Genomic DNA, 555,394 nt, shown 5'->3' with positions numbered 1-555,394 from the left:
AATGTAATTCTGCTGTACCAAATTGCAATGACACTGTCGGTGTGTTCGAATACGTTCTGTGTGGTCCATACAGTACGATGGGATTGATTTATCGAATGTATGCATCAAACTGTAACTGCATTGGTGTAAAGTAATTCATTAATAATACTTGAAAGTAGTTCTTAAGGAGTTTTTGGGGATATCTGTACTTTACTATTTATATTTTTGACAACTTTTACTTCACTACATACCTAAAGAAAAGTATATACTTTTTACTCCATACATTTACCCTGACACCCAAAAGTACTCGTTACATTTTGAATGCTTAGCAGGACAGGACAATGGTCTAATTCACACACTTATCAAGAACATCCCTGGTCATCCCTACTGCCTCTGATCTGTCAAACTCACTAAACACAGGATTCATTTGTAAATTATGTCTGAGTGTTGGAGCGTGCCCCTGGCTATACATACATTTTTTTTTAAACAAGACAATGTTGCTCTCTGGTTTTCTTAATTTAAGGAATTTGAAATGATTTATACTTTTACTTTTGGTGCTTAAGTATATTTTAGCAATTACATTTACTTTTGATACTTAAGTATATTTAAAATCAAATACTTTTAACCTCTTTGATACTTTTAAACATTTACTCAAGTCGGATTTTATTGGGTTACTTTCCCTTTTACTTGAGTGTTGAATAATGGCGCCGAAAGAGATGGCTGTCGTTTTACAATCCTGTAAACAATTGTGCTATTGTGTATGTTTTTTGTGTTATTTGTAATTTATTTTGCACATCATGTTTCTGCCACCGTGTCTTATGACCGAAAATAGCTTCTTGATATCAGGGCAGCGATTAGTCACCCCGTACTGGAGGAATCTTTCTTCAATGAGTCGGACGCGAAGGATTTACTTCGGACACCAGACAGGGCCCTCATCCCCATCATTCTCAGGAGGAAAAGACGGAGATATCATGGACGACGGTCCGGGTGCCTTGTAAGGATCCATCACAGAGAGGGTAATCTACCATTACCATCGGTCCTATTAGCCAACGTACAATCAATCGATAATAAAATAGACGAACTACGAGCACGTATATGCTACCAACGGGACATTAAAAACTGTAATATCTTATGTTTCACCAAGTCGTGGCTTAACGACGACATGATTAACTGGTGTGTTTTAAGCTTTTTTCAGCAGGATAGAACAGCGGCCTCTGGTAAGACAAGGTGATATGTATATTTGTAAACAACAGCTGATAAGCTGTAGACCACACAATCTACCTAGAGAGTTTTCATCTCTAGAGACATTACCTCTCTCATCGTCACTCAATGGCTAGGTTTACCTCCACTGTATTCACATCCTACCATACAGTTGTCTGTACATTATGCCTTGAATCTATTCTTCCGTGCCCAGAAACCTGCTCCTTTTACACTCTGTTCCGAATTCACTAGACGACCAGTTATTATAGCCTTTAGCCGTACCCTCATCCTACTCCTTCTCTGTTCCTCTGGTGATGTAGTGGTTAATCCAGGCCCTGCAGTGCCTAGCTCCACTCCCATTCCCCAGGCGCTCTCATTTGTTGACTTCTGTAACCGTAAAAGCCTTGGTTTCATGCATGTTAACATTGGAAGACTCCTCCCTAAGTTTGTTTTATTCACTGCTTTAGCACACTCTGCCAACCCGGATGTCCTAGCCGTGTCTGAAATCTGGCTCAGGAAAGCCACCAAAAACCCTGAAATTTCCATCCCTAACTATAACATTTTCCAACAAGATAGAACTGCCAAAGTGGGCGGAGTTGCAATCTACTGCATACTATCCAGGTCTGTGCCCAAACAATTTGAGCTTCTACTTTTAAAAATCCACCTTTCCATAAACAAGTCTCTCACCGTTGCCGCTTGCGATAGACCACATTCTGCCGCCAGCTGTGCTCTGGACACCATATGTGAATTGATTGCCCCCATCTATCAACAGAGCTTGTACTGTTCGGTGTCCTAAACTGGGACATGCTTAACACCCCGGCCGTCCTACAATCTAAGATAGATGCCCTCAATCTCACACAAATTATCAGTGAACCTACCAGGTACAACCCCAAATCCGTAAACACAGGCACCCTCATAGATATCATCTTAACCAACCTGCCCTCTAAATGCACTTCTGCTGTCTTCAACCAGGATCTCAGCAATCACTGCCTCATTGCATGCGTCCGTAATGGGTCTGCGGTCAAACGACCACCCCTCATCACTGTCAAACGCTCCCGAAAACACTTCAGCAAGCAGGCCTTCTTTTTCTTTTTTGAAAATGTTTATTAAGTTTTACACACATACACACACAAGACAACACAAAGCAATATAAATAATATACTCAACTAGAAAAAATACAAATAATACATTTTTAAAAATAGCTTTAAAAGATACCATACTTTGACAAGTTAAACACACCAGGCAGAAGGCTACAAAGGTTAAAGGGCAATCTATAGTCCAGGGACAGAGCAAACACCTCACCATTGTTCCTGTAAACAGTCAAGGGATAGGGGTGGAGAAATGCAACCACTCACAGACAGTCATGGCCACAGACCGACCATCCACTGGACCAAAAATGTACAATGCTTTAAAAAAATAAAATAAAAATAATAATAATAATTTTAAAATAAAAAATGTAAAAACCGGGATAACAAGCTCACATTTTAGTCTCTGTTTAAAGTAAGAACGGAATGGAGCCCAAGCTTCATTAAACAGTTTGGGGTTCCTATGTGAATTTAATTAAAACATTTCTAGTTTCAGAGAGCACAACACATCTTTCACCCAATATTTATAAGATGGGGGAGCTGCCATCTTCCAGTTCCGTAGTATTAGCCGTCAAGCTAAAAGAGTTGTATAAGCAACAGTGTCCGACTGGATTCTTGACAGAGCAGTACTCCAAAAAGGGCTCTAAGGGGAGACGGATCTATAACATTGTCATATATATCAGAGAAACATTTAAATATGAATTCCCAGAAACCTGACAGTTTATGACAGCCCCAAACATATGCAACAGTGTGGCTGGTTCCATTTTACATCTGACACAGGTAGGATCAAAATCAGAGAACATTGTCACGTTCTGACCTTTATTTCTGTTGTTTTGTATTTATTTAGTATGGTCAGGGCGTGAGTTGGGTGGGCAGTCTATGTTTGTTTTTCTATGATTTGGAGATTTGTATGTTTCGGCCTAGTACGGTTCTCAATCGGAGGCAGGTGTCGTTAGTTGTCTCTGATTGAGAATCATACTTAGGTAGCCTGGGTTGCACTGTTTGTTTGTGGGTGATTGTCTATGTTAGTGATTGTCTATGTTAGTGATTGTCTATGTTAGTGATTGTCTATGTTAGTGATTGTCTATGTTAGTGATTGTCTATGTTAGTGATTGTCTATGTTAGTGATTGTCTATGTTAGTGATTGTCTATGTTAGTGGCTTGTCTATGTTAGTGGCTTGTCTATGTTAGTGGCTTGTGTCAGCACAGGTCTCATTTGTAGCTTCACGGTCGTTATTTGTTTATTGTTCCTGTCTTTGTGTTTGTTACACCAGATAGGGCTGTTTTTCGTTTTTTCACATTTCTTGTTTTGTGTATTGTTCATTTATCATCTTCATTAAAGATGTATCACAATAACCATGCTGCGTTTTGGTCCACCTCTCCTTCAACAGAAGAAAAAATATTTTTCCAAGTTTGGCCCCCGACCAGTGGATACGGCGAACCACCTTGAATTGAATGAGGCTGTGTCTAGTGCTAAAAGCGGACGAATGCACCCTGTGCAGCACAGATTCCCAGGCGTCTTTCCCAAGTTCCTCCCCCAAATCCTTTTCCCATCGATTCTTTAAAGGCACCAAAGAAGGGTTCTGTAAGTCATGAATGATTGCATATACATCTGAAATTGCGCCCCTAGGAAGCTTGTTCAGCTCCAATATGCTCTCTATAGCTGTATTCGCAGGCCTATGGGGAAATTCAGGTGTGTTAGCTCTGACAAAGTTCCTAGTCTGGAGATAGCGGAAAAAGTGGGATTGGGGGAGGTTGAACTTTTCCTGTAGCTGAGCAAAAGAGGAAAATGTATCATCAAAGAATAATTGGACTAGTGAGGAGATGCCTAGTGAGTGCCAGATGGCAAAAGCCCAATCATTCAAAGATGGAGGAAATAAAATGTTATGATTAATTGGGCCTGATAGAGATAAGCCTCGGAGGCTAAAGGCTAAACGGAATTGATTCCAAATTTTAAGAGATTGCTTTACAATTGGGTTGACACACCTTTTGCCTAGGGACACTGGGAGAGATGAGCACAACACAGAAGAAAGTGCAGTAGGTTTATACGATTCAGACTCCATCTGGATTCAGAGTGGTCTAGGTAGGGCCAGTAGGATCAGTCTGCAGACAGTACAGAAGGGCTCTGAAATTTGCAGCTCAATAGTATGTCTGAAAATTTGGTAGAGCTAAACACCCCAATGACTTAGGCTTCTGTAAATGTTTTCTACCAATCCGTGGTACCTTGCCATCCCAAATAAAATGCATGAATGTTTGATCCAGTGAAATAAAAAAAGACTTTGGAATAAAAATGGGTAAACATTGAAATAAATATACAAATTTAGGCAACACACTCATTTTAATGACATTAATCCTTCCGATAAGAGAAAGAGGTAGCGAATTCCAAAAAGTAAAAGATTGTTCCAAAGTTTTCCTGAAGCAAATTAGAATATTTCCTTGTCACTTTAACTCCCGAGTTGGTGAATTGATCCCGGACAATCCTAAACTGAGAACTTGTAAAAGAGCACTTTAAAGCAGCCTTATTTACAGGAAAAATCTCACTCTTGCCTAGATTCAGCTTGTACCCTGAGATTGATCCAAACTTTTTAAGAACAGATAAGGCACGTGGCAATGAGGTATCAAGGTTAGAGATAGACAAAAGGAGGTCGTCCTGATTATTCCTTGAATGGCATCATTAGAGCGTAGTGCAATGGCGAGAGGCTCGATTGCCAAAGCAAACAACAAGGGGGAGAGTGGACAACCCCGTCTGGATCCGCGGTACAAGGGAAAATAGTCAGAGGACAAGTTGTTAGTCCGTACCGAAGCCATGGGGGAAAAATAAAGAATCTTTATCCACGCAATGAATTTGGGGCCAAAGCCAATCTATAAAGGGCAGCTGTTAGGTAATCCCCCTCAACGAGGTCAAAAGCTTTTTCCGCATCAAGTGAGACCACCACCTCCGGGTCCTCTGACGCTGGGGAATACAGTATATTCATAAGGTGCCTAATATTGAAAAACAAATGCCTATTTCTCACAAAGCCAGTCTGGTCAGAGTGTATTACTTGGTGCAGCGAGCCTTCCATACGGATGGCTAAAAGCTAGGCTAGGATTTTGTAATCACAGTTTAAAAGCGAGATTGGGCGATAGGATCCACATTCCAGGGGGTCTTTGTTTTTCTTTAATAGTAATGAAATTGAAGCCTGATAAAGACTAGGCAGTAGCTTTGAGGTATTAAGGCACTCTGCAAATAGTCGAAACAAGAATGGGCAAAGCAGACCAGATGGGGTCCTTATTTGTGTGATTAAACATAAGGCCTCAGATTTACGGATCTGATGTGCAAGGAGTTTACTGGCCTTGTCGCCTTGTTCATACACTCTGTACCGAGCTTGCAAGAGTAACTGTTCAGCTTGCCCGAGAATTGAACCTTGTGGCACCCCCATAGAGACTGCCAGAGGTCTGGACAACAGGCCCTCCGATTTGACACACTGAACTCTGTCTGAGAAGTAGTTGATGAACCAGGCGAGGCAGTCATTTGAGAAACCAAGGCTGTTGAGTCTGCTAATAAGAATATGGTGATATGCATCTGTTAGTCACAGATATCTTTTTTTTTTAAAGTTGTGGCGTGGATCAGAAAACCAATCTGTATCTGGTGTTACCACCATTTGCCTCATGCAGCGCAACACTGTCCCACTACTCTTCAATGGCTGTGTGAAGTTGCTGGATATTAGCGGGAACTGGAACACGCTGTAGTATACATCAACCCAGAGGATTCCCAACATGCTCAATGGGTGACATTGAGTAGGCAGGTCATGGAAGAAGTAGGACATGTTCAGCTTCCAGGAATTGTGTACAGATCCTTGTGAAATGGGTCTGTGCATTATCATGCTGAAATATGAGGTGAATGGCACGACAATGGGCCTCAGGATCTCCTCACGGTATCTCTGTGCATTCAAATGGACATCGATACAATGCAATTGTGTTTGTTTTCAGTAGTTTATGCCTGCCCATACCATAACCCCACCTCCTCCACAGGGGAAACTCTGTTCACAACGTTGACATCAGCAAACCTGCTCGGCCACACGACATCATACACGTGGTCTGCGGTTGTGAGGCCAGTTGAACGTACTGCTAAATTCTCTAAATTAACATTCATTTCTTTGGCAACAGCTCTGGTGGACATTCCTGCAGTCAGCATGCCAATTGCACACTCTGTGACAAAACTGCACATTTTAGACTGGTCTTTTTATTGTCCCCAGCAGAAGGTGCACCTGTATAATGATCACGCTGTTTAATCATCTTCTTGATATGCCACACCTGTCAGGTGGACAACATTTGAGAGAAATTCGGATTTTTGTGCATGTGGAACATTTCTGGGATATTTTATTTCAGCATGAAACATGGGACCAACACTTTACATGTTGCATTTATATTTTTGTACAGTGTTGTTTGAACACAAGAGGGCAGCACGCCGTACATAGCACGCTAACATACAGTCTGCATAGAACAAGGGATGACTCACTGCTGAAAACGAAAGTAAATTCAGAATCTGTAAAACTCTTCTTTCATATGTTCCTGTGCTGCTGGCACTTTTTGTGTTTAAAATGGATCCATCCATGGTAAGAAATTTTTTATAGGGAAATTTCACAAATATTAGGTAAATGTCCATTGTAAAACTTTGTTTACAGAAAAGTAGGTTACGTTATATTTTCATATTCCATTGACATCAACAAGGAAGTGGGAGATAGACTTGATGAAACAATGCAACTACATGTGATTATGTTGCTGATATGCCTACATAGAATGTCTGGGTTAAAATCTACATTGTAGATAGTAAACCTTTCTGATTTTAATCACATAACATTAAGAGACCAAACATAGCAACTTACTTCCTACTTGATTTCATCTCATAATGCAGTTACCGGGCTGCTGCTTCTGGGAGCCAGGCAGAGGCAGAGATTGAAGAGCCACCCAATAAACTCCCCCGTGACTCGGCTAGAATGTGAGTGGAGATTAATGAGCCTGATATAAACAACTCTACCATACCATCTCTTTTATTGAATCGTTTTCATTAATTGAGTGAAATTCATGTGGAACATTGAAGTAAATACAGCATGTGGTGGTGGAACAGCTGATATCTCAAAGTGCTGTACAGAAACCCAGCCTAAAACCACAAACAGCAAGCAATGCATGTGTAGAAGCATTGTGGCTAGGAAAAACTCCCTAGAAAGGCCAAATCCTAGGAAGAAACCAGGCTGTTTATTTAATTTTTTACCATTATTTAACTAGGCAAGTCAGTTAAGAACAAATTCTTATTTTCAATGACGGGTTAACTGTCTGTTCAGGGGCAGAACGACAGATTTATACCTTATCAGCTTGGGGTTTTGAACTTGCAATCTTCCGGTTACTAGTCCAATGCTCTAACCACTAGGCTACCCTGCTGCCCCTGCTATGAGGGCTGTGCCGGGTGGAGATTATAACAGAACAAGATGTTCAAAAATTCATAAATGACCAGCGTGGTCAATAATAATAATCACAGTAGTTGTCGAGGGTGCAGCAAGTCAGCACCTCAGGAGTAAATGTCAGTTGGCTTTTCATAGCCGATCATTCAGAGTATCTCTCCCGCTCCTGCTGTCTCTAGAGAGTTGAAAACAGCAGGTCTGGGACAGGTAGCACTTCCGGTGAACAGGTCAGGGTTCCATAGCAGGCAGAATAGTTGAAACTGGAGCAGCAGCACGGCCAGGTGGACTGGGGACAGCAAGGAGTCATCATGACAGGTAGTCCTGAGGCATGGTCCTAGGGCTCAGGTCCTCAGAGAGAGAGAAAGAGGGAATTAGAGAAAGCACACGTAAATTCACACAGGACACCGGATAAGACAGGAGAAGTACTCCAGATATAACAAACTGATCCAAGCCACCCGATACATAAACTACTGCAGCATAAATACTGGAGGCTGAGACAGGAGGGGTCAGGAGACACTGTGACCCCATCCGATGATACCCCCGGACAGGGCCAAACAGGAAGGATATAACCCAACCCACTTTGCCAAGCACAGCCCCCACACCACTAGAGGGATATCTTCAACCACCAATTTACCATTCTGAGACAAGGCCGATTATAGCCCACAAAGATCTCCGCCACGGCACAACCCAAGGGGGGTGCCAACCCAGACAGGAAGATCACGTCAGTGACTCAACCCACTCAAGTGATGCACCCATCCTAGGGACGGCATGAAAGAGCACCAGTAAGCCAGTGACTCAGCCCCTGTAATAGGATTAGAGGCAGAGAATCCCAGTGGAGAGAGGGGAACCGGCCAGGCAAAGACAGCAAGGGCGGTTCGTTGCTCCAGAGCCTTTCCGTTCACCTTCACACTCCTGGGCCAGACTACACTCAATCATATGACCCACTGAAGAGATGAGTCTTCATTAAAGACTTAAAGGTTGAGACCGAGTCTGCGTCTCTCACATGGGTAGGCAGACCATTCCATAAAAATAGAGCTCTATAGGAAAAAGCCCTGCCTCCAGCTGTTTGCTTAGAAATTCTAGGGACAATTAGAAGGCCTGCGTCTTGTGACCGTAGCGTACCTGTAGGTATATACGGCAGGACCAAATCGGAAAGATAGGTAGGAGCAAGCCCATGTAATGCTTTGTAGGTTAGCAGTAAAACCTTGAAATCAGTCTTTGCCTTAACAGGAAGCCAGTGTAGGGAGGCTAGCACTGGAGTAATATGATACATTTTTTTGGTTCTAGTCAGGATTCTAGCAGCCGTATTTAGCACTAACTGAAGTTTATTTAGTGCTTTATCCAGGTAGCCGGAAAGTAGAGCATTGCAGTAGTCTAACCTAGAAGTAACAAAAGCATGGATACATTTTTCTGCATCATTTTTGGATAGAAAGTTTCAGATTTTTGCAATGTTACGTAGATGGAAAAAAGCTGTCCTTGACACGACTGTACAACCATCAAGATTAATTGTCAGATCCAACAGAAGATCTCTTTGTTTCTTGGGACCTAGAACAAGCATCTCTGTTTGGTCCGAGTTTAAAAGTAGAACGTTTCCAGCCATCCACTTCCTTATGTCTGAAACACAGGCTTCTAGCGAGGGCAATTTTGTTCATTGAAATGTACAGCTGTGTGTCATCCGCATAGCAGTGAAAGTTAACATTATGTTTTCAAATGACATCCCCAAGAGGTAAAATATATAGTGAAAACAATAGTGGTCCTAAAACGGAATCTTGAGGAAATTTACAGTTGATTTGTCAGAGGACAAACCATTCACAGAGACAAACTGATATCTTTCCGACAGATAAGATCTAAACCAGGCCAGAACTTGTCCGTGTAGACCAATTTGGGTTTCCGATCTCTCCAAAAGAATGTGGTGATCGATGGTATCAAAAGCAGCACTAAGGTCTAAGAGCACGAGGACAGATGCAGAGCCTCGGTCTGACTCCATCAAAAGGTTATTTACCACCTTCACAAGTGCAGTCTCAGTGCTGTGATGGGGTCTAAAACCAGACTGAAGAGTTTCGTATACATTGTTTGCCTTCAGTGAGTTGCTGTGCAACAGCTTTTTCAAAAAATTTTGAGAGGAATGGAAGATTCATATAGGCCGATAGTTTTTTATATTTTCTGGGTCAAGGTTTGGCTTTTTCAAGAGAGGCTTTATTACTGCCACTTTTAGTGAGTTTGGTACACATCCGGTGGATAGAGAGCCGTTTATTATGTTCAACATAGGAGGGCCAAGCACAGGAAGCAGCTCTTTCAGTAGTTTAGTTGGAATAGGGTCCAGTATGCAGCTTGAAGGTTTAGAGGCCATGATTATTTTCATCATTGTGTCAAGAGATATAGTACTAAAACACTTGAGTGTCTCTCTTGATCCTAGGTCCTGGCAGAGTTGTGCAGACTCAGGACAACTGAGCTTTGGAGGAATATGCAGATTTAAAGAGGAGTCCGTAATTTGCTTTCTAATGACCATGATCTTTTCCTCAAAGAAGTTCATGAATTTATTACTGCTGAAGTGAAAGCCATCCTCACTTGGGGAATGTTGCTTTTTAGTTAGCTTTGCAACAGTATCAAAAATACATTTCGGATTGTTCTTATTTTCCCCAATTAAGTAGGAAAAATTTCCATTTCCGTTCCAATTTTCTGGAAGCTTGCTTCAGAGGTCGGGTATTTTCTGTATACCAGGGAGCTAGTTTCTTAGGACAAATGTTTTTATTTTTTAGGGGTGCAACTGCATCTAGGGTATTGCGCAAGGTTAAATTGAGTTCCTCAGTTAGGTGGTTAACTGATTTTTGTCTTCTGACGTCCTTGGGTAGGCAGAGGGAGTCTAGAAGGGCATCAAGGAATCTTTGTGTTGTCTGTGAATGTATAGCACGACTTTTGATGCTCCTTGGTTGGGGTCTGAGCAGATTATTTGTTGTGATTGCAATCATAATAAAATGGTGTTACGATAGTCCAGGATTATGAGGACAAACATTAAGATCCACAACATTTATTCCATGGGACAAAACTCAGTCCAGTGGATGACTGTTACAGTGACAAAACCCACCGAGTCGACGATGGCTCCGAAAGCCTTTTGGAATGGGTGTGTGGACTTTTCCATGTGAACATTAAAATCACCCAAAATTTGAATATTATCTGCTATGACTACAAGGTCCGATAGGAATTCAGGGAACTGAGTGAGGAACGCTGTATATGGCCCAGGAGGCCTGTAAACAGTAGCTATAAAAAGTGACCACAACAACTTTTTCTGAATAAAGAGTTCAGGTGTAATCTATGTTCTGAATTAGCGGTTTATATGTATGTGTCTAATTGCTATAATATATTTCTGTTCGTTTTTGAGTGGCATGTGTTCCGAAATAGACAATAGTGTGCCGTGTTGCATTTCAGCATCGTTCTGTCCTTCAGAAAAACTCTTATTTTATATTGTCCAACTTGTTTGATCATTTGAAATCCATTGGCAACAAAACAAGGACATTATCAAATTGTTACACCTGCTGTTTTTGTTGCACTTCATAGTGTTTCTGCCATTCCAATGGCATTTCTAAGGGTTTTTCAGTGTCACCATTTGGTGCTTACCTGTGGATTTAAACCAAACTTTCCATACATATTTGCCCATGGAAGTGGTCAGAAAGGGACTTTTTGGACCTGAATGCCAAAACATTCAGCCTTTCCGGGAAACTGAAGGCGAGAGATGCTGCTTATAATCACGGTAAGGTGTCTGGGGACAATTGTATGGTTAAACAGTACAAATATGACCTACGCAGATCAAACCAGATGGCGAGACAAAAGTGGAGAGACAAAGTGGAGGATCAATTCAGCGGGTAGGATATTAGGCGTATGTGGCAGGGGCTTCTAACGATCACGGATTACAAAAATAAATCCAGTCACGTCGTGGACACCAACTCCGCCCTACAGGATGAGCTAAACACCTTTTTCTCACACTTCGAGCAAAACAACTCTGAGTTGCCGAGGAGAGCTCCTGTGGACAACAGGAGCTATTTGTTTACGGTCTCCATGGAGTGGCATATGTAAGTCATTCAACCGTGTTAACTCTCGCAAGGCTTCCGGCCCAGATGAGCAATGTGCAGACCAGCTAGCTGTTGTGTTTTTGGAGATTTTCAATCTCTCTCTAGCTCAGGCCATTATCCCAATATGTTTCAAGATGTCCACCATCATCTCAGTGCTCAAGAAAAGGAACTGAACTGAATGACTACCAACTCGTAGCACTCACATCCGTCGTTATAATAACTGCTTCGAGAGGCTAGTCAAAGACTATATCACCTTCTCTCTCCCTGACACGTTCAACCTTCTCCAATTCGCCTACCACCCGACAGATCCACCGATGATGCAATCACCATTGCTCTGCACACTGCCCTCACCCACCTGGACGGGAGGAATGCATATGTGAGGATGCTGTTCATCGACTACAGCTCGGCCTTCAATACCATAGTGCCCTCTAAGCTCCCCATAAAGCTCACAGTACTGGGACTGAACTCCATATGCAACTGGGCCTGGACTTTCTGGTGGAAATCCTACCTTTAACTAATAACGAGGAGAGGCAAAGTCAACAATCAATCAAGGTATTACTTTTATTAAAAACGTATTATAATAAGGAGGCTGGTCGCCCCACCCACACATGTGAAATGGAGTCAGAGCCTCTCGTTCAAAGAGTGCATGAGCATTTATATAGTCGAGCTACCCCATACAAGCATCTGCAAAACACGTGACCCTATGCATGTGTGTGTGTGTGAGGGGAGACAACTGGGTGAAAAGATTGCCTCAGTCGGTCTCAACTGAGTGAGGACAATAGGGGCCAGAACGACAGGAAGTCACTACAGACATACTTCCTCTAACAGTAGCTCAACGGTTCTCCCAATTTGGGCAAGCAAGCGCCTTTGACTGTCGGCCCAGATGATGTATGATCGTACTGGTCAAACACACACATACACAAAACATGAATCTTTCACCCAGAAACAGGCTCCAAACATAACAGCTCTATCACTGGTGTGCAGAATATAACACTTTTCTGTCGCCAGTTAAGCTAAGAGAAACCAGTTAGTTTCTGTCAGTCTTGGCTGAGTGGCCAGACATCATGGGGTCATTCTACACACAGAGAACAGTTAGAACAGACCTCTATTAATGTGCACACACACAATCTTATACGAGTTAGTTTCTTTATCAATCTCAAGCCCAAGGGAGGCTTAAAGAAGGATATTTTAGTACACAAGCATTAGTAAGGTTTAACTTCAAAATGCCCTCATAACTTCCTGACAGGCCGCCCCCAGCTGGTGAAGGTGGGCAACATTACCTCCTCCACACTGATCCTCGACGCGGGGGACCCACAAGGTTCCGTCCTCAGTCCCGTCCTGTACTCCCTGTGTACCCCCGAAGGTGTGGCCTCGCACAGTTCCAACTCCATCTCCAAGTTCGCTGACGACACGACAGTAGTAGGCCTGATTACCAACAACGATGGAACTGCCTACAGGGAGGAGGTAGGTACTCTGACGGTGTGGTGCCAGGTGAACAACCTCTCCCTTAATGTCAGAAAAACAAAGGAGCTGATTGTGGACTTCAGGAGGAACCAGGTTGGGCAAGCCCCCATCCATGACCGCAGTGGAGACGGTCAAACACGGCGTACAACATCTCTGAAGAACTGGAATAGTCAAACCACACGGACACCATGGTGAAGAAGGCACGACAGCGACTGTTTACCCTCAGGAGGCTGAAGAAATTTGGCCTGTCCTCGAGGACCCTCACAGTGTTTTACAGCAGCACCATCAAAATCATACTGTTGGGCTGCATCACAGCCTGCTACGGCAATTCCACCGCCTCTGACCGCAAGGCACTACAGAGGGTGGTACGCTCGGCCAAATTTACCATAGTGGCAGCACACACAACACAGGAAGGCCAAGAAGATCATCAAGGACCTCAGCCACCCGAGCCATGGCCTGTTCTCCCCTCTTCCATCACTCAGACATGAGAGTACACACTTCCCCATAGGGGAACCCTTTTTGGTGCTGGGTAGAACCGTTTTTATAGAAGGGCACTACCAATAACCATTTTATAATCTAAAGGTTCTTCCTAGAACCCTCTATGAAGGGTTCCACCGAGAACCCTTTTATCTTTGGAGAGTTCTTCCTAGAACCATCTATGAACGGTGTGATTAGATGTGAAAATGTGATTATTTATGACAATGGAACAACTATCTTAGTAACAGGTGCAATACGTCCAACTACTGACAGATTTAATTAATTTAGAAAAATGTATGATATTTATCTTTGTGTAGCATAAAATTAATCAAACAATCAATGTACGTGCAAAAACACAGATATAAAATTTAAAAAACATTCTGAAAATCACCCTAGCCAATAGCTTCTACCACCAGACCACCTGCCCCCCCCCCCATTTTGGTATAATTGACGTTTAAGGTTAAAATATGTACATATTTACAACAATAAAACATTTTTTACAATAAATTATAAGATAGTTTGACAACCCTGTTTGTAAGCTTTTAAATTATATTAGCCACAACCGTTTGATCTTTTCCAGTGATGACGACATCATGTCTCATGATGCGGTAGGCAAAATATGCACCTTTATCTCCTGAATGTTTTGGCATTCAGGTCCAAAAAGTTTCACTTTCTCGGGATAGGAAATCTTTGTTGAGGTAACCCCCAGACCCTGTTGGTACTCGGTTCTTCTCCTAACTCTGTGTGTGATCAGCCATGCTCATATGTGTACATACCTTCTTGCAGTGGGTAACGTAGACCCAAGTGACTCTATCAGCTATTCTAATGGCAAAGGCGGTGGCAGAAGGCAGAACCTTGTATGGGCCTTCCCAATGGGGCTGCTTCCAGTCTATTCTCCTCAGGGACTGGATCCACACTTTAGTCTCCTTGTTGGATTGAGTGAATCCCCTTCTCCTGTAATTCACCTGTTGGACACAAAATCTTGGACATACGGGTTTGGTTACCAAACAGTCTTCTCATGTGTTCTGCTAGTATATCTTCAACTTCTATGTCTACCTGTTCTGGTCCCTAACTCTGGCATTCTATTTGTTCTACCTGACTAGCTAAAATGTCATCCATTATTTAAAGACAGAGATCCTAGTAAACCAACTCTAGGGATAATATCTCTACCTAATATGTTTACTACCATAATCGTGTCCGCCAAGTAAGTTGGGAACGCTTCTACCCATTTGCTATATTTATCTATTATAATAAAAATGTAAGTAGGTCGTTATCACCTAGGCCACAACGTCTTTCCTAACCTGCTCTACCATCCTTCCTCTAACCTGCTTGTGATTGTTCTGTGCACATATAACAAAGTGAACAATAAAAAATGTTTTTTAGTTATTCCGTATGCTACAAAGTGTTGTCTAATTATCCCTACCATCCCTCCGGTTGATACGTGGCTCTGCCCATGTATCAATATTGCTACATATCTAAACAATGACTTAAGTAGTTCTGTTACTATCCATTCCTTTATTATGAGCCTCACACTTACAAATAGCTAACTTTTCTGGCAAAAGCCTCTCATAGATTCAAAATCAACTGACCGAAATCTCTAGTGGGGCTGCATTCTTTGTCAAAACCTTGGAGAATTGCACTGTGCATCTCTTTCTCTAATTACACTCCCCCTCTACCAAGTCCTCAAAGGTGGGGGTAATCTTTATGCCCTCTGGCTTTCTGTGGGGGTGACAGCCACATTCAACAGATTTATCTAGACGTAACCTGGAGTTCCGGACTGGAGTGCATGCCTGACCTCCCAACGTCTCATGTTTCATAACCAATGGAGCATACAGTCTCTCCGCTGATGTCCGGAATCTGAACAAACAAAATCTTTTCCCCATTTCTTGTCGATGTCAAATAGGACTTCTGTTCCTTTTGTAATGCCAGATCAATAGTAACCAATTTGAAAACTTCACAATCAGTGTTTACAACAGAATCCTGAACCTTGTCCTCACTAGAGTCTATTCCCCCGCTCGCCATAATTAGTCCTGCCTCAATTCCCCTTCCTCTTCTGAGTCTTGGTGCTCATAGTGAACTGCATATCTCTTCACCTCACCTAGCTCGGCTCGCCCTCACCCTACTAAGTTCTGTTTAATGGTACGGCTTATCTCGGGACGCATTCCACTGAGGAAAGCAATTATTAATTGTTGACTATAAGGGGCATTGGGTCCCTCCACTGCAGGGGATTCTTTTAACCCACTATTTAGAGTTAAACACAACCTTTAATCTTTCTAGGTATTGACTTACAGTCTCTCTGTCTCCCTGTTTGTCCTCAGATTTGAGAAAAATCAACATGTCTATAGTATTGATCTCAAAGATTATTACATAGTTCATTAAGTTTATCTTGTCCTCTCAATGATCCTGGATCACCACAGATGTCATACATTCCTGTCCTGTTGGCTTAGAATATGTCCTGAATACTTAACATAAGTCTACCATTAGTCCAAGGCTATACCATTTCTTTCTTCTCTTTGGTTCAAATTACAAATATGTCAAAGAACTATAAACTCCATCATAATTAACAATTACACAAAATGACCTTAAAATCAGTATTACAAATGACCTTAAATTCATTATCCAAATGGCCCTCCAATGAGGCTTATCAGACCACAAAGGAAAGCCATGATAGAGGTCAAAAGTCATACTACCCTTTCAAATAAGTATTTCTTACTATACTAGACAAATTAAAGAAAAACCATCAAACATTTTCTACATGTTGTATCCCAGTATCCCAGAACACTCCCTTTATCAAAATAATTCACGTGTTTAATTAAAACTCAGAAAATAAAACTTCTAATATTCCATATGTGTATGTACCCTTTTAAGATATTGTGTCTCTAGGAAACATGGAAATCTCCTCAAACCCAAAGGCAACCCCCAGGTTCTAAACAAATAAAAACATTTCCAGGCCTTTTCAATTAGGTAGAAACATGCCTATATCTCTATCTACAGCCCCCCAATAAACATTTCCAAAGAGAAAATGAAGCACTCCTTTTCCCAGAAAGAAAAACACTTTGTCAGCATTCATTATACTACCTCGACGATTCAGAAACCCAAACGTTGACTACGAACAAAACCTAATAATACTGATAATTCCATTGTACTCCCTCCAATCATTAGTTTTAAACTCCCTCAATGGTTATATGTACTTAATTGAACATGCGCTACCCTTGGAAACAATACTGTACTTTACATCTATGAAATCCCCCTACTACTTGACTAGTTTGGTCCAAGCTTGCTTTGCAACATTAAAACCCATTCAGTCTGTCTGCAAACAGTCTCTCAAAATGCTTGATAGGAATACCCTGCCATTAGACACACACAACTGTGATTAATGTGCACTGTCCCTGTAAAATAAAATTAACTCAACCTGCAATCCACTTTACTGACCTGACATTGTTCCACGTAATGGAAACAGATTATAATGTTAAAATGCATTCACTTCCTGTTTAAATTCACTAGTGTTACCTAAACAATCAAACCAAAAAACAATAATCAAAAACTATCACGAATCGTAAAGGTTTTAACTATTCAGTCCTGTATTCCTCTCAGCCAAATATAAACCAACTTACCTATTCTTTCCCGCACGCGAAAACATAACACCTACTCAGAGTTCTGCTTTAATTCTATCGTAAGAGTAAAACCAAACTTTCCAACTTTCTCTTCTCTTTCGGCTTCACCCTTATGAAATGTCGAAAATGTAAAAGTACCATGTACTTCGCAAAATGTTATTAGTCAATCCATAAGAATGAAAAGCATTTCGGTGGGCACCACTCTAACGCCATAATTTCTCCGCTATTATTTAGAATTTCTTTAATTTAGGTAACTGTCTCTTCTATGATACAGTAATGTAAATACGACTCCATTCTCAATACATTATTCCAGCAGATCATTTAGGCAACCAACACCGTCTTGCATCGAAATTATTGCATCTCTATTATTTTGAATGAATTAGTCTCTCAATTTAACCTAAACAATCTCTTTAAAAGTTCAATTTATCCCTTAATTAAACAAACATTAACGACCGTATCTTTCCAGGCAAAACATACCAATAGTTTAATTACAATCATAAACTCATCATAAACTGGGAAGCAACCCTGGGTCTCCTGTGTGACAAGCGAGAGTTTTACCACTGAACCAACAAAGCTATTGAAATGACGAAAGCTCCTCGCAAATAACCCTATTTATAATTGTCTGTAGTTTTCAAATCAGGCACGTCCTACCGAGACAATTCCCAGAAAATGGTCCTGATTTAAAGGTCCAAGCATTTCTCCGGAGTTAATCCTCATTACTCTCTATATCTCAGGATTTAGGAATAATTACTATTGTGAATTTTTATAAATTATCAGGTCTCACAAGTGAGCGAATTATTGTTTTTGCGACTCTCGACTGATTAATATATCTATCGCTACTTGTCATAGTCTCAGACTACTTCCTATATACAATAGACTATTTAGGTCCCACACGTAAACGAGTTACCGCTTCTTATGACTCTTGACTTGTTAATAAACCTGTCCCTTGCTGATATCCTTCTTTAAACTTTCTCTCACCCTTTCTCTACTCAGTCATTTCGGTAGTTGTCTCCTACTCGGTCACAATGTTTACAGGGAGCCTTACATTCCCGGTCGACATGTCCTGTCATTAAAAATGTCTGTAAATGTCTGTAAATAGTGTAGTGTATGCTGTAGTGTATACATACAAAGGTATTTGTATTGCATTTGATACATTTTCATGTAAGTTTGTAGTCTGATTCCTCTCAAACTTTTGTGGGGTACCCCAGGTTAGCCACCAGCGAGAGACGCGTTGAGGCCTGGTAACAGATGGGAGTCTACATCACACAGCGATGGCTCCCTCTGCTGGAAATGCCATGTCTCGACTGGGTCTCCGGCCAGGACTAATTGAGGCTGATTATGCTTGGTGAGTAATCATGGGGCTGATTGCTCACGAGCTGGACGAGTCCCATTAAAGCTGCCAGAATGGGAGTGGGGACTGTGGAAGAGAGGTTACTTAAGCGATAAGGCCCGAGGGGGTGTGGTATTGGCCAATATACCACGGCTAAGGGCTGTTCTTAACACGACGCAACACGGAGGGCCTGGATACAGCACTTTGCCGTGGCATATTGGCCATATATCACAAACCCCTGAGGTGCCTTATTGCTATTATAAACTGTTCACCAACGGAATTAGAGTAGTAAAAATAAGTGTTTTGTCATACCCGTTGTATATGGTCTGATATACCACAGTTGTCACCCAATCAGCATTTAGAGTTTAAACCACCCAGTTCATAATCCTGTATAGTTGTGCTCAGAACCAGAGATAACGGAGGTAGCTTGGTTTTGTTCCCCAAAGGATACTGCCCAGGAGACATTATCCTGGAGGAGGCCTATTCTTTTCTCTTTGTTTATTATCTAAATGAACACCTTTGAAATTTTGTCAGTGTCTGTGTAAATGTCTTGACCAAATCCCCTGGTCTGCCACACTTTCTTCCTACCAAGGTGACCCGTTTCAGGAAACTAGGCATATGACGCAAGTCACGACTGCACAGGAGAGCAATTTGAACATTTGACATTTTTTTAAATCAAAATGCGTTTTTCTGGAACATGTGAACTTTCATGTGCCTTAATAACAAACGTTGTATGTCATTTGTAAATACAATTGTTAAATTAGCCTTGCTGGTTAAGCCACAGAAAAAGTCAGCAACCTTCTCACTAGCCATAATTGGCAGACGTAATGAGCGTGGTCTGCCATATAGAGGGCTTCTGTCTATTTGGGCTGATCAGTCTGTGTTGGTAATCCAGTCGAATGCAGCTTTTTTAAAAAGGTATCGTGTAGTGGAGCTGCATAAGTGTTGCTCTCCACTTTCTGAAGGATTGAGTTTTGAAATCAGTGGAATTAGAGTGTGGTAGCTTAAAAGCTGGCAAAAACACCTGTCTCCGGATTACATCTTCAAACTAAGGGCAACCGTGGCATGGCAGCCATGGCATAGCATCCATGACAGGGAGACACTAGCTACATTTCAGATATTACACATTTCAAATTTTGACAGAAAGTTTAATTTCAAACTAAACTGTACTGTTTAACGATAAATGTATAACGTTATTATTCATTGTTGTTTAACTAGCTAATGTTAGCTGGCTGGCTCATTAGCTAACGTTACGTGACGTGTGTGATCTTACACGTTGTTTACCTAGCTAGGTTAATTGTTACATAGCTAGCTAGCTACATGTCTTATGCTAAAGTATACTGTTAGCTAGCTAACATTAGCTGGCTGGTTCCCTAGCTAACGTTATGTGTATGACGTTATTATTCGTAATCCAGGCCCGTTTGCTTTGCTAGATAGAGCCTAAAGTTAGCTAGCTAACATTGAATCTGGTTGGTTAGCTCCCAGCAGATTCATGCAGCGTAGTAACAACATTATTTGGCACTATGTTCATTGTTGTTTAACTAGCTAACGTTAGCTGGCTGGCTCGTCAGCTAACGTTACGTGATGTGTGCAATCTTACACGTTGTTTACCTAGCTTGGTTCATTGTTACCTAGCTAGCTAGCTACATGTATTAAGCTAAAGTGTACAACACCCATTGAATATGACCGGTGTAAGTAAACGTCGGTCGTATTTGCAAATAAATTCATTAAAAATCCTACAATGTGATTTTCTGGATTTTTTTTCTCATTTTGTCTGTCATAGTTGAAGTGTACCTATGATGAAAATCACAGGCCTCTCTCATCTTTTTAAGTGGGAGAACTTGCACAATTGGTGGCTGACTAAATACTTTTTTGCTCCACTGTAGGCTATTGCCTATTATTTGCAGAGAAAATAGAGTGTTTTTTGACCGCTTTGTGCTTTCCGTGGTGCTGATCAATTTATACGGGTTAATTTCGGACTGCCGTTCATGGTGTTTAATATATTGGCTATATTGTGGCTTCTCTGGTAACAGCTTCAAATGTGCCCTTAGATTAGGTTCTGCTCTGCTGTTACAATGCTTCGTAATATTAACACACAGCCTTACCAACAAAATTATTTTCATTTTAAGGGAAATATGGGTGGGGATAGGGGCCCGTCATTTTTTGGGGAACCTGGGTCCGTCATGATTAAGCTACGCTACTGGACAGAGGAGAACCAATCAATAAAAAATCACAACCCCCTTCATAATCGAGCATCATGCCTACAACATCAAGGAGCCTTTCCAGACTCTGAAGTCAGGAAGAATGAGTTTGGTGTCAGCCAGACTAACAGACTGTGGCTTAACCCTGGCAAATGCTAACATCCTTTGTGATGAGATAGTTTTCTATGTGCTTTACTTACTTGCAGTACACAATCACCTTCTCTGCATTTTCCTTTTGGTCTCGCAGCTGCTGTACGACCCAGGCCACCTCTGCTCAGATACCCCTCCTACCTCTGCAAGCGGTTATTGCCAGGTAAATGTCAATGTATCATCCTGTGTGGCTCATTTGGTAACTGTGTAGAGCAAGCTAAGCCAAGGTTATGGGTTAAACCCCGATAAAGATCAGAGACATATACAAAAAGTACAGTATTCAGTCTGTATAGTGTGAGCCACATTGGATAAAAGTGTCTGCTAAGTGACATTGTAGACTGAACACAAATATATAGGAATATGCAACAATTTCAAAGATTTTACTGAGTTACAGTTCAAATAACGAAATCAACCAATTGAAATAAATAAATGAGGCACTAATCTATGGATTTCATGGATAACTGGTGTTGTGGCAGAATCAGAATTCTTTAGGTAACATTGATAAATAAGATGTTTTATCAATGTTCATAAGTATGCTTATGTGGGAAAGTTACTTGGGGCCCAGAGAGGGGAGAGGTCAGGTTTGTCTTATCTGTGAATGTGTCTGTAACTATTCCTAAACCATGTGAAGGGATGGTTTGATTAATGGGGAACCAGTTAGTTGGCTCCCCAATGTCTGTGTGCCAGTCACTCCTCTCCGTAAACTTGTCCAGGAGGGGTTGGATTTTGGATGGGAGTATCTAGAATTGACAATTGATATATGCCATTGGATGAGGTAATGTTTTGGTCCTAAGTGGTACCAAGAACGAGAAGTAGAACCTCGTCTAAGAGGGCAAACTGAACGATAATTTATAGCTAATGCTGTCTGGCTATAGGATACTCCCTTTTCTGGTAAAATGTTTTGAATGCTTTGTGTAATGTTCCTAAGATCTGTTACTAGTCATGTGAGTTTTGATGGGTGTGTCTTGGCTATAAATGATAGTAAGAACTGTTTTGTAAGCACTCTCAGAGAATTAATTTATAGACACTGAATTGATCTGAGAGTCAAACAGGGCTATGGTGAAGCTCATATATAATTAAAGATGGCACTTTATAATATACTCTGACTTGTGTGTTGTTTGCTCGCATGATTTGGTACTACAGGAAATTTCCACGACACTGGTAAACCAGATATGCATCTGTTGGTCACAGATGCCTTAAAAAGTGGGGGCGTGGATCAGAAAACCGATCTGTACCTGGTGTGACCACCATTTGCCTCATGCAATGCGACACATCTACTTCGCATAGAGTTGATCAGGCTGTTGATTGTGGCCTGTAGAATGTTGTCCCACTCGTCTTCAATGGCTGTGCGAAGTTGCTGGATATTGGCCGTAACTGGAATGCCCTGTCGTACACGTCAATCCAGAGCATCCCAAACATGCTCAATGGGTGACAATGTCTGGTGAGTATTCAGGTCATGGAAGAAATGGGACATTTTCAGCTTCCAGGAATTTTGCACAGATCCTTCTGACATTGGGCTGTTCATTACAATGCTGAAACATGAGGTGATGGGGGCGGATTAATTGCACGACAATGGGCCTGAGGATCTTGTCATGGTATTTCTGTGCATTCAAATTGCCATCAATAAAATGCATTTGTGTTCGTTGTCCGTAGCTTATTCCTGCCCATACCGTAAAGGAATGCTAGGCCACTCCAGGACCTTTAATGTGCTTCTTCTTGAGCCACTCCTTTGTTGCCTTGGCTGTGTGTTTTGGGTCATTGTCATGCTGTAATACCCATCCACGGCCCATTTTCAATGCCCTGGCTGAGGGAAGGAGGTTCTCACCCAAGATTTGACGGTACATGGCCCCATCCATCGTCCCTTTGATGCGGTGAAGTTGTCCTGTCCCCTTAGCAGACAAACACCACCAAAGCATAATGTTTCCACCTCCATGTTTGACGGTGGGGATGGTGTTCTTGGGGTCATAGGCAGCATTCCTCCTCCTCCAAACACGGAGAGTTGAGTTGATGCCAAAGAGCTCCATTTTGATCTCATCTGACCACAACACTTTCACCCAGTTGTCCTCTGAATCATTCAGATGATCATTGGCAAACTTCAGACGGGCATGTATATGTGCTTTCTTGAGCAGGGGGACCTTGCGGGCGCTGCATGATTTCAGTCCTTCACGGCTAAATGTGTTACCAATTGTTTTCAATGATCTCATGATCATTGCAACTCCACGAGGTGAGGTCTTGCATGGAGCCCCAGGCAGAGGGAGATTGACAGTTCTTTTATGTTTCTTCCATTTGCGAATAATCGCACCAACTGTTGTCACCTTCTCACCAAGTTGCTTGGCGATGGTCTTATAGCTCTTTCCAGCCTTGTGTACGTCTAAAATCTTGTCCCTGACATCCTTGGAGAGCTCTTTGGTCTTGGCCATGGTGGAGAGTTTGGAATCTGATTGATGGATTGCTTCTGTGGACAGGTGTCTTTTATACAGGTAACAAAATGAGATTAGGAGCACTCCATTTAAGAGTGTGCTCCTAATCTCAGCTCGTTACCTGTATAAAATACACCTGGGAGCCAGAAATGTTTCTGATTGTGAGGGGGTCAAATACTTATTTCCCTCATTAAAATGCAAATAAATGTATAACATTTTTGTCATATTCGTTTTTTTCTGGATTTTTTTGCTGTAATTCAGTCTCTCACTGTTCAAATAAACCTACCATTAAAATTATAGACTGATCATATCTTTGTCAGTGGGAAAATGTACAAAATCAGCACGGGACCAAATACTTTTTTCCCTCACTGTATCTTTAAAAAAAACTATTATGTCTGCCCCGAAGCGACTACAAAGGATTGCGCCGGAGGGGATGGCTGACGTTTTATGGGCTCTTAATCCTAACCAACTGTGCTCTCTCTGCTACCACACGGCAAGTGGTACCGGAGCGCCAAGGACCAAAAGTCTCCTTAACAGCCCCCAAGCCATAAGACAGCTGAACAGCTTCTACCCCAAGCCATTAGACTGCTGAGCTATTAATCCAATTTCCACCCAAACTATTTACATTGAACCAGTGTTTTTACACTGCTGCTACTCGCTGCAGCTTCAGCGTTATCAACTACAGGTAGTATACAAGAAAGGAATAGAGCTCCACATTGCAGATTTCTTGTCCAAGGCAGCATTATCAACAACTAGTCACCCACAATATCGGACAAATGAGACTATGTGCTCTAGGCTGAGTTTGAAGATGTGAACCGTGCTGCTGATCAAAATATCTCTGCAGAGACGGGATGCTATCAAAGCTCATTCAGCAGAGGACAAGACTTCTGTCTTTTATCCTTTTATCCTAAGAGGCTGGCTGCCCACACGAAAGAGTACAACCATCCTGTTTAGGGACTACTGGACATACAGAGACAAACTCACAATGCAGGAAGTGGTCATCTACAAAGGGGACGGGGTGGTATTGCCAGAAACTTTACATCCGATGATTCTCTCTCGTATCCAAGCAGGGCACTCAGGGGTCAAAGCCAGTCTCAGGAAATCCAGAGACTCAGTATTTTGACCCAACATGAAACATTTTGTGGCTGTGTGCAGCACATGTAATGCTAATCTACCTAAGCAGCAAAAGGAAACGCTGCAGCCACATTACATACCAGCACGTCCTTGGTCTAAAGTGGGGATGGATCTGTTCACAGTAAAGAACGTTCCTTTTCTGATTATAGTGCACTACTATTCAGAGAACGTGATTGACACAACAGCGGCTTGCATCATCGACTGTTGTAAGCAGAAGTTTAGCAGATATGGCATAACTGATAGTGGTGTAGTTGCGGATAATGGGTCACAGTTCACGAGTCAAGACTTTGCTTTTTTTCCCGCAATAGCCTGGGAGCTCTATCATTGTGACCTCCTCACCCTACGGAGTCAGCAGTGAAAATAGCAAAGACTCATCACAAGCTATGCAGGAAGGCACAGATGTATGGCAAGCCATTTGGCGTGGAGAAATCAGCCTGTAATAAAACAAGGTCACCTCAAGCCAGGGATGCTACATGGAGTCTTGGAAAATGCATTGTGCACATCAGCACAAGGTCATATGAAGTGGAAGTAAAGGGGTGAAAGTATTGAAGGAACCGGAGGGATATACTGTACATCCAGTTAAAGGAGAGCATAGGGCTTGTGCCATCAAACCCCTGCAACTTATCCAGAATGCTGCAGCCTGGCTGGTGTTCAACCTTCCTAAGCTCATCCATTTCACCCCGCTCCTCCACACAGTCGAAGCTCACATCATCTTCAGGAACCTGGTGCTTGCCTACGGAGCAGCAAGGGGAACTGGACTTTACCTTCAGGCTATCCTCAAACCCTACATCCCAACCCGAGCACTCCAATCCGCCACCTCTGGTGTCTTGTCCCTCCCATCCCTACGGGAGGGCAGCTCCCACTCAGCCCAGTCAAAACCCTTCTCTGTGCTGGCACCCCACCGTTGGTGGGACAAGCTTCCAATAAAGTCAGGACAGCGGAATCCCTGCCCATCTTTTGAAAACGTCTGAATCCTTACCTCTTAAGAGTGTCTTAAATAATTATCACGTGTGAACTTCACGGTGAGATGAATCGCGCATCAATAAAAGAGTATGGGCGTCAGCTTTACACCTGAAATCGTTAATGGTGAAATAGCCATGTCCTTTAAATGCAATATTATAACAACGAAGAAGTTACTGCAAATAATAAACCGTTTTTTTCCCTTGGACATGAGCACAATATGTCCTGTAATTTCTTTTAACATGTTGCGCGACGTCTCCAATGGCTCGGCAACAAAAACATTAACAAGGGTGGTGTGGCGGGGCGGACGTGGCGCTGTTTCCACCTACTGCGAATTCCATATTTAAGGAAATGTGCCCCATGAGGGGTAGTGAGCCAGAGAATGTCATTGCCTGTGCTCTTAAGGTCGTACTGCCTTAGTTAGCGACCAGAATCACACCTACACCTATGGATTCAAACGGTATGGCTAGAGAACTACAAGGATTTAAATATGATTGGAATTTGGCGATTGGAAACCACAAATGCATTAGCACCTCTAAGAAATACAAAAAGATAAGTATTTAGTATTTTTTGAGAATATTATATTGTTGATACAGAGTCAGAAAAAGGTGGATTACATCACGACCAAGTACAATGGTTTGTTACAAAGGCATGACATACAGATGAAGTCAGAAGTTTACATACACTTAGGCTGGAGTTATTAAAACTTGTTTTTCAACCACTCCACAATTTTTTTGTTAACAAACTATATTTTTGGCAAGTCGATTAGCACATCTACTTTGTGCATGACAAGAGTAATTTTTACAACAATTGTTTACAGACATATTATTTCACTTATAATTCACTGTATCACAATTCCAGTGGGTCAGAAGTTTACATACACTAAGTTGACTGTGCCTTTAAACAGCTTGGACAATTCCAGAATATGTTATATGTCATATGTCATGGCTTAAGAAGCTTCTGATAGGCTAATTGACATCATTTGAGTCAATTGGAGGTGTACCTGTGGATGTATTTCAAGGCCTTTGCTTGACATCATGGGAAAATCAAAAGAAATCAGCCAAAACCTCAGGATAAAATTGTAGACCTCCACAAGTCTGGTTCATCCTTGGGAGCAATTTCCAAATGCCTGAAGGTACCACGTTCATCTGTACAAACAATAGTACGCAAGTATAAACACCATGGGACCACACAGCCGTCATACTGCTCAGGAAGGAGACGCAATTCTGTCTCCTAGAGATGAACGTACTTTGGTGCGAAAAGTGCAAATCAATCCCAGAACAACAGCAAAGGACCTTGTGAAGATGCTGGAGGAAACAGGTACAAAAGTATCTATATCCACAGTAAAACGAGTCCTATATCATCGTAACCTGATAGGCCGCTCAGCAAGGAAGAAGCCAATGCTCCAAAACCGCCATAAAAAAAGCCAGACTACGGTTTGCAACTGCATATGGGGACAAAGATCGTACTTTTTGGGGATATGTCCTCTGGTCTGATGAAACAAAAATAGAACTGTTTGGCCATAATGACCATTGTTATGTTTGGAGGAAAAAGGGAGAGGCTTGCAAGCCGAAGAACACCATCACAACCGTGAAGCACGGGGGTGGCAGCATCATGTTGTGGGGTTGCTTTGCTGCAGGATGCACTGGTGCACTTCACAAAATAGATGGCATCATGAGGAAACAAATTTATGTGGAAATATTGAAGCAACATCTCAAGACATCAGTCAGGAAGTTAAAGCTTGGTCGCAAATGGGTCTTCCAAATGGACAATGACCCCAAGCATACTTCCAAAGTTGTGGCAAAATGGATTAAGGACAACAAAGTCAACGTATTGGAGTGGTCATCACAAAGCCTGGACCTCAATCCTTTAGAAAATGTGTAGGCAGAACTGAAAAAGCATGTGCGAGCAAGGAGGCCTACAAACCTGACTCAGTTACACCAGCTCTGTCAGGAGGAATGGGCAAAATTCACCCAACTTATTGTGGGAAGCTTGTGGCAGGCTACCCGAAACGTTTGATCCAAGTTAAACAATTTAAAGGCAATGCTACCAAATACTAATTGAGTATACAGTGTGGAGAACAAGTATTTGACACACTGCCGCTTTTGCAGGTTTTCCTACTTACAAAGCATGTAGAGGTCTGTAATTTCTATCATAGGTACACTTCAACTGTGAGAGACCAGAAAATCACATTGTATGATTTTTAAGTAATTCGTTGGCATTTTAATGCATGACATCACTATTTGATCACCTATCAACCAGTAGGAATTCTGGCTCTCACAGACCTGTTAATGTTTCTTTAAGAAGCCCTCCTGTTCTCCACTCATTACCTGTATTAACTGCACCTGTTTGAACTCGTTACCTCTATAAAAGACACCTGTCCACACACTCAATCAAACAGACTCCAACCTCTCCACAATGGCAAAGACCATACAGCTGTGTAAGGACATCAGGGATAAAACAGAAGACCTGCACAAGGCTGGGATGGGCTACAGGACAATAGGCAAGCAGCTTGGTGAGAAGGCAACTGTTGGCGCAATTATTAGAAAATGGAAGAAGTTCAAGATGACGGTCAATCACCCTCGGTCTGGGGCTCCATGCAAGATCTCACCTCATGGGGCATCAATGATCATGAGGAAGAGCTGGGACCACAGTTTCAAAGGAAACCATTAGTAACACACTACGCCGTGATGGATAAAAATCCTGCAGCGCACGCAAGGTCTCCCTGCTCAAGCCAGCGCTTGTCCAGGCCCGTCTGAAATTTGTCAATGACCATCTGGATGATCCAGAGGAGGAATGGGAGAAGGTCATGTGGTCTGATGAGACAAAAATTGAGCTTTTTGGTCTAAACTCCACTCGCCGTGTTTGGAGGAAGAAGAAGGATGAGTACAAAGAATGAGTACATTCCCAAGAACACCATCCCAACCGTGAAGCATGGGGATGCTTTTCTGCAAAGGGGACAGGACGACTGCACCATATTGAGGGGAGGATGGATGGGGCCATGTATCGCGAGATCTTGGCCAACAACCTCCTTCCCTCAGTAAGAGCATTGAAGATGGGTCGTGGCTGTGTCTTCCAGCATGACAACGACCCGAAACACACAGCCAGGGCAACTAAGGAGTGGCTCCGTAAGAAGCATCTCAAGGTCCTGGAGTGGCCTAGCCAGTCTCCAGACCTGAACCCAATAGAAAATCTTTGGAGGGAGCTGAAAGTCCGTATTGCCCAGCGACAACCCCGAAACCTGAAGGATCTGGAGAAGAAAATGGGCCAAAATCCCTACTGCAGTGTGTGCAAACCTGGTCAAGAACTACAGGAAACGTATGATCTCTGTAATTGCAAACAAAGGTTTCTGTCCCAAATATTAAGTTCTGCTTTTCTGATGACATAAGTATTTTATCAAATACTTATGTCATGCAATAAAATGCTAATTAATTTGTTAAAAATCATACAATGTGATTTTCTGGATTTTTGATTCCGTCTCTCACAGTTGAAGTGTACCTATGATAAAAATTACAGACCTCTACATGCTTTGTAAGTAGGAAAACCTGCAAAATTGGCAGTGTATCAAATACTTGTTCTCCACACTGTATGTAAACTTCTGACCCACTGGGAATGTGATGAAAGAAATCAAATCTGAAATAAATCATTCTCTCTACTATTATTCTGACATTTCACATTCTTAAAATAAAGTGGTGATCCTATTTGACCTAAGACGGAGTTTTTACTTGGATTAAATGTCAGCAATTGTGAAAAACTCAGTTTAAATGTATTTGGCAAAGGTGTATGTGAACTTCCGACTTCAACTGTACATGAGTTACACATCTAATTAATATAGACAATACAATAGTGACATATACAATAGTGACATGCATGATACATGATATAGTGGAAAATATCCATCATTCTAACGTTTTTAGGATATGACCATTGTAGGAAATCATTTCCCCAATTCAGCAGTTTGGGGAGCTTTCAGGTCAGGACTTGGTACTGGATTTGAATGACCAGCAGCAGCCTTGGGAGTTATCTCATGCTGATGCTACCGGTAGTGAGTTTATTTCATTCAACTCAACCATGGCATCATTTCTAGATGTGCGCTTATGCCTATCAAAAAAAAGGAAAACAATTAGCCACCTGAACTCGTCATATTAACATTCAATATTTTTACAGTAGCTAATAAATTGAGCAGCAATGGTTGCCAACTATCATCTAGCGAGTTTGAACAGAATCTGTCACACTTTTCAATTGTTTATCCCAGTCTGTATTTACGGACTGAAAACGAGAGCTTATTGTGCAGAGTGTGTTTGACAGTACCTTCCCTCCTCTACGTCGAGGATGTTTTCCGGAAGACACACATTCATGGTCTCGGGCAGCAGGAAGACCACACAGCCACTGCCAATGGCGGTGGCGGCGAAGATAAGTGGGGGCGTGAACACCCAATAGTCCTCCAGCAGCATGACCATGGGGACCAGTGAGCCCCCCATACGCCCGATGAAGGAGGTGTAACCTAAACCACACTGTCTGTAGGAGGAGGGGAGTGCAAAGGTCGTGTTACCACAGTCTATCCTGGGGTCTCATGAAGAAAAGTTTCCTAGTTTCTTACTTAAATTTCACAGTCAACTCTTAAAATGTGAGGAAACAAATGTATCCATAGTGGACAAAGTAGACTCTGTGAAGCAGAATTGGGAAACGTAGAAGACTAAGAATGACAAAGGTTTGAGAATGACCAATCAGACAGTTCAACCATCATCAAAGAATTTAAAGTGATATAGGAGTAGTGTGCATATAGATGTAAGTTATGGCGCTAGTTTCACAGTCCCACTTACCTGAGAACGGTGGGATAGAGCTCCGCTGTGTAGAGAAAAGCTGTAGTGAAAGCAACTTCTGAGAAACCCTTCCCCACCACGGCTATGCAAGTGCGAACCAGGGCATTTTCTGTATGAAGAAACAAGAAGGATAGGATAAGAACAGGGGCGTTGTGATCCCCAAATCTGAGGTGCCACAAAGTATGTGAGGATGGCTGAGGGGTGTAAGTTGGGAGAATTTTGTATTTTTCAAACACATGAAACAGCTTTTTCCAGCAATCTAGAGCCGCAATCATTATGCTTAATTCTATGTACAAGAATACGGTTTTTTTTTCTATATATCTAAGCACACCACTTTTTTAAAGAAACTAAATATGCTTCTCTGCATCTCTGCAAAATTTGAGTGGCGCACCGCGATGCAGTATGGAGCTTGATTTGGCCTAAGCATAGCTCCGGAGGCTCCCCAAATTGAATCGCACCCTCCATATGAAGCCTCCGACATCAAGCTTAAATTGGCTTTGACTTGATTGATAGCCTGAAATAACTTCTTGATAGCTAGTTATGAGGGACGTCCACATACTTTTGTATATAGTGTATCTGGGTTAGCTAAAACCAACAAAATTGCTAGGTGGCTAGTAGTATTACATTTGAATAAATTTGACAAAATCACTCACTCATAATGTACCAAGTATAATCTGTTAAATGTATAAATATTATTTACATATTAATGTTTTTTTAAATTATCAAAAATTTGACTAGGGGAACAACTATTCAGAGACTTGCAAAATGTAGATAACCTCTCTCAACAACAATTATACAGAGCAGGCCTGACACAAAATGTAGATAACCTCTCTCAACAACAATTATACAGAGCAGGCCTGACACAAAATGTAGATAACCTCTCTCAACAACAATTATACAGAGCAGGCCTGACACAAAATGTAGATAACCTCTCTCAACAACAATTATACAGAGCAGGCCTGACACAAAATGTAGATAACCTCTCTCAACAACAATTATACAGAGCAGGCCTGACACAAAATGTAGATAACCTCTCTCAACAACAATTATACAGAGCAGGCCTGACACAAAATGTAGAAATAGTAGCTTACTTTGACAACAATTCAGTGAATGCAACAAGTATTAGATAGAGAAAATAGAAAACAGACAATTTGAAAAACAATTTCCCAGTAAGATTTGTAGGACAAATTATTCATATTTCACACTGTCACATTAGTGTTTGCATTTAGCCTACAACATGACATGGAGTTTCTGGAAAACATGACTCCATCCTTTAAAGTAGCACAGAACAAGTAGAACACCCAAAGTAGGTTTCTACACATCTCCCACTCTTTGCCCTGCGTCCACTCCGGATGCACACCACTCCCTCTCTTGTGCCCTTTAAATTTCACCAGAGAGTGACCTGCTTTCAAATGATGAGTAACAACTCGGTCCACACCCTTCTGTGCCACACTGTTGGCTCCCCCCTTCCCTACCACTATAGCCATCACAAAGTGAATGCACAAGGGGCATTTTAAATGCCTTCAGGGACCAGCGCCTGCGGTTAATGGGAAGGGGCATTTGCAGGTTCCCTCATACAATGTATGCATTTATGATGGCAATGTTGAGCATCCCCCAAAACACATACTTCCACCATTTCTGCCTGTGCGTGTAACATTCTATTGGCTGTTCAGTTGGTCAAGATGGTCAACTCTGCTCATTTTCTTGTTGTAATCCATTAATAAAGCTCTGGAACAGATATGTTTATTCTGCCTGAACTTGGACACTAGTTTGAGGATGTCCTTCCCTGAGCTGTTTGTGGACAGACAATCTCTTTTGACCCTCCACCAACACGCCATTACATTATTTGCAGACCATTTTACACTCTGACCTCTCTGGAGCTTTCCCACAATAATGGCCTTGGGGAAGTTCTTACGATTGGGCCTTACTATGCCACAACAATCAGTACGGTGGATGCCCATGAGTGCTCCCTATGGGCATTACGCCTCTGGATAAAAGTCCCAGGATAAGAGAAGAGCAACTGTGATATGCATATATCAATGTCACCATTTAGTATTTTGTGAGTTGTTTTAATATGGCAGAAACTCTTCAATACAGGACCTGAAACCCAAGATGAGTGTGCATAGAGTATTTTTAATAACCTACCTGTGGGGATAGCGGTATTGAGAGCTATCAGCGCTCCCGTGATGATGAGAGACCACGCCTGGCCATTTCTTCGGCCAATGCGATCCAAGGCGAAGTAGGCCCCCACTTTGGCTGGGACTTCAATTGCGCCGTAGACAAAGTGAGTGAGGTACATGTTCAGACCAAACCCTGTAATCTTAAAGCTGATCCCATAGTATGCGAACGACACAGCAAACCTTTTGGGAGGTAAATATAGGTAAAAACATTACTCGCAGTGAGTGCTCAACATATATTACAATCAGTAATTGGGGAAACTTAAAATATGAGTAAGTGAAAGAAAGTATGCAAGGGAAACATTTTATGGGGCAGAATGTTTTAATAAAAACGTGTTGAAAGTGGAATCATGGAGATTGCAGGCCTAAACTGGACACAAATGTACATGCATGCACACAAACTATACACACACACACACACACCTATTTCTCTTCACAGCAGTAAGTCCACTCTCGCCCTAGCTTAGGGGCAGGCAGACTCTATATATCTCCAATCAAAGTTATGGGTGGAGTTGTGGAATCATAGACCTTTCAGGCCTAAACTGGAGACAAACACACTCATGCACAAACACACACACACATTTCTTCCCAAATACTCCACTCTCCCTAGCTTAGGGACAGGCAGCTTCTCTAATTGTCTGTCTCTCATCGAAAAGGTCAAGGGTGAAACATTTTTTCCTCATACCAGAATATTCCTGAGCAAATAGTGATTTTCCTGAGCTTGGGTGTCTTGACCAGATCCAAGTAGGAATAGTCCTTATTGGCAACCTCAGAAACAGTTACCTTCCTCAAAGTCTAAGATAAGAACGAATTAGAATATAAAGTTCAGAGGTTAATGTTCAGATATCTTTTATTAGTCATCAGTAGAATAATTTTGGTCTGTAATGTTGATGACATTTTATTCTACAATGCTCAATAGGTAATAAGCAGAGCTTTGCAAAAACATATTTTAAAATACAATTGGACAAAATGTAAAACTTCCAAGACAACTTTTTTTCATTCAACTGTTAGATGAATTTCAGGATTTATCCATTTGTTCTCAAACACATGTATTTTAAGACATGAAAAAATGATGGTGTTTCGTTTACATTTCATTCAATTATGTATTTACTGTGTCTTCAGAAAGTATTCATACTTATTCCACATTTTGTTGTGTAACAGCATGATTTTAAAATGGATTCAATTGATATTTTTTTCTCACCCATCTACACACAATGCTCCATAATGACAAAGTGAAAATATGTTTTTATACATTTTAGAAAATGTATTAAAAATGAAATACAGAAATATCTAATTTACATACCCTGGAGTCAATACTTTGTAGAAGCACCTTTGGCAGTGATTACAGCTGTGAGTCTTCCTAGGTAAGTCTCTAAGAGCTTTCCACACCTGGATTGTGGATTTACATTTTTTAGGATTATTTTTTATTATTCAAGCTCTGTCAAGTTGTTTGCTGATCATTACTAGACAACCATTTTCAGGTCTTGCCATATTTTTACATTAGATATAAGTAAAAACTAACTCGGCCACTCAGAAACATTCACTGTCTTCTTGGTAAGCAACTCCAGTGAGATTTGGCCTTTCGGTTATTATCCTGCTGAAAGGTGAATTCATCTCCCAGTGTCTGGTGGAAAACACACTGAACCAGGTTTTCCTCTAGGATTGTGTCTGTGCTTAGCTCTATTCTGTTTTTATCCTGAAAAACTCCCCAGTCCTTAACAATTACAAGCATACCAATAAGATGATGCAGCCACCACTATGCTTGATCATATGGAGAGTGGTAGTCAGTAATGTGTTGCATTGGATTTGCCCCAAACATGACACTTTCAGGACAAAAAGTTAATTACTTTGCCAGATTTTTTCCAGCATAACCTTAGTGCCTTGTTGCAAACAAGATGCATGTTTTGGAATATTTTTATTCTGTACAAGGTTCCTTCTTTTAACTACAATGTTGTTGATCCATCATCAGTTTTCTCCTATCACAGCCATTAAACTCTGTGACTGTTTTAAAGTCACCATTGGCCTCATATTGAAATCCCTTAGTGGTTTCCTTCCTCTCAGGAGGAAGGAAACCTGTATCTTTGTAGTGACTGGGTGTATTTTTAACTTCACCATGCTCAAGGAGATATTTAATGTCTGTTTAAAAAAAATATATTTTTACACATCTACAATAGGTGCCCCTGTTTGTCATGCATTGGAAAACCTCCCTGGTCTTTGTGGTTGAATCTGTGTTTCACTGCTAGACTGAGGGACCTTACAAATAATTGTATGTGTGGGGTACAGAGATGAGGTAATCATTCAAAAATCATGTTAAACACTTATTGCAAACAGAGTGTGTCCATGCAACTTATTATGTGACTTGTTAAGCAAATCTTTACTCCTGAACTTGTTTAGGATTACCATAACAAAAGGGTTGAATAGCCTAGTTATTGACTCAAGAATTATGATATTTTAATATTCATATTTTTTTCATTCAGGCTGTAACACAAAAAAAAATGTGGAAAAAGTCCAGGGGTGTGAATAGTTTCTGAAGGCAATGTACATTTATTTTTTGATAGCACCCATGGCTGGGGTCAAATTACATTCCAGGCAATTCAGGAAGTGTACTGAAATTCCAATTACAAATCCAATTCCCTTCAATTCTTTTCAATTAGAAAAATGTGGAATTGGAATTCAGAATTGATTGGAATTTAAATGGACCCCTACCCTGATAGCAGAACACTATTACACCGAGAAGAAAGAGTCCCCAGTGTGCACCTGGGTTGGTGGACTCACCTCAGTGTCTAGTTTTGCAGCATAACCATACTTCCCATTCATTATGGCACACTGCACCAAATACTTCTTTGCCTCCTTCACTTTGCCATTGGCCAGTAGCCATCTGGCAGACTCTGGTATCCACCTAAATGAAGAAAATAAATCCTGGACATTATATTTGTCTTTATCCACTGCTGTAACAGGATTATATCTTGGACACAAAATCGGAGATTCAAACCATTAGCACATTGATTCATTAATCAACTTTAATAATAATAATACACTTTAATCCTTCATCAATCACTGTACTGTTATTCATTTTGTTTCATTCGTAACTCTACATTAGATGTACTGCATAACGCTAACAGGTGGGAACACATCATACGTGCATCTTCTTTTCCATTGGCAACTTTCTAATGTATGTAGTTCTGTCCTTGAGCTGTTCGTGTCTATTGATGTTCTGTATTATGTCATTCTGTATTATGTTAAATTTGAGCAAATGTATAAAACTAAAACTGACATATCACATTTACGTAAGTATTCAGACCCTTTACTCAGTACTTTGTTGAAGCACCTGTGGCAGCGATTACAGCCTTAAGTCTTATTGGGTATGACGCTACAAGCTTGGCACACCTGTATTTGGGGAGTTTCTCCCATTCTTCTCTGCAGATCCTTTCAAGTTCTGTCAGGTTGGATGGGGAGCATTGCTGCACAGCTATTTTCAGGTCTCTCCAGAGATGTTCGATCGGGTTCGGGCTCTGGCTGGGCCACTCAAGGACATTCAGATACTTGACCCGACGCCACTCCTGCGTTGTCTTGGCTGTGTGCTTAGGGTTGTTGTCCTGTTGGAAGCTGAACCTTCGCCCCAGTCTGAGGTCCTGAGCATTCTGGAGCAGGTTTTCGTCGAGGATCTCTCTCTACTTTGCGCCATTCATCTTTCCCTCAACCTGACTGGTCTCCTAGTCTCTGCCGCTGAAAAATATCCCCACAGCATGATGCTGTCACCACCATGCATCACCATAGGGATGGTGCCAGCTTTCGTTCAGACGTGACAAATAGTTCAATCTTGGTTTCATTAGACCAGACAATTTTGTTTATGATGGTCTGAGAGTCATTTAGGTTCCTTGCAAATTACAAGCTGGCTGTCATGTGCCTTTTACGTCTGGCCACTCTACATTGAAGGCCTGATTAGTGGAGTGTTGCAGAGATGGCTGTCCTTCTGGAAAGTTCTCTCATCTCCACAGAGGAACTCTGGAGCTCTGTCAGAGTGTCTATCGGGTTCTTGGTCACCTCCCTGACCAAGGCTCTTCTCCCCCGATTGCTCTGTTTGGCCGGGCAGCCAGCTCTAGGAAGAGTCTTGGTGGTTCCAAACTTCTTCCATTTAAGAATGATGGAGGCCACTGTGTTCTTGGGGACCTTCAACCCTGCAGACATTTTTTGTAACTTTCCCCAGATCTGTGCCTCGACACAATCCTGTCTCAGAGCTCTACGGACAATTCCTTCGACCTCATGGCTTGGTTTTTGCTATGACATGCACTGTCAACTGTGGGATCTTGTATAGACAGGTGTGTGTCTTTCCAAATAATGTCCAATCAATTGAATTTACCACAGGTGGACTCCCAAATTGTATAAACATATTTCAGTTTCTTGTTTGTAATACATTTGCAAAAATGTCTACAAATCTGTGTTCGCTTTGTCATTATGGGGTATTGTGTGTAGATTGATGAGAAAAAAATGATCCATTTTTGGATAAGGCTGTAATGTAACAAAGTGTGGAACAGGGAAAGGGGGAAGAATACTTTCCAAATGCACTGTATGTCATGGCTATGATGTTATTGACTATGGGCTATTCAGGTCTTGCTCCAAAACCACTTCTATAGTATCACAGCAAAATTCTGTAAGACACTGTCCTTTCTTTCTTTAAATAGTCTGTTTAATGAGATTTTGTGACATTTCAAGTGTAAAGACATTTGTCAGAATTATACTGTCCTTTATAAAGTTACACTGAAATTCAAGTTCACTTCCTGAATTGACTGAATTGAAATGGCATTGCCCCCAACCTGGAGTTTTTCTAGCCCCCTCTTACCACCAGGAGATGATGGCAGCGATGCAGGGGGACGTCACCACCAGCATGAGGTATCTCCAGTCTCGTATGAAGTATCCCAGGAGGGCCAGGAGCATATTGCCCACACTCCAGCCCAGACTGATAATGGTCCCTGTGAAGGTGCGATGCTTAATGTCCGTCCACTCTATACCTGGAGGGAAAAACACAACTGCAACTTACCTCCGTGTACAGTAAATAGCATTTATGTGTTGTCAGGGTAGTCCTTTACGACTGAATTTGGGCCCATTGCTTTAAAACGACTGTCTGGGATCTGGGAGTCTGTTCAATGGCCATTTCAATTCTTGATGAAGCCTCAAACGGGTCTTTCACTATCATAACCCAAAATATAACGTCTTATACCTTTATTGGTCTCAAACAAGAATGTAAACTAACCATGTATAGCTTTGTTTAAAAATATAATGTGGATGTCATGGACTGTAAGTCCTTGCATCTGGAGTGCTGTCTATACATTTGAGAGGAGTTACATTTTCCATGGGATATTCAGTCCTTGCATCCCATAGCTTTGTCTATAAATGTGAGAGGGGTTACATTTCCCAGTGGATGTTCAGTCCTTGCATCCATAGCTCTGTCTATTAATTTGAGTGTGGCTGCATTGTTGTTGTTTGAACTGCAGATTGCCCCTTTAATCAACACATATCATGTTATAGGAAGCCCCAGTGGGGGTTAAAGATCATGATAGTACTCAGGGCAAGAGTGGTAATGGTCATTCCCGTCAGTGCGACTCCACAGAGGGTCCTGGTCACGGCAAACATGACGTAAGAGACAGAGAAGGCAGACATGGTTCCGAACACGGCACTGGCCACGAAGGACACTAGGATCATGGGCTTCCGACCAAATCTGCAGCAGGAGGGAAAGGGGAAAGAGTCAGAGTTCCTTCAGCAGTCTTCACTGTCTGAATGTCTGCCACAAAATACAGAAGTACAGAGCCCAAACTCTGACCTTAATCCAAACGTTAACCTGACTAACTTGGTCATCGATTCTGATGGTATCGCACATTTTGTCATTTGTAGCATCTAGTAAGTAAGGACATTCTCTTTTATTGTGACCATTAGTCTTGCAGCTAATGTATGACTGTCTACTTCTATCGAGACCGTGTTAAGAAAGCAAGGCCAATTTTCTTGTTTCCTGTTGACAAAAGATTACACAGTTTTGAAACATGGTCAAGCCTATGTTTTGTAAATTATGATTGTATGCAGGCTGCTGTGGTCAAGTGGTAACATGCATGTACTGTAAATGTTGAATTTGGGAACATTAGTATTGATAAATACTTGTCACAGTTATTACCATAGAATAATTAGATTCTAATAGGATAAATAACATACTTATCTGAGAGGTATCCAAATATAACTGCACCAATTGTGACTCCAATGAAAAAGAAAGTAGCAACGGCCTGGTTTAATTTCTTACTGTCACACACCAAATCCCACTGTGAAAAAAATAAATAAACAGGTTCATAAATCCGAATTAACCCCCAGTTCCACAAGCATCCCAAGGTGTGATAGAACATCATACAAGGCCTTTCACACTACAATGTGAAAAGAAATGATCCAAGCCAGCACAGTTTGGTTTGGGTCAACCATGTAGGGTAAAGACTTGGGCTGCAGTGTGACCATATTACCGCAAACACTGGCAGTCATGAGTCATGACCGCATAAAATTCCACGTGGCAGTTGAGTCACGGTAATCTCCTCTTATGCACTCTGGACATGCTTTAGTAGTACCCAGCTCACTAATGACCATCGTGTCCTAATGGCCTGGTACTCAGTGTTCTGTTGTCTCTCTAACCCCTCTGACATCAATGCAAATGAAATAGAAAATCACATCAAACGCACAAAACAGTATCATGCTTTCAAAACTCACCTCACTGTGATGATCAATTTAAAGAAAGAAGTTCAACAGCAGGTTGAAACTGAGTGTAAAACATGGTCGTTGTGGATGTTGTTTCAAAGCCTAACACAACAAAATGGACAGTTCTTTCTAAGATGATGATTCATTCAAAACATCCATACGAATATTAGAGCTTATGCAATCACATAGGCTTATGAGCTGAAGCCCAAAGAAAACACCCTGAATACATACAGTTGAAGTCGGAAGATTACATACACCTTAGCCAAATACATTTAAACTCAGTTTTTCACAATTCCTGACATTTAATCCAAGTAAAAATTCCCTGTTTTAGGTTAGTTAGGATCACCACTTTATTTTAATAATGTGAAATGTCAGAATAATAGTAGAGAGAATGATTTATTTCAGATTTGATTTCTTTCATCACATTCCCAGTGGGTCAGAAGTTTACATACACTCAATTAGTATTTGGTAGCAGTGCCTTTAAATTGTTTAACTTGGGTCAAACGTTTCGGGTAGCCTGCCACAAGCTTCCCACAATAAGTTGGGTGAATTTTGGCCCCTTCCTCCTGACAGAGCTGCTGTAAATGAGTCAGGTTTGTAGGCCTCCTTGCTCGCACACGCCTTTTCAGTTCTGCCCACAAATTTTCTATAGGATTGAGGTCAGGGTTTTGTAATGACCACTCCAATACCTTGACTTTGTTCTCCTTAAGCCATTTTACCACAACTTTGGAAGTATGCTTGGGGTCATTGTGCATTTGGAAGACCCATTTGCGACCAAGCTTTAACTTCCTGACTGATGTCTTGAGCTGTTGCTTCTATATATCCACATCATTTTCTCTCCTCATGATGCCATCTATTTTGTGAAGTGCACCAGTCCCTCCTGCAGCAAAGCACCCCCACAACATGATGCTGCCACCCCTGTGCTTCACGGTTGGGATGGTGTCCTTCAGCTTGCAAACCTCCCCCTTTTTTCTCCAATCATAACGATGGCCATTATCGCCAAACAGTTATATTTTTGTTTCATCAGACCAGAGGACATTTCTACAAAAAGTAAGATTTCTCCCCAAAAAAATCGATCTTTGCCCCCATGTGCAGTTGCAAACCGCAGTCTGGCTTTTTTATGGTGGTTTCGGAGCAGTGGCTACTCCTTGCTGAGCAGCCTTTCAGGTTATGTCGATATAGTTCTCATTTTACTGTGGATATAGATACTTTTGTACCCGTTTCCTCCAGCATCTTCACAAGGTCCTTTGCTGTTGTTCTGGGATTGATTTGCACTTTTCGCACCGAAGTATGTTCATCTCTAGGAGACAGAACGCGTCTCCTTCCTGACCGGTATGACGGCTGCGTGGTCCCATGGTGTTAATACACGCGTACTATTGTTTATACAGAAGAGCGTGGTACCTTCAGGCGTTTGGAAATTGCTCCCAAGGATGAACAATTCTTTTCTGAGGTCTTGGCTGATTTCTTTAGATTTTCCCATGATCTCAAGCAAAGAGGCACTGAGTTTGAAGGTAGGCCTAGAAAATCACATCAAACGCACAAAACAGTATCATGCTTTCAAAACTCACCTCACTGTGATAATCAATTGTACATCCACAGGTACACCTCCAATTGACTCAAATGATGTCAATTAGTCTATCAGAAGCTTTTAAGGCCATGACATAATTTTCTGGAATTTTCCAAGCTGTTTAAAGGCACAGTCAACTTAGTGTATTTAGTTGAACATTTAGTTGAACATTTGAACATCTTGGCCATGTTCTGTTATAATCTCCACCCGGCACAGCCAGAAGAGGACTGGCCACCCCACATAGCCTGGTTCCTCTCTAGGTTTCTTCCTAGGTATTGGCCTTTCTAGGGAGTTTTTCCTAGCCACCGTGCTTCTACACCTGCATTGCTTGCTGTTTGGGGTTTTAGGCTGGGTTTCTGTACAGCACTTTGAGATATCAGCTGATGTACGAAGGGCTATATAAATAAATTTGATTTGATTTGATTTTGATTTAAACTTCTGACCCACTGGAATGGTGACGCAGTGAATTCTAAGTGAAAAAATCTGTCTGTAAACAATTGTTGGAAAAATTACTTATGTCATGCACAAAGTAGATGTCCTAACCGACTTGCAAAAACTATAGTTTGTTAACAAGAAACTTGTGGAGTGGTTGAAAAACGAGTATAAACTTTTGACTTCAACTGTAGCATATTACGGATGGCAGAAGAACAGATTTACTGAAGACGTATTTTTGGTAATTCCCAGCTGCACATTATGATGGAGCACATGATGCCTGGGAGTGTGACAAAGTCATAGGTCACACGTTATTTGGATAGTCAACAATAGATCTGTTGATGCTCAATCTATCACCCTATCAACTCATCAACTGAATCTCTGTTGATATGCAACAGCTTGCTCACGTGAAGGCTTTGGTTGGGGCTACAATTTACGATTAGAGTAAAGGGGATACCAAGTCAGTTGTACAACTGAATGCGTTCAACTGAAATGTGTCTTCCGCATTTAACCCAACCCCTCTGAATCAGAGAGGTGTGGGGGCGCTGCCTTAATCGACATCCACATCATCGGCGCCCGGGGAAGGTTAGTGGATAGTTAGTTGAATAATTGTTGAGAGTTAATGGAACACATATAACCTATGTACAAACCATCTATTGCAACATCACAAATACCTCATTACCACAAACCACCACATCGTCATACAATTCATCGAAGATGGGTAAAGCCCTAACAAATGAAAACCAATGGAATGGATACAAATTGTTTTATTCTACCAAGTAAATTGACTGTGAACACATTCTCATTTACAGCAACGGGGCTGGGGAAGAGTTACAGGGGATGAATGAGACAATTGTAAGCTGGGGATGATTAGGTGACCATGATGGCATGAGAGCCAGATTGGGAATTTAGTCAGGACACCAGGGTTAACATCCCTACTCTTACGATAAGTGCCATGGACTCTTTTAGTGACCACAGAGAGTCAGGACACCTGTTTAACATCCCAGCCGAAAGACGGCACCCTACCATTGCCCCGAGGAATTGGGATATTGTTTTAGACCAGTGGAAATGGTGCCTCCTACGGGGCCTCCAACACAACTTCCAGCAGCATCTGGTCTCCCATCCAGGGACTGACCAGGACCAACCCCGTGTAGCTTCAGAAACAAGCCAGCAGTGGGATGCAGGATGGCATGCTGCTGGCCTACTGTACACTGTGTTACATGTGCTGTGGTTATGAATCTGATTGGCCATCTCTTGGTAAAATATGCATGTATAAAAAATTACAATGACAGTGCTATTTATAGCTACACAAGCTAACCACCATTCTATCAAATATTCAGTTGGAGTTACTGTAGTCATGGAAACAAATGATATTGGGGAAGTTTTACAGATTGATCTTTTTTTTCTGATTGACAGAAACCACAAACAGTAACAATTAAAATGAACTGCATGTTCATGAAGCATACATTAGACATCTATAAGCACATTAACATGACATTACATCTACATAAGGCATCAAACCCACCAGTACAAGTGTTCTGGAGGTAGGAGCTTAGACTACTAGACCACCATTGTGGACAACAGTGTTCATAAAAATGTAAAAAAAAGTAACCTTTATTTAACTAGGTAGAACAGGGGCAGAACGACAGATTTTTACCGTGTCAGCTCGGGGATTCAATCTTGCAACCTTTCGATTACTAGTCCAACACTCTAACCACTAGGCTACCCTGCCGCCCTGTTAATAATGACATTACCTGGGTGGCAGTGGTGGATGTGAACTGGGAGCGGTCGTACACCCAGCCGTCCTGGCAAGGCACCGACATGGACACATTGGTGTAGTTGGAGTGGCCAAGGTCAAGGGTCACCGGAGTGGCAAAGGCCCTGCAGGAGCTGAAGGAGCCGTCGGCTTCACGAGGGACCCTGAGGGCCAATGTCATGGGGTCGGCCAGGGTTTCGGATCCATCTCCAGGGATCCCGAGGGCGCAGTGGTGCGGAGGCACACCTGAGATGAAGTTGTGCAGGAGAAAGTGGAGGGGGAGGATGACCCTGGGCAAGCAGAGCAAGTGGAGCACCAGGAACTGAAACTTGGAGAAGCCACCCACTTCGTCCAGCACCTCCTCGAACCTCATCCCGAGAGCGTATGAATGTGTGTAAAGTCAGACAACACAGACCTCCTTTTTCCTTCTTCCCTCTCTGTCTTCTCTCCCCCAGGAATAGGAGTCTCTCAATGTGGAGTACACAACAGAGGGAGGGAGGGTCTTATTCCGTGTAAGTGTGCAAATTGAGGCATACCATAGGCCTTGCTTCTGATTCCCAAACTGTCTGTGGATAATCCCAATATAGTACACCACTCATCGTAGTATTTCATAGAGCTAGATTCTGTCGTACGCCTGTTGAACTGTGAGACACACAAACACTTCTTTGTGAAAAGTAGTATGCGTGAAATAGTACTCACAGGGATCCTCTTCACCAGAACTTCTCACCTGACCAACAGCGAAAAAGCTAATCTAATACATTAGCTCTGGCAAGAGCTCCTTCCTGAAATCCATCGTAATAGTGTTGGTTGTATAAGATGTAAACTAATGACCAGATAGAACTAATAATGAAGATGTTCCATGTCGAACTCTTGAGCTCTTGAGGGGAGAACAAGTATTTGATACACTGCCGATTTTACAACTTACAAAGCATGTAGAGGTCTGTCATTTTTATCATAGGTACACTTCAACTGTGAGAGACAGAATCTAAAACAAAATCCCAGAAAATCACATTGTATGATTTTTAAGTAATTAATTTGCATTTTATTGTATGACATAAGTATTTAATACATCAGAAAAGAAGAACATAATATTTTGTACAGAAACCTTTGTTTGCAATTACAGAGATCGTACGTTTCCTGTAGTTCTTGACCAGGTTTGCACACACTGCAGCAGGGATTTTGGCCCACTCCTCCATACATACCTTCTCCAGTTCCTTCAGGTTTCGGGGCTATCGCTGGCAATACGGACTTTCAGCTCCCTCCAAAGATTTTCTATTGGGTTCAGTTCTGGAGACTGGCTAGGCCACTCCAGGACCTTGATATGCTTCTTACGGAGCCACTCCTTAGTTGCCCTGGCTGTGTGTTTCGGGTTGTTGTCATGCTGGAAGACCCAGCCACGACCCATCTTCAATGCTCTTACTGAGGAAAGGAGGTTGTTGGCCAAGATCTCGCGATACATGGCCCCATCCATTCTCCCCTCAATACGGTGCAGTCGTCCTGTCCCCTTTGCAGAAAAGCATCTCCAAAGAATGATGTTTCCACCTCCATGCTTCACGGTTGGGATGGTGTTCTTGGGGTTGTACTCATCCTTCTTCTTCCTCCAAACACAGCGAGTGGAGTTTAGACCAAAAAGCTATATTTTTGTCTCATCAGACCACATGACCTTCTCCCATTCCTCCTCTGGATCATCCAGATGGTCATTGGAAAACTTCAGACGGGCCTGGACATGCACTGGCTTGAGCAGGGGGACCTTGCGTGCGCTGCAGGATTTTAATCCATGACGGCGTAGTGTGTTACTAATGGTTTTCTTTGAGACTGTGGTCCCAGCTCTCTTCAGGTCATTGACCAGGTCCTGCATTGTAGTTCTGGGCTGATCCCTCACCTTCCTCATGATCATTGATGCCCCACGAGGTGAGAACTTGCGTGGAGCCCCAGACCGAGGGTGATTGACCGCCATCTTGAACTTCTTCCATTTTCTAATAATTCCGCCAACAGTTGTTGCCTTCTCACCAAGCTGCATGCCTATTGTCCTGTAGCCCATCCCAGCCTTGTGCAGGTCTACAATTTTATCCCTGATGTCCTTACACAGCTCCCTGGTCTTGGCCATTGTGGAGAGGTTGGAGTCTGTTTGATTGAGTGTGTAGACAGGTGTCTTTTATACAGGTAACGAGTTCAAACAGGTGCAGTTAATACAGATAATGAGTGGAGAACAGGAGGGCTTCGTAAAGAAAAACTAACAGGTCTGTGAGATCCGGAATTCTTACTGGTTGGTAGGTGATCAAATACTTATGTCATGCAATAAAATGCAAATTAATTACTTAAAAATCATACAATGTGATTTTCTGGATTTTTAGATTCCGTCTCTCAGTTGAAGTGTACCTATGATAAAAATTACAGACCTCTACATGCTTTGTAAGTAGGAAAACCTGCAAAATCGGCAGTGTATCAAATACTTGTTCTCCCCACTGTATGTTGGCTTCCATCTATGATTTAGAAAATTGTGATTTTATACTGAACAAAGATATAAATGCAACATGAAACAATTTCAATGATTTTACTGAGTTACAGTTCATATAAGGAAATCAGTCAATTGAAATAAATTCATTAGGCCCTAATCTATGGATTTCACATGACTGGGCAGGGGCGCCCATCCACGGGAGCCACGGGAGCTGTCTGGGTGGCTGGTCTCAGATGATCCCGCAGGTGAAGAAGCCGGATGTGGAGGTCCTACGATGTGGAGGTCCTACGCTTGCAAATCATTATTCTTACATTGTTCTGTAGCAGAGTGCAGAAGGGTTTCGAGTAGCCTTACTTATTAATTTCCAACTAGACACGAGTTCAAAACTCAACTTAAAAATAACATAATATCCATAATATGTAGACCAAACACTTAAAAGACTTGACTAAAACAAACATAAAAAAATGATCTGGTCTGCGATTGTGAGGCCGGTTGGACGTACTGCCAAATTCTCTAAAATGAATTTGGAAGCAGCTTATGGTAGAGAAATTTACATTCAATTCTCAGGCAACAGTTCTGGTGGACAATCCTGCAGTCAGCATATCAATTGCACGCTCCTTCAAAACTTGACACATCTGTGGCATTGTAACACAACTTAACATTTCAGAGTGTCCTTTAATTGTTCCCAGCATAAGGCGCACCTGTGTAATGATTTTTCTGTTTAATCAGCTTCTTGATATGCCACACCTGTCAGGTGGATTGATTATCTTGGCGAAGGAGAAATGCTCACTAGCAGGGTTGTAAGCAAATATGTGCACAAAATTTGAGATGGGTTTAATGGTCATGTTGATTGTGAACTGTGAATATATTGTTTATTTAACCAATAAGGCACGGTGGGTTGTGGTACATGGCGAATATACCATGGCTAAGGGTGGTTCTTAATCATGACGCAACATGGAGTGCCTGGATACAGCCTTTAGCTGTGGCATATTGGCCATATACCACAAATGTGAATCTGAAGTGCCTTATTGCTATTATAAACTGATTACCAACGTGATTAGGGCAGTAAAAATAAATGTTTTGTCATACCCGTGGTATAGAGTCTGATATAACATGGCTGCCAGCCAACCAGCATTCAGGGCTCAAACCAACCAGTTTATAATATATGATAATGTATATGTACACTTGCATTTTGTTTGACCTGATGAAGATCACCTGGATCAAAACATTGTCTTTTAAGGTGGTATTTAGGTGCATATTCAGTGTGCAGGCCTTTCTGTTCTTTTCATGTACTTCATTAAACCAGCAACTATGTTTTTTCAGATTTGTCTATAACCACAAGCATTTATTGTGTTATGGAGGAAGCCATCATACAGTAAGACTGAAACTCATATAGACTGCTTCTTTTTCTTGTTACGATCTCACTATTCACTCTCCTTGATCTTTATCATTCTTTGTTGTCTCCAAGCTCAGTCAGGAAAAAGCTGCAGGAAAATGTGAGGCGACATTTGCCACACAACTTTTTATTTCGTTAAATAAAATATATTGACGCAAAGCATTAAAAAGAGGGGCAAAATGCTGTTTTTTAACCGATTTGCCAACTCAGGCAAAGATGATCTGTCCTTCACATGGGAGTGCTGCTGCGGGGTCTTTGCATGTCTTGACCAATCAGATTCACGGAAATCGTGGGCCGGGCACAACACCCAAAGCCACCTTCCTACAGTATTTATTTAGCAAGCGTGGGTGATTTGAGGAGTTAGCGAAGTAACTTTGGTCAACGCTGAGTTCATCTCGGGATAACTGGTCAACGCATTATTTGCTTGACAAAAAAACGTTTCTTTTTCTGACTCGCGGATGGATTGATGTTTCAGCATTGTCTCAGTTTAGAGTTCGGCGCTTGACTAACCATGTGCTACATGCACGCGCAGTTACAAGTCTGCTAGAAATAGCGGCAGGCGAACGAGCAATATCCACAGTTGTAGTATGGATGAAGCCTGGGTTGGAATGTGAAGCCTTAGAAAACCCTGAGTAGATCTAGCTTGCTTTGTAGGATACCCTCTGGTCAACATTATACAACACTGCCAACTCTCCAGTATCTTTGGCTTATTAGCTAACCCAGCCAACAATATTTCCCAAGGTCATTCTTTCAAGTCCTGTATTCCGGTATTTAGATTTTCATTGACGTAAATCATCACATGACCCCTCTCTCTGCTCTCACTTGGTACGTTTACATACACTCACTACATACACTAGTAGTTTGATTAATACGTTTACATGCTTTGCAAGATCAAGGATTTCGCTAATAATCCTGTTTACATGGAACCATCTTAAACCAGGCTACTTGATGGGACTTTGATGACTGTCGAAAAATCGCCAATCAAAATAACCACCGTGACCATGTTATTTTTGGGAAACCCGTTTGATTCTGAGTTCACATACCTTTTGTATGTGAAAAATATTTCTAAGAAGCATACTTTCAGTTTTTCCGAACTCACTTCACTCACACTAAAGAGGGAGGCTCACACTGCTGGTGCTAGCACATGTGCAGATCAAATATACCGCTGGAACACCGATTAAGGTGTTTACATGTCCTAATGTCCTGACGCTGGTTAAGATAGACATGTAAACATCTTACTCGGCCTAATGTCATATTGTGGATGTAAACATACTCACTAGTCCACCACGCCTTACCTCATATTCATTTTGGATTTAATATTTTTTTTATTTAACTTTTTACAATACGTCAACCTCAGGGAGACATCTCACAGCCTCGTGGTAGGGAGGGAGAGACCATATGCCATCTCACATGCTTGCATTGAACAAGAGGGGGCAGGGAGAAAGGGAAATGGAGGCCTCCCTTCTACTGGATATCTCTCAGGACTCATAGGCTCAGCTTTCAGTGCATGTATAACATAATTTAAAGGGCAACTCCAAGAGACCATTAGTCTCAGCACAGTACTACACTGCAATGCACTGCAATGAAACATAGTCCTATGCGCATAACTTGAATTATTTATGTAATCTATTGCTTCCTGTTGGGATGGATCAAATATGAATTTAATAGCATTAATAGTATTCAAATGTGGGTTATGTACTTGCTCAAGAATATTCTGATATGGAAAAAAATAAACATTTTCACCCCTGGCCTTAACGATTGTAGACAGACAATTAGAAAAGCTGCCTGACCCTAAACTAGGGAGAGACTGGACTTACCATTGTGAGGAGAAATGTGTGTGTGTGTGTGTCTGTGCGAAACATTTTTGTACACGTCTGTACTGTAAATTTACCTCTTGAAATTAAAATGACCTAAATTTGTGAAAACACTTAAAAAATGTGTCAAGAGTCAATTCACCCTGATAAGTAAAACTTTCAGACCTATTCAGTTGCCCAGGACAGTTCAGTTCCAGTACAGTGCCACTTCTACTTTTTATTCAACCTATGACTTTATTGCCCTCACCTGGTGAATCAGTCTCTGATTAGAAGAAGAGGAAAACAAGAAGCAGTCCTTTCTAGGGGCGATGGTTGTCTCTGACAAACAGTGTAGAAAGGAAACAGGAGATAGTCAATCCACATGACCATGATTTTACTTTAGCTCAGTGCCCTGCAATTGTAGGTTTCAGTTACCCAATACAAACACAAAACATGGGTTCCAATGATCCACCATTCATTTCATTGCCAGAACATTAAAAGTCAGGTATCTATTGTTCAAAGTTAACCTTATTTTTCCTCATGCGTAAAAAAAACAGGCATATTTGCCAACGTTGTTCAACAGCAGAGGAAAGGCAAAATATACAGGTTGTTTTCACAAGATAAAAAATAAAGATGTCTTTTTCAAGAAATGATCATATTATATACACGTCTTCGGAATGTAAATATAATCAAATACCCCAAAAATAGAATGATATAACGCATGCCCATTGTCACACGCTAACAAGGAGGCCAGCAATATTACTTCTGCATTCGCTTAATATCGGCAGTAATTTACCCCATAATCCAACCTTCCTCTTTTAACACATCTGACCAGAGTTGGGAATGATTTTGACCTTTGCATTCTATCAGAATTGGTTATCGCGTCAGACCATTGGAAGATTGAGACTTTCGTACATTTCCTTAACATTATTCAACTTATCAAAAGTGTTTGTGATATCTATACCATGCAATGTAAAGTGAGCTCGATATTTTTGATGATAACTTAGTATATCAGTGTGAGACGTTTGTGTGTTGAGAAAGATTGCAACTTGACTTGCAAAGGGGTCATGATGACCGACTTTGTTCAAATACATTTCTTGCATATAGGATGCAAAATCCACAAACCTAAAGAAATGTTCAACCTCAGAAACAAAAGGAAAATGTATACAATGCACCAGTGAACAGTGTACACAGAGCAGCATGGTAGCATCGCTCCTCAGTGACATTGACTAAAAGTTATTTGACTGGAAGTTCATGAAGATCGTTCCGTACGGAACAAATGTTGTTTTCATGGTCTAGTTAGTAGAGGTACATGATTTTAATCAAAGAAGGTAATTGAAAGATTAAAAAAGATGGGAAACCGCGTCAGTCTTACTTTGGGGTCGGCCTGGAGCTTTTTGAGGCATTGAGTCTCTCTGAGGACAACAGAGAAGCGTGTGCGTTTCATCCCAGTGAATCTGTTTACTATCACGAGGTAGCCATCTTGTCCTCTCTGCTTTGTTTCGCTTTGGCAGGACCTGTGGATTTGGCTCGATTTCTGGCAGGCATAGCGGTGAACGCCTGGGTAAAGCGGACCTCTGAGTTGGCCTGTTTCATGGTGGTGGTAGTAGTATTAGCCCTGGGCCGGAGTGGAGGGGCAGTTGTGGGCCGGACAGAGAGGGGCTGTCTAGTTGGACGGACATGTTGGGGGGAGGGGCTGTCTGTCCTGCAGTGGGAGGTGCTTAGGCTGCGTCGGGTCATGAAAACGCAGCGCAGGGGCATGCGGGGGCTGCCGCAGGGCTGGGCGGGGACAGGACATGGCCTCGGACAGGAGGAGGAAGAGGAGGAGCCAGTCTGCAGAGGTTTAGACCGCCTCTGGGTCGGGAGAGTGCTCAGTCCTATTTTCTGAACTTGGAGTCTGAAATGAGAATAAGTGGAATAAGAGTTCATTCTTCCTCCCGGAAACCTTTGATGAGTCATCATTTAAGTGTTTTTACAAAAATCATAACAAAACTTTAAAGAACATGACACCGTTCAACCAATCAAATTAAGTTTAGGTCATAAACGACAGAAATCAGACCGTCTTTGGCAATGGCTAACTATATTTGGCACTGTAAAGAAGTGTTTTCATAAATTATAGTTAAACAATCAAGGATCTTTTCATTTACTGTGGTAACCAATGAGCCATACAATGTTATAATGTTATGTTTGCAAACATGATGTTGTGAAGACTACTTACCCATTACCAAAGGTGGATGCATCTCTACAAATGCCCGATCCTGGCAATGCGAGAGGGGAGGCCACGGCGGCCACCAGCCGCCCCGAGGGCCTCTTGATGGGGGTGACGGGCCTGGGGATTCTGCTGCGCCACTCCGTATGGCTCTGGTCCCCCCCAGCCCCTGCCCTGGCCTTCAGACATGAGCTCCTCCTGGCCAGGGACTCATCAGAGGCGTGGGTGTCTTCCTCCGAGCCAGTGGTGGAGAGCGTCTCAGAGGCCCTCCCATCGCCAGAGGACAACGAGGAGGATGTCCCCGAGGGTAGCCTCATCCAGCGGCCCTGCTGCTTCTGCACCACCAGGCGTGCCAGGTCCAGTTGCCGGGTTCTCCTCCGTAGTCGCGCTCGGGCAGAGAGTGAGGCTGAACGCTCTGAGCCTGTGTCCTCTTCAGACAGTAGAACCGGGATGCGGCTTTTGATCCTCTGCCTGAGTGCGGTAAACGGTAATCCAGCGTTGGACTCGGCAACACCTTCGGTAGACAATGCCCCCTTGTTGGGATCTGCAGAGAGAGTTTTGTGTTCCAGAATGGGCGACATGGCTTCTGGGACAGGCTCCAAGGACTTAACAAAAACCAGAGGTGGGCGGTCGTCTGGTTTGGTGCGAGTGACACCCTTCTCCAGGGTCACGTCTTGGATAGAATGGGCTTGGGGCACTCTGGAAAGACGCTGGGATTCCTCACCCTGTTCAACATGTACAGTCTGATCATGGGAGTCTCCTTCCCATGGTGAGGTCTCCTGGGTAACGGCCGAGAGGTTGCAGCGGTCGCTGCTCTCCTTTGCGTTCTGACATCTGGAAGACATGACGTTAGAGTGGGAAGTCTCGGCGATGTGGACAAAGGTGCGCTCGACTTTGGTGAAGGGGGGAGACGCGGGGGCGATTGGGGTGGATGGCCTCAAGTCTGACCTCAGTGTGAAGGAGAGCTCTGGCTGGCTGCCCGCACCTACCAGAGGCATATCGTTCCTAGGGGTAGAGGAAGACGGTGTCCCGAAGTCAACCTCCAGCAGGACGTGTTCTCCCCCAGTGGATGGAGACTTCCGGGTATCCCCCGGCGAGAACAGAACCAGGGTCTTGGAGCCGTCTTCCAAGTCAGGGTCAGCATCTGTGGCGGGTTCCCGGGGTCCCCTGGGACCATCCTCAGCCATGAGGGTATTAGGGGCCCCATCCTGGCTCCGCTCTGTGCTTTTTTGGCTGGTCTCGCTGTTCGACTCACTCTTGGTCACGTCATCGTCTCGCGGGCCCTGGGGCTCCTGGACCTCGTTCTCTGCCGGCAGAGCTGCTGTGAAGGTTCGCCGCTGAGGAAGGGAGCCGGTCAGCATGACGGTGAGGAAGTCGGCCCGCTTGACCTGGAGCTGGGGAAGGATGTGGAAATGCTCCTTCTCGTCCAGCTGGCCCTTGGTCCTGAAGTCTGGACAAGGCTGAGATAGGCCATTGTGCTCAGTTGGAGACATGATCACCTACAAAAGATGCAATTAAATAATTACTTTTGCACTTGGAACAAGAGGCATGCTGGAAATATTGTCAAAAAATATAAAACAATAAATGAGTAAATGAGGACAAAACTGGGAAAACACCCAAGATTATGTAATGTGAACATATCTAAGATAACTTCATAAAGAACGAAACGAGGGACAAAATTGTTTCCCCAAACGATTTTATGTTTTTTGGGTTATACACAGGCTTTTAAAGATTGTCTAGATAACATACATTGATAGAAAAGGCACAAAAATGCATTGAAGAGTATTCCCTTTTAGAGAGACACTCCAATATCTTGTGATTTTCAAGTGTTTCCCTTCATAAAGATTTGACATACAGTACTGTAGTATATACACACTAAAACAAACTATCTTGCATGCTACTACAGATTAACTGAGAACTCAGTAGGTAAACTGGTTAAAAGTACATGTTTTCAATCTGTTTTAAAGTTAAAAATACATAATTTGATAATCCAGTTTTGCCCACTGGGAATTGAACATTTATTGAGTATGTATGTATGTATGTATGTATGTATGTATGTATGTATGTATGTATGTATGTATGTATGTATGTATGTATGTATGTGTGTGTGTGTGTATGTATGTATGTATGTATGTATGTATGTATGTATGTATGTATGTATGTATGTATGTATGTATGTATGTATGTATGTATGTATGTATGTATGTATGTATGTATGTATGTATGTATGTATGTATGTATGTATGTATGTGTGTATATATATATATGTTTTGTTGATTTACAAAAAGTTTAAAATACATGCTTTTTACCTGTAAATATTACAAGCAGACTGTACAATTGTATTGTGATACAAAAAATGCTTACACATGTATATACAGTATATCGTACATCTAAAAGACACTCACGGATCACGCTTGACAAATACTGCAGTTATACTGACTACTACTTATTTCTTTCACAATTATATCATACAGTACCTTCTACTATCTCATGAGCCCTCTGTTTCCAAATATGAAGATGAATGCTCACTCATTTACAACGATTTGACAAATGATCAATGTTCTTGTCTTATATTTGACGAAGTTGAAGCACTTCTGACACCATGATAGGTACTGTGCAGCAGAGCAGAGACAAATAGCTCAGCTTCAAAATGTTAATGATCAATTTAGTGATACCCGCAGCCTACCCGTACCGTAGTTATTGATGAAAAAACAGGCCCTACCCAGCACTAACCCAATGTATAATGTCAAGGCCCATCGGGCTCAGGTCGGCTAGCAGAGCTCTCGCCTACATCCCCGAACACCACAGGCGCATTTTATTCCATTTATTAATTTCCTGCACTAATGTGTTATCATTTACACACCCAACGTTTATTTGAAACAGGTGGTTTTTTGTTGAAATGTGTGCCGTTGCCCGGCTATTAAAAGGTACAGGCGGCTATTTGAGACTGCATTTCATTTATGTTTTACAGTACATCTTAATTTTCAGCCAATTTTCCTTAAGGAAATGCATAAAATATTCAAGTCATTAAACACTTAAGACTAATAGACTGAAAAAACTTTCAAATTCTAGGCTATCGTTGACAAATATAACTCTGCAATTCAAGATAATAATTGTATACAAGACCACATCATGCTTTTATATTAACTCTTGAAAGGCTGAGGGTTGAGCATACAGTGTACTTTACAGTGCAGTGGCTTTGTGTAATGTTGTGATATGTTAAACAAGTATCCCATCTATGGCATTTTCAATCACTCTTAGTCCATGGCTAAAAGGGATTTCGGCCACAATAAACAGTTTACAATATACAATACAACACTTTGCCCATGTCCTGTGGATTTCGCAGCAGATTTCTCAATTTATAATGCTATCCATTTACAATAGGTTGGACAACCAGCCTTGCAGAACAAGTCATTTTTCAGACTATAGGACAGGATATGCAGAACATATGGAAGATATGCTCATGTATCAGTGACGTGAACTGAATATGTTTAACTTATCTGAGAAATTAAAATAAGAAGGTACGAATTACATAGGTTTTGTGAAAATGCTAGTCCCACTTCGCTGCACCTTGAAATACATTTTTGATCCGTGAGTATACTCCGAGTCAATATTCACATAATAAGGAATTGCACGCCCACAAACTGGGGGAAACAAACATTCTTTCCAATTGACCCCCCATTGTAAAAGAACCAACGTCATTGTTGATTTTTTGTTATACAGAAATAACAAAACATGCCGAAAAGCTGCTGTGTTGTTCAATGTAACCAGGTAAAATCCAGATCTATGGTTCGCAATGCTCCCACGTAGGGAAAAGCCTGGGAGAAGAGCTATTTGGCATGGGAAATGTGTGGTGCCAATGTCCAAGTATGAAATGTGGGGTGCCAGTGTCCAAGTATGCTACACATAGCTGTGTGTATGGAAAACATTTCCTCACAGGTAAGACAGTTAACTTGTTAAATATAGTCTGTAACTCCACCACTACTTGTAGCTGTATAGTCCATTTGTTTGTGTTGTTGGTCTTGGCTATCTTAATGTTGCGGTTGATAGCTAGCTAGCACTCACTCACGTGGCTCCTAACACCGTCATGAAAAGAGTCATGAGGAAAGACCTACAATATAACGTTTTTTTCTAAGCAGTGGAAACGCAGGCAATGTTGAAAAGTCATCTTTAGACATATTGTACTTTTCTTAAATGTAGTTTTGTAATTGACTAAAACAAGCAGACAAGAAAAGTGTGTTTGAAAAAGGTCACGTTTTTGCTGTGAGCCAATGGGGTAACCACAGGTGGTTTCCCCACAGGTGAGTGAGGCCGGTACGTTCTATCTAATACCGACTGGGACTATCCCTTTACCTGTGGTATTATACAGAACTCACCGAAAAATCACTGGGTTGTTCCAGCAATTGGGTGCCCTTTGAGTAGTATACCTTGGTCAAACAAAACTTTTGATTTCACCTATTTTATAAAAGGGTTGACGTGTCTTGCTCGACACCCTCAGGTTTCCAACACAAAACACCAGAAAATGAGCAGAATCAGCTCACCTGCTTTCACACTATGATTTGACTTCTAGAATTAAGAATTAATAGTTTCACCATATCAAAACGAGAGTTTGGTTAACAGTGTTGACCTTAAAATGAGGGACAGATGTAAAATGAATCACTAATCACATGAAATATATAATAATCTTTCAGAAATGACTTTGTCAAAGCAACAACGTAACTATAGCATTACAATGATGAAGACTTTGGAATTTTTGGGGTTAAGTTGGTTAAAATCTTCCAAAACTCAGAAAAACTTGAGATGGGATCTTTCAAAATTCTGGCACTTTAGCAAGTCTTTATTCACATTATAAAAACAGATTTATTGAATTGTCCATGTTGGCTATATTAAATGGTACTTCATTGAATATAACAGGCTTTTAGAATTCAATATTGGTGCACAATTATTATTATTATTTTGTACTTTTACCCCCAATTGGTAGTTACAGTCTTGTCCCATCGCTGCAACTCCACTACGGACTCAAGAGAGGCTAAGGTCAAGAGCCATGCATCCTCCGAAACACGACCCTGCCAAGCCGCACTGCTTCTTGACACACTGCTCGCTTAACCCGGAAGCCTTCCACACCAATGTGTGGGAGGAAACAGAGTCCAGTTGGCAACCGAGGTCAGCTTGCAGGCATCCGGCCCGCCACAAGGAGTCACTAGAGCGCAATGGGACAAGGAAATCACGGCCGGCCAAACCCTCCCTAACCCGGACGACGCTGGGCCAATTGTAGGCCGCCTCATCTGTCTCCCGGTCACGGACAGCTGTGACACAGCCTGGGATCGAACCCGGGTCTGTAGTGACGCCTAAAGCACTGCGATGCAGTGCCTTAGGCCACTGTGCCACTCGGGAGGCCCATTGGTGTACAATTTCTACTTAAAATACTAAAGGGACGCAAAAGGCATTCATTTCATAGAATGACCGTACTATACATTTACAGCCAGAGGTTTGATATTATTATATATCGTGCAAATAATGTTAGAAGTATGAAAACAGTCTTGCACAATCCAATTTCTCTGCAAGTACATTTCAAAATTGCCTGCGTTATTTTCAGAGTTCACTGACAACATTCGACATCCTGTTTTGATTGAGAGTATTACGGCGAGATTTGTTTTGCCGAGAACGGACAAAAAAGTACAAAAACAAGATTTTTTTAATATCATTGACAATAATGTCAAGGAACAATTTGCATGTGTGCAAAATTAAGTTTGGAGTTAGCAGCTTGCACTCTCAGTACATTCACTGAGTAGTGCTCGTTACATGATGCTATACACAAAACGACAAGCATTGATTTGCTGAAAATCGTCTAACCAAGCAGTGAGAAATGAACTGACGGAACAGTTATCTTTTCTAAATCAGAGACAGAGGCGACATTCAGAGAGGGATGCTTATTTGCTTCTTAGTGCTGTTAAGTAAATGCAAACATCTTAAATGCAAAGCTTGGCAAAAGTAAAAATGGTGCATATTTCTGTAAGCGTAGCCCTTTAGCGCATTCACAAAAGCAATCATAAAAGAAAACATAAGATCCTACTCATTGAGAAGACCAAATAAGAAGGCTGTATGTGGTTATGCCATTTCAGAAATACAGTAGTATCGTTCCTCTTCACAATGGTTTCAGCAAAACAGGGAACACAAAGCCAAGAGATACATGGTTATTACAAGATATCAGTAAAATAACAGCATAAAATTTTCATTAAAATGTTGAAAAGACATCCAAAAAACATTGGCGTGTAACAAAAATCAGCTTACAGTGCAGCGTGAAGCCTGTGATGTCAAGTATTTCTAAGCTGAGGTGCAATTCTATACAATTCATTTCTATACTGTACATTGCACTTGGCTACATCAACAGTGCATGCCCTTTACATCAGAAATGCTACCCACTTATGTGTCTGAAACCTCATTGGTTGGGGATGGAGAGAGAGTGGCATAAAATGAGTGTGGAAATAACCAATCCTCGTCCTTTCCTCAACTTTTTTCTTCAAAATGGCGTAACATTTTTTCCCCCTAAGCACCCTTATTTATTGCGTTTCTCATCTTTTGCATCAATATTTTCTACCTGGGCCCAACAGTAACCAAGTTCTCCTGTTAAATCCTTAATAAAGTGCAATAGTGAGGTACAGTACTCAAAGGACAACAATGGAGAAAGTGCTATGTTGATGACTTATCTACACAAACATACTGTCACAAACAACAGTCGATCCTGATACAGTATGTAGCTCACTTCACTGCAAAAATACACACCAAAACCCACAGAATTCCAATGGCATTTTTGGCTAACTCTGGCTACTTGAATTAATGGTTTATGCTATTCTGCAGGAAGATAGATAACGCAAAGCCACCTCAGAGCAATCCAAACCCTGGCATTATCTATCTATAACAATGATAGAGTTTAAGTGCTGAGCCAATGCAATGGCAGAGATGTTATTCTATGGAGCTTAAACTGTAAGTGCCTGAAATACTTTGGAACCAGATTTCAATTCATAAAACACAGCTGTTTGCATAGTACACCCTAACCACTGGTCCAGGGTCTACCCTGCTTATGGTTAAGGATAGGATTCAGGGTTGGGGTGATCTTATCCTAGATCTGTGGTTAGAGGCAACTTCTATCTCAAGCAGGAAATCCAGTCTCTCTGGGTAGAACTTAAAACGTGCAAGTTTTCCTCCGTCAACATCCACACATAGCAGCTTTGCTACCGATTCCAGACAGTGATGTGATTTCACAACCAAAGTGATGAGATTTCACGATTTCATGACCAAACGAACTTCAGACAATTGTGAAATAACTACTAGGGTGAGCTGAAGCTGGAAGCAACGTCAGTACAAGAAAAGTTCCTTGGGAGCTTAATGAAATGGGTTTCCATGGCCGAGCAGGCACACACAAGCCTAAGATCATGCACAATGCCAAGCGTTGGTTGGAGTGGTGTACAGCTCACCGCCATTGGACTCTGGAGCAGTGGAAACACGTTTTCTGGAGTGATGAATCACACTTCACCATCTGGCAGCCTGACGGATAAATCTGGGTTTGGCCAGGAGAATGCTACCTGTCCGTATGCATAGTGCCAATTGTAATGTTTGGTGGAGGAGGAATAATGGCCAGGGGCTTTTCATGGTTCGGGCTAAGCCCCTTAGTTCCAGTGAAGAGAAATCTTAATGCTACAGCATACAATGACATTCTAGACAATTTGTGCTTCCAACTTTGTGGCAACAGTTTGGGGAATGCCCGTGCATGACAATGCCGTGCACAAAGCGAGGTCTTTACAGAAATGGTTTGTCGAGATCAGTCAGTTCTTCAGTCTGGAAGAACTTGACTGGCCTGCACAGAGCCCTGACCTCAAACCCATCACCTTTGGGATGAATTGGAATGCCGATGAGCCAGGCCTAATCGCCCAACATCAGTGCCTGACCTCACTAATGCTCATGTGGCTGAATAGAAGCAAGTCCCCGCAGCAATGTTCCAACATCTAGTGGAGGCTGTTGTAGCAGCAAAGGGGGGGACCAACTACATATTAATGCACATGATTTTGAAATGAGATGTTCGACGAGCAGGTGTCCACATACTTTGTCATGTAGTGTAGCACATCATTAAATGCTATGTCACATAACTGAATTAAGAACAGTTATATGAAAGTAGTTTTCACCATTTCCTGCATCATACCCATCAAATCATGTTACTGTGGCTACAGTAAGTTGTCATAAACTGCCATGACATGTTATAACATGATTTGGACACTGGTACAGCAAGTGTTATTTCATTTTCAATACCCCAAGCCAAAGAGAACCATATAGAATAACACTAAAGTTATATGTATGGGACAACTGATGCTGCCTATAATTTCTATAGTTCGCAATGCCATTGTAGTCATAGTAGCCATAATGGAAATACAGTACAGATGTAGGATCTTCCTTTTAGTCAGTTTGCTATAGCATGAATATAATCCTGCAGCAACGGGACATGGAAATTATTATGTGCATTATAATGAATGGACATTTCTATAGGGGTTGATACATTTTTTGTTAGAGAATTCAAGTCTGAAATTTCAAAGCCTTTTTAAAAACTCAGACATAACAAGTTTAAATTCTCAGCAACAAAAGAGTGATCAAATTAAGATCGTCCATCTGTACAGTACATTGAAGTCAACCATGATAACGCTTGTCATAAAACATGACACAGAATATTAGAGAACAGGAGTTTTCCCATTGCAAAACCCCACACTTCATATCCTCACCCTTCAGAGGCCTGCATAATCCATTGCTCAAGCATTTTGTTGATGCACTTATTGATGAAACCAATGACTGAGGAGGTATACTCCTCAATCCGGAACATATTCCAGTCTGTGCTAGCAAAACAGTCCTCTAGGGTAGCATCCGAATCATCTGATCACTTCCATCTTGAGCCCAACAGATCCACAGATGACACAATCTCAATCGCACTCCCCACTGCCCTTTCCCACCTGGACAAAAGGAACACCTAGGTGAGAATGCTATCCATTGACTACAGCTCAGCATTCAACACCATAGTGCCCCCAATGCTCATCACTAAGCTAAGGAACCTGGAACTAAACACCTCCCTCTGCAACTGGATCCTGCACTTTGACGGGCCGCCCCCAGGTGGTAAGGGTAGGAAACAACAAGTCTGCCATGCTGATCCTCAACACTGGGGCCCCTCAGTGGTGTGTACTTAGTCCTCTCCTGTACTCCCTGCTCACCCACGACTGTGTGGCCAAACACGACTCCAACACCATCATTAAGTTTCCTGACAACACAACAGTGGTAGGCCTGATCACCGACAACGATGAGATAGGCTATAGGGAGGAGGTCAGAGAACTGGCAGTGTGGTGCCAGGACAACAACCTCTTCCTCAATGTGAGCAAGACAAGGAGCTGATCGTGGACTACAGGAAAAGGCGGGCCGAACAGGCCCCCATTAACATCAATGGGGCTGTAGTGGAGCGGGTCGAGAGTTCCAAGTTCCTTGGTGTCCACATCACCAACGAACTGTTATGGTCCAAACACACCAAGACAGTCGTGAAGAGGGCATCCTTTTCCCCCTCAGGAGACTGAAAAGATTTGGCATGGGTCCCCATATCCTCAAAAAGTTCTTCAGATGCACCATCGAGAGCATCCTGACCAGTTGCATCAATGCTTGGTGTGGCAGCTGCTCAGCATCTAACCGTAAGGTGCTGCAGAGGGTGGTGCGTACGGCTCTGTACATCACTGGGGCCAAGCTTCCTGCAATCCAGGACCTATATAATAGGCGGTGTGAGAGGAAAGCCCATAAAATTGACAAGACACTCCAGTCACCCAAGTCATAGACTGTTTTCTCTGCTAACACACAGAAAACGATACCGGACCGCCAAGTCTTGGAGCAAAAGGATCCTTAACAGCTTCTACCCCAAGCCTTAAGACTGCTGAACAATTAATCAAAGACCCCCCCCTCCTTTGTTTTGTACACTGCTGCTGCTCGCTGTTTGTTGTCTATGCATAGTCACTTCACCCCTACCTACATGTACAAATGACCTCTAACCTGTAGCCCCACACACTGACTCAGTACCGGTATCCCCTGTAATAGCCTCAGTATTGTTATGTTATTGTGTTACTTTTTATAATATTTTTACTTTAGTTGATTTGGTAAATATTTTCTTAACTCCTCTTGAGCTGCACTGTTGGTTAAGGGCTGGTAAGTAAGCATTTCACGGTAAGGTCTACACTCGGCACATGTGACAAATAAAGTTTGATTTGACAATGACCATAAGTGTTTGCAAGACGGCACAAACAGATCTGGGACCAAGCTACACAAGATCAGTGTGACGACTGCAGATCATTGGATAGTAGCACCCTAGCATCTCATGCCGTCTCTGGGGAATAATTGAACTTGAATGCTTTGTCACAAGACCCTCATAAGTGTCAGGAGCGTGACATAACTTGCGCCTTGGGATAAACAAGGATAACTTATGACTCTACATTGTTATGACACCGTTGATGAAGTAGCTGGCCTAGCATGTACCTAAGTCAGTTGGTTACGACTGCTTAAAGTCAGCTATCACGAGAGGCCGTAACTGCTTATGACATCTATATGTCATTATCATGACAGTGCACATTGGTCTTATGAGGAAATATTATTAAAGGAAAGTGTGGTAACACAACTTGTAGCTTGCAGGTGTAAAGCTTTATTACTTATTATAAGCATGTATGAGCCTTTATAATGACTTACATTGCATTATAACGTCATCATAATGCATTATACCTGCACGGACAATCTGCGATTGGTACATCCATTTTAATACATACCTAATGATTCTTAAAGAATATAACTTAGAAATGCCTCATGAGCTTGGTTTCAACTGTCGCACCCCATCAGAAGCCAAAATATATGCTTGGTTTACTCCATTGATTGTAAACAATGTAATTGTTAAACAGCATCAAAACATGGCTAAAACTGTACGTTTGATATCATGGATCTTCATTCCTTACATCTATAGCTCTGTCTATGAATTCGAGAATAGTTCTTCATCCCCATCCCTCAGCTGTTTACCAAAACAGTGGTGGGGTGGACCGCCTTGTTATTGATTGAACTACAGATTGCCCCTTTAAGTAAAGTGTTACCGAAAGCGTTACTGTATTCCTTTAGGTACGCATCGCCGACATGACCTGCATTCGACGACAATCCCGCAAACCTTCAGCATGAATGGAAAAAGAAGAATGCAATGAAGTTGAACAGCCTCTTAACAGTCCCAGTTTTGTGACTCCTCCTCCTCACAGCACCATTAAAGGATGAAGCAACCTCAAGTTTACACTTCCACCACTTTTTACAGAAATTGTGTACATTTTTGTGGCATGTGCAACTGACTTTGCAAGGAGCAGACTTTTAAGAGTTTATTGCGTGAAAAATATTTTGCAGTCAGCACTTTTCTTCTCTTCATATTCACCTTTTTAAAGTTAGTTACATTAAAGTGAGTTGTTTGTGTTTTAGTTCAGCATGTTTGCGTGTGTCTGAAAGACCATGTGTGTACGTGTGTGCAAGCGTGCATGTGTTTATGTTCTAACCAACCCGCCAAAATATGGCTCTTTGGGTTATAAACTGCGTGTGTGTACATGAGTATGTCCCTCTGTATGTACACAATGGGTGTGTATGAGTATACGTTAATGCATTTTGGCATGCAGAGTGCCCTTCCCTCAGCTCGCGTTCTTGTTCATGAGCTTGGCAAGCAATTGCTGGATTTGCGTGCGCGACACGTTCAGGACCGAGTGCCTGCTCCGCGGGCTGCCCGGGCTCTGCAGGGGAGCATGGCGCCGGTGGGTGGAAGCGTTAATGTGGGCGGGGCTGCTCTCGGCCGAGCGGCTCCGCTGGATGAAGGACCCTCCGGGGTGCGGGTACTGCTCCGTCTCCAGTGTGGAGGATGAGAAGACGTAGGAGGCCAGCCTCCGCAGCTGATTGGGCCTCGGGTGGTGCCTGTCATCCTCCAGCTGCAGAAGAGACCAATCAGAAAACAGAAGGAGGGGCATTAGGATGGAAGGGGGGAGGAACAACCAGGTCATGCTAACAGACTATAGACTAGTATCAGGCCACGTCCCAACACTCCTGAAACAGCTTCATTTCCTTGTCTTCTTACCCTTCCTCACCAGCGATCTAAAAAGATTAGATAGTTTAGAGTTATAGGCTTGGACTCTCAACTATCCAGTACCTTTCAGGTCAGCTGATAAAAGAAGGAGACAAGGAAAGGGATCCATATAGAGTATTGAAACATAGCTTGTCATACATCTCTCCTTCCCTGTGTGCATGCTGTAAGGGTTCTCTGATGTAGTCCAGAGAGAAACAAGGAGAGGAAGACTATGGTTGTAGCTAGGGTTGCCATTACAGCAGAGGCATTACAGTATGTTAAAAGGATAGAAGACAGTATTCTACAAAACTCTTAAGTGGGTTGCCAGATTGGAAGCAAATGAGAGTAGGTTTCCGTCTCTCTCATAATCAAGGCACAGTGGACACATTCCCCAACAATGCCGTTAAAAACACACAAGTACTGCACGTTCCTCTAGTATGTCAACACATTGAACCTGGGAAAATGCCTGGACACCATCAAATTTACACTCAATTTTGCTAGAAGACGTTACTCGAAAAATCACCATTGGAAAATGCTAAATGAATAACACAAAATATAGATGGTCTCATCAAGCACACGAAACACAAACACAGGACGAAGAAAAAGGGGATAAATATGGCTCAACAAAAAAAGGAGTTCGGAACAGAAACGAATTAAGAAAAAAACAACAGAAGTAAGGACTATCCTAAACTGTGCTTACCCCAAAACACCACTTTATTTCTTCGCTTGTTGTTCCCATGGCACCCTCGCTTTTTCTCCTTGGGTGAGTGCAACTTGACATACTGTACTTTTAATTGATAGGTGGCGCAAATACATCAGTTATGTCAAGGAAGAGGTCACAGGGCAAATAAAACGAGGGTCCTTGATCATGTTTGCGATAGCGAGGCCTGCCGTACTAGGCACTTGCGGTGAAATCACAAATAAGGCTGGCAAAACGTTATTGGTGAGGTAAGTAAATCAACATTTGTGTTTTCTTTTACAGAAAACCATGACAAGGAAATACAACTGACACAGGGAATGGGTGAACTGGCCTTGTTTTTTCGAAGGCCCCTTGTGTATGCAGGTATTTATTCGTACCAAACTCCTGAGCAAAACATGTTCTTTAACATATTTCATGGACATACCGTAACAGTCAGAAAAAACACACAAACTTACAAAAGGTTAAATAGACTTAAAGTGTCAAGTTGATAAAATGGTACGCAGACCTGCATAACACAAGAGTCATTCAGGACTGGTTTCTAATTGATGCAGTGCTAATGGACCCTAGTGGTACATGGATGCTTGGTAATGTGTATTAATAAAACCATCTGTAAGATTTCTTGTTCACAGCAACAAGGTCAACAATATTCAATTGTAATCTAACCCAGTGGGAAAAACTGGTTGATGTCAAGTTGTGTTCTGATTATAAATGTGTTTAGACATATTTTTTACGTCTTTAAATAATTGAAATCATCTGACCAGATAACAACCAAATTATGGTGCCTTTCCCAGGGCCAGATTACTGAACAGGCATGCAGGACCTGGGACCCCCGACCTACAGCCCCCCTCTCTGTCTCATGGCAAAATGTACAGAATTGCATGAAATGTGTTATAAAACTGCAAATGTTTGTCTGCCCCATGGCAAATTGTGTAGAATTGCAGGAAAGCTATGAAATCAGGTTTATCTTAGCTAGTTTATGTATTTTTATTCAAATTGAAGAGATTGTAATCTGATGTTGGTTCAACAACATTTTCAACATTTTTCCCAGGGTTGTTGATGTCGTCATGATAAAGATGCCTTCATCTGGTTGTAATCTGACTATCTGACTTCGCTTCAACCAGAAAACCAGATTTCAACTAAAGGAAACCTTACAAAAGGTGACTTTAATTAAGGCTGTTTGTGTGAAGTTTTGGATTTGAACACAAAATAGTTTGAGTGTGTATTTTGTTTAATAAAAATAACTTTGATTTCGGATTTCAAAGAACAAGGATTTGCTCCAAAATTAAGTATCGCCAAAATTAAACTAAAATATTTGAAAAGAAATTCTTCCACCGTGAATTTAAACTCTATTTAAATTCCACTCAATTTTTTTTTAACCTTTATTTCACTAGGCAAGTCAGTTAAGAACAAATTCTTATTTTCAATAACGACAGATTTGTACCTTGTCAGCTGGGAGATTTGAACTTGCAAACTTTCAGTTAACTCTCTAACCACTAGCTACCCTGCCGCCCCAATTGAGGCAATGAGTTGTTCCATGAAATTAGTCCCTTTTGGGTAGTTTAATTTGGTGAACATTTTATTTCACCTCATTTTAACAGTCTGCCATGACAAACACATGTTCAACTTAATAAAAAGGAGGTCTATAGTAAGTGCATTATAACTGCCAAATAAAATAACAGGGAAGCTTGTTGTGTGCAACAGGGAGGGGCAATTGGGTGGGGTTTTTGGACCGACTGGTACCACCTGGTGATGTCACAAGTTAATAGTCCAATAACAAAGAGAGTTTGCTCTACTCTGCCAATAAGAGCTAGTTTTCAGGTTAAATTAGGCTCCTTCAAATTAGGTCCCTCTCTCAAACCACTTCTAGACAGTCCTAGCAAAATTCTTGCTTGAGAAATTTCATTTAGCTAAGGAGCTATTTTGGTTTCTTTTTAGCCACTTTAATTGAAAACAATCACAGTAAGGTACTTAATTTTTACCCAGAAATGATTTTATATTGAGATAAAAATGGCTGCATTGGACCTTTTTAAGAAATATATTTAACTAGGCAAGTCTGTTAAGAACAAATTTGAGGGGGGTGCGTTTAAACAGACGGATTTTGATGTGAATATTTGTATTATGTTAATTAGATTGACACTTGGGTGGGTCAAACGGCCCTAGGGGATGGGTACTTTTTAATATAATAGGTTATTAAAATTCAAGATTGGTGCACAATATCTACTTGAAATATCAAAGGAACACAAAAGGGACTCATTTTGTGGAACGACCCAACTACACTATTGTTTTAATTGAATCAATCTGAACTAACTGGATTTAAAACCACATCTCAGTGACTACTGACTGACATTCTTGTTAGCCATGTCCTTTTTTTGACTGTTGTCCTTTAACAGTGAGCGACATTGTTTCATTCATATGGAGCTGTATCACATTTTCCGTTCAAACCTTTCAAATGATCTGGGAGTTATTTCTCACCCTAACCTCGTAGATAAATACACTACATGACCAAATGTATGTGGACACCTGTTCGTCGAACATCTCATTCCAAAATCATGGGCATTAATATGGATTTGGTCCCCCTTTGCTACTGTAACAGCCTCCACTCTTCTGGGAAGGCATTCCACTAGATGCTGGAATATTGCTGCAGGGACTTGCTTCCATTCAGCCACAAGATCATTAGTGACGTCGGGCACTGATGTTGGGCGATTAGGCCTGGCTCGTTCCAATTCATCCCAAAGGTGTTCGATGGGGTTGAGGTCAGGGCTCTGTGCAGGCCAGTCAAGTTCTTCCACACCGATCTCAACAAACCATTTCTGCATGGACATTGCTTTGCGCATGGGGGCATTGTCCTTCTGAAACAGGAAAGGGCCTTCCCCCAACTGTTGCCACAAAGTTGGAAGCACAGAATTGTCTAGAAAGTCATTGTATGCTTTAGCGTTAAGATGTCCCTTCACTGGAACAAAGGGGCCTAACCCGAACCATGAAAAACAGCCCCAGGCCATTATTCCTCCTCCACCAACCTTTACATTTGGCACTATGCATTATGGCAGGTAGCATGCTCCTGGCATCCAGCAAACCCAGATTCAGCCGTCGGGACTGCCAGATGGTGAAGCGTGATTTGTCACTCCAGAGAACGCGTTTCCACTGCTCCAGAGTCCAATGGCGGCGAGCTTCTCACCACTCCAGCCGACACTTAGCATTGCACATGGGTGTGTGTGTGGCTGCTTAGCCATGGCAACCCATTTCATGAAGCTCCTGACGAGCAGTTCTTGTGCTGATGTTGCTTCCAGAGGAAGTTTGGATCTTGGTAGTGAGTGTTGCAACCGAGGACAGATCATTTTTACACACTTTCTGTGAGCTTGTGTGGCCTACCATTGCACAGCTGAGCCGTTGTTGATTCTAGACGTTTCCTCTTCACAATAACAACATTTAGTTGACCGAGGTAGCTCCAGCAGGGCAGAAATTTGACGAACTGACTTGTTGGAAAGGTGGCATCCTATGACGGTGTCATGTTGAAAGTCACTGAGCTCTTCAGTAAGGCCGTTCTAATACCAATGTTAGTCTATGGAGATTGCATGGCTGTGTGTTCGATGTTATACACCTGTCAGCCGACGGGTGTGGTTGATATAGCCGAATCCACTAATTTGAAGGGGTGTCCACATACTTTTTTATATAGAGTGTACATGCTCTGCTCTGAGTTAGGATGTTTTGAGCACAGGGATGTGTTGTGGCACCCTCTAGTGTTTGGCGCAGGGGAATAAAAAATAAGTAAACAGTGTTACTGTACTTACACTATGTGTATGGGCCTCCCATTAGACATACACAGTAGCACATAGTAAGCAATGTATGACACGTTCATAATCATTGAATATAAATTCACACGTAATGTTTTCTTATCAGCATGCACAGTTTATGTAAATCAGAGTTCTCCAACTCTAGGGAGCTACTGGATGTGCAGGCTTTTCCCCCAACCCAACACACCTGTTTCCAATAATCAACTCATCATGATCTTCATTCAACCAGGGATGTCAAACTCAAAACAGTTCTCTATCCATCATTTTGTGACTTTTTGATGCTCCCTGATTGTCTAGCTTTCAATTCGATGATTATTAGCGAGCTGGACACAGTCAAGAACACTTATGTATGTAGGTCCATTTAAATTTCTACACAATTTTAAATGTAGTTTTAGTCATTTTAAAGTATATTGAGTTTGTGCCCCCCCCCCCCCCCAAAAAAAATATATATATTTATATTGTTTTAAAAAAACTCAAACCACCCGCGGGCTGGATTGGACCTTCTCGCAGGCTGGATCTGGGCTCTGGGCCGGACGTTTGACACGTGCCATATGCCAACCAGTGATTTTTTTCAAATGCTTAAAGCATTTATGAATCTCTTTGAAATGCTCATGGATGTGTATTTGGTTCATACATACATTAAATGCCTGTTTCTTGACCCATATTTGTGTGGAAAACTGTTTTTCAGAGTTGAAAGTGTAACATTTCCTTGTTTTCCATGAAAACATACATGAAATGAGTTGCAAAATGAATAGGAAATATAGTCAAGATGTTGACAAGGTTATAAATAATGACTTTTATTTGAAATGGTGTCCTTCAAACTTTGCTTTCGTCAAAGAATCCTCCATTTCAGGAAATGACTGCCTTGCAGACCTTTGGCATTTTAGTTGTCAATTTGTTGAGGTAATCTGAAGATATTCCACCCCAAGCTTCCTGAAGCACCTCCCACAAGTTGGATTGGCTTGATGGGCACTTCCTACATACCATATGGTCAAGCTGCTCCTACAACAGCTCAATAGGGTTGAGATCTGGTGACTGTGCTGGCCACTCCATTATAGACAGAATGCCAGCTGACTGCTTCTTCTCTAAATAGTTATTGCATAGTTTGGAGCTGTGCTTTGGGTCATTGTCCTGTTGTAGGAGGAAATTAGCTCCAATTAAACGCAGTCCACAGGATATGGCATTGCGTTGCAAAATTAAGTGACAGCCTTCCTTCTTCAAGATCCCTTTTACCCTGTACAAATCTCCCACTTTACCACCATCAAAGCACCCCCAGACCATCACATTGCCTCCACCATGCTTGACAGATGGCGTCAAGCACACCTCCAGCATCTTTTCACTTTGTCTGCCTCTCAAGAATGTTCTTCTTTGTAATCCGAACACCTCAAACTTCGTCTGTCCAAAACACTTTTTTCCAATCTTCCTCTTTCCAGTGTCTGTGTTCTTTTGCCCATCTTTTATTTTTATTGGCCAGTCTGAGATATGGCTTTCTCTTTGCAACTCTACCTAGTCCAGCATCCTGGAGTCGCCTCCTCAATGTTGACGTTGAGACTGGTGTTTTGTGGGTACTATTTAATGAAGCTGCCAGTTGAGGACTTGTGAGGCGTCTGTTTCTCAAGACACTCTAATGCACTTGTCGTATTGCTCAGTTGTGCACCGGAGCCTCCCACTCCTCTTTCTATTCTGGTTAGAGCCAGTTTGTGCTATTTTGTGAAGGGAGTAGTACACAGCGTTGTATGAGATCTTCAGTTTCTGGGCAATTTCTTGCATGGAATAGCCTTCATTTCTCAGACCAAGAATAGACTGACGAGTTTCAGAAGAAAGTTATTTATTTCTGGCCATTTTGAGCCTGTAATCGAACCCACAAATGCTGATGCTCCAGATACTCAACTAGTTTAAAGAAGGCCAGTTTTATTGCGTCTTTAACCAGAACAAATCAGACTTTATTTGTCACATGCGCCGAATACAACAAGTGTAGACTTTACCGTGAAATGCTTATTTACAAGTCCTTAACCAACAGTGCAGTTCAAGAAGAAGAAAATATTTACCACAGTATTTTCCACAACAGTTTTCAGCTGTGCTAACATAATTGCAAAAGGCTTTTCTAATCATTAATTAGCCTTTTAAAATGATAAACTTGGATTAGCTAACACAACGTGCCATTGGAACACAGGAGTGATGGTTGCTGATAATTGGCCTCTGTACGCCTATGTAGATATTCCATTTAAAAAAATCTGCCGTTTCGAGCTACAATAGTCTTTTACAACATTAGCAATGTCTACACTGTATTTCTGAACAATTTGATGTTATTTTAATGGACTATTTTTTTGCTAATTTCTAAGTCACCCCAAACTTTTGAATGGGAGTGTACATAGCAATAATATTAGAGCCACATTTGGATGTGAGACATTTGTAAATTATTGCTCGCTCTCTCTAACTTACACTTAGATGTTCTGTTTCTGTTAGGTTTTAGCTATGTGTCAGCTTTTCTTTCAAAAACAAGGACATTTCTATGTGACCCCAAACTTTTGAACGGTAGTGTACATCACTGTTGGGCAAAATAGTATGATTGCATGTTTTTAAATGGAGAATGACATTCTCACCTAAAAGACCCATAAAGAACTGAAACACTAATGGAAGCTACAGGCTGAGACACATTGGTTTTAACAATGAGGAAACATTTTGTCAACTTCAACTGTTCTCCAAGAATTTGCTGAATTTCCTCTATAATTCATTCAGCTAAAAGACTGGAACATTCCCCATATTTTCTTTCGTGCATCTTTTTATGTATGAGGTAACGGTCAGCTTAAACACATTTGGTGGCAGCGATGGGAAGACCCACGGTTTAAACCTTTTCATTTAACATTTTCAACCAAAAGGTTTTCATGTCAGGACAGTGTAACTTTCTAACACTGACGTCAAGAACATGTTCAGTGTGAAGAAAACGTTTTGAAACTAGGTTGCACCACCTGAACATGTCCAAATGTTTTTTTTTCTGTTACAAAAACATTTTGCTCGGTTGTGCCATACTGAATATGACCCAGCTATCTGGATGTTTTCTACATTATTCTCATCAGAATGACAAAGTGTCATCATGTATGCGTGTATCTTGTTTCACCAGTCAGTGTGTCATAACGAGGCCATCAAGTGCAGTGCAACCCTGACAGATGTCATCCCGAATACAGGGACGTACTGGGAACAGGAATCTGCCCGTGGTATGGACCAGCCTATCTGGCATTTGCCGGAACTGCACTATGAGAAAATGCTCTTGTGGACTCATTGAGAAAACTATTGAGAAAATATTGTAGAAATACATTGGGGAGGGGGGAGGCACTGTCAAAATAACCCTACTCATGCCACCATCTCACCCAAAAAGCATAAACTGTTCAATAATTCTAATATGTAAGGCTACATCTGATCTGATGCTGGAATATGCAGTTAGCAAAGCCACGTCTCCCATTCATTCCTTAGCATTACAAAAACAATGGTTAAAAACAAACTCATGGAAAGGAACAATTTGTGCCTACTGACACAGAAAAATGCACTTTTTCTCTCTTTACACTGGCAGGATATGTCACACCAATGACAGTGTGAATGACACTGAAATGGCTGTGGGAATAATGGTCACCCCCCCCCCCCCGCTTGCAAAATTCTAGGGTTGCAAAATTCCCTGCATTTCTAGAATGATCACTGAAATTAGAAGGAATCTTCCAACTGAGATTTCTGGAAAAACAGGTCATTTTGGCAAAGTTATTGGAATTTTGCAACCCTAGGTTTAGCACTGCATGTTAATTGACATCCCGACCAGAGGGGGCACCGAAGAGCTAATCTTTACATAATCTGGATAGATCAACAACAACACCCACCGCTTAGGTGGATCTCATCCATATCATCTGAAGATCAATCGCATTGTACAGCAGGCGAAGCTCTGAGCCGACTCCCATGAACATGCAAGGAGAGAAGCCTCCCTCCACCGATAGGTCAGCCCGGTCTCTTACCGGTCTTTGCGGTCCAATAGGACGGCCTGACGGGAGTGAATGACAGGGCGACATGGCGGGGCTTCCCCCACTTCGTCTGGAGGCTTCCTCCTCAGTGAGCGTGAGCATGCCCCGGCTGCTGTTGGTCGTGAGGGTCGTCTTGGGTCGCACCACCATCTCCGCCCCTAAAACAAAGGATTGGTTAGGAATATAATACCCTTTTCACACTATCATGCCAACCCGAACCAAACTGTGATGGGTTGAATATTTAATTTTGACATTGTCCTTTTCAGCATGGTTCTGCTTGTGGAAGATGCATAACCAGGTCAGCTCAGTACAAATGGTTTGGTTCGGCTCAGTAGTGGGAAAAGTGTTTTCCGGATTAAGTCAAACGTCAAAACAATATTTGAACATGAGAGGAGAGATGAGCATCATCGTCAACACAGCACAACTTGTACAGAATAGAACTGAATACAACAGAACCGAATAGAATGGAACAGAATTGAACTGACTGAAATTGCACATCATTGAATGTACATAAAACCTCCAGGCCCACCTCCTCCCCGCAGCCTCCTCCTCTCCTCTCCCTCCTCCAGGGGCCTCAGCTCCTCAGGCTCCTCATCGGTGGTGCCCGACGTGGTGGGCTGGAAGTCCCTCAGCTCTGTCTCCTTGTCGATGATCACCCACTCCTTGCTATCAAAGTCTTCTTCCTCTGCCAGCGGCACCGATCTGATAAAGGCATTACTGTGGGCTTCCTGGTCCACGGACGCCACTGAGCCCTCGCCGTGCCTCCCGCGCTGCAGGCCGCAGTCCACAGACAGCATCATGGCCGGCTGGGACGAGTACACGTGGCGCGAGGGCGATCCCAGGATATCCATGCGGGACCTGATACTGTGGCACACAGATGTGTACAAATACATTCACACAGGTACAAGCACGAGGACGTACAAGGGCACATAGACACACAAGCACGCACAAACGAATGCACACACACAAAACCCACACATTAAGTATTGAATTAAGTATTAAAGTGGAGGGCTGTAGTATATAGGCTTATAGCAGTTTCACAGACCCTAACCCAAAGGACTTTCCTGGAACACCTAAGAGACTTTAATGTAGCTAGGTACAATATTAAATGTATTTTAGTACAATGTACTTCCTGGTTAACTACATTACTTAAATACTACTATACTAAAAGCTAGTACAGGTTTGGAACTAATACTAGAGCTGGTTTGTTGTGGTCACCTTTGGCCGTATCCGTCAACGCCCCTCCCATCAGCGGCCGACATGCGGTCTGACTCGGGGCTGTTGATGCGGCGGTACCGGAGCGAGCGCACCTGGCCACTGGGGGACTCGGGGGCCCCTCCTGCCCGGCACGGAGACATGGGACAGGCCCCTCTGCTGGGTTCATCCCCCTCCTGTGCCCCCTGCAGACACAGAGGGGAGAGGAGAGGAAGAGACGGGAGGGGAAAGGAGAGACAGGAGGCCACGATGATGTATGCTAAACAGTAATTCATTCTAAAATGTGTCTATTACCACTGCTAGGAGTTTAAAGGGTAGGCCTTCGTCTGTCTGGTGTACACATTTTCTGTCTGGATGTCCATCTCTGCCTGTGCATCTCTCTGTCCGTCTATCATCCTCTACCCAGCCAACCATCAATCCATCCCATATTTTTCATTAATCAAAAATGCTAAAAATACTGTATCAACAAACAGTATAAGCTATGCTAAAACATCTACATGAATGCCATCCTACCATCTATGGGCCATTGTGGTGAGACCAGGCCATACAGTAAAATGTTGTGGTCTCATTCCTCCCCCTTACTCACCTTGCCCAGGCTGATCCTGAGTTTGTTGCGGTTGAAGTCGGTGTCCTCCCATCCCTCGCCCTTAGTGGTTGTCTGGCCACCGCCCCCCTGGCGGCTCCCACCGGGCGGCAGGGCCGGAGGGGCGTTCTCTTGGTCGCTGAGGTGCTCGTCCTGGAGCACGTTCTCCGTGTTCTCCCTCTGGAGGTCTACGGGCACCGGGGTGTTGAGGGCTCTGGAGGAGAAGATGGGTGGGAGTGGGGGGATGGGTTCAGGTTTAATCAGTTGATTAAGAGCAATGGTGGCCCAATGATGTATACAATGTATGTACTAATGTATATGAATATATATAATAAACACACGTATATAACACCTATATGTGAATATGTCCACTGGTTGTGCAGGTTTTTGTTCCTGCCCTACTCTATTCCAAAATGTTTTTTTTATTTCCTGAATTAAGCATGCACTTAATTAATGCACTTTGTACAGGCAACCCTCAAAGTTCAGTAAACATCTATTTACATATCTATTTATTCAGTGAAACATTAATTGTAAACTGGTATATCAAATGCCTTACAGCCTAGTTTAGAATTCAATATCATGCATTTCAAAGGGTTTGGATGAGCAGTGTGGCAGTAGCCTCGAGGTGTGACAGCAATACTGATGGACACAACCTGTCATCTCTCTCTGTTCACATTGAGACTATGCCAAATGGCACCCTATTCCCTACTTAGTGCACTACTTTTGACCAGAGGCCTATGGGCCCTGGTCAAAGGGCACTACATAGGGAATAGGGTGCCATTTAGGATAGTGTCTCAGTGTGTGATGACGACCAAAAGACTAATGATGTCTCCAGAGATAAGGATGTCGTGTTCACAGGGAAGTCATGCAGGAAGTGGGAAGTCATGCAGCTGTGTAGTGTGTGTGTGTCTGAATGTGTGTAGTGTGTGTGTGTCTGAATGTGGGTGCGTGTGTGTGTGTCTAGGCGGGCTGAACAGTAAAGAGCTTCAAACAAAACAGTCATCTGAGAGAGAGAGAGAAAATCAAAAGGATATATTTGGGTGAGTGAGTCAAACAATAGCTCCCATGAAAGATGTATAAAAGACAGATTAAAAATAGAGCACTGTGACTGTATCACGTTGTGGAACATTCAGGATCTAATATTTTGTACCATTGCCTTATGTATTGATCCTGTAAATGTCAAGTGTCAAATACAGACTGGTGAAAAATACTCTAGGATTAAACAAAGATGCAGAAATATGACATCATCGTACACAATGGGGAAACTTTCTGCTTACAAAAATCCACAACTACAAAATGTGAATCTGCCAAGATGGCCTCTATTGGCTCTTCCCACGTGGGCATGCCTCAAGGTAGGGCATTTCAGCTGGCACATTTACATTGATGTGAACACTGAAATGTTGATGAACGGACACTGTCCCTGTTAACACTAGAATCACTAAAGCAGTCATTTTGACTGCTCATTCATATCATCACAAACAGAACTGGAGTTATAACCAGGTTTAGGAAGGCGTCTCATTTTTTGAATGGTTTTCCACTGTTGCCCCCTCTTCTCCCGACAGTGGAATGTGCCGTGCCCAGTTGATAATCACCCAGATAATTGTCTCAAAATTGAACCGAAACGAATTTCGCACTTATACCAGCAGATTAAATATATTAAGTAAAGTTTGCTGCGGGAGAAAGGTGGAGAATGGGTGAGTTGATGAGCGAAGGGAAGTGAACGGTGCATAATTATGTAATTACCAATTGTGAATGAAGAACTGGGCGGGAAATTCTATTGTAATGGTATATTCTAATTATAATCTGAAAATGGTAAAGTATATGCTCTATATCAGTTCACCAAATCCAAGCAGTTTTATCAGTCCACTCTGACCTACTTGGAGTACACTGTGAGAGTGTGCATAATATACAATGGCAAGAAGATAAAGACGAATGGATGCACATGCTGTGTTAGCACTGCTATTAGATCTGAATGAAAATGACTCGGATGGTGGGAGGAAAAATCTTGGATTATTCTTCAGATTCTGAGCCTCGGCATGAACCTACACCTCAGAGGCCTAAGCGCAAAAAAAGCCAGAAGGATGCTCACTCAGCAGGAGCCCACGCCACCATTAAATAAATATTATTCCAATTTTACCTTATTCATTTTTGCGATATCATATATGAAATTGATTAATTACACTGTCAGAGTGTTGCAGTCAGAGTCACTGCTCATTAGCTTGAAGGGGGTTCTCTTGAGGCCCAGTGGTTCTAGTGTTAAGTAAAATGCAAGCAGAAAGTCACCCTGCAATGTATGATCATGTAAATATGGTGGACTCTCCTTTTAATCCTAATGGTAAATATATCAGGGTCCTTACCCCACAATGGCGACGGTGGGCCGTGTGTTGTGTTGTGGTTGGGTGGAGGCGGTTGTTGACTGTGTGGAGTCTGTCCCTCCTTTCTCCCAATCAAACGGCTCATTTTCCATGATGATGCGCTCCTTCATGCTGTTCTCAAACACCGACATCAACAGCTGGGAAATAAAATACATTTGAATTTGGTTGCATCCCAAATGGCACCCTAATCTTTAAAATACACCCTATTCCCTTGACCAGACCAGCAGTCGGCCAATAGAAAACAACTCCAAATGAGACTCTGGTGGTGTCCAAATGGCACCCTATTTCCTTTACACTGTAGTGTATCTCTCTGGTCAAAGTAGTGCAGTAATAAATAAGAAATAAGTTGTAATTTTAGATGCAATTTTGTTAATGGAAATAGCACAGGGAGTACTAGGAAGCATTGATGAAGTCAACATATCAGTTTGTGTGAACATACAAAAAAGTCCCCGCAATTAGTGGCCAGTCAAAAAAAAAGAAAGAAAAAAGAGACGTTTGTGGGAGTATTTCAAAACACTTTCAAAGTACTTTCCTTATTCTCTATACTGTGATGGTACCTGATAATCCGGCTTGGTGTAGTAGTCAAGGCCCAATACATGGTCGAGGAAGATATGAAACTCTGAAGGCATGTGTTTCAGCAGCATCCTATGGTCATATCGCTCTTTTATCTGCCCAACTTGCTCCTGCGCAAAACAGAAGAAAAAAAAACAGATTTGTTTAACTTTTATTTATTTATTTGCTTGTCATTCAGTGGCTGAAACCAAACCAGTCCCCCTCCATTTGCCCATTGCGACATATGCACAAGTGTCCGAAAGCTGATGGGGTGAAAATGATCACGGGTGTAGGGGCAAATTAGATCATCCTATATGCCACTTCGACAGAGCCAACACACGCTGGGATATTTGGAGTTTGCACAATTTCATACAATGAATCGAGAGGCGTACCAAATTATATCTGATATCTGATTTCGAGGCACTACTCATATTACAAATGAAATACCTAGAAATACCGACTAAATGAAATGTTTAATTGTTACTAACATTGTGTTGAAAGAAAAAGATCCAAAAAGGCTTGCGTTTTGTTCATCTTGCATATTTGATTATTTGACTTTAACGATTCGCTAGAAATACAGTGGGTCTGTCGTGGACGAGTGAAGGGACTCTACCTTGTCCTTGATTTTCCGCCATGGTAGCTGTCCAACTGCAAATTCCACCAACATGTAAAATAAAGACCATAGGTCATCATGGCGTCCCATTTCCTGGGGAGAGAAAAAATGAAAGTAGAGATTACGAATGATATCTTCTTCCACGCTAAATCGTTTTAATTAGTACAGTATACCCTTAATTGTCACGACTCCTACCGGGTGGCGCTCGGCGGTCGTCATCACCGGCCTACTAGCTGCCACTAATCCTCCCCCCCCCCTTGTCTGTTTATTAGTTACACCTGTGTTTAATTAGGTTTATTGGTGGGGCTTTATTATCCAGCCGGCCCGCCTACTGGGTGTGCGGGATTATTCTCTGTGTACATTTTGTACACGGCTGTAGGTCACGGTTGTCCGTGGATGTGTGTATTTTCTGGACTGTTTAGTTCCCCGTGTTTTGGGGCATTTGTTTGGGTTGGCGTCGTTTTCACCTGTGTGGTGAATTAAAAGTATCGCTACCCTGAACTCTCTGTTTCCTGCGCCTGACTTCTTCCTCCACTACACCCCGGGCATTACATTAATAGTGCCAAACCTAAAGTTGCCCCCATAGAGACCCTATTAAATTACTAGAGGGGGTATGTATTGTAATTCCTTATTCTATGGTTGCCTGACACCTTTTTATCCTACAACAACACAATAAACACGTTTATTTCAAAGAGCAAATTTGGCAGAATACATTTTCCAGCATATCATTTCGACAACATAAACATGGTTGTTTACTTTGTTTTTATGTGCGTTGACTGAGGCATATCGAACAGTTCCTCGAAAACCTGCGACAGTTCTCGGCTGAAAGGAAACAAAAGGGAACAGTATTAGTGACGGACCAATATCAAGATGCACATACTTCAACGTCTTGGAAAAATAACATTTCTAACACATCCTCCTTCTAGGTTTCTCCCTACTGCTCACTCTCCAAAATTGGTTTTAAAAACGAACTATTCCGATCTAATAAACACTAAAACATTTTTTTTGTTTTTACTTAAATGGGAAGTAAATAGTAACAATTAACATTTACACTAGCATTCATCTCGCATCTGTTAGCGCCAAATAACCAGGACACAACAGCTACATAGAGGATACATGCAATACAAGTCATCTTAAGAGCCAAAAGCACGTCATTGAACATGCTAAATTTGACCTTGAAAATTTGATCTGACATACAGGTAATATCCACGCTTTTGTTGCCGCCATTTAGTGCCGTAGAGGAGCTATGGATGCTTACTGTAAACACAGTGAATCTAAATTGTATAAATCAAATAAAAACGAAATAATAAAGTAGCCAGAAACATAAGTGAGGGGTCACACCAGGCATCTGTACACTAGTCCTACTAAAAGCTCATGAATTCATGTCTGAGTGTGTTCGGCTCAGTAAGCGACTTGTGTTAAACCATTATGGTATTATGCTGTAGTGGAGCTAAATTTCATTTTAATCCAGTCAATATCAATAAGCAATATTCAATTAACTTCTATTTAAATAATTCAATAACTCCTTTATTCTTTCAAACGTTTTCCTAAAATGTCGATTAATCTCCTGAACTGACAATCTGAAAACTTCAAAATAGAATTGCGCCTCTCTAGCTTATTTTAGTAACTCAATCTCTTGTGAGTTTGGCTTGGGATGGCAGTATCAGTGGTGCGGCACATGCTGTTCGTTCTCACATTACCCTCGTAGATTGCTGGTGCCATGACCTTCGCTCCGGGGGGAGCAAACTGAACACTCACGGTCGAGTCACACGGTCATTTATCGAACACTGAGTACTGAGCCCTCGGAGGTAGACAGTGGGGCTGTATCCAGAATGGCACTATTTGGGACGCATCCTATGTTTAGATTTGACAGCGAGGGATGCCCCGTTATTGTCAACAATGACACCAACTGTGCTCTCAGCTGGTTATTACAGAGAGAAGGCTGCCTGTCTGCCGATTCACTCTGTCCTAAACAAGCAATTAACTAAATGCTTCTTCGGCGACAAGGAGAAGCTACTTCAGACTGAATTAGAGTGCGCAGTTCGCTGTGTGTAAGAACCTTAAGGGGAATTCTGAGCCTCTACCATGTGACCTTGAGAAACTTCCACATTGCACTAACTTACGCTTAGATCTTCTGTTGCTTTCAAGTTTCTATTCCTTTTCGACGGCGTATGCATCAGAACCAGGGCCCTACTCTGACACATAGCTAAAACCTAAAAGAAACAGAACATCTAAGTTTAAGTTAGAGAGAGCGAGTAATAATGTACAAATGTCTTACATCCGAAAATCATTGCTATGTAGATAGATCCATTTATAGCTGTTGCGATATAAAATAGTTGCCAGCAGAAATAACGGGGTCCTAGCAATAGAAACAGTAACCATTGACATGAGTGTAACAGAAAGGTCGAAAGTGGGTGTCCTTAGTGTGACCCCTCTGCTCTGAGGAGAACAGAAAGCTTGGTGACCACACTCACGTCACTCTGTCACCATGCGCGTGACAGCCATGGCGGAGCAAGGATCTGATGGAGAAACGGGTTGGAGCATGCACTTCAAAACCAAATGTCCAAAAGGAACTGTAAAACACAAAACAAAGGCAGGCACTGAAACAAAACGAATGAATAAATGTAAGGAAATGTCAAATAAATAGGCACACATCACATAGGAAAACAGTGACAATCATGAGGTCCAAATTACACACGGTAATGGCAGTAACTGGTCAAACATTTTCTATGGGCTTTTATGTAATAGAGACAGAACTATATATACACTATAAGTAATGTCTTTGCTGACCACCAATGGCCACAATTCTGGCTGAAATAATTAAAAAAATGTATGTACATGTGTATCAACTTCCTGTAACAATCACATTCTGGCTTACAACATCGCACATTCAGACAGCGTTTCAGTTAGATTTTTGGGAACTGCTGGTGAGTGGGGACCTTACCTTTTTGAAACGGGCTGTTTTCAAGTTTCAAAACACTGCATCCCATTTAATCACCTACTGTAGGTATGCAAGTGGATTGAGTGTTATCCTATCCAATAACGTGCATGAAACAGCCTTAATTATACCTATATAGTGGTGTTATATAGTCCGTAATAACAGAGTATTACAAGTTACAACACAACATGATAGACGTAATACATGTAGGGCCGGTTTCCCAGACACCGATTAGGCCTAGTCTTGAACTGAGAAGCAATTTTAATAGTGAATGTGTTTTCGTCTAGAAATAGACTTAATCTGTTTACACATAAAACTTCCTGAAAAAGGGACCTAAATCCTGCAGCATTATATACTCAAGAGAGTAAACCAGCTTCAATAGAATAAAAATGTGTTAAAACAATACATTTTGGCAGCTGATATGTAGAGTAATTTGTAGTTTGACGGATGCCTCAAGATAAAGCTAACTCTGAAAGCATTTTTTGTCCAGCAGCACCTGATTATATTTATATGTCAATGTGTGAATATGACAACGCCCTATGAGTTTACAAAACCCATCAACATTTAACACGCCCCTAAACCTGCTACTCAGTTACTGCATAAAGGACAGAGACATGTTATGGGAAATGAATTAGCATGCCAAAATCTCTACATTAAATCATTATTTTCCACTTCTCAGCAGCAGTCATGGAAAACAAGATTTCTGAGAAACGCATGACGCGTGCCACGAGAGGAAAAATAGCTCCGCTATTTATTACCCACAATGATTTATTCAGTTATCAGGGAAGGAAACACTACAGTATGTAGCAGCTGGTAGGTCATTCACTGCACAAGCACTGGATGCTAAAGGCTACATGCTAACAAATATGCTTTGTGGCAAATGGCTGGGGGCTGACGGCTATGTGCTAACAAATATGCTTTGTGGGTAAGGGGCTGACAGTGGCAAGGTGAAGGTCATTTGGACTGGAGAGGCCCCTGACACTTCCTTCCCTGGAGATCTGGCTGCCTCAGGGTAGGAGAGAGGCATACACTGCTATTTGTCAGGGACTGGGGGAAGAGGCAGATTAAGAGAGAAGGGAGATGGAATGAGAAGGAGGGAGGGAGGGAAGCAGGGGTAAAGAACGAGAGACAGACATGGAAGCAGGGGGTGTTAAATAAAGCAAGATGGAGAGACAAACAGGGAGGGTGAGAGGTAGACAGAAAGAGGGAAAGACAAACGGGAGAGAGAGAGAGACTTGCATTCATCACAAATCAATGAGCTGAAGCTGACTCAGCTGTACTGGCTAGAAGAAGAAAAAATCAGAGAGCAAGAGAAGGGGAAAAGGAGAAGGGGAGCGGGGGATGGGGGTAAAGGGGGGAGCGATGCCTCGGGGCATCGCCCACTGACGCATGCATGCAAATAAAATATTCATCTCACGCTGCTGCACTCACAGAGCTCCAAACACAGAGAGAGGGGGGGGGGGATGCATGAGGACACAGAGTGGTAGAGCCAGAGATATGAGGGAGGGGGGAGAGGAGAGGGAAGGAGGGAGGGAAGTTGCAGAGAGAAATAGAGGAGAGCAGATAGTGACTGAGTCAAAGAGATGAGAGTAGGAAAGCAATGTAGAAATGTAGAAGGAAATGTAGAAAGGGCAAGAGTGGGAAGGAGAGAAGATAGAAGTTACCTGAGAGAGTCTAGTGAAAAGGAGGGGAGAGGAGAAGAGGAAAGAAGGGAGGGGAGGAAAAAGAAGAGACATAAAGGGGAAGAAGAGTCCAGTGGAGAGGAGGATGAATGCATAAGCAAATGATTAGAGGGAGGTGAAAGTGCGAGAAGAGATTAAGAGAGATAAAAGGAGACAGGGAGAAGTTGGGAGGAGGTGAAAGTGCGAGAAGAGATTAAGAGAGATAAAAGGAGACAGGGAGAAGTTGGGAGAGGAGGAAATTACAGGGTGGAAGTGAAGAAGAAGAGAAGAAGAGGGAAGATCAAAGGAGGGAAGAAGAGGACAGATTGAAAATGCAGTCAATAAGAGGGGATGGGAGAGGATGCATGGGACGGAGGAGCAAAGGGGGGAGGAGGGGGAGAGTTACTGTAAGAGTGGACGACTTATAGTTGAAGTGAGCTAAAATAAGACAAGACACCACAGACTGAGAGAAAGCACTTTGGATACCTCTCTCTGGGATGAAGGTGTGTTTGTGTGTGCGTGCGCCTTTGCTTATGAGAATGTGTTTGTGAGAGAGAGAGAGAGAGAGAGAGAGAGAGAGAGTGTGTGTCGGAGAAAGGGGAGGATAGTCCATCTTCGGATTAGTTCCGGTCGCATATCCCCTGAGACTTTGGTTAGCATGTAAACTAACTACAAAAGCCAGGGATTACTGTGTATGATGTGAATGACAAATGGGCTGAACATTTCAACTCAATTTGAAAATGATGGAGAGGCTTTCACTTGACACCCAAATTATTAAATAAGACTATGATATTGTAAATAAAAAGGGATTTCTGTGACATTTTAAAAGGCTGATAAAGCCTGTAGGAAATCTCATACAAAAAAAATTACAAGTGTCTGCTAAGTGGCATATCTTACAGTATATATTATCCAAACCATGGACTGGGCACAAACATAACCAATATGATCCATCCATTTTTAAGATGTCACTGTATTATCATTAGCTAACACAACATAACCGATGTCATAAGCAGTCACTGGTTAATGCATTTTAACTGTCATCTGTTTGATTTTGTACATTACCGACAGGTTTCCCAAACCCAGATTAAACCTATTCCTGGATATCAAAGCACTTTCAATGGCGATTCTCCATTGAGTGTAACGGCGTTCTTCGTTTGTTGAGAGAGAGTCAGACTGAAATGCAGCGTGGTGGTTACTCATGATTTTAATGAATGAAAACGGCGATACATGAAATAACTAAATAAATACGAAAACAACAAACGGAACGTGAAACCTAATACAGCCTATCTGGTGAACACTACACAGAGACAGGAACAATCACCCACGAAATACAAAGTGAAACTCAGGCTACCTAAATACGGTTCCCAATCAGAGGCAACGAGAATCACCTGACTGCTGATTTGAGAACCGCCTCAGGCAGCCAAGCCTATACAACACCCCTAATCAGTCGCGATCCCAAATACTACAAACCCCAATACGAATTACAAGAACATAAACCCCTGTCACACCCTGGCCTGACCAAATATATAACGAAAACACAAAACACTAAGACCAAGGCGTGACAGAACCCCCCCCCCCCCCCCCCCCCAAGGTGCGGACTCCCGGACACACCTCAAAACCAAAGGGAGAGTCCGGGTGGGCGTCTGTCATTGGTGGCGGCTCCGGCTCGGGACGTGGACCCCACTCCATAAATGTCATAGTTCCTCCCCTTCGCGTTCTGGGATAATCCACCCTCGCCGCCGACCATGGCCTAATAGTCCTCACCCAGAACCCCACAGAACTGAGGAGCAGCTCGTGACTGAGGGGCATCTCGGGACTGAGGGACAGCTCGGGACTGAGGGACAGCTCGGGACTGAGGGGCAGCTCCGGACTGAAGGGCAGCTCAGGACTGCGGGGCAGCCCGGAACTGAGGGGCAGCTCGGGACTGAGGGGCAGCTCGGGACTGAGGGGCAACTCGGGACTGAGGGGCAGCTCGGGACTGAGGCAGCTCGGGACTGAGGGGCAGCTCGGGACTGAGGGGCAGCTCGGGACTGAGGGGCAGCCCGGAACTGAGGGGAAGCCCAGTACTGAGAGGAAGCCCAGTACTGAGAGGAAGCCCAGTACTGAGATGAAGCTCAGGTAGGTAGTAGGCTCCGGTAGATCCTTGCTGGCTGGCGGATCTGGAAGATTCAGGTTGACTAGCAGATCTGGAAGATTCTGGTTGGCTAGCAGATCTGGAAGATTCTGGTTGACTGGCGGATCTAGCTGCTCTATGCAGACTGACAGCTCTGACTGCTCCATGCAGGCTGACAGCTCCTTGCAGACTGGCAGCTCTTTGCAGACTGACAGTTCTGACTGCTCCATGCAGGCTGACAGCTCCTTGCAGACTGACAGCTCCTTGCAGACTGGCAGCTCCTTGCAGACTGACAGCTCTGACTGCTCCATGCAGGCTGACAGCTCCTTGCAGACTGGCAGCTCAGGCTGCTTCAAACAGGCAGGAGGCTCCGGCAGCGCAGGAGAGGAGGAAAACGCTGGCTGCGCTGAACAGGCGGGAGACTCCGACAGCGCAGGAGAGGAGGAAAACGCTGGCTGCGCTGAACCGGCGGGAGACTCCGACAGCGCAGGAGAGGCGAGGCGCACTGTAGGCCTGATGCGTGGTGCAGGCACTGGTGATACTGGAGCGAGGACACGCACAGGAAGCCTGGTGCGGGGAGCTGCTACCGGAGGACTGGTGTGTGGAGGTGGCTCTGGATAGACCGGACCGTGCAGGCGCACTGGAGCTATTGAGCATCGAGCCTGCCCAAGCTTACCTGGCTCGATGCCCACTCTAGCCCGGCAAATACGAAGGGCTGGTATGAACCGTACCGGGCTATGCACCCGCACTGGAGACACCGTGCGCTCACTAGCATAACACGGTGCCTGCCCGGTCTCTTTAGCCCCTCGGTAAGCACAGGGAGTTTGCGCAGGTCTCCTACCTGGCATAGCCATACTCCCTGTAAGCCCCCCCCCAATACATTTTTGGGGCCGACTCTCAGGCTTCCATCCGCGTCGCCGTGCTGCCTCCTCATACCAGTGCCTCTCTGCTTAACCGCCTCTAGTTCTTCCTTGGGACGGCGATATTCTCCAGGCTGAGCCCAGGGTCCTTTTCCGTCCAGTTCCTCCTCCCATGTCCAATTCTCCAAGTGATGCAGCCTCTCCCACTGCAACTGCTCTTCACGATTAGCAGGGAGAGTTGGCTCAGGTCTGACACACGACTCAGCCACTCTCCCTCTGAGCCCCACCCCAATACATTTTTGGGGGTGCTTTTCGGGCTTCGCTCTGCGCCGCCGTGTCTTTCTTTTCTCCAACTCCATTCGCCTATAGCCTTCTTCGCACTGCTCTAGCGAATCCCATGCGGGCTCAGGCATTCTCTCTGGGTCTGCCGCCCACCTGTCGATTTCTTCCCACGTCGTATACTCCATGCCATTGCTGTCCATAACGTCCTCCTTTCGCTGCTCCTGCTGTCGCTGCCTGTTACCACGCTGCTCGGTCCGTATGTGGTGGGTGATTCTGTAACGGCGTTCTTCGTTTGTTGAGAGAGAGTCGGACCGAAATGCAGCGTGGTGGTTACTCATGATTTTAATGAATGAAAACGGCGATACATGAAATAACTAAATAAATACGAAAACAACAAACGGAACGTGAAACCTAATACAGCATATCTGGTGAACACTACACAGAGACAGGAACAATCACCCACGAAATACAAAGTGAAACTCAGGCTACCTAAATACGGTTCCCAATCAGAGGCAACGAGAATCACCTGACTGCTGATTGAGAACCGCCTCAGGCAGCCAAGCCTATACAACACCCCTAATCAGCCGCGATCCCAAATACTACAAACCCCAATACGAATTACAACAACATAAACCCCTGTCACACCCTGGCCTGACCAAATATATAACGAAAACACAAAACACTAAGACCAAGGCGTCCGGTAATAGCTTTATTCTGGGTCCGGCAAACCGGCCCTAAGCGTTTAACAAAAAAAGCCGATACCGCCAGGCATATTGGACAGCTACCCATGTAAACAAGGAGAAGTAAAACAAGGATTCAGATATTGTACAATGAATGAGCTCACTTGTGCATGAATTGTACTGCAATGCACCAAACCCAGGGTCTGAACGTAAACAAAATAGTACCAACGATGATAATATACTCCAGTGATCCTCAAAATTCTGCATTGTGACCCACAACCTAGACAAGGTTCTTGTTCATTACGGCACAGACCCACCGGAAAACGTTTAAAATGTTTTGTAACACAAACTGAAAATGTGTGTTTGTTATTGGACAAATCCAGGTAATCCTTCCCTGTTTCAGTCTGTTTTCTTCTGTTTGCTGCCTGATGAGTACGACCCAGAGCTAGGAGCTAAGAGGATCTTAATTAAAGTTCAGACACACCGGAAGGATTGTCAAACTTTTGCCTGCCGACAGCATCGGCAGTCAATCTCTTTTGTGTTCACATAATTTAGCTAGATAGCTAAGGACACTGCACTAACTCAGCAGCTAACACTGGCAGCTGTTTTACAGACGCTACCTAATCCATTGGGATTTAATTATAATGTTAGCACTAGCTACAGTGGTTAGCTAGCTTGGAGGAAGTAATTAGTGTTGCGTGCATTGCATCTGTGCACTTAGCTAACTACCATCCCATAGCCTACATTGTATATGAAGTGTGACTGCCTCGTCCGTGGATGTACAAAGAAAATGCCCCCCAAAATTAGGATTGGCTCAACGTCAAGTTCTTGGCCACTTACGAGCATTGCGATTTGTAGGTTCGACTGGCACGCAGCAGGTACCGCTTTTGTTCTAGCAAGAGAAGGAACGGCCTCCCACTGTGTTAAGTACCTATCAGCAGTCTATCGGCAGTGAGAGTCTCAGTATTACATGCTTTAGGGTGGGTCATGTGACGTCATTGATCAGGACCCACCATTTAGGGAACACCGGGCGCGTTCCAGGTCTTGCTCATTTCTGTCGTGCTGAACATGGATATATCGTATTACCATTTCATAATGAGTCTCAGAGTAGGATGCTAAGTTAGAATCACGTTTGCCTTTTAGATCATAAATACATGGACAGGGGGACATGATCCTAGATCTGCATTCCTACTCTGAGATGGTTTATAAATGATAGGCCCAGATGTTGGAATCTCAGACCTGCTTATCTGTGCAGCCTCACCATTGCAATAACGATGACCTGGAACTTACCCACGAGCTGGACATTATTCTAATAACATCACAATAACATTGAACTGGGTGGCAGGTAGCCTAGCGGTTAGAGCGTTGGGCCAGTAAAAGTTGCTGGTTCGAATCCCCAAGCCGGCAAGGCTCTGTCGTAGGACAAACCAAAGCAAAGGAACAAAAGAGGAGACTTACAGGGCGGACTTCTCCAGTGGTATTGGTGTACTGCCGCGCGAGGCCGAAGTCCAACATGTAACACTTCCTCAACGTCGAAGGCAGCCTTCCCATGGCGAAGTTTGACTGCAGAGAAAATACATGATTATTCAGTGCATTACAGATATGGTCGTGTGGCCCAGTCAGTAAGAGTGTGTGGCTACTGTAGCAACACAAAGGAACCATCACTGTGCCATTAGAGCTAGCCAGGAGGGGTGCTTGTTCTATAGGGGGGGGGCATTGTTTGATGAAACATCGGCTATAGGACCATCTAAGAAGCCACAGATTGCCGTTGTGCCCTTGAGCAAAGCACTTAACCACTAACCTGCTCCAGGGGTGCTGTTCTGCTGCTCACCCAATGCTGCGTGTGTGTGTATGTGTGATTGCGATTGAAATGAACCGATGGCAAAGAGACATGTCCGTTTTGATGGACAATACAGATGCAGTCTTTTTTCCATGCGTCACAGCACAGCATTCCAACTCTAAAATACAATGGTTAAATGGCCAATTAGAATGCAAAAATGACACATATTTGCATCTAAGCATTGTATTTTAGAATTAGCACTGATAACCCTTCATAAAGCTGTGGCATGCTGTGCCATGACACGTGCAACAAAAACAAGTCTGCATCTGTATGATACGTACCGGTTTGATATCTCGATGCAGGAAGCCAACAGAGTGGATGGCCTCTATAGACTCCAGGATCTGTTTCCCCAGGCGGAGCGTGGTACTCATGGTGAAAGTCCCCCGAGGCTGGCTCCTCCTCAGGTCCGCCAAATTGCGTCCCTGCTCCACCCCCCAAAACAAAACAACGCTCTGGGGTGAAGTTACCTCTAGGTACAGATCTAGGATCAGCTTCCCTCCCCCCAATCCTAAACTTAACCTTTGGTGGGGAAAATACAAATCTGACCCAAAATCAGCATTTAGATACAACTTCACCCTACTCCAGAAAACCAACCATATGTAAACAAACAGATTTTGTGCAAAAGAACACAATTTCTTATCGGTACGGGACACCAAATCGCCTAGGTGTAATCATAGAATTCCATACAGAATCTTTATTAATTTCTTATATGATGTCTGTGGGCCTAGTAACCGAGGCCAAGTAAAGATTCATCATATCACTTAACATGCAATACCTATTAACATAGTGTTTGGGTTTCAAGTTTGGGGAAGCTAATTTTCACCATAAACATGCACCTTTATAATAAAGCATTCCATGCATCCTCGCATTTGCAGACTTACGTAAGACAGCCTACTATTCCTAATGTGATGATTTGATTGGATAGTCATAATTTAGGCTAATAATACAACTCAATCGCTGTTCGCAGAAAAGACTGTTCATTGCAGAGCGCAGTGGCGTTGAGTAGGCCTAGGTTACAAATACAAGATTGAATTTTTAAACATTGCAATATGCTTGGCTGGGTCTCTCTGCTTTTCACTGACAGTCCCAACGCAACAATCATCTATTTGACCGCGCGAGCTGCCCAAATTGCGGGCCCTTCCTTCTGTAGGCTATGCAATTGAAAACAATCCACAGCTTTTTTTTAAAAGAAGCAAAATGGTCCTCTGTGGCCAAATCATGCTTTCTGGTGTAGTAGCCTATATTGAATGATTTAATTTATTTCTGTATAGAGGGGAGTAAGCTAATTAGGCTATATAATTTTGGCAATTTAATTGCATTTACTTTATGGAAAGCTTCCCCCTAGCCTTATGGACACACCGCCTCTCGCTTTTAATGCGGCATAAACACAACCAGTCATGATGTTTTCATCTGATTGTCAAACAATCACTTAACAAAGGTGTTCCTGTAGGCTACGTTCGTCCACTGACAAATGTTAAAAAATGTTTCAGTATGTTTCAATATGTTTCAGTATGTTTCAATATGTTTCAAAATGTTTCAGTATGTTTTCTTCCATTTCATGCCTTATGAGTACGACCATGAGATTCAATTTAACTTAAATCAAATGTGATACTTCCTAAATGAATTCCTTCGAACCTGGGCATTGGCTTGGCTAAGTCATCACAGCATATCAAGTCAATTCTGTACAGCACATAGTTTTTTTTTGTATTGGAAGCTGATTGCAGCCTTGTCAATAAGTCATACAGTACCAAAAGTTTGGTCATGATGGATTTTTACATCCAAGTAACATGGCAGAACAGCTTTATAGGCTGTGTCTAAATCGACAATGGATTGGATTAAGACACAGCTAGAGACTCTCCATAAGATACTTTCATATTATAGAAGGCTGATAATGCTATGTTGGATCATGTCACATATGACATTTGCATTTATTGTCCATCATCAGTATGTGTCAGCCTCTAACCAGCCGCTTCTTATGAATCATTTATTCAGTTAATATGGCCTATTTGCAAAGACTTCACATTTCACAATGCCTTATGCAGGCTTTATAAATTGCACTTCTTTAGAAAACGTGTTTTTGTTGAATTGTGGTCAGATTCTCACAGAATGCTTTTTGGGGATGGTGGTCAATCTTTTAAAAAAGCAAATGTCAGCTTCTTACCTGAAGTTGCATGACCACGTAGTTGAATTTGTCATTTCTCCCACAGCCAATAAATTTGCACACATGGTTTTTACCTAAACAAAAAGGCATATTTTAAGAATCGTAGCTCAAAGATGCAGATGCCAAAATATTCCATTTCACTTCAACATGATGATTGGATTGGTTTTCATTGGTTACACCAGGGAGATGAGAGTGGTGACAGGGCCTAGGTAAGATCCATTTTAAATTCCCATATCAATCAATGCAAATACAGCAGAAACACTCATGTTGACACTCAATGGCTGAAGAAAGGATAAAGTCATCTTTTCTTTACAGGTTTTCTTCTGTCTCAGGACTGTTCTTTTCAGAACTTCTTTCTTTCTCTATGACATGGCCTTGTGTTAAATATGATATGAAAGATAAAATATTGCCAGACAAATAAAACAGGACAAATGAATACGCTGGGGAGCCCATGTTTCCTGGTCTTCCTTTTCTTCACAGTTAATCCCATTTAAGGATGATCAGTTGGGCATAAATCATTGTTATTCATCATGCACCATTAATCTTTTGATGGAGCACCCTGTTAATGTGACTCAGTTAGTACCGAGCATTTAGGAATCTTAGACTTTAAAAAAAATTCTGAGGGAACTTCATTTGATCTCATTGTTTTGGTTGTTTGATATTCTTTAAAAGGTATAGTCTATAATATGACCACATCATACGCCAAAGGGTGTCGTCCTGCTTACAGTCCTGCTTACAACAACAGTATTGGCACCTCGTGATATGGGAATGCTGGGAAGTGCCAACAGTAGCAGTCTAAGCTGACATGAATTTGTTTGTTGTTTCGCCCCGCTTTGATGATGTCACATTGCAGAGTCTTCCTTTAATATGTACATAGAAATACCAGCATATATACACACACACACACACACACACACACACACACACACACACACACACACACACACACATATTAACATTAGCTTCTTCAAAGACATAGTACATGTTGCAAACCAATCATGTGTCGCTTTGGGCGACAGTCACAGACTGTGACTGACGTGTGACAGCTTTTGAGGTTACTTTTTCCCCTCATATTGTGACGATGACTCGTAGCCAAAGAGAGTCACTTGTCACCCTGGCACATTGACGTGCATACTCCAGGAGGAGAGTTGCTCTCATTCTATGTGCCACGTGATCACCATCACGTTTAACACGATACTGCTGCCCCACCCAGCATACAAAAACATGCTGTGAGTCACAACAGTTAATATACATAAAGAAATATATAGGGCCCGTTATAGCAGAATTAAAGGCAGAGTCTAAGTCAAAGGATTTGCTCTAATTTGTTCACTGTTTTGGATATACTGTCGGGACCATGCAATCAAGCATATATAAAGTACTGTTAGGATGCATGTTTGGATTTAAGGGCACAATTGTAAGATATCTGATTGTTGGGACCTCTCTACTTCCTACCGATGTACGTATTAACCAAAAACAAGCAGCACTATATTGCTTATTTTTCAGGCACATTTTTAAGGGCATTTTTATCATGAGTGGAGTATTCTTCACTACAGCTACTACTACATAATGGCCTTGTAGACATTTTACCTACACTGAACTTCAAGGAGATCAAAGGCCCCTTAATCAATAACAACATGAGCAATGATGTGGGGAAGTTTACTAGGTTACCTATTGATTCATTAGGTCTAGGCTATTCTTAGCCACTCTTCTGTGAAGCTACTATGGGTGTGGTAAGCGAGAGACAGATCTGTTTCCACAGTTGCTTGAACGTCGAGCAAAAGATTCAAGGGCCATAATGCAAGCAGCGAAACCGATAATCTTAAATAGTGCATCGGTGACTCACTAAATAAGGACAGGCGGAAGGGAAGGCTCCATTAAACTAGCCTAATGCAGGGCAGACAGAGACATTGTTCCTCTCCCTAGTCACTTGGACAAAAGCTCTATTCAAAGTCCACAGCCACCTAGTCACAAGAGTCTGGCAGCCCATCATTACATATTTACTAAACGAATGTAATTGGCTCTTTATGGAGTTGCAGACGTCTGTTGTCACTGTAGACTGCATGGCTCTGCAGCTTTTAACTCTGTAGGACGCTTAAGGGTGGTCATGACAATATGAGAGGAAATTCCTTTTGTGTCACTCTCTGACAGGATGTCTCAAAGGAAACCCAAAGCAGTAACACTTTACCTGGTTCTACTGTCCTGAAGCCTATGTTGTGCTGCCATGAGAGATGGTTATGCTTTTTACTAGACTGTCATGGGCATGACATAGCAAATTGTATAACCAATCATAAGTGCAGTCTTAAGCAGTATTGATGTAACACATATTTATCTTACACTGGAAAGACAAATGTTCTTACTTCACAATGTACTGTAGCTGACTGAAACTTTATATATTTGTCTGTCATGACTACAACACAAAGTATGTTGACACATGGTGTCAGAGGTGGGATCTGGGTTCGAGTCAAGAGACATCAACAAAGAATGCCATTTACTGTGAGAATGACAAGTCAATGAAGAATGGCTGAGCAGCACAGACACCTTCATACTCATTGACTAAGCAGAATGGTGAACACAAAATGGCTGCCGCAGTGGCACTGCCAGGCTCATTGTTATAAAAACTAGCAGAAAAGGTCCAAAATGGCCGCCGCAGTGGGCCCTTACCCTGCAGTTTCTTCAGGACTGCCACCTCCATCTTCAGGACCTGTTTGGGCTGCTGGGCCGACTCCACCTTCAGCGCCACGTTCTCCCGCGTCAATAGGTCCAGAGCTTCGTAGATCTCCCCAAAACCTCCTCCTCCGATTTTCTTCAGCTAGAAAGGTGTCGAGGATAAAAGGTGTATTAAATAACATTCTTCTTGCGCTGTTCAAATGCTGGCTTTAAATCAATGAAATAACTGTACTGTGCTAATGAAATTGAAGTTCAACTTAACAAACCCTTTTGCATGAGGAACACCAGTTTTGATGGAAGAGTATGTTAGCCTGATCCTAGAACTGTTTGTGCTGTCTCCTATGGTCATTGACAGGCATGACAACAACCAAAATGTGTTGGCAAGACAGCACAAACTGATCTGGGACCAGGCGATAGAGGGTGTCTTACTGGTCGAACAGTAATCCAGTAAATTCATTTTTGCTGAGTGATTAGATAGTTGCCCTCCTTTGTCCCATCCCTCCTTCTCCAGCCCCACTTCCTCAACTCCTCTATTGCCTTTTTCTTTCTTTCACAAATGGTATTTGTCAGATACCATTAAAGGGACATTTCACCACAACATAAGTGTGTCCAATGATTTAACACCATAAAATCAGTATTGAGTCAATTTTACATTCTGTTCTGTAGCTCCAGAAGTAGAGTTTAAATCATTGGACAATCTTGTGGTCCCAAATGAATAGGAATGACAGGGAATAGATACGGCTGTGTATTAGTTAGTTACAATCTTTCCCATTCAGGCTGGATGGAGGCCTGCAGAATTCTGTAATTTGCTTGCTTTAAAGGTATGAAAAAACCTGACAAACTGATTTTGGATTTATCTGCTCAACTTCAAGGTATGAAAACACAGATGTTCGAGTAGACTATCCCTTTAATTCTGGTGAGACACGTAGAACCTTAGTAATGGGGAGTCAAATCTGTGTGTGTGAAGGTAACCTTGTACTTAGCCCCTTAGGGAAACACTGATATAGAGAGATTATACACGAAGACAAAACCACGACTAGATCTATTATGTAGCGTACTTACTACTTTCCATCGGTCCTTGACCATGCAGTTAGGCGGCAGTATGTCCGCTGTCTCCCCAGCCCCATTCATGTTGGCGTGGTCCTGGAGGGCTGGCACTAGGCACTGCATCTGCCAGCCCGACAGAACGCGAGCAGCTCCCAATTTAAATGAGCCATTTATCTGGAAAAGGATATTCAATAGGACATAAGTCAGTCTTATTCCCTTTCTTTTCACACAATACCCAAGAGCAGGCATCACACAGCGCACTCAAAGCAAAAGGCATAAGTCAGGGTTGTCTTACAAAGCCATTCGTTTTGTTAGCTCGGGCCAAAGTGGAGGAGAAAACAAAATGGTATTTGCAGTTGTCCGTGCAAATACCCTGGTCATACAGAAAGCTTGCTGGTATTGACGGTTGTAGTTGGACATCTAGATTGTCTTGAAAGAACAAGGGGGACAGACAGTGCATACTCTGCATTTCTTGCCTCAAGTGAACAATTGAAAATAAGGCCTTAGGTATACTGCATGTTGGAGGTACATCAACTACAGCGACTATATCTGTCCATGGATACGAAATGTCCTTCATATCTGAATAACATCAGGCCCAATAAGGAGATGCACTTTCTTTAGGGTGTAGCCAAATCAAATTTCAAATAACTTTTGGCACTTGAAGCACAGTACGTCACACTCTGCTTGAGCGCTAAGTTAAGAGTTTTGTACAAAAGCTTGATTATCTAACAATGTATGCCAATAGTGTACCTAGAATTTATGTAATTCGTATGTGATAAATGGTTTTAGTGACCTACTATATAAAGTGGGATCACAACCCTTCTCAGTCATGAACACTGCTGTACAACAACAAATTGACAATATATCTATGAAATGAATAGTAATGGAAATATTATTTGGCCTCAAATTTTCTGGTTGTAAACTCATTTTTGGGGTTAAGAAGATGTCATATACCTAGTTTACAACCAACTGGTCTCTGTTACAATCAGGTAAAGACGTCCTCTTCATGACGAGATCAAGGCGTCACCAGATAACAACCAGATTTGGTTGCTAAAAAGGACTTCAGCAAAACTTCATTATACAGCCTGACCATGACATCATTGCAACCAATTTTGCCTGATGAGGTAGACTTTATAAAACAAAATCTGTTTTTACATTGTAATATCTGGTCAGTCGCTGTTAGCCCGCTAAACTATTACCGACAGTATACGTATTATTGGGTTCGAACCGATATCTATCAAATTGTATTTTCTAGATGCTTATGATTATTCTGGGTAAACAACATCTGGATAAGAGTAATGAATGTAAGTAGGTTAGTACCAAAACCATGCTATTCTGCATGCAGGGCCATGGACCATTTAGTTATGCATGCACAGCTCAGCTCCATTTGGGGGGAGGTGTACTTAGTCATGCCTAGGTTGAGGCCAGTTGAGAGACTGTGTGCATTATCTAGCAGATTAGTCAGCTGTGGAAAAGAGTGACAAAATGCTCTGGAACACATACAATAGGTTTAGACAGAGCGTGTGAGCCTACGAGGGTGGTATTGCCAGTGCTTATGGCTTTAAAGCAAGGTTTGTCAATGCACCTGGGTCGGTTCCCAACATTTGCATTGCTACGGCGGGAAGTGTGTGAATGGAAGCTGTGTCATTGGATGTCAACGTGCCGATAACTGGTGGTTATTTCAAGCACTCTCATAGCACAGCAAGATTACAGGCCAGTAACACGGCAAATGTAGCAAGACCTGGGTCATGTTTAGTAGGCAAATGTTGTGGAACCTTACAGATAGAAATGTCATGAATAGCGCTTACGCGACTCCTTAGTCGGTGCATGGTGCATGTTCGTTCTACATAACATTTTATATCTGAATGTCCCATAAACATTGCACCATGCTAAAAGCGGCCATGGCGCTCTCATCAGACTTGCTCTAAAACCCACAAGAGCAGGCAATATTGTAAGTAGTTCAAGTGAAGGTAGGACCAGGCAGAAGTACTGAATTCAACCAGCAAGCATTCAGAGTTCTAGAACGGGGCGGAAAGGTGTTCAGGGAGCATTTCCTCACTTAGCGTCCTCTACACAACCTCCAAATTAACTTCCACACACTACAGCCATGGAATTGGAATAAATATTACTTTAACCTTAAATCATTAAAGGGATAGTTCACCCAATTTACAAATCATATTGGTGTCCTTGTCCCGAGACTGCTTAAAGGGTAAGGAAATGAATGTCATTTTGTAATTTGAGTGACTAATAATTGATTAATCAAGATCATTTGCTGATCAGCAGTTATAGTGACTGCTCATCATGATGCCACCCTATAAGATCATATCAAGTAGGCTTCAGGTTGTGTGGTTTAAGATAATATATAATGCTCTGTCTAACTACTATAATATTATGGCCATCTTGCCAGGTGTTATGACAGATTCTGCTAATGTAGGGAAACACTGCAAGCCTGTTCCCCCCCTTTGGGTGTAGTCCAATAATAATCTTGGAAAATGAAAATCATATTAGCATCATCATAGTCTCATTTTCACTGGGCTGTGATAGCAAAACATAAGGGCAGTGCATCAGTGAGAATAGTGAGAGACTTGATAGACTCCTATCAATTCTAACACACAACTAAATGTGTATTTGCTGTCCTACACTATCAATAGTGTGAGGGGATCTACTTTGCGAAAAGCCAAGGGTTTTTGCATTCAAGTTTCCCAGAACTATGAAGCGAAATCATGAAATTTCCTTGAAATCCGCGAAGGAAGCCGCGACAGCCATTTTGTGTTCAAACTGGTGGGTAAAAGTGCAGCCACATTTCCAAGGGAACTTTGAAGAACACATTAACCTCTCACCATATTTACAACCTCTTCAAAAACCTTACGTCTGAGAAAAAAATCCTGAACTTGGCCAATTTAGTCGATGCCAAAACCTTCCTTTGTTAGCCTACAAGCCCAAAAAAATAAAAAAATACAAATACAAAGAGGTTTGTTACGACTGCCTCCACAACCAAAGCAATGATGTTTAGAGATATTTATATATAAAAATAATATTTACGAGAATGACAGTTGTAATTTGAATGAGTAGACAATGATGACAAATAATACTATGATAGACAACAATACACACAAACAATACAATGCAATAACTTAGCATAACATCCATATAAGACGATGATTAGAACGATGAGACATACTGTACATAGCAATGGACAGTTGAAAATTAAAAGAAAAACATTTTTCAAAATATTACAATCTATTAATTACTTCACAGGTCCCAGATCTATATTTGGCAGTATACATGTTGTAAATAGGTCCTGATCCAAGCCACAGTTGGACCTTTATATGTAACACTGGCAAGTAAAAAGTTGGAACAATTACACAAATTTGACATCTCATCCTAAAGTCGTTAATAATAGCCTAACAATTAGACAAATATTTAGCCTTACTCTTAAACACAAACACAAACTGTAATAGTATTATGTTTATATTGAGTTTAATTGATACCTCTAGATGGGCTATAAGCAAATTAACGCTACACTGGGGGTGTGTGACTCTGTAGACATATCTGCTACTAAGGCAACTGACTGTTCAACAAATAACAGGCAAAGAGAGAGTTTGAGTTAGTCAATAACCAATACCAACAAAGGGGCAGGTTAAGTAGTATACATGCCTAACTGACGGTTTAAATATGGTCAAATAAATAGCTATAGCCCTATCACGCAATAATTAAACATAACTTTTTGTTCAATTTCTGGACAACATTTCTGTCAATTTAGGGCACCCCTTATGGCTCAAGAACAGCCACAATGGCAAAAGTCACATATACCCTGCAATTCCCATTCATGCCCGGTAGGCCTACTGATATCTACATTAGGTGAAAGTTATTAACCAAACGGAGATGTCATGAAGAATATTACCTGGCGCAGAGACGGCACGTTAGTCTTTTCCGTCTTTTTGGAATCTTCATTTGGGATTTTAAGGTGGGAGAAGACTTCCTCTGACAAACAATAGCCTTAATGCTACAGCTATACACTCAATAATATCATCATTTTCTCATGTATTACCAAATCCATTGCGATAACTTTTGAAAGGTCCATATAAACATCTACTCCGATATCCGACGCTAAAATGAACCGTACTCCTATGCATTTAGCAGGCAATCATCCCAAGCGAAACCTCCAATAAATTCAATCAAACATTTGATTTTCTTCAATTGTGTATTGGCCTAACACTAAAAAAATATTGCATTTTTTCTAAACTAGAATAATATCCTATTTATTCGACAAAAATGTGTCACGCAAGCGGATTCCTATGATTCCCAACTGCTTTCGACAGGTGTAGTCTTTGCATGAATGCACAATTTAAATATATTGTCGACGACTAAAATCCAGGTAAGCAGTGAGTCCAATTCCGAAAAACTAGTCCGATACAATGCTTTGTCTTAATAATTGATGTCTCGGTTTAAAATACGATTGTTATATGCTCTCCAACGCCACGGCTCTCGGTCCATCCCACTCCACAGTTTTTGTCCGCACTGCAGCGTAGACTCATGCTTGACAAGAGACCCACCTATTACTACCGCCTTTATGGCGACAGGGGGCGCACGACACCCCATAAAGATTATGCAATAACTCACAAAGCTTGTCCCACCTAACAAATATTCTACCCCAATAACAGTCCGTTTCTTCTCCTCCAGTGTAATGGACAGAGAGTTGGCAGTTGGACGGCAGCCTTTCTAATCTTACAATAATATTGCATCTTTTAATGGAATTGTTTGATAAAGGTAGACCTACCATTAGGAAAAATAATACCGAATGCAATTTAGCATAAATGAGAGCAAAAACACGGGACTACAATTCCCAACGTGAACCAATCACTGGAAAAGGCCAGCCCTGAACCCTATCATACTAAAATACGCACAATAATAGATATAGGTCTATAATAGCCGATTGGCATTAATGGAATTGGGAGGATCAAAATGTATTGCTATATTTTAAATACATCCCACGGCCATTAGTACATTCTACTGCAATTCAAATCCAAATTCCACATTTATATTCATTAAGACAACTATAATTCCTTAAATCAGCCACCTGGGCCTTCCGTGTACAAACATACAGCGATATTTACGTAACCCTTCAAAACTGGGGAATGGAAATAGCAATAGGATAAGTAAAGCTTTTCTTCTTACCTAATTCTCTTCAGCCGTGATGACATGAAAACCTCGAAGACTTTGAAGAGGCGCATTGTTTCGCCTCAACGGTCAAAACCATTTCAGGATGTTCGCCCCACGTACCACCATTTCTACGGCAGCATCCTCATCCCTGCTTACATTCGCGATCCCAGCATCAGCATCATTTAGCAACCACAACGCTCGTCCTCTGTGCTTTCCTCAGTGTATAGGTTACACAGCACATACCGCCACCTACTGGAGCGGAGAATAATATTTGAGACCTGGACGAACAATTAGGTTTATAATTATGTTTTGAAAAAATAAACATGGTGACTTAAAAGTTAGGGAGAATGACGGATGAAAATGATTTTGAGCAAAACGTTTTAGGTGGATTGTTTTCATTTGTATATTTTTATAAATAGCCCTATCTATATAATTTTGGGAGTTCTCAAAGTAATTTTGAGGAGGACCTTTCTCCCACAAATATTTCAGTATAGGCTTCACTGAGTATACAGCAGTCTAAAATAGTATTACAGTACTATTAACAAGTGACAGGGCTGTCCAAGGTACCTCTCAACCAACCTGCACATAGGCTGTGCTGCTGCAGAACCTTTTGTAGGCTGCACACTCTTGTTTTCAGTGCTTGTGAGTGCAGTTTATGTCAAGCAAATGGAAAAGGAAAGCTGTTCAGGGCTTCCGGTTCTCACTATTTGGAGACTTAATGTTAATGTGCAAAGTGCAAGAATTGAGGTGTGTGTGTACCTGACAATTCAATAGGCTTTATTAGTATGGACAGTCATTTATGCTGTATCTGGGAAAGGACTGTGTCAGTTTCTGAAGAATAAAAAATGGCAAATTCTTGAAGACCTGTCAGCAGAACGTTTGAATTCAAAAGTGTTTTGCATTAAACTTTTCTCCCAACCTAAATATAATGAACTGCCTACGAATTCTGAAACATTGTCTTTTACAGTAATTACAGTAATATATATAGGCCTACTTCAATGTAAAAGATCAACTGTTCACCTGTTAAACTCAACTATATATTCTAAACTGCACTGCCTATACAAATTGCAACTTGAAATACACTATTTACTGGGCTACTAGGTCCAATTAATTGAGATAGGGTGGCCTAGTGGTTAGAGTGTTGGACTAGTAACTGAAAGGTTGCAAGTTCAAATCCCTGAGCTGACAAGGTACAAATCTGTCATTCTGCCCCTGAACAGGCAGTTAACCCACTGTTCCCAGGCCGTCATTGAAAATAAGAATTTGTTCTTAACTGACTTGCCTAGTAAAATAAAGGTAAAATTCAAATATGCACATACTCTGAATATAAATGGAACAATTTCAAAGATTTTACTGAGTTACAGTTCATATAAGGAAATCAGTCAATTTAAATAAATTCATTAGGCCCAAATCTATGGATTTCACATGACTGGGAATACAGCTATGCATCTGTTGGTCACAGATACCTTAAAAAAAGGTGGCGTGGATCAGAAAACCAGTCAGTATCTGATGTGGCCAACATTTGCCTCATGCAGCGCGACACATCTCCTTTGAGTTGATCAGTCTGTTGATTGTGGCCTGTGGAATGTTGTCCCACTCCTCTTCAATGGCTGTGTGAAGTTGCTGGATATTGGCGGGAACTGGAACACTCTGCCTTACATGTCAATCCAGAGCATCCCAAACATACTCAATGGGTAAAATGTCTGGTGAGTATGCAGGCCATGGAAGAACTGGGGAATTTTCAGCTTCCAGGAATTGTGTACAAGTCATTATCATGCTGAAACATGAGGTGATGGCGGCGGATGAATGGCATGACAATGGGCTTCAGGATCTCGTCACGGTATCTCTGTACATTCAAATTGCCATCAATAAAATGCAATTGTGTTCATTGTCCGTAGCTTATGCCTGCCCATACCATAACCCCACTGCCACCATGGGGCACTCTGTTGACATCAGAAAACTGCTCGCCCACACAACGCCATATATGTGGTCTTCGGTTGTGAAGCTGGTTGGATGTACTGCCAAATCTAAAACGACATTAGAGGAGGCTTATGGTGGAGAAATTAACATTCAATTCTATAGCAACAACTCTGATGGACATTCCCGGCAGTCAGCATGCCAATTTCATGCTCCCTCAGAACTTGAGACATCAGTGGCATTGTGTTGTGTGACAAAACTCCACATTTTAGAGTGGCCTTTATTGTCCCCATCACAAGGTGCACCTGTGTAATGATCATGCTTTTTAATCAGCTTCTTGATATGCCACACCTGTCAGGTGGATGGATTATCTTGGCAAAGGAGAAATTCTTTCTAACAGGGATGTAAAGACATTTGTACCAACTTCAGACCCTTGACACTTGTGAGGGTCGTAGAGCAAAATGGAGAACAAATACATACTGCGTCTCCCCTTTCCATAGAGTGGTCATAATAGTTTGTAGGTCAAACTGTTCGGACTCTACAGACGTTTTTGTGAGAAGACCAATTTTTGGGATGTCTCATGGTCTGACAAACACCGCTATAGCTCTGCCACCTTTCACCGCAGATGCGGAAGTGCCAAATCAGCGAATGCATTGGATTGAGACGCATCCAAACACAAAAAAAAACAGATATCTCTAGCTTAAATTGATGGATATTGATGGGGATTTGTTTATTATCTTACTTAGGTTGACGCACCACTGTGTTGTGTGAGTGTTTTTTTATAGAGCAAGGCAGCTCTAACCAACATCTCCAATCTCGTCTCATTGATTGGATTCCAGGTTAGCTGACCTCTGACTCGTATTAGCTTTTGGAGAAGTCATTAGCCTACAATCTAGCCTACACTGTGAATGTTTAAATGATGTATTCAATATAGACAAGAAAAATACAATAATGTGTGTGTGTTATTAGTTTAAGCACACTATGTTTGTCTTTTGTTGTAACTGATCTGATCTTTATCTAAAATTTGATTACCAATTTATGCAAAAATACAGGTCATTCCAAAGGGTTTACATACTTTTTCTTGCCACTGTATATCAGTGATTCATTAGTGCTTGTCCGTTTATCTTTTCATTTTAAGTCAGCAATGTCATGCTTATTTTAGGTTCTTGCTGGCAGTGAGCCATTTTTGTGTTGCCAAACAGCGTCTCTTACTGCCAATAAAAATAATAGCATGTGATAGGTACTTTGAGTACCTATTTATTCGTTTATCTCATTTAGTTAAGAAATAATGAATGCAATACATTTTTTAAATAATTTATCTTCAGAAGGAATGTTAAGAATGTATAATGGAATTCATTCAATTGTTACTGCATATGTTTTTGTGGTGGATTTCACATAGTCAGGTTTTTATTTGTCAGGTTATTTGAGGACCTATTAAGTTAGTGTTACTTGCTCAGCAGTCAGACTAAATATTGTGTAACTAGTTTCTGACTTATTAGTCCCACTTTAAATATTTTAAATCGCTATTTTTCGTACAAGGTTTAAGTTAGAAACACTATTCAAACTCTAAAAAGTGCAGACCAGTATAGAATAGTGTGCTTGTATACAACTTCTTTTTGTCCTTCTCCATCTACTTCGATGGGATTTCTTCAACATTTTAAAGCTCCCATTGTTAAAAATGCCCATGACTTCCAACATTCTATTCATTGTAAACAATGAAACTTTTAACACATATTACCTAATTTTGACAAACACTTAAAGATGTGTATTCAAATCTTAAATCAGAACAGAAAAAACTTCTACCAATCAAGATGAACAGCTGTTTTAGTAATCAACTACTTAACGTCAGTTGCTTCAAAAAGAAGATATTTTACCACTTTCTCAGGAACTTGGAAACATACAACATATGAAATCTTAGTCTACTCTCTTCTAATCTGAAATCGGAACATAAATATATTCTACCAATCTAACCATACATAAGGGATACACGATGACGCTTCAAGATTATGTACAGAGCAGAATCGTTCATGCCGGTTATACCACGGTTGCCAACGAAAACAATACTAAAGCACACATTTACCAATAGAAATTACGTTTGTTAAGTCAATTCATAATATATCATCCTCCCACCAAACCTGGTCATTAATTCCATCGGTTAAGTTTCTAGAGACACAACCTAGTCCTTCATTCTTTTTGTTCTATGTTTATGGGGGCACACCAGTCATTCGTTATTTTTGTTGATTGCTATGCAGGCTTGCCTACGTTCTTCCCTCGTCATAGTAGTTTATCCCTTGATTGCAGATGTGGGACTATTTGACAGCACTAGTGGCAATTATGGTTTGTAGGCTTAGCTATATTTTTAAATTTATCAGTATAATAAAAGCAGTGTGCTGGTTTATTTTTTTATTTTAAGTTATTGCATTGTTTCCAATGCACTTCCAAAATAAATGTAATCAATATAAAACACATTTACAAAAATGTAATAAACACCAAAACACAAGTTAAAAAAATATTCAAATAATTAAATTAATTGTTGTGACGTAAGGGATTAATCAGCTTGCTTGGTTCCCTGGAGTGAACTGTCTTTCCAGCTACTTGTTTAAATAAATTCGGACACTGCTATTAATGGTGAAGTGGCAGCGTAGCAAATCGACGGGTAAATCGAACGAGTCACTCTCTTGTGACGATGGGGCCTGCCACCATTTCCAACATTTTGCATTGTTGCTACTGCTTTCGGTGGGGTTTTGTGGACTTTCTACCTCGGAGGAGAGGAGGCTAGTGACTCCACCGCTTTATTTCTGACACTGAAGGGCCCCAGTAACTACTACTGTCACGAACCGGCTCAAAGCCCGTAACAAAAGGGAGACAACGTGGAGATAAGGAGTAACAAAATATATATTTATTAACTAAGGAAAATATACAATGGTGTGTGTAATCAGTAGTGTAAGTGAGTGTTTTGCATGCATGAATGTGATAATGCAGGATTTTTAAAGGTGCTAAGGCAAACAACCAAAAACCACCAAGAAACACACCAAAAACTATCAAAGTGTCTGCATGGAGAGAGTCTCCTCCATGAATGGGGAAGTGGTGTATTTATCCTGGGAGACACCGGGCCCAGGTGTTTCCCATGTAGCTGACGACCCTCCCAACTCCGCCCACCAGCATCCTAATAAGGAAACAACAAAGAGAGAATACGGCAGACAGAGTGGGAGGGTCGTCACACTACTACTCTTGCACCTGTGCCTGGTGATACTTATTATCTGTCTGGACTCCAGACCTGTATTTGATAATAGCTTTACTGATGTGTAGCGGGTTGACAACCCGGCCTCTTGGTTCTAGCTAGCATGTTGCCAATGTAGCGTACCCCATTATCTCTTTAGTGTACCAAATGCACCTCTTGTCTAGCTCATGTACCAACTAACGCTATATACTCCTGCTCTTATTGCAACCAAACTAGCAACTGAGTACTCCTGCCCCCTTGTTGTGCGGAAAGAAGCGTAGAAGTCACGGAGGATGTTTAATTTTTCAGGCCCATATTTGTCGCAGTCTTAATTTTTCTTGTTTTCCTTTAGCAATCCAATGTTTTAACAACCCATTCTGTAGTTTTGAAGGTATATATTTTTTTGTGACGTACCACTTCTATATTGGCTAGCTTCACGTCCGTAATTTCCCTGTCTGTCAGCTGTGCGATTTCTTTTCAGATTGATAATGGGACTTTTATCTCCCCACCAGTCATGGATAGGATAGTTACCAGGCTTGCCAAAAAGGTCAAAAGTAAAAATGGGAAAATTATTTTGTCTCAATCGTGTAGGCTAATAATAGTAATAAAGTAGCAACTTTGTATCACTGTCAGTAGTGAATAGAATGTTGGGTCTTGTTACTAGGTCACATATTTTCATTCATAAATAGTATTCATTCATAAATGTGTAGTGATTTAGAACGGTAAAAAGGCATTTACTGCTGGAACTACTTCAAAGAGTTATTTTCCAACTGTCCTGCATATCTGGTTTTAATGCCCACTCTAGAGTGCCATTGTAGCCAATCAGAAAGGAGTACTCAACATTGCCGTCATAAAATGCTTTTTCGTAGCCATGACATCTATCTATATATATATATATATATATATATATATTGTATTTTTTGGGGGGGGGGTCAACGCACACGACATCTATCTATATATATATATATATATATATTGTATTTTTTGGGGGGGGGGGGGGTCAACGCATATTTTACCACTTTTCCAACAAGTTAGACAAAAACTAGAGCCTATGAAATCTTCCTGTATTTCTCTAGTATACAAATATGAGGTACAGTTGTTTTAGTAAGCACATCAACTACATTTCTTCTCAACTTTCTGAAACAACTTCCGTTTTGTCCACTTTCCCAAGAAAACAAATTTGAAATCAAAACAGCTGTTTTAGTAACCACATCAACTACTTTGGTAACCCTTCATTTTACACACAGTGTCAATTTAGTCTTAAACGAACTTAATAGGAACCAAGGAAGTTAGTACTATATTAATTAGTAAATACAAAGTCACATGTAATTATATAGATATGTACAAGTAAGTAAGAAGGTAGGTACAACTAAGTACCAGTTAATAACTATACCTAGTCACGCCTCTACTTCAATTTAATATAAAATAAACATCAAGGAACATATAGTCACAAAATGTGTTTATAGAGTAAAACATTTTAGTCCCAAAAGTAAGTACAAGTAAGAACCAACTTATTACTATATAAATACGTAGTCACAGCAGTCTCTTTTAAAGTAATACCTAAGAATCACCAATGAACATACATGGTAATTGATCATTTATTACCATATAAATACCCTACCAAAATTCCATCAAGTCATCTCTCCTGTTGTTTCTATGTACTTTACCTTTAGTTACCATGTATGTTCATGGTATCAGGGATGTAAAATTAAGTGGTTTCTGTTTCCACATAGATACAATTTAGTTACTTATGAGATACCATTGCATTGGACGACTCTATTCCATGAAGACAACAGCAAATCTGTTCGTGATCTTACTCTGTTGTTACAGGGTACCACCTTCACACTTACAGGGTAAGTAGGAGGTAAGAGGCCTGTAAAGAATAATTGGTGTCTGTTTCCACATAGATACAGTGTAGTTATTTGTGAGGTACCACTGCATTGGACGAAGAGAACAAAGTGATCCAGTTTGTCAACGTGGGAACATTCTTCGCAATTATGACAAGCACACAATTCAGAGTGAAGTTTATTTAACGAAAATCAACCAAACAAACCTAAGTAGAAACCTATTTGTACTCACAATCAGAACGAGTTAGCATAACATCAAACGTTTTTGATTCCTAGTTAGTCTCATGGACAACAGTTTATGGGATTGAGCAAGTAGCAGCAAATATGTTGACCTATTATGAGCGATTGTGAGCAACTGAAGTGAATGGAGAGCCTCACAAGTTTGATGAAATTACCTTACACTCTTACAAAAAAGGTTATCTTGGGTTCTATATAGAACCTCGTGGTTCTTTGGACAATATATAAAAAAAGGTTCTTAATTTTAAAAAACAGTGAAGGAAAAGTACCTTCCCAATCCCAGAGTATTATGCAGTCCCTCCAGGACTTTTCAATTTGGCAATCACAACATTTTCCCACATATTTCGCAAGAGCACTATTAAGACAGTTAAATCATAGCAATATGACCACATACAGCGGTCCGATAACTGCAATACAAAAAGAGGTCTAGCAATTTTAACCAATCAGCACACTTTTACTGCATTAAAATAGTTCAATCAAACAACACATCAACAAACCTTTTTATTTAGAAATAGTGTAAATTCAAGTAGCTTTAAAATCAAAATAGGCCCCTACTTTTCAGGTAGCCATAGGATTAGTCTCTTTTGAGGGACAACACATTTTCCTGGATCTAGGTACCATGGTTACTTTAGTTTACAACTCAGGGGAGAACCTCAGTCTCCATAGTGATAGTGGCTTACAGGTAGAGTCTCTGGTCTCAGGTGAGAACAACCTGATTAACAACTCCACTTCTTGGCTCCAAAGTCAAAGTTGCCCACCGTGCTGGAACTGCCAAAGTCGTCTGGGATTCCATTCTGTGTGCGGACCCCCAAAACCCCTCTGCAATCAAGATGATCCTGAGGAAGGTTGGTTGTCCAGGTTCATCTCAGTAGGCTGTGTCGAGTCCTGAGCTGACCCAGGTGGCCTTGCACTGACCAGGCCTGATGCAGGGTGCTGTGCAGCATGTGAAGGTCAGTGTCAATGCCAGGTGTCCGAGTACCTTTGTCACGCCCTGGTCTAAGTATTTTGTGTTTTTTCTTCATGTATTAGGTCAGGCCAGGGTGTGGCATGGAGTTTTTTGCATTGTGGTGTGTTTTGTCTTGGGGTTTTGGTGTGTAGATATTTGGGATTGTAGCTAGTGGGGTTTTCTAGCAAAGTCTATGGCTGTCTGGAGTGATTCTCAATCAGAGGCAGGTGCTTATCGTTGTCTCTGATTGGGAACCATATTTAGGCAGCCATATTCTTTGAGTTTGTCGTGGGTGATTGTCCTATCTGTTCTATGTGTACTCTATGTTAGTTTTACACAAGTATAGGCTGTTTTGGGTTTCGTTCTTTGTTTTGTAGTGTTTGTGTTTATTTCGTGTTACGTTTTGTTCATTAAATATGGATCGCAATCGACACGCTGCAGTTTGGTCCGACTCTCATTCATCACCACTAGAAAGCCGTAACAGAATCACCCACCACCAACGGACCAAGCGGCGTGTCAACAGGCAGGAGCAGCCGAAAGAGGAGAGGCAACAAAGGCAGCAACAGCGGCGCAATGAGGATTGGACATGGGACGATATATTGGATGGCAAGGGTTGCTACACATGGGAGGAGATCCTGGTGGGAAGGGATCGCCTTCCATGGGAACAGGTGGAGGCACTTAGGAGAGCAGAGGCAGCCGGAGAGAGGAGCCGGCGATACGAGGGAACACGGTTGGCTAGGACGCCCGAGAGTCAGCCCCAAAAATGTCTTGGGGGGGGGGGGGGGCTCACAGGGAGTATGGCTATGCCAGGTAGGAGACCTGCGCAAGCTCCCTGTGCTTACCGGGGGGCTAGAGAGATCGGGCAGGCACCGTGTTATGCTGTGGAGCGCACGGTGTCTCCAGTGCGGGTGCACAGCCCGGTTCGGTATATTCCAGCTCTGCGTATCGGCCGGGCTAGATTGAGCGTCGAGCCAAATGCCATGAAGCCAGCTCTACGCATCTGGTCCCCAGTGCGTCTCCTTGGGCCGTCTTACATGGCACCAGCCTTGCGCTCTGTGTCTCCGGTTCGCCTGCATAGCCCAGTGCGGGCTATTCCACCTTGCCGCACTGGCAGGGCAACCGAGAGCATTCAACCAGGTAAGGTTGGGCAGGCTCGGTGCTCAAGAGCTCCAGAGTGCCTGCACGGCCCGGTCTATCCGTCACCACCTCCCCGCACCAGGCTTCCTGTGCGTGTCCTCGATCCAGTACCACCAGTTCCAGCACTACGCACCAGGCCTTCAGTGCGCCTCGCCTGTTCAGCGCAACCAGAGCCTCTCTCCTCTCCTGCGCTGCCGGAGTCTCACGCCTGTTCAGCGCAACCAGTCTCTCTCCTCTCCTGCGCTGCCGGAGTCTCCCGCCTGTTCAGCGCAGACAGAGCTGCCAGCCTGCAGGGAGCAGCTGGAGCTGCCAGCCTGCATGGAGAAGCCAGCCTGCATGGAGCAGCCAGAGCTGTCAGTCTGCATGGAGCTGCTAGAGATGTCAGTCTGCATGGAGCAGCCAGTCTACATGGAGCAGCCAGAGATGTCAGTCTGCATGAAGCAGCCAGAGCTGTCAGTCTGCATAGAGCAGCCAGAGCTGCCAGTCTGCAAGGAGCTGCCAGTCTGCATGGAGCAGCCAGAGCTGTCAGTCTACATGAAGGAGCCCGAGCTGTCAGTCTGCATAGAGAAGCCAGAGCTGCCAGTCAGCAAGGAGCTGCCAGTCTACATGGCGCCGCCAGTGCCCCCAGTCTGCCCAGCGCCGCCAGTCTGCCCAGCGCCGCCAGTCTGCCCAGCGCCGCCAGATCTGCCATTCAGCCAGACTCTTCCAGATCTGCCAGTCGACCAGACTCTTCCAGATCTGCCAGTCGACCAGACTCTTCCAGATCTGCCAGTCGACCAGACTCTTTCAGATCTGCCAGACTCTTCCAGATCTGCCAGTCAGCCAGGATCTGCCAACCAGCCAGGATCTGGTAGATCTACCTACCTGCCTGAGCTTTCTCTCACTCCTGAGCTTTCTCTCACTCCTGAGCTTTCTCTCACTCCTGAGCTTTCTCTCACTCCTGAGCTTTCTCTCACTCCTGAGCTTTCTCTCACTCCTGAGCTTTCTCTCACTCCTGAGCTGTCTCTCACTCCCGAGCTGTCTCTCACTCCCGAGCTTCCCCTCAGTCCCGAGCTGTCCTTCAGTCCCGATCTGCTCCTCAGTCCAGTGGGTTTCTGGGTGAGGACTACTAGGCCATGGTTGGCGGCGAGGGTGGTCTATCCAGGGACGCGAGGAGAGGGGACTAAGACATCAACTGAGTGGGTTCATCGTCCCGCGCCAGAGCCGCCACCATTGGACAGACGCCCACCCGGACCCTCCCTATTGTTTTGAGGTGCGTTCGGGAGTCCGCACCTTAGGGGGGGGGGGGTTCTGGCACGCCCTGGTCTAAGTATTTTGTGTTTTTTCTTCATGTATTAGGTCAGGCCAGGGTGTGGCATGGAGTTTTTTTGTATTGTGGTGTGTTTTGTCTTGGGGTTTTGGTGTGTAGATATTTGGGATTGTAGCTAGTGGGGTTTTCTAGCAAAGTCTATGGCTGTCTGGAGTGATTCTCAATCAGAGGCAGGTGCTTATCGTTGTCTCTGATTGGGAACCATATTTAGGCAGCCATATTCTTTGAGTTTGTCGTGGGTGATTGTCCTATCTGTTCTATGTGTACTCTGTTAGTTTTACACAAGTATAGGCTGTTTCGGTTTTCGTTTCGTTCTTTGTTTTGTAGTGTTTGTTTATTTCGTGTTACGTTTTGTTCATTAAATATGGATCGCAATTGACACGCTGCAGTTTGGTCCGACTCTCATTCATCACCACTAGAAAGCCGTAACAACCTTTCTTTCTACTTGACAGAGGGTCAGTTGAAGGATAGGTGTCCGAGTACCTTTCTTTCTACTTGACAGAGGGTCAGTTGAAGGATAACCATCCTGTCAACAAGGAAGTGAGCCAACTCAATAGGCCTAAACTGTCGTACCAAATCCAATTTTATTTGTCACATATACATGGTTAGCAGATGTTAATGCGAGTGTAGTGAAATGCTTGTGCTTCTAGTTCCGACAATGCAGTAATAACCATGAGTAATCTAACCTAACAATTTCACAACAACTACCTTATACACACAAGTGTAAAGCGATGAATATGTACATAAAAATATATGAATGAGTGATGGTACAGAACGGCATAGGCAAGATGCAGTAGATGGTATCGAATACACATATGAGATGAGTTATGTAGGGTATGTAAACATATAAAAGTGGCATTGTTTAAAGTGACTAGTGATACATTGTCGTTTCTTTGGCTATGCTGGATTAATTGATATGACATGCTATTCTATAAAATAATTTCTCCATAATTAATATCACCTGATTGAGCTAATCATGTAAATGTAATTAACTAGAGTCGGGCACCACAAAATAATATTTATAGAGCTGTTATCTTCCGAATAAACTCTTAAAGACCTAGTAATATTTTACTTCAATAGCAGTCGATATCAATCGTCTTAATTCAGTCTCATCTGAAAGTTGTAAATTCTTTTATCTGCATGAACCCTGACTAACAAGTTGATTCAGCAATACCTAACTAATCACACAGAATTACACATACACAAAATTAATCATAACTTGATTACAAATTGCGTCATAAAGGAAAACGTCCCTACCGGGCGGAACAGCTATGACAGCTTGTTACCCAAAAGAAAAGGGGCTGGGTTGAGTGAAGGAGTGGGAAGACTGAGGAACAAAGGGAAGAAGCTGGGCTATCGTAAATATAGTAACTTATGCATTCTAAATTACTGCCCATTTGGAAAAGGAAAATGCAATAAATATTTATTCTGAGTTGCGCTTCAGTAGGTTGGTGGTAGATGGAAGGCCGTGTTGCCAAACCGAGTCCTTTGTCCTTTGAAGAATGTCTCTGGTGGTCAATTGGGTACGTTGTAGTAACATCGTTGTTTGGTAGCCGGGATACTCTGTCTGTTCCTTCCTAACCTGCGTTTACAGCTGCTGTTGCTAACTCAACGGCTAGGAGGTATCACTTCTGTAGAATAAGAATAAGAGTTCAACGTTCATACCATTCGCAGCCAAAGCTCACGCTGATGTTGGCTTCGTTCTGTAGTTATCATCTGAACCATTCTGACATTTGACCTCACATCCTCGGAACAGGAAGTTCTATTGTCGTCAAGGCTTTATATAGGAAGGGAGAAAAGGGGTGTGTTTCATAGTTTACAACCTCTGTCTCTTCACGTGGGCGGGCCACTGAGTGAGCAGCCCTATCTTATGAAAACCCACATCTCACATTTTAGAAGCTAAAATCACATTTCATCCCATCACAAATAATTTCATATTCAAACATTTAAATTGAACAACAATTCCATGTGAATCCGATAACTCTGATGTGTAGACTTTCCACTGTAGAGTTTATGTCATCTTATCATTGATGAGAATGTCTCAGATGACAACCGAACTGACATCATATTCATTAAGTACCACTGCATATGTTCAATTGTTCGGATTACCAGAACATATCTCATTTCCCCCCCCACCTACTGATGTTCCCAGAATCTCTATGTTAACCAAGGGTTTTGCAAATGTAACCTCAGTAGGGTAGAGAGAGGAAAAAGGGGGGAGAGGTATTTATGACTGTCATAAACCTACCCCCCAGGCCAACGTCATGACAACATGTATTACATAAAGATGGCAAGATGCAGTAGATGGTATAGAGTACAGTATATACATATGAGATGAGTAATGTAGGGTATGTAAACATATTAAGTGGCATTGTTTAAAGTGGCTAGTGATACATTTTTTACATCATTTTTTCCATTATTAAAGTGGCTGGAGTTGAGTCAGTATGTTGGCAGCAGCCACTCAATGTTAGTGGTGGCTGTTTAACAGTCTGATGACCTTGAGATAGAAGCTGTTTTTCAGTCTCTCGGTCCCTGCTTTGATGCACCTGTACTGACCTCGCCTTCTGGATGATAGCGGGGTGAACAGGCAGTGGCTCGGGTGGTTGTTGTCCTTGATGATCTTTACTGGCCTCCCTGTGACATCGGGTGGTGTAGGTGTCCTGGAGGGCAGGTAGTTTGCCCCCGGTGATGCGGGGGCATAGAAGCTGTTCAGGAGCCTGCTGCTGTTAGACTAATGCAACGGCCCGCCTGCCATGAGGAAGCAGAGATAACAGCCTATGGCTTGGTTGGCTAGAGTCTTTAATGATTGTCCAGGCCTTTCTTTCACACCACCTGATATAGAGGTCCTGGATGGCAGGGAGCTCAGCCTCAGTGATGTACTAGGCAGATGGAGGTGTTCAGTCCCAGGGTCCTAAGCTAGGAGGGGACAGTGGTGTTGAACACTGAGCTGTAGGCAATGAACAGCATTCTAACATAGGTATTCCTTTTATCTAGGTGGGTGAGGTCAGTGTGGAGTGCAAACGGGATTGTGTAGTCTATGGATCTGTTGGGGTGGTATGCAAATGAGTGTGTCTAGGGTGTCTGGGATGATGGAGTTGATGTGTGCCATAACCAACCTTTCAAAGCACTTCATGGTTACAGATGTGAGTGCTACAGGGCGGTAGTCATTGTGGCATGAAGCCTTAGAGTTCTTGGGGACAGGAATGATCTTTAAGATGTGGGGACTACAGACTGGGACAAGGAGAAGTTAAAATTTACAGGGAATATGCCTGCAAGCTGATCGGCACATGCTCTAAGAAAACGGCCTGGAATACCATCCAGCACCGCAGCCTTGCGAGTGTTGACCTGATTAAAGACCTTACTCACATCGGCCTCAATGAGCGAGATCCCTCAGTCCTCCGGGTCGGTGGGGGCACCACACACGGTACGCCTGTTGTTATTGTCGAAGAGTGTATAAAATGCATTGAGTTCGTCTGGAAGAGAGGCATCATTGGGCAGATCATTGGGCAGATCACGGCTGGGTCTTCTTTTGTAATCTGTAATGGACTGTAGCCCCTGCCACATGCGGCGGGCGTCGGAGCCTGTGTGGTATGATTCCACCTTATTCCTATATTGTCCTTTTGCTTGTTTGATGACTCTGCAGAGGTCGTAGCGGGACTTCTTGTACTTGGCTGTGTTCCTATCAGCCGTAGCCTCAGGGCTGTCTGCGATAGCCCTGTGTGTGGTAGCATTGTCCTTTAGCTTAGCGCCAATCTCTGTGTTCATTGAATGGGAGAAGCAGTGAACCTTCACTGTGTGGACGTCGCCAATGCATTTCCTTATGAAGCCGGGGACGGAGGTGGTTAGCTCGTCAATGTTCCAATCAGCGCTAGTAAAGCAGTCCTGTAACATAATCTCTGATTCTGATGATCATTTCTCAACGGAGTGAGTCACGGGTACTTCTTGTAAACAGTACGGAGTCATGATCTGATTTTCCGAATGGCGGACGAGGGAGGGCCTTGTATGCCTGCTTGTGGGAAGAGTAACAGTGGTCTAGGACTATCGATCGCCCCTAGTGGTGAAGGAGACGTGTTGATGGGTATCACGTGTCTTAATGATGCGGAAGTAAAATTGCAGTCTCCGGATGTACGTTTTTCTGCTTGTTTATGGCCTCGTATAGTTCGTAAAGTGCCAGTGTGTTACATTTCTTGTCTTGAGGTGGAATGTATACAACAGTCACGATAACAGCTGAAAAGTCCCTCGGGAATTATAAGGCATTTCACCATCAGGTATTCCAAGGTGAATGAACAATGGGTCGAGACTACCACTGCGCTCGAGTCAGCAAACCATTTGTTGTAGATAAGAAGGGAAACCCCTCCCCCTCTCGATTCCCTGACTCTACTCTCCTGTTAATGGAGAATAGCCATGGGGGTAACTTGTCTGAAAGCCATGTTTCAGAAAAGCAGAGGATTTTGCCGTAAAATAGAATGGAGGGAAGAGGTGAATGGCTTTCCCTTTGCTTTAATCTTGCCAGGCCTCCCCGTATCCTGCCTCCGTAACACCAGCGTTTCTGCTTGCATACCCTGAAAATTGGGTTGGAGTTACAGAAAGAGCCCAGGGCAGATGAGTCAAAGTTCGAGTTGAAGCCGCAATTGGCGTAAGTAACTGCTGATCTGATGTTCAAAAATTGTCGGTTGTAAGAAATGATAGTGGATACATTTCGTGAAAGTAAAGTAAAAATAAACTCTAAAAGAATCACAAAATAGTTGGGTCCGAGCTCGACAATGGAGTAATACATTCTTATATTTTGTGTTATGATAAATACTAACATATGTGCTAAACTCATGAGCCATTGATAATAAGCAATATGCTTTAATAAAGAATGGGCAACTCACATTGCACAGTGCGCACACATTCAGTGCCTCCAGAAAGTATTCACACCCCTTGAATTTTTCCACATTGTTGTGGTACAAAGTGGGATTAAAATGGTATATTGTATTGTATAGTTTTTGTAAAAGACCTACACAAAATACTCTCTAATATCAAAGTGTAAGAACATACAATTTTAAAAAACAAAACATTTATGAATAATTAAACACTAATAGAGCTTGATTAGATAAGTGTTCAACCCCCTGCTTTCAGCAGATTACAGCTGTGAGTCTTTCTGGGTAAGTCTCAGAACTTTCCACACTTGTAATGTACAACATTTGCCCATTATTCTTTTCAAAATATTTCAAGCTCTTTCAAATTGATTGTTGATCATTGCTAGACAACCATTTTCAGGTCTTGCCATAGATTTAAGAAGATTTAAGTGAAAACTGTAAATGGGCCACTCAGGAACATACACGGTCTTCTTGGTAAGCAACTCCAGGGTAGATTTGGCCTTGTGTTTTAGGTTATTGTCCTGCTGAAAGGTGAATTCATCTCCTACTGTCTGGTGGAAAGCAGACAACCATTTTTTCCTCTAGGATTTTGCCTGTGCTTAGCTCCATTCGGTTTCATCCTAAAAAAAAAACTGTCCTTAATGATTACAAGCATAACCATAACATGACGCAGTCGCCACTATGCTTGAAAATATGGAGTGCGCTACTCAGTAATGTGTTGTATTGGATTATCCTCAAACAAAATACTTTATATGCAAAACAAAAAGTTATTGCTTAGCCACATTTTTTGAAGTATTACTTTAGTGCCTTGTTGCAAACAAAATGCATGTTTTGGAATATTTTTTCTGTACAGGCTTCCTTTTCACTCTGCCAATTCGGTTAGTGTTGTGGAGTAACTACAATGTTGTTGATCCATTCAGTTTACTATCACAGCCAATAAACTAACTGTTGGCGGTTTCATTCCTCTCCGGCAACTGAGTTAGGAAGGACGTCTGTCTTTGTAGTAACTGGGTGTATTGATACACCATCCAAAGTGTAATTAATAACTTCACCATGCTCAAAGGGATATTCAGTCAGATGTTTTCTTTTTACCCATTTTACCCTACCAATAGGTGCCCTTCTTTGTGAGGCATTGGAAAACCTCAGCACACGGAGTCCATGCAACTTGTGACATGTTAAATACATTTTTACTCATGAACTTGAAATAGGCTTGCAATTACGAAGGGGTTGAATACTTGACTCAAGACACTTCAGCTTTTCATTTATGAATGTAAAACTGCCCCATAATGCATTGTGTGTAGGCCAGTGACTTTTTATTGCCTGTAAACACAACAAAAGTAGAACAAGCTAAGGGGTGTGCATACTGTCAGAAGGCACTGTAGCTATCCAACCGTTTCCAATCGCAATAATCTCTGCACGGTGTCAGGTAGGGTAGGCTATGCACCAAACGGCCAAACCTTACTTGAAAAAGTGAAGAAAGTGGCTGTACTGATGTCAGAGCAAACCAGTCTCTGGTAAATGAATGCTTGGTTACATGAAATGTTAGTTTGGCTGCACATAATACATCACAAGAAAGCCCTTAGCTGGTATGCTTTATTAATAGAGAAATAAATGATGTACATAGGCCTACAGAGTAATGGTTGTATTGAAGGTTGATTGGTGACTGAACTTCAAGGGCTGGTTCCCTGGACACAGATTAAACTATTGAGATTCTGTATTGAACATGCTTTTTAGTCCAGAAGGCCTGATCTGTATCCGGGAAACTGTGCATAAATGACAATATAAATCAAGTAAAAATAAATGAGTAAAGTCTGTATTTGAGTCAGATTTCCCAATAGAAACAACCTTTTATGCTGCAGCAAATTACCTCAGTAGATATTCCAATTTCAGTTTTCCCTTCATGATAGAGATAAAGCAAACAGCATTTGATAATCTATACTCAAACAAGAATACAATCTCATTTTTGATGAATGTGGATTGTGTTGTCAAGAGATGTACAAAAATAAGTAAATGAAAGAAAATACCTAGCTAAATATCACATTGAGGAATGTTACCCGTTTAAAGTGTATTTTGTTTTACATAAACCTAGAAATATTTCATAAAATATATATTTTTGATGATGCTACATAATATAAAGGCATTCCAGTACAAAAACAGAAAGCTAATTTAGAATATTTATTCCCTTTCTGACCATGGCTATACAGAATCAAAGTTTGGATTTGGGAAGTTCAGATTTGATGGGTTATTGGGATCGAAATCTTCGTCATCCGCAAAATCCTCTGGGTCTAGGTCCGCCTCAAACATCCTCTGTAACAAACCATCCACGGTTTTGTATCCTGGGAGGAAGCAGGCAGAAAGCTGAGGTCAGTACAGATGGTTAAAAGGGAAAGTCCTATTCAGGTAGACTACTACCTGAACTTGTCTAACAAAAAACACAGATTTACATTTTCCTATTGAAAAAAATGGTTTTTGATAACATTTTTCAGGGTAGTAAATCATAATTAATCACATACTGTGTAACTAGGATGATTCAATGTGATTCTATGATTGTGAATTCAGTACATTCAGAATACACAACACATTATAAGCAGCCATAATATTTGAAAGTGCATGAATTGCCATATGCATATATTCCATACACGTTAATAGATTTCCACCAGACAGGTGATTCAGACAGTAATGCAATGAATTCTCCTCAAAGCTTACTTTTACAGGCGATCTTGAACATGAGTGCAGGTTTTTCCTTGGTCGACTCAGAGTTGCCCATATCATTGTCGTTCGTTTCCATGGCATCCACCAAGTTTCCATCCAGTTTCTCTCTGATTGGCACAAAGAGAAAGCACAATAAAATCAAGATAAACACGGCTGTTCAGGAGGATACATCGTTACAGAACGTTCTGAAATGTTTTGCATAGACTGAGCAGCTATGATTGTCATGTTGAATGGGAAATCATATCAATTCATCACATTTATATCTGGAACACTGAATATTTCACCTCACTGAACATCTGAGTCTGCCACATCTACTGGCCAATAAGCAATTAGCAAACCCTTTATTTTAAGCAGTACATCATGAATACTGTATGTGGTTTAGCTTGGAACATGACTCATGGCTACATAAAATGATGCATGCTACACTTTCACTCCTCTAACTCAATACAAAAATAGAGCCCACCCCATGGCATAAAAAAATTTATTCTTTAATTGCAAAACTATCAGGCACTTACTGTTTGACGCCCAATTCCAGTTCCTCAATTTTCTTTTCCAGAGAAGATTGTAGGTTACTTTGGTCTACGGTGTACTCCACGAAGAAGGCTTCCAGGACGAAAGCAATGAAAATACTGGTGGAAAAAAAACATGCGATACTCAATTCTCAAAGAGTGAGTTATCAAATACCAAGTCATAGGCACTCCTCCAGCTCTGAAACTATTACATGGGTATAAGCAATATGGCGGACATTCCTCCAAGCCAATCAAAAGACAAAGCGAAGTTATTATCATATTGCTTAAACTTGTCTAATCCTTTTAGATCTACAGTATTGCCTGGAGGGGATTTGTAATTCAGCAATAGAGTATCTGTTTGGTTCTCAGTATTTCAAAGGAGACTTGTTCTTACTTGATAATGATGATGACAACTACAATGTGGAAGAGGACAAAGAACATCCTGGCTGAGATGTGAGTGACCGCGGTGAAACCGCTGGACAGCAGTGGGACCAACATTAAAGAAAATAATAAAATAGTAACAATACTTCACTGAGTGGTCAAGTTAGCCTGGCAACTTTGAGAAACACTGAGAAATTACCCAGTTGTCTGGATCCTAAAATAAGCTATGAAGACTGTTTACTAAAGAAAAAGGATAGGTTATAGTGCAATTTCATCTCATTTTTAACCCTCTACACACTAACCTACTGTAAAGTTTTAGTCAGTGACCACTACTTACTGTACATTTCAATTCAAGATTTCTATCTTGGAGCAACATTTTCACAAGAGTACATAAAAAGTATTGGTTTTAGCTTAATATCTGTATTTTCCCAAGCTTTGAAAAGGATATCATGCCACTGGTTGACCACGGTGAGTTCCAGTAATAGGATAAAAGAGGAAACAACGTTGTTAAAGTTGTTCTTGCAGTAGTTGTGCTTGGCAAACACTGAGTTTTTGAGCAGAGGGTTTCCACAGAATGCCTTATCCGGATCAGTGGAGTTGGCCTCAAAAAAGCGTATTTTCCCTTTGAACAGCTCCATTCCCACCATGGCGAATATGTAATAGACCACCTGAAAAATATATGGAACAACTATGCAGTCAATCAATCAGTTGCAACACAGGATTACATAGAGGGCTATTTCACTCCAATCAATTGTCTGATGTTTTCAGCCATCATAATACAGTGTCATTTAAATATATGAGTCAATGACCAAGACCATCTAATTTGTAGATCCAGCTGTATGGCATAATCCAAAATGAACAGAAGAGATAAGCATCACAATTGTAGTCCTTATCTTTTCCATTCATTTAGGGTTGAGGCATATAGCTGGATATACATAGCTGATAGATTGGGAATTTGATTCATCTTGACCTTTGAAATCATCGGATATCCCTTACAAGCGTCAATCTCATGAGCTTAGTTCAACTGAACCCAAAATACAAGCTTCATTTTACTCCAATGTTTGTAAACAAAGTAGATGTAAAACACCATATAGGCTCAAAACATGGTTACAACTATAATTACAATTTCATGGATGGTCAGTCCTTGCATCCATAGCTTTGTCTATGAATTTGAGAGTGGTTACATTTCTCCAGCCCCATACCTCAGCCTTTTAGTGAAACAGTGGAGGGGAGTACACTTTGGTATCGTTTCAACTCCTGATTGGCACTTTAAGCTCAATATGCAGGAATAGAGTCACACTTAGAGTCCATAAATATCATTAATAAACACAATAACTTCTTGGTGTAATTTAACTTAACTGCACACTAACAACTTACGACAATGAGCTGTCCGAAGGTGAGTATCGTTGGTCCAATCTTGATGAGGGTGTTGATGATGGCACGGAACCTGAGGGGAGAAAGAACATCAGGAAGAGTTCCACGTCCAAGTCTATGAATGAGAATATCAAAATCAACCATATCTGACTTCTATAGGTCTTTCTGCAAAATCATTTTGTCACAGTAGCTACTGCAGATACTAGCTCTGGTAGTTAAGGGAAACGGTTTGATAATGTTTCACATCTTAAGTTTGAAGCACACACACACACACACACACAACAGACACTGCTCATACAGGAAAAGGAAGTCCTTGACCTCCTAACCTTTTGATGTTGTCCACCACTCGTATGAGCCTCAGGATGCGCAGGATGAACACAATGTCCAGGATCTGACGGCTGGTGTAGCCTCCAGCTGGGACAAAACACATGAACATCACAACATGAACGCCAGGCAGACTCGGAGGGCTAAATTCTTTTACATGCATGTGTTCTACGCTGCAAGTTAGTAGAGGGCACCATCGACAGCATAAAGAAAAAAAGACAAAGAAAATAAACAGCATCCCAAGTCAACATAGGAAGCAGTTGTTTGATTTATAGCGCTTTTCAACAAGGTCCTCAAAGTAGGAAACACCTCATCCATCGCCAATGTATGCCACCCACTACCAATGTTATTTTATACTATACAGATTTTTTATACAGAGTCTCTATCAGAAGTCATCAATAAAAAAAAATAATATGAATAAAGTATTATTTTATCTTTCATTGTACTTTTGCTCATTTTCAAAAATGAAACATAACGATGACCACTCATTCAATAGGTTTAAAATACATGAAAAGGTCAAAGACCTATGGGCAACAGAAACAATAGGATGACTCCAACAAACAAACTAGAGGGTTACTATAGGTGACCTTCCACTCCTGCTCCCCAGGGCCAGCACAGCGTTGAAATAACGTAAAACCTCAATGTTAGCTCAATGTCAACAGCAGCCAGCATTGACAATGAGCCGCCATCAGAGGGTGGCTCATTGAGGAACAGCAAACCGCAGACAAAAATGGACAGTTAAGTTGGATATTGTATTTGCCTTAATATAAACAATGACAGTAAAAGTTCTCAAATGCCATAGTGGTCTACAATCGGAAATGTAGGCACACTGCTGCTGAGCCCTTAATAAAGAAAAGAACAAAGAAATAATAAATATACTGTTTGTGAGTAAAGAGTGGAAGTCATCGATAACACAATGTGCTAGATTTAAAGACATATTGGGCCAGTTTCCCCGGACACAGATTATGCCTAATCCTGGAATAAAAAGCATGCTCAATGGAGAATCTAATGGAATTCTAATCCAGGACTACATTTAGTCTGTGTCCAGGAACATGGCCCATTTTGGTTTTCCCTTCCCTAACACAGATTTAGGTTTTACTTACATAATTTCAGTGCTGAATTGATGATCATAGCAATCAAGGCAGTGATGACAATGATGGTGTCAAACCTGTGTGCATAGTGGTGAGGAAGATATTACTACACAAGTACTTAAACCGAAGCAGAAACGGTCTCCTTTCATTGCAGTTCAATCATCATATACCTAATCAGCTAGTACTACTTAAGTACGCAAGCCTTGGTCACAGAATTAGGGATGCTGCATCTACATGGCGTAAGGGGAACATAAAACCTCTCATATTGAGCAGACCTGGGATGAAATAGTACTGTTTTCTTTTTTTTTTTTTACTTCAGCCGTTCTTGATTGAGCTTACCTGACACAATGGAAGTCAAAAAAGTGCAGACCCTCAAAACTCTCAAAGTATTTGAAGGAAAAACAACAAATTATACTATGTATACTACGTATACTACTACTGGCAACACAAGGGGTTGGTTTCCCAGATTAAGATTGAGTTTTGTCCTGGATTAAAAAGCAAGCTCAATGGGATTCTTCAGTAAGCATTCTTTTTAGTCCAGGACTAGGCTTAAATCGCTGCCCGAGTAACCAGACAAAAATGCTTGGGCTTCTCACCAATTCCAGAACTGGTGTCTGGAGAAGAAGGCGCGCGGTTCGAAGCTGTACAGTTTGAGGAGGATCTCTAGGAGATAGAGAACCAGGAAAGCCCACTCTACGTTGGCTATCAACGGGTCCTCCTCATCCAGGCCGATGAACACAGCGTTAACCAGGATGATCAGGTCATAGGTGTACATGAACGCCCTGGATATCACACACACACACACGGAAAGAAACAAAGATATACAGTGCCTTGTGGAATAAGTCAAAGGGTCTGAATACTTTCCCATTTTGTTACGTTATAGCTGTATGCTAAAATGGATTAAATACATAAAAATCCTCAATCTACACACAATAGCCCATAATGACAAAGCAAAAAATGGTTTTTTAGAAATGTTTGCACATTTATTAAAAACTAAAAAACAGAAATACCTTATTTACATAAGTATTCAGACCCTTTGCTATGAGACTCGAAATTGAGCTCAGGTGCATCCTGTTTCCATTCATCATCCCTGAGATGTGCCTACAACTTGATTGGAGTCCACCTGTGATAAATTTAATTGATTGGACAAGATTTGGAAAAGCACACTTCTGTCTATATAAAAAAGGTCCCACAGTTGGCAGTCAAAGGAAATTGTCCGTAGAGCTTCGAGACAGGATTGTGTCGAGGCACAGATCTAGGGAAGGGGCCCAAAAAATGTTTGCTGCACTGAAGGTCCTCAAAAAACACAGTGGCCTCCATCATTCTTAAAATGGAAAAAGTTATATACCACTAAGACTCTTCCTAGAGCTGGCCGCCCAGCCAAACTGAGCAATCGGTCAGGTAAGTGACCAAGAACCCAATGGTCACGCTGACAGAGCTCTAGAGTTCCTCTGTGGAGATGGGAGAACCTTCCAGAAGGACAACCATCTCTGCAGCACGCCCCTTATCAGGCCTTAATGGTAGTGGCCAGAAGGAAGCCACTCCTCCGTAAAAAGCACATGACAGCCTGCTTGGAGTTTGCCAAAAGGCACCTAAAGACTCTCAGAGCATGACAAACAAGATTCTCTGGTCTGACGAAACCAAAATTCAACTCTTTGGTCTGAATGCGTCTGGAGGAAACCTGGCATCATCCCTACAGTGAAGCAGGGTGGTGGCAGCATCATGCTGTGGGGGTGTTTTTCAGTGGCAGGGACTGGGTGACTAGTCAGGATCGAAGCAAAGATTAACAGAGCAAAGAAGAGAGATCCTTGTTGAAAACCTTCTCCAGGGCACTCAGGACATCTCTGGAGAGACCTGAAAATAGCTGTGCAGCTATGCTCCCCATCGAACCTGACAGAGCTTGAGAAGAATGGGAGAAATTCCCCAAATACAGGTGTGCCATGCTTGTAGTGGCATACCCAAGAAGACTCAAGATTGTAATTGCTGCCAAAGGTCCTTCAACAAAGTACTGAGTAAAGGGTCAGAATTCTTATGTAAAATATGATATGTTATTTTCATTTAATAAATTAGCAAACAATTCTAAAAACCTGTCTTTGCCTTGTCATTATGGGGTATTGTGTAGATTGAAGAAAACAAAACAATTGAATACATTTTAGAGTAAGGCTGTAACCTAACAAAATGTGGAAAAGGTCAAGGGGTCTCAATACTTTCCGAAGGCACTGTCTACTTTCAGATACTTTCACACGCTCCCCCAAACCTCTTCCCTGTACGTCTGCTGAGTAACATCTACACTCATTGGCTGCACTCACTTGTGCTGGACCATGCGGCAGACGAGACGACTGGGGGAGGAGAGATAGAGAGAGGGGAGCCATGTCTTAAGGGGGTGAGGCCGTGACTTCATCATGATCACCTGGATGTTCAGGAGGTCCGCAAGCTGAACAAATGCCACTTTCCCTGCACAGGTGGATGGAAGGATTAAATTAATTAAGGCTTCAGCACAAAGCAGGTGCTGCATTGGTCATCTTGGGTAACACTACGGTCACGTTCCAGGGTAACTACATTGCAGGCATTGCATTGCATGAACCAATGGTTGTGGACCATGTCAGTGACTGGGAATTCGGGCTTCAAATGGCTACATCATATGATGTGGATGTTAGCTGATACATTAAACACCTATCCAGGTCCATCTGCAATTTACTCAGCATGTAACACAGCTTTGTGTGGGTCTCTGTGTGAAGTAGACTCCAACCACTCACCTATGCAGCCTTTGTTGTTGTCGTCGGAGACGCTCCACAGCAGCTCCCTGTGGGCGTTGCTGATGTCCGGCTGGACCAACCGCACAAGCTGGTTCCAACAGGCCTGGCTTACCACAGGCTCCCCCTCTCCCTTCCTCTCCTGCAGCACACCGAAGGCACGCACCATCTTGTGCCTCTTGGCCCTGACGAGCTTCCGTACTTCTTCCTGATTGGGTACATAGGATAGGAGTAGGATGAAGTCGCCTGTAGACACATCTTGTCTCAGTTTAGCATTTTCCCCACAAATGGTTGAGGCACCAAGCTGCCTTAATCTACAGAGCCAGGAGATAGGCGCAGGAGCCATTCCATCTCACACAAGCCAAGGCTACTTACATTTTAAAAGTCACCAATATTGAATTTCAGAATAAAACACAAAAGCACTCAAAATAGCTACCTTTAAGCAACAACCTATCAAAGTTATGTGACGTTCAACTAGCTCATTCAGACACGCTCTACACAAAATGAAATAAACCATATCAGAACCAACAAAAGGAGCAAATCTGCGAAGAAATTGCTTATATCATTGTCTTGTCCGCCCACTCTACCTTCAGGTACTTTTTGTAGTTGTTGTACACGACCGCCAGGAACACTGACATGAAGATGTAGGTGTTGATGAGGATATAGGTGATGAAGAACACGGCAAAGTAAACGCTGAAGTTGTACGCTGGCATCCTACGTAGGGAAATAAAGACAAAAATAAAAAAATATTTGTCCACGTGTCTATATATTAAAGATTAAACAATTAAATGACTTGTGATATTTTACAGTTTATGTATTTTGCAGACGCTCTTATCCAGAGCGACTAACCCGTGTATTCAACTTCAGTAGGCAAAACCCAACTCGTATCACCATCATTGCAAGTATAATCTACTCCCAGCAAAATTGTTGTAGGTTTATTAGGTAGACCACCCTTTCACGGAAATGGTTCGCTCCTACAGACAGGGAGTCACATGGCCGTGGCTTGCTATATCAAGCAGGCAGAGACATTCAGTTACTGTTCGATTGAACATTAGAATGGCAAAACGAGTGACTTAAGCACCTTTGAACGTGGTATAATCGTCAGTTCTAGGTGCGACGGTTCCAGTATCTCAGAAATGTCCATCCTCCTGGGCTTTTCATGAACGACAGTGTCTAAGGTTTACCGAGAATGGTGCATCCAGCCACCAACAGGTAAATAACAGAGCAGTACAACAGTGGTGTGCAGAACGGCATCTCGAGAACGCACAACTCGGTCTTTGACACTGATGGGCTTATGCAGCAGAAGGCAACACGAGGTTCCATTCCTATCAACTAAAAACAAAAAGAAGCAGCTCCAGTGGGCACGCGATCGACAACACTGGACAATTGAGTGGAAAAACATTGGCTGGTCCAACGAATCAAGGTTCCTGTTGCATCATGTTGGAGTCACGATTTGTCCTAGGCAGCATGGGTCCATCCTGCTTGGTTTCAAAGGTAATGTTGGGGTAATGTTTTCCTGGTACACGTTAGGTCCCTTGAACAACATTTCCATGCCTCAAAGAATTCAGGCTGTTCTGGAGGCAAAGTGGGATCCGACACAGTACTAAATGGGTGTCCCTAATAAACTGGCCACTGTGTGTATATAAAGGGGCATGCCAAAAGGCAACTTTGCACTTAGTTGCACTACAAATCAAAAGTCATACAGTTAAAGCTAGAATCTTTAAATGCTACATCCATTTTCTGACTTCTAAATTAATGATAAATACCCATTGATTCTTAAAGAATAACTGATAAATGCCTGATGAGCTCAGTCCAACTGTCATACTCCATCAGAACCCAAAATATAAGATTGTTTTTACTCCAATGTTTGTTAACAATGTAAACAAACACTGTCTAGCCTCATAACACGGTTAAAACTATAATTTGTGATAGTGGATGGTCATCCCTTGCATCCATAGCTCTGTCTATGAATTTGGCAGTGGTTACATTTTTCCAAGCCCACCTCTAAGCTTTTTACCAAAACAGAGGTGGGGTGCCAGCTTTGTTATTTTTATCAATTCAGGATTCTAGCTTTAAAAAGAAGAATTCAAATCTTACTAGACTTCATAAAAATTAATTCATAATAAAAATCATAAGGAATAAGGTTGGATAATGTACCCAGGGTACTCACATGATATCCGGGCTGTTGGCAGTCGTGACTAGGACATAGAGATCAAAGACAATCTCCAGATAGTTGGTGAAATAGGGGCGTCCCTCTATTGTTTTAAGGCCCCTAGGGAGGAAGCAGCAGCACAAATGTGGTTTGCATTATGTCCAACAACAATGCCCCCCCCCAAAGAAACTACTTTAAATTACTCTGGATGAGTGTCTAAGGGCAACTTGATCCTTGCCCCCTCCCTCTTTGCAAACTGGAAGTATGGATGGATGTCCTCTACTAACCACACAAGGACGGTGTAGGATGACATAGCCCCTCAGAGCACTGCTTTTCATTCTAATGGTTAAGATTAGGTTTGGGAATTGGGATAGAAAAGCTGATTCTAGACCTGCTCTTATAGAGGAAACTACGGTAGTTTTCAGTGCAACTTTATGAAGTGCTATGCATTTGGTAGTACTTCTTTGCTTGCCAACTAGACCAGACCAGCATGGGTGCAGGCTTTTGTTCCAACCCAGCATGAACATGCCTGATCCAACTAATAAAAGGCTTGATAGAATAGGAGTTGAATCAAACTTGTTAACCCTAGTTCTGTTTTAAAAATTTCTTATTTTTTAAGTAAAAAGCGTTTTTGCTTCCCAACCCCATATGTGGGTCAAATATGACCCGTATGTATTTCCTATGGAATCCACTGCATTGCACTCGTCAAACTGACTTTTATTTGTTACAACAATAAAAACTAAGTAATTCATAAAATGTATTAAATATATTGTGTTTAATGTTCATTAATCACCATTTTAATTTCTCCTTTTTAACTCATTGAATAAAAACAGTTTCATAAGGAGGATCATAAGAAAGTTGACAGACATACAGTTGAAGTCGGAAGTTTACATACACCTTAGCAAAATACATTTAAACTCAGTTTCACAATTCCTGACATTCAATCCCTGTCTTAGGTCAGTTATGATCACCACTTTATTTTAAGAATGTGAAATGTCAGAATAATAGGAGAGAGAATGAGTTATTTCAGCTTTTATTTATTTCATCACATTCCCAGTGGGTCAGAAGTTTACATACACTCAATTAGTATTTGGTAGCAGTGCCTTTAAATTGTTTAACTTGGGTCAAACGTTTCAGGTAGCCTTCCACAATAAGTTGGGTGAATTTTGGCCCATTCCTCCTGACAGAGCTGGTGTAACTGAGTCAGGTTTGTAGGCCTCCTTGCTCGCACACACTTTTTCTGCTCTGCCCACACATTTTCTAGAGGGTTGAGGTCAGGGCTTTGTGATGGCCACTCCAATACGTTGACTTGGTTGTCCTTAAGCCATTTTGCAACAACTTTGGAAGTATGCTTGGGGTCATTGTCTATTCGGAAGACCCATTTGCAACCAAGCTTTAACTAAAGATGTTGCGTCAATATATCCACATCATTTTCCCACCTCATGACGCCATCTATTTTGTGAAGTTCACAAGTCCCTCCTGCAGCAAATCACCCCACAACATGATGCTGCCACCCCCGTGCTTCACAGTTGGGATGGTGTTCTTCGACTTGCAATCCTGCTCCTTTTTCCTCCAAACATAACAATGGTCATTATGGCCAAACAGTTCTATTTTTGTTTCATCAGACCAGAGGACATTTCTCAAAAAAGTACGATCTTTGTCTCCATGTGCAGTTGCAAACTGTAGTCTGGCTTTTTTAATGGCGGTCTTGGAGCAGTGGCTTCTTCCTTGCTGAGTGGCCTTTTAGGTTATGTCGATATAGGACTCGTTTTACTGTGGATATAGATACTTTTGTATCCGTTTCCTCCAGCATCTTCACAAGGTCCTTTGCTGTTGTTCTGGGATTGATTTGCACTTTTCGCACCAAAGCACGTTTAGCTCTAAGAGACAGAACGTGTCTCCTTTCTGAGTGGTATGACAGCTGTATGGTCCCATGGGGTTTATACTTGCGTACGATTGTTTGTACAGATGAATGTGGCGTTGGAAATTGCTCCCAAGGACGAACAAGACTTGTGGAGGTCTACAATTTCTGAGCTCTTGGCTTATTTCTTTTGATTTTCCCATGATGACAAGCAAAGAGGCACTGAGTTTGAAGTTAGGCCTTGAAATGCATCCACAGGTTCACCTCCAATTGACTCAAATGATGTCAATTAGCCTTCTAGAAGCTTCTAAAGCCATGACATCATTTTCTGGAATTTTCCAAACTGTTTAAAGACACAGTCAACTTAGTGTATGTAATCTTCTGACCCACTGGAATTGTGATACAGTGAATAATAAGTGAAATAATCTGTCTGTAAACAAATGTTGGAAAAAGTAGATGTCCTAACCAACTTGCCAAAACTATAGTTTGTTAACACATTTGTGAAGTGGTTGAAAAATTAGTTTTAATGACTCCAACCTAAGTGCATGTAAACTTCTGACTTCAACTGTACAATCAAAATGGTTTTACAGATGCTGGATGAGGAAGCCATTTGTGCCTCTGACTCAGAGGTTTCCAATTCAGATGGCACAGACTATGTGCCTGTGGGCAAAGCTGAAATAGTGGATGCACCTGGTAGTCCAGCTGTCCTAGAAGATTCTACAGATGGGCAGGACTCCTCTGAGGAGGAGAGTGAGTAAAAAGGGGTCTTACTGGAGTGAACACCCCCCCTCTCCACACACACACAAACACACTAAAGGCATAACATCCTGAGGAGCTGCCCAGGGCATGTGCCGGGGTCAACAGTTGTGTCACTAAAAGTTGCCTGGGAGCTGTTTATTAGTGACAACATCATTGAGGAGGTCCAAAAGTGTACAAATTTAGAAGGACGGAGAAGAGCGACAGCAAAAGGGACAGAGTGTAGAGAAGTCGACAAAGAACTAAAGGCCTTTATTGGTTTAACCCTCCTTTCCGGCATGGAGAACAGGTGGGATGTCTCAACAAGGGAGCTATTTTTGGATCCACTGCAGAATCCAATGTATAAGGCCACCATGTCGGTCGGAAGATATGAGGATATCCGTTGCTACCGGAGGCTTGATGACAAGAGGACCAGAGTGTTCAGAGAGGCAACGGACCACCTGGCAGCCTTCCGGTATGTGGGGACCTTTTCCTAGCAAACTGTAGAGGAAGGTTCATCCCCAGCGATTGCGTCACAGTGGATGAGCAGTTTTCCTCCAGCTTGGCATTCCGTCCAATATTGGTTTCATCAGACCAGAGAATCTTGTTTCTCATGTCTGAGAGTCCTTTAGATGCCAATTTGGCAAACTACAAGCGGGCTGGCATGTGCCTTTTACTGAGGAGTGGCTTCCGTCTGGCCACTACCATAAAAGGCCTGATTCGTGGAGTGCTGCAGAGATGGTTGTCCCTCTGGAAGGTTCTCCCATCTCCACAGATGAACTGAGGCAATGGAAAGCTGTGGGGTGATGAAAGAGAGCCATGCCACCACCACTCAGAGCTGCCAGGTCCAGAAGAGGTGCCAGCTCTGCCCAAGCGCAAAGGATAGAAAAGTCAGCTGCTGGTGTTCTCAGTGCAACACACCTGTCTGCAAAGAGCACAGTCACATGCTTGTTGTTTATAACAAATGCATGGACTAAGACAGCATAAGAAAGCATCACACACGCAAACGTTGTTCCTTTTAGTGTTCAATGTTTTCTAAATTCACAACTGTTAGTGTTGTCATTAATATTGATGAACTTTGAATGTTTCGAAATATTACAACGTGCTTAAGGTGGTTTTATTTGGTTCTTCACATTAAAAGGTTGAATGTGAAACTTTGATTGTAAGAACGATTGTAAGAACAATATGTTCATATTTTCAATAGCCGTTATGGAATTTCATAATATGTTATCATTGGAATGTGTATCAAACTGTTGAAGAGCAGTTAAACGTCTAAAATAATAAAAAGGCCCAAATCATCACTCAAGACAATTATGTTCCTCAAAATTGATCATATTTTAGACCCATGTGTATCAAACACAGATATTACAATATCGGGTCATTTTGACCCGGCATATGCATTCTTGGGGCGCCATGTTTACTATGCATCCCAGGGTTAATGCTTGGCTGGAATAAAGGCCTGCATTCAGACTAGGCCTCTGCAGACAAAATGGTCACCCCTGTCCGAGATTTTACAATGCTGGCAGACATGCCCATATGACTACAATTCCTGATCCTGACTTACCTTTTTCCAAAAAGTTTGAGGGCCATGAGTGAGAACATGAGCACACTGAACATGAAGAGCAGGAAGACATAGAGGATCTGAGGCAGTGCGTTCCGGATGCTTCGGAACGCTCTCCGGAGCTAGAGGAAGGAAGAGAGAATGTGAGTGAGTGACAGAAAGGGGATACTTAGTCAGTTGTACAACTGAATGCATTAAACCGAAATGTGTCTTCCGCATTTAACCCAACCCCTCTGAATCAGGGGGAAGATGATGTGGGTGATAGACAGACTTTACCTGTCTTCCCTCAGTGATATTGACCAGTAGAAGGGGCCTCAGTACCCGCGACCAGCGGACAGCGTAGAAACCACTGGCTTTCAACGCCCCATAAATGATCATGTCAACAAGAGAGAGCTGAGGAGGAGAATAATGTCAATTATTACCTCGTTTCTTTAATTGTATTGGGAGTAGTTATTCAAAGTTTTATGCGTCTAACGACTCCTGGAGACCAAAGTAAATTGTATAGATTTAGTGTGGCAATTGTATTGTAGCCATATTGTTTCCATCTATCCAATCCTGAAGCGGGTGAGTGTAATGGCTAGTGGTTGATTTGCAATTCAGCATTTTGGATTATTTCAGAGCAATTCTCAAACTTCCTAAATTGGAGCCCAGCGTTGGAAGTTGGAATTGAGTCTAGCTTCAAGCAGCATGACGGCTTGAAGCTAGACCAATTCCAAAATTGGGCTCCACTTTTCCACACACTGCTCAATCAAGAGTCAACACCACCCCAGTCATGCAATTTACATTGAAATATGTTTTACCACCTATATCTATCTCTATCAATACATGTTTGCATACATGGTCAATACAGCAGTTAGCGGTGTCCAACATTGCATTCAAAATGAGTCATTTGTTTATTCTGAATCAAACTGAGTCATAGCGTTAACACTAGGAAGTAACTAGGAGTTGAGAATCCCTGACACAGGGAAACTTCGGGCTAAAGGTTGTTTCACAACAGTGTGCAAAGCACTTCTCAGCACATTCTCAACTTGTCATACAGTTCCTTCAAATGCTGCTACACTGACAGTCACTGGGTAGGTTTCCCAACTCCTTCTTGGCCAAAGTAGTAAACGATTTCTTTCAATGACACAAGACTAATAAATGTTAGCAATACCTTGCTTTTGGGTTTGACTCCAGTATTGTTCATATATACAGAATATGTATAAGCTGTCGCCGGATAAAAATAATTCGAATAAATTAAAATGTACTATTCCGGTACCTGTACCTACACAGAGATATGCACACTGAATCAAAAGGACTGGATCACAATGACCCTAGTGTTCATGTCTTGTGAGGAGAGGTAGGAGAGAGCAGAGCAGACAAGGCATTTCCAATGTAGTAGTTGGACAAATAAAGTTGTATTGTATTCCACTAAAGATCATGAGGGTAATACGCACTCCCTAAACTTGAGTACACCAGGACTGGGCTGAAAAATAATACAGATAAGAAATATGAGGTCTGCGGAATATTGCTGTTCCCCTGTGCTTTATTCCTGCACCTAAAAATAATTCCATTATTTGAGTTGCGCCTACCAAAATGATGGCAAAGATGCAGATGTTCTTGGGGTCTTTCCAAAACCTTTCCCGGGGAATGACTTTGGCGTAGTGCACGAGCCGAGCAGTGAAGGCTGCCAGACAGACAAGCTCGATCACTGAGGTAACCTGAGGGAGACAAAAACAATGTGTGCCTGCTATCAATTCAGTAAAAGATTGCATATGCACAACCAATTGTTAGCAATTCAACCCAGTTTGACCAGGTGTTAATTTGGTGCAAACAAGGGAAAAAATGCTTTGAAACAGGAGGGGCTATGTGACCTTGTCCAATGAGAACATTTCAGTTTCAGAACATTTCTGCAATGTGCCCTAGGCCTAATAAACAGGACCCTGGTACTCTCATCACAAAACAGAGGTCACACACAGTGCTACACATAATACAACTGTGGCTATATTTAAAACATGAAAAGAGCAATACAACAAGCCTAAAGAAACAGGGTTATTAGTAACGATTTCAAGAGACAATAATTCCTGCATACTGCTTGGAATGTTTCATTATCTCTGGCCCAAAAGATTGGCATTTTAAAAGACTGAGAATTACACCAAGTTGAGAGGAATATCATTGTGGATATCTACCCATATTGGCAGAGGGACAACTGCTGGGTCTTCAAAGATGGCCAAAGCCAGGTCCACTAGGATGAAGGCATACACCAGGATCTGCAACCCCCAATGGTTATAGAGCAGGTACAATCTGTGGAAGAAAAGCAACAACCAGAATCCATATTTCAATGGAATTATCCAATATCTTCAAACATAGATAGAAGACAACCCTCTCTCTGACTTTTTTTTCATCTGTTCCTCACACACACAAATATGGCCTATGATAGCAGGACTACCGCTAATGCTATCCTTAAGCTACAAGTGACAAGATTCTATCTATTTGTATTTATTCTAATACATGCTGTCTATTTCGATAAATTCAACCAGTTGAATGCTCTGGCAACTATAACCTAACATTATTAAACATAACCATCTCTACCTACCTTATAGCTTGAGGTGTTGTGTCAAAAAATATGTTCCTGTTATACTGGGCGTCTGACACGTACACTGCTGCAAGGTCAAAATCCTGGAACACCCCCACAGACAATAAAAGCAGCCAGTGAATACACTACGCAAAAAAAACCTTTGGTATATCATAGCCATATCTAGATAATACAAAACAGTAGTGTCTATAGGTTTATTATATGTATAAAGTGTCTCAAGGTAGGAATGCTGATCTAGGACCAGCACCCACCTGTCCATGTAAAAAAGTACTACTGTGATTCCAAGTCAGCACGACCACTCGAAGCCGCTTGAAAAATAGCGGCGCTGGATGAAAAATGAAGTGTGTGATCCAACTGGTCAAGTCATGCAATTGGTACAATATATGATCATATGAATCCATGGGATCCTTGATATCAGTAAAGCATTAGAGCAAATAGGGACATTGACTATGCATTATGTACATAGGCTGACAAGTGTCAAGGCAACACAATCAACTGAAGATAATTAAGTAACGTTAGTGTGTAATGAACCAAAATTCTAATTTCAAGGGGAAAACGCTCCGCCCAATATAGGCAAACAAACATGTTGATGACATGTATAATATAAACGTTAAAGGAAAACACGCGTGGTGTGTTGGCTGTGACAAAACGCATTATTGCCACGCCAGTAAGAGAGCCTAAAGTTGGTGCATGACTATTTCATGCATTATTATCATGATTTAAAAAATATATATATTTTTAAATACAGCCTACAGTAGCCCAGGGCAACTTTATAAAACTATGCACATACCGTACTCTGCACGAACGCAAACAACTTAAGTATGAGGTCATGTGATGAGACAATGACAGAAAGAAAATACTATATAATGTATCGACTTGGAAATGTAACGGAGCACCGATAGGTGATACGTCAGCAATATCCTACAAAATATCACTTACACCCTTTGTCTTTCTGTTCCCAGTTTCAGATGCATTTCCACTGTTTCTTATCCCCTTTCCATTTTCCGGCGCCTCTTCTGGAGTGATTTCCTTTTTATCTGGTTCAGACATTGTTTTTAGCATTACATTTCCCTTGAAAATGTACCTTTCTCCTCTTTCGTAGGCCTAGATAAACTATTCGCTCCCGTTAAGTTAGCAGGATATCCCGTGATTGAGTTGGGAGTCGTCCCCCCCAAAAAATTGTTATAACTCCTGTTTTCTTGCACGTTACAGCGTCTGCTACATATACGTTCCTCAAATATCACACATTCTTGTCGAATTGAAGGCATGCTAACATTTTAACCTCATGTCGTAATCGGAGGATGGAATAGCCTACTGTCTTTTTTGAATGATAACAGAAAGATTGTGAAATGAATACTTATGCCAGGATTTTTTATCTGTCATGTGACAAGTTTAGCGGAAATAGCGGAGGAGAGACGAACGCGCTGGAAGGAAACGTTATGGCATAAATAGAGTTGCCAGAATGTGAGAACTCTTGTGATGTGAGAACTTAAGGTTCGTACAGCACTCGTATTAGAGAAAACATGATGCTATACACAGTGTACAAAACATTAGGAACACCTGCTCTTTCTATGACAGACTGACCAGATGCACCTGGGGGTGATACTAATCCAGGTGAAAGCTATGATCCCTTATTGATGGCACTTGTTAAATCCACTTCAATTAGTGAAGATGACGTGGAGGAGACAGGTTAAATAAGGATTTTTAAGCCTTGAGGTACTGGCGTGTGGATGTGTGCCATTCAGAGGGTGAATTGGCAAGACAAAACATTTAAGTGCCTTTGAACGGTGTATGTTAGTCATAGCTGCAGAAGCATCTGGGCATTGTTGCCAACTCCTCAGTAAGGAAAGTAGCTATTGGCTGTCCTATAAATCACTAAATTACGTCATTGCATAATTTGGATAATTGGCCATGTGCATGTAATTGTGATGGATGCTGTAGAGAGAGGAATAACGTCATGGGAGAGAAAGTGAGTAAAAAACACCCTAAATATGTTTAGAACTACAAATGAACTTCTGTCGATTCTTGGGACCGGCAAAAGAAACACTCTGCAAGAGTTATAGTTTTTTATTTAGTCATTTTCTTAATTCGGTTGGGTTTTTAACCTTATGGTCCACTTAGGAGCCTATAACAAATAACAGTAAAACACATTTTTAACCATAACAATTTGTTACATTTGTTTGTATACAATCTACATTAACAATCTAAATGGACCAAAAAGAGAATGTAATAAAATAAATGGCAATGTGAGAATTATGGTAACTAGTCTGGCCCTAATTCAGGTTATTTATTAAAAATATGTTTTTATGTAAGCCAGGGTGGGATCAGCCAGCGGTCTGGACATGGAGGGGGTGAACATCTCCTGTTCTGACTGCAAAGCTGGGAGGGACTGCTGCTTGAGGACTGGGCCACCTGTGAGTGCTTTGGGATGGGGCCCACGGCAACACTCGCTGAGAAGAGTAAGAACGATATGTGCTTTCACGTCAGTCTCCAATAACACCAGAAAAAGTCGCTAGATTTGTCGCTAGTGTAATGAAGTGCTATTTCCTATGCAAATGACCAGATTACTGCTATTGCATTGCTATAACTGAGACAACACATAGCAATGTATTTTCACAGTAAAACATGGTAGGGCTCATACAGGATATCTCTCACACACACTCACTGCAAGGACACACAGACTTGCCAAGACAGGAACGCATACACACACGCAGCCCCTCCCCTTCCGGATGGGCTCCAAAGACAAAGACAGATACTGACACCAGGCTGGAGGAGACTGTCTATCATCTACAAGCAACCTACCAGAAGCCAGGACTACCAGAATCTACCTACGTCATTTCAATGTATAAAATGAACTGTCCGACATGTGTCCTGTCTCTTTTTTTCCAATAGTTCACATAAGAACTTGACGAAACGGGGCCGTGCCACACGAATTGCCAGATATCATTACTCTTGAATAAACGGCCTATACTATACCGTATCCGCCTTGTCCAGAGTCTCGACTTGGTCTCGTTTCTCATATCTATTCATCAACACTAGTCGCTTTTTAAACAATTTGTTGATAGAGGTGTCTGAATAGTTGCTAAATATAGCGACAAAGTCGCTAAACTGGCAACACTGCACCTAGGGGTGATACTTTCACAAAAGTAGTGCACTGGGCCTTTAATAGTCCTGTATTAGCAGTCCGATATGTGCCAGTGTGAGCAAAACAATCCCAAACTATGATGGTAGTAGATGCCCGGAGCACCATTTTGGGTGTATCAAGAACTGCAACGCTCCTGGGTTTTTCATGCTTAGTTTCCCAAGTGTATCAACAATGGTCCACCACCCAAAGAACAACCAACTTGGCTCAACTGTGGGAAGCATTGGAGTCAACATGGGCCAGCATCCCTAAAACTTTGATCATTAATGCTTTCCTTTGCTTTTGGTAACATTAGCCATGTTTCCATCAAACCATTTTATTTTCCAGACATTTTGTATTTATTTTTATAAAATTTTTAGGTGCCTTATTTATAAGCTTGTGACATGATGATCGGTGCTTGACTTGCAAATAAAGTAAAATAGAAATGTAACCAGGTAGGGTTTATCTACTAAGCATGGACTGACAGTGACAATTTTTTTGTGCAGTTCAGAGTGGACTTGATTTCAACATTCCCAAGATTTTTGGTCTGTACCAAATGTGACTAATTTCAGGAAACTATGCATATGTCACCTGTCACTCCTTGACAGAAGAGCCATTTGAATGTTTTTTTGGGGGGGAGGGGCAAAAATTCCTTCTAAAACATGTGCTCTTTCATATGCCTTATTAAAAATTTGTATTTACAGATGGTCTACAATTGTTAAATTATGAGCCTAGTCGGTTTAGCCACAGAAAATGTCAGGAATCTTCCCACTAGCCATGATTGGCTGAGATAATGAACGGGCCGGACAACCCGAGAGTTGAGTTCGGATTGGTCTGCCATGTAGCACGCTTCTGTCTATAACATGAGCTCGTCAGTATGTATAGGTAATCCTTTCTAATGCAACTTTTTTAAAGATCTCACCTAGTAGAACTGCAAAAGTGTTATCTCCACTTTCTGGAGGACCGAGTTTTGAAATCGTTGGAATGCCCGTGGAATTAGAGTATGTGAGGTTCTGTGTTATACACTATAGCCCTTACCATATCATATGTGATGGAATATTATTTGCTGTTGGCTTGTGTGGATGTATGTTGTATGCAACATAGCTGACTTGAGACATTGTTAACAGTTTCAGGGCCATGGGCCTTTCTCATGATGGAAAAATACAGAATAACATGAAGACAGGAACTGTGCAATGAGTTGGTGGGGGGGGGGCACATTCAGAACGTAGTGTTGCAAGAACAAACGGTCTTTTGTTAGATAACAGGTGCCTGATAACTGTATATTCTACACAACTACAACGACTGACCGCTGGAGCGCCCGGGGGCTGGTACCAGCTCGTGCGACAACAATCAACGATAGGCTGGGTGAGTCTAAACCACGCCCAGTCTATACTCTGTGATAGGCCGGCTCGGAAGCAGGAACTACCTCTGTCAGAGTATATTATAATATCTTTGTCAGGAACAAGTCAGATCTCTGTTTGCCTTGCGAGGTGTGATGGAGAGCCCGTATATACGAAAATTGCATTTACCACTTATTTCTTAGCTAATAAAAATACATAGTATACAATCGGTGACTCAATGTCATATTTATCCTGATACCAGATTCGAATTGACGCAACCCTAACAAGTATGACCGCTAAGGAAATGGAGTAAATTCTGGTGTTTGATTGAAAATATGCAGAGGGAGTTGAAGAGAACACACAAGGCTATTGTATAAAACACAAGTCTCAGGATTGCATCTGTGACAGAGGGAGAAGCGTCCATCCATGTATACGGGTAAAATAGACTAGCTAGCTACATTCATATATTAAAAGTTTCTAATTTTGTCAGCAAGTCATTTCAAGTTAAAGCGTACTGTTAGCTACAGTTGAAGTTGGAAGTTTACATACACTTAGTTTGGAGTCATTAAAACTCGTTTTTCAACCACTTCACAAATTTCTTGTTAACAAACAATCGTTTTGGCAAGTCGTTTAGGACATCTACTTTGTGCATGACACTGAATTTTTCCAACAATTGTTTAGGGATTATTTCACTTATTCCAGTGTGTCAGAAGTTTACATACACTAAGTTGACTGTGCCTTTAAACAGCTTGGAAAAATCCAGAAAATTATGTCATGGTTTTAGAAGCTTCTGATAGACTAATTAACGTAATTTCAGTCAATTGGAGGTGTACCTGTGGATGTATTTCAAGGCCTACCTTCAAACTCAGTGGCTCTTTGCTTGACATCACGGAAAAATCACGGAAAAATCAAAAGAAATAAGCTAAGACCTCAGAATTTTTTTTGCAGACCTCCAAGTCTGGTTCACACTTTGGAGCAATTTCCAAATGCCTGAAGGTACCACGTTCATCTGTACAAACAATGGTGTGCAAGTATAAACACCATGGGACCACACAGCTGTCATACCAGTAGTATATAATGTTGTATTGAGTCATCAAAGTCTCATTGTTTGTCTCCATAGTTGGAATGTTAGTCACTGTCTGTATGGTTATTGTTTATTGTCTCTCACAAAACTAGACTATCTGCAAACTACAATTTAAAAACAAACAAAAAAACATTAAAATGCCTAAACAACAAATGAAAAGGGAGACCTAGACATAGTCATGGTCCGATTCCCTAGCATTCTGCACAATAGGTTTAGCATATTGCCAGGTTGATACCACAGGAGGCTTGAGGGGAGGACGGCCCATAATAATGGCCAGAATGGAGCAAATAGAATGGCATCAAACACCTGGAAAGCATCCACTTATTCCGCTCTAGTCATTACCTAGAGTGCGTTCTCCCAAATGAAGGTGTCACCAAACTCCTGTGGTTGATGACAAAGGAACTGGCAAGTCTTAACTTGCACCTACACAACAAGACTGTAAACAACAGCCTGAACAAGCCTATTTATCTAATGTTGTACTCTCTTCATATGGTCAACAACTTGGTAGGTTATTTTAAATATGTTATAGCTAGAGTGAGTTGTGTGGGGGAGATAAGGCGAGTCTAGAGCTACAAAAGAGCCTTTTGCAATGCCCACTAACCAGCTGTATATTCCCACACAACTCATTAAGCGCTATATCATAGAAATCAATAGCTTGTTTTGTTGGTAAACAATTCTGATAGGCCTACATTATGCCCAAATAGCCACAGTAGCCTGCTTGGCCACTGACTAAAACTGTAACTAAAGCAGGTACAGCCAGTGTTCACGGTAAACGTGCGCCAGAAGTGCACAGAATGCTTAAAATATTCAAGTTTCCACTCGCAATACATTTCTGTCATTGGTAAATTTCTTATGACTATCACCTTGTCAGACTAGTCCACTTTGCCACATCTGGTGGCCTAAAATGGTTTCAGAATGTTGTACTTTGACCTTTCAGGTGCGCTTTAGCCTCACACCTGACATGCTTTGTTCTCATCTTTGGCACAGCGAGATAGACACATGGAGGTACCTCAAGCCACACCGCACCTCCTGACAATCTAGGAAGAGTTTATTCAACCTGTCTGTTTAGCATATTATAATGATGTCCACAACCTTTTAAGTGGTACTTTGGTTGAGCCAGTAGCTCTGATTTTAATAAAGTGTGGAAAGTAAGGGATTGATTGTGTTTTCAAACAAAGATGCTTCGGCAAGGTCAGAGGGGAGTAGAAGACGCTCAGCCAACCACCTTGTCGAGGTGCAACTGACCACCTTGGATTAATCTTACTATGGTTTTTGCATTTGTTTAATCATTTGCAGTTATGTTTGCCCTGTATTTTTTGTTTGTTTTATATTTACTCTGTATCTGCCTCCAGGTGGCGCCAATGGCCACGGGTTCTGACGTCACTGTTTTATCTGTGGCTGAAAAGTAATATTTACCTAGCCCGTGCTCCCCACGCCCCACCCATTTTCCCTTGACGAGAATGGGCGAGTTCATTTTCCACGGCCAGTGTTTGTACATTTTAGACCATTCAATTGAAACATTCACCCACGGAAACGCAAAACAAACCCGCCCAATGCTTTCTGTTCTTGCTGTTAGGGTGGCCAGAAGGGTTATTTCTTCCCCCTTCGATATAGTTTGAGAATAAATTAAACCAAATGATCACTGTTTCCTATAACTGTATTGAACTAACGATAAATAGAGAAGATCGACAGCACAATTCTCATGGAGTGTAGGAATGACGTCAGCAGCCGTTCTGAATACAGCACGAGTACAAACCTCTTGACCGGTGAGACTTTCTTTCCTTTTCAAAATATTTTAGGACTACGATTACGACTAATTCTATAACCCAGGCTTTATAATTTAGTGCCTCGTTGAGTGGAGTTTTGAATGCTAAAATAATAATTAAGATGAATGTCAATTGTCTTACAGGATTCACATTTATAAATGGGCGTTTTCTATATTGGCTATACAGATTGCTAATAAAAAGATTTAGTTACAGCATTTAGATTTTTTTCTTAAAATGTAGATGTTTTACTGTAACGGCACAATACGTTTTAATGACTGTTTAAGAACCTGTAAAAATGCTGGAATACCAATACACTAAAATAAACTCCACATGAAAGGTGTATGGTAGGTAAACTACTGCCAGATGACTAGGTTGAAGCAGTTCATTTTCTTCTCTTTAAAATAGAGTCAATAATGCATTCCAACCGTCACCAGATGACATTGACAAAAAGCAGAGAAGCAAGTCTGTCAAGCAAAGGGGTGGATCACTTATCAGCTCTCCTAACATTTTGAAATAAATGTACAGTTGAAGTCAGAAGTTTACATACTTTTAGGTTGGAGTCATTAAAATTCATTTTTCAACCACTCCACAAATTTCTTGTTAACAAACTATAGTTTGTCGGTTAGGACACCTACTTTGTGCATGACAAGTAATTTTTCCAACAATTGCTTACAGGCAGATTATTTCACTGTATCACAATTTCAGTGGGTCAGAAGTTTACATACACTAAGTTGACTGTCTTTAAACAGCTTGGAAAAATGCTGAAAATTATGTCATGGCTTTAGAAGCTTCTGATAGGCTAATTTACATAATTTCAGTCAATTGGAGGTGAACCTGTGGCTGTATTTCAAGGCCTACCTTCAAACTCAGTGCCTCTCTTTGATTGACATCATGGGGAAAATTTTAATAAATCAGCCAAGACCTCAGAAAAGACAATTGTAGACCTCCACAAGTCTGGTTCATCCTTGGGAGCAATTTCCAAACGCCTGAAGGTACCACATTCATCTGTACAAACAATAGTACGCAAGTATAAACACCATGGGACCACGCAGTCGTCATACCGCTCAGGAAGGAGACTCGTTCTGTCTCCTAGACATGAATGTACTTTGGTGACAAAGGTGCAAATCAATCCTAGAACAACAGCAAAGAACCTTGTGAAGATGCTGGAGGAAACGGGTACAAACGTATCTATATCCACAGTAAAACGTTTCGGGTAGCCGTCCACAAGCTTCCCACAATAAGTTGGGTGGCCCATTACACCAGCTCTGTCAGGAGGAACTGAGTCAGGTTTGTATGCCTCCTTGCTCGCACAAGCTTTTTCAGTTCTGCCCACACATTATCTATGGGATTGAGGTCAGGGTTTTGTGATGACCACTCCAATAACTTGACTTTGTTGTCCTTAAGCCATTTTGCCACAACTTTGGAAGTATGCTTGGGGTCATTGTCCATTTGGAAGACCCATTTGCAACCAAGCTTTAACTTCCTGACTGATGTCTTAATGTTGCTTTAATATATCCACAATTTTCTCCCCTCATGACGCCATCTATTTTGTGAAGTGCACCAATCCCTCCTGCAGCGAAGCACCCCCACAACATGATGCTGCATTCCCCATGCTTCACAGTTGGGATGGTGTTCTTCGGCTTGCAAGCCTCCCCTTGTTCCTCCAAACATAGTAATGGTCATTATGGCCAAACAGTTCTATTTGTTTCATCAGACTAGAAGACATTTCTCCAAAAAGTACAATCTTTGTCTCCATGTGCAGTTGCAAACCGTAGTCTGGCTTTTTTATGGTGGTCTTGGAGCAGTGGCTTCTTCCTTGCTGAGCGGCCTTTCAGGTTATGTCGATATAGGACTCGTTTTACTGTGGATACAGATACTCTTGTACCTGTTTCCTCCTGCATCTTCACACGGTCCTTTGCTGCTGTTCTGTGATTTTGCACTTTTCGTACCCAAAGTACGTTCATCTCTAGGAGACAGAACGTGTCAGGTAGTCCTTGAAATACATCCACAGGTAAACCCCCAATTGACTCAAATTATGTTAATTAGCCTTTCAGAAGCTTCTAAAGCAATGACATTTTCTGGAATTTTCCAAGCTGTTTAAATGCACAGTCAACTTAGTGTATGTAAACTTCGGACCCACCTGAATTGTGATACTGTGAATCTTAAGCTAAATAATCTGTCTGTAAACAATTGTTGGAAAAATTACTTGTCATGCACAAAGTAGATGTCCTAATCGACTTGCTAAAACTATAGTTTATTAACAAGACATTTGTGGAGTGGTTGAAAAACAATACATTTAGGTTGGAGTCATTAAAACGTATGTGAACTTCTGACTTCAACTGTAGTTGCAACAGGAACTGCAGATAGCAAATGTTAATGATTCACTAATTACATAGAAATTGATTCCTGAAGTGGCAAGGTATGTACTGAAAGAGTGAGACATGTGCATGTTTCTTATTAGAAATAGAATTCTGATTCGTGGACTGAAACACTTTCAGCCTTAATAGCTCTTTGTTTACATGCTCATTATTGGTATTATGAAAAAGTTGTTTTTGCAGGTACAGGATGAGAGCAAACTACTACGACTTTCTCCCATTGTTACAATCATTCAAGTTCCTAATGATAGATGTTCTCTCTTTACAGGAGCAAAAATGCTGTCTAGCATTTACCTAACTGGAGTTATACGTGTCATTCTGGTATCGATTATTAGTTTAGGAGGATTTGTGGTGCTGTTTTTAATGCATTACAGCTCAGCACCATCTCTGTTCTGCCCTCCCCTGCCTGCTTTCCCACCGCAGTACTCAGAGAGACCCCAAGGCCAGCACAACAGCTCCTTGGCTAAGACCCTACCAGACAAGCCCATTATGCTGTTGTGGTTCTGGCCTGAACACTACAGGTTTGACTTAAGCGATTGCGCCACTCTCTTCAACATTGATAGCTGTCTCCTGACTGATGACAGGTCTATATACAACAAGGCAGACGGGGTGCTCATCTTTCACAAATCCATCAAGCAAGATTTATCCAACTTGCCTCGATCACCCAGGCCACCATTCCAGAAGTGGATCTGGTTCCATGTTGAATCCCCTACAAACACAAACAGGCTATCTGGTCTAGAGAACCTTTTCAATTTGACCTTGAGTTACAGGCAGGACGCAGACATCCCTATTCGTTGGCGCTTGACCGCAAGAAAAGGCCAGGGGGAGGATTTTGTGCTGCCCAAAAAAGATAAATTAGTTTGCTGGATTGTGAGTAACAATAACCCTGCCACTGGATCAGGCCAAAGGTATAACTATTACAGAGAACTTCTCAAACACGTTAAGGTGGAAGTCTTTGGCAAGGCCTTTGGCCGTTTCTTGAACTATGAGGACTACTATGATACCATCTCCAGCTGTAAGTTTTACCTTTCCTTTGAGAACTCAGTTCACAGAGACTACATCACTGAGAAGCTAAACGGACCACTTGCATCAGGAACTGTACCAGTAGTATTGGGCCCACCTAGACAAAACTATGAGGACTTTGTCCCAGGAGATTCCTTCATCCATGTTAATGACTTTCCAGATGTGAAAGCCCTGGCAGAATTCCTCCTGAAGTTAGACAAGGATGATGAGGCATATCTGCACTACTTTCAGTGGCATGAACACTTTTCTGCTCAACGCCATCTAATTCAACAGTATCAAGAGTTCACCCATGCTATTTGTTATGCCTGTGACCATGTGGGAACACATAAGGAGTACAGAGTTGTTCACAATCTTTACAAATGGTATTTTGGTTAATAAGGAACTTACAATGATCTCTACAAATATTGGTGTTTTGAGCCCCACATTTTCAGCACCCCCCAAAAATATGGGCTTGCCTGTTTTTTTTGGCCATTAATTGTTTGCAAACAATGTCAAAAATATATTGACTTAATAAAGCTGCATAAAAACAAGCTCTCTCAATTGTTTTCTTGAGTAAGGCAGCTCCAAAATGCAGGTGTTTCATCCTAGCTCAGTGCTTTCTGTGGGGGTGGGGCAAGCCAGCAGAAAATAGGAGCGTTGCACCGTGATTGGCTCAGTGTTCTGTCACTAATGGGGACACTAAGTCACCGTGACGTCTAAGTCCTTAGTAAGGATAGGCATAGAACATTCTAGCCCTTTGTGTCCTGCTATATATAGTTACATTAGAAATGCCCTTCCAAGAAGGCTGAAGGTCATTGGCCACAGATAATTTAACAATTTTATGTGAGCACAGCTGAAAACTGTTGTTCTGACTAAAGAAGTAATAAAACTGGCCTTTAGACTAGTTGAGTATCTGGAGCATCAGTATTTGTGGGTTCAATTACAGGCTCAAAATGGCCAGAAACAAAACTTTCTTCTTAAGCGCATCAGTCTATTCTTGTTCTGAGAAATTAAGGCTATTCCATGTGAGAAATTGTCAAACTGAAGATCTCGTACAACCCTGTGTACTACTCCCTTCACAGAATAGCGCAAACTGACTCAAACCAGAATAGAAAGAGGAGTGGGAGGCCCCGGTGCACAACTGAGCAAGAGGACAAGTACATTAATGTCTAGTTTTAGAAACAGACGCCTCATAAGTCCTCAGCTGGCAGCTTCATTAAATAGTACCCACAAAACACCAGTCTCAACGTCAACAGTGAAGAGGAGTCTCCAGGATGCTGGCCTTCTAGGCAAATAGCCTTGGACACCACACACACATCACACAATTTCTGGGATCTTTTATTTCAGCCCATAAAACATGAGCATTTATATTTTTGTTCATTGTGTGTGTGTATGTATACACACACATATTAGTACCCACAAAGCATTCACACCCCTTGCCTTTTTCCACATTTTGTTGTGTTACAGCCTGAATTTAAAATTGATTAAATTGTTACTGGCTTACACACAATAACCCATAATGTCAAAGTGAAATTGTGTTTTTAGAAATGTTTACTAATTAATATTAAAACTGAAATGTCTTGCGTCAAGTATTCAAGCCTAAATACAGTGCCTTCTGAAAGTATTCATACCCCTTGAGTTATTCCACATTTTGTTTTACAGCATAAATTCGAAAGGGGTTACTTGTTTTTTTGTCACCCATTTACACACACTACCCCATAATGACAAAGTTAACATGTTTAGACATTTTTGCAAATGTATTTAAAATTAAATACAGATCTCATTTGTATACTATAAGTATTCACACCCCTTTGCTATGACACTCCAAATTGAACTCAGATGTATCCATTTTCCTTTGATGATCCTGCAACTTGGAGTCCACCTGTAGCCAATTCAATTGTTTGGACATGATTTAGAAAGAAACCTACCTGTCTATATAAGACCTCACAGTTGACAGTGCATGTCAGAGCAGAAACTATACCATGATTCTCCAAGGAACTGTTGCCGAGATACACTTTATTAAAATTCTATATCTGGGGAAGTGTATAAAAACATTTCTAGAGTGTTGAAAGTTTCCAAAAGCACAGTGTTCTCCATCATTTGGAAATTTAAAAAATATAGAACTAACCAGGCTCAGCCTAGAGTTTGCCATCCAATCAAACTGGGCAAGAAGGACATTGGTCTGGGAGGGGACCAAGAACCACTCTGAGAGAACTACAGATTTCCTTGGCTGAGATGGGAGAACCTGCCAGAAGGACAACAGTCTCTACAGCACTTTACCAATCTGGGCTTTATGGGAGATATGTTTTCACAAGATGGATGCCACTGCTGTGAAAAAGGCACATGACCGCACGCTTGGAGTTTGCAAAAAGGCATGAAAAGATTCTGTGGTCTGATGAGACAAACATTTTACTGTTGTAAAGCGCTACTGTATGTCTGGGGAAAACCAGGCACAGCTCATCACCCGTCTAACACCACCCCTACCGTGAAGCATGGTGGTGGCAGCATCATGTTGTGGGGATGCTTTTCAGCGGCAGGGACTGGGAGACTGATAAGGATAGAGGGAACAATGAATGGAGCTAAATACAGGCAAATCCTTGATGAGAACCTGCTTCAGAGTGCAAACGACCTTAGACTGCGGTGAAGATTTACGTTTCAACAGGACAATGACCCCAAGCAACACTGGAATGGCTTCAGAACAAGAATGTCCTTGAGTGACTCAGCAAAAGCCCATACTTGAATCCCATTGAAAATCTGTAGAAAGATTTGAAGATTGTGGTTCACCGCCGCTCCCCATCTAACTTATGAGAGCTTGAAAAAATAAAGAAAATCCCCAAATCCCGATGTGCAAAACTGATATATCCAAGGTATATCCAAGGACATATCCAAGGTGCTTCTACATCTACAAAGTATTGACTCAGGGGTGTGTAAATTAGGTATTTTTGTACTTCATTTTCAATAAATTTGCTAAAATGTATAAAAATATGTTTTCACTTGTCATTATGGGGTATTGTGTGTTGATGGGTGAGAAAATATATTTAATCAATTTTGAATTCAGGCTGTAACACAAAATGTGGAATTAAGTCAAGGGGTATGAATGCTTTCTGAAGGCACTAATAAGTTCAGGAGTAACAATTTGCTTAACAAGTCACATAATTAGTTTCATGGACTCACTGTGTGCAATAGAGTTTAACATTATTTTGTAATGACTACCTCCTCTCTGTACCCCACACATACAAATAATTGTAAGGTCCCTCAGTTGAGCAGTACATTTCAAACACAGATTCAACCACAAAAAACAGGGAGGTTTTTGCATCGCAAAAAAGGGTCAGAAGGGGTCAAAAATAATTAAAAGCAGACATTGAATATCGCTTTGAGCGTGGTTATTAATTACACTTTGGATGATGTATCAATACAACCAGTAACTTCAAAGAAATACAGTTGAAGTCAGAAGTTTACATACACCTTAGCCAAATACATTTAAACAGTTTTTCACAATTCCTGACATTTAATCCTAGTCAAAATTCCCTGTCTTAGGACAGTTAGGATCACCATGTTATTTTAAGAATGTGAAATGTCAGAATAATAGTAGAGACTTATTCCAGGTTTTATTTATTTCATCACATTCCCAGTGGGTCATAAGTTTACATACACTCAATTAGTATTTGGTAGCATTGCCTTTAAATTGTTTAACTTGGGTCAAACGTTTCGGGTAGCCTTCCACAAGGTTCCAACAATAAATTGGGTGAATTTTGGCCCATTTCTCCTGACAGAGCTGGTGTAACTGAGTCAGGTTTGTAGGCCTCCTTGCTCGCACACACTTTTTCAGTTCTGCCCACAAATCTTCTATAGGATTGTGGTCAGTGCATTGTGATGGCCACTCCAATAACTTGACTTTGATGTCCTGAAGCAATTTTGCCACAACTTTGGAAGTATGCTTGGGGTCATTGTCCATTTGGAAGACCCATTTGCAACCAAGCTTCAACTTCCTGACTGATGTCTTGAGATGTTTCTTCAATATATCCACATAATTTCCCTTCCTCACGAAGCCATCTATTTTGTGAAGTGCACCAATCCCTCCTGCAGCAAAGCACCCCCACAACATGATGCTGCCACCCCGTGCTTCACAGTTGGGATGGTGTTCTTCGGGTTGCAAGCCTCCCCCTTTTTCCACCAAATATAACGATGGTCATTATGGACAAACAGTTCTATTTTTGTTCCATCAGACCAGTGGACATTTCTTCAAAAAGTACGATCTTTGCCCCCAAACCGTAGTCTGGCTTTTTATTATTATTATTATTTACCCCCTTTTGTAGTATCCGATTGGTAGTAGTTAATGTCTTGTCTAATCTCTGCAACTCCCGTACGGACTCGGGGGAGGTGAAGGTCGAGAGCCATGCGTCCTCTGTAACACAACCCACTATGCCGCACTGCTTCCCTAACTCGGAAGATCCTGGGCCAATTGTGCACCGCCCCATGGGCCTCCCGGTCGCGAACCCAGAATCTCTGGTGGCACAGCTAGCACTGCATCCTTTAGACCACTGCCCCAGTCTGGCTTGTTTTATGGCGGTTTTGGAGCAGTGGCTTCTTCCTTGCTGAGCAATCTTTCAGGTTGTGTCAATATAGGACTCGTTTTGCTGTGGATATAGATACTTTTGTAACCGTTTCCTCCAGCATCTTCACAAGGTCCTTTGCTGTTGCTCTGGGATTGATTTGCACTTTTCGACACCAAAGTACGTTCATCTCTAGGAGACAGAACGCGCTTCCATCCTGAACGGTATGTCGGCTGCGTGGTCCCATTGTATTTTTTGTACAGATGAACGTGGTACCTGCAGGCATTTGGAAATTCCTCCCAAGGATGAAACAGATTTTTTTCTGAGGTCTTGGCTTATTTCTTTTGATTTTCCCACGATGTCAAGCAAAGAGGCACTGAGTTTGAAGGTCGGCCTTGAAATACATCCACAGGTACACCTCCAATTGACTCAAATGTTGTCAATTAGCCTATCAGAAGCTCAAAGCCATGACATAATTTTCTGGAATTTTCCAGACTGTTTAAAGGCACAGTGTAGTGTATGACCCACTGGAATTGTGAGTGAAATAAACTGTCTGCAAACAGTGTCATGCACAAAGTAGATGTCCTAACCGACTTGCCAGAACTATAGTTTGTTAACAAGAAATTTTTGGAGTAGTTTAAAAACGAGTTAATGACTCCAACCTAAGTATATGTAAACTTCCGACTTCAACTGTAGGTATCCTTCCTACCTCAGTTGCCGGAGAGGAAGGTAACCGCTCAGGGATTTCACCATTAGGCCAATTCTAATTTTAATGGCTGTGATAGTGGAAAACAGGATGGATTCCAGTGTCTCTATATATTTGCATTTACAGCCATGTTACATAGAAGGGTACTGTGCAAATACAGTATTACACAGTACTTCCAACTATTATCATAATTTTATGATCTAAAACTATAGTGTTAAGGTGAGCCGTTTAGGGACAATTTGAGCTGCTTAAAAATCTGAAGCACAGAAAAATGTAAATGTGTAATCACACAAACTGCAAATACGTATAACAATTGTCTTAACTACACTGAACAAAAATATAAACATGTAAAGTTTTGTTCCCATGTTTTATGCATTGACATGAAAGATCCCAGAAAGCTTGTTTCTCTCAAATGTTGTGCACAAATGTGTTTACATCACTGTTAGTGAGCATTTCTCCTTTGCCAAGATATTCTATCCACCTGACAAGTGTGCCATATCAAAAAGTTGATTAAACAGCATGATCATTACACAAGTGCACCTTGTGCTGGGAACAATAAAAAGGCCACTCTAAAATGTCACCCAACACAATGCCACAGATGTCTCAAGTTTTGAGGGAGCTTGCAATTGGCATGCTGACTGCAGGAATGTCCACCAGAGCTGTTTTCAGGGTATTGCATGTTCATTTCTCTATCATAAGCCACCTCCAATGTCGTTTTAGAGAATTTGTCTGTACGTCCAACTGTCCTCACCTGCAGGCCATGGGTATGGCGTCGTGTGGGTGAGCGGTTTGCTGTCAACGTTGCGAACAGAGTGCCCAATGGTGGCTGTGGATTTATGGTATGGGCAGGCATAAGCTATGGACAACAAACACAATTGCATTTTATTGATGGCAATTTGAATGCAGAGATACTGTGACGAGATCCGTACTTCCTTATATGAACTGTAACAGTAAACTCTTAAATTGCTGCATTCATATTTTTGTTCAGAATAAAGTAACTATGTTTACATACACTGTCCCTGTTTATTTAGTCTCACAATAACATACCTATCAACGCTGTATTTTCATTCTGACGAAATGGGCATTAGTCTTCCGGAGTCGAGGCTATGTAACTATTATGTATACACAGTGCATTGTATATATAGGTATAGGGGCACATCGAAAAGTGGGAGAACATGTTTTGTTTTCTAAACAGGTCTATTAGTTAAACATTCCATCCAAACTCAAATGTATCAATTAAGTATTGGCAAAAAAAATACTTACATGATATTATTTTATTAGAAGTGTTAAGTGTACACAGTGTAGTATTCAAAAAACAGAAAGTGATAAAAACACACATGGATGCTAGTTATACAGTGTCTAAGGTCAACATGAGTGTACAAAACAGTAGGAACACCATAATATTGAGTTGCACCCCCTTTTGCCCTCATAACAGCCTCAATTCATCACGGAATGGAATCTACAAGGTGTCGAAAGCATTCTACAGGGATGCTGGCCATGTTGACTCCAATGCTTCCCACAGTTGTCAAGTTGGCTGGATGTCCTTTGGTTGGTGAATCATTCCTGATACAAACGGGAAACTGGAGCGTGAAAAACACAGCAGCGTTCACCTGGATTAACCTGGTCAGTCTATGTCATGGAAAGAGCACCTGTTCCTAACATTTTGTACACTCAATGTACAGCATGTATGATGTAAGCACACAGCATCAAATCACTAAATAAACACAAAGGTTTAAAGAGTATATCTTAATATATTTAATTGTTTTTCTTTCAGACATTCAAAGTGTCAGACATTCAAAGTGTCACAGTCCAGTAATATTGCCATTGTCCAATGGTTAAATTAGATTTTAACAACCTATTAAAGTAGTTAATCCTTTGATTATCATTAGCCTTAGTTCAACAACTACAGCAATACGTTTTGGTATTTTAAATGATACATCTCATTTGAACCTTCAGGGGATATGCAGTACATGGTTATGCCAACATAGAACATACTGTATTCCAAAGTGTACCCAATGTGTGTGGAGTGTACCCAAATATTGCATAAGATAAATAGATCTAGCCTAGATGGGTTAAATATATCAATTTACATGGGTAAAATCTTACAGTAGGCTGGAGAGAGACCTTCAATATCCATCGAGGACTATCATTACAGGCACCATTGGTTGGATTTGGGTATATGTCAGGGATGCTAACACAGTGCTATGTATCCCTATGGAGTGTATGGTGATATTCAGTCATATTTATCAAAGGATTGGAGTAAATTCCATTTCAATTCAGTTTACTTCCCAAGTTGAAATGGAATAGTCTCCAACCCTGATTAAATGCCACCCTATTCCCTACATGCATTACTTTTGACCAGAGCTCTATTGGCCCTAATAGTGCACTATATAGGGAATACAGTGCAATCTGGGACGCAGCCTCAAATCTCTTTTCAGTTGTTCCTCAAAGAAGTCTAGGCCTGGATGGGTTGGCCCTGACTGAGGAGAAAGCCCCGATGTGGGAGACCAGGTTGGGCTCTATGCTGTGCGCTCTCTCTCCGGTTATAGTCCGAGCCATCTGATACAGAACCATGTCCTTAGCATTGCCCTTGATGCAGAATGATCCATCCAGGTACTCTGCCGCCCTGAGGGATGAGTTACCCGGAAATAGCATGGCAGGTGTGCAGCACTCGGTCGCCGGGGACACGGCGTAGAGCTGCGGCGAGAAGCGCCGTACCTCGAGTAGGTAATGCCGACCGGCCAGCTCTACGGCGACCATGATGTACAAAGTGAGGAAGAGGAGGTGGGTGGTGGAGAGGGAGAAAGAGAAAGGTGTACCGTGACTAAGGATTAGGAGGAGTGCGGTAGCCCCAACTAGTCCAAGTCCCACCCATTCCAGGATGCGGTAGGGTTCGGGGTTCCAGTAGCGCTGCAGCCTCTCCGGGTGGTAGAGCTTGACGTAGAGGGTGTGGAGGGCGAAGCGCCGCGAGAGTAAATCTTGGATCACGGCAAAGAAGTCCGCCCTGGGTAATGCGTCGTCCTCAAGGACCATCAAGTTTTTGGGGCTTGCCAGCTCCCATCCTTTGCGCAGACAGTAGACATAGTCCCTCTTCTCCCTCTCAAAGGTGTTGACGTGAGCCTGGTTCTTCCACTGCTCCTCCAGGGACCTCCGCACCACCAAGAACTGGCTCTCCAGTAGCGCCGCATCCTCGTTGTCCAGGGGACCGCTTTCCACATCACACACCAGCACTTCAGCGCAACGCCGCCCCTCGCCGCATCCTCTCAGGAGGGAAACCAGCCGCTGCATCACTTGAAGCAGGTAGTGAAATTCCTTGCCCTCCGTTCGCCTGGCCGTTACCACAGTGATCAACAGCTCGGATCCCTTGACGATGTTGGAAAAGCCAGCCGACCCAGTGGTAGACCGTGATGCCTCCCAGAATTCCAAAGCCTCCTGCCCTCTCTCGTAGCTCTCCGCTAGAAACTGATCGCTCATGTCATTCAAGTACATTGATTTAATGTAGTAGTAGGAATAGAGTAGCCTGTGGCAGCACAACGGCAGTATGATGCCAAACGTTATGATACATAAAACTAGTCCTTGGGCAACAGGGCTGGACCACCGTAAATGCTGGCTCGCCAGAGCTTTCCACCGAGGCATTGGTAAAGATGAGTATTGTAGTGTTGAGTAAAAAAAAAAAAGGTGAAAAAAGATTCAGGTCTCAATAATGATTTAACAAACCTTATGTAAAAGGGGATATTTGATCTGAGCTGTTTGCAATGTTAGGGTTTGGCAACGCCTTCGTACAACTGTTAATTTCCAGGTTGGCTGTGTGAAAGAGTTGTGGTTGCTAAAGGCGAACTAGTGTAGTGAAAACTGATGTCAAAGCAACCAGACCGGAACAGCAAAAATAAAAGCTCTGTAAGCAAAGCACTGTATGGTTGCTTTTCATAGCCTTTATCCTCCAGCAAAATGTGTACAAAAGTAGATATCCACGTTTGATATTGTCCAAGTATCTCTGGCCAAGGAAAAGACAATTAAAAGTCTCCAACTGTAGACCATCTACAAACACTGCTGCTACCTGCAGCATTCCACGGTTCCATTAGATCCCATGTTCCAGGAGAAACTATGAAAAAAAGAATGTTATTAATTTTGCTCAGGCTATTCAAATTGGGAGGCACACCCAAATAACATGAATAGCCAGGTGTTGACTGTACCCAAAGCTTCAACTACTGTACGGCAACATTAACTATTTAATTAAAATGTCACGTCTGACTTTATATAGTCCGTTGTTTTTAGGCATCCTATCGCTGTATGTGAACCAGTACAATTACAACGAATTACAAATTCGTTTGATTGTACATTTTAAGATTATATCGGTAACAAGCGAGTTAGTGCCCCACGTTACCTGGCTATTGCTACAGCACACCGTTGTGCATAATCGGGTCAACATGCAGAGCATAGAATGATCAACATAAACCCATTTACTTTACTAAATAGGCTACTGTGCTGTCCAGGAAAAAAAATAGCTAAATATTAAACATCTATTTTCCTTAGTCTATACTGCGTTAGATATACGGTTGAAGCAACAAATAAACTGTCTCACCATAACTTCTAATGTGGTAACATAGTTGCTACATGGCTGCCGTAGCTAGAATCAAGGGCTATGTTTCAAAATACGCACTTAAGTTCTGCATTTTAAATGGTGATCTTCCAACAACACCTGATGCCCGGTTTACATCGTAACGTATATCTTTACGCTACTGAACAAGACTAGTCACAGATTGAACAATGAGACAGATATCGCTAGCTTGTACTTGGCTCTGCCCACTAGGATGCATTTGTTTCCATTGTGGTCTATCTTAGGTTAGTTAAAAAGTCTTTGGTGTGGTCTTTGTAAAATGGAGGAAAGCCTGTCTCTCGTCAGAGATTGAATTTATTTTGGGATATTGCAAAATGACCTTTTCGTTCAAGAAACAGGACAAATATATAGCTTGAGGTTAGAAAACATGTTTAATTACTTTTCCCTCAACAAGTTTCTCTACCTTTATACAAAGTCAAGATAGTTTGCACTGCAGATCAGCTAACTGTTACCAGCAGCTAGCTAAAGGAAGACTAGGTTGAAGATACCATTGTAGCTAGCAAGATCCACCTAATAATTAAAATACAAACGTCATTATCACAATACACTTAAATGGGAGGCCATACAATATAATTGTATTGTGTATTATTCAACAATAATATTAAAATAGTACTCACTTTAAGGAATGGGTAATTGTTCACAACAAGTTGCTAGCTATCCCATAAAGCCATTTCCTAAAACCACATATTTCCATCTCCTGTGGTTTGGTAACTTCCTGTTCTTCGACGGACTCTGGACTGAAGACGAGGAAAAATATCAAAATATGCGCTGTTCGTCTCGCAACGGAGCCTTCAACCAAGGGGATGTCTCAATTGAAATGCATGACATCCGGCGTAACGTAACGGAGTGCATATGCTTTTGCGTACGTGAACAAGGCTTCAGAGAGCATACTGTCTGGTATGGGAGACGTTGAGGGGAGAACGCAGAGCGCTTAAAATCTTTTACTTATCCGTACCATATGTATTGAATTAAAAAGAAAACAAATCGTGAACATTAAAAATAAAGTTAAGAATGTTAACAGTATATTTGAGGACGGGTGAAATAATGGATGTTGAAATCAAAAACCAAACAATTGACAGCAAACTGTAAACAAAAATAAGACACAGGCAAAATCCCAAAACTTGTCAAATAAAATAGAAAAAAGCCTGTCTATCATGTTCATCGATTGGGCTTAAGACGAACCCTCACTCCAAAACTAGCGAACCAATGGAGACTCATTGTCAACGCCTCCCTCTAAATCCCGCCCTTCACGGAAAAATAATGCCAAAACTCGCAATCGAAAAGACTGGCAGTGAAAGCAAAGAAACAGACATAGAAGCAAACATACTAGTAGCGTAAACAAAAGGTAGCACATGCAGGCAAGAGCGTAGGCTAAATGTATTTCAATAGGATTGGTTGCTGGAAAAGTTTTGCATTCATTTTGTATTCGTAAGAAGAAAAAAAATTGTAATCATTTGTCATAGAGATTTGCTTTCGCTTTAAAATGATTTGTTTACAAGTTTGGGCGTTTTGATGTCTTATTTTTGTTTACAATTCTATACATTTTGCTTTCAATTGTTTGGTTTCTGATTTCAACATCCATTATTTCACCCGACCTCGAAAATATAATATACATTCTCAACTTTATTTTTCATGTTCACAATTTATTTTATTTTGAATTCAATACATATGGTGTGAAATTGACCCCATACACGTCGCCCTAACAATGGTAGTCGTTGTGCAAAAGGCAGCAAGGTGGGCTGTCTAGCTCCCGCCTATCCTTGCTTTGGATTGGTGGATACTTAAGTAATAATTCTTGAGAAGGCGGTGTTTGGAGGATATACAGGCACGGTGTTATTAATTTTGTAATTTTTTATTTAACCTTTAACTAGGCAAGTTAGTTAAGAACAAATTCTTATTTACAATGACGGCCTACCAAAAGACCTCCTGCGGGGATGGGGCTGGGATAAAAAAATGTAAAAAAATCATAAAATATAAATATAGGACAAAACACACATGACAAGAGAGACAACACTACATAAAGAGAGAGCTAAGATAACAACATAGCAAGGCAGCAACACATGAAAACACAGAATGGTAGCAACACAACATGGTAGCAGCACAAAACATGGTACAAACATTATTGGGCATAGACAACAGCACAAAGGGCAAGAAGGTAGAGACAACAATACATCACACAAAGCCTCCACAACTGTCAGTAAGAGTGTCCATGATTGAGTCTTTAAATGAAGAGATTGAGATTAAACTGTCCAATTTGAGTGTTTGTTGCAGCTCATTCCAGTCGCTAGCTGCAGTGAACTGAAAAGAGGTGCAACCCATGGAAATGTGTGTTTTGGGGACCTTTAACAGAATTTGACTGGCAGAACGGGTGTTGTATGTGGAGGATGAGGGTTGCAGTAGGTATCTCAGATATGGGGGAGTGAGGCCTAAGAGGTTTATAAATAAGCATCAACCAATGGGTCTTGCGACAGGTACACAGAGATGACCAGTTTACAGAGGACAATAGAGTGCAGGGATGTGTCCTATAAGGAGCAGGGATGTGTCCTATAAGGAGCATTGGTGGCAAATCTGATGGCCGAATGGTAAATAACATCTAGCCGCTCGAGCGCACCCGTACCAGCCAATTTATAAATTACGTTTCCATAATCTAGCATGGGTAGGATGGTCATCTGAATCAGGGTTAGTTTGGCAGCTGTGGTGAAAGAGGAGTGATTACGATAGAGGAAACCAAGTCTAGATTTAACTTTAGCTTGCAGCTTTGATATGTGCTGAGAGAAGGACAGTGTACTGTCTAGCCATACTCCCAAGTACTTGTATGAGGTGACAAGCTCTAAACCCTCAAAGTGAGTAATCACACCTGTGGAGAGAGGGGCATTCTTCTTACCAAACCACATGACCTTTGTTTTGGAAGTGTTCAGAATGAAGGTTAAGAGTAGAGAAATCTTGTTGAACACTAAGAAAGCTTTGTTGTAGAGCATTTAACACTAAATCCAGGGAGGGGCCAGCTGAGTATAAGACTGTACGATCTGCATATACATGGATGAGAGAGCTTCCTACTGCCTGAGCTATGTTGTTGATGTAAATTGAGAAGAGCTTGAAAACAGCGATCACTAAGGTCATTACAGAAAACACCAGAGTGACACCTGTCAGGATTATTTGTGAGGATAACATCGAGGAGAGTAGCCTTTTCTGGGTGTTTTGAGTCTTACCTTGTGGGATTGGTAATAATCTGAGAAAGATTTATGGAGTCCCATTGCTTTAGGACTTGGTCAGGTGGTTAAAGCATGTCCCAGTTTAGGTCACCTAGCAGGACAAATTCAGACTTCGTGTAAGTGGCCAGGAGAGAGCTTAGGGCAGATAGGGAACAGGCTGGTGCTGATGGAGGATGATAGCACCCAGCAACAGTCAACAAAGAGATATTTAAAAGTTGAATGCTTAAAACCAGCAAATCAAATTGTTTGGGGACAGACTTGGTATAGACAACCGACCACTGAAGGTGATCCTTGGTAAAGATTGCCACTCCCCCACCTTTGGAAGATCTGTCTTGCCGAAAAAGGTTATAACCAGAAAGGTTAACATAAAACACTCTTCCTTAACCACATCTCAGTAATGACAAACACATCTGGATTGCAGCTGTGAACCCACACTTTCAATTGATACATTTTACGTAATAGGCTTCTAGTGTTAACGTGCAGAAAACCCAGGCTTTTAAGAGAACAGAAATCAGTGAAACATATCAAAGCACAAGTCAGAATTGGGGCCAGTTACAGTAGATGGGCCAGGGTGTACATGCACATTTCATCAACAGTAATACAATCAAGGCACAGCATAGAACAGGGAGAGCTCTGCAGTGCAGATTTATTACATCTGAATGTGCATGAACATGAATTCAAAGCCGGCGAGAGGTGGTTAGAATAGGATAGGAGGCCAAAAGTCAGTGTCAACAATAGAGAGTCAGAGTCCCGAGTGTGGGGACAAACAGTCTGTCCCACAGTAGGGTAAAGAAAGTTCATAGTTAACAAAGCATGCAGGAGTCATGAGGCAAATAGCAAAACGCACAATAAAAAAATAAAATATAGAATGACTTGGGGCTAGCCATTGTAAGGTCAGAGTCACTCGCCCCAACAGTGCATGTGTGCTGGAGGCGAGCAAAAGCTAGTGAGAGAGGGGGGATTGTGGTGGTGGTACCTGTACCAGGCAGGGGGAGACAGATCACCAGGTGGAAACCAAGCAGCAATGCAGCAGGCAATGGGAGTAGATGTCACACCAACTTGGGAAAAGCTTATATTTCTGGAGGCAGATTTCTTGTCGAAAATGCCAGTGAATGGTCTTTGAACAGCAGGAGGGGGCTTCAAAGACTCCTGCCACTTTATGGGCCCGAAGGCCTCGACACCATTTACTTCACACCTCAGTGCTAATTGAAGTTGTATGTGTTCTGTCCTTGCAAGCCTGGCAGCTCAGTTGCAGGTTGGATGGTGTCCTCAGGTCTCTGCTGTTTGTTTGCTAGAGCACCTCCGTATAGCATGGGGGCACCGAGGGGTGTCCTCGGATGGGGCCACAGTGTCTCCTGACCCCTCCTGTCTCAGCCTCCAGTATTTATGCTGCAGTAGTTTATGTGTCGGGGGGCTGGGGTCAGTTTGTTATATCTGGAGTACTTCTCCTGTCCTATTCGGTGTCCTGTGTGAATCTAAGTGTGCGTTCTCTAATTCTCTCCTTCTCTCTTTCTTTCTCTCTCTCGGAGGACCTGAGCCCTAGGACCATGCCCCAGGACTACCTGACATGATGACTCCTTGCTGTCCCCAGTCCACCTGGCCATGCTGCTGTTCCAGTTTCAACTGACCTGAGCCCTAGGACCATGCCCCAGGACTACCTGACATGATGACTCCTTGCTGGCCCCAGTCTACCTGGCCATGCTGCTGCTCCAGTTTCAACTTCCACCTGACTGTGCTGCTGCTCTAGTTTCAACTGTTCTGCCTTATTATTATTCGACCATGCTGGTCATTTATGAACATTGAACATCTTGACCATGTTCTGTTATAATCTCCACCCGGCACAGCCAGAAGAGGACTGGCCACCCCACATAGCCTGGTTCCTCTCTAGGTTTCTTCCTAGGTATTGGCCTTTCTAGGGAGTTTTTCCTAGCCACCGTGCTTCTACACCTGCATTGCTTGCTGTTTGGGGTTTTAGGCTGGGTTTCTGTACAGCACTTTGAGATATCAGCTGATGTACGAAGGGCTATATAAATAAAATTGATTTGATTTGATTTGATTTGAAAATGAAGCCTTGGTAGCTGTAATTATTTTTGGTCAAAATTGTGTTGTAGGTTTGGAGTTTTGATCTCGAGCGAAAGGCCATGCTGTAGAGGGTTGCATCCTGCATGTGTCCCTGCTGAAAAATCCAAGTTTATCTAACTCCAAATCTATCCTTTTGTAAAAAAACATGTTGAAAAATGTGAGAGCTCACATGCAGCTGTCTCTCTCTCTCTGAGGGGGGTGGGGCTGTTAGGCCCGGAACGAAGTCGAGGGCTTGCAAACCGTGCCAATATATCCTCCAAACACTGACTTTGAGGGCATTATCACTTTTATACAATGGGTTACCAACATATTCTAATAATGATTGACATATTTTAATTAGCATTTATTTGGATTCATTTATTCATACCATTTCATCCTTCTACAAGATATAGTCCCGACACAAATCTAGGGTTGCTAGGGACGGGACCCAGTCGTTTAGTCTTTTTGTTCTGTATATATGGACGCTACCCAGTCGTTCGTTCTAAATGTTCCATTGCCATACTGGATGGCAACGTTCTTACTATGGCTAATTTACAGTCACATAAAAAAGCCAGGTATAACAGCAAAGTAGCTTTCTAGTAGGATTTATTTGGATACATCCATAACAAAGAGCTAATGAGGTGCAATTTAGCCTGACATAGAAAATGTGCTCACTCGTCAGGATACTGTTGTTCAGAGGAGCTAGCCAACAACACAGCTGCAGTAACACAATCACTTCAAACTGAATCTGGAAAGACTGCAAATTAGCTGCGTTTCGTTTGACCTTTTTTCAATGGATTTAAAAAATATATTTATCCATAAAAATGATGCCAGCTGATTCATGATTTCGACTGGCTGAGAAACGTTGCCTGCCTGTCTGTCTCCTCCCCACTCCCGACACGTTCATTACTATGGGACACCAGAAGATCGAATTTCAAAATTGAAACAATGTTGAAAAATGTCAGAGAGACAGACAGTAAGGTTTATACACATCTCAGCTGTTGGAAATGAAATGTTAGTCTAAAAGAAATGTGAGATAATGTCTAGATGCTTTTTATAGTAGAGATCAAATTTATAAGTTGCATGGCTGGGCTGATGTGACCGTTGATTGTGCAGTCAGATGGAACAGAGTAAATAGGCATTTTAATGTCATAGATTTAGCCGGTGGCAACTTGTGGAATAGACACTGTCTGGAATGTGGTTTTAACCAATCAGCATTCAGGATTAGACCCACCCGTTGTATAAATCTTCTTATAAACTGGTTGGTTCGAGCTCTGGATTTGTTGTATATGGCAAATATACCACATCTAAGGGCTGTATCCAGGCACTCCGCATTGGGTCGTGCAAAAAGAACAGCCCTTAGCCCATGGTATATTGGCAATATACCACACCTTGTGCTTTTTTTCTTAATTATTAAATATTCTCATTTTGAATATTCGATGAGGGTTATTGATGTCAACCGCCTGTATTCAATAGAGAGAGATGCTATGCTACTAGCCTCATATCATAGCCGATATAAAACTTATTTTTTTAAGTTGCCGGTGTCGTGTCTTTGGCTGTGCCGGATTAAGTGATATGACATGCTATTCTATAAAATCCTCTCTCTGTAATTAATATTACCTGATTGAGCTAATCATGTAAATGTAATTAACTAGAAAGTCGGGGCACCACGAAAGAGTGTTTATAGAGCTCTTATCTTCCGAATAAACTCTTAAAGACCTAGTAATATTTTACATCAATAGCAGTCAATATTAATCGACACTTTATTTCAGTCTCATCTGAAAGTTGTAAATTCTTGGTTATATTCACGAACCTTGGCTAACAAGTTGAATCAGCAATACAAAATTTGTTTTAATTATTTATTTACTAAATACCTAACTAATCACACAGAATTACATATACACAGAATGCAAATTGTGTCATACAGAAAACGTCCCTGGTGGACGGAGCCGACATGACGGCTGGTTACACAAAGGAAAGGGGGTTGGGTTTGAGTGAAAGAGCGGGAAGACTGAGGAACAAAGGGAGATGCTATACTATAAATACAGTATCTTATGCATTCTAAATTACCGCCCATTTGGAAAAGGAAAATGCAATAAATATTTACTCTGAGCTGCGCTTCGGTAGGTTGGTCGTAGATGCTGGCCGTGTTGCCCAACAGAGATCTTGCTGTCCTCGGAAGAATGTGTCTGGTGGTAATTTGGATACGTTGTAGTATCGTCGTTGTGTGTTAGACTGGATACGCCGTCCGTCCTTTCCTAGCCCACGTTTACAGCAGCTGCTGCTAACTCAACAGCTAAGAGGCATCACTTCTGTAGTGAATAAGAGTTCAAAGTTCATACCATTCGCAACCAAAGCTCACGTTGAGGTTGGTTTAGTTCTGTAGTTATTTTCTGAATCTTTCTTACATCGGACCGTCGCCTTAATTCCCCGGAACAGCTTATTATCTAAATCCTTCTGACATTGGACCGTTGCCCTAATGTACCCGGAACAGCAAGTTATTCGCCCTTTTAACATAGAGGCTGCAGGAACAGGAGGTTAACATTTTGTCAAGGGCTTATTTTGTGGAGGGAGAGAAGGGTGCGTTTCATAGTTTATAACGAATGTCTCTTCACAGGGGCGGGCCACTGATTGAGCAGAGCTTTAACCATATGAAAACCCAAATCTCTCATTTGGAAGATAAAATTACATTGAATCTTTTCACAAATAGTTTCATATTTAAACATTTAAATTGCACAACAATTCCATGTGAATCTGATAACTAGAATGTGTAGACGTTCCCAGATACAGTTTGTCGTCCTGTCATCAGTCATAATGTCTCAGATGGCAACCAAACTGACATCATATTCATTAAATACCAACGCATATTTTCAACTGGTTCTATTACCGAAATATGGTTCCTTTCCCCCCACTTGTTTGATGTTCCCAGAATCTCTATGTTTAATTAACAAAGGCTATTCAAGAGTCTCTCTGTAGAGTCAGAGAGAGAGGGAAGGGAGAAAGGTTGTGATGTAGAAGTCTGTCACTGGCCGCGGGGAGCATTTGGTTCTTTAACGCACACACACATTCACTCATCCCTGCTCCATTATCAGATAAGGTAACAATGTGGGTCGACACACAAGTTAACTTTTCTGTCTTAATACATACATTTCACACTTGTCAGTGTTCATATTTAAGATGAGCAATATTTATTATACTTATCTATGTTGTGGATGAGCGCATTGTTTGTTTGTTCTGTTCCTCTCTCGCTCCATCTCTGTAGCTTCTGGGTATGCTGGATAAGGACCCGAGGAAAGGGAATTGGGCTGACTTTGTAATGCCTGTCCCAAATGGCTCATTAATGTAAATGTGCATATTGAAATGCACTGTCAGTAGTGATGTCGTTTTGTAAATGTTATGTTGTGATATTGTTTCATAAACATGTTGCAATGCATATACTTTAGTATGTTTGTTTAGTTAAATGGAAAATGTAGGTTTGCCTACGTAATTGCTTAATTAATTAGGGTTAATTGTTCTGAGGGGAGGGGCTAGCCCTACAAAAGGAGCCTCCCTTTCAGTTCATGGAGAGGCATTTTGGATTGAGCTGTGAATGAGGCAGCATTGTTTTTAGCTGTCCCATAAAGTATACGTTTGATGGCAGTACTGTTGTTTTTGTTCCGGAATCACTATGTAAATAAACACCCTTGCACAGAAGAACTTGTGGCTCCGCCATCTTTTTATTTTGATAGAGGTTAGGTTTTCCATTATAGCCTTCTGGCCTACTCTACGTGACATATGGTGGCAGCGGTGGGATGGCGCACTACAAATCAGTGAATTCCAACAAGAGAGGTAAAGGAATGCGTACAGGATTGCGTTCTCAGCAGCAGCATCAACTGTCAGAAAAGGTACCCGAAGTTGAATCCGGGGTGGTATTCCATGGAATTGTCTGGTGAATAAGAGGTCAAGTATGAGAAACTAGGAGCCTGACCAAGGGGCCAAACACAACCAGAACCGTTTGAGCTACCGGTTGAACCAGCAGATACAGCCAGAAAAGACCAGCTGACTGAAGGAGCAGTTGGGGGACCAGAACCACATCCAACCATGGTAGCCCTTTTCCAGCAACTTATCACCTGCCCCGAGAAGAGGGACGAAGACCTCAAGCAGGAGTTACAGGGCCTATGCCAATCTATCCTTACAGCTCCTCACCAAGCGGAACTCGTCAGTGAGAGCCCAAGATTGGGTCTTCCAACACCAGGACAACAAAGGCTCAACGCAGCAGGCACTTCAACTCCACAGCAGGATCCCCAAGCAGTAATGAGGCCAGCCCCAGCACCAGGAGACCAGTCCAGCAGTGTAAACGTCCATCTTCCAGCATTCCTGAGTAAGGAGCCAAAGATGCCCTCATACCAGCAGGGGGAGGACATTGAAAACTACCTGCTGAGGTTTGAGCGTATGGCCAAGACGTGGCAGTGGCCGGAGGTAGAGTGGGCCTGCAGGCTTGTCCCATTGCTCACGGGCAAGGCCTTAGAGGCTTACACAGCAATGGATGAGGGGCTATCCAACGTCTAAGGGCTTGAAGGAAGCGCTGCTGGTGAAGTTCGACATCTCCCCAGAGACCTACCGTCAATGCTTCAGAGCTGCATCGATGCCATTGGGTGAGTCGCCGACAGAGACGTACCACCGCCTTAAGGGTCTCTACCGACGATGGGTTCGACCGGAGGAGAAGACACGGGACGAAATCTGTGAGGTCATCATCCTCTAGCAACTTGTAAAAGTTCTACCACACGACATTCGAACCTGGGTCTGAGAGCAGGAGCCCAAGGACGGGCTTATGGTGGCCAATGCACGTAAAGGGGGACAACCACGACCTGCAGCACCCGCTCCAAGGAGTCTCAGAGACACAAGGGACATCAGACGCCAGAGATTGTGGAGGTAACTCTGGGGGTTATGTGTCTGGGAGGAGGGAGGTAAGGGATCATGCAGTTCGCTCTGATGGGAGGGATCTGACCTGTTTTTACTGCCGGCAGCAGGGACACAAACCTTTCTGCTTTTTGCTTACAGAGAGGTGCCTCAGGCATCGACAGGTTTCTCGCCATTCAAACTCTTCTATGGATGGCCAGTGCAGGCACCACTGGACCTGCTGAAGAAGTGCTGGGAAGGTTCCCCAGTAGCTACCTCAGGACAGGGGATTGTCCAGTATGTCCTCCAGATGCGAGCCAGGTTGGAGCGGTACCGAGAGGAAGCTAGGGCAAGCCCAGAAGGCCCAGAAGAGAGGGTATGACCAGCACGCTCGCCACAGAGAATTTGAGTCAGGACAGAAAGTCCTGCTCCTCCTTCCCTCATCTACCAGCAAGCTCCTTGCGCAATGGCAAGGACCGTACCTAATCGGAAGGAAGATGGGCCCGGTGACCTACCGAGGTGCTGCACCCGGACAAAGGTTTGCTTCTTCTTACCCATCATGTGAACCTCAAGGCCTAGGAGGAGAAAGAGGAACTCTCCAAGGGAAGTCCTTTCTGGTCTGCAGAGTAGAAGAAGACGAGTCGGATGGGGTCACAGAGGCATGGAAAGGACGAGCAGAGGTCATTCTGTCTCACCTAGAAGAAAACAAGCAAGATGAGATGAAGCAGCTGTTTGGCAAGTATCCAGCCCTCTTCAGTGAGAGACCAGGAAGAACCAAAGTCCTAGAACACGTTATTCGTTTGAAGCCTGGCCAGAACCCTGTCTGCCAGCATCCTTACCGTGTGCTTGAGAGGCTGGTGGTAGCCCTCAAGGAAGAGGTCTACACCATGATAGAAATGGATGTTGTCGAGCCATCTTCAAGTGAATGGAGCAGCCCTATTGTCATTGTCCCAAAGAAGGATGGGTCTTTGCACGTCTACATGGACTTCCGTAAGGTGAATGCCATCTCCCAGTTTGATGCCTACCCAATGCCCCCGCATTGACGACTTACTGGAGAGAATAGGTAGAGCTCATTACATCACCACATTGGATCTCTGCAAAGGGTACTGGCAGGTGCCCCTGGATGAACAATCCAAGGCCTACACTGCATTCCGGACGATATGGGCCTGTTCCAGTTCAAGGTCATGCCGTTTGCCCTTCATGGGGCCCCTGCGACTTTCCAGAGGCTGATGCACAAGGTCCTCCAGGACTGTGACGATTACTGTGCTGCTTACTTGGATGATGTGGTGATCTACAGCCACTCCTGGGAGGAGCACATACAGCATCTTTGCAGAGTCCTAGGGAAGATGCATGATTCAGGCCTCACACTTAACCTCCTGAAGTGTGAGTGGGCCACACAGGAGACAAAGTACCTGGGTTACCAGCTGGGTAAAGGTGAAGTTCGACCTCAGGTGGACAAAGTGGAGTCCTTCAGGAACAGCCCTCAACCCAGAACCAAGACACAGGTGAAGTCCTTCCTAGGTCTGGCAGGGTGGTACCGGAGATTCATTCCGCAGTTTGACCATCGATGTCCCTCTGACCAACCTCACTTCAAAGGTGGCCAGCAACCCTGTGAAGTGGACTGAGCAGTGTGAGGAAGCCTTCATGATACTGAAAAACCGACTGTGCTCATTCCCTGTTCTCCAGGCCCCTGATTTTCAGAAGAGGTTTCTCGTGCAAGTGGACGCTTCGGCTGTGGGAATTGCAGCTGTACTGGCCCAAGGGGAGCCAGGAGAAGAGCTTCCTGTGCTGTACCTGAGTCGGAAGCTGTTGCCCAGGGAAACCAGGTATTCTATAATCGAGAAGGAGTGCCTGGCTATAAAGTGGGCTTAGTACATACATTTCACACTTGTCAGTGTTCATATTTAAGATAAGCAATATTTATTATATACTTATCTATGTTGTGGATGTGTGTTTGTTTGTTCTGTTCCTCTCTTTCCATCTCTGTAGCTTCCGGGTATGCTGGATAAGGACCCGAGGAAAGGGAATTGGGCTGACTTTGTAGTGCCTGTCCCAAATGGCTCATTAATGTAAATGTGCATATTGAAAGACACTGTCCGTAGTGATGTCGTTTTGTAAATGTTATGTTGTGATATTGTTTCATAAACATGTTGCAATGCATATACTTTAGTATGTTTGTTTAGTTAAATGGAAAATGTAAGTTTGCCTAGGTAATTGCTTAATTAATTAGGGTTAATTGTTCTGAGGGGAGGGGCTAGCCCTACAAAAGGAGCCTCTCTTTCAGTTCATGGAGAGGCATTTTGGATTGAGCTGTGAATGAGGCAGCATTGTTTTTAGCTGTCCCATAAGGTATACGTTTGATGGCAGTACTGTTGTTTTTGTTCCGGAATCACTATGTAAATAAACACCCTTGCACGGAACTTTTGCGGTGCCACCATCTTTTTATTTTGATAGAGGTTAGGTTTTCTAGTATAGCCTCCTGGCTTACTCTACGTGACAAAGTTATTTATGGGGGGGGGGTCATAAACCTTACCCACAGGCCAAGTCATGACTCCGGCATGTCATGCGTCCTACTTAATATCATTACACTCGTAACTTAAGCATTCCAAAACTTCTATTAGATCAAATAAACCTCACATAGCAAATAAGCCATTGTCATTGACGTCCACACAAACTCCTTGCTTGGTGGGTGAAACAACGAAGTGACGCTTCCTGCTGGAGGGAGACAGATTTTCCCCGGAGTTGAGACTCTCCCGCTCTGAAGAAGCCAACAATTTACCATAAGGCTGGAACAAGATGGGACCGCTCTTAAGTTAGCTAAAAAAAATCCACTAGGTGGCAATGTATACCCAGGGCATGTTATGAAAGCATTTCTACATGTTCTTCATGGACGCAAATGAGAGGATGGGTAGCTATATATGTTGTGCTGACTTTAAAATAGGTTGCAATGGTTGTCAAAGAATACTTTGAAAATATCCTTACCCAAACCCATGTCACTCATAATTTTCTGTACATGGGATGGTCACACAACATTCTTATTTTATTTAACCTTTAACTAGAACAAATTCTTATTTACAATGATGGCCTGAAAACAAAAGTTCAAGCCACCTTCTCTCATCATATTCACACAACCATACATCAAATTGTATTTGTATTACCAGTTTAAAATGTTCCATAAGACAAAACAACCATATTACAACATAGCACTGTCATCATAAAGGTGCCAGTTAAGTTATATCCTTTTCCCACTACTGGGCTGAGCCCAGTTGAACTGTACTGGGTTAGCCTGGTTCTGCCTCCACCATATTCACTGTGGAACTGAGCTGGGTCAGTATGATAGTGTGAAGGGATAATGGTTCCCTCAAACGACATATTTGTCACTTGGAGAGTGGCGTGCCTGGAGACGTTGGTGTTTAGTGTCTCGTCTGGAGACATGTCCATACAAACATCACACACATGCACTCAGTCTTCGTCCCAATTGGCACCCTATTCCCTATGGTGAACAACATTTGTTCAGAGCCCTATGGGCCCTGTTCAAAAGTAGTGCACTAAATAGGGACAGGGTTATATTTGGGACGTACATTATTGTTAAACCCCAGAACAAAAATGATCATGTTTTGCAGCAATACCCAGTTAGATCAATGAGGGAGGTTAGCGGCAACTTATTATACATTGGATATTGTCTAATAGGATCCTAGCTACATTATTCTACACGTTGTTAGTGTTAAGTTTATAAATGGCCTACAAAACAATGGATAATTTTAAAGTATAATAACTGCCAAAATAAAGGAAGCATTTGAGTAAACGAGGGATACAAAGTATATTAAAAGCTGGTCCTTCCAGACTAGGCAATGCTCAGTTGCCTATTATTTTGGCTAGAAGAAGAGTTCTCAGGGGGCTTAAAGTGTGTGTGTGTGTGTGTGTGTGTGTGTGTGTGTGTGTGTGTGTGTGTGTGTGTGTGTGTGTGTGTGTGTGTGTGTGTGTGTGTGTGTGTGTGTGTGTGTGTGTGTGTGTGTGTGTGTGTGTGTGTGTGTGTGTGTGTGTGTGTGTCACCAGATCTCAATCCAATTGAACATTTATGGGAGATTCTGGAGCTGTGCATGAGACAGCGTTTTCGGAAAAAAAAACACCATAAGGAATTTCTCGTGGAAGTATGATGGGGCATCCCTCCAAGCGCATTGACGCTGTTCTGGTGGCCCAGCGCTCTATGTTGATATTTCCTTTATTTTGGCAGTTATGACATGATAAATTGAAAAACTGCACTTTAATTTATCTTAATTGTCCTAGTAGACTAATCGGACCACATATCCCTCTGAGAAAAATAGTTATTGTATTCTATTCTATTGAAAAAAAAGTCTGAATAGAACGGAATATAGTTTTTCAGGAACTGCCCGTTTTATAGGCAATAATTATGTCTTTCTGTGGATAACTGACTAATTAGATCAGGCATTTTAACAACTTTTTTTAGGACAATTGCCTCATTCTCACACAATGACTAAAACATCTATTGTAAAACAATTTTTTCGATCTTGAGTTTTAAAATTAGGAGTTGATCACTTGTTGCTCACTCGTGTTCATTTGGCAAAGGTTCACTTCGAGGGTGAGTTTGTCAACAGTTGGGTGTGACGAATGAGTCAACTTGAAAAAATGTATAGCGCGGCTTCTACAAGTTCAGACAAACTTCTTGAATCTATAATTGATATGACTAATTGGGTAGGTTAGCCTACAATTCACGTGTAGGTAAACTACAAAACTGGTCTTTATTTGATCGGGTGTGACAGTTAGGTATCGGGATGGGAAAGCAGGTTATTCAAGTTTGCACCTCTCTTAAAACGGGCACCTGCACTTGTTCTACCATTACTACATTTGAGGTGCGCGAAACCCCGAAGGAGAGCAACCATGGCATCAACTACAGCCACTATGGGAAATTTACCCAGTGGATTCGGAATATGCACAACTATTCCAGACATTCTCTACCTACCGGAGCTTGTGAGTTACAAGGGTTTACTGTTTTTGCTAGGCATATATATTGTACACACACTTGATAGTATTTTAATGACGTCAATTGACGCACTTCCCATGGTCGTGCACCTGTAGAACCTTTTTACGTGTGTTCCAATTTTCGACAAAATGTTTCCTCTACCCACTGGGCAAAGACGTAAATTCAACGTATATTCCACGTTGCCGTAATTTCATTTAAATTATGTGGAAACAACGTTGATCGAACCAGTGTTGCCAGTGGGTAGGAATGTTTGGCTGGGTCTACACAGGCAGCACAATTCTGATATTTTTTAGCTAATTGATCTTTTGACCAATCACATGATATCTTATTCAGAGCTGATCTGATTGGTCCAATGACCAATAAATGAAAAGAATTGGGCTGCTTGTGTAAATTCAGCACACGTTGCTCTTATGATTTGTGGAGGAACATAGCCTTTATGTATGGACTGTATGGGGCGTGCATTTTCTACAAGTCATCATTCAGTAAAACACTTATTTGATATAATGTCAAATGCAGGTTGTTTTTAGAAGAAGCGTGCGCCTTGCACTTATGACTATGTGTAGTACTTCTACTGAACCATCACATCTAGTGTAGAAAGTGTGTGAAATTTCAAGATGTCCGTGTATTAGTTTGTAGACATTTCACAATCACCCCAAGTATCCACATTCATGCTGATGAACAAGACAGGTGTATTCTGACACACACACACACCCTTATTTTGCATTCCCAGGCAACAGATTGATTGCTGGAGCTTGTCAGGGTGGAGTAACAGAAAGGGTGTGACTTGATGAAAAACAACTAATTGTACCTTTCATAAATTGTATGTCAGAGATTAGGGAAGGGCAGGCCATTGTTGGTTTTCTAAGGTAGGTCTGGTAAATGATAATCTGTTTACTTCACTGTTATATAATTGATTACAACAATTGAATAAGTGCTATTACAGTAGTGTAGTTTTAGCTTCAGCAATGCCAATTTTGTTTTCTCCCCAAACTCCCTAATAGCACCAAATTAGTTTCTAGGGTGTCACATATCTGAAATGTTTTCCTTTTAATATTTCAGTCCCCCCCCCCCAAAAAAAACTGCAGACTCCAACATTTTAAAACCAATGAAACAATATAATTGTAGGAATACATTGTATATCTTACTACCAAGGCCACTTGATGTTCCACTGAAAATACAACCAAACATGATTTTTCCCATTTCCCATGTAGGGGATTCCCCCCATTACCCTGACTGTAGGGGATTCCCCACATGTTTTTGGGATATGCTGTATTGTTCTCAATATTTGAAATTCATATTTAGTTTAGAATATTACCATAGGTGCAAGTCTAATTAAGTGGAACAATTGACTTCTTTCAATTTTAATTGAATGGACCATTAAAACCATTTACTCTACTGCAATGCATTGTTTCAGGTCTTTGGAGGTCTGGTATGGATCCTGGTGGCATGTACACTGGTGGATCCCGCCAACCCACAGGGCTGGGTGATGTTCGTGTCCGTCTTCTGTTTCACCATGACCTTCATCTGGATGTGCATGTTCGCCTTCGGAGTGCATCGCAACAGCGGGGGATGGGCAGCTGCTGTGAGTCTTTCCTGTTTTTTGGGGGATGTGGGGGGGGGACGGAAGCACCATGGATAGATTTTTTTAATCGACCAACCAGACGAAGGATAAGTTCAAGGAGCACACACACAAATAGTAATATAGCATGTATATTTTATTTTAAAGAATCTAGTCAAATTTAGGGGGCAATCCTGGGGAACTTTTCACAATGAATTAGACAGGAACCTGTCTTTGTCGAAATAGAAAATGTATTTGTACTTAATAAGAATTACATGATAGTTGGCATACTAGACAGAGAAGGAAAAGCAGCAGAAGCAACTGAGTATGAAATCAAATTTATTTTACTAGGCAAGTCAGTTAACTAATTCTTATTTTTAATGTCAGCCTAGGCACAGTGGGTTAACTGCCTTGTTCAGGGGCAGAACAACATTTTTACCTTGTCAGCTCAACTTTCGGTTACTAGTCCAACGCTCTAACCACTACGCTACCTGACGCCCCAGTTATGACGGCTCGCTTTGGAGGAGGTCCACTATATTCAACAGTCATCATCGCCATTGATAATAAATATATGTATGTATTGATGATAAGTGTACTTCTTCAGAAAATACTAGATCTCATAAGTTATAAGGCAGTGTTTCCCAATCCATTCCCTAGCGGACTCTCCAGGGTGTACCCATTTTAGATTCCATCACTAACACACCTGATTCAACTAATCAAAGGCGTGGTGATTAGTTGAATCAGGTGTGCTAGCGCTCGGCTAGAACTAAAATGTACACACCCTGGAGGCTGGCCAGAAATGGATTGGGAAAAACTGGTCTAAGGAAAATAAATGTAGCGCTGGCTCAAGCAGACGTCACCCATGCCCGTAAGATAATCTTCTGGCTCCAAAAAGCAGTCACACTGCATTGTTGGTTAAGTTTCACCCCAGATCTTTTTCCATGATCCAGTCAAACGCTGTGAAAATAATTTCCTCGTCCTTCCCTTTCTATCTCACACAGGACTTTGCATACCACGGCATTGCAGCTTTCTTCTACCTCAGTGCCTCAGTGGCTCTCGCCAAAGTGACCCTGGATAATAAAAGTGGACTCCTCTTTAACTATCGACTTGATATTTCTGCAGTGGTAAGTCTTCCATAACAGCACATCATAGGAAATACATAGGGAAGCCAAAACCAATCTAAAATGTTCACGTCTTTCTCACTGTAACAGTTCCTATACAGCTTAGTATCAAATATCGTCCATTAGTTTCCCTGCTCCTGACTAGTTTCCCCAGTCCCTGCTGCTGAAAAACATCCCCACAGCATGATGCTGCTACCACCATGCTTCAATGTAGGGATGGTGCCAGGTTTCCTCCAGACTTGGCATTCAGGTCTTGTTTTCATCAGACCAGAGAATCTTGCTTCTCATGGTCTGAGTCTTTATGTGCCTTTTGGCAAACTCCAAGCGGGCTTTCATGTCCCTTTTACTGAGGAGTGCCTTCCACCTGTCCACTCTATCATAAAGGCCTGATTGGTGGAATGCTGCGGAGATGGTTGTCATTCTGGAAGGTTCTCCCATCTCCACAGAGATTTAAGAATGGAGGCCGCTGTGTTCTAGTGGACCTTCAATGCTTTGGTACCTTCCCCAGGTCTGTGCCTCAACACAATCCTCTCTCGGACGGAAAATTCCTTTGACCCCCATGGCTTGGTTTTTGCTTTGACATACACTGTCAACTGTGGGACCTTATATAGACAGGTGTGTGCCTTTCCAAATTATGTCCAATCAAGTTGAAGAACCATCTCAAGGATGATCAATGGAAACAGGATGCACCGGAGCTCAATTCCGAGTCTCATAGCAGAGAATCTGAATAATTATGTAAATAAGCGATTTCTGTTTGTTTTTGTTGTTGAAATTTCTAAAAACCTGTTTTTGCTTTGCCATTAAGGGGTATTGTGTGTAGCTTGATGAGGATAAAAAAAATGATATTTAATCCATTTTAGATTAAAGCTGTAACATAAAAAAATGCCAGGATCACACAATGATGTTAAAGAAGTTGAACCAACTTGCGGTGTTGAAGGATACAATCATTTAAAGTAAATCCTAATAGGCCTATGACTACGTGGTATAGCTATTTGTAGGCTATAGCCTAATGTAAATACATATAGCTTAATATCATTGCACTGCTTGCGAGGTGCAGATTTGTTTTTAAAGTGGTCAAGCCTCCGATGGGCCTCTCCAGTGCACAGACTGTATCCTACAGTTCCTCATCATTCTCGCCACCGCCAGAGAGAAGACAGGGAAGAAACCACCATTTAGCTACCTCTAGGCTGCTATACATATTTATTTGGTTTAAATGAAAAACTATTGAATAACAGTTTTATTGGTAATTAAATAGAATACATTTTCCAGAAATGGATTTACCAGCTCTCTGTATTCGCAAAAAAAAAAGTGGGGGAGCACTGGTCCCCTGTGCTCTGGCAGCACTACACCACTGGTCCCAGACTCCCAGGCCATCTGTTCAGTAGATCCAGCTACATGCCTCAATCCAAAATGAATGTGTAAAAAGCACCATGTATTTTCAAGGTTTTATTCTGTGCTTATTTTTCCACTATGCATATTAGTTTGAGGAATATAGCTGGATCTCCACAACGGATGGTATGTGGGGTGGATTCATTTGACTCCTGAAAACGAGTGTTATGTCCCTAAATTATAATTTGTCAGATGTTTTCACGACTCAAAAGGGGTCTGGGTTCGAGTTGAGTCCGTAATCCACACCATTCGTTATGGATACTAAGTGGACAAAACATTAAGAATACCTTCCTAATATTGAGTAGCACCGCCCTATTTGCCCCCAGAACAGCCTCAATTCATCGGGGCGTGGATACTTCAAGGTGTCGAAAGTGTTCCACAGGGATGCTGGCCCATGTTGACTCCAATGCTTCCCACAATTGTGTCAAGTTGGCTGCATGTCCTTTGGATGGTGGACGGGAAACTGTTGAGCGTGAAAAAACCAGCAGTGTTGCAGTTCTTGACACAAACCAGTGAGCCGTTTTGTCTCAGTTGTCTCTCTAGGCTTAAAAATTCTTCTCCCCTTCATCTACACTGATTTGAAGTGGATTTAACAAGTGACATCAATGAAGGATCATAGCTTTCACCTGGTCAGTCGATGTCATGGAAAGAGCAGGTGGTCTTAATGTTTTGTACACTCAATGCATTAGGGGGTCTCAATCCCAAAGTAAAAGGAATGATTGAAAGGATTTCATCCTCTTTAATTAGTTACAGCACAGAATAAATTCCTGTTACATAAATATTACTTTAACTATAATTGTGCACTCCGTTTCTGCTTGAACTCATTTTGGTACTCTTTCTTATTCGTAGGGATTGTGGGCGTTCAACTGTCTAACAGTAGGCTAGCTTATGTACTGAGTTCCCCAAACTTGTGCCTATTCATTGTGTGTTTGTTACCCATCCAAAGGTGGAAGATATTGTTGTGATTTCAATCAAACACCTACTGACCTTGTCAAGGAGTTCAGATCTCTTGGCCTAACAGCTAAGGTGTTGGGTTGACAGTCACTGGACCAGAGTTTGAGTCCCAGTTGAATATCTTTATCTGTTCAATGTCACCCCCGGTTGTTGCTGATTATATGTTCTTACTCTCCCAGGTGTTCTCTTACGTGGCCACACTCCTCTACTTCATCCACACCATCTTTTCGGCCATCAGGTGGAAGTCCTTCTAAACTAGAACGATGCTAAAGGCCTCAGTCAAAGAGGTCTTAAATCTACCATTTGAAACCATGGAGGGCTATGGTGTACTGTACTGCATGGCCTATACCCTGAGGTAAAGAAGAAATCTACCTGCTCTGCATCCCAATTCTCTATCATTCTCCTAAAGTGTGCACTCCCCCCTACATATTCAAAAGCAAATGATTGGTTTAAGCATGGTTTAGACTAGAGGGAATGGCCATCATAGGCCTGCATGTCCTTTCTTTTTAAATCCATGAAGGGAAGTGACCATATGCACACTTATGGTAGACGGGTAGAGAACTGGGATGCAGAACCAGATCCCTCTTGGAGGACTAACCATATGAAAGCAAAACTATAATTAAAAAGTAATGATGGGCTACTAAGTCAAATATTACAGTTACAACATTTTTTATTTTACCATTTTTTACTTTTATATTTTTTTCAATGAATCTACCACATTTTATTGAACAACCCAGAAATGTAAAATGTAATGAAATGTTTTTGTTTGCTTTTTATATGCTTTGCCGCTGATAGCATTTCTGTAAAATGTTGCTCTTGATGGATCCACGTACTGTTACGTTCTAATAAAGGTGTTATGAAACATTGTAAGCCTACAGCAGGACACATTAGTGATAATAGCTAAATGTCTTTAATATAGCTAGCTCTTTTCAATGACCCAAAGTGTTTGTAGCCTCATAGACCAAACAAACAAACAAAAAAATGGGTAACCAGTCTATCTTTAGTTTCGGAGTTGACAGCTGTTAACGACAAATTAGGGTCGTGTTTCACCTCCAACAGGGTTCCATTTCAAGCCACGGGGGATGTCTGGTATTGACACTTATACATTTTTCATCAGGTACAGTGTTAGGTGAATCAAGAATGTAGCTTCATTGTAATCTCCTTTTCCCCTGAGAATCCCTTTTTGTCAAGTCAGAGGACCTAACAAAAGGGTCATGGATCTCTGGGACATAAAATGTGCTTTAACCTGTATATTGCAGTGATGTTTTTGTTGTATTGTGCGTCACACGTATCAGGTGCATTCTTATCTCTCTTAACAATCTTATCTCTCTGGTCCTCCCCATTTCTAATAACAGGTACACCACACCACCTAGTACTGTTTCCCACTGCAAGGCACTGGTATATGCAGTTAGAGTGAGACAGGTGTCATTACCTAAGATAGAATAACATGATTCACAAACATATTACATCAGCAATATCATTTGGTGACATTTACTACGGTAGTGTAACATATTGGATTTCAAAGTGTGACATACGCCCACTGATAAAGGTTAACACATTCATTAAATTAAGTAATAAAATAGGATTTTATTTTAAATCTTTGAACCTGGGACTTGTTAAATTACATTGTGTACACGAACATCGCAGGTGTTGTCCAGCATTGCTTGCAAATCTTGTAACACTATTGTGTCAAAGACAAGTGGCTGTGGAACAAGAATCGGTGCTAAGTAGTGTTTTAGTCTAGATACAATCAGGTGGGGATCAGTATCTAACTGTAAGAAGGCGGGGTGACTCATGGCCGGCTCTAGTATGAAACCAGAATAACCTGAATCTGAATGCCCTGGCAGAGGGCGTAAATAAAGTTGGGGCAGGGTGGCTGGGACACACGTCATTAGGACCCATTTGAACAAGCATGCCACACGCACAGATACACATTTTTGAGTGGGCAGTAACTACTCCCATCAGAGGTTAAGGAAATTAAAATCACCATATGACTTGTTCATATTATACACCATGACTCAGGCTGTTGCCATGAATTAGCATTGCTATTTGGCTGAAATGTTGACTTTATTGATTGTATGCCCATGAAACACACAGGTTAACTTACATACAGTGAATCAGAGAACTAGAAATTGTGAAAAACAATGACAATGTATAACCATTGCTATTAGATTTAATACTTCCATCCATTTATGACTCATGAATTTATTTTATCCATATGATACAGACAGGTTAATTTACATAAAGTGAGTCAGAGGACTAGAAATGGTGAAATACAATGGAAAACAGTATTTAAATTAATAATCACGTGTTGTACTGCAAGTAAACCACACACAAGGCATTGCTTCATCTGTCATCATGAAATGTAATTATTGCTATGTTAAATCTTGTAAAATAACACTCAACCACCATGTGTTAGCCCATCCACATTACGTGAAAAAACTGACTCCGAGGAGAACTCCGCTTTGGGATTAGGTGAGTAAGCACATTAAGCCACACACATTTGATTTATTTCACCTTTATTTAATCAGGTAGGCCAGTTGAGAACAAGTTCTCATTTACAACTGTAACTTGGCCAAGATAAAGCAAAGCAGTGTGACAAAAACCCCACAGAGTTATGTTTACATACTGTATATAGCCCCCACTTCCACAAGCTTTGTAAAGGGAGAGATTGAATGGATGCCAGTGTAACATTTGACTTAATTGTTCATTTGCTAATTATTTTGGTTAAAAACAAATGTTTATAGAGAAATGTAAACAGAATCTACTCTTTCAATTATATTTGTTACTTTAGAGGTCATTCAGGTCAAGAATGCACCAAAGCCTCAAAAAGAAAAGACAAATTAGAGAATTAAAAGTCATGAAAACAGTGAACATGAACAATGAACATGTCAGTACAGTCACATTTTGAAACAGATGCATTTGAAAAGAATATGCTCTCTGCTCCCATCCCCAAAAAGATATGATTTATCGACTCCTTCCGGCACTGGAAACAAACCACCAGCTATTCCCAAAATATCTTTGGTGTCCAGAGAGTCAGTAGATAGGCTACAGTGGTTTGCGCCAGTGGGCGACTGAAGATGAACTACATGAGCACGGCCATTTGTGCAATGTCATCTGCTGTGCGGTAACACCACATGAATTCAAATGTACCCTCCCCTCCCAGTTTCCAATGTACTGTCTCACACTGTCACTCAGGGTTAGTCCTGAGGCGCAAAATCTGTGGCGCAAAATACTGCTGTATTTTATCCCTTGATGAGGCACACTACATATACAAAAGAATGTGGACACCCCTTAAAATGAGTGGATTTGGCTAATTCAGCCACTCCCATTGCTGACAGGTGCATATAATCGTTCACACAGCCATGCAATCTCCATAGCCTAATATTGGTAGTAGAATGGCTTTACTGAAGACTTTCAATGTAGCACAGTCATAGGATGCCACCTTTCCAGCAAGTCAGTTCTTCAAGTTTCTGCCCTGTTAGAGCTGCTGCTGTCAACTGTAAGCATTGTTATTGTGAAGTGGAAACGTCTAGGAGCCACAATGGGTCAGCCGCGAAGTGGTAGGCCACACAAGCTCACAGAACTGGACTAAATTCTTCAGAATGCTGAAGCGTGTGGCGAGTAAAAATCGTCTGTCCTCAGTTGCAACACTCACCACCGAGTTCCAAACTGCCTCTGGAAGCAACGTCAGCACAAGAACTGTTCATCGGGAGCTTCATGAAATGGGTTTCCGTGAGATCACCATGTGCAATGCCAAACGTTCGTAGGAGTGGTGTAAAGCTCGCTGCCTTGGTCTCTGGAGCAGTGGAAAAGCGTTCTCTGGCGTGTTTTTTGTGGTTCGGGCTAGGCCCGTTAGTTCCAGTGAAGGGAAATCTTAATGCTATAGACGATTCTATGCTTCCAACTTTCAGCATGACAAGGCCTCCATGCACAAAGCCAGGTCCATACAGAAAGGGTTTGTCGAGATTGGTGTAGAAAAATTTGACTTGGCTACACAGAGCTCTGATCTCAACCCCATCGAACACCTTTGGGTTGAATTGGAACACCGACTGCGAACCAGGCCTAATCGCCCATCAGTGCCTGTCCTCACTAATGCTCTTGTGGCTGTAGTGGAAAGTCTTCCCAGAAGAGTGGAGGCTGTTATAGCAGCAAAGGGGGGTTAGAGCAGCAAAGAATGTCCATAACTTTGGAATGAGATGTTTGACAAGCTGGTGTCCACATACCTTTGGTCATGTAGTGTATATCACCCCTAAATGAGATTGTTGCCCCTGTGATGCCATTCATAATGCATATAGTTTGGCAATATCAGAAAATAACTTGGACCCAGGGTTTTCAATCATTGTAGAGCTTGAAATGAAATATTAATCACTCCTATTGAGACATATATAATGTTAAATTCATAAACATCCCAGCACCTTCATTATGAATCTGTCAAAAATAAGCGGTCGTGTTTCACGAGGAAACACAACGACAGGGTTTACCTAAAAAAAGATCATTAAAGCACAGTGTGTAAATTGTCAGCATGGATACCTTGTCACTTGCAGCTCTGGCAAAGTAAAAGAGGCAGCAATGTGATTCTCACTCTATAGTGGCCTTCCAATATCTTGCTGACGACAAAGTGCTGAATGACCAATAAACCAAATAACACTTACAAAGAAATATGTTGTTTACTAAAGGGGGATAACATTAGCTTAGAGCATGAGCCTAATTGTCACCCCTACTCTGCCCCCTTGAAAGTATTACCTTGCAGTGTATTGATCGAGATAATCCATTTGTTTTTAAAGCAGGATGTCTTAATACTGTACGCCATTAATATAGCAATATAGCTGTATTTTATCCTTTGATGAGATGTAATATATATATATATACAAAGGTTTGTGGAAACCCCTACCATTAGTGGATATGACTGTTTCAGCGACACTAGTTGCCTACAGGGGTAATAAATCGAGCACACAGCCATGCAGTCTTCATAGACAAATATTGGCAGTGGAAGCCCAGTGACGCCCAGTGACTTTCAAAGTAGCACTGTAATAGGATGCCACCTTTCCAGCAAGTCAGTTCCTCAAATGTCTGCCCTGCTGGAGCTGCTGCGGTCATCTGTAAGTGTTGTTAATGTGAAGTGGCAATGTCTAGGAGCAACAATGGCTCAGCCGCGAAGTGGTAGGCCACACAAGCTCACCGAACTGGACCGCAGAATGCTGAAGCGCCTAGCATGTTAAAATCGTCTGTCCTCAGTTGCAACACTCACTACCAAGTTTCAAATTGTCTCTGGAAGCAACATCAGCACAAGAACTGTTCGTCGGGAGCTTCATGAAATGGGTTTCCATGGCCGAGCAGCCGCACACAAGCCTAAGATCACCATGCGCAATACCAAGCGTCAGCTGGAGGGGTGTAAAGCTTGCCGCCAATGGCCTGGAGCAGTGGAAAAGCGTTCTCTGGAGTGATGAATCACGCTTGACCATCTGGCAGTCCGACAGACAAATCTGGGTTTGGTGGATGCCAGGAGAATGCCAAATGTAAAGTTTGGCAGAAGAGGAATAATGGTCTGGGGCTGTTTTTCATGGTTGGGGCTAGGCCCCTTAGTTCCAGTGAAGGGAAATCTTGAAGTTACAGCATACAATGACATTCTAGACATTTCAGTGCTTCTAACTTTCAGCAAGACTATGCCCCTGTGCACAAAGCCAGGTCCATACAGAAATGGTTTGTTGAGATCGGTGTGGAAGAACTTGATTGGGCGAACATAACTCTTACCTCAACCCCATCGAACACCTTTGGTATGAATTGGAACGCTGACTGCAAGCCAGGCCTAGTCACCCAACATCAGTGTCCAAACCTCACTAATGCTCTTGTGGCTGTAGTGGAAAGCCTCCCAGAAGAATGGAGGCTGTTAAAGCAGCAAAGGGGGGACCAACTCCATATGAATGCCCATCATTTTGGAATGAGATGTTTGACGAGCAGGTGTCCACATACTTTGGTCATGTAGTGTATATCAACCCTAAATGAGAATGTTGCCCCAGTGATACCATTGTAATTCATTATTGCACACAGTTTGGCAATATCAGAAATGAACTTGGACCCAGGGTTTTCAGTTATTGTAGAGCTTGTAATTAAATATTAATCGCTCACATATATTAGAGAGAGAGAGAGAGACAGCTGCATGTGAGCTCTCACACTTTTCAGCATTTTTTTTTACAAAAGGATAGATTTGGAGTTATATAAACTTAGATTTTTGGCAGGGGCGTATGCAGGATGCTACCCTCCACAGCATGTTCTTCATTCCAGATCAAAACTCCAAACCTACAACCTAATTTTGGCAAAAATTAACCGGAGAGATTGCTGCTACCAATGTTTCCTTTTCTCTAAGCTATACAGAGGGTGCTCTAACAAACAAACAGCAGAGACCTGAGGACAGCATCCAACCTGGAACTGAGTAGTGTTTGATCTGATAAAAAACATTTATTTGATGCCCCCTCCTGCTGTTCAGAGATCATCCACTGGCATTTTCTACAAGAAATCTGCCTCCAGAAATAAAAGCTTCTCCCAAGTTGGTGTGACATCTACTGCCGTTGCCTGCTGCACTGCTGCTTGGATTCCACCTGGCGATCTGTTCACCGTCTGCCCTGTCCTGTCTCCATATGTCTGGTACTACACACTCCCCCTTCTGTCCCAAGCTTTCACTTGCCTCTAGCACACACGCGCTGTTTGTGCGAGTGACTCTGAACTTACAATGACTAGCCCCAATGGCTTTCTTGATGTCTATAGTATTCTCTCTGGTACGCAATCTGGTTTCCGCTCAGGTGTCACTGCAACGTTAAAGGTCCTCAATGATGTCACCATTACCCTTGATTCTAAGTAATGTTGTTCTCAGTAATACTGCTATTTTGATTGACTTGGCCAATGCTCTTGATACATTAGACCATTCCATTCTTGTGGGCCAGCTAAGGAGTATTGTCTCCGAGTGGTCTTTGGCCTGGTTTGCTAACTACCTCTCTCATAGAGTGTATAAAGTCAGAAAATCTGCTGCCTCTGCCTGTCACCAAGGGAGTACCCCAAGGCTCGATCCTAGGCCCCACGCTCTTCTCAATATTTATCAACAACATAGCTCAGGCAAGTAGTAAGCTCTCTCATCCAATTATATGCAGATCGTACAGCCTTATACTCAGCTGGCCCCTCCCTGGATTTGTGTAAAATGCTCTACAACAAAGCTTTCTAGTGTCCAACAAGCTTTCTTAACCTTGTTCTAAACACCTCCAATATAAAGGTAATGTGGTTTGGGAAGAAGAATGCCCCTCTTCCCAAAGTTGTGATTACAACCTCTGAGGGTTTAGAGCTTGAGGTAGTCACCTCATACAAATACTTGGGAGTATGGCTAGATGGTACACTGTCCTTCTCTCAGCACATATCAAAGCTGCAGGCTAAAGTTAAATCTAGACTTGGTTTCCTCTATAGTAATCGCTCCTCTTTCACCACAGCTGCCAAACTAACCCGGATTCAGATGACCATCCTACCCATGCTAGATTATGGAGAAATAATTTATTGATCGACAGGTAAGGGTGCTCTCGAGTGGCTAGATGTTCTTTACTGTTTGGCCATCAATGCTCCTTATAGGACACATCACTGCAATCTATACTCCTCTGTAAAATAGTCATCTCTGTATACCCATCACAAGACCCACTGGTTGATGCTTATTTATAAAACCCTCTTAGGCCTCACTCCCCCTTATCTGAGATATCTACTGCAGCTCTCATCCTTCACACATACAACACTTGTTCTGCCAGTCACATTCTGTTAAAGGTCTTAAAGGTCCCCAAAGCACACACATTCCTGGTACACTTCTCTTTTCAGTTCGTGGCTGCTAGTGACTGGAATGAGCTGCAACAAACACTCAAACAGGACAGTTTCATCTCTCTCTTCATTCAAAGCCTCAATTATGGACACTTACTGACAGTTGTGGCTGCTTTGTGCGATGTATTATTGTCTCTTCCATCTTGCCCTTTGTGCTGCTGTCTGTGCCCAATCATGTTTGTACCATGTTTTGTGCTGCTACCATGTTGTGTTGCTACCATGTTGTTGTCATCTTTTTTTTGCTACCATACTGTGTTTCATGTGTTGCTACCTTGCTATGTTGTTGTCTTAGGTCTCTCTTGTCGTGATGTGTGTTTTGTCCTATATTTATATTTGATTTATTTTACATTTTTAATCCCATTCCCCATCCCCGCAGAAGGCCTTTTGCCTTTTGGTAGGCCGTCATTGTAAATAAGAATTTGACTTAAATAAAGGTTAAATATTTGTTTTTATGCTAAAGTTTACTATGGTGTACTACATAATTCTATAGAAAGTACTGTATTATTCTATCGTTACTATGTTATTTTTAATGTGGGTATGAGGGTGTTAACCTAATTTCCATAAATAAAATGATCTTATTCATTATATGCGTTTTCAAAATGCAGTTGACCCCTGACCGGGAGTCCCATAGGGCGGCACGCAATTGGCCCAGCGACGTCCATGTTAGGGGAGGGTTTGGCAGAGGGCGGGGGCTTTACTTGGCTCATCGCACTCTAGCGAATCCTTGTGGTGGGCCGGCACCTACAGGCTGGCCTTGGTCGTCAGTTTAAAGGTGTTTCCTGTGACATATTGGTGGGGCTGGCATCTGGGGTTAAGCGTGCTGGTGTTAAGTCGTGATTGGTGGGTCATGTTTCGGAGGATGCATGACTCGACCTTTGCCTCTCCCGAGCCCGTTGGGGAGTTTCAGCGATGAGACAAGACCGTAATTGGATCACAATTGGATATCACGAAATTGGAGAGAAAGAGCTGGTAAAAATGTTTGGCCTCTCAGTCCCACCTTTGATGCACCTGTACTCACCTTGCCTTCTGGATGGTAGCAGGGTAAACAGGCAGTGGCTCGGGTGGTTGTGGTCCTTGATCTTTTTGGCCTTCCTGTGACATCGGTGCTGTAGGTGTCTTGGAGGGCAGGTAGTTTGCCCCCGGTGATGCGTTGTGCAGACCGCACCGCACCACCCTCTGGAGAGCCTTGCAGTTGAGGGCGGTGCAGCTGCCATACCAGGCGGTGATACAGCCTAACGTGATGCTCTCGATTGTGATTCTGTAAAAGTTTGTCAGGGTTTTAGGTGACAAGTCAAATTTCTTCAGCCTCCTGAGGTTGAAGAGGCGATGTTGCGCCTTCTTCACCACACTGTCTGTGTGGACCATTTCAGTTTGTCTGTGATGTGTATGCTGAGGAACTTAAAACTTTCCACCTTCTACACTACTGTCCCTTCGATGTGGATAGTGGGGTGCTCCCTCTGCTGTTTCCTGAAGTCCACGATCATCTCCTCTATTTTATTGACGTTGAGTGAGAGGTTGTTTTCCTGAGTGCCCTCACTTCCTCCCTGTAGGCTGTGTCATCATTGTTGGTAATCAAGCCCACTACTGTTGTGTCGTCTGCAAACTTGATGATTGTGTTGGAGGCGTGCATGGCCGCGCAGTTATGGGTGAACAGGGAGTACAGGAGAGGGCTGAGCACACACCCTTGTGGTGGATCAGCAAAGTAGATATGTTGTTTCCTACCTTCACCACCTGGGGGTGGCCCATCAGAAAGTCCAGAACCAAATTGCATAGGGAGGGGTTGAGACCCAGGGCCTCCAGCTTAATGATGAGCTTGGAGGGTACTATGATGTTAAATGCTGAGCTGTAGTCAACGAACAGCAATCTTACATCGGTATTCCTCTTGTCCAGATAGGATAGGGCAGTTTGCAGTGTGATGGCGGTTGCATCGTTTGTGGACCTGTTGGCGTGGTATGAAAACTGAAGTGGGTCTAGGGTGGCAGGTAAGGTGGAGATGACATGATCCTTGACTAGTCTCTCAAAGCACTTCATGATGACAGAAGTGAGTGCTGCGGGGCGGTAGTCATTTAGTTCAGTTATCTTTTCCTTTGTGGGTACAGGACCAATGGTGGCAGCAGACTGGGATGGGGAGCGATTGAATATGTCTGTAAACACACCAGCCAGCTAGTCTGCACATGCTCTGAGGACGCGGCTAGGGATGCCGTCTGGGCCAGCAGCCTTGCCAAGGTTAACACGTTTAAATGTCTTACTCACGTCAGCCACGGAGAAGAAGGGGGTCCTTGTTAGAGGCCCTCGACGGTGGCACTGTATTATCCTCAAAGCGGGCAAAGAAGGTGTTTAGTTTGTCTGGAAGCGAGACGTCGGTGTCCGTGACGTGGCTGGTTATCTTTTTGTAGTCCATGATTTCCTGTAGACCCTGCCACATACAGTGGGGGGAAAAGTATTTAGTCAGCCACCAATTGTGCAAGTTTTCCCACTTAAAAAGATGAGAGAGGCCTATAATTTTCATCATAGGTACACTTCAACTATGACAGACAAAATGAGAAAAGAAATCTAGAAAATCACATTTGTAGGATTTTTTATTTATTTATTTGCAAATTATGGTGGAAAGTAAGTATTTGGTCATTAACAAAAGTTTATCTCAATACTTTGTTATATGCCCTTTGTTGGCAAACGTTTTCTGTAAGTCTTCACAAGATTTTCACACACTGTTGCTGGTATTTTGGCCCATTCCTCCATGCAGATCTCCTCTAGAGCAGTGATGTTTTGGGGCTGTTGCTGGGCAACACGGACTTTCAACTCCCTCCAAAGATTTTCTATGGGGTTGAGATCTGGAGACTGGCTAGGCCACTCCAGGACCTTGAAATGCTTCTTATGAAGCCACTCCTTCGTTCCCTGTGCGGTGTGTTTGGGATCATTGTCATGCTGAAAGACCCAGCCACGTTTCATCTTCAATGCCCTTGCTGATGGAAGGAGGTTTTCACTCAAAATCTCACGATACATGGCCCCATTCATTCTTTCCTTTACACGGATCAGTCGTCCTGGTCCCTTTGCAGAAAAACAGCCCCAAAGCATGATGTTTCCACACCCATGCTTCACAGTAGGTATGGTGTTCTTTGGATGCAACTCAGCATTCTTTGTTACTTTGGTCCCAGCTCTCTGCAGGTCATTCACTAGGTCCCTTCGTGTGGTTCTGGTATTTTTGCTCACCATTCTTGTGATCATTTTGACCCCACGGGGTGAGATCTTGCGTGGAGCCCCAGATCGAGGGAGATTATCAGTGGTCTTGTATGTCTTCCATTTCCTAATAATTGCTCCCACAGTTGATTTCTTCAAACCAAGCTGCTTACCTATTGCAGATTCAGTCTTCCCAGCCTGGGGCAGGTCTACAATTTTGTTTCTGGTGTCCTTTGACAGCTCTTTGGTCTTGGCCATAGTGGAGTTTGGAGTGTGACTGTTTGAGGTTGTGGACAGGTGTCTTTTATACTGATAACAAGTTCAAACAGGTGCCATTAATACAGGTAATGAGTGGAGGACAGAGGAGCCTCTTAAAGAAGTTGTTACAGGTCTGTGAGAGCCAGAAATCTTGTTTGTAGGTGACCAAATACTTATTTTCCACCATAATTTGCAAATAAATTCATAAAAAATCCAACAATGTGATTTTCTGGATTTTTGCTTCCCTCATTTTGTCTGTTGTAGTTGAAGTGTACCTATGATGAACATTATAGGCCTCTCTCATCTTTTTGAGTGGGAGAACTTGCACAATTGGTGGCTGACTAAATACTTTTTTGCCCCACTGTACGTCTCGTGTTTGAGCCGTTGAATTGCGACTCCACTTTGTCCCTATCCCGACATGTTGCTTGTTTGATAAGCGGAGGGAATAACTACCCTGTTTATATTTGGCCATATTTCCAGTCCTCTTTCCATGCGGTTGTTTGCGCTTTCAATTTTGCACCACGGTTTCTGGTTATGGTAGGTCTTAACAGTCACACTGGGTACAACATCTCCAATGCACCTCCTTATAAATTTACTCACCAAGTCAGCGTATAGATCGATGTTATTCTCTGAGGCTGCCTGGAACATTTTCCATTCCACATGATCAAAACAATCTTGAAGCGTGAATTCCGATTGGTCAGACCAGCGTTCAATGGTTCAAGTCATGGGTACATACTGCCGATAAGACGGTAGGAGCAAGATGGAGTAATGGTTGCCGAACGGAGGGTGAGGGAAGGCCTTGTATGCATTGCAGAAGTTAGAGTAGCAGTGATCGAGTGTATTGCTCGTGCAAGTGCTGCAATCAATAGGCTGATAGAATTGAGGTTGCCTTGTTCTCAAATGTGCTTTTTTTAAATCCCCAGCTACAATAAATGTCGCCTCATGATATATGGTTTCCAGTTTACATAGAATCCAGTGAAGTTCCTTGATGGCCGTCATGGTGTCTGCTTGAGGGGGTATATACACAGCTTTGACGATAACTGACGATAATTATTTTGGAGATAATATGGCCAGTATTTGATTGTAAGGAATTCAAGGTCGGGTGAGCAAAAGGACTTGAGTTCCTGTATGTTGTTATGATTACACCATGAGTCGTTAATCATGAGGCATACACCCCTGCCCTTCCTCTTCCCAGAGAGGTGTTTATCTCTGTCGGCGCAACGCATGAAGAAGCCCAGTGGCTGAACCGACACCGACAACATACCCCGAGAGAGCCATGTTTCCATGAAACAGAGAATGTTAACATTTCTGATGTCTCTCTGGAAGGCAACCCTTGCTCTAATTTCATCTACCTTGTTGTCAAGAGACTGGACATTGGCGAGTAGTATGCTCGGGAGTGGGGAGCGTTGTGCATGCCTACGGAGCCTGACCAGGAGGCCGCTCTGTCGGCCTCTTCTGTGACAACGTTGTTTTGGGTCGGCTTCTGGGATTAGATCCACTGTCCTGGGTGGTGATCCGAACAAGGGATCCGCTTTGGGAAAGTTGTATTCCTGGTCGTAATGTTGGTAAGTTGATGTCACTCTTATATCCAATAGTTCTTCCCAGCTGTATGTAATAACACATAAGATTTTCTGGGCTAACAATGTGAGAAATTATACATTTAAAAAACGAAATACTAAACAGTTTCCTAAGGACTCGAAGCGAGGAAACCATCTCTGTCGGTGCCATCTTAGCCAAGCTCAGAAAGTTAGTCTGTGTTTAAAAAATCTCAGTAGATCGGTACATTTTCTTTCCAGTCACTAAATCATGATGATCAAAATTGCAGATTTTCTTTTATAGTTGTCAAGCCTCCGATGGCCTCTCCAGTGCACAGACGTAGCCTACAGTTCATCATTTTCGCCACTGCCAGAGAAAAGACAGGTAACTAACCACATTTACCTACCTCTAGGCTGCTATACATATTTATTTGGTTTACATGAAAAACTATAGAATAACAGTTTTATTGGTAATTAAATAGAATTTATTTAGAATTTACCAGAATACATTTTTCAGAAAGAGATTTACCAGCTCTGTGTATGCTACAAAGTCAATTATTACAGTTGCAAAAATAAAGTAACATTTTAGTTTGACAATTTTTTACTTTTTAAATTTGCTCAATTAATCTACGACATTTTATTGAACAAACCAGATATATAAAATGTAATGAAATGTTTGTTTGTTTGTTTTTTATATGCTTTGCTACTGATAGCAGTTTTGTAAAATGTTGCTCTTGATGGATCCACGTACTGTTACGTTCTAATAAAGGTGTTATGAAACATTGTAAGCCTACAGCAGGACACATTAGTGATAATAGCTAATTGTCTTTAATATAGCTAGCTCTTTTCAATGACCCAAAGTGTTTGTAGCCTCATAGACCAAACAAACAAAAAAATGGGTAACCAGTCTATCTTTAGTTTCGGAGTTTTCAGGTGTTAACGACAAAATAGGGTAATGTATCACCTCCAACAGGGTTCCATTTCAAGCCACTGGGGTAATGGCTGATATTGACACTTATGCATTTTTCATCAGGTACAGTGTTAGGTGAATCAAGAACGCAGCTTCATTCTAATCTCCTTTTCCCCTGAGAGTCTATTTTGTCAAGTCAGAGGACCTAACAAAAGGGTCACGGATCTCTGGGACGCGAAATGTACATTAACCTGTATATTGCAGTGGTGGTTTTGTTGTATTGTGCGTCACACGTATCAGGTGCATTCTTATCTCTCTTAACAATCTTATCTCTCTGGTCCTCCCCATTTCTAATAACAGGTACACCACACCACCTAGTACTGTTTCCCACTGCAAGGCACTGGTATATGCAGTCAGAGTGAGACAGGTGTCATTACCTAAGATAGAATAACATGATTCACAAACATATTACATCAGCAATATCATTTGGTGACATTTACTACGGTAGTGTAACATATTGGATTTCAAAGTGTGACATACGCCCACTGATAAAGGTTAACACATTCATTAAATTAAGTAATAAAATAGGATTTTATTTTGAATCTTTGAACCTGGGACTTGTTAAATTACATTGTGTACATGAACATCACAGGTGCTGTCCAGCATTGCTTGAAAATCTTGTAACACTATTGTGTCAAAGACAAGTGGCTGTGGAACAAGAATAGGTGCTAAGTAGTGTTTTTTTACAATCAGGTTGGGATCAGTATCTTTCTATAAGAAGGTGGGGTGACTCATGGCCGGCTCTAGTATGAAACCAGAATAACCTGAATCTGAATGCCCTGGCAGAGGGCGTAAATAAAGTTAGGCCAGGGGCAGGGTGGCTGGGACACACATGTCATTGGGACCCATTGGAACAAGCACCACACACACACACACACACACACAGATACACAAGCACACACACACAGATACACAAACACACACACATTTTTGAGTGGGCAGTAACTACTTCTGTCAGAGGTTAAGGAAATTAAAATCTCCATATGACTTGTTCATATTATACACCATGACTCAGGCTGTTGCCATGAATTAGCATTGCTATTTGGCTGAAATGTTGACTTTAATGATTGTATGCCCATGAAACACACAGGTTAACTTACATACAGTGAATCAGAGAACTAGAAATGGTGAAATACAATGAAAATGTATAACCATTGCTATTAGATTTCATACTTTCATCCATTTATGGCGCATGCATTTATTTTATCCCTATGATACACACAGGTTAATTTACATAAAGTGTGTCAGAGGACTAGAAATGGTGATACACAATGAAAAACAGTATTTAAATTAATCATCACTTAATGTCTTGTAAGTGAACCACACACGACAAGGAGTTGCTTTGTGTGTCATCATGAAATGTCATTATTGCTATGTTAAATCTTGTAAAATAACACTCAAGCACCACCATGTGTTAGCCCATCCACATTACATGAAAAAACAGACACAGAGGAGAACTCTGCTTTGGGATTAGGTGAGTAAGCACATTAAGCCACACACATTTTTATTGGGTTTATTTCACCTTTATTTAATCAGGTAGGCCAGTTGAGAACAAGTTCTCATTTACAACTGTAACCTGGCCAAGATAAAGCAAAGCAGTGCGACAAAAACAACAACACAGAGTTATGTTTACATGTATAGCCCCCACTTCCACAAGCTTTGTAAAGGGAGAGATTGAATGGAAGCCAGTGTAATATTTGAGTTAATTGTTCATTTGCTGAGCATTTTAGTTTAAAAAAAACAAATGTTATAGAGAAATAGCTAGGTTTCAAACATTTTCTTTAATGTAAACAGAATCTACTCTTCCAATTATATTTGTTATTTGTTTAGAGGTCATTCAGGTCAAGAATGCACCAAAGCCTCAAAAACAAAAGACAAATTAGAGAATTAAAAGTCATGAAAGGCTACAATGAACATGTCAGTACAGTCACATTTTGAAACCGATGCATTTGAAAAGAATATGCTCTGTGCTCCCCTCACAAAAATGTATGAATTATCTACTCCTTCAACAAACCACCAGCTTTGCCCAAAATATCTTTGGTGTCCAGAGAGTCAGTAGATAGGCTACAGTGGTTTGCGCCAGTGAGCGACTGAAGATGAACTACATGAGCACAGCCATTTGTCATCTGCTGTGCTGTAACAACACGTGAATTCAAATGTACCCTCCCCTTCCAGTTTCAGATGTACTGTCTCACACTGTCATTCATTGTGAGTCCTGAGCTGCTGTATTTCATCCCTTGATGAGATATACTATACGGTCGTGGCCAAAAGTTTGGAGAATGACACAAATATAAATGTTCAAAAAGTCTGCTGCCTCAGTTTGTATGATGGCAATTTGCATATACTCCAGAATGTTATGAAGAGTGCTCAGATGAATTGCAATTGATTGCAAAGTCCCTCTTTGCTATGCAACGGAACTGAATCCCCCAAAAACATGTCCACTGCATTTCAGCCCTGCCACAAAAGGACCAGCTGACCATGTCAGTGATTCTCTCGTTAACACAGGTGTGAGTGTTGACGAGGACAAGGCTGGAGATCACTCTGTCATGCTGATTGAGTTTGAATAACAGACTGGAAGCTTCAAAAGAAGGGTGGTGCTTGGAATCATTTTTCTTCTTCTTTCAACCATGGTTATCTGCAATGAAACACGTGCCCTCATCATTGCTTTGCTCAAAAAGGGCTTCACAGGCAAGGATATTGCTGTCAGTAAGATTGCACTTAAATCAACCATTTATCAGATCATCAAGAACATCAAGGAGAGCAGTTCAATTGTTGTGAAGAAGGCTTCAGGGCGCCCAAGACTGTCCAGCAAGCTCCAGGACCGTCTCCTAAAGTTGATTCAGCTGCAGGATCGGGGCACCACCAGTACAGAGTTTGCTCAGGAATGGCAGCAGGCAGGTGTGAGTGCATCTGCACACACAGTGAGGCGCAGACTTTTGGAGGATGGCCTGGTGTCAAGAATGGCGGCAAAGAATCCACTTCTCTCCAGGAAAAACATCAGGGACAGACTGATATTCTGCAAAAGGTACAGGGATTGGACTGCTGAGGACTGGGGTAAAGTCGTTTTCTCTAATGAATCCCCTTTTCGATTGTTTGGGGCATCCGGAAAAAAGCTTGTCCAGAGAAGACAAAGTGAGCGCTACCATCAGTCCTGTGTCATGCCAACAATAAAGCATCCTGAGACTATTCATGTGTGGAGTTGCTTCTCAGCCAAGAGAGTGGGTTCACTCACAATTTTGCCTAAGAACACAGCCATGAATAACGAATGGTACCAACACATCCTCTGAGAGTAACTTCTCCCAACCATCCAGGAACAGTTTCGTGACGAACAATGCCTTTTCCAGCATGAAGTAGCACCTTGCCATAAGGCAAAAGTGATAACTAAGTGGCTCGGGGAACAAAACATCAATACTTTTGGTCCATGGCTAGGAAACCCCCCAGACCTTAATCCCATTGTGAACTTGTGGTCAATCCTCAAGAGGTGGGTGGACAAACAAAACCCCACAAATTCTGACAAACTCCAAGCATTGATTATGCAAGAATGGGCTGCCATCAGTCAGGATGTGGCCCAGAAGTTAATTGACAGCATGCCAGGGCGGAGTGCTGAGGTCTTGAAAAATAAAATAAAATCTAATTTTATTTGTCACATACACATGCTTAGCAGATGTTAATGCGAGTGTAGCGAAATGCTTGTGCTTCTAGTTCCGACAATGCAGTAATAACCAACGAGTAATCTAACCTAACAATTCCACAACAACTACCTTATACACACAAGTGTAAAGGGATGAAGAATATGTACATAAAAATATATGAATGGGTGATGGTACAGAACGGCATAGGCAAGATGCAGTAGATGGTATAGAGTACAGTATATACATATGAGATGAGTAATGTAGGGTATGTAAACATAAAAGTGGCATTGTTTAAAGTGGCTAGTGATACAGGTATTACATAAGATGGCAAGATGCAGTAGATGGTATAGGGTACAGTATATACGTATGAGATGAGGAATGTATGTAAACATTATATTAAGTGGCATTGTTTAAAGTCGCTAGTGATACATTTTTACATACATTTTTCTTTATTAAAGTGGCTAGAGATTTGAGTCAGTATGTTGGCAGCAGCCACTCAATGTTTGTGCTGGCTGTTTAACAGTCTGATGGCCTTGAGATAGGAGCTGTTTTTCAGTCTCTCGGCACCTGCTTTGATGCACCTGTACTGACCTCACCTCCTGGATGATAGCGGGGTGAACAGGCAGTGGCTCGGGTGATTGTTGTCCTTGATGATCTTTATGGCCTTCCTGTGACATCGGGTGGTGTAGGTGTCCTGGAGGGCAGGTAGTTTTCCCCTGTGATGCGTTGTGCAGACCTCACTACCCTCTGGAGAGCCTTACGGTTGTGGGTGGAGCAGTTGCCGTACCAGGCGGTGATACAGCCCGACAGGATGCTCTCGATTGTGCATCTGTAAAGGTTTGTGAGTGCTTTTGGAGACAAGCCGAATTTCTTCAGCCTCCTGAGGTTGAAGCGGCGCTGCTGCACCTTCTTCACAACGCTGTCTGTGTGGGTGGACCAATTCAATTTGTCCGTCATGTGTACGCAGAGGAACTTAAAACTTACTACCCTCTCCACTACTGTCCCATCGATGTGGATAGGGGGGTGCTCCCTGCTGTTTCCTGAAGTCCAAGATCATCTCCTTTGTTTTGTTGATGTTGAGTGTGAGGTTATTTTTCTGACACCACACTCCGAGGGCCCTCACCTCCTCCCTGTAGGCCGTCTTGTCGTTGTTGGTAATCAAGCCTACCACTGTAGTGTCATCTGCAAACTTGATTGAGTTGGAGGCGTGCATGGTCACGCAGTCGTGGGTGAACAGGGAGTACAGGAGAGGGCTCAGAACGCACCCTTGTGGGGCCCCAGTGTTGAGGATCAGCGGGGTGGTTACCTACCCTCACTCCCTGGGGCGGCCCGTCAGGAAGTCCAGTACCCAGTTGCACACAGGGCGGGGTCGAGACCCAGTGTCTCGAGCTTGATGACGAGTTTGGAGGGTACCATGGTGTTAAATGCTGAGCTGTAATCGATGAACAGCATTCTCACATAGGTATTCCTCTTGTCCAGATGGGTTAGGGCAGTGTGCAGTGTGGTTACGATTGCGTAGTCTGTGGACCTATTGGGGCGGTAAGCAAATTGGAGTGGGTCTAGGGTGTCAGGTAGGGTGGAGGTGATATGGTCCTTGACTAGTCTCTCAAAGCACTTTATGATGACGGAAGTGAGTACTACGGGGCGGTAGTCGTTTAGCTCAGTTACCTTAGCTTTCTTAGGAACAGGAACAATGGTGGCCCTCTTGAAGCATGTGGGAACAGCAGTCGGGGATAAGGATTGATTGAATATGTCCGTAAACACACCAGCCAGCTGGTCTGCACATGCTCTGAGGACGCGGCTGGGGATGCCATCTGGGCCTGCAGCCTTGCGAGGGTTAACACGTTTAAATGTTTTACTCACGTCGGGTGCAGTGAAGGAGAGTCCACAGGCTTTGGTAGAGGGTCGTGTCAGTCGCACTGTATTGTCCTCAAAGCGAGCCAAGAAGTTGTTTATTTTGTCTGGGAGCAAGACATTCTGGTCCGCGACGGGCCTGGTTTTCTTTTTGTAATCCGTGATTGACTGTAGACCATGCCACATACCTCTTGTGTCTGAGCCATTGAATTGCGACTCTACTTTGTCTCTATACTGACGCTTGTCTCTATACTGTTTATGTTAGGTCATGTTTCCGGTCACCTTGCCCTGGTTAAAAGCAGTGGTTTGCGCTTTCAGTTTCACTCGAATGCTGCCATCAATCCACGGTTTCTGGTTTGGGAATGTTTTAATAGTTGCTGTGGGTACGACATCGCTGATGCACTTGCTAATAAACTCGCTCACCGAATCAGCGTATTCGTCAATGTTGTTGTTTGACGCAATGCGGAACATATCCCAATCCACGTGATGGAAGCAATCTTGAAGCGTGGAATCAGATTGGTCGGACCAGCGTTGAACAGACCTGAGCGCGGGAGCTTCCTGTTTTAGTCTCTGTCTATAGGCTGGGAGCAACAAAATGGAGTCGTGATCAGCTTTTCCAAAAGGAGTGCGGGGGAGGGCCTTATATGCGTCGTGGATGTTAGAATAACAATGATCCAGGGTTTTACCAGCCCTGGTAGCACAATCAATATGCTGATAGAATTTAGGGAGTCTTTTTTTCAGATTAGCCTTGTTAAAATCCCCAGCTACAATGAATGCAGCCTCAGCATATGTGGTTTCCAGTTTACGAGTCAAATAAAGTTTGTTCAGGGCCATCGATGCTTGGGGGGGGAATATATGCGGCTGTGATTATAATCGAAGATAATTTTTCTTGGTAGATAATGCGGTCGACATTTGATTGTGAGGAATTCTAAGTCAGGTGAACAGAAGGACTTGAGTTCCTGTATGTTGTTATGATCACACCACGACTCGTTAATCATGAGGCATACCCCCCGCCCCTCTTCTTACCAGAAAGATGCTTGTGTCTGTCGGCGCGATGCGTGAAGAAACCAGCTGGTTGTACTGACTCCGATAGCGTGTCTCGAGTGAGCCATGTTTCCGTGAAGCAAAGAACGTTACAGACTCTTATGTCTCTCTGGAATGCTACCCAATGCTACAACCTTGTTGTCAAGAGATTGGACATTGCCGAGTAGTATGCTCGGAAGCGGTGCGCGATGTGCCCGTCTACGGAGCCTGACCAGAAGCCCCTTTTACTGCAACGTTGTTTTGGTTCACCGGCTGGGATCCGAACCATTGTCCTGGGTGGTGGGCAAAACACAGGATCCGCTTCGGGAAAGTCGTATTCCTGGTCGTAATGATGGTGAGTTGACATTGCTCTTATATTCAGTAGTTCCTCCCGACTGTATGTAAAAAAAAAACTTTAAAAAAATGGGGTACCAATGTAAAAAACAACACGTAAAAAAACCAAAATACTGCATAGTTTCCTAGGAACACGAAGTGAGGAGGCCATCTCTGTCGGCGCCGGAAGTAGGATCAACATTGCAAATATTGACTCTTTGCATCAACTTCATGTAATTGTCAATAAAAGCCTTTGACACTTATGAAATGCTTATAATTATACTTCAGTATTCCATAGTAACATCTGACAAAAATATCTAGACACTAACGCAGCAAACTTTGTGGAAATTAATATTTGTGTCATTCTCAAAACTTTTGACCACGACTGTATATACAAAAGTATGTGGACACACCTTCAAATTTGTGGATTTGGCTATTTCAGCCACACCCGTTGCTGACAGGTGTATAAAATCAAGCACACAGCCATGCAATCTTCATAGACAAATATTGGCAGTAGAATTGCTTTACTGAAGAGCTCAGTGACTTTCAATGTGGCACTGTCATAGGATGACACCTTTCCAGCAAGTCAGTTCCTCAAATTTCTGCCCTGCTGGAGTTGCTGCAGTCAACTGTAAGCATTGTTAATGTGAAGTGGAAACGTCTAGGAGCAACAATGGCTCAGACGCGAAGTGGTAGGCCACACAAGCTCACAGAACTGAAGCTGAAGCGCATAGCGTGTAAATTGCCTGTCCTCAGTTGCAACACTCACTACCATATTCCAAATTGCCTGGAAGCAACATCAGCCCAAGAACTGTTCGTCGGGAGATTCATTAAATTAGTTTCCATGGCTGAGCAACCGCACACAAGCCTAAGATCACCATGCGCAATACCAAGTGTCAGCTGGAGGGGTGTAAAGCTTGCCGCCATTGGACTCGAGCAGTGGAAAAGCGTTCTCTGGAGTGATGAATCACACTTGACCATCTGGCAGTCCGACAGACGAATCTGGGTTTGACGGATGCCAGAAGACCGCTACCTGCCCCAATGCATAGTGCCAACTGTAAAGTTTGGCGGAGGAGGAATGGGGCTGTTTTCATGGTTCGGACTAGGCCCCTTAGTTCCAGTGAAGGGAAATTTTCAAGTTACAGCATACAATGACATTCTAGACGATTCAGTGCTTCAAACTTTCAGCAAGACGATGCCCCTGTGCAGAAAACCAGGTCCATACAGAAATGGTTTGTTGAGACCGGTGTGGAAGAACTTTTACCTCAACCCCATCGAACACTTTCGGGATGAATTGGAACGCTGCCTGCAAGCCAGGCCTAATCGCCCAATATCAGTGCCCAACCTCACTAATGCTCTTGTGGCTGTAGTAGAAAGCCTTCCCAGAAGAGTGGAGGCTGTTATAGCAGCAAAGGGGGGACCAACTCCATATGAATACCCATCATTTTGGAATGAGATGTTCGATGAGCAGGTGTCCACATACTTTGGGCATGTAGTGTATATCACACCAAATGAGAATGTTGCCCCAGTGATACCATTGTAATTTGTTAATGCACACAGTTTGGCAATATCAGAAATGAACTTGGACCCAGGGTTTTCAGTTATTGTAGAGCTTGTAATTAAATATTAATCGCTCATATATTAGAGAGCGAGAGAGAGAGAGACAGCTGCATGTGAGCTCTCACACTTTTCAAAATCTTTTTTTTACAAAAGGATAGATTTGGAGTTATATAAACTTAGATTTTTCGGCAGGGACACATGCAGGATGTTACCCTTCACAGCATGTTCTTCGCTCCAGATAAAAACTACAAACATATAACCTAATTTTGGCCAAAATTAACCGGAGAAATTACTGCTACCAAGGTTTCCTTTCTCTCATGCCTGCTGCACTGCTGCTTGGATTCCACCTGGTGATCTGTTCACACTGGCCTGTCTCCCCCTGTCTGGTATAGGTAGCCCCACCACACTCCCTCCTCTGTCCCACGCTTTCTCTCGCCTCCAGCACACACGCACTGTTGGGGCGAGTGACTCTGAACTTACAAATGCTAGCCCCATGTCATTACATATTTAATTTTTTCTTGTGCATTTTGCTATTTCGCTTTTTGCCTCATGACTCCTGCATGCTTTGTTGACTACGAACTTTCTTTACCCAACTGTGGGACAGACTATGTTTGTCCCCACACTCGGGACTCTGACTCTCTATTGGTTACTCTGACTTTTGGCCTCCCATCCTATTCTAACCACCTCTTGCCGGCTTTGTATTCATGTTTCCTGATGAAATTGCTGTACTATATGATCTTGTTGCCATCTGATGCACATTCAGATGTCACAAATCAGCACTGCAGAGCTCTCCCTGCTATGCCTTGATTGTATTACTGTTGATGATATCTGAAAATGTGCATGTATGCCAACCTATTTTGCTACCTGACAACTTTACGGTTTTTACTTTTTAATTACCGTTTCTATTTTTGTTTTTTTTCCCTCAACTTTTTCACTCCGGACGCTTTATCTGGACATGGTTCGTCAGGACCTCCAACAGCCGAAGCTAAGTAGTAACATTAACATGATGCCTTCTAATATCAGTCGCTGTACTCATAATATACAGGAGAACGATCGCCTTACGGCGAGGATAGCTGTGCTACAAGCCCAGCTTCAGATGCAATCGTTAGGCAAGGGTAATTTCAGTGTAGGAAAGGATGAAACAGCGTCTGTGCCACCAGTAAGTACAGATAGTAGTATAAATCCCCTGGCACAGTCCCCGCAGCCGGACAACTTTCTCACGGTTTCTGGAAGGAAATGCTGTAGGAATGCTCAACCGGTGTCGCTCATTCAGCCGACAGAAACTTTCAACCGGTTTTCCCCATTAAGCAGCGAGTCGGAGTCAGAGGCCGAGCCTTCTCTTGTCTCTACTCCTCCCGTTACGGGGTCTGAGACGCCGAAGCTTCCCACTATTAGCTCTGACAAATTGAAAACTCTAGTCATTGGCGACTCCATTACCCGCAGTATTAGACTTAAAACGAATCATCCAGCGATCATACACTGTTTACCAGGGGGCAGGGCTACCGAAGTCAATGCTAATCTGAAGATGGTGATGGCTAAAGCTAAAACTGGCGAGTGTAGAGAGTATAGAGATATTGTTATCCACGTCGGCACCAACGATGTTAGGATGAAACAGTCAGAGATCACCAAGCGCAACACAGCTTCTGCGTGTAAATCAGCTACAAAGATGTGTCGGCATCGAGTAATTGTCTCTGGCCCCCTCCCAGTTAGGGGGAGTGATGAGCTCTACAGCAGAGTCTCACAACTCAATCGCTGGTTGAAAACTGTTTTCTGCCCCTCCCAAAAGATAGAATTTGTAGATAATTGGCCCTCTTTCTGGGACTCACCCACAAACAGGACCAAGCCTGACCTGCTGAGGAGTGACGGACTCCATCCTAGCTGGAGGGGTGCTCTCATCTTATCTACCAACATAGACAAGGCTCTAATTCCTCTAGCTCCACAATGAAATAGGGTGCAGGCCAGGCAGCAGGCTGTTAGCCAGCCTGCCAGCATAGTGGAGTCTGCCACTAGCACAGTCAGTGTAGTCAGCTCAGCTATCCACATTGAGACCGTGTCTGTGCCTCGACCTAGGTTGGACATGGCGGTGTTCGCCTTAGCAATCTCACTAGGATAAAGACCACCTCCATTCCTGTCATTATTGAAAGATATCATGATAACTCACATCTCAAAATAGGGCTACTTAATGTTAGATCCCTTACTTCAAAGGCAATCATAGTCAATGAACTAATCACTGATCATAATCTTGATGTGATTGGCCTGACTGAAACATGGCTTAAGCCTGATGAATTTACTGTGTTAAATGAGGCCTCACCTCCTGGCTACACTAGTGACCATATCCCCCGTGCATTCCTCAAAGGCAGATAAAGCACTAAATAAACTTCAGTTAGTGCTAAATACGGCTGCTAGAATCCTGAATAGAACCAAAAAAAATTATCATATTACTGCAGTGCTAGCCTCCCTACACTGGCTTCCTGTCAAAGCAAGGGCTGATTTCAAGGTTTTACTGCTAACCTACAAAGCATTACATGGGCTTGCTCCTACCTATCTCTCTGATTTGGTCCTGCCGTACATACCTACACGTAGGCCTGCGTCACAAGATGCAGGCCTCCTAATTGTCCCTAGAATTTCTAAACAAACAGCTGGAGGCAGGGCTTTCTCCTATAGAGCTCCATTTTTATGGAACGGTCTATCTACCCATGTCAGAGACGCAAACTCGGTCTCAACCTTTAAGTCTTTACTGAAGACTCATCTCTTCAGTGGGTCATATGATTGAGTGTAGTCTGGCCCAGGAGTGGGAAGGTGAACGGAAAGGCTCTGGAGCAACGAACCGCCCTTGCTGTCTCTAACTGGCCGGTTCCCCTCTTTCCACTGGGATTCTCTGCCTCTAACCCTATTACAGGGGCTGAGTCACTGGCTTACTGGGGCTCTCTCATACCGTCCCTGGGGGGGGTGCGTCACCTGAGTGGGTTGAGTCACTGATGTGATCATCCTGTCTGGATTGGCGCCCCCCCTCTTGGGTTGTGCCGTGGCGGAGATCTTTGTGGGCTATACTCAGCCTTTTCTCAGGATGGTAAGTTGGTGGTTGAAGATATCCCTCTAGTGGTGTGGGGGCTGTGGTTTGGCAAAGTGGGTGTGGTTATATCCTTCCTGTTTGGCCCTGTCCGGGGGTGTCCTCGGATGGGGCCACAGTGTCTCCTGACCCCTCCTGTCTCAGCCTCCAGTATTTATGCTGCAGTAGTTTATGTGTCGGGGGGGCTAGGGTCAGTTTGTTATATCTGGAGTACTTCTCCTGTCCTATTCGGTGTCCTGTGTGAATCTAAGTGTGCTCTCTCTAATTCTCTCTTTCTTTCTCTCTCTCGGAGGACCTGAGCCCTAGGGCCATGCCCCAGGACTACTTGACATGATGACTCCTTGCTGTCCCTAGTCCACCTGGCTGTGCTGCTGCTCCAGTTTCAACTGTTCTGCCTTTTTGTTATTGGACCATGCTGGTCATTTATGAACATTTGAACATCTTGGCCATGTTCTGTTATAATCTCCACCCAGCACAGCCAGAAGAGGACTGGCCACCCCACATAGCCTGGTTCCTCTCTAGGTTTCTTCCTAGGTTTTGGCCTTTCTAAGGAGTTTTTCCTAGCCACCGTGCTTCTACACCTGCATTGCTTGCTGTTTGGGGTTTTAGGCTGGGTTTCTGTACAGCACTTTGAGATATCAGCTGATGTACGAAGGGCTATATAAATAAATTTGATTTGATTTGATGTACACCCTGGCCCATCTACTGTTGCTAGCCCCAATTCTGACTTGTGCTCTGATATCTGCTTCACTGATTTCTGCTCTCGTAAAAGCCTGGGTTTTCTGCACGTTACCACTAGAAGCGTATTACCTAAAATGGATCAATTGAAAGTGTGGGTTCACAGCTCCAATCCAGATGTGTTGGTCATTACTGAGATGTGGTTAAGGAAGAGTGTTTTATGTTAACCTTTCTGGTTATAACCTTTTTCGACAAGTCAGATCTTCAAATGTGGGGGAGTGGCAATCTTTACCAAGGATAACCTTCAGTGCTCGGATGTCTCCACCAAGTCTGTCCCCAAACAATTTGACTTGCTGGTGGTTTTAAGCATTAAGGTTTCAAATATCTCTTTGTTGACTGTTGCTGGGTGCTTTTGTCCTCTATCAGCACCAGCCTGTACCCTACCTGCCCTACCTTCCACTTTGTTATTTTGTTTCAGTGTCCAGTTTGAATAAATGATCAAAAAGAGGGAGAAGCATCGGAGATAGTTGCATTACAAGGGGTGGGAGATAAGGAAATGTTGGACGAGCAAGGAGGCATGGCTGAGTCAAATAGGAATCCTGACTTAATGAAGTGGTAATTAAAGAGCTCAGCCAAGTGCTTATTGTCAGTAACAACCACATCATCAACATTAAGGGACATGGGCAGGAGGGTTTATTCTCCAGGAAACTGTTTTCCAGAACTTCTAGGAGTTAAACCCACAGAGAATGAACTGCTCCTAAAGTAACTAACTTTGGCCTTCCTGATAGCTTGAGTGCACTTATTTCTCATTTGCCTGAATGAGAGCCAGTCAGACAGTATGTGTAACAGTTTAACTTTAGTCCGTCCCCTCGCCCCTACCCAGGCACCCTCTGCACACATAAACAACTGACACCCACAAAGCATCGTTACCCATCGCTTCACAAGAGCCGCGGCCCTTGCAGAGCAAGGGGAACAACTACCTCAGGTCTCAGAGAGAGTGACGTCACCAGATTGAAACGCTATTAGCGCACACTACCGCTAACTAGCTAGCCATTCACCAACTGCAATTCTTGAGGTGGAGTAACTCTGCAAGTTCAAGGTCGAACCAGGGTCTGAACAGGTTTATAAATCTAATTTTCTTTATGGGGGTGTGTTTGTTAATAACAATACCACTGAAAATGTTTTTAAAAAGTGTCTTCAACAGAGGGGATCAAGCTGATTCTATACCATTTTACAGTGGACAATTCATGAAGGAAGGCTTGCTCATTAAAGTTTTTTAGCAAGTGTCTACCCTCAGCCTCTGCCTGTCACCAAGGGAGTACCCCAAGGCTCGATCCTATGCCCCATGCTCTTCTCAATTTACATCAACAACATAGCTCAGGCAGTAGGAGGCTCTCTAATCCATTTATATGCAGATCACACAGTCTTATACTCAGCTGGCCCCTCTCTGGATTTATGTAAAATGCTCTACTACAAACCTTCCTTAGTGTCCAACAAGCTTTCTCTACCCTTAACCTTGTTCTAAACACCTCCAATATAAAGGTAATGTGGTTTGGTAAGAAGAATGCCCCTCTCCCCAAAGGTGTGATTACTACCTCTGAGGGTAGTCACCTCATACAAGTACTTGGGAGTATGGCTAGATGTTACACTGCCCTTCTCTCAGCACATATCAAAGCTGCAGGCTAAAGTTAAATCTAGACTTTGTTTCCTCTATAGTAATCGCTCCTCTTTCACCACAGCTACCAAACTAACCCTGATTCAGATGACCATCCTACCCATGCTAGATTATGGAGCCAAAATGTATAGATTAACAGGTAAGGGTGCTCTCTGTACGCTTCTCTTTTCAGTTTGTGGCAGCTAGCGACTGGAACGATCTGCAACAAACTGGACAGTTTTATCTTCAGTCTCTTCATTCAAAGACTCAATCATGGACACTTGCTGACAGTTGTGGCAGCTTTGCGTGATGCATTGTTGTCTTCTACCTTCTTGCCCTTTGTGCTGTTGTCTGTGCCCAATAATGTTTGTACCATGTTTTGCGCTGCTACCATGTTGTGTTGCTACCATACTGTGTTTTCATGTGTTGCTGCCTTGCTATGTTGTTGTCTTAGGTCTCTCTTTATGTAGTGTTGTCTCTGTTGTCTTGATGTGTGTTTTGTCCTATAATTATATTTTATGTTTTATTTTTAAAACATGTGCCCGCAGGAGGCCTTTTGTCTTTTGGTAGTCCGTCATTGTAAATGACCATTTGTTATAAAGGTTAACTAAAAAAGGTATCTTTGACATAGAAGTGTGGGTTTTCTCCTTGAGGAAACCTACTGGACAGATATTAAAATACCACATTTTCTATGACTTTTAAGTAGGAAGGACTGGGTTTCTACTCTTTTTTATAACCTGCAGCGAACGCAATATACAGTATGGTCTACTCATGGGTAGCACAATTGGGATAAGGGGAGGGAATACAGTGTGTAGTATAGTATTCCCTACAGTATACTACAGTTTACTATGGTGTACTACATAATTCTATAGAAAGTCCTGTATTATTCTATGGTAAACTCTATTATTATGTGGGTATGAGGGTGTTAACCTTGATTTTTTTTCCATAAATAAAAGTATCTTATTCATTCAATGCATTTTCAAAATGTAGTTGACCCCTGACCGGGAGTGGCGGCACACAATTGGCCCAGCGACGTCCGGGTTAGGGGAGGGTTTGGCCAAGGGGGTTCTTCACTTCACTCTTCACTCATTACCCTCTAGCGAATCCTTGTGGCAGGCTGGGCGCCTGCTGGCTGACCTCGGTCGTCAGTTGAACAGTGTTTCCTCTGATACATTGGTGCGGCTGGCTTCCGGGGTTAAGGGTGCTGATGTTTAGAAGCTCGGCTTGGCGGGTCATGTTTTAGAATGACTCGACCTTCGCCTCTCTCGAGCCCGTTGGGGAGTTGCAGCGATGAGACAAGATTATAGTTGGATCACAATTGGATATCACGAATTTGGGGAGAAAAAAGTGGAAAATGTTTTGGGCCTCTCGGTCCCAGCTTTGATGCACCTGCACTGACCTCGCCTTCTGGATGGTAGCAGAGTGAACAGGCAGTGGCTCAGGTGGTTGTTGTCCTTGATGATCTTTTTGGCCTTCCTGTGACATCGGGTGCTGTAGGTGTCCCCGCACTCGCCCTGAGGTGCGTGTCCCCAGCCCAGTACCATCAGTGCCAACACCACGCACCAGGCTTCCTGTGTGTCTCCAGGGTACAGTACTCCCTGTTCCTGCTGCCCGCACTGAGGTGCGTGTCCCCAGCCCAGTACCACCAGTGCCAACACCACGCACCAGGCTTCCTGTGCGTCTCCAGGGTACAGTACTCCCTGTTCCTGCTCCTCGCACTGAGGTGCGTGTCCCCAGCCCGGTATCACCAGTGCCGGCACCACGCACCAGGCCTATAGTGCGCCTCGGCAGTCCAGTACGCCCTGTTCCTCCACCCCGCACTCGTCATGAGGTGCGTGTCCCCAGCCCGGTACCACCAGTGCCGGCACCATGCACCAGGCCTACAGTGCCCCTCGCCAGTCCAGAGCGTCCGGCGACAGTACCCAGTCCAGAGCGTCCGGTGACAGTACCCAGTCTAGAGCGTCCAGCAACAGTACCCAGTCCAGAGCGTCCGGCAACAGTACCCAGACCGGAACCTCCTACGACAGGCCGCAGACCGGAACCTCCTATGACGGGCCGCAGTGCGGAACCTTCTACGATGGGCCGCAGTCCGGAACCTACCACGACGCGTTGCAGTCAGGAACCTACCACGACAGGTCACAGTCCGGATCCGCCAGAGTCTACCTCCAGTCTGGATCCGCCAGAGTCTCCCTCCAATCCAGAGGCGCCACTCACTCCAGACTAAACCATTAGTCCAGTTGTGTCCTCTAGTCCGTGGTTGGCAGTGAGGGTTCCCGCTCCAGAGACATTAAGTAAGTGTGACCAGTCAGAAGTGGAGCGGGGTCCACGTCCCGAGCCAGAACCGCCACCTCAGAGTTATGCCCACCCAGACCCTCCCATATAGGCTTAGGTGTGTGGCCGGGAGTCCGCACCTTTGGGGGGGGGGGGGGGGGTACTGTCACGCCCTGACCTTAGTATTCTGCGTTTTCTTTATTATTTTGGTTAGGTCAGGGTGTGACATGGGTGATGTATGTGTTTTTGTTCCTGTCTAGGGGTTTTGTATGTCTATGGGTGTTCACTAGTCTAGGTGTTATGTATGTCTATGGTTGCCTAGATTGGTTCACAATTAGAGGCAGCTGTTTATCGTTGTCTCTGATTGAGAACCATATTTAGGCAGCCATATTCCTTGGGTATTTCGTGGGTTACTGTCTATGTTTTAGTTGCCTGTGTCTGCACTTATCATATATAGCTTCACGTTCGTTTTTTTGTTTTGTAAAGTTTGTGTGTTCATCGTTTCATTAAATAGGAGAATAGATTCACATCACGCTGCGCCTTGGTCTCCTCCATTCAACGAACGTTACACTACCACATTTTATTGAACAAACCAGAAATGTAAAATGTAATGAAATGTTTTATTTGCTTGTTTTTATATACTTTGCTACTGTAAAATGTTGAACTTGATGGATCCACGTACTGTGACGTGCTAATGAAGGTGTGAAACATTGTAAGACTACAGCAGGACACATTAGTAATAATAGCTAATTATCTATAATATAGCTAGCTTTTTTCAACAACCCAAAGTGCTTGTAGCCTCATAGACCAAACAAACAATTAAATGGGTAACCAGCCATCTTTAATTTCGGCTGTTAATGACAAAATAGGGTAATGTATCACCTCCAACAGGGTTCCATTTCAAGCCACTGGGGTAATGTCTCATATTGACACTTACGCATTTTTCATCAGGCACAGTGTTAGGTGAATCAAGAACGCAGCTTCATTCTAATCTCCCTGAGAATCCCTTTTTGTCATGTCAGAGGACCTAACAAAAGGGTCACGGATCTCTGGGACACGAAATGTACATTAACCTGTATATTGCAGTGGTGGTTTTGTTGTATTGTGCGTCACACGTATCAGGTGCATTCTTATCTCTCTTAACAATCTTATCTCTCTGGTCCTCCCCATTTCTAATAACAGGTACACCACACCACCTAGTACTGTTTCCCACTGCAAGGCACTGGTATATGCAGTCAGGTAATGACACCTGTTTCACTCTAAGGTAGAATAACATTTTTCACAAACATATTATATCAGCAATATCATTTGGTGACATTTACTACGGTAGTGTAACATATTGGATTTCAAAGTGTGACATACGCCCACTGATAAAGGTTAACACATTCACTAAATTAAGTAATAACATAGGATTTCATTTTGAATCTTTGAACCTGGGACTTGTTAAATTACATTGTGTACACGAACATCAAAGGTGTTGCCCAGTGTTGCTTAAAAATCTTGTAACACTATTGTGTCAAAGACAAGTGGCTGTGGAACAAGAGTGTGTTTTAGTCTAGATACTGATCCCAACCTGATTGTATCTTTCTATAAGAAGGTGGGGTGACTCATGGCCGGCTCTAGTATGAAACCAGAATAACCTGAATCTGAATGCCCTGGCAGAGGGCGTAAATAAAGTTAGGCCAGGGGCAGGGTGGTTGGGACACACATGTCATTGGGACCCATTGGAACAAGCATGCCACACACACACACACACACACACACACACACACACACACACACACACACACACACACACACACACACACACACACACACACACACACACACACACACAGATACAAAAAAACACACACACACATTTTTGAGTGGGCAGTAACTACTTCTGTCAGAGGTTAAGGAAATTAAAATCTCCATATGACTTGTTCATATTATACACCATGACTCAGGCTGTTGCCATGAATTAGCATTGCTATTTGGCTGAAATGTTGACTTTAATGATTGTATGCCCATGAAACACACAGGTTCACTTACATACAGTGAATCAGAGAACTAGAAATGGTGAAATACAATGAAAATGTATAACCATTGCTACTAGATTTAATACTTTCATCCATTTATGGTGCATGCATTTATTTTATCCCTATGATACACACAGGTTAATTTACATAAAGTGAGTCAGAGGACTAGAAATGGTGATACACAATGAAAAACAGTATTTAAATTAATCATCACTTAATGTACTATAAGTGAACCACACACGACAAGGCATTGCTTCATCTGTCATCATGAAATGTCATTATTGATATGTTAGTTCTTGTAAAATAACACTCAAGCACCACCATGTGTTAGCCCATCCACATTACATGAAAAAACGGTCGCAGAGGAGAACTCAGCTTTGGGATAAGTTGAGTAAGCACATTAAGCCACACATATTTTTTATTAAATGTTATTTATTTCACCTTTATTTAACCAGGTAGGCCAGTTGAGAACAGGTTCTCATTTACAACTGTGACCTGGCCAAGATAAAGCAAAGCAGTGTGACAAAAACAACAACACAGAGTTACACATGGGATTAACAAACGTACAGTCAATAACACATTAGAAAAATGTGTATACAGTGTGTGCAAATGAAGTAAGGAGGGAAGGCAAACTCCGTTTTGGGATTAGGTGAGTAAGCACATTAAGTAACACACATTTTACAACTTCAATTTACCTTCTATTGTGTGTGCTTTGTGTTTTGCTTCATAATGATGAAACTTGTGGGGGGAAATTACTATTGTCAGTTCATTGTCTAATGTAGAGGAAGTGTTGGGTCACAGAAAGTCATTTGAGGAAGTTAATCTTACATCTTGTCATCAAAACTTGCAAGACCTCAGTGACATTTTGCCCTCGGGAACATGTATAGCCCCCACTTCCACAAGCTTTGCAAAGGGAGGGATTGAATGGATGCCAGTGTAACATTTGACTTAATTGTTAATTATTTAGGTTAAAAACAAATGTTTATAGAGAAATAGCTAGGTTTCAAACATTTTCAAACAAACGTACAGTCAATAATACAATACAAAACTCTGTATATAGTGTGTGCAAATGAGGTAAGAAGGTAAGGCAATAAATAGCCCATAGTGGAAAAGTAATTACAATTTAGCAATTAACATAGGAGTGATAGATGTGCAGATGAGGATTTGCAAGTAGAAATACTGGTGTGCAAAAGAGCAGAAAAATAAAAACAAATATGGGGATGAGGCAGGTAGTTGTTTGGATGGGCTATTTATAGATGGGCTGTGTACAGCTGATGCGATCGGTAAGCTGCTCTGACAGCTGATGCTTAAAGTTAGTGAGGGAGATATAAGTCTCCTTCTTCAGTGATTTTTGCAATTCGTTCCATTCATTGGCAGCTGAGAACTGGAAGAAAAGGCGGCCAAATTAGGTGTTGGCTTTGGGGATGACCAGTGAAATTTACCTGCTGGAGCGCATGCTACGGGTGGGTGTTGCTATGGTGACCAGTGAGCTGAGATAAGTTGAAGCTTTACCTAGCAAAGACTTATATATGACCAGGAGCCAGTGGGTCTGGCAACGACTATGTAGCGAGGACCAGCCAACGAGAGCATACAGGTTGCAGTGGTGGGTAGTGTATGGGGATTTGGTGACAAAACGGATGGCACTGTGATAGACTACATCCAATTTTCTGAGTAGAGTGTTGGAATCTGTTTTGTAAATCACATCGCTGAAGTCAAGGATCGGCAGGGTAGTCAGTTTTACGAGGGTATGTTTGGCAGCATGAGTGAAGGAGGCTTTTTTGCAAAATAGGAAGCCGATTCTAGATTTAATTTTGGATTGGAGATGCTTAATATTAGTCTGGAAGGAGAGTTTACAGTCTAGCCAGACACCTAGGTATTTATAGTTGTCCACATATTCTAAGTCAGAACCGTCAAGATTAGTGAAGCTAGTCGGGCAGGCGGGTGCGGGCAGCGATCGGTTGAAGAGCATGCATTTATTAATTTTTAGCATTTAAGAGCAGTTGGAGGCCACCCTCTATTGTGTGTATTTTGTGTTTTGCTTCATAATGATGAAACTTGGGAAAGCACTATTGTCAGTTCATTGTCTAATGTAGAGGAAGTGTTGGGTCACAGAAAGTAATTTGAGGAAGTTAATCTTGCATCTTGACATCAAAACTTGCAAGACCTCAAGTGACATTTTGCCCTCGGGAACATGTATAGCCCCCACTTCCACAAGCTTTGCAAAGGGAGAGATTGAATGGACGTCAGTGTAACATTTGACTTGATTGTTCGTTTGCTCATTATTTTGGTTAAAAGCAAATGTTTATAGAGAATTAGCCATGTTGAATTTTTTTTTTTTTTCGGAAACAGAATCTACTCTTCCAATGATATTTGTTACTTTAGAGGTCATTCAGGTCAACAACGCACCAAAACTTAAAAAACAAAAGACAAATTAGAGAATTAAAAGTCATGAAAGGCTACAATGAACATGTCAGTACAGTCACATTTTGAAACAGATGCATTTGAAAAGAATATGCTCTGTGCTCCCATCCCCAAAAATGTATGACTTAGCTACTCCTTCCGGCACTGGAAACACACCACCAGCTATTCCCAAAATATCTTTGGTGTCCAGAGAGTCAGTAGATAGGCTACAGTGGTTTGCGCCAGTGGGCGACTGAAGATGAACTACATGAGCACAGCCATTTGTGCAATGTCATCTGCTGTGCTGTAACACCACATGAATTCAAATGTACCCTCCCCTCCCAGTTTCCAATGTACTGTCTCACACTGTCACTCAGGGTTAGTCCTGAGGCGCAAAATCTGTGGCGCAAAATACTGCTGTATTTTATCCCTTGATGAGGCACACTACATATACAAAAGTATGTGGACACACCTTAAAATGAGTGGATTTGGCTAATTCAGCCACTCCCATTGCTGACAGGTGCATATAATCGTTCACACAGCCATGCAATCTCCATAGCCTAATATTGGTAGTAGAATGGCTTTACTGAAGACTTTCAATGTAGCACAGTCATAGGATGCCACCTTTCCAGCAAGTCAGTTCTTCAAGTTTCTGCCCTGTTAGAGCTGCTGCTGTCAACTGTAAGCATTGTTATTGTGAAGTGGAAACGTCTAGGAGCCACAATGGGTCAGCCGCGAAGTGATAGGCCACACAAGCTCACAGAACTGGACTGAATTCTTCAGAATGCTGAAGCGTGTGGCGAGTAAAAATCGTCTGTCCTCAGTTGCAACACTAACCACCGAGTTCCAAACTGCCTCTGGAAGCAACATCAGCACAAGAACTGTTCATCGGGAGCTTCATGAAATGGGTTTCCGTGAGATCACCATCTGCAATGCCAAACATTCGTAGGAGTGGTGTAAAGCTCGCTGCCTTGGTCTCTGGAGCAGTGGAAAAGCGTTCTCTGGCGTGTTTTTTGTGGTTCGGGCAAGGCCCGTTAGTTCCAGTGAAGGGAAATCTTAATGCTACAGCATACAATGACATTCCAGACGATTCTATGCTTCCAACTTTCAGCATGACAAGGCCTCCATGCACAAAGCCAGGTCCATACAGAAATGGTTTGTCGAGATTGGTGTAGAAAAATTTGACTTGGCTACACAGAGCTCTGACCTCAACCCCATCGAACACCTTTGGGTTGAATTGGAACACCGACTGCGAACCAGGCCTAATCGCCCATCAGTGCCTGTCCTCACTAATGCTCTTGTGGCTGTAGTGGAAAATCTTCCCAGAAGAGTGGAGGCTGTTATAGCAGCAAAGGGAGGTTATAGCAGCAAAGGGGGGTTAGAGCAGCTCTGGCAAAGTAAAAGAGGCAGCAATGTGATTCTCACTCTATAGTGGCCTTCCAATATCTTGCTGACGACAAAGTGCTGAATGACCAATAAACCAAATAACACTTACAAAGAAATATGTTGTTTACTAAAGGGGGATAACATTAGCTTAGAGCATGAGCCTAATTGTCACCCCTACTCTGCCCCCTTGAAAGTATTACCTTGCAGTGTATTGATTGAGATAATCCATTTGTTTTTAAAGCAGGATGTCTTAATACTGTACGCCATTAATAAAGCATTAAGCACCAGGGGTTACAGTTCCTCCAGTTCACCCATATGGTCTTTGGGAGCTGCTGCTTTCTGTCTTGAGTAGGTAATATAAGTTACAATGGTGGTTTCTTGGCATGAGCATGTTGTATCCCAAAAGGGACCCTATTCCCTGTATAGGGCACTACTTTTAAACAGAGCATGGGAATATTTAGTGTACTAAATTGGGAAGTACCCTCACTATAAAAAGTAGGAATGAATTATCCCACACCGGCATTTTAGAATCAGCTTGGTCACCCATAGACGTTCACATAAAGCCAGCAATTCATGGATTCATGGATATTAAACACACCTAGATTGCCTACCAATAATGAAAACTTTGACAATATTATGAAGAGATCTGTGAGAGCCTGCCCACATGAAAAAATATTATAGTATACTATGATATAAATCCTGTTGTATTACTAAGTTTATATACTGTAATATTCACTGTAGTGTTTTTGTGGACTTCACTGTAGTATTCACTAGGTTTTTCAAAAACACATGGCTGTAGTATACTGTAGTATTTACTGTAGGGTTTTTGTGGACATGACTGTAGTATACTGTAGTATTTACTATAGTGTTTTTGTTTTATTATCTTTGACATAGAAGTGTGGGCTTTCTCCTTGAGGAAACCTACTGGACAAATATTTAAAAAACACCTTTTCCATGACTTTTAAGTAGGTAGGACTGGGGTTTGAATGGATAGTGTCACGCTCGTTGAAAGGAAAGGACCAAGGCGCAGCGTACATTTTAGTTTATTTGTAATGTCACCAACAAAACAAGAAATAACAAACATAACGCTACGTAGTGCTCACAGGGCATTACACATAGACAACTACCTACAATCACAGGTGGGATAAAGGGCTACCTAAGTATGATCCCCAATCAGAGACAACGATAGACAGCTGCCTCTGATTGGGATCCACACTCGGCCAGAAACAAAGAAACAAAGAACATAGAATGCCCCCCCCCCAAATCACACCCTGACCAAACCAAATAGAGACATTAAAAGGCTCTCTAAGGTCAGGGCGTGACAAATAGGTTCAGAGTTTATACTCTGTAGCGAACAGAATATACAGTATGGTCTATACTTGGCATGTAGGTTTCTCACTCATGGGTTGCACAATTGGGATAAGGGGAGGGGAATACAGTGTGTAGTATAGTACTCCTTACAGTATACTACAGTTTACTACAATGTACTACATAATTCCATAGAAAGTACTGTAGTATTCTATGGTAAACAATATTATTTTTCATGTGGGTATGGGGGTGTTAACTTTGATTTATTTCCATAAATACAATTATCTTACACATTCAATGAGTTTTCAAAATGTAGTTGACCCCTGACCAGGAGTCCCATAGGGTGGCACACAATTGGCCCAGCGTCGCCCGGTTTAGAGTTTGGCCAGGGGGAGGGGGCATTACTTGTGGCGGGCCGGGCGCCTGCAGGCTGACTTTAAGTCGTCAGTTTAATCTGTCTAGGACTGGGGAGCGGATCCCCGTTCCACTAGCTGAACCCCTCACCAACAGCCAATGAAATTGCAGGGCACCAAATACAAATCAACAGAAATCTCACAAATCAAATTTCTCAAACATACAAGTTTTAGGCACCATTTTAAAGATGAAATTCTCATTAATCCAGCCACAGTGTCTGATTTAAAAAATGCTTTACAGCGAAAGCTCCACAAACGATTATGTTAGGTCACCACCAAGCCACAAAAAACCCAGCCATTTTTCCAGCCAAAGAGAGGAGTCACAAAAAGCACAAATAGAGATAAAATTAATCACTAACCTTTGATGATCTTCATCAGATGACACTTATAGGACTTGATGTTACACAATAGATGTATGTTTTGTTCGATAAAGTGCATATTTATATTTAAAAAAATCTAATTTTACATTGGTGCGTTACTTTCGGTAATTCTAAAACATGGGGTGATTGTGCAGAGAGCCACATGAATTCACAGAAATACTCATTATAAATGTTGATGAAAATTCTAGTGTTATGCATAGAACTTTAGATACACTTCTCCTTAAAGCAACCGCTGTGTTAGATTTTTTAAAAACTTTACGGAAAAAGCATAATCTGAGTATGGCGCTCAGAGCACAAACCAGCCAGAGAAATATTCGCCATGTCGGGTAGTCAACATTATTCATAAATAGCATTATAAATATTCACTTACCTTTGATGATCTTCGTCAGAATGCACTCCCAGGAATCGCAGTTCCACAATAAATGCTTGTTTTGTTCGATAATGTCCATCATTTATATCCATTTATGTCCAATAGCTTCTTTTGTTAGGGCGTTTGGTAAACAAATCCAAAAGCGCGATCTGGTCCAGTCAGACGAAACGTTCAAAAAGTTATATTACAGGTCGAAGAAACTTGTCAAACTAAGTATAGAATCAATCTTTCGGATGTTTTTATCATAAAAGTTCAATAATGTTCCAACCGGAGAATTCCATTGTCTGTAGAAAAGCCATGGAACGAGAGCTAACTCTATTGTGACCGTGCGTCATCGGGCTGTGACTCAAAGAGCTCTCATCCGGTCCCACTTCACAGTAGAAGCCTCAATCAAGTTTCTAAAGACGGTTGACATCTAGTGGAAGTCTTAGGAAGTGCATCTTGACCCATATCCTACTGTGTATTCGATAGGGCGGAGTTCAAAAACATCAAACCTCAGATTTCCCATTTCCTGTTTGGAATTTTTCTCAGGTTTTCGCCTGCCATATGAGTTATGTTATACTCACAGACATCATTCAAACAGTTTTAGAAACCCCAGAGTGTTTTATATCCAATACTAATAATATGCATATATTAGCATCTGGGACTGAGTAGGAGGCAGTTCACTCTGGGCACGCTATTCATCCAAAAGGGAAAATGCTGCCCCCTATCCCAAAGAAGTTAAACGTATTTCCTCCGACACATTGGTCCGGCTGGCTGGCTTCCGGGTTACGCATGCGGGTGTTAAGAAGCGTGGCTTAGCGTGCCATGTTTCGGGGGACATATGACTCGACCGTCGCCTCTCCCGAGCCCCCCATTAGGGAGTTGCATCAATGAGACAAGATCGTAATTGGAACGGCAACTGGATATCACGAATTTGGGGAGAAAAAGGGGGTAAAGACAAATAAAATGACTTGCCTTCTCAAAACACAACTACGTTAATGAAAACTATATAACAACATCAAAATTGCAAATACATTCATCAAAAGAACATGACTGCCTGAAAAAAGATTCATGCAACCATACTTATCTCTTGAGTCCAAACAGACAAAACAGAAAGTTATTGTTTTAAAAATTCAGTAGATCAATACATTTTCTTTCCAGTCACTAAATCATGATGATCAAAATTAGAAGTACAACTATCCAAAGGTGCAGTATTATGGGCAATTACTCTCCTTTTATGTTTAACCAAACGTTTTGCATACACTTCAAATCAAATATTATTTCTGATGCATTTTTTAAATCAAAACAAGCACTTTGTGTGCAGCATTCATTCATTGGTATTATCACAACCCAAATACAGTACATGTGTTCAATACAAGGGTTGGTTTGCTCATAGATTTGTAGACGTTCCATTGGTGCACAGAACACAATCCACAGTAGAAATAAAGAAAGGTAAATACAATGGAGGAACACAACTGTTATGAGTGCAATCAGAATGTATTCACACCCCTTGTTCAAGATGTTGTTGTGTTACTGCCTGAATTTGAAATGGATTAAATGGAGATTTTTTTGGTCACTCGCCTACACGCAAAACCCCATAATGTCAAAGTAGAATAATGTTTTTCAAAAGGTTTACAAATGTATTTCAAATGAAAAGCTGAAATGTCTTCCGTCAGTAAGTATTCAACCCCTTTGTTATGACCAGCCTAAATAAGTTCAGGAGTAAACATTCACATAATAAGTTGCATGGATTTAACATGATTTTTTAAGGACTACTTCATCTCTGTACCCCACACATAGAATTATTTGTAAGGTCCCTCAGTCGAGCAGTGCAGTTTTAACAGATTCGACCACAAAGACCAGGGAGGTTTTCCAATGCCTTGCAAAGAAGGGAACCTATTGGAAGGTAATAATTTAAAAAGCAGACACTGAATATCCCTTTGAGTATGGTGAAGTTATGAATTACACTTTGGATGGTGTATCAGTACACCCAGTCACTACAAAGATATAGGCGTCCTTCCTTTTGTGCAGTAGTATTTACTGATTGCCAGAAACAGACAACGCAATTGCACATTTTTCTCTTCTGATGAAAACAATTTGCTAATATTCTGTGAACAAAACACTTAATAGTGAATTTTGTATTCACTGATGACTTTGTATGTCATGTTTTGCGAAAGGTAGTCTAAGATATGCAAGTCAGGTACTAAGGCAAGAAAATTATCAGAGGTTTGATCATTGCTTTTCCGCTATAGATTACATTTCAACACAGATCTAAAATTGCTTGTACACTATTAAGAAAAACTGTAATGACTGAAAAGTACAGTGTGTAGTGTATTCTACAGTATACTATGCACGTAAACACGTAAGGAGTAAACAATTGAGGGATACTACAGGGTGTAGTATAGTATTCTACAGTATACCACACAATTCTATATGAGAGATCACCATGATATCACAATAGCAAACAAATGTAGTTCTGTGTGAAGAAAGTTGCGGTCTGTGCATGGTTGTGCTCTGTACTTACAAATCAGTCATCGCATAATGTAGTTGACAGTACATTAAGGAGCTGACAATAACATGAATCATTGTCAATGTCGCAGTGCTATTTCATGGTGTAATCTCACAATTATCTAGCAGATGACGGTAGTGAGCCACTACCTCTATTACCTGGTTATGTGAAGTTAGTGTGCCACGTTGGTTCGCAAGTGATGACGTGGATAGAAGTGACTGAGCCTGAAGGAAGTCACGGAGATGGAATTCATGTCGGAGGCCCGGGTGAGGAAAATGGCGGATGGCGAGAAGAAGCGAGGCAGAAAGAAGGATGTGAGGTTCAAACCCAAACCGACATCTGCGAAATACAAGCCGAGTACTTTCTCCTTTGACTCCAGTACAGGAGAGATAATTCCGTTACGCTTCTGAAAACCCTGAAATGTCACCTGACATTAGTGAAGAGGAAGAACCTGCACCGTCAAGTGAGGTGAAGGCTTCCGAGCCTCACCCCAACGATCAGGAAAATATGATTTGTGGAGAAAGTGGATCCATGCTTTTTCGCTGATCCGTTTGTGGTGTCAGGCTGGGTGAGGAAGAATTTGGGTTCTGTCAATTCGGTCAAAATATCCAGAGCTGGACTTGTGTTGATTTTTTGTGTGTCTGCTGCACAGAGGGAAAGGGCACTACACGTTTCATAACTTGGGACGAGTAGTAAGGTTGGCTTCTTGGTGCTTATTGCTATGGTCATTAATTGTACAGCACAAATGGAAAGGAAATATCAGAAGATAGAATTGGTTGTAGTAGCCAGACAAGTAGCTAGCCAGGCTAGCTAGTACACTTTCTGATAACCTCGTAGCCCCACCTCAGCAACTCACGTATGGCAGGCTATGGAACCAGCATCGGGTAAGGAAATATTTGTGTGCTGATGTAACTACCAAGCCAGCTTATTCATTGAAACGAGGGTTGTCTTCGCTTGCTAATGTTACATGACTGACATCTGCATTCATCCATGCTTGCTGGCAAGATAGCCAACGCAATGGCTGAGGCAGGGACAGCTAGCTAGCTACCGCACCAACTGGCAAGCAGCCTTTTTCATTTGGTGTTCAAACAAGATAGCTGAACAATAACGAGACAATAACTGAAACACAGCTAACTAGCTAGTCAAATCAAATGGTTGGCTAGGTAGTTGGGGGCTACAGCTTAGATGGTCTATATAACATTAGCTAGCTAGCTACTTTTTGTTTGCATACATTCATGCTGCATAGTGCCGATGGGTGTAGAGTGGATAAAAAATACTGTGAGATCATTGTTGCTATTTTCATAAATGGAACTGATCCATCCAACATTGCAATTAGGGCTAATTGGCTGGATAGCTATGTATTTAGAAAATAAATACATACAAATACATGGCTCTGGCTAGTATACAGTACAGGTCAGCTGCAACCAAGGCAATGTTGCTTTTGTACCTAGCTAGTATTTCCTCCATGAATGAAGCAACTAGCTATCTAGCTGCCAACCTAGAAATTTGAAAGTCTATTAATTATTCGTTAGATAATCTAGCTTGTCTGGCGGTGGTCTGCATATGGTTTCCTATGCATTCCTCAGTCCACCTTTCTGACGCTTGCAACGCGGAACTACTAGACCGACTTTGTTTACGAACATTCTGATTTGGTCTATAGTAAGCACTACACAATCGAGGAATACTACAGTGTAGTATACAGTATAGTACGCTACAGTATACTACTGTTAATGGGATTTATCTGATCATTGAATGATTAGAATATTCCACCCTGAAACCATAAAATTGTATGGAATTGATTAGAATGTATAAAATTATAATCAATAAATGTGTAGTTATAGTCAGAATTAGGGTCTTTTTGGTATTTTAAACACAGACTGTCTGAGCAAAATTCGGCGCCGACCTGACTAGAGATTTGGGAGAGAACGGGAAGTACGTCTCAAGGTCAAGGTCTCTCTGATCTCTGTCGGCTGGGTAGAGAGACAGTATGTGCGTAGGATATCTTCTGTTTGTGTGTATGTATGTGCGTAGGATATCTACTATTTGTGTGGAAGTATGTGCGTAGGATATCTACTGTTTGTGGGGAAGTATGTGCGCAGCTATAAAATGGACGTCTTTGTATTGACTTTAGAATGTTCTCTGAGTAAACTGTACTAACCTTTTGCATGAGCTGAGGCTTTGACTAATTATTATTATACCCATGGTCTTACAAACCTCGGGGATTGGTCAGAGCTATTGATTGTCAGTTATTATCATTGGGATAGAAAATTCTCGTGACAACTTGGTCCTTCAAGCCGGATTTTCAATACCTGTTTTCTGTCTTCCCATGGGAGCGTCGAAAACCGTGCACGGACTGATCAGAGATCTGTAAGTTAAAGACCTGGCCTCTGGAAATTGAACTTCCGTTTCAGGCCGGTGGCAAACTGGTACACAACAGAAAACGGTGACGAAATCCAACCAACTGTCATGCCCTGACCTTAGTATTCTTTGTTTTCTTTATTATTTTGGTTAGGTCAGGGTGTGACATGGGTGATTTATGTGTTTTGCCTTGTCTAGGGGTTTTGTATGTTTATGGGGTGTTGACTAGTCTAGGTGTTATGTATGTCTATGGTTACCTAACAGGTTGTTAAAAGCAGTGGTTCGCGCTTTCAGTTTCGCACGAATGCTACCATCAATCCACGGTTCCTGGTTTGGGATTTTTTAAATTTTTGCTGTGGGTACGACATCACCGATGCACTTGTTAATAAACTCGCTCACCAAATCAGCGTATTCGTCAATGTTGTTGTTTGACGCAATGCGGAACATATCCCAATCCACGTGATCAAAGCAATCTTGAAGCGTGGAATCAGATTGGTCGGACCAGCGTTGAACAGACCTGAGTGCGGAAGCTTCCTGTTTTAGTCTCTGTCTACAGGCAGGGAGCAACAAAATGGAGTCGTGGTCAGCTTTTCCGAAAGGAGGGTGGGGGAGGGCCTAAAAAGACGCTAAATCTAGCAACAAAATTGCTAGGTGGGCATCACTGGTTGGTGGTGCGCGCTGGGCTATATTTGGCTGTAAGAGAGGGAGGTCTGGATAGTTGAATCGTAAAAGTTTTGTGATAGTTTCTGGTTATTGATTCTTGGTTTGATTGTTTAGGTAACCAGTGAAATTGAACAGGACGTTAAGGTATACTAACATTATAATCTGTTTCCATTACGTGGAACGATGACAGGTCCGCAAAGTGGATTGCAGGTTGAGTTAATATTATTTCAAAGGGACAGTGCACGTTAATCACAGTTGGGGGTCTATTGGCAGGGTATTCATATCAAGCATTTTGAGAGACTGTTTGCAGACAGACAGAATGGGTTTTACATATAACCATTGAGGAAATTTAAAACTAATGATTGGAAGGAGTACAATGGAATTCTCATGATTATTATTAGGTTTTGTTGGTAGTAAACGTTTGGGTTTGAGGAGATGTCCATGTTTCCCAGAGACACAATATCTTAAAGGGGTACACTCACATATGGAATATTAGAAGTTTTGTTTTCTGAGTTTTAATTAAACACTTGAATTCTTTAGATAAAGGGAATGTTCTGGAAACCTGGGATACAACGAGTAGATGGGGATTCTAACCTATGGTTAGAATGGATTCAGTATACAGCCAGATCAGTAGCAAAAGAAGAATGTTATGCCTGCGCCACAGCAAAACCTCAGTTAACAACCATTCCCTTCCCATTTGATGGAATTGATACACCCAGGGGAATGGCCTGTATGGTAAAGCTGTTCATGTCCTGCTGTCCTGTTTGGCCCTGTCTGGGGGTGTCCTCGGATGGGGCCACAGTGTCTCCTGACCCCTCCTGTCTCAGCCTCCAGTATTTATGCTGCAGTAGTTTATGTGTCGGGGGGCTAGGGTCAGTTTGTTATATCTGGAGTACCTCTCCTGTCCTATTCGGTGTCCTGTGTGAATCTAAGTGTGCGTTCTCTAATTCTCTCTTTCTCTCTTTCTCTCTCTCTCTCGGAGGACCTGAGCCCTAGGACCATGCCCCAGGACTACCTGACATGATGACTCCTTGCTGTCCCCAGTCCACCTGGCCGTGCTGCTGCTCCAGTTTCAACTGTTCTGCCTTATTATTATTTGACCATGCTGGTCATTTATGAACATTTGAACATCTTGGCCATGCTCTGTTATAATCTCCACCCAGCACAGCCAGAAGAGGACTGGCCACCCCACATATGCTCTCTCTAATTCTCTCTTTCTTTCTCTCTCTCGGAGGACCTGAGCCCTAGGACCATGCCCCAGGACTACCTGACATGATGACTCCTGGCTGTCTCCAGTCCACCTGACCGTGCTGCTGCTCCAGTTTCAAGTGTTCTGCCTTATTATTATACGACCATGCTGGTCATTTATGAACATTTGAACATCTTGGCCATGTTCTGTTATAATCTCCACCCGGCACAGCCAGAAGAGGACTGGCCACCCCACATAGCCTGGTTCCTCTCTAGGTTTCTTCCTAGGTTTTGGCCTTTCGAGGGAGTTTTTCCTAGCCACCGTGCTTCTACACCTGCATTGCTTGCTGTTTGGGGTTTTAGGCTGGGTTTCTGTACAGCACTTTGAGATATCAGCTGATGTACGAAGGGCTATATAAATAAATTTGATTTGATTTGATTCATGAAGGCAGGGAAGCCAAACAATGACAGTTGCATTGATATGCATTAACTGTATCCCCATATGCCCATTACATACAGACTTCCCCCTTTCACAGTTACAGGAGGACATTATTATTGTATGGCTCGATACATCACACACAGATGAGACGTAGGGGAAGTAAGAAAATGCAATAGGACAGAGAATGTTACAACAGACAAGACAATGAGGGACCTGACTCGGTGGTTGAGTTCCAAGGACTTTAGTAAGATAAAAAGGCCTAGAGCGGATGTTTGGTGGTTGTGTGGAGGTCGGAAGCTGGGGCCTAACCTGCCAACAAATTGGACTGGTATTTGTGTACTAGTGTAGTTAGGCAGGCCCTTCACCCTTATCAAACACAAGGACCTAGAGCCAGGTAGAAGAGAAATAATGATCCAATTTGAGAAGTCGTAATGCTGGTGACTTACCTTCACTCTGATATCCAAAAGTTATTTCCGGCTGTGTGTAGTAACACAAAAAACGTTCTGGGCTAATAATGTAAGAAATAACAGACAAAAAATCAAATACTGCAAAGTTTCTTAGGAGCTAGAAGCAGAGCTACCATGTCTGTCGCCATCTTGCCATGTTGCCTCAATTCCAGTCCTCATTTTAACACACCAAGCCATCACCTTCACTGACACAGATATATTTAAGTTTTGCATGGTGACTGAAAGAATTGGCTGACAAAATCTATGGATAGTAGCCTATCAAAACATGACCCTTAACAGTGTGTATATTTAAACGGCTACCTTTAAACGACAACCAATCAAATGTTGTTGGTGTGTTGCCACATTGAAATTGCGGTTTGGCCACTCTGGCCCACACTGTTGAATATGACCTGAAACAGCCTTCTTCATTTATGGTGTGGAAATATACTGTATAATCTTGTTGTAACGTGTTGCCTGCAGTCTGTCAGTCATATATGATGCCAGGCAGTATGTTCTCCTTGGGAATAACTCAAGTTTATTGAATTTAAAATTGGTAAATGGTCGTGAGCCCTGTGTCACAGAGCCATCTTCTGTAGACACCCACAGACACCTCCTGCTTGCAGGGGCGAGCTGAGGGCCACACAATCCCATTAACACCCTTCTGCTTCACTTTTCCTGCTCCGTTCCAGTGTCCTGCGCTTGACATTTTACACACCGCAGATAAAAAATAAACAGATCTACTGGAATGTTGGAAAACCAAGTGTCTGCTTCTCGTCCTCCTGCGGCAATAAGAGAAATGTTACCACTCGAATGATGTCACGACGGAACTGCTTGATGTTTTGTTGGACTGTGGTTTAATGAATTAACATCCAACTGTGACCATATAAGAGTAGTGATGCCTTGTGTGACTAAGCTTCTATGTATAATGCCTTGGATTGTCATTACCATACATTATGATAATGAAATCTACGTGAAATTGTGCTGTAGTAATGTATGTAAAATGTGTTTTAGGGGATAATATAGAGAAACAGGATAATTCATTTTTACATATTTTTTTTAAACATTTATTTAACTAGGCAAGTCAGTTAAGAACAAATTCTTATTTACAATGACGGCCTACCCCGGCCAAACGCTGGGCCAATTGTGCGCTGCCCTATGGGACTCCCAATCACGGCCGGATGTGATACATCACACAAAGAAATATCCAAATGATTGAATCCTTTTGAATAAAACAATGTACAATCCATTTCCCCTCATTACTATCAGTAGCCTACTGCAGATCCCCAAATCACTTGGTATTGACTAAGAATCTGCAGTCAGTGTTGTGTGTGGAAGCATCATGGCAGAACCAGGTATTTGTATGTCTCAGCTGTTTGATGTTTGATGAATATTATTGATGAATCCATAACTTGACTCTGTGTGTGTCAAACCAAATCAAATCAAATTTGTCACATACACATGGTTAGCAGATGTTAATGCGAGTGTAGCGAAATGCTTGTGCTTCTAGTTCCGACAATGCAGTAATAACCAACAAGTAATCTAACTAACAATTCCAAAACTACTGTCTTATACACACAAGTGTAAGGGGATAAAGAATATGTACATAAAGATATATGAATGAGTGATGGTACAGAGTGGCATAGGCAAGATACAGTAGATGGTATCGAGTACAGTATATACATATGAGATGAGTATGTAAACAAAGTGGCATAGTTAAAGTGGCTAGTGATACATGTATTACATAAAGATGCAGTAGATGATATAGAGTACAGTATATACGTATACATATGAGATGAATAATGTAGGGTATGTAAACATTATATTAGGTAGCATTGTTTAAAGTGGCTAGTGATATATTTTACATCATTTCCCATCAATTCCCATTATTAAAGTGGCTGGAGTTGAGTCAGTGTGTTGGCAGCAGCCACTCAATGTTAGTGGTGGCTGTTTAACAGTCTAATGGCCTTGAGATAGAAGCTGTTTCAGTCTCTCGGTCCCAGCTTTGATGCACCTGTACTGACCTCACCTTCTGGATAATAGCGGGGTGAACAGGCAGTGGCTCTGGTGGTTGTTGTCCTTGATGATCTTTATGGCCTTCCTGTAACATCGGGTGGTGTAGGTGTCCTGGAGGGCAGGTAGTTTGCCCCCGGTGATGCGTTGTGCAGACCTCACTACCCTCTGGAGAGCCTTACGGTTGTGGGCGGAGCAGTTGCCGTACCAGGCGGTGATACAGCCCGCCAGGATGCTCTCGATTGTGCATCTGTAGAAGTTTGTGAGTGCTTTTGGTGACAAGCCGAATTTCTTCAGCCTCCTGAGGCTGAAGAGGCGCTGCTGCGCCTTCTTCACGATGCTGTCTGTGTGGGTGGACCAATTCAGTTTGTCTGTGATGTGTATACAGAGGATCTTAAAACTTGCTACCCTCTCCACTACTGGTGATACTGAGGTGATATGGTCCTTGACTAGTCTCTCAAAGCACTTCATGATGACGGAAGTGAGTGCTACGGGGCGGTAGTCGTTTAGCTCAGTTACCTTAGCTTTCTTGGGAACAGGAACAATGGTGGCCCTCTTGAAGCATGTGGGAACAGCAGACTGGTATAGGGATTGATTGAATATGTCCGTAAACACACCAGCCAGCTGGTCTGTGCATGCTCTGAGGGCGCGGCTGGGGATGCAGTCTGGGCCTGCAGCCTTGCGAGGGTTAACACGTTTAAATGTTTTACTCACCTCGGCTGCAGTGAAGGAGAGGCTGCATGTTTTGGTTGCAGGCCGTGTCAGTGGCACTGTATTGTCCTCAAAGCGGGCAAAAAAGTTATTTAGTCTGCCTGGGAGCAAGACATCCGGGTCCGTGACGGGGCTGGTTTTCTTTTCGTAATCCGTGATTGACTGTAGAGCCTGCCACATGCCTCTTGTGTCTGAGCCGTCTAATTGAGATTCTACTTTGTCTCTATACTGACGCTTAGCTTGTCTGATTGCCTTGCGGAGGGAATAGCTACACTGTTTGTATTCGGTCATATTTCCGGTCACCTTGCCCTGATTAAAAGCAGTGGTTCGCACTTTCAGTTTCACCCGAATGCTGCCATCAATCCAAGGTTTCTGGTTTGGGAATGTTTTAATCGTTGCTATGGGAACGACATCTTCAACGCACGTTCTAATGAACTCGCACACCGAATCAGCGTATTCGTCAATGTTGTTGTCTGACGCAATACGAAACATATCCCAGTCCACGTGATGGAAGCAGTCTTGGAGTGTGGAATCAGATTGGTCGGACCAGCGTTGAACAGACCTCAGCGTGGGAGCTTCTTGTTTTAGTTTCTGTCTGTAGGCAGGGATCAACAAAATGGAATCGTGGTCAGCTTTTCCGAAAGGAGGGCGGGGCAGGGCCTTATATGCGTCGTAGTTAGAATAGCAGTGATCCAAGGTTTTGCCAGCCCTGGTTGCGCAATCGATATGCTGATACAATTTAGGGAGTCTTGTTTTCAGATTAGCCTTGTTAAAATCCCCAGCTACAATGAATGCAGCCTCAGGATGTATGGATTCCAGTTTGCAAAGAGTCAAATAAAGTTCGTTCAGAGCCATCGATGTGTCTGCTTGGGGGGGAATATATACGGCTGTGATTATAATCGAAAAGAATTCCCTTGGTAGATAATGCGGTCGACATTTGATTGTGAGGAATTCTAAATCAGGTGAACAGAAGGACTTGAGTTCCTGTATGCTTTTGTGACCACATCACGTCTCGTTAGCCATAAGGCATACGCCCCCGCCCCTCTTCTTACCAGAAAGATGTTTGTTTCTGTCGGCGCGATGCGTGGAGAAACCAGCTGGCTGCACCGACTCCGATAGCGTCTCTCCAGTGAGCCATGTTTCCGTGAAGCAAAGAACGTTACAGTCTCTGATGTCCCTCTGGAATGCTACCCTTGCTCGGATTTCATCAACCTTGTTGTCAAGAGACTGGACATTGGCGAGAAGTATACTGGGGAGTGGTGCACGATGAGCCCGTCTCCGGAGTCTGACCAGAAGACCACTACGTTTCCCTCTTTTACGAAGTCGTTTTTTTGGGTCGCCGGCTGGGATCTATTCCGTTGTCCTGGGTGAAAGGCAGAACACAGGATCCGCTTCGCGAAAGTCATATTCTTGGTCGTACTGATGGTGAGTTGACGCTGCTCTTATATTCAGTAGTTTTTCTGACTGTATGTAATGAAACCTAAGATGACCTGGGGTACCAATGTAAGAAATAACACGTAAACTGCATAGTTTCCTAGGAACGCGAAGCGAGGCGGCCATCTCTGTCGGCACCGGAAAACGGAAAAGAAGTGAGTGTGTGTGTGTGTGTGTGTTTGGTAGAAATAGTCCGATACCTCCTAATTATCAAATCCAGAAAATAGACGTTCAATTCTATAACCACCTTAAAGGAAGCGATTCCCAAACCTTCCATACCAAAGCCATCACCTACAGAGAGATGAACCTGGAGAAGAGTCCCCTAAGCAAGCTTAGCAACACAATTAGACATAACCAAGTCACGAGAAAACAAAAAGAGATTTAATTGACACGTTGGAAAGAATTAACAAAAAACAGAGGAAACTAGAATGCTATTTGGCCCTAAACAGAGAGTACACAGTGTCAGAACACCTGACCACTGTGACTGACCCAAATTTAAGGAAAGCTTTGATTATGTACAGATTCAGTGAGCATAGCTTTGCTATTGAGAAAGGCCGCCGTAGGCAGACCTGGCTCTCAAGATAAGACAGGCTGTATGCACACTGCCCACAAAATTAGATGGAAACTGAGCTAACCTACTGCCAAATGTATGAACATATTAGAGAAGCATATTTCCCTCAGATTACACAGACCCACAAAGAATTAGAAAACAAACCCCATTTTGATAAACTCCTATGTCTATTGGGTGAAATACCACAGTGTGCCATCACAGCAGCAAGACTTGTGACCTGTTGTTTCTACAAGAAAAGGGCAACCAGTGAAGAACGAACACCATTGTAAATACAACCCACATTTATGTTTATTTATTTTCCCTTTTATACTTGAACTATTTGCACATAATATGACATTTGAAATGTCTGTATTCTTTTGGAACTTTTGTGAGTGGAATGTTTACTGTTATTATTATAATAATAATAATAATAATAATACGTTTTCATTGTTTATTTCACTTTTGTTTATTATCTACTTCACTTGCTTAGGCAATGTAAACACATGTTTCCCATGCCAATAAAGCCCCTTAAATTTAATTAAATTGAGAGAGAGCGCGAGTGAGTGACCAAGCATGTGTGACAGTTCCGGATATGTTTCTTGAGTACATTTCCTGTGAGGCCTTAATAATCATACTTGACAAAATTTACATTTTGTGCTAAATCACAAGAGATAGCATATATTGTTGACACTTTAAATGTTGCCTGCATAGCAACACTGTTGTCTTAAGAATGATCAGTAATTAGGCTACAGTGCTTCTGACATCTGAAACAACTGTACTATGAGGCATGCAACGAAAGCGCTAACCCACAATTCCAAACATTAACATTCGGCGCATCATAATAGTCCAATCTAACAACTTTTTGCCTGGAGATTTTTGTGGCCCTTTATTCATTTCTTTTTTTATTGACCTTTTGTGGTGTTTCATTCTGACAGCTTGAGCTATTCTTTGATGGGTCCTTTGTTTTTGGGATCACTTGAAATGTGGTTCATGTAAGACTCTTTCTCCTGAGCATCAGTAGCTTCACAGCTCCAGCAAATCCCCTCAGTCACATGGAAATATTGCATCACGTGGCGGGCGGCAAAAATGAGATGGCGCATTGGGTCCATTACAATGATTTCCTGTCTTCCATAATTATTTGAGTGAACGTATTATTGTCTCTGTATACTCAAATGATTTACCCTCACAATAAGAAACTGCATTCGTATGGGCATTAATGTCTTAGTTGAGTTTTCAAAACAAATTGCATTGAAATGGGTTTGAATCCCCAAAGCAGGTGTAATTGAAATATAAATGAGAAGAAATCCACATTAGCCTTCGTAGTTCTTTCTGTCAGTCTTCACCAAGTCAACTCTTGGATATGAGGGGAATGAGGCATATTAATTCAAGTACTTATTTATTTTTACTGTCAGTTGACTCAAGTCAATCAGCTTGTGATTCAAATCCTGTAACACTCAATTTTCAGTTGCAGCAAAGTACAAGGCCACAACCTAAAATGTTATTATGTACGTGTATGTAAGAAAAGCAATGCATTTCTAATGTCTCAAACAAGACTGGCTGGAATTCAATCATTGCAGATGATAGTTTTCCACACTGCCCTTTACAGCAGCAAGTCCGGGTGAGAAGAAGTTGACACTTGATTTAGGAATTGGCAGTGCTGTTGTGTGCCCTGGGTGACTTCTCAGCCAAGTTTGGCATCAATACTGAACAGTTCACAACACGAGACTGCCCCTTTCTAAATCACATGTCAACTTCTTCCTTCTGAGGTAAATGCTGTGCAAATCAAACACACTTCTGAAAAGGCAGAATGGAAAACGTAACATCTGCAATGATTGAATGCCAGCTTATGTCTCAAGACTTTTGACTAGCTAATATGTTGTAGCATTGTCCTCCAAAATGGTTAATGCTCCATGATGTAAGTTACTCTCAAAACCAAAATAATGTCTCTTGAGATAATGGGGTATTTCGTAGAAACATTATCCATGATTATTTAAAGAGGAAAATGTTTAAAAAAACAGAGGAAAATAGTGGCAACTTAAAAGTGGCAAAACCAAAGACCCATTCACTGGGAAAAAGATAAATAACATTTCCGAACATAAACACTACCAAGACACCGTCTGAGCTCGTCCAATAGCACCGCTTATTTATGCTTCAAAAGCGATTGCTCCCACTTGAGGTTAATGTATGCGTCCTAACTCTGTGTGGAACAGACGTTTGGCATGACTTGAATTTTCCAACTTGGATTATGATGTCGATGGAGCACAAAGGCTAGTCCAGTACATAGAGCAGCGTGCTGCTTGGGGCCAAATGAAATGGAGCTCAGGCACAGATTCTGTGCCACAGACGGGGAGAGATAAGGCTTCTATTCCAAGGGAAGCGAGGAGGGAGCATTGTCACTGCAAATAAGTCACGACTACGACTCGATTGGAGAGGAAAACCAAAATGGTGTGAAAATACCTACGACATTTTGCTTTACAAAGCTCAGCTACATGCTTCGTATTGTTTTATAACACTTAGCATAGCAGAATATAGGGTATGTAACGCCCTCATTGATTTAGATTCATGCCTGCCTATAAAGTGCATGAGGGCTAAAATGGCAGATTATGCTAATCAGCTGATTATGGGTTCAGATATGCAGATATGTCAATCATTTTGTCTGAGAGAATGAGTCCTTGTTTTACAGTAGCTTTAATGAGCCTCAACCCCTTTAAGCCTGCCACCCTTCCTCTCAATATCTCTTCTCTTCCACCAGACGCTAGTAGACGATGGTTGATATCTGTGCGCTCATGACAAAGACAGATATCAGTTGGGTGTGCTATCTTCTTCAAATAATCACTGCCTTGCTCTCACCTCAGTTTTGATAGGGAGTTTGTTGGCTTCACACTGGAAAAGGGAGGCACATAAGCCATATGGAAATGGCTATTTGAATGCCTCTGGTTTATTATCAATCAAAATGTATTTGGCAGCAAGTGGTCATAACTTTGAAACTAATGTTCACGCACTGTACAGTGTCTTAGAGAGTAAAATGATACGACGCATGTAGTCCGTCACACACTGTGAACACGTGTAAAAGGGCTGAACACATACACACACACATTCAATAAAGCTTGCAAGTGATGGGAAATCACACAACGTACCCCTATCGTTCACATCTCTGTTACAATGCTTCCAAACGTATCGACAGACTGAAACCTTGTCACTTTGATGAACACATTGGGGAGAACTGAAACACTACTAAGATCCTCTTTTTTTCACCTCTCCTCTACGGATCCACCTCTAATCCACCCATCCCCTGGATCCATAATATGGACTTCAAGACAATTAATGGAGATATCCAATCTCCATATACCACCTCCACGGTCAAAGGGCCTGGATACAGTGGAAAATCACCCTTGAGGGAACCACTTATCCACCACATTCCTCCACTGGTGGGTGAGTTCAACATTGTCTAAAAAGTACCCACCATTCAAATTACCCACCATCCAAACCCTTTATCTCCCATGTGTCGGTGGCGACAAAGAGCTTCCAGATAGCCGGCCTACTCCAGAAGCCCAGAGTGACAGGCTCTATCAGCAGAGTCCTTGTATGGCCATGGATCGGGCTGAGGAGGACGATAAGCAGCAGCCAGCCCAGCTATGCGGCCCATGTTTAGAGAGACACCTTGGGACCGGGCATCCGCGGGAACAGTCTGTTTCTGTTCAATTTAGAGTGGTTATCGCACACCGTTCTTCCCGCTAGGTAGTACGTATTTTTCTCAGCTCCATTGGGACTAACAGAGGTGAGTAGAGGGGTTTTTGTTCGGTTGGTCATCTCGTTCATCTTTGACAAATTGGAAATGTATTTGTCACCAATGGAGTTTTTTCAAACATGGTGAGATGTTTGGCTTTGTTTTTTTGACTGTGTGAGGTGCATGGATGGTTGAACTTCCATGAATGTCGGTCACCTTGGAAAGAATGATGGTGCAGTTGACTAGCAGATGGGGAATCATCATGTGTCATCATAATTCTATGTTTTTGCATGATTGTCTTAGTGATATGATAGTCTTGTTTACGGCAGTGAGTATTTCCATTATAATATGGATTATGGGAGATTCAAATATTACATTAGCAAACCATACGATATTGATTTTCAACCCTTGTATCCAATTGGTGGCAGAAGCACCTGAACAAAAGTCCTCTACATTCAGTGAGAAATTGGACTTCCAGGCAAAGGGGGTCAGATAAATCTTCATTCAGACTTAATTAACTGGTGCAGCTCATGGAGCGGGGAAGTTAGACCACGAATAATTACAAGAACATAAATAAAAAATAAATCCATGACATACATTTTATATGACATTTAAAGAGATAGTTCTCCCAATTTACAAATGTGTATGTTTGCTCCTTTACCCAGAAATCAGATTATGGACAAGGAGGGCCTGCAATCCACACTTTGGTTTGGTTGAACTTTTGACCGCCACCACCAACAGTGATGGGACAAGACTGTAACTACCAATTGGATACCACGAAATTGGGGAGAAAAAGGGGTATAAAAATAATTTAAAATAGAAATAAGTGAATATTAGCAGTTTCTTACCAAAATGTAAGTTGATGTCCCACAGTTAACATAATTAAAATGGCATGCAGTTAACAGACATACCCAGATGCTACGCTTTTGTCCTCCCAGTTTTTGATTATCTAACGTAATGCAATGCATGACCATGGCTGAATATATCACTGTGCTGCCTATACTCTGAAACTAGGAGAACATGAATATACAGTTGCTGAAAGTGTACACAACCCTCGCACAGTCTTCACATTTTGCCACCTTAAATTTAAATCTAAGAAAGGATTAAATTCCAATTTTTTCCCCTATCGATCTACACAAGCTACTTAAAATGTTCAAAGTGAAAGACAAATTTTAGATTTGTATTGTTTATTATTAAGATGCGTCGACTGCGTATGTCTTCAGATCCCTTTTGGTGGAAGAACCTTTGGCAGCCATTACAGCTGTGAATCATTTTGAATAAGGTTCTACCAACCTTGCACAACTCTTAGGGCAACATAATGGGCATTTGCAAAGTATTCAGATGCCTTTGCTTTTCCCACATTTTGTTACATTAGTCCTATTCTAAAATGGATTAGAAACATTTATTAATCCTCATCAATCTACACACAATACCCCATAATGACAAAGTGAAAACAGTCTTTAGATTCCTACATTTTTTTAAGTTTTTTATTAAGAAATACCTTATTTACTTAGGTAAGTATTCAGACCCTTAGACTTGGAATTGAGCTCATGTGCATTCTGATTTCATTCATCATCCTTAAGAACTTTCTGCAACTTCCTAGGAGTCCACCTGTGGTTAATTCAATTGATTGGACATGATTTGTAAAGGCACTCACCTGTCTATATAAGGTCCCACAGTTTACAGTGGATGTCAGAGCAAAAACCAAGCCATAAGGTTGAAGCATGGTGGTGGCAGTGTTTTTTCAGCATCAGGGAGTTCGAGCCTAGTCAGGACTGAGGGAAAGATGAATGGAGAAAAGTACAGAGAGATCCTTGATGAAAACCTGCTCCAGAGCACTCAGGACCTCAGACAGTATTGTGTGTAGATTGATGAGGGGAAAAAAACAATTTAATGTATTTTAAAATCAGAATACTTTCCGAATGCACTGTATATCAATTGATTTTGTTAAAATTGCTCAAGCTCAGTCATTTGGGTGGGAATCTTTGATAGACAACCATTTTCAAATCTTGTCTCTGATTTTCAAGCAGATTTCAATCAGGACCGAGACTGGACCATTCAGGAACACCTATTGGAAAGACATTCTGGTGTGTCTTTGGCATTAACATTTGTGCTGAAATTGTCCCGCTGAAAATAAAACTCTGTCCCTGTGTTAGGTTTTCAGAAGACCACGGCGGGTTTTCCTCTAAACTCCCCAGTCCCTGCTGGTGCCAAGCATACCCATAACATGATGCTGCCACCACAATACTTAAAAATACAGAGGTCAAAAACATTGCATTGTATTTTTGTTTTAAAAAAGGAGAAAGAATAGTGTTGAAGCACATGGGCCTGTTATTATGATTTTTGAGCAGATGGATCATCATTTGACTAATAATCTGCAGTAACATTTTACAGACACCAGTCCCAAAGTAGTTTAGTGGAACGGCCCATCAAACAATAAATGCATACACAAAAATGGGATGGTGTGGAGAAATGCTATGGGAGAGATTTCTGTTCCCAATCCATACTTGGCCTTACAAATGTGTACACTCTACCGTCCAAACCTAACTTTCATTCAATTAAGCAGCAAACTATCCATGAAAGCTTGCATTCCCTCTATATCAATACCTACTTTAGATATATCGTGACTGCTTATCACATCTTTCACTTAGTATGTGTCATACGACGAAGCAAATGACTGTTTAAGGACTAAGGGAGTACAAGCAAAGACTGGCCAAGTGCCTGTATGCCAAAATAACCCTTTAAGCAAAAATAACTGATAGTAAAATCAGGAATGACTAACTATCTGACTGACGTTCAATAAAGTGTGTCCAGTCTGCGTGAGCCAAGAGCAAAAACATGACTGACTCAACTGTGAGTTCACCTCAACTCTCCCTCTCGCTCGATGATGAAGTTATTTGAGGTGAAAGCTTCCCAGCCCTACAATATCCGTCATTAAAACTCCACTGACTCAGAATGGAGTCAGGTTCAACTGCAGGCTGTGTCTCTGCCAAGGGACGTGCATCTACATTGTTTCAAAAGGAAACAAATCACGCACTGCGCATTTGATGAAACTGTGAAGGAAGCACTCTCGCCTCTCCCATAAGGTGAAATTCTTTTCAAGTCAAAGCTTCAAATAATGAAAGGTAGTCACTGTGTAACCTAATGTAGTAGGCGTAGAAAGAAGCCTGAGCAGAGGTCCCACTTCCATTTTTCAGGGGAAACGGAAATTAGGTTGAAAATGTTGTATCCCTGAAAACCGAATGTTTGCGTTTTCTGGTGACTGCATAGGCTAGTGTAGTGCATTTGGAGCACCATGGGCTAATTCAAAAAGTGACTGTTGCAGCATCATCTGACATATTATTCATATCTGTCAGCTGGTAAGCTAGCCTTCTACCGGAGGCCTGGAGATAGAGTGGGCTAACAAGGGGGGACAAAAGATGTCAGAGAGCTCAGCATTGGGTAACTTGACCTGACATGGCATTGCAGTGATTCAAGATTACAAGCAGGAGCAGAAACTCTTTTCTTTAGTGAGTTATAATTGACCTCAGCTTATCTGACAGGCTGGTCTCATAGACTCGACGTAAGATAGTAAACGGAAATTGGGAACACGCAAATTACTATGATATGTTATGTTTGGTGGGGTTACATAACACATAGAAACCAAGAACCAAAACTGAAAGGAGGGTGGTTGGTCAGGTGGATAGGTAGGTGTATAATGAGAACATCTAGCAACCCAAGGGTTGTGTGTTTGAATCTCATCATGGACAATTTTAGCTAATTAGCAACAACGTACTACTTTTTAGCTACTTTTTAACTACTTGGCATGTTATCTAACCCTTCTCCTATCCCTTAAGCTAACTCTTAGAGATATACATATTTCCCTTTCAAGACAATTTGATAAGTATCTAGATACATGGGGTTAAATACTATACAGGAATGATACATTTTAGTTTGAAATTATTCAGTGTGATTCAGTTTGATTAGAGGAATAACGCAAATGTCTAGCAACACAAAGGTTCTGTGTTTGAATCCCATCACGGACAACTTTAGCATTTTAGCTAATTATCAACTTTGCAACTACTTACTACTTTTTAGCTACTTTGCAACTACTTAGCATGTTAGCTAACCCTTCCCCTAATCCTAACCTTAACCCTTTATCCAAACTCCTAGGGTGTGAATCTTTCTCTTTCAAGACGATTCGATACGTATCTAAATACACAGCCTCCGATACGATACAGGAACGATAAGTTTTAGTTCGAAACGATTCAGTGCAATTTGGTTTGATTAGAGGAACGAATCGATGCGATCCGGTTCGATGAGATACGATTCGATGCACTAACATTTGTTGCATAAACATTTTCATTTTCCATTCCAAATTAAAATCTGCTGTTCATGAGCTGGGTCTCTCTGAGATGGATCTGTCTAAGCTGACTTCTGTGTGTGTGTGTGTTGGTGTGCGTGTGTGCGTATCTATGGTGTATGTAGGCACCTAAGCTGAGTCATAAGGGAAACTAGGTATCTACCACCCCACTATCAGTGATCTGAAAGCATCCACTAATTAATTTGTAATTTTTGCAGATTCAAAGTGTTAGTAATATATCAATATTTATCTTTAAAAATGAGCTATGATATAGCCGATGAATATATAGCACAACTTTGGATTTCAACCCCGTCTCATAATTTAGATTTAACTTCCGTCTGGAAGTTTTGAAGGACTTGGAGCTTCTCTTCTTCTCCTGCTTCGACCATGCAGTGCGGGTAGCAAAAGTGATTGCTGTCTTTGTTATGAAATTATCAAATTTCCCCTGTTTGTTTCAAGCAAAATTACCAAAACTATTCCTGATGGTGAACAACGAACAATGTAAATACAATCTAATGTAAGCCCCGATCAGCATACAGTATAGCCTATCTATAACAAGATGAAAGTTGTAGCTTAGGCTGGTAAAACACCATTTTCAACAGTGCATTTAATCAAAATAACCTACTGAATTACATTGATTGTCACTCAACTAATAAAGCCTAATAATGCGCAAGCCATTTTACAAACATTTGAATGCTGAAGTTAACACGCAGATGTGCCAGATCGAAAATAGGCCTACCTCTAGTTGGTCAGCGCATGAAGCTGCGCACAGCACGCAGTTTGAATATAGTAGGGTACTGATATTGCCTGGGGTTGTTTAGCATGCAAAATGACTGGAAAATCGATGACCGTCAACATAATTACATGCTTAGTTCGACACTGAAGGAAAGGACACATATTTTTGGAAGGAAGTCTTTTGAGCAACAACCCTAACCTTAACCCCTAACTCCTAGCTAATGTTAGTGTTAGCCACCTAGCTAACGTTAGACACAGAATTTGTAACATATCATACATATTGCAAATTCTCGTTATATTGAATGAATTTGCAATTCGTAACATATCATACGAAATAGATGACGGACATCCACAAATTAATACATACCATACCAAATGTAACATACTAATTTGAGTGTCGTATTTTTGTTTATTATCTTACGTCTACCTCTGAGTCCAGGTTGCATTGGGGCTTCTCTGTAAATACTTAATGAAATAAATAGCTTGGGATCAGACTCCTGAATTGTCCAAATGGGTAAAAAAAAACTTTAAAAAACGTAGGCCTATATCCTGTCAAACATAACAATATTGCTTTTGGATAAGGATCCTAGCATTTTTTTCCATTTTTGCCTAAATTGATATACCCAAATCTAAAGCTGCTTGTAGGTCAGGCATTGAAGCAAGGATATGCATATTCTTGATACCATTTGAAAGGAAACAAACTTTGAAGTTTGTGGAAATGTGAAATTAATGTAGGAGAATATAACACATTAGATCTGGTAAAAGAAAATACAAAGAAAAAAACAGCTGTTAATATTTTTTTTACCATCATCTTTGAAATACAAGAGAAAGGCCATAATGTATCATTCCAGCCCAGGCTGGATTTTTGCCACTATATGGCAGCAGTGTATGTGCAAACTTTTAGACTGATCCAATGAACCGTTGCATTTCTGTTCAAAATGTTGTATCAAGACTTCCCAAAATGTGTAATTGGTTGATGAATAACTTTTCAAGTTCATAACTGTGCACTCTCCTCAAACAATAGCATGGTATTATTGCACTGTAATAGCTACTGTAAATTGGACAGTGCAATTAGATTAACAAGAATTTAAGCTTTCTGCCAATATCAGATATGTCTATGTCCTGGGAAATGTCCTTGTTACTTACAACCTCATGCTAATCGCATTAGCCTACGTTGGCTCAACCGTCCCGTGGGGGATCCACTGATCCTGAAGAAGTGTTAAATATTTATTGTATAAAGGATATCAAAAAATAGCATTATGGCTAAACAAAATGGAGCATATCTAGGTTTGCATTTAGGCCTAGGTTGCATTAACCTCCAATACTATATTAATATTGTGCCAATAATGTCGTTTCCTCAAGTAAGTGCTTCTAAAATACATGAGATGAAGATACAGCACTGATTTGTTCAAACTTGATTCGTGTTCAAGTTTTGGTTAGATATAATGAAACTAATCCTAAAATAAACTGTTAGAATTAATGCATTATTTTTTTTCTCAAGACAGCAAATCAAATAATATATGGAAATGAATTCCCTCATTGCTTTGCATCAGTATCGAAAAAACATTATTACATCACTTGGGAGATGAGAGCATGTACATTAAAACCAGGATGAGAGAAGAGAGAGAGGGGGGAGGGGGAGACAGAGCAAGAGAGTGAGAGAGAGCAGTCCCGAGGAAGCGCGCGTTGAGAGCCCATGATTGTCTCTAGTCGGCTATCTACAGTGTGGCAGAACATTTCGATTTTTTGGGTACGAAGGGTTTACCTATACAACAATTCAAGATTTATTGACGATGGCGCAACTTACATCATTGTTTTATAAAGGGTTGGAAATTGAGGATTTCTCAAGTACTTCTGTATCCTTTCTTCAACCTCAAATTATTTTTGAGTAGTTTAGAAATTCCGTTCCCCATTACGTGGATTAAAACGGTAGGCTAGCATTCTGGGCAACTACTGTCACTTGAAATGTTACACATTTTTGTAGGCTACGTTATCAGCTAGTTGTCTTTAAATCTTACCTGTAAAGAACATGTGAATGGATGTACTGTAAATTGCGGACTAGATTGCTGTCAGCTGTCATTGTCTGATACTGTATCTTTGTGATTTCATGTTGCAAATGAGAATCGTGTAATTAGGACAGATGTTGCCTAGCCTTTCTCAAAATAATAACCTATGTAAAGAAAGATAAGACTATGAAAGACATTTTACTATCGCCAGCTTAAGCCAGCCCTAGCCTTCTGGGGGCCCTAAACAAGATTGAGTTGGGGTGGCCCGACTTCGGGCAAACATTTTATTGACTCCCCTCTTGATGGTGGAGAGAACGTTTTTTGTTTTTAAGTTCATTCCCTGCAATTCTACACATTTTGTCATGGGGGTAAATAAAATGTTTCAGTTTTAAAGCAAGTTCTCTGCAATTCTACACATTTTACCATGGGGCAAAGAGAAAACTTTGCAGTTTTACACCAAATTTCCTGCAATTTTACACATTCTGTAATGACTTTGCAATGTTAGTATGATATCTGAGGGAGAATGAGTAACAAACTCAATGTGGCCCCCATGGATGTCAGAGCCCCTGGACACATGCCCTGTGTGCCCAGTCGGGATTCGGCATGATTACTATACGTTTGGATGTCTGGCTAGACTAACTGCCAATCTAAAAATATTTTGCTGACATGGCTAATTGAGTGACTGTCAGTGACTGACATAACAAGAGAAAAACTGCTGATGCACCACCAAATTTCGAAAATTGCACCTGGTGTATTCTACTGTTCTTACTCTCAATAGTAAGTTAGACCCCAACTGAGTAACAAAAACATATATAATATGTCAATCAGAACTGGACGTTGAATTGGTTTGAAGCCGACTAGGGGAAAAATCTGTCAATGTCTCCTTGAGCAAGGCACTTAACCCTAATTTGGCAGTATGTCAAGAGGACAATATAAGAGAAATGTAATCATTGGTGCCATTTTTCCATTTTTCTAAACCAGTTATTCAAATGATACAATGCAGGTGATCACTCTCTAAGTAACACACACACACACAAACACACACACACACACACACACTCAGAGAGAGAAGTGTGTGGTACACTTGTGTGGTTGTCTGGTTAAACCAGTGTTATTTTCTTGATATTATTTAGGAAGTGTTTCCCCAACCAAGTTAGCCAGATCCCCCTCCTAACCTGGTAGCTAGCCCAGAGAACACCTGAAGCACCCCCACATCTGACATAGACACCTTTCCTAAAATAATTTAGCTTCAATTGGCTTCAATACTGAATGTGTGATGTGTGCATTGGAGGCGGCTCTGGGGGATGTTGCTTTATATCTTCTGTAACTTAGGGAAACACTGGAGTTAGGTATATTGTCATTTGTAATTTTTTTTGGTAGTTCTGTTCTCATCGATCCCTTTTTTTGCATAGGTGAAAGGAAGAGTTGGCGCATAACACCTCGTCAGAATCATGGGTCAAACTGGGACATCATCTTTCCTCTTCTGCACTCTTCAACTCACAGTGTTGTTGGCAGTTTTTTCATCTGAAATTACATTTGTTACAGCGGTGAATTCAAACCCAAGCCTCGGAACAAACTCTTCCATTGGCAACCAGACTAACAAGAAGTGTGATTCACTGGGTACTGAATGCAAAGTGGGTGTCATTCTGCCCATATGGTTACCAGAGAACCCATCCTTTGGAGATAAACTGGCAAGAGCCACAGTTTACTTTGTGGCCTTGTTTTACATGTTCCTGGGGGTCTCTATCATTGCGGATCGCTTCATGGCATCCATCGAGGTAATTACATCACAAGAGAGGGAGATCACCATCAAGAAACCAAATGGTGAAAAAGTGACAACCACTGTGCATGTATGGAACGAGACAGTGTCCAACCTGACCCTTATGGCCCTGGGTTCCTCCGCCCCGGAGATCCTACTGTCCGTCGTTGAGGTGTGCGGTCACAACTTTGACGCAGGTGATCTGGGCCCGAACACCATCGTTGGTAGTGCTGCCTTCAACATGTTCGTTATCATTGGACTCTGTGTTTCTGTCATTCCCGATGGAGAGCACCGGAAAGTCAAACATTTGAGGGTATTTTTTGTTACCGCCACCTGGAGTATATTCGCGTACACCTGGCTTTATCTCATCTTGGCTGTCATCTCACCGGGCATCGTACAGGTGTGGGAGGGCCTTGTCACACTGTTTTTTTTCCCGTTGTGTGTAGGGATGGCTTACATTGCGGATCGCAGACTTCTTGTCTATAAGTACATGTACAAGCGCTACCGCGCAGGGAAGCGTAGGGGGGTGATCATTGAGACGGAAGGGGAGGCTCAACTTCCTTCAAAGATGGACATTGAAATGGATGGGAAAATGCTCAACTCAGAGGGCTTCATGGACGTAGCGATGGGTTTTGATGCGAAGGACCTGGATGAGGAGGAGGCCAGGAAGGAAATGGCCCGGATCCTGAAGGAACTGAAGCAGAAGCATCCAGAGAAGGAGACGGAGCAGCTGATAGAACTCGCCAACTACCAGGTATTGACACAACAGCAAAAGAGTCGCGCTTTCTACCGATGCCAGGCTACCAGGATCATGACGGGAGCAGGGAATGTACTGAAGAAGCATGCAGCAGACCAAGCCAGGAAAGCTGTTGGTGCGTACGAGATCCGCTCCGATGTTTCGGAGAATGACTTTTCGTCAAAGATCTTTTTTGACCCCTGTACATACCAGTGCTTGGAGAACTGCGGTACAGTGGCCTTGAATGTAGTACGCCTTGGTGGGGACTTGACTAACACTGTTTCAGTGGAATACCGTACCGAAGACGGCACAGCCAATGCTGGCTCGGACTACCAGTTCACTGAGGGCGTTGTGGTGTTTAAACCTGGTGAGACTGAGAAGGAGATCCGGATAGACATTATTGACGATGACATCTTTGAGGAGGATGAGCATTTTCTGGTCCACCTTAGCAATGTGAAGGTCATATCCGAGGGCACTGGCTACGGACAACCAAGGGCTAATCACGTGGACACTTTGGCGGGCCTTGGCCTGCCCTGCTCAGCCACTGTGACGATCTTTGACGATGACCATGCCGGGATCTTTACTTTTGAAGAACCGGTAATGACCGTGAGCGAGAGTATCGGCATGATGGAAGTAAAGGTTCTTCGTACCTCAGGAGCGCGGGGACTAGTGGTCGTACCCTACAAGACCATTGAGGGTACAGCAAAAGGAGGGGGAGAAGACTTTGAAGATATGCACGGAGCGCTGGAATTCCAGAACGATGAGATCTTGTAAGTTACATACTTGCTTTTAATGTTGTCATGTTTGTATTGTTGTCATGTAAATTAGGTGAGGCCCACAGCACATTGACGTTCAATTTGGACAAATTTTATGTCTAAGTTATGCCAATGTCCCTGTTTCTAGTTTGTCCCACAGAAGCAGCTTTCTGTCTCAAAAAGAAAATAGTTGTATTGTTATCGACTAGCACTAAGAGACTTTCCACTGGGCACAGACGTGAACTTATTTTTAAAATTTACACTTGGTTTAGTTGTCAGCTAATGTGAATTTAATGTGAAATCAACAAAAAAATGTCATCATGTCATTGGATTTGGGTTCAAAGTTCGGTAAAAAAAATATGAAATTCCCATAAGTTGATGACTTTTTGCAAATCCAATCAGTTTTCAACATTGATTCAACGTCATTTTTTTTGTTTATGACATGGAAACAAAGTTAATTCAACCAGTTTTTGCACAGTGGGTTGTACTTTGTATGGCCTGTTGACCTCGTCATTAGTATCCATTCATCTCAATGTGCTGTCCATTTTAATCTATTGTCTTAGGTTACATTTTCTCAGGGGATGTAAGTGTCTCTGGGGTTCAGGAAGGAATCCTGTCTTAAGTTTCTATCTGTCCACTGTACTTCATCCTTTATGCTTCACTGTCTTGTGTTCTTTTTCTCTCAGCTTTGCCCTCACTGCCCCTCTTGTTTTAATCCTTCATGTGAGCATTCAATTGACTGCCTGACAGCGCCTGTCTACAAATCTACCAATTCGTGTTTTGCATACCGTATGTAGAGATACTGTGGACTGTAATAGTATTGCAGAACTGGCTTAATTTCATTTCAGTTAAATGGGTTTTTCTGCAATTTCTCCTCCACTTTCGCTCAACACCAGTTGGATATTTTATGACTTGTAGTGCTTCATCGTAGAACATACTGAACAATTGAGAGTATTCAAGTGTACCAAATACCATGGTGTATCTCACTGAAGACGGGACTTGATGACTCACTGGTGCTGGAAAAAAAGAGAGAAAACACATCAAGAAATCATCATTGTGATGCTAATGATAATGATACATTAGCATGTAGCATGAATAGATTAGGTATGGAATATGTTGGAGCCCAGAGGCAGCAGCTGTTCTTTGGCTGTTCATTTTGTGTATGCGATGTAAAAACACTGGAATACCTTCCTGATAAAGATATATATATATATATATATATAAACATAAAAAATATATAAACACTAACAGGTGTATCAAAAGATGTAATGGACTCTAAACAGTTGGCAAACGGTTACTATTTATGAACAACTACTAAACTAATTTTACTATGTTATAGGTTCCAGAGAGATATGAGTAGAGAATCATGAACATGAAACAGTAGGACTCCTACATGTTCACTCCACATGTAGTTTACATACTAGCTAAAATCATTTGGATCTTGAATTGCTCCGCAGTCTATCCTGTTTTATTTAAACTCAAAACAAACTCCTCAAAACAAACGACCGCCGAGTGCCGCCCGAACAGGGAGAGGGGCCACCTTCGGTGGAAGTCGTGACAAATGCAGCTGCCATCGATACAGATTTTCCATATCAGTGTGTCCATCATTTATAGGAACCCACCAGAATAGAATGTGAGTAAGGCCTTTTTGCCCTTTTTCAATGGGAAATCCAGCAACACTTTTATCACTCCCCTCTTCAAACTGGAACTCCCGTAGATGATATACTGGTATAGTCAGGTATACTGTACATAACTAAAATAGCAGTTGGGCCAGACATTTTCCATGGATTGTGGGGTGGGGGATATAATGATATATATATATAATATAATAATATAATATATATAACACATGTATTCCATAGAGGATAATCATTGCCAGTTTGAGGATAGCACCAAATGGAAAAGGCCCTGTGCTTGTTTTAAGTTTTAAGACATCCACACATTTATACAGAGGCAAACGGATTGCTTTGAAGTGAGCAGTGTAAATCTCCTCAGCAAGCTTTGCATAGAGAAGCAGCACCATATATAGACAAGGCAGCAGCCTCTGTTGGGAAGTCGGTTCTTAAGTTATCATTTGGAAAATGTATTAACGTTGGCATTGACACATTTGAGAGGATGCAGTTGCAAGTTATTTCCAAATCTATTTTAAGATGCATGCAATGTCCGTTGGAATGTAAACATTTATTTATGTTTCTGCGCATATCATTCACTTATGCTACAGACAGAATATGATTGATTGTAATTCCATTTTTCACTGAAGCAAGAGGCCTGGCTACTCTCAACCATTCTGTATCCAGGTAAGGGGAGTTGATTAGTCAAAGATGATCTAGTTATATCGTTACAAGAAGTTACACGGTCAGGACCATGTTCTTTTGTTTTGCTAGTAGGAGCAAGTGTTAGTTGTTGTGATGATATTGGTAGACATTAATGTGACTTAATGTGACATTAATCTGACTGAGCCAGTATAGGTGTTAAAGAATCAGCACCAGGTACTCCGCCAAGGACCTTTCAGCCACCTTTGAAATATCAAACTAACAATGTTCTACAAAGTACCCATTTCAGTTCAATTTCTACTGGATCTATTCTCAAAAAATTTGGTTTGGTCCACTGTAAACTACACTGAATGATGACTATGCTGTAAATGTAATTTTACATCACAATTTATTATAGCCAGAATGTGTCCTTTGTGTCCTACTGTCCTTATCAGACAAGATCATATCTGCTGCCCTCATCCGTAGAGAATGATGGTTCAACCATGCCTTTTTTTTGTTTTGACAAGACCCACCCTCTGGTAATGTAGATATTATTAACTTTGCTGTCTACATGTAGTGAAATTAATGACTTTGCTTTGACTACACACATTGACAAGCATGAAACTTGACAGGGGGTTACTTTGGGCTTTAGGAGGAGGTACTATTTTAAACAACTAATTAAATCGTTTTTTTTTTGCCTATGCTAATTTTGCCCTCTCGTCTCTGGCCTGCTCTCGCATGAGGACAGACGTCGTGCTCCTCCTCAGACCACTGTCATGATCCAGGGCTAGCGTAGCTGCCCTCGCGGCCCAGTGGCGGCTCTGGCCTGTGGATCACATGGCTGGGGGAGTGACGTGTTCCCTTGGGCTGCATGACAGCGGGGCTGTCACCACCGCTTCATCAGACAAGCAACAGACAGAGGCAGGAGACCAAGGCACTTTGGACCATAGAGGAGCAAGAAGACCAAGGGTTCAAATCATGTCTGAAATCTTTCAAATGACTCCAAGCTGTGCTTGATTGAGCTTGCCTGGTGCAGGCTCAATCAAATGCTTAAAGTATTTGAACGATATCAAATACTGTCCAAACCCAGGCCTATCCAAACCCAACCCCCTCAACCTCTGTCTATATACGCCTCACGTTTTCCCTTGCAGCCTTTGGATGTTTTTGAGGGGGTTGGTCAGTGCAGTGCAGTGTCCCAATTTCTGGGGAGCTAAACACTTCAGGGGTGATGGACGTATTTGTGTCTTTGTTTTCTGCAGGCAAAAGAGGACCCTGTTGCCTGAAATGTTTGTCAGGCTTTCTACATGGCTGAAATAATGTTTTTCAGGCCTCTAATTGGCTGAGACACAGAGACTGGGAGCAGATAATAGCAGACGTGTTACTTACAAAGCACAGTTTAATCAGTCACTATGGCCATCTCGTCTGTGCTGACGGATTCTCTTAGCGTTGTATCCGATTGTATACTTGGTGCAAAAACCGATCACACTTACGACCTTGGCTGCTGCTCAAGTAAGCACATCAATGAAGATGCCATGAAATAAACATACCATATCATAGCAAAATACATTTATTTTCGTGGAAAGACACTCAATATAGGACACACATGCCCGATAGTCAGAAACAGCATTGTTACATTCTGCATCTCAGCCCCTTAGGAACACTCGGCTGCCTCTCTATCAAGTTACATATTTGTACACACAAGATTACAGTCTATAGGTTATGAATAGCTGTAAGAAAAACTGTGACAAGTGACAAATTGTAGAATTATTTGGACTTTTTTGGTAGCTTTGCTGATGTAATACCATAGGACTTCTTCCCACCAGAAGAGGGATACTTAACATTATGTACACTGCACATAGGGGAACCCATATCTCTTTGTAAATCAATTTAAATTCTGAGACCGCATGAACTCAAATCACATTTTCCATGCTTTAACAGGGAGGAATAAAGGACAAGGAAACCTTTCAGTAGGCTGCATTGTATATTTTGTGACGGAAGCAGCCATTAGCATTGCAAACTGCCTATCTTTGTGAAGCCGTCTTTGGTGTGTAATTTGAATTGTATGATTTTACAAACAGGAAATAGCTTATTTCGGGCATTTAAGATGGTCAAATGTGACTACAAAAATTTATTAAAAATCTTGGAATACGGTTTTCAAGCCTCCTATTCGGCATCTTTCGTACTCCTGCTTCCTGCCCTATGCATGAATAGCAAACATATAAAAAAATCTGTTATGTAAATTACTTTACAGACATAGTGTACATTTTTTTTTCAGTCTGCACGAAAATATTCTACCTAGTATTACATAGATATCAACAGAATAATGGGCGGCAGGAAGCCTAGCGGTTAGAGCTTTGGGCCAGTAACCGAAAGGTAGCTAGTTTGAATCCCAGAGCCGACAAGCGAAAAATCGGTCAGCATTTTTCATAATGAATCTTGTTCTAGAGGCAGCTCTGCAGAGTGGTCACTAGCTGGCAAAGTCACAACATCTGATTCTGATTGTAACCACACTGCTAACCCTAACTGTTAACATTAAATGAAGACCAAAGAGCAAATGTTTGTTATCATTAATTTGTACATTATTCCCAATTTTGACTTTACAGCTGGCAGAAATCGCAGAAATCCCTCAGATCTGCATCCAGGGTAAGATTCATGACAATAAATGTCAAACTGCAGAAAAATCTGTCAATATGCCGTTGAGCAAGGCACTTAACCCTAATTGCTTGAGGGTTACCGTTGATAATGGCAGACGCTGGCCATGACACCACCCTCGGAGGTGTTACTCAGCTGGAGTTGAGATATGCACATTTTTTATTTTGCCATCATTTTACCAGGTAAAAAAACACATTTCAATTCACACATGCTTATTAATACACGTGTACATGTGTGAAATAGGGCAAATAAGCATTTTATAAGCCTCACTTTATGAGCTGTCTGTCTTCTTACTTACCGCAGTCTTCACGTTCACAAAATCTGAAAATGATTTCAAGACCACTGGCATAAGGATCTTATAGCAGTGCCAGAAATAGAAAATGAATGTGAGGCAGGAAAAACGAATTATATTCATGGTAGGGAAGGCAACTTATTGGTCTGCCGGCTCTTTTAGGCACCAAAAGAAAATGACTCCTGACAGAATCTAATGAGAGACAGACTGTAGCCATCTTTCTGCATGGAAGTATGATGTACTACTGTATGTGGTTGGAAGGTTATAATTGAGTAGGTCGCGAAGGAGTTGGTTAATAGAGTTCTTTCATTAGGGAATTTTCCTCCTCGGTTACAGTGACTGATAGAGTGGAGTCGCTGAGTCAGTCCTTGTACAGTATTCTCCTCTAGTTAATCACAGATACTGCCGGTCCAGCTGGAGGGCTTGAATGTAAAGGCTAAGCTTAAGTGTATTGGGACTGCTACTCTGTTGTCAAGACTCGCTCTCAGTCTCCTTTTGTGTGGCTGGGTCTGAAGACTAGACTGTTACTGGTTGGTGTTAACTTTTTCCCTGTTAGAATTCTCCATAACAAGGTCTAATAACCTGGGAAGACCCAAATACACTGAAAGCAGAGCCAGGTAAAACCAGGGTTCCTAGTCTGATGTATGTGGCTCTTTGGAGGTTTTCCTCTGTCACCTCTTGGTGTGTCATATCTATTAAAGACAGAAATGCATGGATGTGAACGAAAGCATCAGATCTTTAACTATTTAAAAAAGTGTTATTTCCCCTAAGAACCAGACCAAACACAGAAGGTGGGTTGCACCAACATGGTTTACATTTATCTAGGATTAGAGCTAATCTAGGTTTTGTAAATCTAGATTAATAATTAATCAGATACAGTGCCTTGCGAAAGTATTCGGCCCCCTTGAACTTTGCGACCTTTTGCCACATTTCAGGCTTCAAACATAAAGATATAAAACTGTATTTTTTGTGAAGAATCAACAACAAGTGGGACACAATCATGAAGTGGAACGACATTTATTGGATATTTCAAACTTTTTTAACAAATCAAAAACTGAATAATTGGGCGTGCAAAATTATTCAGCCCCCTTAAGTTAATACTTTGTAGCGCCACCTTTTGCTGCGATTACAGCTGTAAGTCGCTTGGGGTATGTCTCTATCAGTTTTGCACATCGAGAGACTGACATTTTTTCCCATTCCTCCTTGCTAAACAGCTCGAGCTCAGTGAGGTTGGATGGAGAGCATTTGTGAACAGCAGTTTTCAGTTCTTTCCACAGATTCTCGATTGGATTCAGGTCTGGACTTTGACTTGGCCATTCTAACACCTGGATATGTTTTATTTTTGAACCATTCCATTGTAGATTTTGCTTTATGTTTTGGATCATTGTCTTGTTGGAAGACAAATCTCCGTCCCAGTCTCAGGTCTTTTGCAGACTCCATCAGGTTTTCTTCCAGAATGGTCCTGTATTTGGCTCCATCCATCTTCCCATCAATTTTAACCATCTTCCCTGTCCCTGCTGAAGAAAAGCAGGCCCAAACCATGATGCTGCGACCACCATGTTTGACAGTGGGGATGTTGTGTTCAGGGTGATGAGCTGTGTTGCTTTTACGCCAAACATAACGTTTTGCATTGTTGCCAAAAAGTTCAATTCTGGTTTCATCTGACCAGAGCACCTTCTTCCACATGTTTGGTGTGTCTCCCAGGTGGCTTGTGGTAAACTTTAAACAACACTTTTTATGGATATCTTTAAGAAATGGCTTTCTTCTTGCCACTCTTCCATAAAGGCCAGATTTGACTGATTGTTGTCCTATGGACAGAGTCTCCCACCTCAGCTGTAGATCTCTGCAGTTCATCCAGAGTGATCATGGGCCTCTTGGCTGCATCTCTGATCAGTCTTCTCCTTGTATGAGCTGAAAGTTTAGAGGGATGGCCAGGTCTTGGTAGATTTGCAGTGGTCTGATACTCCTTCCATTTCAATATTATCGCTGGCACAGTGCTCCTTGGGATGTTTAAAGCTTGGGAAATCTTTTTGTATCCAAATCCGGCTTTAAACTTCACAACAGTATCTCGGACCTGCCTGGTGTGTTCCTTGTTCTTCATGATGATCTCTGCGCTTTTAACGGACCTCTGAGACTATCACAGTGCAGGTGCATTTATATGGAGTCTTGATTACACACAGGTGGATTGTATTTATCATCATTAGTCATTTAGGTCAACATTGGATCATTCAGAGATCCTCACTGAACTTCTGGAGAGAGTTTGCTGCACTGAAAGTAAAGGGGCTGAATAATTTTGCACGCCCAATTTTTCAGTTTTTGATTTGTTAAAAAAGTTTGAAATATCCAATAAATGTCGTTCCACTTCATGATTGTGTCCCACTTGTTGTTGATTCTTCACAAAAAAATACAGTTTTATATCTTCATGTTTGAAGCCTGAAATGTGGCAAAAGGTCGCAAAGTTCAAGGGGGCCGAATACTTTCTCAAGGCACTGTATGTGTTTCACCACTTAATTTTAAATCTGGATCAGTAAATCTGTTTTAAACTATGATTAGTGACATGTTACACAAATATAAGAGGTATTTTGTGAGTTGAAACGAAGTAGCTAGTCAATTTGACAAATGAGGCCACAAAGTTGCTGTTCCATGATAAAATAATAACAATGTAACGTTAGAACTACTGCAACTCCATCGTGAAAGGTTATCATGGGTTGGTTGATTTGAAATAAAATCTGTTATTTGCCAGTACTAGACAGGAAACTCATTTGTTAGCTAACGTTACAGTAGTGTATAAACCAAGCTAGCTAGATAGCATAAAATATGATTTATTATTGTCATTATTTAACATGATTTTGCCATTTATTATTTGTCCGTTAGCCAAGCATTAAAAACAATCAAGCAATGCAAAAACATGCTAAAAAATAGACCATATTAACATATGTAGCCTAAGAAACAAGGTTCATGAAGTCAATAACTTGCTTGTAACAGATGACATTCATATTCTGACTATTTCTGAAACTCACTTAGATAATACCTTTGATGATACAGTGGTAGCAATACATGGTTATAACATTTACCGAAAATACAGAAATGCCAACAGAGGCGGTGTTGCGGTCTATATAAAGAACCACATTCCTGTAAAGCTTAGAGACGATCTAACGTTAAATACTGTTGAAGTAATATGGCTACAGGTTCATCTGTCTCACCTAAAGCTCATTCTTGTGGGAAGCTGCTATAGACCACCAAGTGCTAACAGTCAGCATCTAGATAATGTGTGAAATGCTTGATAATGTATGTGATATCAACAGAGAAGTATATTTTCTGGGTGATTTAAATATTGACTGGCTATCATCAAGCTGCCCACTCAAGAAAAAACATCAAACTGTATCCAGTGCCTGCAACCTGGTTCAGGTTAGTTACAAACAGCACAGGAATTAAATCATCAACATGTATTGATCACATCTTTACTAATGCTGCAGAATTTTGCTTTAAAGCAGTATCCAAATCCATAGGATATAGTGATCACACTATAATAGTCATATCTAGGAAAACCAAAGTTCCAAAGGCTGGGCCTAATATAGTGTATAAGATGTCATACAATACATTTTGTAGGGATTCATATGTTGATGATGTAAAGAATATTTGCTGGTCTGTGGTGTGTAATGAGGAGCAACCAAACGCTGCACTTGACGCATTTGTGGAACTAGTTATTCCAGTTACTAATAAGCACGCACCCATTAAGAAAATGACTGTAAAAACTGTTAAATCCCCTTGGATTGATGAGGAATTGAAGAATTGTATGGTTGAGAGGGATGAGGCAAAAGGTATGGAAATTAAGTCTGGTATCCCAACTGATTGGCAAACATACTGCAAATTAAGAAATCTAAACTACATAAAAATAAACAAACTATACTATGAAACAAAGATACATTATATAAAGAATGATAGTAAAAAGCTTTGGGGCACCTTAAATGACACTTTGGGGAAAAAGCCAACTCGTCTCATTCATTCATTGAATCAGATGGCTCATTCATCACAAAGCCCACTTATATTGTCAACTACTTTAATTACTTTTTAATTGACAAGATAAGCAAACTTAGGGATGACATGCCAGCAACAAACGCTGACACATTAAACAATTTTGTTGTCTATCAACAATGACAAGCCACCGGGGTCTGACAATCTGGATGGAAAATTACTGAGGATAATAGCAGACGATATTGCCACATCTTCCATTTAAGCCTACTAGAGAGTGTGTGCCCTCAGGCCTGGAGGGAAGCTAAAGTCATTCCACTACCCAAGAATTGTAATAGCCGACCAATCAGCTTGTTACCAACCCTTAGTAAACTTCTGGGGAAAAAAAGGAAAAAAAAGCAGTAGTAGCTAAGATGGGGGGGGGGGGGAAGTCTGTCTATAATAAAGCGATGCTCTGCTTTCTTAACAACACTATCAACAAGGCAGGTCCTACAGGCCCTAGTTTTGTCTCACATTGACTACTGTTTAGTTGTGTGGTCAGGCGCCACAAAAAAAGGAATTGCAATTGGCTCAGAACAGGGCAGCACTGCTGGCCCTTGCATGTACACATAGAGCTAATATTAATAATAGACATGTCAATCTCTCCTGTACTACATAGAGCCATGACTACATGGAACTCTATTCCACATCAAGTAACTGACGCAAGCAGTAAAATTACATTTAAAAACAGATTTTAAAAAACACCTTATGGAACAGCGGGGACTGTGAAGCAAAACAAACATTGGCACAGACACATGCATACACGCACACACACACGATAACATACACAATATACATACACATGGATTTAGTACTGTAGATATGTGGTAGTGGTGGGGGAGGGGCCTGAGGGCACACAGTGTGTTGTGAAATAGGTGAATGTATTGTAATGTTTTTAAAATGGTATAAACTGCCTTAATTTTGCTGGACCCCAATAAGAGTAGCTGCTGCCGATGGGGATCCATGATAAATACAAATCAGATGAAAGCGTGCTGGGAAAAAAATACAAGTGAAAGCCAAAAAGGATGCGGCAGAGGAGAGTCGGGGGCTATTTCAGACCGGAGACGGAGTGGGGCTTCCGTCCAAAGGAATTGATCCTATCACGCAGAAAATATGCGAGATGATTCCCCAGCAGTTTGCCCCTCTCCATAACCCCTATGATGACGACGGACAACTCAACCCACCAATATTTAGTAAGCATAAATAACTTGTGAATATCAATGCCTATAATGCACATTAAAACTAACGGTTAATGCAACTTCACTACTATTACCGTTATCAGGTCTGTTACAGCATGTTGCGTAACGTCATCACTCGTATCAAGGCAGGGTATATCATAAGCCACTGTCAATTGTTGTACAAAATGGGCACGTAAATAGCCTACTAATAATGAGTTAATTATCAAACTCAACAGGATTCAACCTGTCTCTAATTATTCTCTGAGGAACTCTGTCGTTTTGGTCTCTCCACAGTAGATATCCTTCCATTTTATCAGTTAAGCCACCTCAAGTGGCAGTTTAGAATTAACCTCCAATCTAAATTGATATTAGATTGGAGGTTAGATTTAGATTTAAGCAACAGGCTTAAAATTAATCTAGGTTAAAAGTGAAAACTAAACTTAGATTAGAGGAAGGATTTAATTTAACTAGGATTAATTGAAAACTAGGTTTAAAATTTGGTGCAACAAGATTAATCGATAAACCTTGATTTAACCCAGTTTAAGAGCTAATCCATGTTGGTGCAACCCACCCAGAGAGCTATACTGCAAAGGTTGCAATGATGTCATTATGAAGTCTTTGATGGTCAGGTTGTATACGAATAGGATGTTTTGTAAATGTCTTTATAACAACCAGAATGATTATTTTTTTATGTGGTTGAATAATAAGTCTTAACCATAATGTCTTGATGTCGTCATGAAAAACACATAACCGGTTGTAACAGATGTATTCTGATTCTATAACGTCTTCTTAGCCAGGGGCCAACCTATAGGGGCTAGTATTCCACATGCACCCAGTTTATGGTGGCTGAGAGTTTAATGAATATGTTTTCCTCAAGGTAAAGAGGAGTCTTTGAACTTTGCACACTAAAAGTGGAAGATTAGGCAATCAGAAATGTTAGAGATTTATGCCACGTGTACGCTCCTCTTGGTTAAATCTGGTTAATGCCATTATCCATAGTCAAAAAGTTGAAGACAAGTGGTCGTAACCGAGCGCTACGCAAAGCAGAGGCAGAAATAACAAATCAAATCAAATCAGAATTATTTATATAGCCCTTCGTACATTAGCTGATATCTCAAAGTGCTGTATAGAAACCCAGCCTAAAACCCCAAACAGCAAGCAATGCAGGTGTAGAAGCACGGTGGCTAGGAAAAACTCCCTAGAAAGGCCAAAACCTAGGAAGAAACCGAGAGAGGAACCAGGCTATGAGGGGTGGCCAGTTCTCTTCTGGCTGTGCCAGGTGGAGATTATAACAGAACATGGCCAAGATGTTCAAATGTTCATAAATGACCAGCATGGTCAAATAATAATAATCACAGTAGTTGTCGAGGGTGCAGCAAGTCAGCACCTCAGGAGTAAATGTCAGTTGGCTTTTCATAGCCGATCATTAAGAGTATCTCTACCACTCCTGCTGTCTCTAGATAGTTGAAAACAGCAGGTCTAGGACAGGTAGCACGTCCAGTGAACAGGACAGGATTCCATAGCCGCAGGCAGAACAGTTGAAACTGGAGCAGCAGCACGGCCAGGTGGACTGGGGACAGCAATGAGTCATCATGCCAGGTAGTCCTGAGGCATGGTCCTAGGGCTCAGGTCCTCCGAGAGAGAGAAAGAAAGAATTAGAGAGAGCATACTTACATTCACACAGGACACCGGATAAGACAGGAGAAGTACTCCAGATATAACAAACTGACCCTAGCCCCCGACACATAAACTACTGCAGCATAAATACTGGAGGCTGAGACAGGAGGGGTCAGGAGACACTGTGGCCCCATCCGATACCCCCGGACAGGGCCAAACAGGAAGGATATAACCCCACCCACTTTGCCAAAGCACAGCCCCCACACCACTAGAGGTATATCTTCAACCACCAACTTACCATCCTGAGACAAGGCCGAGTATAGCCCACAGAAATCTCCGCCACGGCACAACCCAAGGGGGGGCGCCAACCCATACAGGAAGATCACATCAGTGACTCAACCCACTCAAGTGACGCACCCCTCCTAGGGACGGCATGATGGAGCACCAGTAAGCCAGTGACTCAGCCCCTGTAATCGGGTTAGAGGCAGAGAATCCCAGTGGAAAGAGGGGAACCGGCCAGGTAGAGACAGCAAGGGCGGTTCGTTGCTCCAGAGCCTTTCCATTCACCTTCACACTCCTGGGCCAGACTACACTCAATCATATGACCCACTGAAGAGATGAGTCTTCAGTAAAGACTTAAAGGTTGAGGCCGAGTTTGCGTCTCTCACATGGGTAGGCAGACCATTCCATAAAAATGGAGCTCTATAGGAGAAAGCCCTGCCTCCAGCTGTTTGCTTAGACATTCTAGGGACAATTAGGAGGCCTGCGTCTTGTGAGCGTAGCGTACGTGTAGGTATGTACGGCAGGACCAAATCAGAGAGATAGGTAGTAGCAAGCCCATGTAATGCTTTGTAGGTTAGCAGTAAAACCTTGTAATCAGCCCTTGCCTTGACAGGAAGCCAGTGTAGGGAGGCTAGCACTGGAGTAATATGATCACATTTTTTGGTTCTAGTCAGGATTCTAGCAGCTGTATTTAGCACTAACTGAAGTTTATTTAGTGCTATATCCGGGTAGCCGGAAAGTAGAGCATTGCAGTAGTCTAACCTAGAAGTAACAAAAGCATGGATACCTTTTTCTGCATCATTTTTGGACAGAAAGTTTCTGATTTTTGCAATGTTACGTAGATGGAAAAAAGCTGTCCTTGAAACAATCTTGATATGTTTGTCAAAAGAGAGATCAGGGTCCAGAGTAACGCCAAGGTCCTTCACAGTTTTATTTGAGACGACTGTACAACCATTAAGATTAATTGTCAGATTCAACAGAAGATCTCTTTGTTTCTTGGGACCTAGAACAAGCATCTCTGTTTTGTCCGAGTTTAAAAGTAGAAAGTTTGCAGCCATCCACTTCCTTATGTCTGAAACACAGGCTTCACCATGTTTCATTGAAATGTACAGCTGTGTGTCATCCGCATAGCAGTGAAAGTTAACATTATGTTTTCGAATGACATCCCCAAGAGGTAAAATATATAATGAAAACAATAGTGGTCCTAAAACGAAACCTTGAGGAACACTGAAATTTACAGTTGATTTGTCAGAGGACAAACCATTCACAGAGGCAAACTGATATCTTTCTGACAGATAAGATCTAAACCAGGCCAGAACTTGTCCATGTAGACCAATTTAGGTTTCCAATCTCTCCAAAAGAATGTGGTGATCGATGGTATAAATAGCAGCACTAAAGTCTAGGAGCACGAGGACAGATGCAGAGCCTCGGAATAAAAGGTAATTTACCACCTTCACAAGTGCAGTCTCAGTGCTATGATGGGGTCTAAAACCAGACTGAAGCATTTCGTATACATTATTTGTCTTCAGGAAGGCAGTGAGTTGCTGCGCAACAGCATTTTCAAACATTTTTGAGAGGAATGGAAGATTCGATATAGGCCGATAGTTTTTTTTTATTTTCTGGGTCAAGGTTTGGCTTTTTCAAGAGAGGCTTTATTACTGCCACTTTTAGTGAGTTTGGTTACACACGTCCGGTGGATAGAGAGCTGTTTATTATGTTCAACATAGCAGGGCCAAGCACAGGAAGCAGCTCTTTCAGTAGTTTAGTTGGAATAGGGTCCAGTATGCAGCTTGAAGGTTTAGAGGCCATGATTATTTTCATCATTGTGTCAAGACAGATAATACTAAAACACTTGAGTGTCTCTCTTGATCCTAGGTCCTGGCAGAGTTGTGCAGACTCAGGACAACTGAGCTTTAAAGGAATACGCAGAACATTGCCAAATGTCTGTCTGGAACTTCAGGAAAGTGGGTTGTCGTGGGTTGTCTTTCACACACTACTTCAACTTGAGCTTACCATGTATCCTGGCTGTCAGGAAGGCCATGGTTGTCCCCTAAGGCCAAGTGGCCTTCTCCCTAAAAGTTCTAGGACTGAAACCCACAAATTCCTAGAAAGCAGTGATGTCAAAGAAAGCATGTTTGAAAAATAAGATTGTACCACGCTGAGCCAGGTGCATCCCAGTAGTTTTAAAGATGTTATGCTGACTGGACATCCTTTTCTATTTGGTTTTGTCTCGTTTAGCATGACTGTTCATGTTCTTATAATAGTACTCATTTGGGTCTGGTCAACTCGATGGCTTTGCTAAGATATTCTTTAGCACTTAATGTGTCTCCTTTGATTTACTCAATTAGAATAACTTGTTTCGTTCTTCCCTATCACAGCACTTGTCACCTCGTATGCGAGTTGAAAATGGCAGATCTTGTCATTGATAAGCACCTTAATTGGAACGCAGTGGCTGTAGAGTAACGTGCTATACATGACTTCAGAGCTCAGGTTCTCCGCTTCACAGCGCTGCGTGGGTTTTGACTGACAGCCATTATAAACTTGAGCACTACACGCGACAACAAGATGTCCCCATTCCTCCCGTTAATAGGGCTACTTTTGCACATTTGTTGTCTGAGTGAGGGAAATGCTGTAAATCGAGAGGAGTCGATGTGTTCTGAAAGATGAGACATTGAGGGTTATAATAAATATCGCTTTGATGTGTGCTTCACATTTCCATATTTGAAGACATACATTTACAGTATCAAGCTTTATGAGCGCTGTTTGATCCACAGTTACAAGGACGATATGCGTTATACCCTGGGTTGTCCTGAACACAATGAGCTTATGTTTGTCGTATTGTGAAGAAAATTAGACGCGGAACACGCACTTGAATGCACTCATTCTATATGCACCAAAATTACAATCTGTTTGTCTGAAGTGCCTTTTCAAAGCCTAACAATGTACAATCTTATTTTATAACTTAGCTCGCCATGTTGTCAATAAAATAAGCTTTCAAAAGATGCCCACCTGACCCAGAATGCAATTCATAATGGAATGTAATTGTGTGACGGTGCTGTGTTCCAAACAGAACACTATAAGTGGGCTTGCTTCAGTTCCTCAATGGCAAAGCTAGGAGAGCTCAAAAGAACACCTTATAGTTGATGGCTCTTTCCTTGAGTCATAAAAGTGCATTGAAATTACTTAGGAAATGTGCAGAAATGTGCAGTTTTTCTTTTTCAACATTTCAGTGAATATTCTTAGTATGTTACTGAATGTAACCAGAGTATTTTCAGATTTTGTTATTGACAAAGACTGTGAAAAGTACAGCAAATGTAAAATGCACATAAAATCAACAGTGTAATGTTTGGATTCAGTCTCGTGTCCTCACCTCTGGTTTATTATTTCCCCATAATCTCCAGTGTTCTCTTTCAGTTGCTACCATTGTCCTGCATATGCTTTTTTATAGTTCTGTTAGAAACATTTAAATGTAGCCCTAACCAAATAGGCCAATTTCCACAAGTGTAAGGGTTTTTAAACCATTCATTTTTATTCAATTCTGGTCACAGTAAAGCCTACTCTGAACTTGAGTCTTTCGCAAATCGGACATTAAAGTATAACTATCTGGGTCTGTCTTTCACTGGAAATAAAATTGTCAAGGAAGGTAACTGACGTTGACAAGGCCACTGGTGTTGACATTCAGTGGCAGTGTGACCGTTGACACTGCCTGTTTTGTGGGATGGATGCCTTTGAGTGGGAGTATGGAAGTGCTGAGGACTGGGGAGATGCTGGCTCGCAGCTGGTGGTTGGCCCTGAGTCAAACAGCGCATCGGCTGATTTGACTCAGTTGGAGGGCTGGCTCTTAGGAATAGGATTGACACGGGGCTAAGAAGCCAGAGGAACATTTTCTCTCCTCCCCTTGTCCCCATGTCCTCTTTCTCTCACTCTTTTTTTCTCTCTCCCACTCTCTCTGTTGTTCGCTTCTCTTTTCCCCTTTATGTCCTCTCTGCCCCCCCCCTCTTTCTCTCGCTCTCTCTCTCTCTCTCTCTCTCTCTCTCTCTCTCTCTCTCTCTCTCTCTCTCTCTCTATCAATTCAATCCAAGGGGCTTTTCTCTCTCTCTCTCTCTCTCTCTCTCTCTCTCTCTCTCTCTCTCTCTCTCTCTCTCTCTCTCTCTCTCTCTCTCTCTCTCTCTCTCTCTCTCTCTCTCTCTCTCTCTCTCTCTCTCTCTCTCTCTCTCTCTCTCTCTCTCTCTCTCTCTCTCTCTCTCTCTCTCTCTCTCTCTCTCTCTCTCTCTCACTGTCATTGCCATTCAGTCGCTCTGTCATGACTCACCCATTGTCAGTCCCCCCTCCCTCCCTCTATCTCTTTCTCTGTATCTCTCAGTTGAACTGCTTGTACACTTGGCTTCTGCAAAAGTTACATCCAGAGCTTGCCTTTGACAAAGCTGTGAGGAAGCTGTCACATGTAATCCTGCTCAGAGCCAACACTAGAAATAGCCCCTCCTTTTTCAAACCGACTGCTCAACAGGGTTGTTTGCCTCCAACTTTTACTTTGTTGCGCATCCTTGACAAAGGGGACTTTATCTCTTCAATAGCCAGTTGAAATGTGGAGACAGTCCTATCCCCGGTTCCCCATGCTTGTGAGAGTAACAATGGCTCACTAGGGGGGTGTCTCTGTTGATTTTTGCAGATTAGATCCACTGAATAGGTTTTGTATCCCAAGCCGTCTGAATTTGCCAAATGAGTATTAGTTTGCAGGCTGTACCTGTTTGAAGTTACTGTTTCAGACTGTGGCTATTTGATCATAATGTAGGCCTACTAGAGTGGCCTACCATCAAAAACAATGGAGAAAATGCATCCATAACATTTTAACATGGAAATAGCTGTCAGCTCCTTGTCTGAAGGACAAGTGGATGAACAGGTTAATGCCAAGCCTACATTGAACACCACACATTGGCTGCTACTGTAAGCTTATGTACCATCCCTCCAACTGAGTCAAATCAGCCGATGCACTGTTTGAAACAGGTTCATGTCAAGCCTCACATGTCTTTTTCAAAAGTCAAGGAATGTAGACCTACATTGAACACCACACATTGGCTGCTACTGTAGGCTGACAGTAGCAGTCAATGTGTGGTGTTCAATGTAGGCTTGACATGAACCTGTTTATCCACTTGTCCGTCAGACAAGGAGGTGACTGCAAATGTTGTTGTGCTGTTTGATGCAAGAAACCACTTTACAAAATAAAAGGCATTATCATTCCAATTCCATTATTACAGAGAATCAGAGAAAGTATGCTCCCCTCTGCCTAGTGGCTACTTAGCTTATTCAAGCCTGTTTCAAAATACAACACTGCTCCTTTAAGACAAATCTCTTTTACCGGACTCGCTTTTCAAAGATGTCTAAAAATGTACACGTTTTGTGATCTTGTAGGAAGCGATCACACCCCCATTGCTGACTACAAATGATATATAACTGGGCTAATAACTCACTAACTAGCAAAGGATATGAACAAAAAGTGCACACCTGGCTACATGCAGCTCTTGCTTTGATCTCAAAACAAACGCATCTACTCACGACGATATGTGAAAGGGAAAGACCTATTTGCATATAGGTCTACAGCAGCTCTGATTGTTTATGCCATACAGGTCTGTGTAGAGAACGGCTGAGTCATGCATGTCAATGCAATAGAATCCTACTCAGATGCGTTCTGCCTTTGCATTCTAAGTCTTGCGCAGGTCGTTTTGTTTCAGTATGTTGAATTGAAAGTGGCTAATATTGTGTTGATTCGATCACAATTCCCACAGTTGATAGTGTTAACTAAGGGGGAAAACTGTAGAAAGTTGAGTAAAGTTCAATCTCGTGCTTCTCTGTGTGGCAGTCTTTGGGGAGCTGAGCGCGGGTGGATTTAAAATAACTAAAACCAAATCTAAACTGTGTAGAAATGATAGTGGACCTACAATGTATTCATATAGTTTATTGACTGTCCACCTCACTAATAATCACTGTGCACAGTCAATAGACCTACACAAGCATTCAAAAGTTTAGGGTCACTTAGAAATGTCCTTCTTTTTGAAAAAAAGTTGTATTTCTTCTTCAATCAGAACAACAGCTTTCAGCTGTGCTAACATAATTGCAAAAGGGTTTTCTAATGATCAATTTGCCTTTTAAAATGAAGAACTTGGAATAACTTTCACAACGTGCCATTGGAACACTGGAGTGATGGTTGCTGATAATTGGCCTCTGTATGCCTATCTAGATAATCCATTAAAAATCAGCCGTTTCCAGCTACAATAGTCATTTACAACATTAACAATGTCGACACTGTATTTCTGATCAATTTGATGTTATTTGAATGGACAAAATATGTTTTCTTTCAAAAACAAGGACATTTCTAAGTGACCTCAAACTTTTCAACGGTAGTGTACATTAGAACAGTTTCTTGACTGTCCAAATCTCTAATAATCGCTAGACAGTCAGGAAGCATCGAAAATTCCCAAAACGATGGAATTTTGATGGCAAGGAAGCATAACCAATTTTCAGTGCGGCCCACCGGACCTCGTAGAAGACCGAATGCGGCACCTGGGGCAAAATTACTTTGACACCCCTGGTTTAATCCATGACACCCAGGGCTGCCTGAGAGGGTGAATAGGAAGTGTCACAAGAGGAAATGACTGACTCCCTGTTATGTTACCTAAGGACCCACCCAGCAGGACTCTTGCTATTTCCTTTCACTAGAGACTCATTCACCTCTGTGGCACCAAGAGGCCGTTGATCAATAATTCATGTTAATCTTAGTCAATCACGTGAACATCAGCTTAATGAAGCTATAAAAAGGTCCTCTGTCACTTAGTAGTTGACTTTGAGTAATGGGCAATTCCAGAGTGATGGATGTGACATTTCCACACCAAATCATAAATTAAATTTCTCACAGAATAGACAAACAAAATGTTAATTAAACTGTTGCATGCTCAGGTTGACTATCCCACATAATTGCCCTAATTCTAATAAGTTTGGAGGTTCCAATAAGTTTGAACTAGTTTGTGATTTGGCAATCCCTCTCTAGGTTTTGAAAAAGTAAGCAAAGTATTTGGGTTCCCGAGTGGCGCCGCTGTCTAAGGCACTGCATTCCAGCACTAGAGGCGTCACTACAGACCCTGGTTTGATTCCAGGCTGTATCACAACTGGCCGTGATTGGGAGTCCCATAGGGTGGTGCACAATTGGCCCAGTGTCGTCTGGGTTAGGGTTTGGCTGGGGTAGGCTGTCATTGTAAATAAGAATTTGTTCTTCTCTGACTTGCCTAGTTAAATAAAGGTTCAATATTACATTATTACTGACAATTCACCCTTACTGTATTCACACGGTGTAATATTAGCTTCCAGTCAACTCGTAGCCTCTAACCCAAAACCATGTAATGTTAGGAGCAATGTCAGAGCAAAACCAGCATACCTCCAATATGCCTACGAGAATATACCAACAATCACTGTGGAACCCACGTTTGCCAGCCTGGTCTCATAGAGTAGACGTAACATAGTAAATGTAAATCCGAGATACTCAAATTAGTATGAAATGATACGTTTGCTATGGTTATATAAGACAGATGTTGACTTACTGTGGTGGTTGGTCGGGGTGGATGGTAGTTCCATGTAGCTCAGTTGGTTGAGCATTGCGCTTGCAACACCAGGGTTGTTGGTTTGAGTCCCACGGGGGACCAGTATGAAAAAAGTATTCAAATGTATGCACTCACTACTGTAAGTAGCTCTGGATAAGAGCGTCTCCTAAATGACTAAAATGTAAAATGATGGGTTGGCTTATAATGTGAACATTTAGCAACCCAAAGGTTGTGAGGCCAAATCTCATAACGGACAACTGTAGCTACTTCACAACTACTTAGCATCTTAGCTAATACTGAACCTTAACCCATAGCCTAGCTCACATTACCCATCTAGCTAGAATTTCTAACATGTCATATGTTTTGGAAATTTGTAACATATTGTACATTTAGCAAATTTGTAACATATAATACGAATTGTAATTATTAACTTATCAAACAAAATGTGTGATGGACATCCACAAATTAATACTTAACATACTAATAGGAGTGTCTTGGATTTACATACAGAATAATATGAAATGGTCTGAGACCAGGTTGACTATACACCATGTGTTTATTTTCTATGGCAATTTTCCCTTCCAAAAGTTTTTGACATTTCCAGTTGCTACAAAGCAGCACTGTTTTATCAAGGGACAGTGTAATTCCATTCCAATTAATGACCCTGTTTATCCCACACTCACTGAATATGTGTAAGCAATTGATATCGCACCAATGTTAACATAATGCCATTAGGACTCGTAATCAGTGTTTAGCCTACCTTTAATAAAGGAAATACATGTCAGACCATGGACATGATCTGTTATTAGATGCAGTTATCTGCCCGATTTAAATGGTCCATCTTGTAAGGGGTGAAATGTGGCAAACACAGCAGTCTTGAAGTATCGTTCATCAACCATCCACCAGGTTACATTTTCTGTGTCACATGGATTGGCGGTTTATTTTATTAGGACGATAAATTGTCAACAAATCGTGGATGCATTTTCTCCATTGTTTTTGATGATAGGCCACTCTAGTAGACCTACATTATGAACAAATAGCCACAGTCTGAAACTTGTCATAATCTGTTGTGATTATTTGCTATTATTTCAAATCCAACAGCAAATGGCAATCTGCTACAGCAGCTAGTTTCTGCATTATTCAACAGTAGCAATCAAACAATTAATAACTTATAAATTGCCAATGTCATCTCCTGTTTAGGGTCAAGGCAAGTAGAAAGGCTTTTCTTTCAAAGCTACCTACATAGTTTTTGTCATTACTTGTATATTTTGTCCAAGTTTATTAGTAGTGTGGTGTTTGGAGATATGTTCAGACATGTTTAGCTAGCTCTTAGAGCGAGAAGCCTGTCATCTCCCTCTCACCTTACCCCTGGTCTGGTCTGGTCCCAGATCTGTTTGTGCTGTCTTGCCAAGTCCTATGGTCATTGTCATGAGTTGGATATACAGCACAAACATATCTGGGATCAGGCAATAATTTCCCCCTGGTTTAGTTTATAAACAATATGCAAGAGTGCGTCTTCAGCCCATGGGTGCTCTGTTTTTGTCTTGGAGAGTTGTTTTAGCCTCCATATTTGGGTAGCATCGCTGTTGAGAGTATCCTGGTCATTCTCAAACATGGGCCTGAGCCACAGTATAAGACTATAAAATAGACTGATAGACTCTCTAGGCCTTATTATAACTTATAATAACTTATAACTTGACCTATTGTTGAGAAGAAGGAGGAAAAAAATGTCCACCATGCCTGTCTGTACATAGTGTTCTTATAGGCCACAGGCCCTAACAGTACAATACAGCACTGCAAAGTCACACTCTTGAAAATATTTCAGTCTTGTTGTGAATTGTTGTGTCCCTCATTTGTCTTAAAATACTTTCATTCAGAACTTAAATTTAGTGTTTTGATGAAGCGATATATGGGGGTGTTTTCATTTTTCCATTACATTTTTGTATAAAATACATTAATTTCATTGTTTGTGATTTATTGTTTCCCCCCACCAGAATCGCTTAATGACACCCTACAACCCATCCTCCCATTTTTTTTTTTGTGCTGTTGCCTTTGTGTCGTTTGGCGATGCATGGCCCGTCGTTCTTCTTCCCTCATGTTCGCACTCTCCATACGCTGTTCTATCTGCAACCTTGTCTTCTTTCTCTCTCTTTCTCTCTCTCTCTTTGTTTCAGCAAAACTATACAGATCAATATAATCGATGACGAGGAATATGAGAAAAACAAGAACTTCTTCCTTGAGATGGGAGAGCCTCAGCTGCTGGAGATGAGTGAGAGGAAAGGTGGGGCGTTCCCTTCCCAGGCTTTGGTCCCAACCCTGTACCCCTTAACCCCGCCCCCATTCCATTCACCATGTATGGCATCCCCTACTATTACTTTGTGCTTGCTTGCCCAGACCTACTGAATTGGGTATACATAGATAAAGGCCACATTATCATCCTCCATGGAGCATTTTCCCAATCCTGGGAAAATTGAGAACAGAGGAGAACAGTTATAGGCAGGTTTTCCTACCCACTTATCTTTTTTCATTGTTACCTTTCAACCATATTTGTGTAATGGTCAGGTGTATATTTCTTAATTATAAATCCCAAGATTGATTGGAGCCGAAACCAGCAAACATAGTGGTCCTCCAGGACCAGCATTGATCCTAAAACAATTTTAGTCAGACCTAGACTACAGAGCACTTGTTCTGAGTAGTCACTGTTTTTTAGCTGTGACCTTTTATTTACCTCAGCACCTAGACAAAACAATATCAATGTTATGAGAGGTAAATACCAGGACATAACAAGATCAATGTTATGAGAGGTAAATACCAGGACATAACAAGATCAATGTTATGAGAGGTAAATACCAGGACATAACAAGATCAATGATATGAGAGGTAAATACCAGGACATAACAATATCAAATGCACAGACATAGCAATATTGATATTATGATCAGAGGTGAAAATCAATGAAGACAGTTGAGGTGAAAAGTTTTCATCTTTAAACTCAAGCTGAGATCATAGAGGCTTCCAAAAAGAGTTCCAACTGTCCCTCCATGTATGCACCACGAGGTGGTACGGATGTGTGCCACAGAGCACGACTTCCCCCCTGCCCCCGAACCCCGACAACCTGTTCCATCTGTACATCCATGGATGGCCCAGTGGATAGGTGGATATCGAATCCAGTCCAAATCCTTTTTTGGTGTGTGTGTGTGTGTTTGTGAAACTTGCACAGTCTATCCTTCCCCCTTCCCCCACCTCCCGCCCTCGTCCTTCACCTTGCCCTTTTTGTTTTGTACCTTGTCTTGTGTCCCCTTGCAGGAAGACCATAGCGGTTAGAATACTTGACCACGACGAATATGAAAGACAGGCCAGATTCTACATAGAGCTGCAGGAGCCCCATTGGAAATGGCGATTGACAGGTGTGAGAGTAACTGGAAAGAGTAGAAGATGGGCTCAAGCTTCTGACCTCCTCCTTCTCTCCTTCCTCCCACTCCTTCCTTCTTACGCTCCTGTTCTTTTTTATCACCCTCTTTTGCTCCCTCTCGTATTTTCTCTGCTGTCGCAAGGCTACCTACCCTCTCCTCTGGTTTCTTGTATTTCTACTGCCCCTGGTCAACACCGCTGTTCAGTCGGGGTGGGCTGAACAGGATTTGAGCAGAGTCAGAGAAGTTTCTTTCTGTCTTGTTAAGGAGTCCCATCCTTTGAGGCGTACAGAGCGATAACAGCTTTTTGGTTGATAAACAAAGGTGGAACGTTGAGTGGTAGTGGTTGTATGCTCAAGAAGGTTCTGTAGAAATGTGTACCTCCACATGTTCTAGCCCTTGAGGGTCTTGTGGTCTTCAGCCAAGCAAATGGTCCGAGTTTACCCTTTCCTAACCATACCCCGTGGGTACTAACTGTGTTCCACTGTTTCTGTTTGTGGTGTTGCTTGGAACACACACTCACAATACTCAAGAACGTTATGAGTTTTGCAGTGTGCATTTTTGAATTTGTTTAACTCCTTACTGTAGGATTTTGGAAGAAACGCCATAATTCAATATTAACGCCTATATATGGTACCAATACATGTACTGAATCACCACTCTCAATGTATGGAAATGACTTTTTAACATATTTTCATTGTGCTAATGAGAAAATGGTGTGTTGCAGTGGTTCAGTCATTAGGCACATTTTGCCATCATAGAGAAGTGATTGCTGTACATGTTTATTGTGGTGCCATTTAATTTAATATGTGTTTTATGTTGACCTCCAAATGAAGCTATGCCAGAGCCTAAGGCCCTGTTTACCAAAACCCTCGTAACATTACATTTTCAAACATTAGGGACGGTGCATCGTTAAAACGCTCTTATGAGACTTCTCACGAAACTTGGCCCAGAAGAGTACACTGCAGGTTAATGTTAGCGCATCATTTTGACAATAATCTGTTTTGACTTATTCAGTGTGCGTTTAGGCATCATTTGTCATTGTTTAAACTTTCATCCAGTGGAAACATTTAGCGTGTAACAAATACCACTATTAAACCCTTATTTTTATTTCCGAGTATGTTACATCTTTAAATACTCTTAGATATCGGGAATTGAAATTGTGCTTCTGAGATTTGATTGGCCCAAGTCTTTTATTAGCATTTAGTGTATAACATTTTGAGTCCTACAAGCCTGCTTTGAAATTCAAAAACTTGCTAGACATGTCTAGTCTGTAGTGAACAACAATCTAACCATGAAATCTATATATTATAACTAACTTGCCCGATGGCTATAACTTTTTTGCCACCGGCTTGTGTATATTCATTCCTCTGTTTTCCTTGTTACTTGTTTCCATTTCTCATGTTTCTCATCTCTCGTTTCTCTCTGCTCAACTGTCTCTTGTCTCATCTGTTTCCATCCTATCAGCTGTGTTGCTTCAAGAAATTGGTAAGAAGTCTACTTTTTGTCACTAGTCTGCTCTGGTGTGCTGTCACACTCTTTGTTTCCCTCGCTTCTGAAGTCACTTATTACTTCAAATGTCAATCATTGTCTGTTACTGTTGTCGTGAAGTGTCAAGCGTGCAAACACTGGCAGTCTCTGTACATGGTAACCTTCTACGGAAGGGTAAATACATTTCCTAAATGATGTTCTCAGTTGCAAGTAAACATGTGTAACTGTTCTTATTAAAGAGTGATTTAGAGTGAGTTGGAAGTAGGCCTATACAGTATTTTTATTACTAGAGTTTAATTATCATTTGCTGATCAAAATGTGTCATTAATCAATAATACTATTAAGATACTTCATATAAACTAATACCCACTCACAACCAAAAGGCATGTTTTGATTTTTTTCTTTATTTTTTAATGGTTTTAGGTGGATTCGTGAAGACAGGTATGGTATATTACTATTGCAAAAAAAGTATATTATTTGGATTCAATGTATATATTGATTGATTGATTAATTAATGGGTCATTTTTTATTAATTTTAATAGACAAAAGGCTTTATGGTAAGAGACGATTCAGTGTTGCAATTGGCTGCTTTAAATCGTTGCAGTTTAAAGCAAGTCAAATTCAAGTAACATATGTGTCACCTTTGTGAGAATCGTGCGTTCTCCTACCCACTACTAATGGCACAAGCCTTTCAGGCTACTCTTTCATTGTTTAGACTATCTTTGTAACTATGTCTATTTACACAGAGACATTTATAACAAACCAATGTAATATATTGATTATATTGAGAATGCTTTGATAGACTTTAGTTGATTTGAGCATGGCATATTTTCAAATCAAATATACTCCAAAGACAGCACTGAGTACACTTGAATGGATATGTTTTGTGTACTACTGTAGTACTACTATAGTATTTTCTTTGGTGAGTACTAGAAATGTAGTTTGTTTGGTTTGCACCTTGGTTTGTGGCACTTCCAGGCATTCAATATGTAGGCCTATCCTATCACTGAATGAGTCACACTTCACTGTGTGCGAAAGAGTGTGAAAGATGATGAATGCGTGTGTGCGACCTCACTGTGTGTTCATGTAGACGTGTACCAGTTGGGTGAGGGGAGGACGGCTCATAATAAAGGCTGGAATGGAGTCAATGGAGTGGTATTATCCGTATGGAAACCACGTCTTTGATGTGTTTAATACCATGCTATTGACAGGGTCGGGGAGCAACGGATTACATGTAATCTGTTACATGTAAGGGATTACAAAAAAACTGGTAACTGTAATCCGTTACATTACCAGAAAACATTGTGTAATCAGATTACAGATACTTTTGAAAAACTAGATGATTACTTTGAGGATTACTTTTCAATTCAGAAAGGATGTTTGCGAAAAAATATCTTTGACCCTTCTCTGTTTTGTCAATGACATTCAACTCAGCATTGAAAAAGGCACACATAGCGAGTCTGACCACTATGATGACACGCCAAATGTGTTTGATGGATCATGGGAAAAGAGCAGGAAAAGGCTTTTGTAGGCTAGTCCAAGCTATGTCTTCCGATGGTGCGACTGCAGTCGGCATCCAAAGACTATCCAATTTGAATAAACGCTTGGAGGTAAGGATGACAGCAGTGTAGTGTACGGCGATACGGATATCATGTTTTGTTGATATTCTTCATAGCGCATTGATGTGAATCACACTGCTGCTCTCTCATTTAGCTATTTGCACCTTACGAATTGTGGTTGTTGTGGATAGCTGCTCACAAATCTAAATGAGTAATGGAACCCAATAATGGTTGAATTCAAGAAGTTCAAGCTGCCTATCAATCATTGTTTTTGAAACCAGTCAGTGAAAAATTCACTCTTGCAACAGCTGCATAATGCAGATCTGTGGAATAGAAGTGGGGCTTTTACTGCTCAATCTAATTCATTCTGATAAAAAATTTACATACTGAGCGCATTCTGTGGTCCTTTAACGGTTGGGTCGTGAACCATTAATGGTAGGGTCACACTATTCATCAGGGTTCAATCAAGTCTTTTGGGAATGCAATTTCCACAAACACTTTCTACTTACTCAACTGTATACAGTAGGCTAATTGCAGATAAGGAAAATACAACAATGTAATGAACTAGCTAAATTCTGGTTCAAATAATTTCATGTCTCCAGAAACTTGAGTTGAATTCCCCCTATTTTACAGGAAATAGACATTCATAAATCTTACACACTTGACACACTTTAATCATGGTAATTTAGGTATTACAAATTATTCATGAATGGTTTATGAATGTGTTTTTTGTTGTGTAAGGTGTGACCAGTTGTAATATCATCTAACATGCCTGGCGATTACTGTATGTGCTGTAGTACAGTTGAAGGCAGAAGTTTACATACACTTAGGTTGGAGTCATCAAAACTGTTTTTTTAAATGTCTTGTTAACAAACTATAGTTTTGGCAAGTCGGTTAGGACACCTACTTTGTGCATGACACCAGTAATTGTTCCAACAATTGTTTACAGACAGATTATTTCACTTATAATTCACTGTATCACAATTCCAGTGGGTCAGAGGTTTACATACACTAAGTTGACTGTGTCTTTAAACAGCTTGGAAAATTCCAAAAAATGATGTCATGGCTTTAGAAGCTTCTGATAGGCTAATTGACATAATTTGAGTCAATTGGAGGTGTACCTGTGGATGTATTTCAAGGCCTACCTTAAAACTCAGTCCCTCTTTGCTTGACATCATGGGAAAATCAAAAGAAATCAGCAGACCTCCACAAGTCTGGTTCATCCTTGGAAGCCATTTCCAAATGCTTGAAGGTACAACGTTCATCTGTACAAATAATTGTACGCAAGTATAAACACCATGGGACGACACAGCCGTCAGACCGCTCAGGAAGGAGACGCATTCTGTCTTCTAGAGATTAACGTACTTTGGTGCGAAAAGTGCAAATCAATCCCAGAACAACATCAAAGGACCTTGTGAAGATGCTGGAGGAAACGGGTACAAATGTATCTATATCCACAGTGAAACGAGTCCTATATCGACATAACCTGAAAGGCTGATCAGCAAAGAAGAAGCCACTGCTCCAAAACTACCATAAAAAAGCTAGTTTGCAACTGCACATGGGGACAAAGATCGTACTTTTTGGAGAAATGTCTTCTGGTCTGATGAAACAAAAATAAAACTGTTTGGCCATAATGACCATCGTTATGTTTGGAGGTCGCAAATGGGTCTTCCAAATGGACAATGATCCCAAATATACCTACAAAGTGTTTTCATTAAGCCATTTTGCCACAAAGTCAAGTTATTGGAGTGGCCATCACAAAGCCCTGACCTCAATCCTATAGAAAATGTGTGGGTAGAACTGAAAAAACGTGTGCGAGCAAGGAAGCCTACCATCCTGACTCAGTTATACCAGCTCTGTCAGGAGGAATGGGCCAAAATTCACCAAACCTATTGTGGGAAGCTTGTGGAAGTCTACCCAAAACATTTGACCCAAGTTAAACAATTTAAAGGCAATGCTACCAAATACTAATTGAGTGTATGTAAACTTCTGAAACACTGGGAATGTGATGAAAGAAATCAAATCTGAAATAAATAATTCTCACTACTATTATTCTGACATTTCACATTCTTAAAATAAAGTGGTGATCCTAACTTACCTTAGACAAGGAATTTTGACGAGGATTAAATGTCAGGAATTTTGAAAAACTGAGTTTAAATGTATTTGGCTGAGGTGTATGTAAACTTCCAACTTCAAATGTATATCAGTGGTCACTCCGGTCCTGAAAATGTATTGAGTTTGCAGGCTTTTGTTCCAGCCCAGCAATTACACAGTTGATAGCACTTAGCCTACACACTTCAATCAGCTCTTCGGTCTGGGCTGAGATTAGCTGAATCAGGTGTGTTAATGATGGGCAGGAACAAAACTCTTCACATTCAGTAGCTCTTCAGGAGGAGTGTTTGGATCCAATGCTATATGAAAAACAATATTTTCAATCAAACACAGTCACTGGTTTTCCTCGGATAACTTTAAAAACATATTTCCTCTAGAGCTGCAACTTTAACAAAAGTCTCAAAGCAAATGTACTCAAACTCATGTACTCAACAAAGTCAAGTTTACAGTGGGATCAAAGAATCTCAACAGCTTTTCATTTGAAACGTGCGTTCCTCCACCATAATATTGTGAAATATATTGGATAGTGTTTTTGACTTATCCGGAAACCTTTGAAACTGTTTTTTTAATCTAACGGGGGCTCTTTGTGCAATGAACTTTGAACTGTGAACTTGTCCCTCAGGCAGGGACGTCTACCGGAAAGTGCAGGGTAGGGATAACCCTGTCCCCGCCACCATTATCAGCATTGCAGGTATACATCCTCCCTTTGTACTCTCCATCCTCCCCTCACTTCTCTATCGCCTCGCTCTCCTCTATCCTCCCTCTCACAATCCATGTGCCGGTGTTGTGTCAAAGGCTGTATGTACGCCACTGTGTGACTCATGAGTTCTCTGTCACGGTCGTCTCAATACTGCCTCCGGCTGGAAATCTTTGCGAAATAACAGTCTGCTATTTTATTTCCAGTGTCACTCTGAAAGAACTCCCTTTCTCTATCAGCTCAGTATGTCTCTGTTTCTGCTTCGGTGACTAGCTTTGGGCCAGTCAGATGGCTAGATTGTCACAGCAAAGCTAATAGTCAGTATCATGCAGCTATTGCACATTTGCCTCTTTCACACACCTTTGTGGCTTCTCCTACCACAGATTGTTTATGTAGCCTGTGAATGCACATTTTTCCTAGTCCTCACTTTATCATTTCTCAGTTAGCATAAACAGAGCACAAGAAGGTACACTTGCAACAGAAACCTGGACTCAAGTGACATTTTCACACTTATGAGCCTCGCTAAACATAGCCACGCTGAACTGTTATGCTCTGGCCAGGTTATGCATCCACCACAGTAGCTGGAACTGTACTAGAAAGGATTATGGGAAAATTAAATATCCAAGGCAGCATAGTATTTAGCACAATATTTTGAAAAGTGTAAAGGTTTTCAAGAGCAAGTGTTGAACAGTCAACAGCTACCTTGACCACTCACGGAAACACATGAATGGCCTCTTATGGGTATCGTCCTTGTCATGGCCGCTAACCACCCAAATGTGTTCTCTCGTCCCTTCCTATTTCTTTCTCCATCTCTCTCTATCTTTCTCCCCCTCTCTCCCTCAGATGAAGGGGACGAGGAAGCTCTCTCCAAGAAGGAGGAGGAGGAACGCCGCATCGCTGAGATGGGCCGGCCTACCCTCGGGGAGCACGTCAAACTGGAAGTTGTCATCGAGGAGTCGTATGAGTTCAAGGTACGAGACCACATTTCCGCTTTGGTCTGTTTCTGAGGCGCTCTATTTTACTAGATTAATGACTACCTTTTGGTTTCTTAGAAGTTTCCTGGTTACTAAAATGTTCCCCTGATTTTAGTTTTAGTGACACAAAAAGCAATGTATAGTGTAGAGAATCATTGCAATATCTAAAACGCTGTGAAATATATTTGGATTAACCCAAAAGATTGTATTTTCAGCTCTTGAAGCTGACGTACAAAACTAAAACACAAAATAAGCAAAAAATTGAACTTATAGAGGGGAAGCATAGCATACCGCACAAAGAACTGATCTACCGCTTACCAGACTTGCTTTCAATGAGAATGACGGATCATTAACTCTAATTTATATCTGAAATCTGCCGTGTCGCGCAAAAACCTGCAAATTGTACCTTTAATAACAGTAAATCACAGCTTTGATAGGACTGTAAAACAACTAGTGGACTATAAAACCACCCACTCCACCACCTGGAAAGGGAGTAAGACAATCAGCTGCACTTGAGATTGTATTTCCCATTACTTACAGTAAGTCATACCTCTGATGCCTTAAGTGGTATCTCCCATCTTGTCAATCCAAAAGGTGTACTGATACTGTAAGTAAGACAGTGATCAGGATGAACATTTCGGGATTTGAGCATTAAAAATGTCTTTGTAGTTTGGGGTAGTTTTAGGGGTAGGAGTCAGGGTATGTTTTGAGGTTGATATAGTGGATGTGAAATGGTTTGGTTCACAGTCTGCCCTGATAAATCAAACTGGTTTGTCTTTATTGTATTTTATAGACATGTACATCATGTTCACCGCCAAGGTGTATTCACTGGGCATGTATCTGTGTTTGTGGAATGCTAAATAAGCAGGATTGAGGATTAATAGACTGAAATATTCTCTTCTGGTGCCCCACAGAACACAGTGGATAAGCTGATTAAGAAGACCAACTTGGCTCTATTGATTGGAACCAATAGCTGGAGGCAGCAGTTTATGGAAGCTATCACAGTCAGCTCTGGTAAGCAGATAAATCAACCAATCATTTCATTGGCAGCCTATAGAGCTTTTTTTAGAAAAGTGTTTGTAACAAATTGCCTAACCAACAAACCAGGCCTAAACCCCAAAAGAGCAAGCCACAACTAGAGTGGCAGGGGGAAACTCCCTAGGTCTAGGAAGTGCAGGGTAGCCTCTTAAACATAACACCATCATGCGTCCCAAATGGCATCATATTCCCTTTATAGTGCACTACTTTTTGACCAATGCCTATAGGGTTCTGTTGAAAAGTAGTGTACTATAGGGAGTAGGTTGCCATTTGGGACGCATCCTATATTCTGATTCTTGGACAACAATACGGGATTATGTATTCAGAGCAAAATCAAATCTTGTCCAAAATATGTTATTTTCCTTTCATATCACATTTGTCTTAATTGGCTACACAATCACCCTAGCCACAATGCCATTCGAAGCACATTCCAGACGCCCTCCGAAGCACATTCCAATGCACTGTTGATTTATCAGCGGAGCAGCGCCGAAGCACAACGAACTCATCAAGCAACACACACACACACCCACACAAACTCACACACACAATCACATATACACACATCTCACACACACACAAAGTTCCACTGAGAGCCTGAGTGAAGAAGACAAAGCTTGTTAGACATGGGAGTGCACTCCAGAGGAGATTCCTCCAGGGCTAGTAATGCGATCATTAAAAAGTCCATGTAATGAATTAGTCTGCTCGTGGGGTTCTAAACTACGTGTGTGTGTGTGACCGTGTGTGGCCGTGTGTGTGTGTGGCCGTGTGTGTGTGTGTGGCCGTGTGTGTGTGTGTGGCCGTGTGTGTGTGTGTGGCCGTGTGTGTGTGTGTGTGTGGCCGTGTGTGTGTGTGTGGCCGTGTGTGTGTGTGGCCGTGTGTGTGTGTGGCCGTGTGTGTGTGGCCGTGTGTTTGTGGCCATGTCAAGAATCAGGCTTTCCTACTACTTACTTAAACTGCATATTGTGTGCTAGTACCACATACTGTTTAGAAAATAAACAAATTCAGTAAGCAACAAATATCAGCATACTAGGCTCCTGAGAATGCATCATCTAATGAGCAATCACGTTTATTCCCGCCGTTCGTTCTTTTTGGTACAGCACGTCCCCTCAGCTGATTATCATCTGAAGATTATCTTCCTCAAAAGTGTACAGTGAATTCTACTAGCTGACAAGCTGAAATTAGTATGGCATCCTGCCATTTAAAGCATACAAACATTTAGACATTTCACATACTATAAAACACACACGCCTCCACGCATGCATAGAATCAAGCATTGAAACAGGTATTGAAATGCAGGCCTGTGTCTTGAGACATACTCATGGACACGACATGTATTGTATTAGCAAAAATACACACAAACACAGACACACACTCTCACACACATATACACACAAAAACGTGACCATTTCCTGCTCCCATGCAGAGAAACGCATTCAGATGGATTTTGCCCATCAGCTATTTTAAGCCACGCTGTCAGTCACCCTAATGAACTCTCCCATGGCTTCAATGAGTAGAGATGTGGCTCACTGTCCCGACTTGATGTGATAAGAGGCTTCATTATTTGTGTAATGTGGAAATTCACTCTCCACACAGTCTGTAGGGAGTGGAGAGAGTGGGGCTAACGCTACTAGGACTGCCTGAACGTCTGTGTTTTAATTTAGAATGGACTAGTGGTGGCTAGTTTCTCCTGGTCCACTCACAGTTTAAGACCTGTTTACTTACATTGCAGAGAAACTTAACATTGTAGCAGAGGTTTTAAACATGTTAAATGTTGAAATTCAACTACGAAGCTGGGGTTACAACACATCTGTCCTCCCCTTGAAATGTCTCAGGCGATGATGATGAGGACGAGTGCGGCGAGGAGAAGCTGCCCTCCTGCTTTGATTACGTCATGCACTTTCTCACCGTCTTCTGGAAGCTCCTGTTTGCCTTTGTGCCGCCCACCGACTACTGGAACGGCTGGGCCTGCTTCGTGGTCTCCATCAGTATGATTGGCCTGCTCACCGCCTTCATTGGAGACCTGGCCTCCCACTTTGGCTGTACCGTGGGCCTCAAGGACTCCGTGACCGCCGTGGTGTTTGTGGCGCTCGGGACGTCTGTGCCAGGTGTGTTCCATACATGCCACAATACACACAGACATGTATACACACACGGTGGGTCTTATTAGGACTCTGTCACCAATCTAGTGTTTGCGGCATTGGGACGCCAGGTTAGTAACATACACCATCTAACTCTACACTCTCATGACAGGGTTTTATCACAATTAGGCATTGTCACTCCTAAAAGCAGTGCTTTGTATGAAGTGTTCTATGTCATATCTCTTGTCATGCATGGACATCTAATTTTGGATCAATGTCACCCTAACACCATTCACAATTCTTATTTTTCTTCCTTTCCCTTTCTCTTTATCTCTCTCTCACTCCCCCAGACACGTTTGCCAGCAAGGTAGCTGCAATCCAGGACCAGTACGCCGACGCCTCCATCGGCAACGTAACGGGCAGCAATGCCGTCAACGTCTTCTTGGGGATCGGCGTGGCCTGGTCCATCGCCGCCATCTACCACAATTCCAAGGGAAACGACTTCCGGGTGGATCCGGGCACCCTGGCCTTCTCCGTCACCCTATTCACCATCTTCGCCTTTGTCGCCGTGGCCGTGCTGATGTACCGGCGCCGGCCTGAGATTGGGGGCGAGCTGGGTGGGCCCCGGGGCCCCAAAATCGCGACCACCTGTCTCTTCTTCAGCCTGTGGCTCATGTACATCGTATTCTCCTCCCTGGAAGCTTATTGCCACATCAAGGGCTTCTAACTTCTCTATAAAGGATCTGAAAGCAAGATTCAAAAAGCAATATTTAAAAGATCTTTGAAAGCTTTAGCTTCTAGAGTCTTCAAAAGCTTCAGAAAGATCTTCGGAAGCTTCTTAGTCTTTGAAAGCTTCTATAAGGTCTTTATAAAGCTATTCAAAAGTATTTGAAAGCTTCTAAAATGAAATTGAAAGATTTTTAGTCTTTGAAGAATTTATCGCTTTCATCCAAGACCTCTGAACTGTGTACGATTAAATCCAAGGTTTTTGGAGGCATTGACGTGTCACATCCAAGGTCTCCTAAGCCATTGACTACCACGTCCCGTTGTCCTAAATCTAACATCCATGACATCCAATGTTTTAGCCATCTACTGCCACATCCAAGACATGTGAAGAATCCACTACTACAACTAAGGCCTCTAAACCAACACCAGCAGGATGGTGGCCCAAAAAAATTCAAACGTGAAAACGGAGGGATTCTGTTTTTGTTTTTTTTAACTATTAATTTAGTGTTTGTCCTCTAGCTCCTTCAATCCTGTTGTTGCAGCTTTATTTGAAATTGAAGCTCTCTGTTGACTTTCATTGGATCAAGACTCCTAAGGCTGTGTATCCAAAAATGTAATTTCAGATGAAGCAAAAAACTTGCTTGTTTGGTTATACAGAACTTCAAAGCTATGCCTAAAAGCGCTGCTGGCTGGCGTCCACAATTTCTATTCAGTGTGCCCCCCCCCAAAAAAAAAGAAATACACATATGTCATAATATTCCTGTAACACAGAAACGTGAGTGGTTGTTTAAATGCGAAGGGCATATGGATGATAAATACATAGTTACTGAGGTAAATACCTAAATAAGACTATAACTCCTGTTATGTCTACACAGTACAGTTGCAGTCATGACTGCATCTCCAATACTACAGACACTAAAGAAACCTTTCCTTACTAGAAGAATGGTCTTGATATAAAATGTCACTAATGCACATGTTATATATTTTTAGGAATTCCCCATGAAACATTTATCAGCGACAATACTATTACACTAGACAAGTCAATAAATTATGAATTAGAGGTGTGTAACGGGATTCTTCTGTCGAAGGAGAGGACCAAAATGCAGCGTGGTTGAAATTCATGTTTGTTTTTAATAAGAAAACTATACATGAATAAACTACAAAAACAACAAATGTGTAAACCCGAAACAGTCCCATGTGGCACAAACACTGACACAGGAGACAATCACCCACAAAACCCAACACCAAACAGGCTACCTAAATATGGTTCCCAATCAGAGACAATGACTAACACCTGCCTCTGATTGAGAACCATATCAGGCCAAACACAGAAACAGACAAACTAGACACACAACATAGAATGCCCACTCAGATCACACCCTGACCAAACAAAACATAGAAACATACAAAGCAAACTATGGTCAGGGTGTGACAGTGAAATAAGCACTATGGCTTTGTGAAATGTATTTACTGTATATCCTATAATGTCTTCTATGATCTTTCTTTTAATTGTGTTAAACATATTTCATTCAGTCGGCTTTGTCTGCTAACAGACCATTTTTACAATGAAGAGATTGTGAGAATGTTATACAGTGGAGACAAGTGTAAAATATGAGAATATCACAGAATAATCCACAGAGATGTTTTGTCAAAAGGGGATCTGAATTTTCACTAAAATACATTTAACACAATTTACAAATTAAATATCATTGTAAAACAAAAACTAAACAGTGTAAATTGAAATCAAGTTTTATCAACAGAAAATATATAATTGGAAGGAATGAGCCTAGATATCTTTCAGTGAAAGCTTTTTGAAAATGTTTTTAGGAAAATGAATCAACCTTTTCTAGCGTGGTTAGTTGAGTTGAAGCTCTTATGACAAGAATTATATCCTAAGACAAGGATACAGTATGGATCTTCCATATTTGGGTGAATAGGACTTCCATCATAGTAAGACGATAAAGTCCAGAAATTGTATAATATGCCTTGGATGGGCAACTTCCTTGGATAGGCCTGCGGACCAATATATAAAAATAAATAAATAAATTCTTAGGAGCTTCGTTGGAGTCTCAATTTACAGTTGAGAGTTAGAATAATAGGATACACAAGGTGCAATTTTTGAAATTTGGTTGTGCTTCAGCCTCCACCCTATGGAAAAATTGGTAGAATTGCATGAAATTAGCTGTAAAACTGCAAATATTTCTCTCCGCCCCATGGCAAAATTAGTAGAACTGCATTAAATTAGTTGTAAAATAAAAATATATTCTCTCCGCCCTGTTGCAAAATGTGTGGAATTGCAGCAAACTTGCTTTAAAACGGCAAAATTTCTCTACACCCCATGGCAAAATGTGTAGAATTGCAGGAAATTAACTTAAAAACTTTAAATGTTTCTCTTCGCTGTCACGAGGGGTTCGCTAAAATGTTTTGTTCGCAGGGGGGTGGTATTGATGTGGGTACGCAGACCCACGAGCTACTGCAGTCCCTCATGATGAGGTCCATTGCTCACCCATGTAGTAAGCTATAAAAGATCAGACAGAGACTACCAATCCCTTTATATATTTGATGTCCCTAGCATCTTTCATTTGGTCTGTTAACTACTGCAGGTGACAGAGAAAACAACAAAAACTCTACAGTTGTGCTTCTTTCATAGAAAAGTCAAGAATTTTCTTGTGTGTCAAGTTTAGTCATACATTGTTGTTGATTCCTTGTCCAGGTGTGCGGCGATGTTCACTTTAGCGCCGTGGTGAGCATAGTGTGCTAGTGTTGTCTATACCTCGTGTTATCCATGTCTGAATAATCCTCAATGTTGGATTATCAATGTGCTACTTGTAAACTATATGCATGAGTGTAAACATAACTGTATATAATAAGCCGGAGTTATCATTAACATTAGGGGACACATTTTGATAATGAGTAGTAATGGATTTGGGTTCATTAAGTTTGTTTTTGTGTGTTTGCTCCTGGAACAATGTCATCTGAAAGACTACACTCTTTAAAGTAATGTGAACAAATCATTTTCTTATTTGTATGAAAGGCAATATCTCATACTCTTGTGTTGATGATAGTTATTCGTACTGTCCAAAACCACATTGCTCTGCTTGAGTTTGCTGATGTCAAGTTTGAGGAAAAGACGAAGCAGTACTTTGTCTGTGTTATCTTTTTTGTATATAGTGTACAGTGTTGTCAAAGTGAGGTAGTTGGCCTCAAAGTTGAAAATATAAGATTCAAGCTATTTATTTTCCTACCCTTTGGGGACACAAGAATAGCTAATGTTACCTTCCAGGGGAGCTGCGTTTGAATTGACTTTCACCCCTCTTTTCCTCTATAGTTCTGAATGAGTCTGGGTGGTTCTCAAGGTCCTTGAAGAGGCATTTATATCCTTTCTTGCAATGGAAGTTGTCTTGTCATCATTCAGGGGCCAAAACTGATGCTACATACCTACTACAGAGTGAATTCAGCCAAACCTAAAAAAAGACGTATCACTTTATCAGTATTGTGTGAATGCATGTAACTTCTTGCACAGTTTTGACTGGTTTAAACAAAACAAAAGGAATCGAGCCCAATTTTTTTCTCTCACATTAAGCACATTGATTCACTATTAGGACAGCTGATGCGTAAAAAATAGCCATATTATAGCATCTGTTTATTTCACCTTTCTCATTGTTCCTATTAGTGATGTCACACACATTTTACTCTTCCTCAGCTTGTCACAAGCCTAGGCCCACCTCTAGACTTGTTGTTTTATGTATTAACATTGGTCATGTATACTGTATAGCCTGGTCCCCTTCTGTAACTGTGCTGTATCCAACTTTCTATTCTATCCTTGTCAAGCTACACATACACTATATATACATATGGAAACCCCTTCAAATTAGTGGATTAAGGTATTTCAGCAAACACCAGTTCCTGACAGGTGTATTAAATCGATCAAAAAGCCATAGACAAACATTGGCAGTAGAATGGCCTTACTGAAGAGCTCAGTGACTTTCAACATGGCACCGTCATAGAATGCCGACTTTACAGCAAGTCAGTTAATCAAATTTCTGCCCTGCAAGCGCTGCCCCGCTCAATTGTACGTGCTGTTATTGTGAAGTGGAAACATGTAGGTGCAACAACGGCTCAGCCGCGAAGTGGTAGGCCACACAAGCTCACAGAACGGGCCCGCTGAAAGTGCGCAGCGCGTGAAAATCGTCTGTCCTCGGTTGCAACACTCACTACCGAGTTCCAAACTGCCTCTGGAGGCAGCGTCAAGATCTTCATGAAATGGGTTTCCATGGCCGAGCAGTCGCACACAAGCTTAAGATCACCACGGTCAATTTCAAGCGTCGGCTGGAGTGGTGTAAAGCTCATCGCCATTGGACTCTGGAGCAGTGGAAATGCATTCTTTGGAGTGATGAATCACCCTTCACCATCTGGCAGTCTGACGGATGAATCTGGGTTTGGCAGATGCCAGGAGAACACTATCTGCCCCAATGCATAGTGCCGACTGTAAAGTTTGGTGGAGGAGGAATAATGGTCTAGGGCTGTTTTCATGATTCGGGCTAGGCCCCTTAGTTCCAGTGAAGGGAAATGTTGACACTATAGCATACAATGACATTCTAGACAATTATGTGCTTTCCACTTTGTGACAACAGTTTGGGGAAGGAACTTTCCTGTTTCACATGACAATGCCCCCGTGCACAAAGCGAGGTCCATATAGAAATATTTTGTCGAGATCAGTGTGGAAGAACTTGACTGGCATGCACAGAGCCCTGACCTCAACCCCATCGAACCTTTGGGATGAATTGAAACGCCGACTGCGAGCCAGGCCTAATTGCCCAACATCAGTGCCCAACCTCACTAATGTTCTTGTGGCTGAATGGAAGCAAGTCCCTGCAGCAATGTTCCAACATCTAGTGTAAAGCCTTCCTAGCAGAATGGAGGCTGTTATAGCAGCAAAGGGGGGACCAACTCTATTTTAATGCCCATGCTTTTGGAATGAGATGTTCGATGAGCAGGTGTCCACATACCTTTGGTCATGTAGTGTACATCCTGTATGACAAGGAACGAACACAGAGAGGAGTTGGCAAAAGCGTAAACAGACTGGACCACCAGGCTAGGTAATAAGAGCACCATATTTCTCTCAGAATGCTTGTTCTAGGATTCATTGAGTGTTTTATTTTATTTATCAGGGTTTTTGTTTTAAATGTATTTGTTTGCTGTTCAAATGTATTTGAATGTCATGATTTTTCTTTCATTGTGCACGAAAAACAGGAGGGACGTACACAATCTGTAATGTGTACCAAGGCTGAATTAGTTCTGTCGCAGAAAATAAAAGTTTTGAAACCTAGCTTTATTCAGGGAAATCAGTAGAGTTGTTATTGGTATGTACATGATTGTGTATGACGTGTATGACGTTTCTGATAAACAGAAAGTTGTCTCGCCCTTCTGGTACATTTAGCTGATACTGTATTGACAAAACCTTAAGATACATATTACTGTATTCTCTTACAAGATTTTGACTTTTTGCCCTTCAAAAATGTTTAGATTTTTACCATTTTGAAAAAATGACAAAATATGAATCTGATTGTATAAAATGTCCTTTAAACGTCTCTGTGTGTGCAGGTCAACCAGAAGAGATTCATGAAACGGCAATCTGCAGTTAACACAATAACAAAGCGGTCACCCTTTAGTCGGGGCTATGGATGCAAGGACTGACCATCATTGAGATCAAAATGATCGTTTTAACCATGTTTTGAAGCTATACAGTGTCTGTTTACAATTACATTGTTAACAAATAACTAAGTAAAACAAAGTTAGCTTTTACAAAATTGTAAATATCTAAAAAAAATTGAGGTGCAAAAAGTCCAAATCCTGTAAAGGATTACAGTAATATGTATCTTAGACCAGGGGAGAACGACTGCCCCCTCGCATTGAGGATTTCAAGTTGAAAGCCGACCGAGGTACTGCAGGCTGCCATTAGCAACTAAATTGCCCTTATAACTTCTTCTGTGTGCAATTTCAAAAGAATCAGTTGAAGGACATACACCTAGTGTATTAGAACCAATTATTGGTACCATGATTGTGTTCAATGTTTTTTTATATATCCATGAATATTGACCACATAGATCGCCGTTTCCTCATTCACTATAATGGGGGATTGTGTTTTCTGGAAACAATACCTGCCGTGCTTCGGTCGGCCTTCAACATGAAATACTCAATGCTAGGGGGCAGTCATTCTCCCCTGACTCAATGGAGAGGAGGCAGCACTGAGCTATAGCCTGCAACGTCACTTCCTAGAGAAGCGCTCAAACTGCACATGCAATGTTTCTTAAAACTCCTTCATGTAGCAAGATGGTGACACGTTGAAATGACACTTCTTGATCTTTAAATGTGCCACTGAGCATTCTCATAGGAAACAATGGGGTGACGTCATCGAAGGCTTCGTTGTTTAGTCTGTGGGTTAAACAGTTGATCTATGCACATGAGGCATTTATAGGTTATATTCTTCAAGAGTCAATGGCTTTATATTATTAATTTAAAAGTCCACAAATGGAAGTAGCAGTTGCAGATTGCCCAGCTGATGGAAAGGGTGGGAAACAGAGGCCGGGAGTGAATCCAGCCAGAGAGGAAGAGGTTTTACTCAGCCCAAAATCTCTCCATGAAGATAAGCCCACGAAGTGAGGTCAATGAGAGTGTCAAATTTGGTCAACAAAAAATGTCATTGCTAATTTTCTAAGTGAGGCTTATTTGATCGAAAAGGAGTTTCGTAATGGTTAGGTTGTTAGGAATGCACTGATATGGATGCAAATGGCATTTCGGCAACTTTGAAAAAAAACGACTTTATGTTGGAGTTGTGCCTGTTGTCATAAAGATAGATAGAGGACGTATCATGGATATAACCTGTTTTAGCATGGACACTGCAATGGAGAGCTTCCACGATTTTAAAGTAGCCAACTGGGTGGGGATTCTTATGAGTTGTGACAATTGACTACTTTAAAATGGAGCCTTAATGGCGCTGCCCATGCTGTCACAGACGCTATGATGGCACAGATACAAATATGAGTCCTCAATCTCTATGGCCTGTTGTTCACACGCATATCTGCCCTCTCATTGGCTAGAATGGTCCCACCTGATCTACATCTATTTCCATTGTTAGAGCGATCACACGACTATCTTGTCAATATGATACACAATCTTTGATCCAACCGGAGAACAACTTTCCCCTCTCATTGAAGCCATGGAAGTTCACGGCCAACTGCGGTACTGTTAGCAGAAAACAGGATCCCCATTATAGTAAATAGAAAAATGGCAATCTTTCTGTAAATATTGTTTTCATGGTAACAATAATTGTTTCAAATAAACCAGGTGTATGTCCTTCAACCGACTATTTTAAAATCGCACACAGAATAAGTTATAAAGCTAATATAAACCCATTTGGCCTTCAACTTGAGTTACTCAATGAAAAATATATATTATTTTTATATAACTGAAGGCCTCCCGGGTGGCGCAGTGGTTAAGGGCGCTGTACTGCAGCGCAAGCTGTGCCACCAGAAACTCTGGGTTTGCACCCAGGCTCTGTCGTAACCGGCAGCGACCAGGAGGTCCGTGGGGCGACACACAACTGGCCTAGTAACTACTAACAATTGGATACCACAAAATTGGGGAGAGAAAAAGGGGTGAAATTCAACTACAACAAAAAAATATATATATAATTGATGGTCCATGGACTAAGGAGTAACGTTAGCCCGAACAGGAACGTAGGACAGGGAACTGACAAGCACAGGTGTGGAGGATAGAGGCCCAGGTCCTGAAGTAGCCTGTGGAGGACAGGGGATTAACTGATGCAGCTGTGGACCGGATGCTGGTAGAGCAGGACGAAAGGTGCCAATGAGAGGCAGGTCTGTCTCCAGCACTGGAACTGTCAGGTCCTGAAATTCCACAAGCTCCACAAAGCCCATCCTCCCCTTGGACATCAGAATCTCCAGCTCCTCAACGGCAGCCTTGTAATCCTGCAGCACCAAACCAGTCAGATCAAAGAGGTACTCCAAACCCATCAGCTCCCCTAAAGAAAAAAAACTGCAGAAATATATGAGAATAGACCGGACTGAGAATGGAATAATTCTATAATAACATTTCACAAAGAGAAATGTGTTGCTGTTTGTTTTAAATACAAAAGCTGCATTAGATTATTAATTACATAAAAATGATATTGCCATTACCAGTGTATTTGCATGTAACGGTGTAAGGAACCATATGTTCCAACTGGTGACCTTCCTACTGCACAAAATGTGGGCAATATACCTGTACCTGGGCAAAGTACCTCTCCATCTCTACTGAGCTGCAGATGGTGGTGGAGGGCGGTCCCACCACATTTTGTCAACGTCCATCTCTGGAATCCCATTTCCCGACCACCTGAACAATGCCTTGGACACCCACTTATGGTCCACATCAGGCAAAATGCATTGCTATCCCTTGGAAAGGCATGTGTCTCTCCATGAAATCAAAAGACAACAACATCCCCACACGATAAATAATGTATTGATGATAAATTCCCCAAAGAACAGGTCATCATATCACATGAGACATACTGTGTAGGCCTAGTATATAATTTAAAATGCAAGTCATCACTATAAATACTTCAAATACAGGCTGGAAGGGCTGAAAAGTAGAACTTCATTTAATTAGATCAATAGATTAAAGACCCTCAAGAGACGATCCTTTGTTTTACCTATCTACTACCTCCATAAACTAAACATCATCATTAATGAAAATAATAACTCCAGATTAGTATGAAAATAGTGGGGTTAACAGACTATTTTGATGGTCATTGTCATAGCCATAGGAATTGCATCCAGGGAGCTATTTTACAATATGAGCTTTCTCTTGCATTTCTAAGAGGATGGTCTCTCAACAACAACAAAAATATGGTTGGTTTTTCTTTGGATTTTCTCCAATCATATCTATTGTGTTATATTCTCCTACATTATTTTAACATTTCTACAACCGTCAAAGTGTTTTCTTTCCAATGGTACCAATTATATGCATATTCTGGCTTCAGGACCTGAGCAACAGGCAGTTTACTTTGGGCACGTCATTCAGGTGGAAATGGAGAAAAAAGGGGTCTATCCCTAAACACAATTTCCCTTGTAGTTGTTTTTACACGCAAATAATTGTTTAGATTTTGCAGTATATTCAATTGAATTTACATTTTCGAATTTCATGCATTTTGAACACAAAAATGAGGTAAGGTATTAAAATATTGAAGTTAAATCAGAAACCTGCATACTTATGTGAAAATCATCATATTTACCAAGCCCCTGAATATTTTTCTGGGTGGTTTGGACTTTAACAACAACTTTTCAAAAATAAATAATTCAGCAGAAATAACATACTGTTTCACTGTCTTCACACCTCGTGACTTTTTCCACGTTTTGTTGTGTTACAAAGTGGGATTAAAATGGAATAACTTTTCATTTTTGTGTCAATGATCTAAAAACAATTCTAACATTTGCAACAAATGAATGAGAACTAAAACATTAATATATCTTGATCAGATAAGTATTCAAACCCCTGAGTCAATACATGCTAGAATCACCTTTGGCAGCGATTACAGCTGTGACTCTTTCAGAGTAAGTCTCTAAGAGCATTCCACACCTAGATTGTACAATATTTGCCCTTTTTTTTTATTTATTCTTCCAGCTCTGTCAAGATGGTTGTTGATTATTGCTAGACAGCCATTTTCATGTCTTGCCATTGATTTTCAAGCCGATTTAAATCAAAACTGTAACTAGGCGACTCAGGAACATTCAATGTCATGTTAGTAAGCAACTCCAGTGTATATTTGGCCTTGTGTTTTAGGTTATTGTCCTGCTGAATGGTGAATTTGTCTCCCAGTGTCTGTTGGAAAGCAAATTGGACCAGGTTTTCCTCCTGGATTTTGCCTGTGCTTAGCTCTATTCCGTTTCTTTTTATCATAAAAACACCCTAATCTTTGCCGATGACAAGCATACCCATAACATGATGCAGCCACCAACATGCTGGAAAATATAAAGAGTGGTAATCAGTGATGTGTGTTGGATTTGCCCCAAACATAACACTTTGTATTCAGGATAACATAAAGTATATTTATTTGCCACATTTTTTCTAGTTTTACTTTAGTGCCTTACTGCAAACATCATGCATGTTTCGGAATATTTTTATTCTGTACAGGCTTCCTTCCTTTCACTCTGTCAATTAGGTTATTTTTGTGGAGTAACTACAATGTTGTTGATCCATCCTCAGTTTCTACTATCACAGCCATTAAACTCTGTAACTGTTTTAATGTCAGCATTGGACACATGGTGAAATCCCTGAGCAGTTTCCTTTCTCTCTGGCAACTGAGTTAGGTAGTACATTTGTAGTGACTGGGGGTATTGATACACCATCCAAAGTGTTATTAATAACTTCACCTTGCTCAAAGGGATATTAAATGTCTGAATGTTTTATTTATACCCATCTACTAATAGGTGCTTATTTGTGAGGCATTGGAAAACCTCCCTGCCCTGATCTTTATGGTTGAATCTGTGTTTGAAATTCACTACTCGACCGAGGAACATTACAGATAATTGTATGTGTGGGGTACAGAGCTGAGGTAGTCTTTCAAAAATCACATTGAACACTATTATGAAATGTATTATGTGACTGACTTGTTAAACACATTTTTACTCCTGAACTTTAGACTTGCCACAACAAGGGATTTGAACAAAGATATAAATGCAACATGTAAGTGTTGGTCCCATGTTTCATGAGCTGAAATAGAAGATCCCAGAAAGTTTCAATATGCTTTAAAAAGCTTATTTCTCTAACGTTGTGCACAAATGTATTTACATCTGTGTCGTGATGTTGCTATCGTTAATGTGATGACATGCTATTTATCTAATAATTAAGTATGCTTATTATTATGTGATTCAATGAATCATGTAACAATTAACTCAGTAACCTGGGGTACCATCGGAAAAGTTTGTTTAGTAAGTTACCGTTTCCCGGATTACCTCAAGAATATCAGAATCTTGATATCATAGCAGTCAATAATTTCCTCATGTCAGTCTCATTCTAAACTTCGGATAATCCTTTAAATCTGCTCAAATCCGGGTCTCAGTAATCATTCCGTACCACACAAGTTGACAACAGGTCCCTAGCGCAATAACACAATATGACACACGTTACACAAGATGGAGAATTAAAGACAGAGAGGGAGAGAGAAAGGCAACATTTGTAAACTATGCTTAGTTTAGCCATAACATCTTGCCCCGAACTCCCGCTCTTATGAGTAAGAATTGTAATCCATGTATTTACGTGTTGAAGGTTTCCGTTGGGTATCACTGCTGGATATCTCCGTTGAATATCTTTGGATGGTCTGGTCTTTTTTGTTATCGGGTGTAAGTCACTGACTGTCCACAAGATGTCACAATATCCTTTCTCTTAGTTGACTGTATCCTTGCACTCATTCTGTAAAAGTGGTCTTCTCAGGATGGCTAATCAGCCGTGTAGATTATCCCAGCATGGGAATGAGAACAGTGTAGACAAACTATGACTTGAAGAGAATAACCGGGTGGTCCTGCTTGAATTCACCTTCTTAGGTACAGTACTCAACCGTAGCATTGATTGTTGAGAGGTTTTTTTGTCCTCTTCAATCTTGTGTTGCGATTCGGGGTCGTGACTACTCGTGGACCTCGGCTGCAGCGGGTGGTCCTCTAGTCTGATATGTAAATTCTTAACTCACATGTTTTATACCCTAGGGTAGAAAGGGGGAATTATCCGTCTATATGACATGCTCTCTGCGTTCCATGTGGCATACCTATTTACGAGGAAAGGTATCTCAATTTACGATGATCTCATTAGATCAAAACCACAGCCTCATTGTTACAAAAACATATTTTCTACTTTCGTGATGTTGTATTGATTAATGTGCTGCTCGTCGAATGATTAACAGTTTATAATTACGTGATTAAATGAATCAGGTAATTATTAACTCATTAACCTGGGGCACCATGGGAAAGTTTTAGCTTTACTGAGTTTCTTTTTCCCAAATTAACTCATAGAATATCAGAATATCGATTTTACAACAGTCACTAATTAACCAATTTCCTCTACAGTCTCATTCTGAATGTTGCATAATCCAGGAATCTGCACAAACCCGAGTCTCACCAAATAAGTCCATACCACACCAATTGAGTTGATTATTTATTTGCTAAAAAGCTAAAATTACAAAACAATAAACGTGGCAAAACCGAAACAGTCCTAACTGGTGCTGAAAACACAAAGACAGAAAACAATCACCCACAAACCCCAACACAAAACAAGCTACCTAAATATGGTTCCCAATCAGAGACAATGACTAACACCTGCCTCTGATTGAGAACCATATCAGGCCAAACACAGAAACAGACAAACTAGACACACAGCATAGAATGCCCACCCAGCTCATTTCCTGACCAACACTAAAACAAGGAAAACACACAAGAACTATGGTCAGAACGTGACAGTTAACGTGACAGTCCTGGCTGACTGGTGTCTTTTGCTGATCCTGGCTGACTGGCGGCTCTGGCGGATCCTGGCTGACTGGCGGCTCTTGCGGATCCTGGCTGACTGGCGGCTCTGGCGGATCCTGGCTGACTGGCGGCTCTGGCGGATCCTGGCTGAATGGCGGCTCTGGCGGATCCTGGCTGAATGGCGGCTCTGGCAGATCCTGGCTGACTGGCGGCTCTGGCAGATCCTGGCTGACTGGCGGCTCTGGCGGATCCTGGCTGACTGGCGGCTCTGGCAGATCCTGGCTGACTGGCGGCTCTGTTCCTTCACTGCCCATCATAGAATATCACGGGGTGGTATTGAGAGCTGGATGATATATTAGAAAACAGTGGAAGGTCTGTAGTTCCTGAGAGGCTTGATTTTGCTGTGGTCTCTGGGAGGTTAGAGAACCTTTGAGGATCCCATGACGGGCTGGTCATTGTCCAGGAAACAAAAGTTTGGAGAGCTACTTCGTAGCAATGGAGAGTCCTTGAAAGATCAAATGGAATGGTTGTTGTGAGTACCTATGAACTTCTTACGTTTTATATGGATTCTGTGAATATATAAACATATGATGAATTGTATGTGTGTATAATCGATTACTAGAGATTTGATAAAGTAATACTGGGAATATAATTAGATACAATTTAAACCACCCATTCGTAGACGTATGTAGCTTTTGAGTTGGTATCTTTAATGGATAATTTGATAAAGATGAGGTTTAAGCATTATTAAACTGTCTACAAAGTCTGGGCAATTGTGCTCTAGAAACTGATTGGAGTGTGTCCACTTTTGGTTAACTTACCCTAACGATGTAACTATAAAACGCGTATTGGATTTTCTCCGTCCGTGTACTACATTTGAAATAAAACTGTCTTTAAGGCCTGAAAATGTGTTGCTGGATTTATTGAATAAACATTTTTCCATAAAGTTAGAGCGATTTAGGATGGAATCTCAACTTAATTTATAACGTCGTACAAAGCCTAGGGTATCCAACAAACTAATTATCAGTGTGATTCATGTGATGTAGTAAGGTAATTGAAATACGTTGCATGAGAAAACATTATTTACTTTTATTAAAAAGCGCAAAATCTGTTTCCTAGTCAATGAATGTCGATTTAACTCGTTGACTGTTAATCTATTCATTTGGCGAGTGTGAGAATCTCGCCGGAGAAACGCTTGGACATTTAATTAAGGCTATTTTCTGGGAATTGTGTCGTTATAATGTGCCTGATTTTACGTCTACAGACAATTGTAAATTGGGTTATGTACGGGGTTTCTTCGTCATTTCAATAGCATTGGGTATATGGTATTGACTAAAATCTGGGTTTCTGATTGTAATTAAACTATTGGTATGTTTGCCTGGAAAGATACGGCCGCCAGTGTTTGTTTAAGATATAAACTGAACGTTTTAACAGCTTGCTTAGTTCAAATTGAAAGACTAAATCATTCAGTATGAATAGCGAGGCGATTTCGATGTAATACTTTGTCTGTTGCCTAAATGGTCTGCTGGAATTACATATTGAGAATGGAGTCGTATTTCAATAACTGAATCAAAGAAGAGACAGTTACCTACATCTATTGAGTTCTAATAATAGCGGATGTGTAATTGCAATAGAGCTGTGCCCCCCGAAAAATTAGTTTTTTATTCTTATGGATTGACTGATGTATTTTTGGAATTTGGTGCATTACATGTTATTTTTAAAGTCTTGGACATTTCATAAATGTGAAGCTGAAAGAGAAGAGAAAGTTGTAGAGTTTGTTTTTAATCTTACGATAGGGGTAAGCGCAGAACGTTGTTTGAGTATGGGGAATATTTTTTTCAGACTGGTAAGAATAGGAGAGTTAGTTGTGCTCGCTAGGCTATATCTGGCTGTAAGGGATTCAGGTCTGAATAGTTGAATCGGGAAACGTTTTGTAATAGTTTCTGATTATTGTTGCTTGGTTTTGTTGTTTAGGTAACACCAGTGAATTTGAGCAGGAAGTTAATGTATTCTACCATTATAATCTGTTTCCATTACGTGGAACAATGTCCGGACATTAAAGTGGATCTGCTGCCATAGATTTGGGTTTTCTGTTTAAGAAAAGTACTGAGTGGAGGGGGAGCCTGGCCATTTAGAATCTTGAATACAAGACAGGCGTCAGTGTATTGCACAAGATTTTTCCAACTCAGGAGCTCATGCTTTCTGAGAATGTAACAGTGATGATAGCTATTGGGCTTCCTATCAAGCACTTTGAGAGCCTGTTTGCAGACAGACTGAATGGGTTTTAATGTTGTTGTAGAGCAAGCTTGGACCCAACTAGTCAAGTAGTATGTTAAGTGGGGGAGTATCATAGATTTGTTTTTGTTACCTCTGTTGTCAAACAATGTCATATGTTTTGGAAATGAGCTAGGTTGAATTTGGTTATGTGAGTTACCTTTTTCATTTGACACTAAATGTAATGATATGATATGACTGACTGAAGAATTTTTGTCCTCTTTGTGAGGAACATGCAGACTGTTTTGTTTTACATTGAGATGATAACATGAGTCCCTCAACCACTTTGTCATCTGGACCATTACTGTAGTGTGTTCTTGTGTAGCTTGTTGTTTGCTTTTTGCATGCATATATCACTGTATCATCTGCATACATTGGAACTTCAGACCCAGTACAGACAGAAGGAAGATCATTAATGTACAAGCTGAACAGTATTGACCTTTGGGACACTCCCACATCGTAGCTAAGAGTGGGAAACAGTTCGTTTTGACAATTACGATGATGAGACAGCACCTACTTTTTAAAGGTTCTGGATTTGTTAAACAAAAGGTTTATCTTTTGTTAAGGGAATTTTTATCAATAACGACTAGTTATGTATACATCAGAATACTATTATGTTACTGTATATGTATGAATTTTCTTTTTAATCCTAGTACTCAATATAATGTGTGTAATTATAATCAAGAATTAGAACAATGACTGTCTGTTCCTTGGTAGAAATTAATGAACTATATCGCCAGACTGGCTAGAATGCTTATCTACACAGGCTGGCCTTGGCTCTAGACGATGTGGGAAGGCTTGAGAACTATACAGCCTTTGTACCAGTGTCAAGAAGAGACGGAACAGTTAGAAAACGCTGACGTCATTTTCAGTTTATAACCTGTGGTAAAATGTATCATGGGCAGTACTCTCGAGAATAAATGCTGCTGGTTGATTTTAAAGACTGGTCTCTGTTGATTTTATACAAATAAGAGTCTTACAAATTCTTAGGAATTGACAGAGTGTTTCATTTTAATTGGGTATTAAAACAAAGAGGAATTTATTTCCTGTAACTATTGGTCCTTCGAGCCGGATCTAAATACCCGTCCCTGCCATCTGAAGGTAGTACGCCAAAAATCGTGCACGAGCGGGTTGGGTCCCGTTATTTAAGACCTGGCCTCTGAATTGAGGGTGAAAAGACCAGGCCGGTGTACACCCCAGACCGACAGGGACGGTGACTCGATCCCACGAACTGTGCTTTTCCCAGTCGGTGGCAAGGTCAGTAGCCTTTATTCTCGAATTTGGGAGGAATTATTTGGGATATTTTTGATTAAATGTTCTAAAGGATTTAATCAATGATAGGTGCTTGAATATTCTGAACAAATACCATGGGTTTCTACTTTGTGTTTTAACCAAAATCGATTGGAAGGAAACAGGTCTGAAATTACCTGTGGTAAGGTGCAGTACCATAAATAAACTAGAACTTAATAGATCCTGGTTTTGCAAGCCGAAGGATAATTAAGGGTGGGATATAGTACGTATTGTTAGATAGGACGGTCGTTCTGTACAAATAGGATAGCCATTCATTCAAAAGACATACCTAAATAAAGTTTTAACCTAAGTAGTCTATCTGTATATGGGAAGTAGTCTGACTATGAAAAGTAGCAGATAGATATATTAAAACAGGTGAGGATAAATTAGGCTTGGTGAGAAGGCAGGGTAATTCTAGGCGAACAGAAAAATTTAACCTGTTCAATGCTGAAAAAACGTAATATCCAAAGAGGGGTAGAGGGAAACCTAGTCTAGAGTAGTGAGATATGAGATATTAACGTTGAAAGTCCCAAGAAGAATATTATACGCATGAAATGTAATGTCCGATCAAAAGTCAAATCGATTGACGAAGTTTCCAGAAAGGAGAAATACATATAGAATCCCATACACATTGATTATCATTAAAGAGACACACATAGTCAGACAGAAGAGCAACTAAAATAACTGTGAAACAATAAAAACACATACATAGGTCATAGAAATATATACACATAGATAGTGATAAATAACATAGCTACTAGGAGCGGCAAGGATTTATTAATCATGGGTAGCAAATTCTCCAAGGAGGTCCCGGAATGGACGGGAGATTACCGTTATATGGAGCAGAAAGACAGAAGGAATATTGATTTCTGCTTAAAATGGGAAAAAAGGTATGGTTTGATGGGCATCTAGATGTTGAAAAGTTAGAATTTCTTATAAAACAGATACATTAGGAATGTGGCAAGGACATGCAGAAGCAGAATAAACAAGGCTTATATACAGCCAGGGTCTGGCTTTTGGAAGCCAGAAAAAGAGTGGAAGGGGATAGAAAAATGAAAGACGTAAAGAGTCAAGATACTCTGCCCTCCGCTCCCACAGCTGGAAAAAGTGGCCAATTGGGTGGGGGTGTGGATCAAAACCTATATCCTTCTCTAGTGGACCAGGCTTACAGAGATAATCCTGACGATGAGGTGGTGATGGCTCAGAGGAGAGTGCAATTGCCGCTCCGTGCTGAGCCTCCCCCAGCTTATGATCTGGGAGCGGATGTTGTGAGTCCGGAGGGGACAGAAAGGCACGGAGAGAGAGAGCAGGAACTGATTAGGGCAGTATTGAGGAAGGTGCAGATGGAAAGGGCATTGGTAGAGACTCAGACAGTGAAGGAGGAAGATAGGTCGTGGAGGGAAAAATATCAGACACCTTCACCGAATCAGAACCGATCAGGACTACTCAGAGAAACCTCCGATATAGGAGAGGAAAATAGACCAAGGCATAGGAGAGATGTCCTGTATTATAGCAGGGAAGAATACAGTGCAGAGAGAGAAGAGCAGTTTCCCCTGATAGAGCTACCCAACTCCCAAGCTGGGATGGACGGCAACGAACCCACTGTTCGGGTCTATCGACCTTGAACACAGAGGGACGTAGAAAAGGCAGTAGAAGGAATCCCACACCCTAAAACAGGAATGGCAGGTTTTGAGAGAGATCCAAATGGACTAGCGTCCAGTTTCAGGCTAAACACAGGGGAGGTGGAAAGAGCAGTTAGAACCATAGTGGGAAAGGATTGGTTTGCTGTGCGCGGAGCCTGGGTGCCAACGGGGAATGATGGGGACATTATACAGTGGAGCGCGGGACTTGGAGAGCCATTCAGAGCAAAAATTATAGAACTATGCGCTAACCTAACTGAACATTACCACCGACACGCCGACTTCTCTAAGGTAACTGAATGTAGACAAGGAGAAAATGAGACAGTCAGTCAGTACCTAGAACGTTTAAAAGATGTATTTAATGCCAATAGTGGTACGCCAGAACCAGCCCCAGGGGGGGGATCAAAATACCCCTTATCATCAGCAACTAAAAATAGCCTTATTAACTGGAATGCGCGTTGAAATCAGTATGGAGGTGAAAAAGAACTTAGTGGGGTGAGGGTTGGCAACTCTCGCAGAGGTAAAAAGATATGCGGTCCACCAAGGGGAGGTAAGAACAGAGAGAGCAGGACGGGGGCAGATAGAAAGGGAACGTCAGGTAAAGGGGGTAAAGGGGAGCTAAAATGTTATAATTGTAATCAAAACAGACATTTCGCCAGGGAATGAGAAGCAGAATACCTGTTGACAGAAGAACAGGAAGAAGATTTAAAGGGAATACCCGAGTATCTGTGGTCTCGGGGTCCCGGGGATGTGGGATTAATTAAAGGAGTAACACCGGTACAAGTTGTCCCAAAATCAAATTATAGACCTTACCAAAAACAATACCCATTAAAGCCAGAAGCGATTAAAGGAATAACACCCTCTTTTGAACAGTTAAGAAAGGGAGGGGTTATCATACCGGGAGATGAAGCGTTCTGTAACTCCCCTCTTTTTCCAGTAAAGAAGGCATTCCCTAGCACTGACTGGAGAATGGTAATGGACCTACAGGGGGTCAATAACAGTGTGATACCAAGAACACCTTGTGTACCAGATCCGCATACTCTGTTAAACCAGCTGAAGCCTGAGAATGCTTACTTTACTGTGATAGACCTTGCTAATGCTTTCTTTAGTATTCCACTACACCCAGACAGCCAGGGGTGGTTCGGGTTCACATTTTTAGGAAAATAGTCGTTTAGTCCAAGGTTACTTGGAAAGCCCCACTATCTACAATCAGGCTATTACTAGGAATCTTGGAAAATTCGACCCTCCCCAGGGAAGTCAAATTTTGACATACGTGGATGATATCCTGTTGTCTAACTCCTCACAGGAGGCCTGTAAAGAGGATACTCTTGCTCTGTTCCTCTTCTTAGCTGACCAAGGTCACAAAGTTAAGCTCTGGCAGGAACAAGTTATCTATTTAGGACACACCATAACTCAGGAAGGGAGAACACTTAATTCAACCAGGAAGACAGCCATTCTAGAAGCACCCAAACCATTGAACAAAAAACAGATGATGAGTTTCTTAGGAATGATTAACTATTGTAGAGCATGGGTCCCACACTTTGCATTGCATACAGGGTTAGTTAGTAATTTGATCTATGGTAAGGCTATGACAGCTAAAGACAAAATAGTATGGACAAAAGAGGCGGAGAAACAGTTTGTGGCTATTAAACAGCTATTGATATCTGACACTGTTCTGGCTTTCCCTAGGTATGACTGTGAATTCACACAGACTGTGGATTGCAGGGAGGGGTCCATGACATCAGTGTTGACTCAGAGACACGGAGGGAAGAATAAGCCGGTGGCCTATTATTCCTCCTGCATCGATGAGGTGGCACAAGCAATGCCCCTGTGTTTGCAGTCAGTGGTGGCTGCAGCATGGGCTGTGGAGGATTCTGCCTCTGTAGTACTATACCATGATTTAACAGAGGGTACCACATGCCGTCTCAATTTTGTTATTGGAACATAAAAGGTCACTACAACGCCAAACTTTTTTCCAAATGATCTCCATAATATCGACAGAAACATGGCAAACGTTGTTTAGAATCAATCCTCAAGGTGTTTTTCACATATCTATTCGATAATATATCCGTCGGGACAATTGGTTTCTCATTAGAAGCCATTGGAATAATGGCTACCTGCAAGATTTTCTGCGGGAGCCATCATGTGATCACTTGCTCAATGTGGTCCCTTACGGCTATTCTTCAACATAAATGCGTAAAAAGACGTCACAATGCTGTAGACACCTTGGGGAATACGTAGAAAGCGTACGCTCATTCGTAGCCCATTCACAGCCATATAAGGAGTCATTGGCATGCAGGGCTTTCAAAATATGGGGCACTTCCTGGTTGGATTTTTATCTGGGTTTCGCCTGTAACATCAGTTCTGTTGCACTCACAGACAATATCTTTGCAGTTTTCGAAACGTCAGAGTGTTTTCTATCCAAAGCTGTCAATTATATGCATAGTCGAGCATCTTGTCGTGACAAAATATCCATTTTAAAACGTGAACTTTTTTTATCCAAAAATGAAAATACTGCCCTCTAGTTACAAAAGGTTAAATGTAACTCACATATAAATTGTGGAATCAAAGTACAAAATGGACAGATGTTATAATAATTAACCCCCCCACCCCAAAAAAAAAGAAGTATATGATGATGTAATCCTTACGAGCCATGTGTTTAAGTTTGTGTCTGCAGAGCCATTTACTTTATGTTCATATTCTTATCTTTCATTATTTCTTACTGTTGCATTGTCGAGAAGGAACCTGCAAGTAAGCATTTCGTTGGACAATGTATATGATGTGTATCAAATACATATGACGAATAAAACTAATAAAACTCTGTTTACTTCCTCAATTGACAGAATTGAAATGGAATTGACCACAAACTCTGATGAGAGCGCAATATCAGTGTCAATGCTCCCTTCTCTTTCTGGCATTTGTGAGAGCTGATGTCTTCTGCTTTACACCAGCTGGCTGCTCTCTTGCTCCAAATGTTGCCAGACTTCTTATCTGAAATGCTGACTGGCTTCTTCCTCTGTCGCTGCTGCTTCAGTTTAGGTCTCTTGGACTGGCTCAGTTCCTGATCGAGACTATACCTTCTTCCAGGAAAGGTACCCGGACACCTGACTGGCTTTGGCACAGGCCTCCACATGCTTCACAGCACTCTGTGACAGATCTGGATGCTGCAGGGCCTGCTGGGTCAGCTCAGGACACGACACAACCTTCTGAGTTAAGCCTAGACAATCAAACTTCCTCAGGATCATCTTGATCTCAGAGGGGTTACTGGGGTCAGCACACAGGATTGAGTCCCAGAGGACTGTGGCCTTGCGCTGGTCAGCAGTTCCAGCACGGTAAGTGGCTTGGACTTTGGAGTCAAGAGATGGAGCTGTGGTCGGGTTGTTCTCACTAGAGAACAGAGACTTGGCTGGTAGGCCACTTTTAATATGGAGACTGAGGTTCTCTAAGGTGTGTCCTACAGTAACCTCAGCACACAGATCCAAGAAAATGTGTTTTCTCTCAGAAGAGAGAATTAGAAGAGATTAATCCTATGTACACCTGAAGAATGGGGATAGTATTTCGATTTTACAAGCTAGTTGAATTTACACTATTTCTTAAAGACCCACTCCAGCCTCCCTAGCACCTCAGTTATCATCTGATTTACTTAACAAAAGGTGCATTTCAGTAGCTGGTGCAGATCTCCTCATGACATGGCACAAGTGGATGGGTGGGCCTTTTGTCTTCTATTGCTCCTCTATTGTTTCAGCAATCAAAGGGGAATGCTGATGACATCTGAGTTCACCAATCAGAGAGACCAACTCCTTGAATACATTTTTTTCTTCTGAAAAACACTATTTTGCTCAAGTATGTTTACTTCACCCTTGCGTGCCGGTACTTTACTGTATATATACTCGGAATATCGTTTTTCAATGGAGGAAGAAAAAAAATAGCTGGAGAGTGTCTTTAACAAATGGACATCTTGATTTGAAAGGCTCTGGGAAGATTTTGACTATTTAGAGTGCTTGTCATAAGCCTACAGGTCAAACCAGTCCACTTTCTACTAATGTAGTTTATGAAAGTTAAATCGGGAAGGCTGGTCTGAATGCATAGTCGCGGGAAGTAGGGGTGCACCATCAGCACCCCCTGAAATATATGAGGGGGGGGGGGGGTTCACAGTGCACTAGATGTTTAGATGTTCATATGTTCATACAATATATTGTAATATCCAACAATATTGGTTGCGTGGGGTAAATTGTTTAGAATTGTGTACTTTGGAGCATCATGCCATTCATTGGAACTGCTGAAAATGTTGGTACCTTTTAATTTAAAGTATAAAGCCATGCCTACTAAAGTGAATGATTACCTACTAATTTTAATGTGAAGTGTATGTGTGACATTAATCATTTAACAGCAGTTCTCCCAGGCTATGGTCTGCACAAATACTAATAATACATACAGTACCAGTCAAAAGTGTTGTATGTATCCAACAATATTGATTGCGTGGGCTAAGTGGGTTAGAATTGTGTAATTCAGAGCATCATGCCAAACTTGGAAATGCTGAAAAGTGTGATATTGTAGGTTAGTAATTCATTTTCAACCACATTTGATCCAAGTTTAGTACCTTTTAATTTCAAGCGTTTGTAGGCAGTATAAAGCCATGCCTACTAAAGTTAATGATTACTTACTCACTTTAAACTGAGTTGAGTTTGTGTGTCATTCATTATTTTACAGAAGTGCTCCCAGACTATGGTCTGCACAAATACTAATAATACATTCTTTAGATAAATCATTTTGTTATGGGTCATCTTAGGCCATCATTATCACATATATGCTTCTTCAGAAACCTCTTTCTCATCCTAATGTCTGCTTTAATCTCACTTCTCCTCTGGAACACTCTGAGACGCCCAACCTGTTCTGAGAGAAGCCCGCTCCCAGCACCTGACCTCCTGCCACAAGACTACGCAGATGACCTGCCTGCCTGCTCAGCCATCATCAGAGGAGACCTGAAGGGCATCGACAAGGAGCAGCTCAGAAGACTTCTGAAAACAAAGAATAAGCCCAAGCTTCTGTCTGAGGCGTTCTACCACGACGTGACCCGAAACTGTAAAACGTACATTACAGGCAGAGGGTTCGTCATGATGCCCCTGAGTGTGGAGGAGAGAGACTTCCCCATCGCCTACTCCATGGTGGTCCATGAGAAGATTGAGATGTTTGAGCGACTCCTGCGTGCCGTGTACACACCTCAGAATGTATATTGCGTGCATGTGGACCAGAAATCCTCAGAAGAATTCAGGACTGCAGTAAAGGCTATTGTGACTTGTTTTACCAATGTGTTTGTGGCAAGTAAGACAGAGAGTGTGGTTTACGCATCGTGGTCTCGAGTGCAGGCAGATCTAAACTGTATGAAGGACCTGTTGAAGTCACCTGTCCAGTGGAGGTACCTACTCAATACCTGTGGAACAGATTTCCCCATTAAAACCAACGCAGAGATGGTTCAGTCACTCAAACTGCTCAACGGGAGGAACAGCATGGAGTCTGAGACCACCGTCGACTATAAGAAACACCGGTGGCAGTATCAGCACAATATAACCAATAACATAGTAGTCAGAACAGACGTTACGAAGAGCCCTCCTCCAATCAGCACCCCCATGTTTTCCGGAAATGCCTATTTCGTGGTCTCCAGGGACTTTGTCCATCACGTGTTTGACAGCCAGGAGGTTCGGGCCCTGCTGGAGTGGGAGAGGGACACCTACAGTCCTGATGAGCACCTGTGGGCCACTCTGCAGCGCATGCCCTCAGTGCCAGGGTCTAACCCTCCTCACGTCAAGTACCATGAATCAGACATGAACGCCATCGCTCGCATGGTAAAGTGGAGTTACCTGGAAGGAGATGTGAGGAAAGGAGCCCCATATCCACCCTGCTCCGGTGCCTCCAGGAGAGCTGTGTGTGTCTACGGGGCTGGAGATCTACGGTGGCTCCTACAACACCACCACCTCATCGCTAACAAGTTTGACCCAGAGGTGGATGATGTAGCCGTTAGATGTCTGGAGTCCTACCTTCGTTTCAAAGCAACATATGGTTCATCTGGAAGTATCGGGAAAAAGCTACGAAATGAGAAAGGTTTGCACATACCGTAATGTACATTTTTTTTTATTTGTGTTTTGGTATCATTTTTATGTGGTTGTTTTACCTATGGAATTGAACGCACTGATTGGAAGAGGCTATGGATAAGAGCATCTGCTAAGTTATACCAAAAATTTGCATTTTCATGTTGCATTTAGAATACACTCTCTAAACAACAGTTATATATTTACACAGTCTATATAGGTTGTAAAATTGTGGCACAGGAGAGTCTGAAAAGAATGCCCTAACCCTGTTCAATGTCAGCAGCAATTTCCGGTGTGAAATTAGTCAGACAGAGGCTTTTCTTCTGAATAACTGGTCAGGGTATACCACGTTCCATTCAACTTCAGCCAACTTTGATGTAAAGGCTTGATAACACCTGTACTGACTACTTCTATACTGCATGCCCATTGTTGCTTGTCGATTGTTCACTAGAAAAGGCAATCACTTGGTTGCAGTCACTGAAAAGCTTGGATAGCTGTGGATTAGTGAGGAATGTGGGCAGAGGTCAGGTCAGATGAAGGGAGAAGGAACCGTTTTATTACACACTTCATCTGCCGAGCAGCAAAGATGTTGTGTTTAGAGGTGCAACGAGGAGACTCTGCCTAAAGGAGGGTATAAATAATGGTGCTGGTGGGAACATGTTTTTGTCTTTTCAGCTGTTTGACCCAGTGGGTGAATAAACTTGGTTTGAGCTTTGACTAGTTTTTCACACATTGTTACAATAGCCTAAATAGCCTAAATATATCATATGAAACAGCCTTGGAAGTGCAAGCCAACATAATTCATTATTTTATGAACTTGTTTAACTGCATTGATATGGCTAAAAATACAGTGCTTTCGGAAAGTATTCCGAATAAATTGGATTTATTCAGACCCCTTGACTTTTCCCACATTTTGTTACAGCCTGGCACACCTGTATTTGGGGAGATTATCCCAGTGTTCTCTGCAGATCCTCTCAAACTCTGTCAGGTTGGATGGGGAGCGTTGTTGCACAGCTATTTTCAGGTCTCTCCAGAGATGTTCGATCGGGTTCAAGTCTGGGCTCTGGCTGGGCCACTCAAGGACATTCAGAGACTTGTCCCGAAGCCACTCCTGCGTTGTCTTGAATGTGTGGTTAGGGTAGGTGAACCTTCGCCCCAGTCACCGCCATGTTTCACAGGTAGGGATGGTGCCAGGTTTCCTCCAGATGTGATGCTTGGTATTCAGGCCAAAGAGTTCAATCTTAGTTTCATCAGACCAGAGAATCTCGTTTCTCATGGTCTGAGAGACTTTTAGGTGCATTTTGGCAAACTTCAAGCGGGCTGTCATTTCCCCAGATCTGTGCCTCTACACAATCCAGTCTCAGAGCTCTACTACCAATTATTTTGACCTCATGGCTTGGTTTTTGCCCTGTCAACTGTGGGACCTTATATAGACATGTGTGTGCTTTTCCAAATCATGTCCAATCAATTGAATTTGCCACAGGTGGAATCCAATCAAGTTGTAGAAATAGCTCAAGGATTATCAATGGAAACAGGATGCACCTGAGCTCAATTTTGAGTCTCATAGCAAAGAGTCTGAGTACTTATGTAAATAAGGTATTTCCGTTTTTTTGCTTTGTCATTATGGGGTATTGTGTGTAGATTGCTGAGTGAAAACATGTACTTTATCCATTGTAGATTAAGGCTGTAACGTAACAAAATTGATGCATGTTGTGTTTATTTTTATGTTAAGTATAGTTAGTAAAAATGTCAAAAATATAATTCCACTTTGAAATGATGGAGTATTGTGTGTGGGCTTGTGACATAAAATCTCAATTGAATCAATTTTAAATTCAGGCTGTAACACAACAAAATGTGGAAAATGTCAAGGGGTGTGAATACTTTCTGAAGGCACTGAAACTGTCAAGGGAAGCCGCGTTGTTGCCTTTCTAACGAGGCAATCGAAGCAATAAGGAAAAATGGAATGGTAATTTCAGTTTACTTCATGAAATGACCCCAACCAACCCCAGTCTTTCATGACAGGTTTAACTATTAAACTAAATGGAAGTGGTTCTAGATAAGAGTGTCTGCTATTTCATTAGACAGTATATATGACGTCAATGGAAGTTGTAAAAAAAAATCATATGACGGCTGTTCAAAGAAAACTTTTGCCCCCTCAATTTTGCCTTTCATGTCTCTCAAAAGTTTGCTGCATTGTTTGTCACTTCCGAACCAAATAAACTGTTCACCTCAAGCAAATAAATGACAATATTGCTTGGCTAAGTTGCCTTACTCTTTATCTCTCCTTTTCATTTGAAGAGAATGCCACCTGCTGATTGAAGTATGATATCAAATAGTCCTTAACTGCCCATTTGAATTGATAAGGAACATTTCATGATCTCTTTTTCATGTTAGCCATATAACCCACTTTAGCAGACATTGTTGAACAAAGTGCTCATTCTACTAGCAACAAGTGGCGGTAGTGCTGCAAGCATTGCATTTGCCTCTGACATTAAGGGTGATGCACGTGATTTATCTCTGGATGGAATGGCTAATGACATCTTCGAACGTAAACTTGCCCAACAGTTTTGATATCCGTTCATCATGATCCATTAAACCTCATAGGACAGCAAACAGCTTAATATTCATATAGAACGTCCTCATGAGCACATGTGGGCCACTCTGCAGAGCAGGCCCTCAGTGCCAGGGTCTTACCCTCTCCACATCAAGTACCATGAATCAGACATGAAGCCATTGCTCGCATGGTGAACTTACCTGGAAGGAGATGTGAAAGGAAAGGAACCCAGGAAAGGAACCCATATACACTCTGCTCTAGTGCATCCAGGAGAGATGTGTGTCTCTACTGGGCTGGAGATCTCTGGTGGCTCCTACAACATCACCATCTCATTGCTAACAAGTTTGACCCAGAGATGGATGATGTAGTCATTTGATGTCTGGAGTCATACCTTCATTTCAATGCAACATATGGTTAAGATGGGAGTGTCTGCTTAGTTATACCAAAAACATATTGTCATAAACCTGGGGCACATAGAATGCACTGTCTTTACGACAGTTAATTCACTAGGCCTACGCAGTCTAAATAACATCAATGGAGGTTGTATAAAAAAACTAAAAATAGGGGTGTTCAAATAAATCAATAAAGACTTATTTAAAACTTCATTTTACCCTCAAATTTGCCTTTCATGTAAAGTTGGTTTCACTAATCAATAACACTTGCTATCTGAGCGTCATGTCTGTCATTACAAAAAAAAATATCAGTATGTGAAATTGTATAAATGAGAAAACATGTTCAAAGAACAACAGCTGTCAATTCTCATTCCTCCACAACACACCTGTTTTTAAACATGCACCTCTACTGAGAACAGCGGAGTCCCTGCATAACCTTCCGAAAACATTTAAAACCCGACTTCTTTGAAGAGTAGGCCTATCTTATATAACTTTCACCACGCACCCGATGCCATACCACCACAGGGTGACTCACAACACTGTGGTTAGAATGGGCGTTATGAAGAGCCCTCATCCAATCATCTTTAAGAAGACAATATATGGCTGTTCCCAAATATATTTAGATGAATACTAATATATGGTTCTGGTTGTTCCTAAATCCTGGTGAAAGATCACTTGAGTTTGTTTTGGCTTGCTATGCTATGGCTCAAAATCCACCATCATTTCCACCTGTAACATAGACTATTGTTTGTCTTTCTCTATCAAAATGCTATGGTTGAGTTTTTGTATTTATTTGCTTCTGTTCATGGAAGGTTAAGTTCCAGAAAGTAGATGAAGAAGAAATTCATATTTCTAATTTATTTAAATGCTATTACAGTGTTACTAATTTGTCACCAGGAAACAAACCATTTGACTTAATCTTTCACTTATTTTTCATATCATTACACTGCCATCTTCTGACGTGCGCCGTAAATGCAATGGCTGTTTTTGACAGCCATTTGTATTGTTACACAGTCACTAAACTCAGTGGTAATATTGTACCACCATCCTATTTTATTCCTATACAGACCTGGCCAGTTTGATGTGCAGTTCTCCTTTCTCTCATGACAAATGTTTACATTTAACTCACATATACATTGTGGAATCAAAGTACATAACTGACTGATGTTATACTAATTAGCCGCTCTATGAGGAAAACAATTTGATTTCAAACTGGAATTTCTGTTTACTTCCTCAATTGACAACACAACCTTCTGAGTTAAGCCTAGACAACCAAACTTTCTCAGGATCATCTTGATCTCAGAGGGGTTACTGGGGTCAGCACACAGGATTGAGTCCCAGAGGACTGTGGCCTTGCGCTGGTCAGCAGTTCCAGCACGGTAAGTGGCTTGGACTTTGGAGTCAAGAGATTGAGCTGTGGTCGGGTTGTTCCCACTAGAGAACAGAGACTTGGCTGGTAGGCCACTTTTAATATGGAGACTGAGGTTCTCTAAGGTGTGTCCTACAGTAACCTCAGCACACAGATCCAAGAAAATGTGTTTTCTCTCAGAAGAGAGAATTAGAAGAGATTAATCCTATGTACACCTGAAGAATGGGGATAGTATTTCGATTTTACAAGCTAGTTGAATTTACACTATTTCTTAAAGACCCACTCCAGCCTGCCTAGCACCTCAGTTATCATCTGATTTACTTAACAAAAGGTGCATTTCAGTAGCTGGTGCAGATCTCCTCATGACATGGCACAAGTGGATGGGTGGGCCTTTTGTCTTCTATTGCTCCTCTATTGTTTCAGCAATCAAAGGGGAATGCTGATGACATCTGAGTTCACCAATCAGAGAGACCAACTCCTTGAATACATTTTTTTCTTCTCCTGAAAAACACTATTTTGCTCAAGTATGTTTAATTTACCTTTACGTGCCGGTACTTTACTGTATATATACTCGGAATATCGTTTTTCAATGGAGGAAGAAAAAAAATAGCTGGAGAGTGTCTTTAACAAATGGACATCTTGATTTGAAAGGCTCTGGGAAGATTTTGACTATTTAGAGTGCTTGTCATAGGCCTACAGGTCAAACCAGTCCACTTTCTACTAATGTAGTTTATGAAAGTTAAATCGGGAAGGCTGGTCTGAATGCATAGTCGCGGGAAGTAGGGGTGCACCATCAGCACCCCCTGAAATATATGAGGGGGGGGGGGGTTCACAGTGCACTAGATGTTTAGATGTTCATATGTTCATACAATATATTGTAATATCCAACAATATTGGTTGCGTGGGGTAAATTGTTTAGAATTGTGTACTTTGGAGCATCATGCCATTCATTGGAACTGCTGAAAATGTTGGTACCTTTTAATTTAAAGTATAAAGCCATGCCTACTAAAGTGAATGATTACCTACTAATTTTAATGTGAAGTGTGTGTGTGTGTGTGTGACATTAATCATTTAACAGCAGTTCTCCCAGGCTATGGTCTGCACAAATACTAATAATACATACAGTACCAGTCAAAAGTGTTGTATGTATCCAACAATATTGATTGCGTGGGCTAAGTGGGTTAGAATTGTGTAATTCAGAGCATCATGCCAAACTTGGAAATGCTGAAAAGTGTGATATTGTAGGTTAGTAATTCATTTTCAACCACATTTGATCCAAGTTTAGTACCTTTTAATTTCAAGCGTTTGTAGGCAGTATAAAGCCATGCCTACTAAAGTTAATGATTACTTACTCACTTTAAACTGAGTTGAGTTTGTGTGTCATTCATTATTTTACAGAAGTGCTCCCAGACTATGGTCTGCACAAATACTAATAATACATTCTTTAGATAAATCATTTTGTTATGGGTCATCTTAGGCCATCATTATCACATATATGCTTCTTCAGAAACCTCTTTCTCATCCTAATGTCTGCTTTAATCTCACTTCTCCTCTGGAACACTCTGAGACGCCCAACCTGTTCTGAGAGAAGCCCGCTCCCAGCACCTGACCTCCTGCCACAAGACTACGCAGATGACCTGCCTGCCTGCTCAGCCATCATCAGAGGAGACCTGAAGGGCATCGACAAGGAGCAGCTCAGAAGACTTCTGAAAACAAAGAATAAGCCCAAGCTTCTGTCTGAGGCGTTCTACCACGACGTGACCCGAAACTGTAAAACGTACATTACAGGCAGAGGGTTCGTCATGATGCCCCTGAGTGTGGAGGAGAGAGACTTCCCCATCGCCTACTCCATGGTGGTCCATGAGAAGATTGAGATGTTTGAGCGACTCCTGCGTGCCGTGTACACACCTCAGAATGTATATTGCGTGCATGTGGACCAGAAATCCTCAGAAGAATTCAGGACTGCAGTAAAGGCTATTGTGACTTGTTTTACCAATGTGTTTGTGGCAAGTAAGACAGAGAGTGTGGTTTACGCATCGTGGTCTCGAGTGCAGGCAGATCTAAACTGTATGAAGGACCTGTTGAAGTCACCTGTCCAGTGGAGGTACCTACTCAATACCTGTGGAACAGATTTCCCCATTAAAACCAACGCAGAGATGGTTCAGTCACTCAAACTGCTCAACGGGAGGAACAGCATGGAGTCTGAGACCACCGTCGACTATAAGAAACACCGGTGGCAGTATCAGCACAATATAACCAATAACATAGTAGTCAGAACAGACGTTACGAAGAGCCCTCCTCCAATCAGCACCCCCATGTTTTCCGGAAATGCCTATTTCGTGGTCTCCAGGGACTTTGTCCATCACGTGTTTGACAGCCAGGAGGTTCGGGCCCTGCTGGAGTGGGAGAGGGACACCTACAGTCCTGATGAGCACCTGTGGGCCACTCTGCAGCGCATGCCCTCAGTGCCAGGGTCTAACCCTCCTCACGTCAAGTACCATGAATCAGACATGAACGCCATCGCTCGCATGGTAAAGTGGAGTTACCTGGAAGGAGATGTGAGGAAAGGAGCCCCATATCCACCCTGCTCCGGTGCCTCCAGGAGAGCTGTGTGTGTCTACGGGGCTGGAGATCTACGGTGGCTCCTACAACACCACCACCTCATCGCTAACAAGTTTGACCCAGAGGTGGATGATGTAGCCGTTAGATGTCTGGAGTCCTACCTTCGTTTCAAAGCAACATATGGTTCATCTGGAAGTATCGGGAAAAAGCTACGAAATGAGAAAGGTTTGCACATACCGTAATGTACATTTTTTTTTATTTGTGTTTTGGTATCATTTTTATGTGGTTGTTTTACCTATGGAATTGAACGCACTGATTGGAAGAGGCTATGGATAAGAGCATCTGCTAAGTTATACCAAAAATTTGCATTTTCATGTTGCATTTAGAATACACTCTCTAAACAACAGTTATATATTTACACAGTCTATATAGGTTGTAAAATTGTGGCACAGGAGAGTCTGAAAAGAATGCCCTAACCCTGTTCAATGTCAGCAGCAATTTCCGGTGTGAAATTAGTCAGACAGAGGCTTTTCTTCTGAATAACTGGTCAGGGTATACCACGTTCCATTCAACTTCAGCCAACTTTGATGTAAAGGCTTGATAACACCTGTACTGACTACTTCTATACTGCATGCCCATTGTTGCTTGTCGATTGTTCACTAGAAAAGGCAATCACTTGGTTGCAGTCACTGAAAAGCTTGGATAGCTGTGGATTAGTGAGGAATGTGGGCAGAGGTCAGGTCAGATGAAGGGAGAAGGAACCGTTTTATTACACACTTCATCTGCCGAGCAGCAAAGATGTTGTGTTTAGAGGTGCAACGAGGAGACTCTGCCTAAAGGAGGGTATGAATAATGGTGCTGGTGGGAACATGTTTTTGTCTTTTCAGCTGTTTGACCCAGTGGGTGAATAAACTTGGTTTGAGCTTTGACTAGTTTTTCACACATTGTTACAATAGCCTAAATAGCCTAAATATATCATATGAAACAGCCTTGGAAGTGCAAGCCAACATAATTCATTATTTTATGAACTTGTTTAACTGCATTGATATGGCTAAAAATACAGTGCTTTCGGAAAGTATTCCGAATAAATTGGATTTATTCAGACCCCTTGACTTTTCCCACATTTTGTTACAGCCTGGCACACCTGTATTTGGGGAGATTATCCCAGTGTTCTCTGCAGATCCTCTCAAACTCTGTCAGGTTGGATGGGGAGCGTTGTTGCACAGCTATTTTCAGGTCTCTCCAGAGATGTTCGATCGGGTTCAAGTCTGGGCTCTGGCTGGGCCACTCAAGGACATTCAGAGACTTGTCCCGAAGCCACTCCTGCGTTGTCTTGAATGTGTGGTTAGGGTAGGTGAACCTTCGCCCCAGTCACCGCCATGTTTCACAGGTAGGGATGGTGCCAGGTTTCCTCCAGATGTGATGCTTGGTATTCAGGCCAAAGAGTTCAATCTTAGTTTCATCAGACCAGAGAATCTCGTTTCTCATGGTCTGAGAGACTTTTAGGTGCATTTTGGCAAACTTCAAGCGGGCTGTCATTTCCCCAGATCTGTGCCTCTACACAATCCAGTCTCAGAGCTCTACTACCAATTATTTTGACCTCATGGCTTGGTTTTTGCCCTGTCAACTGTGGGACCTTATATAGACATGTGTGTGCTTTTCCAAATCATGTCCAATCAATTGAATTTGCCACAGGTGGAATCCAATCAAGTTGTAGAAATAGCTCAAGGATTATCAATGGAAACAGGATGCACCTGAGCTCAATTTTGAGTCTCATAGCAAAGAGTCTGAGTACTTATGTAAATAAGGTATTTCCGTTTTTTTGCTTTGTCATTATGGGGTATTGTGTGTAGATTGCTGAGTGAAAACATGTACTTTATCCATTGTAGATTAAGGCTGTAACGTAACAAAATTGATGCATGTTGTGTTTATTTTTATGTTAAGTATAGTTAGTAAAAATGTCAAAAATATAATTCCACTTTGAAATGATGGAGTATTGTGTGTGGGCTTGTGACATAAAATCTCAATTGAATCAATTTTAAATTCAGGCTGTAACACAACAAAATGTGGAAAATGTCAAGGGGTGTGAATACTTTCTGAAGGCACTGAAACTGTCAAGGGAAGCCGCGTTGTTGCCTTTCTAACGAGGCAATCGAAGCAATAAGGAAAAATGGAATGGTAATTTCAGTTTACTTCATGAAATGACCCCAACCAACCCCAGTCTTTCATGACAGGTTTAACTATTAAACTAAATGGAAGTGGTTCTAGATAAGAGTGTCTGCTATTTCATTAGACAGTATATATGACGTCAATGGAAGTTGTAAAAAAAAATCATATGACGGCTGTTCAAAGAAAACTTTTGCCCCCTCAATTTTGCCTTTCATGTCTCTCAAAAGTTTGCTGCATTGTTTGTCACTTCCGAACCAAATAAACTGTTCACCTCAAGCAAATAAATGACAATATTGCTTGGCTAAGTTGCCTTACTCTTTATCTCTCCTTTTCATTTGAAGAGAATGCCACCTGCTGATTGAAGTATGATATCAAATAGTCCTTAACTGCCCATTTGAATTGATAAGGAACATTTCATGATCTCTTTTTCATGTTAGCCATATAACCCACTTTAGCAGACATTGTTGAACAAAGTGCTCATTCTACTAGCAACAAGTGGCGGTAGTGCTGCAAGCATTGCATTTGCCTCTGACATTAAGGGTGATGCACGTGATTTATCTCTGGATGGAATGGCTAATGACATCTTCGAACGTAAACTTGCCCAACAGTTTTGATATCCGTTCATCATGATCCATTAAACCTCATAGGACAGCAAACAGCTTAATATTCATATAGAACGTCCTCATGAGCACATGTGGGCCACTCTGCAGAGCAGGCCCTCAGTGCCAGGGTCTTACCCTCTCCACATCAAGTACCATGAATCAGACATGAAGCCATTGCTCGCATGGTGAACTTACCTGGAAGGAGATGTGAAAGGAAAGGAACCCAGGAAAGGAACCCATATACACTCTGCTCTAGTGCATCCAGGAGAGATGTGTGTCTCTACTGGGCTGGAGATCTCTGGTGGCTCCTACAACATCACCATCTCATTGCTAACAAGTTTGACCCAGAGATGGATGATGTAGTCATTTGATGTCTGGAGTCATACCTTCATTTCAATGCAACATATGGTTAAGATGGGAGTGTCTGCTTAGTTATACCAAAAACATATTGTCATAAACCTGGGGCACATAGAATGCACTGTCTTTACGACAGTTAATTCACTAGGCCTACGCAGTCTAAATAACATCAATGGAGGTTGTATAAAAAAACTAAAAATAGGGGTGTTCAAATAAATCAATAAAGACTTATTTAAAACTTCATTTTACCCTCAAATTTGCCTTTCATGTAAAGTTGGTTTCACTAATCAATAACACTTGCTATCTGAGCGTCATGTCTGTCATTACAAAAAAAAATATCAGTATGTGAAATTGTATAAATGAGAAAACATGTTCAAAGAACAACAGCTGTCAATTCTCATTCCTCCACAACACACCTGTTTTTAAACATGCACCTCTACTGAGAACAGCGGAGTCCCTGCATAACCTTCCGAAAACATTTAAAACCCGACTTCTTTGAAGAGTAGGCCTATCTTATATAACTTTCACCACGCACCCGATGCCATACCACCACAGGGTGACTCACAACACTGTGGTTAGAATGGGCGTTATGAAGAGCCCTCATCCAATCATCTTTAAGAAGACAATATATGGCTGTTCCCAAATATATTTAGATGAATACTAATATATGGTTCTGGTTGTTCCTAAATCCTGGTGAAAGATCACTTGAGTTTGTTTTGGCTTGCTATGCTATGGCTCAAAATCCACCATCATTTCCACCTGTAACATAGACTATTGTTTGTCTTTCTCTATCAAAATGCTATGGTTGAGTTTTTGTATTTATTTGCTTCTGTTCATGGAAGGTTAAGTTCCAGAAAGTAGATGAAGAAGAAATTCATATTTCTAATTTATTTAAATGGTATTACAGTGTTACTAATTTGTCACCAGGAAACAAACCATTTGACTTAATCTTTCACTTATTTTTCATATCATTACACTGCCATCTTCTGACGTGCGCCGTAAATGCAATGGCTGTTTTTGACAGCCATTTGTATTGTTACACAGTCACTAAACTCAGTGGTAATATTGTACCACCATCCTATTTTATTCCTATACAGACCTGGCCAGTTTGATGTGCAGTTCTCCTTTCTCTCATGACAAATGTTTACATTTAACTCACATATACATTGTGGAATCAAAGTACATAACTGACTGATGTTATACTAATTAGCCGCTCTATGAGGAAAACAATTTGATTTCAAACTGGAATTTCTGTTTACTTCCTCAATTGACAACACAACCTTCTGAGTTAAGCCTAGACAACCAAACTTTCTCAGGATCATCTTGATCTCAGAGGGGTTACTGGGGTCAGCACACAGGATTGAGTCCCAGAGGACTGTGGCCTTGCGCTGGTCAGCAGTTCCAGCACGGTAAGTGGCTTGGACTTTGGAGTCAAGAGATTGAGCTGTGGTCGGGTTGTTCCCACTAGAGAACAGAGACTTGGCTGGTAGGCCACTTTTAATATGGAGACTGAGGTTCTCTAAGGTGTGTCCTACAGTAACCTCAGCACACAGATCCAAGAAAATGTGTTTTCTCTCAGAAGAGAGAATTAGAAGAGATTAATCCTATGTACACCTGAAGAATGGGGATAGTATTTCGATTTTACAAGCTAGTTGAATTTACACTATTTCTTAAAGACCCACTCCAGCCTGCCTAGCACCTCAGTTATCATCTGATTTACTTAACAAAAGGTGCATTTCAGTAGCTGGTGCAGATCTCCTCATGACATGGCACAAGTGGATGGGTGGGCCTTTTGTCTTCTATTGCTCCTCTATTGTTTCAGCAATCAAAGGGGAATGCTGATGACATCTGAGTTCACCAATCAGAGAGACCAACTCCTTGAATACATTTTTTTCTTCTCCTGAAAAACACTATTTTGCTCAAGTATGTTTAATTTACCTTTACGTGCCGGTACTTTACTGTATATATACTCGGAATATCGTTTTTCAATGGAGGAAGAAAAAAAATAGCTGGAGAGTGTCTTTAACAAATGGACATCTTGATTTGAAAGGCTCTGGGAAGATTTTGACTATTTAGAGTGTTTGTCATAGGCCTACAGGTCAAACCAGTCCACTTTCTACTAATGTAGTTTATGAAAGTTAAATCGGGAAGGCTGGTCTGAATGCATAGTCGCGGGAAGTAGGGGTGCACCATCAGCACCCCCTGAAATATATGAGGGGGGGGGGGGGGGGGGGGGTTCACAGTGCACTAGATGTTTAGATGTTCATATGTTCATACAATATATTGTAATATCCAACAATACTGGTTGCGTGGGGTAAATTGTTTAGAATTGTGTACTTTGGAGCATCATGCCATTCATTGGAACTGCTGAAAATGTTGGTACCTTTTAATTTAAAGTATAAAGCCATGCCTACTAAAGTGAATGATTACCTACTAATTTTAATGTGAAGTGTGTGTGTGTGTGTGTGACATTAATCATTTAACAGCAGTTCTCCCAGGCTATGGTCTGCACAAATACTAATAATACATACAGTACCAGTCAAAAGTGTTGTATGTATCCAACAATATTGATTGCGTGGGCTAAGTGGGTTAGAATTGTGTAATTCAGAGCATCATGCCAAACTTGGAAATGCTGAAAAGTGTGATATTGTAGGTTAGTAATTCATTTTCAACCACATTTGTTCCAAGTTTAGTACCTTTTAATTTCAAGCGTTTGTAGGCAGTATAAAGCCATGCCTACTAAAGTTAATGATTACTTACTCACTTTAAACTGAGTTGAGTTTGTGTGTCATTCATTATTTTACAGAAGTGCTCCCAGACTATGGTCTGCACAAATACTAATAATACATTCTTTAGATAAATCATTTTGTTATGGGTCATCTTAGGCCATCATTATCACATATATGCTTCTTCAGAAACCTCTTTCTCATCCTAATGTCTGCTTTAATCTCACTTCTCCTCTGGAACACTCTGAGACGCCCAACCTGTTCTGAGAGAAGCCCGCTCCCAGCACCTGACCTCCTGCCACAAGACTACGCAGATGACCTGCCTGCCTGCTCAGCCATCATCAGAGGAGACCTGAAGGGCATCGACAAGGAGCAGCTCAGAAGACTTCTGAAAACAAAGAATAAGCCCAAGCTTCTGTCTGAGGCGTTCTACCACGACGTGACCCGAAACTGTAAAACGTACATTACAGGCAGAGGGTTCGTCATGATGCCCCTGAGTGTGGAGGAGAGAGACTTCCCCATCGCCTACTCCATGGTGGTCCATGAGAAGATTGAGATGTTTGAGCGACTCCTGCGTGCCGTGTACACACCTCAGAATGTATATTGCGTGCATGTGGACCAGAAATCCTCAGAAGAATTCAGGACTGCAGTAAAGGCTATTGTGACTTGTTTTACCAATGTGTTTGTGGCAAGTAAGACAGAGAGTGTGGTTTACGCATCGTGGTCTCGAGTGCAGGCAGATCTAAACTGTATGAAGGACCTGTTGAAGTCACCTGTCCAGTGGAGGTACCTACTCAATACCTGTGGAACAGATTTCCCCATTAAAACCAACGCAGAGATGGTTCAGTCACTCAAACTGCTCAACGGGAGGAACAGCATGGAGTCTGAGACCACCGCCGACTATAAGAAACACCGGTGGCAGTATCAGCACAATATAACCAATAACATAGTAGTCAGAACAGACGTTACGAAGAGCCCTCCTCCAATCAGCACCCCCATGTTTTCCGGAAATGCCTATTTCGTGGTCTCCAGGGACTTTGTCCATCACGTGTTTGACAGCCAGGAGGTTCGGGCCCTGCTGGAGTGGGAGAGGGACACCTACAGTCCTGATGAGCACCTGTGGGCCACTCTGCAGCGCATGCCCTCAGTGCCAGGGTCTAACCCTCCTCACGTCAAGTACCATGAATCAGACATGAACGCCATCGCTCGCATGGTAAAGTGGAGTTACCTGGAAGGAGATGTGAGGAAAGGAGCCCCATATCCACCCTGCTCCGGTGCCTCCAGGAGAGCTGTGTGTGTCTACGGGGCTGGAGATCTACGGTGGCTCCTACAACACCACCACCTCATCGCTAACAAGTTTGACCCAGAGGTGGATGATGTAGCCGTTAGATGTCTGGAGTCCTACCTTCGTTTCAAAGCAACATTTTTTTTTATTTTTTTTTTTCACCTTTATTTAACCAGGTAGGCTAGTTGAGAACAAGTTCTCATTTACAACTGCGACCTGGCCAAGATAAAGCATAGCAGTGTGAGCATACAACAAAGAGTTACACATGGAGTAAACAATTAACAAGTCAATAACACAGTAGAAAACGAAGGGGGGGTCTATATACAATGTGTGCAAAAGGCATGAGGAGGTAGGCAAATAATTACAATTTTGCAGATTAACACTGGAGTGATAAAAGATCAGATGGTCATGTACAGGTAGAGATATTGGTGTGCAGAAGAGCAGAAAAGTAAATAAATAGAAACAGTACGGGGATGAGGTAGGTGAAAAGGGTGGGCTATTTACCAATAGACTATGTACAGCTGCAGCGATCGGTTAGCTGCTCAGATAGCTGATGTTTGAAGTTGGTGAGGGAGATAAAAGTCTCCAACTTCAGCGATTTTTGCAATTCGTTCCAGTCACAGGCAGCAGAGTACTGGAACGAAAGGCGGCCAAATGAGGTGTTGGCTTTAGGGATGATCAGTGAGATACACCTGCTGGAGCGCGTGCTACGGATGGGTGTTGCCATCGTGACCAGTGAGCTGAGATAAGGCGGAGCTTTACCTAGCATAGACTTGTAGATGACCTGGAGCCAGTGGGTCTGGCGACGAATATGTAGCGAGGGCCAGCCGACTAGAGCATACAAGTCGCAGTGGTGGATAGTATAAGGTGCTTTAGTGACAAAACGGATGGCACTGTGATAGACTGCATCCAGTTTGCTGAGTAGAGTGTTGGAAGCCATTTTGTAGATGACATCGCCGAAGTCGAGGATCGGTAGGATAGTCAGTTTTACTAGGGTAAGCTTGGCGGCTTGAGTGAAGGAGGCTTTGTTGCGGAATAGAAAGCCGACTCTTGATTTGATTTTCGATTGGAGATGTTTGATATGAGTCTGGAAGGAGAGTTTGCAGTCTAGCCAGACACCTAGGTACTTATAGACGTCCACATATTCTAGGTCGGAACCATCCAGGGTGGTGATGCTAGTCGGGCATGCAGGTGCAGGCAGCGACCGGTTGAAAAGCATGCATTTGGTTTTACTAGCGTTTAAGAGCAGTTGGAGGCCACGGAAGGAGTGTTGTATGGCATTGAAGCTTGTTTGGAGGTTAGATAGCACAGTGTCCAAAGACGGGCCGAAAGTATATAGAATGGTGTCGTCTGCGTAGAGGTGGATCAGGGAATCGCCCGCAGCAAGAGCAACATCATTGATATACACAGAGAAAAGAGTCGGCCCGAGAATTGAACCCTGTGGCACCCCCATAGAGACTGCCAGAGGACCGGACAGCATGCCCTCCGATTTGACACACTGAACTCTGTCTGCAAAGTAATTGGTGAACCAGGCAAGGCAGTCATCCGAAAAACCGAGGCTACTGAGTCTGCCGATAAGAATATGGAGTGTATGGTTCATCTGGAAGTATCGGGAAAAAGCTACGAAATGAGAAAGGTTTGCACATACCGTAATGTACATTTTTTTTTATTTGTGTTTTGGTATCATTTTTATGTGGTTGTTTTACCTATGGAATTGAACGCACTGATTGGAAGAGGCTATGGATAAGAGCATCTGCTAAGTTATACCTGATTGCGTGGGCTAAGTGGGTTAGAATTGTGTAATTCAGAGCATCATGCCAAACTTGGAAATGCTGAAAAGTGTGATATTGTAGGTTAGTAATTCATTTTCAACCACATTTGTTCCAAGTTTAGTACCTTTTAATTTCAAGCGTTTGTAGGCAGTATAAAGCCATGCCTACTAAAGTTAATGATTACTTACTCACTTTAAACTGAGTTGAGTTTGTGTGTCATTCATTATTTTACAGAAGTGCTCCCAGACTATGGTCTGCACAAATACTAATAATACATTCTTTAGATAAATCATTTTGTTATGGGTCATCTTAGGCCATCATTATCACATATATGCTTCTTCAGAAACCTCTTTCTCATCCTAATGTCTGCTTTAATCTCACTTCTCCTCTGGAACACTCTGAGACGCCCAACCTGTTCTGAGAGAAGCCCGCTCCCAGCACCTGACCTCCTGCCACAAGACTACGCAGATGACCTGCCTGCCTGCTCAGCCATCATCAGAGGAGACCTGAAGGGCATCGACAAGGAGCAGCTCAGAAGACTTCTGAAAACAAAGAATAAGCCCAAGCTTCTGTCTGAGGCGTTCTACCACGACGTGACCCGAAACTGTAAAACGTACGTTACAGGCAGAGGGTTCGTCATGATGCCCCTGAGTGTGGAGGAGAGAGACTTCCCCATCGCCTACTCCATGGTGGTCCATGAGAAGATTGAGATGTTTGAGCGACTCCTGCGTGCCGTGTACACACCTCAGAATGTATATTGCGTGCATGTGGACCAGAAATCCTCAGAAGAATTCAGGACTGCAGTAAAGGCTATTGTGACTTGTTTTACCAATGTGTTTGTGGCAAGTAAGACAGAGAGTGTGGTTTACGCATCGTGGTCTCGAGTGCAGGCAGATCTAAACTGTATGAAGGACCTGTTGAAGTCACCTGTCCAGTGGAGGTACCTACTCAATACCTGTGGAACAGATTTCCCCATTAAAACCAACGCAGAGATGGTTCAGTCACTCAAACTGCTCAACGGGAGGAACAGCATGGAGTCTGAGACCACCGTCGACTATAAGAAACACCGGTGGCAGTATCAGCACAATATAACCAATAACATAGTAGTCAGAACAGACGTTACGAAGAGCCCTCCTCCATTTCCCCAGATCTGTGCCTCTACACAATCCAGTCTCAGAGCTCTACTACCAATTATTTTGACCTCATGGCTTGGTTTTTGCCCTGTCAACTGTGGGACCTTATATAGACATGTGTGTGCTTTTCCAAATCATGTCCAATCAATTGAATTTGCCACAGGTGGAATCCAATCAAGTTGTAGAAATAGCTCAAGGATTATCAATGGAAACAGGATGCACCTGAGCTCAATTTTGAGTCTCATAGCAAAGAGTCTGAGTACTTATGTAAATAAGGTATTTCAGTTTTTTTGCTTTGTCATTATGGGGTATTGTGTGTAGATTGCTGAGTGAAAACATGTACTTTATCCATTGTAGATTAAGGCTGTAACGTAACAAAATTGATGCATGTTGTGTTTATTTTTATGTTAAGTATAGTTAGTAAAAATGTCAAAAATATAATTCCACTTTGAAATGATGGAGTATTGTGTGTGGGCTTGTGACATAAAATCTCAATTGAATCAATTTTAAATTCAGGCTGTAACACAACAAAATGTGGAAAATGTCAAGGGGTGTGAATACTTTCTGAAGGCACTGAAACTGTCAAGGGAAGCCGCGTTGTTGCCTTTCTAACGAGGCAATCGAAGCAATAAGGAAAAATGGAATGGTAATTTCAGTTTACTTCATGAAATGACCCCAACCAACCCCAGTCTTTCATGACAGGTTTAACTATTAAACTAAATGGAAGTGGTTCTGGATAAGAGTGTCTGCTATTTCATTAGACAGTATATATGACGTCAATGGAAGTTGTAAAAAAAAATCATATGACGGCTGTTCAAAGAAAACTTTTGCCCCCTCAATTTTGCCTTTCATGTCTCTCAAAAGTTTGCTGCATTGTTTGTCACTTCCGAACCAAATAAACTGTTCACCTCAAGCAAATAAATGACAATATTGCTTGGCTAAGTTGCCTTACTCTTTATCTCTCCTTTTCATTTGAAGAGAATGCCACCTGCTGATTGAAGTATGATATCAAATAGTCCTTAACTGCCCATTTGAATTGATAAGGAACATTTCATGATCTCTTTTTCATGTTAGCCATATAACCCACTTTAGCAGACATTGTTGAACAAAGTGCTCATTCTACTAGCAACAAGTGGCGGTAGTGCTGCAAGCATTGCATTTGCCTCTGACATTAAGGGTGATGCACGTGATTTATCTCTGGATGGAATGGCTAATGACATCTTCGAACGTAAACTTGCCCAACAGTTTTGATATCCGTTCATCATGATCCATTAAACCTCATAGGACAGCAAACAGCTTAATATTCATATAGAACGTCCTCATGAGCACATGTGGGCCACTCTGCAGAGCAGGCCCTCAGTGCCAGGGTCTTACCCTCTCCACATCAAGTACCATGAATCAGACATGAAGCCATTGCTCGCATGGTGAACTTACCTGGAAGGAGATGTGAAAGGAAAGGAACCCAGGAAAGGAACCCATATACACTCTGCTCTAGTGCATCCAGGAGAGATGTGTGTCTCTACTGGGCTGGAGATCTCTGGTGGCTCCTACAACATCACCATCTCATTGCTAACAAGTTTGACCCAGAGATGGATGATGTAGTCATTTGATGTCTGGAGTCATACCTTCATTTCAATGCAACATATGGTTAAGATGGGAGTGTCTGCTTAGTTATACCAAAAACATATTGTCATAAACCTGGGGCACATAGAATGCACTGTCTTTACGACAGTTAATTCACTAGGCCTACGCAGTCTAAATAACATCAATGGAGGTTGTATAAAAAAACTCAAAATAGGGGTGTTCAAATAAATCAATAAAGACTTATTTAAAACTTCATTTTACCCTCAAATTTGCCTTTCATGTAAAGTTGGTTTCACTAATCAATAACACTTGCTATCTGAGCGTCATGTCTGTCATTACAAAAAAAAATATCAGTATGTGAAATTGTATAAATGAGAAAACATGTTCAAAGAACAACAGCTGTCAATTCTCATTCCTCCACAACACACCTGTTTTTAAACATGCACCTCTACTGAGAACAGCGGAGTCCCTGCATAACCTTCCGAAAACATTTAAAACCCGACTTCTTTGAAGAGTAGGCCTATCTTATATAACTTTCACCACGCACCCGATGCCATACCACCACAGGGTGACTCACAACACTGTGGTTAGAATGGGCGTTATGAAGAGCCCTCATCCAATCATCTTTAAGAAGACAATATATGGCTGTTCCCAAATATATTTAGATGAATACTAATATATGGTTCTGGTTGTTCCTAAATCCTGGTGAAAGATCACTTGAGTTTGTTTTGGCTTGCTATGCTATGGCTCAAAATCCACCATCATTTCCACCTGTAACATAGACTATTGTTTGTCTTTCTCTATCAAAATGCTATGGTTGAGTTTTTGTATTTATTTGCTTCTGTTCATGGAAGGTTAAGTTCCAGAAAGTAGATGAAGAAGAAATTCATATTTCTAATTTATTTAAATGGTATTACAGTGTTACTAATTTGTCACCAGGAAACAAACCAGTTGACTTAATCTTTCACTTATTTTTCATATCATTACACTGCCATCTTCTGACGTGCGCCGTAAATGCAATGGTCAAAGAGGTCTATAATGACCATTTGAATTGATGAGGAATATTTCATGACCTCTTTTCCGTTATATATTGTTTGTTTTTGACAGCCATTTGTATTGTTACACAGTCACTAAACTCAGTGGTAATATTGTACCACCATCCTATTTTATTCCTATACAGACCTGGCCAGTTTGATGTGCAGTTCTCCTTTCTCTCATGACAAATGTTTACATTTAACTCACATATACATTGTGGAATCAAAGTACATAACTGACTGATGTTATACTAATTAACCCCCCCCCCCCCACCGCCACCCCCCCAAAAAAAATAAGTATATGATGATGTAATCCTTACGAGCCATGTGTTTAAGTTTGTGTCTTATCTTTCATTATTTCTTACTGTTGCATTGTCGAGAAGGAACCTGCAAGTAAGCATTTCGTTGGACAGTGTATATGATGTGTATCCTGTACATACGACGAATAAAACTAAACTTGTGTGTTCCACTTCAAAATTCCCTCAATTGCCGCTAAATGAGGAAAACAAATTGATTTCAAACTGGAATTTCTGTTTACTTCCTCAATTGACAAAATTGAAATGTTTTTTGTCCCCAACCATGATGTGAGCGGAATATCAGTGTCAATGCTCCCTTCTCTTTCTGGCATTTGTTCAAGCTGATGTCTTCTGCTTTACACCAGCTGGCTGCTCTCTTGCTCCAAATGTTGCCAGACTTCTTATCTGAAATTCTGACTGGCTTCTTCCTCTGTCGCTGCTGCTTCAGCTTAGGTCTCTTGGACTGGCTCAGTTCCTGATCGAGACTATACCTTCTTCCAGGAAAGGTACCCGGACACCTGACTGGCTTTGGCACAGGCCTCCACATGCTTCACAGCACTCTGTGACAGATCTGGATGCTGCAGGGCCTGCTGGGTCAGCTCAGGACACGACACAACCTTCTGAGTTAAGCCTAGACAACCAAACTTCCTCAGGATCATCTTGATCTCAGAGGGGTTACTGGGGTCAGCACACAGGATTGAGTCCCAGAGGACTGTGGCCTTGCGCTGGTCAGCAGTTCCAGCACGGTAGGTGGCTTGGACTTTGGAGTCAAGAGATGGAGCTGTGGTCGGGTTGTTCTCACTAGAGAACAGAGACTTGGCTGGTAGGCCACTTTTAATATGGAGACTGAGGTTCTCTAAGGTGTGTCCTACGGTAACCTCAGCACACAGATCCAAGAAAATGTGTTTTCTCTCAGAAGAGAGAATTAGAAGAGATTAATCCTATGTACACCTGAAGAATGGGGATAGTATTTCGATTTTACAAGCTAGTTGAATTTACACTATTTCTTAAAGACCCACTCCAGCCTGCCTAGCACCTCAGTTATCATCTGATTTACTTAACAAAAGGTGCATTTCAGTAGCTGGTGCAGATCTCCTCATGACATGGCACAAGTGGATGGGTGGGCCTTTTGTCTTCTATTGCTCCTCTATTGTTTCAGCAATCAAAGGGGAATGCTGATGACATCTGAGTTCACCAATCAGAGAGACCAACTCCTTGAATACATTTTTTTCTTCTCCTGAAAAACACTATTTTGCTCAAGTATGTTTACTTCACCCTTGCGTGCCGGTACTTTACTGTATATATACTCGGAATATCGTTTTTCAATGGAGGAAGAAAAAAAATTGCTGGAGAGTGTCTTTAACAAATGGACATCTTGATTTGAAAGGCTCTGGGAAGATTTTGACTATTTAGAGTGTTTGTCATAGGCCTACAGGTCAAACCAGTCCACTTTCTACTAATGTAGTTTATGAAAGTTAAATCGGGAAGGCTGGTCTGAATGCATAGTCGCGGGAAGTAGGGGTGCACCATCAGCACCCCCTGATAAATCTGAAGACATTTTGTAATATTTTTTTTTGGGGGGGGGTTCCCAACAAAAGTAGTCTACTGTGCTTTTAATAGTTCTGTATTAGCGGACCAATAAAGCCATCTCCTCCTTCTCAGCATCATTCTGTTTCTCCAAACCTCAAATTTTGAAGTTGCTCCAAACGTCAGAAGTTAAGGGTTAAAGTTTTTGATAAGGTCAAAACATAAAGTTTAGGCATTCATTACGAATTGTTAAATTAAGTGTTTGGAATACGGAAAACGATTTAAAAAATGAGTGTGTTCCACTGGGATTAAACATGCAACCTTCAGATCCGGAGTCATGAGATTACGCCATCTGCCACCCCCGTCCACAACGCCCTAGCAAAACCCAAGCCCACTGCCCCTAGTGGGCGGTTTTGAAGGCATTTGACATCATCCTTCGGACATTTCAAAGTGATCTTGAGTGACCTTGAGCCTGATGTGGTGACTATTGAGAAAGCAGCAGGTAAAATTGAAGCACTTATATCTAACCTGTGCTAATCCTAAATCATGCAATTATAACAGTGCACACGTAAATAATGTTTCAGAACCATGGACAGTACTGCAATTTGAGGTAAAAATAGAAGACAGCTGATTGCTGATTTCAGCTCCTTGGACACTGAACAGCGTTGCACACAATGCCTTTCCCAGCTCCCAACATAGATGATTATGGCAATACTGCTCAAGACCTCTTGGTTCTAGTAGTTTAACCATGCTCTGATGTGCTACAATGGTATACTGACAAGACTTTGTCATGAGTGCATGAAGGATCATTATGATATAACATTATAAGGGGGTCTTGAAAGTGCATTATAACGGCATCATGCAGGCCTTTGTAACAAAGGTAACACACAGAGACAAAGCTCAACATAAAGCATGTCATAAACTCTTTAGACACGTTCTTGTTGATCATATTTTATTTACAGCTCGATTTAAATGTCAATATAGAAGACTTGAAGCTCAATGTACCATCTCGGAATTGCTGCTCTGCTTCTGACACAGCATGCTGAGTTGAACATACATAACCTGCAAGGTCCACACAAGCCATTTAATGTCCCCACAAGCCATTCAAGGTCCCTACAAGTCTTCCAGGTCAGATAGAGTCGTTGCGAAAGCTGGCCATTCCATGGGGCAGCATGTAACTTTCAGGGCCCACCCCTCACTGTTGGCTGCTCAGAACATGTGTGATGACGTTCCAACACAAAAGTCTTACATCCATTCAAGCGGTGTGTCAACATGATCTCAACCAGTTTCTACTGTTTTTACATTCCAATGTTGAATCGTGCACCATTTGTGTCCACGAGCGAGAAAAATGACTTTCCTCAACTTTGTAAGCAACCATCCCTGTAGTCCTTCGCCTATCATTGTCAGTATTCTTCTCAGTCTGGCACACATTTTGAAATGATTAGTGATTATGCCTTATCTGTTTGGGAAGGGACTGGTTAATGGGTTCACTAAAAACTTTGTACAATTTGATTGCCACAACTAAAATTACCAATAGAATCCGTCAGAATGTCATAGGCTTGTGGATGACATTTTTTTCAATCCCTTTGGTGCAATTTTCACAAGTATGTGGTACATTTTCACAACAAGCACAAAAATCTAAACAGATCTTTAAAATGGCTCATGTTTCAAAACTCTAAAGCACATTTTCAATTGACTGAGTACAACAAACAAATTCACAAAGTTACTGCATCAAATCACTTTTTCAATTTGGATATATATGTCAATCTAAGTACCTGCTTTTCAAAATGCAATATTCCCTTCATTTTGTTATGATTTTCTTATAATTTGTTAAGAATACAATTATCATCACTTAATAAATCTGCTCAAAACTGATAACTACTGAACCAAAACGATGTAATGCCTACTTTACGTATACAGTACGATAACTGCTGAACACTGTACATTTCTGTATTTTTACCTCATAAATGTGTCAGTTTGACATCAATTTATGTTGTAAGGTAAATCCAAATCCTATATGGATGTGACTGTAAATACTACATCATTCTCCATCAGCCAGTGTGCTCCAATAGGACAACATGGAAAGAGTCACTCTGTGTGCTACCATTTGGAATGATAGTGTAGTGTTGAAATACCTGTATTGTGTATAATAATATATTTCACTCATCATCTGAATTTCATTTGTACATCGTAAGCTGACGAATTTCAAGCAGAGCGACAGGCGATACTGTATTAGTTGACAAGTCCCGTAGAAAAGGGGGATCTTTCACAATGTTGCATGCGGCAGAAATAGCACACAACACCCGTACTACATTTTTACAGTAGCCAACTGCTTTACAATACCCCTATTTGTGATGATTTGTCCTACACGTGTGCTGTATACGGATTATGAAACTGTTAAACTGACATATTTCTCAACGTGCTCACAACCTGCCATCGGATACAAAATGGTATGTCAAGTTAGAGTCAAATACTGTATGGAAAATATATATTTACCATCTAGTATTCTTTCTATTCAGCACTTCAAAAAGAACAGTTTCGAAATGTGTATCAGCAGTGCACAACCCAGGTATTTCAGCAGTGCATTGTGCACGACACTATAATCCCAAATTGTAGCACATAGGGATTCTTTCCCCTTTGTCCTATTGGAGCACACTGGCTGATGGAGAATGATGATGTAGTATTTACAGTCACATCCATATGCTTTTACCTTCCAACATAAATTGATGTCAAATTGCTACATTTAGGTAAAAAAATATAGACATTTACAGTGTTCAACAGTTATCAAACTATATACGTTAACTAGGCAGTACATACTTGTGGCTCAGTGGTTATCAGTTTTGAGCAGTTTGATTAAGTGATAGATAATTGTATTGTTAACAAATGACAAGAAACTCATATCAAAAGTAAAGTGAATATTGCATTTTGAAAAGCAGACACTTAGATTGATTATGTAACCCCCCCAAAAAAGTGATTTGGTGCAGTGAACAGAGACTTTTTTCGTTTGTTTTTCTCAGTCAATTGGAAATGTGAGTTTTGAAACAGGGACGATTGTGATGATCTGTTTTGATTTTTGTTCTTGTCGTGAAAATGTACAACATACTAGTGAAAATTGCACGAAAGTGATTGAAAAGAACAACAACTGAAAATAGTAGTTAAAATGACTACATGGTGAGCCGATCATTATCTGATGTATTGGTGACTAACCAAAATGTGCTCATGGTATTTAATGGAAAACAAAGATGTGAAACCCCAATGAATGCACAATCAAAGGTTCTGAACATAAGATAGGGGGCATTACACATGCTATCAGTTTAGAGTTTTGTACTTAAGAGTTTAGAAAATATATCACTTACATCTGAAAAAAAGGAGGGTTCTTGCTTTTAAAGTGATACTAGTAGTTTTATACAATGTCCATTTGATTCAATCTTACCAAACCACCCATAAGAATTCTGCCCTTTTCATATATATGTTAATATATACACACGTTTATGCCTGTGTGGGTATTTGCATCGTTTCATGTTATTCACTCTCATATTGTTCTCCATATCTTGGAGGGAGAGAGAGAGAGAGAGAGACTGTGTGTGTGCTTGTGCACACATGTGTAGGTCCATATGTATGTGTGAGTTTGCCTGTGTGCACATACAAACACACACATAACACATCATAACAGCTGCACCTTCCATAACACCTCGATAAAGGATGGCGAGAGTCTACAAAAAAGACCAACAAGATATCCCATATCTCACTGTGGAAACTATGTTTCATCTCTGGTTTCGTACAAATAAAACACCTCCTCTTATATTGGTCTTCCTAGATCCTCCAAATCTACAGGGGGCGTACAATTCTCTCACACTGCTCATAACGCTCATACCGAGGACTCCCGGGCGGTTTTGGAGTGCAGGGCCTTGGTTTGGCTGAAGAAGGGGTAGGTGGTGCAGAGGCAGCCCGATGCCACGGTAAGTCCCAGGCTGACCCAGGCGCAGAAGATGGACCAGCCGTAACCATGGTCCACGTCGCCGGGCAGTCCATAGATGAAGGGTGGATTCCGGGAGAGGTCGTAGGAGACGCTGGCGGCGTAGGTGCACAAGGAGATGGTGCAGAATATCCCTGGAGGGGACACATTTTTAGCTCCAAGATTTTTATCAAAGAGGTCATACAGGATTCAAATAACAACAAAAGACAGGCTAGACAGTTGAAGTCAAATCAGGAGACATTTATAAGTTATATTCTTCAAGAATCAATGGCTATATATTATTCATTAAAAAGTCTAAAAACGGATGTACCAATCCCGAATTGCCACTTTAATAACCATCTGCATGGAATGACAATTCATGAGTATAACATCAATAAATAAACAAAAAAACACAAGTTGAAAGGAAATCTAAAACTCAACTGAAATGAAAAAATTAGCCGCCCTATTGTGTAATGTTATAAATATGTTAAAGGAATGTTTGCATACAACCATTGAAGTAGTCTCCTGTTTGTAGCGATGAGCTATTATGAATGGCTATGGCATGTTTTATTATGCATATTAACACCTGTCTGTAAGGTTTTACGAATGCACCTGTATCCATTAGGCATTTACAAATTCTGCTAAAAAAGAGCCTTTACTGTATGTGTTTGATGAACAGTTGTGAGGAAGATTTGGACGAGACAAAGAGAGGGAGAGAGAGAGGGAGAGAGCGAGGGAGAGAGCGAGAGAGAGAGGGAGAGGGAGAGGGGGAGAGGGAGAGAGAGAGGGAGAGAGAGAGAGAGAGAGAGAGAGAGAGAGGGAGAGGGAGAGGGAGAGGGAGAGGGAGAGGGAGAGAGAGAGGGAGAGGGAGAGGGAGAGAGAGAGGGAGAGGGAGAGAGAGCGAGAGAGCGAGAGGGAGAGGGAGAGAGAGAGAGAGAGAGAGAGCGAGAGAGCGAGAGCGAGAGGGAGAGGGAGAGGGAGAGAGCGAGATAGAGACAAAGGGGGAGAAAACTAAAGATAAAGATATAGAGCTGTTGTAAAAGAGGCACAGAGAGACAAAAGTTGAAACCAACAATGAAAGGGAAAGAGAAGCACACACTCTCTCTATATCGCTGTCTCTCTCTCTATATCTCTCTCTTTCTCTCTCTAACACACACACACATAGGAGAGGTAGGGTGTTGGTAGTTGGCAGGCTTTGTACCTGCCATGAGGAAGAGCAGGCCGGAGACGTGCTGGGTGAGGCTCTCCTCCCAAAAGAAGCCCACTGTGGCCACAATGCTGCCACAAAGCAAAACGGCGGCCGCCATCCCAAGGAACCCCGCCGTGATTCGCCGCAGATCTGAGACACACACACATATAAACATAGCACACACACACACAAGCAAGTACACAAAGATACAGACACCAGCATACACAAAAGCGAACACATAAGCACACACACACACACACACACAAGTGAAAACATTAGCACACACGCACACACCAACATTTCCATGACAACCACCCCCTAGTAAACCCGCTCATGCTACCCCTCAACAGTCTCCAAACAACCACGGGAAACATTTGTTTTTATTAGGTAATACTTTGCATTTCGTCTCCCCTGTCCTACATTTGTTACAACCCTGTCATAAGAATGACATGATGCCTGTCATAACGTAAAATGGCCAGCAACGACTGCATCGTGACAGCACTGTGCCTTGTTTTTCAGTACACGTTATGGCAAGCATTATGTCACTCAACACACAACAGTGTTATAGCGGGATATGTTAATGGAAATATTCAATTCCTGCAACTATACTGTAGCAACATTATGACACATTGATCATAAATCACATATCCGATAGTATACCCCCCCCCAATGTAGGCCTACTCTGCATCTCATACATTTGTCAGATCGAGTTGCAGGATCAAACTCGAACAGGAAAAACACTGGCAACGTCCCAAATAACACCCTATGCACTTACTGGGAACAACTGTGCACGCAAAAGTAGTGCACTTAATAGGGAATAGGGTGCCATTTCGGATGCAAACACTGTCTCAAGGTGGCAGGCAGACAAAGAAAACCAATCACATTTGGACTTTGATGAATGTTCTTCCTCAGACTAGTTGTGGAGTAATAATAAGACTGTGTGGAGTTCATATGTTTTTCTTTTACAAGCTGACATTTACTTCCTCCCCGTGAACATTTTCTATAACCATGTAGTAATCCGATCATCAGGGGTCGGACACTGGAGTAGGAATGCTAGCTTCGAAAGGTTAGCTTAACATATTCAGCATGTGGGTACAGTATTAGCTTTATTACAGATCATGGTTCTCTGAAGAGATCACTATGGTTGTCTGAAGGTTCTAAAGGTTCCACAGCATGAAGCCAAATGAATATGGAGCACTGGGATTTGGACTTCCACTGTTATTTCATTATCAAACCTAGACACAGCAGACATGTTCAGAACCTTTAGTCTACAGTACTGTACGAAGCACTGAAAAACAGACTTAAAAAACACACATACAAAACATGTAACTATTTATAAAGAAAAACACACATAATACAAGGGATGGGAAGAGCAAGTAACAGTAAAACATTTCCCCAATAAATAATGGAAATAATATGTGTAGGGATACAATGATATTGTTTGAGCAAAGATGGTGGTAGAAATTTGCCCCAAATCCGTAAGATGAAAGTGAGGGTCGCTATGTTTTTTTGCACCAACCACTACCTGGAAAAGCTCATCTTAAAGGACCCTAACACTACGCATGACAGACGTCAGACTATCCCACCGCAGACACCGACATAGATCAGTTGTAGGGCACCTGGAATCAAACTTCTCACACCACACCAAGACCATCTAACCATTGTTCAAGAGACTTTTGGCTCAGAGCAAACCGGAAATGAGCTAGCATTTTCTACCTCTGGTTCGTTGGTTATTGCTATGGAGGAAATGAATGGGATTATAGAATAAAATCTGAGAATCTGAAGTAAACACATGCTTAGGAGATCTTATAAGTTTTGTTCTATGAGATAATATCAGTCAGTTTACATGACCTTTATGAATTCTAAAGTATGCATGTGCTATATGTGCTTGTTTTGATTACATAAATGCTTCAAAATTCACAAAGTGACTTTAGCTGAGGAAGATAATCTCATAGAACGAAACGTATAAGATCTCTTACAGTTCCCCATAGGTTCGCCATAGGCTTTGGCCAACGAGCCATGTTGCAGTTAGCCTCCTTTAGTTCCTAAAAAAAAGACACCATTACTATCTCTCTCTATAAAAAACAGCTAGCCATGCTAGCGGTTTTACTGCTGATGTTTCTGGGACTGCAATACATACGTAAGAGATGCCATTCATCTTGCTGAATGGTTCTCGTCAGGTTGAGCGGGATGTTTCGAAGCCGAATAGGCTGAGAGAAATGGTACTTGACAGTTGTGCATCGGTCCGCAATACCTGTAGAGAGAATGGATTACTAAAAAGCTCTACGTTTTAACATTAGCACGTATGACTTTTGTTATGTAAAATCGTTGCCCTACTTACAGGTCTTTACTTGAAGTTACCATAAGATGTATATGGCATAATGCCATATTATAATGGTTTATAATCATGTACTGTATAAAAGTTTCATTTAACTTTTAATGTCATAACAGCTTTATGTCAGTGATCGTTAACCTCTATGGGATCGGTGTGTCCCCCTCGGGATGGTTGAGCTAACATAGGCTAATGTAATTAGCATGAGGTTGTAAGTAACAAAAAAAAATCCCGGGACATTGACATATCTGATATGTGAAGAAAGCTTAAATTCTTGTTAATCTAACTGCACTGTCCAATATACAGTAGCTATTACAGTGAAATAATACCATGCTATTGTTTCAGGAGAGTGCACAATTATGAACTTGAAAATGTATTAATAAACCAATTAGGCACATTTGGGCAGTCTTTATGCAACATTTTGAACAGATAAGCAATGGTTAATTTGGATATGTCTAAAACTTTGCACATATGCTGCCATCTAGAAGCCAAAATCTAAATTGTGCCTGGGCTGGAATAATACATTATGGCCTTATCTTTTACCAGATCTAATGTGTTACATTTTCCAACATTATTTTCACATTTCCACAAACTTCAAAGTGTTCTCTTTTAAATGATATCAATAATTTGAATATCCTTCCTTCAGGTCCTGAGCTACAGGCAGTTAGATTTGGGTATGTAATTTGAGGTGAAAATTGAAAAAAGGGTTGGGATCCTTATGTGTCATAAACCAGGCATTGCATATTATACAGGGAATGCTTATAACAGTGTTATACATTTGATGTGTCAGGTCACATTGTAAAGGGCAATACTCAATATTTCTCTTTACCGTCATCAACTGCCTCAAACTGTGACATTTGAGCTCTTGTATTTCCATGCAATGGCTAACTTGGTCTGAAAATAGTAAACACTGTGACACTTACTTGGCTTTGAAGCAACCAATGGGTTGTCCAGTTTCCCTTACGCGCATGGCAGGCCTAGGTATACTGTAGAGTTGAATTGGTATAGTAATCAACTATATGCAGGACAAATTAATTTAACTTGGCCTGTGCTGTTGCCTATTTTGTTATCTTTCCAAACTGGACAGGTTTAGACAGTATTACATAGTGAGGTCTCAGTAACACTTTATAAGGTACCCTTTTTAATTTGTTTATAATGCATTTACAAATGATTAAATAACTGTTATAAGCCGTTTAGAAAAGGTACCTTTATAAAGGCTGCCTATAAAGTGTTACAAAGTTACCTTTGCTGATGTTACGGTGTCTCTAAAGGTGAGCTACTGTAAAATGTTGTCTCTTTCTTATATGAGAGTACAGTTGTCACCTGTGCTCCCTCTCCGGTCTCTAGGTCACCAGGCTGCTCGTTGTGGCGATCACCTGTCACCATCGTTACCCGCACCTGCGCATCATCAGACTCACCTGGACTCCATCACTTGCCTGATTACCTTCCCTGTATATGTCACTCCCTTTGGTTCCTTCCCCAGGCGTCATTGTTTCTGTTCCAGTGTTTAGTCTGTACGTTGTTTTATGTTATGTTTATTTATTAAAACACTCACTCCCTGAACTTGCTTCCCGACTCCCAGCGCACATCGTTGCAGAATGACTCCTCACCTAAGGGAAGTATCAGGGAGTGTTTTTATTTTGTTTGGTGGGAATGACGTCGGGTCCGGGAGCCGCTACAGGCACTCAGGCCTCAGACAGATCGCCAGGCTCCCCTGCCTCCGCCGGTTCGTCAGGCTCTCATGCCTCAGCCAGAGCACCAGGCTCCCCTGCTACAGCCGGCTCGTCAGGCTTTCATGCCTTCACCGGATCGCCAGACTCCCACCGGCTCGTCAGGCTCTCATGCCTCAGCCAGATAGCCAGTCTCCCCTGCCTCAGCCGGTCTGTCAGGGGAGGGGTCCCTTCACATATGCTCTCTCCGGCGCTCTAGATTGCCATGCTCCCGCTTCTCAGCCGGACTGACTGGTTTCCCGCGCCTCAGCAGAGGTGACCGGTCTGCTCCTGATCCCCGGGATCATCATTTTGGTCGGCAACCTGCGGCTGGCGCCGCGCATCGGGGAGAGGTTACTGTCAAGTGTGCTCCCTCTCCGGCCTCTAAGTCACCAGGCTGCTCGTTATGGCGCACACTTGTCACCATCGTTACACGCACCTGTGCGTCATCAGACTCACCTGGACTCCATCACTTCCCTGATTACCTTCCCTGTATATGTCACTCCCTTTGGTTCCTTCCCCAGGCGTCATTGTTTTTGTTTCAGTTTCATGTCTGTGTGATGTTAGTGTTTCTAGTTTGTATTATGTTTATTTTATTTTATTAAAACACTCCCTGAACTTGCTTCCCGACTCTCAGCGCACTCGTAGACCTATGAGTCCTATGTTGCTGGTGAGAAAGACTCTTTGAACTTCTGTCCTCATTTCCGGCTGAGCTCCCACAACTTGAAGTGGTGGGACAAAATCTAAACAGTTTCCCATCAAATGAATCGCTGATGCTCTTTAAAACACTTTTTATTCAAAATCTTTACACACATTCAAAAGACGTATCATAGGAATCATTGTAGATCCGTCTTGTGGTCCACATCTACATAATGCATGGGAACCGCAACCATTTCATACTTGGTAGAAATGATGAAACATCAACATGTGCATATTGAGCAGGCACTTTGAAGTGAGCGCTCACACCTGTGTTTGATCTCTCACATTGAGCGTGAGGCGTATGAGGCTGCGAACTGAATATCTGCATCTCACGCTCAGAGAGTTGGGAGGTTGTGTGTTTATTTACACTAGCCAACACTCCGTGCCTTTGCATAGATATGAGTAGCTCTGCTCGCAGTCCCTGGTTGTGTCCCAAATGGCACCCTATTCCCTATACACTCTTAGAAAAATGGGTTCCAAAATTGTTCTTCGATGATCCCCATAGGAGCACCCTTTTTGGTTCCAGGTAAGAACCATAGACATTAAAATCAGTAGATAGTGATAGCGCTGACGTCATCCACGTATTCCTATGGAAAACTCCCGATTGGCACATGAATTCGGAAGTATTTCAAATTTTAAGCACGCCATATTGCTGAATGGTGCTGAATGGCCCCCCAAAATATAGCTGAGGATCATGGTGAAAGTGGCCGTAACTAGCAAAGGATCATGGTCGATGTAGTCGTTTTCATCCTGCCTGAGCGAGTCAACTGCCTCCTCGTAGCCTTCCGGCCGTGATTGGTCTGTGTCAGCACGTGGTCCTGTGTGACAACAAATGTAGAAGTCATAATGGATCCATATTTAATTAAATATCTCGGTTTGTCAAATGAAATCAAATTGTATTGCTCACATACACATGGTTAGCAGATGTTAATGCGAGTGTAGCGAAATGCTTGTGCTTCTAGTTCCAACCGTGCAGTAATGAGTAATCTATCAATTTCACAACAACTACCTTATACACACAAGTGTAAAGGAATGAATAAGAATATGTACATATAAATATATGGATGAGTGATGGCCATGCGGTAGATGGTATAAAATACAGTATATACATATGAGATGAGTAATGTAGGATATGTAAATATTATATAAAGTGGCATTGTTTAAAGTGACTAGTGATACACTTATTACATCTAATTGTTTCATTATTAAAGTGGCTAGAGATTTGAGTCAGTATGTTGGCAGCAGCCACTCAATGTTAGTAATGGTTGTTTAACAGTCTGATGGCCTTAAGATAGAAGCTGTTTTTCAGTCTCTTGGTCCCAGCTTTGATGCACCTGTACAAACCTCGCCTTCTGGATGATAGCGAGGGTGAACAGGCAGTGGCTCGGGTGGTTGTTGTCCTTGATGATCTTTTTGGCCATCCTGTGACATCGGGTGCTGTAGGTGTCCTGGAGGGCAGGTAGTTTGCCCCCGGTGATGCGTTGTGCAGACCTCACTACCCTCTAGAGAGCCATATGGTTGTGGGCAGAGCAGTTGCCGTACCAGGCGGTGATACAGCCCGACAGGATGCTCTCGATTGTGCATCTGTAAAGGTTTGTGAGTGGTTTCGGTGACAAGCCAAATCTATTCAGCCTCCTGAGGTTGGAGAGGCGCTGTTGCGCCTTCTTTTCCACGCTGTCTGTGTGGGTGGACCATTTCAGTTTGTCCGTGATATGTACGCGAGGAACTTAAAACTTTCCACCTTCTCCACTACTGTCCCGTCGATGTGGATGGGGGGTGCTCCTCTGCTGTGTCCTGAAGTCCATGATCATCTCCTTTGTTTTGTTGACGTTGAGTGTGAGGTTATTTTCCTGACACCACACTCCGAGGGCCCTTAACTCCTCCCTGTAGGCCATCTCATTGTTGTTGGTAATCAAGCCTACCACTGTAGAGGCGTGCATGGCCATGCAGTCATGGGTGAACAGGGAGTATTGGAGAAGGCTGAGAACGCACCCTTGTGGGGCCCCAATGTTGAGGATCAGCGGAGATGTTGTTTCCTACCCTCACCACCTGGGGGCGGTCCATCAGAAAGTCCAGGACCCAGTTGCACAGGGCGGGGTCGAGACCCAGGGTTTCTAGCTTAACTTCTCTGGGGTATGTGGGGCGCCCACCTGGCCAAAAGCCAGGGAAGCCAAATTCAAATAAATTACTATAAAAATCTAACTTTCATTAAATCACACATGCAAGATAGCAAATTAAAGCTACACTTGATGTGAATCCAGCCGGCATGTCAGATTTTAAAAAAGCTTTTCGGCGAAAGCAAACGATGCTATTATCTGAGGGTAGCACCTCTGTAAACAAAGAGAGAAACCATATTTCAACCCTGCAGGTGCGACACAAAACGTAGAAATAAAAATATAATTCATGCCTTACCTTTGACGAGCTTCTTTTGTTGGTACTCCAATATGTCCCATAAACATCACAAATGGTCCTTTTGTTTGATTAATTCCGTCGATATATATCCAAAATGTCCATTTATTTGGCGCGTTTGATCCAGAAAAACACCAGTTCCAACTTGCTCAACATGACTACAAAATATCTCAAAAGTTACCTGTAAACTTTGCCAAAACATTTCAAACTACATTTGTAATACAACTTAGGTATTTTTTACGTAAATAATCGATACAATTGAAGACGGGATGATCTGTGTTCAATACAGGAAGAAAACAAACTGAAGCATGCTTTCTGGTCACACGCCTCTATCTAACAGTACACTTCAAGTGACCCTCGTTCAAGACGGCCGTACTTGTTCATTATTCAAAGGAATAACCTCAACCCATTTCTAAAGACTGTTGACATCCAGTGGAAGCGATAGGAATTGTGAGAAGGTCACTTAGAAATCTGGATTCCCAATGAAAGGCCATTGAAAAGAGAGTGACCTAAAAAAAAATCTGAATGGTTTGTCCTCGGGGTTTCGCCTGCTAAATAAGTTCTGTTATACTCACAGACATGATTCAAACAGTTTTAGAAACTTCAGAGTGTGTTCTATCCAAATATACTAATAATATGCATATCTTATCTTCTGGGGACGAGTAGCAGGCAGTTGAATTTGTGCATGCATTTCATACGGAGATGAAAATACTGCACCCTGTCACCAAGAAGTTAATGACGAGTTTGGAGGGAACTATGGTGTTAAATGCTGAGCTCTAATCGATGAACAGCATTCTTACATAGGTATTCCTCTTGTCCAGATGGGTTAGGGCAGTGTGCAGTGTGATTGCAATTGCGTCATCTGTGGACATATTGGGGCGGTAAGCAAATTGGAGTGGGTCTAGGGTGTCAGGTAGGGTGGAGGTGATATGATCCTTGACTAGTCTCTCAAAGCACTTCATGATGACGGAAGTGAGTGCTACGGGGCGATAGTCGTGTAGCTCAGTTACCTTAGTTTTTTGGGAACAGGAAAAATGGTGGCCCTCTTGAAGCATGTGGTTGACAGCAGACTGGGATAGGGATTGATTGAATATGTCCGTAAACACATCAGCCAGCTGGACTGCACATGCTCTGAGGACGCGGCTAGGGATGCCGTCTGGGCCGGCAGCCTTGCAAGGGTTAACACGTTTAAATGTTTTACTCACGTTGGCCGCAGTGAAGGAGAGCCCGCAGGTTTTGGTAGCGGGCCATGTCAGTGGCACTGAATTGTTTTCAAAGCGAGCAAAGAAGTTGTTTAATTTGTCTGGGAGGAAGACGTCGGTGTCAGCGACGCGGCTAGTTTTCTTTTTGTAATCCGTTGATTGGACTGTAGACCCTGCCACATACGTCTCGTGTCTGAGCCGTTCAATTGCGACTCTACTTTGTCTCTATACTGACGCTTAGCTTGTTTGATTGCCTTGCGGAGGGAGTAGCTACACTGTTTGTATTCGGTCATGTTTCTGGTTGCCTTGCCATGATTAAAAGCAGTGGTTCCCGCTTTCAGTTTTGAGCGAATGCTGCCATCAATCCACGGTTTCTGTTTGGGGAAGGTTTTAACAGTCACCGTGGGTACAACATCACCGATGCACTTGCTAATAAACTGGCTCACTGAATCAGCGTATACATCAATGTTGTTGTCTGAGGCTATCCGGAACATATCCCAGTCCCTGTGATCGAAGCAAATTTCGAACCAGCGATGAACAGACCTGAGCACGGGCATTTCCTGTTTTAGTTTCTGTCTATAGGCTGGGAGCAACAAAATGGAGTCGTGGTCAGATTTCCCGAAAGGAGGGCGAGGGAGGGCTTTGTATGCATCACAGAAATTAGAGTAGCAATGATCCAGAATGCTGCCAGTCCGGGTCGCGCATTTGATATGCTGATAAAATTTAGGGAGCGTTCTTTTCAGATTAGCTTTGATAAAATCCCCAGCTACAATAAATACAGCCTCAGGATATATGGTTTCCAGTTTACATAGAGTCCAATGAAGTTATTTCAGGGCCATCGAGGTGTCTGCTTGGGGGGAGGGGGGGGGATATACATGGCTGTGATTATAATCGAAGAGAATTCTCTTGGTAGATAATGCGGTCGGCATTTGATTGGCATTTGAAGGAATTCTAGGTCAGGTGAACAAAAGGACTTGAGTTCTTGTATGTTGTTGTGATCACACCACGACTCATTAATCATAAGGCATACACCCCCGCCCTTCTTCTTACCAGAGAGATGCTTGTTTCTGTCGGTGCGATGCGTGAAGAAACCGGGTGGCTGTATCGACTCTGATAACATATCCCGAGTGAGCCATGTTTCCGTGAAACAGAGAATGTTACAATCTCTGATGTCTCTCTGGAAGGCAACCCTTGCTCGAATTTCATCGACCTTGTTGTCAAGAGACTGGACATTGGCGAGTAGTATACTCGGGAGCGGTAAGCGATGTGCCCGTCTACGGAGCCTGACCAGAAGACCGCTCCGTCTGCCCCTTCTGCGGCGCCGTTGTTTTGGTTTGCCTACTGGGATCCGATCCATTGTCCTGGGTGGTGGTCCAAACTGAGCATCCGCTTCGAGAAAGTCGTATTCCTGGTTGTAATGTTGGTAAGTTGACGTTGCTCTTATATCCAATAGATTTCCAGACAAGGGCTTTTGGCACCACTAGGTTGGCAGTAGCCAACCAGTAGCCAACCAGCAGAGTATGTGACTTCACGCTCCAGACCGGACACCGGGAGCCTGTGTAGAACCTTTTTTGGTTCCAGGTAGAACCTTTTTGGGTTCCCTTTTTTTGGGGATCTTCAAAGGTTTCTCCTATGGGGACAGCTGAAAAACCCTTTTAGGTTCTAGATCGCACCTCCGAAGAAAAATCCATATCTCAGACTGGCCAGTAAAAATAAAATATTAAGATGGGCAAAAGAACACAGACACTGGACAGAGAAACTGCCTAGGCGGCCAGCATCCCGGAGTTGCCTCTTCACTGTTGACATTGAGACAGTTTTTTTTTGCGGGTACTATTTAATGAAGCTGCCAATTGAGGACTTGTGAGGTGTCTGTTTCTCAAACTAGACACTCTAATGTACTTGTCCTCTTGCTCAGCTGTGCACTGGGGCCTCCCACTCCTCTTTCTATTCTGGTTAGTGCCAGTTTGCGCTGTTCTGTGAGGTGAGTAGTACACTGCGTTGTACGAGATCTTCATTTTCTTGGCAAAATCTCACATGGAATAACCTTCATTTCTCAGAACAAGAATAGACTGATGAGTTTCAGAAGAAAGTTACTTGTTTCTGGCCATTTTGAGCCAGTAATTGAACCCACAAATGCACAGGAATGGTGGTTGCTGATAATGGGCCTCTGTATGCCTACATAGATATTACATAAAAAATCTGCTGTTTCCAGCTACAATAGTAGTTTAAAGCATTAACAATGTCTACACTGTATTTCCGATCAATTTGATGTTATTTTAATGGACAAACAAATTGCTTTTCTTTTAAAAATAAGGACATTTCTAAGTGACCGCAAACTTTTGAATGGTAGTGTAAGTATTCATCCCCTTTGCTATGAGACTCGAAATTTTGCTCAGGTGCATCCTGTTTCCATTGACCATCCTTGAGATGTATCTATAACTTGATTGAAGCCCAACTGTGGTAAATTCAATTGACTGGACATGATTTGGAAAGTTACACACCTGTCTATATAAGGTCCTGCAGTTGACAGTGCATGTCAGATCAAAAGCCAAGCCATGAGGTCAAAGGAATTGTCTGTAGAGGTCCAAGACAGGATTGTGTCGAGGCACAGATCTGGAAAAGGGCACACAAAAAAATTCTGCAGCATTGAAGGTTCCCAAGAACACAGTGGCCTCCATCATTCTTAAATGGAAGAAGTTTGGAACCACCAAGACTCTTCCTAGAGCTGGCAGCCTAGCCAAACTGAGCAATCGGGGGAGAAGGGCCTTAGTCAGCGAGGTGACCAAGAACCCTAATGGTCACTCTGACAGAGCTCCAGAGTTCCTGTCTGGAGATGGGAGAACCTTCCAGAAGGACAATCATCTCTGCAGCACTCCACCAATCAGGCCTTTATGGTAGAGTGGCCAGATGGAAGCCACTCCTCAGTAAAAGGCACATACAGAAGCCACTCCTCAGTAAAAGGCACATGGCAGCCCGCTTGAAGTTTGCCAAAAATGCACCTAAAGGACTCTCAGACCATGAGAAACAAGATTCTCTGGTCTGATGAAACCAAGATTGAACTCTTTGGCCTGAATGCCAGGCGTCACATCTGGAGGAAACCTGGTACAGTCCCTATGGTGAAGCATGGTGGTGGCAGCATCATGCTGTGGGGATGTTTTTCAGTGGCAGGGACTGGGAGACTAGTCAGGATAGAGGGAAAAATGAACAAAGCAAAGTACAGAGAGATCCTTGATGAAAACCTGCTCCATAGCACTCAGGACCTCAGACTGGGGTGAAGGTTTATATTCCAACTGGACAACGACCCTAAGCACACAGCCAAGACAACGCAGGAGTGACTTCGGGACATGTCTCTGAATGTCCTTGAGTGGCCCAGCCAGAGCCCGGACTTGAACCCGATTTAACATCTCTGGAGACACCTGGAAATAGCTGTGCAGCGATGCTCCCCATCCAACCAGACAGAGCTTGAGAGGATCTTCAGAGAAGAATGGGAGAAACTCCCCAAATACGGGTGTGCCAAGCTTGTAGCGTCATTTCTAAGAAGCCTCGAGGCTGTAATCTCTGACAAAGGTTCTTCACCAAAATACTGAGTAAATGGTATTTTGCAGAAATGTCTAAAAACCTGTTTTTGCTTTGCCGTTATGGGGTATTGTGTGTAGATTGATGAGGGGAAAAAACTATTTCATTTTAAAATAAAGCTGTAACAAAAATAATTGTTAACGGTCAAGGGGTCTGAATACTTTCCTAATGCACTGTATATATGGTTCTATGTAGAACCCTTCATGCCTTCCAAAGAATCCTTCTTGCCTTCCAGTCATCAAATAACTCTTTCTTCCAAAAACGGTTCTTAGGATATTAAAAGTTCTAGGTTAGAAACCTTCGCCTTACAAAGAATCATGTCTTCCAAAAAGGGTTCTTCTGATCAAAACGGTTCTTGGTAGAACCCTAACCTTCCGCAAAGAACACTTTTGGAACGCTATTTTCTAAGAGTGTATGGGCACAATTCTTCACAGGTTGAAGCAGGTATCAAATTAAATCCACATTGACAGAAATCAAACGGTAGGTGTTGAAGCTCGAGGTCCTTCACATGACACCTCTGCCGTTTTAAATTCAAGGTGGCAAGTGAGTTCCGGTGACATTTAACCGCTGGCTTAATCAGGGCGACATTAATCTTGATGGACTGGACACCGCGCGGAAAAGGTATAATTTCATCCCGATCGACTTTTTGAGTTTCAACCTTAAAAAATACTTTGTAGGAACTTGATCTTCAGCACATTGGGCATGAATTCAGTTATAGAAAATGTTATATTCTGGCGTTTCCCTGAAGGAGATCCCTTTATGGTTGTAGGTATAACACTTTCAATCAAATAAACCTTTTAGATCCCTTTTTTTCCATAGAGAAGGTTCTTAAGAACCCTGTAGGATTCCATGTTGAACACTTTTCCCTGTAGAATAAAAAATGGCTTCAAAGGGGGTTCTTTGTGGGTAAAAAAAAAGGTGATATCTAAAACCTAAAAGGGTTCTTAGGCTGTCCCTTCCAGGTAGAACCCATTTGCTTCCAAGTAAAACCATTTTTGGTTCCATGTAAAAACCCTTTCCACAGAGGGTTTAACATGGAACCCAAAATGGTTCTTCCTGGAACCAAAAAGGGTTTAACTGGAATCAAAAAGTGTTCTCCTATGGCTACAGACAAATAATTATATTTTTTTCTAAGTGTAGTCAATCAACACTTTAGCTTTTGTAGCCCTATAGATGGCTCTATTGACAATTTGACTGGGATAACAACATAAACAAACATTTCCAAGGCCTGTCTACAACGATTACCACTGTGGGAAAATGAGAGGGAAAACAATGTAAAAATGTAACTCATAAATTTGCCTATTAATAACCTAAATCATTAGGCTATAATTTCCCAGCACCCTCATCATGATGCGACAATTATAGAAATCATAATAGCCTACTAAAGCAAGCACTGGTAATTAGTTTGAAATAGCAATTAATGTTCCTGGAAATTAGTTTGGGCGTGTATAATCATGAGCCCTTGTGTATGAGCCGTCATAAACCTTGTTTTGACGCAATGCACGTATGCAGAATCATCACCGCAGATGGAGCTACCTCGATTAAAGGGATGCAAAACAGTCATTGCCTATAGTCACGGATTACTGACAGCAAATTTGACAACTGTTTTTCTTTTCTCCCACTTTTTAGTGTGCACATTAAAACTTACCCTTTGATATGAGTTTATCGATATCCCGGTCCATGCCTTGAAAGTAGCATTTTCTCCAGAGTCCAGAATATGTGGAGAACAACGGACGCCCACATTCCGTCTCAAGAATCCCCATCCCCAGTATTGCCCTCCAGTTCTCAAGTAATTCCTCCTCTCTACTCCCGACGTGAATCGGCTTCATAAGCGCCACGTTCCGTTTGGAGTTGCCGTTGTCCACAAGAGGCAAGTGGTATATAGGCATCTCCCTGTTTTTCTGGTCGTTAGAATCCGACCCATACTTGTCGCAGTTCTCCTTATGCCTTCTGGTGTCTGTCTCGTACCAATGGTCGGTGAAGATAGCGGTGACCAACAAGAGTAAAGAGATAACGCTCATGGACAAGCTAAGAGCCGTTGCAAGAGCTTGTTTCTCCATGGTTTGAACATCAGCGCTCGGCGCTATGCGCACAGTTTAGACGTGTTGACAGTCGGACGCCCTTCTTCCAGCACCTGCTATTCCAGTTACTACGCATTTTTACGCATCCTCTGACCTGCGAACATGGTCCACAGGCGAGAGCGCATTGGCATTGGCTGCTTCCCACCCGCGGGTTGCTGAAAATGGAAGATACAACAACACAGGTGGATCCGTACGGTGTCCGCAAGCGTGCTGGGTGTGGGCTAAACTCCGCACTTGCCTCTCTGTGCTCGGGATTACTAGTGTTTACCTGCAGAAACCACACCACCCCTATCGCCCTTTCCCTCTCCTCAGCACCTGGGCTTGTCCTCTTCGTTAGTGACACAGTCGGGTAAAACTGAGGGCTCCTCCTATTCGCATGGAGAGGAAAATGACCATCTCCCGGTGGCGACATACAGCGTGTGTGGGGGAATGTCAAGGTTGTCCTACTCTTTCACAGTCAGTAATAAAGATGGGTGTGTCTATAAGAGAAAATAATGGTTCCCTGTAACTTAACCCTTGCATCCTCAGTTTGATAAAATATCCATTCCCCCAATACACCAAATACACAATTTGAATGTGTAAAACTTAAATGACTCTCTCTCTCTCTCTCTCTCTCTCTCTCTCTCTCTCTCTCTCTCAGATGCAGACACATACACACGCACATCAACGCCAAAACGCCAAAACGTTTGTCCATCGACCTACCCCTAAATTAAATTAATACTAAAAAGAAACCTTGAATCTCCTTTTTGAGTGCGGAGCAGCTACAATGTTGGAATTCTATTACATTTTGGTCGACGCACCTGTTCTGAGCACAGTGGTCACACAAACTATGAATGATATGAGCCATTACTGCAGTACTCTCTCTCTTTCTTACACACATACACACTACCAAACAATTGACTCCCACTCAAAATCCTATTTTCACTAACCCCTAAACCTAACCGTTACCCCTAACCCCTAATCCTAAACTAGACCCAAACTCCTAACGCTAAACTTACCACCTAACCCTAATTCTAACCCTAACCCTAATTGTAACCCTAAACCTAACTCCTAAGCCTAAAATAGCCTTTTTCCTTTTGGGGAAGGATGGCAAAAAGTCCCAAATTTTCCTTGTTTTACTATCCTTGTGAGGAGTTCTGGTCTCCACAAGGATAGTGAAACCAAACACACACAATGGCCATATCAAATTGAACTATGAACAGAGTTCATGAACTGTACATAAAGCTTTCAGGGGACATATCCAAAATGTCAGGATTTTTAACAGTCCCTAAACGATGATAAATAGCCATTTCAGCATCATGCTATTGCAATTCTATTCTGTCACAGTATCAAAGTCTGAATTGAGCTCAAAGTGATGAAATAATTGCCACAAAGCGAGCATTGCTGAAATGGATTTGTGGGTGTTTATTTGGCTTGTTTGATCTGCGCCTTTGCCAGCTCTAATAATGGCCCATTAAAATGGAGCCTGGATGTGTGCCTGGCATGACAAGAATTGCATAAATAAACATGTAAATGGTGATAACAATGATTGCAATCTGTACTGGTGGAGTGAACATGGGAAAAAACATTAAGCAATTAAATTGGCACATTTTCTAGGTTGACCAAATTGGTACAAATAACAAATCAAATCAAATATTATTTGTCACATGCGCCGAATACAACAGACCTTAGAGTGAAATGCTACTTACAACCCTTAACCAACAATGCAGTTTTACAAATAATTAAAGAGCAACAATAAAATAACAGTAACGAGGCTATATACAGGGGGTACCGATACAGCGTCAATGTGCGGGGGCACAGGTTAGTTGAGGTATTTGAGGTAATATGTACATGTAGGTAGAAGTAAAGTGAGGGGGAGGGAGGGGTCAATGCAAATAGTCCAGGTAGCCATTTGATGAGCTGTTCAGGAGTCTTATGGCTTGGGGGTAGAAGCTTTTAAGAAGCCTTTTGGACATAGACTTGGCACTCCAGTACCACTTGCCGTGCGGTAGCAGAGAGAACAGTCTATGACTAAGGTAGCTGGAGTCTTTGGCCATTTTTAGGGTCTTCCTCTGACACCACCTGCTATAGAGGTCCTGGATGGCTGAAAGTTTGGCCCCAGTGATGTACTGGGTCGTACGCACTGTAGTGCCTTGCGGTCAGAGGCCGAGCAGTAGCCATACAAGGTGGTGATGCGACCAGTCACGATTCTCTCGATGGTGTAGCTGTAGAACTTTTTGAGGATCTGAGGACCCATGCCAAATGAGTGAAGGAGAGGTTGTTATCCTGACACCACACTGCCAGGTCTCTGACCTCCTCCCTATAGGCTGTCTCATCGTTGCCAGTGATCAGGCCTACCACTGTTGTGTCATTGGCAAACTTAATGATGGTGTTGGAGTCGTGCTTGGCCATGCAGTTGTGGGTGAACAGGGAGTTGGGAGGGGGCTGAGCACGCACCCCTGAGGGGCCCCCGTGTTGATGATCAGTGTGGCAGATGTGTTGTTACCTACCCTTACCACCTGGGGGTGGCCTGTCAGGAAGTCCAGGATCCAGTTGCAGAGTGAATAGCATTCTCACATTGATGTTCTTTTTATCCGGGTCTGTAGTCATTTAGGCAGGTTACCTTAGTGTTCTTAGGCACAGGGTCTGCTTGAAACATGTTGGTATTACAGACTCGGTCATGCTAACTTCCTTGTATTCTGTTTGGTCCGGTGCCTTGTGAATGTTGACTTGTTTAAAGGTCTTACTCACCTTGGTTACGGGGGGCGTGATCAAACAGTCGTCCGGATCAGCTGGTGCTCTCATGCATGCTTCAGTGTTGGAAAAGGTTACATTGTGTGGGTGATTGTCTTTGTTGAATAAATTTTTTTGTGCTGTGCATTCCTATTTTCAGATTAGTATAGGCCTAGGGAGTAGGGACAGATCCATCTAGTGACACCTGTTTTCTCTGGAGGATATTACACAAAGGCAGGACATAAAGGGAAATTAAGAATAAGAGTGATGTGTGATATGGTCAAATGTAATAACGCATTGGCTTTGTATTAGTCATTTTTCGATCATTCAGTAATATGGACTTTTTAATAGTACTGTACAATAATACATTCAATCAAATAGTATGTCATAAATAATACATGTATTGCAAACTTTCCACATGCACAAATGCCTAGTAATTCTGTCTCACAAGACAATAGATTATAATAAATTCACACAATATGATTGACTGTATGGTTATTGTTTTGTGTGCTTTCCAGTTTTACTGAAAAGCAATACAATGTATCAATATAGTAGCCTAATGCAGCATATGATCTATTATACCATAATTATTGATTGATATAATCAAACTCATAAGATCGTTTTTCCAAGTTTATGATCTTATTTTCCTAATTCTCAAATTCTATGCTATTCTACTCTATTTCACTCTGGATATTTGTGAGAATGAGAAGAAAGGATCCAGCTGTAAACAAGTAGAGAATTACTAGGGTATTCATGATCCTCGTGTCAAAGACAATTCTGTAGGATACACAAAACCAAACTAGTCGCTCCTAAACTCTGGTTTCAGATCACTTTAGCGTTTCACCCCCAATGAGTGAGAATTTGTGGACGGTAAACTGATCCTAGATCTGTGTCCAGGGGTAGAATTCTACCAGAGACCCCAGCCAGCCAGCGACCCACCCTCTTGTCACCCATTCCTTGCATTCCCCTCTTGGACAAGCTGGCTGCGGCGCACGCGCAGTGCTCAGAGGAGGCCATGTTAAAGTTACAGTGAAGTCAGGCTGTGATATTTTCTGACGACGTGTGTTTATATTGTATTTTTTTCGTTGTATGTGGTGTCAGTGTTACAACAAATATAGCGACTGGATAACTAAACCGGGGACCTAAAAATGGCTTCCACTTTCGACCTTTCAAGGCGAAATCCGCAAGAGGATTTCGAGCTAATACAGAGAATTGGGAGCGGGACCTACGGAGATGTATACAAGGTAAAAGGGATTTTAGCTATACATTGTCCTCATTTTTGATAAACCATTGATATGCTACCAATAAAGACATTGTTATTAGTAAACTGACTACAATGTAGGAACTTGGAGTAGCCTTCAGGAGTTTAGTCAGTCGGGAAATAACAGTGGTTGTTGAGATAGTAACTACTGTATATCCAAGCTGTTAGCATGTTTACCAACTCTCTACAGATGTGTTCCAATTCACAAAGCCTACTACATCCGTAAGGAATTCTACCTATTAGTGTAAAACATGTATACGTATCCCGGTCAAATTCCACGAACGATATTGTTATAATGTTTCAATTTGCTTTTACAGTGTTGTCATCGCTATCCTTAGCACAATAGTGGACTAAAGTAGCCTAACATTATTCCTTATAGTCATAGGACCTTACATGTTCTGTTACTTCTTCTATGGTATATTGGCGATCGCACAATGTAATGTGCATCCCGCCACCTACTGTACGGGATGGAAACAGGATTCCCCCACAAAAATAAATAAATAAACTAAACTATATCAAAAACTTTTCAGATAAAAAAATAAAACAGATCTGATCGCTACACAGGCTCAAGGGGAAAGTGGGAGGAAGGGTCTTCCGTAGTCAGTACCCCTTGCAAGTATTCCGATGTAAAGTCCCAATAACTTTTCTGCCGCAGCCTCAATAATGTCCAGTTTCTTAGACTTCTTTGAGACTTGTGCTTCGAGTTTATAACTGTGGCAATGAACGCCATAAAATCCACCTTTTTTAACACACAGGGTATCTTTTGACTGGCAGCAAACATTTATTACAGGCTGTGGTCGGTCCACTACCATCTCTTCACTAGCATCACTTGTTTTCTCAAACCTTTTAATCTCTTCCGCATAGGCGATTTGATTGACCGCTCTCACTTTTGCTACCTCAATCTCCTTCACCCTTACAGGGCACTCTAGGAACTCGGGATCATGATCAGTGTATCTTACATAACCAAACTTCACATGCATAGGGACTTGCTCTGTAACAAAAAACAACAGGACCAACATACTTTCTTATTTTTCTCCATTCACCCAACGGGTCAGACGCCGGGCACCAATCACACCAGGTTTTCTCTTCAGGTATTCAACCTGAACATCCGTCGTCACCCCTGAGATGATTCCTTTGACAGGTGATCTACTCCAAAGTTCAAAACTTCTGTTGTCCGGATTCTTTTGAGGCTCACTGCAATCTTCCTCTCTTCTTCAGAAATACAATTAAATCTAAATAAGACCACTCCTGTTCACTCTGACAAACTCCACTTTTCACAGTGCGTACTTCGACACCTCAAATGGGTCTCCTGCATAGGCATCCTTACTCAACAAACGCATCTCAACGCATCTCAACAACAAGCGATTCATTATCATTCATAGACGTATCCTCCACTCCAATTTTAGAGAATTTCCTTTTTATTCCAGTTTTTGATACTACTGTTGTAGTATTGTCCATTCAGAACATTCGTCTTCACCAACTTTGCCCATCGCGATGCTTGATTTGACCTCAGCAATCACTTCCGGCCATCTTTCCCTTCTCTGCCCCCTCCCACATATTCTGTTTAACCCTTAAGACCCCAATATAATTCTAGAATGCTGCTGTAGATTTCTGAGAATTTTCAAGATGAAGCACATTTCTTTTAACACATTTCACACAAACAGGCACAGCTCAAAAATAAAGAACAAATCTTAGTTTTAAAGAGCACAACCTCCTCTTTAATACTATATATATATATAAATAAATAAAAAATACTACCGTTCAAAAGTTTGGGGTCACATAGAAATGTACTTGTTTTTGAAAGAAAAGCCATTTTTTTGTCCATTAAAATATCATCAAATATCGGAAATACAGTGTAGACATTGTTAATGACTATTGTTGCTGGAAATGGCAGATTTCTTATGGAATATCTGCATAGGCGTACAGAGGCCCATTATCAGCAACCACCACTCCTGTGGCACGTTGTGTTAGCTAATCCAAGTTTATCATTTTAAAAGGCTAATTGATCATTAGAAAACCCTTTTGCAATTATGTTAGCACAGCTGAAAACTGTTGTTCCGATTAAACAAGCAATAATAGTGGCCTTTTTTAGACTAGTTGAGTATCTGGAGCATCAGCATTTGTGGGTTCGATTACAGGCCCAAAATGGCTAGAAACAAAGAACTTTCTTCTAAAACTCGCCAGTCTATTCTTGTTCTGAGAAATGAAGGCTATTCCATGCGAGATATTGCCAAGAAACTGAAGATCACGTACAGCTCTGTGTACTACTCTCTTCACAGAACAGCTCAAACTGTCTATTAACAGAATAGAAAGAGTGGGAGACTCAACTAGTCTAAAAAAAAGGCCAGTTTTATTGCTTCTTTAATCAGAACAACAGTTTTCAGCTGTGCTAATATAATTGCAAAATGGTTTTCTGATGATCAATTAGCTTTTTAAAATAATAAACCTTGATTAGCTAACACAACGTGCCATTGGAACACAGGAGTGATGGTTGCTGATAATAGGCCTCTGTACGCCTATGTAGATAATCCATTTTAAAAAATCAGCCTTTTAAAACTACAATAGACATTTACAACATTAACGATGTCTACACTGTATATCTGATCAATTTGATGTTATTGTAATGGACATTTTTTTTTGCTTTTCTTTCAAAAACAAGGACATTTCTAAATGACCCTTCACTTTTGAAAGGTGTATATATAGATATCTATATATCTGTACACGCACACACACTACTGGTCAAAGGTTTTAGAGCACCTACTCATTCAAGGGTTTTTCTTTATTTCTAATATTTTCTACATTGTATAATAATAGTGAAGACATCAAAACTATGAAATAACACATGGAATCATGTAGTAACCAAAAGGGTTAAACAAATCAAAATATATTTGAGATTCTTCAAATAGCCACCCTTCAAATAGCCACCCTTCAAATAGCCTTGATGACAGCTTTCCACACTCTTGGCATTCTCTCAACCAACTTCACCTGGAATGCTTTTCCAACAGTCTTGAAGGAGTTCCCACATATATGCTGAGCACTTTTTGGCTGCTTTTCTTTCACTCTGCGGTCTGACTCATCCCAAACTATCTCAATTGGTTTGAGGTCGGGGGATTGTGGAGGCCAAGTCATTTGATGCGGCACTCCATCACTCTCCTTCATGATAAAATAGCCCTTACACAGCCTGGAGGTGTGTTGGGTCATTGTTCTGTTGAAAAACAAATTCTAGTCCCACTAAGCTCAAACCAGATGGGATGGCGTATCGCTGCAGAATGCTGTGGTAGCCATGCTGGTTAGGTGTGCCTAGAATTCTAAATAAATCACAGACAGTGTCACCATCAAAGCACCCCCACACCATAATTCCTCCATGCTTTACAGTGGGAAATAGACATGCGGAGATCACCCGTTCACCCACACCATGTCTCACAAAGACACGGCGGTTGGAACCAAAAATCTCCAATTTGGACTCCAGACCAAAGGACAAATTTCCACCGGTCTAATGTCCATTGCTTGTGTTTCTTGGCCCAAGTCTGTTCTTGTTTTTGGTGTCCTTTAGTTGTGGTTTCTTTGCAGCAATTTGACCATGAAGGCCTGATTCACGCAGTCTCTGAGCAGTTGATGTTAAGATTTCTGTTGCTTGATCTCTGTGAAGCATTTATTTGGCCTGCAATTTCTGAGGCTGGTAACTCTAATGAACTTATCTTCTGCAGCAGAGGTAACTCTGGGTCTTCTGTTCCTGTGGCAGTCCTCATGAGCCAGTTTCATCATGGCGCTTGATGGTTTTTGCGACTGCACTTGAAGAAACTTTCAAAGTTCTTGAAATGTTCCTTATTGACTGACCTTCATGTCTTAAAGTATTGATGGAATGTAATTTCCCTTTGCTTATTTGAGCTGTTCTTGCCATAATATGGAAATGTTGTTTTACCAATTGGGGCTATCTTCGGAATACCTCCCTCTACCTTGTCACAACACAACTGATCGGCTCAAACGCATTAAGAAGGAAATAAATTCTACAAATTAACTTTTAAGACGGCACACCTGTTAATTGAAATGTATTCCAGATGACTACCTCATGAAGCTGATTGAGAGAATGCCAAGAGTGTGCAAAGCAGCCATCAATACAAAGTTTGGCTATTTGAAGAATCTCAAATATAAAATATATTTTGAATTGTTTTTTTGTCTTTTTTTTGGTTACTACATGATTCCATATGTGTTATTTCATAGTTTTGATGTCTTCATTAATATTCTACAATGTAAAAATAAAGAAAAACCCTCAATGTGGCACCGTCATAAGATGCCATCTTTCCAACAAGTCAGTTCGTCAAATTTCTGCCCTTCTAGAGCTGCCCGCTCAACTGTATGTGCTGTTATTGTGAATTTGAAATGTCTAAGAGCAACAACGGCTCAGCCACAAAAGGCATTCTCTGGAGTGATGGATCACGTTTCACCACCGACAAATGAATCTGGGTTTGGAGGATGCCATGGGAACGATACATGCCCCAATGCATAGTGCCAACTGTACAATTTGGTGGAGGATGATTTGGGGATGTTTTTCATGGTTCGGGCTTAGTTCCATTGAAGGTAAATCTTAACGTTACATGATACAATGACATTCTAGATGATTCTCTGCTTCCAACTTTGTGTTAACAGTTTGGGGAAGACCCTTTCCTGTTTCAGCATGACAATTCCCCCATGCCCAAAGTGAGGTTCATACAGAAATGTTTTTTTTCGAGATCGGTGTGGGAGAACTTGACTGGCCTGAATAGAGCCCTGACCTCAACCCCATTTGAACACTTTTGGAATGAATTGGAACGTCGACTGCGAGCCAGGCCTAATCGTCCAACATCAGTGCCCGACCACTAATGATCTTGTGGCAGAATGAAAGCAAGTCTCCACAGCAATGTTCCAACATCTAGTGGAAAGCCTTCCCATATGAGTGGAGGCTGTTATAGCAGCAAAGGGGGGACCAACTCCATATTAATGCCCATGATTTTGGAATGAGTTGTTCGATGAGCAGGTGTCCACATACATTTTGTCATGTAGTGTATGACACCACATTCATGTCAGTAGGAATAACACTCATTTTGTATCCCATTGTGTAAATACAAAAAACCCTAGAGTATTTAAACTGTTGTAAAAATGCTCACTTAAAATGTATAATATATTATACTTGTAAATATTATTTTCATATAAATAAAACAATCATCCAAAATGTGACGAGAGGATAATATTCAGATGGTATTTAAAAACCCACACAAAGTAGGCTATTTGATTGACAACAATTCCTACTTCTGTAACATTGTAAACATTCAAACTATTCAGAGACTCTTTCAAAATGTTGCTAACCTCTCTCAATAAGATTTAGTACAGACCAGGCCTGACATAAAATGTAGAATAGTAGCCTATTTTGACAACAATTCAGTGAACGCAACAAGTATTTGATAGAGAAGATACAAAACACAACTGTTGAGAGACAACAAAACATTTGTAGGAGAAATTCTTATTTCACACTGTCACTTTAGTATTGGCATTTAGCCTATAACATGTCATGGAACTTCTGGAAGCACTGCCCCATCCTGCAAAGTGGCACAGAACACGCAGAGCACCCAAAATACATTTCTACACATCTCCCACTCTTTGCTCTGTGTCCACTCCAGATTTTACCTTTATTTAACTAGGCAAGTCAGTTAAGAACAAATTCTTATTTTCAATGACGTCCTAGGAACAGTGGGTTAACTGCCTGTTTAGGGGCAGAATGACAGATTTGTACCTTGTCAGCTCGGGGGTTTGAACTTGCAACCTTCCGCTTACTAGCCATGGGAAAATCAAAAGAAATCAGCCAAGACTCCAGAAAAATAATTGTAGACCTCCACAAGTCTGGTTCATCTTTGGGAGCAATTTCCAAAGACCTAAAGGTACCACGTTCATCTGTACAAACAATATTACGCAAGTATAGACACCATGGGACCACGCAGCCGTCATACCGCTCAGGAAGGAGATGCGATCTGTCTCCTAGCGATTAACGTACTTTGGTGCGAAAAGTGAAAATCAATCCCAGAACAACAGCAATAGACCATGTGAAGATACTGGAGAAAACAAAAGTATCTATATCCACAGTAAAATGATCCCTATATCAAAATAACCTAAAAGGCCGCTCAGCAAGTAAGAAGCCACTGCTCCAAAACCGCTTTAAAAAAGCCAGACTACAGTTTGCAACTGCACATGGGGACAAAGATTGTACTTTTTGGAGAAATGTCCTCTGGTCTGATGAAACAAAAATAGAACTGTTTGGCCATAATGACCATCGTTATTGTTGGAGGAAAAAGGGGGAGGCTTGCAAGCCGAAGAACACCATCCCAACCGTGAAGCATGGGGGTGGCAGCATCATGTTGTGGGGGTGCTTTGCTGCAGGAGGGACTGGTGCACTTCACAAAATAGATGGCATCATGATGAGGAAAGTTATGTGGATATATTGAAGCAACATCTCAAGACATCAGTCAGGAAGTTAAACCTTGGTTGCAAATGTGTGTTCCAAATGGACAATGACCCCATGCATACTTCCAAAGTTGTGGCAAAATGGCTAAAGGACAACAAATTCAAGGTGTTGGAATGGCCATTACAAGCCCTGACCTCAAGCCTATAGAATATTTGTGGGCAGAACTGAAAAAGTGTGTGTGTGCGAGGAGGCCTACAAACCAGACTCAGTTACACCAGCACTGTCAGGAGGAATGGGCCAAAATTCACCTAACTTATTGAGGGAAGCTTGTGGAAGGCTACCTGAAACGTTTGACCCAGTTTAACAATTTAAAGGCAATGCTACCAAATACTAATTGAGTGTATGTAAACTTCTGACCCACTGGGAATGTGATGAAAGAAATAAAAGCTGAAATAAATCATTCTCTCTACTATTATTCTGACATTTCACATAAAAAATAATGTGGTGATCCCAATTTACCTAAGACAGGGAATTGTTATTAGGATTAAATGTCAGGAATTGTGAAAAACTTAGTTTAAATGTATTTGGCTAAGGTGTATGTAAACTTCCGACTTCAACTGTACATATGTATTCAGACGTTTTATTCAGTACTTTGTTGAAACACCAAGTCTTCTTAGGTATGACGCTACAAGCTTGGCACACCTGTATTTGGGGAGTTTCTCCCATTCTTCTCTGCAGATCCTTTCAAGCTCTGTTAGGTTGGATGGGGAGCATCGCTGCACAGCTTTTTCAGGCCTCCAGAGATGTTCAATCAAGTTCAAGTCAAGGCTCTGACCGGACCACTCAAGGATATTCAGAGACTTGTCCCGAAGCCACTCCTGCGTTGTCTTGGCTGTGTGCTTATTGTTGTTATCCTGTTGAAGATGGCAAAGGGTGGTCACACCAAATATGGATTTGATTTAGATTTTTGTTCTGCTCACTCACTTTGCATTTAGTTAATTGATAAATATAATCTATTAATATGTCTATTTCTGAAAGCATTCTTACTTTACAGCATTTTTCACACCTGCCTAAAGCTTTTGCACAGTACTGTGTGTGTGTTATTTTTTTTCTTGCTGATATGAAAGATAAGGAATTGAGAGTCATGATCAAGGGCTATGCTCTCCCCTGTTATATTTATCAATGTACCTTGTATATCTAAAGATGGACAGGACAACAGTCTACAGATGACTATTGTTACATTCACAGTAGCCTATCTTTAACAAATGTCCTTTTCAGGCCCAAGAAAACAATCGCTCAAGAGGCTCCCAAAGATAAATGCTGGCTTACACGGTTAAGGGTTTCTCAGTTTTAACTTATTATGTGAATGTTGGTCATGTTTTGAAATACAAGGCAACATTTTTCTGTGTAATCTTTGGCTAAGCTTGAATATTTAAAAAAGACTTCAAGCCTACTTTGTTTTTCTAACCCTTTTAAAAGATGCATCGATAACTGTTCATATAATGAGTTTATATCCATACTTCAACGTTGGGATTCAACCCACTAGTCGATCTTTTCATTCTGAAGGTTTTAGCTTACAAGCACCAGAGTGGCCCGAGTTAGGCCAGAAAATGAGCTACTATACCAATTTTCTATTTTGAAGTAAATTGGTCTATTTCAGAAACCAGCTAAAACAGGCCCTGTAAAGGGATTCCTTCTTTCTTTCATTAAATACTTAGGTAAATACCAGGTAATTGGCGATAACATGGGTAATTCTGTCATGACAGTTGGCACACGATTATTAACAAGCACTTATAATAATACGCAAACTACTTTTTACCGTCAGTGCCCACAGTGCCCCTAAATAAGAGCGGTAAGGGAGGTGACCTATGCTGCAATAAATATAGATTTGTTTTAGGTATGCCTATCACCCTGAAAGTGCACTACACATCAAAGAACTTGTGCATTTCCTTTTCCACACTATCTCTCTTGAAATAGGCCTAATTATCATTGTGCTGTAGTATCCATTAGTGCTAAGTTAGGGACTACTTATTTCATGAGAAAAGCATTGTGAAAGGAAGTCTTACGCAAAGGTACAGGAAAGGGAAGCAGTAGGATCAAAGCCCCTGTCATTTGACTGAAACTGAAATACAAAGAAATAATAAGGCTATGTACATACTCTCTCTCTCGTGCTCAACACAACTCATTGTCTTTGGGCCATAAACAATGCCCCCCCCCCCCCTGTTTCACCCCTCAAACTACAGTGTGGTCGGAAATGATTGACACCCTTGATAAAGATGAGCAAAAATGACTGGGTCCTGGGGCGCCTTGTTAAGGTCAACGGCATCATTAACTTTACCCAGTTCCAGGACATTTTAGACAAAATTCCAGCAGACAATAACCCCAAGGACACATCAAAATCCACAAAGAAATTACCATCACAGTCTTATGACTTGAAAACCTGTGATTTGAATTGAGGTGCAGACGAAGGATATCAAGGATCTGGAATGATTCTGTATGTAGGAATGGTCTAAGATGTGTTCTCCAACTCATTAAACATTTCAGAAAAGGCTCAGTGCCCTTATCCTTGCAAGGTGAGGTATTAAAACATATTGAAAACAGGGGTGTCAATAATTTTGACCCCAACCTTTTTTGAGAATAACTTGTCGCTTTTTAAACAAATATCTTTCTCTGCGCTATTGTATTATTATATTATAATTTCCCCATTTTTTTTTTTGCATGTAATATAGCTCAGTATTTTAATTAGATTTTATATAGTCATTTTTGCTAAATGTTATGATCAATAATTTCGGATCCAACTGTATGTATAAAAATGCCAATTGAAGTCCATTTGAAGTCTATTTTAATTGTAAATGTATTGACAACCCAGTTGACGGCCATTTTTAAAAACTGCCTAGATAGACTTGCTATTCAAAATGCTGAAATAATGAAAGCCATAGTTGTTCCATTTATCTGTTTTCTTTGCCTATACCCTGCAGCCAATTTAATAGCTGCTGGGTTGTTTTCAGTCATCAGCATCATCTCTGCAAATGAGAACATTTGGTAACATGGGAATGTACGCTACCTACAGTGCCTTGCAAAAGTATTCATCCCCCGTGGCGTTTTTACTATTTTGTTGCATTACAACCTGTAATTTACATAGATATTTATTTGGATTTCATGTAATGGACATACACAAAATAGGCAATTGGTGAAGTGAAATGAAAAAAAAAACATTTAAAAAAAAAACTGAAAAGTGGTGCGTGCATATGTTTTCACCCCCTTTGCTATGAAGCCCCAAAATAAGATCTGGTGCAACCAATAACCTTCAGAAGTCATAATTAGTTAGATTGCACACAGGTGGACTTTATTTAAGTGTCACATGACCTCAGTATATTTCCAGTTGAAGTCGGAAGTTTACCATAGCCAAATACATTTAAATTCAGTTTTTCACAATTCCTGACATTTAATCCTAATAAAAATTCCCTGTCTTAGGTCAGTTAGGTTCACCACTTTATTTTAAGAATGTGAAATGTCAGAATAATAGTAGTGATTTATTTCAGCTTTTATTTATTTCATCACATTCCCAGTGGATCAGAAGTTTACATACACTCAATTAGTATTTGGTAGCATTGCCTTTAAATTGTTTAACTTGGGTCAAATGTTTTGGGTAGCCATCCACAAGCTTCCCACAATAGGTTGGGTGAATTTTGGCCCATTCCTCCTGACAGAGCTGTTGTAACTGAGTCAGGTTTGTAGGCCTCCTTGCTCGCACACGCTTTTTCAGTTCTGCCCACACATTTTCTATGAGATTGAAGTCAGGGCTTTGTGATGGCCATTCCAACACCTTGACTTTGTTGTCCTTAAGCCATTTTGCCTCAACTTTGGAAGCATGCTTAGGTCATTTGCCATTTGGAAGACCCATTTGCGACCAAGCTTTAACTTCCTGACTGATGTCTTGAGATGTTGCTTCAATATATCCACATAGTCTTCCTTTCCTCATGATGCCATCTATTTTGTGAAGTGCACCAGCCCATCCTGCAGCAAAGCACCCCCACAACATGATGCTGCCACCCCCGTGCTTCACAGTTGGGATGGTGTTCTTTGGCTTGCAAGCCTCCCCTTTTCCCTCCAAACATAGCGATGGTCATTACGGCCAAACATTTTGATTTTTGTGTCATCAGACCAGAAGACATTTCTCCCAAAAAGTACGATCTTTGTCCCCATGTGCATTTGCAAACGGTAGTCTAGCTGTTTTATGGCGGTTTTGGAGAATTAGCTTCTTCCTTGCTGAGCGGCCTTTCAGGTTATGTCAATATAGGACTCGTTTCACTGTGGATATAGATACTTTTGTACCTGTTTCCTCCAGCACCTCCACAAGGTCCTTTGCTGTTGTTCTGGGTTTGATTTGCACTTTTCGCATCAAAGTATGTTAATCTCTAGGACAGAACGCGTATCCTTCCTGAGCAGTATGATGGCTGCGTGGTCCCATGGTGTTTATACTTGCGTAGTATTGTTTGTACAGATGAACGTGGTACCTTCAAGTCTTGTGTCATGCACAAAGTAGATGTCCTAACTGACTTGCCAAAACTATAGTTTGTTAACAATTCACTTGTGGAGTGGTTTAAAAACAAGTTTTATTGACTCCAACCTAAGTGTATGTAAACTTCTGACTGTACACCTGTTCTGAAAGGCCCCAGAGTCTGCAACACCATTAAGCAAGGGGCACCACCAAGCAAACGGTACCATGAAGACCAAGGAGCTCTCCAAACAAGTCAGGGACAAAGTTGTGGAGAAGTGCAGATCTCGGTTGGGTTAAAAAAATAAATATCAGAAACTTTTTACATCCCACGCAGCACCATTAAATCAATTATTAAAAAATAGAAAGAATATGGCACCACAACAAACCTGCCAAGAGAGGGCCACCCACCAAAACTCACGGACCAGGCAATGAGGGCATTAATCAGAAAGTCAACAAAGAGACCAAAGATAGCCTTGATGGAGCTGCAAAGCTCCACAGTGGAGATTGGAGTATCTGTCCGTAGGACCACTTTAGCCGTAAACTCCACAGAGCTGGGCCACCTCATCACCCCAAAAATACCATCCCCCATGTTTTTCATCAGCAGGAACTAGTAAACTGGTCATTATTGAAGGAATGATGGATGGTCCTAAATAAAGGGAAATTCTTGAGGGAAACCTGTTTATCTTCCAGAGATTTGAGACTGGGACGGAGGTTAAACTTCCAGCGGGACAATGACCCTAAGCATACTGCTAAAGCAACACTCAAGTGGTTTAAGGGGAAACATTTAAATGTCTTGTAATGGCCTAGTCAAAGCCCAGACCTCAGTCCAATTGAGAATCTGACTTAAAGATTGCTGTACACCAGCGGAACCCATCCAACTTGAAGGAGCTGGTGCGGTTTTGCCTTGAAGAATGGGTAAAAATCACATCGAGCCAGATGTGCCAAGCTTGTAAAGACATACCCCAAGAGACTTGCAGCTGTAATTGCTGCAAAAGGTAGCTCGATAAAGTATTGACTTTGGGGGGGTGAATAGTTATGCACGCTCAAGTTTTCTGTTTTTTTGTCTTATTTCTTGTTGCAAAATATTTTTTATTGTGAATCTTCAGAGTTGTGTAAATCAAATGATACAAACCTCACAAGCTAAACATTTATTTTTGGAAGGCAACAAAATAGGAAAAATGCCAAAGGGGGTGAATACTTTTGCAAGCCACTGTATATGCGTTCACATTCCAGAAAACACTCGCATGAGTGCAATATCAAGACTATTATGAAGGCCCATAAGGGGCTTTCTAATGGTGATTTACCTAGCTGCAACATGACAACATTTTGCGTTCCAGTGAAAAAATTCCAGTAGGTACAGATCTAGAATCAGCTGCCCATCACCCAATACTAACCTTAACCATTAGTGGGGGAAATGCTAAACTGCCCCAAGATCTGTATCTAGGGGCAACTTCACCCTACTCCCTTTGCTCCATTTGGCTCCATAAGATTCCTCGTCGTCTATCATCCTTGACTTTAAGATAACATTCTTGCATGTGAAAGAATGCTAATGAAATGTCTGAGTTCCTTCAATGTTTTTTTGTGAGTAGGAGGACTTGGCTTTTCCAGACAGTATGCTTCACTTGAAGTGTGTCATACTGTCGTAAGAATGACGGAACAAGTACAGTAATAATCTAACTATGAATAATTTGCCATTGTCAGGAACATTATTGTCATATGCTGAGACAAAAGTCGCTCTGGATAAGAGCGTCTGCTAAATGACTAAAATGTGATGTAAGATTCTATCTGCAAAATGATGACTCTAAGATAATTGGCTTTAAAGTTCCGAACCCTCATTGGTTTGAATGGTGTCAGCACTTTCTGTCTTGTATTCTTTTGAACTTAACAACATTTTCATGGCATATTTAGGTAGAGGACATTGAACAGAACAAGGCTATGTCAAATAAATACAAATTGAGAAAAATACAGATAGAACCTTAGAGTCCCAAGCTCTACCTTTGTCATTCTTATGACAATGCCATGCAGGTGTTATAACTGTTATTGTAATGGACAGCATACCAGTTGTTTGCTAACAAATGGCTTATATTTAGTGACCAAAATATCATATCACTGTATTTTTCAAATTTTGGACAGTATTTATGTTTTTCAATAATAAAAGTTCTTAATTTGCTTTATAAGTGATTTCAATGGGTCTTTCTCAATTTGGATTGTTTTATACTGTTCAATTCAACCTAAAATAATTTCCTGCATTTCCATACATTTCATTTGAGATCATTTCTACGCTGCCACATAGGGCTGCACGATATGGAGAAAGAAAACTAGGCCTTATTTTTAACCAAATGTTGCGATTTGACTTGCGATTTTGATCAAAATACTTGGGTGAACTGTTGGCGTAATGGAAATAGACCAAACAAAAATATAAATGCAACAATTTCAAAGATTTTACTGAGTTAGAGTTCATATAAGGAAATCAGTCAATTGAAAAAAATTCATTCGGCCCCAGTTCCCATGACTGGGAATACAAATAATGCATTTGATGGTCACAGATAAAAAAACAAAGGAAGGGGCGTGGATCAGAAAACCAGTCAGTGTATCTGGTGTGACCACCATTTCCCTCATGCGGCGTGTCACATTTCTTTCACATTGAGTTGATCAGGCTATTGATTGTGGAATGTTGCCCCACTCCTCTTCAATGCGAAGTTGCTGGATATTGGCGGTAACTGGAAAATGCTGTCGTACACGTTGATCCAGAGCATCCCAAACATGCTCAATGGGGGACATCTGGTGAGTATGCAGGCCATGGAAGAACTGGGACCTTTTCATTTTCCAGGAATTGTGGAGAGATCCTTGTGACATTGGGCCATGCATTATTATGCTAAAAAATGAGGTGATGGCGGTGGATGAATGGCATGACAATGGGCCTCAGGATCTCATCACGGTATCTCTGCATTCAAATAGTCATCAATAAAATGCAATTGTGTTCGTTGTCCGAAGCTTATGCCTGCCCGTACCATAACCCCTGTTCACAACGTTGACATCAGCAAACCGCTCTCCCACACGATGCCATACGCGATTTTTGCCATCTGCCCGGTACAGTTGAAACCGATTAATCCGCGAAGAGCACACTTCTCCAGCGTGCCAGTGGTCATCGAAGGTGAGAATTTGCCCACTGATGTCAGTTACGATGCCAAACTGCAGTCAGGTCAAGACCCTGGTGAGCACGCAGAGGTGCCTGAGGCTGTTTCTGACAGTTTTTGCAGAAATTCTTTGTTTGTGCAAACCAACATTTTCATCAGCTGTCTGGGTAGCTGGTCTCAGATGATCACGCAGGTGAAGAAGCTGGATGTGGAGGTCCTGGGCTGGCGTAGATACACGTGGTCTGCGGTTGTGAGGCCAGTTGGACGCACTGCCAAATTCTCTATGAGGTGGCTCATGGTACAGAAATTAACATTTTAATTATCTGGACACAGCTCTGTTGGTGACTCATGCAGTCAGCATGCCAAATGCACGCTCCCTCAACTTGAGACATCTGTGACATTGTTGTGTGACAACTGCACATTTTAGAGCGACCTTTTATTGTTCCCAGCACAAGGTGCACCCGTGTAATGATCATGCTGTTTAATCTGCTTATTGATATTCCACACCTGTCAGGTGGATAGATTATATTGGTAAAGGAGAAATGCTCACTAACATGGATGTAAACAAATTTGTGCAAAACATTTGAGAGATATACACTTTATGTGCATATGGAACATTTTCTGGGATCTTTTATTTCAGCTCATGAAACATGGGACCAACACTTTAAACATTATCTATTGAACAAAAATATAAAATGTATTCTAATTCTATGGTTGGAATATAAATAATAGTGGGCACTTTGAATACAGTGTTTGACATTACAACAAAGGAAATTGTGACAGGATAGGAACCAAAGTGATGGTAAGTGTTTCCTTTGATACCCTATAATCTTTGGCTACATTAAATGTTTCTTCATCTAGCCAACATATTCATGCTTTGCCTATTCGTCTTTGATTTAAAAGATACTGTTGCACAAACAACATGCAAGCAAGCTACTTTTGCTCTGACTCTGTACATTTATTAGCTAGCTAGCTAACTAGTGATTAGCATTAGCGGCTAACACGATTTAGCTAAAACTTGCTAAGAAAATCCTGCATGTGCAGCATTGACCATGCAGACTGAACGCAAGTGTCTCATGGTCAAGCAACAACAACTCCTTGAGTGACATTGGGTGGGGTTAAGTCTGTGTGGGAAGTGGCATGGAGAGAGAGGAGAGGGATGACTCAAGTAGTGGTGTAAACTATACAAATTGACGTTACACACGGCGTATCACATTTAACATACCAAACTTTCAAATACCGTTATGTAAGGTAAAGTAAAAACACGTAACAGGTCCGTGCAGCAATACCGGTATATAGTAAAATACGGTATACTGCCCAGCCCTACTTATACCTGTGTCTCTCTACTATGACATTCGTATGACTGTGGCATGAGAGTGTTATAGCATGGTCATGATAGTAAGTGTTAACTGTTATTGTAATGAACACCAAGTCCAGGTAGAAGACAATGTACCGACCCTAACCTATATTTATGTAGTTGGTGCTGTATATTAACTAATATACATGGGTTCTTGAAAAATAATTGTTTGTTTACAATTGTACCGTTTATGCTCCCTGCGTATAAAAGCCATGAAAATTGATGGAAAGCCACGAACGCAAGATTGTAATTTCTATGACTCACACGGTGGAGGAACATGTTGCCTGTAACCTACTGTACTGTGGTAAACTGTAAGTGGCACTTCACCTTTTAATATGTAACGTCTGTCAGGATTTTTCTACAATATATCAGTTATATGTGGAAATATGTGTTTGATTTAGCCAGCAGCTGATTAAACCAAGTGAATTCTTTCCTCCCTCTCTCCCCAGATTTAGCTTGTGGCTATCACTGTCTAGCTGGCTAGGTTTAGGATATTTACTAGCCCATTTACTAGCCCAAAATCCACAATTCGCCCCTCCAAAGAAAGCATGGCTCTCGGGATTCTCCGAAATGCCGCCAGATCCGCGTTCGGATCTATGGCCAAAGCGTGGCATTTCAGTTTAGCCTGCACCTGGCAGGCTGTATAGAAAACTCCCCCGGAGCCACAAATGGCCGAATTACCACAACATGCAGCCCCCACAAACACCTTGAAAACTTGACCAAAAATGACCATTTCCCATAGGCTTGTGTTGTCTATAGCAGTGATCACCAACATTTTCTGAGTCCAGATCACTTTCACAGTAATAAAGCAAGCCGAAAGCTACTGCTCAGATTTTTTTTAAAACATGACTTAAAATATAAGCCTATGCAACATTAATAAAAACAGTTATGTAGGACTGAAGTTTGTGCAGTAGTCTGTATATACTGTATTTTTTTATATATTTTTTATTTTACCTTTATTTAACTAGGCAAGTCAGTTAAGAACAAATTCTTATTTTCAATGACGGCCTAGGAACAGTGGGTTTACTGCCTGTTCAGGGGCAGAACGACAGATTTGTACCTTGTCACCTCGGGAGTTTGAACTTATTATCAGAGCATATTGGCTATGTGCTTGGCCTGACAATATTGTTCTTTTAAGACCATATTATATTCCAAAACACGAGCTTTGATAACAAAATAGATCAGTTGTATCACTTGCGAGGCACAGCATAAATTGAAATAATTAGCTTTTTTTCTTTCTGGACTGATGGTGCCTGCATCTGATGGTCAGTCTCAACGGAGGGAGGGAGGGAGCAGCAGAGGGGTCTGCCTCTCAATTGCCCCTGCTTTCTCCTTTCCTAAGGTGAGACTGACAAGTGAGGGGACACCACCCTCCCACTCCCTTTTTTAAATAGCTGAACTGCCTGTTTGGACAGTACATCAGGCTTGGGTCGGGTTGTTTTGATAGTTCTGCGGCTTCTATGTGTCTAGAAAATGGTTTTGTATTGATTTCAACAATCTGAGGAAGCCCTATTGTCTGGGGAGGGAGTGTGTCAGTGTGGAGTTGGGGGATGGAAAAATGGAGGGGAGGAGGGTGGGGGAGGCAGATGGATAAATATATAGAGAAAAGAGTGAGGGAAAGGGAACAAGAGAGATATAGTGAGAGGCAGAGTGCGGGTCTAAAGGAAATATGGTGACACTGCATATTTGCGTCGCAGTCCTGGTTTGAGTGGAATTTGTTCATTCTCTTTCTAAGGGCTGTGGTGGTTAACTGTGAAATGGATTGCGTAAGCAGATCTCCTCAGACAGAGTTAGGCCTCCTTCAAACTCAATGGCCTTGTTAGAATACTTAAATGCATCCTTCCTTGTTTCCTTGAGGTAATCAACAGATCTATAAGTGATTGGAAAGATGAAAGCAAGGTTACCACCCATTACTTCACTGATACAACCAATTCCGATCTGTGATTACTTAAAGAAAGGAAGGAGGGAAGGATACATTTTAACTATTCCAACAGGGCCATTGATTTTCCTGCATTTCAGGAAGTACTGCATTTCATGTGCTACCTCAACTTTCAGGGGTGTATTCACTAAAAACGAAACAGAAGAAAACAAATGAAACGAGGAGGGACCTACCTGAATTTGTCCAATAGAAACTCGTTGCAAAACATTTTGCTACGGTGTGCACTGAATACACCCCAAGTTCAGCTCAACCGGAACTCTTTGAAGTTTGGGGCTAAACTTTGAATAGACATTGACTGGATGTGGTCCAGCAGCAGCCATTGTGTAGAGAGAGTGTAGTGAAGAGCCTACTTGGCATCCAGTCATCTCAGTCCATTTAAGCTGTCCAGAGGCACGGCTATGGGGGGGATGCGCTTGATTTGGTTAAGGTGATTAACACTTTAGCTTACTAACCCTCTTGTCTTGATCCTTGTTGGCCTGCCTTCTTCATACCACATACTACTCTCTCCCTCTCATTGTCTCTGTCTGACTCTCCTGTTCTCTCTTCTTTTCCTCCTAGCCAATTAGATACCAATCTGATAGATATTCTGTTGAGATCTCACTCTCTCTATCACTCTCTCGCCATTAATCTACCGGTAGGCCTACATATCTCTTGGTACGTCTTTCTCATGGTATGAAAATAAAATCAAAAGTCTACCCTTATCTAGGAGACAGTGAGGCCATCCTTTTCATGTGTGAATACAAAGCATCTATTTTACAGTATCAATTAACTGTCTTTTGTATAAAAAGCCTGTTGCGAAACACAAGACGGCACCAATGTTCTTTTCCTCAGCGAACCCTCATAAATGTTGTCACCCAATCCTTTCACACTTGGAATTTTTCATCAATTATTTACCCGAGTCCCACAACTGGGCCATTGTCCCTTCCTGTTCCGCTATCACAGCGCCGAGATTGGAATCTCCCCATGCGGACCAACCGGGGCTCATGACCCTGACTTTGAACACACCTGGCTCTGATACGTCTTAGGCAGTGCTTTATTTGAAGGGTACCTACATAAGGCATTCATAACACATTCATAAGAGGTATATTAGCGGATCATAAATGCTTATGTCACTACTGCTTTAAAATAGCCTAACACTTTGTGTTAAATATGTCATCATAATGCCTTGCTACATAAGGTTGTCATAAACACTACTTAATTGGCGTTACATTAGAAGTTGACAAATGATGTCACATAACCAGATTCTGTCTGGTATGAAGCACAAGACCCTAAACCCATCTCCTTACTTTGTGCTTGAATGACATACTTATGACACCTCTATGTAGGCATTATAAAGGAGCTTTTAAATAATGAATAAATATTTCTAACATTCAGAATGGAGTTAATGGTCAGACACTGAAATCACACTAGACCTTCCTTCACAGGCACTCTGTATGAACGTGTATCCACATCCGGGAATCGTCAAAACCGCCCTATTCAGGAGTCAAATGCTTAGAATAATAAAAGGCCTCCTTTTTTGTCTTTCGGTTCCCCATCTACCCTTTTTTGTGACTATGGTTAGCATTAGGGATGTGCATCTTTTCCTTTCAAGACAATTCGATACGTATCTAGATACATGGCCTCTGAAACGATACAGGAATGATACGTTTTAGTTTGAATTGGTTCGGTGCGATTCGATACACCAACATTTGTTGCATAAATACATTAATTTTCCATTCTAAATTCAAAACGGCTGCTGATGGCACTCGTGCTGGATCTCTCTGAGCTGGATCTCTCTGAGCTGACTCTCTGAGCTGACCTCTCTCTCTCTGTTTGTCTGTCTGTGTGTGAGAATTATATACATGTGTAATGTAGGCACCTGTGCTGAGCCATAGGGGAAACAGGGCATCTACCACCTCACTATCAGACAAGGGAGGTAATGTTTGCTTTTTCTACCTCCACTTTCGATCTGAAATCACCATCACCCGCTAATTAATTAGTCATTTTTGCAGATTCAAAGTGTTTGAGCTCGTAATGTAATCAATATTTTTCTTTAAAAAAAATCATATGACATAGCCAATGAATATATAGCACAACTTTGGATTTCACCCCCCGTGTCAAACCGTTTGTTTTCTGTTCTCATGAAATGATCAACTTTACCCTGTATATCTAAAAATGACCAAAACTATTGCTGATGGTAAACCGGAACATTAAATGTAATGTAGCCTAAGCCCCGATCAGCAGGTATGCTACAGCCAGATGAGACGTTTCTCAGGCGGTAGTTTAGGCTACGTTATTCCGATAAACACTTTTCAACCGCGCATTTGATTACAATAATCTAGCATATTATATTGGTTGTCACTCAACTAATAAAGCCTAATAATGCGCAAGCCATTTTACAAACATTTTGATGCTGAAGGTGACGCGCGGCCTACCTCTTGGTCAGCGTGCTAAGCCGTGCACCAAGCGCAGTTTGACTAGGCGACTGATAATGCCTGAGTTGTTTGGCATGTAAAATTACTTGCACATCAATGACTGTCAACACAGTTGCTTAGTTCGACATTGAAAGAGAGGACGCATCAGATGTCACAAAATATGAGGTATTTTCAGAAGGTAGAAAGTAATATGAGCACCGCCGATTCGTAACGTTTGAATTGATTTTATGACCGATTCATGCTAAATTTGGATCAGTTTGGGGACCCGGGGACATTTGAACCAGGACCAATACGTATCGCTGAATCATTACATCCCTAGTTAGCAGTTTATTTTGTCCTTGATCTAGGATCAGTTATTTTTTTGCAGCCTAAGTAATTATCGGGTCATTAATATGCAATTACCATCTATATGTATAATATATGCCTTTTAGCAGATGCTTTTATCCAATGCGTCGTACAGTCATACCCGCATACATTTTTCATATGAGTGGTCCCAGGAATCGAGCCCACTATCCTGGCATTGCAAGCGCCACGCTCTACCAACTGAGCTACAGAGGACCACAACATTGTTTAACATTTCATTAACATGACTGACAAGTAGCCTAAATAGAGACCTGTAAAACAAAGTGAAACACAGACTTTGACCTAGGGGCCTGAGGAGGATGCATGTTCAGATAGAAATGTACTGTGTAGAACATGTTGGATTATCTGTCATGTGCAGTAGAATAGGGAGTTGTCAGCTCTATTCATTCTATTTCTATCTGCAATGTTTAGAAGCACGCCCCAGCGTGCTCCGTACCCCCCTCTCACAGAGGTGTCACTCAAAGGTGTGAGAGGCTGGACACAGAGGTTTTCTCACTTTTGGACCCTGTGGTTTGGAAAGCTGAGGAAATCCTCTCTGTCAGCTCTTAACGGACCTGTTCTTCAGTAGTCTTGAAAACCCGACCCTAAGCAACCGTAATTAGGGTCTGGTTTCAATGACGGGCTCTTTAGATAGAGTCAATGCCCACATCACGATCTTATCCGCTTGAATAAAATACACAATAGTATCTAGCAAGATGGAGATCACAGAGGTTATTTCTAATGAGTGCATTTCGCAAGTGGCTAGTTTGCTTCAGCTACCTTCACTAAAACCACTGGTTTTGTCTGGAAACTTTGGTTTCGAATTGCAACGTTCTGGCGTATCTGTCTCGTTATTTGTTGGAGAGAGTTGTCTGTCTCAAAAGAAACCACCCTGGACATTTTTTTCCCCCTTTATCGAAGTTGCCAAAACAGTCTGTTATTGAAACCAGACCCTAGTCACTGTTTCCTAGGGTTGGGTTTTTGAGACTTGTTCCTCAGGCCTTGAAGTTGAGCAAGTTGAGCAAACATTGAGCTAGCAATGTCAATATCGCCTGTGCAACTCCCGCAGTGATCACATGCACTTACTAAACAATAAGTCGCTTTGGATATAAAGCATCTGCTAAATGACATGTTTTATTATATTATAAATATGTCATTCTGAGTGTCTGTCCAAAGTCAGAAGTACACTGTTGACATTAAAGTGGCCTGGATTCTATCAAACCTGCATAAAATATTTGTGGCTGTATTTCTGTAAAACATTTTGTGGTTTGCCTATTTCAGACGGGAGTCTACCTGGTATTTTATAAAGGTCGCTACGCAAAACCATACACCGGTTTTACTTGACTCAGGAAAATGTTAAAGGGTTAGTTCACCCAAATTACAAAATTACATATTAGTTTCCTTACCCTGTAAGCAGTCTATGGACAAGGTGTCTTGCTTTGGTTTTGTTTACCTGGCGACTGTCTCCAAGTGCTAACTTTTTTGCATTTAAGACACAAGTACAATGCAAGTCAATGCATACCATTTTGTAATTTGGGTGAACTGTCCCTTTAACATGTTAAATACTTCATGGATGCCTTCACACCGCTGTAACATTTTTCAGTACAAGTTCAAAAGAGGTCTTCTCTTTCCTCACCATGAAAGATTAGCATTTAGCATTAGCTACCCCTATCTGTCATACTCCCTTTGTAAACAAAGCTGCTGGATCAATGGCAGTTCTTGTTTCACTCAGACCAGGAAGTGAGTGGAATTCCACAGCACTGCTATGAGCAGGCATGCAGAAGGGAAATAGGGTCATTCTGTGTGAGAATGGAACAAAACATGAATTATTTCTCAATCCATTTGGAGACAGATGTGAAATGTATAATAAACATCTTTCCCCCAAAGGTCATTTCTATGGGTTACATTTCAGAAAAGTCCACAACGTCAGGGTCATTAGTTGCTCCTATTTCACATTAAATGACCCAATAAAGACAGAAGTGTCTGCCCCGAAAATCCTCTTTTTAGTCTCCCTCCTGACATGTCTCTGATGTTTGAGTGTTGACATTCAGGAATAGATTGATCAGACACAGAAAACAACATGTCTCACTGCATTTCTGGATTATATTTCCATCTGTTATTTTTTACAAACAATGACAGTAATTACATCACACATTAAACATCACAAAACCGCTGTAACTGACCACAGACAAAAGCAACAAGCCTACACATTGCCTTGAACATGTATCTATCTCATTTGCTCAAAATGCAGTGAAATAAATACTGCCCTGGTGTAAAGAACAGGTCGCTCCAGATTCTGCTCTACAGTCTGTGTGAACCCTGTGGCCCCTGCGGCCCGTGTCACTTTGGCCTATGTTGAGATGTATTTTCTCTGTCTGGAATTACCTGAGATGGTAGCCAAAGGGCCTGCTGTGCCCTGCGCCTGTGCTGCCTGAGCTTGGCTGAGTGTATGGCACTGGGGCGGAGGAGAGTTGGGTCAGCGTTCCCGATGGAGGGGAAAGCTCTATCTTGACCCTGTGTTGCCTTGGCTGAGTGGCGCTGGAGCGGTTGGGGTAGGGTTAGTGCTCCCAATGGAGGGAAAAGGTAATTTGCTTTAATCCCTCGCGGACAGAGTGCGGTACATAAATGTTCACATAACGTCCGTCAACAGACTTTGGGATGCGGCAACTAGCGAGGAACATTGTTGCACTGCACTGGGTTTGCGTCACTGGTTATATTGAGGAATCACAATTTCGCAGGGCGGGGGCATCCTTTGAATTTCGGAAGGGGAGGTGACGTTTTGGGCCCTTAGACTTGCGGAGAGGGGGATGCAGTAACCAAATACTTTCCGGCTCCTATCTAACACAGAACCTAATCAAATAGTTTACAATTTATTTTTGGTTCAGGGTTACTAGAATGATGTCCCGTTGAGAGCTATTGAGTCTTGTTCTTCTGTTCTTGACGATCAGAAATCTGAAAAGCCTGGTTAGGTGGATCAACATGACAGCGACTTGTTTCTGATTGCCCGTTCCAGCATACTGTACAACTTCAAATGCATGTATTGGAACATGGCCACTTGACTCCAGAATGCTAGATGATGGTGCCGTTCTAGTATCTAACTAGATATGGAGAAACTAGACAGAGGGGGAAACCCAATGGACTTAACCATACCGAGACCTTGTGACATGATCATCATCAGCCAGCCCCTTCCTCTCCCTTCGCCCCCTCAAGGGCACTGGTCGATACCCGGTGGGCGGTTTCCCACGGTCCTCAGCTCTCACCTTAGGGTGGGGGTGGGTGGTGGGATGAGGTGGGGGCGGTGTGCTGGTGGTGGTCGTTGTACTTCACAGGTGTAGTTTGCATTTAACATGCGGTAATGGCCAATATGATTTGCCATTTTCTACGAAATTAGATATCGACCTTTGGTAGAATTGCCTGTTAACACCACCAGTGCGGTTGATCCTGCTATTGATCTCCGAGCGGTCTACGTTTACCATAAGGTGCTAGTTAACCTTTTGGAGGTGTTTTTCGCAAAGCGCGTTCAGGTCATTAGTGAAAGACTGCGCAGAAATTTGTATTCAATTTCACCAAGGTTTTAATATGTGTGTGTGTGCGCTAATTTCTTTCACTGTCTTTTGTGGAAAATCAATGTGTTGCTTTTTCCAATCGCTTTAAAGGAAGCGCAGAAGTGTCACCTTTGCTGTGACACATGCCAAGATGCCATTATAAGTATGACATTGATTCTTGATGAACTTTTCTCCCAGGGTCAGCTATGTTGTATAGTACGTCTATCCAAAGGTACTTGAGTATCTTATGACTGTACCCTGCTGGCGTTTTCATTTTATGTGCCATTCTCTCCAAGCTCAGCCCTTCATGAATGTAACATACAATGTGAGCTTGCTGGCTCTGAAGAGTTTTTTTTCCATTTTGCGGTGAATGATTTTCTTGCTCATCACATCTGCTGCTAAACTGGGATTCTCTGCATCTGATGGTGGAGCAGATAGAAGGCGTGGAAAAATAGACTCAAGTAATTGATCCTGCGTCTTGTTTCCTCCCATGCCTTCCATCCACTGCCCCCCTTGTGCTTTTGTGGAAGAAATTCCTTTTGAGAGTGCAGTCTGAACGGGATGAGTGCCCATACATGTTTAATGCTTGGCAGTGGTAACCTTAACCCCCACCCCCGACCCTAACCCTAGCTCTAATTGAACCCTTACCTTAACTCACCCCTTCTAAACTCAACCTCAATCCCAATTTCGATTAACCTTTGAATCCGCTGGCTAAATGTCTGCCTTTATGCTTATTTTCTGTGTTTTGATTTCCCCGTCTAGTAATAACCTGTATTGAAGGTTGGCCTATTGCATGTCTCCACAATAAAATAGACGTATTATCTAAATGATCATTCCCTGATCCTGAATAACCACATGTTGGTTTTCAATCCATAATGACTTGAATATCTTCTCACTGAACACATGAAACATGATTTTCCTTGTGACCGTCAATTCCGCACTAGTCAGGTTGGGATAAAATCCAGAATACACAGTAGTCCCATTATACCAGAATCTCGAAAAACCGGAGTCATCATGACTATGCAAGTTTTATCTGTAGCTATTTAAAGGCCCAGTGCAGTTAAACGTGATTTCCACACTATGAGGTTGGAATAATACTGTGAAATCAGCCTGCTTTGGTGAGATGGAGTTTTTGACACCAGGTAGATAATTAGTTAATAGACCAATGAGAACTAGAGTTCAAAACCAGTCTACCAGTAACAGCTAGTTTTCAGTTTTCCTCTCCCCACTCAGACCACTCCTCGACAGTCATAGCAAAATTCTTGCTTGAGAAATTGCTCTTTGCTAAGAAAAGATTTTTGTTTGTTTTCATTTAAAATGGTCAAAAAGAATCACAGTAAGGTACTTAATTGTTACACAGAAATGATTTTATGTCCAGATAAAAACATCTCCGTTGGACCTTTTTTTAAGTCGAGCCCCGGTTCCAAAACACATCCTCCTCAAGGTATGCTCTTGGGCAGCTCTCCATCGATCACCTGTGATTTTCTGTGTGTGGAGACTGGTCGATGTGCTTACCCTCTGTCTTGTTTGTCTTCCAGGCTCGGAACGTCACCACAGGGGAGCTGGCGGCCATCAAGGTCATCAAACTGGAGCCCGGTAAGAATCTTTGCCTCCATCTTCTCACACTCTGGGGTGAAGTTTCCCCTACGTACAGATCTAGGATCAGCTTGCCCTCCACCAATCAGTGGGGAAAATACAAAACTGACCCAAGCTTAGCGTCGAGGGGCAACGTCACCCTACACCTCAACTCACTGTCTCAGCTAGTTTAGCCTCTCCTGACCTATTATTCAATTTGACTTACTTAAATCTTCTCTCCCCCATTATCCTACTTCTCCAGTCATTACTGTGCCTATTTCTGAGACCCACTAAACATTTGGAGGAATTGAATTGACCCTAGGCAAAATACAAAAGCGTTATGCAAATGAAACCCACCTGAATGCCCCAGGCCATATGCATGGAAGTACAGTATATTATGACCCAGTGAGAGCATAACATTAGTGGTTAAGTTGGTTGGAGCATGTTGCTTACAGTAGAGCTGCGGGTTTAAATCCTGTATAGGCCACACACCGGCCTTATTAGCGTAAAAGGCATCTGCTTCATGCCTACCATTTATCATTTGTTACCCATCGCTTTAGATGAGAGTGGTGTGTGTGTGTTTTATCTGGGACTTTTTCTATAATAGTCAGGCAGGCCTGGTTGCTTTCCAAATGGAATGTGTCCCATGTCAGGCCAGGAATGTGGAGTGGAGCTAGCCTTGGGAGCCATATCAGACCAGATTTACCTTCATCTCAGCCTCAGATGGCAGTGCTTGATTAAGTTGGAGTGTTAAGAGTAAACCTGTTGGAGCTTGCGGCCAGGCTCTTTGTCTGCGCCACAATAAGATTATAATTTTCAAATAGAGGGGAATATCAGATTTGAAGTCTCTGTGGTATTTCAAAAGCTGGCTGCTTATATCGAATGCATCAAAATCCAAGATGTCCTTATAATTTGATAAGATGATAAGATGATAATGATGGATATGAATTGTTATTCAGAAAAACTTAAAGTAACACTGTTGATATTCTTGTAGAGCTGTTGCTAGTAAGTACCCTGGAGGGATCCCGTGCAATTTCACATTATTGCATAGCAGTGAAACACAGAGCTCAAACGCCTTGTATTATTAAAATGCATTGAATGTCACATCCTGTCACGATGCAACAATGTGTGAAGATTGCAGGACTTCCATAGGCAAAGTGTTACCTGTTACTCTACATCAGTGCAGCTCGTCCATTTACATGACACCCTCAGGGGTTACACATTTTTATTCTAGCCCAGCACTAACACAAAATATTCCGAATAGGGTAAAAAAAAATCTCTATTCTGGTAATTTTCCAACTGAGATTTCTGGAAAACCTGGTAATTTTGGGAAATCCAAAAAGCCATTTTTATTGGAGTGTTTTTCTTAGTTAGCATTAGCAGACTATCTCATTGGTCCACAGTTAGTCATAATTGCTACTATAAAACAGCCTAATTATAGTTGGTTTGTGTTTGGTGATAATCTGTCACCGGTCAGTTGTGCAATTGAATTCTGCTATGAATAGCACATTATCAGTCTCCTTGCAATCTCTAAACTGCATTCTGTTCTGTTGCTTCCATATGTGGAAATAATAGCCTACGGCCATTTCTGTCTCTTGTCTATGATACGTGGATTAGGTCATCTATTGAGGTTGAATTGATCATATGTAAGTAATGTTAGAATTAGTTTGGTAATGACGTTCCATTCACGTGAAACACGCGTTTGACTTATTCGATACCATTCCGCTCCAGCCTTTACCACGAGCCCGTCCTCCCCCAATTAAGGTGCCACCAACCTCTTGTGGTTCCATTCTAGTAATCATAATCTATTCATTTGCTAAGGCTGTTTGCTCTGTGTGATAACGCAACCTTAAGGAAACACTCCATTGCGATGAGCGGTCTCCTACTTTTGAGCTACCTATAACACTATTTACAAGTCAACCGATCACTCTAACACCTCTTAATATGAAATCGGAGAGGTTCGGATAGATGTAAGCCTTATCACGACAATATTTGATGACAAAGTGGAGCTATTACTTTATTGCTTATACCTATCAAATCCTTTCAGATCTACAAAAGGGTGGCTAGGAGTCAATGTGGAATTCTCATTTTGTACAGTCATATGATATTATATTGGCATTTTACTGCTTCTAATAGGTATGGTGCTATTAGAATCTGAATCAAACAACAACTCGATGCATCTTATTAACATTTTGGTCTTAGTCAACTTTCAGACTCATTTTACAGTTAACTGTTGATGCTATAGTTGGGACGAACCAACCCAGGGAGTGGGAACTGGTGGGTCTAGGCTAGGCTAGAGACTAAAGAAATGTTTACTTACATTTTCTTGCTATAAATCAACAGGGATTCACTTTGAGTTTGGCTTGTGAGACTGGGTGTCAGCAGGTGGTAGGCTTGATGGAGTGTGTGTGCGTGCGCGTGAGTGTGTGTGCGCAAAATTGTGTGCAGTTATCTATGTGTGTGCGGGTGTGTGTACAGATATGCAGCCTGAGGCTTGTGGGGTACCATCTGACGTTGCGGCGGGTAAGAGTTCAGACAGGAAGAACTAGCTCCTATAGAAATAATGAACACTACTACATACAGCTCCTGCTCATGTGAAGCACGCTTGTGTGTGTTACCACTAATATTCAACTTTCAGGCAGTCCGTTAAATCTACAGTACAGAATAGGATCATAATTTGATTAACCTGTCGCAGGAGAATATTCCTACAGTACAGGACATTTAAAACGTGTGGTGTATTTGCGGTTTTAAAAAGGCTTCTGAAGTTTGTAATTTCCACTTTGACATTTCAGACTTCATTTTCCCTTACAAGAAAATGTATCAACCCCTACAAAAATTTCCATAAATTATAATAATTCACATTTCCTGTTGCTGCAGGATTATTTTCCTGCTGTAGCAAACTGGCTCAAATGAAGTTACTACATCTGTAGCTATCCAATGTTAACTTTCATAATTTTGTGTGTGTGTGCACGTGCGGCCGTGTGTGTTGTTGTCCTTGTACGTGAGTGTGTTCTTCAACAACCAAAGCTATTCTTGGGTGGAAGGTTGAGGGGTCAGTCAGTATTGAACCGCCCCCTGACTCTCCCAATCCTCTCCTTTTAATGTCAAACCACCTCTTTACCATATCCGCTGTGACAGCTCCTGCCTTGCTTTTGGTCATGTGTCCCAAATGGCACCCTATTCCCTATTTAGGAAAGAATGAAATAATTGTGCACTACATAGGGAATTAGGGTTCCATTTTGGAAGCTGCTTTAGTATAGACACACAAGACTGGAGTATTTCTGCAAGGCTTTTGGACTGGGAGACCTCTGTTGTAGCGCTTCTAACGTTAAGAGGCACTATTGATTTGCTGCAACTTTCCTCTCCCTTCGTGTGTCCGTTCTTGTAAGGACACTGCATAATTCTACAATAACAGGAATTGATTTGGGGTTTATTTGTGGCATATTTTTAGGTTGTGCTCGTGGTTGCCATGGTCATTTCAAACATTTGATTTGTGTCAGTTGTATTATCATCCACAGCTGACAGTGTCCACAGTTAACCATGTTTTATGTATATAAAGGGCCCTTACAACCTTACCTTGTAAGCAGTCCTTACAGAGTATCATTGTCTTCTGCATGTAATCACTCAAGGCACTTTTTTCAAAGCCCCCTTTATGAAAGACCATCAATGTTAGGTGTGTGAGCCTGTTTATCATAAAAGAACACTGTACTGTGACGTCTCTGTGTTGTTGGGAATTCCAGTCACTTCAAGGTTGCATTTCAAATGACTATTCCCTATATAGTGCACTACTTTTTACCGGGGCCCATTGGGTGGGGACTTATCATTTGTTACATATTCGTCGCCAAACCCACTGGCTCCAGATCATCTGTAAGTCTCTGCTAGGTAAAGCCCCGCCTTATCTCAGCTCACTGGTCACCTTAGCAACACCCACCCGTAGCACGCGCTCCAGAATGTATATTTCACTGGTCATCCCCAAAGCCAACACTTCCTTTGGCTGCCTTTCCTCCCAGTTCTCTGCTGCCAATGACTGGCTCAAATTGCAAAATCACTGAAGCTGGAGACTTATATCTCTCTCTCTAACTTTAAGCATCAGCTGTCAGAGCAGCTTACCGATCACTGTACCTGTACACAGCCAATCTGTAAATAGCCCATCCAACTACCTCATCCCCCACGTTGTTATTTATCTTCTTGCTCTTTTGAACCCCATTATCTCTACTTGCACATCATTATCTGCACATCTATCACTCCAGGATTAATGCTAAATTGTAATTATTTTAGCCTCTATGGCCTATTTATTGCCTTACCTCCCTAATCTTCTACATTTGCACACACTGTACATAGATTTTCTATTGTGTTATTGACTGTACGTTTGTTTATGTGTAACTCTGTGTTGTTGGCCAGGTTGCAGTTGTAAATGAGAACTTGTTCTCAACTGGCCTACCTGGTTAAATAAAGGTGAAATAAAAAAAATCAAGATGGGGTTTCTGATGTCGTTTGAACTTCCCTTGTTTAGTGTTGAAATGCTTATTGTCTTCTTACAGTGCATTAGAGGTAGAGAATGCACTTGACAGGCCTTTAATGGTTAACTAGATTGACGGTGACAATTGGAGCTGGAAAGTGGTCAGAAGCTTTAAAGAGAGAGCGGGAGAGAGTGTGTGTGTGTGCCCGCATTTATCAGGTGGACCACATGCGGTGGAGTTCGGCCCGGAGGTCTCTTATTAGCCATTCCTGCTAACGCAGTGCAGGAACCCCATCTAACATTCATGCTGCCAAGGTTTTCACCCTACCTCTTAAAATGCCAACAGCAAGGCAACACGAGGGGAAGGTGCCACAATCCACTGTGACAGCGTGGAGTGACATGGAGGTGCTTGTCAGTACGCATCATGGCCAGGGCAGCTGGCACTCTTGACAGATGTCGCCATGATGTCCAGGAGTGCGTTTCGTGGCGACAGGGTCGATGGCTCGAGGTGTGTCGCCAATGCCAAGACCATGGAAACCTACGTAGGCTAGACATAGGCTGACAGATTGACTATTCATAGTGTGTGGAGTGGACACACACACACACACACACACACACACACACACACACACACACACACACACACACACACACACACACACACACACACAACCCCCAAGGGTGGGCGGCTAACACCCTCTAACATGTCACAGTTAACCAACGCCGGACACCATATTCAGCACCTTGTTATATCTGCCTGTCTGTTTCAATCTCAAATGTAAAACGGTTTCCCAAAGATGCTTTCAAAGCTTTAGGCCAACTAATATTCCCTAGCAACAGTTTGCTTTGGTCTAATTGGCTTATCTCGCTTTAGTGGCGTGCTGTGCAGAATTCAAAGAAGTAATTTAATATTTGCTTCTTTTTTTTTTACTTGTTCCAATTTGTTCTAATTTGTGCTGTTTGATTTTCAGATGGCATCTCTGTCACAGTTTCCTTTTCATTTGGGCTGGCTGCCAGGCTTTATCTTCATCTTGTGCTTTGTGCTGTCCATGTACAGCCCAACAATCTGGCTTAGAGGCTGCCAAGATCTGTGTAACTGCTCCAATAGATCACAATCTGTTTCCATAAGGCCCCCTCCACCAAATCTGGATCCTGTTCATTAGGGCACGCAACGGGAAAAGTTTGAAAACATTTTGCAACGGAAAACCAAAATGAGCATTCCGTTTTTGAATTCCTTTTTTCTTCCGTTTGGTGCCTAATGAGCACAACCTTGATTGCTTCCATGGTATCTGCCAACTCTAAGCCATTTTCTGTTAGCCAACATGAGATTGTGGTTGTACAGCCATCACATTATGTGGTCCTTGCTACCTGTCAGTGTATGTGTGCATCCCAAAGGGTGCACCCTATTGCATAGTGCACTGCATTTGACCAGAGGCTTAAACTGCACCAGTCAGGGGTGCAAAGCTGCAAAGAAACTGACCTTATGTCAGAGCTTAAGGGCAACTGCATTCCATTATCCTTGTGCTAAGGTAAGCTCTACTCTTCTGGGGTCAGCAATAAAAGTCTTTATTCCTTGCCAAACATTCACTACTGTTTGCTAAATAGCCCAAATAAAAAATGACCATTTGGTCCATACAGTTACAATATGTAAGGTCTTAGTGACCAGAATGTAAATATTAAACACTGTTTTGTAACTGCAGATGAATACTTCATTCCATGTATTTGTAGGATATTGTGATCAAAAAGAATACATAAGAGTAAATGAATGACAGAAGAAAAAAATACTTTTAGAATGATTCATTGTTAAAGCCATGTTCTTAACTTAAAAAACAACAACATGTAGACAATTCAGCTTGCATTATCTCTGTAATAAGCCAGTAAACCTCCACTTGTGTTCTAAATATAACATATATTTAGAAATTGTTTTGAGTCCAAAGACTGATTCTGTCAAGCTCGAGATAAGTGTGCAGGAGTTTATCCAAAGTCACTCCTTTGGTGTTAGCATATAGAGGCGATTGAAGTCAGTAGTAGGCTTCTCCCCCAGTCCTACATGCCCATAGACACTGATCTTGGGACAGTTTAGCCTTTTCCCAACGAATGGTTAACATTATGATTGGAGCAGGAGACGCTGATCCTGGATCTGTACCTAGGGGAAACTTCACCCCCAGAGCATCCTACACAGTCAGCTCCTCTCTCCAATCCCCTCTGTGCTGGAAAAATGTCACCGCGTCACCGGAGAAGGACAGGCTCACCACGACAGGAAGCACCAGGGCCATCTGACCTTGGTCACTGTTGAAAGTGAATCCTAGGACACTCCCTCAGGAGGAGGCCGTAAGCAGAAAAAGACCCGCAAAACCCCCCCACCGATATTTCATTCATCATAGGGTTCGAGTAAACTTCTTTTTTCTTCTTTTTTGCTGCTGCAGCGCCAACGCTATAGACAACTCTCGCCTTGCATATCCATCACGTTACATACATGTTAATGAGCCATTACGTAAGCCAGCATACATATTTATTTTCATCTCTCATTGAGACTACAGAAGGAATTTTGAACGCGGAGCAAGCGACTGGCTTAGAAATATTGAATAGTGGCGAGAGAGATAAAGAGGGAGGTGTAAAAAAATAAATTATCAGCTTTTTAATGAGGCCTGGAGCGTCCATCATTAAGCCAGCAGTCACACTAAAGTGACTTTGTTCTCTCTCGCGCTCCTCCAAAGCGTTTGTCCCGGCGCACACGTTTATAGACGTTGAGACCCGAGACGGAGATCAAGGTCAGCCCAGATCGGCGCCGTCAGGTCCACGAACCCCAGGGGACATTGGATGAGAATCTCTTTTTTTCGACAATCAACCAGGCCCCGCCGTCTGTCCCTCGGGCCAATCGAAGGCGAGGGAGAGCTTCATGGGCAGTCATTTCTCGTTAAAGCCAATAATCGTGCCCTGCTTCTTCCTCTGAAGAAGCATCGGGTGGAGCTGCGCTCGATAGCTCTGCCTGGGAGAAATGCGCTGACCTAGCAACAGTGCTAGTGCTAACTTGCTGATGGAGAGTGCCGGGTTTGAATGTGCAGCACGCATCCCGTATTGACAGAGCTGCTAAAAACGAAAAGCAAGCATCCCCAGCGGGTTTTCGTCAAGGGCTATTCACTGCCGCCTTGTCATTAAGAGAATTTCTTATCTGTCAGTGTGTGTGCATGTGTTTTGATTGTGTGTTTTGAGTGCACCCTCAAGGAGACGCCCCCCCCCCCCCCTTCCCAAAACATAGCTTCTATTGGTTTCTATTTCCCCAGTTTCCAAGCCCATCACGTTCCCCTGCTTTAGAATAGCGTTGAGTGTCGGGAAACACTGGCCTTCTGGTGGTGTTGACAAGCTGCCAAACTGAATATTCCCAGCCTGTGTAATTATGATCTGTGGAATTGATTCCCCCCAGTGATCGTAGTTGGACGTCGTGCGGCTCATTGATTCTGAGATGTATGGTCCTCATTTGGGAGGTGTGGAGCTTAATGTTTGCAGTGATAGCTTTGCCAGTTTGACAGATGCCTTCATCAAAAGGGACTAGCATAGATTACAAATAACGCATTGATTCTGCTAAATCAATCCTCCGAGCCATTATCTCTGCACATCCGGGTCAGTATGCAGACTAATGCACAGTTGATACTTGTTTAGAGACAGAGAGGAGTCTACTTACCTTTTTTTGGCCAATTCTGTAAGTTCCCAGCTAGTCTTGCCAGAGTGCTTTGGTTCAGCGAGGTGGTTTAAGCGTGTGTCTGTGTCTGCATCAAAAAATTAATAATTCAAACTTATTTTATGCCATTTTATTCATGTAGAAGCAACTGAAGTTCCTTTTAAAGTCATTCAAGTGTGTTTACATACATGTGTGTTTGTGTATGTGTTTATAAATGTGTGTTTATGTACATATGTGAATTTGTCTCTCTCCTCACCTGCTCTCTCACGTCTGCCGTCTCTCCACAGGGGAGGACTTCGTGGTGGTGCAGCAGGAAATCGTCATGATGAAGGACTGCAAGCACTCTAACATCGTGGCCTACTTTGGCAGTTACTTAAGGTAGCATATTTAAAGGCCCGCACCCCGCGCTCCCTCCGTCACCATCCCTAACCTACCCTACCCTTCCCTCCTCCAAACCATGCCCTGGCTCAGTCAATTCCCAGCCACTTACAGGCTAGGAAGTATACACACACACACACACCACACACCACACACACAGGCTCAGCGTGGAGTCTTACTCCACTGCAGTCAAGCTACAGTCAGAGCCTCTGGTCCAACCTAGCCGCACTAATGTTAGCTAGCGATGTGGCTAATTGCTAGCTCTAGGGAAATGCTTTGTATTGAACTGCTCAAGACAAGGGGAGGTGGAGGGTGGCCATACTGAGAAGTTGCAGGGGCTGAAAAGAGGGAAGTTTCAACGCGTTGGTTGCCCGGAGGGCGGTTGTGGCCTAATAGCCAAACCGCATCATGCTGTGTCACGACCTACAAAAGACTCCCAAAAGCAGTCATCCTCCTCATACTCTCGCTCTACCCCCCCAGACTCCACCCCGCCCCCTAGCGTTTGGTTTTTACTCAGACTATTTTGAGACGTACAGTATCGATTGTAATGTCATTTGTTTCCTTTTGCTCTTTACAGGAGAGATAAATTATGGATATGTATGGAATATTGCGGGGGAGGGTCCCTACAAGACATATATCATGGTAAGCATACACAACAACATACACACACATATTTGAAAAATGACAGCTGGTTCAACCGGTACGATGAAGCCAAATTCAATACGTTTCAGTGTGTGGTTTTAAGCTAATTCCTCACTCAAGCTAGGCGTCCTCTTACTAGGGGTACGTCCCAAATGGCACCCTATTCCCTTTATAGTACACTACTTTATGCCACGGCCCAGAGGGAATCGGTTGCCGTGTAGGAAGTAACCTAGCTCCTACCACATAACCAGACAGACAGTTAACAGATTCTTATTACTCTTTTTCTTCTTCTTGTCTTGGTCTTTAAAGGGAGAATCTGCAGTTGCTACGTCCATTTTTGGACTTTAAAATAGATGATATATACCCATTTTAATTCGGGAAGAATATAATTTATAAATTGCCTTGCGCTTAGTTCAACTGTCTTACCCCATCACAACCCAAAATATAAGCTGGTTTTACTCCAATGTTTGTAAACATTGTAAGTTGTAAACAAACACTGTATAGGTTTAAAACATGGCTAAAACTATAAGTTTGATGTCATGGATGGTCAGTCCTTTCATCCATAGCATCCATCTATACATTGGAGTAGTTACATTTCTCCAGGCCTCATCCCGGAGTTGTGTACGAAAGCAGTGGTGGCATGACGTCTTTGTAATTGTTTGAACTGCAGATTGCCCATTTAAAGCACAGGTCATTAGAGCGGCTGTCTTAAGCAGCTGCTGTCGCACTTGTGCGCGCACACACATACACTCACAGAGACCGTGTTGATTCTGCTCTTAATGACTGTGCTGGGCTCAGTCGGCTGCGAGGCCCCTCGTTAGAGAGACAGAACAGCAGTCGACACCGCCAAGTACCGTTGATCTCAGCCTCCCACATATCAGCTCCCCGCTGCCACGGAGACGACGCGCTGCTCGTAATGTCCCCAACCCAAGGCTCCGTCTACGTCTCCGGTGTAAATAGAGGGTCCCCGAAACGGAAGGCGTCTGAAATGCCCTGTAGTTTCGTTGTGTCGTTACATTCCTTGGACCTTTTAACCTCAGTCGTTTTAGATGTTGGGTATTTCTAACAAGGTTTTAGACCCGCCCTGTAGGCAGGTGGCGGGGGAGGTCAAGGGGGCATGTCAATAGTCTAACATAGCTTCCTCTCCGTCTGCATTGATCTGAACATGGAGGATAGGTGAAAGCAGTATGGTAGACCATAGCTGGGAGTATGCTGTCAACAGTATAGGTTCTTTCAGGTCAGTGCCATGAAAGAATATAAAGGTAGGAGGTCATCTTCAACTGAGTTTCCCAATTGAAACATGGTCAATGAGTTGCCAGCTAACCTGTGTAAATATTTGGAAGTAACGTCATCATTTTTTGGAAAGATAAGCTTGAAATGGGAATGTTCTAATTGATTGAACTGACTAACTTGGTGACCCTGCTTTTTGATATACCCCTTAGAGGCCTAAGAGAACGTTAGTTTAATTAGCCCTGTCATGTGACTGACTGCACCTTTTTAATCAGACCCCAATCAACTGGTGCGATCATGGCTTGCAATCTACTTTGTAGAGACTCTAAGAAGATTAGCCTCTCAACGGTATGGCCAAAGCCCTCACACAGCCTAGGATTGAAGCAGGATGGTGTATGATGCGTGTTCTCACTCAAACTGAAGACAGACAGACAGACAGACGGGCAGACAGACAGACAGACAGACAGACGGGCGAGCAAATTCCAGAGGATCATGTTTGAATAGACAGATGTTTTATTTGTTTATACAGGCGATATCATTGAGAATATGCCGTTTCCTGTATAGTACTATAAATGATATTGAAATCTAAGAAGAATCTAGCTCTGTCTAATTCAGTAGCAAATCAATTTTTTGTTCCGTTTTAAATAGGGTTCTGTTGTGCCTGGTCTGTTCTATAGTCCCAATAATCACTGTGAAATAACCTAACGTTGCCAGGTAAAGCTGTCAGATCAACATCCAGTTGTGGACCCTATTGTTGATTTGATGTGATTTGGTTGACACTGGGGTTAAATGACACAAATACTGGCAAATGTGGCTTGAAATGCTGATATGTGTCCAAATAAGACCTTTAGCTTAAATAATATTAAAGATATACATGATACATTTGAGTTCAGGTACCAGATGTTGTCTCAGGCACCAACGACCGAGGTTTTAATAAAGCACGTGTGCTTCTCAGGCTCCAACTATGTCTCTCCTTATCTTTCAGTGACGGGGCCTCTCACAGAATCACAAATAGCCTACGTGTCTCGAGAAACTCTTCAGGTACGTCAATTCAGTTTGCCTCCTCAAGCGCTCACTCTTCTTCTGACACACGTCTTTCATCTCAAAGTGTTGCCTTTGAACGTCCTCTTACCTTTGATTTGACCCATCCACTTGAAATGAGACTGAAAGCAGCATTTAGCAATAGGAAAGGGAGATACCTAGTCAGTTGTACAACTGAATGCCTTCAACTGAAATGTGTCTTCGGCATTTAACCAAACCCCTCTGAATCAGAGAGCTGCGGGAGGCTGTCTCAATCGACATCCACGTCTTTGGCGCCCGGGAAACAGTGGGTAAACTGCCTTGCTCAGGGGCAGAACGACAGATTTTTACCTTGTCAGTTTGGGGATTTGATCCAGAAACCTTTCGGTTACTGACCCAATGCTCTAACCAGTAGGCGACCTGCATAGCAACATCGTAAGGGCTATTGTTGTCATTGATTTGTTTGATTTTGATACACAACTATTATACCATAATAAATCCCATCTTTAGAAATCCCCCAAAATAATAACCAGACTATTGCTTTCCTGGTTAAATGACAATGCTCTCATGCTTTGGAAAAGTATATGTGGTGATTTTGGTTGGATGCTAAAAAGGGACAACATATTAGGATGGGATATTATTTGTGAAGAGGTCAATGGACTGACTCACTGTAGGCATGTTTCCCTCCACAGGGTCTCTACTATCTACACAACAAAGGGAAAATGCACAGAGACATAAAGGTAAGGTGGGAAAATGGCACATTGTAGCAGGAATTCATGGCTTCCATTGCATAGAATAGAGTGCACAAAGACAAAGGTAAGGTGGGACTGGAACAATAACCGTTTCAAGCAGGAATACATTGTGTAGATTAGGATAGAATAGAGGTTATTGTCCTCTTTATTAAGGAAGTCATTTTACACAAGCTTGTACGCACACACAAATAGACCAACAACACCTTAACCCAGACATGTACAATTACATTGACAGTAGTTTTAGTGTCCTCCTCTGGAATTTCTTGGCATAGATGTGCAATAGCCATTATAAAAACATTTCTGACACTAATGGCCACCATTTTAATCCCCACAAGACATCTTTCAAAGTCACTCCAGGCTTTTCCCGGTTCAGTCTTTCCCCTGTGAAGTTTCCTTTTGATAGATGGCCTTGTTAAGAGACTGCTGCAGAAATGAAGTTGCACTGAAAATGTGCAGATACAAGTTAGTTAGACGTTTGATACGTTGTTGAAGGGGGAAAATGGGTAAAAACGTACTAAGCGCTTCCATAGGCCTATGCAACTGCAGATCCATTGTGACGTTCTGATCTTCTTTTATGTGCACAAAGGGAGCAAACATACTGTTGACAGACAACGGGTACGTCAAACTAGGTAAGGAGTCCAGGCGTGCAACTGTTTTCTTTAATGTGTGTTTCAATATGATGAATCATGGCAAGTTGATGAACGCGTGAATCCTCACCTGGCGAAGATTGACAAGCTGTTAATTGCGCTTGGCTGTGAAGAGCACCTTCTGCTTTCACATTCTGTCTCTCTGTCTGTCCTCTCTCTCTTTCTGTGTGTGTGTGTGCGTGCTTTCCTATTCAATGTGTGTAGTAGGCGAAATCAAGTCTGCGACGCATGCACAGCTTGGACAGTGATAATTGTATCAGTGCTAACACTACACTTTATATCGTATTCCTTTTGGAATATTACCTGCGCCAGCTTACAAAATATGTATAATTATTACAATACATGAGCATTGCATGATTTGAATTGATTTCAACATCGTTATGCATAATTATGCATAGCTTATCATCATCAAACGTGTATTAGAAGTTCACTGTATTCATGATAAACTGTTACTGTATTAATGTAACTCTGACTTTAAACAACTCATTTACAAATCATTCATTGGTGAGTAACGACATGTTAATAAAAATGCACGATTAATTATGCTTAATGGAGGCCTCATGTAGATATAACTACAAAGTCAGGCTTCTCACGTCTTTCTTTTCCTCTGCAGCTGACTTTGGCGTCTCGGCCCAAATCACGATGACCATTGCCAAGAGAAAATCCTTCATCGGCACACCTTACTGGTAACGTCCTTCATCACTTCCCCCCCTTCTATCGATTCTCTCTCTCCCTTGATACCCAAGTCAGGGGAATCTATCCATGGATCTATCGTCCGCCATTTTGTCAAGCAGGATATGAATGTGCCCTTCAATTGATTTTAAAAGGTGTTGGACCCCTTAGAGCCGATTTCCGCGGCCCGCATAATAAAAACATCCCCATCAAAATCTATCAGTTTAGGTTAGAGAGATGTTTTTTCTGCATTGCATCTGCCGATGTTGCCCTTCCGCATATGCAGTAATAGGTGGTAGAGCTAGAGCGGTGCTTGTCGGACCATGAGACATCCCGAAAATTGGTCTTCTTATGAAAACGTCTGTAGCGTTCGAACGGTTTGGCCTGCAAAAACTATTACGACTATTGAAAGATGAGACGCACGAACACGATGGCGTTCTCTGTGTTGCTATACGGCCCCCACAAGCCTCACAAGACTTGTCTGAAGGTACCATTTGAAACAGACCTGAATCCAATCGAGAATCTGTGGAAATAACTGAAAACTGCTGTTCACAAATGCTCTCCATCCAACCTCACTGAGCTCGAGCTGTTTTGCAAGGAGGAATGGGAAACATTTTCGGTCTCTCGATGTGCAAAACTGATAGAGACATACCCCAAGCGACTTACAGCTGTAATCGCAGCAAAAGGTGGCGCTACAAAGTATTAACTTAAGGGGGCTGAATAATTTTGCACGCCCAATTTTTCAGTTTTTGATTTGTATGTATGTATATATATATATATATATATATATATATATATATATATATATTTGTTTTTTCTAAACCCAATCCAGCCCCTTACCCTAAACTGGTTTTTATCCTAACCCCAATCCAGCCCTTTACCCTAAACTGGGTTCATATCTTAACCCCAATCCAGCCCCTTACCCTAAACTGGGTTCGTATCCTAACCCCAATCCAGCCCCTTACCCTAAACTAGGTTCGTATCCTAACCCCAATCCAGCCCCTTACCCTAAACTGGGTTCATATCCTAACCCCAATCCAGCCCCTTACCCTAAACTGGGTTCGTATCCTAACCCCAATCCAGCCCCTTACCCTAAACTGGGTTCATATCTTAACCCCAAAGCTGACCCTTACCCTAAACCATGTTGGTATTTAAATCCTGACCCTACCCTTCCCATACACTGATACATCACACTCTTTCTCTGCTTTGAGCCCACCCCTCTCTTTATTCATGATTTTGTTTAGTCTGATGTTTTGACTCCTATTTTGTAGTTTTTCTGTTTAATATCTATAAAGCGCAATGTAATACATTTAAAAAAAAAAGTTCAGCAGCAGAACGACAGATTTTTACCTTCAGCTCGGGGATTTTTACCCCGTCAGCTCGGGGATTCGATCTTTCAACCTTTCGGTTACTAGTCCAACGCTCTAACCACTAGGCTACTTTCCGCCCCATATATAGTCCCATGTATTATTATAATTATTATGCTTTGCGAAAACCAAACACTGCAATCCACAGTAAGAACCTCATACCAACAGTCAAGCATGGTGGTGGGAGTGTGATGGTGTGGGTATGCTTTGCTGCCTTAGTACCTGGACGACTTGCCTTAATAGAAGGAACCATGAATTCTGCTCTGTATCAGAGAATTCTTCAGGAGAATGTCTGTCAGGCCATCCATCTGTGAGCCGAATCTGAAGTGCAGCTGGGTCATGCAGCAAGGCTATGATCCAAAAACACACAATCAAGTCTACATGAAAATGTCTAAAAAGCAACACATTTTTTGTTTTGGAATGGCCTATTAATGTCCAGACCTAATCCCAAATGAGATGATGTGGCAGGACTTGAAACAAGTAGTTCATGCTTGATAACCCACAAGTGTTGCTGAGTTACAGCAGTTCTGCATGCAAGAGTGGGCCACAACTCCTCCACAGCGACGTGAGAGAGACTGATCAACAACTATAGGAAGCGTTAGGTCGGAGTCATTGCAGCTAAAGGTGGAACAAACAGTTATTGACACAGGAGCATTGGGTGTTGCATAACTTTGTTTATGAAATAAATATGTAATTGTTGTGTTATCAGTTCACTCAGGTTCCCTTTATTTGATATTAGGTTTTGATTGAAGATCTGATAACATTCAGTATCAAAAATATGCAAAAATAGAGAAAATCAGAAAGGGGGAAAATACCTTCTCACAGCACTGTAGGACAGACACTTCAGAACAAACTTCCTTTAGATTTTTTGGGGGGCTACTATCTGTTGTTCCATGTAGTGACTGTTATTCAATATGTTCGTATGGGCTCATTTTATTATGGGCTAGTTTTATTCATTTTTTTTATATTTCAAGGGGTCTTAAAATTCTAAATCAAATAACTAAAGGATCTTTGGTATGACCTTAAAACAATTCCATATGTTAGCTTAGTAGAACCCCCGCCCAGCTTAGGCAGGGCTTCGACTCTAGTCTAGGGAGTTAACGTGTCAAACATATTCTGATTTATATTGATTGATGATGGTGCCTAGTGGTTATGCGCGTTGGGCCAGTAACCGAAAGGTTGCTGGTTTCAATCCCTGAGCCAACTAGGTGTGTCTGTGCCCTTGAGCAAGTAACTTAACCCTAATTGCTCCTGTAAGTCGCTCTGGATAAGGCCATTTTGGGGCCTTAAGCTAGATTTGGGTGGGTTGCCACCCCTGACCATGGGGGAAAAACATTTTAGTGGCCCCCCACTTGGCAGCTCTAGTGGTTGCGCCACCGCTAAACAAAAGTTTTGAAATATTTACAAAATGTGTTCATATTTATAAACATTTATAAGCGAGTTATTGGCACAGTTGGTTAGACAGTGTGAGTTGAGAGATCAGCGTGAGTTGGTTGAGATGACCCTGTAGTGTTAATTGCTATTGACTGTGCCAAGGCTATGTGGTGAATGGTTCATTTGACTGAGCCGACTCCCTGTGTGCAGGATGGCACCCGAGGTGGCAGCCGTAGAGAGGAAGGGCGGGTACAACCACCTGTGCGACATCTGGGCAGTGGGCATCACCGCCATCGAGCTGGCAGAGCTGCAGCCGCCCATGTTCGACCTTCACCCGATGAGGTTAGTGTTTGGACCCGTTGGTATCAGACCAGGGTCCTTTTCTTTTTTTTAAAGGAGAGTGGACTCTCCTTTCCTATTTAGTTGTTTTTGACAGAGACCTTTATGAAATGAAGAGCAGACAGAGAGAAGGGGCCAGTAGGTGCCGGGATTCTTATCCATACAGGCAGGGGAATCGTATACACTCACACCCCACATATGTATTTGGACAGGGAAGCATATATTTTTTGGGGCTCTATACTCAAGGATTTTGGATTTGAGATCAAATGTTTCATTTGAGGTGACAGTACAGAATGGCACCTTTTATTTGAGGTTATTTTCATACTTATCTGTTTTAGCGTTAAGAAATGAAAGCACTTTATGTAGATAGTCCCCCATTTGAAGAAGTCTGTAGTATTCAGAGAAATTCACTTATAGTGTATTGAAGTAGTCAAAAGTTAGTTATTTGGTCCCATATTTCTAACATGCAATGACTCTACGAACTCGTTGTATGCATTTGCAGAACATAGAGAAAGCAGAACATCATTATTTTAAATGTATGCTTAGTAAGTTAGCACCTCTGAGTAAAAGCAAGGATTGTAAGTGTAAGGACTGATTTCCTTAAATACACAACTGTACTTTTTTTCCCCCCTCAGGGCCCTGTTTTTAATGACCAAAAGTAACTTCCAGCCGCCCAAGTTGAAAGACAAGGTGAAGTGGTAAGTGTCTTTTAGGGTTGCCGCCTGCAACATTACCTACACTCTGGCCAGTTCTATTTCGCTACTTGAACACACCGTCCTCTCCCACCCCAACTCTTATACATTAGAACTGAATGGGAAAAAATATGTAATACAATATTAACGAATCAAATCAAAATGCTGCTAAAATATTAACAGTCAGACACGCCTGTCACGGCGTTAAAGGAGCCTCAGATTCGTGTCGATGTCATTGGACTCCGAGAAAGGCTGTTTTTTTGTGGAGAGGGGCTTGAGAATTGACAGCCTAACTTGATTTACACATAATATGGGGTCAGGTTTCATCCCAAAGAGGTTTGATCGTTATTAGCATATAAATGGAATATTTATGATCGAATAGGCGGAATATATATTTTTTTAATCCAATTTCGTTCTCCCTCCCCAAGGACCAGTAATTTTCATCATTTTGTAAAGATATCGTTGACGAAAAATCCAAAGAAAAGGCCCTCTTCAGACAAGCTGCTGCAGGTAAGATGATCAGCAATGGGATTGTAGTGATGTCATTGTGTAGATCAAGGGATTTGGTTGCCGCAGTGACAACCCATAGAGCATTGTTTGTAAGTAACCCTTTCAAATGTTCAAGGTCAAGATTTAGTGAAATAGTGTGAACATTTGGAACTAGAGCCCTCTTTGCATTTGTTATATGTAGACTGGTTAAACGGACAATATGAAGTTTAAACAGTAACACAGCAGTCACTGTTTTTGTACACAGCTGAGGGATGGTGCTGGAGAAATGTAACCACTCAAATGTATAGAAAGAGCTAACGGGTGCAAGGACTGACCATTCATGATACTATATCAAAATTATAGTTTTGAAGGTATACATTTTTTTTTTTGTAAAACTAGCTTATATTTTGGGTTCTGATGGGGTACGACAGTTGAGCTAAGCTCATGAGGCAGTTAAAATATCCCTCAAGAATCAATGGGTAAAAATGATTTAAAAGCCTGAAAAGGATGTTGCAATTGCAGAAAGTGCTGCAGTTTTTACATAGCAACTCTTATTTACTAGTAGCCTGAGGTTTGTGTTCTCAGAACTCTCCCATGTTTATTACTCAAATAAACATGGACAGAGGAACCCTTCTAACTCTTACAATCTCAAACGTAAAAAAATAATAAAAATTAAATCTTGTTTATCAAATCATTTGAAGATCTACTGCACTTATAGTGCCTTTTGCACATTACTCTTTAGCCTTTTAATAATCTATTGCACTAGCATGTGATAAAAACAGGATAATATCTTGTGTCATGCTTGTCTGAGGCAAATGGCACCGTATTCCCTATATAATGCACTACTTGACCAGGGCCCATATTTGGGACGCAGCATAAATGTTTTGTGTCTGTCTAGTGTTTGTATATCAGTTCAAATCAGATGCACCACTTTAGCCCTGAATCGAATTGTCCTGAGGGATGGATAAAGTTGTATCTTATCTCATCTTAGATAACATTTTCCCCATGCCAAGCCAACTCCTATTTTATTCAACTGCTGTTTGGCTCAAGAGGGAACAACCACGGCAGGAAATGTATTTATCATTTTTTAAATAATTGAGTTCTATGATTAATTTGACAATATAGGTACAAAAAAAAAAGAGTTTTATTCGATTGCATTTCTCATAATGCAATCTTTCTGACACATGGATTTTCTTGACTTAATCTGGCTTTTCTGTTCCATAGTCTCCTACAGTTAGTACCAGTCCCAGATCTGTTTGTATAGTCTTGCCAACTGCTATGGTCATTGCCCCACCAATAACCATAGGATTTGGCAAGGCAACACAAACAGATCTGAGACCAGGCTTTCCTACAGTATGAACTCAGCTTCATTGTTGTCCCCTGATGTTTCCCCAGCATCCCTTTGTCTCGCAACCCCTAAGTCGAACGCTGGCCATCGAGCTCTTGGACAAGGCCAGCAACCCGGACCACTCCTCCTACGACGACCACTTAGATGACGAGCCCGAGGAGCCTGAGGAGGTACAGTGGAGCTGCAGACACTCAATCAGAACCAATAACCTTTGCCTCTAGCGAGGGGGCTAGTCTGTTTCTGCTATCTTGCCAACTCCTTGCGTCAATCCAAACATTTGGCATGACTATTCCATAAGGAGTTGACAAGATCGCAGAAACAGATTGGCACCCAGGCTAGGTTGCCACGGAGGTTGCCATTTTAAAATGGTGACATCGATTCTCACAGCGGAATAGTAATAATTTAGATTTGTGTTTTCTTACCTGTATTCCTGGTTACCGGTTTTGATTGACCAAGGCCCTAAATCATTTTAATTGACTGTAGAGGACAATAATTGGTTATTGAGCATCTACTGTACTTTGTCATACAGAACATTTTGTCACTGTAGGTTTTAGGGGTCAATTTAGTCTGTGTATAATGCACAGCAAGAGCTTGACGAGAGTGCTTTTGCTATTCATAGCCACGGTATTCACACTCAGCAGTACTTTCTGTCGTTGCCAATATTATACTAGAATACACTGACTGAACATTCTGTCCTGTTCATTGGCACACTTAAATGCATATTTGTTAGACAATTACAGAATGTATAATATTATACAGCATCTATATATTTTTGTTTTAATTTAGAAGATGTACTAGCCTTAGCATAAGCGTTAATTAGCCTCTTATCTTCTTGCAATTAAAAAAAAATATCAAATGTACACGTCACTAATTCCAAAACCTTGCACTGTCACTTTAACTGGTAGCAGTCACTTTTTCCAAGGTCCATAATACCTGTCTGTAGGTGTTGACTCTGTGCCTTAAAGGAATTCTTTAGGCCGTCTCACCCCCTACCCTGTCCTCAACTGCTCTGGGGTAAAGTTTCCCCCAGGTACAGATGTATGATCCCTTCCCCCAATCCTAACCTTAACCATTAGTGGGGGAAACGCAAAACTGACCTGAAGATCAGCATCTAAGGGCAATTTCACTCTACTCCTCCTCATCTCCTCTCATCAGTTGGGCTGAGTGTATCTGCCTCTCTCCTTCGCCCTTAGTCGAAATACAAGAGGGTCGTTTGGCTCATACTGGGGTGTGTTTCAACCTGTTGACCCCTCCCTTTCTCTGCAACTCCCACGTATTGCCGTTGGCAGAGAGGTACCGCGTGTGTGTGTGTGTGTGTGTGTGTGTGTGTGTGTGTGTGTGTGTGTGTGTGTGTGTGTGTGTGTGTGTGTGTGTGTGTGTGTGTGTGTGTGTGTGGAGGAATTGTGGGCCTGTGTTTGCCTGCTCTGGTAAATTAGATTGTGTGGACATAGATGTTTTGTGCATGAGAAGTGTGTTTGGGTGTTACTTCAGAAATGGACGTGTGCTGAAATGGTTTGACGTGGAGAATGGTGTGATACCATTGGGTCCTTGCTGAAGCTAAAATGTATGCTAAACCTTTTGAGTACTTAGTCCCACTTTACAGTGGGTGACCATAATACATATTTACATCAGGTAGTGTAATTACAGTGTAGATACTGTAGCTCTACATGTAAATACAAAAGGTATCGGAGACACTTATTGTAAATTGGAACCAAATGCTATTTGTAGAGCCGTGTGGCTCAGTTGGTGGAGCATGGCGCTTGCAACGCCAGGGTTGTGGGTTCAATTCCCACGGGGGACCACAAGAATAAGTATGAAAAATGTATGCACTCACTACTGGATAAGAGCATCTGCTAAATTAATAAAATATAAAGTACAGACAAGAATGATCCTATAATATATGCTGGTGAAGGTCCTTCAACCGCCCTTCGTTTCTGACGGTTTGGCTAAATGCTTTTAGTCTCTTCTTCAAAACAACCACGCAGTGAAGGATGTCATTCAACTGTCATTTTGTGCCCTGGAACTGTCAGTTCCACTGTGAGCCCTTCACATAAAGTAAAGTGCATGTCCTCTGATGCACGAGGGAGAACACACTGCTAAATAAATAACAGTGGAAGCCATCCTGGGACTACCTTGGCTGCCGCCAAGTGTCACCCTAGTCCCTACGTAGTGCACTGCCGTCAAAATTAGTGCACTATATAGAAAACATTTGTGCACTATATAGGAAATGGGGAGGCATTTGGAATGCACACATTGATTTTCCCCACAGGGCTTAGCGACCCCCCCCCCCACCCAGAAGGGCCATTTTCATTACGCATGTGTCATCAAAGTGCGACATTCAGTGGTGTTATTTTTACACCAGCCTTTTTAATCAGGGAAACATGGAAGGTTGCCAGGAATATGTGACTCACCCGAGTGTCCCAAATGGAACCCTATTCCCTATATGGTGCACTACTTTACATAAGTATTCAGTCCCTTTGATATGAGACTTGAAATTGAGCTCAGGTGCATCCTGTTTCCATTGATCATCCGTGAGGTGACCGTGTGTTGAGGCACAGATAAGGGGAGGGGTACCAAAACATTTCTGCAGCATTGAAGGTCCCAAAGAACACAGTGTCCTCCGTCATTCCTAAATAGAAGAAGTTTGTCAAAATTGCTTAAGCTCAGTAGATTTGGTTAGGAATCATTGATGGACAGGAATATTTCAACCGTATCTCTGATTTTCAAGCAAATTTAATTCGGGACTGAGACTAAACCAGTCAGGATCACTCCACTTATTGGAAAGCCATTCTGGTGTGTCTTTGGCATAACAATGTGTGTAATTGCCTCGCTGAAAAATATAACTCTCTAGGTTTTTAACTTTTTACCAAGGCTTTGCTCCTTTCATATTTCTTTTGATCCTGACAAATTCCCCAGTCCCTGCCGATGACCAGCATTCCCATTTCATAAAGCTGCCACACAATACTTGAAAATACAATTTACAGGGTTTTTGTGACGCTTTCAGAAACGGTACTGTAGGTGGAATGTATGTCAGAATAACTGCATCCAAAAATACTACATTTTTGACTAATGTATTACTAGCCTGGTCCCTGAAAAGTTTGGGCTGACAATGACCATAAAAGTTGGCATTACAGCACAAACAGATTTGGGACCAGGCTAGTTAGTGTTTTACTGTTTCCCTCACTCCACTTTATCTGTTTTGACAGCCTCCAGTACCTGTGCCGCATCGGATTCGCTCCGGGAACACACGAGAAGGGAAGACACTCTCCGAGATCAACTGTGAGTGTCTTCAGTAGCATTTGTCTTAATCCCTCTGGTATAAGACTGTTATGAGAGTGACATTAGCATGCCGTAGTATGTCGTAAGCAGTCATGACTAGGGCTGTCGCGGTGACCGTATTACCGCCACACCGGCGGTCAAATTCCACATGACCCTTTTAGTCACGGTAATTAGGCTTCTCCAAGCTCTGATGCCACTGATGGTCATTAGTAGCCTACCAAACTTGCTAACTTCCTGGTACTCAGCATTCTATTGTCCTTCTAATCGCTCTGACATCAATGCAAATGTCTTCGAAAATCTAATCAAACACTTCATGAGAGGCCATGAGCTAATGTTGGGCAACATTTCAATAGGCTATGCAATTGCGCGAGAAAACAGTAATGGCCTCTATTAAAAATAGGAGGGTCAGCTTTCTATTGGCTAGGCCTACTGTATTTATTTCTCAGCTTTCCTAATATTAAGCACATTGCTTATATTTACAACAGGAGTACCTAGCTGGCATGAAAATAAACCACAGAGAAAAGCATCCTCCATTTAAGTGCATAAGTTACATGTATTTTTTCCCCGCTGCCCCTGTTTCGAGACCGGTCCATGATAATGGTCCATTCTAAATAAAAACACATTTCACACATATATTATTTAGTATATGTAAAGACAAGATTAAATCAAGAATAGCCTAGCCCATAGGCCTGTATGTTTTAGTAAGGTTTGTTTCACAACTAAAATGGCGAAAAATAATATTAATGCGCTTTACAAGGGGTGTAGAGCCTAACTGGCATACATAAGTAGCGCGTGAGTTTCAAGTTTGGGGAAGATCATTTTCACCATAAAAATTCACCTTTTTAATAAAAGCATTACACGCATAATTGCATTTGCGGTCACTTTTGAGAATGGTGTTTTCCGCTAATGGAACATTTCCGCTTATAGCCTACTACCATGTGCGCATTGCAGCGCTTATAATGGAAAGAAATAGCCTAATAGTTTATCAGCATTTTAAGTTAAACGTTCTGATCTGTTGCGTCAGCCACATTGCAAAAACAGTTTTTTTTGGGATGCTAGTGGTTGTATTAATTTGGGATCTATCGCATCCCACAACTGTCCCAGACTATGTTTGGAATATTTATTTATCGTACAGAATAGAATGGGTTGAACTTTGTACTATGGGGGACAGTAGATTGACATAGGCTAGTGCTGTCGCTGTTCGTTAGGTCTACTCATATTGTTGACTGACGAAAAGTAAATAGACGGGTCTTCCAATATCTTCAATATGCACCTCGGAATTGGATAAGGACCACCCAAGTGCTGAAGCGCGTAGAAATCTCCTGTCCTCCGTTGCCAACACTCACTACCGAGTTCCAAACTGCCTCTGGAAGCAATATCAGCACAATAACTTTTTATCGGGAGCTTCAGTAAATGGGTTTCCATGGCCGAGCAGCCGCACACATGCCCAAGATTACCATGCTCAATGCCAAGCATCGGTTGGAGTGGTGTAAAGCTCACCGCCATTGGACTCTGGAGCAGTGGAAACACGTTCTCTGGAGTAATGAATCACAGTCCAAAGGACAAATCAAGGTTTGGTGGATGCCAGGAGAACGCTACCTGCCTCAATGCATAGTGCCAACTGTAAAGTTTGGTGGAGGAGGAATAATGGTCTGGGCTGTTTTTAATGGTTTGGGCTAAGCCTCTTATTTCCAGTGAAGGGAAATCTTAGCACTACAGCATACAATAATATTCTGCACAATTATATTCTTCCAACTTTGTGGCAGCATTTCTTGCATGACAATGCTCCCGTGAAGCGAGGTCCATACAGAAATGGCATGTCAAAAATGGTTGCAAGTTTATAGTGGGAGGCGGGATCAGATCAGCACAGTATTGTCCAATGAGGTTGTGGGGTGAGCCCAACATGCACATCGCCACATGTACGGATGTTGTACACAATGTTCGGGGAACCGTTTTGGCTCGTGAGCGCTTCTTTCAAAACTACTGGCTGAAATTATACGAATCCTTTATAACGCATCTTTACAACTGCCTCAAGTGAGTAGCCACAATCTAACGTCTACTAAGGTCACTGTGACTGGTTAGGACATCTATAATGTCACGTTTATAACAATGTAACAAAAGCTTTTCAGATTTCTTCCTAATCGGTCCTTCTCATGACCTTATGGTTAAATATGGAAAACCACTCCCCCCCCCCCCCACACACTCCCTCCTTATCTCTCCAGCTCTCATTTTTGTCACTCAGAGTGGCAGAGACATCACTTCCCAAGAGACTTGAATATCCGCCCTGCATCTGCAAAAGGCATATGGGGAACTGCTTACTGTTCATTCAGGGACTCTATATGTGAGGGTCTAAATCTTTGCCATTAAGTTTTAACTCTGTGCCCACAGGGATTATGGGGGAAAGTGCCTGCACTAGTAGGAAAATGCCCATAAGCGATCTTTAGCGATATGTTGTGCTTATGTTACTGTTCGACTCATGCGTTTTTGATAATTTTTTCTTTGCCAGGCCACTGGGACTATATTTCGAAATGTGTCGTGTGTTCATTTCTTAGTACTGCAGTTTGTTTAATTCTTAGTTTTTTTTTTTTTTTAACCCTGATAGTTGATCAAGTCAAGTTTGATCCCCCGCTTAGGAAGGAGACTGAACCTCATCACGAACCAGCAGTGAGTGACTCCCCTAACACACACACACACACACACACACACACGCTTGCCCATCAACATTTCACACTTTTCAACCAACCAAATCACGCTTTGCAACAATAACAACTGTTTAAATTCAGAACCTCACAATTTCCATGGCTTCTGCTATTACTATTGCACTGCTATTATCCCTTAACTGTTGTATTTCGGATGAGGCGAACTATAGAATTATATGTTATATAGACTATATTAACTGTATGTGGCACAATAGGGATGTCAGAGGCCTCATACAAAGCTATATTGGAAACCCAGAATGTGTGCTCCAAAGGTAGGCAGTGCACTATATATGGAATAGGGAGTCATTTGGGACGTACCCACAGTCAACAGATAGTAGTTTGTGTGTTGACTTCAAAAATACCGAAGGGGTGAGACACTCTCGCGTTGTTGAATACATTTTGGAACCCTTCCAACAATGAAATATCTAACCTAGTCTAAACAGTGTTTGAATGTGTGTGTGAATCAACACAGTTATAAAGTCTGTACACAGTGCCTTCCCATCCTCCAGTCTTGAAGTATTCTCATCTTTTATGATTTTTTTCTTATATTTGTATATTTTTGCAAGGAGTGTTTATTTTTTATTTTTTGTTGTTTATCACACACAAAAATCGTAGGCTTGTAATACCACGCTCTTTCTCTCTCTCTCTCAACTTCTGTCTTTGGTGTGCTTCTGTTGGAGGGGAAGGTCGGCCACTTATTTTAGAAGCGCAAGTCCATGAAAGATAATTTTCTGAAGGCCCCACTTGCATGGTATCCTTTTGGTCCCCTGGCCAGCCGTTTGAGTCTCTCACCCCTTAAGTGTGTTTTATTTGTGTATACATTTCTAAACCCAACCATCATCCCACCTCTTCGGAGAACAACTTAAACACTTCCCCAAAAAAATGATACTGTGTGTGTGTGTGATTTTTATATTTTTGTAAATACCAGATGACTGTGAATAATCTATATTTTCTTGGTCTGTCTACTAAACAGCCCGACTCTGACGATTTTTTGGACTGTGTGGAAGAACAATACTACACTGCAAGATCTAACATGGTACTTTTGTTCTTATTTTTGCCCACATTTGATCTTCGTTTTGTGTTGTCTCATCCTCATCGCAGTTCATATGTTGTCAGTTCACGTTTGGATGCTTTTCACTCTGAAGCCCGCTGTCTTGCTCCTTTCGTTGGCATCCCATAACACTTTCACTTGTTGTTGCATGTGAAGACATAACCCATGCGACATGTACTCTCTTTTGTAACACATAGTTTGCAGCCTATAGTTCCTTTTTGTTATTAAAGCGTCATGCATCACTGCACATTTATTGATGCCCTGTATACCTTACAGTATGATCAATTTGTATTCCTACCTGGTTTTGACGTGGATGATGAAATAACACAGTAATATCAGCATGAAAAATCATCCAAACAGGTTCAAATGATGAAATATATCGCATCTAACTCGTCCCCTAGCCTATTTTGTAGTAAGTAGATTTTTTTTTTGCATACGCTTGTTGTTTACAGGGGCACAAAAGGGCTTTATTTTTAGGCCTTGTCACAATGTGACACGTCTCTTTTTCAAAGAGAGAGAGAGGTTTATAGAGAGGGGGACGGTTATCAAAGTGCAACGCCCTCTCAATGATGGCAGACTCAGACGAGGGAGGACAGGGAGCTGGAGAGATGAGAGGGGAAGAGGGGTTGGGATGGAGATGTTGAGAAAGGGAGAGGTTTAGAGAAGGAGCGAGGGTGAGGTTTTATTTTACCTTTATTTAACTAGGCAAGTCAGGTAAGAACAAATTCTTATTTTCAATGACGGCCTAGGAACAGTGGGTTAACTGCCTGTTCAGGGGCGGACCTTGTCAGCTCGGGGATATGAACTTGCAATCTTTCGGTTACAGGTCCAACGCTCTAACCACTAGGCTACCCTGCCGCCCCAGGTTTAGAGAGCGAGTGAGGTTTAGAGAGAGCGCGATGTGTAGAGAGAGAGCGCGATGTGTAGAGAGAGAGCGCGATGTGTAGAGAGAGAGCGCGATGTGTAGAGAGAGAGAGCGCGATGTGTAGAGAGAGAGAGCGCGATGTGTAGAGAGAGAGAGCGCGATGTGTAGAGAGAGAGAGAGAGAGAGTGACGTTTAGATAGAGTGCGCAAGGTTCAGAGAGAGAGAGAAGTTCAGAGAGAGCGAGGGATGTTGAGGTTAAGAGAACGCTTGAGAGGTTGAGAGAGAGAAAGAGCGGTTGAGAGTGAAAGAGCGGTTGAGAGAGAAAGAGCGGTTGAGAGAGAAAGAGCGGTTGAGAGAGAAAGAGAGGTTGAGAGAGAAAGAGAGGTTGAGAGAGAAAGAGAGGTTGAGAGAGATAGAGCGGTTGAGAGAGAGAGGGGTTGAGAGAGAGAGAGGTTGAGAGAGAGAGAGAGGTTGAGAGAGAAAGAGAGGTTGAGAGAGAAAGAGAGGTTGAGAGAGAAAGAGAGGTTGAGAGAGAAAGAGAGGTTGAGAGAGAAAGAGAGGTTGAGAGAAGAATGGATAGAGCGAGTGGTTGAGAGAAGGAGGTTGATAGAGAAAAGTGTGATTGTTTGTCCCATCGGGACAAACTCTCCGAGTTGGACAGGGGAGTGCTGCCTAAGCGCCCACCACAGATGCTTTGCGTAACAAACGGTACATACAGCCAACATACAACAGCTGCACCACGGTAAAACAGGCCTCCGCTTAGCCTCACAACCTCCCCACAACCTCTGCATGAATGTGTTGTGATATGGTAGGTTTTGTTTATTGTCAAGCGTTTCCCATTAGGCCATACAGCAGCAATGTGCCCTAGAAATATAATATTGTAATATGGAATTTAGCCAATGCTTTTATCTAATCTAAAGATACAATTATGCACACATCTTACGCATATATTTAGTTGTACATATACGCTGTAGTACATATATATTGCCATTATTCACTATGTCATCACGTAGACACTAAAGATGGTAGCTGAACAGTTTCTTAACTGCACCCTCTGAGATTCTGTGTACATTGGGTTCAAGACTGACACCTTGTTTGTCCCAAACGGCCCCCTATTCCCTATAGGTCACTACTTTTTCTACTCAATATAGGGGATAGGGGGCCATTTGGGACACAGAACCCGGCATCTCTGTGACTAAGAGACCGTTATTATAGGGGAAGGAATGGAAGAAAAGCGACAGGGACGGTTATCAAAGCGCATCGCCCTCGCAATGATGGCAGACTCAGACGAGGGGGAGGACGGAGAGATGAGAGGCGAGGGATGGAGGAGGGCAGAGAGGTGACAGAGTCACTGAGCTGCAAAGCCTGAGATCTTCTGTCAACTCTCCTTCCTTCCCTCTCTCTCTCTCCCTCCTTCCCTCTCTCTCTCTCCCTCCCTCCCCCTGCTTCCCTCTCTCCCCCTCCCTCTCTGAAAAATCCCTCCCTCAGCAGAACGCAGAGCGGTGAATAACGAAATTTCGCCTGATAATCTAGGGGTGAAAAAAATCGATGCGGTTTTGCATGACTGAGAGTTCCGCTCCAAAGGCAGAAGGTGGTAAATCTGATTAAGACAGATGTGTCATCCACACAATTTATCCAGTCTTTACTGTGGAGATAGAGTTTAAGCTCAGAGAAAATAGTTAAAAAAGGCCTTTGCCATTCATTTACCCCTCCTACTCTATAGAATTTTAAGACTAAACTGACAGAATTACCAAGCTTTTCTGATTTATTAAGCAACGTTTAATCTTTCAAAGAAAACTGTAGTTTAAAGCCGAGTTAAAACTGCTGAGTTTTGTTCTGACTGTAAACTATGTCCTGTATTAGATATCTGCATTATTTCTGAGTTGCTGTGTCAATGTCGACCGTGGCCATTTGTCATCATTGTACTAAATCCTCATAACGTCTCTCCTTATTACGATTGTCTCCTTTTGACATGTTGGTGAGAACTCAATTAGAGCGCCTAGAAACGAAACCTTAAAAGACGAGTTACCCCACTTAAAATACGTAGTTGTATCAACTCATATGTTTTAAGTTTTGTCATATCAACTTCATTTCCTGAGTTTAAGGCTATGGTCTAACCAATGATGCATCTTATCTCAAATGTATACTGTAAATATTTGAAATTATTTTATCGTGATCATTGTCATAACCAGTAAGGACAAGTATTGTGTCCAGCATAAACAACTATACAGTAGCTGCCATTAAATGAAGTGTCAACCAACATGTATTTTGTTGACGTTCAAACAAACCGCTCATCCACCAATCAGCATCATCTTTGCTTGTGTGTATCCATTACGTGCTTAACCAAATCAATTGTTATTATTAAGAGGTATGATGTATTTGCATGTGTGAATGAATGACTGCCATAGGGCATGCCAATGAATAGAAGTTCACCAACTGAATAAATCAAAAACCAAATCACATTGCATTTCGACTAGAATTACAGTACACATAGCACCTCCGCACAACAAAAGCTCAATGTCACCTATCACTCAAAAGAGATGGAGCTTTAACGTGTCATGATTTCATTTCGGTCCAACCGTATTCATTTATTTCTCATTTCTAATACACATCATCATGCAGTTATAATGACTTTCTGACTCGTGAGGAATGGAGCATGCAAAGTGAAATGAAATAAGGCTTCTGTCTTGTGTAACGGTCTTCATTTCTCCTAGGACTTGCAGATGGATTACGAAGAGGGATCTCCCAGAAGTTCCTTCTTGGGAGGGCATAAGTAAGTGAGACCGCATGCATGGAGGTTTCGAAAAGTGCAGTGAAATGCTAATGCAAAACTCTAAACCCAACAATGTAAGCATTTGTGCTACACCCGCAATAACATCTGCCTAACGTGTATACGACCAATAAAATGTTATTTTTGATTTGATTTGCAGTAATCAATATCAATGTGGTGGTAAAAATAACAAGGTCGAACAAAAACACTATAAATAAAAATAAGAACGTAAGTAAGCTACTGTATATACAGTCTCAGTTCCAATACCATATTTACAATTTGTAGGGATACAGGAGTGATAGAGGTAGATACAGTGCTGTGAAAAATTATTTGCCTCCTTTCTGATTTTCTCTATTTTTACATATTTAATACTGAATATTATCAGATCTTCAACCAAAACCTAATATTAGATAAAGGGAACCTGAGTGAACAAATAACACAACAATTACATACTTATTTCATTTATTTCATAAACAAAGTTATGCAACACCCAATGTTCCTGTGTGAAAAAGTAATTGCCCCCTTACACTCAATAACTGGTTGTTCCACCTTTAGCTGCAATGACTCCGACCTAACGCTTCCTATAGTTGTTGATCAGTCTCTCTCGTCGCTGTGGAGGAATTGTGGCCCACTCTTGCATGCAGAACTGCTGTAACTCAGCAACACTTGTGGGTTTTCAAGCATGAACGGCTCATTTCAAGTCCTGCCACATCATCTCATTTGGGATTAGGTCTGGACTTTGACTAGGCCATTCTTAAACTTCAAATGTGTTGCTTTTTAGCCATTTTCATGTAGACTTGATTGGGGGTTTGGGATCATTGTCTTTATTTAACTAGGCAAGTCAGTTAAGAACAAATTATTATTTATAATGACGGCCTACCTCTTCAGGTGGACAAAATGACGCCGGAGGAGATGGCCGCTGTTTTACGGTCTCCTAACCAATTGTGCTATTATGTGCTTTTTCTCGCGATATTTGTAAATTATTTTGAAAGTAATGTTTCTGCAACCGTATCTTACGGAAGAAAAGAGCTTCTGGATATCAGGACAGCGATCACTCACCTCACTCATCTGCCCAGTGACACGAGCCTACCAGACGAGCTAAATCGCTTCTATGCTCTCTTCGAGGCAAGCAACACTGAGGCATGCATGAGAGCATCAGCTGTTCCGGACAACTGTGTGATCACACTACGTAGCCGACATGAGTAAGACCTTTAAACAGGTCAACATACACAAGGCTGCTGGGCCAGGCGGAATACCAGGACCTGTGCTCCGGGCATGTGCTGACCAACTGGCAGGTGTCTTCACTGCCATTTTCAACATGTCCCTGATTGAGTCTGTAATACCAACATGCTTCAAGCAGACCACCATAGTCCCTGTGCCCAAGAACACAAAGGCAACCTGCCTAAATGACTACAGACCCGTAGCACTCACGTCCGTAGCCATGAAGTGCTTTGAAAGGCTGGTAATGGCTCACATCAACACCATTATCCCAGAAACCCTAGACTCACTCCAATTTGCATACCGCCCAAACAGATCCACAGATGATGCCATCTCTATTGCACTCCACACTGCTCTTTCCCACTTGGACAAAAGGAAAACCTATATGAGAATGCTGTTCATTGACTACAGTTCAGCGTTCAACACCATAGTACCCTCAAAGCTCATCACCAAGTTCAGGAACCTGGGACTAAACACCTCCCTGCAGAGCGATCCTGGACTTCCTGACAGGCCGCCCCCAGGTGGTGAGGGTAGGTAGCAACAAATCTGCCACGCTGATCCTCAACACTGGAGCTCCCTAAGGGGTGCGTGCTCAGTCCCCTCCTGTACTCCCTGTTCACCCACGACTGCATGGCCAGGCACGACTCCAACACCATCATTAAGTTTGCTGACGACACAACAGTGGTAGGCCTGATCAATGACAACGACGAGACAGCCTATAGGGAGGAGGTCAGAGACCTGGCCGGGTGGTGCCTGAATAACAACCTATCCCTCAACATAACCAAGACTAAGGAGATGATTGTGGACTACAGGAAAAGGAGGACCGAGCTCTCATTGACGGGGCTGTAGTGGAGTAGGTTGAGAGCTTCAAATTCCTTGGTGTCCACATCAACAACAAACTAAATTGGTCCAAACACACCAAGACAGTCGTGATGAGGGCACGACAAAGACTATTCCCCCTCAAGAAACTAAAAAGATTTGGCATGGGTCCCGAGATCCTCAAAAGGTTCTACAGCTGCAACATCGAGAGCATCCTGACCGGTTGCATCACTGCCTGGTACGGCAATTGCTCGTCCTCCGACCGCAAAGCACTTCAGAGGGTAGTGCGTACGACCCAGTACATCACTGCCTGCCATCCAGGACCTCTACACCAGGCGGTGTCAGAGGAAGGCCCTAAAAATCGTCAAAGACCACAGCCCCCCCAGTCATAGACTGTTCTCTCTACTACCGCATGGCAAGCGGTACCGGAGTGCCAAGTCTTGGACAAAAAGGCTTCTCAACAGTTTTTACCCACAAGCCATAAGACTCATGACCAGGTAACCAAATTGATACCCGGACTATTTGCATTGTGTGCCCCCCCAACCCCTCTTTTACGCTGCTGCTACTCTCTGTTTATCTTATATGCATAGTCACTTTAACTATACATTCATGTACATACTACCTAAATTTTCCCGACCAACCAGTGCTCCCGCACATTGGCTAATCTGCATTGTGTCCCACCACCTGCCAACCCCTCTTTTTTTGCTTCTGCTACTCTCTGTTCATCATATATGCATAGTCACTTTAACGATACCTACATGTACATACTACCTCAAGAAGCCTGACTAACAGGTGTCTGTATATAGCCTTGCTACTCTTTTTTTCAAATGTCTTTTTACTGTTGTTTTATTTCTTTACTTACCTACACACACACACACACACATACCTTTTTTTCACGCCATTGGTTAGAACCTGTAAGTAAGCATTTCACTGTTGTATTCGGCGCACGTGACACAAACTTTGATTTGATTACCCCGGCCAAACCCTAACCCGGATGACGCTGGGCCAATTGTGCCTATGGGACTCCCAGTCACGGCCGGTTGTGATACAGCCTGGACTCGAACCAGGTCTGTAGTGACGCCTCTAGCACTGAGATACAGTGCCTTTAGACCGCTGCACCACTCGGGAGCATAAGTGTAAGATGACTAGGCAAGTTGCATTCAGACCTGGATTCAAATACTCTTTGACATTTTTCAAATACTTTCACTGTTTTCTGTAGCCTATCTGGAGTGCACTTTTGCCACTAGGCAAGGCCGATCAAGCCCAGATAAATTATTTGAACCCAACTCTGGTTGTATTGCACTGAATCTTCATGGGAATCTTGAGCTTGTGTAGTTTTTTCCCCAAACTTTTCCACTCTCCTTAAGTCTTTTATTTATTTGTAGAGACCGCCATTAATGAAGGGGATGGTGATAAGAGGGGAAGATGGAGATTTGAGAAGGCCGGTGGGGCGTCGAGAGAGATGGAGGCGAGAGGTGCCGCTCCCAGTTACACTAACAGATGGGCCTAGTCACAACCTGTGAAGTTTGAGCTTTCCACACAAAGCTATGCGGCACCCTTATACATTATTAGTAATAATATGACAATCTGGTCATTTAGCGTAGCCACAACCTGTGATCCTAGGGCTTTCCACACAGAGCAACATAACAGGACTAGTAATAATATAATATGCTAATTTAGTTTAGCCACATCCTGTGTCGCTAACGCTTTCCACACATATCAACGTAGCATCCTTTCTATAGTACTAGTAATAATACAGTATATTTGTAGGGAATTAAGCTTAGCCATAACATGTGAAGCTAGCGCTTTCCACACACAGCCTAGCAATGTGGCGTCCACTGTTCTTATACAGAGCTAGAAATAATCATTAAATGGTCATTTAGCTTAGCTCTCCACACAAAGCAACATGCTAGCATCCTCTCTTAAACAGTAGCCTACTATGCAGACCCTGGCAACATCTCTGACCAGTGCAACTATGACTATGCTTGTATCTCATGGTCCAGTGGCATAAAACAAATCTGAAGGACTAACTTGAAATGGCCCCAAACCAACTGATGATCATTATACTCAAGCTCAGCCCTGGGATGCATATTTGTCCTAATAATTACAGGGAACTGAAGTGGCTTCCAGTTGACCTCCGGGTGGTGCGGATACATTTTTATTTTTTAAAGTTCTACATGACCTTGCCCCCAGTTACTTGCCTGGTTTTTTAAAATTCATTAGACTCTCATAGCCATCACACCAGAGGCAGTGTTGCCAATATCAGACCGCTGCACTATAGGAGCATGGCTGGAAAAAGCTATTTCCTTAACACTGGTGCAGAGGAATGGAATGGTGTACCAAACCATATAAAATCCATCCCTACGCAAAGGAGTTTTAAGATAAACAAAACAGGCTCAGCAGTTTTAACTCCGCTTTAAACCTTCACACAAATGACAAAATAACATATTGGTTTATGACAGCAATCCATGCTTTGGTTTAGTTTCCCTGGGACTGTTCCTGTTTGTGCCGCAAATCCCATTCAAGTCATGGGACCGATAATAGCATTTTTCGTGCATCATATTCAAAACATCTATAAGTGACTTTGTTAAGCTTCACAATCAATTTTAGATACTTTCGGATGATTTGAACGTGATGTACGAAAAATGCTAATATCGGTCCTGTGACTTGAATAGGATTTGTCCCACAAATTGAAAAACGTTAGCATGTGGAAACAATGACAGGGAAACTAAACCATATTATGGATTGCTGTCATACCTTGTCCATAGACTGCTTACAGGGTAAGGAAACCAATGTGTCCTTTTGTTATTTGGGTTAACTAACCCTTTAAGAAATGGTTTCTGGGCAAAATGCTTTAAAGCGACACAGGCTAAAAAAAAGTATAATTGGATCAATGAAGGTTACTTGGTCATCTATTTTATTCCTTTTACTCTTTCCTCCCCATTGATGAGATGTATTTAAGATGTACACTACCATTCCAAAGTTTGGAGTCACTTAGAAATGTCCTTGTTTTTGAAAGATTTTTTTTTTTTTTATCGATTAAAATAACATCAAATTGATCAGAAATACAGTGTAGACATTGTTAATGTTGTAAATGACTATTGTAGCTGGAAACGGCTGATTTTCTTTATGGGATATATACAGTTGAAGTCGGAAGTTTACATACACTTAGGTTGGAGTCATTAAAACTCATTTTTCAACCATTCCACAAATTTCTTGTTAACAAACTAAAGTTTTGGCAAGTCGGTTAGGACATCTCCTCTGTGCATGACACAAGTAATTTTTCCAACAATTGTTTACAGACAGATTATTTAACTTAAAATTCACTGTATCACAATTCCATTGGGTCAGAAGTTTTACATACACTAAGTTGACTGTGCCTTTAAACAGCTTGGAAAATTCCAGAAAATTATGTCATGGCTTTAGAAGCTTCTGATTGACATCATTTGAGTCAATTGGAGGTGTACCTGTGGATTTATTTCAAGGCCTACCTTCAAACTTAGTTCCTCTTTGCTTGACATCATGGGAAAATCAAAAGAAATCAGCTAAGACCTCAGAAAAAGAATTGTAGACCTCCACAACTGTGGTTCATCCTTGGGAGCAATTTCCAAGGGCCTGAAGGTACCACGTTCATCTGTACAAACAATAGTACGCAAGTATAAACACCATGGGACCACACAGCCGTCATACCGCTCAGGAAGGAGACACGTTCTGTCTCCTAGAGATGGACATACTTTGGTGTGAAAAGTGCAAATCAATCCCAGAACAACCACAAAGGACCTTGTGAAGATGCTGGAGGAAGCAGGTACAAAAGTATTTATATCCACAGTAAAATGAGTCCTGTATCGACATAACCTGAAAGGCTGCTGGGCAAGGAAGAAGCCACTGCTCCAAAACCGCCATAAAAAAAAGCCAGACTACAGTTTGCAACTGCACATAAGGGACAAAGATTGTACTTTTTGGAAAAATGTACTCTGGTCTGATGAAACAAAATAGAACTGTTTGGCCATAATGACCATCGTTATGTTTGGAGGAAAAGGGGGGATGCTCACAAGTCGAAGAACACCATCCCAACCGTGAATCACGGGGGTGGCAGCATCATGTTGTGGGGGTGCTTTGCTGCAGGAGGCATTGGTGCACTTCACAAAATAGATAGCATCATGAGGAAAGGAAAATTATGTGGATATATTGACGCAACATCTTAAGACATCAGTCAGGAAGTTAAAGCTTTGTCGCAAATAGGTCTTCCAACTGGACAATGACCCCAAGCATACTTTCAAAGTTGTGGCAAAATGGCTTAAGGACAACAAAGTCAAGGTATTGGAGTGGCGATCACAAAGCCCTGACCTCAATCCAAAAGAACATTTGGGGGCAGAAATGAAAAAGCGTGTGCGTGCAAGGAGGCCTACAAACCTGACTCAGTTACAGCAGCTCTGTCAGGAGGAATGGGCCAACATTCACCCAACTTATTGTGGGAAGCTTGTGGAAGGCTACCCAAAACATTTGACCCAAGTTAAACAATTTCAAGGCAATGCTACCAAATACTAATTGAGTGTATGTAAACTTCTGACCCACTGGGAATGTGATGAATTTTTTAAAATCTGAAATAAATAATTATTTCTACCATTATTCTGACATTTCACATTCTTAAAATAAAGTGGTGATCCTAACTGACCTAAGACAGGGAATTTTTACTAGGATTAAATGTCAGGAATTGTGAAAAACTGAGTTAAGGTGTATGTAAACTTCTGACTTCAATTGCACATTTGCATACAGAGGCCCATTATCTGCAACCATCACTCCTGTGTTCCAATGGTTCCAATAAAAGGCTAATTGATCATTAGAAAACCCTTTTGCAATTATGTTAGCACAGCTGAAAACTGTTGTTCTGATTAACGAAGCAATAAAACTGGCCTCCTTTCGACTAGTTGAGTATCTGGAGCATCAGCATTTGTGGGTTTGATTACACGCACAAAATGGCCAGAAACAAATCATTTTCTTCTGAAATTCGTCAGTCTATTCTTGTTCTGAGAAATGAAGGCTATTCCAAGCGAGAATTTACCAAGAAACTGAAGATCAACACTGTGTCCTACTCCCTTCACAGTACAGCTCAAACTAACTCTAACCAGAATAGAATGAGGAGTGGGAGGCCCCGGTGCACAACTGAGCAAGAGGACAAGTGCATTGGAGTGTTTAGTTTGAGAAACAGATGCCTCACAAGTCCTCAACTAGCAGCTTCATTTAATAGTAGCTGCAAAACACAAGTCTCAACGTCAACAGTGAAAAGGCGACTCCTGGAAATCATTCAATTATAGTAATTATGGTAATTTAGTGTAGCTGCAACCTGTGTAACTAGGACTTTCCACACAAAGCAATGTAGCGTTCTCTCTTATACAGTACTACTAATATGATATATTTTCGATGTATACATTTTTAGCAGACCCTTCCAAAGCAACGTACAGTTAACCTATACCCACTGTGGCCCGTGCAGGAATCAAACCCACAACTATTGTATTGCAAGCATCATGACAAAACTAACTGAGCCATCGGAACCACCAATAGAAGATTGAGTAGCCTACTGCTGAGCATAGTGTGTTTGAGAGGTTGTTGTGCACTAGCAGGGAACCCTGTCAGCTTTGATGTTTTTTTTTAAATGAATGTTCAGCCAACATTCTTTCTACCTATTGAGAGGTTTCGCCGAGTGCTAATTCATAAAACATAAGTAGCCTTTTCTTTTTTTTTGCTCTTCCACAATCACTTGGCAATTTGTTTGTTGGAACTGCCCCCAGCGCACGACCCCGGGTCGCACTAAATAATTTAAATCCAAGACATGGAGAAACAGGTGACAAAGTTCTTTTACAAAAAGGAATATGGCTCCAGTGATATTTTTAGACAAGATATCAGAGGTTGGTTGGGTACTTTCACAGCATCTTCCGAAAATCGGACGGGAAATTGGCCTTTGAACGATCCACATCAATCTAGCGCCGTCTTTACACTTCAAGTCAATAAAAGCCTTTTTGTAAAACAGTGTTTTGGTAAATCGTCTCCCTTATCCTCCCTGCAAGTAACCCTTGGGTGCAAATGTAAATATGACAGTATCTATCTCCCTTTATCTGTTTTATCTCTTAACTCCTGTCTTTATCTCGCAACAGGAGTCTTCTGAAATCGGTGGAGGAGGAGCTAATCCAGAGGTAGGCCCAGCTGTGCTTTCCTTCCTGTCCGCTTTTTTCTAGTTTTTACTCCTCTTTCTCTCTCATACACTCTTTATGTCTGTCTATGTATCTCTTCCTGTCTTTTCACTGAAACTCTATTTCTCTCTTTCTATTTTTTTCCTATCCTCTCTTCTCATTTCTGTCTCTATTGTCTCTCTTTAAATAAAGAATTTATAAAATAAAAGTTATTCTCTGTCATCTCTTTCTCAAACTATTCTATTCTCATCCCTTTTCCCTCTTATATTTTTCTCATCTTCAGCCTCTCTCCCTCGCTTTCTCACTCTGCTTCCCTCTCCCTCTATCTTTCTCCTTCCCTCACTTTTTCTTTCTCTCGCTCTCCCTCCCCCCACCCCTCTCTCTTGAGCCTCTTGCTCTTGCAATACTCAATATTTAATGTGACCTAACCTTCTGCCTCTGTGCTTGTCCGAGTGATATGGACGACTAATTTGCTTTAGAACCACTCCCGCAAAGACCGGGGGGGATTTCTCACCCTTGCTGAGGCGTTAAAGCCGTATGGCCAGTTATAGCGCAGCGGGGACTGAAAGTCGGCGGGATGTCCGCTATTGTTTATTGTGGTCTTTGTCTTTCGGCGGCTAGGGTGGTATCCCGCTGGCATGTATTAATTCTCAACGTTAAAGTGAAAAAAAAATACACCTCATGCAGGAAAGATACCTGCACACTGATTTCCAATACACAAGTGACGAGCAGGTCAGCTAGCCTGGTCCCAGATCGGTTTGTGCTGTGTCGACAACTCCTATGTTCATTGTCTTGCCACACGTGATGTTTAGCAAGACAGCACAAATAGATAGCTAGACTCTGTTCAAAATAAGGCAATGACTGTTTCGGATGTCTTCTCTACTTTCATCTTTGTTGATGAAATGGCACTTACAGAAGCAGGGCACTCTCAAATGTTGGCCGGTTTCACTACTAAAGGCGTCAGCTGCTGGCGGCTATCCAAAGTCAGCTAGGCGAACCGAATGAGTGTGCTCACATACTCCCTTAAAAGACCTCTGCTTGAAAAAACATGGAAAAAAGCGGCAATAGTACTTTTGTTCATTTTGAGATGCCATAGCCAGTATACACTTCCTCAAAATAGACAGAATGAATCAAAAATAACTCCAGAAATGTCATTCATTTTGACGTTTTTGCAGAGGAGATCTTAGTCGTGCAATTTTATAAATAACTAAGATGTTTGGTGCAGTATTTCTGATCAACAACATTTGCATGAAAACGAGTCGCTTCGTTGAATGACAAAGACTTTAAATGAGGAATCCCTACTGTTAAATAATCACTGATGAAGGGGTGTAGATTCGGCTTCCAACTTTTAAAAAAAACAACTGTGTGCCCCGAAAAATCCCCCAGCGAAGTGCAAAACGAACAAAAACCTCACAATGTTGTCATAATATATCCACAAACTCTTCTGATCGGTTTCGGTTGGGAAGCATGGAGACACCTTAAGGTAGACCTCACATTGAAATGGATAATGGTGCTTAGTATCAAATTTCACTGTTGAAATGTTTTGGACATGAGGTGCCTACTAAATATTTTCCTACATTGGACAGGAGAAGAGCATGTTTCCCACTGTTGAAATGCTGTTCAATAGGATTGTTGTTATGGGGTGGATCTTTCCTCATCTCTCCAAAGCCCATAGAAGGGAGCGCTCAGCCGATTTTGAGCCACGATTGAGAAATGAATCTCTGTACCTATTCAATACAACTACAAATAATTGTATTGTATTAATCCCAGAGGGGCAATTACAAAGGCATTAATAGTTGTATTGAATTGAAATGTACATCCCTCTGCTTCTCCCTTAGGGGACACGAGACTCATTTAGATGATGATGATGATGATGATGGTGGTGACCATGATGATGAAATGCAACAGTAAGTCCTACTGTCTTCAACCCCTTTCAACTTAACATCTGGCCTCTTAACATTTCATCTGTAAACTGCAGTTATGAATGTTTCGTTATGCAAATGATTGGAACGGGCTACTCTGCTAGGGGCCAGGTTCATGTCCATTAAGCGTTCCTTATTGGACAAGTCCAGATAGTCTGTATTATATTTACTCTGTTTTATTCCATTTGATGCTTAATAATGCCTAATAGTGCCTAATGAACGTGACCCAGGACATACACTGGGTGTATGAACACCTGCTCTCTCCATGACAGACTGAATCCAGGTGAAAGCTATGATCCCTTATTGATGTCACTTGTTAAATCCACTTCAATTGGTGTAGATGAAGGGGAGGAGACAGGTTAAAGAAGGATGTTTAAACCTGTACACTGTACACAAAGGTATAACTGTTAGTACAATAATTTGTTCTAATAGTTATGCCCTCTCTCTCTCTTAGTGCCAAGGGCTCCACATTGCGGCCCAAAGAGCCTCCACCACCGCCTCCCAACGTTAAGGTATGTGTTCTTCAAATGACTCATTGTCCATCGTATGAGACTGAGAGCGTAGTGTTTCCTCACATATCAACCTGTAAGATGATCTCTTTTCTACAGTGTACACACAGGAATCATTTTTGTGGCACCACTTTAAATTGAACATAGCACAACACTTGTTCATATTTCCTATAGCCCTATTGTGTGCAGTAGAGCATAAGACTTTACATACAATGATGATGATTCCATGTTGACGTGTGTGCTTTTATGCCGATCAAGTAGCGTTGTGGGTCACATCAATTTAAACTTTTTTTAAATTTATTTTTTATTTTTTACAAATGTCATTTGTTTAAATTCAGTTGACTTCCTCCATTAACCCTGTTTTGTCTTTTGCTCTCAGCCCATCCCCATTCCACAGGATAGTGCCAACTCCCACGCTCACCATGGCTCCCCTGCTCACCATGGATCCCCCGGTCTCTACGGCTCCCCCGGTGACCATGACGACCACGGCGGGACCATAAAGCGGTGTCCGGCCGCCGAGAGCCCCGCCCGCTCTGCCACCCATGTTCCGCCCAGGCCGCCACCCCCCAGACACCCCCCACACAGGCAGCTTAGCTTAGGTAGGTAACGTAGTCTACAAGCATGCTCACAAACTGAATGGGTGCATTCTGGGAGTGGTGGTATCCCCTATGTCAGAAATGCATTAATGCTGGTTTTCTTATCTCCCCTGCACTTAATTGGAGAACCAAAGCTGTGGTCCCCTTGAATGAATGAATGGTTCGGTGGGTGAATGAGTCAATTAATAAATGAATGAATCAGTCCGTCACTTCTATTCAACTCATCACAATACCAACCACAATACCCAACTCGAACCACTTAGACAATAAGTGTGATGATGCTGAGATAAAAGCTACCACTGTTTTCAGGGATTTCTCCTTCCAACCCTGCCAACATTTATCCACTCACTCTACTAAACTCAAGAAGCTCCACCCCACTTCCTCCATGTCTTAGCCAGTCAGCTTTTCCAAAGTGGACCCTGAGTGTGTGTGTGTGTGCCCCAGCTAGTATTTATAGCCCGTTTAATTAGGAGCAGTGGTGTGACTGGTGTTGTGATAATGTCACATACCCACTCTGCCACATGAGTCACCTTCCAGTACACACACACTCACACAAACTTCCCCAGTTTCCACATCCTGTCTGCTTCGAGTAGTCTGGTGGCAGGGGCCAACTTTCAAACGAAGCTCCCTGTCCCTCACGTGTGCGTCGCAATAGTTTTCCTCCCCTCATCATCTTTCCTTCGTCTGCGCTTGACGTGAAAGAGCTGGACTAGTACCTGGGCTATTCCATCATATTGTATTCGCCTGTCCTGTTGTTTTCAGATATGTCAAGGAGAAGAGACGAGGACGCCACTTTAGACTATTGAGACATAGTCTTAAGTTTAGTCACAGAGGCGATCTTAGTCGTATCAGTGTCTTGTTTCAGCACAATTGTTGGAATTGCTCAGTTCCCACAGAGCCACATTTTCTCTTGCTTCCTTTTCACTCTCCACAGCACCATTCAGATTGTGGCTATCGGGGAATCGTTTAAATAAATCATGTAATATTTAAAAATGAATCCATAATTAATTTCCCTCCCAACAGGCAATGGGTTCAGCTCGTCAGAAGTGAGTGGGGATGCTGGTGGTGCCGAGAAGCAGTCTACTATGCCACCTAGCGTCACCACGAGGAAGGACAGGAAAGAGATTCCGGTAACATCATAGTAATGTAGCCTTGGTCAGAAACTGTGCGTAAAAATTGGTGGCAACACTTTCTGTGAATAACTTGTGTATGATGTACTTAAAGTGGATTTTGTCAAATCTGTAGTGCATTATAAGACTTCCTGCAAGCATTGTGTTAAACATACAGGTTGTAAAGTTCATTGTATTGATAAGTGGTCGTGGCTGTCATTAATTCATTAATACCTATAGTGAGGTGTTTATTATATACATAATGCATTTTTGCATAATGTATTCATAATGAATTACACACTGCTGGTTCATAGCAAGTGTTATATAGACAGTTTCTGACCTTTTCACATTTTTACACACTAATTGAACTATGTGTTACCTGAAAGTAAGTTATTTGGAGAATAATTTTTGTAAATGGTGATTAATTCATGTCCGAACAGCTTTGATAACAGGCTTACATTTTCATTGCAACCTATATAATTATGCGGTTTTGCATTATGACTAAATGTAAATCTTATCATTCTTCTTAGAATAGGATTTTTATTCGCACCCAGAGCTCTGAAGAAATAACATTTATTCTATGTTTACCTCATTAGTTACTCATTAATAAGCAACGACTCATGAATTAAAAATCATGAGTGCTACTGTGTCATTCCCAAGTTATTACAGCACTGATAAAGCAGAATGATACCATTGTTAACGTATAGTTAAATAGAACTCTATAAGATCCACATATAATTTTTTATATTTAACAATATTACAGTATAATATACAGTATATTTGAACTATGATTGTTAATCATTCTACGCTGACCTTGGTATGATGATGTCTTTTCCTGTTTCCTCAGAAACCAATCAGTAATGGCCTTCCCCCTACGCCAAAAGTCCACGTAAGTCTTAACACCCCTTACCTGCTCTTACACACACGCATTGTCAAGTAGAAAACTATAACTCTGCGCTGTAGGAAAAAGCAAATGAGCACTAAGATACAGAAACAAAAGCACAAATGTGTTGATTACACATTCACTATCTAAATCATTTATGTGAGTTGTAATTCATTCATTAGCAACCTAAAAGTAGTAGTGTTGAGTTCACAACACATTTGTAATTACCGCGACTCTGGAGATAGAGATCCTGCCACAACTTTGTTTCAAAATAAGCGATTTATTATATTGTACTGAATTTATAAAGGGCTTTTCCAGGTGCTCTACATTGTGATATGCTCTACATTGTGATATGCTCTACATTGATCAACTATAACTAAACACCTACATTCCTCTACATCTTGTTTTCTATTTTTGCTGCACAGATGGGAGCCTGTTTCTCCAAAGTCTTCAATGGCTGCCCTCTAAAGATCCACTGTGCGGCGTCTTGGATCAACCCCGACACGAGAGGTTCATTTCTGTCTAACTACCATGGAACCTGATTCCATCAATTGCAGATAACAGGAAACTGTATTTATGCTGGGTTTTAAGGACAGATGTGGTTTTGTGTCAATGTTCAATGACAATGTCCACAAAGGGTGTGCAGGGTGTGACAGACAGAGCGCGATTACAATTTTGACCGAACCCACTGTGCGATTGACCTTTTATCTGCAATTGATTGAGTTGAAGCATTTGCTAACTTTATTTTTCAGTCTTGCGCTACCAGTCGTCCCACCGTATTCTTGTTGGAGAAAGGCTTGGAGAAGCCTAGAGCAGGAGTCGAAGCTAACTTGATTTGAAGTCTTACCCCATGTCTTGTTGGCAGTTTGCGTGTACTACTATTAGTTTTCTTCTTAGGCAGTGTGCTAAGCAATGTGTGTATTATGCAAGTGTGCCAGTCTCTCTGTGCTGTAATACTTAATTGTTTCAATCTCTGTTTTAGACCAATACCTGCTATTTGGTGCCGAAGAGGGCATTTACACTCTAAATCTCAACGAACTACATGACTCCTCCATGGAACAGGTCAGTGTCTTATTATTTCATTTATATTATCTTTTTGCCAGTAAATTAAAATTGTTCTATTTATGTGAAGGTGGAAAATATTCTCTTATCGCATCATACTACAGATTATAGTTCAATTTGAATGCTTCCTTCTGTGTGACTCAAGTAAAGGATTTGAGGATTGATCCACAAGGTTTTATCCACACGGATTTGAGGTTTTATCCACAACTGGTCAATAAGACACGTATTATGATTCATTGTACCACCTACTAAAAACTGAAACATGTTTTTATTCCCTAGCTCTTTCCCCGGAGGTGTACGTGGCTTTATGTCATGAGTAATAGTCTGCTCTCCATATCTGGTAAGGATTCATCATAGAAACCTGTATTGCCACACACACATTGCTAATATATCTCAACAAATAACTAAAACTGTTACATTGTTTGTTTTATTTGTAGTTTATAGAATAGATTCTCCAGACACATCATATAAAATGTACCTTTGGCCGCACACACATTGTTTTTCATACATTTTTTATTTAGCCTTTATTTAACTAGGCAAGTCAGTTAAGAACAAACTCTTATTTACAATGACAGCCTACCAGGGAACAGTGGGTTAACTGCCTTGTTCAGGGGCAGAATGACAGATTTTTACCTTGTCGGCTCGGGGATTCGATCCAGCAACCTTTCGGTTACTGGCCCAACACTCTAACCGCTAGGCTACCTGCCACCCCAATGACAGTGACATACATTAAAAACATAAACCAAAAGCAGCAATATTTTATCATTAAATATGCACTCGTAAATATAAATCGTAAATACTACTTGTCAATACTTGCTTCAGATATACAAGCAGTTAGACACTGCACTGTTTGCGTGAAAATCTAAGATTTTCAAAGCATTCAAAGGTGTGTTCGTTGTGTTTTTTGGCAGGAAAAGCTTCTCAGCTGTACTGTCACAATCTGGCGGGTCTGTACGAGCATGCTCGACAGATGCAGAAGCTGCCAATGGCCATCCCCACCCACCGGCTCCCAGACAAAATCATTCCAAGGTAAGAAGAAGGCGATGTCTCTGTGTGTAGGAGTTTTCTGTGGGATGAGTCCCACTTTTCCGACAAAATTCCTTGTTATTGTGGTTTTTAGGAAATTTTCCATCTCCAATAAGATTCCCGACACCAAGGGATGTCAGAAGTGCTGTGTGGGTGAGTAGAGATGGACATTCTCTTTTTTTTATTTCTCTCATGCTTTTTCTCTCTCTCCCCCTTAGTTTTCCCCTCTTTCTACATCCAACCCCTTACTTTCTCACAAGTTGCTACGTCATCTTGGTACAAGATTGAGAGTAGTTGCTACACTACTGTGTTTCTTAGATGCATCACTTCACTACATGTAATAAACACAATACTTCTCCATTCCCCTTATAACCAATTATGACAACAACCTCTTCATCTGAGTACCAATAGTTGAAAGGTCTTTGAAATATATTATTGTGGTCACAGCTTAGTATGATTGACAACCCCGGCTGACTACCAACAATTTCCCCCTTAGTGAGAAACCCTTACACGGGCCACAAGTACTTGTGTGGGGCCTTCCAATCCAGTGTGGTCATGTTGGAATGGGTGGAGCCCATGCAGAAGTTCATGCTTATCAAGGTAAGAATTTTTGCATCTGTGTGCATTTATTTAGTCATCTCTTTGTGTTTGCCAGGCTCACGGTTTACTTCCAAAACTTTGAGGAGTGCTGACAGCACATGTCATAGCCATATGAGGTTTCAACCAAAAACAATAAAGCATTGATGGTAGCTATGCTAAGAGCCTCCGGGGAAGACAATCCACAACCTTCCGCTAACTGTCCTGTCAAATGGAGGTGTTTGAGATATGCTAAGAGACATCCCTTTACTTTGTAGCCTACATGCTAATGGAAACACACTTCCCTCTTCCTAAAAACACTGACTTCCCCCTGCCCACTGGCACTGGAGGTGTTTGTGTTTCATAAACATAAACTAAGCTACCCTTGCTTTGTAACCGACGAGCTAACACTTACCCTGTCCTCTCGTAAGAACATTAACTTTCCTCTGCCATGCCGATGGAGGTGTTCGGGTTTCAGATAATCATGCCAACAAGGCTACCCTTACTTTGTAATCTACAAGCTAATGCTAACTCTAGCCATCTCCTCCCAAGAACATAATTTTAGATTAGCATGCTAGAGTCTAGACCAAGGAGTTCTTAGGTCATAGTAGAATTGACATGGTGCAATTTCTAAATTTGATTGTGCATCAACAGTTTTTCTCTTATGTCAGTCACTGATAGTCAGTCAATTAGCCCATGTCAGCAAACACATTTTTCGATTGCTAAAGTTAGTTTAGCAGCCAGCTACTAAACTTGTTATCGTGATCGAAATACCGGTCGGGGGCCCCCATTGATTTTGTAAGTCTCACTTTATCATATTAAAAACTGCAAACATTTCTCTCTGCCATATTGAAAAATGTGTAGTATTGCAGGAAATGAGCTGTAAAACAACCAATTTTCTTCTCCACCCCATGACAAAATTAGTAGAATTGCAAGAAAATTTGTTTTAAAATTGCAAAATCTTCTTTCCACTCCATTGCAAATGTATAGAATTGCAGCAAACTTGCATTAAAACTGCAACACAAAATTAAACGCTAAAACTTAAAAAATGTCTCTTGACAGAAGGGGGTCACTCAAATGTGTTGATGTCAATTAGCTTATCAGAAGCTTCTAAAGCGATGACATCATTTACTGGAATTTCCCAAGTTGTTTAAAGGCACCGTTAACTTAGTGTATGTAAACTTCTGACCCACTGGAATTGTGATACAATGAATTAAGTGAAATAATCTGTCTGTAAACAATTGTTGGAAAAATGACTTGTGTCATGCACAAAGTAGATGTCCTAACCGACTTGACAAAACTTTAGTTTGTTGAAAAAACTTTAGTGGTTGAAAAACGAGTTTTAAATACTCCAACCTAAGTGTATGTAACCTTCTGACTTCAACTGTATATCGTACATGTTGTCAATAATACTTTGTGGTTCCGCGCACGCATCGGCTTTGTTGGTAAACACCCCACCCGTCTACATGCCTAATGCTAACGCTCCTCTACTCGCAAGAACATCGAATTTGAGATTAGCATGCTAACATGCTAGAGTCTAGACCAATGTAGCATAGTGATAATGCTAACCCTCTCTTTCTAACATTGACATAGCTAATGCTAACCCTGTCTTCCTAAGAACATTGACTTTCCCCTGCCCTGCCCGATGGAGGTGTTTGAGATGCTTGTGGTGCCCGAGCACCAGTACCCCCTCATCTGTATGGGCGTCAGCAAGGGCACGGAGCTCAACCAGGTGGTACGCTTTGAGACGCTGGACCCCAACACCGCTTGCCCCTGGCTCAAAGAGTCTGGTAAGGTCTCATTCAAAGACTGACCTTGACTCCTCATTGACATAGACTTGACACAACTCTAGAGAAAATATAGTCCTATTTGATTCCATTCATAATGGAACATGTTTGACGCTAATAAAGCAACAGATTAAATGGTTAGTTGAAGTTTTTATGTTTTTATCTCCTCCTAGACACTCCACAGACCTGTGTAATCCATGTGACTCAACTGGAAAGAGACACCATTCTTGTCTGCCTGGATCGTGAGTCTAGCAGCATGTCTTGGCAATCCAAAAATCGGATTTGCATTGTAATATTATCTATGTAGATTATACATGCATTGTACGTTCATTGTATGCGTTGCTAATAACATTAGAAACAATATATTAACAGTGTATCATTTTTTTTCACTGAGCAGTCCTTTAAATGAGATTGAGGGAAACTCACCTCAATAGCCACCAATGTGTTGCACCCCGCCTGGGTGGACGGCAGCCATTTTGTGCCTGGATGTCTTCAGTTTCTTGTAATAGCATCATTGTTTAACTCCTCAGGATCCATTAAGATTGTGAATCTGCAGGGGAGGCTGAAGTCCAGTAGAAAGCTTTCAGCTGAGCTGACGTTTAATTTCCAGATTGAGTCGATAGGTAATCGCCCTTGACCCCTTTGCTAGAGTTTCGCCAACACACACACACACATGTATCAACAGCTATAGAATGGAGAGCAGAGTTTCACAGTCATGTTATGATGAATGACATTCTGGTAAAATTTTGAATTTTTCATATGGTATATTAAACATCCATCTTTTCCACAGTCTGCCTTCAAGACAGTGTTCTGGCTTTCTGGAGACATGGCATGCAAGGGCGGAGTTTCAAATCTAATGAGGCAAGTATTTGAACTGTTTATTGTTGTTGTAATATGATGACTATGATAATGACTGCGATGACGTGAATATTAGATCCTGTCCATATTCCCACCAGATTACACAGGAGATTTCCGACAACACCAGGATATTCCGACTCCTAGGATCAGACAGGTGAGAAATCCATTTTTAGATTGAGGCTAAATCCGTTTAGCAGGGATCATCAACTAGATTCAGCCTCAGGACTATTTTTGGGGGGGGAGCGGATGGTCAGAATCCCAGAACATAATTAGAAAGAATTTGTGAACTGCAAATTGACCGCAAGAAGCCCAAACGAATAATCATGTCAAACCTTGCTTACATTTGTATACGATCACATACTGTATGTCTCTATTACGCGTGGGAATACTTTGGAACAGATTTCCAAAATTAAAGTCACTTGGAGCTGATTTGCTGGTATTTTTACAATCTTATGTCCGACAATAAAATAATAACACATTTAAAATAAACATTTTTTTATTTTATTTTTGCTCAGAAAACTTACAAATAAAATCACCACCATTTGGGGAAACCTGTGTTTAGTGTTGTGGATACAAATTAGTTTAGCGACCTCTGCTGACATGGGTACGAATCCCCTCTGTCCCTTTCATCTAATCTGTCCCTCTACACATATCTCCCTCATTTCGGTGCTGTCAAATTAATAAATAAAAATATGCAAGGTAAATATATTTTTAAGTGCCTCGATTATTGCCTGTAATAGCTATGGTGGCGTTCCAGATCTTATTTTTTTGCAGTCACATCTCAGAAGATTGCTATATTTTATTCATGCAGTTCATTTTATTTCTATCTGCAACATTCAGAACATTTCACATCACTGAATACGCCCCTGTTGTACCTTTGATTGCAGGGTTGTGGTGCTGGAGAGCAGACCTACAGACAACCCTACAGCACACAGCAACCTATACATCCTGGCTGGACACGAGAACAGTTACTAACCACCCTGCGCTCTGGGAACCAGGGTCCTGTTCAGTAGGCATAAAGCTTTCTGAAACGGAGTGCTACAGGGATGTACAGTCTGAACCTGTCCAATAAGAAACCTTAGTTTCATTGTCGGTTGCAAAACATTATTTCATTGTATGCCTTAATGAACATGGCCCAGGATTGGTTTCAGTTACATTTTAAGAGGTTATAAATCTGAATGAAATTCATTCATTTAAAATTGCAATTAGGTTTATTTTTCTATGATTAAATTGGAATTCATGTCCTGAAATTAAACTATGGAACTGACCCCATCCCTGATAGGAACAGACTATGATGAGGAGGACATGTCTGACTCTGCATCTGAGACCAAGGAATTGCAATCGGACTATTCATCGAGCAAGCGACCTTTGATATGTCCGGTTTTTAATCGAACCTTATGATTTGAATTGTAAGTCGACATTTATAGTAACACAAACCCACATTCCTGGATATCACACTATTTCAATATTGACCAACTTCTGAGAGCATGCATCCTTACCTGACAAGTGCTTGACCGATGTGTTTGTAATTAATGTAAATAGAATATTGAGGTTGTACACTATAAGTATGTCATGTAGATAACCATGCTGCATATATTTTGTAAAGTTGCCCCCCAACTTAAGAGATATAAAGAGTTGTTGCCTAATCAATGTGGGGTACTACTTTTAAGGGCTTGTCAACTAATGTAATTTTACAAAACAGTGGTAGGATGTCAAAGAGCAAAGTGTCTGTTCATTTTGATCATGTGTTGCCTTTTTTTAATATGTTAGACTCGTTTTGATATGAAGCCATATGCAATGTCATTTTATTTTCACACACTTTAATTCCAACCCCATAGAAAGTTGTCAATTCTCAGATATGCACTGGTTGTGAAATTTGCACATAGTTGTACGCAATAAAACACTTTATTCTTACATTTAAGGCATGGTTAAGTTGTGCTTATAACAAAGTATATGCATGAGTGCATTAGAAAACATCATACTACACACTTTAGATGTAAACTCAGACAAATTTAACCAGGCAATATAAGGTTTATTTTTTTACATACACGCCAACGCTATTGTTAAAACTGCATTCAAACTGAAGAGACTCTGGGCAGTTGTACCATCTTAGAATCTTTTTCTGTATGGTGGCCAATGAGTTGAATGTTGAATGTTTGCTAAATTGCATTGTTCATATGGTTTGTTCTGGTGTTTGGGCGTCATAGTAAGGCCTCTACCTCATGCATTGGGGAGTCAGTGGGAATATGTGGGGCCAAATTGAACATGTAACACTAAATGTGATTTGCCGACTCCATGTAGCTTACACAACTAAAGGAGGGTATGATGAAGTACAAGGATTTTCTGACTTGGTTTCTTTCCATATTGCTTTGGTGTCATGTAAATACAGTAAAATAAAATTGCTTAATTGTGCCTGTACAACTGCTAATATTCGAACATGTTACATATTAAACATTTTAACTCACAATGGGCTAAATTGATTGACTGATGAGCCATAGGAAGCCTGTTATTTTTCTCCAACATTTTAGACGGTATGATGAAGTATAAGGATCTTCTCACTTGGTTTCTTTCCATATTGCTTTTGTGTCATGTAAATATTGTACAATAAAATTGCTTAATTTCGCCTGTACAACTGCTATATTTGGACATATTAAACATTTTAACTCACGAAGGGATACATTGATTGACTGGAGAAAAAAATAGAAAGTCTTAATGTTTTTCTCTTTGACATTTTAGTGGGTATATGTATTTTTAAGCCTATTAAACCTATGGAATAATTTCTGCCAAGATGTAGATGTGTATTTTGAACATTGGGAATGCTTACTATACCATGAACTGCTCCACCCAGTTAGTTAGTGGAGGTGTCTGCTTTGGGAAGTCTCCACAAAAAGATGAATGCTTTCCATTATGTTTTCTCTGGGCTCTGTTCGTCAAGTCTGCGACCTCACCGCGTGCGCACAAAACTAGCACTAGTTCACATGCATCGTTGGTATGTTTGAAGTTTTATGTTTTAACGTCACATGCACAAGTACAGTGAAATGCCTTTCTTGCAAACTCAACCCAACAACGCAATAATCCAGAACAATGTATTACTAGAAAAAAGCACAAGATAAATAATTTAAAAAATAAGTAATTAAGTAAGCATACTAAATACAGAAAATATGTTTAAAGTCAGTTCCAATACTACATGTACATGTGCAGGAATATTGGAGTGACGGAGGTAGGAGATATGTATGGAGGTAATGTGACTAGGCACATTGAGTTTGCAATGTGAGTATGCAATGGTTTCAATTGATCTTTCTCATCAAACGATGTTTTTCATGCTATCGTTTAATTAATTATTGCTCTCGGTTTATTCAGATAGTATACAGATCTGCGAATGTGGGCAGGCGCGATGATTATCGTAAACAAGCCCTAACGACGTCATTAGCTATCATCTGCGCCTGTGCAATATTCTTCTACCAGCAACTGCACCCGACCCGAGTCATAACAATCGTCTAAATAAATAATTTTGACCAAAGGTAAACTGGTAATTAAAACCAGCCTTTGCGTGGATTCTTGGTTTTCTCGATAACCAAACAAAAAGGCTAAATAGTCTGAAGACATGTTTTGAAAATTATAAATTCATGGAGGATAACACGGTTATCAATATCCACCCTGCCGAAGATTCGGTGAAAATGGGCGATTTTGTACCGAAGAGGTTTTTTTTGCCCAAAATATAGGGAATGATTTAACTGGTCGAAAAGGACGAACAGTATCGCATTTCCCGAAACGTGAAGTGACACATTCACTCCCACGTTGGATACTAGCTAGTCAGCTACGCCACTGTCCACATATTGCTAGTTAGTTCACCACTACTCCAACCATCTTCCGATTCGGATCGATCCGCTACGGCTAGTAACATCACCAGCTCGGCTGCTAGCTAGCTACTACTAGCTTGCTAAATTAGTTAGGGTAACATTTGTTGCCACCAACAACGTCAGTTCGGAAATTGGAAAAATTTCCATCTGCCAAATCAACGCAAGCTTGCTAGTTAGCGTTTGAAGTATCTTTGGGTTCGTGCATTTTGAGCTTTTTTTTTAAACTATCGGTGTCCCGAAAGAGCAAACCTGCTAGCTAACGATAGCGACTTGTTTCGGCAGCTGGAGACGGCTAGCTAGCAGCTATCAACATCTGTACACTGCCGATGCAATGGTCGCATTGTTAACTGTTTTGGTAGAGGAATGCTCATTTGGTGGATATTCTGAGGCAGCGGGCCGCACAGAATATTGCACCTCTCAGTTCCAACCACAGGCCACACTATATACTGCTTTGATGTGAGAAGTGGCCGTGAACACACAACGCTCACTGGCTGCAAGATAGCGCACGAAGACCGGCAGCTGAAGCCATGCAAGCGGCCCAGGTTCAGTACGACTTTTTCAGCGAGGAGAACGCACCGAAATGGCGGGGGCTATTGGTACCCTCCCTGAACAAGGTAAGCTAGGAAGTTGGCAGGTGCCAAGCGAACAAATTAACGTTAGACGGCGGGGTATGCATTACAAGCAAAGTGGCTATTATTAGCTAGCCAGCTAACGTTAATTAGCTACCTTAAACTGTTTTTTTAACAAACATTTAATGGTGCCACGTCAAAACACACCATGTTGCCAGTGACACATGGTTTGGTTGGTCAAATCACATTTATATTGGGTGTATACACGTATTTATCAGACATTATTGCGGGTGTAGCGAGATGATTGCGTGTGCTAATAGTACCAAGATAACATTGTATTTCGATTACTGTTAGCTCATTATTGGGGTGCACCCGTGGGGACGCGATGCTTCTATATGACACAGCCCTATGTTTGACTCAAATGGTTTTTGTTTGATTCCCTCACCTAAACTCGAACGTCACTAGTTCCCCATCCATTACACCATTCCTAAAAACGTCCCCCTTTATCTGTATCTGCTATCTCAGCGTCACTGTATGTACATCTTGTCCACAGTGTCAGTTTGAGTGTGACGGAACTGGAATCTTCTGTGGGGGAGGACGCTGTCACGCTCACAGAACGTCGCCCCCCCTCGGCAAAACTGCATCACTTTTTCCTAAGCTAAGGGCTCCATAGTAACGTTGAAACTGGGCCCTCAATTTCAGACAGAATAAAGTACTTGCTAGCAGCAACCCTGAATATTGTAGTACTAATCATCATCATGAAACGAGTCGTTTGTTCTTGTCCCTGAAGGCAGTTTTAGAAATTCTATGTTGGTGGAGGTGACTGTCATAGTCATTTATTGGTTATGAATAGGCTATTTGACCATTTACATGGACAACATCATTGACACTACAGAAGTTGTTGCTAGATTAGTCATAAGTATCTTTTTATATTGTTGTTGTGATACACTGCTTTACTCTACCTCCTACCAAAGAAAATAAGAACATGCAAATTGCACACCTAGACTTGTCAGGTATTTGTAGAGAAATTAGGTTTTGAAACATTGCATGGGTCACAGCTCATCAAGATTGACTCAGCACCTTTTTTCAAGTAGGTTCTGACTCAGTCTCGATATTTTGGGACGCCCTCATATAGTCTCATGAAGGTGGTGGCCATGTTTTTGTCGATTTACAGACCTTTGGGGTGGTTTGAAATAACATGTCTGATGTGGGCAAATTTTAGTGACACACCACACACGGTACCTTGGTCTACACGGAGGGAACACTGACTAGCGCCTCTCTGGTTTGCGTGTGTGTGTGTGTGTGTGTTGGTAAATAGAGGCCTATAGCTGGCGTGAGGCGATTAGGGTGGGGTTTTTCAGCAAGATGCTGCAAGCAGGGGAATGCCGAGTCAGTGAACTTCAGTCACAGCTCTCAAGTGAGATGTTACAATGACAGTTGAGAAAATTGTTTCTTTAAAAAAAATGTTCTTTACATTTTTATTTGTTCACCCCAGTGCTTTCTTAAGATGAGTGTTTTCAATGACTAGCATATATTTAGTTCATGTTTGGGCACTGCAACATTCTTAGTTAAAACCACTCCAGACCAACCAATTTAGGCCTAAACAGAAAAACTATTGGGCCTATATAATGGTAGTAGTCAAGATGAAAGGACACCTGAATAAAAAACACAATAAGTATCCCAATTTACAATGTGAGTTTGACATGAAGGGGTAGGCCCAGCCTAAGCCCCTCTGTGTCACGTTGGACCGGAGGTAGTGATCAGGAGAAGACAATGCTAAGAAGAACTGGAAGAATCAGAACTATACTTAAACAGTAGGTTAATAATACCGAAACTGAATTCTAGCCTACTGAAAGAAAAACATCCTAATGGACCAGCTAGGACTGAATTATGTAATGATAGTGTGCCGCTTGATATGAATCTGGAAATGAAAATTACCTTTGACATGCCTCGGTTAATCTTTTAGCTAACGCTGCAGAAACGGTACACTGTGAGTTATGTTGAGAAGTTGGTCTTATGTGGGAGATTGAACGAACTGTGGAGGAATGCCGCAGAGAAACAGTTCAAGTCTTTGCTCGAGGTCCCACTTTTGGATGACTGGCACATGTGGAATCCCAACGAGGGGGGATGGCCTCTGCATTCCTGTTGTGTGTAGACTGGCAAGGGCCGGCAAATGCCAAAGTGCGATGATGCCGTAGCAATACAACGCCACAGGCATGGCAGGAATGTAGCCCAATGCATGAGGTCAGAGCAAGTCAGCCCTCGCAGAAAACAGGAGTGAGCGACAACGAAGGGGAGGTTTAGCCCCAGTGGGTCGCATTAAGGACATTTTTGCAACAAGCTTTTACCCCCTTCTCCTCCAAACCACCCCCATTGGATCCCTCAAGTGTTGCTTTCCCCGCTCAAGCTGTGTCAACAAGTCTAGGAGCGGTTATGGAAGACTTCAAAAGAGCCCCATGGCAAGACCAGCTTCTCCTCATTGAGCCGTTCAAAATTGACACACCCTCTGTTCACCCTATTGATTTAGCCATTGGCCTATCGGCTTAAAAAAAAAAATGTTACATTTATCTGGAATGTTCTGGCACAGGGAACTGAGAGGATTTGAAAACTTGCATGCACTCCAGTGGATGAGCATTGTTCAGGTTTCTGCTGTGGAATGAAATGGGGAAATGGGGTCAGTTTTGTCATGCCATTTAAAAAATATATATTTTCTCCATGGTCCACTGCTCAAGACATTTTGGCCTGCTTTGCCAAAGCCAAGATGCCAGGTTAGCCAGCCCTGCCAGGAAAAGCTTTGTCAAGAGCAAGCCCTCATTTTAGCCACCCCACAAATTTCCAATGTCGTGAGTTTGCAAAGTCTTTGAAGTTCTCTGCTGGATTTTTTAAAAACTTTATGCACAGAGTAACTTGTTCATTTTGTGAGGAGAAGTTGTGGTCAGGTTTAAAAAAACAAAAAACAGCTGTAGTCTAGAATATCCCCTAATTCTCCCAACCCTGCTAAACATCAATGGACATGATCTTCAATTGGGGATGGAAAATGTCACACTGATTCTTCCATATGTACTTACAAAGACTTTTCACACTACAATGGCATTTAACATCCAAACATGCTGCATCTTGCCTCTACTCTGGCAATAATTAATCAGTCTAGCATCTGCAATAATTACAATTTTCAAGCGCAGACAATTTTCCATATAAACGGTGTGCCCCATTCCTCTTTCTGTTGTTCCCCTAATCTGTTTGCTAGGGATGTGACGATTCACCGATATGCATCGGTCCCTGATTCAAATGTTTAATATCGTTCCGCGGACCCCAAACCGATACAAATGTAGCTTGCATCTGGTCATAAAATCGATTAAAACTTTTGGGGAATCGTATTAAATTCTTTCTACCTTCCGAAACTACCTCATCTTTTGTGACAACCGGTGTCCTCTCCTTCAGTGTCGAACTGCGTGTGTCTGTTGACAGTCATTGATCTACAAGTCATTTTGCATGCTAAACAACCCCAGACATCATCAGTAGCCTAGGCAAACTGTGCTCAGCTTTGGGCGCTGACCAATGTGGGGTAGGCGGTCTGTTCCTGATATTGCACATCTGCTCGGCACCTTCAGCATTCATATAGTAAAATGGCTTGCATGATATTAGGCTATATTAGTTCACAAAAAAATCTGTGTTTGCTGGGTATTGATATCTATGCACTGTTAAAAATGGTGTTTTAGGGGAATACAAGTAAGCTACCGGAGACAACTCTCATATGGATTTACCTGCCAAACAGTGCTTAAAATACATTTTATTTTGATTGTTCAGGTTCACCATCAGCAATAGTTTTGTCTGTATATGGTAATTTCTATATATAAAGGGTAAAGTTCATAACGTGGACCGCAATCCTTTTTGTGAGGCTCACTGCATGGTTGAAGCGAGAGGAGAAGAAAATGTCACTCTGTCAAAACTTAAAAATGGTCAAAACCATTAGATTTTGAGATGGGGTGAAATTCAAAGTATAGCTAATCATAGCTAATTTGTAAATGATAAATATTGATCCCCCCCCCCCCCCCCTAGATGCCTAGTCTCCCTTATGGCTCAGCTCAGGTGCCAACATAGTACACCATAGACATACATCATTTACACACAGACACACGCACATAAATCAACTCAGACAGATTCAGCTCAGGGAGGCCCAGCTCATGAGTTCCATGAGCAGATTTTTATTTAGAATGGAGAATTAATGTGTTAGTGCATCGAACTGAATTGCATTTATTTGTTCTCAAATCAAACAAAATTGTTTCAAACTAAAAAGTATCGTTCCTGTATGTGAAAGATGCACATCCCCACTATTTGCATGTCATGCCGTGCAGGCCCGCACTGGCTGGGGTTCCTGGGAATGAAATTCCTGGCATTGCTTTGGGTTAGTCTGGCATGCAGGAACCAGGGCCTTCTCTCCACCACACCCACCTACCTGAGACGGGCAGCTCCGGCCCGGATTCCTTCTGCTCTTTAACCCCTTTTCATAAACCCATAGCCCATTCCCACATAATTCACGCAGACCTGACAGGACCTGGACAGGTGGAAGTGCTATTGGAGAGGTGCTATAGGTTGCAGATTAGGAGATCTGTTTGGTCCCTTCAGTTCTGTTAAGACTCTTGAGGAAAGGGCTATGGGCAAGGGTTGGTTACCAGAGTTGAGTTGAGATTGAGGGAGGAGCACCTGGGTACACCAGCTTGGTTGTCATTGGAAACCTCTGGGCCAAGAGTGACACAATATCAGGTGAAGAGGTCATGTGGGGCTAGGGATCACAAGGCCACCTTGCACATCTGGAGTCAATTCACTTGAGCTTGAATCGTCATCAACGATATTGATTCACATGATCAGCAGCTTACTCTGGATTTGAGACTCCCATGCTTCCTTCTAGAACGACACTCAGTCCACTCATAATCTGGGGTTGGAGAGTGATCTTGAATTTGCAACCAAGTATTTCATTCTACTCTTTACTTGATGTTGTCTATCAGAGGACCACACTGCTCTAATACACATGTCTGGAGGTGAGGACAAGGCTTGACTAAATGTAAAACACACAACACTTTTTGATTTGAAGTCCACCTTAGGCATTGTTTCTGTGGGGGAGCATTGAGTTGGCCCCCAATTTTCAGTTAGAATAATGAGCATTTCTTCCAATTTTTCTTGGAGCTTCCCATAAACCTATCCTCCATATATTATCTTGTGTGTGTGCAGATTTTATTTGCAACTCATTTATTCAGATTATTATTACCTTTATTATAATGGGTTTTATAAGACTTGTTTTCACTTTTTTGTTTATTTATCATTTGCCTTCACAAGGAAGCAGAGCAAATGAAGAAGTCTGATCAAACGGTCTAAAGAATTGCAGCATGCAATGTATTCCAGCATACAGGTTATCTTCAAGCAGAGCTTTCTAGTCAATCTTCCATTTTTTCCCCCCATTGGCAATCATGATGTAGCCTAGCCTGACATCTTTTACATCATCTCAGGACCTCCTGTTAGACCTTGATCATTCTCCACTCAAAACACACTTCTGAAAGCACCTACGTATATACCCACGACAGATGAATACCTCTGTTTGTTCCGTCGCGAGGTGAGAAAGGTAGGTAGAGGTGTGTGTCAGTGACGGTCGTTGCCGTTTAAGATGAGGGAGGATGATCTTTGTTTATGAGCATTGTCTTTCAATTGCAGCATAGTGGATGACTCATTCATGTTCCATTCACCCAGCTCAAAGTAACACCCAGCTCAATCTAACGTCGATAGTTTTAGGCTCATATGCTACTCACATTTTCCCTGTACCAATGAGTGAAAGTTTACAACGTAGGTGCACCGGTCGAGATAATTGAGTAATCAAGGTGCGAGACACCTTGCACACTCTTGCCTGCATCTAGCTGATCTAGGGTGTAATCATTAGTCCAACAGTTACAAATTAGTTTCTAGTGTACAAATTCATGTATGTTCATCCCGCTTCCGTTTTAAGGAACATTTTTCAACCGAATTAGCGGGATCAATACACCCCTTATCAGACACAGTTCACATTCATAGCAGCAAAAAAATAGCATGCTCACTCTGCTTATTGTATATATAATTCCTTCTCGCAACTATCAACATGCTTTCCTCCTATGACCTTTTCCTGTCGCTTGTGGACTTCAGTGCACAACACATCAGCTGTCTGACCAGGTGAAAAAACCTTTCCAAACCAAACCTTCATATCAGGACCGCTGGCCGCGATACACAGCCTACATCGTTGTCCCGTCATAGTCAACATAGCTACTAGAACTAACGTGTTAGTAAACCGGCTACAATCATGCAGTACAACGTACAGTCAGAAAGCAGTTTAGCAGTTACACTGGTGGGCCCCGGTGGCAATAAATTAATAAAATCAAAATCTTGACTTGGAAAAGTTCCAGTGTTGGATAGCCAGCAAGCTAACATGGCATCCCTCTCTGTTTGAGTAGGCTAAACTAGCTAGCTACATTCGATAGCTAAGTGAAAGTTTAAAAATAAACATACAACCATATATATCTCACTCTTGCTTCTCCTTAGTTTTGTAAGAAACTTATATTCAAAACTGTTCAACTGTCTTTCCACTCACTGCATTTTAGGCACTTCTGTGCTAGCTAGCTGTAGTTTATTTTTTCAGTACTAGTGTCATCCTCTGGTCCTTTCATTGGGTGGACAACATGTTAGTTCATGCTGCAAGAGCTCTGATAGGTTGGACGTCGTCCTCAGGAAGTTGTCGCAATGACTAAGTCTATGGAAGGGGGTGAGAACCATGAGCCTCCTAGGTTTTGTATTGAAGTCATTGTACCAAGAGGAGGATGGAAGCTATCTGTCCTCCAGCTACACCATGGTACTACACTACAGAGTGCTGTTGAGGCTACTGTAGACCTTCACTGCAAGATGGTGTGTTTTAATCAATTATGTGGTGAGGTGAATATATTTAGTATAGTTTTATTTCTATTAAATTCACTGAGGAGGTTGGTCCTCCACTGAGGAGCCGTGTGTGTAAAATGGAGGCATTAGAGAACATTCAGGCTTTATTGACCCAGTACAGCAACCTCTGTATTTCCATAGAAGATGGGCGTTTTCTTTGCCTTGTGATGGGAGAAGATTGCACTTCAGCTGCAGTACGATTTTCGCCATGTTCCAATTCTCTGCCTTTCTATCTGAAGTTTTGTCACTTGCTTGTTGATTTGGTGTTTGTCATGGGCTCGAATTGGTTTCCACCGTATTTCTTGCTCCAATGAAGTATCAAGCGTGTGCAAACCTGTCATCAAGGAAAAGGATGGCTACTTTGATGAATCTCAAATATATTTTGATTTGAACACTTTTTTGGGTTACTACATGATTCCATATGCGTTATTTCATAGTTTTGATGTCTTCACTGTTATTGTACAATGTGGAAAATAGTCAAAACAAAGAAAAAACATTGAATGAGTAGGTGTGTAAACTACTGGTACTGTATGTATTTTGGAGTTTGTATTTAGGATTTTATTTTAATTGTTGGAAATAAATGACTGTTAACAGCAGGAAATCAGCTCCAAGTGATTTTAATTTTGGTCATCTGTTCCACATTATTCCCATGCCTAATAGAGAGAGATGTGTAATTGCATACAAATGTAAGCAAGGTTTGAAATGTAATTGTTTTAGTCAAATATATATATTTGGGCTTTTTGCAGTCAATTTGCTCTCTCCAAATAATTAGTAATCATGTTGAAAAAATCTTAATGATCCCTGCTGTAGGTTATAGTCCCCTCTTTACTTACCTCCCTTTCATTTAGCTTTTCACGCTATCTGCGCCTTTTTGCTTTTATTCACTCAGCACCATTTTTACAGATCAGTTTACTATTTTATGCAGTCTCTCCCTTAAAATTAAATGGCATATTCATAAAAATAGTTTTACTTTCTATTTCTAAGGTCTCCATCTTTTCACTCTGACCTCAGAAAACACCCTCTCACTCACACTCTCTCTCTCCCTTTGTAACTCTCTCTGCCTCTGAAGAGCTGCCAAGTTGAGTAGGACCGTGCCCTCTCTAAGAGGAGGAGGGGAGTAGAGACTCTGAGCTTGCTTAGTCATGCTCTGATAGGAGGCATCGGCTGGCGAGGCGAACTGAGGAGACCGGAGTGTCTATGCTGTGCTCTTGTCACTGGGCTCAGTCAGTTACCAGGGACACAGAGTTAGAGGCAGTAGTCCCACTCCACGAGCTACAACCGCAAACATATGCTTATTCCAACCTAAACTCAAGTAGCCTAATTGTGTACTTTTTCCCTAACGTATTTGACCCATTACCAGCCATAAAGTTAAGATTGATGTGTTGTCTTGTACCAACTCAATGGATGGTGGTTAGTAGATGCAGGACCAAAAGGTAGGCCTCAACGTTAGAGTAATGTGTCTTTATAGTTATGTTCGTAGCGACAACCCTTCATCGCTGGTCATCTCTTTTTCTAGCCATGTTTGTCACTGTTTGAGTGATTGCATGAAGTGGGCACAAGTTTGTCAGTAGTCAATACAAAATTAGTTTGGGATAATGAGTACATAATAGCAATTTCCTGCTGGAAATATATGAATTGACTTGGAAATAGCTTTCATCAATAATCATGTAGCCTATGTCTAGTGTTTGATTTAAAGCCAACCATGGGCTGTGTTCAAGGAGTCTATGTTATGATGTGCATGTTCTGCAAGAACTCCTCGTGTAGGTCACAGTGACTTGTGACTGTTATGATGGAGTGCACTTGACTGGAATGCAGATGGGCCTATCCAGAGTAAGAATGTATTTGAGTAGACTAGGTACTGGTGAACACAGCACTCTGATTTTGCATTTCATCAGGTAGGCCTAATACTCGTTGGCTGTATTGCAATTTGCAAATGCATATCTAGAGGGCTTTTCCAAAGGGGAGCCACACTACAAGCCTATTTGTCTTTTTTATTCATTACATTATATTCCACCGCATCCTATCCAACCAAAAGAGAGTGTGAAGTTTAGCCTACTTTCAGTAAAAAGTTGACTATTATTGTAGTCTGTCTGTTTTCGAGTGGTCGAAATGAGAAATCCCCATTTATTTTAAATTTTTACAAAGGGTATTTAAAAAAAAAATATATATATATATATATATATATATATATCAGTGCCTTGCGAAAGTATTCGGCCCCCTTGAACTTTGCGACCTTTTGCCACATTTCAGGCTTCAAACATAAAGATATAAAACTGTATTTTTTTGTGAAGAATCAACAACAAGTGGGACACAATCATGAAGTGGAACGACATTTATTGGATATTTCAAACTTTTTTAACAAATCAAAAACTGAAAAATTGGGCGTGCAAAATTATTCAGCCCCCTTAAGTTAATACTTTGTAGCGCCACCTTTTGCTGCGATTACAGCTGTAAGTCGCTTGGGTTATGTCTCTATCAGTTTTGCACATCGAGAGACTGAAATGTTTTCCCATTCCTCCTTGCAAAACAGCTCGAGCTCAGTGAGGTTGGATGGAGAGCATTTGTGAACAGCAGTTTTCAGTTCTTTCCACAGATTCTCGATTGGATTCAGGTCTGGACTTTGACTTGGCCATTCTAACACCTGGATATGTTTATTTTTGAACCATTCCATTGTAGATTTTGCTTTATGTTTTGGATCATTGTCTTGTTGGAAGACAAATCTCCATCCCAGTCTCAGGTCTTTTGCAGATTCTTCCAGAATGGTCCTGTATTTGGCTCCATCCATCTTCCCATCAATTTTAACCATCTTCCCTGTCCCTGCTGAAGAAAAGCAGGCCCAAACCATGATGCTGCCACCACCATGTTTGACAGTGGGGATGGTGTGTTCAGGGTGATGAGCTGTGTTGCTTTTACGCCAAACATAACATTTTGCATTGTTGCCAAAAAGTTCCATTTTGGTTTCATCTGACCAGAGCACCTTCTTCCACATGTTTGGTGTGTCTCCCAGGTGGCTTGTGGCAAACTTTAAACAACACTTTTTATGGATATCTTTAAGAAATGGCTTTCTTCTTGCCACTCTTCCATAAAGGCCAGATTTGTGCAATATACGACTGATTGTTGTCCTATGGACAGAGTCTCCCACCTCAGCTGTAGATCTCTGCAGTTCATCCAGAGTGATCATGGGCCTCTTGGCTGCATCTCTGATCAGTCTTCTCCTTGTATGAGCTGAAAGTTTAGAGGGACGGCCAGGTCTTGGTAGATTTGCAGTGGTCTGATACGCCTTCCATTTCAATATTATCGCTTGCACAGTGCTCCTTGGGATGTTTAAAGCTTGGGAAATCTTTTTGTATCCAAATCCGGCTTTAAACTTCTTCACAACAGTATCTCGGACCTGCCTGGTGTGTTCCTTGTTCTTCATGATGCTCTCTGCGCTTTTAACGGACCTCTGAGACTATCACAGTGCAGGTGCATTTATACGGAGACTTAAAGTAAAGGGGCTGAATAATTTTGCACGCCCAATTTTTCAGTTTTTGTTTTGTTAAAGTTTGAAATATCCAATAAATGTCGTTCCACTTCATGATTGTGTCCCACTTGTTGTTGATTCTTCACAAAAAAATAGTTTTATATCTTTATGTTTGAAGCCTGAAATGTGACAAAAGGTCGCAAAGTTCAAGGGGGCCGAATACTTTCGCAAGGCACTGTATATATAACAAAATCCTCTTTGTATTCACACTGCCCTTGCCTTTGAATGAGGACTCAACTCTCTCGCCAGTTCACTTCAACTATTTTGTGGTCCGAGTCCTCTTTATTCACATTTGCCAAGTTCAGAAAGGATCCAAAAGCTTTTTCCAACATTCCCTGAATGCACTCTGGGTTTTTACAAAGTGCAGGACAAGCCATCCCATCAGAATTGATCAGACCGCTATATATACCTACTTACAGTGGTGGGGAAAAAGTACCAAATTATCATACTTGAGTAAAAGTAAAGATACCTTTTATTAATAGAAAAACACTCAAGTAAAAGTCAGTCACCAAGTAAAACACTAGTTGAGTAAAAGTATTTTGTTTTAAATATACGTAAGTATCAAAAGTAAATGTAATTGCTCAAATCTACTTAAGTATTATAAATAATTTCAAATTCCTTAAAGCAAACCAGAAGACACAATACATAAAAAATAAAAAAAAGAGTAAATCTATATATACACAGTTGAAGTCGGAAGTTTACATGCACCAAATACATTTCAACTCAGTTTTTCACAATTCCTGAAATTTAATCCGAATAACAATTCCCTGTCTTAGGTCAGTTAAGATCACCACTTTTATTTTAAGAATGTGAAATGTCAGAATAATAGTAGAGTGAATTATTTATTTCAGTTTTTATTTCTTTCATCACATTCCCAGTGGGTCAGAAGTTTACATACACTCAATTAGTATTTGGTAGCATTACCTTTTAAATTGATTAATTTGGGTCAAATGTTTCGGGTAGCCTTCCACAAGCATCCCACAATAAGTTGGGTGAATTCTGGCCCATTCCGCCTGACAGAGCTGGTGTAACTGAGTTTGGTTTGTAGGCCTCCTTGCTCGCACATGCTTTTTCAATTCTGCCCACAAATGTTCCACAACTTTGGAAGTATGCTTGGGGTCATTGTCCATTTGGAAGTCCCATTTGCGACCAAGCTTTAACTTCCTGACTGATGTCTTGAGATGTTGTTTCAATATATCCACATAATTCTCCTACCTCATGGTGCCATCTATTTTGTGAAGTGCACCAGTCTGTCCTACAGCAAAGCACCCCCACAACATGATGCTGCCACCCCGTGCTTCACGGTTGGGATGGTGTTCTTGGGCTTGCAAGCATCCCCCTTTTTCCTCCGAACATAACGATAGTCATTATGGCCAAACTGTTCTATTTTTGTTTCATCAAACCAGAAGACATTTCTCCAAAAAGTACGATCTTTGTCCCCATGTGCAGTTGCAAATTGTAGTCTGACTTTTTTTGTGGCGGTTTTGGAGCAGTGGCTTCTTCCTTGCTGAGCGGCCTTTCAGGTCATGTCGATTTAGGACTCTTTTTACTGTTGGTATAGATACTTTTGTACCCGTTTCCTCCAGAATCTTCACAAGGTCATTTGCGGTTGTTCTGGGATTGATTTGCACCTTTCGCACCAATGTGCGTTCATCTCTAGGAGACAGAGCGCTTCTCCTTCCTGAGCAGTATGACAGCTGCGTAGTCCCATGGTGTTTATACTTGTATACTATTGTTTGTACAGATGAACGTGGTACTTTCAGGTGTTTGGAAATTGCTCCCAATGATGAACCAGAGTTGTGGAGGTCTACAATTATTTTTCTGAGGTCTTGGCTGAGTTCTTTTGATTTTTCCCACGATGTCAAACAAAGAGTCACTGAGTTTGAAGGTAGGCCTTGAAATACGTCTACAGGTACACCTCCAATTGACTCAAATGATTTGAATTAGCCTAAATCCATGACATAATATTCTGGAATTTTCCAAGCTGTTTAAAGGCACAGTCACCTTAGTATATGTAAACTTCTGACCCACTGAAATTGTGATACAGTAAATGTAATCCAACTATAATTTTTCATACGGAAAGTAGTATGTTCAATAGGAAACCGATATTAGCAGGTGTGTCTCGTCTTCCTCGTGCGACCAAACATGAATTTCCAATAGTGTGTCCCAGTACTAAAACTCATATTTCTTACTCGTTGTGGAAGAAACAAGCCTGAAACCTTGAACACAGTGCTGACACCATGTGGAAGCCATCGGAATTGTATTCTGGGAGCTAGATTGAATTATTTCTCTATTTCCCATTGTAATAGTATAGGCGCTCTCTCAAAAAAATTCTGGTTGGTTTTTCTATGGATTTTCTCCTACCATATCTTTTGTGTTATAGTCTCCAACATTTTTTCTTTCCAATGGTACCAATTATATGTATATCTGGGCATCAGGGCCTGAGCAACAGGCAGTTTACGTTGGGCACGTCAGTCAGGTGGAAATTGAGAAAAAAGGACCCTAGCCTGAAGTGTCAGAACCCACATTTATTAAAATAAGTTTTCTCTGCAAATAAGTTTCCTTCCCACTCTTATGTAGGTTTCATAACAGCAAGGAAATAACACTGTCACAACAGGTCTAAATATGTGTCATGACAGTGTTATGTCAGCTGTTAGGACATGATATGGTTATGACCGTACAGGTCAAGTAAAGGGTTACCTCGTCTTCTCTCTTTTGTGGCACATTGGTCTTATGGCAGGGGAAATGGTGTTGCAGTAGTCTAGTGTGGGGTGCAGAAATAATGGCAAGCAAACAAACCGAATTCAGACAACCTCTCGCGATGGTCTCAGTTTGGTTTGTTTCGGGGGCTCTTTTGAGGGGTCCGAGTTACTTTGGAGTGTTCACACGGCACAACAAATTAAGCGAACCGCACTGAGTTGTCTGAAAAAGGACTAAGTGTGAAACTATACTACACTAGAAAATATCTCACCAGTCGCAGCCCAAGGTTTTTTTTAACATAGACGTCACTCCGTCTAGTTTTGATTTTACATTTGAGTTCTCAACTAACGTGAAATCAACAAACATTTGAACTGTTATTGGATTTAGGTTCAAAGTTGGGTGTAAAAATTTCAAAATGTCTCTAAATTCCCTTACGTTGATTACTTTTCCCACGTTGATTCTATTCCATGGAAACACCATTTATTCAACCGGTTTGGGCCCAGCTGGAATCTATACTGAACTAGTAGCTTAGCCACATCTCTCTTAGTTTATGTGTGAAGGTACTGAGCCAGATGCACCTCGAGCTTTTTAACACTTGATTTAAAAATAAAAGTGTAATGATAAGCAACTCAACCTATACTGAACTAATACATGTTTACCACGTATTCTGCCGATCCAACCTTTTTTTTAACAGCTGATTTAAAAAATAAAAAATAAACTCATACTGAACTAATACACATCTCTCTCTGTGAAGGTGCTGAGCCAGGTACATCCCAAATTGTCGTCCCAGGAGGATGCACTGCAGTACATTGAGGAGCTGATCCTACTGCTGCTCAGCATGCTCTGCCAGGCACAGCCACGCAGCGTGCAGGATGTGGAGGTAAGGATCTCCGTCAATAGCGCAACAGTGTCTGGACCAAAAACCTTGTTGACCCCTTTTTTACAGAGTGTAAACATTTTTTTAATATATTTTTTTATACATTTCCAAAGCAATAGCAGCAGCTTTGGACAAACAGGTCCTTTACGTAGAGAAATAGGAGTGTTTGCTCTGTTGTTTTGCCCTCAAATGTGATCTTTTACTGAAGCTTAGGTCAAGGTGATAACACATTTCAATCACAATTAAGTTGAATCGTTGTGATTGTGTTGTTTAATCTTTATTATTAACAGATCACGTTTGGAAGCAGAAAAACAGTGAGCAGACCTTCCCTTTTGGAGTCCCTCATGGAATCAACAACGAACTGTGGCGAGGTAGAAGTTGCCTCTAAATCACAGGTCTAGGATCAGATGACTGTTCCCCTGATCCTCTCATTTAAACCTATCATCTGGGAAATAAACTGACCCTTGACCAGTGATGCGGGCTACTTCTACTTAAAGGGGCAATCAGCATTTGCTACACTGAACAAAAATATAAACGCAACATGTAAAGTGTTTGTCCCATGTTTCATGAGCTGAAATAAAAGATCCCAGAAATTTTTCCATATGCACAAAAAGCGTATTTCTCTCAGATGCTGTGCAACAATTTGTTTACATCCCTGTTAGTGAGCATTTCTCCTTTTGTCAAGATAATCCCATCCACCTGACAGGTGAGGGATATAAAGAAGCTGATTAAACCGCATGATCATTACACAGGTGCATCTTGTGCTTGGGACAATAAAAAGCCACTCTGAAATGTGCACTTTTTGTTACACAACACAATAGATGTCTCAAATTTTGAAGGAGCGTACAATTGGCATTCTAACTGCAGGAATGTCCACCAGAGATTTTGCCAGGGAATTGAATGTTCATTTCTCTACCGTAAGCCGACCCCAATGTCGTTTTAGAGTTTTTGGCAGTACGGCTGACCGGCCTCACAACCGCAAGACCACGTGTAACCACGCCAGCCCAGGACCTCCATATCCGGCTTCTTCAGCTGCGGGATGGTCTGAGACCAGCCACCCGCACAGCAGATGAAACTTTGGGTTTGCACAACTGGAGAATTTCTGCACAAACGGTCAGAAAACGTCTCCGGGAAACTGATCTGCATGGTCGCTGTCTTCACCAGGGTGACACAATTGCAATGAACACAATTGCATTTTATCGATAGCAATTTGAATGCACAGAGAAACCGTGTGAAACTGTGACGCACCACGCTCTGTAGCGCTTTATGGTCGGATGCTGCGCAGTTGCCATACCAGGCAGTGATGCAACCATGCTCTCTGGTGCAGCTGTAGAACCTTTTGAGGTTCTGAGGACCCGTGCCAAATCTTTTCAATCTCCTGAGGGGGAATAGGTGTTGTCGTGCCCTCATCATGACAGCGTGGCAGATGGTTTTGTTGCCTACTCTTACCACCTGAGGGCAGCCCGTCGGGAAGTCCAGGATCCAGTTGCAGAGGGTGTTTTAGTCCCAGGGTCCTTAGCTTAGTGATGATGTTTGTGTGCACTATGGTATTGAACGCTGAGTTATAGTCAATGAACAGCATTCTCACATAGGTGTTCCGTTTGTCCAGGTGGGAAAAGGCAGTGTGGAGTGCTTTCAGCATGATAATCCACGGCCCCATGTCGTAAGGATCTGAACACAATTCCTGGATGCTGAGCATGTCCCAGTTTTTCCATGGCCTGAATACAAGACATGTCACATATTGAGCACGTTTGGGATGCTCTGGATAATGTGTACGACAGTGTGTTCCAGTTCCTGCAAATATCAAAAAACTTCGCACAGCCGTTGAAGAGGAGTGGGACATCATTCCACAGGCCACAATCAACAGCCTGATTTACTCTGCGAAGGAGATGTCGCGCTGCATGAGACCAATGGTGGTCACACCAGATACTGACAGGTTTTCTGATCCACGCCCCTACTTTTTCTTTGACCAACCGATGCATACAGTGGGGCAAAAAAGTATTGTCAGCCACCAATTGTGCAAGTTCTCCCACTTAAAAAGATGAGAGGCCTGTATAATTTTCATCATAGGTACACTTCAACTATGACAGACAAAATGAGAAAAAAAATTCCAGAAAATCACGTTGTAGGATTTTTTATGTATTTATTTGCAAATTATGGTGGAAAATAACTATTTGGTCAATAACAAAAGTTTCTCAATACTTTGTCATTGCCAACACAGGGTATATAACAGAGGTCAAACATTTTCTGTAAGTCTTCACAAGGTTTTCATACACTGTTGCTGGTATTTTGGCCCATTCCTCCATGCAGATCTCCTCTAGAGCAGTGATGTTTTGGGGCTGTTGCTGGGCAACACGGACTTTCAACTTTCAAAGATTTTCTATGGGGTTGAGATCTGGAGACTGGCTAGGCCACTCCAAAACCTTGAAATGCTTCTTACGAAGCCACTCCTTCGTTGCCCGGGCGGTGTGTTTGGGATCATTGTCATGCTGAAGGACCCAGCCATGTTTCATCTTCAATGCCCTTGCTGATGGAAGGAGGTTTTCACTCAAAATCTCACGATACATGGCCCCATTCATTCTTTCCTTTACACAGATCAGTTGTCCTGGTCCCTTTGCAGAAAAACAGCCCCAAAGCATGATGTTTCCACCCCCATGCTTCACAGTAGGTATGGTGTTCTTTGGATGCAACTCAGCATTCTTTGTCCTCCAAACACAACGAGTTGAGTTTTTACCAAAAAGTTATATTTTGGTTTCAACTGACCATTTGACATTCTCCCAATCTTCTCATGGATCATCCAAATGCTCTCTAGCAAACTTCACACGTCTGGCATGGCAGGATTTGAGTCCCTGGCAGCGTAGTGTGTTACTGATGGTAGGCTTTGTTATTTTGGTCCCAGCTCTCTGCAGGTCATTCACTAGGTCCCCCCGTGTGGTTCTGGGATTTTTGCTCACCGTTCTTGTGATCATTTTGACCCCACGGGGTGAGATCTTGCGTGGAGCCCCAGATCGAGGGAGATTATCAGTGGTTTTGTATGTCTTCCATTTCCTAATAATTGCTCCCACAGTTGATTTCTTCAAACCAAGCTGCTTATCTATTGCAGATTCAGTCTTCTCAGCCTGGTGCAGGTCTACAATTTTGTTTCTGGTGTCCTTTGACAGCTCTTTGGTCTTGGCCATAGTGGAGTGTGACTGTTTGAGGTTGTGGATAGGTGACTTTTATACTGATAACAAGTTCAAACAGGTGCCATTAATACAGGTAATGAGTGGAGGACAGAGGAGCCTCTTAAAGAAGAGGTTACAGGTCTGTGAAAGCCAGGAATCTTGCTTGTTTGTAGGTGACCAAATACTTATTTTCCACCATTTGCAAATAAATTCATTAAAAATCCTACAATGTGATTTTCTAGAATTTTTTTTTTTCTTCTCATTTTGTCTGTCATAGTTGAAGTGTTACCTATGATGAAAATTACAGGCCTTTGGGAGAACTTTGGTGGCTGACTAAATACTTTTTTGCCCCACTGTATCTGTATTCCCAGTCATGTGAACTCTTTAGATTAGGGCCTAATTAATATACATTTGAATTGGCTGATTTCCTTTTTATGAACTGTAAAATCGTATAAATTGTTGAGAGTTAGGTGTTTTATATTTGGTTTCAGTATACATCAATTTTGGGACTTAAATTAAAGATTTGTACGTAATGATTCTTGAAGATCATTTATAAATGCTTCATGAGCTTAGTTCAACTGTCGTACCCCATCAGAAGCCAAAATATAAGCTTGTTTTACTCCAATGTGTGTAAACAAACACTATATAGCCTCAAGACATGGTTAAAACTATAATGTTGATATCATGGATGGCCAGTCCTTGCATCCATAGCACTGTCTGAATTTGGTTGGTTACATTTCTCTTTCTACTGCTGATTGCTGCTTTAATGTCCCACAGTCATAGCATAGCATTCCACTTAATTTGATGCTGTTTATTCTGTTAGCACACTTTTTATTGACAGCTGGTGAAGTCAGGGTTGCAGTAAAAGAGGATGTGGATTTTATGTGCCCACCCAAAAAGGGGAAATTATCAGTGTTTGTGAAGTGGATTTATTTTAAGCTCAGGTCATGGTGTACTTTAGACGGTTTGTTTTGCACTGAGATAAAACTCAGTTTTCATTTGTATTCTTACAAATCCAATCCATTTACAAAGTGACCGGTAGAAAAGTTAAGCTATTTACGGACATGTATTTTGACTTCTATTGCTTTGACAATCATTTGAACAGAACTCACAGCATTCTCATATCTTGTTTTATTTTATGTCATTGAACAGTAGAACGTTTTCTTGCGCATCACACTGTTGCTTTTTGCTTTTCTACAATGATAACTGACATGAGCTAATGCAGAAAACATCTGACATCTTGCTTCGTTCTGTCCATGTTTTTAGATGGCCAACCTGTTTTCACCTCTTGTTTTTGTTTTGTCCACCTTGACTCATTTTTTGCTAGCAGACGGATCACGTGAAATCCGCAGGTGCTTTTTACGGTCCATGGCCCTAGCCATGGGGCATGGTAAAGTCAAACCATGGATATGTGGTCTCTTTGTACCATGTTTACTCCTCCCTTAGTTCTGTGTTCTCTCTTTCTGTTGACCTCTCCCTGTGACCCTGTCTGTATGAACTTTAACCCTTGACCTGCCTGGGTTGGTGACTGACCACACTCATTTGTGCTTGTGTATATTGTAATTTGTGACCCATTGAATCCAACAGATTGCGTGAAATTTGTATTGTTTGTGTACTATGTATGTACCCTACATAAGGACTACATAACGCATTCATAAAGAGCTCCTTAATACCTTTTGTAAGCACAACATAAATGTTTGATTCCCGCAAATATACAACACAAACATTTTGTAAATGCCTAGGCCTCAGAAAGCCTATGTCAACTTGAAGTTGTTGACATAAGCGCTTATGACTTTTTATGTAGTGGTTATGAAGATGTCCTCCGTTAACTGTGGATGTATTTTGTAGTTCTCACCCTTTGTTTTTAAAGAGTTAAATTAACTCTTTACCTAACTCATACGTCAAGGGAGGGACATCCTGGTAGTGCCTGCAGCAGAAGTGTGACATGACACTTGACATGTACATGTCATGCACCCGCCCTCCCATTGACAACCTATAGATGTCCCGTTTTTAAGGGAAAAGTCTCATGTGAAACGTCTGTGACAATAAAACAATGGTGAACGCATGGAAATGCTTATGTCAAGTGTCATAGGGCAGTTTGAAGGAGGAGTCATGTTTACCCCCAGTGAACGAAGACATGTTTGCTTTGCCTATTGATGCAGCATCAACAGAGGACCAGGAAATATGTAATTCAAGTAAATAAGAGATAAGGCCGGACTGCAGCCCAAATGGCACCCTATTCCCTACGTAGTCTACTACGTTTGACAAGGGCCCATAGGGCTCTGGTCAAAAGTATTGCACTATTGAAGGGCTCTCAATCTCCCTCACACGTCCCTCCTTTCCTCCCCTCAGGAGCGAGTGCAGAAGAGTTTCCCTCACCCTATCGATAAGTGGGCTATCGCCGACGCGCAGGCAGCCATCGAAAAGAGGAAGAGGAGGAATCCTTTGGCCCTGCCAGTGGATAAGATCCACCCGCTGCTCAAGGTAACCCATAATCCCAAATGTCTCTGGGTCATGTTCAGTAGGGCAAAGCAATTTGAAATGGAAAGCGAGAATGAACATGTCTTACTGGACACTTTCAGCAGGATCTGACATTGCTGATGGCCCGGCCCGCTGGCCAGTAAAAACATGTTGAGGCAGTATCTTCTCAGCGCATATTGTTGTTCCAGTTTACCTGCTGAGTCAGTCTGCTATTGAAAACCATTGAAAACTACACTCTGAAAAGTCATGTTATTTGTATTTGAGCAAAATTATTGGCCGTCAATTCAACCATGCTCCTCGCTAGTCAGAACTTCTTGAGCGCTCGCACTACATGACTTCATGCCTTCACACGGCACATATGAGCTGTCCAGAGTAGAAAGAAGGGCTCAAATCTACTCGCTAAGCTTATTTATTTTAGGGAAGGGGGTTTACAAAAGTAAAACCTCAATAGTGAACATACTAGCAAAAATAATACAATGTCTACATTGCTAAATTTATATTAGATTTTTAATACAGTATTACCATAATAACCAAATGTAGCCTATTACGAACTGAATATATATACAGACCAAGCATATCAACCTAGGCCCTGCATGAGCCTAATGCATTTACAAAGAAAAGGTTAACGTTGGAACCTGATTTCAGGTAGTTTGTAGCTGTTTCAAAACGTTTTGCGCCTATTGAACATGACCCTGGTGGCTAGACCAATCATAATGAAGGTCAGGATGTAGCCTAGGTCTTTAGCGCCAAGTACATTCGTCAGGCTGTGAAAATGCTGGGTGTATTCAGTGATGTACAGTGCCTTCAGAAAGTATTCACACTCCTTGACTTTATTTTCCCCAAAACATTGTTCATTTGTTGTCAAGGATCTACACAAAATACTCATGTCAAAGTAAAAACTAAATCAAATCATATCTTGACTAGATAAGTATTCAACCCCCTGAGTCAACTTGTTAGAATCACCTTTGGCAGCGGTGAGTCTTTCTGGGTAAGTCTCTAAGAGCTTTGCACATCTGGATTGTACAATATTTTCCCATTATTCAAAACATTCTCCAAGCTCTGTCAAGTTGGTTGTTGATCATTGCTAGACAGACATTTTCAAGTCTTGTCAAAATCTTCTTGAAAATCTGTCTGTAACTAGGCCACTCGGGAACATGCAATGTCGTCTTGCTAAGCAGCTTCAGTGTATATGTGGCCTTATGAAAGGGGAATTTGTCTCCCTGTGTCTGTTGGAAAGCAGACTGAAGCAAGTTTTCTTCTAGGGTTTTGCCTGTGCTTAGCTATATTCCTATACTCTTTTTATCCCCAAAAATCTCCCAAGTCCTTGCCGGAGATGAGCATATCCGTAACATGATGCAGCCACCACCGTGCTTGACAATATGGAGAGTGGTACTTAGTGATGTGTTGGATTCGCCCAAAACATAACGCTTTGTATTCAGGACATAAAGTTAATTTCTTTGCAACATTGTGTGCAGTATTAATTTAGTGCCTCACTGCAAACCGGATGCATATTTTTGAACATTTCTATTCTGTACAGGCTTCCTTTTCGCTCTGTCATTTAGGTTAGTATTGTGGAGTAACTACAATGTTGATCCATCCTCAGTTATCTCCTATTACAGCCATTAAACTCTTAACTGTTTTAAAATCACCTTTGGCCTCATAGTGAAATCCCTGAGCGGTTTCCTTCTTCTCCGGCAACTGAGTTAGGAAGGATGCCTCTATCTTTGAAGTGACTGTGTGTATTGATACACCATCCTAGGTGTAATTAATAACTTCACCATTCTCATAGGGATATTCCATGTCTGCTTTATATTTTTATTTTACCCGTCTACCAATAGGTTCCCTTAGCGAACCATTGGAAAACCTAGCTGGTCTTTGTGGTTGAATCTGTGATTGAAATTCACTGCTCGACTGGGGGACCTTACTAATTGTATGTGTGGGGACAGAGATGGGGTAGTCATTTTAAAATCATATTAAACACTATTATTGCACACAGTGAGTCCATGCAACTTATTATGTAACTTGTTAAGCACATTTTTACTTATTTAGGCTTGCCATAACAAAAGGGTTAAATACTTATTGACTCAAGACATTACAGCGTTACATTTTTAAAAATGAATATGTAAACATTTCTAAAAACGTAATTCCACTTTGATGTTATGGGGTGTTGTGTATTGATCAGTGACACAATCAAAATTCAACAAAATGTGGAAAAAGTCAAGGGATGTGAGTACTTTCTGATGGCACAGTAAAAAGTCCTGAATGTTGCAAACAGGACTGTCTGTCAAGTATTAATTTATGCATCCGTTCTAGCTGTTCTACACAATATATCTGAAAGTGTTGTAATGTTACATCCTCCTGAACAGAGCCCAGTTACTGATATCTTTAAAAACATGTGTTTCACCTTTATTTAACCAGGTAGGCCAGTTGAGCAAGTTCTCATTTACAACTGACCTGGCCAAGATAAAGCATAGCAGTGTGACACAAACAACAACACAGAGTTACACATGGAATAAACAAACTTAGTCAATAACACAATAGAAAAGTATATATACAGTGTGTGCAAATGAGGTAAGATTAGGGAGGTATGGCAATAAATAGGCCATAGTGGAGAAATATTTACAATTTAGCAATTAAACGCTTGAGTGATAGATGTGTAGAAGATGAATGTGCAAGTAGATATACTGGGGTGCAAAGGAGCAAAAATGTATAAATAACAATATGGGGATGAGGTAGTCAGGTTGGCTATGTACAGGTGCAATGATCTGTAATCTGCTCTGACAGCTGATCAATAAAGTTAGTGAGGGAGATATACGTCTCCAGCTTCAGTGACGTTTGCAATTCGTTCCAGTCATTGGCAGCAGAGAACTGGAAGGAAAGGCGGCCAAAGGAGGAATTGTGCTCTCCACTTCATAAAAAAATGTTATGAAACAGACAAAGTATTGATTGAACTGCTTTTAACGTGACTCAATAAACAAAATCGATATTTTGTGTATTCTTTGTCAAAAATGTTTTCTGTTTCGGTATTGGCCACTTCTCACAGTACCTATACTGACCAATAGAGGGAGACATTTAACTATTTTGTGGAATTGGTCACTTATTGAAAATCCATGATGAACCTGTGATGCTTAACAAAATGTATTCACCCATGCCAAATACTTTAATTGAGATGATATTAAAGGGGCGATATGCAGTTGAAACAATAACACATTTTGGTAAAAAGCTGTGGGATGGGTATGGAGAAATGTCGAAAGCCAATATGAGGGTTTGCGCTCAGGCTAGAATGAATGGTGGCTGTATGTAGAGTTCAAATGGTACTCTCACTCAAACCATGAAAGGGAACATTCCAAGGAGGCCGAGATGCAAAGATTTACTTAATTTAGACCTCAACTTATTTGCACTTTTTGTTGTATTCTTTTACCTATTGCCCCCTTTTTAAATAAGGAAGGATAGGATTCACATTTTAGAATGCGAACTAACACCTAACCATATAGATGCTTTGAGTGACCAAGCAACCTTTAAAAAAAGCATGTCTCTTATTGGATACCTGATAAGAATATTCCACCTATATTCTTTAGACCTTTTTTTGCTATGAGCTGGTAGTGCTCTTTGTTTTAGAAATACACATACTGATGTGCAGCAACAACAGAATTACTTGATTGACGTAATTTTAACAACACCAGTTATATAATTCTGAGCCTTGCATTAACCGTAATACATGACTTAATTAGTATTTAAAGTACCCATTGTGCCCAATTACTGTTCAATGATGTACCGGTAACTAAAACGCATAATGGAAATCTTACCCTGCGCTTTCTGTGTTCTGTGTACCATTCAGGCCTGCACTGTTTACACTAGTTTGAAAGTACGGTGGTCAGATTGTACAGTAGTCAAACCACACTGACCCTGCTTTTTACCCATGATTCCTCTCTTCCTGGGTCATGTTCAGGAGGCACGAGGGTACAAGACCGCCAGTACACAGTAGGTATATGTGTATGTAGTGGACTCATTTTCCCATAATCCCTCCCTTGTTCAGGAGGTACTAGGGTACAAGATTGACCACCAGGTGTCGGTGTACATCGTGGCCGTGTTGGAGTACATCTCAGCAGACATCCTGAAGCTGGCAGGGAACTACGTGAGGAACATCCGCCACTACGAGATCTCCCAGCAGGACATCACCGTGGCCATGTGTGCCGATAAGGTGAGAGTTAACACCTGTGTTGTGCTTCACAGTGTGTTGTAATGCATTATGAAGAGGATCTTCAACATCCGCTACTATGAGATCTCCCAGCAGGACATCACTGGCCGTATGTGCCAATAAACAATTTCTAGTTTTCCAATCCCAGATTGGCCCTTTTTATGTTGTTATGACTGATATTAGATTGTCTTGTAACTTGTTGTTGTTGGCATACGTATGGCTGGTGGCGTGTGATGGTGAGAAGTTTCAGGAACCACACTGACTGGCCAATATACAACTAAAGCTGGAGTCCGTAGGGTCATTTGTGAACGTAAGCTGATGAAGAATGTCAGCTGAATGAGGGAGAATGTGTGCCTGCTTTTGTTCGCCTGTGCGTGCGCATGCATGTTTCTAAGCTTGGGTCTCTCGGGATCCATTTCAATTCAGGAAGTACACTGAAATTCCAATTCCATGTTTTCTTTACAGAAAATGACTGAAGAAAATTGGAATTTCAGTTTACTCCCGGAATTGACTGAACTAAAATGGAATTGACTCCAACCTGGTATTGAATAATCTATGAATTTAATTTTTATTGAACCTTTATTTAACTCTGCAAGTCAGTTTAAAAGAAATTCATATTTGACTGCCTTCCCCGGCCAAACCCGGATGATGCTGGGCCAATTGTGCCCTGCACTATGGGACTCCCAATCACGGCCGGATGTGATCATCCTGGATTCGAACCAGGGACTTTAGTGACACCTCTTGCACTGAGATGCAGTGCCTTAGACCGCTGCGCCACTCGGGAGCAAAAAGTGGTCCGGAACACTCTGTATAATTGTTAAGAATACGTCTCTGGCCACTTCTATTCCCCCTCATCTCCAGGTTCTGATGGACATGTTCCACCAGGATGAGGAGGACATCAGCGGTTTCCCCCTGATGGACGAGGAGCCGTCCACCAGCGAGGAGCAGACCTACTACGACCTGGTCAAGACCTTCATGGCAGAGGTCCGACAGTACCTGCGTGACCTCAACCTCATCATCAAGGTGTTCCGCGAGCCAATCGCCTCCGACGTCAAGCTCTTCTCCCACCATGTGAGTAGTGATGGAGGTAGCCTCGCGTACACACTTGCGCATCTATGGTCTTCCATCAGGACTTTGTTTGGCTCTGGCCTTTTTTCACTCCTTTTCCTCCCCTCTATCACCACTCTCACTTCTCTACTGCTGCCTTCCTGCTTTACTCTGTTCCCCATCTCCCCCTTCCACCCATCTTTCCATCACCATCCCTCTATTCTCACACCTCGCTCTCTACACTACCCTGCAGGATGTGGAGAACATCTTCAGCCGCATCGTGGACATCCACGAGGTCACCCTCAAGCTGCTGGGCCTCATTGAAGACACGGTGGAGATGACAGATGAGGGGAGCCCACACCCGCTGGTGGGCAGCTGCTTCGAAGACCTGGCCGAGGTGGGTGGGTGTGTGTTTGTGGGGGGGGGGGGGGGGGGTCTGTGGTGGGCAGCTGCTTCAAAGACCTGGCCAAGGTAGGTGTGTGTGAAGCTGTCTGTGGTAAGAAATTGCTGTCTGCAAAAAAGTGTGTTTTTGTGGAGATGTCTGTGTGTTTACACGCGTATATATTGTTTTTATTGTGTGTGCTGTTTCTGCAAATAAATTGCTCCTGGGCACCCAAAGACTGAGCTAAAGCTTAGGCATTAGCTTGGGGAGCTAACATGAGTCTTCAGGTACCAGTGAAGGTTGCTCATTACACAAACCACTTCTGTTACACTTAAACCTGTGTCTGAAAATACACTGTTAGTCTGCCGAGCTTAAGCTCAGGACCGAGACATTAGCTCAGGTAGCTAACACAAGTCTTCAGGTCCCAGGCAAGGTTCCTTGTCATTCACAGACCCCACTTACACCCTATGGCTGTGGCCATTGTCATAAAACATGACATTTCATATTTTTTTTTCCAGGAGCTGGCCTTCGACCCCTATGAGACGTATGCTCAAGACATCCTACGGACTGGCTTCCACGATCACTTCCTCAGCCAGCTGTCTAAACCGGGAGCTGCCTTCTACCTCCAGGTCAGAGGCCACACCCCCCAGCCTCTGTCCACACCCCCCTGCCCCCCGCTGACCTCAGCCGCCTGCTGACCACACACCCCTCAGCCCCCTGCTGACCATACCCCCCTCAGCCCCCTGCTGACCCTCCCCAGACCCCTGCTGACCACACCCTCCCCAGCCCCCTGCTGACCCAGCCCCCTGCTGACCCCCCCCCAGCCCCCTGCTGACCACACAGCCCCTCGCTGACCACTCCTTATCATAACCCCAAAAGTCAGGCTTGATTACTCCATTGTTTGTTTTTGTCATTGTAAACAACTGATGTATTCAAATGATGTTTTAAGAAAGTAAAGAGTTGTAATGTAATTAATCATGTACTACAAATATTAATTACGCGCTATTTACATGTGAATTTAATTGGAAGAATTTGCTCATTTACTTTTTTGTTGGTGGCCATTCTTGGATGTGCATCTAACAGAGTTTGGCATTTAAATTCTGACTGTTAAGGCAACCAGGCAAGGTCCACGCCAGGAAGGTCCAGAAATACTTCTGGTATCCGATTGTTCTGGAAATTCTCACATAGGAACTTCACTGTGTGGAAGGATGTTTGATATGCTTTTTACATTTGTATCGCAAAAAAAAAATTTCATTGAGATGAAAGTGCCCATTTAAGCCCCTTTTAGACCTGTACCTGCCTCAATGTCAACAATTTCAGAATCTAGACATACTCCATATTTTAGAGCACACTACAATGAGTATAATTGCATCAATAAGTTGTGTGTATCATGTACGGTTAATGGATCATAAGGTCTTACAGGAGGTATGTAAAGGTCTAAAAAGGGAATAAAACGGCTACTTTAATAAATAAAATAAAAGTGATTTCAAATGTAAAAAGCTGGTCAAACATACCTCCCAATGAAGTCCCTGTGAGAATTGCCAGAATAATCTGAGATACTAGAAATGTTATGGGCCATTTCTGGGTGGATTTTCCCTAAGGTCAGAACTTTATAAGACTTTTCCCCCCAGACCACTGTTTGCATATCCCTGGTCTATATACCTTGATAAGATTTGACACTGTATTACCTGCCCAAGTTAACACTCATCTCTGTCTGTCTCTGAACCCCCAGTCTATATGCGAAGGCTTTAAGGAAGCAGTCCAGTACGTCCTGCCCCGGTTACTCCTGACACCTGTCTATCATTGTCTCCACTATTTTGAGATCTTAAAGGTAGGCATATATGAGCATTCCTAATGTGGTTGGTCCTCTGTAGCTCAATTGGTAGAGCATGCCACTTGTATTGCCAGGATTGTGGGTTCGATTCCCAGGACCAACCATACGTAAAATGTATGCACGCTGGACTGGGTGTCGCTTTGGTTAAAAGCATCTGCTAAATGGCATATATTATGTTTTAATATTAGCGTATACATAGCTTGTGTATCTATTACTGAAAGGCACTGCATATGGATCAGAAAGCCTTGGTTTCTCCCCAAACGGTGATCCACCAGCCCACATTTGATGGGCTCAATGTTTTTCAATCTCAATGATAGTAGAAAGGGAGGATATGAAGATTGGTCTCTGGTGGGTAGTCATGCATGTGTTTAGAGCAGAAAGTGTTACCGCTGGACCACATGATTTGTACTAGTGTGGAATATCTGCTACCCGAACCATGTGCCCCCTCCGAGAGAGCCTTAGTGTTTGGGCTCCTTGTTCACCCTTAGGCCTAGATTTGGCCCCCACACTCCCTATTCTCCAGTGAGCCTCTTTCCAGCAAGCCATAGAGGTGGCGGCTCTCTGCAGAGGGCGAAATCGCTGAAATCCCTCATTTTATTTTTTCTACCCCCAGTTTACTTACTGCGAGTCCAGGGTAAAGGAAACGCGGGTGTGGAGAGAAGTAGTTTCTTTCCTTGTCTTCAGACGGCATAGTCAAAGGGACAGACTCAGGATGCAAACACATGGGTTATATTCGTTAGGCATCAAACGGACAACAGACAAAACGGGGGGGGAGGGGGCGCTACCTTTTTTTGTGCAAAATGCTTTTAAAGCATTTTATGTTGCATGTTCCAATGAACATGACCTTGGTTTCTCCATCCACTCCTGGAGGTGCGTGGTTTCTCTATTTTCTCACAAGGTGGCAAACGTATTATCAAGCCATTCCAAGATGTAAAAACATGATTATCCTAGTTTTCGGAAAGATAATTATCTTCTATTGTTGTGCAAATGCAGTATGTAGACTTATACCATGGCATTGTTAAATACTTGTTTCTGATTGGCTTGAAGGGCATTCTAGAGTGTGCATTATTTCCCTCAAGGGGACGGTATATCAGCACGGTAGAATTCAAAGGCTATATTTAATCCTTACATGTTCTATGTTTGAGCTGCTTTTGAAAGCAAAAGTTAAATTGAAAATATTTGCCATTGTTGAATTAGATTTTCATAGTAGCATGTCTGGTTGTTTGGTTACCAAGGAAACTAGTGAACTTGCTAGCTACTTCAGTGGATGTTGAATACATTTCTACCTGCAAATGAACACATTTTTAGCTGCAAATGTGTTTAATTATAGACATAAAAGGGATAATCAACTCTGGGCTCTATGCGTTCTCTGGAAAATAATGCTGCTCAGTGGGAGGTTAGTTCTACTCCGCTAGCACATCGTAGAACACTTTTCCATAGAACGCATAGCCCCTCATTGATTATCCCTTGCATGTCATGCGTTTTGTACAGGTATACAAGACTATCAAACCATAATATAGACACTGTCACTACAGATGTAAAAGGTAGGGCTTTCTGTACTTTAACCACAGCATGCTAGCAACCTTATTAGTTTGGAGACTCTTGAATAAAAACTGCGAAGACGATGACATGGTTTAAGGATAGACAGAGAAAAAAGTAATTGAATAGTCAATGTTTTCTCCCTGACAGTTACTTTAGGCCAGCTCACCCCAGAGCCGAGCCATGTACGTGTAATATATGGCTTATACAATGCATTCAGGAAAGTATTCAGACTCCTTACATTTTTCCACAATTTATGTTACAGCCTTATTCTAAAATTAATTCAATTGTTTTTTCCCTCATCAATCTACACACAATACCCCATAATGACCAAAAAACAGGTGTTTAGTTTTTTTTTGCAAATCTATTAAAAATACTGATCACATAAGTATTCAGACCCTTTACTCAGCACCTTTGCCAGCAATTCCAGCCTGGAGTCTTCTTGGGTATGAGGCTACAAGCATGGCACACCTGTATTTGGGGAGTTTCTCCAATTCTTCTCTGTAGATCCGCTCAAGCTCTGTCAGGTTGGATAAGGAGCATCACTGCACAGCTATTTCCAGGTCTCCAGAGATGTTCGATTGGGTTTATCAAGGACATTCAGAGTCTTGTCTGAAGCCACTCCTGCATTGTCTTGGCTGTGTGCTTAGGGTCGTTGTCCTGTTGGAAGGTGAACTTTCACCCCAGTCTGAGGTCCTGAGAGCTCTGGAGCAAGTTTTCATCAAGGTTCTCTCTGTGCTCTGCTCCGTTCATCTTTCCCTCAATCCTGTCTAGTCTCACATTCCCACAGCGTGATGCTGCCACCACCGTGCTTCACCTTAGGTACTATGCCAGGTTTCTGCCAAACTAGATGCTTGGCATTCAGGCCAAAGAGTTCAATCTTGGTTTCATCAGACCAGAGAATCTTGTTTCTCGTGGTCTGAGTGCTTTAGGTGCCTTTTGGCAAACTCCAAGCGGGCTGTCATGTGCCTTTTGCTGAAGAGTGGCCTCCGTCTGGCCACTCTACCATAAAGGCCAGATTGGTGGAGGGCTGCAGATATGGTTGTCCTTCTGGAAGGTTCCCATCTCCACAGAGGAACTCCGGAGCTCTGTCAGAGTGACCATTGTGTTGTTGGTCAGGCCATTCTCCCCCGATTGCTCAGTTTGGCCGGGCGGCCAGCTCTAAGAAGAGTCTTGGTGGTTCCAAACTTCTTCCATTTAAGAATGGAGGCCACTGTGTTCTTGGGGACCTTCAATGCTGCAGTAAATTTGGGGTATCCTTCCCCAGATCTGTGCCTCGACACAATCCTGTCTCGGAGCTCTACGAACAATTTCTTCGACCTCATGGCTGGGTTTTTGCTCTGACATGCACTATCAACTGTAGAACCTTATATAGACAGGTCTGTGCCTTTCCAAATCTTGTCCAATCAATTGAATTTACCACAGGTGGACTCCAAGTTGTAGAAACATCTCAAGGATAATCAATGGAAACAGGAGACACCTGAGCTCAATTTCGAGTCTCATAGCAAAGAGTCTGAATACTTATATAAGTAAGGTGTTTTTTTTTTTTTTTAATAAGGCTGTACCGTTATCAAAATGTGCGGTAAAAATCAACGAGTCTGAATACTTGCCGAATGCACTGTAAGTATATATATATATATATATATATAAAGGAGGGCAAGACTTGCGTGGTATATCACAAAGGGTCATGTGGTGTCAGTTGAATGTTGGTTGCCATTTTGTTCCTAGGTCTTCACTAAAGAAAGTAAGACTTAAGGGGAAACACTGGAGTTGAGGGGGTTGAGAATGATGGAGAGGGCGAGTGATGAAGAACTTATTCTTTACTCAGCCCTAATCTCGCTCATGAGTTTAGCCTTATACCGACCGCATCATGATCCTTCACCGGACTCCCCCTACCAGCGAAACCACCTGACCCAACATGTTTTTCTCTACCCACTCTTTCTCTGTCCACCCCCCTTTTTTTCCACAGCAACTGGAGGAGAAAAGTGAGGACGAGGAGGACAAGGAGTGTCTGAAGCAGGCCATCACGGCGCTGCTCAATCTGCAGAGTAGCATGGAGAGGATCTGCTCCAAGAACATGGCCAAGAGGAGGCTGAGGTAGGCAGTGGTGCGCCAATTTACCACCCCTCCTGGTCCGTCCACACCTGCTTTTCTTTACCCAAGAAGATACAAAGCTAGCTCTGACACACACAAGAGATTTTGCACACACTGGCTGATCCAATAATAGAAATCCACAAGCAAAATATGGAAAGCTAACTTAGACACCCACATAATGGCACAGACCAGAGAAGCACATATGTACCACATGTGCATCAGTAGGTGGATTTGTCTTGAATGTGCACTATGTATGCTCATAGAGGCGTTAACACTTGCACAACACAGACATCACGATAGACACACACAGCAATTCATTCTACTGCCTCATTGGTGTACTCCTCCCATCCTCTGCACACCCCCCACCCTAAGCTCAGTTCTGAGTTTCCCTCTGGACCTAAAATAGACCTGTGGGGGGAGGGAGAGGGTTGGAGGGGGGGCTCGCCACTGTGTTGTCGGAGGGAAGTTGTGTCAGGAATTGGGCTGTCCTGTTCTGGTATTATTGTTCCCGGCTTTGAGAAAAGAAAAAAAAAGGTGAGAGAGTTTGAAAGGGGGAAAAAAAGAATCCCCTTGCTTTCAGCAGTGGACTTTAGCGTCCCAACCTTGCAGACCATTTTTCTCTCCATCCCTCCTTTTGTATTGGTGAAGAAAACGGGGTGTTTTTTTGGTTACATGCGGTTGTTGCTCGTTCTTTACCTGCGTGGAAGTGAAGAGCGTGGAGTATGAGGACGTAGGGTATAAACCCCCCAAAATTACCCCTTTGTTGCTGTTCTTTTTGTTTTTTGTTTTTATTTTTCATGGGGAAAGGATGGCTTATCTTACGGTATGTCTTTGCACCTCATACTTTGTCGGGAACGTGGGGATGGTGACACAAACAGGAGGCTAAAATGGACAGTTCGAGAGGACCCACTGAGTTGGGGTACCCGACAAGGGTTACCTTTGTTGACTTTGGCTGTTTCGCTACACCTTTCCTGTCTCTAGGGGTCTTTGTATTTCCAGAGCCAGAACAAAGAACAACCCAAGAGTTCTATTGTCACAGCCATTTGAATTATGCTTGCTCTTTCGCAAGCTTGCTGTTCATTAGGAAAACGTAATAACCTCTTAGTCGCTAATCCTCTAGCAAGGTCCATCGCTGCCTGGAATAAATGATGGTTTGATGCTCGTTATATATATTTTTGCTTTAATTAACTACTTCATTTCATCATAAGACTGCTAGTTTAAAGATGAATGTAAATGCACTTCAAATATAACCTCTGATCAGACTTGCGAGTAGGCAAAGTTTTGACTTTCTGTATGTAGTTTTTAGAGTTTCTCACTTAATGGGACTGGGAAATGGGAATTTAAGATTTTGGGGAAAGTTTTGAGTGTAGTCTATCCCTTGCCCTTCAGAGGTGCCCCTTGTCTCTCAGCGAAGCTAATTCTGTCCGGTTGACAGTCATCCTGTACTTTGAGGTGCTGGTATGAAGACAGGCGCGCACAAGTTGGCTTTGCCTGCCTCTCGGGAGTGCTGATGCAAGTCGTTGTGCGTCCGTGGAAAGCAAAGTAAGCTCCCCCCTGCGATTGTTTACTAGTAGGTCTAGTTCAGATGCACTGTACTAGCGGGTGTTAAATCCTTGTTGATTTTTTTTTTCTTCTCCTCACTCAATCGATTGTAGAACCCCCCCCCCCCCAGTGGCTCAATGCTGTTCTATTATTCTAAGTAGATGGTTTTAGAAGTGATCATTGGAATTATTGCTCAGCTGATTTGTTATGTGCAATAGAGGTAAGATTCTGGTTCTGGTGGGCCGCAGAGCTTTCTTGTCTTCTGTTTACTTAACGTTTTGTCATTCTGGTTTTGAAAGACCACCGCATGTGCTGGTTTTTCACTCAAACCAGTCTTTTCGTAGTGAATTTCTGAAAGAGTTTTGAACTTACTACTCACATGACCTAACTATTATGGCCCTTAATAATGAATATAGACTGAAAATAGACATTGGTATAATATGAGAATAAAGAGATTGATTAAAACAAAGACTAGTCTACATTGTGCTCCTAAAATAACTGAAATGAGAGATACTCATACCTCATTTTTGAATATGATAGTCATACCATAGACCATATTAAAGGTATGATGAACCAAAGCAATATTTAAAGAGTGTCTGGCTCAAAGAAATATAATCAGATGCTCTTTATTCTTTTTAGACTCATTCTATTCTTATGCACTTTCTCAGTTGGTCCTCCGAGGCACCCTGTTAACCATGGGTGTGGGCCCTTCCTCGGTAGACTACCGTTTTGTTCAACTGCTGGAATGGTGAGGAAGTCTAGTCAATTGGCCTGCTGGTCCACCAGTGTTGGGTGGAAACTGAAGGGACATGACTGACCAGCAAACTGATATTAAATTACCTAATTGGTTCGGATAAGTTTAGGGTTATTGGTGTGGTTAAAGGAAAACTCTACCACTTTTGGTATTTGTTTCTTTGGTTCACTGTTGATAAAGTTATAAAATGTTTTACATGTCAGCAATCCAGTTTTCAAGATGTATGCAAAACGCATCGTATTGGCTGTATTTCTGTATTTGAAAGTTGTGTATCTTGAAAATGCCACAAGATCATTTTTGGGTGGAATTTTCCTTTTAAGGTTAGGGTCAGGATTACAGTTATGGGTGGGGATGCCAGTCACGTCTCTTCAGTCGCACCCAGTGTTTTGTTAATGAGATGTTGTTTGTAGGAACCCTCTCCTGGACCAGTTTTAGTTATACCGCTGCTTTAGAAACTCAGCCACCCACACTGACCCTACACTCCATCTCAGTCTCGCTGGCTTTGTTGATTTGTTTTCCATTGTCATTGTTCTGTGAACACCAGACCCACATTTCCCTACCTCTCTCTTCCCCCCCTCTCTCTCCCTTTTTTTTCACTCACATTCTTTCTCTTACATTCAACTATTCCCCTCAAAATCTTCGGTGGCGCCAGCGAGTCGGCCTGCCGCTTCTACAGCCAGCAGATGAAGGGCAAGCACCTGGCCATCAAGAAGATGAACGAGATCCAGAAGAACATTGATGGCTGGGAGGGCAAGGACATCGGCCAGTGCTGCAACGAGTTCATCATGGAGGGGACACTGACACGCGTGGGCGCCAAACACGAACGGCACATCTTCCTCTTCGACGGCCTGATGATCTGCTGCAAGTCCAACCACGGCCAGCCGCGCTTGCCTGGCGCCTCGTCCACCGCCGAGTACCGCCTCAAGGAGAAGTTCTTCATGCGCAAGGTGCAGATCAACGACAAGGACGACAAGGAGGGCGAGTACCGGCACGCCTTTGAGATCATCCTCAAAGACGGCAACAGCGTGGTGTTCGCCGCCAAGTCGGCCGAGGACAAGAATGGCTGGATGGCGGCGCTCATCTCGCTGCAGTACCGCTCGACGTTGGAGCGCATGCTGGACTCGGCCATGCTGCAGGAGGAGAAGGAGGAGCAAATGAGGCTGCCCGGGGCGGAGCTTTACCGGTTCGCCACGCCCGACTCTGAGGAGAACGTGGTGTTCGAGGAGAACGTGCAGTCCAAGTCGGGCATCCCTATCATCAAGGCGGGGACAGTGCTCAAGCTCATCGAAAGGCTCACCTTCCACATGTATGCAGGTGAGAAAAAGCACACGACACAGAAAGGGTTTCCTGTGTTGACCTGTTATGACCTTTTAAAATGCGTGCCTTTTTCCTACAGCGGGCTATACAAATACCTCCCTCAGATGTGTGGAGTGACAGTAGTTGCTAAATCCTGAAAGAGAACATCTTGCAGACACTTTCCCATCGTAGAACAGGGGGGAAGGGGCAGGGTTTTGGTGTTAAAAAGTAGTTGGTAGGAGTCAATTTGGTGTTGAACAGGTTTAACCCTTTACACTTGTGTGAATTGGCCTATATGGATAGGGCTACATTGAAATGTTTTTTTACAGAAGAAATATGAGCTTATGGGAACATTATTATACCAAAGTTGAGGACACGATAGTTCACCTTTCACAAGACTGAACCCAAACATTACACAGTTGATTTTATGTGCATTTTACTTTTACTGTACTTTTCACCGCGTTTGTCGATAATGAAATCTGAAAATACTCTGGATGCATTCAGTAACATGATAACAATATTCCTGGAAAATGTGGGGTAGGCGCAACCTATAAGGTGCTTTTTTTGTGTTCTCCAAGCTGAGCCGTTAAGGAACTAGAGCAAGCACTCTTGTAGTTGTTTTGTTTGTAACACAGACCTGCATCACCACCGTCACACAATTACTGTTGTTCATGCAATCCAAAAACGGACCATTATAAATCGCAATCTCAGTCAGCTGGGCATCTTGAAAGCTTGTTCTATTGCCAACATGATGACTAGCTAAGTTATAAAATACTATCTTACAGTGTTAGGCTTTCACAGGGCAATTCAGAGAAACGGGTTGTGATTTTTGGTGCGGACAGAAAAGAGTCATGCTTTAGACAACCAGGATCATTCTGTTCAGAACAACCCAGGGTATTGACGCCATGTCATCTTGTAACTGTACATCATTACATAGTGATCATACAATAACATGCAGTGTTAAAGTTTATTGCCGCTGTGTTCCAATTTAGGCACTTATCAGTGCCCAAATATGCTATTTCCAACCTGTATACAGGTACGAGTGTAAAGGGCTACGAGGAGCAGGAAGTAGACATGGGTCGCATCTTTTATGGCTCCCTCTCCACGTTTCTTTTCCTGAATGTGAGAGAACTGGACAGGTGAAAGCGAATTCCTATAAACTTAGATATTTTCTGTATCTTAATTTTGTCCTGACTTATTTTTATTTTTTTACTCACCTGTCCACACCATTGTACACCTCCAATGTTTGTGTTCATGCAATTATGCACTTGCCCAGTACCTGGCATGTCTGTTCCTGTTATCACCTTGTTGTTCTACACACAAAACCTTGAACATGGCGCAAACGCTGTTTATGCTAAACATAAAAGACAAGATAGTGGAAGGCCTATTTCTTCCCCCCACTTTCGTCATCCCCGCATCCATTTATAGCTGTTTTCACACTGCTCGTAAATATTTGGCCACTGTTGACGTCAGAACGCGGATATGTGATGACCTGCTTTGTTTCAGTGTCATTTTAGCCCCAGATAACACAACGAGAACTGATAAAGAACAAAAAAACAAGTGGATGAAGCCTATTCATCTTCACGTCGCCATTTAGTAAGCGACCGGTAGTAGCATATCTTTCCTGCCTGTAATTTGCCTATCTGTTTAGTGTTTAAAGGGGAAGTTCAGTATCCTCACCTTGTGCATAGCTGTTTAAAGAGAACCAAACCACGGATTACAGTTTTTTCAGGCCCATAGACTACTTTCAGGGTTAGGAACCCTCTAGCATCAAGTTATAAAATACTGAACTTCCCCTTCCACTGGTTGATGCTTATTTATAAAACCCTCTTAGGCCTCACTCCCCACTATCTGAGATATCTACTGCAGCCCTCATCCTCCACATACAACAGCTGTTCTGCCAGTCACATTCTGTTAAAGGTCCCCAAAGCACACACAATCCCTGGGTCGCTGCTCTTTTCAGTTTGCCGCAGCTAGCGACTGGAACGAGCTGCAAAAAACACTCAAACTGGACAGTTTTATCTCAATCTCTTCATTCAAAGACTCAATCACGGACACTGTTACTGACAGTTGTGGCAGCTTTGTGTGATGTATTGTTGTCTCTACCTTCTTGCCCTTTGTGCTGTTGTCTGCTCAATAATGTTTGTACCATGTTTTGTGCTGCTACAATGTTGTTGTTGTGTTGCTACCATGCTGTGTTGTCATGTGTTGCTGCCTATGTTGTTGTCTTAGGTCTCTCTTTATGGGGTGTTGTCTCTCTTGTTGTGATGTGTGTTTTGTCCTATTTTTATTTTTAATCCCAGGCCCCTGTCCCCGCAGGAGGCCTTTTGGTAGGCTGTGATTGTAAATAAGAATGTGTTCTTAACTGACTTGCCTGGTTAAATAAAAATACAATTTAGACACAGCCCTTTGTGGAACGTTGGTGAGCTAGCCATTAGTGTTGTTGCCAAAGATGCCATGATTTTCAGCATGTTCATGAAATGTAATCCATAAAATAGTCCTTTGGAGACCGGTTTGTTGACATATACAGTTGAAGTCAAAGTTTACATACGTAGGTTGTATTCATTAAGACTTGTTTTTCAACCAGTCCACACATTTCTTGTTAACAAGCTATAGTTTTGGCAAGTCGGTTAGGACATCTACTTTGTGCAGACAGATTATTTCACTTATAATTCATTTTTTCACAATTCCAGTGGGTCAGAAGTTTACATACACTAAGTTGACTGTGCCTTTAAACAGCTTGGAAAATTCCAGAAAATGATGTCATGGCTTTAGAAGCTTCTGATAGGCTAATTGACATAATTTGAGTCAATTGGAGGTGTACCTGTGGAAGTATTTCAAGGCCTACCTTCAAACTCAGTGCCTCTTTGCTTGACATCATGGGAAAATCAAAATAAATCAGCCAAGACCTCAGAAAAAGAATTGTAGACCTCCACAAGTCTGGTTCATTCTTGGGAGCAATTTCCAAATGCCTGAAGGTACCATGTTCATCTGTACAAACAATAGTATGCAAGTGTAAACACCATGGGACCACGCAGCCATCATACCGCTCAGGAAGGAGACGCGTTCTGTCTCCTAGAGATGAACGTACTTTGGTGCGAGAAGTGCTATATCGACATAACCTGAAAGGCCGCTCAGCAAGGAAGAAGCCACTGTTCCAAAACTGCCATTAAAAAAGCCAGACTACGGTTTGCAACTGCACATGGGGACAAAGATCGTACCTTTTTGAAGAAATGTCTTCTGGTCTGATGAAACAAAAATAAAACCATAATGACCATTGTGGCCATAATGACCATTGTTATGTTTGGAGGAAAAATGGGGAGGCTTGCAAGCTGAAGAACACCATCCCAACCGTGAAGCACAGGGGTGGCAGCATCATGTTGTGGGGGTGCTTTGCTGTAGGAGGGATTGGTGCACTTCACAAAATAGATGGCATCATGAGGCATAAATCTTTCTCTCTACTACTATTCTGACATTTCACATTCTTAAAATAAAGTGGTGATCCTAACTGACCTAAGACGGGGAATTTTTACTAGGATGAAATGTATGGAATTGTGAGAAAAAAAAACAGTTTAAATGTATTTGGCTAAGGTGTATGTAAACTTTCGACTTCAACTGCATTTATCTAAAAGTTGGCATATTTATGACATTTTGGGCTTACCCAGGCCTCCTTAAAGACTCCATAATGCTTAATCTGTAGGTGCTACAAAGCAGAAATTGTCGTATGAAGCTTTACCACTTGTTCTGTAATATGAAGAGTTTGATTTAAAAATATATTTTTTTAGAGTTTATTGTAAATTTAACATTTTTGATTTGGCAAATGTTTCAATATATTCTGGAACATAATATGCTCTACAGGCATATCAACGTTCCAGAGTAGGATCTCTGCTAGTTTTAAAGTTATGGTCCATTTTATACAGAGAAATTGGCGTAGTTGGCAATGTCACCAATCACAGCCCTCCTTTTACTTGTATCCTGCATATCACCAGCAGAGGGCGACCATTTTGAATACATTTTCACGTTCACTGTTGGTAATTCTTACAAATTGGATCATGAATCTAAGAGTAGCAGAGATCCCATCTGGAACTTTGATATGCCTGTAGAGTAGGCTATATGTTCAAATATTTATTTATTTTTTAAATGCCAAATAAAAAATGTCTTAATGTTTATTTTTCTATATTCATAAATTAATGTAAATATGTGATTGAAACCAAATTACTACTCATCTTACAGAGCAAGCAATAAAACTTAATGACATCAATGTTTGCTTAGTAGCACCTACAGATGAAACACTATGGTGTTTTAAAGGCGGCCTGGATAAGGCTAAAATGTCAGAAATATGCCAACTTGTATTAATTCTTTCTCAGTTATACTTTTAGATATAATTGACATTTGTATGTCAACAATCCTTCAACCTAAGGACTGTTCTATGGATTATATTTTGTGAAAATTCAGTAAATCATGGTCATTCTTTGTCTGGGTTTCGTGAGAAGTTACTCTTTAGAAAGGCTGAATGACCCAGCATGCATAGTAGTTCTTAGACCATGGGGTCTGTATTCTTCTCTACGGACGGGTGCCATTCTACTTAACCGGATACAAGGCTGCGATTGGACCAATAAACTCTTCATTAATTAAAAGTAATGACGTCATTTTGGGGAAATAAATCACCAAATTCAATCGCTCAAAGTCCAAGTGGATGTGGGCTCTGGTAATCTGGGGAGCAAAACATTTAGGCCAAGCACTTCTGAATTTGGTCTTTCTATGCATTGTTATTCAATGTCATGCAGGTGTTGTATAAAATCTTCTTAAAGACACAAGTTTTCCTTTGTTTAGCACAGAATCCTTTCTGAACTCTTACACATACGTTTGGATTTTGTCTCTGCAAGTCTAGAGCAGTGTTGTGGTCCATGAGTACCCCCAAACTGTACACTTTTGTTGAAGCACACCTGATTCAACTCACCCAAGTGCTTGATGATTAGTTGACCAGTTGATTAAGGTGTGCTTGTTCTGGGCTACACCAAACCTGTGTGCTGTGGGGAGTATTGAAGGACTGGAGTTGAAAAACACTGGTCCAAGGTTATTCCAGCACAATACAAAGCCAGGAGAGAACATTCCTCTCATGGGTGGACTGTCCAGCTCACACCCCTGTGTAAACTTCCTCCCCCGAATAAAGAGTAGGGTGTAAATATAGGCCACTATTTTCCTTTTTAGTTTCCAACAGTCTGTGTGCCACTGATTTCAAATAAGCCAAGGGAAACAAGCCTTTTGAGGAAAAGTGTGTCTGTGTGGCCACGGTAATTTGAAAAGGGGAAAAAGGTGCTTCCTGTGCGATGCACCTCATGCCTGGACACACACCCTACTCCCACCCAGGAGACAGCAGGGCAGGGACAACACACACTTTCTCTCTTATCTCTCTGTCCTGACTATCTGCATTACAATTTGCATGGAACTATGCTTCTCTTTTGCCATAAATTGTAATCAAGAATCCATGTAGTCCATGAGCCAGGAGGGTCGGTCGGGCTCACTTGGGACAATGATGTCTCTTAGTGATTTTTTTGAAGGTCTATGTCCCTAGAGTTGGAAAATGGGTGATAGCAGTGCAGCAATGGTAGCTTTCTGCGTGTTGTCTTTCATCCCTCCGTCCCATCTATTTTTCCCATTGGGATTTTACCCTATGACAAACTATCACTATACAACAAGTTATTGCTCACTTGTACCCTTTAATCTAATATCATTGGAAAGCTTAGAGATACAGACACATTTTCGGAATGTTCAGGTCAACAGGACGTTGACAATTGACCCCTCTGGTATATAACGGCAGAGGTGGAAAAAGTACTCAATTGTCCTGAGTAAAAGTAAAGATGCCTTTTAATAGAAAATGACTCAAGTAAGTGAAAGTCACCCAGTGAAATACTACTTGAGTAAAAAATATTTATTTTAAATGTACTTAAGTATCAAAAGTAAACGGAACTGCTAAAATGTATTTAAATATCAAAAGGAGAAGTATAAACCAACCATTAAAAATTCCTTATTAAGCAAACCAGACGGTACAATTATTATTATTTTTTTATATTTTTTTATTGACTGATAGCCAGGGGCACACTCCAGCACTGACATAATTTACAAATGACGCATTTGTGTTTAGTGTGTCCGCCAGATCAGCGGCAGTAGGGATGACCAGGGATGTTCTCTTGATGTGTGTGAATTGGATCATTTTCCTGTCAAAATGTAACAAGTACTTATGGATGTCAGGGAAAATGTATGGAGTAAATAGTAAAGTACAGATGCACTAAAGTACTACTTAAGTAATTTTTTTAAATATTTATACTTAAGTACTTTACACCACTGCATATCCGAATGACCTGTAAAGCCATTAAAAAGGAAACCCTGATATATGGTTCTTTCATGACCTTTCAAATGATATATAATACAGTGCATTTGAAAAGTATTCAGACCCCTTGACTTTTTTCCACATTTTGTTACGTTACAGCCTTATTCTAAAATTGATTAAATTGTTTTTTTTCACCTCTTCAATCTACACACACTACCCCATAATGACAAAGCAAAAAAACGTTTTTTTGAAATGTTTGCAAATATATATAAAATACATGTAAAAAAATATCACATTTACATAAGTATTCAGACCCTTTACTCAGTACTTTGCTGAATCACTTTCGGCAGCGATTACAGCCAGTCTTCTTGGGTATGACGCTAAAAGCTTGGGACACCTGTATTTGGGGAGTTTCTCCCATACTCCTCTGCAGATCCTCTCAAGCTCTGTCAGGTTGGTTGGGGAGTGTCGCTGCACAGCTACTTTCAGGTCTCTCCAGAGATTTTCGATCGGGTTCATGTCCGGGCTCTGTCTGGGCCACTCAAGGACATTCGGAGACTTGTCCCAAAACCACTCCTGTGTTGTCTTGGCTGTGTGCTTTGGGTCGTTGGCCTGTTGGAAGGTTTAACCTTCACCCTAGTCTGAGGTCCTGAGCAGGTTTTCATCAAGGATGGTCTGAGTCCTTCATGGTCAGAGTACTTTAGGTGCCATTTTGGCAAACTCCAAGCAGGCTGTCATGTGCCTTTTACTGATGAGTGGCTTTCGCCTGGCCACTCTACCATAAAGACCAGATTGGTGGAGTGCTGCAGAGATGGTTGTCCTTCTGGAAGGTTCTCCCATCGTCACAGAGGAACTCTCAAGCACTGTCAGAGTGACTATCGGGTTCTTGATCACATCCCTGACCAAGGCCATTCTCCCCCGATTGCTCAGTTTGGCCGTGCAGTCAACTCTAGGAAGAGTCTTGGTACTTCCAAACGTCTTCCATTTAAGAATGATTGCGGCCAGTGTGTTCTTGGGGACCTTCAATGCTGCGGAAAGGTTTTGGTACCCTTCCCCAGATCTGTGCCTTGACACCATCCTGTCTCTGAGCTCTACAAACAATCCCTTCGACCTCATGGCTTGGTTTTGCTCTGACATGCATAGTCAACTGTGAGACCTTGTATAGACAGTTCTGTACCTTTCCAAATCATGTCCAATCAATTGAATTTACCACAGGGGGACTCCAATCAAGTTGTAGAAACATCTCAAGGATGATCAATGGAAACAGGATGCACCTGAGCTCAATTTCGAGTCTCATAGCAAAGGGTCTGAGTACTTATGTAAATAAGGTATTTGTTTTTTATTTGTAATACGTTGGCTAACATTTCTAAAAACCTGTTTTCGTTTTGTCATTATAGGTTATTGTGTTTAGATTGCTAAGCAATTTTTATTTAATCCATTTTAGAGTAAGGCTGTAACGTAATAAAATGTGGAAAAGTCGAGGGGTCTGAATACTTTATCGTGAGTGTGAGAAGGACCATTTGCTGACATGCACAAACATTTATACTGACTCTACACACACTCACATACAATCATCATGTAGGCTGCTACTCTGTTTATTATATCCCGATGGCTAGTTACTTTACCCCTATACATATTTACAGTTCGATTCAAAAATTTGGACACCTAGTCATTTAAGGGTTTTTATTTTTTATATTTTCTACATTGAATAATAGTGAAAACATCAACACTATGAAATTACACGTGGAATCATTTAGTAACCAAAAAAGGCTTAAACAAATCAAAATATATTTGATATTCTTCAAAGTAGCCACCCTTTGCATTTATGACAGTTTTGCGCATACTTGAAATTCTCTCAACCAGCTTCACCTGGAATGCTTTTCCAACAGTCTTGAAGGAGTTCCCACATATGCTGAGCACTTGTTGGCTGCTTTTCCTTCACTCTGCGGTACAACTCATCCCAAACCATCTAAATTGGGTTGAGGTCGGGGGATTGTGGAGGCCAGGTCATCTCTCTCATCATCACTCAACACCTAGGTTTACCTCCACTGTATTCACATCCTACCATACCTTTGTCTGTACATTATACCTTGAAGCTATTTTATCGCCCCCAGAAACCTCCTTTTACTCTCTGTTCCGGATGTTCTAGACGACCAATTCTCATAGCTTTTAGCCGTCCCCTTATCCTACTCCTCCTCTGTTCTTCTGGTGATGTAGAGGTGAATCCAGGCCCTGCAGTGCCTAGCTCCACTCTCTTTTATGACTTCTGTAACCGTAATAACCTTGGTTTCATGCATGTTAACATTAGAAGCCTCCTTCCTAAGTTTGTTTTATTCACTGCTTTAACACACTCTGCCAACCCGAATGTTCTAGCCGTGTCTGAATCCTGGCTTAGGAAGACCACCAAAAACTCTGAAATCTTCATCCCTAACTACAACATTTTCAGACAAGATAGAACGGCCAAAGGGGGCGGTGTTGCAATCTACTGCAAAGATAGCCTGCAGAGTTCTGTCCTAATATCCAGGTCTGTACCCAAACAATTTGAACTTCTACTTTTAAAAATCCATCTCTAAATACAAGTCTCACCTTTGCTATAGACCACCCTCTGCCCCCAGCTGTGCTCTGTACACCGTATGTGAACTGATTGCCCCCCATCTATCTTCAGAGCTCCTGCTGCTAGGCGACCTAAACTGGAACATGCTTAATACCCCAGCCATCCTACAATCTAAGCTTGATGCCTTCAATCTCACACAAATGATCAATGAACCTACCAGGTACCACCCCAAAGCCGTAAACACGGGCACCCTCATAGATATTATCCTAACCAACTTGCCCTCTAAATACACCTCTGCGGTTTTCAACCAAGATCTCTGCGATCACTGCCTCATTGCCTGCATCCGTAATGGGTCAGCGGTCAAACGACCTCCACTCATCACTGTCAAACGCTCCCTGAAACACTTCAGCGAGCAGGCCTTTCTAATCGACCTGGCCGGGGTATCCTGGAAGGATATTGATCTCATCCCGTCAGTAGAGGATGCCTGTTTTTTTTTTTTAAAGGCCTTCCTCACCATCTTAAATAAGCATGCCCCATTCAAGAAATTTAGAACCAGGAACAGATATAGCCCTTGGTTCTCTCCAGACCTGACTGCCCTTAACCAACACAAAAACATCCTATGGCGTTCTGCATTAGCATCGAACAGCCCCCGTGATATGCAACTTTTCAGGGAAGCTAGAAACCAATATACACAGGCAGTTAGAAAAGCCAAGGCTAGCTTTTTCAAGCAGAAATTTGCTTCCTGAAACACAAACTCAAAAAAGTTCTGGGACACTAAAGTCCATGGAGAATAAAAACACCTCCTCCCAGCTGCCCACTGCACTGAATATAGGAAACACTGTCACCACCGATAAATCCACTATAATTGAGAATTTCAATAAGCATTTTTCTACGGCTGGCCATGCTTTCCACCTGGCTACCCCTACCCCGGTCAACAGCACTGCAACCCCCACAGCAACTCACCCAAGCCTTCCCCAAATCCAGTCAGCTGATGTTCTGAAAGAGCTGCAAAATCTGGAACCCTACAAATCAGCTGGGCTGGACAATCTGGGCCCTTTCTTTCTAAAATTATCTGCTGAAATTGTTGGCACCCCTATTACTAGCCTGTTCAACCTCTCGTGTCGTCTGAGATTCCCAAAGATTGGAAAGCAGCTGCGGTCATCTCCCTCTTCAAAGTGGGGGACACTCTTGACCCAAACTGCTACAGACCAATATCTATCCTACCCTGCCTTTTTAAGGTCTTCGAAAGCCAAGTCAACAAACAGATTACCGACCATTTCGAATCCCACCAAACCTTCTCCGCTATGCAATCTGGTTTCAGAGCTGGTCATGGGTGCACCTCAACCACGCTCAAGGTCTTAAACGATATCTTATCCGCCATCGATAAGAAACAATACTGTGCAGCCATATTCATTGACCTGGCCAAGGCTTTCGACTCTGTCAATCACCAAATCCCTATCGGCAGACTCGATAGCCTTGGTTTCTCAAATGATTGCCTCGCCTGGTTCACCAAATACTTCTCTGATAGAGTTCAGTGTGTCAAATTGGAGGGCCTGTTGTCCTGGCCTCTGGCAATCTCTATGGGGGTGCCACAGGGTTCAATTCTTGGACCGACTCTTTTCTCTGTATACATCAATGATGTCGCTCTTGCTGCTGGTGAGTCTCTGATCCACCTCTACGCAGACGACACCATTCTGTATACTTCTGGCCCTTCTTTGGACACTGTGTTAACAACCCTCCAGACGAGCTTCAATGCCATACAACTCTCCTTCCGTGGCCTCCAACTGCTCTTAAATACAAGTAAAACTAAATGCATGCTCTTCAACCGATCGCTGCCTGCACCTTGCCCGCCCGTCCAACATCACTACTCTGGACGGTTCTGACTTAGAATATGTTGGTAACTTCAAATACCTAGGTGTCTGGTTAGACTGTAAACACTCCTTCCAGACTCACATCAAACTTCTCCAATCCAAAGTTAAATCTAGAATTAGCTTATTTCGCAACAAAGCATCCTTCACTCACGCTGCCAAACATACCCTTGTAAAACTGACCATCCTACCGATCGACTTCGGCGATGTCATTTACAAAATAGCCTCCAATACCTTACTCAATAAATTGGATGCAGTCTATCACAGTGCCATCTGTTTTGTCACCAAAGCCCCATATACTACCTACCACTGCGACCTGTACGCCCTCGTTGGCTGGCCCTCGCTTCATACTCATCGCCAAACCCACTGGCTGCAGGTCATCTACAAGAATCTGCTAGGTAAAGTCCCCCCTTATCTCAGCTCACTGGTCACCATAGCAGCACCCACCTGTAACACGCGCTCCAGCAGGTATATCTCTCTGGTCACCCCAAAACCAATTCTTCCTTTGGAAAGAACTACAAAAATCTCTGAAACTGGAAACACTTATCTCCCTCAACAGCTTTAAACACCAGCTGTCAGAGCAGCTCACAGATTACTGCACCTGTACATAGCCCATCTATAATTTAGCACAAACAACTACCTCTCCCCCTACTGTATTTATTTATTTATTTATTTATTTATTTATTTATTTTGCTCCTTTGCACCCCATTATTTATATCTCTACCTTGCACATTCTTCCACTGCAAATCTACCATTCCAGTGTTTTACTTGCTATATTGTATTTACTTCGCCACCATGGCCTTTTTTTGCCTTTACCTCCCTTACCTCATTTGCTCACATTGTATATAGACTTGTTTTTTCTACTGTATTATTGACTGTATGTTTGTTTTACTCCATGTGTAACTCTGTCGTATGTGCCGAACTGCTTTGCTTTATCTTGGCCAGGTCGCAATTGTAAATGAGAACTTATTCTGAACTTGCCTACCTGGTTAAATAAAGGTGAAATAAATAAATAAAGCTGATGCAGCACTCCATCACTCTCCTTGGTCAAATAGCTCTTACACAACCTGGAGGTGTTTTGGGTCATTGTCCTGTTGAAAAACAAATCATAGTCCCACTAAGCGCAAACCAGATGGTATGGTTTAATGCTGCAGAATGCTGTGGTAGCCATGCTGGATAAGTGTGCCTCTAAATAAATCACAGACCATGTCACCAGCAAAGCACCATCACACCACCACCTCCATGCTTCACGGTGGGAACCACACATGCGGGGTTCATCCGTTCACATACTCTGCGTTCCACAAAGACACGGCAGTTGGAACCAAAAATATCAAATTTGGACTCACCAGACCAAAGGACAAATTTTCACCCGTCTAATGTCCATTGCTCATGTTTCTTGGCCTATGCAAGTCTCTTCTTATTACTGGTGTCCTTTTAGTAGTGGTTTCTTTGCAGCAATTTGACCATGAACACCTGATTTCACGTAGTCTCCTCTGAACAATTAATGTTTGTCAGTTACTTAAACTCTGAAGCATTTATTTGTGCTGCAATCTGAGGTGCAGTTAACTTCAATGAACTTATCCTCTGCAGCAGAGGTCTTCCTTTCCTGTGGCGGTCTTCATGAGAGCCAGTTTCATCATAGCGCTTGATGTTTTTTGCGACTGCACTTGAAGAAACTTTCAAAGTTCTTGAAATGTTCCATATTGACTGACCTTTGTGTCTTTAAAGTAATGGACTGTTGTTTCTCTTTGCTTATTTGAGCTGTTCTTGCCATGGTATGGAATTGGTGCGCGATGTCTAATATTCAAGAAGTCTCAACGTATTGCTCGCCTGAGATAGTGTGGTCTACAGCTTATCATAGTGTGGTCTACAGCTTATCATAAGGTACTCTATCTACCAAGAGAGTTCTCATCTATATTATTTGTAGCCGTCTATTTACCACCACAGACCGATGCTGGCACTAAGACCTCACTCATCCAACTCTATAAGGCCATAAGCAAACAAGAAAATGTTCATCCAGAATTGGCGCTCCTGGTAGCCAGGGACTTTAACGCAGTCAAACAGTTTCACCAGATTTTTACCAGCATGTCACATGTGCTACCAGAGGGGGAAAAAAACTCTGGACCACCTTCACTCCACACACACAGATGCAAACAAAGCTCTCCCCCGCCCTCCATTGGGCAAATCTGACCATGATTATATACTTTTTATTGCTGCTTACAAGCAAAAACTAAAGCGGGGAGTACCGCAGGGAGTACCAGTGACTCGCTCAACTACTCTACAGGGTTGTTTTACTAGCACAGACTGAAATATGTTTTGGGATTCATCCAATGGCATTGAGGAGTATACCACCTCAGTCATTGGCTTCATCAATAAGTGCATCGATGACGTCATCCACACAGTGACCGTATGTACATATACCAACCAGAAGCCATGGATTACAGGCAACATCCGCATCGAGCTAAAGGCTAGAGCTGCCACTTTCAAGGAGCGGGACACTAATCCGGACACTTACAAGAAATCCCGCTATGCCCTCAGACGACCCATCAAACAAGCAAAGCATCAATACAGCATTAAGATTGAATCCTACTACACAGTCTCTGATGCTCGTCGGACGTGACAGGGCTTGAAAACTATTTTGGACTACAAAGGGAAACCCAGACACGCGAGCCTGCCAGACGAGGTAAATGCCTTTTATGCTCTCTTCAAGGCAAGCGACACTGAAGCGTGCACGAGAGCACCAGCTGTTATGGATCTGTGTGATAACGCTCTCGGCAGCCGACAGATCCACAGATGACGCAATCTCAATCGCACTCCACACTGCCCTTTCCCACCTGGACATAAGGAACACCTATGTCAGAATGCTGTTCATTGTCTACAGCTCAGCATTCAACAACATAATGCCCACAAAGCTCATCACTAAGCTAAGGACTCTGGGACTAAACACGTCCCTCTGCAACTGGATCCTGGACTTTGACGGGCCACCCCACGTTGTAAGGGTGTCAACAACACATCTGTCTCTGATCCTCAACACTGGGGCCCATCAGGGGTGTGTACTTAGTCCCCTCCTGTACTCACTGTTCACCCACTACTGTGTGGACAAACACAACTCCAAAACCATCATTAAGTTTGCTGACGACACAACAGTGGTAGGCCTGATCACCAACAACGATGACACAGCCTATATGGAGGTCAGGAGGTCAGAGACCTGGCAGTGTGGTACCAGGACAACAACCTCTCCCTCAATGTGAGCAACTCAATGGAGCTGTTCGTGGACTACAGGAAAAGGCGGGCCGAACAGGCCCCCATTAACATCAGCCCCACAAGTCTTGTGTAGACCTCCACAAGTCTGGTTCATTCTTGGGAGCAATTTCCAAATGCCTGAAGGTACCACGTCCATCTGTACAAACAATAGTACGCAAGTATAAACACCATGGGACCACACAGCCGTCTCCTAGAGATGAACGTACTTTGATGTGAAAAGTGCAAATCAATCCCAGAACAACAGCAAAAGAGCTTGTGAAGATGCTGGAGGAAACAGTAAAATGAGACCTATATCTACATAACCTGAATGGCCGCTCTTCAAGGAAGAAGCCACTGCTCCAAAACCGCCATAAAAAAGCCAGACTACGGTTTGCAACTGCACATGGGGACAAAGATCGTACTTTTTGGAGAACTGTCCTCTGGTCTGATGAAACAAATATAGAATAGTTTGACCATAATGTCCATTTAAGTTTGGAGGAAAAAGGGGAGGCTTGCAAGCCAAATTACGCCATCCCAACCGTGAAGCACGGGGGTGGAAGCATGTTGTGGGGGTGCTTTGCTGCAGGAGGGACTGGTGTACTTCACAAAATAGATGGCAACATGAGGGAGGAAAATGATGTGGATATATTGAAGCAACATCTCAAGACATCAGTCAGGAAGTTAAAGCTTGGTCGCAAATGAGTCTTCCAAATGGACAATGACCCCAAGCACACTTCCAAAGTTGTGGCAAAATGGCTTAAGAACAACAAAGTCAAAGTATTGGAGTGACCATCACAAAGCCCTGACCTCAATCCTATAGAACATTTGTGGGCAGAACTGAAAAAATTTGTGCGAACAAGGAGGCCTACAAACCTGACTCAGTTACAGCAGCTCTGTCAGGAGAAATGGGCCAAAATTCACCCAACTTATTGTGAGAGGCTTGTGGAAGGCTACCTGAAACGTTTTAGCCCAGTTTAACAATTTAAAGGCAATGCTACCAAATACTAATTGAGTGTACGTAAACTTCTGACCCACTGGGAATGTGATGAAAGAAATCAAATCTGAAATAAATCATTCTCTGCTATTATTCTGACATTTCACATTATTAAAATAAAGTGGTGATCCTAACTTGACCTAAGACAGGGAATTTTTACTAGGATGAAATGTCAGGAATTGTGAAACTGAGTTTAAATGTATTTGGCTAAGGTGTATGTAAACTTCCGACTTCAACTGTACAACTCATATAAAATATATTTTGATTTGTTTAACACTTTTTTTTTGGTTACAACATGATTCCATATGTTATTTCATAGTTTTGATGTCTTCACTATTCTACAATATAGTAAAAATAAAGAAAAACCCTTGAATGAGTAGGTGTCCACACTTTTTACATGTGTGTGTGATAAATAAGTTACAAAAAAGGTTTGGGATGGTAAAACGTGTTCAGTGTAAACTTGAATGATTAAATCCAGATATAACATATGTACAAAAAATCATGGAGCTGTATTTTTTTTAAACAAGATCTTCTTTGAGAACTAACAACCACCAGAATAAAAACTAAACTGTCAGTGAGAATCTAAAATGTATTTTGTTTGAAAGTTTGAGTCACTCCGATAGCATAAGAACACAACATAAGCCAAGGCAAAAAATGTGTAAAATTGCAGGAAGTTAACATTAAAGTAACTGCCCAGTGAAAATCGAACTTTTTATAAGTTCGTATTCTGTTGAGTCATACCCAAGTAATGTTGTTGACTTGTCCTACAGTATACTTGTATGTGTGGCCAAAGCCTAGGAGAAACACTGCAGTGTGTATGTCGGTGGTGGGAAGGGCAGGCGTGTAATCTATTTTTAAGCGTGTGTGTGGTGGAGTGGCAGTTGCGTGCGTCAGAGCAGCGTCTGTTTCCTGGTTGAAATGGTTCCAGGCCGATTGTTTGTAAATCCACACTGAGGCAGCTATTGTTCCCCCCCCCCCCCCCCCCCCCCCCCACTGCCCGCCAGGCCCGGCGAAAGGGCTTGGACAGATCCATCATGTGAACCACGAGCTAACGATCCTGTTTGGGCTGCAGAAGATCTAGCCCTTGCTAGGTGCCCTGTAGCTCACACTCCAAGGCCCGCATATCCACAGTATCCGCACTCCTAATATACACACAGACCTGGGTCATGTTCACTTGGGAATGTTTGACATTTTTCTTATTGGACAAGTCGAGTTGTCGACCATGTTTCAGTCCGTTTTTTTCTGTTTGGTGCCTAATAATACGCATGACATTGGTTAGCATATCTTAGACTGTTAACTGAATAGTTATAAGATATCTAGCCGGCAAACAGTAGCAAATTTAAATCGTGATCACTGAAAGTCATGAAAGAAAAATAGATACTTGCACACTGCTGGGAATGATTAACAAAATGGCTGACAATCCCATTGTTTTTCCTTCTTGCAGATCCAAATTTTGTCCGAACATTTCTAACAACCTACAGGTCCTTCTGCAAACCTCAGGAGCTGCTGGGTCTTCTTATGGAGAGGTGAGAATGTTGATGCCATTCTACGATTTGGGTTCCACTGTTATTATTCTATGAAGAACCGCGTTTGTCTAATATTGTATCATATTTTTCAACGTCAGATACATCAGCCTTTCACTTCGGAAAATGTTTTCAGTCAACAAGATTATTTGTCCGTGCTCGTTGACTCTGACCTTTGTCAGAACAAAGACAGAGATGTATTTATCATGGACAATATATTCCTATATACATTTATAGAAACTAGGGCTGTCCCTGACAAAAAAATCTTGATCAACCGAGAGTCCTCTGTATCGACCAATCAATTGGTCGACATTTTTAAACGTGTATTTTTCCATATTTTAAACATATTTTTCATTTTTTAATAAAAATCAACTATATGTAGCTTGTCTGATGCTTTAAGTACACTGTTTGATCAAATAATTGAGACGCACAAATCACTCAAAGAAAAAAAAACTGTGCCGCCCTCCTCCCTCTGCTGCTGGCCTTTGCAGATAATAGGCTACAGCAGGGGTCGGCGACCTTTTTCCATTTGGAGTGCCAATTTATGTTAGCATTTCTACCGTTCTGCGTGCCAGTTAGGATTATCAATTATCAAAACAAACGGTTTCATTCAATTTAGAATAAAGTCTTCATATCTCAAAATCTTTGCCATGTGGTTCATCTAAGTTCTATCTAAATGAATATTATACAAATCTAAAAGTAACTTCTATTGCCATTGCCAACTCTGTAGAAAATAGCCTACATAAAGCCAACAAATAATAACATTGCTGCCTGCAGGTAGAAAATATCCTGATATAAGAAAATGTATATCCTATAAATCACATTGGCTGCGTATGGCCGGTCTGTATCAAACTTGAAACATTGTATCAACCAGGCCAGTAGTTTCCAAACTTTTTATAGTCCCGTACCCCTTCAAACATTTAACCTCCAGCTGCCTGCCCCCTCTAGCACCAGGGTCAGCGCACTCTCAAAGGTTGTTTTTTGCCATCATTGTAAGCCTGCCACACACACTATACAATACATTTATTAAACACTTAGAATGAGTGGGAATTTTTGTCACAACCCGGCTCGTGGGAAGTGACAAAGAGCTTTTATAGGACCATGGCACAAATAATATAATAATAATAATAATAATAATAATAATCAATCGTCTTTATTTAATCATATTACATATAAAACCTTATTTATTCACAACTCACCACAGGTTAATGAGTAGGGTGTGGTTGCAAAGGGCGTCAGTGTCTTAACAGCGAGATTTGCCAAGACAGGACGCTCTGAGCACAGCCCAATCAAGAAATCTGGCAGTGGCTTCTGATTTAAGTAACATTTTCACAGAACTGCTTGTTGCAATTCTGATGAAGCTCTCGTTCAGATATCAGTGAGTGGACTAGAGGCAGGGCATGAACGGGATAACGAATCCAGTTGTTAGTCATCCGTTTCGGGAAAGTACCTGCGTAATTGCGCACTCAACTCACTCAGGTGCTTCTCTATATCACATGTTAAATTGTCCGTAAGCTTGAGTTCATTTGCACTCCAAAAAATCATATAGTGATGGAAAGACATGTGTGTTGTCCTTGTTAATGCAGACAGAGAAAAGCTCCAACATCATTATCATAACCTCAATTTTGTCCCGCACATTGAATATAGTTGCGGATTGTCCCTGTAATCCTAGATTCAGATCATTCAGGTGAGAGAAAAAATCGCCCATAGAGGCCAGTCGTGTGAGAAACTCGTCATCATGCAAGCGGTCAGACAAGTGTAAATTGTGGTCAGTAAAGAACTTGAAGCTCGTCTCTCAATTTTTTTAAAGTGTCAACTTTGTCCCTTGGTCGCTGCCCATATCCATTGCATAGTGCAGAAAAAACACGAAAGTTCAGGAGCCTTGCTTTAACAATGGTAACCATTTTCCCTGCAGTATCCAACACGTCTTTCCAGCTGTCAGGCATTCCCTTGGCAGCAAGAGCCTCTGGGTGGATGCTGCAGTGTACCCAAGTGGTTTCGGGAGCAAATGCTTGCACGCGCTTTACCACTCCACTATGTCTCCCTGTCATGGCTTGCGCCATCAGTACAGATACCAACATGAGCAGCAGCTATGTTTGGCTACATACGGACTGTTAGTGGAATTCCCGCGAGAGAGTAACGGTTAATGTGATTGGATGTTAATTATTTGACTTGGCTACCTGTATTTGACATTGTGTTGTTATTTTGCTGAACACTAGATGGTTTAATTTTATTTTTGGCAGTGAAACGAGGCTTCTCAGGCAAAATAAAAATGTCACCTAAATGTATAGCCCCGTTGGGCTGTTTGAAAATGTGGAGAGAAAAAATATATATTTATTATTATAAAAAAATAAAAAGTAATATCACATTTTTATTTTGCGTACCCCCGATGGCATTGCGTACCCCAGTTTGGGAATACCTATACTAGGCTATCAACTGGATCCGGGCCTGATGCTCGCGCTAGCAAACTTGCAACATTTTATAAATTATTCTGGGCCCTCAGTTTCTTGTGCCAGTGAACTTGGGACAGACACACAGCTGTAAGCTATTTGTGCAAGGGATAAGAAGTAATTAGGTATTTTATGATGATTGCACTGGATCAGAACATTACACTTTTCCCTTTCATGCTGAGGGATTCGATCGAAAGGGAGAGAGCTGGAAATATTTTTCAAATATGTTGAGGAACCATTGTCATTATCAATAAAAACACACCTTTACTCGCGGTTTGAGGTGAAGAATAAATAACTTTGAGAAGCTCCACAACTAGAGAGTCGCAGTGGTCTAAGGCACTGCATCTCGGTGCAAGAGGCGTCACTGCAGTCCCCGGGTTCGAATCCAGGCTGCATCACATCCGGCTGTGATTGGGAGTCCCATAGGGCGGCCCACAATTGGCCCGGGTTTGGCTGGGGTAGGCCGTCATTGTAAATACGAATTTGTTCTTAACTGACTTGCCTAGTTAAATAAAGGTAAAATAAAACATTTGTGATGGTGAGTTAAGACAATCAGACATTTTTTCTCACGTGTAGGATAGGTTGTGAGCTCTGCAAACAAAACAACTTGTCCCCTCCGACGATAACGATAAACAACTGTAATAATGATATATTGAATCCATTAACAGAAATGACTGTAACCAAACAAACTTTATAGATTAGAAATTGAGAATTAACGGTAAATGTACTACTCTGCTGATGATCTATGTAATTGGGGGATTGCGCGCAAAATGTCAGGAAAGAGACATTGTGCATCTTAGCCACACTCCCCTTCTTGGATCACCGCGGCCTCTGCATATTCCACTAAGGCATGCGTGAATCAGACAGGTGTCTTGTATGCCATGAAAAATATATATATGTTCGCGACTGCTCCGCTCAAAAAATCCCGGCTGACCAGCAGCCTATCGACCAAACAATCAAACAGTTAACTAAATGGCGTCAGCCCTGGTAGAAACATACCTAGGTGTTCAAACATTTCGAATTATACCAATCTTTATTGTTGCCATCTAGTGTATAACAATCACCATCTACTGTCTGGTTAAAGGTTTCTCCCTGATTCCACACTACTGTGTCTTCTCAGTTGTGATTTTGTTTTCCGGAACCTTCCAGGTTTGAAATCCCAGAGCCAAAGCCCACCGAGGCAGACCAGATGGCCATAGAGAACGGAGACCAACCTCTCAGCGCCGAACTCAAACGATTTCGCAAGGAGTTTGTCCAGCCAGTCCAACTCCGGTACCTCTCCACACCTCCCAATTTACCATACCTAATTCCAGAGGATGTGTTCATTAGGGACTGTAACAGAACATGTGACAGCAAAAAAGTTGAGGTAGCCCCTGTCTGTTTTTAATTTTGGTGCCTAATGAACATGACCTAGGGGTCAACAGAACATCCTGGTTTTCTTGTGATCCTTATGGTGCCACATGTAGGGTAGTCTGTCCTGATTAGCAGAGAAAGGTTTCAAACTGTTTCAATGCTGGGTTGAAACAGAGCCATGTACTTTTTTTCTCTTTTTTTTATATACAGTGCATTCGGAAAGTATTCAGACCCCTTCCCCTTTTCCACATTTTGTTACATTACAGCCTTATTCATTACAGCCTTTTTTATCCTCATCAATTTACACGATACCCCATAATGACAAAGTGAAAAGTCTATTTTTTATTTTTTGCAAATGTATTACTTTTTTTTTAAAACAGATACCTTATTTACATAAGTATTCATAGCCTTTGCTATGAGACATGAAATTGTGCTCAGGTGCACCATGTTTATATTGATCATCCTTGAGATGTTACAACTTGATTTAAGTCCACTTGTGGTAAATTCAATTGATTGGACATGATTTTGAAAGGCACACACTTGTCTATATAAGGCCCCACAGTTGACAGTAAATGTCAGAGCAAAAACCAAGCCACGAGGTCGAAATAATTGTCTGTAGAGCTCAGAGACAGGATTGTGTCGAGGCACAAATTTGGGAAAGGTTACTAAAACATGTCTGCAGCATTGAAGGTCCTCAAGAACACAGTGGTCTCCATCATTCTTAAATTGAGGAAGTTTGGAACCACCAAGACACTCTTCTTAGAGCTGGCTGCCTGGCCAAACTGAGCAATCTGGGGAGAAGGGCCTTGGTCGGGGAGGTGACCAAGAACTCGATGGTCACTGACAGCGCTCCAGAGTTCCTCTGTGGAGATGGGAGAACCTTCCAGAAGGACAACCATCTCTGCAGCACTCCACCAATCAGGCCTTTATGGTAGAGTGGCCAGGCGAAAGACACTCATCAGTAAAAGGCACATGACAGCCCTCTCAGACCATGAAGGACTCAGACCATACTTGATGAAAACCTGCTCCGGAGTGCTCAGGACCTCAGACTAGTGTGAAGGTTCACCTTCCAACAGGCCAACGACCCAAAGCACACAGCCAAGACAACACAGGAGTGGTTTTGGGACAAGTCTCTGAATGTCCTTGAGTGGCCCAGCCAGAGACCAGACTTGTACCCGATCAAAGATCTCTGGAGATACTTGAAAATAGCTGTGCAGTGACGCTCCCCATCCAACCTGACAGAGCTTGAGAGGATCTGCAGAGAAGAATGTGAGAAACTCCCCAAATACAGGTGTACCAAGCTTGTAGCGTCATACCCAAGAAGGCTTGAGGCTGTAATTGCTGCCAAAAATGCTTCAACAAAGTACTGAGTAAAGGGTCTGAATTCTTATGTAAATGTTATATTTTTATTTACATTTTTTTTTATAAATGTACATTTCTAAAAACCTGTTTTTGCTGTGAAAAACAATTGTGGACAAAGTCAAGGGGTTTGAATACTTTCCCGAATGCATTGTAAATATTTTTTTGTAAATATATACTTTTTTAATGCAAATATTTCACTACTTTATTATTTTCCACTAACCCTGTCACCCCTCCCCTAATTGGAATGAACTAATGGACAACAATACTCAGGCTTCACTTCAGGTTATACATACTACATAGATTTCACGGACAATAGATTTTACGTTATCTTTTTTGTTGGTTTTTAGTCCCAGCCTTCAGCTACCCTCAACCCTTCCCATCTCTCTCTGAAGAACATGCAGTTTTCATTTCTAGCTGCAATATATTTTTCCTACATGCACTCTTTGTAGTTCTCAATCTGTGGCTTTCTTGTCTCTTATCAGTTAACTCATCTCTTTCCCGGTATTTTAGGAGTTGGTTTAAGTTGCTAATCCAGGGTCAGATTTATTTAGTTTTTAGGTCAGGATTTGCAGTTAGCGGTCTCTTGCTGGTCCGTAACTGCTATCTAACTGGTTTTGACCTACCCTCTCTTCCTGCAGAGTACTGAATGTATGTCGCCACTGGGTGGAGCACCACTTCTATGACTTTGAGCGGGACTGCCAGTTACTGAAGCGTCTGGAGGAGTTCATTGCATTGGTGCGAGGTATGTGTGGATAAATCGGGGCAAGGACTTTCTCTTCTCCTCCCGTTGCATATCCTCTCTTTTTGTCTATTATTTTCTCCTCTTTCTTCTTTTCCTCTCCCGTCTCTTATATTCCATTTTCTTCTAATTTAGTGTATTTTTTTTCTCCTCTCTTCTCCTTCACTTCTCTTCTCTGAGTGACAATCTCCCTCTCTGTGACCCCTCCCAGGCAAGGCCATGAAGAAGTGGGTGGAGTCCATCACCAAGATCATCCAGAGGAAGAAGCAGGCGCAGGCCAACGGGCCCAGCCACAACATCACCTTCGAGACCTCGCCGCCACCCATCGAGTGGCACCTCAGTAAGCCGGGCCAGACAGACCAGTTTGACCTCATGACCCTCCACCCCATTGAGATCGCCCGGCAGCTCACACTGCTCGAATCCGACTTCTACAGGTAGGCCTACAGGACCGTATGGCCGTCCACGCCAGTTTTTTTTTTTACTCTCATTCCTTTTTGTTCCTGTTCCTAAGGCACCTCAATTTGTAACTGGCTTGAATACTTGGATCAGCTGTGTAAGTGTTGTCCTAGAGCAAAAATGTGACACACAACCCGGATTCGGTCCTATGTAGCAAAATTTGAAATGGTGTCTTTTACATTGGATAAAAGTACAGACTCCGAGCTAGAAATGTGGATATCGTACACTCCAGTTGAGGAACATTGAGAAAGTAATTATGCTTTGAAAGTTGGTAAACTTGCAACCCCACTTTTGAGAAAATGGCCCTTGAATGTTTTGGTACACCTACTTTGTCTACACCCATTCAGCATTGTTCACACCCTCTTAACCCTTAGCCCAACCCATCTAAGGATTCACATTTGAGGCCATGTGCTAAACCGAGTGAGAAGTGTAGTAAACAACAAAGGATTTCAAGACTAAAAGTGCTAAAAGTAGTAGCCTACAATAAGTAAAAGTTCCAGGAAAAAATACACTTCATCTAGTCCTTGTCCAATATCCTAATTTGGCTTTGGTGTAGGCCATGTTTTTCTTTACCATCTCTGGTAAACACACACTATATCAAATAAAATAAAAGTTTATTTGTCACATGTAGAGGATACAGAAGGTGTAAATGGTACTGTGAAATGGTTACTTGCATATTTGCAAGTAATATAAAAAAACAGAAAGTGTCCAGATAAAAAATATAGTGTCAATATTCATTTATTAGATGATGCTTACCCAGACACACTTGCCTAAATTGATAGGCCATGTGAAAGAAATGCTATATCCACCCCCCAGCCACATCTAGCTAAGTGGATGGGCCACTATTGTCTAGACGTACACATGTTCATGAAATACAACAGATGGCCGTAAAATACAACAGATGGCTAGGTAGCGAGCTAACATTAAGCTATAACTAGCAATGTAAATTGTTTTCTGATTCAAATAATATTACTACAGATCATACACGGAACGTCAGCTAGCGAGTCAGCTAGCTAGCTAACAGTACGCTTTAACTTGCAATGAAAAATGACTTTCTGACAAAATTAGAAACTTATAATATCTGAAAATGTAGCTAGACTCTTACATGGATGAAATCTTCACTGCAGACTGGAACCATTTAACTCCGTTTTATTTGTAGTCTTTTTTGGCCAGCGTTGTGTTAAGTCACTCCGGTTCAAACTGACCGTGGCGTGTGCAGAAGTAGCCCATCACAACTTTTTCCAACTGATCTGTCGATAGCGCCTGCTAAATTCAGGGCATCAATGTTGTTGAGAAAAGTAGCAAAACTTTTGTAGTTCTCAATGGCTAATGTTAAAACTTTCAAAATCCGGCGCGGTAGAAAGGACTATCAATACATACTAAAGAGTTCACGTTATAGACAGAAGCCTGCTACATGGCAGACCAAACCAAACTCATCTCCCGGAATGTCCAGCCCACCCATCTCAGCCAATCATGGCTAGCGGGAAGGTTCCTGGCTTTTTCCGTGGCTAAACCAACTAGGCTTGTAATTTTAACAATTTAATTTGTATTTACAGATGGAATACACATTTTCTATTAAGGCACATGAAAGTTCACATGTTCCAGAAGGTATTTCTGCCCAAAACACATTTTGATAAAAAGTAAAAGATGTTCAAATGCCTCTCCCTGTGAAGTAGTGACGTGCGACATACGCCTAGCTTCCTGAAACGGGGCACACGTGCTGTATTTGTTGCCTTAATACCAGGTGGGGAGTGAAGGGTGGAGGTGTTCCACTTTATTTAGTCCCCTAAATACCCGGTAATTATTTTATCAATTTTGTTATAATTTCATGTAATTAGAAAGTTCTCAGTGGTAATAGGACTTTAAAAAAACGAACAACTGTAGTTTGGGATGTTCTTTCGGGATTCATATCTTTGCAGTTGCACCCAGGTCCTCTTTAGAGGTCGTTTACATTGGAAGATACTCCTTCATGGACATTTCGATTGATATTCTTATGGCTAAGTGATCCATTTTTTCCCCAGTGAATAAAAATGAGTTCATGATTCGTCACACTTGATGCAGTCTTCACTTTGGATCCAACTCTTGTCTGAATGTGTTTCTATGTTTTCCCATTTTGTCAGATTAAAGTTGTTTAGTACAATAGAGGACACATGCGCACAATTCTTCTCACATATACTTACACACACACACACACACACACACACGAACGTGCAGCACCAGAGAGGGGACGCAGGGACACACTTCCCCCTCTGACGTCGCTGGGCCTGTGGGAACAGCTAGGTTGGGCCGTACCCAAGGTTATCCCCTCACCTCTTTCCCACGCTCCGGGGTGAAGTTTCACCTAGGTGCAGATCTATGATCCGCTTCCTCTCTCCCTATATTAACCGTCATTTTTAGTGGGGAAAATTCAAAACTGACCCAAGATCAGCATCTATGGGTAACTCAATGTATCTACTGTAAGAATATCAATTGAAATGTCCATGGAGCTGGTCCTCATTAATGCCCCGTAGGTCACTTCATTACTCCCTATTTGTTTACTATACAAGCATCTGACTTACCTAACTTTGTTGTTGAAGGATAAAAACATGAGTTACAAAACGTATTCACAGGGTTGGTTAACTCTTAAGGTTCCTCGGGTCTCCACCGAATTAGGTCAATCCGCTTTTAGTTTTAATGCGTCCCACTGCTGAAACAATTTACAGATCTCATTAAAACTGGATGTTCTGGTGCTGCTCGGATGTTGATTGAAAACCTAGTAGCTGAGAAATGTAACTGTTTATGATTGTTTATTTGCGTTTTGCATATTTAAGAAATATATATATATATATAACACATTTATGCACATGTAGTTTTAAATGTGTATATTGTATATTGATAGTTAGGTTAGGGTAGAATAGTTAGGGTATATGGTAATCTCCTCCTAAATATTTGGTTTGGAGAATTATTGACCTCTGACCTATATCTACAGGGCGGTGCAGCCATCAGAGCTGGTGGGCAGCGTGTGGACGAAGGAGGACAAGGAGCTGAACTCTCCCAACCTTCTGCGCATGATCCGCCACACCACCAACCTCACGTTGTGGTTCGAAAAGTAAGAGCGTCAATTTTGTTTTTTGGCAGCACAAAGAAGCGGTCCTCATGTGAAATGTGACCATGATACTCCTTACACTTGCAGTGTTGACCAAGCATTTTCTATGATGAATTTATGGCATGATAAAGTAAATTATGTAGCTGTTATGTAGCTCAATGTATACTGAACAAAAATATAAACAAGTATAGTGTTGGTCCCATCATAAGCTGAAATAAAAGATCCCAGAAATGTTCCATAAGCACAAAAAGCTTATTTCTTCTGATGTTGTGCACTAATGAGTTTACATCCCGGTTAGTGAGCATTTCTCCTTTGCCTAGATAATCCATCCACCTGACAGGTGTGGCATATCAAGGAGCTGATTAAACAGCATGATCATTACACAGGTGCACCTTGTGCTGGGGACAATAGGCCACTCTAAAACATACAGTTTTACAATGTCACACAATGCCGCAGATGTCTCAAGTTTTGAGGGAGCATGCAATTGGCAGGCTTGACCATAAGCCACGTCCAACGACATTTTATAGAATTTGTCAGTATGTCCAACCGGCCTCAGAACCGCAGACCACGTGTAACCACGAAAGCCCCTCCACATTAGGGTTTCTTCACCTGCGGGATCGTCTGAGACCAGCCATCCGGACAGCTGATAAAACTGAGCAGTATTTCTGTCTGTAATAAAGCCCTTTTGTGGGGGAAAACTAATTCTGATTGGCTGTGCCTGGCTCCCCAGACAGAGACCTTGGCTCCCAAGTGGGTGGGCCTTTGCCTCCCAGGCCCAACCATGGCTGTGCCCACTCATGTGATATCCATAGATTAGGGCCTAATGAATTTGTTTCATTCGACTGATTTCCTTATAGGAACTGTAACTCAGTAAAATAGTTGAAATTGTTGCATGTTGCGTTTTTATATTTTTGTTCGGTATGGTTATGTCGTCCTTTGCATAAAGATGTTATGAATGCTTTATGTAAGTGGCAGAATTTCACCCTAAATAAAGCGGTGATCACTCCTATCCTCCCTATCTTGATTCTAAAGGTGAAAAGGAAGGAAACATTTGGGACTGTTCTTTGTGTATGAGCTGCTAATCCCTGTCTGATTTTACACCAGGCTTGATATCTCTAGAGACTTCCTGATTAGTTTTCAGGGACAAATGAATTGGTTGAGTGAAATGTGTCCTTACACTGACTTAATAGCTCACCATGTTACCAAATGAGGACTAACAGGTCAATATTATGTTACTAATTAAACACATTTGGGAGAGTTAAAATGTACCAGTGCTTATTTTCTTGCCCCCACTTACCTTACGACAGCTGTGGAAGTTATTGACTGAACTATGCTGACCTGAGTCATGTTTATTAGGGCTTGCAGCAGAAAACATTTTGCAATTCAAAACAAAAATGTGTGTTTCTTGTTGGACAAATCCAGGTAGTCCCTCCATGTTTGTCAGTTGTCCGTTTGGTGCCTAATGAACACAGCGCTGGCCCCTGGGTTTAAATAGCATTTTGTTTTCTATGTACTATGTTCTACACCAGGTGTATCGTAGAGACTGAGAACCTGGAAGAGCGGGCAGCGGTGGTGGCGCGTATCATCGAGATCCTGCAGGTGTTCCAGGAGCTCAACAACTTCAATGGCGTGCTGGAGGTGGTCAGCGCCATGAATTCTTCGCCTGTCTACCGGCTAGACCACACCTTTGAGGTGAGGAAGGCCGGAGGGGTTCTTTCTGCAAGATTCTTTGGTGGTGTTGTTAGGAAATAGTACCAAGACAGGGTTATCACAGTATCTGGTATTGCATGAATCCAATGAAAATTGCGGTACCAAGTGCCTAGTGTTTGAGTATTGAAATGAGTACGTCTCTACGCATCTGTAGGATGAAATATATATACTTGTTTTGACTGAACTTCTGCCCCCTTTCCAGCAAATTCCAAGCCGACAGCGGAAGATTCTGGAGGAGGCCCACGAACTGAGCGAGGACCACTACAAGAAGTACCTGGCAAAACTACGCTCCATCAACCCCCCCTGTGTCCCCTTCTTTGGTATGTTCTAGTGTTTCTCAACCTATTTGATACCAGGGACCAGGAAGCTATGCCCTCTTTTGTGTCAGGGACTCACAAATAATGTACAGTTTTTTAAAATGTTGTATATGGCAGTACTGTGTGTCTAAGACAATTTCCCCCTCGGGAACTTTGAAGTTTATCCTGTCCTGTTCTATCCGAAGCTAGGGTTTTTCTTCTTTGGAGGACCACTTACATTATAACTAGTGTTGGTTAACCATCTCGGGGACCGGCCAGCAACATTCCACGGACCGGTGCCAGTCCATGGACATCATTGCTCTGCTCTCTCATGTCTTTTCTTTCTCTCTCCTCAGGGATCTACTTGACGAACATCCTGAAGACGGAGGAAGGCAACCCTGACTTCCTGAAGAGGCATGGCAAGGAGCTGATCAACTTCAGCAAGCGACGGAAAGTGGCCGAGATCACCGGGGAGATCCAGCAGTACCAGAACCAGCCCTACTGCTTACGGGTGGAGAGCGATATCCGGGTGAGGAGTGAAAACAATGATGTCACACGTTCCATTGAAGTCGGCTCCCACTATATGGCCAGCCCGCGTAGTCAAATTTTTTTGTAGAAATTTTAATAATTCCGGCTTTGCAGCATGGTCCGACCCATTGTTTCACAAACACCATTTAGTTACATGGAATATGAATGGGTGTAAATATGAGTAACACATGGCAGTAATATAAAACATTATTGGACTGTTTCCTTTTCACAATTTCAGCTCTACAGTTGAGTTTGCCAAGTCATAGCAACCTATTCGTTTTTGATTAGATATACATTTAGTGGTGATCCCTGGCGTCAACTTTAGTCTCATTGACATCAGTGCATGACTAAGTGATAATTCGACATAAGTGGAAGGTAGGATTCACCACTTAGTAGAGAGTTACTGCCACTCAGCTCCTGACATGTACTATTTGGTTATTCATCCAATTGTCCCCAATCACCCACACCCTTGTCTATCGTCATTGGGACAGCAATGTATATTTCACGATGGATCCTTTCTTTCCATCTTTCTGACGACTCCCCTCTTCCTTTGTGTATCACAGAAGTTCTTTGAAAACCTCAATCCAATGGAGGACAAGGCAGAGAAGGAGTTTGCTGACTATCTGTTCAACAAGTCGCTGGAGATCGAGCCTCGGAATGCCCGGTCGTTGCCTCGATTTGTAAGTGTCTTGTTCCTCTCTGATCTTACGGTTCACATGATTATCCTCTCTCGGACTCCCTATGCAGTTTGATCAGTTGTTGAATTTCAAAAATTTGTTAGAATGACATTGGATCTTCATGAGTTCAGATGAAAAATACTTTTCGTCCACTATTATTATTATTTATTTTTTACATTTGAGTCATTTAGCAGACTCTCTTGCCCCGAGCGACTTACAGTAGTGAATGCATACTTTTTAGTAGTGGCCCGCCGTGGGAATCGAACCTACAACCCTGACATTGCAATTGCCATGCTCTACCAACTGGGACCAGACTAGGCCACACTTAAGCATGTATACTCCATGTATACTCTTAAGCAGTGGCGTCTCGTGAAATGTCCAACAAATGGGGTTGTTGTCAATACGTTGCCAACTGACAGTAAGTAGCTGACAAATAACGCTTACGTAAGTCCACATTTCCAAACGAAATGAGTTGGCTACTGTAAATGTTCAACTTCAACTTATTTTCTAGACTCGCAAGCATATGGGAATACAGTAACAGACAAAAACTTGTCGTTTAGTTTTAGCTAACGTCATGGCTCGTTTGACAGTGTCATCTTCTGTGTCTGAGCTCACTTCATACCTGACAACAGTCCAGTGTTTTTGTAGATCGTCGCCATCTGGTGTTCAGAGTTATAACTGAAAACCAGGAGCTCTTTGGATAGGTTCAGTAAGAGCGGCTAAAATCCTATGATAATCAAATTGTATTGGTCACATACACATGTTTAGCAGATGTTATTGCGGGTGTCGTGAAATGCTTGTAAAATGTTCTAAGGACTAGAAGCGAGGCAGCCCTCTGGCTCTGTTTTTTTAGGTTCCGCAAGGGGTATAGGGATCGCTTTGAATTGCATTGAATGAGGTGGCTTGAGAAGCTCTCTGGAACGCTGGAACTACGCTGCCGATTACAGCAGCACATTTTCTTTTTGAAAACTCGATTTGTAATCTAAATGCAGCTATTTATATCCCCAAACTTGATATTATTACAATATTCTATCATTATATACATTTTTGTAAATCCATTTTTATCTCATTGCTGCCAGGTGGGGCGGCGTCCGAGCGCCCTCTATGGACGCAACGCCCCTGCTATTAAGGTAGAAAAAAGACTGACAATTTGTCAGCAGAATTGATACCTAGAACATTTACAGGTAACTGCCAAAATAAAGGAAACACTTGAGGAAATGAAGGATATAAAGTATATTGACAACAGTTTCTTCCGCACAGGTATTCCTGAGCTAATTAAGCAATTAACATCCCATCATGCTTAGGGTCATGTATAAAAAATCCCATTTGCCCATTTTGGCTACCATGGCTAGAAGAAGAGATTGGTGACTTTGAAAGAGGTGTCTCAAAGGTGCATAGAGGGTTTAAAGTGTGTGTCAGCCACCAGATCTCACCCAATTGAACACTTGTGGTAGATTCTGTAGTGTCACCTGAATCACCGTCAACAAAACAGCAAATTATGGAATTTCCTGTGGAAGAATGGTGTCACATCCCTCCAATAAAGTTCTAAACACTTGTAGAATCTATGCTAAGGCGTATTGAAGCTGTTCTGAAGGCTTGTGGTGGCCCAACGCCCTATTAAGACACTTTATGTTGGTTTATGTATGTTGGTGTATATTTTGGCAGTGACCTATAGGTAACACACTAACCAGATAGTTCCCCAATCTTCCAAAATTAATTTATCAATTAACTACCAGATAGAAAAGAACAAGCAGCACTTGAGGGCTGAAGGTCTACAGTTGAGAAGCCTTGACATTATAGTGTTGCCCTGACCCCTCCTTCACCTCTCTTCTCCCCCTCTCTCTCCCTTTCTCCTTTCAGCCCAAGAAGTACAACTGCCCGCTCAAGTCGCCCGGCGTGCGCCCCTCCTCGGTGCGCCCGGGCACCATGCGCCACCCGACGCCACTGCAGAACGAGCCACGCAAGATCAGCTACAGCCGCATCCCTGACAGCGAGATGGAGAGCGCCGCCTCTGCGCCCAACTCGCCGCGCACGCCCCTCACGCCGCCGCCGGCCTCGGCCGCCTCCAGCTCCACGGACATCGGCAGCGTGTTCGACTCGCCCCAGGGCCCCTCCAGCCCCTTCCACTCCAGTAGGTGGTCCTTCGAGCCGGACGGGGAAGCAGCTTGGGTGGGGATCACGGCGGAAGGGAGGGGAGGTTGGGTGGGTGGGAGCACAGCTAGAGCTTATAGAGAAAGTGTTTGAGAGTTAAACACAGTTTGAGAGTTTGAATTTAATGCTTCCTTCCTCCCCTTCTTGGAGAAATCACTAAGCTAAGGTAAGTGATTAGCTAGGTGAATGCAAAGTGTTCCACTTCTTAGCTTTCACCAATCCAGTCATGTCAGATCAGTGATTACTCCAAGGAAGGAAGGAAGAATGCATGCAAGACCAGTCAGAGTGCAATTGAGTGTTATCACTGTGAAATGTTTGGTGCCGACATGGATAATGCCAGTATTCCAATTGATTTACAGTATATTGTTCTGAGCACAGCCAAAGGAACACAACCTCTTGTCCTAAAGATACTAACCCATTTTACATTACCCTGTAACTCACATTATACCAGTAACTTTCCCATTTTCAGAACTCCGTTTTAACAAGGCGTGTGTGTGGGGGGGGTGATGACACCCGCAGTCCTTTCAGAATTGTGAACAGTGAATACATTAATGGGTTAATGGGTGATAGGTCCAGTGGTCCGAAATTAAACTGGTCCATCCGCATCAGTCTCTCCTCCTCTCAGGGCCTTTTCTCTCTTTTCTCTCCTCCTGCCTCTCCCTCCGTCCAGACTGCGACAGCATCTTTGCCCCGGTCTCTTTACCACACGGCCCACGTTAGTATGACCCTCTCAAAGCCAGCCTACCTGTTGTCAGTGAATCCCCCCCCACACCCCATCCAAGCAACTACATCAACTCGCCCCCGTCTCTCACTCATTCTGAGCCTCTCAAGCCCAACTTGCCTCTCCCTACCTGCATGCAACTGACATCCACCTCATTGCTCCCATCTCCGCCCACTGTTGCGCCTGTCTGTCTCCATGGCAACGAACGCTAGTCTGTGTGTGCGTTTCGTAGCTCCAAGTAGACGTTGCCCATGGGTACAGCTCTAGGATCAGTTTACCTCTCTCTGAATACCGACCCTAACCAGGCTACTAACCAGTTAAACTGACCCTAGATCAGTGTCACCCCCTTCTGTTCTCTTGTCCTGAATTCATTGTCACTGTGGGGTTTTGCTCTAAGCATCCGTGTACAATATCACTCTGTGGTGTGTGTAGTTAGTTATTGAAGTTGGTCAACGTGATTGCCTCGAACATAATACTTTAGGGGTGTTGTTTGCATACCCTTCCCGAAAGGAGAGTGTCTATTACCCATCCATTCCTCATCCTCTATTCTAAATGTTTTCAATGCTTGTTTTTACTCCATTCTTCGTGGGCCTGAATGTCTGGAGATATTGTCTGATTTAAGACCTAGGAAACAGTTAAGTGCCAAGCAAAAGAGAGAACCCCCCCAGACACTCAGTTGCCCATCCCTGAGTTGTAGAGCCCTGTATGGGATGAATTTGGGGAATTGGGGTTAAATATGTGTAATTACTCTCTTCCTGTAAGACCTCATTTGAGTTCCTGATTTCCTTCTATTCCAGGGTCCTCTTCAGTTTCCTCCATGGTGAGTCTCCACAGGAGCACTGAAGACGCCACCGTCCCCCCGCCTGTGCCCCCTCGCAGACGCCCCGAATCCGCCCCCGCTGAATCTTCCCCTTCGAAGGTGACTCTCTTTTGACATGTTTGCTACCTAAAGTTGTTCTGAGACTGTACCATTAGGAGGATTCTCGATTGATTTATTCAAGAGTGTAGATGTGGAATGCTAAATATCCAATGAAACACAACTAAGTTGCGCTGTCAGTTATTTGCTAGAGATTTAGATGACAATTTTGAGTTTGTCGAGTTGTTCTCCCACACTCTTCATAACATTTGTGCTTCTCCTTCTTTCTCCTTTTCCACCTCTCACATTCCAGATGATGTCCAAGCACTTGGACAGCCCCCCCGCCATCCCTCCGCGGCAGCCCACCACCACCAAGGTCTACTCGCCGCGCTACTCGCTCTCGACCGAGCGCACCTCCTTGTCGGAGCCGCCTGACAGCCCACCCACACTGCCACCGCGGGAGCCCGTGAGAACGCCGGACGTCTTCTCCAGCTCCAACAGCCCCCTGCACCTGCAGCCACCCCCGCAAGGCCGCATCCGCAGCAGCGAACCCACGCTGAGCCAGACCTTCTTCCCTCCCTCGCCGTTCGGCCCGCTCACCCCGCCACCACCCCCGACTCCCTCGCCCTCGCTGGGGCCGCGCAAGCACCTGCCCTCCCCGCCCTTACCACTGCTGGGGCCCGGCGGCCCAGACTGCTGCGGCGACTCAGCCCTCCTCCCTCCGGGGGGTGCAGCTGGCCCCCCTGTGCCCCCCCGCCAGAGCACCAGCAGCGCTGCTGCCCAAGCCATCCCCAAGCTTCCCCCCAAAACGTACAAAAGGGAGTCGGTGTCATACCCGTCCCTTGCGCATCGAGACGGCCCGCCCCTGCTGGAGAATGCCAACCCCTTTTAAAAAGACTTGTGTATGTGATCTGGGGGAAATTATTGAACACTAAAGACTTGGACAAAAAACAACATTAATTGTGATGTTGACTTTGAGAAGAAAAAAAAGACAATACCAGTGTAGATTCTTAGCTACCTGGAAAAATAATAATGTGCCCTTATAAAAAAAAATACTTAAACGAAAGATGATTGTCCTTTTTCATTCGTGCAGACCATTTGGAGATTCTCTATAAAAATCATTTCGTGGGGGGGGGGGATCTTACTGTTTTGTTTTGTATGTACAGTATGTCGTTTGTCATCGTCCAATGTTTTTCATTTTTATTTTTTAAGTGAACTGATTGCAGCATTACTTGTCTATGAGCTCAGTGGCCTACCCATGCACATACAGCTTGAACCGTAGTAATCCATGAACCAGGACCACACAAGTCCACCGCACGCAGGAGGACGTAAAGATAGACTGCTGCCCAGTTTGATCAGACTCCAGGAGAAATCCACAAACTTAATAGTGTTTTAACTCCCTGTGTATGGGCTAAACGATCTACTAAAGTGGCCCATATTGACCAGAGACGGACCAGAGAGGACTCTAGCTATCACGGTGTTGCAAACCCATTCAACTCGCCCATAACAAATGTCTGTCGTTCAATCCACCTCACTCAGATGGAAAAAGGGACATGGGAAATCATGTTAGATAGTTTTTAAGACTTTGTGTAGAGACTCAGTCCGGAGCGAGCTTTTATTTTTTTTTTTGTGCCAGTAGATCGACCAGAGTACCATGATTTAAGGCAGGGTTTCCCAACCTCGGTCCTGGGTGCGTGTTTAGTTGTTTTTGCCCCAGCACTACACAGTTGATTCAAATCATCAAAGCTTGATGATGAGTTTGTTAATTGAATCAGATGTGTAGTGCCAGGGCAAAAAAACTAAATGTGGGGGGTCCAGGACTGAGTTTGGAAAACCCTGATTTAAGGTACCCATCCACACCAAAGAGGTACTTTTCAAGAAACACAAGAAGTGATTGTTCTTAAGTTTGTGTTAGTACTTTTATGTTCTGATTCATTTCTGCCAATGAGTATGTAAAGATGATTACGATTTGACTTCTTTAAACAAGGGAATAAAAGTGTTTCTACCACTCTATGCAGTAGGTCCGCTATGAAACTAGTGAAGAGCTGGCTACGGTCCTGAATGCCCAGTTAGAATATATTTGTTTAATGATTCCCTTCCTTCAAAATGGTCACTGATCTGACTGAAGCTAATCGAGTTATGTACTGGAGACCTTGCTCTATCAGTGACATAAAGAGTCTGTATGGAAATGTATTTGCTAATTGTTTACCTCAAACTTCAGCTTGTGTATATGCAAGACTCATTTTAAGGTTTACATTTGTCATTTAGCAGACGCTCTTATCCAGAGCAACTTACAGTAGTGAGTGTTTTTCGTACTGGTCCCCCGTGGGACTCGAACTCACAACCTTGGCATTACAAGCGCCGTGCTCTACCAAATGAGCCACGTTACAATTTCTTAACTCATGAAACCACACAATCCTTAGTTTTAGACTACAATATGATTTTGCTCATGGGTGTCAGGAGATACGCCCCTTTCTGTCCAATGAGGTCATTTCTGGGCACGGTTCGATTTACACAGGCAATATTTCTGTCAATTCAGGGGACCCCTTTTGACTCAAGTGCACCACAGAGGCAAACGTTCCGTATAACCCCATTTTAAAAGGAAGGATGCCTTTTTAAAGCATCCAAAAAGGGCCATAGCAAAATGCAGTTGAATTGCTGGCGCTACCTAGATGGCTAAATATGAATGACTAGCCACAGCGAATTGTCTTTGTCCTTATTTTTGCTTGATCATGAATACAATACATTTAATCACAGGTAGACCACACTCCAGTCAAATGTTACCAACTCACTATGGAATGGTCATATATTAACAGTACATCTTGAGTACACCACATTTTAATTAAGAGAACAATATCCTGTGACTGTTGGCAATAGTTTATGTATGTAAAATCTAACTATTTGGTTTATTTGAAGAAGTGCAAGTGTTCCACCTTCAGGTTATACTATGGTTTGTTCCCTAGGGTCAAAATGTGGGCTGTGAGTCACCCAAATGGCACCCCATTCCAGACACAGCGCACTGCTTTTGATGAGCCCGAAGTACCCTGGTCAAAAGTAGTGTACTATATAGATTCCGTTTGGGACACACCCAATAGCCTAAAGTAATTAACCTGGGATTGTCGTCTTCATTGTAATCATTCTTGGCTATTCTCCCAGGTTTCTTCCCAATGGACAAAGTGCCATAGGGTCATCCTGTCAGTTGCTTCCAAAAACATGTTATTTGTCTGGCCCATACACTATGTAATGGCTGGAGTTTGAGAATCATAGAAATCGAATGACTAGAACGTGCATTCACATTCAAGTCCCGTCCCGCGATGGGTCAACTGACGGCAACATCAGTGTACCAATATCTAGGAAAGTAATAATGACCTTTTAAGTTACTTGAATTTAGCGACCAGGTTGTATGTGTGTACTGCATGTATGTGATCATCTCATTGACAGTGACTCTGGTGTTTACCAGCAATACTGTGAAAAAGCCTCGGCAATAGAGACCTCTTTAATCCACAACACGTTGATGCAGTGTCAGAAACAATAATTGTGCCACATCGGTAATAAACTTATACTACTGACCATGACTTCCAAGCGTTTAAGTCGAGACTGCAGCAGTGAGATATGCAGTCAGGTAAAATTAGATGAGTAAAGGAATTTGTTTCACTGCTATGTTGAGTTAGATTGTCAATAGATACTCATATTTTACTGTCATGTTAAACTACATATACACTAAGGTTAGGAATACCCATTTAGCCATTGGTCAAATGGGGAGCTTAGGGGATAATTGGTTGACTGATTAATGTTAGAGTTGTAGTGAAGATCCTGACTCTGTGCAGCTGGTCACCTAGAGACTGTGGCTAATATGTGTGATTTGAGTGTTTCTGATAGTATTGATTACGAAGTTTCAGGAGGAACCTTTAATCATACGACACATCCCATACACAACTGGAGTCTTTCTAAGCAGTAACTTCCGGGCTCAACCTTCCATCGTCTTGCCCAATCAGGCTTCCTGCACAATGGGGGTGACGGCTCACACCTTGTCGTAAATTAAAGGAGAGGAGAGAGAACATCCCTCTCCAAATTTCACTGAGAAATGTGCTTTGTCTACACAGAGGTTTCCCGCCTGATCTCTTAACATGTTCTCAAGTGAATACGGGAATACGTTTTTTTAAGATATGAATGTGATTTTAGGAGCCATGAGATCAGATCATTTGTGTCCTATAAACTTTGCATATTAAGTAGCCACGCCCCTCGTGAGGTCAGAGAGCGTGTCAGCCTGACGGAACCGTCCCTTTCGATCAGAGTGCATAAAAGGATTGGTAAAGAAACAACAGCGAGATCAGAAAAGCATGAAGCGGGAGCTTACACGTTTAAAATGGTTGGAACTTTGAACCTCAACACGAGGTGAAGAAAGTAAACTCACCTCCGAGGCCAGAACATCGCCAGGCTGCAGCTGCATGTGTAAAGTGGTTTGAACCCTGAATACCAACACAAGGGGAGAAGACAACTCAACTCTCGGACAATCACTGGTACGGCTGATTAGCTGTCCTAAGAAAAGTATCTAGAAAAGTGAATTTAAGTGGGACCATTCTACTATTCAAACCAACATATTCTACTACTCATCACCACAGAACCATCTACACAGATGGCTAGCCTATCTTCAAGTAAGCTTCAGGAGCAAATGGAAAGTAGAATGAACTCTGTTGGTCTGTTCAGGACTACACAACAAGTTTAACGGGCAGAGGAGCATAACAGTAGAAGAGACGGATGAACGACCTCTTTTGGACAATCGGAGCCTTACAAGCGTGCCGCGAAAAGGCCCAACAGTGAACCAAGACATGGACACGTACATTCATTATTTCTTACTCCAAACAGGTGGCAGTTTGTGTTCAAAGTATATGATTACTGTGAGATTAGTTTCTAAAATGTATCATGATTAAATGTCTCTTTTTCTCTCTTAACCCTCCATCTCCTTTTGTAAAAAGCAACCATATTGTGTCAGTCCACTAGGGACCTTTTCCTAATGAATTAAGTTTGTATGTTTATCCTCTGTTATCATTTAGTTATCTAGTAAATAAACAATTAAACCAATTTGTGTAGTACTGAATCATAAGTAAGGTTACGACTGTTCAGAATAATGATATGATGCGAAGTTATGATTAATACGTCAACTGTTTTATGGATGTGACGGGTAAAGACCTTTGGAGTTTAATTCGGGAGATGGTAACTCTAAACAACCACTCTTATGGTGCCCCAAATCCTAATTGAGTTAATTGTTAGATGATTCATTTAATTGGGTAACAATTAAACATAGTTGATTAGATAAATAACAATCATCAGATTAATGAAAGTAAAGTCACGACAACAACTATGGCCGGGGATCGGCACTGCCAGCAGGTTCAACACAGTCTGAAACTGGGGGCTGATCCAGCCGGGAGACCAGCTACCAACCTCAGTCCACGGCCGGGGGCTGGCCACTCATACCATACTCCATCTGCTACCACCCCTTCCAACATGTTTATCAGATGGCGAGAAGCCAAACTAGTGAAATTTGGTTTCCCGTAATGATATTACATCACAATGACATTGGTTTATCTGGAATGACGCCACTAGTCTGTCTGTCCCTCTTGCCAACCCCCACCCATACCTCAATCCTGAAAATATAAATAATAGGTTCCCTTAACCGAGCTTGCTCGTTGTGCTCGGTTGGCAGAAATATAACTTTCTGACCAATGGAATGCTTTATAAAGGGAAAACTCCCAACATGGCATGCTGGGTGAGCTGAATTGACACACAAAAAGTATTGCTAACACAGATAGATGATTCTGACACAGACAGCACTAAGTCATAATCAGGTACATGGGAGTTCTGTATTTCTCACCAAACAAAATGTTTTGCCTGTTTTAAGAGCATTTTAAGTGTCTAAACATGTGTTATGATTGATTCCTTATTGAAGTTTATAAACTCAGCAAAAAAAAGAAACATCCTCTCACTGTCACCTGTGTTTATTTTCAGCAAACTTAACATGTGTAAATATTTGTATGAACATAACAAGATTCAACAACTGAGACAAACTGAACAAGTTCCACAGACATGACTAACAGAAATGGAATAGTGTGTCCCTGAACAAAGGGGGGGTCAAAATCAAAAGTAACAGTCAGTATCTGGTGTGGCCACCAGCTGCATTAAGTACTGCAGTGCATCATGGACTGCACCAGATTTGCTATTTCTTGCTGTGAAATGTTACCCCACTCTTCCACCAAGACACCTGCAAGTTCCCAGACATTTCTGGGGGGAATGGCCCTAGCCCTCACCCTCCAATCCAACAGGTCCCAGACGTGCTCAATGGCAATGAGATCCGGGCTCTTCGCTGGCAGAACACTGACATTCCTTTCTTGCAGGAAATCACGCACAGAACGAGCAGTATGGCTGGTGGCATTGTCATGCTGGAGGGTCATGTCAGGATGAGCCTGCAGGAAGGGTACCACACGACGGAGGAGGATGTCTTCCTTGTAACGCACAGCTTTGAGATTGCCTGCAATGACAACAAGCTCAGTCCAATGATGCTGTGACACACCGCCCCAGACCATGACGGACTGTCCACCTCCAAATTGATCCCGCTCCAGAGTACAGGCCTCGGTGTAATGCTCATTCCTTCGACGATAAACACAAATCCGACCATCCCGCCTGGTGAGACAAAACCGCGACTCGTCAGTGAAGAGCACTTTTTGCCAGTCCTGTTTGGTCCAGCGACGGTAGGTTTGTGCCCATAGGCGACGTTGTTGCCGGTGATGTCTGGTGAGGACCTGCCTACAAGCCCTGTCCAGCCTCTCAGCCTATTGCGAACAGTCTGAGCACTGATGGAAGGATTGTGCATTCCTGGTGTAACTTGGGCAGTTGTTGTTGCCATTCTGTACCTGTCCCGCAGGTGTGATGTTCGGATGTACTGATCCTGTGCAGGCATCTCACAGTACGGACATTGCAATTTATTGCCCTGGCCACATCTGCAGTCCTCATGCCTCCTTGCAGCATGCCTAAGGCACGTTCAAGAGGATGAGCAGGGACCCTGGGCATTTTTCTTTTGGTGTTTTTCAGAGTCAGTAGAAAGGCCTCTTTAGTGTCCTAAGTTTTCATAGCTGTGCCGTTAATTGCCTACCATCTGTAAGCTGTTAGTGTCTTAACGATCATTCCACAGGTGCATGTTAATTAATTGTTTATGGTTCATTGAAAAGCACGGGAAACCGTGTTCAAAGCCTTTACAATGAAGATCTGTGAGGTTATTTGGATTTTTACGAATTATCTTTGAAAGACAGGGTCCTGAAAATGGGACGTTTCTTTTTTTGCTGAGTTTACATGTTTATATCTGTTTACTCTAATGGTTTTACCATCTGTTAAATGGTGTGCAGTGTGTGTACTGACACAGTGTTACTCGTGTGTGTGTGTGTGTGTGTGTGTGTGTGTGTGTGTGTGTGTGTGTGTGTGTGTGTGTGTGTGTGTGTGTGTGTGTGTGTGTGTGTGTGTGTGTGTGTGTGTGTGTGTGCGTGCGTGCGTGCGTGCGTGTGTGTGAGTGATACTCCAGTGTGTTTCAGATGTGTGCAGCTATGTGGGGGATTGTCCTTCTATTTCTGCTTTCTCTCTGGGCTGGAGACGAGATGGATGATCAGATTAGTGAAGCAAATTTATCTAAACTGATTACAGAGATGAAAAAGTGAGTGCTTCTTTGTTTCGTTGTAATTATATAGTCTCTGTTTTAAAACCGCACTTCTTATTTCCCAAAGAAACGCTTGCATTAATATACTATACATGAATATACTCAGAACAATAAGCTACAGTTGAGGCGTATCATCGTTGGGGACTGTGTTATACTTTATTGGCTGTGACATTACATAAAACACTTCTCTGTGTCAAGTGCCGATTCCAAATCGACCCCAACATCTGTGAAGTTGTAGAGCTCTGGAGGACTACTTAGTTGTAACACACAATGTAATACTGTAGCTCAATGTGTGAGGATGAGATTCCCTTATGTATTGTTGGAAGGGTTGGACGGTATCCAGATTTTCATATCGGCATACCGTCCTTCTCTCATACTGGTATATTTAAGCAATAAGGCACGGGGGGGGGGTGATATTTGGAGAATATACCACGGCTAAGGGCTGTTCTTAAACTCAACGCATTGCAGAGTGCATGGACACAACACTTAGCCATATATCACAAACCCCCAAGGAGCCTTATTGCTATTATAAACTGGTTACCAATGTAATTAGAACAGTACAAATACATGTTTTGTCATACCCATGGTATACGGTTTGATATACCACAGCAAAAAAGCACCATTGGGCATCTATACCAGAATGCTAACAACATTTGCACAAGTAATAGTGAATTTCAATGGAGGCTGCTCGCTGAATATTCTAACGAAAATAAACAAATTGCAAAGACAGGCAATCCAGCTCATAAAGTAAAAAATACACTACCAGTCAAATGTTTGGACACACCTACTCATTCAAGGGTTTTTATTTATTTTTACTATTTTCTACACTGTAGAATAATAGTGAAGACATCAAAAGTATGAAATAACACATTTGGAATCATGTAGTAACCATAAGAGTATTAAACAAATCAATATATATTTAATATTTTTGATTCTTCAAAGTAGCCACTCTTTGCCTTGATGACAGCTTTTCACACTCTTGGCATTTTCTCAACCAGTCCCACTCAGCACAAACCAAGTCAAACTAGTGAAATTTGGTTTCCCGTAATGATATTACATCACAATGACCTTGGTTTATCTGGAATGAACTTGCTTATCGTGCTGGCACTTTCTGACCAATGGAAACCCCCTACATGGCATGCTGGGTGAGCTGAATTGATACATAAAAACATTGAAGTATTGCTCACACAGATAGAGGATTCAGACACGGACAGCAGCAATGGATCATCAGGTACCTGGGAGTTATTCATTTCTCACCAAACAAAATGTTTAGCCTGTTTTAAGAGCATTTTAAGAGTCTATACATGTGTTATGATTGATTCCTTATTAGTTTAAATATGTATACTCCATACCTTTTATATCTGTTTGCAGTAATGGTTTTACCATTTAAATAGTTTGCAGTGTATGTATTGACATAGTGTTTCTTTGTGTGTGTGTGTGTGTGTGTGTGTGTGTGTGTGTGTGTGTGTGTGTGTGTGTGTGTGTGTGTGTGTGTGTGTGTGTGTGTGTGTGTGTGTGTGTGTGTGTGTGTGTGTGTGTGTGTGTGTGTGTGTGTGTGTTGATACTCTGGTGTGTTTCAGATGTGTGCAGCTATGCGGGGGATTGTCCTTCTCTTTCTGCTTTCTCTCTGGGCTGGAGACAAGGTGGATGCTCAGATTAGTGAAGCAAATTTATCTAAACTGATTACAGAGATGAAAAAGTGAGTACTTCTCTGTTTCATTGTAATCATATAGTCTCCGTTTTATTACCACACGCCTTATTAACTAAAGAAACCTTGTATTAATATACTATAGGGAATTGTCCCCAAACTCTACAATTAAGGTCAACCAAAGTACGTGCTCTGTGTTCTGTCACCACCTCTGTCTCTCGATTTTTCTGCTGTTGTTCAGGTTCGGACTGCAAAATCGTGAGTATGCCATGGCTGTCAGGCTCACCAAAGATGAGTGCAAGAAAGGAGAGTTTGATGTCAACGTTAAACCAGAGGTGGTCAAGGCGGCACTTACCGCCGGACAAATCTACAAAGGAGACAAGATCATCGCAGCCATACCGTATAATGGCTACCACGCAGAGTATCGTCTCCTGAGTATTACTACCCAGGATATGGGCTACCCCATATTACACCTGACCAATAACAACAAGGACTGTATAATCTTCTTTACCACATTCTCTCCCTGCCTGGAGTCCTGTATGAAGGAAAGAGGAGGCCACAGCATTATCAATGACCTTGATAGGGCCTTTTCTACTAGAGACCTAAACTCTAAGGCCTTTGTGTTCGAGAAAGTCTGGCAACCTAAGTGGGGTGGGGCAAAAACCAATCCCCCAAGGCAAAATGTATTAAACTCCTTCAATACCATACATAAGAAAATCCCCCTATATCGCTGTACACACAGCAAGTGTTATTCTTGCAATGAGATAAACACAGGTCACTGTTTGGAGGGCTACAGTGGCTGAGTGCACTCCTTCAAGTCCAGCTGAGCCAAAGAAGCCTCCTGTATCTGTAGAGGACTGTCAACCTCTCTCTCCCTTCATCCCTCTCTCTGTCTCTCACTGTCCCTTTTTGCCCTTTCCTCAGTATCTCTGTCCCTCCTTGGGAGAATCTCAATTGGTTTTGCTCGACTCCTCGCGTCCTCTCCTCCATCCTCTCCTCACCTCCTTTTGAAAAAGGTCAAAGGTAATCAAATAGAGGAGGAAAGGAAACATGCAAACAAATGTGCTTGTATGAAATGACTCTCCTTCATCAACATGTAATCAGGCAAATGACATTTACAAAGGAGTAATCCCCAAATGCATGTGTTAAGTGGTAAAAATAAATGTAGCTGGTTGCACTTGACATTTTATAGAGAGATAAGTATTGTATCGTTTTTTTAAATGTGGGCATGCTTTTCTTAGAGAAACAATAGCTGATTCAAAGGGGGTGTGGCAGATTTTGAAACACTTTCACGTTTCACGCTGGGAGGATACATTTGTGCTCAGGCTATCGAGGAGAGGAGGACCACTTTTTGGTTTCCGGGTCCCGGTGGAGAGGAGGACAGGGCGAGGATGGACTTTTTCCCAATTTGAGAATCCTCTTCCCTATCCTTCTTTCTCTCTATCCTTCCCTCCCTCTCCTTCTCTTTCACTTTCTCCCCCACCACAGTTCCACAGTTCAATAAAGTACACTATTGCAGGACCATCTCTCTCTTCATTCCTGTGTTTGATTGTAGGTGGGGATGTAGTGGTAAGAAAGGTGGATCAGAGAATAATAGATAAGACACAAGCTGATTTGTCATGAGGATGTTATGTCATACACAGGCAGTGTAACAATGTTCTGGGAATGAAATACGAATATCACACTGTATAACACGTTCATGAAAATGATTTGCTGGCTAAACAATGAGACAAGAATAACACAATCTTGTCATATTTTAACAAAGTTATGACATTCATGACAGTAACCCAAAGAGATGGTAACACATGTTTGTAACTGTGTATTTTGACATAGTACTAGTTTATTATTGGGTTGACATTAAACAGTCTGTAACTGTATCCTATATAGTATTTATATCAATGCAAGGTTATCAGAACAATAAGATGCATTGAAAAACTTGAAGCTACAGTATGACTGCAGTTGAGGCGTATCATCGTGGGGCACTATGTTATACTTTATTGGCTGTGACATTACATAAAACACTTCTTCTCTGTGTCAAGTGCCCATTCCAAATTGACGCCAACATCTGTGAAGATGTAGAGCTCTGGAGGACTACTTAGTTGTAACACACAATGTAATACTGTAGCTCAATGTGTGAAGATGAGATTCCCTTATCTATTGTTGGAAGGGTTGGACGGTATCCAGATTTTCATATCGTCATACCCTCCTTCTTTCATACTGATATATTTAAGCAATAAGGCACGAGGGGGTGTGGTATATGGCCAATATTCCACGGCTAAGGGCTGTTCTTCATTATAATCTGGTTATCAACGTAATTAGAACAGTACAAATAAATGTTTTGTCATACTCATGGTATGCGGTCTGATATACCACAGTTGTCAGCCAATCAGCATTCAGGGCTCGAACCAACCAATTTATAAATAGTATTACCGGCTTGGTACACAAGATTGCGCCAAAACAAACACAAAAAGCCCCATTCGGCGTCTATACCAGAATGCTAACAACATTTGCACAAGTAATAGCGAATTTTTAATGGAGGCTGCTCGCTGAATATGCACACAAAAATAAACCAATTGAAAAGACATAAAAAATACAGTACCAGTCAAATGTTTGGAGACACCTACTCATTCAAAGGTTTTTATTTATTTTTACTATTTTCTACATTGTAGAATAATAGTGAAGACAGCAAAACTATGAAATAACACATATGGAATCATGTAGTAACCAAAAAGGTATTAAACAAATCAATATATATTTCATATTTTTGATTCTTCAAAGTAGCCACCCTTTGCCTTGATGACAGCTTTTTACACTCTTGGCATTCTCTCAACCAGCTTCACCTGGAATGATTTTAAACCCATCTTGAAGGAGTTCCCACATATGCTGAGCACTTGTTGGCTGCTTTTCCTTCACTCTGCAGTCCAACTCATCCCAAACCATCTCAATTGGGTTGAGGTCGGTGATTGTGGAGGCCAGGTCATCTGATGCAGCACTTCATCACTCTCCTTCTTGGTGAAATAGCCCTTTCACAGCCTGGAGATGGGTTGGGTCATTGTCCTGTTGGAAAACAAATGATAGTCCCACTAAGCCCAAACCAGATGAGATTGCGTATCACTGCAGAATGCTGTGGTAGCCATGCTGGTTAAGTGTGCCTTGAATTCTAAATAAATCAGACAGTGTCACCAGTAAAGCACCATTACACCTCCTCCTCCACACTTCATGGTGGGAACCACACATGCAGAGATCATCCGTTCACCTACTCTGCGTCTCACAAAGACACGGAGGTTGGAACCAAAAATCTCACTTTTGGACTTATCAGACCAGAGGACAGATTTCCACCAGTCTAATGTCCATTGCTCGTGTTTCTTGACCCAAGCAAGTCTCTTTGTCTTATTGGTGTCCTTTGATAGTGGTTCCTATGCAGCAATTTGACCATGAAGGCCGGATTCGTGAAGTTTCCTCTAAACAGTTGATGTTGAGATGTGTCTGTTACTTGAACTCTGTGAAACATTTATTTGGGCTGCAAGTTCTGAGGCTGGCAACTCTAATGAACTTGTACTCTGCAGCAGACGTAACTCAGTGTCTTCCTTTCTTGTGGCGGTTCTCATGAGAACCAGTTTCATCATAGCGCTGGATGGTTTTTGTGACTGCTCTTGAAGAAACTTTTAGGGTTCTTGACTGGCGTTTCCCTTTGCTTATTTGAGCTGTTCTCTTGACATAATATGGACTTGGTCTTTTACCAAATAGGGCTATCTTTGTCTCAAACGCTTTAAGAAAGAAAGAAATTCCACAAATGAACTTTTAACAAGTCACACCTGTTAATTGAAATGCATTCCAGGTGACTACCTCATGAAGCTGGTTTCGAGAATGTCAAGAGTGTGCAAAGCTGTCATCAAGGCAAAGGGTGGTTATTTGAAGAATCTCACATATAAAATATATTTTGATTTTGTTTAACACTTGTTTGTTCAACACTTGTTACTACATGATTCCATATGTGTTATTTTATTGTTTTGATGTCTTACTATTATTAAACAATGTGGAAAATAGTAAATAAAAATAAAAACATTTGACTGGTACTGTATAAAGGTAGGACCTACTGAATGTCCTTTTTTGTGAGTTTGGACATTTACAAGCAAATGTGAACCAGAGACATTGTGCAAATGACTTTATTTTTTTGCATTGTTTGTAACTTATTTTGCACTTAATGTTGCTGCTGCCGTCTCTTATGACTGAAAAGAGCTTCTGGACATCAGAACTGTCACGTTCTGACCATCGTTCTTGTGTGTTTTCCTTGTTTTAGTGTTGGTCAGGACGTGAGCTGGGTGGGCATTCTATGTTGTGTGTCTGGTTTGTCTATTTCTATGTTTGGCCTGATATGGTTCTCAATCAGAGGCAGGTGTTAGTCATTGTCTCTGATTGGGAACCATATTTAGGTAGCCTGTTTTGTGTTGGGTTTTGGTGGGTGATTCTGTAACGGTTTTCTTCTGGTGAAAGAGAGGCGGACCAAAATGCAGCGTGGTTAGTTTTGTACATCTTTAATAAAGATGAAAATACAACAATCTACAAAACAAGAACCGTGAAAAACCAAAACAGTCCTATCTGGTGCCCCAAACACAAAGACAGGAACAATCACCCACAAGAGACCTAAAGAATATGGCTGCCTAAATATGGTTCCCAATCAAAGACAACGATAAACACCTGCCTCTGATTGAGAACCACTCTAGGCAACCATAGACTTACCTAGAGTACTACTCTAACCACAATCCCATAACTACAAACAACCCCAGACAAAACAAACCACATAAATCCCCATGTCACACCCTGGCCTAACCAAAATAATAACGAAAACACAGAATACTAAGGCCAGGGCGTGACAAGAACAGTAATTACTGACCTCAAATTGGACGAGATTAATAACCATAGTTGGTAGTGAGTGGAAAAGCCAAGCGCATGCTTCACATTTATACATATGGTGAAATATCTGCCTCGTTGCTCTGTGTATATATAGGCTATGCTGAGTCTGTGTGGAGTCTGGAGTTGCTAGGGCAATGGGCCTGCCTGCTCTGAGAATAGGGGAAAGAAGATAGGAGAATTAGGGGAGAAGAGAATATAAGACTGGAGAAGGAAAAAGGGCCAAGAACAGAGAGAAAAACCCCAAGGATTTCAAGATAGTAGCAGCAATACATATAACTCATCCAAAGGGATTTGACTTCTCAAACATGGCAATTAGCTAACACAATATGATGCCCCATCACCTTATTAATTCAGCCACTTACTTAGATTAAAGAGCAAGTTACATTTAAGAGTTACATTAAATTAATACATAATTCTGTGTTTTTCAAGCAGGAAAAAAATATAAAACACATAAGAATTATCTTGCTAAATGCAGAAATGAAAACGCTTCTTATTGTAATTTATGCTCGGCATCAGACAAATTTCGTGGTTCAATTGCACTTCTCCACTCAGATGAGAATTCACAAACAGGCATTCTATGAGCAGACAGCGCTCTGACTGATTTGTAGCTATACTGAACAAAAATATAAACCCAACATGCAAAAAATGTAAACGAGTTTACTGAGTTACAGTTCATATAAGGAAATCAGTCAATTTAAATAAATAAATGAGGCCCTAATATATGGATTTAATATCATTGGGCAGGGACGCAGCCATGGGTGGGCCTGAGAGGGCATAGGCCCACGCACTGGGGAGTGGGTGGACCATGATCCCGATGAAACTGAAATACATGGGTCTAAATTACAGTATGTAGCAGTGAATTGGTTTAGGTCTTATCTGACCAACAGAACACAAGTATATAATGTTGGTGCTGTTCTGTCAGAGGCCAAAGAAATATCCCGTGGAGTACCGCAGGGATCTATTTTAGGGCCTCTCTTATTTCTTATATACGTTAATGATATTCCAGATACAGTAAAGGGCAAACTCCTGCTTTATGCTGATGATTCATCCATACTGGTATCAGGGAAGGATGCAGTTTACATAGAGGAGACCCTGAGTAAGGAATTGCATTTTGTTAGAGATTGGTTGTCTGACAACAGTGTCACTACATTTGGGAAAAACTTAATCGATTTTGTTTGGAACAAAATGTAGATTGCTTATTAAGGCTGACAAGTATACTGCACAGGCAAGGAGATTGAATCTAAAACAAATGTATCTTATCTTGGTGTGTTCCTAGATCTTTCCCGAGACCTGATTGCTGCTAAAATTATTTCTAAAATGGCAAACAAATTGACATTTTTACATCATAACACTAGATATTTTAAAAATTAAAGTTAAGAAACTGCTTGTCTCAACCTTGATTCAGTGTAATTTTGATTATGCCTGCTCTGCTTGGTATAGAGGGTTCTCAAAAAAGCTGAAAAAGAGAATGCAGGTCAAGCAAAATAACGTTATCAGGTATATGCTGAATGTCCCCCCTAGGACCCACATAGGACCCACATAGGGGTACTGGAAGGTGGGCTTGTTGCCTTTGGAGTCCAGAGTGGACCAACTTGAACTTAATCATATGTTTGACATCTTAAATGATCGTGCCCCATGTTACACGAAAAAACACATTGATATGGTCTATAACCAACACAGTCACAATACCAGAGATAGTGTTATGTCATGTAAAATCCCAAGAGTAAACAGTACTGCAAGGAGCACATTTTTCCAAACATGCATTTGTCTATGGAATAGCCTGCCCTTAGAAATCAAGCAAATAAAAAGTTAAAATAGCTTTAAAAAGCAGGCAAAGGTTTTCATTTGGTTGTCTAAGTAAGGGAAACCACTAAACTGTCACTTGTACCCCCCCTACTGCTGGTCAGATGTATTATTTGAAGGATCGGTATGATGTGAAATGAATAGATTGTTTTAATGTGAAATTAATATTATTGATTTTTAAGGTTAGGGAGAAGTGCAGTGAATGGTGACACTTTTTAGGATGTCAATATAAATGAATGTTTTTATGGTTGGTTGTAATTTTGACTTGTCTTTTAATCATTACATGTTATTGTTTTTACCATAGAGGACCACTTTGGAAACAAGCGTTTTAATTAATACTTTCCAGTAATATCCTCTGGGTCCACATTGTGCATTTTGTTGTATATGTCTGTTGGACCAAAATAAATTACATTTAAAAAAAGCTTTGTGTGCGCATGGAACATTTCTGGGATCTTTTATTTCAGCTCATGAAACACGGGACCAACACTTTACTGGTTGCGTTTAGGTATTTGTTCAGTATACATTTCTCCAGTGCTTTTCTCGGTGTAGCCAGCCTACTTTACTCTAGTACGATTAACTTTAAGCAAAACATTAGAAAATGTAGCAGGCTACGTTCTTCCTATGATAAACATTAAATGGCCGGGCATTGTTTTTGCATAAAAGAATTTGCTATTTCAATGTAATTTCATTTTCTGCCAGCCAAATAACATCTCACTTCTGTTGTCATCTGATGAAAATGAAGCTATTTTCTGGTGAATGTGTTGCACTAATGTATTTTCTTTGAAGAAAAACTGTAGTTGCACATCCCTGATCACTCTATTGATGCAAACGTTTAATATAAAATGCGACCCCTGTCAATACTCACCTGGATTCACCTGCTTCCACTTTCTCCCATTGTGCTATTTACAAACAAACCCGTGACTGGGTCAACTGTTCTGAGGAACTAAGGTAAGCGTCATAATGTAAAATAATGTGATAGGGGTAAAATGAACAAACGTGATCTGCTTTATCTCTTAACATATTGCACAAGTTGACTGCAGGTATTTACTTAAAAACTAGCTACAAGTATTCAAATGTATTGGGGAAAAAAACATCCTGTGGCTTTTTCCAAATACCCCAGTGTACAGTATACCACCCAAGCCTAATTATTGGAGATTTATTCAAGTTTTATCAAGTAAAATGATTTACAATTAAAGATTCATAACATAGATTTTATAGGCACAGGTATTTTATAGGTTATTTTTTTATAGATATTTAAGTGTAGCGGGACAGATGCAACTATTGGTTTGTAAGTAACAGTGCACGTTTAATTACAAAAGTATATTACAAAAAAGGTATCTTTAGAACCAAAAAGTCACATTTCGAAAAGTTACCAACTGTTTGCTTTGTGATAGCAATGTCCATTGTTTAATATGATTATAGTAACATTTGAACCATCAACAATCCAAAGCATTTTAAGTGTCTCTCAGTTCATCCCAACAGTCTAGAGTGGCTTTCCCTCCTCCTGTCCTCGACCTTCACTTATCTAAAAACGTAGGATAGGTGAAAGACACATGGCCAAGACCCAATTCCCCGTCCATCTTTTTCCCCACATAGAGGCAGATGAAGGAGACGAGACCATTTTAGACTATTGACACCCACTATGAGCTGGTTTCCCTGACACAGATTAAGCTTAGTCCTGAACTAAAAAGCTATTTCAATTGAGATCAAGAAAATAGACAATGTATTTTATTCCAGGACTAGGCTGAGCCTGATCTGAGTTTGGTAAACTATCCCTATATGTCAAAGTGAATCCTTCATCAGGAGTTGGCAGGCTGGTCTGGAGTTGAATCAGGGTTGCTCTCCACCAGGCTCTGCACTCGGGCCAGGATGATCTCGTTGGAGCTGCTACAGTCTTCCGCTCCATAAGGGGCGCTCACTGTCAGCACGTTGGCCACGCACAGCATCTCGCCTTTCTCTTCCACGGGGATGCGGTTCTTTTCCAACCACAGGCGGAGGCGCTCTTTCCTGTGCCTCACTTCTTCCGGGCCAAGGACGTGGGCTCCTGGGGGTGTGAAAATGACCCTCAGCCGCCCCGCCGTTTCTTCATTACCCTCCTGGAGGACCTCTACTTCCTGCACTGCATGGCCTGTCACAACTCGGACCGTCGGTGTGCCTCCTTTCTCCTGGAAGGTCACTAGGACTATACTGAGGGAGAGAAAATAGGTAATGCATTGAGTGTCAACTCAGCAGATATACACCCCTTTCAAAGCAACAATCCTGGTATTGTCTATGACTGAGTCACATCAAAAATATCACACTGTAGCTAGGGATAGCAGTTACGAAGCAGGATGCTCAAACTTAGATCTCATAACAGAGTGGCGTCTTCACTCGTCACTGTTGTAGCTAGGTACCACACTATATAAGTGGGAGAAAAAACTGACAAATCAGTGCATTGGTGTATTATTTTCATATGATAGCTTAAGCTATCCATCAACAAATTGTGCACATGGCCATGGGGAAAGAGTACTGGGAAGTTGACGAAGTTACCTTGCAGATACTGGATCAACGGTAAAAACCCAACCATGATGTTGTTGTTTCTCGTGCGCTGTCACTTTGACCTCTTTGTTGACATATTTACACCACTCCAGTGGCTTCAGTTGACGCCACGTGTCCATTACTATTTCAATACACTGACCGAGAATAAGCTACACTGGGCTTTAATCTCCAAATCAGGTGAATGAGCTGGCTACTGGCTAGCTGGATTGAGCCTGTGATGAAATTTGTCCGACGGTCAAATGTGTCGTAGAAAACAGTGATACAATTCCAAAGGTTCCAGCCCGAAGAATTAAATACCTCGTTACATATTACTAACCTCTTCACCAACCTAATACTCTACTGTGTGATTCATGGTATGAAATATGAGTCATTTAGCAATTTATTGCATTGCACGAGTACATTTAGTGACCCGTCCTGTCTTTGACAGTCCTTTCAGGAGAATCATTTGCCACACGCATGCGCAGATTGATTGTAAAGCGGGCCTTGAATCATGTCAAGACACGGTCGAAACGGAGGAGGTAAACTAAATAGCAAAACAGATTTTCACTTCACAAAAAATATTATCTAACGCATGTTCAATAGTAGACAAAATACAGTAGATAATCTCATGCTTAGTTAACTATCTAACGTTAGCTACATTAGGCGTAACGTTACTTAGCTTTCCTAGCTCTTGCCCTAAACGAGCACACCCGATTCTCTAATCAATGGCTTGATTATGTAGCTATTTTTTTAATCAAAATGTTTTAAAGGGGCAATCTGCAGTTGCTACATCCATTTGTGGACGTGTAAATTAATGAAATGTGCCCATTGTTTGTTGAAGAATTGAAAGGTGCAATATGCGGAAATCTCTCCGCCATTTCCTGGTTGCTACAATTCTAATAGTTTGCGACAAAACAAGCAGTCGTTGTGTAGAGAATCATTGTACCATCTAACCCGCTGTGAAATATATTTTCCGTAACAAAAAGTTACATATTGCAGCTTAAATGCCTCATGACCTTAGTTCAACTGTTTGTACCCCATCAGAACCCAAAATAAGTGTTTTACTCCAATGTTTACAAAAAATGTAAATGTTAACAAAAAACTAGCTATAAAGCCTCAAAACAAGTTTAAAACTATAATTTTGATATCATAGGATGGTCATTCCTTATATCATTCCTTATATCCATTGCTCTATGAATTTGAGATAGGTTACATTTCTCAGCAGGGGCGGGGAAGGCTTTGTTATTAATGCCATACATTTGTTTGGAAAATTTCCTCACAAGCCAGAATGTTGAATTACTTTACATTCCTACAGACAATATATTCACAGGAAAGTATACTTACATTAACGAGGTGGCAGGGTAGCCTAGTGGTTAGAGCGTTGGACTAGTAACTGAAAGGTTGCAAGTTTGAATCCCTGAGCTGACAAGGTACAAATCTGTCGTTCTGCCCCTGAACAGGCAGTTAACCCACTGTTCCTAGGCCGTCATTGAAAATAAGAATTTGTTCTTAATTGACTTGCCTAGTAAAATAAAGGTAAAATTAAAAATTAAAAAATAATAACCTTTCAAGGCGCTGGTGGTGCATTCAGTTCTTTCACTTGAAGCATGCGCAGAACCATTTAAATACATTCACGAGCTCGCCAAGTATGCCTGTGTCTCTTGTGTGCATGCTTCAGGTGATAGAAATCTGAACGCACTACCAGCGCTTTGAAATGTTTGTATTTATACTTCCTGTCGATATGTCTCACATTCCTACCTGCAAAAGGACCAACCACGTGGACAACCGGGAAAGTGAGTAAAAATACAATTTGATCTGTGTCATAGCCGGCCGTGACCAAGAGACCCATTAGGCGGCGCACAATTGGCCCAGCGCCGTCTGGGTTAGGGGAGGGTTTGACCGGCTGGGATTTCCTTTTCCCATCGTGCTCTAGTGACTCCTTGTTGAGGAACCAGGTGCCTTCAAGCGGACTTCGGTCATCAGTTGGACGGTGTTTCCTCCAACACATTGGTGTGGCTTGCTTCCGGGTTAAGCGAGCACTGTGTCAAGAAGCAGTGTGGCTTGCCAGGGTTGTGTTTCGGAAGACGCATGGCTCTCAACTGTCGCCTCTCCTGAGTCCGTAGGGGAGTTGCAATGATGGGACAAGACTGTAACTACCAATTGGATATCATGAAGAAGGTGGTAAAAGTACAAAAAACGAAAATATAATTTTATTCAACACTCTAGCTTGTAGAGGTCATGAGAGGAAACGTTCCTGATCCAAATGCCAATTTCTGCCTGATGTGGAAATCAATGAAATTCAACTTTGGGTCTTTAGGCTAAACTGCTGATTGTGGCTTTAAATATATCAGTAGGGATTAGTAGACAAGTTGAATTAGGTGTGCTAACTCTGGAATAGATCAATAACATGTAACATCTGTGGTCCCCAAGACGTTTGAGAATCACTGATAACGTTAGTATAGCTAAAGAGTCTATGGATTACTACTACTTTTGTAGAGGGCAGCTCATGAGTCAAAAATGGGTCTGTAAAATTTGACCTTATTTGCAGTTTAATTAGGCTAAGTAACAAAAATAAACAAAATCCTCACCTCACTGGCTGTTCCACCTTCTGTCTTAGTTGATGTGTTGACTCGTTCACCACAGAGCCAAACATAGCTACGCTTGATGAATACACCATTCCTCTGTAACGTTAGTCGGTGTAATAAAGAATTCAATGGTTATGTATGACATATGTTAGGGGATGGATTACATCTAAATTCAAAGAGCAAATTACACGTTCACTTGGCAACTAATGCAAATCAAACATGGGCCTTGGCCTAATCATAACCCCATAAACATTTTGTCTTATCATAAAGAAAGGGGGATACCGAGTCAGTTGTACAACTGAAAGTATTCAGCTGAAATGTGTCTTCCGCATTTAACCCAACCCCTCTGAATCAGACAGGTAGAAATTGATAAATTACTAGATGTTACACAATCTAGTAGCAAGGTATGGAGATAAGGTTGATCCTTTGCCTAATTTATCACATTTTCAGGCTTCAAATATTTGCTCTAGTGTGATTTAGGTGATACGTAATTGCAGTAAATCACTACATACAGCTCATTGTCATGTGGAAAAGTACACAATATTATATTCATATGCCTGACACTAGCAATTTATAATTTTATTTAGACCATAGCATGAGGAACTGCCTCAGGCCAACCCTATGCTAATTATTCACTGACCTCAATACAAATGGGATGCCTTGAGAGGGCTGCATTTCAATATGATTTTTACATTTGTGCAGTTACTTCCAACAACCCTTTTGATACTGAGCTTAGGGGAGTGGGAAATCAAAGGCCTCTCAGAACAGAAGTCAGTGAGTTGCAGCAGTGGTGACACCTCTTTCTGTTTTTCCTTTGCAGACTCCAAGATTTATGTCGGTAACCTGGGCACTGGTGCAGGGAAAGGAGAGCTAGAGCGGGCGTTCGGGTATTACGGACCTTTAAGAACCGTGTGGATTGCTAGGAACCCCCCGGGCTTTGCCTTTGTGGAGTTTGAAGACACCCGGGATGCAGAAGATGCGGTCCGAGGCCTTGACGGCAAGTAAGTGATACCTCAAGACTTCAGACTTTGCCCCCAAGTTTAGCCTACTTTCCAGGACCTACAAGCTGAAAGGGCTCAAAGGGCACCTGTGTTGTTGACGTTTTCCAATCAATAATGTAATTTGCTCTTTGCAAATATTGAAGGATTTTATTGGTTTAGGGACATCTATCAGTAGATGGTAAGCAGGTAGCTGGTATTATCTTGTTACTCATTTGCTACTATCCAGATCATACACTTAAGGTATGTTCCTAAATGCTTGTTACACTTTAGATGGGTTTCCTTAAGTCCTCTTTTTAAAGTGAACTATGCCATTGTGCAATTTGCTGACTGTCGAACTGACTGTTTTTCAGGTTGATTTCTGGATCTCGAGTTCGAGTTGAATTATCTACAGGAATGCCGCGGCGATCTCGGTACGAGCGTGCGCCCACCAACCGGCCCTTTGACTCCAACGACAAGTGCTATGAGTGTGGTGAGCGGGGGCACTATGCCTACGACTGCCACCGCTACGGTCGACGAAGGAGGACCAGGTAAAGTCTCCTTAACCAATATATCAGATTTAGCTTGTTTTGGTCTTTTCTTATTTTGATAGTTGTCGCTTATTTTCCATTGTCTTGATTTTTCAGTGTCTTATGTAGATAAAAAAAAAAATGAAAGATGATTATTATACTATCATACAACCTGTTGTTGTTGCAACTTTTGTCTTTCCATCTGTCACTTAATCCCTTTTAAAATATGGAAATACTTCTGAACTGTTATGTGGGTTTTTTTTGTTAACAACTCACCTGGTCAAAACATTTCAGGTTTCGTCGTTTGATTCAGAGTGTCACGATCCTTAACGATTTCATGAGGCATCTAGCAAATTCCACACTTTCGATCCTATGACCATGGGGTTGATCGATCAACCAGACCTCCCCTTCTCAAGCAACTGCCACTTCTAGCTGCACCTTAAAGATTTCATAGAGGGCTGACAATTCACCAGATGATTTGGTTATCAATTTGAGCCTGGGGTTTTGTAAAGAGGACAACCTGGTAGACCATGGTCCCGTCTAGACAAATCGCCTTGCATCTATCAAGTCTCAATCAAGCGATTTGGCTGTCAATACAATCATCATCGTTAGAAATCGAAGAACACGACTAGATGCAGAGGTCGGCTGATAGATACTTCTAGAACGCCTAGATCTGCTCGAACCTTGGTCCAAAGTGGGTCAACCGGGCAAACTCGCAAGGTTTATTTCAAGTACCAATTGTGTTTTTATCTCCAATGTATGACTTGACAATAACATTCTTCTCTTCCACTCTTTACTAGAGAACTGAAAGGCCTGCTTTAAGCAGCATACGTTAGCTCCATGAACAGCTATGTCTATATTAGAGGTCGACCGATTATGATTTTTCAACGCCGATACCGATTATTGGAGGACCAAAAAAGCCGATACCGATACCGTTGAAGTGGGAAGTTTACATACACCTTAGCCAACTACATTTAAACTCAGTTTTTCACAATTCTTGACTTTTAATCCTAGTAAGAATTCCCTGTCTTAGGTCAGTTAGGATCACCACTTTGTTTTAAGAATGTGAAATGTCAGAATAATAGTAGAGAGAATTATTTATTTCAGCCTTTATTTCTTTCATCACATTCCCAGTGGGTTAGAAGTTTACATACACTCAATTAGTATTTGGTAGCATTGCCTTTAAATTGCTTAACTTGGGTCAAACGTTTCATGTAGCCTTCCACAAGCTTCCTACAATAAGTTGGGTGAATTTTGGCCCATTCCTCCTGACAGAGCTGGTGTAACTGAGTCAGGTTTGTAAGGCCTCCTTGTTCGCACATGGTTTTTCAGTTCTGCCCACAAATATTCTATGGGATTGAGGTCAGGGCTTTGTGATGGCCACTCCAATAACTTGACTTTGTTGTCCTTAAGCCATTTTGCCACAACTTTGGAAGTATGCTTGTCCATTTGGAAAACCCATTTGCAACCAAGCTTTAACTGATGTATTAAGATGTTGCTTCAATATATCCACATAATTTTCAATTCCTCATGATGCCCTCTATTTTGTGAAGTGTACCAGTTCTTCCTGCAGCAAAGCACCCTACAACATGATGCTGCCTCCCCCGTGCTTCACGGTTGGGATGATGTTCTTCGGCTTGCAAGCCTCCCAGTTTTACCTCCAAACATAACGATGTTCATTATGGCCAAACAGTTATATTTTTGCTTCATCAGACCAGAGGCCATTTCTCCCAAAAGTACGATCTTTGTCCCCATGTGCAGTCGCAAACCGTAGTCTGGCTTTTTTATGGCGGTTTTTGGAGCAGTGGCTTCGTCCTTGCTGAGCGGCCTTTCAGGTTATGTTGATATGGAACTCGTTTCACTGTGGATATAGATACTTTTGTACCTGTTTCCTCCAGTATCTTCTCACGGTCCTTTGCTGTTGTTCTGGGATTGATTTGCACATTTCGCACCGAAATACGTTCATCTCTAGGAAATGGAGCTTGTCTCCTTCCTGACCTGTATGATGGCTGCATGGTCCCATGGTGTTTATACTTGCATACTATTGTTTGTACAGATGAATGTGGTACCATCAGGCATTTGGAAATTGCTCCCAAGGATGAACCAGACTTGTGGAGGTCTACATTTTTGTTCTGAGGTCTTGGCTGATTCCTTTTGATTTTCCCATGTCAAGCAACGAGGCACTGAGTTTGAAGGTAGGCCTTGAAATACATCCACAGGTACACCTCCAATTGACTCAAATGATGTCAATTAGCCTATCAGAAGCATCTAAAGCCATGAGATCATTTTCTGGAATTTTCCAAACTGTTTAAAGGCACAGTCAACTTACTGTATGTAAACTTCTGACCCACTGGAATAATCTGCCTGTAAACAATTGTTGGCAAAATGACTTGTCATGCACAAAGTAGATGTCCTAACCAACTTGCCAAAACTATAGTTTGTTAACAAGAAATTGTGGAGTGGTTGAAAAACAAAAGTTTTAATGACTCCAACCTAAGTGTATGTAAACTTCTGACTTGAACTGTATATATGTAATAATGACAATTACAACAATACTGAATGAACAACGAACACTTTTATTTTAACTTATTATAATACATAAATAAAATCAATTGTCTCAAATAAATAATGAAACATATTCAATTTGGTTTAAATAATGCAAACACAATGTTGGAGAAGAAAGTAAAAGTGCAATATGTGCCATGTAAAAAAGCTAACGTTTAAGTTAGAACATAAGAAAGCTGGTGGTTTCTTTTAACATGAGTCTTCAATATTCCCAGTTAAGAAGTTTTAGGTTGTAGTTATTATAGGAATTATATGACTATTTCTCTATACCATTTGTATTTCATATACCTTTGACTATTGGATGTTCTTATTGGCACTACTATTGCCAGCCTAATCTCGGGAGTTGATAGGCTTGAAGTCATAAACAGCGCTGTGCCTCAAGCATTGCTAAGAGCTGCTGGCAAACGCAGTGAAGAGCTGTTTGAATGAATGCTTACGAGCCTGCTGCTGCCAACCACTGCTAAGTCAGACTGCTCTGTCAAATATCAAATCATATACTTAATTATAATATAGTAAACACACAGAATTAATATGGTCAAATCCGGAAACTTTCATTTCGAAAACAAAACGTTTATTCTTTCAGTGAAATACGCAACCGTTCCGTATTTTATCGAATGGGTGGCAACCCTAAGTCTAAATATTGCTGTTATATTGCACATCCTTCAATGTTATGTCATAATTATGTAAAATTCTGGCAAATTAATTACGGTCTTTACACAGTTCGCAACGAGCCAGGCGGCCCAAACTGTTGCATATTACCCTGACTCTGTTTGCACTGAACGCAAGAGAAGTGACACAATTTCCCTCGTTAATATAGCCTGCTAACATGAATTTCTTTTAACTACATATGCAGGTTACAAAAATATATACTTGTGTATTGATTTTAAGAAAGGCATTGATGTTTATGGCTAGGTAAATTTGTGCAAAGTATGTGCTTTTTCCGCGAATGCGCTTTTGTTAAATCATCACCCATTTGGCGAAGTTGAAGTAGGCTGTGATTCAATGATAAATTAACAGGCACCGCATTGATTATATGCAATGCAAAACAAGCTAGTTAACTACACATGGTTGATGATATTACTAGGTTAACTAGTGATTATGTGAAGATAGATTTTTTTTTCTTATATAAGAAGTTTATTGCTAGCTGGCAACTTACCTTGGCTCTTTGCAGCCACAAGGTCCTTTTTATGCTGCACTCGCGTAACAGGTGGTCAGCCTGCCACGCAGTCTCCTCGTGGATTGCAATGTAATCGGCCATAATCGGCGTCCAAAAAGGCAGATGAACAATTGTTATGAAAAATTGAAATCGGCCCTAATTAATCGGCCATGCCGATTAATCGGTCGACCTCTAGTCTATATAGTGACTCCTACTACCAGTTCCATTGCACGTGTAATGCTAAATCTAATGTAATCCCCCTTTTTTGTGTGTTGATTTGAGCCAGAGTCAGAGCATCAGTGGGCTTAGGGTAATTGTTGTTGTCAGAGGCCAGGTCAGAATTAAAGACAGACTGAGGCAGTGTTATGTGGGGCTTCGCGGGGCCTGCTCTGAACTGTCAATCTTTCCCTCCCTCCCCCTCGTTTGGATATGGTTTAGGTCCCGGTCTCACTCCAGGTCCGGTGGGAGGAGGTACTCTCGCTCTCGCAGCCAGGGCCGTGGCAGGAGGTGAGCATTCTTATGCACATTTTTCTCGTTCCAAAGGCTCTGTTGTCCAACTTCCTCGGAAGAGGGTCACATCAATCATCGATGGAGTTCCTCAGGGGTCTATTCTTGGACCTCTTTTTTTCGTAACACGTATAATGAAACAAAAATGATTGTACAGTACATTCAGAAAGTATTCAGACCCCTTGACTTTTTACACATTTTGTTACTTACAGCCTTATTCTAAAATGTATTAAATTGTTTCCCCCCTCATCAATATCTCATTTACATAAGTATTCATACCCTTTACTCAGTACTTTGTTGAAGCACCTTTGGCAGCGATTACAGCTTCGAGTCTTCTTGGGTATTACGTTACAAGCTTGGCAAACCTGTATTTGGGGAGTTTCTCCCATTTTTCTCTACAGTTTCTCCCATTGTCTCTATTTTCTCTACAGGCATCACTGCACAGCTATTTTCAGGTCTCCAGATATGTTCGATTGAGTTCAAGTCAGGGCTCTGGCTGGGCTACTCAAGGACATTCATAGACTTGTCCCGAAGCCACTCCTGCGTTGTCTTGGCTGTGGGCTTAGGGTCGTTGTCCTGTTGGAAGGTGAACCTTCGCCCCAGTCTTAAGATCCTGAGCGCTCTGGAGCAGGTTTTTTTCAAGGATCTCTCTGTTCATCTTTGCCTCAATCCTGACTAGTGTCCCTGCCGCTGAAAAACATCTGCACAGCATGATGCTGTCGCCACCATGCATCCCCCGTGGGGATGAAGGCCTCATTGGTGGAGTGCCGCAGTGATGGTTGTCCTTCTGGAAGGTTCTCCCATCTCCAAAGAGGAACTTTGGAGCTTTGTCAGAGTGACCATTCGGTTCTTGGTCACCTCCCTGATCAAGGCCCTTCTCTCCCGATTGCTCAGTTTAGCCGGGCGACCAGCTCTAGAAGGAGTATTGGTGGTTCCAAACCTCTTTCATTTAAGAATGATGGAGGCCACTGTGTTCTTGGACCTTCAATGCTGCAGAAATGTTTTGGTACCCCTCCCCAGATCTGTGCCTCGACACAATCCTGTCTCGGAGCTCTACGGACAATTCCTTTGATCTCATGGCTTTGTTTTTGCTCTGACATGCACAGTCAACTGTGGGACCTTTATATAGACAGGTGTGTGCATTTTCCAAATCATGTTCAATCAATTGAGTTTACCACACGTGGACTCCAATCAAGTTGTAGAAACCTCTCAAGCATGATCAATGAAAACATGATGCACCTGAGCTCAATTTCGCATCTCATAGCAAAGGGTCTGAATACTTATGTAAATACGTTTTTTTAAATGATTTTTTCATTTCTAAACCTGTTTTTGCTTTATCATTATGGGGTATTGCATGTAGATTGAGGAAAATGTGTTGTTTAATCCATTTTAGAATAAGGCTGTAATGAAACAAAATGTGGAAAAATGGAAGGGGTCTGAATACTTACTGAATATACTGTGTATAAAACATTAGGAACACCTTCCTAATATTCAGTCGCACCCCCTTTTGCCCTTAGAACATCCTCAATTCCTCAGTGCATGGACTCCAAGGTGTCAAGTGTTCCACAGGGAGGCTGGCCCATGTTGATTCTAATGCTTCCCACAGTTGTGTCAAGTTCTCTGGATGTCCTTTGGGTGCTGGATCATTCTTGATACACACGGGAAACTTGAGCGTAAAAAACCCAGCAGCATTTGCAGTTCTTGATACACTCAAACCGGTGCGCCTGGCACCTACTACCATACCCCGTTCAAAGGCACTTACATCTTTTGTCTTGCCCAATCAATCAAATGTATTTATAAAGCCCCTTTTACATCCGCAGATGTCACAAAGTGCTATATAGAAACCTAGCTTAGAACCCCAAACAACAAGCAATGCAGATGTAGAAGCACGGTGGCTAGGAAAAACTCCCCATTCACCCTATGAATGGCACACATACACAACCCATGTCTCAAGTCCTTCTTTAACCTGTCTCCTCCCCTTCATCTCCACTAACTGAAGTGGATTTAACAAGTGACATCAATAAGGGATCACAGCTTTCACCTGGTCAGTCTATGTCAGGGTTCTCCAACCCTGTTCCTGGAGAGCTACCTTTCTGTAGGTTTTTGCTCCAACCCCAGTTGTAACTAAACTAATTCAACTGATCAATCAGCTAATTATTAGAATCAGGTGTGCTAGATTAGTGTTTGAGGGAAAACCTACAGGATGGTAGCTCTCCAGGAACACGGGTTGGAGAGCCCTGGTCTGTCATGGAAAGAACAGGTGTTCCTAATGTTTTGTGCACTCAGTGTAGAGTAAATTGTCATTACACTGTTATGCTGTACACAACTCCATATACATGCATGCATACATTCACCACAGATACATATACAGATTTATATGTGTTACGGTAGTATGATAGAGTAGTTGATCAGGAATGGCAGTGCAGAGTTTACCGGGTCTGAAGGTATGTTAGCTAACAGCTTTTGATATTTATGTTCTAGATCAAGATCCTTCTCTCCACGCCGCTCTCGTTCTCCTAGAAGATCTAGAGCCCTTACCCCCAAGAGGTCAAGGTAAATTGTAGAAAAATTGACTTGCTTGCATTATTTAAAGATCCCACATTGTGTAAAACAATACAAAATTTCACTTATTTAGTAAATGATGGGTGTTGCTTTTTCCCCTAATTTCTTTTTAGATCTCGATCAAAGTCCAGATCAAGGTCTACGTCACATTCTCATGCAAAGACCAGGTGAGAAATATAACTGTTTCAATGCTCTGATCAGCGTTACATTGCTATTGTCAACAATGCAGCTATATAAGTTGAGTAATTAACAATGCAACAGTTTGTGTCAATCCCCAAAGATTGTCACTACTGCAACAAAATACAATTTTGTGTTGGTATTGACCGTTTCGGGTATTACAATTTAGACATTTGTCCCCTTGATATATTATATCACTGACTTAAGAGACTAAAGCAGGTTCCTCATTCCATGGAGGGCATAGTGTCTGCAGGTTTTCCATTTAGATGAAGTAAGAGACTTACTACGTTGAACAAAAATATAAACATAACAAGTGTTGGTCCCATGTTTCATGAGCTGAAATAAAAGATCCCAGAAATGTTCCACAAAAATTCTCTCAAATTTAGTGCACAGATTTGTGTACATCCCTGTTAGTGAGCATTTCTCCTTTGCATATATAATCCATCCACCTGACAGGTGTGGCATATCAAGAACCTGATTAAACAGCATGATCATTACACGGGTGCACCTTGTGCTGTGGACAATAAAATTCCACTAAAATGTTTTGTCACACAACACAATGCCACAGATGTCTCAGGTTTCAAGGGAGCATGGTGACTGCAGGAATTTTCAGCAGAGCTGTTCCCAGAGAATTAAATGTTCATTTCTTTACCATAAGCCTCCTCCAATGTAATTTTAGAGAATTTGGCAGTAGGTCCAACCGGCCTCGTAACCACAGACCACGTGTAACCACTCCAGCCCAGGACCTCCACATCTGGCTTCTTCACCTGCGAGATCATCTGGGATGAGCCACCGGGACAGCTGATGAAACTGTGGGTTTGCACAACCAAAGAATTTCTGCACAAATTCTTAGAAACCGTCTCAGGGAAGGCAATCTGTGTGCTCGTCTTCCTCACCAGGGTCTTGACCTGACTGCAGTTTGGTGTCGTAACCAACTTCAATGGGCAAATGCTCACCTTCAAAGGACACTGGCAAGCTGGAGAAGTGTGCTCTTCAAGGATGAATCCTGATTTTTAACTGTACCAGGCAGATGGCAGACAGCCTCGTGTGGATCGAGTGGTTTGCTGATTGTGAACAGAGTGCCCCATGGTGGTGTTGGGGTTATGGTATGGGCAGGCATAACGTCTTAGGGCTGCAATCCCGTTAACGGGATGATATGACAACAGCCAGTGAAAGTGCAGGGCGCCAAATTCAAATTCAATTCCTCAAACATACATTTCTTATACCGTTTTAAAGGTAATCTTGTTCTTAATCCCACCACAGTGTCCAATTTCAAAAATGCTTTACAGCGAAAGCACCACAAACGATTGTTAGGTCACCACCAAGCCACAGAAAAACTCTGCCATTTTTCCAGGAGTCACAAAAAGCACAAATAGGAGAGAAAATGAATCACTAACCTTTGATGATCTTCATCAGATGACACTCATAGGACTTCATGTTACAAAATACATGTATGTTTTGTTTGATAAATTTCATATTTATATAACAAAAATCGGAGTTTACATTGGCGCGTTATGTTCACTAGTTCCAAAAACATCCAGTGATTTTGCATAGCCACATCCATTCAACAGAAATGCTCATCATAAATGTAGATGATAATACAAGTTATACTCATGGAATTATAGATATACCTCTCCTTAATGCAACCACTGTGTCAGATTTCATTTTTATTTACGGAAAAAGCAAACTATGCAATAATCTGAGACGGCGCTCAGAAATTTTTATCAATTTAGCCGCCATGTTGGAGTCAACAGAAACCAGAAATTACATGATAAATATTCCCTTACCTTTGATGATCTTCCAGGAAGTTCCACAATAAATGCTAGATTTGTTCGATAATGTCCGTTATATATGTCCAAGTAGCTACTTTTGTTAGCGTTAGGTACACATATAAAAACTTTGGACAAAGACTTCAAAAAGTTATATTACAGGTCGAAGAAACATTTCAAACGAAGTATAGAATCAATCATTAGGATGTTTTTATCATACATTTTCAATAAAGTTCCAATCGGAGAATTCCTTTGTGTCTACAGGAGCAACGGAACGCAGGGCGATATCATGTGGAATGCGCATGACCAGGAAATGTCTCTCTGCCAGTAAGCTGACTCATTCAGCTCTTATTCAGTCCCACAACACAGTAGAAGCCTCATTCAAGTTTCTAAAGATGGTTGACATCTAGTGGAAGCCCTAGGAAGTGGAACTTCATTCATATCCCAATGTGAATTCAATAGGGTCTGAGTTGAAAATCGACCAACCTCAGATTTCTCACTTCCTGTTTGGATTTCTTCTCAGGTTTTTGCCTGCCAAATGAGTTCTGTTATACTCACAGACATCATTCAAACAGTTTTAGAAACTTCAGAGTGTTTTCTATCCAAAACTAATAATAATATGCATATATTAGCAACTGAGACTGAGGAGCAGGCCGTTTACTCTGGGCACCTTTCATCCAAGCTACTCAATACTGCCCCTGCAGTAGATAAGTAGAGAAGATAAGCTACGGACAAGGGACACAATTGCATTTTATCGATGGCAATTTTGATACACAGAGATACCATGACGAGATCCTGAGGCCCATTGTCGTGCCATCCATCCGCCACCATTACCTCATGTTTCAGTATAATAATGCACGGCCCATGTTTTGGGATGCTCTGGATCAACGTGTACGACAGTGTGTTCCTGTTCCCACCAATATCCAGAAACTTTGCACAGCCATTGAAGAGGAGTGGGACAACAATCCACAGGCCACTTTTTGGGGGGGTTTGTTGAAGATATGTGACCAACTGATGCATACCGTATCTGTATTCCCATGTGAAATCCATAGATTAGGGCCTAATGAACTTATTTCAATTTGCTGATGTCTTTATATGAATTGTAACGCAGTAAAATCTTTGAAATGGTTGCATATTGATTTTTATTTTTGTTGAGTGTAATTAGTGACCTAATTTCATCAATCAACTACAAGGGAAGAGCGAAAACCCGCAGGCACTCGGCCCTCCGTGGAATGAGTTGAAGTGAGGCCTAAAAGCCTTGTTCACACTGCAGGCCTTAATGCGCAAATCAGTTTTGTAATGGTGACTGTTCAAACAGCAAGTTACAAGTGACCAAATCGTACTTGCCCTTTGTTCTGTTGTCTGTACCATGTTGTGTGCTGCTACCATGTTGTTGTCATGTTGTGTTGCTACCATGCTATGTTGTTGTCTTAGGTCTCTCTTTATGTTGTGGTGATGTGTGTTCTGTCCTATATATTGTTTAATCCCCAGACCTTTCTGTAGGCTGTCATTGTAAACAAAAATGTGTTCTTTACTGACTTGCCTAGTTAAATAAATAATACATGCGTGTTCAGATAGCAGTCATTTGCTGACATGGCTACACTAGTTGTCATAGTAATGATGGGTGTGTGTGCAGTGGTGTAGGCTGATTGGTGGTGGTTTTGTAGCAAACCTAAGGTAACAACTATGTTTGCCATGGACTTTTACCCAGTTGCTTTGAATGTTCAAAATCATAGTGTAAGAACACTTTTAAAGCCTCAGGATAAGATTATCCCACTTTCAAAGCAAGTCCTTTTTGGCTAGCCGCAGCAGTCAACTAGCTAGCTAGGTAGCTGTTTAGGTTTGTAGTACATTCACTAATTTGTTCATAAGCAATTAACAAGCTAGCTAGCTACAACGTCACGTTCTTGTCAAACTCAACAAAGTATCTTGAGGGCAAATAAATCAGATTTGACTGTTCAGACAAGTCGCTTTGCCAGCAATCAGATTGAAGGTGGTTTGCAATGGTGGCTTGAAATATCAGATTCCATGTAGCTTTTGAATGTTCAGACTGCAGGAAAAGTAACAGAAGTGATCTTAACCCATTGGTGGAGATAAAAACCACAATGACAAAGCAGAAAAGGGGACACTAGAATATGAATGCCTTGTATGTTTACTTCTTCAGGTCTGGTTCTGTGGGCAGATCCAAGTCTGGTTCCCCCACGAGGAGGTATGCAGAAGTCTTGAGTCTGACCCCAATTTTCTTTCCACCATTCTCTTCTCTAAACGATCTGTGGAACAGTTTGACAATGCATGATAAGCAGCAAAACGAGACAATGCAAATGTCCATGCGGGAGGGCAATCGTTATGCATGGTTACAGTTAAGGGTGTAGATGCATGATGGTTCGTTAAGTCAGGCTACTAAAAGCATTACAAGTGAAAGGTAGACTGCAATAAATCAACAACAATTACATTCACATCTTTAATTCAATATGTGAAATATGTATTAACGGTTATTTGAATTGTATTCTTTAAATTCACCCAAGGAATACATTTTGCATGACAAACTTTTATTTAATGCATGGTCTTTAAATACTTTGCTTGCTACAAATTGCCACTGTCAAAGTCTTGTAAGAATGAGCTCTAAAATGAAAATTCTATTTTAAATCCCAGCTGTTCAAAATCTAAAGCTTCACCTCAAAAACTAAGGTGCGTTTTTCCTCCCAGCTGAGGTAATGACTTTAAGTTGGGGTTAATGCACAGCAAATAGATGAGGAGGGAAAACTAATTTCTGTTTTTCTCTCTTTCAGCCACTCTACCTCGAGGAGTCCTCGTCGAAGTGACAGCTCGGAGAGGGACGACTGAACTTGGGAAGTTTTTTGTTTCTTTATGTTAGCATCTCTAGTGACTAAGTTCTTTGTAAACCCATTGTATTGTATCATTTGAACATATGTGGTGTTGTTAATTTCCTCCTGAGGCATATTACTGACGTTTCAAGAAGAAGCAATGGGGACCCAGTTTGGAATGCTTTTGTGTTTGTGTTTTAGAAATAGTTGTTGGTTAATAAAGTATATTTGATTTAAAATGGTTGTGATACTGTTTTGGTGCTGTGTTGTCCATCTGGGCACAGTTGGTCTTTATATAGCACAACTAATGAAATGGTTGATAAATTAAATGTTTTCAATTGAGTGATACCTATAGATGGCAATGTTGCACTTGCGAAATGTGCTCTTCGAATTTTGAACTCAGGATTAGAGAACACTGCTCTTGTATTATCCTTGATACCAAATAGCTACTACTACTACTTTAAGCTCTTGCTTCTACAAATGTGTAGGTTAATATTTTATTTCAGACCTTTGGCCTACTTGTATATGTACTGACATGTATGTGTAACTGATAGATGCACACCAGTGCTGTTTAAGATGAGGGAGGGCCATTTTTTTCCATGAGCATGGCCTTATATCTATTACAGCATATTGGATAACTCTCATATTCCATTCACCCAGGCCAATGTAACAGTGACAGGTTTAGGCTACTACATGATACATTTTCCCTATGACCATCATGATGTTGCTACAACCTAGCCTATGAAGGAAATTTTACAACGTAGGTGCACCCAGGTCGAGAAACAAATTTAAGGTGACGTACAGGGACACATGGACAGACAGTGACATTAAATACTGCCTTGCACACTTGTTGATAGTGCCTTCGGAAAGTATTCAGACCCCTTGACTTTTTCCACATTTTGTTACGCTATATAGCCTTATTCTAAAATTGATTAAATTAATAAAATTCCTCAGCAATCTATGCACAATACCACATAATGACAAAATAAAACACAGAATTACCTTATTTACATAAGTATTCAGGCCCTTTGCTATGAGATGTGAAATTGAGCTAAGTTGCATCCTGTTTCCATTGATCATCCCTGATGTTTCTACAACTTGATTGGAGTCCACCTGTGGTAAACTCAATTGATTGGACATGATTTGAAAAGGCACACCTCTTTATATAAGGTCCCACAGTTGACAGTGCATGTCAGAAGAAACCAAGCCATGAGGTCAAAGGAATTGTACGTAGAGCTCCAAGACAGGATTGTGTCGAGGCACAGATCTGGGGAAGGGTACCAAAAAACTTCTGCAGCATTGAAGGTCCCCAAGAACACACTGGCCGCAATCATTCTTAAATGGAAGACGTTTGGAACTACCAAGACTCTTCCTAGAGTTGGCTGCACGGCCAAACTGAGCAATCAGGGGAGAAGGGCCTTGGTCAGGGAGGTGACCAAGAACACCATGGTCAATTTGACAGCGCTCTAGAGTTCCTCTGTGGAGATGGGAGAACCTTCCAGAAGGACAACCATCTCTGCAGCACTCCACCAAATCAGGCCTTTATGGTAGAGTGGCCAGGACTGAAGCCTCTCCTCAGTAAAAGGCACATGACAGCCCGCTTGGAGTTTGCCAAAAGGCACCTAAAGACTCAGACCATGAGAAACAAGATTCTCTGGTTTGATGAAACTAAGATTGAACTGTTTGGCCTAAAGACAACTCAGAATGTCATCTACAAAATAGCTTCCAATACTCTACTCATCAAACTGGATGCAGTTTATCACACTGCCATCCGTTTTGTTACTAAAGCACCTTATACCACCCACCACTGCGACCTGTATGCTCTAGCCGGCTGGCCCTCGCTACATATTCGTCGCCAGACCCACTGGCTCCAGGTCATCTACAAGTCCATGCTAGGTAAAGCTCCGCCTTATCTCAGTTCACTGGTCACGATGGCAACACCCACCCGTAGCACGAGCTCCAGCAGGTGTATCTCACTGATCATCCCTAAAGCCAACACCTCATTTGGCCGCCTTTCGTTCCAGTTCTCTGCTGCCTGTGACTGGAATGATTTGCAAAAATCGCTGAAGTTGGAGACTATTATCTCCCTCACCAACTTCAAACAACATGCTATCTGACTGATCGCTGCAGCTGTACATAGTCTATCGGTAAATAGCCCACCCAATTTACCTACCTCATCCCCATACTGTTTATATTTATTTACTTTTCTGCTCTTTTGCACACCAGTATCTCTACCTGTACATGACCATCTGATCATTTATCACTCCAGTGTTAATCTGCAAAATTGTCATTATTCGCCTACCTCCTCATGCCTTTTGCACACAATGTATATAGACTTTTTTTTCTCCCCCTACTGTGTTATTGACTTGTTAATTGTTTACTCCATGTGTAACTCTGTGTTGTCTGTTCACACTGCTATGCTTTATCTTGGCCAGGTCGCAGTTGTAAATGAGAACTTGTTCTCAACTAGCCTACCTGGTTAAATAAAGGTGAAATATATTTTTTTTTAAAGGAGTGGCTTCAAGACAAGTCTTTGGATGTCCTTAAGTGGCCCAGCCAGAGCCTGGACTGAAAATAGCTGTGCAACAACTCCCCATCCAACCTGACAGAGCTTGAAAGGATCTGCAGAGAAGAATGGGAGAAACTCCCCAAATACAGGTGTGCCAAGCTTGTAGCGTCATACCCAAGAAGACTCGAGGCTGTAATCACTGCCAAAGGTGCTTCAACAAAGTACTGAGTAAAGGGTCTGAATACTTATGTAAATGTATTTTTTATTTTTTTTAAATCTCCATAAATTAGCAAAAATTCTAAAATCCTGTTTTTGCTTTTTCATTATGCTGCATTGTTTGTAGATTTAATCCATTTTAGAATAAAGCTGTAACCTACCAAAATGTGGAGAAATTCAAGGGGTCTGAATACTTTCCGAAGGCACTATATAGGGTGTAATCATTAGTCCAACAGTTGCAACAAGAGTATCTATTGGACAAATTCAGGTATGTTTATCCCTGTTTGTTCTGTTTGTGTAAACACAGTTCACTTTCATAGAAGCCATGTTGTATTCCTTATTGCATCTATGTGCTCTCCTCCTCTCACGTCTTCCCTTCCCTTGTGAACATCAATGCACAACACATTAGCTGTATGTGACCTAGCGAAAAAACCTTATCAGGCCAAACACAGCCTACATCGTTGTCACCATATTAGGTAAAGTAACGTCATTGTCAGCAAAGCCAATATAACTAACGCTTTAGTAAACCCCTCTACAGTCATGCAATAACATTACAGTGTACAGTCAGTAAGAAGTGACACCAGCAGTCCCCGGTGGCAATAAATTAGTATCACCAAAAGCTTACCTTGACTTAGAAGAGTTCCAGTGTTGTGTTGGAATGTCATAGCCAGCTATTTAACATAGCATCCCTTGGTTTGAGTAGGCTAGACTAGCTAGCTGCATTTTATTGCTAAGTAAGTGAAACTGAAAAAAAATGACAATCTCTCACTCTCTCTATTTCTCTCTTGCTTCTCCTTCATTTTGGAAGAAAATAAATTGTTCAAAACTGTTCAGCTATTGTCTTTCTTTTTTAGTCAGCTACTCACCACATTTTATACACTGTAGAGCTAGCTAGCTGTTGGTTATGCTTTCAGTGCTAGATTGATTCTCTGATTCTTTGATTGGGTGGACAACGTCAGTTCATGCTGCAAGAGCATTGAAAGGCTGGAGGACATCCTCCGGAAGTTGTCATAATTACTGTGTAAGTCTATGTGAGGGGGTGAGAACCATGAGCCTCCTAGGTTTAGTTTTGAACTCAATGTACACAGAGGAGCACGGAAGCTAGCTTTCCTCCACCTATACCATGATGCTACCCTACAGAGTGCTGTTGAGGCTACTGTAGACCTTTGTGTTTCAATTATTTGGTGAGGTGATTATATTTAGTATAGTTTTATCTAAAAAGGATAACTTTTCAAATGTTTTACAATTTGAATTTTTATGAAATTTGCAGAGGAGGATGGTCCTCCCCTTCCGCCTCTGGGGAGCCTCAACTAATGCACTGTAATGTTTTTACATGTATTTCAATTGTAAAGTATTTTGTCTGTAATGTCTTTTTCGTTATGTGTCAGACCCCAGTAAGAATAGTTGTCGCCGGCTAATGGGGGATCCTAATAAAATGAAATCGTAAACACATTTGATTGTGAAAACGCCCAAGGTCACAGAGACAAAGGAGGGGGTAAGAGATGGTCATAAAAGATGATAATCATGATGCAGTTGATGGCCTCCAGTTACCCTCTCCACTCAGTTTCACTTGGCCAAAGATTTGACAATAATAAAATAATCTCATGGTGAATTAATATCTGAAGTGTTTTTCAGACACGCCAACATGCTGGTAAAGACCAGGGAGCGTTTAGCCTATAACAGCACACGAGGCCTTTAAGTGCATCACAAATCGCACCCTTTTCCCTATATAGTGCACTACTTTTGACCAGAGCCCTATGGTCCCCTATCGGCACTAGTCAAAATAAGTGCACTATATAGGGAATAGGGTGCCATTTGGGATGCACTCATTGAAATGCAGCTGTTTATCGCTTGTTTCTCCCCCTTGTTTTTTCCTTTTCCTCCCAGCTGTTTGATCATAATCCAAAGAGACTGCTCATATCTATTAATAGCCTCATTAGCCAAAGGCAAAATGTCAACTACCTAATGTGCGTGACCTTATTCTGGTATGCAAGGGGTTCGAAGATGAATCAAGGTTGTGTGGTGTCTTGGGGAAATGGAGAATTAAATCCTCTCATATGAGGAAGACATGTACAAGACAAACAACCATCATCTATGCCTAACTTTATATCCTAATGTCCACCTATATTTTGTTGATACGGCAAGTGCTGTTTCCTGCTGCTTCTGTTTATCCATGTAAACCCTCAAAACAATTGAGATCATTTAAACATGGAGCTCCTTCTATTGGTTGGTTGGTTTCTATAAAGGCAAAGGATCAGCACTGGAAAGGAACACAACACACAAGGTGAATCACAGGTGCTATGCAAGTGCAAGGATCCTGCATTTATGTTATAGCTTAAATTAAAGTACTAATATCAAGTAATTTAACCAGCTCATAACAAATAAAGTATTCATGCCCCTTGACTTATTCCACAATTTGTTGTGTTACAGCCTGAATTCAAAATGGATTCAATTTATTTGTGTTTCTCACCCATCTACACAAAATACCCCATGATGTTTTTATACATTTTTATCAAATTTTGTGAAAATGAAATACATAAATATCCAATTTACATAAGTATTCACACCCCTGAGTCAAAAATATGTAAGAATCATATTTGGCAGCGAATACAGCAGCAATTTTTTCTGGGTAAGTCTCTAAGAGCTTTGCACACCTGTATTGTATACTGAATAAAACATGAACGCAACATGTGTTGATCCTAGACATTTTCCATACGCACAAAAAACCTTATGCAAATAAATTGCACTAATTTGTTTACATCCCTGTTTAGTGACTAGTTCTCCTTTGCAAAGATAATCAATCCACCTGACAGGCGTGGCATGCAACTTATTAAATGAATCCATGCAACTTATTATGTGACATTTTTACTCCTGAACTTTGCCATAACAAAGGGGTTGAATACTTATTGACTGAAAACATTTCAGCTTTTCATTTTTAATACACTTTTCAAACATTTCTAAAAACACAATTCCACTTTGACATTATAGGGTATTGTGTGTAGGCCAGTGACACAAAATCTTAATTTAATTAATTGTAAATTCAGGCTGTAACACGACAAAATGTGGAGAAAGTCAAGGGGTGTGAATGCTTTCTGAAGGCACTGTATGTCTCAAGCCTGCTCATAGAATCATAAAGCTAACTAGGAACACTGGCACACATTGTACATTGTCTTATCCACATAAATAGTTGGCTACATTTTAATATAGTATATAATAGGATACTTAATTATCCATTAGTACATCTAATTTGCATCATAATACTGGCAGATGTGGCCCAAAGACATCATGAGACATTTTGACAAGGCAAATAAACACTATTTATATGGTCCTCGTTTGTGTCAATGAAATAGAATTCAAATAAAGATAGTAAAAGCAACTAGTCAGTGGCGATAAAATTAGGCCTGCATCGTGTTGTGTAACAATATTTCAGACTGCCTCTGAAATGTACATTATCGATCATAGTCTGCTACTGGAAAAACATATGTGTTATGTCTTTACACCCTCTGCTATATTGTGGATAAAAGAGATACCTGTCTAACATAACACAGAGGGTGTTCTTTAAACGAAGCCTCTCCAACATAATCCAGGTAGAATCAGGAATTACCCAGGGCAACTGTCTAGGCCCCATACTTTTTTCAATCTTTACTAACGACATGCCACTGGCTTTGAGTAAAGCCAATGTGTCTATGTATGCGGATGACTCAACACTATACACATCAGCTACTACAGTGACTGAAATGACTGCAACACTTAACAAAGAGCTGCAGTTAGTTTCAGAATGGGTGGCAAGGAATACATTAGTCCTAAATATTTCAAAAACTAAAAGCATTGTATTTTCGACATGTCATTCACTAAACCCTAAACCTGAACGACATCTTGTAGTGAATAATGTGGAAATTGAGCAAGTTGAGGTAAACTGCTTGGAGTAACCCTGGATTGTAAACTGTCATGGTCAAAACACATTGATACAACAGTAGCTAAAATGGGGAGAAGTCTGTCCATAATAAAGCGCTACTGTGCCTTTTTAACAACACTATCAACAAGGCAGGTCCTACAGGCCCTAGTTTTGTAACACCTGGACTACTGTTCAGTCGTTTGGTCAGCGGCCACAAAGAGGGATCTACAGAGAGCTAACATTGATAGTATGCATGTCTATCTCTCCTGGCTCAAAGTGGAGGAGAGATTGACTTTATCACTAATTGTATTTGTGAGATGTATTGACATTTTGATTGCACCAAGCTTTCCGTTAGAACTACTGGCACACAGCTTGGACACACATGCATTACCCCACAAGACATGCCATCAAAGATCTCTTCACAGTCTCCATGTCCAGAACAGACTATGGGAGGTGCACAGTACTACATAGAGCCATAACTACATGGAATTATTTTCCGCTTTAAGTAACTGATGCAAGCATTAGAATCAGCATTAGAATAAATACCGGATAAAAATACACCTTATGGAACAGCAGGGACTGTGAAGAGACACACACACAGGCAGACACAGGCAGACACATGCAAACACACACAATAACATGCGCACTTATACACACACGTACACATGGATTTTGTGTTGTAGATATGTGGTAGTAGAGTAGTGGCCTGAGGGCACACACTTAATTGTGTTGTGAAATCTGTTGTGAATGTATTGTAATGCTTTAAAATACCTGCCTTAATTTTGCTTGACCACAGGAAGAGTAGCTGCTACCTTGACAGCAGCTAATGGGGATCCATAATAAATAAAAACACAAATACAGTGTGAGTCATAACTATTGGGACTGTCACACCCTGATCTGTTTCACCTGTCTTTGTGCTTATCTCCCCTCCCCTCCAGGTGTTGCCCATATTTCCCATTATCCCCAGTGTATTTATACCTGTGTTCTCTGTTTGTCTGTTGCCAGTTCGTTTTGTCCGTCAAGCCTACCAGCATTTCCCCCCCTTGCTCCTATCTTTTTCTATAGTTCCTGTTTTCTAGTTTTCCCGGCTTTGACCATTCTGCCTGCCCTGACCCTGAGCCTGCCTGCCGTTCTTTACCTTGTCACACCGCCCTGGATTATTGACCTCTGCCTGCCCTGACCATGAGACTGCCTGCTGTTCTGTACCTTTTGACTCTGATCTGGATGACTGACCTCTGCCTGCCCTTGACCTGTTGTTTTTCCTGCCCCTGTTCTAGTAACAAACTTTCGTTACTTCGACATTGTCTGCATCTGGGTCTTCCCTAAAACTTGATAGGGACATAGTGAGTTATCTAAGATCAACCACTAACTGCCTGACTCTTATCTTAGTCTCTGCTTTTAGCGTCAGCCCACTTCTGAACATGGTTGTGTTCAGTGTGCACAAAACAGAAGGAAACAGACTGTTGCAAAGCTACCAGTAATTTAATAAAGTTACCAGAATCTTTAGTAATTTTGGTAATTACCAGGTAATCTATGGCAACCTATGGTAATTTATACTTCAATAGCTTTTTGAAAATGTATTTATATGCAGTGCATTCGGAAAGTATTCAGACCCCTTGAGTTTTTCCAAATGTTATTACGTTACAGCCTTATTCTAAAATGTATTAAATTAATGTTTTACCTCATCAATCTACAAACAATACCCCATAATGACAAAGCAAACAGGTTTTTTGAAATGTTTGCAAATGTATAATTAATTAAAAACATAAATACCTTGTTTGCATAAGTATTCAGACCCTTTGCTATGAGACTCGAAATTGAACACAGATACATCCTGATTCCATCGATCATCCTTGAGATGTTTCTACAACTTAATTGGAGTCCACCTGAATTCAATTGATTGGAGATCATTTAGAAAGGCACACACCTGTCTGTATAAGATTGACAATGCATGTCAGAGCAAAAAGAAAACAAGCCATGAGGTTGAGGGAATTGTCCGTAAAGCTCAGAGACAGGATTGTGTCGAGGCACCAATCGTTGGAAGGGTGAAAAAACATTTTGGCAGCTTTAAAGGTCCCCAAGAACACAGTGGCCTCCATCATTCTTAAATGGAAGAAGTTTGGAACCACCAAAACTCTTCCTAGACCTGGCCGACCGGCCAAACCGAGCAATCGTGGGAGGAGGGTCTTGGTCAGGGAGGTGACCAAGAACTCAATGGTAACTCTGACAGAGCTCTAGAGATCCTCTGTGGAGATGGTTGTACTTCTGGAAGATTCTCCCATCTCTGCAGCACTTCACCAATCAGGCCTTTATGGTGACCAGACGGAGGTCACTCCTCAGTAAAAGGCACATAGCAGGCCGCTTGGAGTTTGCCAAAAGAAACCTAAAGACTCTCAGGCCATGAGAAACAAGATTCACTGGTCTGATGAAACCAAGATTGAACTCTATGATGAACCATGGTGGTGGCAGCATCATGCTGTGGGGATGTTTTTCAGTGGCAGGGACTGGGAGACTAGTCATGGTCGAGGGAAAGATGAACAGAGCAAAGTACAGTGAGATATTTGCCATCAGTACCTCGGGCTGGGGCGAAGGTTCTCCTTCCAGCAGGACAACGACCCTAAGACCACAGCCAAGACAGCGCAGAAGTGGCTTCGGGACATGTCTCTGAATGTCCATGAGTGGCCCAGCCAGCACCCGGACTTGAACCCGATCCAACATCTCTTGAGAGACCTGAAGATAGCAGTGTGCCAAGCTTGTAGCGTCATACCCAAGAAGACTCGAGGCTGTAATCACTGCCAAAGGTGCTTCAACAAAGTACTGAGTAAAGGGTCTGAATACTTATGTAAAATGTGATATTATATTTTTTTATTTTTTAGAAATTCGAATAAAAATCTAAAAACCTGTTTTTACTTTGTCATTATGGGGTATTGTGTGTAGATGGATGAGGGGAAAAAACAATTCAATACATTTTAGAATAAGACTGTAACGTAATAAAATGTTGAAAAGGTCAAGGGGTCTGGATACTTTCTGAATGCACAGTATACACTGAAAAAAATATAAACGCAACAATTCGTAAGATTTTACAGAGTTACAGTTCATATACGGAAATCAGTGAATTGAAATAAATGTATTAGGCCCTAATCTATGGATTTCACATGGCTGGGAATACAGATATGCATCTCTTGGTCACAAATACCATTTACCTCATGCAGCGCAACACATCTTCTTCACATCAACACGCTGTCGATCCAGAGCATCCCGAAATTGGTCAATGGGTGACATGTCTGATGAGTATGCAGGCCTTGGAAGAACTGGGACATTTTCAGCTCCAGGAATTGTGTACAGATCCTTTGGACATGGATCGTGTTGAAACATGAGATGATGGCGGCGGATGAATGGCACAACAATGGGTCTCAGGATCTTGTCACGGTATCTCTGTACATTCAAATTGCCATCGATAAAATACAATTGTGTTTGTTGTCCGTTGCTTATGCCTGGCCATACCATAACCCCATCGCCACCATGGGGCACTCTGTTCACAACGTTGACATCAGCAAACCGCTCGCCCACACAACGCCTTACAAGGTCTGCCATCTGCCCGGTACAGTTGAAACCTGAATTCATCTGTGAAGAACACACTTCTCCAACGTGCCAGTGGCCATCAAAGGTGAGTATTTGCCCCCTGAAGTTGGTTACGACCCCGAATTGCAGTCAGTTCAAGACCCTGGTGAGGATGACGAGCATGCAGATGAGCTTCCTTGAGACGGTTTCTGACCGTTTGTGCAGACAATCTTTGGTTGTGCAAACTCACCATTTCATCAGCTGCCTGGGTGGCTGGTCTCATACGATCCCGCTGGTGAAGAAGCCGGATGTGTAGGTTCTGGGCTGGCGTGGTTACACGTAGTCTGCGCTTGTGAGGCCGGTTGGACCTACTTCCCAATTTTCGAAAACAATTTTGACGGTGGCTTATGGTAGAGCAATTAACATTAAATCCTCTGGCAACAGCTGCCAATTGTAACTCCCTCAAAACTTGAGACATCTGTAGCATTGTGTTGTGTGACAAAACTGCACATTTTAGAGGGGCCTTTTATTGTCTCCAGCACAAAGTGCACCTTTGTAATGATCATGTTGTTTAATCAGCTTCTTGATATGCCACAACAGTTAGATAGATGGATTAACTTGTCAAAGGAGAAATGCTCACTAACAGGGATGTTTGTGCACAACATTTGAGAGAAAGAAGCTTTTTTTTGTGCATATGAAACATTTCTGGGATCTTTTATTTCAGCTCATGAAACATGAGACCAACACTTTACAGGTTGTGTTTATATTTATGTTCCGTGTAGTATTCATTTTTAGACATCTTTGTCCATATTTTCCATGAGTTTCTAGTGGATTGGCGATATGGTTCAAGATTAAATAGTTAATAATAGTTCAATAGCATCTAATCAACAAAAGGCACTATTTTCAATTAACTTTGCAAGTCCTTCTTTAACCATTGACTTTTTCACAACTGCTGCCAGTTTGGCGACAAAACATTGACAACAAAGACATATTGACAAAATAAAATAAGTAAAAGTGTTTCAAACAAATATTAACGATATTTGTTACGTAAACTCTCTTATTAAACATCAATAGTATTCACTAAGTTGATGTTTTATATTTAGGATCATGTTTACAGTTTTTTTCATTCAATTTTTTTATTTTAAAATAATCTGATTTGGTTGTTTTATATATTTAACATGTGGTAAAGCCACACAGAGGGCCATGTATAATTAGACACCTGTGACAATCTGAAGTACACAAAAAATGCCACTAGATGTCGTCTTCTAAAATAATTCTGGTTGTTTGCTGGTGAAGTTGAAACATTTCCAGTAACATATTCTGGTTTTGCAACCTCAGTGACATGACCAGACTCAACTTTACATTTTTGGGGCCCAAGCTGTTATTCTCAGCTAGATAATTTGGTAACACTGTCTCATAATGCATTTAACCTACCTGCAGGCTACTACAGTGTTAACAATATTTTCCTCGAGATATTGCAAAACAGAAAGCCAATATACAGCAAATAAAATACTATTTGCCTCGAGCATTTGGCATATTTAATATGCCACTAGCTGTATTGCAAAAAGCCTTTAAACAATGTCTGCCATTAGACTGAAGAGACTTGACGCAGGTGGATAGTCTCTCTCTCTCTGCAATATTAATAACCAATTTTTTCCTTTTTCATAGTTTTCAGGCCAGACCTTATGGCCATCCGAATCACAGCCATGTGTCTCTTAAATAATCATTTGCATCGGGCCTTGTAATAATGGTCGAGCCCGCAATGGAAGAGCATTAAAGATTTATAGCGTAATAAATACTCCAGCTACTGTTCTGTGTTTTTCTCCCACCTGTTCTCTCTTCAGAACAACACAACGCAACACTAACAGAAATTAAACATCCAGTCGGGCGATGAGTTTCTTTTTGGGGGCCGGATTTGTGGCCAGGAAGACTTTTAAATGTCATCGCTGAATACATTTGAATAATGTATTCATTATTACCAAGGCACCTTGAGCCCCTGTAGTTGTGAGCGTGCCAAGGTGGTTGTATTAGTGAACACTGGTGGGTGCACGGCGGTGGGGGCACGGCGGTGAGGGCACAGAGGTGGGGGCACGGCGGTGGGGGCACGTCGGTGGGGGCACGGCGGTGGGGGAACGGCGGTGGGGGCACGGCGGTGGGGGCACAGCGGTGGGGGAACAGCGGTGGGGGAACAGCAGTGGGGGCACAGTGGGACTCAGTGAATTAGATGAAGCCTTCATTCACACGCACACAACGGGGGTGTTGTCGGATAGGCGGAAACCAAAGACTTTGGCGATATACTTGGCCTTGTCTTGTCTGGAACCCGACGTCATCGCTGTGTGGATTTGTGTGTGCGTGTGCTTGTTCAGTGACACTGGTGGCACCTGTGGAGACTTTTGTTAGCTGGAAAATTCATCCAAATGTCCTTTCCAGTGGACTTTCTTTTTGCTTCCAACAGCAAACATTGTTTTATTGATTAAACAAACTCCCTCTGCACAAGAACATTTGTGTTTTATCGAACCCTGGAGACTTGTGATTGAGAGTACAGTGGTAATGTATGAAAATATGTATTGGTTTCTATGGCTCATGCAGAGGACAATGTGTGGGCTACTTGGCAGATTGTTGAAAGACAAGTATAGATGTTTTACGCAGTAACTTCTCAGCAGAGGTGTGTGTGTGTGTGTGTTTGGGAGTTCTTGGAACTGATTCAGCCAACTGATTGTCCCTCTTGTCCATTTTCTCTCACCTCTCCTCTCCCACATCCCACCCTTCACCTCTTCCTCCCCCTCTTTCTCCTCCTTCATCCATGCACTTCTCTTTCACTGAGCACCTCTTCACAGGGATGAGAGCCTTATCGATTTATTTCTTCCCCAGCCACCCACTCGCCCTCCAGAAAACTGTGCAAGTTTTGACTTCAAATGGAAAAAACCATCCCATTCTATCATAGATAATCCAGCTTGAATAGTCAATCACAGAGTAATTTGTGCCCATCTCGTTTGGGGGGAATATTCAGTAATTTAGTGGAGCAATGGCTTTGAGCAGAGTTCATAGTAATGCCATTCAATCTGTTCTGTTTCCCTACATCATCTACCTTAATGTCTGCCCTTAACACTGTTGTTGTCCAGATTCATGACCCTCTAAACCGGGTGCCTGTAAATACTTTTTGGGGGCCTTCAGGTCCTTCAGGTCTCTGCTGCAACTGAGTTAGAAGACGGAAGCTCATTCAATTCATTCAGCTAGTTCATTTTCCCAACGACGTTCAAGGCCAGCCTCTGTACATTTTCCCTCTAGGGCTGATCAACTATCTTGGGCCTCCCATGGTGCCCGTTTTGAGCTGTCGGCAGTGCTTCAGTTACACTGGGGTAAAGCCACTGTCACTGCCGGTGCTTGTGACAGCTTATGCTGAGCAAAGTCCTGAATGCATACAAGTTATTTTAGTTGTTTTGCAACCAACTGACTGCGCTCTTAACTGTCCAACTGGGATGACTTGGAACATCCGAAATCATCCCTCTGGGTACGTTGTGGTATGTCTGCGGAAGGACTCCCACCACTCTGGCTGATCTATCGGAAGCGGACGCATCTTAAGAAAGACGCTCCAGTAGCCGAGGATGATCCCGCTGCTTTCTCTGGAACTTCTGGGCAGAGCAGAGTTGGCAGCGGCGACGGGCGAGAAAGCAGAACAAGGACTCCATTGAGGAGGGCTTGGTTGCCAGCGGCCCTTTGGCACCTCGCTCAGTGAGTCAGACTGCGCCAATTCAGGAGTGCACAAGGGGAGAGAGGCTGATCATCAGGGCACAAAGGGAGAGAGGCTGATCATCAGGGCACAAGGGGAGAGAGGCTGATCATCAGGGCACAAGGGGAGAGAGGCTGATCATCAGGGCACAAGGGGAGAGAGGCTGATCATCAGGGCACAAGGGGAGAGAGGCTGATCATCAGGGCACAAGGGGAGAGAGGCTGATCATCAGGGCACAAGGGGAGAGAGGCTGATTATCAGGGCACAAGGGGAGAGAGGCTGATCATCAGGGCACAAGGGGAGAGAGGCTGATCATCAGGGCACAAGGGGAGAGAGGCTGATCATCAGGGCACAAGGGGAGAGAGGCTGATCATCAGGGCACAAGGGGCTATTACATTAACTGAAAACATCTTAACATGCTCGCCAAAGTGAGACAGGGGAATGACCAAAACTCCTCTTGAGATTTTCTTATTATAAAAATGTTTTGGGTATCCTAGCAGTTCAGTGAACCTTCTATTTCATTTGCTCTGGGTAGGAATTGAGTATGTTACACTGCTCGCACCTTTTTAATCGTGCAGTCGGCGTGTCACCTCTTCCAGGAAAAAACTTTTTGAGGGGGCAAAGGAGCATGTTACGGAGAGGAGCTGGCAGGTGTAGAGAAAAGCAAAGGGCCTTTGAGCACGACTGTCAGACTATTTTTAAGTGTGAGGGACTGAGGTTCAGCGCTGGCGCTCCATTTGACACAGAGGCTGAGGTCTGCCACACTGAAAACAAGCAAGCAAGGTTGCCCAGAACACAAACTAAAGCAAGTCAAGCCAAAACAGACCCAGGATGGAGGAGAACTAGGCTGTTTGAGCTGCCTTGCCAACTCCTATAGTCATAGTGACAGCACAAACAGATCTGGCCGCATGCCAGAGTGGGGAGTCATGAGTGGGGCAGTAAGTAGAAGGTTGGAAGGTACTTTGGACAGAGACGGATAAGGTCTAGACTTCTTAACTAGGTGAATTAACTTGAATGAAGTTAAATGAACACATTACTTGTTGGACACCAGAAGAAGTAAATAAACAACTCATTTGTAAGCCTTATAGCGGAAATAACAACACACACTTACTGTCAAACTTTCTCAGAAGATGTACTTATTTGTAAGCCCTATAGCAGAAATTAAAACTTTATTTGACCTGTCTTTGCTTTGGTCACACACACACACACACACACACACACACACACACACACACACACACACACACACACACACACACACACACACACACACACACACACACACACACACACACACACACACACACACACACACACACACACACACACACACACACACATACACACACACACACAAATACACACACACACATGTACAGTCAAACTTTCTCAAATGCTTGCTCTCACTAGTTGACAACACCATCAGCAAGGCTAATTGGGGGAGAGAACTGCATCACAATGGCTGTCAGAAAGAACAGAAGAACAAGACTCTCGAGTGCGTCTGAAAACCACTTGGCTATAATTTCCTTTTTGCCTCTTCCCCTTTGACCATTTCCTGCCACTGCGCTTTTGTCATGCTCTATTTTATGCTGGTTTCATTAGAGTAAGAAAGGCCTGAAATAGGTCATAGTTAGCCTTTTTTCTCTCCCCCGCGGGGACCGATAGTCTAGACTTAGACCACTATGTGAAAGTGCTTTGAGCGGGTACCTGACGAATTTGAGGAAATGTCTGACATCCGCTCTCACAACAAACACTTGTCTCATTTACGCAATTGGATTGTGTGATGGCTGTTTCTGCATAACATAACATTCATCTTTTAAAAAAATATCACAAATACTTTTGTTTCCATATTAGTATTGTTTTTTTTGGAGTCCAATTTTTGAAGAAAAAATATTGATCCAAGTTAGAGCACATTATTGCATCCCATCGTCAAATTAAATTATGTTTAATCTATCATAATCAACATCTATTTCCCTCAATACTGCCCTGCTGCGGCCTGTGTAGGCTGATCGACATTCAATGTCATACGCCTTCAGGGCCAGACATTCACTCTCTCTGCAGTTCATTCCTAACTGTAAGAAATCTGAATCTGATGCTTTGCCAGCGTGAGGACAATTTAGCATGAGTTAGTCTGGGTTTACCTCAAGGGGACTGGCAGAGAGCCTGGCATATGGCATCATTTAGCACACGACGGCTGGGGTTCACGTGTCCCTGCTCCGATGGGCACACCAGCCACGGCACTTCGTCTCTCACAAACTCTCACATTAACACCCATTATGCTGAACGCTGTCGACGATCAATACCTGCAGCTGCCTCTTTCTCTTCTCTCCCTTCCCCCCCTCTCTTTTTCTTTCTCTCCCTCTTCTCTCCCGATAATGCAGTGTGCCAGACAAAGATGTGAGGAGAGTGAGGGAGCTGCAAAATGAAACAGGACAAAATGGAAGGACTTGGATGTGAACTTCTTTCTCCCCTAGCTTGTGATTCAAGGCTGAGACACGGCTGCGCAAAAGAAGGATACATGAACAATCTGCTTGATCCTTCTGCCCAGCTGTACATGCAAATGATGCAGCCAGGCTTTTTTTTTGTCCCCGTCACACACATAATTGGGAGGCTCATTTGGGTGTGATGTATGCGGTGTGCCCCCCCCCCCCCACGCAGTTTTAGAGAGAGAGAGAGAGAGACAGAGAGAGAGAGAGAGAGAGAGAGAGAGAGAGAGAGAGAGAGAGAATGAGAGAGAGAGAGAGGGACTCATATTCAGACTCAAGCGCTTTATGCCTCGACTGATCCCTTCAGTCCTGTCAATACATCTTAGTGAACTGTGGCAGGTGTTCTTTTGGTCCGGTAAATGGTTGGTTTCTATTTGACCTTGTCTATCATTTCCATTAGCGTCGATGAGAGCCCTTTTCTGTGGAGGCGAAGCAACCTTGTCCAAAAACACATACATTTCTTGTCGATTTAGTACATGTTTTCTCTATTTTAGAATACCTCAAAAGGAGAGTTCCATGGCCAATTGTCCAATAGCTGATTCACATACATACATAATGTTTTAAACAGGGTATTTCAGGAATTGACCCCAACGTTGGTTTGAAATGAATTTGACTCTGTCGTGTCAGTAATCCTGTAACTCGCTGTTGTGTATTTTATGGAATCCTATTTTATATACAATTACTGTAGTGAAGCCAGACTATCAATTTCATTGAATTTGGGCTGGCTTAGATTTACAACAATACATTTTCCCACATAAAGCATGTGCTCAAGCAATAGCCTACTGTGTCACCGGCTATCATGAAATTTGATTTCCTCAGTCTTCCAGTAAACAAATTATCCTGGGCCGCCGCTACACTACTTTGCATGACGTGATTGAGGCTAAAATAGACAGAGAGTTTGTCTGTGGGGAAACTGCCTTTGTCTGTGGGGAAACAGCCTTTGTCTGTGGGGAAACTGCCTTTGTCTGTGGGGAAACTGCCTTTGTCTGTGGGGAAACTGCCTTTGTCTGTGGGGAAACTGCCTATGTTTCTTCATTCGGGAACTCCCACGTGGTTTAATAATTACAAACAGTATTTGGAGATGAAGAGTTTTGTAGGCAGATGAACAAACACCCACAGGATGTAATCTCACAGTTGGATGCACCGATCCTACATCTTCATTGTCCTCCCAACAGATTCATGCAGGTTTTAGAGCTTCGTCATCATTCGTCCACTCAGCACGGGGTGGTAATCGCGGTGGTAATTTCCCATACGGGAAATGGACAAAAGGAGGCAGGAAGTGCCCTTGAGGGTACTGTGGCAATGCTGCAGCCACTGGTACACATGCATTCAGTGTAACATAGGTTCAAAACTACCCTTTGACACAGCCTACCTACCTTTCAGGATTGTCATCCTCTCACTATCTGTTCATTAAAATCTTTTAAAATACCTTAAAATATACTTTAAAACGGTAGCAGTAAGATGTAGCCATATTAATAAAATGGCATAGAAATGTATTTCATTCTAATCTGCCAAAGTCGTTGCCTCTCCCTTTTCGGCGGGGCTCGGCGGTCGACGTCACCAGTCTTCTAGCCATCATCAATCCATTTTTCATTTTCCATTGGTTTTGTCTTGTCTTCCCACACCCCTGTTTTCAATCCCATCCATTACCTGTTGTGTATTTAACCCTCTGTTTCCCCTCATGTCTTTGTCAGAGATTGTTTATTGTCAGTGTAGTGTTATTTGTATAGGTGCGCGACGGGTCTTCGTACCCATATTTGTTTATATTCATTTTTCTTATTAGTGTTATGGAGCATGTTACTTGGACATTTATTAAAAGACTCCATTTTACACTCCGTTTGACTCTCCTGAGCCTGACTTCCCTGCCACCTATACACACGTCTCTGACAACAACTAATAATATATATATATATATATATATATATAGGGAGAGAGAGAGAGAGCGAGAGAGAACAATTCTAGCTGGGCCCTAAAGTAAATGGACATGTTTAGGTGATCGTGTATTGGGGTAAATCCATTCAATGAAGGTAAAATGAAAACTATTAACAGAAAATGCCATATTTAGCTTCATGTGGATTTCCCTCAACTGACATCATTAAGAAATGTGACTTTTTATAGCTCAACTATAATTGAACCCTGCTGGTTCTCTTGAAATTGGTTAACTCGGAAAATCAGATTCATTAGTCCGCACTCAAAAAATATAATTAAAAAAAAAAGTTAATTTGCTCTTATTGCCTCAATGAATAAAAAAAAAGCATAAAATATTAACTCAGAAAATCAACATCCACAAGGGTCCAGGAGAACAAGTATGAATAAAAATAGATTTAATCCATACTAGCAAATCGAAATCCTCCTTTCGGCAAACAAGCAACGTTGATATTTTACCTCCTAAAAGTGTCATGGATCCTTGTTAATGAATCATTTCTGTTGTGCGTCACAGCAGTAAAAACCAACACTGTGAAAACACAAACCTTATTTGCCAATGCCACTAATGAATAGTCATTATAAAAATGATTATAACTGTAACTCAACAACATTGCTCTCTTTCCTCCTGTCATTATACTGTTTCCACAAATGAGTCTCCTTTTGCTTCAAGCTGAAAAACAATGATAAACAAACCGTGATGGACTGAGAAAACCATGAACTATGAAAAAGTAAAAAACAAAGTCATTACAGATGAATTAATACATTCTCCCATGACTGCCTTTTCCAACCATCACTGAATGTTGTCATTTTTACTCACTAACGGAATATCTTCTAGCTCCCTGTGATTAATTTTGTAGGCATAATTGCCTTTACTTTATTTTGTGTTTGTATGAGCTTACAGCAATCATTTATTTGAAAGTGACATAATATATCTGTAAATCAAATTATAGTCATGAGTGCATAATTCTTTTAATATATGGCCCCAGTGGGAATTGAACCCACTACCCATGCAAACACCATGCTCTACCAACAGAGCCACGCAGGACATCCAGTTGACTATATGAGACATAAACGTGTGTTAACTGGTCACATTGCTGGTCTCCGTCGCTAATCGGCTATGACACATTCAGATTCCAGTGAAGTTTCAGTGCATCGTGCTTGAGAACAGGCGTATGGCAAAGACAATATGACATGAGTTGACATAAACGGCTATGTAAAGTTCCAAGTTACAACAACCTTATGCAGGCATTATGACATTCAAGACAGTGAGTTGTACAGGGAGTCTTAGCCATGCATCCTGCAGTAAAGAGATGCTCCCTGCATCACACATACATCAGGATATACATTGCTTGCTACAATATAATAACAAAATATTGACTCAATGATGCTGTCTTTCGGTGCAGTTCTTCATTTGATATCGTGTTTGGCCAGTAAATGCCAAGTATCTTCCTGAGACACTTGTTTTGGAAAGTCTCCAGTTTTCGAGACAGTCTGGATGATACCCTCCATCATTCAGAGTCGTACGGAAGCACACTGAGGACATTACTATTGAACAGGTGGAGTTTGGTTTTGATGTTGAGTCGGTTGATTTCCATATGGTTTTTAACATGTCAAAAGTTTAGGTTGCTTCGATGATCCGGGTGTTGACGTCCTTTTCATTACTAACCTCTCTGCCTAGGTACAGGAATTCTTGAACTTCCTCCACTGCTCCTCCGTCTATGTTAATGAGCGTGCGTCTTGTGGTTTTTCCTCATGAGCTTAGATTTCGCTGCATTGATTTTCAAGCCAATTTGTAGGGATGTGTTTGTGAGCTTGTCAACCTGTTCTCGCATGTCAGATTGTCTGCAGGAGAGCAGGGTGATGTCATCTGCATTATCCAGATCTTCCAGAGATGAGGGGAGTGTCCATCTGATGCCACTTGTTCCATTTGTCAGTGTCTGTGTCATAAGCCAGTTAATGGCTTTAACAAACAGCGTCCTTGTTTAACACCAGTGTTGACTCCAAAACTGTTGGTTACGTGTCTGTTACAGACAACCTGACAGTGGAAATCGGTGTACAAGGTCTTGATGACATTGACAATTTTGGGAGGGATTCCAAACTGGTGAAGTATTTTCCATAGGGATAGACGGTGGAGAGTGTCGAGGGCCTTTTCAAGATCAACGCTGGTGTATATTGGGACTGTTCCACAGGCTAAATATTGAATATGGAATGCCCAAACTGTAACCAGTAAACCTGTTATCATGTAGCAACAGGGAGCAGTCAGCTCCACATCATTGATTCACATGCAGACTACATCCCAAAGGCACCCTATACTCTTTAAATAGTGCCCTACTTTTGACCAGGGTCTATAGGGCTCTGGTCAAAAGTAGTGCACTACAGGGAATTAGGGTGCCATTTGGGACTCTGACCTTATTCTTATTGGATAATGTCAGTCACGCACTGTTATTGGAGAAATGAAGCCTCTACAATGCAACATGTGTCCTAAACTTTGCACTGCTGCAAAATATTGTCTAGCTGGAGTGTTTCCATAGAAACCTTTACATTTTTCTCAAGACCGAGGTGTGATGTGATACAAAATTTGAAAAATGTTATGGCACAGAATCATCTCTATCCTCCTCTTAAATTGTTCAGCCTTCGCTTTTTAAATGAAATCGTAAATGTTGGCTACTGTGATAAATGGAGGTTTGGAAATAATTTTGTGCATTCAACTTAATGTATAAAAAGATCCCAGCGATTGGAATCAACTGCTTAAAGTGGCCGAATACCATTGGAAACATTCCCACACATACAGTGTATGTACTTTACTTTTAAGAAAATATCTGTTATAAAAATGTACAAATCTGGAATGGATGTGTTTCTTAAAAAAAAAAGAAAAAAAAAAAGAAAAGCTGAAATGTCTTGAGTCAATAAGTTTACAACCTTTTTGTTATGGCAAGCCAAAATAAGTTCAGGAGTAAAATGAGCTTAGCAAGTCACATAAGTTGAATGGACTCTGTGTGCAATAATAGTGTTGACCATGATTTGTAAATGACATAAATACATATTCCAAAACATACATCCTGTTTGCAGTAAGTGGGTAAAGTAAAACTGAAACAAAATATGGTAAAGAAATTAACTTTATGTCCTGAATACAAAACTATGACTAGGGTGGCTGGAGTCTTTGACAATTTTTAGGGCCTTCCTCTGACACGTCATGGTATAGAGGTCCTGGAAGGCAGGAAGTTTGGCTCCAGTGATGTACTCGGCTGTACGCACTACCCTCTGTAGTGCCTTGCGACCAGAGGCCAAGCAGTTGCCATACCAGGCAGTGATGCAACCAGATGCTCTCGATGGTGCAGCTGTAGAACTTTTTGAGGATCTCAGCCCTCTTCATGACTGTTTTGGTGTGTTTGGACCATTCTAGTTTGTTGGTGATGTGGACACCAAGGAACTTGAAGCTCTCAACCTGCACCACTACAGCCCAGGTCGATGAGAATGGGGGTGTGCTCGGTCCTCCTTTTCCTGTAGTCCACAATCATCTCCTTACTCTTGGTTACGTTGAGGGAGAGGTTGTTATCCTGGCACCACACGGCCAGGTCTCTGACCTCCTCCCTATAGGATGTCTCGTTTGTTGTCGGTGATCAGGCCAACCACTGTTGTGTCGTCTGCAAACTTAATGATGGTGTTGGAGTCGTGCCTCGCCATGCAGTCATGGGTGAACAGGGAGTACAGGAGGGGACTGAACACACACCCCTGGGGGGGCTCCAGTGTGGAGGATCAGCGTGGCAGATGTGTTGCTACCTACCCTCACCACCTAGGGGCGGCCCGACAGGAAGTCCAGGATCCAGTTGCAGAGGGAGGTGTTTAGTCCCAGGATCCTTAGCTAAGTGATGAGCTTTGAGGGTACTATGGTATTGAATGCTGAGCTGTAGTCATTGAATAGCATTTTCACATAGATGTTCCTTTTGTCCAGGTGGGAAAGGGCAGTGTGGAGTGCAATAGAGATGGCATCATCTGTGGATCTGTTTGGGCAGTATGCCAATTGGAGTGGGTCCTAGGGTTTCTGGGATAATGGTGTTGATGTTAGCCATTACCAGCCTTTTAAAGCACTTCATGGCTACGGACGTGAGTGCTATAGGTCTGTAGTCATTTAGTCTGGTTGCCTTTGTGTTCTTGGGCACAGGGACCATGGTGGTATGCTTGAAACATGTTGGTATTACAGACTCAATCAGGGACATGTTGAAAATGTCAGTTAAGACACCTGCCAGTTGGTCAGCACATGTCTGGAGCACACGTCCTGGTAATCCGTCTGGCCCCACAGCCTTGTGAATGTTGACCTGTTTAAAGGTCTTACTCACTTCGGCTACGGAGAGTGTGATCACACAGTCGTCCGGAACAGCTGATGCTCTCATGCATGCCTCTGTGTTCCTTGCCTCGAAGCGAGCATAGAAGCGATTTAGCTCGTCTGGTAGGCTCGTGTCACTGGGCAGCTCGCGGCTGTGCTTCCCTTTGTAGTCTGTAATAGTTTGCAAGCCCTGCCACATCAGACGAGCGTCTGAACCGGTGTAGTATGATTAAATCTTAGCCCTGTATTGCCGCTTTTCCTGTTTGATGGTTCGTCGCAGGGCATAGTTCGATAGGAAACTTGTGTAATGCCTATTTATACTTCTGGATCCGTGAGTAGGGTTGGTGAAGCAGTAGGACATTTGTAAATAACTTTTGAATACAGATTTTTCTTTAGAGGCCAGTAACAGTGTTTTATGATTCGTAGTCTCTGAAACATTGCATAGCCTCTGAAACATTTTCAACTGTGTGTGTGTGTCTATGTGTGTGTGGGTGTGCCTGCATTTACATTATTTAATTTTCTTACATAGCATACAGTACATACCCTCATAGTTTCTGTTTTTATTTCAATTATTGAAGGGAATGAGGGCTAAAACTACCTATTTTCATGGTGAATCAATTAAAACCCCCTTTGAAGTGAAAGCGAAGGGCGCTGTAGTCTACTCAGTGGTGGTGTCCCAATGGCACCTTATTCCCTATATACAGTAGTGCACAATTTTTTCCCCTTTATAGTACACTACTTTATTACAAGGGCCCATAGGGCTCTGGTCAAAAGTAGTGCACTATATAGGGAATATGGTATATTTTGTGTGCCCCAGTGTGTCTGGGCACATTTGTATCCTGGCACATTAGAAAAGGAGAGATGTCAGATGAGTTGACTCTGACCTTGAGATTATTAAATCATCTTTTCATCTCTGGCTGGGAGATATACTGCCCTCACTTCACAGGCACAGGCTTACAGCGTACTTTCACTGGAGTTCTAAGAGAAGCACGCTGTTGTAGGTGGAATTTTGTAAAGGGATTCCGAAGTATGTAATATTATAAAGACTTTTGGTGTAGACCTGTATCAAAGACAAAGTTCTTACATTTAAGAGCAAAATACTCAGTCTTTACATTGAAAGCAAGACATAAGAGTGCATATTCTTTTCATATTCTTTCCTGTCTTAGATACGTACACTACCGGTCAAAAGCTTTAGAACACCTACTAATTCAAGGGTTTTTCTTTTCAAATCAAAATATATTTTATGTTTCAGAATCTTCAAATAGCCACCCTTTGCCTTGATGACAGCGTTGCACACGCTTGGCATTCTCTCAACCAGATTCACGAGGTAGTCACCTGGAAGGCATTTCAATGAACAGGCGTGCCTCCTTAAAAGTTTATTTGTGGAATTTCTTTCCTTCTTAAGGTGTTCGAGCCGATCAGTTGTGTTGTGACAAGGTGGGGTAATATACAGAAGATAGGCCTATTTGGTAAAAGACTAAGTCCATATTATGTCAAGAACAGCTCAAATAAGCAAAGACAAATGACAGTCCATCATTATTTTAAGACATGAAGGTCAGACAATGTGGAACTTTTCAAGAACTTTGAAAGTTTCTTCAAGTGCAGTCGCATAAACCATCAAGCGCTACGATGAAACTGGCTCTCATGAGGACCGCAACAGGTATAGACGACCCAAAGTTACCTCTGCTGCAGAAGATAAGTTCATTAGAGTTACTAGCCTAAGAAATTGCAGCCCAAATAAATGCTTCACAGAGTTCAAGTAACAGACACATCTCAACATCAACTGTTCAGAGGAAACGTCGTGAATCAGGCCTTCATGGTGGAATTGCTGCAAAAAAAACACTACTAAAGGACACCAATAAGAGGTAGAAACTTTCTTGGGCCAAGAAGCACAAGCAATGGACATTAGACTGGTGTAAATTTGTCCTTTGGTCTGGAGTCCAAATGTGTGATTTTTGGTTCCAACCGCCGTGTCTTTGTGAGATGCGGTGTGGGTGAACGGATGATCTCCGCATTTGTATTTCCCACTGTAAAGCATGGAGGAGGAGGTGTTATGGTGTGGGTGTGCTTTGCTGGTGACACTGTGATTTAGAATTCAAGACACACTTAACCAGCATGGCTACCACAGCATTCTGCAACGATATCCCATCCAATCTGGTTTGGGCTTAGTGGGACTATAAATTGTTTTTCAACAGGACAATGACCCAACACATGTCCAGGCTGTGTAAGGTATATTTTACCAAGAAGGAGTGCAGCATCAGATGACCTGGCCTCCACAATCCCCCCGACCTCAACCAAATTGAGATGGTTTGGGTTGAGTCGGACCGCAGAGTGAAGGAAAAGCAGCCAACAAGTGCTCAGCATATGTTGGAACTCCTTCAAGACTGTTGGAAAAGCATTCCTGATTAAACTGGTTGAGAGAATGCCAAGAGTGTGCAAAGCTGTCATCAAGACAAAGGGTGGCAATTTGAAGAATATAAAATATAAAATGTATTTTGATTTGTTTAACACCTTTTTGGTTACTACATGATTCCATATGTGTTATTTAATAGTTTTGATGTCTTCACTAATATTCTACAATGTATAAAATTGTAAAAATAAAGAAAAACCATTGAATGAGTATATGTTCTAAAACTTTTGACTGGTAGTGTATACCAAGAAACTATTTGATACCATAAAAGTAAAGTGCAATATCATCATCATCATATTATTATTATTACCTCAGATTTCATGAGGGATAAATTAAAACGTGTACGACCAAATATTTGGTAACATCTCAATAAGAGATCTTGCAGACTTTTTGGACTGAATGTTTATTTTATCTCTCCATTGCAGTACTGAGGATAATATTATGGAATTGAGGAACAGCTTATCTCATATTTCTAGTGACATTTAACTAGCAGCTTGAGGAGAATTCTACCCAGAAACATTGACAAACAAAAGTTGACAAAAAATGTAGATGAATCAAATCTTTAAACATCAATACAATAAATAAATACTATACTTAATTGACCATTTCTCACCCAGGTGAGCACAAATTCCAATTCATATCTTGTAGTAAATCATTGTCGTTACTCAAATGAACCATAGCTCCATGAAAATGGTGTTAGGTCATGAATGCAAAGAAGGAATGTTCCCTCGAGTCCGTGGAAATGTGATTTTTTTTTTGTTCTCAAGGCGATTTATTTCATTCATTCATTTTACGTGAACAACTGGAGGCCCTTTCAGTAGAACTGCTGATTTTCAGAGGGTTCCTTGTCCAGCAGAGGTGAAAGAGAGAAAAGGAAAGAAACAGAGAAGTGGCAATATCCTAATAAGAGAAAGGAAAAGAGCATAGTAGAATGCATCATTAGGTAGATAAAGACTTGGCTACGAGAGTTTTTGTTTCAACCTAGTTGACAAGATGAGTATCCACAGATGTGAGAGAAAATCTTGATGAAAAATAGAGGAAAGTACTCTGAACAGAACTGTCCTGTGTTCATCTTTGCCTTTCTTCTCATACAGTCCCAGAAAATGGAGACAGAAAATCAATTGACACCACACAACTTTTTGTTACCTTTTGCACATTCTAAACACAGCCATTCCAAAGCACAAACCACCACAAAGCTTAAAAGATTGATGCTGAAAGCTTTTATCCTTAGCTGTTCACTCTGCTGTTGCTACCTTCCCTACCGCTTCTCCTACTCTTCTTGGCTCCTTGGTATGGAACAGAAGGTCCTTGAAGGGGGAATCAACAGTAGAAATAATAACAAAGAATTTTCAACGCCTCTGTTTTGGTAAAAAGCTGAGGGACGGGGTTGAAGAAACGTAACCACTCTCAAATTCATAGGCAGAGTGTTTCACCTGTCCCTGTGATTGTTTCCAACCCCTCCAGGTGTCACTTATTTTTCCACAGTGTTTTTATCCCTGTGTTTCATGTCTCTCTGTGCCAGTTCGTCTTCTATGTTTAGTCAAGTCAACCAGCATGTTTTTCCCCCTACTCATTTTCTATTCTCTTTTGCTAGTCTTCCTGGTTTTGACCACTGCCTGACTCTGGACTACTCTCCCACCTGCCTGATCATCCTGCCTGCCCTGACCTTGAATCTGCCCTTCGGTACCTATTGGACTCTGAACTGGTTTTGACCTTTTGCCTGTGCACGACCATTCTCTTGCCTACCCCTTTTTTTGGATTAATAAACATTGTAAGACTCCAACCATCTGCCTCCTGTGTCTGCATCTGGGTCTCGCTGTGTGCCTTGATACAGAGTTATGGATGCAAGACTCACCATGCATGATACAAAATTATACAGTTGAAGTCAGAAGTTTACATACACCTTAACCAAATACATTTCAACTCAGTTTATCACAATTCCTGACATTTAATCCTAGTAAATATTCCCTGTTTTACGTCAGTTAGGATCACCACTTTATTTTAAGAATGTGAAATGTCAGAATAATAGTAAATTGAATGATTTAGTTCAGCTTTTATTTATTTCATTACATTCCCAGTGGGTCAGAAGTTTACATACACTCAATTAGTATTCGGTAGCATTGACTTAAATCTTTTTATCTTGGGTCATATGTTTCGGGTAGCCTTCCACAAGCTTCCCACAAGAAGTTGGGTGAATTTTGGCCCATTCCTCCTGACAGAGCTGGTGTAATTGAGTCAGATTTCTAGGCCTGCTTGCTCGCACACGCTTTTTCAGTTCTGCCCACAAATATTCTATGGGATTGAGGTCAGGGCTTTGTAATGGCCACTCCAATACCTTGACTTTGTTGTCCTTAAACCATTTTGCCACAACTTTGGAAGTATGCTTGGGGTCATTGTCCATTTGGAAGACCCATTTGCGACCAAGCTTTAACTTCCTGACTGATGTCTTGAGATGTTTCTTCAATATACCCACATAATTTTCCTACCTCATGATGCCATCCATTTTGTGAAGTGCACCAGTCCCTCCTGCAGCAAAGCACCCCCACAACATGATGCTGCCACCCCCGTGCTACACTGTTGGGATGGTGTTCTTCGGCTTGCAAGCATCCCATTTTTTCCTCCAAACTTAACCATGTTCATTACTGCCAAACAGTTATATTTTGTTTCATCAGACCAGAGGCCATTTCTCCCAAAAGTACAATCTTTGTCCCCATGTGCAGTTGCAAACCGCAGTCTGGCTTTTTTATGGTGGTTTTGGAGCAGTGGCTTCTTCCTTGCTGAGCGGCCTTTCAGGTTATGTCGATATAGGACTCATTTTACTGTGGATATGGATACTTTTATACCTGTTTCATCCAGCATCTTCACAAGGTCCTTTGCTGTTGTTCTGGGATTGATTTGCACTTCTCGCACCAAAGTACATTCATCTCTGTCACGACTTCGACCGAAGGTGGCTCCCCTTCCCGTTCGGGTGGCGCTCGGCGGTCGTCGTCGACGGCCTACTAGCTGCCACTGATTCTTTCCTCCCCCTCCTTATGTGTTTATTGGTTACACCTGTTTTGAGTTTGTTGTAATTAGTTGGGCTTTATTAGTCAGCCGGCCCGCCCGTTTCTTTGTGCGGGATTGTAGACGAACGTGTTGGTTTATGTTCGTGGAGTTTGCTGGACAGTTTTCGTCCCCCGTGTCTGGGGCATTTGTTTTGAGCACCCAGTGTTTTGTGGGGTGAACGTTGTTCACCGTCTGTGCATTAAAAGAGCATTGTATTGAACTCTCTGTTTCCTGCGCCTGACTTCCCACTCACGACACCCAGAACGTTACAATCTCTAGGAGACAGAATGTGTCTCTTTCCTGAGCGGTATGATGGCTGCGGTGTCCCATGGTTTCTGAAATTTTCCAAACTGTTTAAAGGCACAGTCAATTTAGTGTATGTAAACTTCTGACCAACTGGATTTGTGATCCAATTAATTATAAGTGAAATAATCTGTATGTAAACAATTGTTGGAAAAATTTATTGTGTTATGCATGAAGTAGATGTCCTAACCGACTTGCCAAAGCTATAGTTTGTTAACAAGAAATGTGTGGATTGGTTGAATTTTTTTTTTATGACTCCAACCAAAGTATGTAAACTTCCGACTTCAACTGTAGTTTTAACCAGGTTTTTAAGCTATAAAGTGTTAGTTTACATTTACTTTGCTTAAAACAATCGGAGTAGAACAAGCTTATATTTTGTCTTCTGTTATATTCTTCAAGAATCAATGGGTACATAAATAATTTATAAGCCAGAAAATCAAATGAAATCAAATTGTATTTGTCACATGCATTGAATACAATCTTACAGTGAAATGCTTACTTACAAGACCTTAACCAAAAATGCAGTTTTAAGAAAAAATAAGTGTTAAGTAAAAAATCGAATAAAATATTCAAATTCAAATAACGAATAGTTAAAGAGCAGCAGTAAAATAGCAGTAACAGGCTATATAAAGGGGGTACTGGTACAGAGTCAATGTGCAGGGGCACCGGTTAGTTGAGGAAATTGAGATAATATGTACATGTACTGTAGGTAGAGTTAAAGTGAGTATGTATAGATAATAAACAGAGAGTAGCAGCAGCGTAAAACAGGGAGTGGGGGCAGGGGACAATGCAAATAGTTTGGGTAACCATTTGATTAGCTGTTCAGGAGTCTTATGGCTTGGGGTAGAAGCTGTTATAAGAAGCCTTTTGGACCTAGACTTGGCGTTCCAGTACAGCTTGCCATGTTGTAGCAGAGAGAACAGTCTATGACTAGGGTGGCTGGAGTCGGACAATTAAAAAAAAAAGTTTTTATCTTCCTCTGACAAGTTATGGTATAGAGGTCCTGGATGGCAGGAAGCTGGGTCCCAGTAATGTACTGGGCCGTACGCACTATCCTCTGTAGTGCCTTGCGGTCGGAGTCCGAGCAGTTGCCATACCAGGCAGTGATGCAACCAGTCAGGATGCCTTCGATGGTGCAGCTGTTTTTGATGATCTCAGTCCTCTTCATGACTGTCTTGGTGTGTTTGGACCATTCAAGTTTGTTGGTGATGTGGACACCAAGGAACTTGAAGCTCTCAACCTGCTCCACTCCAGCCCCGTCGATGAGAATGGTCAATAATGAGATAATAGTCAGATTAAGTGATAATACCAGGAAGATCGGAATGTCATGACCCAAGAGGTTGTGAGTTCAAATCCCTGTTGAGGAAATGTTAAATACAAATTATTGTATAAATGAACATGCACAATGTAATCATATGTGTCAAATATGTAAATTGGGATTATTGTATGTTAAAAGCACTGTGTGTGTAACAGGTTCCCTCCCAGGGTGAGATTAAGAAATCCCCTGCATGGCACACCATCATTTTCTGTAAACAAATCAGTGCACCAAGAAGCAATTCAATGCAGACATTTATGTATTATGCTTTTTTTAAATGATGAATCAATTACCCAATCAAGGCAGGGTCCACCAGTTACCCACATGGCCCCCTACCTCCTCTACTCCCCAATCTGATGATTAGCAAAGTGGCAGAAGGCTGTCTACACTCATTGAGAGCGGGCTCCTGAGTATTCCTGTGGTTGGCGGTTGCAGTGAAAAATATAAAACATATACTGTAAATCTAATTTATACAGTATATATTTCCTTCAGATATACAGTGGGGCAAAAAAGTATTTAGTCAGCCACCAATTGTGCATGTTCTCCCACTTAAAAAGATGAGAGAGGCCTGTAATTTTTACCATAGGTACACTTCAACTATGATAGACAAAATGAGAAAAAAAATCCTGAAAATCACATTGTAGGATTTTTCATGAATTTATTTGCGAATTATGGTGAAAAATAAGTATTTGGTCAATAACAAAAGTTTATCTCAATACTTTGTTATATACCCTTAGTTGGCAATGACAGAGGTCAAATGTTTTCTGTAAGTCTTCACAAGGTTTTCACACACTGTTGCTGGTATTTTGGCCCATTCCTCCATGCAGATCTCCTCTAGAGCAGTGATGTTTTGGAGCTGTTGCTGGGCAACACAGACTTTCAACTTTCAAAGATTTTCTATGGGGTTGAGATCTGGAGACTGGCTAGGCCACTCCAGGACCTTGAAATGCTTCTTACGTGGGAGAACATGCACAATTGGTGGCTGACTAAATACTTTTTTGCCCCACTGTATATACATTGTAGAATAATAGTGAAGACATCAAAACTATGAAATAAAGAGGTTTCTTTGCAGCAATTTGACCTTGAAGGCCTGATTCATGCAGTCTCCTCTGAAAAGTTGATAATGAGATGTATCTGTTACTTGAACTCTGTGATTAATTTATTTAGGCTGCAATCTGAGGTGCAGTTAATTGCTGATTTCTGAGGCTGGTAACTTTAATCAACATAACTCTGGGTCTTCCTATCCTGTGGCGGTCCTCATGAGAGTCAGTTTCATCATAGCGCTTGATTGTTTTTGCGACTGCACTTGAAGAAACATTCAAAGTTCTTGAAATTGACTGACCTTCATGTCTTAAAGTAATGATGGACTGTGTTTTCTCTTTGCTTATTTGAGCTGGTCATGCCATAATATGGATTTGGTCTTTACCAAATAGGGCTATCTTCTGTATACCAACCCTATCTTGTCACAACACAACTGAAAAGGCATTAACCCTTTCACACGTACCATCACACGGGTGTGATCGTTCTACAGTGGTCCCTGAAGCGTACGATCACACCTGTGTGATCAGAACGCTTATTTAGAATGGTAATTTAGAACGGACAGTTTCGAAAGATGCAACGATCAGCATTTGAGCTGGCCACGCTTTTTTCAGAAACTATTTACACAAACACAGTCCTTACAAAGTTATGTCCAGAATGTGAGCAGTTTATTTTTGGATGCAATGTTCAGATATTCACAAAAGTATTTATAGCATAACACAATTATCCTAACTGGAAAAATGTAGGCTACATTTGTCCTACAGCTAACTGAGGAAAGATTGATGCAACACAAGCAGTCATATTTTCTAACTCCCGGGCTGACATAAACTACAATATGAATCAGCTAATAGCAACTACTTTGTATAATTAATCACATCACGGGTGAGGAGCTCACCATTGATCGAAATAATTGAGTAAAAGACTTTCTAGAAATCAAAAGTAATCCGACGATGATTTGTTTCAGCGTGCAGCCATGCTTTATTCCCTCACAGAAACCAAAGATAATAAGAGAAGACAAGAGGAATTTGGTCTGTTTATAGTATGCATGTTGATGGGGTGTGTCGTCTACCATCGTTCACATCCCACCCTTCATTTCCAGAAGTCCCCAAAAAATAAGTCAACCCTTAGTCACCTCATTTTGTTATAACATCTTTGGTCAAAAATACTAAGGAGATGATTGTGGACTACAGGAAACGGAGGACTGAGCACGCCCCCATTCTCATCGACAGGGCTGTAGTGGAGCAGGTTAAGAGCTTCACGTTCCTTGGTGTCCACATCAACAACAAACTAGACAGTCGTGAAGAGGGCACGACAAAGCCTATTCCCCCTCAGGAAACTAAAAAGAATTGGCATGGGTCCTGAGATCCTCAAAAGGTTGTACAGCTGCAACACCGAGAGCATTACTGCCTGGTAAAGGCAATTGCTCGGTGTCATGACTGTCCTGATCAGGTCAGGTTACAGGAGACCACAACACTACAGATTATCTCCGACCCCCAACAGGGTAAATCTTAGGCAACAGACAAAATTCCTTTGTCCTCTCACTATGGAGAACCAGCCTCAGAACATTAAACATGCAATAAATGGACTTTGGAACAATGGTTTCCGTCAGCCACAATGGTGGTAATGACGATAGATGGAATATGAAAATACATGTCATTTTTGTGTTGTTATTAAAGGTTAAAGGACAATGTTATTACAAAAACATTATAACGTTAAGAGTTTTCCTAGTATATGCTTGATGTTTATACATTATACGTTGTGTGGAAAATGTCCAAATAAAAGAGAATGTTTTGGTAAAGATGAAATGTGAAGTTAGTTGTCTAAAATTGGATTTGAGTCAAATCTAGAGAAAAAAAACAGAGAAAAACTCCCAGAGAATTGCCCTAAAGGCGGTTATGCCCACTTCTGACCCGAGGGTATAAGACATATGAGTTAAGAGTTAACATATCAGTCTAAGTGACCCGTGCTGCAGCTAAGGTCTGAAAAGTCAACCAACCCAAAACGCAACAAAAAGTTGAAGACAAAGACATATTTTTCTACCCATGCTACGGATGAGTAGCTGTGTCCAAGTGGGTGAATTCAAGCCGGACCACCCGGCCTCTACTTCCCATTGAATTGTGGTATCCACACTGTTTCCATTCCTACGCTATGAGCTCTGAGCTGGCTGTCCTCTGAAGATCCCTTTCAGAACAAGGGCGAGGAATTGGGCCACTAAGCCAAAAGGACACTGACATCGGTGAGGACAACCAGAGAGTTGCACCAGAGAAGTGTGTCATTGAGAAGCCTAAACGGTCCACACGGAGAATCCACGGAGACCTTCACACGTAATTACATCATTATATTCTGACCCATAAGAGCAGCAGTTCGGGGCAAGGTTAGGGTTAAAATAAGCATAGCTGACAAATGCACCCAAATGTATGTTTCTCTCATGTACTTTCTCTTTTTCTCTATTTTTGAAATCCCCATTTTTAGTAACACGCTTCATAGTGTTTTGGCCCTTTATACTAAGTTCTAATCAATAGCCTAGACTGTGTTTTTGTGTATGTGTATCTTTTATTATCATTTTAGCTTTCTAGTAAATAAATAATCAACTAAAATTGGTGTGGTACAAGCTCATTGGTGGGACCCGGGTTTGTGTAGATTCCTGGATTATGCGACGTTCAGAATGAGACTGTAGAGGAAATTGATTCATTAGTTAATTAATTACTGTTGTTAAAACGATATTCTGATATTCTTTGAGTTAATTTGGGAAACAGAAACTCAATAAAACACATTTTCCCATGGTGCCCCAGGTTTATGAGTTAATAATTGCCTGATTAATTTAATCACGCAATTATAAACCGTTAATCATTCGATGAGCAGTAGTCGTCACATTAACTAATACAACGTCACGACATCGGCCTCTGACCGCAAGGCACTACAGAGGGTAGTGCGCATGGCCAATACATCACAAACATAAACCAACACGTTCGTCTACACCAAACACAAAGGTTACAATAATTAATCCCGCATCCAGGACCTCTACACCAGGCGGTGTCAGAAGAAGGCCCTAAAAATTGTCAAAGACCCCAGCCACCCCAGTCATAGACTGTTCTCACTACTACCGCATAGCAAGCAGTACCGGAGTACCAAGTCTAGGACAAAAAGGCTTCTCAAAAGTTTTTACCCCAACCATAAGACTCCTGAACAGGTAATCAATTGGCTACCCAGACTATTTGCATTGTGTGCCTCCCCCAACCCCTCTTTTTACACTGCTGCTACTCTCTGTTAATCATATATGTATAGTCACTTTAACTATACATTCATGTACATACTACCTCAATTAGGCCGACCAACCAGTGCTCCCGCACATTGGCTAACCGGGCTATCTGCATTGTGTCCCACCCACCCCTCTTTTACGCTACTGCTACTCTCTGTTCATCATATATGCATAGTCACTTTAACCATATCTACATGTACATACTACCTCAATCAGCCCGACTAACCGGTGTCTGTATGTAACCTTGCTACTGTTATAGCCTCGCTACTGTATATAGCCTTTTTATAGTCTTTTTACTGTTGTTTTATTTCTTTACCTACTCATTGTTCACCTAATACATTTTTTGCACTATTGGTTAGAGCCTGTAAGTTAGCATTTCACTGTAAGGTCTACACATGTTGGATTCAGCGCACGTGACAAATAAACTTTGATTTGGTGACAGTCCTCATGGGGGTAGTAAAGAAGAACTCCCTAAGAGAATACTGGAGCACAGATCCTATGTTTGCAACTCCCTTCTTTGCCACCCTCTTTTCCCAAGACCGCTTCCTAGTTCTGCTGCGATGCCTGCATTTCGTCAACAATGCTACTGCCATCCTAAGTGACCCATTATACAAAATAAGAAATGTTCTTATCAGCCTGACATCAGCATTTGGTCGGGTCTTTGTGCCATACAAGGACCTATGCATTGATGAGTTCCCGATGTTATGGAAAGGTTGGCTGGCGTTCCGTCAATATATTCCCTCCAAAAGGCACAGGTTTGGGGTCAAGTTCTTTGTCATGTGTGACGTGAAGACAGGATTTGCCATTATAGTTTACAAAGGGTCCACCGCTGACATCTAACATTAGGAGGGGCTTGGGGTTTGGTGATGACCATGCTGGCTCCTCATCTCGGCAAGGGACATACTTTGTACATGGACAATTGTTACAGCAGTCCCACACTCTTCCAGCATCTGCTCTCCACCAGCACAGGTGCCCGTGGCACAGTAAGTTGGAACAGGAAGGGGATGTCGGCATTCGGATGCAGGAAGATACAGAGAGAGGTGGAGTTCAAGGAGAACGGTCAACAGCTGGCAGTAAAGTGGCATGACAAGCGAGCCGTCCATGTCCTCTCCACTGTCCATACAGCAACCATGTCGGCCTCAGGGAAGATGGGCCACCTGACGGGAGAGAGAAAAATCAAACCAGACTGTGTGCTTGATTATAACCTTAAAATGGGGGCCGTGGTATAAGGCGGACATTGTGGAATGCTTTGTGGAATGCACTCGGAAATCGACCAAGTGGTATAAGAAGACATTTTCCCATCTGATCGACACTGCTGCCCTCAACGGCAGCATAGTTCACTGCCAACTAACAGGTGAGATGAATCCTGAACAAGGTATTTTTGGTAATTGGATGTACAGTTCACATACAAATACATTATGCAATTATAGTGACAATATCTCACCCACCTACCAACTGCCTCATCATCCTCTCCCTTTCCTCATCCTCCCCACTCCCTCATAGGTAAAGTAATTACCTACCAAAAGTATAGAGAGAACCACATGAGAGAGCTGCTGGAGGAGCACCACACTCCTCGGCGCCGATCCGCTGGGGGTCGCCCTGTTGCGGACCATACCCTACGCCTCACTGCATGGCATTTTCCCTGCAAAGTCCCTCAAACTACTGCTCAAGGTAGTGACACACGGAGGCACTGCAAAGTCTGCCTGTCTGGCACCAGGGGAAGTAAGCAGAGGAAGTTGACAAAATACATGTGTTTAGCTTGTGATACACCTCTATGTATTTCACCATGCTTTGATCAGTATCATATGCTCAAGCATTATTGAGCACATCTGCAGCAATAAGTGACTGACTGACTTGACAGGTGACCTGCCGTGATACAATGTCTTTAGAGGGGGAGGGGGGTGGAAATGCAGTTGATGTTCAGTCACTGCATGAATATTAAATATGGGTTATGCATATTCAGTTTTTTCCCGTCTAGTAAAACAAGTTGTTGTTGAACCAACCACGAATACTGCAATAAAATAGACGACTATTTCATATTGGCCTGTGTGTTTTCTTGCTGTGTTTCCATCCAGTAAAAGTGTTAAGGAGTGTACGCTAGCATTCTAAAGCTGGCCTCAATCTTCAGCTCTAAAGATGTCCAGCTCCAGCTCCAGTTATGAGACTGTTTGTGGTTTCTGAAAGTACAGAATAAAGAGGAATTATTCACTAAAATACAATATAAGGATATAGCAATAAAACAATATTACAAAGAAGTAACATAATAAACACTGCTATAAATAATAGTATATTGCATTGACAAAATCACAAATTTGAGTTATGACAATAAGAAACTACCTTTTGAGCTTCACAAGGGGGCAGGGCAGGGCAGAACAGAGCTATGCTGAATAGACCAAATAAATAAACCATGGTCATATTTTTTATTTATTTCACTAGGCAAGACATTTAACAACAAATTATTATTTACAATGATGGCCTACACTGGCCAAACTCGGACAACACTGGGTTAATTGTGCGCCGCCCTATGAGACTCCCAATCACAGCCACGTGTCCGCGGTTATACGGAATATACACAAATAGATTATGCTCCACACATACAGTAAGCTACAATAGAAACGACATACAGAAACTATTACAACGTGATAAGGCACTTACTTTGATAG

At 41.9% G+C, this 555,394-nt stretch overlaps 18 protein-coding genes, 1 long non-coding RNA gene and 1 pseudogene across 35 annotated transcripts; 13 read left to right on the top strand and 7 right to left on the bottom strand.

Annotated features, from left to right (window-relative positions):
- Positions 1–6,726: 6,726 nt before the first annotated feature.
- Positions 6,727–22,210, top strand: LOC109890232 (uncharacterized). Of its 2 annotated transcripts, XR_004210547.1 has the most exons (4): positions 6,727–6,859; positions 7,159–7,242; positions 18,533–18,669; positions 21,103–22,210. It is a non-coding gene; the product is annotated as an uncharacterized LOC109890232 (long non-coding RNA). The 2 variants fall into 2 exon arrangements; XR_002255385.2 differs by lacking the exons at positions 18,533–18,669; positions 21,103–22,210 and having other exon boundaries at positions 7,159–7,285.
- A 7,050-nt stretch (positions 22,211–29,260) lies between these two features.
- On the bottom strand, positions 29,261–43,468 carry slc22a7a (solute carrier family 22 member 7a). The gene is made up of 10 exons (XM_031835202.1): positions 42,999–43,468; positions 38,721–38,824; positions 38,081–38,235; positions 37,360–37,528; positions 35,295–35,418; positions 33,205–33,314; positions 32,488–32,702; positions 30,343–30,451; positions 29,831–30,037; positions 29,261–29,620 (listed from the first exon to the last, which is right to left on the bottom strand). The coding sequence occupies exons 1-10, from the start codon at positions 43,371–43,373 to the stop codon at positions 29,545–29,547; spliced, it is 1,644 nt and encodes a 547-aa protein (XP_031691062.1). The 5' UTR covers positions 43,374–43,468; the 3' UTR covers positions 29,261–29,544.
- Positions 43,469–48,160: 4,692 nt separating this feature from the next.
- On the bottom strand, positions 48,161–98,440 carry ttbk1a (tau tubulin kinase 1a). 3 transcript variants are annotated; one of them, XM_031828427.1, is made up of 16 exons: positions 98,256–98,440; positions 93,093–93,251; positions 92,025–92,172; positions 89,364–89,437; positions 87,484–87,624; positions 86,821–86,925; positions 77,585–77,650; positions 76,829–76,921; positions 76,221–76,346; positions 75,646–75,800; positions 73,292–73,502; positions 72,709–72,890; positions 72,020–72,354; positions 71,485–71,648; positions 50,866–52,355; positions 48,161–50,544 (listed from the first exon to the last, which is right to left on the bottom strand). In XM_031828427.1, exons 2-16 carry the CDS (start codon positions 93,198–93,200, stop codon positions 50,115–50,117), a joined length of 3,828 nt encoding a protein of 1,275 aa, XP_031684287.1. In that variant the 5' UTR covers positions 93,201–93,251; positions 98,256–98,440; the 3' UTR covers positions 48,161–50,114. The 3 variants fall into 3 exon arrangements, with proteins under 3 accessions (XP_031684287.1, XP_031684290.1, XP_031684294.1); XM_031828430.1 differs by lacking the exon at positions 98,256–98,440 and adding an exon at positions 96,982–97,600; XM_031828434.1 differs by lacking the exons at positions 86,821–86,925; positions 87,484–87,624; positions 89,364–89,437; ... (1 more) ...; positions 93,093–93,251; positions 98,256–98,440 and adding an exon at positions 79,303–79,340.
- Positions 98,441–115,290: 16,850 nt separating this feature from the next.
- Positions 115,291–133,365, bottom strand: tpcn3 (two pore segment channel 3). The gene is made up of 19 exons (XM_020482226.2): positions 132,683–133,365; positions 131,744–131,826; positions 131,337–131,451; positions 130,740–130,868; positions 129,445–129,561; positions 129,172–129,290; positions 125,030–125,131; positions 123,447–123,573; positions 122,863–123,067; positions 122,416–122,560; positions 120,703–120,888; positions 120,119–120,183; positions 119,018–119,105; positions 118,695–118,764; positions 117,766–117,985; positions 117,331–117,421; positions 116,943–117,056; positions 116,422–116,534; positions 115,291–116,051 (listed from the first exon to the last, which is right to left on the bottom strand). Exons 1-19 carry the CDS (start codon positions 132,803–132,805, stop codon positions 115,912–115,914), a joined length of 2,352 nt encoding a protein of 783 aa, XP_020337815.1. The 5' UTR covers positions 132,806–133,365; the 3' UTR covers positions 115,291–115,911.
- A 5,383-nt stretch (positions 133,366–138,748) lies between these two features.
- Positions 138,749–142,982, top strand: LOC109896427 (alpha-(1,3)-fucosyltransferase 9). The gene is made up of 2 exons (XM_020490715.2): positions 138,749–139,054; positions 141,698–142,982. Exons 1-2 carry the CDS (start codon positions 138,991–138,993, stop codon positions 142,825–142,827), a joined length of 1,194 nt encoding a protein of 397 aa, XP_020346304.1. The 5' UTR covers positions 138,749–138,990; the 3' UTR covers positions 142,828–142,982.
- Positions 142,983–148,946: 5,964 nt separating this feature from the next.
- Positions 148,947–153,143, bottom strand: pgap4 (post-GPI attachment to proteins GalNAc transferase 4). 3 transcript variants are annotated; one of them, XM_020482238.2, is made up of 2 exons: positions 152,926–153,143; positions 148,947–151,792 (listed from the first exon to the last, which is right to left on the bottom strand). In XM_020482238.2, exon 2 carries the CDS (start codon positions 151,324–151,326, stop codon positions 150,136–150,138), a length of 1,191 nt encoding a protein of 396 aa, XP_020337827.1. In that variant the 5' UTR covers positions 151,327–151,792; positions 152,926–153,143; the 3' UTR covers positions 148,947–150,135. The 3 variants fall into 3 exon arrangements, with proteins under 3 accessions (XP_020337827.1, XP_031684271.1, XP_020337835.1); XM_031828411.1 differs by lacking the exon at positions 152,926–153,143 and adding an exon at positions 152,273–152,867; XM_020482246.2 differs by lacking the exon at positions 152,926–153,143 and adding an exon at positions 152,351–152,867.
- Positions 153,144–161,082: 7,939 nt separating this feature from the next.
- Positions 161,083–164,756, top strand: LOC116374667 (uncharacterized). Its single transcript, XM_031828396.1, has 2 exons — positions 161,083–164,285; positions 164,449–164,756. The coding sequence occupies exon 1, from the start codon at positions 162,759–162,761 to the stop codon at positions 163,500–163,502; it is 744 nt and encodes a 247-aa protein (XP_031684256.1). The 5' UTR covers positions 161,083–162,758; the 3' UTR covers positions 163,503–164,285; positions 164,449–164,756.
- A 2,294-nt stretch (positions 164,757–167,050) lies between these two features.
- LOC109896519 (myelin and lymphocyte protein) lies at positions 167,051–173,356 on the top strand. Its single transcript, XM_020490805.2, has 4 exons — positions 167,051–167,448; positions 168,876–169,043; positions 170,021–170,143; positions 172,663–173,356. Exons 1-4 carry the CDS (start codon positions 167,359–167,361, stop codon positions 172,735–172,737), a joined length of 456 nt encoding a protein of 151 aa, XP_020346394.1. The 5' UTR covers positions 167,051–167,358; the 3' UTR covers positions 172,738–173,356.
- Positions 173,357–209,051: 35,695 nt separating this feature from the next.
- On the bottom strand, positions 209,052–209,102 carry LOC116376297 (uncharacterized; annotated as a pseudogene).
- A 17,470-nt stretch (positions 209,103–226,572) lies between these two features.
- On the top strand, positions 226,573–276,267 carry slc8a1a (solute carrier family 8 member 1a). Of its 3 annotated transcripts, XM_020482256.2 has the most exons (11): positions 226,573–226,692; positions 235,137–236,989; positions 259,022–259,128; positions 261,725–261,745; positions 262,172–262,189; positions 262,291–262,305; positions 266,042–266,110; positions 266,960–267,087; positions 268,005–268,104; positions 269,961–270,233; positions 270,557–276,267. In XM_020482256.2, the coding sequence occupies exons 2-11, from the start codon at positions 235,176–235,178 to the stop codon at positions 270,931–270,933; spliced, it is 2,922 nt and encodes a 973-aa protein (XP_020337845.1). In that variant the 5' UTR covers positions 226,573–226,692; positions 235,137–235,175; the 3' UTR covers positions 270,934–276,267. The 3 variants fall into 3 exon arrangements, with proteins under 3 accessions (XP_020337845.1, XP_020337858.1, XP_031684236.1); XM_020482269.2 differs by lacking the exon at positions 262,291–262,305; XM_031828376.1 differs by lacking the exons at positions 259,022–259,128; positions 261,725–261,745; positions 262,291–262,305 and adding an exon at positions 260,154–260,254.
- A 7,555-nt stretch (positions 276,268–283,822) lies between these two features.
- On the top strand, positions 283,823–297,005 carry LOC116374653 (beta-1,3-galactosyl-O-glycosyl-glycoprotein beta-1,6-N-acetylglucosaminyltransferase 3-like). 2 transcript variants are annotated; one of them, XM_031828315.1, is made up of 2 exons: positions 283,823–283,976; positions 291,683–297,005. In XM_031828315.1, exon 2 carries the CDS (start codon positions 293,424–293,426, stop codon positions 294,762–294,764), a length of 1,341 nt encoding a protein of 446 aa, XP_031684175.1. In that variant the 5' UTR covers positions 283,823–283,976; positions 291,683–293,423; the 3' UTR covers positions 294,765–297,005. The 2 variants fall into 2 exon arrangements, with proteins under 2 accessions (XP_031684175.1, XP_031684167.1); XM_031828307.1 differs by lacking the exon at positions 283,823–283,976 and adding an exon at positions 286,851–286,975.
- Positions 297,006–299,095: 2,090 nt separating this feature from the next.
- Positions 299,096–302,540, top strand: LOC116374657 (beta-1,3-galactosyl-O-glycosyl-glycoprotein beta-1,6-N-acetylglucosaminyltransferase 3-like). The gene has a single exon (XM_031828327.1). It carries the CDS (start codon positions 300,513–300,515, stop codon positions 301,851–301,853), a length of 1,341 nt encoding a protein of 446 aa, XP_031684187.1. The 5' UTR covers positions 299,096–300,512; the 3' UTR covers positions 301,854–302,540.
- Positions 302,541–307,031: 4,491 nt separating this feature from the next.
- LOC109889888 (beta-1,3-galactosyl-O-glycosyl-glycoprotein beta-1,6-N-acetylglucosaminyltransferase 3-like) lies at positions 307,032–308,957 on the top strand. Its single transcript, XM_031828341.1, has one exon. It carries the CDS (start codon positions 307,611–307,613, stop codon positions 308,928–308,930), a length of 1,320 nt encoding a protein of 439 aa, XP_031684201.1. The 5' UTR covers positions 307,032–307,610; the 3' UTR covers positions 308,931–308,957.
- A 1,288-nt stretch (positions 308,958–310,245) lies between these two features.
- LOC116374661 (beta-1,3-galactosyl-O-glycosyl-glycoprotein beta-1,6-N-acetylglucosaminyltransferase 3-like) lies at positions 310,246–311,763 on the top strand (the record flags this gene model as incomplete). The annotated part of the gene is made up of 1 exon (XM_031828353.1): positions 310,246–311,763. A coding segment is annotated over exon 1 (942 nt), but the record flags the coding sequence as incomplete, so codon positions are not given.
- A 5,268-nt stretch (positions 311,764–317,031) lies between these two features.
- Positions 317,032–335,666, bottom strand: tmem178a (transmembrane protein 178a). The gene is made up of 4 exons (XM_020482278.2): positions 334,816–335,666; positions 323,381–323,494; positions 321,253–321,390; positions 317,032–320,206 (listed from the first exon to the last, which is right to left on the bottom strand). Exons 1-4 carry the CDS (start codon positions 335,225–335,227, stop codon positions 319,965–319,967), a joined length of 906 nt encoding a protein of 301 aa, XP_020337867.1. The 5' UTR covers positions 335,228–335,666; the 3' UTR covers positions 317,032–319,964.
- Positions 335,667–338,934: 3,268 nt separating this feature from the next.
- Positions 338,935–415,436, top strand: LOC109890305 (mitogen-activated protein kinase kinase kinase kinase 3). 2 transcript variants are annotated; one of them, XM_020482287.2, is made up of 34 exons: positions 338,935–339,204; positions 364,428–364,485; positions 372,890–372,980; positions 373,558–373,622; positions 375,838–375,893; positions 376,565–376,612; positions 377,211–377,253; positions 377,885–377,957; positions 380,895–381,026; positions 381,659–381,721; positions 382,144–382,225; positions 383,600–383,722; positions 386,759–386,831; positions 389,434–389,495; positions 390,504–390,566; positions 394,161–394,219; positions 402,406–402,444; positions 404,280–404,348; positions 404,818–404,875; positions 405,252–405,471; positions 406,492–406,598; positions 407,425–407,466; positions 407,886–407,970; positions 408,443–408,522; positions 408,802–408,862; positions 409,434–409,551; positions 409,643–409,701; positions 410,045–410,148; positions 411,743–411,914; positions 412,085–412,153; positions 412,442–412,534; positions 412,702–412,772; positions 412,868–412,923; positions 413,657–415,436. In XM_020482287.2, the coding sequence occupies exons 1-34, from the start codon at positions 339,109–339,111 to the stop codon at positions 413,742–413,744; spliced, it is 2,778 nt and encodes a 925-aa protein (XP_020337876.1). In that variant the 5' UTR covers positions 338,935–339,108; the 3' UTR covers positions 413,745–415,436. The 2 variants fall into 2 exon arrangements, with proteins under 2 accessions (XP_020337876.1, XP_031684141.1); XM_031828281.1 differs by lacking the exon at positions 390,504–390,566 and having other exon boundaries at positions 338,954–339,204.
- Positions 415,437–416,222: 786 nt separating this feature from the next.
- Positions 416,223–488,046, top strand: LOC109890321 (son of sevenless homolog 1). 5 transcript variants are annotated; one of them, XM_031828239.1, is made up of 24 exons: positions 416,223–417,243; positions 431,127–431,252; positions 436,766–436,897; positions 440,931–441,095; positions 441,954–442,163; positions 442,393–442,536; positions 443,040–443,150; positions 444,254–444,352; positions 447,864–447,991; positions 450,937–451,598; positions 468,015–468,096; positions 471,693–471,815; positions 473,897–474,000; positions 474,209–474,431; positions 477,422–477,541; positions 479,068–479,230; positions 479,451–479,568; positions 479,901–480,073; positions 480,636–480,752; positions 481,829–481,879; positions 482,610–482,880; positions 483,571–483,615; positions 484,419–484,540; positions 484,791–488,046. In XM_031828239.1, exons 1-24 carry the CDS (start codon positions 417,157–417,159, stop codon positions 485,367–485,369), a joined length of 4,155 nt encoding a protein of 1,384 aa, XP_031684099.1. In that variant the 5' UTR covers positions 416,223–417,156; the 3' UTR covers positions 485,370–488,046. The 5 variants fall into 5 exon arrangements, with proteins under 5 accessions (XP_031684099.1, XP_031684094.1, XP_031684112.1 ...); XM_031828234.1 differs by lacking the exon at positions 483,571–483,615 and adding an exon at positions 431,540–431,620; XM_031828252.1 differs by lacking the exon at positions 481,829–481,879.
- A 5,233-nt stretch (positions 488,047–493,279) lies between these two features.
- On the top strand, positions 493,280–495,351 carry LOC109890332 (uncharacterized). The gene is made up of 3 exons (XM_020482310.2): positions 493,280–493,410; positions 493,760–493,878; positions 494,069–495,351. The coding sequence occupies exons 1-3, from the start codon at positions 493,399–493,401 to the stop codon at positions 494,628–494,630; spliced, it is 693 nt and encodes a 230-aa protein (XP_020337899.1). The 5' UTR covers positions 493,280–493,398; the 3' UTR covers positions 494,631–495,351.
- A 6,333-nt stretch (positions 495,352–501,684) lies between these two features.
- On the bottom strand, positions 501,685–503,783 carry gemin6 (gem (nuclear organelle) associated protein 6). The gene is made up of 2 exons (XM_020482344.2): positions 503,074–503,783; positions 501,685–502,731 (listed from the first exon to the last, which is right to left on the bottom strand). The coding sequence occupies exons 1-2, from the start codon at positions 503,199–503,201 to the stop codon at positions 502,344–502,346; spliced, it is 516 nt and encodes a 171-aa protein (XP_020337933.1). The 5' UTR covers positions 503,202–503,783; the 3' UTR covers positions 501,685–502,343.
- Positions 503,493–518,953, top strand: LOC109890350 (serine/arginine-rich splicing factor 7). Of its 4 annotated transcripts, XM_020482327.2 has the most exons (9): positions 503,493–503,600; positions 506,467–506,647; positions 506,998–507,174; positions 511,313–511,381; positions 513,863–513,934; positions 514,057–514,110; positions 518,054–518,098; positions 518,542–518,577; positions 518,679–518,953. In XM_020482327.2, exons 1-9 carry the CDS (start codon positions 503,573–503,575, stop codon positions 518,731–518,733), a joined length of 717 nt encoding a protein of 238 aa, XP_020337916.1. In that variant the 5' UTR covers positions 503,493–503,572; the 3' UTR covers positions 518,734–518,953. The 4 variants fall into 4 exon arrangements, with proteins under 4 accessions (XP_020337916.1, XP_020337920.1, XP_020337928.1 ...); XM_020482331.2 differs by lacking the exon at positions 518,542–518,577; XM_020482339.2 differs by lacking the exons at positions 518,054–518,098; positions 518,542–518,577.
- Positions 518,954–555,394: the final 36,441 nt, after the last annotated feature.

Source organism: Oncorhynchus kisutch, linkage group LG1, assembly GCF_002021735.2.
Source record: "Oncorhynchus kisutch isolate 150728-3 linkage group LG1, Okis_V2, whole genome shotgun sequence".
Taxonomy (NCBI): Eukaryota; Metazoa; Chordata; class Actinopteri; order Salmoniformes; family Salmonidae; genus Oncorhynchus; species Oncorhynchus kisutch.
This window is presented reverse-complemented; position numbering and strand designations above follow the sequence as displayed.

What these genes read in the sequence shown, in the direction of transcription:
- slc22a7a (XM_031835202.1), bottom strand. Translation starts at nt 43,373, where the DNA reads ATGAGGTTCGAGGAGGTGCTGGACGAAGTGGGTGGCTTCTCCAAGTTT. An exon ending in CATTACCACTCTTGCCCTGA is followed by an intron (nt 37,529 to 38,080) that starts GTACTATCATGA and finishes TTTTCCCTCCAG; the next exon opens with GTATAGAGTGGACGGACATT. An exon ending in CAATACCGCTATCCCCACAG is followed by an intron (nt 30,452 to 32,487) that starts GTAGGTTATTAA and finishes TTCTTCATACAG; the next exon opens with AAAATGCCCTGGTTCGCACT.
- ttbk1a (XM_031828427.1), bottom strand. Translation starts at nt 93,200, where the DNA reads ATGCAGTGCCTAGTGCCAGCCCTCCAGGACCACGCCAACATGAATGGG. An exon ending in TCAACGCACATAAAAACAAA is followed by an intron (nt 76,922 to 77,584) that starts GTAAACAACCAT and finishes TTCTCTCCCCAG; the next exon opens with GAAATGGGACGCCATGATGA. An exon ending in GCATCCACCTTTGGTAATGG is followed by an intron (nt 50,545 to 50,865) that starts GTAAGTAGTCTT and finishes TTCTCATTTCAG; the next exon opens with ACTCCAAGTTCAGAAAATAG.
- tpcn3 (XM_020482226.2), bottom strand. Translation starts at nt 132,805, where the DNA reads ATGCTAAAAACAATGTCTGAACCAGATAAAAAGGAAATCACTCCAGAA. An exon ending in AGACACCAGTTCTGGAATTG is followed by an intron (nt 120,184 to 120,702) that starts GTGAGAAGCCCA and finishes CTATGCACACAG; the next exon opens with GTTTGACACCATCATTGTCA. An exon ending in GTTGTCATCATCATTATCAA is followed by an intron (nt 117,057 to 117,330) that starts GTAAGAACAAGT and finishes TTTTTCCACCAG; the next exon opens with TATTTTCATTGCTTTCGTCC.
- LOC109896427 (XM_020490715.2), top strand. Translation starts at nt 138,991, where the DNA reads ATGGAGTGTAGGAATGACGTCAGCAGCCGTTCTGAATACAGCACGAGT. An exon ending in GAGTACAAACCTCTTGACCG is followed by an intron (nt 139,055 to 141,697) that starts GTGAGACTTTCT and finishes CTCTCTTTACAG; the next exon opens with GAGCAAAAATGCTGTCTAGC.
- pgap4 (XM_020482238.2), bottom strand. Translation starts at nt 151,326, where the DNA reads ATGCCTCGGTGGAAAGCTCTGGCGAGCCAGCATTTACGGTGGTCCAGC.
- LOC116374667 (XM_031828396.1), top strand. Translation starts at nt 162,759, where the DNA reads ATGTCCTCCAGATGCGAGCCAGGTTGGAGCGGTACCGAGAGGAAGCTA.
- LOC109896519 (XM_020490805.2), top strand. Translation starts at nt 167,359, where the DNA reads ATGGCATCAACTACAGCCACTATGGGAAATTTACCCAGTGGATTCGGA. An exon ending in GCGGGGGATGGGCAGCTGCT is followed by an intron (nt 169,044 to 170,020) that starts GTGAGTCTTTCC and finishes TATCTCACACAG; the next exon opens with GACTTTGCATACCACGGCAT. An exon ending in GACTTGATATTTCTGCAGTG is followed by an intron (nt 170,144 to 172,662) that starts GTAAGTCTTCCA and finishes TTACTCTCCCAG; the next exon opens with GTGTTCTCTTACGTGGCCAC.
- slc8a1a (XM_020482256.2), top strand. Translation starts at nt 235,176, where the DNA reads ATGGGTCAAACTGGGACATCATCTTTCCTCTTCTGCACTCTTCAACTC. An exon ending in AGCTATCACAGTCAGCTCTG is followed by an intron (nt 268,105 to 269,960) that starts GTAAGCAGATAA and finishes GAAATGTCTCAG; the next exon opens with GCGATGATGATGAGGACGAG. An exon ending in GCTCGGGACGTCTGTGCCAG is followed by an intron (nt 270,234 to 270,556) that starts GTGTGTTCCATA and finishes TCACTCCCCCAG; the next exon opens with ACACGTTTGCCAGCAAGGTA.
- LOC116374653 (XM_031828315.1), top strand. Translation starts at nt 293,424, where the DNA reads ATGGGTCATCTTAGGCCATCATTATCACATATATGCTTCTTCAGAAAC.
- LOC116374657 (XM_031828327.1), top strand. Translation starts at nt 300,513, where the DNA reads ATGGGTCATCTTAGGCCATCATTATCACATATATGCTTCTTCAGAAAC.
- LOC109889888 (XM_031828341.1), top strand. Translation starts at nt 307,611, where the DNA reads ATGGGTCATCTTAGGCCATCATTATCACATATATGCTTCTTCAGAAAC.
- tmem178a (XM_020482278.2), bottom strand. Translation starts at nt 335,227, where the DNA reads ATGGAGAAACAAGCTCTTGCAACGGCTCTTAGCTTGTCCATGAGCGTT. An exon ending in AGATGAATGGCATCTCTTAC is followed by an intron (nt 321,391 to 323,380) that starts GTATGTATTGCA and finishes TGTGTGTCTCAG; the next exon opens with ATCTGCGGCGAATCACGGCG. An exon ending in CCTGCTCTTCCTCATGGCAG is followed by an intron (nt 320,207 to 321,252) that starts GTACAAAGCCTG and finishes TGTCCCCTCCAG; the next exon opens with GGATATTCTGCACCATCTCC.
- LOC109890305 (XM_020482287.2), top strand. Translation starts at nt 339,109, where the DNA reads ATGGCTTCCACTTTCGACCTTTCAAGGCGAAATCCGCAAGAGGATTTC. An exon ending in AAATGCACAGAGACATAAAG is followed by an intron (nt 376,613 to 377,210) that starts GTAAGGTGGGAA and finishes ATGTGCACAAAG; the next exon opens with GGAGCAAACATACTGTTGAC. An exon ending in CACCGCCTCCCAACGTTAAG is followed by an intron (nt 404,876 to 405,251) that starts GTATGTGTTCTT and finishes TTTTGCTCTCAG; the next exon opens with CCCATCCCCATTCCACAGGA.
- LOC109890321 (XM_031828234.1), top strand. Translation starts at nt 417,157, where the DNA reads ATGCAAGCGGCCCAGGTTCAGTACGACTTTTTCAGCGAGGAGAACGCA. An exon ending in AGATCCACCCGCTGCTCAAG is followed by an intron (nt 436,898 to 440,930) that starts GTAACCCATAAT and finishes TCCCTTGTTCAG; the next exon opens with GAGGTACTAGGGTACAAGAT. An exon ending in ATGGCCAAGAGGAGGCTGAG is followed by an intron (nt 447,992 to 450,936) that starts GTAGGCAGTGGT and finishes CGGTGGCGCCAG; the next exon opens with CGAGTCGGCCTGCCGCTTCT.
- LOC109890332 (XM_020482310.2), top strand. An exon ending in CTGATTACAGAGATGAAAAA is followed by an intron (nt 493,879 to 494,068) that starts GTGAGTACTTCT and finishes GCTGTTGTTCAG; the next exon opens with GTTCGGACTGCAAAATCGTG.
- gemin6 (XM_020482344.2), bottom strand. Translation starts at nt 503,201, where the DNA reads ATGGACACGTGGCGTCAACTGAAGCCACTGGAGTGGTGTAAATATGTC. An exon ending in GTTGATCCAGTATCTGCAAG is followed by an intron (nt 502,732 to 503,073) that starts GTAACTTCGTCA and finishes TCTCTCCCTCAG; the next exon opens with TATAGTCCTAGTGACCTTCC.
- LOC109890350 (XM_020482327.2), top strand. Translation starts at nt 503,573, where the DNA reads ATGTCAAGACACGGTCGAAACGGAGGAG. An exon ending in ACACGGTCGAAACGGAGGAG is followed by an intron (nt 503,601 to 506,466) that starts GTAAACTAAATA and finishes TTTCCTTTGCAG; the next exon opens with ACTCCAAGATTTATGTCGGT. An exon ending in GGTCGACGAAGGAGGACCAG is followed by an intron (nt 507,175 to 511,312) that starts GTAAAGTCTCCT and finishes GATATGGTTTAG; the next exon opens with GTCCCGGTCTCACTCCAGGT.